This window comes from Haliotis asinina, chromosome 12 (genome assembly GCF_037392515.1).
Source record: "Haliotis asinina isolate JCU_RB_2024 chromosome 12, JCU_Hal_asi_v2, whole genome shotgun sequence".
In the NCBI taxonomy this organism is placed as follows: domain Eukaryota; kingdom Metazoa; phylum Mollusca; class Gastropoda; order Lepetellida; family Haliotidae; genus Haliotis; species Haliotis asinina.
In genome coordinates, this window is record NC_090291.1 from 16,559,676 (window position 1) to 17,092,779 (window position 533,104).

At 39.3% G+C, this 533,104-nt stretch overlaps 7 protein-coding genes across 10 annotated transcripts in view; 5 read left to right on the forward strand and 2 right to left on the reverse strand.

Moving 5' to 3' along the window:
- The window catches only part of LOC137257866 (sperm microtubule inner protein 8-like), a 12,464-nt gene extending 7,775 nt beyond the window's left edge, over window positions 1-4,689 (forward strand). Inside the window, exons 6-8 of the mRNA XM_067795352.1 lie at window positions 787-848; window positions 2,177-2,241; window positions 3,074-4,689. Coding sequence (XP_067651453.1) covers window positions 787-848; window positions 2,177-2,241; window positions 3,074-3,137 — 191 coding nt within the window. The 3' untranslated portion in view covers window positions 3,138-4,689. The remainder of the gene's footprint in view (window positions 1-786; window positions 849-2,176; window positions 2,242-3,073) is intronic.
- Window positions 4,690-6,129: 1,440 nt separating this feature from the next.
- Window positions 6,130-14,690, reverse strand: LOC137257705 (uncharacterized). Its single transcript, XM_067795098.1, has 12 exons — window positions 14,479-14,690; window positions 13,121-13,166; window positions 12,562-12,733; window positions 11,105-11,274; window positions 10,419-10,480; window positions 10,080-10,132; window positions 9,736-9,802; window positions 9,039-9,131; window positions 8,250-8,327; window positions 7,805-7,860; window positions 7,339-7,451; window positions 6,130-6,892 (listed from the first exon to the last, which is right to left on the reverse strand). Exons 1-12 carry the CDS (start codon window positions 14,581-14,583, stop codon window positions 6,729-6,731), a joined length of 1,179 nt encoding a protein of 392 aa, XP_067651199.1. The 5' UTR covers window positions 14,584-14,690; the 3' UTR covers window positions 6,130-6,728.
- A 100,392-nt stretch (window positions 14,691-115,082) lies between these two features.
- On the forward strand, window positions 115,083-131,955 carry LOC137258784 (small conductance calcium-activated potassium channel protein-like). Its single transcript, XM_067796470.1, has 2 exons — window positions 115,083-115,098; window positions 130,358-131,955. The coding sequence occupies exon 2, from the start codon at window positions 130,378-130,380 to the stop codon at window positions 131,767-131,769; it is 1,392 nt and encodes a 463-aa protein (XP_067652571.1). The 5' UTR covers window positions 115,083-115,098; window positions 130,358-130,377; the 3' UTR covers window positions 131,770-131,955.
- Window positions 131,956-144,926: 12,971 nt separating this feature from the next.
- On the forward strand, window positions 144,927-153,966 carry LOC137258561 (small conductance calcium-activated potassium channel protein 2-like). Of its 2 annotated transcripts, none has more exons than XM_067796273.1 (2): window positions 144,927-145,089; window positions 150,996-153,966. In XM_067796273.1, the coding sequence occupies exons 1-2, from the start codon at window positions 144,927-144,929 to the stop codon at window positions 152,384-152,386; spliced, it is 1,554 nt and encodes a 517-aa protein (XP_067652374.1). In that variant the 3' UTR covers window positions 152,387-153,966. The 2 variants fall into 2 exon arrangements, with proteins under 2 accessions (XP_067652374.1, XP_067652375.1); XM_067796274.1 differs by lacking the exon at window positions 144,927-145,089 and adding an exon at window positions 147,730-147,899 and having other exon boundaries at window positions 150,996-153,631.
- Window positions 153,967-164,524: 10,558 nt separating this feature from the next.
- LOC137258216 (small conductance calcium-activated potassium channel protein 3-like) lies at window positions 164,525-173,318 on the forward strand. Of its 2 annotated transcripts, none has more exons than XM_067795807.1 (2): window positions 164,525-164,770; window positions 171,280-173,318. In XM_067795807.1, the coding sequence occupies exon 2, from the start codon at window positions 171,286-171,288 to the stop codon at window positions 172,624-172,626; it is 1,341 nt and encodes a 446-aa protein (XP_067651908.1). In that variant the 5' UTR covers window positions 164,525-164,770; window positions 171,280-171,285; the 3' UTR covers window positions 172,627-173,318. The 2 variants fall into 2 exon arrangements, with proteins under 2 accessions (XP_067651908.1, XP_067651907.1); XM_067795806.1 differs by having other exon boundaries at window positions 164,576-164,770; window positions 171,284-173,318.
- A 61,294-nt stretch (window positions 173,319-234,612) lies between these two features.
- Window positions 234,613-319,651, forward strand: LOC137257867 (A disintegrin and metalloproteinase with thrombospondin motifs 16-like). Its single transcript, XM_067795353.1, has 23 exons — window positions 234,613-234,687; window positions 253,240-253,294; window positions 269,482-269,822; window positions 296,977-297,133; window positions 301,895-302,097; window positions 303,016-303,099; window positions 304,269-304,428; window positions 305,045-305,150; window positions 306,025-306,162; window positions 306,624-306,777; window positions 307,235-307,333; window positions 308,024-308,172; window positions 308,837-309,012; window positions 309,441-309,571; window positions 310,148-310,271; window positions 310,813-311,057; window positions 311,268-311,409; window positions 311,529-311,655; window positions 312,229-312,436; window positions 313,498-313,689; window positions 314,128-314,328; window positions 314,652-314,796; window positions 315,767-319,651. The coding sequence occupies exons 1-23, from the start codon at window positions 234,613-234,615 to the stop codon at window positions 315,874-315,876; spliced, it is 3,522 nt and encodes a 1,173-aa protein (XP_067651454.1). The 3' UTR covers window positions 315,877-319,651.
- Window positions 319,652-320,076: 425 nt separating this feature from the next.
- LOC137258238 (A disintegrin and metalloproteinase with thrombospondin motifs 16-like) lies at window positions 320,077-452,958 on the reverse strand. 2 transcript variants are annotated; one of them, XM_067795831.1, is made up of 24 exons: window positions 452,665-452,958; window positions 412,214-412,289; window positions 373,233-373,573; window positions 353,722-353,878; window positions 351,429-351,619; window positions 349,780-349,863; window positions 347,845-348,004; window positions 345,671-345,776; window positions 345,036-345,173; window positions 344,251-344,404; window positions 343,795-343,890; window positions 341,066-341,214; window positions 337,945-338,008; window positions 337,703-337,814; window positions 336,800-336,924; window positions 335,861-335,984; window positions 335,082-335,326; window positions 334,288-334,480; window positions 333,391-333,517; window positions 332,774-332,981; window positions 332,353-332,538; window positions 330,703-330,915; window positions 327,957-328,104; window positions 320,077-325,680 (listed from the first exon to the last, which is right to left on the reverse strand). In XM_067795831.1, exons 1-24 carry the CDS (start codon window positions 452,719-452,721, stop codon window positions 325,571-325,573), a joined length of 3,564 nt encoding a protein of 1,187 aa, XP_067651932.1. In that variant the 5' UTR covers window positions 452,722-452,958; the 3' UTR covers window positions 320,077-325,570. The 2 variants fall into 2 exon arrangements, with proteins under 2 accessions (XP_067651932.1, XP_067651934.1); XM_067795833.1 differs by lacking the exon at window positions 330,703-330,915.
- Between the last annotated feature and the right edge of the window lie 80,146 nt (window positions 452,959-533,104).

Consider the following 533,104-nt stretch of genomic DNA (forward strand, 5'->3'; position numbering starts at 1 on the left):
TAGTGGTATGCTCGCAAAATGATATCCCCTACTCTTTTCGAATAGCATATGTGAAGGTTTCTGATTGACAAACTAATTTTAATCAAACACTCTAAGCATTGCTGAAACAAATTCACGTGAAGGATTCAGTGACATTCCGAGAACGAATTTAAGCGAGTGATTCAATGAATGGCATGATTCTGAAATTGACTGTAATAATATATGCTTCAATGTTTACAAGGCAAACAAATAATAATTATATACATATACACATACTCTTATACATTTATTCTTCGATATTGTAAACACGTAATAACAAAAAATTAACAAAATTGTAAATGCAGCTGGTAAAATAGCCGGATTCACATTCGATAATCTTTCACATCTCTATGAGCGCCAAATACTTTCAACGTCTGAAAAAATCTTTAATGACTCAACGCATTTTTAAATACACTGTCACCTTTTACCTTCTGGCTGCCGACACATTGCGAATCACCAAGGCTAAAGGAGCTCGAAGGTGTTTTGTACCTCAAAATATTACAATTTTTAACAAATGTTGAATGTCCAGTTATCATTTTATTCATTTAATTATTTTAAGCACAAACTTATCTCCTTTTCTATTTGTAGTAATTGCATGAGTTTTTTTTTTCATTTTATCCAAGCTCTGTGATCCAAAACCGATCCTTTTAAGGTAATAAAGTATTGTCTATATTTGAAGATGAACCTGGTAAATAAATACACCGTAAAACACTATGGTGATTTAAGGCTGTATATTTATTCATTTTTCATATTTTGTTTCCCTTATAGATCTCCATTTCATGGGATATGCCGTGCGGTACCTTCGTCCTGAGGTTACGCGGTCATGGAGGGTAGGTTCCCAGTGACGTCCACCACTGGTGAATGGAAGAGTTATGTCCCTTGACTTGATTGTGTGGCTAAGAGTGAGAAGCTGTCAGATGGCTGCTTTATGAGTTTACCTCATGCCATAATTTAGTCATGTGTATCTGCCAAGCCATCTAACGCTTACAAACCTTAAAAAACAAAACATTGGGTTCAGGGTCGTAATGCCCCGGGGGCACTTGTCTTGCTCACGCTATCAACCATTCGTCAAAACTGAAGAAGAGCGCACGATTTGGAAAATGCTTAATGACAATATGCGTTTTTCGCACACATGGAGGGGACACTTTGTAGTTTGCCTTGATAAAGTCGGAATACCGATATTAGTGGCCTAAGACAGTTTTCCCTAACGCACATTAAAGTACGGGCGGTGGTGTAGCCAAGTGGGTACAGCGTTCGCTCGTCACACCGAAGACCGAGTTCGATTCCGTACTTGGGTGAAATGTGTGCAACTCAATTCTGGTGTCCCCCGTCGTGATATGGCTGGAATATTGCTAGATGCTATGTAAAACTATATTTACACACTGACGATAAAGTAATGACGCCATTCCACACTGAAAGCACTTTTGAGTTAACTGTCATATCTGAAGGGTCTCTTTGGTAAATAAAGTGTCAAACGTGAAATATTCTATAACGATATTATAATAATGACGCTGGATAATATGGGTTAGATAGACTTCATGTGCCTCATTGCCTGTTTGCTCCTTTTCTTTGTTAAGCGCCATACTCAGTGATGTTCCAGCCGTATTTTATACCAGTGGCTAACATGACTCTTAAGTCACCTCTTACGACAATCACGGGTTCCTAAAAATCAATTCTAACCAAAACTTTCACAGGTCTAGGTGATCCAGATAACTGTATTCCAGACAAACATCATCATGTCTCATCATAACATTTTGTATATTTAAGTACACTTTACTTATAAATACCTTCACAGGCTTATATTATCCTGGTGTCTATATTGGCCAATAGAGATTGACGCCATATTTATTTAACTCGGACATTTGTGATAGCAACCCAATTATTGCACAGAACAACCTCTGATGGCCAACATCGGAACATATAATTACGATATTTCCAATTTGAATGAAAGTATGCTTGTCTTGATATGGCAACACAAACCACTATGAAGATAAAGCAGAATTTTATTATGAACTTTTTTTTTTTTTTTTGCTTTTGTTTTATTTATTTATTTTTTGTTTTGTTTTTTTCTGGTCATAATAAACACCGATGTGGCCAGTTATCAGAGATGTCCGAGTCCAATGTAATGTACATACCTATGTTTGCATTGTTTTTTCAGTACACACTGAGACAGGAGCCTATGATGGATCAGTACGGACAGCGACCAATGCCAGCGAATGTCTTGTGAGTAGACCACTCGAGCTTGTTACACGATTAATAATTATTTGCTAATACTTTTTATTGGTTTCATGTTGATCGTGAGTCACCTGGATGAGTAAATATGTTTGATTTAGAATTACTTGGAGAGATACTTCAGTGGTTAAACAAGCGGCAGGATCACCATTACAAGGGAGATAACTCGAATCCATAGTTGCCTATGAACTCGGCATTATATGCTGAGGGTTTGAGTTCCTATCAGGGTGGAAAACTTGATTACATTTTCATTTTGGATCGGCGATTTACAGGATCGAGTAGAACATTAGCGAAATCCCTTACACATTTATGATAAATATTTCTCTCATCACATACATTTACAATAACATAAAAGACAATTATGAAGGCGTCAATCGTAAGGTTGTGTATATGTGAATTTTTTATCAAGGTTAGCACTAACTGTTGTGATAAAATACAACATTTATTTGATTTAAAGACTATCGAGAAAACCGATTACTTCATACTATTGGATACCAGTACTACTACTGCGCCTTACGGCGGAATTGTTAAATGCGATGATGCAGAACATGTAAATCCACACACACGCGACATTTCCAGTATTCAAATCAGCTCCAGGTTACCTGCCGCTACCTTCTACAAGGTTTTGTTAGACTCAGTGGTGGAGTGTTACGAAAAACACCGAGGATAAGTTTACTTAGACTGAAATCAGTTCACACCAATAATTATATGTTACTATCAGAGAAAAAAGACGAGAACGCCCTTTTTGGAGATCGGAATATTGTGTGAAAATTCAAAAATCAAACACGACATTGAATTCGAGTATTGTTTTGTTACGTTTCAGCGCCCGTTACCGTGACACGTATCCCCAGTACAGCAGGAACATCGCATCCGAAGCTTGGCGTTAACATCGTTACCGTCTCGCCCTTTACGTCATTTATTTATTCACCCTTTGCATTTTTTATATTTAAACAAAAAACAAAAATGTCTCTAAATGTTTGGTTTAAGTCTTACGAATTTACTTCGAGATTAGCCATGGCGAACGCGTATTGTTTGGAAGAAACCAGTATCAGGTAATTGTATAGAATTATATCAGAATTATATTGATAAGGTAGCTCATTTATGTAACCATGGTAACCGTTCATTATCAGTAATGACAGTTTCAATTACAAATCACTGGTTCAGGCGTTTGAATATTCTAAATCACAGTATACATTCACGAGCCCTAACTGGATACTAGTATCAGTTCTCACCTCTACTTTCGTTGTACAAGAATAATCATGTACTGTAATTTCGTATTTATCAGAGGTAAAATCATGCATATGAGATTATGTTTCTGTGCATTCACTCACAACTGTATTAAGCCTACACTCGTGAACAATATTGTATTGAACGTCAGTATTAAAACAAATGCATCGGTTACAATTCTAAGTCAACGCTATCGGAGCAGTATTGTATTGAATGTCACTATTAAACGACTGTATCATTACAATTCTAAGTCAACGCTATTTGAACAGTATTATTTTATAATGAACCTCTTTATTGAATAGCAGTATTAATTATCACAAGTATCATTCCACGCCTCTGTACAGAATTTATATGTTGTATTGCATCTCTGTACTAAACACCAGTATTATTGATTATACGTTTAATTCAATGACTACTAAACAATATTTTTGGTAGTTCGCCCTTGTATTGAACTGTATTAAACAAGGCTCAACGCCCCATGAACAGTATTACAAATGTAATTTAACCATTTCTGAACAATGTGATGTTCGTATTTCACCCTTGTATTCAATAGTAATGGACATTAGTCACTAATAAACGCACTGTGACAGTATTATAAAATTTAATTCAACGACTTATGAACAATATCATTTTTGTATTGCGCCCAGGTAGATCGGTTAAACAGTCGTGAACAAGAGTCACCGTCCTGTGAACAGTATTATCAAGTTTAATGCAACAACTTCTGAACATTATTATTTTATATTGCACCCTTGTATGACAGTATAGTGTATAGTCAACGTCCTCCGAACGGTATTATCATGGTAGTTTACAACAGTATACGAAACGCGTATACCTGGGTATATACATTTATGTATTGTCTGTATATTTTCTGTTAATCTACTCACCTGTGATTTGGTTTACCATATTACATATGTTGCTTGAAAGGACATTGTAATCATATACCTTTGTATTATCACAATTAATATTTGTCACCCAGTATGCTGTTGTACAAAACCTTAAGGCTACCTTAAGACTGGTGAGCTATGGGAGTTACGGCCACCTTAAAACGCTAAGATCGTTTTGTACAACGGCACCCTGATAGGTAGCTTCCTAAGCTTATAACTCGTCCTCGCTGACAGTCACCTACCGAGCCAGTATTAAACTTTGCTCAAGTATTTTACATTTGTATGACTATGTTTGTGTTTTTGTTGTAAATAAAGCCACTGAATCGTATTTTATCTTTTTCATTATCTTTTATGTGTTACTGCTATAACACTAAAAGAAATCTTAAAGTTTGGTACCAATGCTACGCATGCCATGGAGAGAGACAGGCGGATATTATGCTTGAAACACAGTTAAGGTTGACCTGGGATTTGAAAACCAGCTGTTGGGTGGTACTAAAGCATATGGGTGAGTGAGTTGGGGTTTACATAGCTTTTAGCCATACTCCAGCAACATCACGACGGGGGACACTAGAAATGGCCTTCAAATATTGAACCCATATGTAGGGAATAGAACCCGAGCCTTTGGAGTGAAGAGCGAACTCTTTAACCACTTGGCTACGCCGTTGCCCCATTAAACAACATGAACTCGTTTATATGAACCGTACGAGTTAAATCGTTCGGATTAATGTTTAATGTTTAAACAATTCAGGGGAAATTATTCTGAGCTAAAATGTTTCGTTATCTTTTTATTACGTTAAGCGTGGATTACAAAGGAATATTGACGAACGATACGTGTATGTGGAGTTTTAGATTTGGAGCCTTGTTGATGTAACACGAAAGGAAGAGTTGCATTTATGTTTGATATAAATAGTTATAAGATTTTTTAACGGATTCTTTGATTCACGCGTATGTACATGGTACCTTCTACTGGCCTAGTCCACAGGAGATTAACACACCAGTGCTTAGATGCACTACTGATCAGGGACGATTTACCTACTTACAACATGCTTATTCCGACATGTTTCAAGTATGAACTATGTTTTAAATAACTGATGAATTTCATACGATTGATATTTCGTGTGTGAAGTCTTGAGGTTCTCTGTGATAGTGATTGAAAGGCATGCTACGTTCGTTCAGTTTATCAATTATACAAAGGATCGACCATTTGATTTTTTTAATTGCTCTGGATATATTTTCATATGCAACAGCTAATTTGAAAAGAAAGTATGTTTGCTTTTTACCAAGATATAACAGTCTCCTGCTAACAAAGGATGCTGTTGTTCACAGAAAGTATTATTTCATTTTTTGATATTTTTATTGTTGTAACTCAACAATATTCCAGCCACATAGTGGTAGTCTGTTAATAGTTGGGTTTGCGGCCTGGAAATAATCGAGTCTGGGCCAGACAATCCATTGATCAAATGCATGAGCATCGATCTACGTAGTTAGGATACGATGACATATGAAGATAAATTCTAAGCATGCGTGAAGATCCATGTTAGAATTGATCTTCAGTCATCGTATTCCATGTGTAAAGATCGATGCACATGCTGTTGATCAGTGGATTGCCTGGCCCAGGCTGGATTATTTCCAGGTCGCTGTCACTATAGCTGGAACATTGCTGAGTGCGGCGTAAAACTAAACTCACTCACTCATTCAGTCCTAAGCATGTCTTGAACATCCTGTCTCCATGCGAAATGTTTTTAATCTGACTAAACAAGACACCATCTATGAAAAAGAAAAATTTATTTCCGTTGTTTCAGCACGTCCACATGTTCATGATGCTACAATGAAACTATCCACTCATTACATGAACTGGGTGAAGGTTTAAGTACATTGAAGAAATGAAGTAACGATGCGAATGTAACATGTTCACTACAAGAAATCTCATTCTGATATAAAACAGGTCCCACACACACAAGGTGTTATTTAAACCATACCTACAAGTCGCAGGGTTATTATCGCTCTTTCACACTGGACAGATTTCTTCATCCAGATTCACCATTGAAGATCATGCTACATCCCTTAGATGCGATTTTTGGTATTAAGTACAGTTGCACAATCGGAACGGATGAAACAATAGGTCGAAACCTCCGGATCCTTGCTAACCAGTCATACGTTTAAAAACGTAACTGAAATAGATATTCCTCATAACAACAAACGACCAGAACTTCTAACATTGATATTTCTACACCTTAAGCTAGTACACTACTCCATTCCTAATCATCCTAGATGATGAATATTCATGAGGCACGTATACTTTACATATACACAGGGTAGTTCATTGTCAAGCCAAGCTATTCACACACATTCACCGTAGGTCAAGCATTATAACTCCTCCCGGGGCAGCTTCGTGCTGCTCTCTGAACGAGCGGGGATCACTTTTCCCACGGGTATGTGTTTAGTAGGATTGTAGTTCTTGATCGATGAGACCATGAAGTCGAGGATGTTCATTTTCCTTAAGAAGAAGTCTCGCTGTTTCTGCGTCAAGCCTGAACAAAACATGCGAGCATGAACAGAGACAATAGGAAGTAATAAGGACAGAATGGTCTGTGAGCAGTGAACAAGTTGTCTAACCATGCTGGGACATAAAAGTGATACCAGCTACGAATTTGCCACATTCGACAAACACGTTATGAAATAATTCAAATAATGTTCAAAGTGACGTTAACCCAGATGACTCTCTCCCTCACGCCCCCCACCCTCACTCACTCACTCACTCACTCTCCCACTCATCCTCACCCTCTTACACACTCACACTCATCCACTTACTCAGTAACCCACTACCCTCTGACTTATTCATCCACCTACCAACTCACCCACCCTGGTACCCACTGTCTTACTCATTCACTCACGCTCGTACATACTGACCCACCCACTTACTCACTCACTCACCCACTCGCCCTAGTACCCACTCATGACCTCACTCAAGACCCACCATCGACATCGTTGACCATTTCAAGTAAGGCTTCGCGCTCTTTATTCATGGGCATGAAGTTGCTTCCGGTTTCGATCATCCGTTCAATCAACTCGGTGTAGTACTCGGCAAATCTGGATAAAAGAGGTACTTTTACAAAACGAACTGACGTGCGTGCTTAGCAATGACATATGGTACTTGAATTCTGGTAAACATGTGTTGATGGCAGACAGAGACGCATTTGAGGAAAAGTGGTTGCAAGGCGTGCGAGGGAGTTGTCAGAATAAGTAGAAACGGCATTCTGTCACACGGTGTTATGTATATTTTAATGACAATAACGGCGAGGCAATTCTTCAAAATAATAAAAAAATGTTACCGCTTATCTCAAATGTAGCACTGCTCAAAGACACTTAACTATTACACTAGTGTTAATAGTGTGATGCTACCTGTACCCATTTCTTACTCTTGGTCAACACCATAGACTTACTCAGCCTCCCAGGGATGTCGTAGATCTGCACCCGCCAGTTCAGATATAGCCTGCCTCTGGGAAAAGCATATACCAGTGAGGATCAGTCAAACTCTATGAAATGTGAGTGACATCGGTTTAACGGCCTGATCAATACTTAAATTTTATTGCATTTTTCATTTGATATGTGAGAGGCACACAGAGTAGTGAAGTCGCCCAGCGTCGTGAAGACCGGCATATCGGCATAAAATAGTATTCACCCAAAGTGTCCTCCATGGATTCTTCTTCTTAGCCAGTTGCTCTGTCCCTGTGCTTTGCCAGTGTTTGTTGGAATGTTTGTTTATTTAGAATCGTTACTAATGTACTAAAATCAAACCCAACGACGTCACACTGTCTTCCGGTCGGTCATTTTGTGAGATTGTATGTGGCAGTACACATAAACGAGTTCTTAGTGTTTTATACTCACCATTTTAGGTACGTTCATATCTTTTATTTGGGGAACATACTTCGTGAATATGTCGTCAAGCTTCTCAATACGACCAGACTGAAACATACAAACCATCACTCACACGTGATCTCATTTAAATCAAATCTAGTTACAAACTAATGAGTTTAAATCCTTCAACTTGTTCGGTATTTGTTTTGTGATTCATGTTTAACATTCCAGTCAGCAATGTTAACGCAATGTGAAGACAGTCTGTAGCGTCCAAACAATGATTTATATAAATAACTGACCACAGGTTCATTAAATTATCTCTGACTACCAAATCTGAATAGGCCTATTCTATTCCGGGATGACTATATTAGTTTACACTTAATCCAGCTGTACAGTGCAATCCGACTAGGACGCAGTTTACTTCGTGATGCTTATGGGGTAAAGATTGACCCCCAGCTCTTTCCGGGCAGATGCTCTATCCATTGCTCCATCATGCGGCCATAAATGCTTGAGAAAGACATTCGCATAATGTCTAACTGCTATTTCTACATAGTAATCATACGTCTGGGTTGACTATCATTGTCTTGGTTGAACGACGTCAGTCCCTTTAAAAATTGAAATAGTTTCATTTGTTTGACAAAATGTAACACTATTCTTGTGCTAACGAGCATTTCCATATCAACATAATAGAACAATTTGACACTGGCACATCTGAAAGTGTGAAAAAGCGGATAACACGAAATATACACGCAACACCCCGGGAAATCAAAACAGGGGAGGTAATTGTACACAGGGGAGATAACCACGTATGTCACATACCCGAGGTTCGAGCCTCCCGTTCACTTTCCTCCACAAGTTGGTCTTCTCGTTGACAAACAGTAGGAGGGCCTCCGGGTGGATCTTACTGCCGTACTGAAACACACAGATTCACACTGAAAAACACAGATTCATACTGAAACACACAGATTCATACTGAAATGTGAATCCATTTACATCATAGCTAACTTGGGTGTAACCAGGTACGTAGCTTCCTATACACTGCTGTAATCAAAGTGAGTGAGTGAGTACTAAGCAACATTCCAGCTATATGGCGGCGGCCTGTAAATAATGGATTCTGGACCAGACAATCCAGTGACCAACAACATGAGCATCGATTGGGAACCGATGGCATGTGTCAACCAAGTCAGCGAGCGTGACCACCCGATCCCGTTAGTCGCCTCTTACGACAAAGCATAGTCGCCTTTTATGGCAAGCATGGGTTGCTGAAGGCCTATTCTACCTCGAGACCTTCACTGGTCTGTAATCAAAGTAGAAGATTCCTATAAACTATTGCAACCAGATGCATACTACCTTTCAAGACCTTCCTGTAAACGGCCCCACCATACCAGCATCTTCCTACTTAAGGCAACTCTTCTAAGAGCTTCCCGTATACGGTGTAACCCTAGGAAAACACCCCCGTACAAGGTGTAACCTAAACAAAGCTTATGAATACGTTATAAGGGTGTAACCAACCCACCAAGAACTTATCATGCTTATTATCCGCTTCATACCAGAACACGGCTGGGTTTCCCTGGTGACCAAATCTGGAAATACACAAACCACCATAAACGGGGATCTAGACAAGTGACCACCCGCTCTGGACAGGAGCAGATAGATCAATTAGGTGTTATGGGAGACGACGTACACAGTAAACCAGCTTTACCGATACAAATATTTTATTTCAGATATCAAAAATATTATTAGATCTAAGTAGGGAACAAAACAAGATTATTTTACAAGTGGCTTGAAATAAAACACGCTTCTGTGGGTTTCTTGGTGAGGTTATTTTAACGAGTCTTCAGATGCAGTAAACGCACAAACCTTTCTCGTTTCAGTCGTGGATATTTATCCGAGTCAATGGCGCAGAATATCACCTGCAATACAGACACGATACACTTACTATGATGTGACAATATACCTAAATAGTACCACACCCCAATCAACAGGCAAAGGGAATATTCTTTTGTTAAAAGATAGAAAGTATACATTACATAGTATGCGCTGTTGTTTGGCTTCTCTTTTCCTTTTTCTACTTCAGTAGGTCTTTATTCCGATGAGATTCGAAATAGGATTACATTTCCCTCTGGGCATTTAAGAATCAAATTATATCGAAACAATGTTATAATTATATTTATTATTTATTTGATTGCAGTTGGTTACCTGTTCATCAAATCGGAATGCTGAAGCTATTTCTTCGAATGCCAACCTGAGATTTCTTTCCTCTGAAAGTGTAAATACGTACATGTTTTACTTGGTTCAGATCTTTGTTTCAGCTTGGACAACCGTCCATATCAGCCATTGTTAGTTCTAGTGCTGGGGTTACGTAGTGTGTATGCAGCGTCCACCTTGATTACAGGTTACGATGTACTAACCGTCCACCTTTATCACAGCTGCAGGTTACGTAGTACGCACCGTCTACGTTAACGACGGTTTACGATGTATACATCGTCTGCCTAAACCGCAGCTTACGTAGCATGCACCGTCCACCTAAATCACAGGTTACCTTGCAGTTGAGTAATATGGCACTTTGTTCATTACATTATTCTAGCTGAGTAATATGTCATCAGTATCATACCGTTATTATAGTTGAGTAATATCACATCAGCGTCATACCGTTATTATAGTTGAGTAATATGACACCAGCGTCATACCGTTATTATAGTTGAGTAATATGACATCAGCGTCATACCGTTATTATAGTTGAGTAATATGACACCAGCGTCATACCGTTATTATAGTTGCGTAATATGACATCAGCGTCATACCGTAACGTTATAATAGTTGCGTGATATGACATCAGCGTCATACCGTTACTATAGTTGCGTGATATGACATCAGCGTCATACCGTTATTATAGTTGAGTAATATAACATTCTGTTTCGGTGTGATGACAAGCTCGTCGTAGTTTTTGTCGGATATCTCGATGACGTGTTGGTGTTTCACGTCTCCGATGTAGCCGGGCATGGCTAAGGAAATGGTGTTGACAATGTTGTCGACGGTGATGTCGCCCTCTAGTCTGTAAAAGACAAGTTAGTTTCAAAAACCGGAAACCGTTAAGCTGATGTACTGATTTACACATATCAACACGTTGACATATGGATATCTCCTGATTATGTGAATCACTATATCGAATGGAAATCTTATTAGATCAAGATTTAGTCATTATACTTAAGTAGAATTAGATCGATATTCTGAAATCACGAAGAACATTTTGAACAATAAAACATATTGTAAGAATAATTAATTCACTTTTTGAAACGCAAAAAAGGAATTAATCATGCCGATAAGTCATGTGTTATACCGTTAATAGATGTTTGTTTGTCTTTGTGGGTTTTTTTAACGACGCACTGGACGGAAAAGAGTTTGAGGCACACTCGGTTCCAAGGATTAGGACAACTACAACCAGAGTGAATGATCACTGAGGGAGACGTTTCGATTCACTAGTTTGTTTGTATTTGTTGTTTCAAGCTGCACTCAGTAATAGGCAGCCAATACCAGAGAATCCTGTGATGAACACCACGAGAATCGATCTACGCAATTAATCAAACAAATGGCCTCTTGGGGCATAATGGTTTGCTGAATACCAACTCTAATCCAGATGTTCAGGTGTCAGTATGATCAGTCTAAGTAAACTTATTCTCAGTACTTTTCGTTACACTCCACTACTGAGTCTAAAAAAACCTTATGGGAGGTCGCGTCAGGTAACCTTTGAGATTGACCAATCAAAACACAGCTTACCAAATCGTGAAAGTGCACATTCGCACATACCTTTTGAACTTTTCATCTCGAAAAGGTTCGTACCGAACGATTCCGAATGCTATTTAGAGTAAGCTCGCTTCCGGGTGATGCACACGGCCTACGTACAACCATGACAACGGTGAGTAAACAGTCGCTGAAAATAGTGTTTTTTGCAATATTCAAGGTTGTAATGGTAACCATGCCAACAGAAACCCCAAAGCGTATATACTGCAGGTCAAATAACTGTGTTATATGCGGATTTTTGTTTGTGAAGAGATCTGTGTCAGTGACCTGAATATTTTGAAAGTCCCCCCGATCCCTAAATAGTAGCCGTGGTCTGGTTTGTTAAATCTATTTAACCGTCTCGCGTTTGATTGGACGGTCATTGGTCGTTCAAATGTTGTCTGACGCGACCTTCTACAAGGTTTTGTTAGACTCAGTGGTTGAGTGTTACGAAATACACTGAGACTAACTTTACTTAGACTGAAATATGATTAAATTGGTGACGAATAGTAACACGAGAGCCCATGCATACGTCACCCGCCATCCCTCAGCTGTCACCCACCTCTCTGCCTCTTCGCCCTTCTCGTGGAAGAATATGGCGGGGAGTTCCTCGATCCCCCACTGTCGTATTAGCGTTTTGTCCTGCACCCGTCCGAAAATGATTTCCCTGTCATCTTTAAATATCTGAGACGCGGCGAAGAAAAACGGATACAGCACTCGACAGCGGGCGCACCCTGAAACAAGGGAGGTAATTCATCAATAACGGCCCTTACCAACATGACAGTAGAGCAAAACAAGTGGGTGCGTGTTTCCCTAACGTCGAAAGACTGTTCAGTTAAAAATATGTGGAGGCTGCTGTCGGTGATCCCCACGATGTTAAAGTGCAATATATTTTAAAAGGGGATCAAAATACACTCACTCTCATGACATGGGCGCATTTTTTTCAGCTCTGTTAATGGCGCAATGTCGCCACAAATGCAAAAGCGTCTCTGTTCTGGTTATTATACAATGAAAGCGGTCACGAACAGGCACGTGAGTGAAATGATTTTCAGTCCCACGTGCACAGTTTAATGTCCGAAGTGGCCTTTGAACAGTTGCTGTGGTTGTATTAAAATACTTACCTGGTGAGTCGACAAAGTAGATAGGAAAAATGGCCGTTTCCCGAAACTGAAATATAAATAGGTAACATCGGTAATTCCGTTACTGTACGTTACAACTGTTTTACTACTACTACTGTTACTGCTGCTGCTGTTTGCAAAGTCAGCCGTGTAACCAACTCAGCCAAGTCCTGGTGAATGTATACTTTAGATCTTCTGAGAAAGTGTAACCCCAAATACACCATGTGTTACATTTCCTCTTTCTGAATGGCATTTTGCATTCATAAGCTGGGACATGTGTTACTAAAACAGCAGCAGCATCGGCAGCAACATCAGTAGTAGTAGTAGTAGTAGTAGTAGTAGTAGTAGTGACCCTAATAAACTACTTCTAAGGCTGCAAAACATTACTACAACCCAGCTGTCAGCTGTCTGGGCTTGTCTTGTGGTTGAAACGTCAACCCAAAGACCCGGGTTCGATTCCCAGATGGGTGTAATGTGTGAAGCCCATGTTTTGTGTCCCCCGCAGTGAATTGCTGGAATATTGCTGTGACCATACTCACACGCCAATACTATAACTATGAATACTTATAATTATATTTACGTTTATTGTAGCAGGAATTAACGCAAAAAACATACATGTCTTTAATAGAAGCTATTCGATGCATTTTTGCTGTATGTACTAGTATATTTAAAAATCACCATACAAATACATGACCCTATATAAAGAAGTAAAAGCTATCCAATGATGACATTTTCAGAGCAAATCGCTGTTGAATACGATGTTTGCCTTTTTATTATTTGTTTCAAACTATCCAACCCTGTTCGCAACGTAATATGATGAAATAATACTAATGATCATCACCAAAACTATCGACCACAAATATGGGCTACAAATATTGATATCCAAATGCCAGTGCAAGTTCACCCTACCATACCACGTGTTGCCGGAAATCAATGAGCACCACGTTGTCGAGGCGGTCTACATCGCGTAATAGCGAGGTCACCTGTGCGCTAATGGAGAATGGTATTTCTTCGATGATTTCATTCTGTGATAACGTCATTGTTTTGTTTTTTTAAAATACAAACGAGAAAATGCATCATAACATCATTATGAACGTGACTTGAATTACGGTGACTTATAATGAAAAGAAATGATAATCATAAATATGAAAACCTATATAATAGTTCATATTTTTGGGATTGTAAACATAAATGTTCCTATAACTCTGTTTTAAAAGTAACACAGGTCTTTAAAAAGAAAACTAAACGATATCATAGGTTTGCCTTGTGAAACGTTTCAGTCATGTCCATTTTGGATACAGCACCGAGGGTTATACTGAAATAGAACGTCAAATATGAAGATAAATATATATTTGTCTTACCTTTTCAAAGTTAGTTTTATCCAGCTCCCATACTCCATGTATACTGAGAAAATTGAAAGATAAAATAAAAACAACGAGAGATACTGGCGACCTACACATCACCATTTTGAAAGATTTTACGGTGTTTATGTGGACAATCTCCACGATAGTGAATGACGTGGTTCCCGCTGATAACGCGCCGTCAGGAGTTTACAGCATCGACGCTGTAAGGAGTTGCAAAGTTGACTTCATTGTGCTAAGTCAATATGTATGCTGTGCGCATGTGTCGCCAAGTGGCAACAGCCCCTTTCAGTACACACAAACCTGTACGAGTTCCATTCATTTTGATAGTACACCGAAGCAAAGCCGATGGCGAACAACAGTAATTTATGTACCTCGTAACTTATTGGATTCATTGATTTTGACACTGTTAAACTATTTCTGAAAACTGAAATTGGAAACGCAAATCTGGGAAATGAAACGGAAAAATATAGAATTTGTTGGTTCATTGTCTAGTGTCATACGTGTTATTCAGCTCTTTATCCCTATATACGCAGGTTTCTCTAGCAGGATAAATTGAAGAGAGTAAATTTGCACGATTCATGACTTTTGTCATTGTTCTTTCTCTCTGTGTATCGTTGCCCGTGTTATCAACCACGGTTCTGAATATATGTGAAGATCCGGGTTAGAACTGAAGGTATTCATGGGATCGAGTGGTCAGTCTCGCTGACTTGGTTGACACAATCATGTTATCGTATTCCATTTGTATAGATCGATGATCATGCTGTTGATCACTGGATTGTCTGGTCTAGACTCGATTATTTACAGACCGCTGGAACATTGCTAAATGCGGCGTAAAGCTAAACTCATTCACTGTTTTGAAGGGATGATTCGGAAAACATTAGGGCACAGAAGGAAATAGTTGATAGCGATATAAACAATTACCACAGTCCTGTTTTGTTTACAAGGACCTCTCTTCATGTCAGATATCATTTTCATTATTAATTATCCACTCAGGAGAATACAATCAGAAATATGCCTCTCCGTACTCCGTCATTTAGTCACACACATATGTAGTTAGTTAAATGCGTATAGAAATATTCCAGCAATATCAGGATAGGGGACACTCAAAATGGGATAAACACATTGCACCCACGTGGGGAATCGAACCCGGATCTTCCGTGTGAAGTGCGAACCCTTTCGAGCTACCCCACCGCCACACATATATATCCCCCCTCCCCCCGCTGGAACAACCGATAAACTACGTTCTAGCCTGTGTGGATTGCAGAAGGAAATAAATATCTAACCTAGATGAGTTTGTCGGATGATTGACAGATTGACGGTTTACAGCTCCAGCTCACTAGATTATCTTCTCTTGATTCGAATATTTACAGATCCCCGTCAATCAATATTTTTGAGTGTGGTGTTAACTATAAACACAACCACACACTGGCTCACAGCACAGCGCAGCAGTCAATCAGGGTATAGGGGTAGGTAGCATAGTGGTTGAAGGGTTAGCTCACCACTCCGAAAACCTGGGTTCGATTCCACACATGGTACAATGTGTAAAATTGAAGTCCTCCTGTTTGACATTGCTGGAATATTGCTAAACGCGGCGTAAAACGATACTCACTCGTGCACTCAGTCACAGCCGGTATCCAGACAACAATAGCAGAGGCGGAGGCACCGCCAACTGTCACCACGATCCATATACACCAGCACACACGGCCATGGCGGTGTGTTGTGAGGATGAACAAAGGTGGAAGAAATATACAGCTTGAGAGTTTCTCACTGCATGATGAATATTCTCGTTTTCAAATACTTCGGTTTCAATCTTGTTTTAAAGTGTTAATTGCCAGATAGGCGAGGCGAATTCAGGTCAGTGGAATTATTTCTGTCTTTTTTCCCCCGAGAATTCATTGAAATCAGAAGAAATTAACTAGATGACTTCTTTCTTTTAATGTTCCGTAGGACGTAGACCAGGTCTGATAATATTGTTGATTTCAGGAAAACATTACCACGGAATATCAGGCCCGCAGCGATGCCATTTTGTTCGTGAAAGCGGATAGGTTGCAAAGCGTTATATTTAAATAGTATTGGGAACGTGCCCACCCTTTCTATGAGCAATTAATTTTTACGCCTGGGCTTTTTTTCATAATGGCAGGTACACAACTATACATTGAATAGAAGCAAAGATTTGATGAAATCAAACAAGGTGTATCAATCTGTTGTCTTGGCGTGAAGGAATGCGTCTTACAAGGGAGGTAACTCTGCATGTCTTATTGTTCCATATACAAAATTGAGGTTTTAAGAACGAAGGTACAGCAGGTATTTCGTCTATGATCTTCACGTGATGTTCATTATATATAAGAATTATCCAGGATTTTAGCTATCATTACGGATCGTTTCACAATGTAGTAGAAACGTATGGTGATTTAAACATAATGAAGTGAAGCGTCCGTTAAATGTTGACATCTCACGTATTAAAACTGCTAATATTTAAATATTTTATTATCTAAATATTTGACAAAACTGTTTTGAGTAATTATACAGGTAGTTAGTGTTTTACATTGTTGTTTCTATTAGACTAATGTTTTTACCTGAAGACCTTTTCCAGATAATATCGGAAATAACAAGTTCAAGGACACATCTCATCGCTGATAGTTGCACAAAAACTCTAAGACAGTGGCAATTCTTATGTCCACCTGAGAATTACCGCCTTGGGGGTAGAGAAAAACAACTAAGTGCTCTGTTTTTGCGCCACTCTGTCACATGATGCAGCTGAAGAACATACAGTGAGAGTTTGTACAGAGATGCTTGACACTTGCCACGGTCCCTGGAGCGACCAGGATGTCTAACAACGCAACAACGGAAATTTGAATTTGAATTCTAACAAAAGAAATGTCTTCACATCAAGTTATTTAAGTATTGGAAAAGGTATTGGCAATCTGTCCGTGATCAGGGCTTAGTAACCTTGTGTATGGGGCATATTCTTTTCGTATATTCAATGAGACAGTGATCCATATTTTCTGGCCATTGTCTTGAAGTGCTTTCGACATCTCAAGAATTATGCTCTCAACGTTTTGTGTCAGACCGTATGGGGCGTCGATAGTGTATGACGTGCTGTATCTTCACGGGAAGCGTTCGAAATAATCTTTCCACCATATACTACTCATCATCACCAGAACATCATCTGCACCTCGCCATCATCTCCCTATCACATCTCTCCCATCACGCACCATCATCTTTTATCATCACTCCCATCATATCCCTGACACCACTCCCATCATCTCTCTGTTATCACGCCCCATCGTCTCCCTGACATCACGCCCAATCATCTCTCTATCATCACGCCCCATCAACTCTGTCATCGCGCCCCATCATCTCCCAACATCACGTCCAATCATCTCTCTATCATCACACCCCATCACCTCTGTCATCGGGCCCCATCATCTCCCAACATCACGTCCAATCATCTCCCAGCATCACGTCCAATCATCTCCCAACATCACGCCCAATCATCTCCACAACATCAGTTCAAATCATTTCCATATCATCGGTCGACTATTCCATCCCTTTGACATCATTTCTCTATCATCACGTCCCTGTAACATTGCTTGTATGCACATCCCCCAACATGGCCACAGTGAACGCCAAAATGTGAAGCGATATATTTTTTGAAAAATCATTGCCAGAGTAGCAGAGACAGCAATGGCATCTCTCCTTAGAACCGCTCTCACAATGACTTCCATAACAGCCATGTTTATTGCCATTCCCTCTAATGTACGACACTCTCTTGACACATAAGACATTGAATAATGCACGGCTGAAAGAAAAGATGCTTATGACACCTCACAAACAATCTGGTGCAGCATGTTTTTAACTGTTCACAATTGCTCTCCACGGCCATCCGCCAGTGGTCACCATATGGCATCAGTACACATGCACGTAAGTACGCACGCACACGCACACGCACACGCACACGTACATGCATTTTCACAGTCACTTCGCCTTTGTCTTACAGACAGGTGCCTTGAGAAGAGATGATTGGTGGTGCAATATATACGGTTGTAAGATATTATAGCTGTTACAGAAGATATTGATTACATGGAAACGCAAACGCAAACGCACACGCATACAGTCCAAAAAATACACACAGGCTTATATATACAAATAGGATAGTACTTTATAAATGCCTTTGGAACCTCTTGCCTCCCTTCATTTAATCCTGTATCATGGCAGTAACGGCAAAGCAGAAAGGAAACTCACAAACACATTGCGTAACAGACAGTCAGCCACCTGACTACTCTGTTACCTCAAATAACCACGCTGACATAATGAAACGAGACGCATATGTCTCAATCATTCGCATCCAAGTTCTGTTATCTCAAACCTTTAAAGAAAACGAACTAAACGATGAAATCTAATTATCTGTCGGCATCGACGTTTTTCCAAAGTAGTTTAAGAAAAAATGCTTTAGCGATCAGAAGGAAAAATCTAACTTCATCAGTCTGTAAGACGGAAAAAGTGGCCGTGTTACGGAGCTACAGACAACCTTGATTAAAGCTTGAGTATCTACATGAACACTCCTGTGTGAGGGTAAGAAGGTCGTTCCTGTGCCTATTGTTTCCATCACGAGCTCAATGCATTAGGCGTGATGGGAATACTGTAGAATGGTTGAATGAGTTTGGTTTTACGCCGCTTTTAACAATATACTAGCAACATCACGGCGGTGACAACCATAAATGGGCTGCACACATTGTACCCATGTGGGAATTGGAACCCGGGTCTCCGGTGTGACGAGTGAACGCTTCAACCACTAGGCTACCCCAACCCGGATATGGCAAGGCTGGAATCAGGTCGATAATGGAGAATCACATCGTTTTTAGGTCAGTGCTGCCGGAAACACAGTTCAGTAGATTAACGATAAGAAATATCTGTATATGAATGTATGTGATAGATATCATAGTATATCAAGTAACATGGCCTGTTACTCGCGCCTGTAGTCGTATTGCTGGTTGTTACTCTCGGACAAATATTGATGTCCACCTTCTCGTTTTCAGATCAGTGCAGTCGAACCCACAGCAGACTAACAATAAGAAATACTGGTATATGCTGACGTGTCAAACTGATAGCCATAAGTAACAGAAGTAATTATTATTGTATATATCCGGTTATTCTCACCAGTAAGCGTATTACTCATTGTTGTACTCGGACAAATACGGATTTCATCTTTGTTCATTATGTTGGATGCGGATTTGAACATTCATTCTCTTTTGCAAAGTTGTGAAAACAGCTATAATGGGAAAGGACAATACTCAGTGCGAATCGGCGTTTCGAAGCAATCACTCCCACTCCTCTTCACCTGATCCAGACACATCCAGGGGACACAACTCTGTACAGCACATTTTCGCGGCATATATATCTGAGCCATCATGCGAGATCGGTTGCAGTTGTTATTGATATATCTATATCTTCTGAAATTGACTTATGTTTGTATTTTGGGCCTGAGGCCTCTATACTGAATAAAAATATCTGTCTGTCTGTCTGTCTGTCTGTCTGCTATATCTATAATCATGCTCTGTTTTTAACACAAATATTTTCATTATAATATATTTATAGCGCAAATATGCACGCAACAAGTACATTTCTCAAGGCGCTGGTACCATTTTCTTCGATCGCTGGATGTCAGTCTCAACTCTCTAGGGATCACACAACTCTTGCTGCCACAAGGCGTACCGAGTTAATGTGGCCTTCAATCCTGACGAGGGTCCTGTCCTTATAGAAAATTAATTGATATCAGGAATTTGTATATTAATAATTTAATATCAGGAATTTGCGTTATATGTGTCTAGCTATATCGATGCACCTTAAATGTATGTACGACAAAGCCAATTCTATGTCATGAATGCACACAGGTGTACCTATGTAATGACAGTGCTGTGAAAACACGTTTATAAGGAAATCCATTTTTTATGAACGATTACAGGGTATCTATAGGGACAGTCGACACTGTCCGTATAAATGGGGTTTAATGTATAATGTCGTTACAAGTTCCAGTGCAGATTGGGCAATCTGATGAAATTACATACACGTACACGTACACGTACACGTACACGTACACGTACACGTACACGTACACGTACACGTATTGAATATCGGCTCACTGTATCTCGATCGAATGTTGGATATTCAAGAATCATACATACAGGAAAACATAATTCATCATACATACAGGTAACTCTAGCTCTAATTTCTATAAAAGGAGAATATATGATCATTGTTATGTGAAATGACGATCTGTTGCTTAACGTAAGTGAAAAGAAGACCTCGTGTTCGTAGAGGCTGGCTACAGTTTCGCAAAATAATTCCAGTAGAAAATACACAGTTCAGCCAAATTCGCAGAATACAGCCGGTCGTCATATTTATACACCGTCAAACGTCATCGTCACCGCAGTCGCTGCCCACATGACTAGAAGCCGTTAAGGCGACAGCGCCGTCTCTCTCTCCGTTGTGCAACAAGCCAGTAACAGTTGCAAGGATTTACAAGAGCTCACACAGGGAGGGGGAGTTGTACACTAAGTTGATGTAATTTACATCTGTTTTGTAAAAGCCACTTGGGAAAACGAAGTAAAGAGATCTGAATTCCAACACAGTTTGACAGAACCATGTATCACTTTGTCAACAATTGTATACAATATGTAATCATTGTGTCTTTGCATACGCTTACAATCTGTCCAAACATGGAGTGTTATTGATTTTGGTGTTCACATTTGTAGACCTCTTTTCACCTGATTGTCGGAGTATTATCGCTTTGGTTTTTTCACTTGTACACTTATAATGCAATGCTACCATGTTAACAAATTACTGTCTCTTGTCGTTCCAAGAATAACATGGCACAATTAAGTAAAACACTTAACGTACAAATCTGGACGTTTTCTTCATGTGCCGAGAGCAAGAACAAACACGTTCGGTTGGTCCTTTTGTATCAATCTTTGTACCAATTAGTATCAATCTTCATATCATATCGTTAAGGGACGGTGGGGTAGACTGGTGGTTGAAACAGTCGCTCTTAACGCAGAAGACCCGTGTTCGATTGACACCAATGAACAGGCAAAGACTCAACAATGGACAGACAGAGAAACAATAGCACCTATTTGTACAGTTGACGCGATGACAGACACAGCCAAGGCGGATGACCAGTTGATGTCATATACCATTATTATGTAAAGTGACAAAGTGGAACAAGGTGGCTGACAAGACAATGTATACTGTGGTAGTAATGAAGGTTAAGAATGCAGATTGGCCTCAAATAAATAATTACAATTAACTCTCACATGGCTTCACAGCATAGTGTTTGTTCTGTAGTTATATTTTGACGATGGTTGTCCTGAACAAGACAGCATGACAGCAGCAATACGCTTTCCATAACAACTGGTGCCATGGAAAGATGTCATGTTTCCCCAAGCACGTAGTGTCGCAGCGGTCACAAGGATAGCAATTGAAGTTTCAGTAACACGTGCATGTATATTGAATTCAGTTTGAGGAAATCGCTATCGTTAGACATCATGTCGACACAGCTGTTTCAGCCAATTCTCCGGTTATTTTTTTTAATTGTTTTGCAAATGCAGCGGAATGCACGCAGAGACATGCTAGGCCAAAACATACTGCTTATTACATGTCGAAGTTAATATTCGGGACAAACGTACCATTCAGATCAAGAACAGACAGAACAACTCGAACAACTCTCCTATGGAATTAAAGCCACAGCTTATTCAGACATTGAGGCACCGGAGACCACGAAACATGTACCAGTAATGGATTCTGTATGCAAGGTCTGACCAATGCCAATTAGGACAGTGACAGCTTATCTTCGTGTTCTGATAACAATATGGTACTTGGTGTTTTTGGCGCCTACGTTTATAATCTAATCTGCATTCAAACAAATATAGTCATTATGGATCTCGCACACACTACTGGCTCTTATTTAATGTCTACAAATAACGAAATCTAAATATTTGAAGACATATGCCCTTATCCATGCTATTTTTAAAAGCTGGTGCGCTTGTAGCAACATCGTGGCGGGGGACACCAGCAATGGACTTCACACATTGCTCCCATGTGCGGAATCGAACCCAGGCCTTCGGCGTGACGAGAGAACGCTTAACCATTAGGCTAACCCAGCACGGAAAGTAATTTGTCTGGCAGTAGTAAATGTATAGGATGTGAGGTGTTATAAGGTTGATATACCGTTTAAAAGGCTTCTCTGATGAAGGAAGTGAAATGTGCTACATGAGCTGACAACGACGACGATGATGATGACGATGACGAAGACGAAGACGGCGACGATGATCATGATGTTGATGATGATGATGATGATGATGATGACGAAGACGATAGCGACGACGACGACGACGACGATGATGATGACGATGATTATGATGACGATGTTGTTGATGATGATGATGACGAAGACGATAGCGACGACGACGACGACGACGATGATGATGATGATGATGATGATGCGGTTTTGACTTAAGTTTTATGTAACCAGGGTTCATCTACATCAATGTTTGTTCGGGAAGAAACGTTTCAGCCCACCAACAGAGACCTAGTTCCGATTATCAACTGAAACAAGTATCACAAAACACCGACACATTTCTAACACTAAGTTCAAAATGTGTGGGAAAAGTTTGAAAAAGTTGGCACATTAGAAAAGATTGTGGGCCTAAAGTTGACACATCTGTTCATTCGTATAATGTCTTTATAACAGGCTCAGTATTTGCAGTTTGAGGTACAGAGCTAAGTTTACCAAATTACGAATACACATCGGGTTTCACAAGCAGCATGATATCATATAAAAACAGTCCTTTAGGAATTTACCAGAAGAACAAATACAACTGATAGAATTACCATACGTTTCATCTGTGCATGTGTTCTGTGTTTTGAAAGTTTAGACTAGGTTCAACAAGTAAACTACTTCAGTTAAATGACGGAAAACATACTAAACTGAAAAAGCAATATATAGTCAGATACTAGTTATAGCCTGAATTCGCTAGCAGTAGTAGTTTATTTCAGTAAATCAGGCCACAGGCCCATTTTGCAATGTATTGACAGGATGTTTTTGATGCGCCACTGGTACATGAGGCAATAAGTACAAGTTACAATACACATGTAAGTATAAGGTACATGTATATAGATTACATGATAGAAAATTGTTAGCTCCAGTGTGGAAACAGAGGTTCTTATCGCATTGGAAGGCAACACCAGCGATTCCACAGCCCATCATTGGGGTATATCCTCAATAAGGACCCTGTTACTATTCCTTAAGATACGCAGTGCCATCAAATACATTATGACGCAAATCAATCTCATGCTGTTACAGTACCTCCCTAACCCTTAGTGCAGTCATCAGTATGCATGGCAGCACTATTGGTCTAATCATTGCTGTCAAACCATCCATGGGTCCCTCCTGACGCTCCAGACAGCTTAGCTTGATGTAAACGACCACAGCATGTCATTGTGGCATTTATCAGAAGACGAGGATCATGGTTTTGGTAGTGCTGCCTATCGTTTCCGTGTCCAGTAATTGAAAGTGTTCTGTTTCTCCAAGCGTTTAAGTGGGCAGTTCAGCCAGACAGGTTGTTCTTATGTTGAATTTCTCTTCAAACGTCTTTGACATTTACAGGGTTAGATTGATGGCGGGGCTGCAGGGTGTGATAATGGCAAAGAAAGTGTCTTTAAATTCGATATGCAAAACATATCCTTGGGTGATTTTAAGTTTGTACTTGTGTGCGTGCCCGAGGAAGGATTGCCCACGTTGCAAATATTTTCACAGTTTCAAAGGAACTTTATGAGTGACAAGCGAGCGCTTTAACCAGTAGGCTACCCCATTCCATTTATGAACACTCTTCCATAATACAGTATGAAATCCTGCAGCGGACTTTGACAGAGCTTTGTTAAGTGAAGGGAAAATATAATGCGTCTTTTATTTTTTGTTCAGAAATAAAAGAGACATAATGAAAACTTGCTATTCGTAACCAGACAGTCATTATGGAGACAATGGGTTGCAGACATCGTTTACAATATAGACTTCCATTTATGCCAAGATATTTTAAGAATTATGCTCTTAACCACACTGTTTGGTACTTTCGAAAGTATACCTCCGACTTTCTTGGTAAAGGCAGTTTTATGTGGGCGTTAAGTGCTATTGGATCAACATCGCGTTCAGAAATAGTCACTACTCAGAGTCGTGCATCCACATGTGTGTGGATAGTTCACCTGTCTGTATTTTTGCTGGAGTGACATACAAAGGCCCATTTCCATAAAGCTAAAGCGATTCTAACTCAGCATTTTGACATTGTAGAATGGGCATAGGTGGTCTTTGAATAACTAGAGGGCTGTACGACGCATCTTTAACAGTAGGCAAATATTATGTACAGCCCATTGCAAACCTCAAAAGAAATTGTTCCACTAGGGTGACATCAAGGTGACTACAGGTGTTCCTCGTTTAAAAGAATTAAAATCACATAACCATGGTACCAGCTTTGGGGCATATCAATCAATGATTTTCCATAGTTAAATGGGGCAAGATGACAGAGCCTCAACGGAAGACCTGTATTAGCCACAGACAGGAAGAAACTTTCATGAAATACATGACATGATTGTGGCAAATGAACTCATTACACGTCACGTCGTCAATACAGAAGACGTTCCTTCTGAAACTTGGTAAGACAAAGGTTCCTTAGCTTCCAAGACTAAGGTGCTCACACACTGAGGTTAACCTTCGCGTTTTCTTTTTTGTCTGCGTTTGTTGCTTAACGCATCTCTCAACAATATTGCAACTATATGGCGGCTGTTTGTAAATAATCGGGTCTGGAACAAATAATCCGGTGATCAAGAGCATGAACACGGATCTATGCCTCTACGTGAATGGGTTTCTGAAGATCAGTTCTAACCCGGATCGTTACAAGTTATCATGTCTCACGATAATCCAATCAACCAAAGAAATCTGCAATCAAATGGGACCCGTGGGACCCCAGGGGTAGAACAGGACTTCAGTGGGGCGTAAAACTAAACTTACCCACTGCATTCAAATGGAAACCACCATGAGCCTGCATCGACGGCAAGTTTGAGAAGTAGACAAAATAATTACTGATATCATATGGTGGCTTCGGCCCGGGCACATATATAAATGTATTAGTGCATATGAATATCGATATACTGTGTGCAGCACACGGATTTCAAAACCGGCGACGATTTGAAAAGCTTATTTATTTGAAGTTTGTTCGTTCAAAAAGTAAATGGGTAATGAAGCGCACATTATGCCACGACTCACGACTGCACAACGTCAGGAGTCGCTCCGCATTTACATTGCCGCCGAACACCATTTCAGCACAGTTGAAACGTTGTCAGGACAATAATCAAGATGCCAGTCACACGTCCAAGACAATACAGATGGATACGGGCTTCAGTGATCACTACTCGCATCGTCTGTCGTATCTACCCGAACAATTGGGTAATGTTTTATCTACCCGAACAATTGGGTAATGCTTTATCTACCCGAACAATTGGGTAATGCTTACATCACTACGGAATACAATCGTGCCTTTCAACCTAGGGTGAGGTTAATGATTATTTTGTGGGTTTTTTTAATAACCGGGTCCAGATTTAACATTTCCTCGAGTGATTAATGTCAACCTGCCCATAGACGAATTCGTCCTTAAGATCGTTATATCCAGTACTGTGTCATAGGGAGGATTTTTCCGGTGATTATTTTGTCTTGGAAAAGGTGCGCGTCAGAGTACATCTTTCCTTGCTGTTCATCGCAGTTTGACAGTTGTTACCTGCCGAGATTAGATTCTCGAACAAGCAGTAATTACATTTCTAGAACGTAATTCAGGTAATGTGATTTGTCAGCAGAGGAACAGAGAATGTGCCAAGCCATTCCACAAACCTTCCATACTCATTTAATAGACTCAATGCGTCTCACTGCTCACGGTAGGAATATCCGTGTCTGTGTTTGTGACATTGTCACTTGACCCCCTACCCCGTCTTTGGACCCGTAACGTCGATATTAATGACATTAAACAAGCTTTCCTGTCGTCTTCCTACCTATAAGTCAGTATCAATCTATCAACGTTTCAGTGAAACCTTTTATTCTTGTTATGCTTTTTTTGAATAAAAAATAACAATGGCGTTTCTTTTCGTTGTTGTTATATAATTGTTTTACAAATGATTCCTAAAGAATATAGAAACTGTTCCTTGTCGTTTTTACATGTCAGTGATGAGTCTTACAAGCTTAAAGTGGACAATTTCGACTGTACAAAATCCAGCACGGTCTTTAAAATTACTGCAATATACGGTATGCTGCCTTTTTGTCTTTGGACCCAAACTGCCTTGGTGCATCACTCACGTTGCAGAAAAACTGTACGTAATATGTATGCAAAATGTAATATGTAGTAGAAAGAATAATACTACTCTCTGAATTACGTATGCCCTTTTGAATAAGCATGCATTTTCAAACTCTTCCCACTATCCATGTCCAGTTAAGCGCGTATATACATTTTAAAGAGGCGTTTAAAGATAGGGCGACAATAACAGCTAGCTGCTTGATTATTGCCGTTGAGTATTAAAGACCTTCTGGTCCGTGCAGCAGCAAGGATTGATGCAGAGTGAGGCGGTTCTGGCTTCTCTGATTTTAATTATGAGGTGGAAACATTAAATGCCGAACGGTCGGCTGAAAGTGGATTGGCCTTAAGATCACGTGAACGACGGCCGTCTGGGATATCATTTATCTGAAAGATGAAAGACCAAAAACGATCTTTGTAAATATGTTCGTGCGCATTCAGAATACCGTTGGTTTTGTAATCAGATTCGAAATGAAACATTATTTTACTTAAATGTAGCTGCGAATGTGATTTAAACCAGAGAATGTTTAAATGTTGCTTTATCATCAACAAACGTTATCTGCTGTTGTTCAAACATCTCTTCCACTCCAACATACATCACGTCATCAGGTGCATCACTCCAACATACATCACGTCATCAGGTGCATCACTCCAACATACATCACGTCATCAGGTGCAGCACTCCAACATACACCACATCATCAGGTGCATCACTCCAACATACATCACGTCATCAGGTGCAGCACTCCAACATACATCACGTCATCAGGTGCATCACTCCAACATACATCACGTCATCAGGTGCATCACTCCAACATACATCACGCATCACTCCAAACTATCTGGTTTATCACAAGAAACATTACTAAGGTTGACATCACCTCATTTATCACAAGATACATACTTAGGTTCAAACCAAAAGGTTTCATCGCTCCTGCACCAATTTGTCTGCATTATGTATGTGCGCTGGAAATCAGGAAAACAATACTATTCTCAAATATACCCAAGACTGTTTAGATTAACATGTAATATGTTAATATGTTATCAGCACGTTACAGAGATAACAAATAGCTGTTACCATATATCTCATATGCTATATCCCATGAAGGAATATGACGACATTGTGTAAAGTGAATACAGCAGTCTGTATACACATTCTCTTTCGTGGTTGTGACAGCGGCAGGCGACTACCGTCGACAAGAAAGAGGATTGCCACCAAGCCGTATAGAGAATGATACACACGTGCAGGAATTCATCAAACGGCTTGCAACGCAGGTGCACATGGAGAAACATACAACTGGAAACGACATGCTAATATTCTGTTACAAATAATAGTGGACGACTGAATAGAATGTTTGGAAATGCCAGACTCGCAAGTTGTAACGGGACTGACATTGATGTGCATTAGCCTGGAATAATCGGAGGACAGTGAATGCAGTATTGAACTAGTCGTTATTGTTGCATCTATGTGAATACCAGCTGCAGAACTTGTAAGCGAATACAATGTGTCAGTGAGACCATTGTGGGGCTTTGTGTGTGACAGCACAGTGTTTACATCTTCTGAGTAGTATGACAGTTGTGATGGTAAAATGTGCATCGTGAGGTAACGTCGAGAGACCTACGTCTGGAAGGTTACGTAATGACATGACGTTATGACACTAATGTGACGTCAGTTAGGTTTACCTCCAACTTCAAGATATAGCATTCTCACCTCCCAGTTTTTTATTGCTGTTATGACGTGTAGGAAGAGAAACCGATATTGAAGGTCAGAATTAGATTAGTGTAAAGCAAGATATCACATCAAGGCCTGTCTCGATCACAACAGATTCTTGTGGGCGTAAAGACAGAGTGGGTGTGTTTAGTTTTACCCTGTACTCAGCAATATTTCAGCTGTATAAGGCGGTCTGTAAATTATCCAATTTAGACCACACATTCCTGTGATCTACACTATGAGCATCGATCTACTCAAATGGGATACGATGACATGTGTCAATCAAGTCAACGAGCCCATTACAATGGGCATGGGTTGTTGAAGGCCAATTCTAACCCGGAGTTTCACGAGTCGTAAAAGACAGATCACAGTGGATATTGTATGAATGGATCACTGAAAATAGGTGATGACACCAGGTGTTCGAAAGAAGGAATCTTGTGTCCAGCCCACCCCTCACATAATTTTCTGGGAATCACTGGTTTCGTTTACATTTTTCTCGGACGAATCACCTGTTGCACAATTGCTATTTCTTGTGCAATTACCTATTTTCACGTTGATGTATGTTAGGTGAACAGGTCACATGACATTGTACTTGTATCAGGTTCTTATATATGGTGGGACATGTCTGAGTAATGTTTCTTGAGGATGGGGTGTTTTGAATATATGTTGTATCCTATATCCCCCGCTAATTACAGCAACGATTTCACATCCCCACGAGTCAGGCTCCATTTCAATTATTCATCCAGGCAGGTTTGCTGTATGGCTATCTTCAGCATGTGTCAAACATCAGTTTTTATAGCTGCGTCGCATTACGTTGTAAAGCGGTTTCTTGTGAACCGTCATGGCTACTTTAGCAACACCTTCTTCAGCAGTTTGAAGGAGCCAAATAAATGTGCTCTTATAGTTTTGCGGGCTTGTTCTATTCTACTCGGTTTTAAACTTTAATGTTCATCTGGCCAATTTAAAAACACTGGTAAAAACGCGAAAATGTAATTTTCTCCTGTATGTTAATCAGAAAATCAAAATTAGTGAACAACTAAGAAGGTACATATGTCCGCAATTCCTATCTTCATAAAGAAAACTCGGGTGTTGTATATGGGACATTGTTCGTTTGGAATGATTGTCTACCTCCAAGGTCATACTGTATCTGGACAGTGATATTGAATGGCCACTGTCCCAGAAATATCACGCTTGAGGAACCATTGTCAGGCTTGATTGTCAAAGTGGCATTAATGTCTCTTGTCGCGCTCAAGAATGTGTACAAGTATATTTTTAACCATTGAGAAAAACAGACATCCCGTTAAACGTTCAAATATTCGATAAAGTCTGAATACAAAAAACGATAGATGTTACCGTCAAATGACACTGTACCACGATAAATAAATTACCCCAAAAACCTACAAGAGAGGTATCTGGTCCCATGGTGTTTCACTGCAGTCTTGTAGACGCCAAGCGTCTTCATGGGTCTCTAGGGTAGAATAGGTCTTCAGCAACCCATGCTTGCCATAAACGGCGACTGTGCTTGTCGTCAGAGGCGACTGACGGGATCGGGTGGTCGTTCACACATGTCGTCGGTTCCGAACTGCACGGATTGATGCTCATGCTATTGATCACTGGACTGCCTGGTCCAGACTCGATTATTAACAGACTGCCGCCATATAGCTGGTATATTGATGACTGCGGCGTAAAACTAAACTCACTCACTCTTCACGGGAAACAGGACAATCAGTATCCAGTATTCTACAAATACATACTGTAACGGATCCTACTGCTTAGGTTGAAAAGTCATCATGTCAGAGCTTGTCCTCATTAATATTGGGCTTTTGAGCCGTCAAGATTAGTATGTTTCATTGAAATTTGTTGCAGGAACCGAAGCTTCATATAGTTTCTGAAAACTCTATTAAGGTCAGAGCACGTGTTTGAACATGGAACGAGTGTTAATGCAAGACCGTTTTGTTCAGCTGCCAGGTACAGATGTGGGACACATGGTAAACTCTCATCTACCAAGAAGCTGAAGTTTTAACTTGATGCCGGGCGAAACAGTTTAGGTAACAGTGCTTACTCCCTGTATCCTATTCGAATGAGGTTGAGTTTTTTCACAATGTCTGAAAAATTGATTATTTGCCTTTGTAAATGTCAAATCTGAGAGAGTAATTCTTCAGAACTCTTGTGAGCGTGATGCTGGCGAATAGTTAAAGCGTTCGCTGGGGTTCGGCCTGAACACAGCCAAGTGGGCAACGGCATCAGAGAAAAGTCCACGTGATTCCTCAATGACCCTTACTCATACCCAGATGGTAAGGACCAGTAGAAGGGACCACGTACACTCCAGACAAGGTTGAGGACAAATCTCCCTCCGCTGAATTGTCCAATGAGCCCGTATAGTTCAACTGTCTTTAAGTCATCTAAAACGTGTTTTTTACCGCGATTGTTTCCCTTTTTTTAAATAATGTGGACATTTAAAGCACATTTGCATTATTTTTACCCTCAATTTTACAGTATTCATTCACGTTTTGGGCAAAGCATAGGATACGAATTACGTCGATGTCATCTCGACATTTGTATTTCAACAGGCTATGAGTGATAGAGTAGGGTTTAACTAATATTTTTCCAATCTTACCCAATGCGTTTGTGAACCGAACACCGCGGTCTGTGTTGATGTCATGTGTGACAAGCGAATACACAAGGGTTACTGCTAAGGACGTATACGTATGCCGAATGAGTTTACTTTTACGCCGCTTTAACAATATTCCAGCAAAATCACGTCGGATACACGTCGGAGCGAGCCCGGCTTTTCGGCTTGACGAGCGAACGCTGTAACCACTAGAGTACACCGTCGTCCCAATGATAAGACGAATATTGTGTAAACTGGTATACACTGACAGTCAGTGTAATGTTGGCATAGACAGATAGTTCTGTCTAACAGCTAGTATCATAATATCAAGTCAACATTCCACAATAACCAAAGAATACAGTCTACTTTGACAATGTCATTATACTCAGATATCGGTTAAGACAGTGTCAACTGTAGCAGGATGTATAGGTTACTTCAAACCTACACAAGCCTCCTTTCCTTTTCTTAAATATTCTGCTCACACAAAATCAACATTTAGTGTTGGCCAAGAAACAAGGCATCACACGCCTCTCCGGTTTACTTGATACTACAAATATCCAGGTCTTTACACTAATACCTTAATAATGTATGATAACATCGTCATAACGTGCATCAGACGCTCGGAACGCAGCCAAGTGGGGGACGGCATCATATAAATGTCCATGTAATTCCTCAATGGTCCCTTGGTCCTTACTAATACCCCGATGGTAAGGACCAAGGGGATTGGCTACGTACACTCCAGACAAGGCTGAGGACAAATATCCTCCTAATTCCTTAACACATACTGCTTAGACTGGGTTCACTGTCAGTTTCCGTCTTAGAGGTTCTAACTCATGTTTCGCTGGACAACTGCTTGCAATGGAATAATGTAAGCTTCAAGACGCTCGATGACGAAGGGTTTAATCGACAAAACTGATGCAGAGAGTCGAATGTGGGCCATCACATTTCATGTTTCCTCAGCTAAAACATCACAAACCATTCGGAAAGTAATTCCAGGCTTTCTCATATATCGATACGCAGATGTATGCAAACTGGAAATGGTAAAATCAAAAGAAGTCTGTGTGCATACGGCCATAGGACAAAGTATTTAAAAAATGACATGGTTCCTGTGGGGTTTTATGCATCATTCCCAAATTTTGCAAACAGATTGCTACTTGTCAAGTCGTTTGTTTCCCGTGCCCTCTCGAGAACATTTGTCAGACCAGTCCCGGGGAAGATGAGACTACAGAGGCTACAGATTACATACATTACACTGGTAAGAAGGAAAGTGGCTTCGGATCACAAGCAGTTGTGGTAAATTAGGATGATGTAGTGTGTGTCCAGGAAAAGCGGCTCATCGATTCCATTGGGCCAACACCGTCAAAAGAATGTCAGAATGCCATCGTTTTGGTGTTATGATTGTGATTATTTTAGCTGAGAACTGGAATAGTGTTCGTGATTCATTTGACATAAACAGGCAATCGATCACATGATTCTGCCACTCAGCTTTCCATTCCAAATGTTATTTTAGGATGGACACCTCGGAAGCTATTCCGACACAGGTCTCATCATTCACAAGAGGTAGACGTTTAGAGGAATTTACTAAATACGACTTGTTGCGTGGTAAAATCGTGAGGTATATTGTCAAATACCGTAACCCTAAAGGCTCCTTTACCCTTACTTCGAATTGACAGGAATCAAAGAGAATCAGCCAGTCTTTCAAATGCTCTCGAAAAAAACCCTGATACATCCATTGTGTATCCTTGAAGGAAATGATTGAAAAAGATAGAAATCAAGAGCGTTGGTATTTTAGGGATCCATCGCGTTTTGTTGGAGCGTTATGTTTCTTGTCACATGGACCACTAGCACTAATGAGTCTGTGTGAGTGAGTGATAGAGTATGGTTTCACTAATGCTTTCCAAATCTTACCCATTACATTTGTGAACTGAACACCACGGTCTATGTGGATTGTATCTGTGACAAGCGAATACGCACGATGTGCTGCTGAGAACGTATATATACGTATACTGCCTGTCTTTGAACTGAGTGAGTTTAGTCTTACCCCGATTTTAGAAGGATTGTCTCGATGGACAATACCTCCAAGGTCAGAATGTCTCTGGATAGTTGTACCGAATGACTACTGTATCCGAAATATCACACTTGAGGAACCATTGCCAGACATAATTGTCAGTGTGACATTAATGTCTCTTGTCGCTCTCAAGAATGTTCTCCAGTACGTTTTAAACACATATTCAACGAAGCCTGATTACAAAAAGGTAGATGTTACCGTAAAATGACAGTGTACCACAATAACTAAATTACAACAAAACAAAACCTACATCACAATTTTCACGTGAAGGACATTCCACGAAAGATATCTGGTCCCATGGTATTTCACTGCAGTCTTGCAGACGCCGAACGTCTTCACGGGAAACAGGCCAAGCAGTATCGAGTACTTTACACCAGTAAACTGTAACTGATCCTATTGCTTAGGCTGAAAAGACATTGTGTCAGAGCTTGTCTTCGTTAGTAATTCACTGTTTAAGTTATCAAGCGTAGTTTCTTTTAGTGAAATTTGTAGCAGGAACACAAGCCTCATATAGTGTCTTCATTCCTGTCCTCTGAAGGTCAGAGCACGTTTCTGAACGTGGAAAGTTCGTTCAACCAAGACGGCTAAGTTTAACTAAGCTGCCAGATACAGATTTAGCTCAAATATCAAGAAGCTGAAATTTTATCTTGCTGCCGGGAAAACATCTTGCTAACAATGTTTACTTCCGGTAACGAATTCCAATCAAGTTGTGATTTTCACAATGTTTGAAAAAGTCTGATTAATTTTTCGTTGTAAATGTCAAATACCATACTGTAATTCTTCAACACTCCTGTGAGCGTGACGCTGCGTTGATCAGTGGATCGGTGGAGTAGCCTAATGGTGAAGGCATTCACTCGGGTACGACTCCACCCTTGGGCAAAATATTTGAAGCCCATTTCTGGTGTTCCCCGCCTTGATATTGCTGGAACATTGCTAAAAGTGGCGTCAAACCATACTCACTCACTCACTCACTCACTCAGAATTCTATCAGTAATTCAATGATATCCTGTCTGAGATGCTCCATCTGTGATAAGCGAAAACTGTGAACATTGGCACAGACAGACAGTTCTGCTTCTCCACAGCTAGTCTATCCAGTAATGACAAGCAAACATTAAACAATGACCAAAGTTTACAGACTATTTTGACAACATCATAAGACTCAAATATCAGTTAAATCAGTAGCAGGATGCATAGATTACTTCAAACCTACATAAGTCTCTCTTCTTTTTCTTAAGTATTCTCCGCACACAAAATCAACATTCAGTGTTGGCCAACAAACAAGGCATCAGACGCATCACCGGTTTATTTGATGCTACAAATATCCAGGTCTTTGCCTAATACCTTAATACTGTATGATAACATGGTAATAACGTGCATCAGACGCTGGGAACACAGCCAAGTGGGGAACGGGATCATAGAAATGCTCATGCAATTTCTCAATGACCTTTACTAATACCCTGATGGTAAGGACCAGTGGGAGGGACCACGTACACCCCAAACAAGGTTGAGGACAAATCTCCCTCCAACTCCCTTAATACATATTGCTTAGACCGGGCTCACTGTCAGTTTCTGTCTTGATGTTTCTAACTCCTGCTTCGTTCTACAAATGCTTGGGTTGGAATAATCATTCAGAACCAAAGACAGATACAGTGCTGAAGAGGCCAGAACGTAATCGACAAATTGATGCAGAGAGTGGAATGTGGACCATCACATTTCATATTTCCTCAGCTAAACCATCACAAACCATTCGGAAAGTAATTCCAGGCTTTCTCGTATATTGACACTTATTGACAATGGAATTGGTAAAACCAAAACAACTCTGCGTATATACGGCCAAAGGTCAAAGTATTTCCAAACTAATATGATCCCTGTGCGTCTCCATTCCAAATTACCATCGATTATTATTTAATATTGAACTGCATGGAAAATGTGATTTGGTTAATTTTGTAATCATTTAAGGTGAAGTATGACAGAAACTTGAATTTTAGGAATTATAAGTGTAATTTTGATAGATTTTTGTGATCTTTTGAGATGAAGTATTACAAACCATGAATTTTAACAATTATAAGTGTGTTAGGTTTTTGTGACTTTTGAACTTAAATTATGACAAATCATGAATTGTGTGTTCATGGTACGTTTTCAAGATCTATTTAGTTAACGTACATGTATGACAGAAACATGATTTTAGCAAATACCAGTTAACTTAGTTTAAATAGTCACAGGCATGAATATTTGATATTCTACATTTGATAATCTACATTTGCATTTTGTAGTTTAGTTTACCAAGCAAATTGACATGGAGTCCTGAGCACTTTGTAAACAGAATGCAACTTGTCATTATAAAGTCGGCTGTTTCCCGTGCACTCTCGAGAACATTTGTCAGACCATCCCCGGGGTAGTTGAGAACTGACTGCAGATTACATTCATTACACTGGTAAGAAGGAAAGTGGCTTCGGATCACAAGCAGTTGTGGTACAATTAGGATGATGTAGTGTGTGTCCAGGAAAAGCGGCTCATCGATTCCATTGGTCCAACACTGTCAAAAGAATGTCAGAATGCCATCGTTTAGCTGTTACGATTGTGATTATTTCAGCTGATACTGAGAACGGGAAAGGAGTTCGTGATTCGTTTGACATAAACAGGCAATCGATCACATGGTTCTATCACTCAGGTTTCCATCCCTAATGTTATTTTAGGATGTACACCTCGGAAGCTAACAAAGCTTTCCTATTGCGACACAGGTCACATCATTCACAAGATTTATGATAGCTGTTTAGAGGAATTTACTAAATACGACTTGTTGTGTGGTTAAATCGTCAGCTGTATTGTCAAATGCTGTTACCCTAAAGGCTCCTTCACACGTTTCTCGAATTGACAGGACTCAAGAGAACCAGTCAGGAAAAATATTTTCAAACTTTGAACCCCATTCCGGAGAGAATGTCAACATAAACAACTTTTTCAAGTTTTGTAAGAATGGTACCTCCCAAATGCAGTATGGCGTTTCAGTGACAAGTGAATACATTTTAATGACGGTGTTATGGTGGTGTCATTTGAAGAGCATTCGTGACGTTCTGACTGTGTATATGGTGTAATTGAGGTTCATTCGAGTTGTATTTCAAATGCTCTCGAAAAACTCTGATACATGTAAAAAATAATCAACCTGTATTCCAGCAGCAATCGAGATACATTCCGACTAGCGCATTCTGGACATTCTGCAGGATTTGAGGTGGCTTGACTTTCCCATGCTGGAGATATGTTGAATGTGTTCAAATTATTCGTGCATGTTACAAGAATTGACAAGAATTGACAAGAATAGTTTGAAATGCATTCGGAATGCAGTGATAAGTATTAAATGCAGATTGTATTTCAAAGAATCTCCAGCAATTTTCATTCCGACAGCGTTCGGGTTCGTTCCGCCTTAATTGTGAATTAGGTGAGGAAAGTAAAGATGTTTGACTTGAAGATTCATACTCGAAAGAAACCTCTCAGAGTTGTAAATGTCAACATTGTGACATAAACACTGGAAGCAACAGGTAATAATACCCATCTGTATTGTGTTGTGTATCCTTGAGGAAAATGTTGGATCTCCAGCAATTTTCATTCCGACAGCGTTCGGGTTCGTTCCGCCTTAATTGTGAAGGAGGTTAGGGAAGTGATGATGTTTGACTTGAAGATTCATACTCGAAAAAAATGTAAATGTCAACATTGTGACACTGGAAGCATCCGTTAATAATACCCATCTGTATTGTGTTGTGTATCCTTGACGAAAGAGACTGAAAAAATATAGAACTCAACAGTGTTGGCATTTTAGGGATCCATCGCGTTTTGTTGGAACGGTATGTTTCTTATTACATGGACCATTCGTACTAATGTGTCTGTGAGTGAATGAGTGATAGAGTAGGGTTTAACTAATGTTTCCCAATCTTACCCATTAGGGTAATTCATTCATAAACTCCTCAGAACGTATATGTATGCTGTCTGTCTTTGAACTGGGTGAGTTTAGTTTCACGCCGCTTTCAACAACATTTTAGCATTCCTCATTCATCCACGGCAACCAACGACAAGACACTTCCCTAAACTCCACGGTTTGCCGTGCAGAGGTGTTTAGTAGAGCCATCCTCTGTTGGTTTGATAATATTTATCATCATCTGTACCACTTTAACACACATGCATCACGTCATAAGGTGCATGGCACTAACATAACAAACATCAAGTCACAGAGTCAAACAATATAACTTACCACATTTATAAAGGTAAAATAAGTAAGTTGTCACTGCCATGCTATGAAAAAGAGTGACAGAATTGTGGAATCCAGTTATCTGTATCATTTTTATGGTTGTGACAGCGGCAGGCGACTACCGTCGACAAGAAAGAGGATTGCCACCAAGCCGTATAGAGAATGATACACACGTGCAGGAATTCATCAAACGGCTTCCAACACAGGTGCACATGGAGCAACATACAACTGGAAACGACATGCTAATATTCTGTTACAAATAATAGTGGGCGACTGAATAGAATGTTTGGAAATGCCAGCCTCGCAAGTTGTAACGGGACTGACATTGATGTGCATTAGCCTGGAATAATCGACGGACAGTGAATGTGTTGGCTGCAGTATTGAACTAGTCGTTATTGTTACATCTATTGTTGCAGCTGACAAAACACTGACGCAGTCACACAAACCGTGATGTCGGTGATGCAGAGTTCAGTGTCGCTCTAGCGGTGAAGTAATTGACACTGTCTTGTTGCTGCAACAGCTGATGTGAATACCAGATGCAGTTCACACAGGAACTTGTAAGTGTATATATTGTGTCAGTGAGACCATTGTGGGGCTTGTTGTGTGACAGCATAGTGTTGACTTCTTCAAAGGAAAATGTGCATTGTGAAGTGACGTCGAGAGACTTACGTCGGGAAGGTTACGTAGTGACATGACGTTATGACACTAATGTGACGTCAGGTGGGTTTACCTCCAACTTCAAGACATCTCATTCTGACATCCCTGCTTTTCATTGCTGATACAACGTGTAGGAAGAGACGCCGCTTTTGAAGGTCAGAATTACATTATTTTAAAGCGAGATATCACGTCAAGACCAGTCTCGATCATCACAGATTCTTGTAGGCGTAAAGACAGAGTGGGTGTGTTTAGTTTTTTCCCGTACGCATTCCAGCTATATGGCGGCGGTCTGTAAATTATCCAATTTAGACCACACATTCCTGTGATCTACACAATGAGCATCGATCTACTCAAATGGGATACGATGACATGTGTCAATCAAGTCAACGAGCATGACCACCCGATCCCATTACGACGGGCATGGTTTGTTGAAGACCAATTCTAACCCGGAGTTTCACGAGTCGTAAAAGGCAGACCATGATGGATATTGTATAAATGGATCACTGAAAATAGGTGATGACACCAGGTGTTCGAAAGAAGGAATCCTCCCTCCAGCCCACCCCTCACACAATTGTCCCGGAATTACCGGTTTTGTTACATATTTCTCTCAGCTGAATCATCTCTTGCACAGTTGATATTTACCTATTCTGACTTCGGTATACGTTATGGAGTGTTTTGAATGTATTTCCCAAGTCCGTTCAGCAAGAGTATTCAAGCTATGACCAATAATCTATCTAAGCAATATTCCCACGCTCATGGTCAAACTCAGAACCATACCGTCAATGTTCATTTAAAAGTTTGATATGCATCTACTATTAATCAAACTCCAGATATCGCCATCACTGTCTGTACAGCCTGGTCACCTGTGGCCTGGTCATCTTGACCTGATCAAATGAATACTAATGCATTGCGTGACCGTGTCACAACTGGTAGGGTCTATTATTGTGAAGGGGTGCACCTTTGTCAGTTGATTGTCAACATGTCCAAACAGCCTAGACAAGTTCGCCATTTAACATTCTCTGCTCCCCTATTTAAGGAAGTTAATGCGACCTGCCGTTTGTGCCATTTGACCTCCCGGGTCACGCATATGTAGCTCAGGTCAAGCTAAACAAGCTGTGTGTATGTTTGGTATACAGCCACAACTCATGGTTCTAAATATAAACACTGGATTAGTCTCCAATAGGAGATACCATCTCTGTAAAAATGATACGTTGTACAACTGATGGTCAGAACCTGCTTGTATATGAACAAAATGTCGTTAGCAAGTGGATACGGTTCAAAAGTAATATGATCAACCCAGTTACACCTTCCCGTGATGTTGTTCCCGCCGTGAACACACGAACACTTGGGTTCCATATGGCCATGTGGTATCCTATATCCCCCGCTAATTACAGCAACACTTTCACATCCCCACGAGTCAGGCTCCATTTCAAGTATTCATTACAAAACCTTCATCCAGGCAGTTTTGCTGTAAGGCTATGTTCAGCGTTTATCAAACATCAATTTTACATCGAACAACACATTACGTTGTAAAGCGGTTTCTTGTGAACCGTTTGAAACGAAGTCATGGCTTGTTTAGCAATACTTTGTTGAAGCAAGTTGAAAGAGCCGAAAAACGTACTCTCAAAAACGTCAAGGACGTTATTTCTTAAATTTATTATTTCTTGTGGGCATGTTCTATTTACTCGCTTTGAAACTTTAATGCTCATCTGGCCAATTTGAAAACACTGGTGAAAACGACAAAATGTCATTTCTTTTTTATGTTAACCAGAAAAACAAAATTAGTGAACAAGTAAGAAGGTTCATATGTCCGCAATTCCTATCTTCATAAACAAAAATCGGGTATCGTACATTGGACATTGTTCGTTTGGAATGATTGTCTCGGAGGACATTACCTCCAAGGTCATATCAGGACAGTGATATCGAATGGCCACTGTCCCCGAAATATCACGCTTGAGGAACCATTGTCAGGCTTAATTGTCAATGTTGCATTAATGTCTCTTGTCACACTCATGAATGTGCACCAGGACGTTTTAACCTTTGAGAAAAATCGGCATTTCGTTAAATGTCCACATGTTGAACAAAGCCTGAACACAAAAAAGTAGATGCTACCGTAAAATGACAGTGTACCACGATAACTAAATTACAACCAAAAACCTATATCATAATTTTCACGTGGAGGACATTCCACGAAAGATATCTGGTCCCATGGTGTTTCACTGCAGTCTTGAAGACGCCGAACGTCTTCACGGGAAACAGGTCAATCAGTGTCGAGTACTCTCTTAATACTTACTGTAACCGATCCTATCGCTTAGGCTTAAAAGACATTGTGTCAGAGCTTGTCTTCGTTAACTACTGACTGTTTAAGCCTTCAAGATTTTTTTTTCGGTGAAATTTGTGGCGGGAACCGAAATAGTGTGTCTTCATTTTTGTCCTGTGAAGGTCAGAGCACGTGTTTGAACGTGGAAAGTGCGTTCATGCAAGACGGTTTCGTTTAACTAAGCTGCCAGTTACTGATTTAACTCATCTTTCAAGAAGCTGAAGTTTTAACTTGATGTCGGGGAAATGGTTTAGGTTAACATTGTTTACTTGCGGTATCTAATTCCAATCAGGTTGTGATTTTCACAATGTTTGAAAAACTTGATCAATGGGGCGGTGGGGTAACGTAATGGTGAAAGCATTCACTTGGGTACGACTCCAACCTTGGGCGAAATGTTTGAAGCCCATTTCTGGTGTTCCCCGCCGTGATATTGCTGGAACATTGCTAAAAAGAGGCGTGAAACCGTACTCACTCACTCACTCATCCACTCACGCATTCATCAGTAATTCAATGATATCCTGTCTGAGATGCCCCATCTGTGATAATGTACTATCTACATTGGCACAGACAGATAATTCTGCTTCTTCACAGCGAATCTATCCAATAATCACAAGCAAACATTCCCCAATGACCAAAGTTTACAGACTACTTTGACAACAGCAGTATACTCAAATGTCAGTTAAAACAGTGTCAACTGTAGCAGGGTGTATAGATTACTTCAAACCTACACAAGTCTCCTTTCCTTTTCTTAAGTATTCTGCTCACACAAAATCAACATTTAGTGTTGGCCAACAGTAAGGTATCACACTCCTCTCCGGTATACTTGATACTACAAATAGCCAGGTCTTTACACTAATACCTTAATTCTGTATGAAAACATCGTCATAACGTGCATCAGACGCTCGGAACAGAGCCAAGTGGGGGACGGCATCACTGAAATGCTCATGTAATTCCTCAAGACCGTACTAATACCTCGATGGTAAAGACCAGTAGGTAAGGAGGAACTACGTACACTCCAAATAAGGCTGAGGACAAATCTCCCTCCGACTTCCTTAATACATATTGCTTAGACTGAGCTCACTGTCAGTTTCCGTCTTAGTGTTTCTAACTCCTGTTTCGTTCTACAAATACTTGGGTTGAAATTGTGAGTTCAGTCCTAAGACATTTCCAATACTGAAGACGCTCGATGGCGAAGGGCTTAATCGACAAAATTGATGCAGAGAGTGGAATGTGGACCATCACATTTCATATTTCCTGAGCTAAAACATCACAAACCATTCGGAAAGTAATTCCAGGCTTTCTCGTATATTGATACTTAGATGTAAGGACAATGGAAGTGGTAAGACCAGAAGAACTCTGTGTACGTACAGCCATAGGTCAAAGTATGACCAAACTGGTCTTTGTGGGGTTTATGTATTCATCCCAAATTACCATCGATTATCATTTGATATTGGACAGCATTAGAAGTGGGCTTTGGTTAGTTTTGTGATCTTTTAACTTGAAGTATGACAGAAACATGAATTTTAGGAATTATAAGTGTCATTTTCCTAGTTGTTTCTGATCTTTTGAATTGAAGTATTGCAAACCATGGATTTTAACAATTATAACTGTGATAAGCCTAGATTTGTGACTTTTATTTTCAATTCATCAATTATAGGAATTAGAAGTCTGGTTTTGTTACGGTTTCGTCGTCGTTTGACTTAACGTACATGTATGACAGAAACATGAATTTTAGCAAATACCGGTTAACTTTAAATATCACAGTAGCTTGAATATTTGCTATTTTAAACTACATTTGCATTCTGTAGTTTAGTTTACCAAGCAAATTGACATGGAGTCCTGAGCACTTTGCAAACAGAATGCAACTTGTCATAATGTAATAAAGGCAGTTTTCCAGTGCCCTCTCGAGAACATTTGTCAGACCATCCCCGGGGTAGTTGAGAACTGACTGCAGATTACATACATTACACTGGTAAGAAGGAAAGTGGCTTCAGATCACAAGCAGTTGTGGTAAATTAGGATGATGTAGTGTGTGTCCAGGAAAAGAGGCTCATCGATTCCATTGGTCCAACACTGTCAAAAGAATGCCAGAATGTCATCGTTTAGCTGTTATGATTGTGATTATTTCAGCTGATACTGAGAACGGGAATGGAATTCGTGATTCGTTTGACATAAACAGGCAATCGATCACATGGTTCTATCACTCAGCTTTTCATCCCTAATGTTATTTTAGGATGGACACCTCGGAAGCCAACACAGCTTTCCTATTCCGACACAGGTCACATCATTCACAAAATTTATGGCAGACGTTTAGAGGAATTAACTAAATACGACTTGTTGCGTGGTAAAACCGTGAGCTATGTTATCAAATGCTGTTACCCTAAAGGCTCCTTCACACTTATTTCTAATTGACAGGAATCAAAAGGAATCAGGAAGGAACAAAATTCAAACTTCAAACCTCATTGGGAAGAGAAAGTGGCAATAAACAATTTTTTTCAAGCTTTGTAAGAATGCCGTTATATGAGCCACCCAAACGTTATCTGACGTTTCAGTGACAGGCGGCCACGCTTTTATGCCATTCGGCGGTGTTCTGATGACGCTCATTTGAAACGTTTCCGGGGCGTTCTGACCGTATTCGAGTTGTGTTTCAAATGCTCTCGAAGAACCCTGATATTTGAAGAATAGTCCGCCTGTATTTCAGCAACATTCGAGATACATTCCGACTCATTCCAGGCATATTCAGGGCATTGTGACAGGATTTGAAGTGGCTTGCCATTTTCCTTGAACACTTTCAGAATACTTAAAATGCATTAAGAATACTTAGACTGCAGTTAGAACTGCAGTATTAATACTTCGAATGCAGTTAGATTGCTCTTCAAATACGGTTGAATTTTGCCACTTCAAATTGTCGTTCCAACAGCATTCCACTTCATTCCGCTTTAAGTAGGAAGGTGATATTACAAACGCTTTTTAAACCTTCAAATGTACATCTGATGATCCCATGGGGATTGTTTTCTAGCGTCGGCAGTTTCAATTTTCACCTGTTGTGTTGTGATCTCGAAATGTCCAATGAGCTCATATAATTCGATTGTATTTAACAGATTAAAATGCATTATTCCCTGCGACAGTTTCAGGGAATAATGCGTTTTAATGTGGACATTTAAAGCACATTTACGTTTTGTGCAAAGGGTAGGGCACAAATAGCATCTGTCATGTCGCAATTTCTATTTCGAAAAGGTATGAATATGAGAATAAAACACTTCCATGAATCATTCCATATGTAGGAATTTATGATGCATGATGACTTGAAGATGCATACCCGAAAAATAATTGCTGTTCAGGAACAATGTACGTACGCTACCTGTCTTTAAGTGAGTGAGATTCGTTTTAAGCCGTTTTAGCAATATTCCAGCAATGTCAATTTGGGGCTAGCAAAATAGGCTTCAGTGTGACAACCGATCTCTATAACCGCTAGGCTAACTCACTACCCCTGAACATGTTGATAGCAAGAGTAAAGGTTTTTTTCAGGCATCTACGGTAACCTAGGGTACCATAGTGACCTAGACCCAACAGTTGGTTCTGCAGAGTTGTGTTCTAGAGCCATGCGCGGTTGGTTTGATATTAATTATAATTATATTCCGATAAATCTTTGATGGTAACATTTCAGGCAGTGCTACACCCTGGCAGAGATGTGCTGATAATTGTGATCGGATCATATAATAGTGGTGTTCAATTCCAAATTACTCCCGGTACTGAAAATAACTTTACATATAAACAAACGAGTAAATAATTAAGAGGTGCTTGAGCAAACAGCAACATTTGCTCAAAGTCCTATAAAGGGTCCAGGTACACCAGGTCAAGGTCAAATAATGTCAAACCTACGTTAAACCCAGTTACGTCAGTGCAGACTATGATTCAGTTACTTCAATGGTGATACATGTTCTCGTTTGTCTACCCCGACACCCAACAATAATCAACGTCTTGCACATTCATGTCAATATTACCCGTATAGTATACTTACTGTAGTTGGGAACAACAGGTAATCGTACCCTAATGGGCGTCTTTACCATGAAAGGACATAACGCATGATTATGTAGGAACATATTGTATTTCCAACTAGCCATGCGGTGTGAAGGATGTTCACATATCATCACCATGAAAGGTATCGTGAATGAGCGATTCTTACCACATTAATCATGGTAGCTGCGAAGGCAGATTTATTCCGTATTCTTTTAACAGTTGTTCCTACAACTCAGGTGGTATGAAAACAGAAAAGCTATCATGTATATTAAAACACTGTTTCAAACATTCACTCTAGGAGAATACACACTTTAGACGTTTATTGCTTGAACGGTTATTTTGTGAATTCAACACATTTACCATTTGGGATTTATATACATATTTGGAATCGTAAAAAAATTATTCATTTCATTTTGTAGGATAATATAAAATTCATCCTGAACTTGTCAGCTGTTACAATAGTTACATAAAGTGTGCTGTTTTCAGAATCACTGAGTCGTCTGGTTGCATTCACGTTCAAATTATGTGGAGAATTTACAAAAATACCTTGAGCAACGTTTTACTATGACAGGGTATGTAATATACTTTTCAGGGTAAAATCATGAATTTACAAGACTATACTTACTCGAAAAAAATGTGAAGCTTGTACATTGCCCTGACAATTTGGGGCATAAATATCAACAAATCTTGCAAAATTTTGGTGTAACCATATATTACCCACAGGCAAACAATAAAAGACGGATACCTGAAACCACATCATTTACCTCTGTAATCCATTTCTTTCAACATTTTATAGGATGGGTGTGGATATCTGTTTATACCAATTGTGACCAAGTTAGTCCAGTATTTAATAGCTCTTTGCCTACTTAAAACAACCAAATTGGTACAACCAATTTTGCCTAACATTACCTTATTGGATGAAAACCTCCCAACACAGGAACCTGTTGAAATAAGATGTTTGCCACTTTTCAACAGTGTCATCATGTATAAGGCCACACATTTCCGATACATAACAACCAAATAGGTGCAATTTTACCATGGAAGAATTTACATGCTGTCGCCAAAGACAAGAACTTCATTTAAATTAAACATTCTGTATATAGGGATAACGGCTTTAGACGACTTTGATGCAAGAGTTCCATATATTATTTGCAAAATATGAATGAGAACATGATACCTAAACAGTCATAATACGATAATATTTTCAGTTTTACTTTACCAAATGCCCATTGTTTATTTTTGCTGACTATTACCCGTTTCTGAATACGTCTAATTTTTTTCTTGTCCAAATTTAGTTGAAGTCCCCATTTTAAACAAAATTAATGCGGGACATTTAATTGCCTTTGCAAATTTACAACTGTATAGAAGAATATAACAATGCCTTCGGCAAATAGAACAATGCCATCGGTAAACAGAAACAGCATAATACTCAATCTTGAGACTTAAATATACCTTGGTAACATTTTTCATACAATTCATGTACTAAATCATATATTTAGAATATGAAAAGAATAGGGCTGAGGATACAGCCTTGGCGAATACCACTGGAGGAAAAATGACAAATGTATGCATAGTTTCCAAAATCTGTAACGTTCAGAAATACAATGAACTTTGAAGCAAATGCGCTTGGTCAAGCAGAGAAATGTTCTGTCAGCAGCTGCCCTGTAGACATATTCATATAAGCTGGGAAAGACTAGGAAACCAAAACGGAGGGTCCACCCAATAGCGTCAGTCACCTTCATAATGATGTCCAAAACCAGAGGACGTAGTCCACCCAATAGCATCAGTCACCTTCATAATGATGTACTTGAACTAGTCCACAGACAATGGCAGATGTCCATGTGACACATGTTTAGCCTTTACACATTACTATAATTGTTTACAAACCTGTATGAATTTAAGACCCTTCTTAGCTACAAAAATGTGTCCCCATTAAAGAAGCTGCCTAAATTTGTTCCAATATAAAATTTACTCTAAGAACAATATGTCGTTGCCAAACGTTGATCATGTTACTGTTTGTCAATACACCATGCATCACTCGTGCAAATGCAGCCACTTAGTTCAAACCAGATTTTACACAACATTCCATTCTGTTTAAAGGTAGTGTTTACACTCGAACTGATGTATTGTAAAAAAGTCGTAAAGTTGAAAAGATGACTGTCATTAGTTCAACAAATTCTGAAACTGGGTGAAAATTGCCGAATTCTTAACAAAACTCTACACCAAACAGCAGATATTCACAATATTTGCACGTGCTTTCAGCAATTTGATGTGTAATTGTCGTTCAATTCATCTGCATAACGTTTGCAGGAGGTTCCTCCAAATTAGTGGATGAAGTATCTACCATGTAACTACACACACACACACACACACAGACACACGCACAGACACGCACAGACACACACAGACACACACAGACACACGCACAGACACACACACACGTAACACATAGTGAGTGATGTAAGTGAGTCTAAACTTTTGATGAGTAGTATATATACGCGAGGGTGTCGCTATCTCAAAATCTGGATGTCGTTTGAGCTACCAACATCCACTCGCAATTTTTAAAATGCTTGTTCTTCAACGCATACACAATAATAAGCAAAAATTCAGTCACTCAGTGCTAACATGATGACTGTTAATACGAGGGAAATAATCGCCAAGCCATCTAACTGCCGCCATGTTAGAAAGCTGGTAAAGCACGTTACCATGATCACCTTCGGTACAGTGAGGTATGGATTACTAAAGATCAACTCCAACCAGTATCTTCACGGGTTGAAACCTTATACATTCATTGGCCATCGATAGTCAATGAACACCTCTAGGTAGATTTCGTTTGAAGAATAATGTATGCTGAAATATATATTTGCAAGGCAGGTGTGATAATCGTAATTGCCTGAACAAACTTTCTAGACGTAAAACTCTATCTTAATGTACATAAGTCTGATGTAAAACCTTTGTACTTGTATCTGAAAAGTACTTAAGTCTTCTAGAAAAGAGTTGTCACAAGGAGACAGGGATTTTTGCGTCAACTCTGATAGTTGTATTGTGGCGTATTAGCTATATGTTTGAAGGAAAGCCCAAAGTGCACCATAGCTTAACCTGCTCGCTGCCACTGACTTCACTTAACCAGCATGCCTACATGTATTACTGTTGTCATGACAGTGGTCGTCATTACATTTGTATGTCCGCTCTAAATTGACTGAATACAGTAAAGCCCAGGTCTTCTGCTGGTACGGAGACATCTCACCTTCAGTAATTGTTTTTCATGAATCAAGTAATTTTCACCACAAGTTTGCCTTTTACTGCCTATTGAATGTGTTTCGACCGATAACAGATATCGATAAGGTGGCGTGTTTTACTTTATTAACAAATACGGATTCCCCAAACACTGTGGCCTCCCCTCATGCAGAACATTTGACGCATCATTATTGACAAGCAGTTCATGGACGTGTCACGCCATGCGTACTGTGTGTGCTATGTAAGTTCAGCTATATGCGTTCCTCTCTCCTATGTATTCTCCACGCTCGTATCTGTATACTTATCTTAAACTCTTTAACTCTGTATCTCTCTTCCTCGCTTACTGTTTCTCTCCCTCTCCCTCTCCCTCCTCTCTTCCTCTGTTTACCCTGTCATGCATCTCTCTCTTTCCCTGTAATTACGTCTCTTTTCCCTCTGTTTCGTTCCCTTCTCTTCGCCCACTCTCTCTCTCTCTCTCTCTCTCTCACACACACACACACACACACACACACACACAGACACACAGAGACACACGCACATTCCGTGTTTGCGACCTTGGTCAATGTTTCTAGCTGTGTAGGATGGAGGTGGGCGAGCCATAACACGACCTGTAGTTGAAAGAAAATTAAATGCCACATTTTTGCTTTTTCGCCGATGTCAGCAGGTTTCAGTTTTCAAACTGATTCTAATGAACGTTGTAGGAGGATCCAACTGTGCATTCTGGAAAATATATCATATTTCCAGCTCAAAGTATAGAGGGTCATAGAACATGTTAATGTCGCGAATCACGAGGCCTCTATTTCATCACTGTCAATCAACGGGATAAAATAATCAATATTTTAAAATGGCATACACTTTAAGCCCTTCCCTTTTTTCTCTCGTTTGTATCTGTATACCCGTGTACCCTCTCTCTGTTTCTCTCTCTTTCCACCTCTCCTTTCTTGCTCTTTCTTTCTCTGTCTTTCTCTCTTTCTCCCTCTCTCTGTCTCTCTCCTCTCCCTTTCTCTTCCCCCTCTCTGCCTTCCTCCTATCTTTCTTCCTCTCCTGTTTATTCCTCTCCCTCCCCTCTTCCACTTTCACTATGTCTCTATTCTTTTTCTCTCCTGTTTTCTCTCTCCCCTCACTCCTCCTTTCACCCCCTCTCTGTCTCCTCTCCGTCTTTTTCTCTCCATTCTCTCTTTCCTCTCTTCTATCACTCCCTCTTTCTTTCTCTGATCTTTTTCTCTACTCTCTTCCTCTTCTCTCCATTCTCTCACTCTCCTATCACCTGTCTCTCAATCTCTCTGTCTCTCTTTGTCTCTTCCTCTTCTCCATTCTCTCACTCTCTTATCACCTCTGTCTCTCTCTCTCAATCTCTTTGTCTCTCTTTGTCTCTCTTTCTTTCTAAACATTTATATGAACGCAATTGCCACGCTTTAATCAATATCAAAGGAATATCCATACGGGAAATCATCCCATCTCAGCCTTCGATTTTGTACCATGCTATTAATCAAACTGATAACCTGCTTCAGCACAAAAGCAATTTGTATTAGTTAGCAGTAATGCCCATAACCATCCCAAAATGGACAGGTGTAGGTTTTATGGTACATCCGTTACTAACATTTTTTCTGTTTATCATTTCACCATAGCAATATGAATCGCTTCGATTTGACTGCGTTTTTTTCAGTGTAATTTTTCGGATAATCTGCCTCTTACTCCCACAAGCGTTTTTTGTTTTGTTTTGTTTTTTGGGTTTTTTTATTTGTTTATTTTGGTTACTTGGGGGGGGGGGGGTGTTCCAACAGACTGCACATGGCATCTGGATGTGTTAATAATTCACTTTGAATCAGGTGAATAAATGGGTGACTGGATTTTTTGAGTGAGTATAGCTCCAGCGCTAGCGTTACAGTAATGGAACACGAGTGGCTCTCTCTGTTGTTTTGTTCGTTTCTATATCTCTTATTAACAGGATAAAACTCACAAATATATATACATACATACCCATAGTGTGCATCTTTTGATAACACACTTCATCTTATATCAGAATCGTCCGTTGGTAGAATATATCGCCATGTTACTATAGGTTTCATTAATATATGGCGAAATGTATTCATTTACAAGCATGCTTGAAACCCTCATTAACATGGCAATAATAAAATTCGATCTAACTACGGATAGTCAGTTGCGATCAAATTACTATCTTACATGGACAATAGCAGATTAACATATCCACGTCTTTTATTATATTATTCCGTATACGAGATAGGAATCCATGTTATAATGGAATACATTGATATGTTAAAATCTGTTAATGATACATTAGTCATTGGAACTGACGCTGAAACCTGTATAAAGGGAAATAATTCGTTAGGGTCAGCACCCAAAAAAGTCATTTAGTTAAAAGCCTGTTCTATACTGTACAAACCTAGTTAGGGATATTCGTAAATTTTGAAATTATGAATAATGATCTATTTATTCATTGACACACTGATGAAATATCAATCATAAAAATACCACTATTCCTAACTGATTTTGTCCAGTATATATAAATGCAGTGTGTTTTATATGCAAATGACAATCATATTCGCTTCTCTGGAATGCTACAACGGGCTGTGGGGTAACCTAGTGATAACATGTTCGATCGACCCGGGTTTGATTCCCCACATGGGTAAAAATGTGTGAAACACATTTCTGGTGTTCTCCGCCAGTATATTGCTGGAGTATTGCTAAAAGCGGCGTACTCACTTGAAAACTACAAAATTCTAACCAAACAATATTTGTACTCAGTCCATGTAATTTCTTCTGTGGGTCTTTGTAAGAGGCGAGCAGGGTGATTGGGTCAGCATTGCTGACTTGGTTGACACATGCCATCGTATCCCACTTGTGTAGATGATGTTGATAACTGTCCAGACTGTCCAGTCTGGTCCAGACTGTATTATTTACAGACCGCCGTCACACAGCTAGAATAACCAATCCAAACACACACACACACACACACACACACACACACACACACACACACACACACACACACACACACACACACACACACACACACACACACACACACACACACACACACACACACACACACCAACTGATCTTCATCATAGTCTACTAGCCACTGGAATGGGGATATCGTATATGCTGAATTATTGACTAGTGTGTAAGAAACCCGTGAAGGTCCCGGGGTAGAACAGGCCTTCAGCAACCCATGTTTGCCATAAAAGGCGACTATGCTGGTCGTAAGAGGCGACTAACGGGATCGAGTGGTGATGCTTGCTGACATGGCTGACACATGTCATCGGTTCCCTACTGCGCAGGTCGATGGTCATGTCGTTGATCACTTTATTGTCTGGTCCAGACCCGATTATTACAGACCGCAGCCATATAGGTAGAATATTGCTGAGTGCGACGTAAAACTAAACTCACTCACTAGTGTGTAAGAAATGAATCTGCAAAACAGAAAGATACTATAAAAGGCAAGAATTTTATCGACGTCAACTTCTTTACTGTGTAGCATAGAGGTTACAGCGTTCGCTCGTCACACCGAAGACCCGTGAGTACAATGTGTGAAACCCATTTCTGGTACACCCGCCGAGATGTTGCTGGAATATGGATAAAAGCGGCGTAAAATCATGCTCACTCCAATTGAGAGCGTAAAGCTACACTAAAACATCGTCCTCCTCGTAAGTAATTGCTCAGTATATCACAAAGGTTAACAAATTATCTTTTAAGAGAAAACAAAGAGGCACTTTTCGTGAAACCACATGTACAACATGCACATTACTAGATTCCGTTTACGACTTTACAGTTTAAGTCTTTTTGTCCAAACCGGGAAACATTAATACCTTCTAAATGTTTTGATCACAAACGCGTCCAGTCTAGACCGGTCGGGCGAGTAAAGGCGATTGTCATAGGCCAAGACCTTGTAATCAGCTTTACTTGTTCTGTCCGGCAAATTATTGAAATCGGCTTCCATTTGACACCTGCAGAGAGCTTGTCCGTAGTACGGTGATTGACAGCTTGTGGATTTCGGCCTACATTACGATGCTGCGTTTTGCCGAACACGATCAAGGCACCGTTTTAAACTGATTCGTCGTTAAACTGTCATTTACATCATGTCAGCTCTAAATGTTCCATTTACATCCTTTTGTCAGCGTGTATTAATGTGTTAATCAATCACTCGCTCTTTGTGTATAATCAAAGAAACACGTTTTTGTTTAACCGACGTCTTATATGATGCTGAGACACTGTTGACGTACATCTATTCTGAAGTAATTTGACGTTAATCTCCCTAATTCACCCCAAAGCAAACATCTATATTTGGATTAGTTATAAAAGCTTCGACGCTGTCTCGTGTTATCTTATGAAACACCACTATCACAAGGAAACAAATGAAATTTAATGGGATTTTGAAGAAAATTAAAGGGAAAAATTATCGGTGTCACTTGCAATATACCTTGACATCCATCAATTTTCCCTCCAAGAACACATGGAATTAAACCATCACACGGATTGGTGAAGTGTACTAGAACTAGACTGAAGTGATGCTGTAAATTTCTTCCAGGAAGCGATCGACTTTTCGTTAGAACATTTATTGCTTTGATTGGCAAGTAAACGTCACGTCAAACCTTCATGGGTTATGTCAATTTCATGTTGGATTTTCCATCAGGGATTTCAAACTTCATATGAGGTAAACATTTCATATAATAGTTAATCCACATGTCATGTTTACGCAACTAGACGTGTTTGATCGTGACAAGATAGGGATTTCAATCATGGAATGACAAAAGAACCCTGTAGGCTAGTTAGTTCGGATCAACATGGCTTTGGGTAGGATTATAGTTGCATCATGGCGAATAAGATTAAGGCGCTAGGAATCGGTTCAGTACGGTTCGCTATCGTCGTTTCGTTACTCTATGGTGACACTGACGAGAGTCTGGGGGGATAGTCTAGTGGGTAAAGTCTTCACTGATCACACCGAAAACCAGGGTTCGATGTACCACATAACGTATGAAGCCCATGTCTGGTTTCCCCGCCGTGATATTGGTAGAATATTGCAAAAAGCGGTGTACGATTTCACCCACTCTCCGAAACTAACGATTACGTGTCACAGAACAATGACACCTTTGTAGGACTAAAAATATCAGCAAATCCTAAAGCGACTAAGGAACGCAAATCTGCACAGCGACTTGAGGCCTCCAAGCCAACAATCGACGTTTCTCCAAAATACACATCAAATAAAACGGAAAACGCACCAGAATAACTCAGCCGTACCAAATAAACAAGTCATAACAGACTCCATAAAAAGTAAAATAATACTCTGCGAAGAAGAATCATTTCAAAAAAAGAGTAAAGAAAACACCGATTTTAAATAAAGACATTTCTGGAGGTTTATGTCCGTCATCTATTCTTCTCCGGTAACCCAATCCTCAACCCGATGGCGGAGAGCCATTTTCAACAATAGCCTAGTTCCTCTCCCCCTTGATGGCTGCTTAGCTGGCTTGCGCTTAAGCCGTGCTGGCTAAACCTGGCTTCACGAATGTTGTTATTATCGCCTTTTATTTCAGTATTCGTGTTAATGACAGCCGAGACAAACATCATAATATCGAACCACCCTGTTTGGTTTAAAGACACGCGACGGAAATATATATTTCTGGTATTTCGGTTCGCCCTAGAATGCGACAACCCCGAGCATGTTTACTGTAGACATTGATAGAATAGACGTTAGTATTTTTAATCTCCGACTGATTATATATTACATTTTAAAATGGTTCTACCCTTTAACATTTAAAAGTATGCCATCTATTAAGATTTGGTTTTATATATCTGTAAATGAAACGTTTTCAGTAAGCGAGAATTGTTGACAGTTATTGATGTTTATTGTTGCTTATAGCCTACACACAAAATTGTGAAAGTTAGTGAAGATATATCCACAGAGGGTTTGCGTGATGCAGACAGGTTTAGGCCATAATTGTATCCTTTGTTTATTGTGGACTTGGCTTGGCTTGGCTTGGCTTGGCTTTACCTTTTGTTTTGGGGTTTTGTTTGTTTGCTTGTTTGTTTTTGTGTGTGTGTGTTTGCCTCGATGTTTAAACAAGTAAATTTGCATCTTGCCCAAGTTTATATAAATAAGGAACTAAACAAAACCAATCACTTTGTGAGCTTACGTAGCTGCCAAGCACAAATATCAAACGTGGACAACATTGGTGAAGTTTTCAAAACGGCTGTTTTAACAGCCGTATAGGGAGAACCAGGAGGAATGAACTTATTAACAAAGGTGTTCTTTGTGCTAGTACAGCTGCCTGCATAAACTTGCATGGTCTTGCATGGATGGCACTAGGGACAAAGTCCATTTTAGTAGCCACAATTCAATATGAATAGTTGCCTCCCGTCGACATAGCGGAATACTTGACTGACGGGTGAAAGATAGGATACACCAATGTTTGAAGGTGCCAAATATTGAAACAGACATGGAATATAGATGTCGATAGTGACATATTTGGAGACAGGAATGCTAGTTGTGTTTTGAATTATAACTTTGCAGTGCTGTAGCTGTTTTAGCCTCTTATCGTTTGTGAGGTTTAGGTCAGTCAAATCGTCCAATCTACACTGTTTTTTCTCCGCAAATCATGTTCGTGAGTTTTAAATTAAACCATGATTGCTCTGATTGTCCTGCCTGGATGTGGTATGATCTTAACTAGGACTTTCACGGATGTATAGTTGCCTCAATAGGGCTAAGGTGCTGGACCCGCATCAAAGCGCAAGATGAACATACATGTAACTGATTGTAAGGATTTGCTTGTGAACTCGCTGTTGTGTTGAAGCTCATTTATATGTGCGGGGATTTTGGACTGTTTATGCCTTGATGCATTTGTCTCTCCATGGAATAACTTTTCATTCTCGGCAGAAAATGTTTAACACTTATTCTGTTTGTTGTTTGATTGTACCAAAACCTTTTGTCCTTGCGTGTGTTTTCTTTCATGACCCAGACACATCGCTTAAACTTACCTCTGCCTGTCATTTTATTTGAATCAGTTAATTCTAATTTAGAACTGGCACGTTCTGAATAGGCGAAGCACCGTGTATCGTGCATATATGTATACACCATATATACGGAGCTAAGTGATGCATACCCCGACTATTGAGTTAAACCATGTGTATACGTACATCACGTATACATATATGTATAGAGTTACGCCTCAATGCATCGAGCAGTGGGGGTCTGATTGCTTCTCGTTGTTTTCCTCAGCCCCAAGCTATCTGACAAACATCATTTGGTTTGATATATCCATTGAATATGCACATCCATCTCATGAGACTTCAGTCTGATTGATCAAATGAATATCTGCCAATCGATCTCACGGTACGCTGAGCGCGCTTACTGCTAGTTTCGCTAGATACCCATTATGCGACCGACCATATGGAAACAAGAACTGCTAACGCTGGCATTAAAACTGCCTTTGGTGTTGTCATGTTCATGATCCTGACAACTAAAATGCCCAAAATTCAGATTCAGATTCAGATTCAGATTCAGATTCTCAAAATAAGAGTACATTGTAGACACAGACATTATATGGAATTCATTTTCAATATCCCCTAAATTACAATTTTTGCAAATGGATACACTTAGGGCAGACAAATCGCTTTTAGATTTACGTACATGATTAACTCTAAGATCATGAAAACCTATTCTTAATTGACAAAAGGCCCTCATCATACCTTTATCTTGCAAATGCATGCTATAAAATTCAGAATCTAACAAAGTTTTATGGGAAGAATAATGTTCTAAAAATTTGAGCTGTTCATTGACATCAATCATTCTTGTAGAAAAATACCTTCAAGGCGTTGCTTAAATATACATAGAAAACTGTTCATTTCCAGCACCCTGTGCTATCCACACATAAGACAAACCAGTTGCAAAAGGTAGTTGTCTAACCTCTGATGTCCAGTTTAGCTTACCATTATCATCTTGCATTTTTAAGAAAATATAACCTTGCCTTGGGTATCTAAACGATTCCATTTTCAATAATCAAAGCCAAAATTTTATTACTCTTATTCTACTTAATACAAATATATTACAACGCCCGATTTCACCCAAGATTGCCTTATTGGAAGCAGATTTTCCCATATTTAGGAAATGTTTAAAAATGAAGATTGTACCTTTTCTGAGCAGTGAATATATTTTGTTCCCCAAATTTCAGACCCATATAAAAGAGTAGGTAAAATTTTACAATCAAATATGGTACAAGCAGTTTTGAAAGAAATAAAGGGATTCTTTTTAAAAAGCTGGTAGCCTTAGATGCTTGAGCCACCAAACTTTTACAGGCTGTTGACCAGTTCAGCCTGGAAGAGAATATCAGCCCCAAATATTTATAATATGAAACACATTTAAGCTTTGTATTACCATAATACCAAACGTCATTGTTTTTAATTTCTAAATATTATATTCATAATATTAGTTTTCTCAATATGAACACTCAAACCCCAGATTGAACAAAATTTATGTAACACGTTAAGTTGCTGCTGTAAACCAACTACAGTATAGGAAAACATGTTTACATCATCACCAAATAATAACATCATAATGTCATCAATGTCCTGTGATAGAAAAACACCATGTTTACATGATTTACAAATTTCTGAACTATGTTCATTTATAAAGAAGATGAAAAGAATTGGGGTTAAAATATAGCCTTGGCGCACCCTGTAACTTGTAGAAAACATGTCAGTTCTATAACAATTTCCAACTTTTACACAAGATTTTACAGATGAATACGTGACCCGTGAAGGTCCCGGGGTAGAATAGGCCTTCAGCAACCCATGCTTGCCATAAAAGGCGACTCAGCTTGTCGTAAGAGGCGACTAACGGGATCGGGTGGTCAGGCTCGCTGACTTGGTTGACACATGTCATCGGTTCCCAATTGCGCAGATCGATGCTCATGTTGTTGATCACTGGATTGTCTGGTCCAGACTCGATTATTTACAGACCGCCGCCATATAGCTGTAATATTGCTGAGTGCGGCGTAAAACTAAACTCACTCACTCACTCACAGATGAATACGTACTATAAAGAAGATTAAGTAATGAATATAAAAGTTTGGTTCAGTCAACAGAATCAAAAGCCTTTTTGAAGTCAATAAAGGCTCAAAAGAATCGTCCTTTAGGCTTTGATAAATACGTAGAACATAAAGTCTGGAGGGTAAGTATGTTGTCTGTATTAGCGTACCCGGATCTGAACCCATCTCGAGCTTCTATGAGAATATCATTCAATTCTATACCTAAAATTGCGAGTCATTGTGGATATATAAATAATGATACCAGGTGACAGAGGTCGCTTTTTAGGGCTGGCATTTCTAGACCTACATATAGCCGCTAAACAAGGTCAGACATCACACAGTCATCTTTAGTCTTTCTAGACCAACCTGTACTCGTACAACAAGGTCGGACATCATTCAGCCACTCTGGTCTTTCTAAACCTACACGTACACGTTGAAGAAGGTCAGACTCCATTCAGTCATCTCTGGTCTTTCTAGACCCACATGTACCCCTAGAATAAGATCAGACATCGTTCAGTTACCTCCGGAACACTTTAGAATAAAGTTTGCCTTTCCGTGATGATTTGACGGCAACTCTATGTAAATTATTATGACTTTCTGAAAGCTGTGGAAGGAGCTATAGATAATACATGCATCCATGGATAGTGAAAGATTGCAGATAATTCCAAAGAATGTACGAGCATATGAGGGGCGAGTTAAAAACTGAAACAGACGCAAAAAACCTCTTGTCCACATCCACAAGAAATCTCTTCTAAAACAGAGAGTAGATTTTAAGACTTTGACAAATCATGCGCATGTGTTTATGAACCACTAATTTTGCAACGTCGAAGCACGAGAATAATCACTGTCGATTATCTGATCATAGAAGAACCGAAGCCAAGTTTTCCAGAGGCAAGATGGATGATATGAACACTTTGAATATTTTTTGAAAGGTATGCTCTGAGACCAGTAAATGTGGGAGCTGAAATTTTCTTAGATTCATTTGAAATCTTATGTATGTTTACTCTCAAAAGTCAGTTTCGTCACAAACACAAATATATTGATTAAAAGCATTACAGGCTCTGAATCATCAACGCATGCTTGTCATACAGACAGTTTCGTGTTCTTTGCGTTTAGTGGGATTTTCTATTATCTATCTTTGTTTCTTGGCATGTTGTTGTCCACGAAGTGAAGACCCACGTGAGTTAATCTAATACTGTGGTGTTCCAGTATATATTACAACTTTCCGTTATATTAGAACGTCTCTGCTTTAGGCCATAAGTAGAAGTCTGGCGTTTGAAATGGAAGCAGCAACAGTCGTTCCACAATCATAATAATTAAGAAACGTCCATGCAAAGGAATACCCAGTCTCGACCATCCCCATGAATAGACTCCACTTGGTGTAAATAGGAAATGAGCTTTGAAAATTATATGGTTGGACCAGCGAAAATAGGTGATGACACCGTGTGTTTGTGAGAAGAGTAAATTATCTCTGATAACTAATCAACGAGCACATGTACGAAGCATTCCATAAATGTCATGTTATAAATTATTATAACGGTGAATTTTATGTTTCATGCCAAAGTATGTTCCATTCTACAGGGAGGGTCGCAGTAACCTTTTTTCTCCCCACACAAATTGCTCCCGATGCATACTGACATGAGAATTTTATACCCAGCATTCCTTTTCTATGAATATCAGCAAAACGCCACCAGTTACTTCGAATTTACGGGGTTCTATTCCCCACATGGGTACAATGTTTGAAGCCCATTTCTGGTGTCCTCCGTGTTAATACTGTTGGGATATTGTTAAAATCGGCGTAAAACAATCTCATTCACTCACTCCATTCTGGAACCAGTATAAACAAAATATCAATGTAAAACTTCGCATAACTATGGAATACTGTAAGGGACATTCTTGTGATCTCGCATACACAAACAGTGTATTTTAAGTGTTCATATATCATTTAACTGATGCCCTGGGGTTTCAATCAACTTACGTTTATTATAGTACAGGGTGCCAGACATATATCTACCTGTAAAAAAATCAGTTATAACACTTTTATGGATATTGACTGCCAGGCAAAAGTAAGTAAACTGCCAGGCAAAAGTAAGTAAACTGGCAGGCCAAACATTCGAGACTTAGATTTGGAAATACAAACGCTTCCAAAACATCATTATACTGGCCACATTTCCACTATGGTATCTTTTATAAAAAATATCACCAAGGAATAACTTTTCATGCCAGTTTCACCTTTCACCGGCATCAAACATTGTTGTAGACTCTCTTTAGTCCACCAGTTTATGCTTTATAAACAGACTAAAAGTCAGCATTTGCTACTTATGAAAACCCGATGGCTACAACGTGATGTTAGTAACATTGAGCTGTTCCTGTTACATCACGTAGTATCAACGCCATGTGGGATGAACGTCTCCGGCGATGTGGTCGTGAGCGTTACTGCTTACACACCACGAACTCGGTGCCTGCCTACAAGTGCAGATTCCAGAAGGTCCAAGTAGGTCGATAGCAACGAATGTGTTTCGTAAACACCGTCCAAATGAGTGAGTGAGTTTGCTTTTACGCCTATTTTAGCAATATTCCAGCAACACCAGAAAAGGGCTTCAGACATAGTGCTCATGTGGGAAATCGAACCCAGATCTTCGGCGTGACGAGCAAACGCTTTACCCACTAGGCTAGCCCATCGTTCCCGACCAAATGAAACTGTTTGAAGCCTTCCTGACTTGCTCAAGCGCGAAGATTCCCAAATTATCAATCACTGTTGATGTTTTTTTCTGGCCCAGATTAGATTAATTACGGGTGAGTGAATGGGTGAGTGAGTGAACTGACTTTTAGCAACATTCCAGCAATATCGAAACACCAGAAATGGGCTTCGCATATAGTTCCCATCTGCGGAATTGAACCAGGGTCTTCGGCGTTGCATGTAAACGCTTTGACAACAAAGCTAACCCAGCGCCACTGGATTTAAGCCTGAAGCCATGCAGCTGAAATGTGCCCTTTAGCAACCAGCAAACGTATGATTCAGTAAATGTATATGTCGTGCAGGAAGCCCACAGAAAGGTTCAGCACAGAAACCAGAAAACTGTTTCAACTGTTGGACAAGGGAATTGACCAGTGAGTAAGTGAGTGCGTTTGAACCCTATTTCGCTACGTCATGATGCGTCGACGTTACGTTAGGAAAGCCCAAATTAGAACATGGTATATGTTACATATATGCAATATTTAACTTGTTCACATGTTCGATGCTCCACTCTTTTCCGTTACTTCATACAACGCCGTACCACGACACATCCATGTGTGCAGCGTCTGGCCGCATTACGTCAAACTACGTCACATTATGCAATGCTAGTTTGCATCACGTCACACCCAAATTTAAAACGAAAGGCCACCCAAAACATTCGATATGGTATGTTTTTCCACGTCACGCTAGGTCTCGACACACGTGTACTGAGTCCTGTCCCACCATGTTACGTCATTCCACGTCACGCTAGGTCTCGACACACGTGTAACGAGTCCTGTCCCACCATGTTACGTCATTCCACGTCACGCTAGGTCTCGACACACGTGTAACGAGTCCTGTCCCACCATGTTACGTCATTCCACGTCACGCTAGGTCTCGACACACGTGTAACGAGTCCTGTCCCACCATGTTACGTCATTCCACGTCACGCTAGGTCTCGACACACGTGTAACGAGTCCTGTCCCACCATGTTACGTCATTCCACGTCACGCTAGGTCTCGACACACGTGTAACGAGTCCTGTCCCACCATGTTACGTCATTCCACGTCACGCTAGGTCTCGACACACGTGTAACGAGTCCTGTCCCACCATGTTACGTCATTCCACGTCACGCTAGGTCTCGACACACGTGTAACGAGTCCTGTCCCACCATGTTACGTCATTCCACGTCACGCTAGGTCTCGACACACGTGTAACGAGTCCTGTCCCACCATGTTACGTCATTCCACGTCACGCTAGGTCTCGACACACGTGTAACGAGTCCTGTCCCACCATGTTACGTCATTCCACGTCACGCTAGGTCTCGACACACGTGTAACGAGTCCTGTCCCACCATGTTACGTCATTCCACGTCACGCTAGGTCTCGACACACGTGCAACGAGTCCTGTCCCACCATGTTACGTCATTCCACGTCACGCTAGGTCTCGACACACGTGTACTGAGTCCTGTCCCACTGTGGTACGACATGCAAGGCTTCACTCAACTACGTCAAGGTGTATCATTCTACGCTGTATCTCTCTACACTAGCTCTGTAAACTCCGGAACAAGGGGTAGCCTACTGGTTAAGGCGTTCTCTCGTCACGCTGATTCCTCACATGGGCAAACCGTATGAAGCCCATTTCTGGTGTCCCCCGCAGTGATATTGCTGGAATATTGCTAAAAAGAGGCGTAAAACCATACTCACTCACTAAATGGTTAACCGTTGAAAAGGATTACGCCCCAGCCATCCACAGATTCACCAATTGTAACCTAAGCGCACTCATCACTGAAATTTCTCCATGCAATGTCCAAATAACCTTATTAGAGTAACGATGACATGACGTCGCTGGGTAAATCTCACATGCCTTCGCAGTCGGGCCAAAAATAACCTCACAAGTTTGATATCTTCAACTGTCAAAAAACGGCCAGCAGGCATGTAGTTTTGGTCTTAGTAGTTTTGTTTGACGTCTAAGTCCAGCTTTAATAGAATTTCTCACCTGCCTGTCGCTGCCACTGCTTGCAAACGTCGGTTTCGTGGACGTACGTCATGACGGTACAGCGTTTGGTCAGCAAACACTGCGATATTTACATGACGTCCTGGGAGTGACCGTATTTAGTCTTTTGTAAGGCATTATACTCTTTGGAACCTTCTCGCACTGATGCTGAACGTCAGACCGACGGGTTCCTCCCGTTCTAGCCATTCAAACAATTAGATTTCCTATTCCAGGAGGGGTTGTCGTGACTTTTGTCTGTGGTTTATGAAATCGACGTGAAACGTGCTAACGTACGAAGTCGTGTAATCGATTACAGAACAATCTCCGGATGACTCTTCACGTTCATGGCCAGGACAATGTGACCTCTACTGTGTAAAGGTGCATTTGAACAGGCGAGTTCCGAGTTTTGTGATCTAGTTCTCACGGAAAACATTTTTGTTCACAACTACGGGTGACCTAACATTGATCATGAGTAAGTGAGTGTGTTCAGTTTACGCCGCACTCGGTAATATTCCAGCTAAACGGCGGTGGTCTGTAAATAACTGAGTCTGAACCAGACAATCCGGTGATCAACATCATGAGCGTGAACAGAAGTTTTGTTTTTTTGTAACGATAAACATAGGTTTTGACTGGAACATGAATACAACAATCGCTTAATCTCTTACGTTTTTCTGCATTTTAGTAGTTAATGAATAATTAAAAAGGCGTGACAGACAACGGCTTCTTTATTCTGTGATGATGCGACATTTCGGTAAAGATTCTTATACCGTTGTCAAACAAGACTGAAGCAAGACAGCACACAAACAACACTGGGGTTGCTGGCTAGTACGTGATTCTTCTGTAGTCGGCTGAGGCTACTGACAGTCTTGATTGCCACGTCTCCACGTAGACGAAGGATGATCTGTTTGGTTGGCACTTTAGAAGATGACAAATAATAGGAAAGGTAAGCTACTTTGAGGATCATAACATTTTCTTTATCACATTATGATATAATAGCTCAGTATAAATCCTTATACCGTTGTCAAGCAAATCCAACACAGAAAGAACAGAAATAGAGACTACAGGAATAGACTTTATATCGTGTTCAAAGACATCCAAATTTATGTTTCTTCTGTCTGGATTTTCAAAGTTACTGTGCCACTCATACGTTTCGCCAAGGTAGAGCCAAGGCGATGGCTATATTAAACTATCCTTAGATATCTACCTCAGTGATCATAAACCATTCAAAGCTTCAACAGGAACAGTAACAAATATTTAATATCGGATAAACGCAAAAGGCAATGGTAACTCTACACGTTCAGATATTCAGTACCAACCAGACATTATGTGAGTGAGTGAATTTAGTTTTACGCCGCTCTCAGTAATATTCAGCTATGTTCGAGTCTAAACCAAACAATCCAGTGAATAACACCATGAGCATTGGTCTGCTAAATTGGGATACTATGACATGTGTCAACCAAATCAGCGAGTCTGACGACCCGATCACGTCAGTCGCTTTTCACGACACACACAAGTTACTGCAGACCAAATTTAACCCGGGTTTACCTATTTATATTGTCCCGGTGGGGTGCATGACATGACATGGTATTCTAAAACGTTCACGCATGAGTTGCTGAAGACTAATTCTACAATTGTCTGTCAAATGCAACACTTGAGCCTATACATAATATATCTGTTGATGTATGTCCGACCCCTCTAATAGTCCGCCTGTTTAACTAACCTTAAAATATCCAGCACCAAGTTTAGAGCATTTCACAACAGAATATTGAGTTAAGTGTGACAACAGTAAGTGGAGATTACGTCTATCCTCGGTATGACAAGTTAAATTTAGCATAATCCAACAAACCTACATGTCACCTACAGGTGTCATTAAGGATATACGTTCGCCACATGCCCACGTTTGAGCATTCACTAAATACAGGTTGTTAGACAGACATAAATATTAGATGCTGCGAAACTGTATCCGTGGACGAAAATAAAAGTAGTCAGTAAATGAGTATGTGTTAAATGTCACAGAGGCAAGGGTGTCCGTGGGTGTCTGTGGGTGGTCCCCGTGGGTGGTCTTCGTGTAGGCGATGCAAACCTAAGTCCAACAAATTGTGGACTGTGTTTTGTGTTTTAAAGCATTTCCTTAAATAAATAATGACGCCATTTTGAAATTGTGAGTGAGTTTAGTTTCTATCAATATTCCAACAATATCACGGCGGGGACACAATGCCAGAAATGGGCTTCATACATTGTACCCATTCAGAGAATCAAACCCGGGTCTTCGGCTTGACGGGCGAAGGCTTTAACCTCTAGACTTAACCACAACCAGATTTAGATAGAGTACGTGAGTGAATGAATGAGTTTTGCGCCGCTTTTAGCAATATTTCAGCGATATCATGTCGGCGGACACGAGATAAGAACTTCACACATTTTACCTATATGGGGAATGGAGGAGGGATCTTCGGCGAGACAAACGTACATTTTGATCACTAAGCTACCCCATCGTCCGTTCTGTATAGCATAACGCCCTCTGGATGATAAGGTACACCCCACAGTACTATCAGATACTGCTCGACTGGTTGCCTGCCGCGGCATCATCTTCTGAACACCTAATGATCTCATGTTGTGATACATACATCATTCTGTCTTCCATTAGGGTGAGTATATTTGTCCACATCCTTTAAAAAAACGTTGTTACTTTTTATTACAATTTATAATTCCTAATTTAAAGTTCATTCTGGCATGATTTCAATATTTCACACATCATGCTTCGTAAAATGTATTTGATCAAGAAATATTTCAAATTTACAAAACATTTTATGATTCCACAGGGTCGATCTGACAGGCCGGTGACAGGTACGAAGCCAACCAAGTTTTGACCTTTCCAAAGAATTTGTTTTACGGTGAAAACCAATGGCAACCTGGAAATGCCAGTCACACATTATATTTGTCTTTTCAAATGTTCTTTTGATTTTCTAGCCGTACAAAAACGTTTTCTCGCTTGATGGATTCTTCTTCGAGTCGCTGTTTTAAATTCTTGATGGGAAACTGGAAACTGGAAGAAACCCTGTTTCAAATACCAATTAGACGGTAAATGTAAAAATCCAAAATATACGTTTTCTCCTTTTTCCTGCTATGTTGCAAAATGCAAAATAGCCTCTGGCGACAGAATCTAGAATTTCTTCAGCAGTTGTTCAAACTGCATATTCTTTTACAATATATTTGATTCTAATATTACTTTATGGCTTCAGAAGCTAATGCAGATGAGAGGAAATGGGGTTTTTGTCGTCGTTTTCAAGATGGTTGTCTAATATAAATCTCTGTGAGTGTTTGTATGCGCATGTTAGTGGTCAAACCGTCACTCTGTACATGTATTCGTTTAACCTAGTGGGCACAACGTGTGAGGCCCTCTACACTCACTTGCTGATATTGCTGGAACATGTTAAAAACTCTAACATGCTATCACTAAATGCTCGAGCACTCACTCACTCACTCACTCACTCACTCACTCACTCACTCACTCACTCACTCACTCACTCACTCACTCACTCACTCACTCACTCACTCACTCTGCATGACAACTTGATGAATATACTTCATAGGTTATCACGAATGTTAGTGGAAAGTGAGTAACGACTGGATGTCCGGCACGACAGCGCTGCTTCTGAGTAGACCCAGAACACCAAAGTGATTGTGTGTGTGCGTGCGTGCGTGCGTGCGTGCGTGCGTGCGTGCGTGCGTGCGTGCGTGCGTGCGTGCGTGCGTGTGTGTGTGGGCGGGGGGGACCTACTTCCTCTTCTCAGAAAACTGTACCAGATCCTGGAGAGTATACAAAAGTTTAACCCTTTGCTGTTGACAAAATATCATAAACGTATATCTGCAAAACGTTCACTCTACTGGTACCTTTGCAGAATGAACAAATTATACATGTAGTGCTCAGGTTCTTCCTCCAAACACAGACTCTACTTCCTATGTTCATATGCCGCGGGCGATTAAAGCGTTAGCGCCTCACGCCGAAGGCCCGGATTCGATTCCTCAAATAGTTACAATGTATTTAGCCCATTTATCGTTTCCCCCGCCGTGACACTAGTGGAATATTGATAAAGCAACGTAGAAGAAAACTCACTCAATCATATGCAAGACTGAAGAGAATCACCAAGAGAGTTCGAATCCTGTTCTCGAAGACCTACGAGGAAAATGATCCGGAGAATCTATAGGATATGGTGATGACAGACGGAGCAGAAAGTAGCAGGTGGTTATGTTCTGAAGTTCTTCGTATCTTTTCGAAAAGACTTTTTTGAAAGTGTGCGCCTATAGATGAAACCCGGAAGAAGAACCTTATGATTTAACACTCAATCCTTTGGCAGGGGGGAATCTTAGATTCGGATCTTGGATCAGAGACTCGTGGTACAACAAACACTACGTTGTCAATGGATTGTGCGCATTTAGCAGCATGTTACACCAATATGAAAAATGTGAATATTCTAACATCGTGCCATGAAAAAACGATTTCATTTACATGTTTTAGCATAATCCTGCATAAAAGCAATTATTTTATGAGCCCCAAACAGTTATGCCTATATATAATTTCATCATCTGAAGCTTCCTGCGTTCCCGGCGTCTGCCCTGTGCTTATAATATGAAATAAGCTCATCTCGTCCGTCTGCGGTTTCTGTTTAACACATGATACATATAAATCCACCGCGCATCATCCTGCGCACCTGCTTGTGTCCTCTCATCCGGATCCTCCCAGACAATCTCCTTACCGATTAAGCTTCTCATGTCTGACCAGACGTTGTGAAGAGCCCTCAAAGCTCCCCACACCGCAGCTTTTTCATATCGTTTGGTGATGCGGACAAAGCACAAGTGCAGAAGTACACATGGCTTTGAGCGTAATTAGACATTAGCGGATCTTCTAGAGACCTAAGTGACAGGCGGAGTTTTCGTGTCAGTGTACTCAGCTTTCGGGTTAAGAAGTTCCATGAAAACAAAAACGGACAGGGTAGCATCTTAAATCTTTATGTCAAAGAGTGAAAAGCAAAATGATATCCTGAAGAGTATTATGCGATTTTGGTTTGACTGGCTATGGGCAGTAGTTTAGTTTGTCAGTTTCAGGTGGGCATGTCGAAGAAGGGATTCGAATCTCTCATAGTATTCTGGACTCGTAGTATTAAGGGATGTAATTCATCGAAATGCAGCAATTGTGACCTCTAGACCACCAGTGACAATGATTACACTCGTGACAAATGATCATATAAGAAATATGGACTATTCAGAAATAACTTAAAATTTAAAAATGATTTAAGAGATTTTACATTATGATCTTATGCATAAATGACCTTGGAGGACTGTGGTGTAAAGTTTGATTTCTTGTGCCATGATTTGTCAAACACATTGCCTATCAGTCTCCAAACAGCGATTTTATGGAGTCTGTCCCACTCCTCTTGAAGCGCATGGCCAAGTTAGCCAATGTTGTGGGCGTGACTGGTGATGCAGTCGTCGCCCTGTCATTTTCCAGGCGTGAGCAACGTTCTGGAAAGGTCTGGGTTTCTTGCTTCTTATGTCATTCTATGAATGTTGTGCTGCAGGAGGTGAACATAGATGGTTCGTGCCCCGTGCAGATGGGACAACAAAGGGCGTGAATATACTGCCCTGAAAATACTGCCCAGTGTCCTAAGAAAGCATTGGCTAGTGTTTGTCGCAGACAGTGAACCAATGAACGTATAAATCACCATACACTGACTAGAACTGTCCGTGCTCAGGTGACAAATACCCCGTAGACTGCCAGCGTTTGAAACAACGCATCACTAGTTCACACATAAACACAGAATGAACAGAGACAGATCAAATAAATCATAGCATTAAAGATAAGCCGAATCAATAGGATTATCAGATGCATTGTCCACAGAGATCAATGGACCTGTTTCAAAGTGTCATAATCTGGTATCAGAAAACCCTGTTATACTGCTGTACAGTTCTATTAGTAAGTGCATGAATTTGCCTGGGAAGGCGCTAATAATGTCCTTGAAAATACCATAGGAGGCAGCGATGTTTCGATCAAAAATTTGTAGAACAGCTGCGGGTGAGGTCGTATGAAACTGTTTTATGTTATGTTAAAACGGTTCAATACAAGGAATGCACTGTAGGTTACATCTGTGATGTAACTGATGTTTTTAGATCGCTGATGTGTGGAGAGATGGCTGTAGTGATGCTTTGTACATTTTTTGTGCTTCAGTGAATTCATGCACGTGATGAATTACAACACGATGCATACCAAATGCTGTGCCAAACATAGTGTTATTGCTGTGATATATAAAAAAATGGAATGATGCCATCGACAGATGCGTATACTAAACAGTGTATAAACATGCCAGCAAGCGTGCTCGTGTACATAACCGAATGGTAAGTGTCTATGTATGTACACTTGAAAATATACTCTCTGTCTACCTATCCTGTAAATGTTGTTTTTATTGTGCGTCCTTACATGTACTCCTCATGTTGTGGGTGTTAAACAGGACATCTTTCTGCCCACATCTCGTCACATACTGCCATGTACAGTACAACAGCTGAAACATACCCAAAAAACACACTTTTGACCTTTGCTGTGACAGCTGCTGCACAGTTAATGGATGAGGAAAGGGATTTGTCATGAAACTCTTGTTTTTGCTGGAGAACACAATGCAATAAAAGCACGTTTTGAAATTACACTATTGGTTTTCTCGTTGCACTGAGGCAAAAATTCGTTTACAAACTGATGCTGTGAGGAGTTTGATGTGAATTTGTCCGTGATAGAATATTTCTCGAGTTTACATAAACCTTTGGTATTTTTTGTTTTTGTTTGTTGGGGTTTTTTTAATTATTTTTTGTTGTTATCACTGTCAGACATTTACTACTGAAATCTGTAAATCCTGACTGAATATGATGCGACTGTTTCGATGTTGGAATGTGGGTTGGGATTTTAGGAAAAACTTGTCTCGAAAATATTCGATTGACATTTAATCCAATTCAAAAATAAAGGGTTCTGAAGTATTATATAGTTCTAAACACAACAGTCCCTTCTTTCTCTAAGAAGTAAAAACCTACTTGAATCTAGATGAATTAATGGAGTGTTCCTTTAGTGTGTAAAGGTTAACAATGTTTCTTCAAAATAAAGAAACCCTTAAAGATCCGGGTTAGTATTGGTCTTCAGCAATGCATGCTTGTCGTAAGGGACGACTACGGGATTGGGTGGTCAGGCTCACACACTTGGTTTGACGAGTGTCATTGGTTCCCAGTTGTGTAGATCCCTGCCCATACTTTTGATGATGCTCATGCTGTTGTTCACTGGTTATGATTATGTTTATGATTATGTCCAGATCGCCGCAGTATTACTGGAATATGACAGAGTGCGGCGTAAGACTGAAAACACTCACTCACAATAAGGAAAGCCTGGCAGCGGAACTATTTCACTGGGAATCATAAACCCATACTCGTGATAGATTCGGAATCCTTCAGTGATATTTGCTTTCATAAGATATGTCTTATTCCAATGGATATGTTTTATCTTTGTTCATGTGACCGTGATATAATGTTCTCACTGCTGGACGATTAAACCCCATCCGTTGACTTAATACCAATACGTTACCTCCGCCGCACCAGATAAGGACGCCATTGTCCGCAGAATTGCCCATCGAGGGCCAGCGGGTATCGTACCATCGCCCCTTTATCTGTAAATTACCCAGAACATTGCTTGGCTATAACCCATAAATGAAATTGCTTATAGCAAGAATGTCCTTAGGAGGCGATTTTGGTAAATAACACGGCATTTTCATCCCTCGCCCTTCACGCCCCAAGTGTCAAAAGTCGCGTTACTCCATCTCATTTCCCCTTGTCAAATAATATCCCAGTATCCATGTTAGCGATTTCTGACAATATAATCCTCCATTCGCGTGTTTCCTTTGCTTGTCCGTCGACACCGGGTTCAAATTTGTTGCAGGAGGATTAGGACTGCTGAAGTCTTCATTTCCACAGAGAAGCACAAATCACGTCATTAGCAAGAAATTCAACACCTTTCCTAAAACAACTAAATCACCTTGTTTCATATCTGAAGGATGAGTGTGGCTTGGTCGCTCTGAAGAACCATGAGATGACCTTTATGATGGAGATCATGCTTCACATTCTGAAATCTCATGGACATTCCTTGTGACGGGGCGAAGTGAACCTAAATTATGTTTGACGATGTCAGGGAATATAGCCTACAAACATCGCTGCTTAGATACTGTGTTCTCGGGACGGTGGGATAGCCTAGTGGCTAAAGTGTTCGCTCGTCCCGCCGAGGATCGAGGTTCGATTCCCCGCATGGTTAAAACGTGTAAAGCGACTTTTCTAGTATTCCGCGCTGGAATATTGCTAAAAACGGCGAAAACATTCCCACTCACTCACTCACCAAACCACTCACCCACTCACTCACTCACTCACCCACCCACCCACCCACTCGCTCACCCACCCACTCACCCACTCAAAATTCGAACCCCAAGACATCTTCCTCTTATTGTCTATATCACCTGTGCTGAAATGACTATGCGTTAATTCTCTTTCACTCAATAAATGCATTACTCTCTGTGAAATAATCTGAGAACATACTAATGCTAAAAGAGATCTCTCCAGAATTTCTGAGGACGAAGCATGCATAACTGCATAACCTTTAGCATTTCTTTGTTTGTGAGGAGGTGCCGAACATAATTAAGTTTCTTGTAGACTTGGTGAAATGTGCAATTTACAGTCATAACATGTTTACCTGATGCGAATTACATCCTCCCACGAGTATTAAAAACGTATGCCTTCAGCAACTTAAACTTAAATTTACATAATTACCGCCTGACATTTTGTCAGCATATTGGTAAAATTCTAATAAGTGATTGTGACCAGAATTCGACTTGTGTGCCGTCAGTTTAAAGTTTTGGGGAGTGTATGAATATGGTTTGGGGCCGCCTTTAGCCATAGTCCATCAATATCACGGCGAGGGACGCCAGAAATGGGCTTCACACATTGTTTTCGGTGGGACGAACGTTTAAACCACAAGACTAAACCCCACTGCCTTATTGTGAGTATTTAGAAATACACCCACAGCAGCCTTTACAGTAATTTCGCTCATATCAACGAATATTTAAATATGACAATATGACAATGGATGCAATGCCTGAAAACGATTTATACCCGTTCCGCGTAATATTGTCACGATCTGTAAGATCTTCCGTAACCCAAGCTTGTCGTAACAGGCTTGATGACTTGGTTGACACTTGAGTAGATCCATGTTCACGATGCTGGCCTCTGTATTGTCTCGTCCAGACTCAATTATGTACAGACCGCCCCCATATAGCTGGAATATTGCTGAGTGCGGCGAAAAACTTAACTCTCTCATTCGACGAGGTGTACTACTCAGTCTATGTATGAGTTCCACTCCTCTTGTAGCGCCAGCCCAAGTTCAGCTTACGTTGTTGGTGGCCTCTCATGCATACGTCTCCCTACATTTCCAAGCAATGACGAAAGTCGGAACTCATTAGTGTCCTGTTTTGAAGGTGAACATTGACAATTCAAGCACGATGCATGACGTCCTACATCACAAAAAACATGAATCACAAAAGTTGCATTATTTTGAGCATAAAGATCTGTTCAGCTACCGTTCCTCCCATCATATGGAGTAGAGTTCATTCTCTCATAGCGCTTCCGCTCTTACCAACCCACCGTCAAATCCGTCTCCGGTAGACATTTCCTTGACGTTCTTTTCAACAAAGAAAATCGGACCTCAACTGAAAAACACGACCGGTTACCGGCGACGATTACCCTTGTGTTGGTCGTTGTGTACACCACTGACGTCTTTAGGCAATATGACAATTTGTCATGGGTGGCACAAGATATGGTCCCACCACAAGCACGAGAGGCTGCATGTAGACGATGTCGTATAGCCGAGAACGTAACTGCTATAAAGGTATTCTGATTAAAGTTTGCTCTGTTGTGATTTACCGGTTGAGATCGATTTCACTGAACCTGGCTACGGATCGACAGATTTTGTTGAAGACCACGGTTTCTGTTTGTTGGTTTCATAGACTTAAGACGTACCACGTAATAAACTCTCTGGGTTGTTTTATGTGTGCGTCTTTCCAGTCAATAATCCACATAATCCCCGCATTGTAGATTCCATCGCTGGTTGATGCACAGGTAATTAATGAGATCAAATACATCACAAGTGTACCTTTAGCAAAATCAAAAGATTACCAAACATACTGGTAAACATTCTGAACGACTTCCTGGAATGTGTCAAAAAATCATTAACGCTCATGTGTGGCCTTACTGTGTGTGATGCGTTCAAATGACCTTCTCTGGCACAAGGCATAACAAACAACGTTCCTATACCGGAAGTTTGTCGTCAACACCCTATATTTGTTCCTCCTGATATTTACCTTCAACATGCATACTTCATGATTTCCTAAATTTAAAGAGAATACATATTGAGGGAGGTCTGATATTTGACAAAGAAATATCATGTTCGCGAGAACATATATTTTGCTAATCTTCAGTAATGGTCAGCAGAACTTGACTGGTTTCCACTGTACGCCTGACTATAATGGCTAAGGACGAGGTACCGATCTAGTTTAAATATACACGTCTATTCAAGGACGTCACACAACTGCTTGCATAACGGAGAGGATGTGGTTTGTGACGGATGTAAACAAGTCATACATTAACAAACGCGATAGGTCTCGGTGTATGTGTCTGGGTTTTGTTTTCTGTTTTTGTTTTGTGTTTTGGGGTTTTATTGTTTTATTTGTTAACGTATTTTTTATCTTTTTTGGCGATTTTCCAAGTAGCTGCATTGCTAGAATAGTCCCTGAAATGATCATATTTTACAGAAAACATAAACTCTTCATTAATTATAATAATAAATTATAGTGGAATTGAGCCAACAGACTTTCATCATTTTCAGACTGAAACAGTAGAAATCGAAATTTGCCACATATTCTAGACTTACATGTGCTTTCTTGAATAAAGTTTTTTTCAGGGCCTGTATGACAGACTACTCCATTGCATGAATACACGTGTACATCCCACATGTGCATTGCCTACACGTGCGCGTTTATCTATAGCGACGTGTCCAAGCTACCATATTGCCTAAACACGCGTGTATATCCTGGATAATCTTCCCCTGTGACAATATTGCATAAAACATGTATTTATGCATACGAGATTTTTCTGGTGATTGTGTTGCTGAAACATACAACACATCTTTTTTGTCTTGTGACTAATAAACTTAAGCATGCATTTCCATCAATGATAGTATGTCTTGATATGAAATGACTAGACATTTGCCCAAACGTGAACGCGTGTCTTGTGTCGAACTTCGTGTAGCATACGTTTACTTGTCTGTCGAATAATCCGATTGTAACGTTCGAGTTTTCTTTTATTAACATAAAAAGTGGCAACAGAAAATGGAAGAATGCTTTGAAATGAACGCATCAAATTTCTTTTCAGATAGAATCCTAAACAGAACATTTGTCAAAATCAGACGTTTAAGTTATTTGATAAACACCCATAGAATGGCATACTTGATAACGGTGTAGGAATGTATATTGAACCATCACATAAAGGCATAAAATATCATGCAATCCATACAATTTATACGCTGTCATTGACACGTTGCCAGATATCAAAATAGTACAAAAACAAAAATTTATTCCGACATTGTATCTAAATGCCTGCACAATTCAGTAATTCTGTCGAATGGCCGAGTATTTCACTTCAACTTTTATCAAGTGAATGTCTCTGTAATGTAATTGTATTCGAACGATCTGTCCCATTTACTGATGCAGTTATATGTTCGCCTATTATAACAAGTTAACGAACGGTCAGTAATTACATGGCCATTTTCTATACAATTAGACTCCTCTCGATGAGAGTGGACTCCCAGGCCATAATGTGGACTGGTCAGAGAGACTGGTCATTGGGGTCAAGCGAGGAGGATGTGGATAAACGGTCTGGTATTCATGGCATAAGGTAGGGCTGATTTATTGCTGAAGTCATGTTTGTTCGTTTGATGTACATTTGCTGCTTCGAAACTGTGATGTACGACTGAAAGGGGTGCAGAAAATGCCATAGGGCTTTGACATTAGGTAGTGTGAGTAGATCATGCTTAGCTTTCTTCAGCCAGGGTGTAAAACAGGGGGTTTAGATTCATTCGGTGGAAAAGGACAGGCAAAGGGACAAAATGGATCCTGGCACACTTGTGGTAGAGTGATATAGACTGCAAACTAGATCTAGATCCTGGATAGAATTGGTGTCTTCAAAAAGCAAAGTCGGAAGAAGCGACTTACGGGATCTGATGGTCAGGCTCACTGACTTGATTAACAGATGTCATTGTTTCCCAGCTGCGTAGATCGATCATCATGTTTTTAATCACTGAATTGTCTAGTCCAGTCTCGATTATTTACAGACCCCCGTCAAAAACAGGAACATTGTTGGGAGCGGCGTTTAACAACAAACAAATCTGCAGGTAAAGAAAGTAGGCGTTTGAAAACAGGACTTGACCGAAACAGTACTAACTTTATTAAATGATTACTAGGCAGAAAACAATCGCCAGAACCCTGCAAACATGAGGTCTATAACATAGTTTTATTAAAGACATCTTAATCCCATCCATAATTTGTTTTGTTTGCCTCGTGTTTGCCACCCTCAAGTTGACTGTTTTCTGTCCGCCAGAGTTTAGATTAGTATGTAACGAAATATTTCAGTCAGCTGACTGTTGCCCACAGTTCCGTAATTCATGATGACATATCAGTAGACGTCGTTGACTACATGCATGCTTGATAATGAGAATGAATGGGGGATCAATCGGTGTAAAGTCTGGTTCTCGTCTCTTGAGCCGGATGACGCTCATTGCGATTAGCAGCATGTAGAATTCGTTCGTTCGTTAGTTCGTTCGTTCGTTAGTTCGTTCGTTCGTTCATGGGGTGAGCTTGAGTTGAGCGAGCATGGTCTTACACCGCTTTTAGCAACATTCCGAAAATACTTGGAAAGCGGAAAATGGGATTCAAATATTTAACCCATGTGGATATTGAATGTTCCTCTTCGGAGTATGAAGCAAGCACTTTCCCCACTGGGCTATCTCACCGTCACCGTCACTTTGAAACAATGTTAGGGAGAGAATACCTTTTCTGTTGCATTTAAACCAAAAACATTCCTTCTTTTAGACTGTATTTTCTGGAATAAATCCCCGTCACTCCCTAGAAAAGCCGGATAATTCAAGCTTTCTGATGCGAGAATCTGTAAATTGAGTGCATTAGCATGATACACTCCTGGTAAAGTCTAGCCCATTTTGTATATATCTCACCCGGCATTACCTCGAAACACGTCGAATAAGCATATTTCGTCCTGCATTGAAATCATAATATGTTCTCTATTTTAACAGTATGAACGCGTTGCTAATTGTAGGTGAGGGCACGCTGTCTCCACGCCCACTTTTTACAACAGGTTTAAGTGTGTCAATTGAAAAACAACCTTCGATGTAACAAAAAAGCCCCTTTTTTAGCGTTTTGTATTACATAAGGTTTCATTGAACAACTGATAGTAACTGATAGAAACACATAAAAGGCATTTAGTGAGCTGAAGTTCCCATATATACGATCAGTGATGTATATACATTCAACACATTCAACCGATGCAGCAAGATCGATATGATCAAATCATTGTTTGAGTAACGGCTCGTACAAGCGCGGACGTTGAAGAAAACAACCAGAGTACGCGGACTCCGGAGAAGACAACCTTTTACGGCCAATGGGCAGTTTCTGGTTTAACGGCATTGATCCAAACATTATGGTATAGCACAGCAAGGCAATCCAGAGAAAGGGAAAGCTGAGACTTTATTTTCGTATTGATCACGGTACAGTGTAGAAGGCCGCTGGAGGATCCGAGCTGTGTGGAGTTTTGCCACACCTGGCGCATTATTGACATCGTAAACACGGACGGTGACACTCGGAATGTACAATGTGGGGACAGAATTCCTCCTTCTGCTTGACGTAGGCTATCAGTAATGACAAAACAAACAAGGTATGTCAGTGTTTGATTTATTATATTTGCGTATTAATTGTGACAGTGCACTGAGTACTTAAACAACTCTCTTTATCCGGATTCGTGCATTTTGCTCCTCTCTCCATCTAAAGAGGAGAAGATACGTTACGTGTTGGCACATTTTCACGTGACACGCATGACCGGGTAATCTATATATGTATGAAACTGTAATAGCAATCGGTCATTAAATACCTCTTTGTATAAATACATGCTCCCCATATCTCAACCCAATCGTGCATTATACGTCTCGGGAAATTACACGTTGAAATCAAAGTCAAAATATCAATACGGAGACCACAAATCCTGCCAGTTTAAAATTTACGACATGTGTCATGTGTCAGTATTCAATAACATCCACTCAAGTTGTGACGTTGTATACCAGTGTTATGCTTATTGTAAGCGTACACGATTCGTCACCATCAATCACAGTGTATCTGTTTGATGAACGGACTCTTGAATTATCACTTTCTTTGAATAAGTGGCTGCTTTGTCTTGTATTGCCATGAGTTTATATGATGTTTACACAGGTGCTCGTTCAGTGTTTATTTATCGGTTTCGTTTTACCACAGTGATCTGTGTCAATATATAAATATATGTGTACGTACATCACAAAATCGCTGCTATAAGAAATATCTATCGGATTATACTTCAGTGTAATGTTTCTACCGGGGGTCACTTTCAATCTAACTCATCAGCATGTAAGAGCACTTGGCAAACACATAATGTGAGCAATTGAGCGTTCGGTCGATGCTTCATGGCCGAATCGCGATCTACTACACGTCGCACAGTGAAAACTGCTACTCAAAATTCAGATTCATATCAAGTCCGCGCCACATTACTGCTGAAGCAGTTTTCCTGGGTCTTTCAGATTCACTAGCACGAAGAATGGAAATTCAGAAATGTTCAAAGAATGAAAACCAATTAGTCGTAAATAATTCATGGAAGGTCACAAAGACGTGTATCGTATTTCCAGTCGAGTTGGGTTTTTTAACAAACAACACATAATAAAAATGCTAAATATAGATAAGATGTCACTTGACAGTAGAACAGGCAATCATCAAGGGGTTTAATTCCGAGATGGGCATATTTTCTGATTCCATGTTCTCGCCGTTCCCATTGCTGTATCCACACTGAACACGATCGCGACCTACTGTCCCAATCCTGGATAGTCAGATCGGCGCAGGCAGGTAGACATATAGGTGTCAATAAACCAGACATTGAGTTTATTGTGTGACAGAGGCTGCATATCACAATCAACATGCTTGTTTGTTGTTTTTAGATACCGTGTAGATTATTTATTTGTATATTTGTATGATCTCATAATCCGGGCATGCATACAGTTTCAAGCTCAGAGAACCTGTTCACTGCGCATGCGTATGGGCGCAGCATGGCTGTTGAAACTACTTTTTCACCCAGCGCTGCCGATTTCGGGGACTTCTTTTCATCGCGTGTATTTGTAACTTAATAGGTTGAATACTTAGTCATTTTTGATGATTTGTTTCGGTAAGTTCATACCAAAACGTATCAGCATGTGCACAGTTGTGTTTCACGTTGCATGTGACCTTTAAAGGGTTCGATACCCTGGTTCGATTCCCTTCGTCGGTACATACTGTGAAGCCCATTTCTGGTGTCCCCCGTCATGATATTACTGGAATATTGCTAAAAGCGGCGTAAAACCATCCTCACGTCACGAGTCCTCGATAAAAGTCAAGTTGAAGGGTACTTACGGTTTAAATTGATTAGTTCCAAGTCACGCAAATGACATTACTATTATATGACAGCGACCAAATCTTGACACCAGGGAACAGAAATCGCGCTGCTGGCGCTGAGTGGTCTGAGTAATGTTGTAGCTGATTACATGTGGCACTAATTAACGTAAGTCTGGCAACGGGAAAGAGACTCAATCGCGTCGATGTGGACACCATAAACGTTAATATTACAAACGCCATTTTGGTATTATGCTTGTGTTGAAATACATGAGTGTTTGTGAGATAAGGGGTAGATGGGTACCCTTAACGCTAAAACGTTCGCTCGTTGCACCCAAGACCCTAGTTCGATTCGTAACACGGGTACGATGTGTGAAATCCATTTCTCGTGTCCCGTGCCGTGATGCTGCTTGTATATTTGACAAGGTTTTGTAAATCACTATTCACTCACTCACTCACTCACTCGTGTTGTAAGTTATATGCTTAGGGTGAGTAGAAACAATGAGAACTATGGTGAAGTACATGTACACTCAGGTTTAATGGTGGCTGTACCTTCAACTAACATAAAATGATGATTCGATTCGATTCAGTCGGGTATTCAGAGTATCGCAGTTGTCTTTGAGAACCTAAATTTGATTAAATTTTAGCCACCTTGTAACTCTTACATAACTGTTTGGTCAAATCTCATGTCAAAGTTTAAGCAAAGTTTAAAATTTGAATCAACATTTCAAGTATGAGTGTATGCGTGCGTGCGTGCGCGCGCGCATGTGTGTGTGTGTGTGTGTGTGTGTGTGTGTGTGTGTGTGTGTGTGTGTGTGTGTGTGTGTGTGTGTGTGTGTGTGTGTGTGTGTGTGTGTGTGCTCAAACGCCGCCAAGGTCAATGTACATTTATAAATCATTTTTGCGATATCCTATACATGTTCCTCTCTGAATATTTTATGGCTAACCTTTGTAGTTTTCGAATTAGTGCCTGAAATCACATGACTCATGTATTATTCAAAATAGGTATTCGAATATATTCATAGTCAGGAATTCATGCATGCTATTTTTGTTGGTATGTTATTTTCTTGGTTTAAAAAGTTTAATATAATTGTCTCTGCCTCTTCAATCCACCTCAAAATCAGTGATACGGAAATCGAGAAGGGTGTTTGAAGAATGTGATATTCAGATATGCATTGATAAATATGGTCCCGAGCCCGATCACAGTGGCACTAAAATTTGCAAATTGTTTCGCCGCTCTCGTTGTAGTTGACAGTTCAATGAATTTACGGTTTAGGTCTATACCTGGATGAGAACCTTTACAGACGTTTCAGTATGCTGTGCAGTGGTGTTAGGCCTGAAAAAGTCAATGCCTTCACTGGATTGTCTGCTTCCTGGGACGGTAGGGGAGCCTGTTTAAAGTGTTTCCTCGTCACCACGAAGACGCAGGTTCGATTCCCCACATGGATACAATGTGTGAAGTCCGTTTCTAGTGTCCCCGTCATAATGCTGGAAAGTTGCTAAAAGCGGCGTAAAACTAAACATACTCACTCTCTCTGGTGCCTCTCTTGATTGATCAACACACGTTTTTTTAGAGGCTGCCACTTTTTATACCAGTTCGAAAACGTAAATTACATCGTTTTTAGTTTCACTAAGATCTCTGTGTGAGGGACGGGTGAAGCCGGTGCACTTTTATTCATTTCGCGAAGACCCGGTGCTATCACCGACCTCAAATGATCTGTTCACAGGTGTTCACGCTTCTTGGCTTTTTTAGGTTCAATCGGATCAATAATCAAAAGTGATTATTCTCAAGCGTTGATATTGCACACACTGTTGAGCTGAGGAATCCATTTGTAACCCAGTCAGGTCTAATGGGGGACTTTATATGAACTTTGTATGAACCCTGTCATTAACTGCAATTAATTTCAGATAGTACTGACAGACATATTGGAAAGGAAAACATTAAGCTCACCATTTTGTTTTTATCTGCTTCATGCCATGTGCGTATGTAATTCTAAAAGTGCATCTATGTGTAAATGTCTTTCAACATCACAGACTTGGTCTGTTGAATACGGGTAGAACCTATGAGACTTTGTCAGAGGGTAAATAAGGCATGTTGCGTGGTCTGCACTGCAGGCTGGCCACTGTTATGTCCATTCTAAATGGCGGCAAAATGTAACTGTCGCCAACTTTATGATTGTCGTGATCAGGTTCGTTGACGTGGTTGACACATGCTATCGTATCCAAGTCGTGTAAATCGATGCTCGTGCTGTTGATCACTAGATTGCCTAGTCCAGACACGATTTTGTACACACCAACCAGCTGGACTGTTTCTGGGTGCTGCTTTAAACAAGGAATAAAACAAACTTAGTTCTGAATTTACGACATTCCAAACCAAGAGGTCGGACCGCTTTACGGAAGGCACGCGTGTATGCCAAAAAAATGTATAACTGATCCACACTTCTGATCCATTCTTCGCTTTCATATTTTTTCTTGGAACCGAATGTGTATTTTTTAACCTTATCCGGCGCGCCGGGGATTTATATTTTTATACAACGAAAGATTTGACTCTTCGTAAATTGAGATGTGTCAGGCACAATTATTCTCAAGTTGTCACTGTTTTTCGAGATTCTGCACTCGACTATCTATTTAAAAGAGTTAATGTTAGCGTTACTATAGTATTCGTGTATAAACAGTCGTATGCACAAGTGTGGTATAGCTATTTACCCCATCCCTCACGGTGACGTCACAGGCTAGTGAAATTCGCATCATGCCCATCAATCATGGTGACCAGCCAATCACTATCTTGTCACAATAATCTCATGCACGTGTCGCCCTGGTAACAAACCTATCGGTTTCATCAATCACCCACCGGAGTAACCAATAAAAGAATTGATTTTCCAAACACTGGTCCAAACATGAATCGCCTCCGCTGCTTGTAATAGATGTGTCTTGCTCACATCTATTGACAAACAAGGATAAGTTGAACACCGACCTGACAACTGACCCATATTAACATGTAAGAGTGACGCCCACTTGCGCTTGCCATTGTGAGCTAAGGGGCCTCGGGTTGCCCGCGATCAAGTGTTATGCGGTTGGTGAAGCAAGTGAGAGTCTTATGAGCAAGGCATGTGCAGCTACGCAGGGAATCACTAGCCTACTGTTGCCCCTTTCACAAATCAAATGGGTTTGCCCATTGCTGTGCACCGCCTACTTCTCGTAAACGCGTTCTCTGCGCCGGGCCAACTTATCCTTGTTTGTCAGCACTCGTGTATCACTTGTCAGAAATCCACGTAGCACAGAGTAGACACACCGTGTGTTGGTGATGGTGATAGTTCCCCAAAATATACTGTCTCTTCCTTCAAAATATAAATCCCGAATGTGAACAAAAATTCAGATTCGAGATTTGAATCCTCAATCCCAAATCCCGTTTTCCTCAATCCCAAATCCCGTTTGAGCATGCTCTAGTTGCCACATTACATTTTTATACAGGAGGAAATGTTTAGAGCTGACGTAAATAATGATGGCCAAAGTCGATGTTCATGCTCCCAACCAATGGTTTAATGGCCTAGGCCGTTAGAGCGTCATCATAACTAAAACATTATCAAATGAAGCAGAAAACAATATTAAGTCACTGATCTTTCATGCATAAGTCCGCACAGCTAAATTATTCCGGTTTATAAAACAAAAACAAGCTTAGTTATTTCATAAAAGCCTGTGTGTTTCTGCGTAATATCACAACACGTCATAGGCACTGACATTGCCTCAACATGTGTCTCCCCGCTTGCATCGTCAGTGAAAGAATGACACAAATGAACATCTGTCCCAGCCAGCTGTCAGCCAAAATTCAGTAAGCAAAAATTCAATGGCGTGCACGAGTAGCATTGATCATTGTTATGAAATGAGTATGATACCAGGTCAAAGAGTCACAAGATGCCACATGCGCCATGGAATGTTTGCCCATTGGGTTGGTTAGCAAAGTAAATATTGACGCTACATGCATTTAGAAAGGTAAAGAAAACGATTTGTAATGTAATAATATGAATACTGGTCAATAAATGACGTCATTCACATGATGTCATCAGTATCTGGAATGTCCCAGTGGCATATTCCTGTTAACAACGTCACCTCTTTCAACTGAACGGTCTTTAACACGTGTTGGGATACGCCTATATTCGTTTATACTGGTTCGCATTGACGAGGTTTGGTTTGGTTGTTACTAATAGTTCCGTCAAATGAAATCACTTATGTTGTATATGTCATTTTCACTTCTCTGCTTTTTTGGTGACTTCGTCCAATCCCAACACACAATATGTTATAGATATGTATGTGTTTATAGCATTTAAATGAGGTTTAAGGTCTTAGGTAATCACAGCTTTCGAGCTATCGAACGGTACAGATAACATGGTTCCATCATGCACAGATATTATTCGTGATGCCAATCGGTTTGAGGATCGTGGGCGGCGTGAGCACGTGCAGTCCGTGTTGACTGACTATAAATTCAGTCCAGGAAGTCACGTTATAATCCCGCAGTAAATGTTCCCCGTATATCGTAATGGCGTGCTGATAGCACGCTTAAAGCCATTATTTCCGTTATTTAGTTTTACATGGCCGCTATTTGGCCAGAGTTTGGACATATTATCACAGTTGTTGCATCGGGTCAGGCAGAAGTCCAGATAATGCGAACATAATAGCGTGGGGAGCACAACGGCTGATTCACATCGACCTTGTACGACATGTAACTCTCACTAAATAACGCGATATCTCATTTCTCGCGTGATGACATGGTAGCCTGCCGTGACAAACACAGTCACCTTCCCTAGGCGATATGACGGATACTGAACGGAGCTAAGTATTTGATTGATGGTAACTGACAACTAGTAGACCAAATGTTGTCATGGTTTTAATCGTACGTGTAGACTACAAGTGTGACAACATATGTGACACCATATAAATAAAATATGAATACACTATACTACCCATCAATAGTTTACACTCAATAGTGTACATGCAGCCATTCACTTCAGTCAACTGTCATTAAGTTCATGAGGTCAATAAATGGTGAAACTTGGTGATTTCGTAACAAAACTTTACACCAAAACGACATTTGCACAAACACACATGCACACACACACACGCATACACGCATACACACACACACACACACACACACATACACACATACATACACACATACATACATACATACAAACATACATACATACATACATACATACATACATACATACATACATACATACATACATACATACATACATACATACATACATAAACATACATACATGCATGCATGCATACATACATACATACATACATACATACATACATACATACATGCATGCATATATACATAAACATGCATGCATGCATACATACATACATACATACATACATACATACATACACACACACACACACACATACATACATACATACATACATACATACATACATACATACATACATAAACATGCATGCATACATACATACATACATACATACATACATACACACACACACACACACATACATACATACATACATACTTACATACATACATACATACATACATATACATACATACATACATACATACATACATACATACATACATACATACATACATACATACATACATACATACATAAACATACATGCATGCATACATACATACATACATACATACATACACACACACACACACACACACACACACACATACATACATACATACATACATACATACATACATACATACATACATACATACATACATACATGTATGCTTTCAGAAATTTGATGCATATATATGGGGACATTCACATTGTACATGTTCCTCCATGTATATTACTATCACACTAACCCCACCCCTAACCAGTAGTCGTGAAGTTATCCCTAACTACTTCTAACTACAGCAGCTTACTTGATGTTATTCGCCAAATTCCAATATTTGTGTAAATGTAGGTTATTGGAGAAATTTTTGTCTGTTCAGTGTATATGCAGCAGTGTTTGGTTGGAGGAAAACTTGATTGAAATCGGTTTGGGGAGTGCATTTCATATGTTGGGAAGCAGAGAACATGAGTTTGGGCGCTTTTCTGTATTTGACTGTGACGTCATATGTTACATCATATGTGACGTCATATGTTATGCGTCATAATGAGGGGAGTATGGAGAAATGGAAATCACGTGTGGTGTTGAATGTAAGTTTCCAAGGTTTGTTCAGTTTTCATACCGGCGAATTTCACTTTAAACAAAAATGTCGAATAAAGTGAAATTAAGATTGCGAAACCTTTACCTTGCCAATCGAACATTTAAATCTCAGAATTTTATTCAACAAGAAGGTATGCACATTAAATAAATCATCGAGAAAAAGTACCGAAAGCTTTCCGAAAGCAAGCCCTCTCGTTTAAAATCCCTAGGGCTGCGATTGGGAATTATTTTCCAAATAGAAGCTCATGGGCGTCTATTTCATTCCAAAGTGTGTCAAATGAGCGTATACTCCCTTTTCTATACTGAAAACCATTAAAAATGCAATTTGACATTCATACTTTCTTTACTCACATAAATGTCAACATGTATAGATGGAACTGGCAGATATGTTTTAAGTAAACATCTGTGGATAACTTAATCGGAAAATGCCCAATCACCATCAACGGCAGTGACGCAGCAACGACATCAAACAAAGGAGGGGTCACTTGCAGCCAATATCGTGTGTGCCCACCAGGCACTGTAAGACAGTCTTCGGGGTCACTGGAAGACACAGATGCCTCAGAAACAGCTGTGGAATGGTCTACCAGTGATGTTGAAGGATCGGTGTCAATTCAGCACTTGTCTCTGGTCATGGAACCAGGACTTCCAAAGTGATCATGTTCAAAAACACAGTTTGGCGTAAGTCTTTCTTCTCGACGTCGATAAATCCGAAAGCACAGAGCCAAATGAGTAACTATCTTCTGAGGTTAGAGGTGGCAGTCTGTCTATACAACTGATAAACAAGGACATTAAAAGTACGGATTTACTCCAAGGTGGTCTTGAAATACAAGCGTTATGCATATTCACTGGCGTTAGTAGTGACGATGACAAAGTGTCTCGTATTTTGCCTGTCTCATCTCTTTCAGTATACCTTCAGTTTCCTTGCATAGTCATTGCAATATTCGTGTTTCAGGTAATAGTTAAAACACTTCCTTTACGTATTGCCTTATGATTTTATATTCCATATGACTGTTGCTTTAAAACAATTCCGAATAAAAGTCTTTGTTTCCGAAATAAGCCCGGGTTTCCATCAAAACCCCTATTTTCCGTAGAAGCGCTGGGTTTGCTTTTGGGAAATCCCGGTGGTGTTGGTTAACGCTTATCGGGCACCGCACGTGCATTTGTTTCACTGTTCCAACTACTGCGCTTACCCAACTCTAATACAAATCTATAATAACGATATCAATCTATGATCGTTTGTTAAGCAATTTTTGTCAATTGGAAAGATCAAATTATGAGGATTCACAATCTTAATTTCACTCTATTTGGTTTACTTTTTCGTTTAAAGTGAAATTCATCGTTCCATCTTCACTCCAAACAGACTGTAGCAACTATTTCTTCTGATTGTGGAAATGGATATATCCTTGGTATAATCCCATGCGTAATGACCATAGCAACTATTTCTTCTGATTGTGGAAATGGATATATCCTTGGTGTAATCCCATGCGTAATGACCATAGCAACTATTTCTTCTGATTGTGGAAATGGATATATCCTTGGTGTAATCCCATGCGTAATGACCATAGCAACTATTTCTTCTGATTGTGGAAATGGATATATCCTTGGTATAATCCCATGCGTAATGACCATAGCAACTATTTCTTCTGATTGTGGAAATGGATATATCCTTGGTATAATCCCATGCGTAATGACCATAGCAACTATTTCTTCTGATTGTGGAAATGGATATATCCTTGGTATAATCCCATGCGTAATGACCATAGCAACTATTTCTTCTGATTGTGGAAATGGATATATCCTTGGTATAATCCCATGCGTAATGACCATAGCAACTATTTCTTCTGATTGTGGAAATGGATATATCCTTGGTGTAATCCCATGCGTAATGACCATAGCAACTATTTCTTCTGATTGTGGAAATGGATATATCCTTGGTATAATCCCATGCGTAATGACCATAGCAACTATTTCTTCTGATTGTGGAAATGGATATATCCTTGGTATAATCCCATGCGTAATGACCATAGCAACTATTTCTTCTGATTGTGGAAATGGATATATCCTTGGTATAATCCCATGCGTAATGACCATAGCAACTATTTCTTCTGATTGTGGAAATGGATATATCCTTGGTGTAATCCCATGCGTAATGACCATAGCAACTATTTCTTCTGATTGTGGAAATGGATATATCCTTGGTATAATCCCATGCGTAATGACCATAGCAACTATTTCTTCTGATTGTGGAAATGGATATATCCTTGGTATAATCCCATGCGTAATGACCATAGCAACTATTTCTTCTGATTGTGGAAATGGATATATCCTTGGTGTAATCCCATGCGTAATGACCATAGCAACTATTTCTTCTGATTGTGGAAATGGATATATCCTTGGTATAATCCCATGCGTAATGACCATAGCAACTATTTCTTCTGATTGTGGAAATGGATATATCCTTGGTATAATCCCATGCGTAATGACCATAGCAACTATTTCTTCTGATTGTGGAAATGGATATATCCTTGGTATAATCCCATGCGTAATGACCATAGCAACTATTTCTTCTGATTGTGGAAATGGATATATCCTTGGTATAATCCCATGCGTAATGACCATAGCAACTATTTCTTCTGATTGTGGAAATGGATATATCCTTGGTATAATCCCATGCGTAATGACCATAGCAACTATTTCTTCTGATTGTGGAAATGGATATATCCTTGGTGTAATCCCATGCGTAATGACCATAGCAACTATTTCTTCTGATTGTGGAAATGGATGTATCCTTGGTGTAATCCCATGCATAATGACCATAGCAACTATTTCTTCTGATTGTGGAAATGGATATATCCTTGGTATAATCCCATGCATAATGACCATAGCAACTATTTCTTCTGATTGTGGAAATGGATATATCCTTGGTATAATCCCATGCGTAATGACCATAGCAACTATTTCTTCTGATTGTGGAAATGGATATATCCTTGGTATAATCCCATGCGTAATGACCATAGCAACTATTTCTGGAAAAGTCTTGGATCCTCGTATGGAATACTCCCACGTTTAATGACCATAGTTTTTATTTCATGTGAATATAGACATGGATCTGTCCCTGCTAATAAGAACCACCGACGCAAGTACTGTGACCAAAATAGCAAAGACAAATCGTTACTGTAACATAACACCAATAACCTCTTTAAGTGTTTCTTATTGGTTTAACCTGTTGAAAGTGTTATTCGTCTTTTCACGTTTATAAAACATTTTGGATAACTGAAGGGGATGAAGGTTTTAATACCGAACGTGAGTATCTAAATTTTGCAGACAGTTACGAGCTAAGTAGCCGTGAAAGATGGCCATCTCCTAGACGAGCATGCACCTAAAGCACAGAGCCAAATGTGCAACTGTGTACTGAGGTCAGTGGTGGCAATCTCACTCTACAAGTGATAAATAAAGACTTTAAATGTTCGGGTTTACCCCAAGGTGGTCTTGAAATACAAGCGTACTTGCAAACAAATCGTTACTGTAACACAATACTCATAACCCCTTTAAGTGTTTCTCCTATCCGTCAGTAGTCGATGTTATTGTTCTGCAAGGACAACGAAATCAATAGCAACACATATATGTATATATATCCACGCTAATATGGCCAAGCAGCAAACATCCCAGCCCACTACGTTCAGTATGTAAAGTAGGTATTTAATCTATGCCGTGTTTGTCGCGTACTCCCGTTGTGTATAATACCATCTGGATCCGTCGTCGCGCTCCAGAAGGGAACCAGACAGCGCAATGGAGAGATCGTGTATGTAATCACCGTAAGTATTTTACGTAATAAGTAATCAATTACTCTCATGTCAGTGGAGCAAACTAGTTATTGCTTTTCGTTCTACTGAATTTGTCAAATGGCATTGTATTTTGCGTGGATGAATCCAATGATTGGTTCCGTGTCTGTTCTGGATGGAGGTTCACGTCGTCGTCCCCACGTAGCCAACTAATAGACGCTGGAGTCAGGGTCGTTTTAGGCTTAATTACATATTGGATGTTCCTTGCTGCCAATGAAACTTATACATGTCCTTTTCACAAAAGGAGATTCAGAAGAACGGTGAGGTAAGCTTCACAAAGCTTGATGTATGAAGCATATATATTGGAAATCTTTGATCTATGTTTTCATTAATTAGTTTGTTATTTATATGTTACATCGTAAAGACTATAGGTAGATGCAAAGATAAATAAGGAAGTCCTGTCTCGTGCTTTGCCTGTTGTGTTGGATGCATCTAAATTTGATCGGGCGAGGAAACAAGCAAACGAGTGAATGTTGTTAAGTGCCGTCTGCATGCCAATTCTTTCCTTGGAATATCAGTCGGCCCAGAAGCTGTAAATATTTTCTCCCAATTCTGTCATTTCCTTGCAAAGAGGGTCAATAGTCAGAAAGGACTTACATTAACCACCACGGAAATTTGTTTTCATGGCAATTATTATGAGTAAGCGTCCGACTTAAACTAATGTTTTAGTGGTTTATATTCCTCAAGGAGTTGACAATGCCAGTTTACTACACACCGGTCCCAAGACATGGGTAATAATAGATGCGGTTCCTGGCACAATATAATTGGCACATGAATGTAATTCAATAATGACGATCTAATTTCGGTGTATTAAAGAATTCTGTATAATTGTTTGGAGATCTCTAATGGGAATTAATGTGTATCTATCAGGTTACAAAAGAACTGGTATTTGCCACTGGTTGGACCGCGACGTACAATTCACAAGTGCATGTCACTAGGCACTCAGAGAACAATAGCTCTGGCTAGCTAGCACTAAGCGCTTTATGTGGTACAGTTCTGACCAGGCGACCATCTTTGTCCGGCATCTTGTTGGAACTTTTCTGCTAATGCAGGTTAATGGCCATTGTGACAGTGGCGATCATAGATACGTGTTTGTGCTTTAGTGGCCGCATGACGTGTTTACTGTGTATCATTTTCGGTACTGATGTTGACCTAATAACGCTAATGATAAACATGTTTCAGATAATGACGGCGTTAATTGTGTATCCATTGCATACTAAACATCAAGTAGTACTAACAGTATCTCTACGAATGTTTGTGTTAAATGTCAAGTACATATCTTGCTTTCGAAACACGGTGTAAGACGATCTAGTACAAATGATATATCGTTGAAATCTATTATTATTTTAAGGTGTTGTACACCATTCAGTAATTCCTTTCACCAAGTATGCAGTCTACAAAATGTGAAAGAACTGCCAGGCAAACCGAAGTATACACCGGTGGAATTCCCTTTTAGAATGACTGAAAACCATATTGAAGTTGATGTCTTTTGGCGGCATTTAGACGTTGATATATATGACAAGATCCATTTGAAATGACCCGAGACGTTGGGTGTCAAAGAATTAAAAGAGGAAATATCCATAAAAGATGTTGGTCACATACTGAAGTTGTGTACGTAGACACACACACACACACACACACACACACACACACACACACACACACACACACACACACACACACTCACTCACTCACTCACTCACTCACTCACTCACTCACACACTCACTCACTCACTCACACACACTCACTCACTCACACACACACACTCACTCACTCACTCACTCACTCACACACACACACTCACACACACACTCACATTCACTCACTCTCTCTCTCTCTCTCTCTCTTTCTCTCTCTCTCACACACACACACACATGCAAAGATCTTTTATGGGTAAAACTTCTTTTAATTCATTTGAAATGACCCCGAAACGTTGTGTGTCAAAGAATTAAAAGAGCATTTCTCCATGAAAGACATTGGTCACATACTGAAGTTATTGTTTTCTCACTCTCACACACACTCACACACACACACCCATACGAAAATGACGAAAAATGAATAATAAAAATCAATTGTTATTTGATGGCGACGTTTTAGGCGAGTTTCGTGGTTGTGTTTTGAATCTTGACTTTGCAGTGTCTGTTTCTGTATGGTTCCGATAACGCTGCTCGTAGTCTTTATTGAGTTTGTTTGTTTTTTTGCGTCTGTATCAAATCCAATTTAAGGCAAAATTTTTGTTCCTGTTTTCGTCCTTGATTGTGTGGGATGATATTGGTAGGTGTCTCCTAGACCATGTTGCTGAATAATACCCTGGAACACATTTAGTGAGTGAAGTTTTGATTTAAGCTGTTTTTTAAGTCTTAAAGTCCCTGCGAAATGATGAGAGTTGACAATAATCATACTTTATTCGCCATTGCACGTGTAGGTAGACACGTGACCAAAGAGAATCTTGGATTCGGCACAACGATCATGGAATCTGGAACGCCTGAGATAATAACGTTCTCTTTAAACCCCCGAACCACATTTTGTATTGAACAAGTTTTTCTGTGAAGTGCCATTGTCAGAAGACCTGAGTTCCTTTCTTTGAACATATGACAGTTGGTTCATTATCTTTAAGTTTGTTGTTATGACTTTGTGAAATACTTAATGAAGGTTATATTCGTGTACAACCAATATATCTCAACCGGAGTGCCATTTTTTCTTGAGAATATCAGCAAGTAGCAAACGTGATTAACAAGGGCGTGGTCATTGTCGCGGGGACAGATGAGAAAATAACAAAAATAAGATCATTTCCAGGATTCATGATGACCATGACATGATGCTTAGAGCTGCTACAATATAATGTCTTCTATTATTGGACAAAGGTAGAGGCCTACAGGATATCGGTTTCACATCATGTCTGTGTGCCAAGCTCTCGAAGGTGCTTGTTGAGTCAAATCGATAGGCATCCCACATCCTAATGGTTTGATCCATGGCGACCTCACGAAGACCTCATAACTGACTGGCACACGAAATGTGTTCTTAAGTGTCCATCAGTATCGGACGCATGTTTTACAGTGTCTTTTGGTCTAGCTTTTTGGCGTTTCCTTGACGAATTTATGCCTCAACTACTCAGGTAGGTAGGTAGATAAAATGTTCGATTTGGTTTGGGTTTGTTTCCTCCAAACGTTAAGTATCTCTTATTTTCGGAAGATTATAATCACAGTTGTTTGAATAATGTATGTATATTCATAGTGCAATTATAGGGTTAGCGGTTTTACAGTTTACCAAGGTCTGTTTGTTGGGGACAATTTCTTTTAGCTTTCAATGTTTTGGGGTCTGCTGTAGGCGATACTCACAACAACGCATCTGACATTGTTTGTATTTAAATTTCTTTATAGTATGAAAACACATTAAACCAGGATCAGAATAAGTTCTTTGAGAACTATCCACAGAACCTTGTTTTCATTCAGGATTTGAATACCTGTAACCTTCATTCAGCAGCTGGAGAGAGAGAAGTTTATCCCGCGTGGACAATCATGTATAAGCATCATCTATCTGACCATCGTCCTATATCATGTATGTATCAATCCCTTGATTGTTCGATATTAGACCAGCAATCAGAAATCCTATAGTCAATCGATGGAGACGCATAGATTGGGCGCTATTTGGAGGTAGGATGCAATTAAGTAAGTGATGGTAACGCTTTTATCGATAATGCCAAACAAAAGACGAGCATGGGACGCTGATCTTTCATCTCTGGCAGCATTTCCAAACACGCTCTCATTAGAAAAGATAACTGCTGAAAGAACAAAGGCCCAAGAGGAAGGAAAGGAGTGTTTTTATGTTGAAGAGGATGGACGACATCCTGTGGACCAAATGTCAGTGACTTTTGACCTTTGCTATGATCTGCGCGTTTTGGTAGTGCAATGAGAGGAGGTGATATGAAGAATGTAGTCCACATATCATGTTCGGCTGATTATCGTTTAGCGCGCAGCATCTTTCTCACGTTCTTATTAAGTAAGCAAGTAGTGCAGAGGTAGTTTCATTATAACCGCTTTGTGTGTTACGTGCTATCGTTATAAACCTATATCCATACACAAATATTATCTTGTGTGAGGTTATATGGTGAAATTTGTAAATCGGGGATACTGATTCAGAAGTCATTTTACTGTATTTAAGGTGTATTTAAGTTGGATGTTGAACTAATACTAAAACTGATTATGAGTGGGAGAAATGTTTGGAAGTAGATTATTTCTTTAATGCATTACTGCTTATCTGACACAGCTGTATGTAAATGCCGTTCGAACTGCCATCGGATATAGACGTTAATAACAATGTTATATTGGTATTTTACCTGTGAAGATCCGGGTTAGAATTGATCTTCAGAGTCCTATGTTTGTCGTAAGAGGCGATCGGGTGGTCATGTTCGCGGACACACGTCATCGTGGCCCAATTGCTCACATCACTCACTCTATTGTTATTTGAAGCTTAAAAAAACGGTTTATGTCAACAAGACACAGATATGTGTTGTAATGTATACCATGGCATGCCTCAGACACTGCAGACACAGTATATTGTGTGTGTATTTGGCGCCCATGTAGAATCGCCTGGCGTCAGAACTGAAATGGCATGCTCATGTGTTTGTGACGGATGGCACTGGTGGGACGTCTGCCGTTCAACGAACGAAATCTTAACTTTTGATTATGATTCATGAGTGACTAGGAATGGTTTTAATCAAATTTTACCAACAGAAATTGGTTTCACAAATTCTACCCACATAGACTTCACATTCCCTTCACATGTGAGGAATCAAACCCCCGTGACGAGCTAATTAATGCTTTAACCACTAGGCTACCCCACCGCCCCTGGTGAGAAAGGGGCATGACATCAACTCATGTTCCTTGACTTTGACGGTTCTTCCAAACGGTTCTCCTAGATCTTTAAAATACCAGGCATTGGAGCATCATTGTGTTTTGTGCTCTTTACCATCTGTTGTGAAATCAGTGTGCCTCAACGCCTGCATGGTAGACAGCTACATAAATCAATCATTTTAAATCATTAATTTTACATTATAAGACAAATAGTCAATATTGGTTGTATATGAAATAACAAATTAAACCATGCTCACCCTGCTATATTACATATTGCTTTATGACAAACTTAATTGTCTCTTCACATGGCACAGCTGTACAAGATAGTTTTGTGACGTTAACATCTGATCATCAATATATTTGAAAATCATGCAAATACATAAAGAAAACCATTATATATATCACATGTATTTTAAAGAATATACATCGGCAGTGAGTGTATATTTATCCATGCACCCGACCCGTGAAGATCGGGGTTAGAATTGATCTTTAACAACCCTTGTTTGTGGTAAGACTCGACTAAGGGGATCGGGTGGTCAGGCTCTCTGGCTTGGTTGACGTAAGAGGCGACTAAGGGGATCGGGTGGTCAGGCTCTCTGACTTGGTTGACGTAAGAGGCGACTAAGGGGATCGGGTGGTCAGGCTCTCTGACTTGGCTGACGTAAGAGGCGACTAAGGGGATCGGGTGGTCAGGCTCTCTGACTTGGGTGACGTAAGAGGCGACGAAGGGGATCGGGTGGTCAGGCTCTCTGACTTGGCTGACGTAAGAGGCGACTAAGGGGATCGGGTGGTCAGGCTCTCTGACTTGGGTGACGTAAGAGGCGGCTAAGGGGATCGGGTGGTCAGGCTCTCTGGCTTGGTTGACGTAAGAGGCGACTAAGGGGATCGGGTGGTCAGGCTCTCTGACTTGGCTGACGTAAGAGGCGACTAAGGGGATCGGGTGGTCAGGCTCTCTGACTTGGCTGACGTAAGAGGCGACTAAGGGGATCGGGTGGTCAGGCTCTCTGACTTGGCTGACGTAAGAGGCGACTAAGGGGATCGGGTGGTCAGGCTCTCTGACTTGGTTGACGTAAGAGGCGACTAAGGGGATCGGGTGGTCAGGCTCTCTGACTTGGGTGACGTAAGAGGCGGCTAAGGGGATCGGGTGGTCAGGCTCTCTGACTTGGCTGACGTCATTGTATCTCAGTTCCGCAGATCGATGATCATGCGGTTGATCATTTGACTGACTACAGATTACTGACATATAGCTGGAACATTTCTGAGTGCGGCATAAAACTAAACTAACACACTATCCATGCATCCTGGTAGACTTACGCCCCCAAATGTTGTAATGTCAGTAATGGAGCTTCAGGGTTTGAGCCATGGAATGGTAAGTATGTGGTTAGCCGTATAAGTGTTCCCTTTGTTGTTGAAATGGTCTTGAATTAGCAGATGCATGTAACACTCGATAATGTCAATAGGACTATCGCCTCATCATCTGTTAATCATCTTCCTTTGTGAACCGCTTATCAGCAGTCATGTTGATCTCCCGCCTTCTTCTGTGATTACTGAAGGTCGCCAAATCCAAAAAAATGTTTCTGGAAGTATCGTACATTGAGTACAACATGTCAGATATGCCCTACTTTATTTACGCTAGTGGGAGTGAAGTAGGAGTAGTTACAGGGACACTTACATATCTAGATGACAGCTGATGTGAAAATAGACGTTAATCGATATGTGTAGATATATACATGACATTTGCACATTTAATGGAATTTAGTGTAGAGACACATATATCTTACTGAGGTTTTTTGTCCCAAAAAACTGGTTAGGACCATAAAATGTGTGATTACCTTCAACGGAATTAATATAGCGTACTATTTATTATGTTATACCACGGTGTGATTTTACGTGGAATTTACACCTGGGTACCCTGGTGGTTAAAGCGTTGGAGATCCGGTTTCAACTTAAGCATTGTATTCACAAAACTTAAAGTGTCTACTACTTATGAGTGTAATATCAATTTTAGTAAATCCTGGGAAATGTATTTTCTCACATTTGAGTAAAAAATCTAACTTAAGTCACTTTCAGTGAACTTTTCATAATATAGACATCACTGTTTGATCTGCTGCACACCATGAAATCTGTATTCAACAGATACCTGAGACAAATATTCTCTAGTGCTGATAAGTCATATACTTTTGTTGTAGTAAATATGGTCACACTCAATCGATATGAATACAAATGACATTACGAGGGATGGTCAAAAAGTTCTAAACCTAAGTCACGTCTAGACTGGTGACTCCATCTAATCTTGGGAGTGTTGCTGGGCTGTGTTCTTCATCAGCATTTCCAGTTATTTTACTCAAGTAGATCAACTAGTCCGAAAGCAACAGCTCCTTAACGCATACTGGGGTATACATACGAGTACAAGGTGAGAGATGTTGAGGGATGGAGTTTTGGTTTTACATAACAATCCTTCGCCTCACACTTCGATTGGCAAAGTCTGCAATACATCAACATGGCTTTGAAGAACCTCCTCATCCACCATATTCACCTGAACTGGCCCGAAGCGACATTTACCTATTTCCAAATTTGAAGGAACATTTCCGTGTAAAACGCAATGCCCTTTATGACAAGCTAAAATGTGCTTTACTCATATGGTATATCGCATATACCAGATGCTTCCAGAATCTGCTGCTTTCGAACTAGTCAGTTGCGTTCATTTGGCACATCATTTCAGCTTGCCCACTACAAGCAATGGACAAAGTGTTATTGGCTCATGGGCAATAATGGTGAAGGGAAATAATTCTCCAAATATTTACAAGTATGGGCAACCAGGTTTCTCATTTGACGCAGGTGTTACGCTCATTGGTGCGTACTGTTATGTTTTAAAGTTATCTCTATAAATATGTGAATGAAATGTAACATCAAGTTTCCAAATAAACACAGTGTTCTCTGCATAAATAGAGTCACATCAGTGCACAGTATTTTTGGTTATGTCTTCAAGTGGCTATGTCCAGCACTATTTAATTCCTTAATATTGTTGGTAACGTTTTAAAGATTCTGACGTAACGTTATTACAAACAGATGAACAGTTCAATCAAATATAACCAATACTGATTATATTTAATTCATAAGTGCTGTAGTTCATTTTCACGTCGTTTCGGCATTATAAAACTTTTGGGTGTTATGGCAGCCGGGCCTCATTCATTATAATCACACTGTCCTGGAGGGGTCGTTGTAGCGCATTTCAAGGGGGTGTTTTACACATTTTTGACATTGCGACCTTACCAACCTGAAAGTATATTTGGACCTTGGAAATCGTCGTTATGTCGCATTGTCCTCATTCAGATGAATACAAAAATACCAGATTAATAGCCACAATATATTGTGTTGTGGCATTGATGCAGTTTGGTTAATTTTACCACTTTTTTGCTTTTGGCGAGAACACAACAATGTCCGTTCTAGGATTCCATACAGTGTCAGCTGTCTGGCAGCTTTGTCATGGCCACCACATAAGCTGTCGAGATCATAATCTTTGATAAGCCATTGCAGTAAAACATTCAAATTTCCCATGGTAACAATCGGTCGATATGTGGAAGACAAGTCAAGGAACATCATAGACTGTCAAACGCTTTAATGTAAGACCAATTCTAACCCTGATCTTCCCTGATGACCAGCGACAAACATCTGTTCCTGAAGACGAACTCTAACCCCCGATCTTCCCGTGTTGATCGCAGAGAACACATAAATCAAAGGCATTCCCACATGCAGTGTAGCCGGAACATGACCCCCGGCTGTTATGTTCCGTCAAGTACACTCACATACAAATACAGTTGTTATTCAGTCGTGTCAGCACCATTGTGGCGTGATCAACTTGTCGTTCTTCTTCAATGATGGTAATCAAGGTTGTTGGACACCTACAAGTGGAGGTTGTTTGTAGCAGACCCTTTCAGCAATAGACGTGTCGGCTCGCTGAGGTGATAATCAGTCCATTCCATAATGTACCTCGTTGTCCTTAACCATACCTCTGTTGGGACATCATGACTGAGAGAGGGGGGAATGGGGAGGATGCCAAGGTCGTCTGTTTTGTAGTGCGCGGGAGAAACACATGAGAAATAGAAAGAGAGAGCGAGGCAGGAAGGGAGGGAGACGGGTCTCTCTTAGTACTCGGATGAATTGTATAAGGAGAGAGAGAGAGAGAAAGAAAGAGTGAGATGGATGTTTTGCAGTGATCAGGATAAACACATGAGAGAGAGTTAGATTGACAGAGAAATTGTATTTTTCATTTTTTGTAGTGGGCTTGCGAATGTTAGAGATGCAGATATACTCATGGTTCGCAAAGTCTATTAATATAACCCCATATATCCATTCATATCATAATTATGTTGTATGTGTGATTATGAAGCACGGGACACTTCATACATTGATTTAAGACATGTACGTGTTATGATCAAAGGCAAGCATCACGTACACAGCTTATGCGCATCATGAACCACATATCACGTGTCACGAAAGTTGTTCCTACATTTCGACAACTTCGAGAATCAATTGATTTCGTTGTTGATAAGCAAATAGATCTCCTCAACTAACAACTGCACAAGGATAGGAAGTTATTGATAGGTGGAATAATGACATGATACTGAAGACTATTAAACATATGCTGCTAGTCATCCATCAACAATCAGCCTGTTCCCCAAAGAACATCACACAGCAATATTATCCTCGCTCTCATACTAGAACAAATAGAACAGGTGAAATTTCATGTTCACAATTTTATCACTTAAAACTGTATTTGCTTCTTTAGTTCATTGACATTATAAAATATCTCGCCCATGGGTGAAAAGAACTTGGCCCAGAATGTGTTCCTGTGTTCAAAGCTCTTCAGGGTTGCAAATGTTTGAAGTACGTTTACACGTGGCTTGACACACAAGTCAAGTTTTTCAAAACTTAATTCAGGTAATTTGTAGCGTCACTGAAATAGCCATGGGGGGATATTTTAATAACGCTGCATCTCCGCTGATGTAAGTGAAAAGAAGTTGAAATTAATTTCAAGAAACTTTTTCTTTCGTTTTTGCAAAGTAAAATGTAAAATTTATATTCAGCAAGGAAGAGATGTTGTCTCTATGGGTAAAATGGTTTACCAAAAGTAGTTTAAATTGTTTGTTTTTGTTTTTGTTTTCGTTTTGTTGTTGTTGTTGTTCTTTTTTCTGGTTTTTTTTCGTTTTGTTTTGTTTTGTTTTGTTTTGTTTTGGTTTTTTTTCGAAAAAATATCAAGTTTATTCCCTGAGTATTAATTTACACCCTGATGCTAGTACTAGCACCGTGTACATGCCCACAAGATGATCTGGTTGATGACATTCACAAGTAGCCAATCCTATACGAATGAACAGCCTAATAACTTTGCATGTACCTTGATACAAACAACACTGCTGTTTGTTGATACAACAGACCAAAGGAGGTACGTTGTGGATCCAATTTGATGACATGTCAAGTCAAGGCGTTCAATCGATTTTGATAAGTCCGTAGGGGAACATTATCATCAGCAATAGAGAAGCCACGGAATGGTGTACTGGGTCTTCTAACGGAGGACTCATACAGTTGTAGTTATCTACACTTGCAATGATTCCTGAAGGATAATGCCTCTATGAAGGAGATTCCTATCAATGCCGTATGCGACTGAGTTCCCTAAAGATGATGATGGTTCTTTGTGAAAAAGTCTGAAAGATGATGCATGTGTTGGTGTTGTCCCTATGGGTTGTACAGGAGATCTCTGCTGATGATTCTACTGTGTTTGATACCAGGACGAATGGTGAATTCTTGTATCAACAGATCCTATGGGGAATTGCGGCCACCCCTGTTTAAGGTATCAGTTGCTCTGGTACCAGTGTTGAGAGCATTATCCTGTCTTGTATCATAGAGCTGTGGGATAGACTAGTGGTTAATGCTTTCACTCATGACGCCAAAGGCCCGGTTTGATAGCCCTGTGGGGATAATGTGTGAAACCATTTCTGGTTTTCCCAGTCGTGATATTGCTGGAATTTTTATAAAGGCGGCAGACTGAACTCACGCACTAACTCTAGTACCCTGATGACTGTATCGTGTGTTGCAATATACTTGCAGTGTGGAGATATTGGTGAAAATAACTTACATGCGTGCGGCTGAAAATGAACTTACAGATATTATGGAATGGTTTTCATGTAGGTCTCGTTTCGCTGAGGATGAAATTATGTATGACTTTAGTCCATATAATTTAGCTTTCGAGAAGGCTATGTATGTAATCTTTCAAAACACATTCGTTTGCGAGAAAAAGATTCTTTTCTGTGCCTAGTCTTTGTTTTCATCGGTTTTGCAAATCGATGTGAATCAGCGTCATAATCTCATGAGAATATGCCGATAGATCAGCCTTGATGTGTAGAGATGATGTTCTGGGATGTATTTCAGACGCATGCATAGAATGTCAACGTAACTCTGGCGGGTTTTTTTTGTGTTTTTTTTTTAAAAGTTGTAGCATCAAGATGATCCTTCCAGTAGTCGAGTAGACGTTGCAGAGAAGTTGTTGCAGAATAGACGTTGCAGAGTAATGTTTCACAGTGTTTTCGAGGGATCGTTTAGATAAACCGGCAGATGCCAAAGTCTGGACCATGATGTTTTGATATTATGTGCAATTAAAGCATCCCATCTGGACCTTTCACGACTCAGCATACAGAGCACCCCCATGCCCCCTCCCCTTCCCCCCAATGTTGAAAACCAGTTCTATTTCCCAGATGTTTTCCTATACTTCTAAGCGTCGAAATCCATGTACTTCTGCACAGTAGTCGTAATTCCAAATTATCTGTCAAAGGTTTCCGATCCATCGATCACTTGATTGACGGGTTTGTTCCCATGGCACTATACTGCTGTCCAACGTCCGGCAAGGCATACTTCCATGTTAAGGCGAATTTTGTGAAAACCGGGTGCAACCAGTAGGCTACAACATGCTTTCCCTTCTCGAGATTTTCTGTGATCCATATAATTTTCACCCTTATTGATTCATTTACACCAACATGAATTTGATTCTGAGGAGAGTCAAGATCGGGATTCCTTGTAGTGACTTTCTGCTTATCATACCTGGAAATACGTCATACATTGACCGACGTCATGTGCAACTCACAGACGTCATAGAATTTCAAAATAACCTTTCGTATGTGCAGTGTCGATACACATTACTTGTTGTTGCCGATTTGGGTCTGTTACTTAGTATGTGATGCCCTTTCATGTGTATATTTCATTTGGAACCGACAGAGGGTATCGAAACCCAATATCACCTACACATTTCCAAATCCACAATCGCCCTTAAAAGTTCACTTGAAGCCACAAAGGGTACTTCGATTAATTTGTTTTTCTTGCTGTTTTTGGCTGCCATCCTCTATTGCGTTATCCCTTTACAGGTTAACACCTTCTGAACTAAGAAACTCGATTAGCAGATAGAAGCACCTGGGTCGCAGGTCTCACCAACTCTGTCTTGTAATAGGAAGTCATTTATACATAGACTTACGCAGCACCAGTAGACCATCTAGACGGCTGCACTTCCGGTTCGTGTCTTGTCGTAAAGTGGTTTTTGTGACCTTCAACATTTGCAAGTTTCAACAATTGCGAATGTTCCGTACTCTACAACTCTTTTCGATTATGAGCACAGTGACTATCATACCCAAGTGATGCATTTTTCGAAGTTACCTTCAGGATTCTGGGACTGTTACTAAAACGTTATTGTAGATTTGCTCCGAATGTTCTTCAGTGGATGCGATTTCATATTTATTACTCTTTCAACGTTAAAACGACTTGTCTAAAAGAGGTTACGTAATTCACTCTTTAACGCAAAACCAATTTTGTCAAACATGCAGAAAAAGTTTATGGATCTCGCGTTCTTTTCGCGATCAATACCCATGCGTGTTGCCAATTACAATCATCGTTTCACTGCCCGAGTTTCTAGTCATGACACACTGAAAATAATTGCCGCAATTTTTTCCATAATCATAAAAAGGTATTCGTAAAGAAAAGCTTCAAAAGCAATTTATTGGTGAGTGACCTTTGATAACCAACTGATGTACACAATTGTAATGGAGAGAAGATGGGTTTGCCTTCAAATAATGGCAACATTAGCTGCTATTCGTATGGATTTTAAGTACGAAAACGAGCTAAGTCAGAGAAAAAAACCAACATATAATGTATTTGGTAATTGACTTTTCTACTAACTTGCAGTAAATTTTAAGATTTAAACTTATAAAAATTAAGTATCTGACGTAGAGACACCCTCCATGTCTTAAAGTGTTTTCAGACTTAAGTTCTTTTCAGTTAGAGAAGGAAAATCTCTAAAAGCTACAGGTGTGATATGTGAGGTATTTGAAAATGTGCATTTTAGAAATCCTTTAAACCGATGAACCGACAAATCACCTTCATGTTTCAAGAGGTTTAGATCTGGCAATATTTTATTATTAGCTAAAAGGAAAAAAATGCAGTTCTCTTAATCACTTAATTTCGTCTTGCTCAGCTGTTTCTGTTTGCGTAAGTTTTTGTTCGTATTGTGCTTTTTGTCTTACGAGTGAGAAAAAGCTCCAGAATGGTTCGTCATAATGATAGGCGTTCTGGGAGATTTTACAGATTGTCTAGTACAGGATAATATGTGTAGCGATCCATGTTACAAATCAGCGCTCAACTGCAGTTGAAGGAAGTTCACTGAGTATAGATTAATTACCAGACAAGTGATTTGACCTCAGCATCCAATAATTACATAATGGCACTGCTGTAGTGTCAATGCCGCGGATGCCCTTGTCTGAAATTTATTGGATTTTTTTTACATAATAACCGTTCTGTTCTGCAAACTACCTGTATTGAAGAGTGAACTGAAAAATATCAAACTCGACGTTTGAAATTAGTAGCCAGAGTATCGTGACAGTGTTGTAAACTGTTAGAGAGTCTATAGAAATCCATGTCTGTCTGTTTGTTTGTTTGTTTGTTTGTTTGTTTGTTTGGTCCGCATACGACACTATCAGAGCTATATGACGACAGTATGTAATTAATCGAGTGTGGAGCAGACAATCCGGTGACTGACATCATGAACACCGCAAACGGGATACGATGACATGTGTCCACCAAGTCAGCGAGCCGGACCGCCCAATCCCGTCAGTCGCCTTTCACGACACACATAGGTTACTGCATACCAAATTTAACCCAGACCTACCTATGTATATTGTTCAGGTGGGGTTATTCCACAGACTAATGCCTTGTAGATGCATGACATGACATGGTATTCTAAAACGCTAACAATGGCGACATTTATTAAAACTGTAGCATATCATAGATGTTGTATATTGCATACAATGTGTCCTACTGATTTTGTACTGGAGACAATGATTTCCCCAGGTCATATATATATTTTTTATGTGTAATAAAACATATATGTTTTGATTATTAGTGTTAAGACTGTCAATGGCGTCAAAAGCCTGCGCGAAAGGAGGAAACAGTGCCATGGCTGTTGCAGCGTTGCCTTAAATTGAGCTGCAAAAGAATACACGCCTATGCTTGATATTGGTGATACGGAACCTGAAAGGAAAGGATACACCATTCGGTGAATGTTCTCCCCCCAGGTTTACCTTGAAATCCACTTGTCAAGTGTATATTTCTTTCGCTCGGGAGTGTAGGTTTCCCTTTCACAGCCTGCTATTAGAATAGGAGGACTGCATGAATATGGCAACAAGTTTCTAATAAGAACATTTACTTTCAAAAATATTTCAATAACACTTGCAAAATGCAACACGATGCAAAATGTGCACTTTTAGGAAGCCTGGATCATATGTTTTCTACTGATAAACCATTCCCTGTGAGTGAGTGAATGAGTGAGTGAGTGAGTGAGTAAGTTTACTTTTACGTGTCTTATAGCAATATTCCATCGATATCACAGTGGGGGACAGCAGAAATGGTCTTCACATACTGTACCCAGGTCCTCTGTGTTTACACGTCATCGTTGAGATATATATAGGGACGATATTTGTTATGGTATTGATCTAAATAGACATGTTTCATTCTTTCTCACTAATCTGTGTTTGATACCAATGTGTTTACCAACTGAGGTATTGGTTTATCGATTGGTTTCAGGTACTCGTGTGATTGATATTCCCGCTAATGTTTCTCGGTACGTTACCTAATTAATTATAGAGAGATTCATCGAGTCGGAATGAGTATTTCACACACATGATATAAGCGAGCATTTCACACAGGTGAAGTAAGTGTGTATTTCACATAGATGATGTAAGTGTGTATTTTACATAAAGGATAAATGCGTGTTTTTCATTTAGATTACATAAGTAGTTACATACTCTCCACCGTCATACAGCTCAAACATTACTGTGAATGGTGCCAATTAATGCATACTAAAGCCGTTAGATATAGATCCGTTACATAACGGTTCATAATTGGCACATTGCAATCCATGTTTGCCGTGAGAAGTAACTAACGGGATCGAGTGGTCAGGCTCTGTGACATGATGGCTTATATTCCTTATATCCCAACTAGTCGATGCTCAGGATTTCCATCACTGGATTATCTGGTCCAGTATTATTCACAGATCGACCTTCATTCAGCTGCGGAGGTAGACGCTTAAGAGACTAGATGTATACGTTACCACATAATCTGTAAATAATCGAGGAGTGCTATATGCTGTACTTAGTGTGTACATGCAACAAACAGGCCTATATGTATGAGGGTGATATTCTTCTGAATGTAGCTGGGAAGATCGATAAACAGGTGGGTAACGAGGTCGATGAGCGTCAGGTCAGTAGATCGATAGAGGACTAGAAAGCACACGCAGGTGTGTGGAGACAGATATAGAAAGGCTGAAAGTCAAGTGTGTGAGAGTTGGGTGGGCGTTACGTTGACGTTGACGTTGACGTTGACGTTGACAGCGTCCATTGTACAACTGTGACAGTGTCATGGGTATATTTGGTTCAGCAGTATTACAGCTGTTCGGTGTTATTTGTAAACAAATCGAGTCTCAATGAGACAATCCAGCGGTTGCCACCATGGGGTATGATGGAAGAGCTTGTGTTTGTGAATCACGATGAAATAGAGATGACACCAGGTGTTCGCGAAAAGGTGAGCGTATCCTGCCCCACCGGTGGCATCCACCATAAATATATGCTAAGTTTAGTCAATTGTTCACTTGAAATAACTCGGGAATGTATGGTATATGTCAAAATGGGGAATTGCATCGGACATTATTTGATATAATGTGGAAATTCCCGCCACATGCGTTCCACAAAACGTCTTGAAACCTTTAATGGGGCCTCGAATGTTGTAACCTTGAGCAGACAACTGCGGAGCAAGAGTGGTATGTCGTCCTTTGAAATTCAGATACAAAGAGGGGGGTCGATTTCATATTTCCAAACCTTGTAAAATGTAAACTCCAAAGGCTGGGGCCGTTGGAATAGCTCAACATGAAAGGAACGTTCACAGTTGAAATCATCCCTTTTTTGTCACTTTCAATTTTTATGCATATATCTAAATATGAAACAGTTGAGGCGGTCTCACGTATTTCCCAGCGATATAGGCAGGTAGCTACTTAGGCAGGTGGATGGGTAGGTAGGCAGGCAGACAGGCAGGTGCGTGGCTGGTTCCTTCAATTTGGATGGAAGATAGGTAGGTAGGTAAGTATGTAGGTGGGTAGGTAGGAAGGTGCTTTTTTGAAACATTCATGACGTAATTAGGACTATGTCATTGCTTGTGCTAATCAATACGGTATAAGAATCAAACCTTTAGAACTTTCGTTCACTTTGTTAAGGCTATTGTAGAGACAACAAGAGACACAACCAAGTAATAATAACTTTCATAAACAGAATAAATAATACTTATTCATGAAACACAATAATATTTCATGAAACACGATATTATCAATAGATAACGACACAATTCAGTGATATTCAGTCGACTGCTGCCCCTCCAGTGGATGAGATTTGTGTCAATATTTGTCTCCACGCCATTAAATATTGATTATTCTCATCACTATTGCACACCTGGTGAGGTAGCAGCTACCTATCAATTATAACACGAACAGATATCGTACAGGTAAACTGGAAATCACTCCATCTCATTAGAACACTTGAATAAATATTTGATCTTATTGTGCTGATACGACCAGTGACAATATTCGAAATTTCAGTCAATGTCTAGTTACCTGTCATTGATTGCCAAACAGTATCGCTGATGTCATGACTTCCATTGTATCCAGTACTGATGACATCACAGAGCACGAACATTGTTGAGTCAATAACCTTCTCTTCATTGGTACCAGATACGTTCCTCTTATACAATGTGTAATTCTATTCTATTGTATGTTGTGTAATTCTCTTCTATTGTATATTGGGCTAAGTATCAACACGTATATATACCTGAGCTTGCAGAGACGTAGTTTCAAAGTGAAACTGTCGTGAGTCTTACTGCTTACTGAACTGTTCATCTACTGTTTGAAGACATCGTAGAATCGCCAAGGGGTGTTTCTGTTTGGAAAAGAAAACATCATACTCGAGTATAAAGGTAGGTCCGGTGTGTATGTGATATACTAACCATAAGCCTTAATGACTTTTAACCTTTCAGCTTGAATTAGTGAAAGGCCATTTCTCGTTAGTAAACTAAAACTTATTGAGATTTATCTTAATGTGAGTCATTTCTTGTAAGTCAAACTATACTAGTGTCTCCACGCTCTGCTTCAATTTCAAGGACAAAAAGGACCAGATGTGGGTATGGCACGAAGTTGATGTATGTGCGATTCCGCAAATTTATACTTCCAAGTATATACTTCCAAGAGCTGATGTTTCTACTTTGCGTGAACATATATGTCAAGGGCGGTTTGGTAGTGAAGACGTGTGCCAGTCAATCTGGAGATAAAATGTGATGGGTGATGTTCGCGAGCGTAACGTTATCCACCCTAACCGGAGCGTGGTGGTTTTCAGATTCCAAACAGATATGACAAGGACACGGACACGAACGCGCGTGCGTATATACGTGCGTACTTACGTGTTTCCTTGCGTGGAGAAGAATAAGACAATACATGCTGGTACCAGAGTTACTCCAACTAACGCCTTATGAAATTCGGCCGACTGAAAAGCTCGCAAACCTTTGTCATTCAAATGAGAACAAAGCTATGAAAGGTTCTTTTAAATAGCGTACGATACATACCCAGTGCCTCAACTGAAAAAAATCACCACCACTGCAACCTGGAGATGTAGCGACCTACGAACAACTGTTTAATCAATTCCGTATTTATATCCATTTCGCTTTTGTAATAGGGTTACATTCAACGGCTGTAAGAGTCAAGCTCAACTTAGGAATATTTATAAGCATGTGACACCTCAAAAAGGCAATCATTAAGCACACATGCTTTTGTTCTCCTCAGCCTATCTGCATATTGTTGATAGTCCATTGTTCTTGATGCCGTGCCAGACCTCATCATAGTAACCAGAGGTCTTCTTAAGATGATACAGAACTTATTTATCTCGGCCATCAATAGAGTTTAAGCTCACATCATGAATCTGAGAACGATGGTTCTATCAATTTTGAGCACAACCTTTGCGTATGAATTACCTTCTTCGTTAAGATATCGTTGTTGGATTAAATTTCATTTCAGAATATTTATTTGGCAACATAGCGTTCTTGCTAAGTACCTGTTTATTATGAGATTTGTTCCGCTCTGTCGTGCAGAGGGCGTGGTGTGGAAGGAGATTGATCATATGAACGACAAGCGGCGTTGTTGGAGTTCTTTGTCTCCTAGGTATCTCACTCCAACAAGCATGTATCAAATTATCGCCGCATGGTATCCCAGAACACCGTTTCACCTTTATGGAGGAGAATCTGCTGTCACAACTAGCTTTCTGGTTGAACACAATGAAAGCTTCTGAGGATGTGATGGCGTGGTTTTGTTGCGATAGGGATTTATCTTGGTCGAAATGGTTTCCAAGCTCAGGGTTACCTTACTTTACTTCAACATTATATTTTGGAAATGAAAGTGAAATATGTGTTTGGTTGATCTGTGTATCTGGTCTGTTTGTCATATATAATCATGAAATCTTTGGGTCAAATCAGCGGGTCAGATATATGAGCCAGACAGCTGTGTATTTCGTTATCTTTGTATTGTTTGTTGTTTAATGCCGCACTAAGTACTATTCCCGTTATATGGCGGCGGTCTGTACATATTCGAACCTGTTTGGATCAGACAATCCAATGATCACCATCATAAGAAACGATCGCTGCAATTTGGATATGATGGCATGTGTCGTTTAAACAATTTTAACCCGGATCTTCGGAGAGTTATTTCGTTGTGGCAATAGTGAATCGGTTAATGCGTTTATCATCACCGAGAAAAATCGCAAGCGGATATAGGTCAACGTGCGATGAAATATTGTGACCCACACTAGGTGCTTGTGTACCAGCCTGTGGCTTATGCGTGGGTAAGACCAAAACACCATGCATTTGTCTCAGGGTAGATAGGTTTTATCTCAAAGTGCAAATGAATCAACCTACTCGACCCAATGTATCTTTGACTTCATCATGCTGAAGTTCGTAAAACCACGCTGAGGCTTTTGTTTGAAATATTGAAATATCATGTAACCCGTGACAAAACATATTTATATTCATACACTATTTGTATAACTTGTAATTAATTATCTTTAATATTTATGTTTTGTAAACATACTACATAGATGGCAATTAACTGATAAATCAACAATAGTAATTGGCTGAAGTATTTGAAAGCATTCAAATTATGCTGAATCAATAGAATCAAGATGACTACAAAGTAAATTTGTTTTTCAATTCCGTTTTCAACATAAATTCAGCACAAACAGAATGAAAAGAGTCAGCAATGTACTGATTCTTCCGCCAATGTCCACACGTTAAACATGGCAGTGTTTATTCACTGGTCAATTTAGTTTTAAATTTGTCGTTTAACTATTAAGTGTAACGAGCAGTGTACTTTCTGATAAAGCTATAAGAAATAATGTCAAAGTTTAAAGCCATGTCGCCAATGTGATGCGAAATATCAAAGTAGGAACCGCTGTGTTTTCGCACTAAGATAATGAGCAGTAGCGTCGGTTCCGAATGTCAGAATGTCACTCAGACTCCGCGCAGGGCTCATTACAACTGTCACTGCATCGCGTCAGGACAAGTCGCTGCATGGAGCTTGATTATCACCGTCAACACATGCCACGTGGGCTCCAACACAACACACGCTGTTCGTTCAAGAACAATTTCCAATTGAAATACACAATTGCTTCGACATTGTTCAAATCACTTCAAACGAAATTTACGCGCAATAGATAGCAATAATTCATATTATTCATATTATTCATATTATAATAATATTATATTATCCTCGCACATTCAACTGTTCATAGGTACATAAAGATCAAAGTTGTTTTCAATCTCACCGTTAAATGGTTGTTGATATAGTGACTCACGCCAGTGTAAATATACACAATACGAAACATTCTAATACAGTCAAGTAATAAGAGCGTAACGGGACACATATGTGTAATGCTGTGGCCGTTATTCAGTCAATACAAACAGCAATGAAATCGGTAAGGGGCAAAACACGCTCCTTGCATACACACGCAATATAAGTGCAATATAATTAATATTAACATCGCGTGGTATCGCCGAAAGCTATGACCTAAACCAAGTTCTTTATAAACGTTTGAAGAAAATAACTTTTTAAAACTCCAGTTTATTATTCCGTTAAACACATGTTAAAAGACAGTGGTCAGTGAGTAAATGTAGATCAAAATACATAATTCAAACAGCATATTTATATATGCCCATAAAGATACAAAAAATGTTTAATAAAACTATGATTTGGGTCATAGAAGTAACAGCTTTGACATTTAAAATTTTTATATTAAAAATAAAATACAAGAAATCGTGTGTTATACTCTTATCAATTTCTTTTCATGTTTATGCTGAATTAAACACTGCGTTCGTGAATAAATAATGAACAGAGATTTGAATAGGTTCGATTTCCGAAGGTTAACTTTCCCGATAAACTTACTTTACAATTTTTATTACCGTTACTTTCCATTGATACAACTGAGCTTATGACGTCAGAGTTTTTATGACCACCCGTGGTGATTATTGTATTATATTGTATTATATACGGTGGTAATAAATATTACTCGGTTTGTACAAGTCAGCAGATGGGCTACGTGTGTTAGCTGTGTTCCCAAGTCATTAAACAGCTTCGATATGTACATCGACGAAGCGCTATGGGAAGAAGTAAATCGACAAACCGAGCTGTTGGGTGATAAGTTCCGAAAAAATTGCAAGGATGTCGAGACTTTGAATGATGGCGTTAACAATGGCCCCAGAATCGAAGAGTAACCGCATCAATAAATGAAAAAAAGATAAACGTCCTTCCTGGTTGATGTTAATCTGGAATTAACTGTTCTACAAATTCCATCTTTGAAGCCATTTGGCACTTTCGATGTCCCTGGCTGCCGTGATAAACGCGTTTGACTGGAGGATCGGCCTTTGGTAGATAGGATGACGGCTTGAGAGCGCCGGGGTATCAGGAGGGGAGTAATTGAGCAGCAGCCATTGATACGGTATCAGTCAGGCGGGGGCCACTTGCAATCACCGGGAGACGGAGGGCGCTTAAATTCGCCCTCAGGAGGGGCAATATCGATTCAGTGGTAATCACTTGAAACTAAGTATTCTTGGTTTGGTTTTCTCAGAAATTGACCACATACTATACTGTGTATTGTTTCGTGGAAGTGACCGACGTGATTTGAGAAAGTGACTTCTCAGACATATATTTGTTGGAAGTACAGTTGTCAATACAATCTCCATTTGCTCCAAGGCCAAGTATTGAATGTTTCAGGTTTGTGCTCACTGCTACTTATGTGCAGGCTCACTAAAGATGCCCGTCCAATACTGGTGTTCTATATCTCAGACATGTAGGTCCTACACTGGCGCTCTTTATCTGTATCGTGCAGGACCTGTACTTGGAACGACAGGTTTTACATATTCACATGTGTAAAATATATTTATAATGCTGCTGAAATATTGCTGCCGTAACTTCACACTTTAACTAACCCATTCGCTCACTCACTATCCTTATTGCGCTTGTCAGGCCCAAAACCTGGCCGGGTTCATTTCACTTATGGGTACAATGTGTGAAGCCCATTTCCGATGTTCCCCGCCGTGATATTACTGGATTACTGCTAACAGCGGCGTTAAAGCAAACTCACTCATACTTGTTGTGCAGATTACTGGTGTTCTATATCCTTAGTTTACAGGTCCTTTAGCGGTTTTCACTCCAAATATGTTAGTGTTCATCAACTAGTGTTCATCACCCAGATTGTGATGGTCTTAAACCGACTTAAGCAGGTAACATGCAGCAAATGCAGAGATATTTACGTCTGAAGTGGTCATGTATCGGCACACTGGAACAGGCCATTAGCGGCATGGGATGACATTAAATGTCTTGTATTATTTTCTCGTTTGAGTCTTTGATCTTCGTAACAAACTTCCTACGAAGGATTCCGATATGTAAATTGAATTCACACAAACTGATTGCCCCTCTGGGAAGAAACATTTCCGTAAGACAAAACAACACTGTTGGAAATACCGACAGTTTGACATTCTGATGAGAAGGTCGAGCTGTCATGTCCTTATTGAGCAAATGCTCAGTTTGACATTAACAGTGTGAGTTTCTAAAACAAATGACCTTGTTGAGGTTATTGAGAATGTTTTCTTTCGGATACAAAGTAAAACCTCTGTTGCATACAACAGAAGTCCTAATTAGCAGACGTTAGTAGCTACTAACTCAGGCTACTACCACGATATTGATGAAGCCCGGATAGCTTAAATCTGTTTCAAGGGGATGCGTTTCAAAGACGACAACGTAAAGGTATTGTAGTTGATGCTGATTCTGCCACCTCCGAATCATAGGATGTTAGTGCATTATCGCCCCAGGTCCTTTCCTTTGCAGAATTGATTATGTCCAACTTTCCATTCCTCAGAGTATGAGTGTCAATACGCCTTTCCAGGGCAACAGTTTTAATGGTTCAGAACATTCACGAAGCGTTTCCTAAAAGAACACCATTGTTAACGTCGTTTCCTTTGATTTCATCAGTTTGAATTTGTTTCTTTGTTTCGCAATCGAGATGAATAAACACTTTAAATTGCCTTGTAAAACGTCACCGTTTGACTAAGGTGACGTCAGTGATGATGTTGCAGAACTTCTGCTACAGGGTTGCGTTGCTCCGAAATGAGTTTGGTTTTAGGCAGGCGTAGCACACTTGAATAACGTGATGCAGTGGAGCATCGCTTACGTGAATTGGAGTAATGTAGCAAATGTCATAAGGCACGAAAGATCCTTGCAGGGAATGTATTAAATTTGAGAATTACTCACTGTGATACTATATGTCGGGTTCGTGTACAGTTTGATACTCTATGTATGGGAATTACATAATTTGCTGATGTATGTTGGGATATTAATATACAAATGAACAAAAGCATCACAACAACACGGAGCCATTCATATTCATAATTATGCTTGTTTCTATGATTATTTTGAACATCCGGGCGAACCATACATTGATTACGTACTTTGTATACGCACGTGATACGATCAAAGGTCACCATCATCGGCAGGACGTGTATCCGTCATAAAGCAAATCTCAAGTTTCAGTAAACAGGTCTTCCAGCTTCGATAACTTGAAAAATCAATTGATTTAGTTGTTGATAAGAATACGGAGCCTCCTCAACTGGCAACTGGTCAAAGATGGCTAGTTATTGGTATCCGGAAGGCTAGCATGCCACAGAAGGATTCTGAAAGAGATGTTGATTGTCATCCATCGACTCTCAGCTGACTAGCCAGAAAACAGCAGTACACTAATGACCTGAAGGACATTCTGCGTTCAGGTCGGCTTACTCAAAGGGATGATACAGCAGTTCCCAGGTCAAGGAGAAGAGTCTGCTTGCCGGACGAAAGTCCATTTGTTTTGTTCAAGACTGATACAGAGCTCATACTGAGTACCGTTTGACAGAGGATCATTGCTGGTGTAGAGGTGCCTCTTACATGTCTGTAAGCTTGACCTTGTGGCGAGCAGAAAATATCTCAATGGCCCATCCCTGACATGTAGACAGGGTTATAGTGGTTTGGTTAGTGACATTGTATGTTAATACAGGCAAAGTGCATTGCTTCTAAGATACCATAATATGCTACTTTAGTGTACAGTGTGACGGTTATGTTTTGAAAATGTGTGTTTATTGTCTGTAAGGTATGAAATGTTTAAAGTGACGTTTAACTGTAACCGATATTCCAACAATACCACAGCGGTGGACACCAGAAATGAGCTTCACACATTGTACCCATTTGGGGAATCGAACCTGGATCTTTACCGCGACGAACGAACGCTTTAACCACAATGCTATCCCACTGTCTCTTGACGGAGCGATACTGTATCGCCGTTTCTGACGTTGTCAAAATGACGTATTGGGTAACATGATACAGTGACGTACAATGAATACGGTGTTACATGGTATGACTCGAATGAGATAACATCCGTGTAAAAGCATGATCTGCTGTGATCGCAGATCTTACATTGGACATTAGGTGAATCAAAATTTGCAATAAAGCTGGGATACCACGGTTTAGAATTAGCATCATCCAGTAGATGTCACCACCGCCAGTGTGAAGTATGGTTATGATGCACATCCTCGATATCTCCAGGGTATACGTTCCGATAAGTCTCCACTACACCATGGACGCATCTACGGCTCAGTCCGATAAATGTATTACCTCCCTTGGCTGGCTTTTTATCCAATCAGGTGTCTACGCTTGGAAGTTGAGCTCACTTTCACAACTCACTTTCGCTTTTTAAATTATCTAACCGATTAAACTTGGCAAAACAAACCATGCAGAGGTTCTCTGAGGTAGAAGGAGTTTTTGTATACATTTTAAAAATGTTTCGGATCTATAAATCTTCTGTATGATTTCCCCCAAATGTGAGTCGCAATGCTAACAAACCTTAGCAGTTGCGACCGCTACCTTTATAGACACCGGCAAGTTCGGTTATAACGGCGGCCTAGTTGATTGGCTGGCTGCTGTGAGAATGCGGAGCCAGCAAAGGGAGGTAATATAATTATCGGGCCGACCCGTCGATGAGTCCAGGGTATAGTGGAGACTCATCGAAACGTATACCCTGGAGATATCGAGGATGCATTCGACAGAGGTTGTGTACAAATTCATTTTTATTGAAAGACGAAGATTCTCTTTCCTGCACCCCATGCAACTGTTCAATTGCTATCAAGAACATTTTCTTGACTGCGTTGGTTTTGCTCACATCAGACAAGGGTTTCTCGATAATGTTTATACTTTATCGGAAACGTTAAGAACAGTATCTAACCTCCTGATTTTAGCGTACTTAAACGAAAACAAACTATATGGTAAAATCTAAGCTTCTCCTAATAGTCAGTTTATACCTTTGAATGCGATACTTGACAACGATGATGTTTAATATCACTTTCAGTGAAAATGTAAACATATACTTAATGTAATGGCATTTCTTCTCGCTCTCCCTCAGTTACGTAGATGGATGTTCATGCTGTTGATCACTGGATTGTCTGGCGTTAAACAACACGTCATCATATCCAAATTGCGTAGATCCATACTTGTGATGGTGATCACTTGATTGTCTCTTCCAAACAGTTCCAGCTTTAAACAACAACCAATCAGCCTTCCCGCTCTGCGGCGTCAAACAATATATATTCATTCACTAGCATTGCATGTGAATGCATCACGCCTTTGTTAAGAACGTTGCTCCCTCGGCTCCATCTGCCATAATAGTCTGCTTTGACGTTGCGCTGCCCCTTGTGACGGACACAGTACAACACGTGGTGCAGTTTTGTAACGGATTGATCATTGAGATGAAAGGCAATATAGGGCAATGTGGCGTTTAACAGACGTCGCTGCTATCAGTTACCCAGAAGAAATGTATAAATAGCCAAACGACAAGGAATGTTTAACGTTAATCTTAAGTTTTCATATCGCAGTCAAGGAAAATAATTTTCCCATGTGTTGCATTCTTTTTGGTTTTGAAAAAACACCCCTACATTACAATATGGCCATTATGATAAAAGTTTTTGAGCAGCTGTTCATATAAAACAGAACAAAACAATGACATGATGAGTCAGTTTTGGATTTGCCATAAATGTGTGGCTAACATATTTAAATAGGGATGATGAGCAATCAATGTTTGGATCTATAAAGACTCGTAAATACCATCCATCTTGATAACGGACATACGGTAACCACCATGATATACGCTGTTATATCATCCAGTTCTTAACCTCAGTATTCCGTACAGTAATACCTCTCTAGACCGGATCCTGGTAATCAGAACACCAACGTTTCTGACAATTGTTGGCGACAACGATTGTAAAATATGTGATGACATCACACCATATTGATTTGCTAACGTGGAAGTCTCTACATCGAGACAATATCATCTGAAACTCTACCAGGTTTGCTATATGTTCGTTCCAGTCGTATACCAGCCTCTTGTCAGACTTTCTATTTTTGTTCAAATACTTAATCATGCCAGTCAAATGTTAAAATATTACCAACTTTACCACAGCAAAAGGATGAAATAATGTCCACCCTCGGAGTCCTTCATGTCATCGTACACAAAGACAAGGGGCTATCGGGGTAGACTTTGACCAAGGTCATAGGTCCGTTGACAGCCAGGTGACATTTTGGGCAATGAGTCTAAAACTATCAATACCCATCTGCGCATAATGGTCCAGACAGTTGCCATTAAAGCCATAGCCCTGGGCATCTAAACAAACTTTACTCGTCGACGGCCATTAAGCTGTATTATTGAAGGTATAATGTCAGGCAAGAAACGTCCCTCAGTGGCTGTGAAACTGATGCAGATGAAATTACTGGTTTCTTATTGTCTGCGAATGTCTGCGAAATATGATAGATCGGACATAAATGCGATATGTCATATTCCACGTAATCAGTTACAAAGTTCAAAAGTTGGTAAATATAATCATGTCAACTGTCATAGATTCGTTTCAAGTTATGAGATTTTGAGGATCATATTTTCAGAGACCCTTAAAAACATAGACGTCGATTATGACACCACAGTCGGTGTTAGTATGGCAAATACATGATGACTCTATAAACATGTCTGTCAAAGAGTAGTAGTGTATTTCAAAAAGTAATATTGACCTTAAGCCCAAGCTACATATTGAGAATTATAGAATGAAAAAAATGTAATAATATAATTCAGACTGTACTGAAGTGTGATAAATGATGACTGTATGGACATGTCTGTCTCATGCTGACTCTATGGACATGTCTGTCTCATGCTGACTCTATGGACATGTCTGTCTATATCGAACACGTTTATAATAAAGCGATGAACACAACGGATATGTGTTAGGTTCCGGACACTTAATGCATATTTTAGTCGAAAAGCGTATGTCGAACAACGGTTATAGTGAACTGAAATTAAAGATCCATTTGAATATGACCATAATTCACTGTACCCAATTTACCGTTTGTCACGAACATTACTCAGCAGTAATGTTCTGTTTCTGTCACCTTCGACATAGCAGTATTTCTGTGTACGTCGAAGTTTCGACATTTCTCTATTTCGAATCAATCAGCCGTTGTCGCTGTAGACGATGTGGGGGTTAGGCCGATCGATCAGCTGACAGGCAGGCCACATCGGCACCTCAACATCACTACAGCCTGCACAGTCACTCAGGATTCGCTCTGACTTCCACGGTCTCTCTGTTCCAGGGGTTGTGTGAAGCTAGGGGTACGGCGGACAGGCGCTGTGGGGTACGAGATCATCCCCGCGGGGGAAGGGTACACCCAGAATCACACCAACATAGGGTAAGTATCTTTTAATTATAATACTATTTGCATGAACTTCATAACGTCCATGGCTTCACCTTCATCGATGCAAGTTTTTATTCAATTTAATTCTAAACGTATATTGATCAATATTAAGTTGAATGAAATGATCGATAGTATACAGACTGCGCCATCATTGAAGGGTTAACCGTTAAGGCAGGAAAATCACAATAACTTTACAATCATTGTCATGTAATGGTTTGGGGATATACAATTTCATTAGTTCTCAAACTAATATACAATATCAAATAAGTCTTTATTAAATTAACCTGACATTTGCGTGTATATTAATACACAACAGTGCAAGTTTTAGTAACCGATTAAAATTTAATATGTTAATGACAACAACCAATTCACGATGGACACGCCAGGTACTGGTCTCATTGTAACACAAGAACACTTTTTCGCTTAAAAAATTAAATCCTTAAATGGATATTCCTTCAGAAAGAGTAAGGGTGTTTGTACATCCGACTGTTTGATTGTCTTAGGTAGACTGATTTAATCGAAATTTAAATTTTACGGTAATAATTGTTTATGCTTCATGCTTGATGTAAACTGAAGAGAACTGTTGGGGATGCGGACTTGGGTGGAGAATATGGATGTCATGACATTCCACATCCAGGATGACATTTGAATTGTAATAATCCTAACAAGTCTACACTGAAATAGAGAACACAGTTTTAACTGAACAACGACCCAGGATTCGTGTGTCCCTCGTTTGATGTGGCGCAGATTTAGAAATCTCTCTCTCTCTCTCTCTCTCTCTCTCTCTCTCTCTCTCTCTCTCTTTTTTTTTTTTTTTTTCTCTCTCTCTCTCTCTCTCTCTCTCTCTCTCTCTCTCTCTCTCTCTCTCTCTCTCTCTCTCCCCTATGATTATTGTCTAATGTGTAGGGTGCTGTAACATGCAAAGTCCAAATAATGGAAACAAACACACATATTACAAAAAAATTACCCATAGACAAATACTTAACAAAGACGTCATATTTAATTTCATGACGTCGTATTTAATTTCATGACGTCGTATTTAATTTCATTATTCCTAAACTGTTATTTAACAGAGTGGATAACTTAAAGTCTTTATTTTCATGCTTGTTTGGTGCATTTACAATATACATCACAAAGATTGTGTCAGCCTGCATAATTAACCATTATCAGCGTAATATGGGCCTTTATAATACATGCAGTTCTACGTATACATAACTGATACATAGATGGTCTCATAACGTCCAGTTACAGCATGTTTGTTATATTCTCAAGCGTGGGTATTGCGTGTGACGTTTGATATTATGTGTCGTTGAGCATGACGGGGCTCCAACGCTTGTCGTACTTACCATCAGCCGCCAGATGTCGCTCTGTGTGCTTTGTTGGTATTACAATTACAAGTGTGTTGATAAAGGTCATAGCGCAACTCGTAAACAGTCAGCTTTGATAAGTTACACTGCTGAAAGAACAAAGGTATATTGGTTCCATCACAGCAACAAGACGTCACACGTTTCTATTTGTCATTTCGGTTTTATTCCCGACAGATGATAAATATAGAACATCTAAATGAGAGAATGAGGCGGCGGTTTCTCAGACCGAGGAAATGTCATTGAAAGTGCGGGCTTTGATAACAAAAATAACTTATTCTTAAATATACCTGCTAAGATTCCTGAAATTTGGTTTCCTCACAAATGTCTACCAAATTCATGAAAAATAATTTGTTTATAAAAATATCTGCTAATATTTTAATGAAATATAGTTAAATTAGTTTCTTTAAGAAGAACCTTACATCAAAGGTAAGGGATTACTGTCTTATTGGATACGTAATGCTAGAACCCCCTGGAATCATGCATACCACAAACCCGTGGTGACTGAGTATAGACAGTCATCAATCTGGTCAAAAGTGGAGATGTGCCGGAAGGTTGGTCTCGGTGACATGAATAATTTCGTATCATCGGTGTGTGCTCAAGATATCAACCACTGACCCAGATTTTCTCATTCACGGGCAACCGTAACACTGCAATGTATGGTACATTTCGTATACATGTGAATCGTTAATGTTCTTTCCAAAGTACATTTTCGTTGTACCAGATAGAGATGTTATTAATATTTCGAGCCATGATATTTTATTAAATACAATCCAGTCATTATATAAGAAGAAGACCAGGTTACAGTTGATCTTATGCAACCCATGCTTGTCGTTAGAGGTGACTAACGGGATCGGGTGGTCAGGCTCGCTGACTTGATTGGCACATGTCATCGTATCCCGGCTGCATAGACCGATGCTTATGTTTAATCACTAGACTATCTGGTCCAGACCGTTTTGTTTACAGACCACCGCCAGATAGCTGGAATAGTTTTGAGTGCGGCGTAAAACTAAACTCGCTCACTTAATCAATCGTAATATTGAATAAACCTTTTCCGATACAAAAAATCAATAGTACATCTTGTCCAATCAGAGATTTGTAGTACATTTTCAACGGCACTGATTGTCAGTGTTTTAGTGAGTGAGTGAGTGAGTATGTGAGTTTGATCTCACGCCGCTTTGAGCAACATTCCAGCAATACCATTGCGGGAAACACCGGAAATGGACTTCACACGCTGTACCCATGGGAATCGAGCTCGGGAGTTCGGCGAGACGCGTGAATGTTTTAACCACTGGACTACCCCACTTCCCCTTCGCAATCAGCGTTGCCTGTTTGGTATTTGAAGTATGATGCACAGCAATAAAACTTACATCCTCTGAGACGGGGGCAACTCAGCTACTGTTATCTGAGAAGGGCGATCATTCTTGAAGCTTGAACTTTCCAGCTTTACGTCAGTATGTTTGGCCTCAGCTCGAGGCATATTACGTCTACAAACAGTTTGAAGTCCTTGACGACCCGCTTTGTGTTCAATGGGTTGATCATGAACACAGATTAATTTCTGTACTGCTTTCACAAAAACTTCCAATATTTCATTAAGCTCCTCATGTGAATGAGACACGGCTGCTATGGACGTTGATGCTGAATGGAAGCCAGTATTGCCTTCATTAACATGCATGCCGTGTTTTGTATTATCATACTATTAGGACTTCTCTCATAAGGAACACATGAAAACACTGTTCCAGAGTGCGGTAGAGTTGGATTGGCCTACTGGTTAAAGCGTTCGCTCGTCACACCAAAGGTCTGGATTTGGGGCTGAGATGAGTGGGTTTTACGTCATAATTTCGTTATTCCAGCTGTATAGCAACAAGAACAAGTCTGCATTCACCCACATTTTAAGAAAATGTTCAGATGCGTTCTATGCATTTGCAAAACTATGCATTATATATTCATTACGTTATTATTTCATTATTAAGTTATTTCTGAGAATTCATTCCAAGTTACAGCAAATAACACTTTCAAAATTGTACCATTGTCGGGAAGTTGACATGAACAAACAAACGTAAACAATTTAACCCCATAACTACTCCACCGCTATTACATTGCTTTTAGCAATATTCCAACAATATCACGTCGACGGACACCAAAAATGGGCTTCATATATTGAGCCAATGTGGGGGAACAGAACCTGGGTCTTCATCGCGAAGAGTGAACGCCTTAACCACTACGCTTCCCCAACGTCCCTCGCCTATAGTATGTCTCTGAAAAGTAGATTGGGAACACCGGTATTTAACGAGGCGTTTAAAGAGCTGTTGAACAGAACATAAACGTAGATTAATGGCCGTCCCGAGTCGTCGTTCAGTTCAGTGCTGGTTAAGACGCCATTTCCAGTCCTGTTATATGGCAAGTGTTTGATGAAGGAGCATAATGTTTAGACATGAAACATCGTTCAGAAATTACATAGAAACGTCTCTCCATAAAAGGGCAAGAAATCGACTGAATAATTTTGACAAAGAGTTCTCAGAGTGAATGAAATTGTTACCCCGTGTCTGCTTTATGTGGGAGTAAACCCCGAAGTTATACAGGATTTTACCACTTTCGTTAAACCTACGAGCAAGGGTGTGGTGCCGACAAACTTTGAGATATCCGAAAGACGAATCGGAATCCAGTTCCTCGACCACTGGTTCCTGGTAAGCTAAAGGGACGCAACTCTGAATAGCAAATTGGTGTGTCTTAGACAGTGGGATACTGATACCTTTTTGAGTGTAAAGTGAACACATAGAGCTTCCTTTACCGCAAATACTTGTTTCATCAGCAGTCCAAGATTCAACCAGGTGAGGGTTCGATTAATTGGTTCGTCTTCATCCTTGGTGCGGGGCGATGGAGTAGCGTTCGCTCTTCACGCCGAAGATCCATGTTTGATTCCCCACATGTTCCGGTGTCATCCGCTGTGATATTGCTGAAATATTGCCAAAGGTGGCGTAAAACGAATGTCACCCACTCACTCACTCTTCCTCGGTGTGTCACAGCGTTACCTTGTAAGTCTGAATCTTTAGAATTGTTTTCAATGGGGACGAATTATTTCCACGACTATTTAACACATGCACAGACTAGACACAAAAATAGGTTTTATCGAAGCCAGTTCGAGAATTGTTTACCTCTAATTATTTATGACCCAAAGGAGTTTTTATTGTCGGGAATATTTTCATGAAATTGTGGGGTGGCTTAGTGGATCGGTCGTCACGGGCTCGATCCCCCTCAAGAGTATAATGTATGAAACCAATTTCTTTGTGTATATTTCTTTGTTATATTTCTGGATTATAGCTAAAAGAGGCGTAAAACTCAACATCAAAGGTGTTCATGATCTCCGTTTTTCTTTCACAGAATCACAGATACATGCAATGATTATCTGAGGGATGAATAGTGTTTGAGATTTGGGTAATCTTTCGCGCTTGCCCCAACACACTTACATGTGGTTCAGCTGTAATGACTGTTAATGGTGTGACGACGTGCTAATTATTCACAGCGAAATGTCATCAGCTGACTATGAGCGTCTACTTAATGTGACGCCCAGTGGAGTTGAGATCATGAACCCAAACTATACAATCAGCTGCTATGTCGAGGGATATGCATTCAGCGTCGTGGGGAGGCTTGTGAATAGTTTCAGAAGGCGAAGTCCACAGGCGCTTTTATTTAAATGAACAGGGTTTGCTCATGTTCTGGCTATCTGATGATAGAATTATTTAGTACTGTTGTAAACGGCACTGTTGAATTTTCGACAGCATCGATTTCTTACATATATTCCCCATCAGTTAAGACCGTGTTTTAAGATGTTTTTATCAGTTTCAATTGGGGACGCCGCAAATGGTCTTCAGACATTGCACCAATGTGGGGTATTGAACCCACACCATCATCATGACGACACGCTTAAACTGCCTCGCCATCTTGCTTATGAGTTCAAACATCAGTTCCAGTAAATGTTACCAGACGTGGCCTTTTGTAGTCACTGTATATTTTGATTATATTAATGGTTATCTAGAATTGCTGATGAACGGCTTACTGTAATCATGTCTCTCTGTTCAGCGGTTCATGTCATCAGTTCACTGGTTCATCAGTTCAAGTCATGAGGTGTACACCATTGTTGTTGTCCAGTGCATTAGCATGTTACCTGTGTTAACCACAGTTACCTCTGTCATTGCTAACATCGGTGGTTCAATGTGTTTTGAACTTTTGAATTGGACAAAGTGTCGGCGTTGTTATTTATGTTTCGACATGCCGGTTCTGTTGTACATGGTTCAGTCAATGCTATATATTTTTCTACATGCCGGTTCTGTTGTTAGAGCGTTTGTCAATGGTCCGGTATGGTTGGTGAGGTTTAGGGTACTTATTTTATAACGAATTGGAACTTCAATTTCGTTGATTCACGTCTTCATATCCAAGTCATGTACATGTATGCTCATGATGTCAATCACAGGCTTATGTGGCTTCTGGACCGGTGGTGGTGGTTGTTGAGGGGTGGGAAGGGGGGATGAGGTGAGGGGGGGTTATAAGGAAGCCTACAGCGCTATTAACATCAGTTCCACAGAAGACGGCTTACGAGTTTACATATATGTTCATACAGCCCTAAATAGAAACGCAAATGCATTATGGTGACATTAGATGGATTCTGATATTGATTGGTGAATCAGCAAAATGTCACCATATGACGCTCGCTATCACAGCTGACAGTCGCTGATGTATATGTATTGTGACAAAAAGTCAGAGGTCCAAAACATATCCACTCAGCATGTGTGCCCACCCAAGGGAGCGAGAACTCTCACACAAATATAAGTACTGCTAAACCGGATTTGATTTTGTGACTTGGTTTTTTATAACGATGCATACTTTCTTCATCAGCAATGCATGGTTTGGATCAGTGAGAGGACGATTCTGGTTCATTTTTATCCTTGATGAATACCACGGAATAGGGATTTTGTAATGGTGAACCACCACACCTTTCATGCGACTGTGGTTGACATTGTCTATCTCCCCAGCCAACAAATGTTCTGACTGTTGGAGAGGGTTCCAATCTTGTGATCGAAGTGGCAAGTGCAGAACCTGAATATTGTTTTCGTGCAGGTATATATAGTGATGATGTGAGCTGTGCCGTGTGTCTTCCGCCTTTCTCAAAGTGCATCATGGCACTGGAGTTCCGAACCATGGGAATGACGATATCAATGTGCAGTGCCGTTGCCCTGCCGCGGAGTAGGATTGCTGCCAAACTACCTGACAGTCTCCTCCTATTTCAGCCACCCTCAGTATGTAGTCTGGTTGAAAACGTTGACGTCGCATGCCCCAGTGACCATCCACAGCACGAAGCAAGCAAACTTTGACTTGTCATCGAACTACAGGTCTCTCTGCAGTTGAGGCCGCTCACTGTATGACATGACATAATCCGTAGTCTGTGTCAAGGTCCATGAACCGAATTATTTCCCTCGCGTCCACCCCTTTCTGCAGTGCTACAGCCTTAAATAAAGCAAGTCTGGTTTTCTTTAGTCTCTGAATCTCCCATCGCATTGGCATTCCTTTTCAATTTAAAGGTATTTTTTTCAGTGACTGAGCGTTTGTCGAACCGCATTCCAACATGTTAGCCCTTGAGATTTACATCACTAACGGGTCGTCCTCGGAGACATCTCTCTAAAACTGGTATGCCAGACGTAAAGGACTTCGGGTTGGTCCTCCGTGGAAGGTGACGAGTTCAAATGTAGCAGCCTGTGAGGTTAACTTGAAATCCACAATCTCTATGAAGCCACACGTTGTCCACAGGTCGGAAACACTGCTCAAGCGTGTATGTGTTGTGTGTATATGTTTTGCGTGCATTTGTTCGTCTGTGATTTTGTCTTTGCTACTTTATCACTACAATAGAATTCATGAATTCATTTATGTTGCGTTTCTTTGTAATGATGAGTATAATTCGAAATATATTATTACTTTCATCAAAGGTTTGAATAGATAACAAGGAATCAATATGTACACTTTCGTGTTGTTAACCTATAACATGTTCAACACGTTCATCATGTCCGACATGCCTGTACCCCTTCCAATACCGCTGACGAGTTCAACATATTTTGCTACTATTTACGACGTGGGTTCACATGTTCTCCGTGTCCGTACTCAATACCTCACAAGCGAGGGTTTCCATTCTTCACACGGCGTCTTGGTCCATCTCCAGCAGCGCTGAAAGGTTGTATACACTATACGGTTGTATACACAGACGTTCACGATGGCTGTCTATTATGCTGTAAGTCCTCTTATTATTGTAATGTAATGTTCTTACCATAGATTGAATGCCAACGACGAATCTTTCTACTAGTCTTTTACTTCGTGGCGCCGGGCAACGCAGCCTGCACCGTAACAGAGCTCAGGGAAACGCGAAATTATGAAATGCACGCTATATCTCCGTGCTCTGGCGTTGTATGAGTGTATTCAAAAAATAGAAATAGTTTGGCGACTCTTTACTTTCATCAATCAGTTTAAGTGGGCGGATATCAGCAGAATTTCTGCGGAGAGTTCAGATTTGTCGGTTTCGCTGTGCGCTGCCCTGAATCTGAACGTTAAAGTGTTCACTGATATCTCTGTAGATGGCCAAATCCCGTGTGCCTAATCGATCAGTCGTTTTATTAGCTTTAGTTACGTATCTTCCACTGCTTCAAAGCTGGAGGTCTGCAGATGGATCACGTTAGAGTTACGCTAAATGCATAGCAGCTCTTGAATGTCTTCAGGCCATTCTGGGTTCTAGTCTCCTTCACTCTGTAGAGGGCTATGGGGCAGCTCAGCTTTGTTTCAAATGTTCCTTCACATATCTAGTATACGCTCTTTGATCCAAACAGTTCGTGCTTGACACGAATGACATCTCACTGGGGTCATACCAATAAGGTTACGTCACAACTACTTGTCTTTACCTTATCACCCTTATCACGTGACCCAATCCCTCTGATGGACAAAAAATGTCACAAAACTCAACGAGGTGTCATTCCTTCAAAGGGTGGTGGGGTAGCCTAGTGGTTAAAGAGTTCGCTCGTCACGCCAAAGGACCGGGTTTGATTCCCCACATGGCTGCAATGTGTGCAGGCCGTTTCTGGTGTCCCATGCTGTGTTATTGCTAAAATATTGCTATATGGCAAACCAACTCACTCTGGACACCATCGTCGGCTAGGTAGACTGGGATGACTGCTTATCAACACAGACTGATTAGTGAGTAAGTGGTCTGTTACTGGTATGGTGCAGATTCGACTATTATTCGACTAAAGTTACATTGGCCCACTTTTTCGGACTATGGAGTTAAACAAGATCCAATCATTCATGTTCTAACTATTCATCAGAAAATTTCATTATAAGAAATATCACCCACAGGACTACGCCACTGCACTGAGATTTAACAGATCTTAAGTTGGTTGATGCAGCCAGCAGTATTACAGTATATCAAGCAGCGCGTAGATAGCCGAGTAAACAGCTGACGCAAAACGATATTGCAGACACACCTCTGTAAACAAATGTGTCTGTTCCTCTCCTGACGTACTAAGACCGCAGTGATTGAGAGAATGAGTTTGTTTCTATGTAATCACAAATTGTCAGTGATCCATTGAAATAGTTTCACAGCTAATATTTTTCATTTTGTGCCCAATAGAATCTGTTTGACTGGATTTCAGGGGTTAACTATTCCCGGACGTCGACAGTGTATTAGAAAGATGATCATGACACATGACACTAATTGCAATCCTGACATTAATCAGGTCAGCTGTATTCTGCCTACTGGAAATATCACAGAAAGTTCATCTTCTTTGCCAAAGGCTGTGAACATATCTACTCGTGTTTACCTTTCGTGGCTGAACATTTACGCAGGTTGTTTTCTTTCATAACATCGTCTCATTGCGTTTTCTGTTTTAACAAAGCAATCCGATTTCTTGACTCTTGGCATTTTAACAACAGCCTCAGAGGGTCGGAATTAGCACTTGTTGGCTATAGCACGGCGTCCTGACAAGGTGATATTAATTAGTTCACACCCCGGATCAATTTGACGACGACATGTCATTGGTTAGTATGCATATATGCCACTGTCTTAATAATATATTGATGATGTTATTGTTGGCGATAAAGGCTATTGATTAAGCCTGGGCACGCTAAATCCCACGTGTTTGAAATATGCATGCCTGTCATTTGCTGTCAATGCAAAGTAATTGCGCGTTAGAAGGGTAAACAGAGAGTCGTGGTTGTAGGAGGTCGCCTTTTGTTAGCACTCGTTCAACATAGTAATCTTCTGTCTCCAAATAAACATGTGTTCATGGCCATACCGGCCGTACTTCATAAATACGGAGGACTGATAGCAGTGGTTACTGACTGATAGGATGTGGATATAGGATGTGGATATAGGATGTGGATATAGGATGTGGATATAGGATGTGGAGGGTATGCTAATACCTCCGGTGGCCTATGAACGACGACTGTAAGCTATATACACTCGTGACATGATCAAGGACTATTTGAGTGAGTGTAGTTGTGCGCTGGTTTACGCATTATTCCTGAAATATTACGGCGGAGGAGACTAAACATGGGCTTCACACGTTGCACCCATGTGGGGAATCGAGCCCGTGTCTTCGGCGTGACGAGCGAACGCCTTGACCACTAGGCTACAGCATCGTCCCTTAATATGGATGTGTCTGCAGCGTAGCCTTTGTTTTGTCAATGAAGTGTGGTGTGATCCCATTCGCTAATACTTTTTCACTAAAGGGGCGATTTTAATAACACAGTTTGTGTCACTTAGAGAACTAAGCAAACTCATCTGTACTAGCGTTGTGACGGCAGGCAAAATGATTTCCACCCTGCGTGAAAATGGTCTTTACGTGTTGGTAACTTCTGGTCACACTCACAGTGAGCTAGACTGGTGCACCATGAATCTTCTCAGCCAAATGGTTTCTCTGGTTCTCGTCTTGAAGAGTCAATTCTACGTGGGGCCGAAGGAAGGGTCCGCCTCATGGATGTCTGGTTCGTCTGCATAGATCACCGGAATCGGAATTGTCTTTTGGGTGAAGTGAACTGGCCGTCTTCAGTGCTGAAAGGTCTTCTGGCAAGTGGTTGTGTTGAGACTTGTTTCAGAACACACTGTTGTGCACTTCCATGGTCGGCCACCCTGTAAACATCCTGTTACTAGCAGGATGAGGGGTCTTTGCCTGCAGTTAAAGGACACCATCTCCCTTTGACGTGTAGGTATAAGTTTTTTTCAGAAAAACCACCTGGAACCAAAGATCGGCCCATTCCTATGAAGAAAATGACCTGAAGGTTGTGATTTAACAATACAAACATATACTACAAGATGGACAGATAGCTTTAGCGAACTCATCCACCTACATGCTAATATATCTGTCTGCTACTTGCACACCCGTGAAGACTTGTGCTAGAATCGGTTGTCAATAAACTCATGCTTGTAGTGCGACTAACGGGATCGGGTGATCATGATAGGCTCGCCGACTTGCTTGACACATGTCATCATATCCCAGTTGCGTGAATCAATGATCATGCTGTTAAAACGCCATAGAGCTTTGACATTGGGTACTCTGAACAGATAATGCTATTCTTACTTCAGGTGAGTGTAAAACAGGATTTTCAGCTTCATAAGGTGACCACGTGGCAAAGACACGATAAGGGACAAAATGGCCACTGTCACGCTTGTAGTAGAGTGACCTAGACTGGTACCTGGATCTATAACCACCAGAAAATATGTCAGCACTATCATATTGTTGTGAATTTATCAAATATTTTTCTGAGAGACACAGCATCTATACCCAACGGAATGTAATATTAAAGACCCTGGTTAGAACTGTTCTTCAGTAACCCATGCTTGTCTGAAGAAGCCACTGACGGGATTAGGTGGTCACGCTCGCTTGTTTGGTTGGCAGCATAAACCTAAACCGCTATCTATAACTATCTTGTGATATTGTAAATAACAGAAAAAGAAAAGGCCCCAGCAGCCAGAGTGTTTTAAATATCGGTTCAGTTGGACAATGCCGATCCGAAGCATAAAGTCCCTGTAAATCCCGATGTTTCCCAAACAAACCAAAATGCAAAAGTGTCCAGTCCAGTGTTTGTCTCACTCGGTGGTTCAGCCCTATTCCGAATTAGCCCTTCCGTCATCCACATTGCCGTCTGCGTTGAAACAGTTTCGTGTATCGTTTAGGGCTGTCAGTTGCAACCAATGGTTTGTCTGGGCCAGAGTCGACGACTTGCAAGTTGCGTGTATCATACTCTGTAAATTCTGGATTACGGTATAAAAGCTCTTAGTGGTTAACAAGGAATATGCTGTAATGGTTTCAGCGGTTAACATAAAAATCTCACTACCCACGCCAGTCCCCAACCTTACCCGTGAACACGTACCTTGGCAACGGCGGGGACAGTAAAACAACTTCCCACCCACAACTGTTTCACGGACCACCCCCTAATCTTATAAGTGAACACAGTTTGGCAACCGTGATGACAGTAAATCACCTTCCCACACACACTTGTTTCACGGACCACCCCCTAACCTTATAAGTGAACACAGAGCTTGGCAGCGGCGGGGGTAATAAAACAGCTTCCTATCCACACCTGTTTCTGGGACCACCCCCTAACCTTACTAGTGAACACAGAGCTTGGCAACAGTGGTGACTGTAAAACAGCTTCCCATACACACCCGTTTCACGGACCACCCCTAACCTTATAAGTGAACACAGAGCTTGGCAACAGTGGTGACAGTAAAACACCTGTTTCACGGACCACCCCCAAACCTTATAAGTGAACTCAGGGCTTGGCTACAGTGGTACACTTCCATGGTCACACCTGTTTCGCATTGCGATCCCCGTAAACACAGACCTTGCAATGGTCACAGTAAAACAGCTCCCCGCTCCGATTAGCACCCCTTTTCAAACGATGTTCGCGTTATGTCTACGTATGTTTCGGTACGCAAGTCCCCCTCTGCACACCAACAACAGGTATGATGAAATCGACCCGTCCGCTCTGTCACGTCAATACCTATCCCTCACAGGCAACATCTGGTGCCATAGACAAGGCTCCCACCTCCCGACCATAGAAAATGTCTTAATGATTCGTTCTTGTTCAGTAGTATGAGTGCTTGAGAATTGAGGTTAGGCGTCAGGGATCTAGCTTATTATCTGGAAATGGCCGCTGCACTCAATGTCGGGATGGCGACACCCAAGGTAGGTTTGCAGAAGTTTTGTACAAAGGCATTACTCAGAGAATTGTCTATTTCTCCTGTATCCCGTTATACTCACGTTGATGTGTTTGTTTATGGAAGTTCCCTTGTGGTTTACATAAGAAATAGATAAAATAGTGAAGTATTTTCAGTACTTCAAAATGCATGAGAACATCTCTCGTGAACAACATGTAACGCTGCTTCTCTCAGAAACGAATGTCTGTGGAAGAATGTCTGCTTTATAGGCTGTATCATTTCATCAAACTTCGTACCAAACAATATACATGTGTCAATAAATTACAATGTCCATAATTAGATATAACATAGTTTTAAAGAAGAGTGTACTAAAACAATATCACCTGAAAATGAAAGGTGCCATCTTCAAATGATGAATCTCAATGTAAGATATTATCTATTATCAGTCTAGAGCGAAACTATCCAAACAGTAGCGAAAAAGGATAAAACAACAAAAATGGGTTTATATGTCATGTTACAATGTTGCCCAGGGAATACTGACATTTGCACACTAAGAACACCACAGAATGGCAGGAATCATTGTTTTCATTGATCAATGAGACTGACGACAGGTGGAGACACTCGTGAGTTACGGGGATACCAACGGAGATATTAAGGGGTACTCATGACGAAAACATTCACGATGTTGTAGTAGACTTACACCAGTGTAGATTCTTGGTTTTCGCTGACCATGGGAAATGTTAAGTGGGCCAGACAAGCAGGTGGATAAACAGGCTGTATACCGTTCAGGTCGAACAACGCTCACTTCAATTGTTGGTGACCAAGTATATGTCAACCCTAATCTTGTAGCGGCATAATTTCAGCCTAGTCTATTGATGTACAGATTCACTTTATACTGGTTTTAATGTTATATAACCAAGCGTTAGGCGTTAGGCACACATATTGAACAAACACGCCTTCTTAACGTACCTCCTTTCACATGGCACCACACGTGTTAGGGGCCATTTTGAAATATTGGAATTTACGATACGTGCTGGCTAGATACATGTCACAACAATAGTTTTGATGTGTATTTTCCTAGTTTTTAAGACGTGTGTTTGTTACAGTTTCTTATCTGTACCTATTGTGATCCGAATCAGGATAGATCAGATAATATGAATCAATAGATATATATCTGTTCGACTCTCGTTTAGTTACACGTGTTTAATAGTTTCTCAATATTGCTGCATGTCAGCCTAACAGACGCAAAAGAATGTTAAATGGTCCCAAATATCAATGTTATATAGGTTTCATAATATCAATATTATAAGGTCCAAAATATCAATGTTAAAGGGTCGAAAAAGTCGATATCATTGGTCCAAAGATCACACTTTCAGGGTCCAGAATATCGACATTACTGGAACGGTTTTCATAATTTATTTTCATAATGTTGACGAGACTGCAAATAATATCAGTATACGCGAATGACTACAGCCATTGTTGTTCAAAACACCGTCTATGAAATTGTTTTATGTATTGGCATAGTCTATATTCTAAGACATACCCTGGTAACACTGAATAGCAAGTGGTTTTAAATGGTACATAGAGTGGAAGCTGTCTAAACCGGCACTCATCAGGACTGAAGAAGTAATCCACTTTAGACAACACGCCGGATTGTACAGCTGGAGATAAATGTACACGCCACGCATTGGACTGAGATTTTACGCCGGAGTTGACAATTTGCCGGATTAGACAGAAGTCGGTTTTGACAGCTTCCACTGTATATGAACAAATTATTTAGCAAACATGCATTTAAACATTGATAAAAGAGGGAACTTAGCTGAAATAACGACGAAATGGACATTAGTTGCTATACGTATTCAATCGAACTGAGTGGATATCAAAATCAGAATACATGAATGGCTACAGCCATTGTTGTTCAAAACATCGTCCATAAGATTGTTTTACGTATTGGTATGGTCTATATTCTAAAATATAACCTGGCAACATTGAATAACAAGTGGTTTCAAATGCTACGTTTATGAACAAAATATTTATCAAACATGCATTTAAACATTGATGAAAGACGAAGCTAAGCTTACAAAATAACGTCGAAACTGGCACGGTACCGTACACGAGCGGTTTATGCATTACTACCTACTGTCTGTGATGCATGTCATGAGCTTCACGCTGTTGTGAAAAATGATGACTACAGCAGAAATACAACTCTACCTCTCGCTATAATGTAATCGTCCCATATAATCAAGCAGTGCACTCGTTTCGCATTGGCAAACGATACGTAGATCTGGAATTACAATAAGCAATCACTGGCAGACAATGGCGGTTACTGCTGAGGCGATTTTCGGTTTGAATCAGAGTTTCGGGTTTTTATCATTGGTGTTCGTTCGTTCGTTGGTTCGTTCGTTCGTTCGTTTGTTTTTCACTCATTATTCCATAGACACACGGATAGTCATTTGGCCTCCAGTCACGGTTCGCTGTTTAGAGTTCTCTCCCTTAGCTCCTCCGCTTGTAGTGAGTTCGAACCTTACATTCGCATTCGAAACATAACCACTTTATATGAATTCGATGACTTCATCAAACGTTCGTTACTTAAATCCAACTCACTAGTTTAGTACTTTATCAATATCTGTATATGGTTAAGCTATTATTTATTGACTGGTTGTTGTTGATTGATAAGTGTATCTGTCTGTTATAGGTGTTGAGTGTTTGCCGACGATGGAAGAGTCGGCCCTGACGCTAGGGGTGACGTCAAACTACACCAAATACGACAGCACAGAGACGCTCATCTCCGATGATGCGGGAAAGAACTACGGCGGCATGACTGCAGACCTCAGCAACAACCTGGGCTACCGACTGCGCAGGCGGAAAGAAGTGCTCAGCCAGCGGAAGCTCATCGTTGACATCAGCTTCGTACTTGGCGTGCTGGGGATCGGGTTTGTGATCATAGACACAGAACTTATTTTCAATCAAGTGACGTCTGTGGATTCTGGATTATCAACAGCATTACGCGTGTTGACCTCCGCTACGACAGGGGCACTTCTCCTGGCGGTGGTGGCTTACCATATTATAGGGCTCCGACTGCACATGGCCCGCGCGGGATTCTCTGACTGGAGGTTGGCGATGACGGGAAACAAATGGATTAAACTCATATTTGAGCTGTTCGTGTGTATGATTCATCCCCTGCCGTTCTTAGACATTCCAATACAGACTGTATCCGTTGCCTCGCAAGGGAATACCCTGAAGACGTCAACGATCCCAATCAACGCAATTCTGACAATCCTTATGTTTCTCCGTCTTTACCTGTTTGGGCGTTTCATTGTTGTGCACAGTAAACTCTTCCTGGATACTTCAGTTCAGAGTCTTGGGGCTCTCAGCCGCGTCAAGATCAATGCCCAGTTCGTGTTCCGTGCCCTCATGTCCACCATGCCCGGTGTCGTGCTGACCACGGTGATGTTTGGGATGTTTATCATCAACAGCTGGAACCTCCGCGTGTGTGAGATGTACACCAGCCCCGTTGAGGACGATCTCGCCAGCTTTCCTCAGGCCATGTGGCTAACAGCCGTCACCTTCCTTACAGTCGGTTATGGAGACCTCTTCCCTCACAGCTACTGTGGTCGCCTTATAGCGGGGTGGACGGGCCTTATGGGGGTCGGAATAATGGCACTCTCTGTTGCTGTCCTTGCCAAAAACTTAGAACAGTCTCGCTCAGAGAAGTATGTCCATACATTTGTGCAGCAAATAGCTCTGGACAAACAACGTAAGCACGCGGCAGCAAACATTATTAAACAGATGATCAGGATATATAAAATGAGGAAGGCAAAACTTCCTGAAAGGTCCTCGCAAATGTTACTCCACAGAACAAAACTGTTGAAGGCCATCCGCTCCATGCATGAGGCACAGTTCGTGAAGATCCACCTGCAGGAGTGTACGGTGGGGCCGGTAGAACTAGCCACGGGGTTGAACGACATGCAGGCTTGTATCAAGTCTGTCCAAGAGGAACAGAAGCATCTGGGCCAGAGGATCGCCACCATAGAAGCGCTGACCCTCAGCATGAGCGCGCAGGTTCTGGAAATCAAGGAGATCATTGCCAAGAAGAAGATATTCTAGGAGACGACGACGACTACGGCGATTCAGAATACGACTACAGTGAAAATGAGATGTCCACGGTGTTTAAGGAGTTTCGATGAAGAGGATGATGGTGTTGATGACAGCTGATAACGGAAACGTTTCCTGGCAGATGTTGGAGATAATGCTAAGGACAATGGCAACCGTGATATTCTGAAGGTGATGATAACTGTGTTGATAACGACGATAGCGGTCGATATTACGCTCCGAACAGAATGATGGTGATGACGATTATGATGAGGATAATGAAGATTGAGAGTGTGTTGATATCAAGTCGATAATAGCGATCATAAAATTCCAGTGATTATGGTAGCAATGATGCAAATACTGGGATTCCAATAAGGCAAGACGACATTGCACTAACTGTGAGATCGGTGCACATAATGTCGCTGAGGTGGCTGCCATATGGCTGGAATATTGCTGAATGATGCATTAAACAATAAACTACAAACTGTGCATCTTTTGTGGTGAAACACGGTTCACCATAACATGGAGGTGATGTTGTCATGAGATATTATTGAGCATTACAGGACAGGAGAGGCCGTGCGCTTGGCATTGAATACCGAAGGCATCCATGGCTTAAAAAATAGTCGGTCGATGTGAAAATGTTATGTTCTTCTTCATCAGTGCGATGTAATGATGCACGCACAGAGTTAATAGTCGTTGGGATACATAATCTACTGTAGTGTGTTTCCACATAAAATGCACTGGTTGTTTAGGAGCGTGCAACTACTTGCACATTAGCTGTTGAATAAATAATCATCGCCATTCACTATCCATTCATACTTATAACGGAAATGTTTTTGGAAATATTGATTTTTATCAAATTCTTTTGAAAAACGGGAAATTCTTTTGAATATGCCAATATGCTTCTTTTTGCAATGTTATCCTTTGATGGTTTTGCATATTTAATGAACATAGATTGGTTTAAAAGGGAAAGAGGGGACTGATTTGGGTTTTGGGCCTGCACAGTATTTCCTGGAAGTTAAATAAACTCCTTTACAGTTTTTAGATAAATTCATTATAGTTGAACATTATTAACCAAAGATTCAGTAGATTGGGGGATAGGAAAGATATTCCATTACATGCATTGTCGAGTATGTACACAGTTGACGCCCGTTATACCGAATGTTTGACCGAAATTAGTCCAGTATATCGAGAAAAAGGAGTATGATCTTTAAACTCGATTGCTGGTCAGTTTAGAATGACCAAAGATAATATAGAATATCAAACTCCAAATATTCCCGACATAAAAGCTGATTTTATTGCACCCTAATTATTCGTGACTTCAAGGGATGACGTCACTCAGTATTACGCTTGTCACGTGACACGCGCGATGCAGCATTGGTTCATTGCAGTCACATGACCTATATAATGTCAATTATTCTCAGGTTCGGGCAGAACATGTCCACGTGAAGTAATATATCACCGCATGTAAATAATGTTTTGGCACATTTTTATTTCTTTGAAGAATGTATAGAATTATCACAGACACTATTTGGTTCATTTCAATACAATAATGCACAATAATTTCAAGTTCACCCCTACGGGTATGCTATTATACAGAGTACAGGTCCGAGGGCCCCGTTCCTCATGCGATCTTAGCCCTTGATCTGTATTATTTCTTAAAGTTTAACGAAGGTTAAAGTCTCTTAAGAGCATTTGATCAAAGTTTAAAAAAAAAACCTAATGCAACGACATGTTTGTCATCCAAAACTGATATTGATGCATAGTAGATATCACTCTCCTACCCAGAGTTCCATGCGGCGAGCCAGCATAGTATCTCTGCCACAGGCCAGAAAGATTTGACGATTCGTCACATCTTACACAGTTCAATCACTATAATGTACAAATTTCATAACTGTTATATTTTTTATGAGTCTACACATCTAACTAAACATCTTTGTTAAAATGCTTCAATTTCACTGAGAAATTATCCTAAAATGTGTAACACTATTTCGATTTACGAAGCGATCCTTTGTTTACATGGTTTGTACGGCTCCACGTGCTGTCATCGAAGCCTGATGGATAACAAAACATGCAGCCGGTTTGAAATATAAATATGTATTGTGAAACCTTACTGACGCAGTAGTAGAAAAAAATATTTACGTAACAGTGTAAAACATTATGAAAACCTCGTCGAATCGCTTGCAGTCTCAGCATGTTAATGAGAGTGCGCATGAGTTTACAAACAAAAGCCCGGTCACGTGATATGCAAATTAGCCTGTGGCAGTGATGTTATGTCATCGCTGCGCTCGAGTGTGAGCAGATATCGCTTGTGTGAAATCACGTGATATCTGTTTACGTTGAATTGTCATTATGCTATTACATCACCAGTTAATGACCTCGCAATTCTTTGACATCACTAAGAACACAATTCACAATTCCAATGACGTCACAAAGTGGCTGATGTCACAATGCTATGCTCTCTCTAGGATCACTGCTCAAGAAAACTAATGGCAGTTAAGTGTTCAGATAAATATCAGATAAATACACATTTTACTGATAACTGATGAAAAATGATTTTGGATGATAAATAAAATCTCACCCTCGTGTCTTCTGATATCAAATATCGTTGAGTATCGTAGAAATATTTGTAACTTAAATTTACTCCTGTAATATATTTAACATCAGAAGACACTTTGATGAGATTTTCTATTTGTTTGGATATACGGCCCAACATGTTTGCTATTGTTACATGTATATCATTACCTTAACTATAAACTGCGATCGACTTAGCTCTAAGATAGCTTTGAGGAACGACCCAGGTTTGTTTTGTATAATTTCTCCATTGTTGTGTATATGTATAGTGATGAAGAGACATTGTGCTTGTTGTCTTTTTGTGATCATTGTTTGGACATTGCTTGTGTGTACACTGCTATATGCAATGTTTGAATGTGTTTAAATTCGGAAACGTATATATATATGAATCTAATACATTTTAACATCATGCTTTATTTCGAAAAGATTTACCTCAAAGGAGCTTTCTGACATATTTGTTTCATCGAAAGTCTCTTTTATGTGATGATAATTTTGACTAAAACAGCTGTAACTTCGACGTACCTGTCGTTATATCATTGTTAAGTCCATTTAATGTTCAATATTGCATAACAAAATGCATGCTTCGTTTCTTGGGAATAATTCATTGCGGAAAGTTTGATGCTGAACATAGATTTCATTTTTTTGTATTTTTCAAGATTGATTTTATACTTGAAGTTAAAGCAGAATCGCCCGATACACTGTGAATAAACCCTCCACGTGCCTCTTTAGCCTTAAAGCTGTGAGCAGCGTGTCGCCGCCCTAATCAATGCATACACAATGTATGTGCTGCACGACTGTTCAGAATATCAGCTGCGTCAATATTCTGTTTGGAAATATCCAAACGCCCTATTGGTAATATCTTAGCATTCCTTATCCGGGATCTGTAAATAGATAGAGGTGTGTTACAGAGGAAACATCTTAGTTTCGACTGTGGGGAACCATCACAAATGGTCATGGTTTCGAACGATCAATGTTCCGCTCCTCGTTACTATAACAACGCATGTTCGGGAGAATGTGGACAAGTTATCTTTGGTGTCTGGTACTATGGAAAAGTATATTTAAGTTGATAACGAAGCTGTAAGTCTTCTGACTGTAACTCCATCGATTCGCTCTAATAATCCTATCTTCAAGGACTACACGTTTGGAAATTTGTGTAAGGGCAGATAACTCTTGATGTTAACCATAGTTAGGTTATGAATGCTTACGTTCCGTTACAAAGTTCACTCTCACGAGGTATACTCACAAGTACCAGCAATTATCAGTTCACAACTCCAATGATCTCGCAATGCTTGGAAATTAATATTATATTTTGAATGATTTTCAAAACTCACGTTCACATAAATGTCAAATCAGTTTTGAACATACATATTTTTTAATGTCACTGGCACGTAATGTCAGAAGTAAGTATGTAAACTACATACGTGGACTTTAACTTGATAAGAACATTTTGAAAGCTCTTTTAACCATTTCTCTTTTTTTCATGTGACCCAAACAACGAACGTAAATCAGAATAAATGTGTAGCAAGTTTTAAGTTTTCAACCCGTGCCGTGATGTATTCAGAGAAAAAAACCTTCCTGGCAACAGCCGGAAATCTTACCTTTCGACCGCGCAGCTATAAACCTAATGTGTGAACGGAATCTTCTGAGAGTCGAACATGTGTATATGTCGATATTTCCTCATGACGTCACAGCATTGTTTGCTTGGTTGTAACAAAGTGTAATATAGTTATATATCAACATTTATTTTACCAGAGAATATATTTTGACAGACGTTTATTTACCGATAATGCAAAAATCTAGATGTACCGCACGAGAGTGATCAACCAGAAGCGTGAGTCCCCTCGTGTTGAGCCGGTCTTGAGTTTCGTTCATGTCTGTATTGCTGTGCCATTGTACAAATGCTTACCTGGCAGCGACGCTTAGAATTCTAATCGTACTTTGAATCGAGAGCGTCATGCCGGAAATGTGCTGCCGTCAATCATGCTGGCGTCTGTTTACTCCGACCGTCGTATCTGTGATATAATACATATTACGTTCAGAAAAACTCGTAAAACATTCTGATTTTGTCACCGGACCCACTGACTCTTGGCGGAAAATGTCGACCGTAGGAAGATGTTCCATTAATATATCGTTAAGTTTGTTTTTATTTGCTGTTGTTTTTCTTTTCTAGAGGCCTTCAAATATCGTCGGTTTTATGAGACTGACTGAAGTTAAGAAGACACATTGTCATATATGGTTCAGTTTCAGAACTGATATTTGCCTGTTTTTCTCCTGGTTGAAAGCAAATAATATTAAACACATATTGAGAAATTAGGAATGAAAAAGTAATTGAATAATTTTCTTTATATTAATGACAAAAATACGTTTTGCTATAGAGATCTGAATCCCCTGTATGGTGTTCTGGTGATCGGTAAACTTCGGTAGTCCTTCTTCGAGTGAAATCGTATTTTCGTTGTAAATACTGATGTGACCATGTGCTTGAGAAATGGCTCTATTAACCCTTACAGAAAGGTGGGGGTAGTGTATGACGGCATAAATAGACGGCAGGCGTCACAGCTGAACTTCCGGTTACCTGACCTTTGTCCTAGGGCCACAAGGTCATCATGACATTTTCTTGAACAGACTATTTACTTTTTAGTTAGCTAACAATTGAAGCGACGGGTGATATCTAGGCAGAATGGAAAGGTACTCTGTAGTCGTGGGCTGTCCATTTTACCAACCTGTAAACACCGGGTGTTCTGTTGCATTGATGTAAGCACGACCCGCCCCCATTGTCTTTCAAGGCCATCGTCCTGAGTGTCCTGCTCATCTTATATATGTAGCGATATTATGACTGCAATTATCATCTATTGATTCTGCTAGTATCATACACTTATCCACTCGTGTTTTACAGGGCTGAATGGTCTATTAAAACGGTTTTACCATTTGGATGTTATAACAAAACATGCTTAGTCGGGTTTCGCGAAAACAATGATTTTCAAGTCCGTTATTTTTAAACAGTGAGAGGTAATTCTCAATGTGACAGTACTTACCGGCAAACTCTTAGAGTAGTACAAATTCTTTCACGTGACTGTCACACAGGGCAATATATATTTCTGCCATGCTGAAGATTTCGAAAATATTTTTATTTAATTAATACTTTCATTTTGTTTGTAAAACTACAACGTGGAAGTTTAATAACCGCCTTTCTAATTGGCCGCCGTGTTGTACGAACTGCACGAACGGAGGGATTCAGCCATACACTGCATGTAAAGACACAGTTTCGTTGCCTCAAATTCTCCAAGGTACCATTTAAAAACACAAAATCGTAAAGCCCGATGTCCAGTGACACGATCTTGATGTTCTAAAACACTTTGGGCATGATTAACCTCTGATACAAAAATATCTAGTTTTGGTGATGTTTATCCTTATCAGTACTATCATAATATTTATGAAAGAAACAAGGACAAGGGGTGTCCTTTTGTCTGTATATATAGCATATTAGTACAAACACTGATGTTCTCTATATGGTGTTTTTTGTTAGAAACCCACCTGCAATTTACCTAGCTGGGTCGTCAATCTTCAGTTGGACACACCCACCCTGTACCCTGTATATATGTAATTGCGATGACAGGTAAACGGTGATAAGACAGAAGACTGACTCGGTCTACCCCGACACAGCCCACGACTTGACAGAGCACCAAGAACCACACTGTTCGATAGTTCATGTTTATCCCATAGTTCATGAATAAAAGCACTGAATGAACAAAATATTGTTCATGTCATCATTCATTTTGTTATTTTTCTGCCGTTTCAAGTAAGTGAGTATGGCTGTACGCTACTTTTAGCGACATACAAGCAATATCACGGCGGGAACTCAAGAAATGCGCTTTACACATTTGCTCCCATTGAAGCCGGAGAGAACGAGCGAACGCTTTGACCATCACGTTGCCCCAACGCCCCTCTTATACCTTTTCATCTCGGTACTCACATTTTCGCACAAATCAGTCTGTGTGATACTTCACTTCAAAAGGTCCTAATGTTGTCGGGTTTTTTCAAAGACAGAATACGTGCAAGGCCCACAATGGCGGTCTTTCCGTTCATCATACCACAGTAACACTACTTCAGACTGGAAAACTGGAGGTCCGTGGTTCGATCCCAAATCGCATCTTACCCGTAATAGAAGGTTCCCAGCCTTCCGAATGAATACAGATTGCTTAACACGGTTTTGATTTTTTCGTATCTGAAAGATCATCCCTTTAAACTGGGACAAAGCATCAGAAGCAATCAGCTTCCGGCATGAAAGGGTGTTAATCCCAACAACCACTCGGTTCGCAAGCGCACATACACCTGGAATAGTAAAACCAGATTCTACCTAAACTGGAACAACCGCGTACAGCCTTGTGTAGACAAGAACACGCGTGTCGTACATACGAAGAGGGAACAGGTGATTAACCTACTGGTTTAAGTACTCTCTCGTCACACAGATGGTCCAGATATTGCTAAAAGTGGTGTAACCACTCACTCGCTCACTCACTCTTGCACCAAAGACATAAGCCTACTTAGCGAAACAGATGATTTCAACGAGTGCATGTTGTGATTTGCCCCTATACCAAACCGATAGGGTCATTTACAGCTGTATTCAGCAATTTTTTTTCAGCTATTTGACATAACCAAATAATCGAGTCTGGACCAGAAACTCCAGTGACTGACATTAGAAGCATCGATCAAAGCAACTGGGATACGATCATGACATGCATCAGCGCCTGACCACCTGCTCCCTCCGGACACCTCTACGTACAAACATTTGCTGAAGACCAGTTCTAACCAGAAAGTTCACAGGGTACCTCACCTCATACACCCCTAGATACCCCTAGACGTCATCGACTTGACACAGCAAACATCAGACGTAAACCCATCCAGAGTGACCTCCCTTGAATGACATGAGCTCGCTTAAGTCCTTGAGTGAGTGCTTGATTGAACTGAGTAGCTTTGAACAGTATCGCCGTGTATATGGTTCTAATATACTGAAAAAAGCGATGCAGAATCGGGCGTTACCCTCTTTCGGGAAACCCACGAATGAAATATAGGTGATGGAAAGCTAGGAAAGCTCAGATCGAACAGGAATCGAGTTCACGATAACAGTTTTTGGCATGTAGCTAGGGGTTGGACTCTACACAACAGGGCATATCATAAATATTCAATCAAATGATCACAGCTTGTGGTATAAAAGTGGGTTACACAAAATGTGTGAGTCGGGTGGACTCCTGTCAGAGACATACTTCAGCTTCACCAGAAAACCGCACTGACATCATCGTCACATACGACCTTCACAGTCTCGCGAATACGACGTCTTTTTTTAGAGTAATTGATGTATTGGTCGTTCATAAAACATTCACAAAGAGTACTTCCACATGAATTATCTGAACACGTCAAAACCATCTGTCTCCTCGACATGCATTTAACTGTACAACTATGCAAGCACACTTGTTTTAACAGCAGCTTCCACATCAAATTGCGTCTTATTAAACAAGTGAAATTCGGATTGGTCGACTGTTTTTTCTTTACGATTTACAATCGACTCGAGTTCAGACACTTGTTCATCGTTTAGAAACTTTCTGATAGATACTGGTTGATATTGTTTAATAATTGCAGAGGCTTCATTTCGAACAGCGTTGAAGACCCAGTTCAGTTCCCCAGTGACATCGGTAAAATGGGTGAAACCCATGTCTGGTGTTCCCGGCTGTGATATTTGCTGGAATATTGCTACAAAGCCATACTCGTTGACATGGTAAGCAATGCCAGTTAGCATGAAGTCAATACTAACATGGCATACACCCTTTTCAGTAATCAGTGAACTTTGCGGGGTCACCCATTTTGTTCTGGGTGTGTGTGGGGTTTATCAATTTTGTACACATGTTCCGGGGAAGAGGGTTGTCAATGCTGTTGTACATGACAATCAGCAGAGTCACTTACTTTCTACATTAATTTTAGGGGTTTCATTCACATTGAACATGCAACTCCATCATCATCACCATAAGACCCCACCCCCACCCCCTACCCCCATCCTCCCCCATAACTTATTTAGAAGACGTTTGCAGACGTATTGTACATGTGCTTCCAATGATTGAGTTACGTGAGTAACAAGGCATCGTGGACAAGGTAATGATGTCAGTGCAAGGGAGGTAACCCGTTCTGGATCGGGTTTAACATCTGGCACTTCAGGCGGGCTTCCGATACCTACAACCAACAGGTCGGACTTTCCCTATGACATAGTATTCAGTATTTGTCAGTATAACATAACCAAAAACTCTCATACATTATATTTTCAAAGAGAAACATCTTACCTAAACGCTTGAATTCCAAATAAATGAGTGAGTGAAGTTCAGTTTCTCTGCAATCCTCCAGCTGTATGACGGCGGTCTGTAAATAGTCGAGTCTGGACCAGAAAATCCAGTGATCAAAAAGCATCAGCATCGATTTGTGCAATTGGGACACCGATGACATGTGTCAACCAAGTCAGCGAGCCTGACCACCCGACCCCGTTAGTCGCCTTTTACGACAAGCATAATCGCCTTTTATGACAAGCATGGGTTGCTGGAGGCCTGCAGAGAAATTGATTTTATTCATGACATGAGGGGGAGGGAGCATCACTAACTTCGTACATAAATTTTAGAAGGGGTAGGTGTCATTCACAATGTTCACGCATCTCCATAATCGTTATCACATCCCCTGGCTTTAAATCATGAACGGCTCCTTAGCATTCCATTATATATTGCGGCAGGCAATCCCAGCCTCCATCAAAATTACCATCACATCCTGCCGGATACCCAGTCGTACTGTTGGATGAACCGAGGGCCATTTCTATCACATGTGCTCGATTTACAAGAAACCATTTTCCTGCCGACACCCGGGAACCTCGAAACGAGCTATTCTCTGCGATGCATGCTGTTTACGTCACCATTTGGGATACGATGGCACGTGACAACTACGTCATATCACCTGAAAATCTGATCCCGTCAGTTGCCTCTAAGATAAGAATGAGTTCGAATCAAAATCTTCACGGGATTCATTGATTAACTCATCACTGGTCAATAGTAATGGTTCTTTTCATTACTCATACATTCATCCTTGACGTTCCGGGTTTAGAAAGGGTTTTGACGAAAAGACAATAGCGGAATGTGGCGGTTACACTGGGTGATGGACTTCATTCATTTAATTGTTTCACCACTACGTACATCACCCCTCATAATATCAATCACTGGAATGACTCATGTACATACAGACCGGAACCACAGAGCTAGAATACAGCTGACAGTACAAAACTGAAATAACAGACCAAAAATAATTAAAGATAGACGCCCTCCTACTAATTATAATGTGTGGCATAGTTGATCAACCACTGTTCATGACATCAACCACTGGTTTACTTGGTGAATACGCTACTGTTTACAGGTCGTCCTGACATTGTTGAACAGTGGCGATGACGGCAATAAGTTAGTTAATTTACTCACTGATTCTTTAGCACATTTCTTTGATTTTGAGGGGCGGTGGGGTGGCTTAGTGAATAAGGCGTCCAGCCAAAGACCCGGGTTCGATTTCCCACCTGGGTACAATGTGTGAAACCCATTTCTAGTGTCTCCCGTTGTTATATTGCGGGAATATTGCTAAATGTTTCGTAAAAGCTCATTCACTTTGATTTTGAAATAGTTCGGCTGTCATCAGTCCTTGAGAAATTAAGGAACAGCTTTTCTATCCAGACCATACACAAGTCAAATGTGAATTTGTGCGTTAAAGCATCATTTTTGTTTATATACTCAGGTTCTCAAGCAATGACAAACAAGACTAGAACATTTAGAAATTGCCAATTCATAAACATTATAAAACAGTCTCATGAATAAACCTTTGATGAAACGCAGTAACATTAGTCATGCGGTGCGGCCGTAAAATCCCATGCTGCACGAACATTCTCATCCGAGGTCAGACACATTGTCCACATGACCACAGATGAGCCCCTCAGCATACTGGCAAGGTAAAGATGTCATCTGTCTCCACACCCTGCTACACCTGCATACGACAAGAGTGAATGAGTATGGTTTTATGCCGTCTTTAGCAAAATTCCAGCAACATGACGTCGGGGACATCAGAAATGGGCTGCACATGCTGTACCCATGTGGGTAATAGAACCATGACAAGAGAACGCTTCAACCACTTGGCTACCCCACTGCCTACCTTCATACGCCAGGACCTATTCTTCCCCGTAATCCATACGCATGGATGAGCTTATCCGTCACCCTTAATCCCATATCCAGAAAAGGATTTCGTAAAACCATAATTACCTACTTAAGAAATGCGTTCAGTCCAATCATGTCCACTGTCCAATTCATCACAGCCATGCAAAGTGCGTATAATGTTGTTTCACTTCCCATTAAAGTTAACAACGACCCAGACGCCAGGGTGTGAAATCTCTTCAGTGAGTTAGCTTCCCACACATAGGCTATAACGCCATATGTGACCACCAGCGACGTGTACGACGATACTACGTCATCATCGGAGGTAAGCGAGACTGTACGTATGTTGGTAGATGTGAATTGTAATCCATGGTTTGGCAACATATATCAACTTAAAACAGCAAACATTTGGTTTTTGCTTGGTAGCATCTAGCATTAGTCCTGGTGGTCGTTTGATCATGGTGATGTGCAAAATACTGAATTTATCTTTGTCAACTACAGTGATGTACCAGCTCGTATGACAACATGGATTATTGGAGGGTTTTTTCGTTGTGCTTGAAGCCGCAATCAGCAATGTTCCAGATATATTGAATCCGTCTGTTAATAATGACAATCCAGTGAGCAACAGCATGAGCACTGAACGCAACTGTGTTACCGAGCCTGGCATCACATGCCTCCAACAGATCATGATCTTCAAGAGACGCTGGCTTCTAATATTGCTTCAAAACTATGCTGGACCTAAAACAGATGGCTGGTTTTCAGAGACGCTTTACTTACAATACACGAATAGACGCTTGGCCTTCAAATGACTCCATGTCTCCAACAGAAATTTATTCAGAAATTGATCTTGAACATCAAATACATGCAGGAATCCAAACTCTTGTTTTTCCCGGATCTGGGGTATTGGGGTATTTTATTTGTTTGTTGTTTTTTTGTTGTTTTTTTTTTTGGGGGGGGGGGGTTTGTTTTGTTTGTTTTGTTTGTTTTGGTATTTTTTTGGTTTTTTTGTGTTGTACTTTTGGGTTTTTTCTTTTTTCCTTTTCTAATGTTTTTCTATTTTTAATTTGAGTTTCTTTTTATAGGATGATAGGGGGAGGATAAGGGTGGTTCGTTCTTGTTTTGTTTTGTTTTGTTTTCATATTTTTGTGGGTTTTTTTCCATTACTATTTCCGGTTGTTTGTTTTGAGCTTTTCTTCTTTTTCTAGAACAATCTGCGTCCGAAATGCTGATATGAAATATGTTGTTGCCAGGGACGTAGCGACCATTATGAAAATAATCCCGTGCTTAAATATGATTGCTGCTGAAAAGGTTGGGCAACCCGCAGTACTACCTGAATATGTAGCTTTGTAACCTACCAGGCTTACACGTATATAATGGTTTGCAGCGCGGCTAGTTGTAAATAATGTAATGAAATTTTAAATACTATTTGCTGTTAAATTGCATGGCTACAGTATGTGTTTGAGTTGATATTCCAAGACATCCCCTGAGATCCGACTGACCCACGTTTCACACGAACACCTCAAGCAACTAATCAAGGTTGGGGAGAGAGATTTTACGAGCGCTAGTTTCATTAACCGTGCCACGTGGATCTTCTGCTAAGTACATTATAGTTTCTACAAAATCCATTCTCGGGCACTAATGCCGAGGGTTGTGGATTTTACGAAGAGTTGAACATTTTCCTCTCTTAATTTTTAACTTTGTAAGACTGAAATATTATTCGAGGCGGCACGAAAACCCATTCTGCTGGCTAATAATCGGTATGTCACTCAACGTTTTAGTGTCGTGATGGTAAGTTGACTTTGTATTTAAAACATTAATTTTAACCTGCGATGTATTTACAGCATTCGTAGAGATCACAGTCATGTGGAAACATTTATAAAAAAAGTCACACAAACACACACGCACACACTCATATATATGTGCGTGAGTGTGTTTCTACAAACATACGTGATATGTATATGAATTCATTCATTTAAATATATCTTACCATAATGTTACTAGTCTTTTTCAAAATACATAACTCCCTTCCTTTACATTTATGGCACACTTTAAAACAAACAAACAAACAACCATTTGGCCAGTGTCAGTTTGCACTGTGCATGTATTCTCAAAATCTTGTCAATAAACAGTAACCTACATGCGAATTAGTAGCATGTCTTCAAGATTTAATGTAAGCCTGTCTGACGTCCAAGGTCACCCAGTGGTCAAGTCTTAGGCTAATCTAATGTCGCAACTGGCCGTCCCCGGTCAGACTCCTTGGGAGGGGAAGGGGACAGTCCCCAGAGGTTCACCCTCCAGCAGTACAAGTCTGTGCTTAGTGTATAATTGATCCTGACCGCCACAGCTGGTGCCCGAACAGAGAGTGCCGTCACACGTGGGCCTACATTGATGTCAAGAAATCGGGAACGTTGTAGCGTGGGCTGGCTTGCCGCGACTAGAACTAGAGCAATAGTTACATGGTATGGATACCATAGGACTTCCAAACGGGTTTTGCGTGTGACGACCTCCAAGAGACATGGGATGGATATAAGACTTGATGTTATGCCAAAAGGTAAGTTTGGGTGTTCTCCTCATCGACTCTCCTCAATCTCTTCATCTCGAATCATTTGTGTACTCAAAAGTTTCTGGTTCAGGGAATCTAGTTGATCAATAAATACCATGACTTACTCTCCACCATGACGCTTTGGTTACTCGCCCTGTCACTACTGACATTGACTTTCAAACACACATGAATAAACGCGATCGATTTTACATTGTACCTTTTAATTTCTTGCTGTCCATTGAAGTTGGAGTTTGGACAATAAACACTGTGTGGGGTTTGTATACCTGTTGCTATTAGTACGTAATATATGGTTGAGGAGACTTGCAGGACGTCCGACTCTCTACCAGCCGGTACTTCACAGTCTTACATCACTTTATACGATGACGTCGTTCAGGTAAATTGTTTTATTTTTAATATTGTTGAGTGTTTTCTTCCAAGACATCCAAACCCGTTTCAATCCACTCAAAAGATACCACACAATCGTTTAAATCGTTAGCCTTAAAATATTAAAAGGCACTATCACCGCTTTTCTACATTCGTCAACAGTAACTAGACTTTACCACTGAATTGATTTTCAAATTATTGCTTGCCCAATACAGAGTTACAAATATAATTATAAAATTCATGCCACGAGGCGTAATTCTTGAAACCTGCTGGATCATTTGAATGTCATTTGAATATGACCATAAAATAATTTTCCCCAAGCCCAAACATGCACATGTATTCAATGGCTTTGTACCTTACTGTATCACGCATACACCTGCAGTTTGACCCATCCAAAGACTGAGTGTAAAAACAAGGCAGTCAGTCGGTATTTTGGACAGTATATACTATGTAAAAAAAGAAACGCATAGGCGTTTTGTATTTTTTTTTTAAACTATTAATTACCTATTGTATTCAAACAGTCGTCAATATATATGTAACAAAAGTGTTGATGGCATGATTTTGCACAAGTGCACAAGAAAAAAATTCGATTTTAGATGAAAATGTTGACTTTGATGAGATTTCCTGCAAGGACTAAAAGGTATCGTAAGAGAAATCACCTTCCAGTTGAGATTGTGCTGCAAAGTGCATGTACTATGTTGCAATAATAATCCACATTATTTTCGGGAATTGGCGATCGTTTTGGAGTTGGGGGTGGGGATAGTATATCTTTACTGTAACGTCGTAACAGCTTGATGTGGGAGGGAAACCCGAAGTAATGCAGCTCTTTAAATTTACTATGAACGCTGGTAAGGTCCCAACATATCAGGAACTCCATGTCAAAGGTTTCGGATGGTCTAGTCTGCCTCACAGTTCCTGAACCACTATGGACCCGTGAACCCATGCTGGGCACAAAAATGCGACTATGCTTGTCGTAAGATGGGACTGACGGGATCGTGTGGTGAGACTCGCTGACTTAGTTAACATATATCATCGGGTCCCAACTGCGCGGATCGATGATCATTCCGTTGATCACCGGATTGTCCGGTCCAGATTCGATTACTTATAGATCGCTGCTATATAGCTGCAATATGGCGTAAAGCTCAACTCACTTACTCACAATGAACCACAATGTCTGCAATGCAAAAATCCAAATGAAGCAAGCTTCGTTTCCTGTTGAACTCAATGAACTTTAATCATGTATGTGTACATTTATTGCTTCACTTAATATGCATGTATTCAGTTATGGGAACAAAATAAGTAATATTTTTTAAATTCTCGGTTTTACACAGATTCAGGTCTAACTCTCCCATTTTACCGGGGATTCTTTATAAATGGAATTATTTCTTTCTGTCTATTATATATTTATATCCAGATGCTTAGCGTTAGTTTACAGGCAGTAATTACGACACCTTAGATGGTCGAAACATCCATGTCACAAGGTAGCTCAGGAAAATAAACACATATCAATTACATATGCCTCGGTAACATGTACTGTTGTGTGTATATGCGGTGGAATCTGTCAAATCCGGACTCTCTAAAAGCCGGCTTTCTTCATAATCCGGACTACTTTCTGTGTACTTTCATATATGGCACATTGTAAGATAGAAGACCGATGTATAGCTGCAATATTGCTCAGTGCGGCGTAAAACTAAAGTCTGTCACTCATTTATATGACGCCATAACATAGAGGACCGCTGTGTAGCTGTAATATTGCTGAATGCAGCGTAAAACTAAAGTCAGTCACTCGTTTATATCACGCCATACCATAGAGGACCGTCATATACCTGGAATATTGCAGAGGGCTGCGTTAAACTACAAAATAAAAACTTGGAAGAATAATGAGGCTACTGGTTACGACCACCTTTGCAAACATTATACGACAGTCAGGGAATATACACTGTATTGTGTGCTGCTGTTTTCACCTCTATCTCTAATGATTTGGATTCCCCACAGGGTACAATCTGCGAAGCTCATTTTTGGTGTCCCCCGATGTGATATTGCTGGAATATTGCTGAAAGTGGCGTAAAACTAATCTCTAATGATTTGTGTTCCTTGTGAGGTGAAAATCGATATACAAAGTGAAAGGTATATGACATAAACCATATTGAATGTAAGTTTTATGTGATCAACATCTGGCCAACAACGGTCTACTCATGTATGTGTCTCGGGTTACTTTATCATGCTCTGAAATTAGCAACATTCATTTGAATAGTAACACACGACATAGTCTGTGGAAACAACTGTCGCCATGCATACATTTTATGTGTATGGACTTTGTGGATGAATAGCATTGTGACTTTCTTGACTTGGACACCATTAGCGTTTCTGGAAGTCAATATCTACAGGCATTGTCACATAACTTAATCACACTTTGGAGCAGTCTGGCACAACGCGTGAGTGAGTATAGATTTATGCCGCTTTTTGTCATATTCCAGCAATATCACCGCGGGGGACGCCAGAAATGGGCTTCACACATTTTACCCATATGGGGAATCGAACCCTGTTCTTCGGCGTTACGAGCGAACACCTTAACCATAACCCTGGTGCAACAAGGCGATATGGTTGGTTCAGTTCTTACTCGATTCGCAAAAAAATCAACAATAAAAATCCAAACTGTCTGTGAGGCGCTACAAGGCTAATTGTCATATGACTTATCCCACCAGCTACCCATTTCCCGCTGAGTGTTCAGTGACAACTTTTAAAAAACCTGAAGATCACAGGTGGATATTTTGTCACACAAACAGTGACGACAGTTTTGTTAGTCAATAGACAAGATTAATGCAAGATTAGATTTCTTTTTACCTAGTTTAAACATACAAACCTCTTTTACACTTTGTGATTGTATCAAGGAAGGCGAGCTTTTCGTGAAAACATTTTGTCACAAGGGGCATGATGTATTTTCTCTACATTAAAAACTTGGACAGTCCGACATCTTATAATAAAATGCTTGTGAATAATAAATAAATAATGAAATGTTTGTGTGGAAACTAGAAAATACAGAACAGAACCACTTGACCTTAACGTCATTTGTCAAGATTCTTGCAATACGATATTTTCTTACAAACCGTTAATTTTACATAATGGTTTCTGAAGAGCTGACAATAGCTGCCATTTTTACAATCTAACATATATATTAAGATCTATTTGACGCAATACAGTGTCATATCATGATCAAACATTTATAAACCTGACTGACAGTCCTCGGTCTTATCACTAAATACAGCGTCTGGGAATATTAAAATCTGACAGTTGGACATTTAGCATTAATACAACGCTCTCTTAGAAGCTTATACCTGATTGGTCAACAACGGCTATATGTATTGTTATGCTCATGACATTCGGCCTGCACACACTGCAAATTTTCGTTCATTATCACCGATATATAATTTGAAAGAAAACCCGTTATTTTGTGTTATTTGGTTGTGTGTTTTCTCAGTCCATGAAGATTCGGCTGTGATTTCCGCTAAGCATGCACATGAGGCAGACGGGGGCTGTGTGGGTGTTGTAGTGGGATATTGAAGACGCACCTGATGCTGCCGTCACCCAGCGACCAGCCACTTACCGTTGATATATATGTACAAGCGAAGTGTCTGGGGAGGGTGTATTTCACGTCACGTCACGTCACGTCACGTCACGTCACGTCACGTCACGTCACGTCACTTCATGTCACGTACCTTCACTGGATGCTGACAGTGTTATGTGAATAGATCGAACTGGCATGGCAGATGTTGCCCTCGTTTATATCTCATACATACATTTACCTTCCACATTTTCATATAACCATTTATAAGACATGTGTCATTGAGTCACGACCGTTGAATATTTCCTAACATGTAACCTGTCATCTCCCTTTAAACATGCACCTTTCCATCTTTCGTTGGATCACACACCCTTCCTTGAGAACCTTGGTTCCTTTCGTGAACATTCTTCCCGCCGTCTTCTACAGATCATACACCGCTGCAACATGCATTGATCATGTACCCAACTCATTTCAGTATTCCATGTACCACGCACCATGCACTGATCGTGTAATCAACACCGTCCAGTATTCCATGTATCTTGCACCATGCATTCCAACACGTACCAAACACCTTTCAGCATTTCGTGGATCTTGCACCTTGCAATAGATCATGTTCACCTTTCAATATATCATGTACCATGCACCATGAACCGCTCTCAATTACATGTCCCTTGCAGTATGCATTGACCATATACCCAACACATTTCAGTGTTCCATATACCACGTACCTCCCCTTAAACAATGCACCCCATACCCATCCCTCACAGATCACGGTACCTCCCATCTTATTTTTCCATATTCTCCCCACTAAAATATGAAGCTGTCTTACTCCCTTTATATTGTGTACTTATATTGTTTACATACCGCGCCTTGGACGGTGTACCCCGCTACCTACATGTACCTCTATATTCTTCATCTCACCACCTTGTCTTGGAGCAGTTAGCCAGGCTAGGACTTTAGATCATTCACCCCTATCATCTGCGCGGTATCCCCTCCCAGATCGATATCATTCATCAAGTTATGTGACTGAAAAATGAAAAATAACCAATTCCTTCATAAACAATATCCATGTACTGTCGGGGTGCTGGAGTAGCCTAGTGGTTAAAGTGTTCGCCCATCATAGGTAAAATGTGTGAAGCCCATTTCTGGTGTCGCCTGGTGTGGCATTGCAGGAATATTGCTGAAAGTGGCGCAAAACCATATTCACTCACTCAGACACTACAATACACACTAACTATGCAGGTCAAGTAGCAAGCACGTTTGTTCATTAAGCTGAGGAGTGTCCTGATCGTCTAATGAATCACCACCCTGCAACGTTGACCATTAGGGCACGTATCTTGCCACCTCTGCTTTAACTCTCTCCCTGTCCTTACCACCTTCTGCCTTAAGCACACCGTCATCTTTGGGAGCCAGCTCAAACCGAATTATCTGTAGATTTACATCCTCAACCACTTTATCCAAGGATCGTTACCTAATCACCTTAGAGCTCCCCTGCCTCATCGATTCCGCCTTCGCATTGTGTGTAAGAACACTCACCATATTCCACCTATCTCCACGAAACCAGGCTGAACACACGAGAGGCGGGCTTGGGTGATTTGCATCACGGGTGTGGAGGCGAAACATTCTCTTTTACACGGCGTGTACGTCCCAGTGTTTCGGTAATGGCGATTTGGATTTGATTGTAATGTAATTTATGTGTATTATATCAGTGTATGAAATAAGGCCCGTACGACCGCCAAAGGAGGGCTAAATTTCTGACGGACGGTCTATATGGTCTGCTAACAAGTTTAGATGTTTCATTCATCTGGATGAATGCACCAGATCAGGACTGGTTAAATCCTTTTTGAGCTGGTAACATCTTGAAGTTACCAGCCATGATGTTTGGCTTGGTTTTTGGCTTATTTCATACACTGTAAATTATATGCCTTTGTGACACTGTGTACTGTAACTGTTTCTGTTCGTCAGGTAGACATGAACGATGACAACCCTTCTACTCCCCTGGTCTCAGACAAGAGTAACAGTTACAAATACATGGAGGAAAACTCGGGGACCAGCTCAGCGAGTGCCCCGAAACCGGAAACGGAGAAGAGAGAAAGAAATCTGGGATGGAGGCTCGAGCTGAGGAAGAAGCTGATTCTGAGACGAAGGTGGCTGGTGGATATCAAATTTGTCATGGCTATGTCGGGGATCTTGTTCATGGTAGTTGAAAATGAGCTGTATTACTCCAATATGTACGAGAAAGGTACCGCAGTGTCTATAGTGCTGAAGTCCTTGACATCGATCTCCACTCTGGTGCTGTTGGTGGCCATCTGCATGTACTACCACACAGGGATGGAGATTCGGATGGTGGACGGTGGTGTGGACGATCCCCTCGTCGTCACGCCGGTATACACTTGGGTCATGTTGGTAGCTGAACTTCTTGTCTGCGCCGTTCATCCGTTTCCTGGAGACATAAGAATCTCAATGGACTCTTTACGCGGCATTAAAACGTCTTCCAGTATCGATGGAATACTTTCCGTTTTGATGATGTTCCGGCTGTATATTGTGGGCAAGTTTATGGTGGTGCACAGTCGACTTCTCACGGATCCTTCTACTCAGAGTATTGGAGCTGTGAGTACGGTCAGAATAAACCCGTTCTTTGTGTTTAAGTGCGCTATGAACAACCACCCAGGTTTGGTGATAACCTTTATAATGTTAACAATGTACACTGTAAGTGTCTGGGGAATGAGAACCTGTGAGCTTTATTACACCCAGACAACTGAGGTCGCAAGCTTTACAGAATCTATGTGGCTGTCCGCCATAACATTTTTGACAGTTGGGTACGGAGATCTTACGCCAAGCACCCACTGTGGACGTTTCATCGCTGTAGTGACTGGTCTGATGGGATTAGGCTCCACAGCCTTGTTAGTAGCTGTCATTGCGCGGCGTTTGGAGCAAAGTCGATCGGAACGTTATGTTTACAACTTCTTAACAAGGATACACCTGGAAAATAAACGTAAGAACGCCGCAGCTGACGTGGTGAAGTTGATCATTAGAATCTGGATCAGAAAGCGACATTTCAACACTGCTATATCAACTTTTACTTTGCTAAACTGGAAATTACGTAACGCTGTTCGTACGATGAGACTGGCTCGAGCGTCTCTGGCCGAGATTGACGGCACTTCAATCAGTTTGATTGAGATCAGTCAAGTTATGACGCGGGTCAACGGCGTAGTGGATGCCATGTTGTCGTCACAGAACCAAGTATGTCGACGACTGCGACTTATAGAAAGCCAGCTTGCAAAGATGCAAACCGCTATGGGAGTAGAAACTCACGAAAAACCTGCGAAAGAACTGAGACGTTCGAAAACTCAGGAGTAATGAACACAGTTGTAGAATATATAGGGCCTGTGGGGCTTGCGAAGCGCTACTTCCGTTACAAAGCTGGTTCTCGTTTGCCTTTGCCTATGCGCGGATCCAGTTTAATTCCGGTACTTACTTCCGGTGACAAGGGTATCGTCAAGAAGTACGTCTGGTTCCAAATTGCACGACTACGAAATATGACTTTAGTAGGCCAGACATGCTTGGCTGTCACAGATATTGACAGTCGTAAAAATTTGGGACATTTGCCATGCCTGCAAGGATGGCTGGTCCCTCAGCTGACAACCATGAGACAATTCGAATAGGCTATTTTGTCACCGGAAGTACTTAGGTCACGCAAAGTGCCGTGACCTACTTATGGACCCTATTGTTTAGATATCTGGAGTACAGGTAGGGATTCCCACTATGCACGTTTGAACAGATGTTTGATATGATGCGTTAAACATAAACGAGTATCCATGATTTAGTTCTGCACTACAGGCGTGTGTACACTGGACTCACTCAACCACAAAAATCAAGGCGTAAAAACATATCTTTGTCAGCGGAGAGTTATGCGTATAAGTCATTTTACTTCATAAACATTGGGCCAGATGAAATTATATCCACGCTTGACCTGTTCTGACCTGTCGAAAACACGAAGCTATTCCGTTTATTCATTTTTCGTAGATGGCTGTTTGAAAATGTCTACCCGACATTATGCTAGAAAAGAAACTTTGTCAATTAGTGCTGCTGGTTATATTTCCTATAGTATTTATTGTTTAATAGCAGTATGATGGAAACGTTAAACAAAACCACTGAGGGTATCTTAGACATATTGGCCAAGATTTTCGAAGCTCCCTTAGCACTAATACAGTCTATGTTCATGTGTCACAGCTGATAGAGCATTGAAAATCTAGGCCCTTATCTCTAATAATACATACTTTGCTTTTTTGGCGGTACAAATTTACGTCACAGATCGTATGGGACATGAAGGCAAATTGAATTCTTGCACAATCTGAATCAATAATTCAGTTTTAGAGCAACATAACCTGCCTCTCCCATTATAGTGACTAGAGACCCATTTCTCAGTTCGGGTGAACTCGAAGTTCGAGATATGTGTGCAATTGTAATTGTATTCATGGAAAAGGAGTTTCTTCTAGACAAGCATGACATTCGAGATTGAAGGAGTCTATTGTATGTACCTGCCTCACGGACAGATTTGGTGGGAATGTAATGTGTATCATCAAGTAAACATTGGTCACAGTTTATGTTGAGTCATGGTGTTATGGTATTATTTTGGCACTGTCCTATAAAAATTAAACCTCCGAGAAGAGCCAAACAACGAAAACATTACGGGACTTATTTTATAGACTGCAGCAATATCTAACCTACGTTCTTCCACAACAACAACGTGATTTTACTTATTGAAACTTATGTCAGAGTTATGAGAGTCCAAAGACTTCAGCAGGGAGGCTGTTTTTGTCCTTTATTTTTCTCTGTTGATTATCTCATTGTAACCTGATGTGGTGGATCTTCATTCCCGAATGATGTCCATACATGGCTGGTAGTAATGAAATTAATTATAGACACTTTGAAGTAAATATGTGTTGGTTATTTTATCCTTTGTAGACCTACCACTTGGTTGAAAGTAGTGAATATAGGTTTGGTGTTGACGAACATTGGAACGTATACAAGACAAATCGATCACGAAATCAATTAATCCTGCACTACTAATCATGGCATCTTAGACGGCCGCAACAGCATCCCTCCTATCATAAAGTCTTGAGGGTATCTATTGGTATTCCGCATGTGTATGCATTGATCGATAGGGGAAACAGGTAAGGCAGTTTCAATGATCTCCCGATCTAGCATATGTGTTAATTACAGGAAGGGAGCTAGCATCATTTTTTTTAGCAATATTACATAAGTAAAGTTACACGTAATTGTTTGGATGTTTGCCTTCACAGCACTAATTCCTGTTCACATACTTAAAGAAATAGACCCTCATAGGGGTACATGCTTCTTGCCTAAATGTCTCAGTTGCTTCAGAATTGTCAATAGTTGGTGAGCACCGTGTATATATCCGGGTTAGAACTGATCTTCAGCAATGCATGCTTCTCTCACGGGATCCTGTTGTCAGGCACGCTGACGTGATTGACATGTTATGCTCATGCTGTTGATCACTAGATTGTCTGATCCGGACTCAATCGCCGCCATATAGCTGGAATATTGCTGAATACAACATTTAAATTCAACAACAAAAATTATTTACTCGATGGTATCGTAAGAGCTGGTACCATTATAAATTTAAAATATAGGTATTTGTATATTACATGGCACCACAACGCCGACATTACTAACAACCAGGACTATGCGCAACATCAGAATTAACAGCTGCGGAAAAAGACACAATTTTACCAAGATTTAACACCTGAAACGTTATAAATTTTCCTGAACAGCAAAAGAAACGCAATTACTTTTTTCTCTGTACTACCGGAATCATGATAAATACATGTTATACCAACACCACAATACACGCACAAGTGCATACCCGTTACAGTCAGATTTTGAAATCTGTCATTTCGAGAAATGACTAAAATTCCCAATCATTTCATGAAGTCTAGAAGTCTAGCCATTTCACGAAATGACTGAAATAATGTTGCGAACATACGAAAACATCACGAAATGACTGGCATATTCAGTCATTTCACGAAATGACTGACCCTCTGAGTCATTTCAGGAAATGACTGATTTCACAATCTGACTGTAACGGGTATGCACTTGTGCGTGTATTGTGGTGTTGGTATAACATGTATTTAACATATCCAGCCTGTAACATATCCAGCCCCTGTTGCACTCGTCACATGCAAGGACGAATCAACTATTCACCTGAAAGTACAAGCCACACTAACAGCACACGGATCGCTGCAGTAAATGACACGCAACACGGTAGAAATAGGAAAGGGTTAGGATTTGTTTTTGTAGAGCTGGCAATAAACCGTCAGCGCCTTTCCCATTCCCATCATACAAGGTTCTCGGCAAACAGAATGACAGCCATTTTATAAGAACCCAGTAAATGTAATCAATATGTAACCTTGTCAAAGTTTCAGGTTAAATTGCATCCCTGTAAACAGAAGTGTTTTTGGTCTCTGCCAAGAAAATGTTTTGTCAACCAAAACCCTAACCACTCCTAGAATATCAAATAGCCGATACTATTAACATTCAGACATAGGCAACAGCTGTAAGCATATATATGATCTGCGGTATGTGAGCACGTTTACAACATAATTAACCCAGTACAATACAACCAGTGATCAACAATATCATTACAACGCCTTTGGAAACATTGTTTTGCTGTTACTCTTAAAATGTCAATAGAACATTTTTCATTAGGTCAATTTATAAGGTGTACGTCATAAATAGAATGCAAGATAACCTTTGTGAAATGGAAGGACCACTGGTTCTGATTGAGGAAAATACTCGATATGTCGATATACGTTGGTTATAAACCATGCATGTGTACGGGATAATGCTAAATACGATCCGGTTTAGAAATGGTCATCAACCAATGCTTGCCCTAAGATACGACTAATGGGATCGGGTGGTCAGACTTTGTTGACACACATCGTTGTGTCCATCTGTGTAGATAGATGCTCATCACTGGATTGTCTGGTCCAGACTCAATTATTTACAGACCGTCGCCATATAGCTGGACTATTGCTGAATGTGGCATTAAACAACAATCACACCAAATACTAAAATGACAGGAATTGTTCACGTGTACCTCCAACTCTTTGAAAATGTCGGGCATTTTATAGGGGTGGAAGGGTAGTTTAGTGGTGTTAATGTTAACTCGTCATATCCAAGACACAGTTTCGATTCCCCACATGGTCACAATGAGCAACGCCCATTTCTTCCCGGTAATGACGTTACTGGAACATTGGTAGAAGCGGCCTAAAATAATACTGACTCACTGGACTGTTCCAGCTCAGACTGGATGGAGATCTGTGTCCAGTTCCGATAATGTCAGGAATTTGAAATGCATGGCCATTGGGTAAATATGCTAAAGTTGACCATTTACATGATAATATGCAGTAGCCAAGTTTCATTCCTCTAGAGTCAGTCCTTCGGGAAAAGATATAATTCAATTAAAATTCCAATTTGAAAGGCAGATTTGTTTCTTGAATGAAAAGCACTACAAACGGAGAAAATGCAGAGAAGATTACATATGCATATTATACCCTCCCACAATGGCGCAAGGCTATTTAAAGGTTCGGTGGCACGACCCAAACACTCCAGATCTTGACTTGAACGTACAGATTGACAAGATATAACTTTTATACTATAGCTGAGACCATTTATATTTGCGAGGAAATCCATACATTTGAAAATACTAAGATTTGTTGAACCAAGTTTGTAATCATTTCGTATTTTTTTTATTCCAAAGATAGAAAGTAAGCATTCTAGCTTGTCTCCGCACAGAGGACAATTTGTTTTAGTACGTTATGTATGAGTGTATGCATAGAACCCGACTCAGCACTCGATAGCTATAGGTAACATGTGACTAATTCGTCGCCCCTCGATTCCAGAATCCGGGGTTTATGGGTTTGAGTGGTACTTTACACCCATATTACACTGACGAGTCCAGTGGAAGTGAAACATTTAAAGGCAATGTGTAATCGAACGCCTTCCCGACAGCCATAGTGCAATGGCGGCAGCTGTATAGACGCCAGTATACCTGACTGATGGGTGCCTGACACAAACCCTATAATCAAACTCAAAATGGAGACTCCGAGCCTTTCTAAAGTCTGCGTACAGCGATTTACATGGGTGTGCAAATGAACAATTGAGCTAGATTCCAATTGAATACTATTGAGTTTCGGTTGTTCTATACTGAGGGTATGTCACATTTGGCAGTTCTAACCAGTACATGTGATCCAAGTTTTGCGTCTTTCTTTTAGCGCAAGTAACTCAGCAATATTCCAGCTATATGGTGACGGTCTGTAAATAATCGAGTCTGGACCATGAGCATCGATCTGCGCGATTGGGAACCGATGACATGTGTCAACCAACTCAGCGAACCTGACCAGCCAATCCCTTTAGTGGCCTCTTACGACAAGCATAGTCGCCTTTAATGGCAAGCATGGGTTGCTGAAGGCCTATTCTACCCCGGACCTTCACGGGTCCATATATTTGAGACAATTATAGTAACATGTAACAGCTATAGAGAGGATACGGGTTAGAATAGACCTTCAGTAGCCCACGCTTGTCTCAAGAGGCAGGATCAGTAGTCTTTCTCGCTGACTTGATTGACACGTCAAATCCCAACTGCGCAAATGCAGATGCTCTGGCTGTTGATCACTGGATTGTCTGGCCCAGATTCGATTATAATGCCGCCATATAGTTAGAATATTAGTGCGGCGTTTAACAATAAACCAACTTAAACTAGAAATATCATCGGATAATTTTTCTAGCATATGTATATGAGTGAGCGAATTTAGTTTTACGCCGCTTTAACAGTTATCACGCGGCGGAGGACACCAAATCGGCTTTATACAATGTATCCACGTGAGAATCATATTTCTGGAGCTTCCCATCGTGATACTGAAATTGCTGAACGTAGCGAAAAAAATCTTGCTCAGTAATTCACATTTGTTTGTGACCAGGTTTTCTTCTTGTCTTGTAAATATCAACTGGGAACTCCTACGTAAGATACCCTTAGACAAAACACTCCACTAAGAAGCACATTAACGTCACTTGAAATGTTCGTGTTTATTGCAGTGGATCTCTCACCATTGTCGTCTTGCAGTATAAAGATCAGTCGGAGTCCCTGTGGAGAAATGAGAGGCTTAGGATTGTCTTCGCATTTAACAGTCTTAAGCTTGCAACCACAGCATAAAAGCGGAACAATGTTAACTTGACATGATGCAACCTTATTGTTTTTAAAGGATGTGCTATAGCTTTCACAAGTGTATGGAGCGATAAGTAGACAGGCGGTTCAGGTGTTCACTGAACGCCGTAGGTCCGGGTTCAGTTCCACATGTGTACAGTGTGTGAAGGTCATTTCCCCATGACGGTTTATTGCAGGAATAACGAGGCATTGATACATATCCGCTACACAAAGCTGTGAAGGCTACTTTTATGTCTTTGATGAGCGTATTAACATATGTTATCACGCTATCTTTGAGTGAAACTGACGTTCAATATACCCCTTGACCGTACACGTGGAAATAAGTGCTACCGGATTCACAGGCCCACTTGTCACGGGAATAGTTTCAACATTAATGGACGTACCACAAAAATACGTCCATTATAGTCAAAACCGTGAAGATTCGGGCTATAATTGATCTTCAGTACCTCATGCTTGACGTAGGCGACTAACGGGATCGGGCGGTCAGGCTCGCTGACTTGGCTGAGATATGTTATCGTGTCCCTGGTGTATAGATCGATGCTCATGCTGTTAATTGATGGATTGTCTGGGCCAGACTCGATTATTTACATACACTCTTCATAGTCATATATATAGTACACGCTTCCCGATATTCAATGCATGTTGTTTATTTTGTTGTCTCGTTGTCGTTGTCGATGTCGTTGTTGTTGTTTTTGTTGTTGTTTTCGTTGTTGTTGTCATTGTTGTTGTCGTCGTCGTTGTAGTTGCTGTTGTTGTCGTTGTCGTTTTTGCTGTCGTTGTTGTTCTCGTCGTTGTCGTTGTCGTTCTCGTTGTAGTTGACGGTGTCGTCGTCGTTGTTGTCGTTGTTGCTGTTGTCGTTGTTGCTGTTGTTGTTGTCGTTGTCGTTGTCGTTGTTGTCGTTGTTGTCGTTTTTGTTGTTACACTGAGTAGTATTCCGGCTATACGATGGCGGGTCATGTATGTTTTGGCATTATCAACATATACCTTGGTTTCATTTAACAAAATGACCGTGGATGTCGACTCACAGGCAAACTGTAGCGTAAATGGGGTTGCGCAGAAAGAACAGGACAAGTCATCTCATATGCGAGCAAAGCGAGCAAAGGTTGGCAACGTACTTTCCTCGCTTCGGATCGAAAAATATTTTTTATGTCTAAATAAAATATCGCCACCACCAAAGGAACACTCCCATTTCTTCATGTGGTTGTGCAGTCACATTTCCTACCCCATGTTTAATAATTACTCACGTGAAATATGGTTTATTCAACATTTTAAGCGCCACTCTTGGCATTAAGATCGTTCTTCGCCTCCATTACTAGGCAGTGGGGAAAATAGTGTGGTTCAAGAACTCTCAGACTGGCTAAGTAATAACCGGTGCTTAACTTCCCAGCGTGAATGTTTATAGCACGTGTCTACGTTCTGACCAACATCCACAAACATCACCAGTTAATGTGCATGTAAACATCGGCTGGACAGTCGGAATGCAGGAAATACTTTGAAGTCGATGAATGAGGGCAGAGTCCTGGTCAGTGATATTATAGCCCTGTCCACATCAGGCACTAAAATAGGTTATTGACCAAGCAGTAAGTAAACCAGTAGTTAGAAGGAGAATCGATCAATTCCATAAGGTTGCAACTAAGGCTGTTATGTCCCAGAACATAGAATCACTAATTGTGTGCCATGGTGCCTTGGCCATTTATTGCCATACATAAGGTCCTCGGTCCTACCGAGGACCTCGTCCCTCGAGGGACGTCCCAATCTGTGTCGTGGACAAAAGACCTCTTGTCCTATATAGGCCACCACCGGAATCCTAGAAGTCATTTGTACCCACGTAAATCCAGAAGACTACATAACGGAATTAATTAACCCCGGATTCAGTGCAAGCTGCGCTGTCCAATACACATGTATTAAATAGTAAATTCAAAAGGAAGATAGTGTTAGTATTCAGGAGAACGTGTTTTAGGTTCTTCAACGATTTCTGCCACTGCTCCATCCAGGGGAGTCAGGCAATACATTCTAGCCGAGCTGTTCATAATTCTCATTGGTCATGAATATCTGACGAATAGTTAGGAATCGGGGCAAATTCTGACAGCTATGGATTTGAATTGCGTGGAGTGAGAAGTTAACGACGCTTTCAGTAGCAATCAAGCGATGTTGGGGGACGGCAATCTCATTAGATTGAGATCCTTTAGTCAGATACTGAACCTCTCGGCGTGAGGTTTTTAAGACACGTTCACAGAATGTCGAGTCAGATGAACCCTCAGCGAACGTTGACCGACCTGTTGAAATTAAAATTGTGTCAGTTTCCGAATCACGCCGCTGTCGGCTTTTTTACGTATTTCTGCTTCATTTCTTTATGGTTTCGATTCTAATTTCTTATGTTAAGAGTAACCCAAACAGAACTACTGTTCTAGTTTAGTTCGTTGGCTTTGTTTGTTGGTTAAAGAGTTTTTCCATTCCAGCTAATATTGATTTAAACCAGTCGGGACAAGACAATCCAGTGATCAACAAACAGCATGGACATCGATCCACGCAATTACTGAAGACAAATTCTGACACGGATCTTTATGGGTCCTTGATATCATACTTTATTGGGTATAAATGCTGTATCACTCAGAAACGTCAGACTGTATAATATACCATTAAAAAACATGGAATGTTTTCCTTTCTGCGAGAATAACAGTCGTCAATGTCAAGGCATATGACAAAACGTTATATATAACATATGTAGAATGTCTGATAAAACATTTCAAATTTCCATAGAAACAGAATAAATTGGCACATTTTCTCTTACCTTTTCTTCATCATCTGTTTCCTTCTTGGCTTCATCATTTGATTTCATCAATCTTGTAAATCCAACATCCCCCACTTTTTTAATGGTATGCTTTCACAACAATATAATAGTGCAAACATATTTTCTGTTGATTACATTCGTATTAGGAATACCAAAAAGTCTGGTATGTGCAAATGAAGCTACAAGATGACAGGAATATCCTAAAGTTCTGACGCTACCTTCTTCGAAAGTCCTGAAACCTTCAAGGAGTGACATATAGTTTCCGAATAAAATAACTGATTTTGAAGGGAAAGAGTTTGGGAACAAACAGAAATTTACTTAGTTTACTCGTCGATCTTACCTATATGCACTGGTATTGCGATCTGAGGCGACATTCATTCACATCGGCCAAGACAAGACAAAGACATAGATGTTTATTAATATTGTACTCCGACCCATATACAAGAAATACAAGTATATTTCAGCACATGGTACAGACATTTCACGAAAGAATTACGTTTCAGATAAGATATTGCTTTTAAGGATAACAGCACGTTTGACATACAGGGCAAGATTAGGTATTCTATATTCAGTTTTGGGAATAGAATGGAAACAAAAGCAGTTGAAGGGTACTTTAAGAGGTAGTTATCTGGGATATATATTTTGTTCTTACATCAGCATAATGTGGGCATACAAAAGCGAAGTGAATTTCATCCTCTATGGCCGAGTTACATAATGGACATATCCTTAAACGTCTCTGTTGAAAGTCGTCTGCTCTTATTTACTCATATAATCTTATAAGCCCAAGCGAAAATTGACAAAATTGTGCGTCTGATATTTCTAGATGTCATGATTTCTAGGTCTCATGAGCACAAACTATCTTCTTTCTTTGCTATAACCATGACACCTCATAACAATAAATATTGATCGATCATCGTTGGGAGTTCTGCTGTTGCATACTGACAACCCTGCAACAACACTTCCACAGCAGTATATCAGAGATGTCCACCACCTTGGTGTCGCAGTAAATGCCGTGAAAATGGACACCTGACAATCCAGCCAAAACCTGGAGTCAACAATCATGGGATACTGGTGGAATATCATGGACAAATTGTGTGTTTTAAAAGGTCAGTGTCTGCCACAGAGCAACTTATCAAAGTTGTGACAGTAAATGCAATCTCATCTTTTATTTCCGGGTCATAGGTTAAACGTAAAAGGAAATAACTATTTGAGACCGGTCTTTTTCTTGGCGTATATGCGCACGTACAGAATGTATAATTGTATACATAATAAACGTTCCCCGGGCACATATTTTGCAAAAGTGACGAGGACGGTAGGACTTTTTTTAATTTTTGATTGATAAAAATGAAGAGAGAGGAACGCATTTTTTCTCAGAAATACAGCTTAAGAAGTCTAATTGGTTGTAGATTCAGTCATGCTCGTTCTAACAGACACTCATTCTTATAATGGACAAATGGATGGTCGGGACGCGGCCAAGTCAATTTATTTTTTAAATGATAATAAAAAATTGTTATGCGCACAAATAATAAGAGTGACGAGCCGATGCCCGAGAAACATTTCACTATTTTAATTTAGCCTTATGGACCACAGCTTGCATTGTGAACGATACTTTCTTTATGCCCATGTTGCCTAGAGCCATATTTTGTAACTGATAAACGGATTCCTTTCATAAACTGAAATCAAAGACATCGTTGCATTTAGTCAGACTGTGGCTGAGAGTGAAAGTATGTTATTCCACTCCTAGCCATACTTTCGATGTCAACAATTCAAAACAGTAACGTACATCGATACCCCCAAAGTGGCATCAATATCCAGCGACTCTATAAATCAGATAATATTCAAAACTACTAATTGTAACATTAACCAGTAAGACACCACCCATTCCCGACCCCCAACCCCCCACCCCCACCCGAGCTTCCCCAGCCATTCAGGTATTGGGGAACACGTTAAGTCTACATTGAATAAAAGGCAAAAACAAATCGATCTGTTGGAAAGATGTTATTCACTAACAGCGGTAAAAATGAAGTTTGTTAGTACAAATGTATTACATTGTGGTAAATGTTAAAGAAGCTGTATGAAACGGTTTCAAAAAGCATAAAAATCTATCGTAAAACTTCAAACGCTCTTTTCACGCACACAGTATGACAATTTCACGTGACTGAGTGAGTGAGTATAGTTTTTACGTTGCAATCAATATTATGCAAGCTATCTGTACTGCAGCCTGCACATAATCGAGTCTGTTCCAGATAATCCAGTGATCAACAGCGTGAGCATCGATGTACGCAGTTGGGATACAATCACATGTGTCAACCAAGCTTGCGAGCTGACCACCCGATCCCGTTAGTTCTCTCTCGACAAGCATAAGTAACGGAAGCTCAGTGCTCACCCGGATCTTCAAGTGTAGAGGACAGTTTACTCCTGAAAAGCATAAATTTTGCATCAGTTAAATTAACTATCATAGTCTCTTCCCCTAGACATCGAATGTTGGGGATACAGAGGTAGATGGTTTGAACGAACTTTAAATCTGATTGTAATGCACGGTATTTCTTCCGGCTCCAAATGAAAACAGTAAAACTCGAAACAATCAGACTATCGGGCTATTTGTGGTTCGAGACAAACAAAGGGACTAGATTAGGTGAAGTGAGGTGGAATGATGTTTAACGTTCCGTCATGCTGCACCTGCATATAGACGTACTTTCATGTGTGTCAGTGTGTCTGCTTGTTTAAGTTCATGGCAGTTTTACAAAGCTTTCATCGAGTAATCATTCGGCAGATAACCGCCCACCTCAGATACTCTATTCAGATAACGCACTGAGATACACTATTCAGATACCCCTAGATACACTATTTAGATACACCCAGATACAATAATCAGATAAACACAGATGCACTCTTCAGATACACCCAGATACACTATTTAGATACACCCAGATCCGCTATTCAGACACACTCAGATCCACTATTCAGGTACACTCGGGTGACATCGTGCCGACAGGTCGTTGCTTCCCGAGCACCATGCTAGGTATACGGCAGTGAGTGAGTATGGTTTTACGTCGCTTTTAGCAATAATCCAGCCATATCACAGGGACCACAGGAATGGGCTCCACACATTGTACACATATGGAGAATCGAACCCGAGTGGCGACTGAACGCCTTCACCACTAGACTGCCTCAACTCCTCGGTAGCAACAAGCAACAGCCTGTGTTGTCTTTTGGTAGAGAATACAGTCCATAGTAATCGTTACGACTTACAATGATAAGTCGCTCATCAGACACCACATATCGAGTAAAATGATAGCAAACTAGACTTCACCAAATAACTAATTCAGACACATTCATCTAAATGATGCACCATATTGACTTCACGCATGGTTGCTCGTGATAATTACAATAACAACGTTAATGTGAAACTCAAAACCACCGAATTCAAGCGAGGATTATGAGAGCGACAGATGAGAAGATGCTAGGCGTGACTGGCAGGATGTCCGGCAACCTCATCTACAACCACTTGGCAATACACCTCCATCACCACAGTGCCGTTCTTCAAACATCATGATAGGCGATTTGAAGATACTTACGGAACGTGTTGGAGGTTATCTCATGACGTTAATGTCACTGTCGTTGACGAGAGTCAAACGAATGTTCCGCGCCGACATCAACCACTATCAGCCAGAGACTTCCACATCGGAAGAACGATTCTCAGGTAGATATTTAAAATGTTGGGTCTATCGTATAAGAATTGTTTGTTCTTGACTAGCCTGTTTGGAAAGTCGGAAAGACAAAGGTATCTCATTCTGTACGTACTCATGCGTTGTGTGCTCAATGCCTACGTTAAATAGCAGAATGTGGAACGTCGTTCATTAGGGGTCATATCAAAGGAGGGACAGCTGGTGTCAGATACTTGTCTCCCCCGGCCTGGTGACTGGGGAGTCGGGATAGTGCGTTCTGCCATTGTCTCGCCTTGGGATTTCTAAAAACAGGCATCTTGGCAGTAATGCTATTTAGCCTCAAGCACTTAACTGTTTTTGTACTTTTAATTTAAATTCCCAATGGTTCAGGGGATGACCTCCGGAAGTTTTTACACTGTTCTGAAAGTGCGATGTGATGAAGTCATGAGATAATTGAGATGCTGAGTCCTGAGTGGGACGTGTAAGGTGATGAACAATATCATTATTTTATGACAACCACGTATTTTTTACATAATTTTCTTTAAAAGGTCAGGATGATAACCGAAAATATAAGACACAGACATGTGTTTATTTGAGTTTTTATTTTATTTATTTATTTATTTTGTAAGCTATAATGGAATCGGAATTAAATCGAAATTTCTGGAGGCAGAACAAACAACAAATTTTCACTTCAGTAAGCAAGTTTTTGCTTTGTGTAGCAGTATCAGGGTCAGCGGTAATTTTTTCTTGTGCATTCTCATTCCATATGTTTAGTGTCAACTGATCCGATAAACAATGGATGACATCAAGGCATTTCATTGCTTGACGTTATATGTACATGTATACAGTTTTACTGGAAATCAACAAACGTTAATTTTCAGAATCACAGTTTGTTCAAATGAATGTGAGTTCTACAAAGGCAGTCGAGTAAATTTTGTGGCTGATTCATCTCAGCTGTCAGAACGATAAAATGGTTTGTGACAGTAAAAGACGGTATTCATTTTTACGCATATTCAGGAGAACAACAAAAGTATATTTTACAAGACATGTTCATTTCATGTGTAAAAGAAGGCCAGTTCGTTTCACATACCTGATAATACAGAAATGCCAACACAAAATCTAAAAAAATGGTCGTAAGTAAGTATAAGTAATTGAGTCTGGACCAGACAATCCAGTGATTACCAAATCATGATCATAGATCTACGCAATGATGACATGTATCAGTGAGTCACCACTCCTTGGGTCACAGAAGACCAGTTCTAACTTACCCGGATCTTCACCTGTCTCTGAAAATGGTGTATATCTATTTTGTTTCTTCTATTTGGAAAAGTATCAACATAATGAAAATTGCCCCAAATAAACAGAGGATGTCCTGTGTCCTCTTTCGAAATGACCACAGGATTCGTTGACACTATTTTAACAATATTCCAACAATATCACGGTGGAGGACACAAGAAACTGGCTTCACACATTGTACCAACGTGGAAAATGTAACCCAAGTTTTCGCTTGACGAGCGAACGCTTTAACGATTAAGCTACCCTACCGCTCCAGGACAGGGGCTCCTTTCACAAAGCAACCTTTACTAAGGTTAACCTTAACTCCCATTCTTCAACATTGCACAAAGGGTACCTTAGTCTTAAGTATTACAGAATGGGAGTTAAGGTTAACCTTAGTAAAGGATGCTTTGTGAAAGGAGCCCCTGTCCTGGAGCGGTAGGGTAGCCTAATGGTAGAGGTAAAGGTTGCTTTGTCACAGGAACCCCAGGTCTCAAGGGAATAGTGTTTTCTACAGTATTTGTATGAAAACGGGACATGGACCCATGTACACATCCGTACAGATATATATAGTACAACATGGCACAATAAAGTGTATTATATACAGACTATTGCTTATGGCATATTTCGCATTTCAATTACTAATAACTTCACATTCCGAACGGACTATAAACATGAAGCGGCGAGCGGTGACAATTTGATCCGGCTTCACCCTAGTAACGGACTTAATACCTGTAGGTTTCGGAGCGACCACCCAGAATGCATTGTGAGCAACTAAACCCGAGTATTACTGTACGTGTTACATTGATTATACCCTTTTCTCGTCCACTGTCAAGTGAAACGTCAGCTGACTTGGATTGTAATTATATAGGGTGACCAGAAATCTGGTGGTCATTATATAGCGGGACATCCTTCCAAACAACCTCCTAATCCTTTGTTTATTCTTTTCTGAAACAACTGAGAACTCGGGTTAGCTGACAAAAAATGGACAAGGTAGAGGTTTTCATCCCAATGGGCAATAACTCTTATTTTGACATGACACAAGCGAATGTCATACAATCAGTGGTGACGTTTATCTCATTGTTCAGTACACATGCCCCTACCGCGGATCCGAAAATCAATAAACTAAGTCCCAGTTTACTATCCAACCACCTTACTATATAACCTATAAAGGTGGATCACGAAATCACAGCGGCTTGATCGAAAAACGGACACTCACGCACTCGTCATTGAATATATCGTATTTTAAAAGTCTCACGAGTATCAAACGCTTCTGTCCACATTTCCAGTGTGTGTGGGAGGCATGTACACAGGCCTTTCGAGGGGATGCACTTATTGTTTTTTACTAAATCGCCAAAGACCGAGTTGCTGTGCCGGAAGTATACAAAACTAGGTCGTAAGCGACGGGCTTTACGACATCCGGCAATCTGATTGGCTAGCACTTTTGTGTACAAAACACACTCCAGTTATTTCACCCACGTGAAGCTGTAGTTTGCATTATTAACCAATCAGATCAACTGCGCGACCTTTTCTAATTTAGAAAAGACATATCTATCCCTGGGTTGTGACAGAAACACACGCCAACCTACCCTTCTAGCTGCGGTCGTTCTGTGAAATAATAATATGATGTAAAACAGCATGTATCAAATAACACAAATGAAGTCAGTAAGTAATTCACCACGACAAATAAATGCCCATACACGTTTTCATTATGCCGTAAATTCAGCGAAATGAGGTCACTCATTTAGACCAGCGTCAGGATCGGGGGACACACACTCGCGCCCGCACGCACGCCCGCACGCACGCACGCGCGCAAGCACGCACGCAAACATACACACCTTTTGAAATTATCTAAAGACGACAGTGAAGTTAATGCTTTGCTTTGAACTCAGCCTGAATCCGCCTTTGAATGTCAATTAACTACTTTGGCAATCAAATACATGTGGATGCTGAAGTACTTGTAAATATCTAATATCAATATTTATTTTTGCCTATGTGGGATTCAAAATAATGCATACATTATTTTAGAATATCTGATTTCAACAAAAAGGCCTAATCAGAACTGAGGTTGTTATAATCAAAGAGTCAGCTAAGTTCTATATCATGTACGTAATTTACATACAGAACAGGTCACTATTAATGTTAATATTACTTTACATACGTTTAAAATGTGTGTGTGTGTGTGTGTGAGAGAGAGAGAGAGAGAGAGAGAGAGCATGAGTAAACTAGAGAGAGGGGGAGTAAACTACACACAGAGAGAGAGCAAGAGAGTAAACTACAGAGACAGAGAGAGCGAGAGAGAAAGTAAACTACGGAGAGAGACAGAGAAAGTAAACTAGAGAGTCATAGGCACAGAGAGAGACAGAGGGAGAGAGAGTAAACTAGAGAGAGAGAGAGAAAGAGAGTAAACAAGAGAGAGACTGACAGAGAGAGAGAGAAAGAGAGAGAGCTTTGGTGAATTTTGTTCTTTTAAAATATGTCATGTTTATATGTGTTTAACTCAAAAGGTGCAAAAAACACGTCTACACCTCAGAATATGATAGTTTTATACCATACTATATAATCTCGTACGCAATGTATCTCAAAATTTGAATTTCAAATGTATAGTTATGCCAGGGAGATTTTGAAGGGTATCATTAATGTGGTTTAACCAACTGTTTACTTAATGTGCACTATGCATACACGAATATTGATTGCTGATTTCAAACATGTTGCCTAGTGAACCAATCAATTACAACTTACTGTTTATCTCAATATATACGTAAACACATTGTATTTATCATGTAATGCACGCATGGGTAATTCCATTTGTACTTATACGTGCACATAGAGTACAGACGAGCCTCCATTCATTATGCATACCACCTAGCTGTACGGATAGCATTTGATGTCAAGGTATGAAAGTACAAGGTATTTTATTATTATGTGTACGATTGACGTTTGAAGATCATTTTTTGTAATATGTCGCCTTGTTGATTGAAGATCATTGTGTGATATGTGTCTATGATGTGTGTGATATATTAAATTTGTGTCATAACTGATTTGTGATATGAAAATATTTTTGGTGATAAGTCGTCATAGTATTTGGGTGCGTTTTGCTGATATGCAGCTCTGACGCTTGAAGATCATTGTGTTATATGTGATGTGTGAGATACACCATTACTGATTTGTTGTGTGAACATCATTTTAGCGATACATATGTCGCCTTGACGTTTGAAGATCATTTCTTTGATATGTCACTGTGATCTTGATGGCTGTATGATACAGCTAAATTGGTCATGCAGTGCCTTTTGTCTTCCAGACTTGCAATGCTCTTTAGCCAAGTTACAGTGAATTCAGAACTCTGCAGTTCGATGCGTTACAACGATATTTAGATCTAAAAATATCACTCATATCTGCATGGCTGAAGCCATTGAGCTCTGGATACTAGGTGCTTATGAAATCCGTCATAATTATTATTTAATATCATATGTCGCCTTGATAGATTTATGTGATAATAGGATTTTATTGACAGGTCGCTTCGGCGTGTGATGAGATAACCACTGTGTGAAGATCATCATAGAAAAACTAATTTGTACTTCAAGGAAAGTATTTGATGATTAAGCAGCGTTGTGAAATAATTTAAAGCCACAAATTTTTTTATATATCAAACAATTAAACTTTTTTGTCATCATATCAAAACCCTTAGGAACTTAATATCATCATGTTTTCACTCATACTCACAAGTATTGTCAACTTTAGATTGTTGTCATTTCTATCGAATTGGGCATTTAACATAGAGAATTCCTTAGAATGTTCGTAAACAGACAAAACTATGTATTAATTCAACATACCTGTGCACGAGTCAGCCAAAATGTGTTTTACGCTCGTTCGCTTGATTTCATAGTGAGCATCGATCTGCTTCCTACGACTGGCAAGGTCATGTCGATTTCATATTCTAAACAATGGTTAAGCAGAACCCTCCAGCAGCACGAATACAAATTGATGGAATGGCTGCAGCTGGAACAACTAATCGCATCATCAGCCATCAGTTCAACATCAACAGGCCTTTACAGATGACAAAAACAGCTCACTCCCAATAATTTCCAGTAGCCCATACATACAGCTCAGAAAGACCTGTTCATGGAGCGTTTTTGACCCTGTAACGGTTCTTGTAGACCCAAGTAGCAGGGAATACAGCCCATAACGATCTGTTCGTTGACACTGGAACGGTTCATGTGAGTCCCATTGGTAGGGAATACAGCTCATGACCTCTTTGACCATGGTAGGGTTCATGTAAACATACTTAGCCGGAAATACAGTTCGTGACGACCTGTTCTGTGTTTGTGGTGGTCAGAAAGGATTATTATATCTAAAAGAACATGTAAGGTATACGAGCTTTGAGGGTACCTGTCTGTTTCATACTGGTAACTCCATACTGAGGGCAGAAATGCCCAACCTTTCGGACCATTAATCATTGTTTTCACAGACGTCAGAGACAGGGAGCTGACAGACAATCATGAACCCGACAGAACATGTTTTGGACACCACAGAACATGTTCTAAAACGTTCGAGCAGGCAGTTAGTTACCAGGGCCCTTATTCTCGAAACATTCGTAGCCCTAAGAATTCTTAACTTTGATCGTAGCCAATGTGTTAAGAATGGGCTTAAGAAGTTCGCAGGGCTAGGAGCGTTTCGAGAATAGCTAGCCTGAACCACGGATCACTTTGGACACTGCACAAGATCAACTTCTTACATGTATTGGCATTATCACTCCCTTGAGTGGGGATGGTGACACACCACCTTAGCAAAATATTCAGTGTAGTAACTGCCTCGTAGTCATGTTACTTTTCTTCTGATTCTAGGACCTGTTGATAAAGATTCTAAGAGTTAAAAGTAATTAATTCTGGATTAGTTCTTTATCAATACAGCTCCTGATATATCTATTTAATTCATTTGTTTTATCCATACATTCAGTTTCTCAGTTTCTTCTCCTGACTGTGGACAACGGATGTAGTTCATCTCCGTTTTCCTTTTGGGAGTTTATTTATTTTTATTTATTTATTTTTTTATTATTATTATTATATTTTTTTACATATTATTTTTGCTTTATGTGGGTTTAATGCGTTTTAGTTTAGGGGAGTGACGATTAGTATAAGGATTTAGTATTTACTCTCCAAAATTGTCGCAGAAAGGGTTTGAAAATTGAAACCTTAAGAAGTATTATAAGCATATGTTTCAAGATGTAGAATTCATTATTTCCAGTACTGTAGTGTTATGTATTTGACAGGTAGACATGAGTGATGACAACACCTTCCATCCCCTGGTCCAACAGAAGTCCAACTCCTGGAAATACATGGAAGAAAACGCAGGAAACAGCAAACGTGAGACCGCGAGACCGGAAGCAGAGAAACGAGAGAGGACACTGGGCTCTAAGCTTGAGTTGAGGAAGAAGTTAATCCAGAGGCGAAGGTGGCTGGTGAATGTCAAGTTTTTCATGGCGCTGTCGGGGATTGTATTCATGGTGATAGAAAATGAACTATTCTACTCAGACACGTACGAGAAGGGCGATGTGGTGTCCCTTTTCCTGAAGTCCATGACGTCGATCTCCACTCTGCTGCTGCTGGTAACAATATGCGTGTACTATCACACGGGGATGGAGATCCGGATGGTGGACGGAGGCGTGGACGACCCCCTCGTTGTCACCCCCGTGTCGATGTGGTTCATGTTGGTAGCTGAACTAATCGTCTGCGCCATTCACCCATTCCCTGGAGATATCAATATTGCTCTGGCTACTGTAAAGGATATTAAAGTAGCCTCCAGCGTTGACAGAATCCTGTCGGTTTTGATGATGTTCCGACTGTACATCATCGGTAATTTTATGGTGGTGCACAGTCGACTTCTCACGGATCCCTCAACTCAGAGTATTGGAGCTATGAGTACGGTTAGAATAAACCCGTTCTTTGTGTTTAAGTGCGCTATGAGCAAGCACCCCTGGTTCGTGATTTCCTGTATTATGTTGTCAATGTATGTAGTAAGTGTATGGGCAATGAGAACCTGCGAACTCTACTTCACTAAGACAACAGATCTTACAAGCTTCATGTGGTTGGCGGCCATGACCTTCCTTACAATTGGTTACGGGGATTTGACGCCTCATACTCATTGTGGTCATTTGGTCGCCATCGTTACCGGACTGATGGGACTAGGTTCTTGTGCTCTGTTAGTCGCCGTTCTTGCCCGCCGCTTGGAGCAAAGCAGATCAGAACGATACGTGTACAATTTCTTAACACGAATACACTTGCAGAATAAACGGAAATGCGCAGCTGCAAACGTTGTGAAGCTTGTGCTCCGGATCTGGATTTGCCACCGCAAGTATGGTTCCGGAAGCTCGCTGACTCTCCTGAACTGGAAGTTACGGAACGCTGTCAGGACTATGCGAATGGCGCGCGCATCCTTGGCGGAAATTGACGGTACTTCCATCGGTCTGATTGAGATTAGTCAAATGATAACGCGGATTAACGGCGCCATGGACGTCATGTTGACGTCACAGAACAAGGTGTGTCAACAACTACGGCAGATTGAAAAACAAATGACGAAACTGAAGGTCAAGACCACGTACCAAAGACCGGACATTTAGTCTACGGTGAAAGTTCAGTTACAAACTTTCACATTAATTAATCGAATCGATATGAGAATGCCACCTTCAAAACAAGCACAACATGTGTTATATTTTGCCATAAAAGTTACAAAGGATACATGTTTTACAAATAAAAAGAATCTTGACAAAAATATAACGTCAAAGCGAAAAAACACGTATTCACGATTCGATTCGAAAACGATTCCATAAGAGTAAAAGACAAAATTGGTAACAGTTATGTAAATTAATCACTGAAAATCAGTGGTGACACCGTTGGTGTTCGCCTAAGAGCAAGATGTGTAAAGAGTAATGAATGATTACGAAACAGACACCAAATCGAAGGCTTTATGTGTTTATGAAACAGAAAGATGTCGTTTATTTGAAATGCCGAATGATGATGTATTCAGCGAGTCCTTGTGAGACAAGCAGTGTAGCAATACTGGGAATTCTGCCTACGGGAATTGTGTCGTGACGTAACGGGATACGCCATGAGAGATACATCGATTGATGTAGAAGTTCGACTTCAGGTTCAATTATCTTCAATATGATTCATAATTCATGAAGGATGATATGACTCTAATCAGCAGTTTGTATCTTCATGTAGTGGTGCAGCGGTGACGAGACATAAATATGTGCATATTTCAATATTCATGTTCTTATGTGTTGTATAAAAATAAAGGATACAAAATGACCTTCCGTAAAATACCAGTTTTCATAAACGCGTTAATGGTTTGGTATCAAACTATCGAAAGAGAGTTTGATAAAAATGGTATTTCAAGGAAGCGAATTAAGCATCCTCTGACATAAATCTGTAGAAACTGCCCACGGTGGGATTACTGAGAGCTTTGATCGCATGACGTAAGCAAGATCCTTTGTGACAGAAATCTTAACATTGTGACATCATAACTGTAAATCATTATGACGTCATACGACCGGCATCACTGGATGTTATTACACAGTGCTGAATGTGTTGTAGATTTATTAAACAGCGATATCTTAATGTAATAAAGCATTGTCCAGCTACAATATATGAGGGCAAGTGGACACTTTCTACAGCATTTGGTGTATATAGACAGTAGAAAGTATCAAGAGAAAACTGTGGCAGATGCGTGCAGGTTATCATCTACCGGTTTTATCTGCTTGTCTACAGTGTCACCATGATTCGAGTAATTGTTTGGCGGGAAATATATAAATGGTGTTCACACATCTTACGAATTTGGAGAATCGAAGCCGCGTCTAAGAGAACGTATGCAGGCCGGTCCTGTAACAGTTACAATTAATTCGTCATCTTGGGTTTAATGTCTTCTAACTTCCGTCCCTCATTACGATGCAACGGAGTGATATCACCTTCTAACCGACATTAAACCAAACAGCGGTGAAATGGGTGAGTTTAGTTCACTATCAGCAATATTCCAGCAATATCACGGCAGGGGACAGCAGAAATGGGTTTCTCACATTGCAGCCATGTTTGAAATCAAACCTGGGGATCCATGAATTTCCGGGGTAGAATAGGCCTTCAGCAAACCATGCTTGTCGTAAGAGGCGACTAACGGTGTCGGGTGATCAGGCTCGTGGACTTGGTTGACCGTGTCATCGGTTCCCAATTGCGCGGATAAATATTCATGCTGTTGGTCACTGGATTGTCTGGTCCAGACTCGATTATTTACAGACCACCGTCACGTAGCTGGAAAATTGCAGAAAACGGCAGAAAACTAAACTCACTAACTCTCTAACTCACTCACTCGAACCTGGCTCTTTGGCGTGACTACCTACTTTAACCAGTAGGCAACTCACCATCCCCACAGCAGTGGATAGCAAGCTATTCCCTAGGTAGAAGTGAGGGAGTGAGTGAGTTTAGTTTTACGCCGCACTCAGCAATACTGCAGCTATATGACGGCAGTCTGTACATAATCGAGTCTGGACCAGACAATCCAGTGATCAACAGCATGAGCATCGACCTGCACAATTGGGAAACGATGTCATGTGTCAACCAAGTCAGCGAGTCTGACCACCCGATCCCGTTAGTCGCCTTTTACGACAAGCATGGGTTGCTGAAGGCCAATTCTATCCCGGGACCTTCACGGGTCCCTAGGTAGAAGATACACATTTAGTTAAGTATACACTTATCATTAGATTGAATTCCACTGTAACATGTGGTTGGAAATATATTTGAAACAGAAACAACATTATAACATTTCAGGTAAAAATAAGAGCAGGAAATATGTTAAACGAGCAGAAATTCGTACCATTACTTAATTGAAGCATTGCATTCCCAGTCAGGCGGATGCATGTACGCCACAGCGTGTAACTCATTCTATTATGAAAAGTAATTGAATGATACCTCAATGAGAACACAGACTCGTTAAATGGTTGTATGAATATCCACTGGTGACAGATAAAAAGTAGTTGCTTAGTCATACTTGGAAAAAGTGTAGAATGTGACATATGTTCAATTTCCATATTAAAATTAAGTTTATGTCTAGCAGTGCTACCGGTTGACATCGAGCAACGCATGGGGTACGAATACGAAGTACATGGTTCTTGTTGTTGATGGTGCATAGGCATGAGTACGTCAATCACAAAATACATTCCTTCACTATGAGTGTATAAATGACAGCGCTGATTCAGTAATCAGGGATGTGCTGAATCGTCAATTGTTTGTTAGCCTGAAAATATCCGCAGGTCAGTTCGCAGGTGCTTTTTTCGCAAAATAAATATATATAACTGTATAACTGGAACTGGACATCACCCTCAGAGACAACGCTGTCAGATGTCACTTTCAAAAACATTATCGATGCAACGTACAGAGGTCAAGACAGAGATGTCACTGTCAAAGAAAGTGCAGAGGTCTAGACCGAGATGTTACTGTCAAAGAAAGTACAGAGATCCAGACCGAGATGTTACTGTCAAAGAAAGTACAGAGATCCAGACCGAGATGTTACTGTCAAAGAAAGTACAGAGGTCCAGACCGAGATATTACTGTCCAAGAAAGTACAAACATCTAGACCGAGATGTTACCCTCTAATGTTGACGCAAAGTACAGAGGTCTAGATCGTGATTTCATTGTCAAAGAAGGTAGACACATGGTGCAGAGGTCTAAACCGAGATGTCACAGTAAAGAAAGGGTTGATCGAGAAATCAAAATTACTATTCGTCGAAACGATTTTTAAACTTTCTAAACCGAGATGTCACTTAAGAATATGGGTAATTTTATCCGGCAGCATCAAAATATCAATTCTAATATACTGACGTTGTCGCTCTCCAAATCCCTGACTATAGTATGAATATGAGAAAAATAAAACTAGTCTCTGATTGGGCTGCTTTAATAAACAACAACTAACACCAAGCATTTTTTTATGAAGTAACATCATTGTACGAGAGAGGTTCCAGAGCCATAAGGCGTAATGTTAGGAACGTCAAAGTTTGTCATAGGAGGACGAATGACATGGAGCTACGAATATTTTGAGGAATGAGTTCTAGGAATACAATAGCATGTCTCACAGTCCCTGAACCACATTATTTTCCCTACTGCCATGCCCTCTCTGCGACGCCAAAGCCCTATTTCCTCAGGTTCAGTAATCTCCGGTCTCCTTTGGGTTCCTTTTCAGCTTAATTGGCCTTTTTTGTTACAATAAAAGTTATATACCGAGAGACTAAACGCTAGGAATACAACAGAAATACCGTTTAGTAGAATGGTAGGACTAACTATACCAAAATGACAACAGTGGTTCCCTGCGGGTCATGACGTTATCAAATTGTCCCATAAGTGAGTCTGTCTTGCTACAGCTCAATACCAATTGCCTAGTACATGGTATGACAGCTGTCATCCATCAGCTGTAGGGCATACCAGCAAGCCCGGGAACTTCTCGTCCACTTCCCAGGGCTTGTAGGCTGTTCTAGGAACATTTTACGAAAATCAACTCTGTTCGGCTCACTGTACTTTACTTACCTATATAACAACAACAAACATTTTCCGGACATGTATTGGGATAGTTGATATAATGGTATGTTGGAGTTAATAAGTATGATTTTCATATATTCTAATTAGAACAATTTGTGTAATGAACCACAGAGTAGGTTTTTATGATAAATTATGCCACATACTAATATACTCTGTATACATAATGCCACACAGAAAATGAACAAATTAATATATGTCATATTTCGCCGTACACTTACTGAGGCAAGTACGGTATGTACTTTAGTTGGTTTAAGTCTCATTAGGCGGCGGGCTTCGTGTTCTTGCGATTAAGTGCCTGACTCTGAGAGTGGAAAGCCCGGACGGGACTGAACCCAACGAAAGTACTAGAATCTGTACTTTACTGAGAAAGTGTAATCCCCAAAATAGCACGTGTTACAAATGCATATTAAATGCCACATGAAACAAAAATGTTATCACTTATTCATGCTATACAATATGCATTGAATCGCTTGAACTCCGATTTCGCGGGCCTTTTTCATCGCGTTTTTTTTCAAATTCATAGGTTGAATTGGCAATTTTGATAATTTATTTCGGTAAGTGCATACCGAAAGGTATCAGAATCTGCAAACATGTGTTTTACTTTGCATGTGACCTTCACAACGGTTGACAATAAAAGTAAGACACTGTGTTCGTTTCAAAATCCAGGCAACGTTATAATCACACGGCATGTCCCACAGTACCGATTTCCTTCTCCGGGCAGAATCAGACAATACTTAACGTGGTCTGGCGAACGTTGTGGGTTGTCCGGGGTGGACGGTGCCTTTTTCCCCGTCTCATGGAAATGTCACGTCCGTGTGTCATCTGTGACATGGATGTTTCCATGATGAAGAATTTCTTGGTAGTAGTTTTGACTTGATTGGTTCGTCCACGTTTATTTCGGCTCTGTAGTTCATGGCGAAGGTTTCTGAAACTGTTCTTCATGATTCCAACATGGCGGATGAGAGTTATTACATCTGGAAGGATGATGCTTAGCAAGACAATGACTATGATGGCGCCTGCTGTAGTTCCCATGGCGACAGCTGATGTGCGACCATCCTGTTTCGTAGCAGTTGAGAACAGCGGGCTTGCTCTCTTGTCCAAGGTAGTGATAACACTATGAGGTTCAACATGGTTGCCTCCTGGTGTAAAGAAAGAAGATATTAGGCTGATTCAGAGCATGGCTGATCTTGCCTTGTTATTCCAGTAGTAAGGTAGGGGATCAAAAGTAACACTACGTCGGTGGCAGTGGTGATGGGGGTATTGGTTATGCATCTACAGGCAATAGTAGTAGTAGTAGTAGTAGTAGTAGTAGTAGTAGTAGTAGTAGTAGTAGTAGTAGTAGTAGTAGTAGTAGTAGTAGTAGTAGTAAATAGGAATAACTATTGACAGCTTACAATACCATCACATAAATGGGGTCTATCTGTCACCGTGGTAGCTTACAATACCATCACAAAAATGGGGTCAATCTGTCACCGAGGTAGCCTACAATACCATCACAAAAATGGGGTCTATCTGTCACCGTGGTAGCTTACAATATAATCATAAAAATGGGGGTCTCTCTGCTACCATAGTAACCTGCAATGAAATGAGAGCTATTAGTCATCTGGGTACTACAATAACATCAAACAAATGATGTCTGTTGATCGACTGATTATAACAATTCCATATATCAGTCTAAATTAAACGCCACCCGTCACAATGTATGTTCCAACTCTGGTCACAGCAGGCCTAATTCTTGGTGACATTACTTAAACGTCACGAACACGTATTGACGTTATACCCTCGACACAGACCATTCGATGGCGACAGATGGGGGTTTCTTGACTGACTAATACCTGTAAATAAGCCATGCCACTGCTTAAGATCTGTATCCATGACTACATCGACTTGACATAAAAGGTAATATTTCATAAACACAACATCATAATGAAATGCATATAATTATATTTCTCTGCAATGTGATCCATGAACGCTGAAGCAGAATTAAATTGATACAATTATAAAAAATATGTTAGTACTTTTCCACTGCATAATTCATCTGCAAAATGTAAATGTATTCAAGAACTTTAAGCATATTAATAAACACAATACATAAGTGAATTAATAAATATGACATTTGAATGATTCTAACATTCATCAATAAAAAAAAAAGTTCCATTGTTTAATATGTCATTCAACAATACCATTCAACAATAAACGAACTCTTAACATCGTGAAAATCAATACCCGTGGTCAATGTGTTCTACAGCTGTGCGGGGCTGGGTAGTCGAAGGCTGAAAGTGTCCACTCATCACGCCAAAGATCCAGGTTCAAATCCACATATAGCTGCAGTGTCCGGAGACCATTCCTGGTTTCCCCTACAAGATACTGCTCACTTGTCGATGTCTTTTGCAACTACCAGGGTCTCCTCTCACAAAGCGTTCAGGTGATCACAGGTCATTGCACTAAGCTAACCTTAATGTAGTGTTAGATAATTTGAGTCAAGGTTAACCTTAGTAAAGGTAACATCGTGAAATGAGCCCCAGAATGTCGTTGTACAAGCTCTCTTAGCGCGAAGGTGACCGTAACTCCCATGCCTTAACATACGCTTAAGGTAGCCTTAGCGCTAAGACTGTTTTGTACAACAGCACCCTCATACATTCACACTATACTTAAATAAGCAGTCAAACAATGCTTGAATAATTGAATCGAACTTGCTTGAACAACAACCGAGCACCTTTCCGTTTTGATACGCCCCCTCCCCTCCAACCTCCTCACCAACACCTCACTCACCACGCTCACTCTTTACCAATGATGAACTCATTATTGGTAACGAGAAACATTATGTACATCCTATATATACAAGTACAAGTTCCTGAGACAATCCTGCATACCTGACGCAAACAAACGTAGATAGCTGCAGCAGGTTTCACCGATTTAGCCAAAATTACTGGATTTCCACTGATTTACACGTCTCAACTAGAAACAATATTCTAGATTCATGATTATTTAAGTCTATACACAATGGACTAAGACTGACAAAAACGTCTCCATCAGACTCGGTGACAAGAATGATGACTTCCACTTTCCGGCAGGGAATATTCCCATTAGGCCGACTAATGTGCCAGCATCTCCAACCAGTGATGCCTACGGTTCACAGCTTTACAGCACGATCTTTTTTCGTAGATAGTATAAGGAGCGTCCTACCCCAAGGTTGTTGTAAAAGAGTTGTAGTAACTAAAGGCTTAAGGAAAGCTTTCAAAAGGGATTTGTGGTAGGCATTTGGAGGACATTTCTAACTTTGACGCATACCTGACCCAAATAATTCCCTAATTGTTGGTTTTGTTCAGGGGAAAATCGACCTGCATTTGTTATTTGTGACGGTTGCTAGCTATGGAACAAGTTTCACGAACACGATTCAGTAATACATATAATCGGACTAATGCTTCCTCCACGCTGTATAGATGTTTGGTGATTGATGAATTGTATATTATTGATGTCATTGAGGTGTTCACATTAAAGCAGACGGTGAAACAGAACCCAGGTTTTCGACGTTACGAGTGAACTCGTCAATTACTAGGCTGAACTAATCAATAAACAGTCGAATTAGTCGTAGTCTTCGGCTGCTCAATTCAATCGCTGTTCAATTCCAAAACTAGACCTAAGTTTCGAGCATTTTATAGCAGTAGTGAAGAATTCCCCACGTACATAAACTGGAACACAAATGTCAAGTGTACAAAGGGAATTCCATCAGATGAATGCAGACCACGTGTTACTTTAGATCCGCCAGACCTTGGCAATAAATCAATGGCGTCCTCTATATTCCCAGGGCATATATAGGGTGCAGGAAACACGCTCAGAGATTCCTGAAAACAATAACAGCAATAAAGGGGATGTTTTCAGAAGATCTACTTTGGTGAGGTGACTTTAAATATGACATTTTAACTATTACCTGATAAGTATTTTATGATAAAATATACAAATTTGTGAGTAACAAACAGTTAGATATTAGATATAGATATCAATACGAGGCTTCTGGACCAGTGTCTTCGCCTCCACTTCAATGGTGGTCTTGCTTCAAACTGTTGCCGAAGGACATCTTCATTGGTCTTTGTCTGTGATCTCTGAACAGATTACATACGTATGTTAGTCAGTTTAACTGAATAGTGTAGTATCGTCTGACGTCCTGCGTTGAGGTCATGAATATGGTCATGTTTGGGTCTCTGTTGGAGTATAGTGTGTGACAATGTATAGTGTATGACTATGTATAGTGTGTACCAGTGTATAGTGTATGACAGTGTATCGTGCATGACAATGTATAGTGTGTAACGATGTGTAGTGTATGACAATGTATCGTGCATGACAATGTATAGTGTGTAACAATATATATTGTATGGCAATGCATAGTCTATGACAATGTATAGTGTGTGACTATGTATAGTGAATGACAATGTATAGTGTATGATCATATATAGTGTATGACAATATATGACTGAATATAGAGTATGGTTATGTATAGTGTATGACAATGTACAGTGTACGACTGTGTATAGTGCATGGCAATTTATTGTGTATGATTGTGTATAGTGTATAACGATATATAGCGACAATGTATAGTGTATAACAATGCATGAATATGTATAGTGTATGACTATGCATAGTGTATGACCATGTATAGTGTATGACTATGCATAGTGTATGACCATGTATAGTGTAGGGCTGTGTATAGTGTATGTCGGTGTTTTAGAAAATTGATTTGCTGCCTTATGCATGCCCGGAATAATATTTACGTGCATGCAGTATGCATGTATTGTATTATTGTTTACCTACCCTGTCTACGCCTGTGTTTATCTACGTATGCCTGCGTTGTAGTATTTTCCCTGCTTGATGCAGCCCTGTTTGCATTATCGTTCACCTACGTTGTGTGGGGTTGTGTTGCCGGTAACATCTGGACCGGCGAGTCTATGTCGAGACAGCTTTAGATATTGAACGGGCAATATTTTGTGATCCGTACATTACACAAACGCATTGCCCTCTGCTGCCGGAATATTCAGTTATTGTGTACGTGGAGATTGTCTTTTATCGGCAGAATTGTTCGGGCAGTGAGTGTAAACACAAGGCTCTCACTGAAAGTAGACGTTTTGGTTATTCTTACCGCACCACTGGAGCTAATGATAGAGGGACAATCAATTTCAGAAAGGCTGACGTTAAGCTAATAAAGTTAGCCATCCACTAGCGATCGCCATCCAATGCTTGGAGTCCAACCGCACATACTGACCATGGTTTGGACAACGTAATAATAGGGAATAGTTTCCCCAGCTCGATGTCAATCTGTTTAGGATGCCAAATCGCCAGCGGGAGGGGGATTTTCGTTAAACACTTAAGCCACTTCGTGAGGTAGGACTCTGAGAATGGTTTTCGGATAATTTACGTATATAGGAAATCGAACCGGGGCTAGCGGAGTGGCGAACAAACGCTTGAACCTCAAGACTAATTCTTCCCTACTGACCAGATTAAACAGCAAATTTAATCACTTGTAGTAGTAGATATTCTTTAAATATTTGGAAGTCCAGGCTAAATTGTTTGTTGTCTCCTTCAAAGGAAGTGATCGCATTAAGAATATATATTCGAAGGGGTGGAATCCCTGTGCTAAAGGATTGCAAGAACTATCAAGAACTATGCAAGACCTGGACTATCCCCGCGGTGTTGTGGCTTCAAGTTTTCGGTCAGTCTATCTCAGAGACCCTGAACCACGTTATTTTCCCTTCTGTCTATCTCTATCTGTTGAAGCCTTAAATGAAGCAAGATAGGTTCTGAGTGTCCAATGTCACTGGGGGTGCTTCTCGGTTTCTTGTACCTTTCTAGTAAAATTACATGTTTTCAGAGACTCAGCGTTAGTCTTGGCCAGAGCTTGTGATTATGATTTGAAACCCCTAAATGGTCAGTTGGAATGGATTATATTTTCCTGCATGGTGTAAGATAAAAACAAGGAACAATTAAAATAACTGAGTGTCTCTGCAGCCTGGGTTCGGTTGGGTATCCAAATGGTATAAGCGGTCTCTCGTCACACTGAAAACCCGGGTTTGATTTCCTATATGGATACGATGTGTGAAGTCCATTTCTGGTGTCCCCCATCGTGACCCCATCTTGAACATTGCTAAAGGCAGCGTAACACACACTCGCTCACACACAACTGTCTGGGATTATGGTTTCAGTTAACCAGTAGCTAATTACATCAGGTGATCAACTGGCCATCACACGTACATTTAAACACCAATATGTTTTATATGTCACCTTCATCAGTAAAGAACGAGTACTTTTTATTCGCTTGTTGGCGTTATAATCGCATACTTTTTGTGCATATTGCGTTAGAAACGAGAGCTACAGGTTGAGAAATGCGTGTTTACCCCTTTGGTCATCAGTCATTGGTCAACTGCGGTCAACAGAGATCTACAGGTATCACATTTCAGGTAGTACGTCTTGGACGAGACAACCTAGTGATCAACATCATGAGCAAGTGAAACATACTTCCCATGAAAAGTTTGGACTTACAGAAAACACTCACTGTACGCTATATATACATATATGCATACATCGAAGATTGATATCTCGACTTATTGGTGGATCCAACAACAAACCTTATGCAGACAAATTGCACGAGTCCCATGCCTCAAATTGTTGAAAACCATGTTCAAATATCATGCATATGAAGCGTTGAATTTTGGTGTAAAGTTTGGTAAAGAATTCGCCAATTTTCAATGTGTTTCGTGATTTATTGAATTCATGACAATAGTCTTTTCAACGTTGCAAATTTGTTTTACAATACACCAGTTCGTGTTTAAACTGTACCTTTAAACAGTATGGGATATTTTGCAAAAATTATTTTAGAACAGTTGCCTGACATAAGTGGCTATATTTTCAACAGTGAGTCTAAACTGTTGATAGGAAGTATGCCATGACATTGTCAACCAAATCACCGACCCTGGCCTCGATTTCCGTTAGTCGCCCTTTACAAGAACGGGTTTCTGAAGACCTATATTAACCCGGACCTTCACCGGAGGGAAACACAAGGTTGCCTGTCATGGCTTTATCTAGATTTTTTTTTCCAAACTGACGCCAAAGCCATGACACATGTGACATCTTTAATTGAAACCATTTATGAGATTATGAAAGGTGGAATACATCTTACCCGCTTGTTTCCTTCAGTGTGTATATTTACCGCAATTGGTCCACTTGATGTCTTTCTTGTCTTTCTCTGTCTCCCTGTTTGTCTTCATGTGTTTGATTTCGGGATCTCTCACTGGACGTCTCTCCAGGCTGATGCCTCAGTTTAGGTGTCTTTCCATGGCTTCGTCTCTCGCTGTGTGTCTCTCCTACCTGTCTCTATTACCATGAGCCTATCGATGGCTGTGTCTCTCAACGTCTGTCTGTCCATGTCTGTGTCTGTCAACGTCTCTCTATCCATGTCTGTGTCTCTCATCATCTGTCTGACCACGCTTGTGTCTCTCAATATCTGCCCATGGCTGTGTCTTTACCTGTCTGTCACTAACGTTGTTTGTCGCTACCTACGTCCTTCACCCCTTCCAGTGTCTCTCATGCGGCTCGGGTGAAGGTCAATATTGTATTGTAACGAAGGCCAAAACAAACATTTAGTACCCGTATTACGAAAATGACGTATATGTGTTATCGTACAAAATCTAACAAATATATTATTGGGGTATAGTCTGTACATGTCTAAACAATATGACCAGTTCTGTGAGCACATGTAACACATCTGAGACAAAGTGTCACAAAGTAAACTAAACCGGGTTTGACCATAATCGCCAGCGCACCAGAACCATCCCTGTAACGATTGGCCTTGTATAACCCCTGGCAGTAGCAAATAATACAGATTAGCCGCAAAGTGGCCAATTATTGACCAGCATTGTCTCTGCAAATGAGGACAATTGAGCCGAGATGGAATAATGCATCTCTCGTTGACAACATTGTTAGTGTCCTTGAGTGTGTTGCTTCAACAGAATGACCCAGAATAAACAGCCGTGGGAAAGTAATAAACGTATGTACCGTATTCTATAAAAACACACTGAAATTTACATTTGCCACACGGGGTGACGACTATATCGTAGACGGTCAGGCAACATCACAGACATACACAGAACAAAATAACAAAATATTGATTCAGCGTTTACAGACTTATGAGAGACTCTATAACATATACAAATGCAAAACTAAAAGAACATTGGAATTAAATACATATTTTCAGTACCAAATTAAGAGTAATAAACGGAAATAGAGTGGAAATTGCGATAAAACATTACTTTCATCTTCAATAACATCTTTACAGTAAAAACGTGTTCTTTCCGTTAGAGGAATGAAATCATAGCGTCCAGTTTCAACTCGTAGAAGAGAAACACCAGATTTAAAGTGTGCTGAAGCACGTCTATAAGAGCGAGGCACATGGCTAAATACATCGCATTCAAGATGACATTCGTCTTTGAAGGAGGCATAAGGTCTTAACTTATTAAATTCATTAAAATATATTTTTTCCAAAAAGAGTTAAAATGATCGAACAATGTACGAGTCCCAAATAACAAAGGGAATATGATAATTAACATGCATGTTATTAAATGTTGGAGCCCAAGCCTCCGGCTCGGGGAATACAACCTTACTCGGGACTGATAAAAACCCGTATTTCCCTCGACACGATGTGATAACTTATATTATGGATGCGTGTATCTTGAATTTTGTATCTTTTGGTAAATATTACAACAATCATCCTGAATTGTAGACAAGCGGCTATGCTACAACACAATGGCAGTAGCCTTGTTTCAATCAGCTGAAGTTAAATTTCTTGAATGGACTTCGAAATATGGGATTTTAAATTTACGTGCGGTATTTTTTTTTATCGGATGACAGGAAACACCGAATAAAAAGTTACTGATTCTGAACAGAATCTCGCATCACACAACCCATGGTGAATAAACAATAAATAATGTTTTTTCTCAGACGGTTGGCAATGCTCTATTCACTGACAGTGCAGTGGACGAAATTTATTAAGATCCAAACAAAATAACCTCGGGTTTCCAGGACACAGAGGTTATTTCATCAATAATCACCCAGTTCAATTGTATAGTAAAGATTAGGGGAAATATGAATATTCAGCCTGGTTGCTGTTACTTCTTATTCATAAGGGTTTGTGAAGGAGTCTAGTGGTTAAAGTATTCGCTCGTCACGGGTTCGATTCCCACATGGTTACGCTCATAATGCGTGAAGGTCATTTCTGGTGTCCTCCGCCTAGACGTTGCTCGAACAAACCCGGGGAAAAACCATAAGACTGAGCCACTCACTCTTGTTCATAGGAACTAAGTGACCTACCAGTATATATAACCAGTCAGCCAGCAATCTACCCAGCTAACAATTTCACGTTGTCATGTAAACGTGTCGTTGTGACAACGTAAATGGGAGTCTACAGAAATAACGTTGTAACAACGGCAGCATAACGATTACGTGACAACGTGAAATTGTTCACTGGTTGTGACAACGTAAATAGAAGTCTACACATTAACACTATATCGACGTTGTAAGGTGACGTTGTGATAGGTCATTTTTACGTCTCCACAATTTACGCTGTCTTACGTTCTCTTTAACGAGAATAGCTAACAAAAGTTTTCCGTGTAGTAACCAGCACATAAGAAATAAAGCAGAAATCCATCTCAATGTCAATTTCTCAATTTGTATGTTCTTTTGTGAAACTGTCGCTGATTAGTGAAGAGAGAATCTCTGAAACGTTTCACAGAAAACCCTATCGTGACGCCAAGTTGTGAGAAATTAACATCGTGAGGAGCCTAAAGGATTATCTTTAACGTAAATTTGCATTTGTTATTACGTATGACGTTGTAAAATGACGTAATACTAACGTTGTGTCATGAAGTTATGAAATGACGTAATACTAGCGTTATGTCATGACGTAATAAAATGACACAATACTAACGTTGTGACAACGTTGTGCCATGATAATACCAATCTACAACCTTCCCACGTCGTGAAAACGTTGTGTGTGTGTTAGGTGTGTTGCTGGCTGCCATGAATTACTCACTGTTCGACTGATAACGTATGCCCTCGGTCTGACAAGAAAATGTCATGTATTTGACTATTGCGTGTGCACCACACTTAAAATCCATAAATTTGTTTAAATTTACATTTTAGAAAATACATGTTCAAAACGCTTTTGAATTATTTGGTTTGGATTTAGTGCTTAGAAGAAATGACAAGTAACTAATGAGAATAAAATGCATATTCTCAACGCCGTTAACCAATGGTTATGTTGCCCAAGGGACGTTACACGGGGAATGAGGTGGAGTGAAATACAGTTAAACGATGACTTTCTGATCACAATCAATGATTTATTCAGTAGAAAGACCTATCGCCTACGTACATAGAATGTCAGTTTACGAAAACCAAAAGCAAGAGTTACAACTCAAATAGCAATGATACTATAAAAGGAACAGGGCATAGTTGTAAGGTATCCTTAACATAATGTGAGCAGGACAGTTGGCAAGGGACATTACTGTACTCTAAGGACGATATAACTTTGCCATTATTGATGTACAGATATATGTCTCAAATGGTTTTGGCAAAGATCAAATTATATCATCTTCTACAGTTTTCTAATTACACACTTTACAAAAACAACTCTGACGTCGAATACCATCACGTGTACCAATATTCTTGTATAAGTGGTAATTCGCCAATTCTTAATAAAGAAATTGTTCCCCGTACGTCTTCTGATTCTATAGTTTAGCAGGTAAGTTTCAAAATAACTAGCCAGTGAACAATCACAAATATTTAAGGACAGAGATTCAACATGACAAGTTTTTATCAGTTTCATTTTCAAACAAAAACTACTCTCTTTATTGTGTACCCCATATGCTTTCAAACAAAACCATATCTATATCTGAATAATATTGCTCTTTTATGATATATCCACGTCCTACCCTGTTTAGGTTGCATGACATACACTGGTTCGGATATCTGTTCAAGATCAATGCACATAATGAACACCGTGTATTATGCTTGACTATTGTCAGTTTATTTCCAGTTCAATATCCTGCCGTAGTTCAATGTGGAGACAGTACAGTTTACATTTTGTGTTATGATATTAGCCTGAATGTCAATCTTCCTCGTTGCCTACATGAGTAAGTACTGTAGATATGTGTATGCACCTGAGTACGTTCAGTGCACAGGAATGTACCCAAGCGAAAAACAGATCACAGAACAGTACCTCGTAAACTAAGCAGCAGAGACTCCATATTCCTTCACCCAAAACATAAACCGGTTCATGCAGCTCCGGTTCCTCTAATCACGGGTGCATGCGTGTTCTCGTTCCTCTGATCACGGGTGCATGCCTTTTCTGGTTCCTCTGATCACGGTGCATGCTTGTTTCGGTTCCTCTGATCACGGATGCATGCTTGTTCCGGTCCCCCTGATCACGGTGCACGCTTGTTCCGGTTCCTCTGATCACGGGTGCATGCTTGTTCTGGTTCCTCTGATCACGGATGCATGCTTGTTCCGGTCCCTTTGATCACGGTGCATGCTTGTTCCGGTTCCTCTGATCATGGGTGCAGGCTTGTTCCGGTCCCTTTGATCACGGATGCATGCTTGTTCCGGTCCCTTTGATCACGGTGCATGCTTGTTCCGGTTCCTTTGATCACGGTGCATGCTTGTTCCGGTTCCTCTGATCATGGGTGCAGGCTTGTTCCGGTTCCTCTGATCACGGATGCATGCTTGTTCCGGTCCCTTTGATCACGGATGCATGCTTGTTCCGGTCCCTTTGATCACGGTGCATGCTTGTTCCGGTTCCTCTGATCATGGGTGCATGCTTGTTCTGGTTCCTCTGATCACGGGTGCATGCTTGTTCTGGTTCCTCTGATCACGGATGCATGCTTGTTCCGGTCCCTTTGATCACGGTGCATGCTTGTTCCGGTTCCTCTGATCATGGGTGCAGGCTTGTTCTGGTTCCTCTGATCACGGATGCATGCTTGTTCCGGTCCCTTTGATCACGGATGCATGCTTGTTCCGGTCCCTTTGATCACGGTGCATGCTTGTTCCGGTTCCTCTGATCATGGGTGCATGCTTGTTCCGGTTCCTCTGATCACGGATGCATGCTTGTTCCGGTCCCTTTGATCACGGTGCATGCTTGTTCCGGTTCCTCTGATCATGGGTGCATGCTTGTTCCGGTTCCTCTGATTGCGGTGTGTGCGTGTTCTGGTTCCTCTGATCATGGGTGCATGCTTGTTCCGGTTCCTCTGATCATGGGTGCATGCTTGTTCCGGTTCCTCTGATTGCGGTGTGTGCCTGTTCTGGTTCCTCTGCATGATTACGAGGGCATGCTAATTATTGCAGTACATTGCATGTACTTGCGATCGGTATATAGCATAATGAAAAGTGATATATCTTATACCATACATGAGAGTGGCTGTTTTCATCAAAAACTGGTGAAAATCATCACTTCAGAGACAAGAATCCGTTTAAGTGCACAGAACAGTTCTGCATTTGTATATGGACAGACAACATTTCTGTACACAGGAATGTGTCTCAATTTTCTGAAGTACACATGAATATGTCTGAGTTTTCTGAAGTAGACACATATATACACACATCCTACGAGGGCGATGTATTGCACCACTATAAGCTGTGGAGAGTGCCGATCGTCAACTGCGCAATTTCGAGAAACGTTCCTTCAACTAATTCTTACCAAAACAAACTGTAACCATGACTTCAATGTGTAGGCGTCACCAAACCCCTGAAAACCAAAAACTAATCTTGTTAATCTTCTTGAGGATGGTGTCAGATACTATTTTCTCGAATCTTAATACATTTGCATAACAGCACTACAAAAAGCACTTGCTTATGCGTTCCGTTAGCTTCACGTCATCTCGCGGGAATTAAAAGCTCATAAATGGCCAGCAGCTAACGAGCACGTGTCGTGGCAAGTCCCAGATATCCGACTCGCACCACTTAGCCCCCGTACTGAAGAGCGGGAGGCACATCATGGCATTGTTGAGAGCAAGGGTCTCGTTATTTTCCTAGTCAATCCCTGTTTACGACGAGGGCTGAGCACAGGCCAGAGATGGGAACATTAAAGGTCAACAGCAGCTTTAAGACCATCACTATCAGACCTTCGTGTAAGCTACTTGGATAACGACTATCGTTATATGATGCCGTCTTCGGACAAATAGAGCAAAATATCTTCCATCTGTATATTGTCAAAGCCCTAATTATCTTAACTTTACATCCCTATTAACTGTAAAATTTGTATAAATGTTGTATACAGGCCTGTGGCCTAGAGACACAAAAAAGACTTGATTTGGACAAGTAACTGGGATGTTGTTACAACGCATCGGATGCTAACGGTTATCGATGAGACGTTTTAATATCTTTCAAATTTAATTAATCAAATGAAATGTGGAACAGATGAGGTGACGAAAAATGCTACAACCTAGACTGTTGCAACTGTCCAGCGACGTACCTGGCTGACATGCATACTGGTGGTTTAGCAAAACCTTTCACAATCCTTGAATCACATTAGTTTCCCTACTGCCTTGCCTTCCCTGTCATGCTAAATCCCCCAAGGAAGCAATTCCACATTTTACAGCCCTGAATCTCGCACCTCACTGGGGCTTATTTTCAATTTAAATGGGTTTACTATCAGAATTTTATATATACAAAGACTAAGCGTTGGTCTATAGGTACATCGCTGACCCACTGAGAAATCACGGCACTGCATGCCTAAGACGGACACCACATTTGCTAGGACATATTATACTGACCTCGACACAACAAACCCTTATCTTAACCCCGAGCGTAGACTAACAGCTAGTCTCTGAAATGAACATATTTTACTGAAAAAAACGTTCATTATGAAAAACAATAATATAATGAAATGGAGCCCTGAGACTTTCTTCATTTTCCTGAAGCTAAGGAAATCTAGACTTGCCACATTTTCTAGACTTGCGTGGGCTTTCTAGGATATATATACTTCAGGGTCTGTATAACAGACTACCCCGAGCGCCAAATAGTAACAAGAATATTTGGTAAGGTGCTGCGGGCGATCGATTCATTGACCTTCTGTTTTTCAAAACTGACAAATTATTGATTGTTATCTAGCGTTGCACCCAGAAATATTCCAGCCAAATGACGACGGGTTGTTAATAATAGAGTCTGCATCAGAAAATCCAGTGATCAACAGCACGGGTATCATACTACACAGCTGGGATATGATGACATGGGTAAACCAAGTCGGTGCCTGACCACCTGACCATTAGTCGCCTATTACAAGTACATCGGTTACTGAAGACCAGTTTTAACCCGGATCTTCATGGGAATGCGCTCCGACAGAGTTTCAAGCTCATAGATAAATGAATGGCGCTCCAGCACGACCTCAGGCCGTTTCCAGAGAGAGGCACATCCTGCTCGAGATCATCCCTAGGCAGGCAGTCGGGATGCCGGACATACTGACAACGTAATTGTAAACACACATATAGAAGTGGACAGCTGAAAGTCAATGACGTTTTTCTGAACATAATTCTTGTGGGCGTGATTGCGGCCAGAGCCCAGAAGATATTCAGTTAAAGCTATATATACCTGATTATAAATAACAGTAATTAATGAAAGTGACAAAGTGGAAACGGCCGACTGATAAGTCGATATACAATACTGTGGTAATGAAGACAAAGAATGGAAATTAACGTCATATAAATAATTGCAATCAAATTACACACGACTTGACTGCACAGAATATGGCTTTTGGAATCTGTTTTGGGAGAGAGGCTTATCAGTCTCAGTGATAAAACTAGTTATTTCAGTCCAATCTAGTGCAGTGCGGGTTAGTGAGTGAAGGAGTATTTGGTGTTACACCGTTTTTAGAAACACTGAAGAAATTTCACAACGAGGGATACCAGAAAAGGGCCTCTACCCATATGGGGAATTGAACTCGGGTCTTCGGCGTGACGAGCGCACTCTTTTATCATCAGGCTGCACCACCTTTCCCAGTGCAGTATGAACGATAAGGCATTATAATGATTCTTTTTGCAAAAAAATATGTGTTAGAAATGAGCAAGCATACTTATTAAAGTCATCTGATTTGTTCTGATATGAATGCTAACAACTTTAGTATAAACTGAACCTAAAACAGTCATACACGTAGAGAGGAAACAGACGTGTATCGAAAGGATGCTTTTATCGTCATATTATCATTTAATCATGAAGAGCTTTAAAGCATGATCTTGGCTCGAGGGAGGGGGATCAAGGATGATCTTCTCATCATCCTCATTATCTTCTTATTTTAGCGAAGGCTGTACAGTTCGTCACAACAGAAGTTGTATTTTTTCTGACACTCGTTTCGTGCATTAATCTCTATGTATTATCTAGATGTTATCACCCATCTGGCCCCGGTTGCTCAAAGAGGTTGTAGCGCTACGACGGTCGTAAGTCTATGTTACGATCATCCTAGCGCTACGATCACTTCGTAGAAAGGGACCCTGGAGTTACCCACATTAATTATAATTTACATTTCCGTTCACTTCATTTCCTTATTTCTTATGTTAATATTTCGAGTGGATCACGGACGTTTAACGGACATCTTACTTAACAATTACGAAATAATATCCCGTACATTTTATACTTGCGTTCCATGTATACATCCCATAGACGACAAGGTTTTAATGCCGTGTGGGTGAATTTGGACTAGCATTGATGTATTTAATTGAAGAAAATAGGTCTGGATGTACACCCGTACAACCGAGCGTGCCCTTTCCATATTTTTTTCAAGAAGCGTCATGTGACACTTGAAACGAATTCAAGGACCTTAGCAATGATTTCATTTGGTTTCATGGTAGACAGGTAATTGATAATTTCAACAGCACTGACATCCAAAAGCAGATCGCCATGTTTTAAGGTGTACAATTATACAGCCCCTCTTCTGACGGATTCCTGGTGTTGGGAAAGATACCCGGTGTCATTGCAACCACATGCCCCAGATATCGTCAAACCCTACAAAGCACACTGCTTTCTGCAGAGATATCATGAACATGGAGGATGTTTTGTCGCTTTTATTACAGGCTGTGAGTGTGACATTACTGTAGGTGTCGCCCCTCTTTCAGTGATGGGTCGCAGGAGACCACGAGTCTGTAGGTGTTATCACTGTGTGATGGTGTTTACATTGATCTGCTGACATGACGAATGCCTTTACTTTATAATTACATTAGCACGTGCCAAAGTATAGCTAGTGTACAGACATTGTGAAGTGTGGAGAGAAGCCTACTGTCGACGTCATGCAATAACGCCCCTACTACACTTCGAATGCCGCGACGTGATTGGTTAACCCCATGATAAGGAGAAGCCTGAAGTGAGCGAGTATATGATATTAGTTTTACGCCGCACACAACAGTTTTCAAGTAATATGGCTGCGGTCTCATTTCAGGAATCGAACCCAGGACGAACGAATGTTTGAGCCACTGGGCTACCCCACCGCCAGGTTTCCGAGGGTAAGATTGATTGATTGACCGACCGACCGACCGACCGACCGACCGACCGACCGACCGACCGACCGATTGATTGATTGACAATGCATTCAGCAGTTTCCAGTTATATGGTGGCGGTCTGTAAATAAACCCGTCTGAACCAGACAATCAGGATCAGATGACATGTGCCAACCAAGTCAGTGAGCCTGGCCATCAGATCCCGTTTGTCGCCTCTTACGACAAGCATGGGTTACTGAAGATCAGGGTCTAGATTTCGAAGCTCTCTTATCGCTAAGATGGTCGTAAGTTCATGTTAACGTATGGCACTATCTTAGCGCGAAGAGAGCCTCGAAAATCTAGGTCCTGTCCTAATCCGGATGTTCATGGGTCGGGGAACCGAGGAACGATGTGGACTGTCTACACAGACACAATGTCCAGCGCCAAGTTCAAAGGTCGTGTCCATAAATAATCGAGTCTGGACCAGACAATCCAGTGATCCACAGAATGAGCATCGATCTGCGCAACTGTGAACCGATGACATGAGTTATCCAAGTCTGCGACCCTGACCACCCGATCCCTTTAGTCGCCTCTTACGACAAGGATAGCTGCCTTTTATGGCAAGCATGGGTTGCCGAAGGCCTGTTCCACCCCAGACCTTCACGCTGTGGACACAGTTACACATCGTGATTATCGTGTCACTTATCAAATCGGATTCATCGTCTGTCTTGATATGTTAAGGGAGCTGGTTCCATTCTCAGCATGGTCATCCTGAAAGAATCCGTGAAGATCCGGGTTAGACTGTTTCTTCAGCAGTCAATCCTTGTCGTAAGACCGACTTCTTACCTATTCAGTAGCCTCTAAACCCGTGAAGGTCCGGGGTAGAGTAAGCCTTCAGCTGGAACCGCTGTGATATTGCTAGAATGTTGCTGCATTGAATATTGTAAAACTGACTGACTGGAGATAAATGCATTTAAATATTGCTGTGTTTGCTGACGTGTGTTTCTACCTGTACCTAACAAGACCAATGCTGGTTTCACAGTGCTGGCCAACGGAGATTGTCTCAAGACAATGACAACACTTTATTACACCAAGGGGAGATCCCTTTACAGTTGAATGTGATCACATTATTAAATATTAAAAATGACATAAACAACACAATAGACAGACAGAATTAACAGTCATTTAACAAGCGAATATCGTTGGTTGCCTGAATAACCCAATTTGAACTCATTTTGCTTTAGAACTGGGCATTTGGTATCGGCTGCCTGAAGGTAAAAGATTATACAGTGGAAGCTGTCTAAACCGGCACTCATTGGGACTGAAGAAATTATCCGCTTTAAACAATGTGCCGTATTGTAGAACTGATTATAATTGTACAACCACGAACGGGACAGAGCTTTTATGCCATTGTTGAGAACTTTCCGGGTTGGACAGATGCCGGTTTTCACAGCTTTCACTGTATTTAGAAAATGCAACGTGACTGGAATCAGATAGAATTCTCACCAGACTGCCTCCAAGCCTATGGGGCCTATTGATATCCCCTTAATGTAGTCTGAGAAATAACAAGTAACTTCTTTCTGTATGTGTGAGTTAGCTTAGGTTTACACCGCACTCAGCTATATCCCAGCTGTAAATAATGGAGTCTGGGCAAGACAATCCAGTGATCAACAGCATGGGCATCGATCTACGCAAATGGAAACCCATAGCCTGTGTCAACCGATTCAGCGAGCCTGACCACCCGATCCTGTTAGTTGCCTCTCAGGACAAGCATTAGTTACTGAAGGCCTATATTCTAACCCGGACCGTCATGGGTAAGTTGAACAATGAAACTGGGTAGATAACATAGAGCGGATTTCACAGAGTTCACCTTCTACAACACCATGGTCACATTTTACACATAAACGATTTGAATAATCTCACTTTCATGTTCTTGTAACACGATGATTACAGGAAAATATTTAATCTATGGTTCTACAGCAGTCTCACGCTGTATCATGTATCATGTATCATATATCATGTACTTGTTAGAGATACCTTTAAACTAACCTTTAATCTTTGTCTAAGTATTTCTTACATTTGTCACTGACATATTGACAGATCCCAGCAAAACAATAATACACATGAGAACACCAAGTGCGTTATGTCAGAAAGCCAGACATTTTTATCACTGTAATTCGTTTCAAACCTTTTTTAACATTTAACAGTAAAGTAAAAGAAACTATATATCTAGGTTTATTGAATTATTAATTTTCAGTTGAAAAAATATTAAGTTACTGGTATTATACACAAAATCCAATCTACTGGCGTTCAATCTTCATGCAAAGAACACCCTACTTGTTTTGTTTTTTATAACATAATTTGATTTAAATCTTTAACAAGACGCTAAAAGCATGAAATACATCGCTGCTGATGAATGTTGAAATGCAGCTTGTCCATGGAAATCAGCAAGTTTACTTTTAGTGAGCACAAACTCCAATACACTTTTCCAATACAAAAGAAACGCACAAGCAATTTTAGAAGAATATATCTCGTTAGTTTAGGAGTGATTATATCATGTAATTTCAGTGGTGAAAATTCTATAGACAAAGAATTCGCCAACACAACATCAGCTTTTATCTGTTGTTTCTGTTTTCAAGAGTCCACAAGATGGCGTCAGAGTCAATACTTGGTATGGCCATCTTTGGCAGCAGTTAATAGTCGGCACCGTCTCGGCACATACCCGATTGATTTTCCGCTCAGTTTGTCGCAGTTGCGCAGTGCTTCCTTTGTGGCGATCACGTGACAAAGGACACGCTAGAGGACAAAATGGCGAGCTGTGGAAGTGTCTGAGACGTGTTTTGACGTTGACGTACACGTCGATCGAGCTTATCCCATTTGGTGTTCTATCGCATGCCATGGCAAAACATTGACGTTAGAATTTGCAAGGCATTGGACCGTGACCAGTGTTGTATGTGTAGTAGTGCTGTCATGCTGAAATAACTATCTCTGTCGGTCCATAATTGGAAGTATGTGACGTGTAAGGGTTTCGTTGATGTACATATTTGCTGTCAAAATCCCCAACTACACCCGATCTTTATTGGCTGGCTATGGCACCCCACACTGTGACGCTGTCGCTTCTGAATGCAATTTTTCCAGTGTGCGTTTCTTTTTATTTGAAGAGTGCATTTCCGAACAACAGAGGTTATGTGTTGCTTTCTAAATTCCAGCCTACACTGAATGATTCTATTTTAATTTAAAATTAACCAATTTACTTTTTACGAACTTAAGCTTGAATCAACTATGGTTGGACACACGTCATCATGTTAACAAATCGTCGCTTCAATTTTCAGTTCTACCGTAGAGGTCCGGATTAGAATTGGTCCACAGCTGACTTGGGTGACTCATGTTATTGTATCCCAAATGCGTAGAAAGATGCTCATGTTATTGATCACTGGATTGCCTGGTCATGACTCGAATATTTACAGACATCCGCCATATGGCTGTGGCGTTAAACAACAAACAGTTAAATCCGTTTTCAAAAATCATCAGCGTTGCACAAACTGGATATTCCTTTTTGCATTGGCACGGGGTAGGCGCGTGGAGGACTGGACATTGCATGGAGCACACATCCCACACTATGGAAGTCTATCGGTGCCATAGTTTAAACCTTTGTCATACAGACCCTGAAACGAATATATCCAAGAAAGACGTTTCAAGTCTAGATTATGTGCTCCTTCCCATTATACATCCATTATTATGACCTGTTTTCTGTAAAATATGTTCATTTCATTTTAATATATCTAAAACTGAATGTATATGATACTTACATGCACGTACATACCACGTTCATAAATGTAGAAAAACATTTTCATCTGCATAGATCATTTATAATACCTAAGTATACGCATATATGATAATCTATATATAAGCACCTAATATCGATCAAAATCATATATATTTGCATACACTATACTCAATGTGTGTTTAAACCATATCCAACTAGGGTGTTAACCTGAGAACACAATATCACTGTCAACATAACGAACGATTATAACGTCATACACGGAGATGAGGGTCGGTGGCATAGCCTTGCGGTTAAAGCGTTCGCTCGTCAGGCTGAAGATCTGTGTTCGATGCCTTACATGGGTAAAATGAGTGAAACCCATTTCTGGTGTTCCTTTGCCGTGGTATTGCTGGAATATTACTATATGCGGAGCAAAACTATATGCATTCACTCACTTACACGGAGATAAGAGGATATTCTTCGTAGTACAATCTACGTAGTTGGCTAAAAGTAGACTATGGCCTTAACACGTTTCCACATAAGAGACTGTCTCTTGAAATAAAATACCTGTACAGTTACTAGTACTAATCAGTGAATAATGATTTAAACGGTTTGTTCACTTTCGTCGTAAACAGGGCTCTGGGACCGATACAGTTTTTGGAGAAAGGTGGGTGGGGTGCACTGGTCAGAAAAGGGAGAGGAGTACACGGCTCATTTTCAACCGTTTTAACGAGAGTTTCAATGGTCATTTAATAAACTTTCAGGACAAAAGTTGGGGTGTGCACCCATGCACCCCTTTCTAGATCCGCTTCATCATTTTAGAGGAAATATTACAGCGTCATGTCTTGACTAACCCGAGAACTGGACTTGTGACCATTTACAGTCCTCAGAAGATCAAGTCGTTCAAAATCCGATTCATTTGTCCCCTGGCTCAAACTTTAATATATTTATCCATCTATCACTCGGCGATTGCTCTAATTACAAGTACACTGTCGAAGCCGAAAGCACTGATTACAACGCCTAGAACCCGATTTGTAATAGCCTCAAACCTTTGAGCAACAGTAGTCCAGAAACTTACAGCAAATCAAGTTCCGATAGCGGCAAATGGTTTTAATTCACACTAGAAATCTCATTCAAATCCGATATGGTAACTCCCTTCATGGCATCGAAGTGATGCGTGGAGGGATGTGAGGTTAATTGGATTTAACGTGGAGTTGAAGGTCGTTGAGCGAGTGTAGCCCACAATGTTTACTTGTTTGCTGTTGTTTAACGCCGCACTCAACAGTAAAGCCTGTCTCACATTATTTTCCCTACAGCCTAGCCCTCCGTGGAGAGCCAAGGCGCTTGATAATGGAAGTCTAGACTTCCCCAGGTTCCGAATCTCTGAGCGGCCTTGGGTTCGGTTTGAATTTAAATAGGTTTGTTTGTTACAATCAAAATTATGTATTCAGAGGCTAAGCATTACTGATCAGCAGCATAAGCATTTACCTACACAGTTTGAATAGGATGCCATGTGTCAATCACGGGTCTGCTGGCATGATATACTATGTGCGCGCGCGCGTGGTTGTGTCCGTGTGTGTGTGTGTGTGTGAGAGAGAGAGAGAGAGAGAGAGAGGAGGGGGGTGGGGGTAGTTGTACGCCGCAGTCAGCAATATTCCAGCTATATGGTGGCAGTTTGTAAATAATCGAGTCTGGATCAGACAATGGCGAGATCAACGGCTTGAGCATCGATCTGGGAAATAGGGCACCGATGACAGATGTCAACCAAGTCAGCGAGTCTGACCACCCGATCCAGTTAGTCGCTTATAATGACAAGCGTGGGTATTACTGAAGGCCTCTATTTTTACCGGACCTTCACAGGTTCATGTAGACTTGATAAATTGTAAAGGGGACCAGGTTCAGTACCTGATAAAATCTAGACTTGCTTCATTTAAGGCCATAGTATTGCAGAGAGGGCATGGCAGTAGGGAAATTAATGTGTTTCAGGGACTGTGAGACAGACAAGGGTTTATGACAAAGTGCTTGTCGTTTTTAATCCATCCATCTCAAATACATAAAGTAGCATAAAAGCAAAGTATCGATGAAAATAAATTCACGTATTGCACAGTGAACATTCCATATGTATATATATATATTGATATACCAGTTAGTAGGTGAGCAAATGACCATGAGAAGACCAAAGCACGTCGGTTTAAGCATATTAAAGGGAAATAACTCCGTAAAGCTTTCTCCGTGACGAAACTAGTTTGGTCCGAGCTGCACGTGCAGTTTGAGTTTATCGTCTGTTGAACTTTGAACGCAACAGGTGAGTACAATGTACAGGGTAACGGGTTATTGAATGTGGCAATCAGACGTTGTGAGTAGAAGCAAGGATACTTTACTACTCTGTCATAGTGTCCCTGATAGAAGTGAGGTGCCACACTGTAATTCCTTGCAAGTTATTTTGCTATATGTGTATATTGACTCATACAGTCACAATCAAAATTGTCAGTTCATATTGACTGAGGATTTAGATAGATAATTGTTAGAGAGCATTTATGACGATAACTCACCATGGCCAGGGATAATCTACGTTTTTAATCGACGTTGGAAACTTACTGAATCATTCGTAAAATCTACGTGTGGCTCCCGCTTTGATATATAGCTGTGCCATTCTCTTTGAAGCCAGTCCAAGCTGTTGGGTCTTCCACTATCTCTGGGGGTACAGCGGACAGTGCTTAGGTGAAGGGTTTTTTTCAGACACCTTACATGTAAACTAGGGCATATTACTTTTTTCTGTGGAAGTTTGCACATGCCTGGATCTATATACAACAGTATATTGCAACCAACAGTCATCAAAAATACAACAGTATATTGCAACCAAGAGCCATCATACATCTTGGTAAGAATTGGTACTTATGCTATCAGCCACTGATCTGTTTGATTGTTGGTTTGTTAATGCCACAATCAGCAATATTTAGTGGGAGCTGTATAAACCATAGTTCATTGGGACTGAATAAATAATCCACTTTAGACAATGTACCAGATTGAAGAGTTGATGATAAATGTGCTAGCCAAGGTTGGGACTGAGATTTTATGCTGTTGTTCACAACTTGCCAGATTGGACAGATGCTGGTTTTGACGCTGCTTCCACTGTTACAACTTTATGACAGCTGTCTGTAAATAATCAGGTCGGCACCAGACAATCCAGTGATGATGACTAATCATGTGTACTGATGTATGCAACTGGGATCAAATGAGATGTATCATGAAAGTAAGTGAGCCTCATAACATCATTAGTTACAAGAATAATGTAAACTTTCAATAAATAAATCACCACCACACATTTCCATGAAAAGTCGGAGAATCGTTAAATTCCCTTGTCTCAAAGAATAACCTCTAAAACATTATATTACCACGACATGACCATACAAAATAACTTGTTTTGTGCCCAAGCCACCACTCTATAAGGGACAAGTGTCAAAAGAATAAAAATATGAACATTGGATGTAAATGGACACATTCGGTGTCAATTTTTATGTGAATTTAACTGCCAAGAAGGCAACACACGACAATTCAAAATGGGAGCCATTTTGATTATTTTCACAAACAAAAATATGTCAAATAATTTCTATATCCTTTAGCAATACACAAAACTCAAATTGAAAGTTATCAGATGGACAGTTGTAAAACTATCCATGATTAACTTTGATGAAAATGCTCACAGACCCCCACTACATAAAATGGCCTGTGAAAAAAAATGATACCACAATCTGAGAGTATTACAGGCCTTTTCATGAACCCAAGACATCATACTACCTGAAAATAGAGTCAAACCAGATCAATACTGGGGAGGCTATGGCATCAAATTTTTCAGCAGCCTCCTCCTGGACTAATAGTCACCTTATAAGCATGGATAACTGGAGACCATATCTAATCTCTTAAGATTTGCATGTTTGACTCTTAACCTTTACAGGCCTCCCAGACCAACATCTGGTCTCAGAGGAGCAGTGGGGTAGCTTAGTGGTTAAAGTGTTTTTTCATCACACCGAAAGTCCAGGTTTGATTCCCCACATGGGCACAATGTCTGAAGCCTATGTCTGGTGTCCCCGATATGATATTCCTGGAATACTGCTAAAAACAGCATTAATTCAAACTCTAGTCTCTGACATTAACATATTTTTGCAGAAACAAAAAACTTCCTAAATTACAATTACAAAAGATAATGAGAAGGGGGCCCTTATGATTTCATCTCCTCCTTTAGCTGTAGAAATGTACACTTTAAACATTCAAGACTTGCATGGACTCTCTTGGTTATAATTGTATAAGGTCTGTATAACAGACTACATGGCTCCGTGGAGCTGCCATATTGCAGATGGCTGAGTGAAACAATAAACACTCACCTTTGTATTAGCAGTTGACATAGTTCTTATGTATTTTGTTTTGCCACCTCAGGTTTTTAAGTGTTACATTAAATGTTATAAATATGTGATATGGTGTATCTGAAGCCAGAGACAATAGACAAGCTATTTTTAATGTCTGTGATTGTTTGGTTGCTTGGTTTTATAATTCCTGGTGATCGCACGACCCACTAAAGGATATAATGGCTACTATCAAAGTGATCAGCATGTCATCATGACTGGTCAGTGAGTCTTGCATACCCTGATTACAGCTGGTTATGGACTGAAAGGCGTTAAAGTGGCATCCAGATAGGTTTGATGTCCAGGGTTCCAGATAATTTTCCAACATGAGCAGTACGTACTGAATGGAATTTAGTGGTGTGTAAGTAATGTCGTGTTTCATTTCATATATGCACCACAACATTGCTACTCTTGTGTAAACAGGTCAATAAACATTGAAGCAATATTTTTTCAGATAAATGCGTCTGTAAATGATTCTAAGGCCATACACCATTGCTGTGGTTCGTATCTGCTACGATTTCTGATTTTTTTCTACCATATCATGCAAATTTTTTATCCGTACATATGCCAGTACTGCCCTTACTGGAGCCCTGATGTCTCTTGAGATGAGGTAGCCTTGTAGTTAATGCATTCAGCCATCACACTAACAGCCCAGGATCGATTCCACTCTTCAGTATAATTTGTGAAGCCCATTTCTGGTGTCTGATGCTGTGATATACCTGGTATATTGGTAAAAGTGGTGTAAAACTAAATTCACTCACTCACTCTAGAGATAGCAACTAAGGTTAAACATCTCTTCATCTTCTGATATAAGCTTCCTGGTACGTGCAGTAATGGCCAGATCTGCACAAACACCAGCAGTCTGTGGTCTGCCAGGTTATGGTTTATTTTCAGTCATTAATGGTCAGTTAATTTGGAAGCTACTTTTCAAAGACGCTCCTTTACAAGCCTCTGCATTAATCTTTGGGTTCAAAATGTAGATGAAAGATTTATTTTGAAATATATTTTAATATGGATCAAGCATGTAACAGCTGCATATGTATTTATGTTGGTATTAATGAGTACTGTTACATAGCAATGCTTTAATTAACTTTACACATGTTTCATGAGACATGTCGACCTGTTAAGGTCCCAGGATAGAATAGGCCTTCAGCAAGCCATGCTTGCCATAAAAGGCGACTAATGGGGTTGGGTGGTCAGGCTGGCTGACTTGGTTGACACATCATCAGTTCCCAATTGCGCAGATCGATGCTCATGTTGTTGATCACTGGATTGTCTGGTCCAGACTCCATTATTTACAGACTGATTCCATATAGCTGGAATATTGCTGAGTGAGACATAAAACTGAACTCAGTCACTCACTCATGAGACATGTCAGTCCTGTTCACAGACCTATGGGTCCAGGTAAGAATAGATCTTCAGTAACCAATGCTTGTCAGGAGAGGTGACTTATGGGATTGGTTGGCCAGGTTCACGGACTTGGTTGACACATTATTGAATCCCAGTTGCATAGATCAATGCTCATGCTTATGATCACTGGATTGTATGGTTCAGACTTCATTATTTGGCGTAAAACTAACTCACTCACTCAGTCTCTACAGCCTATAAGTTCTAGTTTATGAAAAATAGGGTAGACACAAAGACCCAGGTTTGTTTCCCCACATTGATACAATGTGTGACGCCTATTTCTGGTGTTGCCTACCGTGATATTGCTGGAATATTGCAAAAAGCTGCACTCACTCACTCATGAAAATAGGTTGTCATATGTTTGGGTTCATTTTCTCATTTTAGTTCTACGTTCCTTAGTATGATATTCATTACAACCTCCACCTGTTGCAGGATATTTGGTCATGGATATCGAAGCGTAAGCTTAACACTGGTATCAGCTATAAATATAGTCTTATTTTGAATCGACACTGTGACACTGTTGATAGCTTGTATTCTCACCTGATGATGTGGATAGTATCAAACACTACTTCGTCTGTGCGCCATTATTTGCATGCTTCATGTTGTTGGAATGTGGCTGGGTGTTATACAGACAGGACACAAACAACAACCATGAAGTAAGAAAATAAAACAGTTTAAATGGTTATTGATACATTTGTTAGTTTAGTTTATTCTTATATGAATATTGAGTAAGCATGTTGCAAAGAATCATTAATCTGTCAAAAGCACCAGTTGTCTTATGTATGGATCCTAAAATTTCATGATAAAGCAAAACACGACTGCATGAATTAATGGTGAAAGATCATCTTACCATGCTATAATGCCACACCCACTTTTTTCATGTTTTGGTTCATTCTTTGGGGGGGAAATGTTATCATTTTACTTTGATTGTTTCTTTCTCTCAAGTCATAATGTCAGTGTTCAGATAAATGACTGTTACTTAACACCATTGATACTCCATCAGATTTTTTAGTTTTAAATGGCCAGAATTGACAGGAATTCTGTTAGGAACTAAATTGTTCAGTCATTAAATGGAATCAGTTTCAAAATAAATTGTAACTGTTAGCTTAATGATGACATTGCAAGTACATGAAGAGGTAATCCTAACTTGGTTGGTGATTACAGGGGTTAAAAAATCCCATCGCCCGATGCCCAGGACAAGTCAGTTTTCAGACCGGGCAATCAAATAGTGGCATCTTACTTGTGTTATTTGATGATTTCCACTTTCAAACTGCAAATAAAGTTGAATTTCATTTCATATCTGCTCATAATGTAGTTATAATAAATAATGAATTTTGCAATAATAATAAAACAGAGCTATCCTTCTTGGAAATTCATCACTCTTTGATAAATAGTCCAGTAAACATTGCCATCAAACATTGTGTCATATAATCAGGGCAAATGGAAAATTTGTGAGAACAAGTTACTTTCTCGGACTCGGCTTTTAAAAACAAATTGAACTCCTGGATTATTGGTCCTTCCCTAAGCTAAAACCCTGAATGATCTGAGTTAGGGGTGGCCTTCAGCAACCCAGAGGTGGTGGGGTAGCCTAGTGGTTAAAGTGTTGACTATTCATGCTGAAGACATGGGTTCGATTCCTCACATGGGTACAGTGTGTGTAGCCCATTTTTGGTGTCCCCCCCCACCCTGATGTTGCTTGAATATTACTAAAATTGCAATAAAATTACACAAACCTCTATGAGACAGTTGGAATATTGCTGAGAGTGGCACTAAACAACAAACTAACCAACCTTAAGATAGAGTTTGAAAAAGATATACTACTACAGATAAAGATGACGCCAAACAAAATCGCCAGAATCCAGTCAAACGTAAAATTTCTTCTCTTTTGGCGATAATAATTTTAATAAAGAAAATGAAAATTGCTCTTGAGATATTTTTGAATTTTAAGTTGATTGAAGTTGTCATTATTTGCATTAAATTAAACACACTCTGAAGTTGTAACCTATCTAAATTACTCCAGTCAGGATATCAAGACATAAAAAGAAAGTCAAATTGACCCAGCACTTAGATATCATCATCTCATAATTACACAGCTGTGTAACTTCAACCAGTAGTATTTGTGGAAGAGAGGGCCTTCTCACAGACATAACACGAGTGTTATTACAGTTGCAACTGATCCGAAGTAAGACTTGAATATGTTTCCTCAAGAGCTTGTGGTCATCTACTGTGTCAGAGTTCAATCGCCAACACTGTCGCTTTGTGGGGAAACAGTTTCTCCCTGTACTTACCCTCTTCTTCATCACAGAAGGCCTTTGTTGGGATAAATATGGTCAGTGATAAGTCAGTGAGTTAAATGTGTTTCGGACAACCTGTAGCTGAGTGCACATTAAGTTCAAGTGATACAAGACTGCAGTGCATGTTAAGTCATATTTATTACCCATCTTCTACTCAGTCACTGACATTCACCTACTCAGAAGCATGTTTTTTCACTCAACCCATTGCCTTTGACTTGTTACCAATTCCACCTTGGCCATTTCATATTTTCTGTTTAGAATTTGAGTGAAAAAAATATTTAATTTATGTGTTTCATTCCTGTCGAGTGACTGAATGCCAGTCGCATCTTTGTGAGGGAAAATGAAAAGGTACCTCTCCTAATGGGCCAATTTTGGTAGTGCCATGAAAAAATGTGTTTAAAAATATGGTAGAAGAAATTGTAAGCCACAGTTAATTCTCAAAGAAATGTATCAACTGGGACAGGAAGGCATTCAAACATATTAAACACCACGTTAAAATAACATAGACTAGGCCCTGATTTAGAACATATCTTATTATCATTTTCTAAAGAGAAAATGTTTGCAAGGAAACTATAAAAAGTCCTCTGCATTAGTTTTTCAATGCTTTTAAAAGTTACATGTGGTTTATTGTTGAGGTTTATGGATTTCTGTTGTGAGCAGTATTATAAGTACATTCTGATAGCTAGACATTACTGAGCTGAATAGCTTTGGAACTCACAATGGGGACTACAGAAAACAATGTTTTCATCTCAAAATTTGTGTGGCTTCAATTTTTGTCCAGTTATTATACAATGAATAAAAGAGATTGTCTTGTTAAAAAGAAATACTTTGTAAGTCACTGATCATGACATTTTGAGAATTTCTACACCGTAGGTGTTGTCTCGATACAACAATCTTTCAGTCAGAAGCTCATTGCAATACTTTATTTACAAAATGAATTTCATTGCTCATAAAGGCCTTTCAAAAGCCTTGAAAGTTCTTGAATGTCAACACCAGTTTGAAAAAGGTTACTGAATGTAAGTTTTGATTTATGTATGTTTCACAATGTGGATCCTAATAGATTAATCATGATAACTTTTGTATCAACATGAATGCGAACTTATTTTGCCAACAGTCATTCTAATTCTAAACGCTCCGGAGTGTGGCGTAAAAATGAACTCACTCATCTAAAAGCTCCATGTGTATAACTACTAGATCAATCAAACCCCGGGCTCATTGGACAGATTCTTAAGTCACAAAACCATAAATATAGTGCTGACAAATTAATACCATAATTGAATATGACTGACACAGAGTCTAAAGACGACTATGATTATAATTCATATATCATATTTCTCTAATTTGAATAATGATGAAATTACAAAGAATATACTGAAATCAAAACTGTATATTTTCTCTAGAAATTGCCTTTATTGATGTCTTGATCTTGTAGGTTATTTTTGGTGTCACTTGATGAACAGAATTTTCTTCTGATAATTTTAATATCTCTCTGAGGGCATGATCATACAGATATCTATCATACGTCCTTTCATAAATTCTATTGTTATCGTATTGTCATTATATGTGATTTGGTACTTGCTGTGTTTTTGCAATTGTGTCTCATAGGTCAAATATGGCTAAAATATCTTTCTGTTGTGGTAGATGCTATGTACAACTAGTGACAAAACATGAAAAACAATTATCCTTGTCCCTCATAATATGGAGAACATGGAACCTGTAAACATTTCAGTTAAAATTGATCTTCAGTAACCTATGCTTGTGGTAAGAGGCGACTAACTGGATCGGGTGGTCAGGGTCACTGACTGTTGACACATGTCATTGTATTCCATTTGCGTAGATTGATGCTCATGCTGTAGCTCACTGGATTGTCTGGTCCAGATTCAGTTATAACATACCACTACAAATAGCTGAAATATTGCTGAGAGCAGCATAAAACTATACTCACTCACTATGAAGGGCATGCAAGTTGATGTATTTTGTAAATATGTTCGGGATTAGGCAATATGTCATTCATCAAGCCTAATTCATCTGAATCAAAATCAATTGAGTCTATCCTGTTATTTCCATGATCCCTTTGATTCCATGTACACTGTGCACATAATTCGATATCACCTTTCCTTACAGACTTTGAAAGTGACATATGTTTTCAGCAGCCTTTATCCACGGATACTGTAAATGCACTGGCATTTTCAGGACATAACAATTACTTTCAAATTCACGATGTGTGTTTCCAATTAGAAATGTATCAAGTGATTGCATAAGGTCAACTCTAAGCCAGTGTGATATTTCCGTGGGTGTAGTATTCATCCTGTACTTGTCGACTGATGTCAAACATATTTTCCATATCAAATTTTATGTTTTCTTACGACATAATTCAGTTATTCAAGGGTTAGTTTCGCAGTATTTTTATTTGCGAATGTTTAGGTTTGGTAGTGATATGAAGTGCTGGATATATCCACATAATGCTGGTTCCCCTGCGTGCACTCAGCTGTATCAGAGGAGCAGAGATGCTGCCGAGGGCACATGTCATCATTAGCTTAGTTACCCCGACAGATTCTCCAGTAACTATGCCCTACATGTCACCTTGAGAATCTTAAGTACAAATTGAAAATTCTATCAAATTTAACATTTCTTGGCAACATGTCTCAAGTTTATTCAGTATTAACCAGATCAAGGGAGTGTCTGTTTAATGTTACGATTGTGTTTCATTTCATCATTGTAGGTCCTTTCTGCCTGAACCATTAAGGCTCAATTAGATTGTTACAATCATTTAGTTTCTCATTCCAAATGTCTTTTAACTGGTATCTTCAATCTTGGCCCTATGTACACTTTCTGGAAAATTGATTGATGTGGAAATTTGGTTGAAATGGTCCTCTCATGACAGTGGTGTTGCAGGCAACTTGAGTTTAATGGAGGAAACGTCATGCATTACAGGGGTTATGTTGACATCGTCATTACTAAGGTTATTCTGTAACCCTCATGACAAGAGCCATGCCAATGCCTTCATCACAAGCCAGAGAGATAACCACATGAAAACTGCTGTGCAGAAACTCCCTTGATAAAGGCCTGGTGACCTAGGCCATGGTGATACCTTGGTGATAAGGGCCGTGGTGATACCCTGGTGATAAGAGTCGTGGTAATACCCTGGTGACGTTGGCCAGGGAGAAACCCTTGTGAGAAACGCCATAGAGAGACCCTGTGACAAGGGCCATGGAGATACCCTGGTGACAAGGGCCATGGAGATACCCTGGTGACAAGGGCCATGGAGAGACCCTGTGACAAGGGCCATAGAGATACCCGGGTGACAAGGGCCATGGAGATACTCTGGTGACAAGGGCCATGGAGATACCCTGGTGACAAGGACCATGGAGAGACCCTGTGACAAGGGCCATAGAGATACCCTGGTGACAAGGGCCATGGAGATACTCTGGTGACAAGGGCCATGGAGATACCCTTGTAACAAGAGCCATGGAGATACCCAGGTGACAAAGTCCATGGAGAGACCCAGGTGACATGGGCCATGGAGATACCCAGGTGACAAGGGCCATGGAGAAACCCTGGTGACAAGGGCCATGGAGAAACCCTGGTAACAAGGGCCATGGAGAAACCCTGGTAACAAGGGCCATGGAGAAACTCTGGTGACAAGGGCCATGGAGAGACCCTGGTGACAAGAGCAGTGGAGTTACCCTAGTGCCATGGGTGATGGAGAAACCCTGGTGACAAATTATATAATAAGGGCCATGGAGATACCCAGGTGACAAGGGCCATGGAGATACCCTGGTGACAAGGGCCATGGAGATACCCTGGTGACAAGGGCCGTGGTAATCCCCTGGTGACAAGAGCCATGGAAATATCCTGGTGACAAGGGCCATGGAGATACCCTTGTGACATGTGCCATGGAGATACCCTGGTGACAAGGGCCATGGAGATACCGGTACCCTTGTGACATGAGCCATGGAGATATCCTGGTGACAAGGGCCATGGAGATACCCTTGTGACATGTGCCATGGAGATACCCTGGTGACAAGGGCCATGGAGATACCGGTACCCTTGTGACATGAGCCATGGAGATATCCTGGTGACAAGGGTCATGTAGATACCCTGGTGACAAGGGCCATGGTGCAGATGCAGATGCCCTCATAGCAAGGGCTGCATGGAGACCCTAACGACAAGAGCTATAGGTGAAATTGTCATGACAAGGTTTGTGTGGAAACCATCATGTCAAGTCTGTGTGGAAACCTTCATGACAAGGACTGTGCAGAAACCTTCAAGACAGTGCCTGTGCCGAAACAATCATGACATGACTGGTGGAAACCCTCATGACAAGGGCTGTTTGAAAATCCTCAAGACAATGGCTGCGCAGAAACCCTTGTGGTTAGGGTTGTGTGGAAACCATCATGACAAGGGCTCTTTGAAAATCCTCAAGACAATGGCTGTGCAGAAACCCTCATGGTGAGGGCTGTGTGGAAACCATCATAATATGCCTACAATATGTTTATAACATTTTCAACAGTATTCCAGAAATATGTTGAATATGTCACCATAATCAAAATATCTGTCATTTCTTCTATTCCATTGTATTGTCTAAAGTAACAATATGGTGTGATATGTCATCTACCAACAAAATCAGTTTATGATAAAAGAAAATATAGCAAATGGTGAGGTACATACGTTATATAGTGAACAGTCCTGACTGTTAATATCTTGTGAGGTTTTTGACATTCAGGTTGTACCAGTTTTCAGGGGAGGGGCGCTTATTATAGTGTTTATGGTAAGTTGGAATGTGAATATCTTTTTCAGTAGGAAGAGCTTGTGCGTGCGTGGAGACCAGCTTCTGAGTTTATTAAGTCAGTTTTAGTTGGGAAGATAGGTACTTATCTTTCTTGAACTTCAAGCCACTTTGTGCACATGAAATTACTTTTTATTCTCAAGGATCAGACATAATTGCTTAAACTTGATAAGGCTCCGTTCAGTACTACTGAAGAAGTTAAACACTGGGTTAATCCCTGAAACACAGCTAGTTAAAGGACAACACTAAATTGCATTTTATGTCAGTACATTTGAGCTTTCTGCAATGTCTACAGTTGATGAATAGTATTCACCAGTCCTCCATAACTGTGATCATGTGACAACATGGTGATCATGTGACGTCGGCAGGTGTCGAATGTGACCCCCACCCAAGGGACCTTCTGACCTGGCCCTTTTGGAGATTTGAAAAGTGTCACTAGACGAAAGACTTCAACTGCATCACATTTCAGCTGAAGTAGGGTCTTTTAAAAATGCGGACTTCTTGTCTCATAATGTAAAGCTGGAACTTAAATCGTCAAGATGGTTTTGCTTGCTCACATGACATAATGTGCGAACATGTAGCCATTAAATTTTTCAGATGTATAGACAACCATTTTTTTTTCACTTTAATAATACAACCTGTTTTCATGAAATACCACTATGTCAGAATTATACATAATTTCATCTTTTATTTCAGTTACATTTGTTACAGTGTTTATATCACCTATACAAATTACAACTGTGTGAAGTGAGTTGTACGGGGATGGTGGGCTGAAGGGGGTTGGGGTGGTGTCACTTTCATATATTTATTTAAATTTATTTAATTTGCTCTTTTACAGTTAGAATGATCAAATTGAACTTCACCTTCTGTCCTTAAGGCCAGACTACTTTTATTTCTTGTTTTACAGATCCGTAAGTCATATTTTGTCGAGAATGAGAAAAAAAATAAAAATATTTTCATACTCAAAAATAACATCCTTATGATTTTATTGGCAGATAAATTTAGAAGAATTATTTTTTTTTGTTTTTTGCCCTATATACACTTCCTAAACTGCCAAAGTAAAATATTTTATTATTTAGAAGAAATTCAACTTTGTCTGGTGATTTTATTTTCCCTCCTACCATTAGGTTTTCTGAGCAAAAAAACCTGTAAAACAAGAAGTAATATTAGTCTGGCCTTATGGTAAGATATAAGCTAGGTTAGGTTATTGGTACAGTCATCAATATTCCAGCTGTGTGGCAACACATATCAAAATATATATGATGTAATGATTTAACGTATCTCACTCACAGGTTTGTTCTTAATTTTGTTGTATATAGGACTTAATTCTAAGCATTTACAATAGGAGTATGTGCAATGATTTTTTCGCTATGAAGTGCTTAACTTGTAACCAGACTTGAGTGTAATTCTGCATTCTTCAAAATCTTTGAACTATGGAATTCACACTGCCTTCTTTTGTTTGGATTAAGATGAAGAAATTGATCAAGGTAACTCGTAATTACTCTCTGATGATCCTCACCTACTGAGGCATCAAATGAGTGTCTGTAAGATACGTGAAACTGATTGCAAAACCTGCATCAATAAAAAAGAATGTCAAGTCCCAATACATTACACTTACCTTCATGTTCCATTAGACACCAATTATAAATCAATTGTTGTCTCTTTTTTCTTACGTAACAAAGAGGGAAGATTTATTTGAGTAGTAAAAATGTTCTTAAGTGCAAATTATGGTACACGAAGAGTTTGACATTTTCCACAGAGCTTCCTCTGGAATCACTCACAATGTGTTACCCCCTCTCGAGCACCCCAATATAGATCTTCTCCCTGTGTGCAAGGTAAGGTTTATGAGAGCTGCATGTAGACATGTGTGCACCCTTTCTTTATGGACAAGATAGTCACAAGAATTCAAATGCTTTCATTTGCTATTCAGTCGATCAGTAGATGAGTCTAAATGTTTATTGCTTGTCTTGTTTTCGAACATTAACCCTGTACCTGCCTGTACACCTGGGGTAATAAAACATGGACGTTTTCACCTTAACGAGCCACTTGTCGTTGTCTACAGACTCTCCACATACTTCCAGGTCATGCCTTGCCAACAGCTTCAAGAGTTACACATGCACCATGTGCTGAAATAAGGACGAATGAAAGACACTGAAACTGTTGTTGCTCCAATTTCTGTTGTTTTTGTTTATTTAAAATAAATTTGTGATTAAATTTTCATAGAAAATATGATTGACATGATAGGAATATCAGGTTATCATCCTTGCAGAATGTATAATGTCAGAATTTTGTGATGTTCCCTAAATGGTCATTTTAAAATAGTGGGATATGTTTTTGTTTGATTGGACAGTGGGGCAGATTAGTGGTTAAGAGGTCATCCATGATGCCTAAGGTTTAGGCATGAGTACAATGTGTGAAGTCCATTTCTGGTGTCACCATGATATTGCTGGAATATTGCTAAAAACAGCATAAAAATTATACTGACTCAAATTTGACTGGGAGGTTGAGTAAAGTTGACAAATGATATCATTTGAATCTCTCTGCTGGACTGCAACTATTTAATAGACGTACTTGAAGAATCAACTCATGTAACCCTGCTCTGGACTGTCGGCCAAAAGGGTCATTAACGGCATATTAACTCCTCCTAAGTATGAAAATATCAATACCTAAATGGCTGTGACTTCATAGTCAGATTGCCACACACGACTTGTTCCACTGTTATAACTGCTTTAGCTGAGCTGTTATGATTGTGTATATTTGTACCAAGTACAGTGTGAAATCAAGTGGGAAAGTTAATAAGTTCAAACTCATTATTCAAGTATGTAAAATCTTTGTGATGAGAGATTACCCTGTGACAACTTATCAGTCTTTGGGACGGACATCTTTTGGGTCTTGACCGAGAACTTCAAAGCCAAAATAGTTCTGATTCAGAGATGTGGAGAGGGGCCTTTTGTTACATGGGGTCTTATCCGATAAGCCCAGTTTTAACAGAAGGTCCCTATGGTTCATTACTCCACAAATCCCAAACCTTAAAAGAGCCCTTCACTGTCATTATCCATTTAAATTCTTTTGTGACTGACAAATGTAGCAGTTTGAGATTCAAAAACTGACTTTTTGCTGGTTGTGGCTAGTTCTTTGATGATAATGACTTCTTGGGGTGACAGAGTCAAGCAGAAGAATACTGACAGCTATCTGTCTACCTGCTGGGGAATTTACCCTTGAACTGTGTTAAAGAAAGTGCCAGTTTTTCCCATCCTTGTGTGAGGTGATGAGGAGAAAGAAACAGCTTTGAGAATTACCATTGCTGAATTGATTTCAACATTTATTGTGCACATGCATACACATGCGAAGAGATGTACACTGTAGATCTATATGGTGGCCCATTTGGTGGTGTGTCTGCTTTTATGGTTTATGGTAGCATACACACGTGGTGGTCCGATTAATTTAAATAATCAAAGATTGATCACAGTGATCAAATGATTGATCACATTTCCTCCTTATCAAACACAAACAAATTGGGAACTATCATTTAAGTGTTTGAAACACTTGACGATGGAATGTATCTTAAAAGTTGTCAGGCCTGACAACTTGTATAATTGTGAGAAAACTCACTTCTTGTGCTGTAAAGTCATGATGGAATAGTCCTTGAAGTCACCACATATCAGTCAGCACTTTAGGTAGCAAGTTGCATCATTTTATATTGCACGTGAAATTTGTAAATGCACCTGGCATAGTTTATAAAAAAACAACAGAGAACCAATGTTTTTCTTTACCCGTATCTGCAGTAACAACCTGAACAGGACAATCTGAAAGTGATAACAAACCAATCGTGAATGAAGAGATTTCAACCAATTCCCAACAATAGTATATACACAAAAATAACTATTTGGTTATCCCGACAAATATCTCTCAGAATTTCATGGTCTGTGTTCAGAATCTTCACTATTTATTAATGTTTATCGATCACATAGCAGGATAATGTGACCTATGATTGTGCATAGGAATTTCAAACCCCCCTCCCTCCCCCCTTTCAAAACCATGTAAACACCTATTGATAGATGTCACCATCAAAAGTGCTGAGTATTTCATTTTGTTTCTTCTTCTGTTTATCTATAATTCCAGCATGCGTTTTTGCTTGTTGCTTGTTTGGTGAGGGATGACAACCAACTTGCACTACGGTTCTGAAGACATACGTTCAGGGACAGAAGATTACTTCCACTTCGTTTGTTTCTAGTTGTAAAACATCTTTTTGACATTTATCAGTTTTTTATCATAACATCCAGTTTATGCATATCTGCTCATTCTATGCAAACATTTCTTGGAAGCTTCACAGGTGTACCAGTTGCAGTGTTATGGAATTGGAAATACAAGCTATGGCATAACTGCATAATTCCATTATCAGAATTCCAGGGGTATGAATTATAAGTTTTACGATGATACTGAAATAGGAGCTTCGTTGTAGATTCCGGGGTCTTTGCCTGGTTTAGCATTAGTCTATCTCTTCTCACTTTGTCTATCGCAGTCTTAATTGATTTGTTTGGCTTTATCTTCTTGAGGAATTTATTTCATCCAGAGATTTTATCTTCCATGCATTCCAGGTGAGATGATTTGCACCTATATGTTGAAATAAATACAGATAAATTGTGTTTCTATAGCATGTATGTTGATTGTGAGCTGGGATAAGTGTGCTTTATGGCAGTAGCTTGCATGGGTAATGATTCATGCGGAAAGGGGCATAGATAGACGTTAATGTTGATTGGAAGATAGTAAGCTTATACTGACGTCCAAGACTTCACCTGTCTGCAATTTTGCTGGAGAAGTTGACTTTTCAAGATTTAGGTGTGTAAAAAAATTAAAAGGATTACGAATTTTCTGATTACAATTTACATTACTGTCTGAGAACCATTTTGCACAAAATTCAGCCCTCTGACACCTACTGATCCCCGATGAACCTATGACATCAGAAAGATGGTATCGGGAACATTTCAACACATAAATATTACCTGTTAAAAAAAAACAGCTCCCTGGCCTGGGGAAGCACACAAGTTGAGTGGCCTATCATGGCAATGCTGTATACATTTAACGATTGTTTCAGAGGTTCAAGGTGTTGTACAGGTATGACAAGGTTACTTGTGTTTTAATCCAAGATTGTTGAGAAATTGAGTGAGTTTAGTTTTATGTCACTTTTAGCAATATTCCAGCAATATCACAATGGAAAACACTAGAAATAGGCTTCATACTTTGTACCCATGTGGGGAACTGAACACTAGCTGTCAGTGCGATGAGCAAATGCTTTAACCACTTGGCTACCCCACTGCCACTATTTTTCATGAATGAGTGAGTGAGTTTAGCTTTATGCCACGCTTAGCAATACCCCAACAATATGGTGGCAGTCTGTAAATAATGAAGTCTGGACCAGACAATCCACTGATCAACAGCATGAGTCTTATTCTTTGCAGTTGGGATACGCTAAGTTACTTTCAGAAGTCTATCATGTCTGGATATTTTACATATGCCACAAGTCCAAAATAATCAGCAGACCAACTGACGCCATAAGGCATGACCCATGATGATCCAGGGTAGAATATGTCTTCTTCAACAAAAGTTGACTAACTGAATCAGGTAGTCAGCCTCGCTAGCTTGGTTAACACATATCATCGTATCCAAATTGTGTAAGTGAATGCTCATGCTGCTGACCACTGGACTGTCTGATCCTGACTCCATTATTCACAGACCACTGGGATCTGACATTCAGCTGAAATATTACTCAGCGGCATTACGTAACAAACCAACCATCCAACCTCTGTGTGCAGGATCATCACAATTTGTTCTTGCAAAATGTGAGGTTGTTTCCTTGTAATTAGATGTTGTGTTCAGATGGTAAATTTACACCTCAACTATAGCAATATTTAAGTTGTTAGTTAGATCATTATTTTTCAGAAGACTGATGAAAGACTAGCTACTAATCTTCTGAGAGGTGTATGGACATTGCTCTGTTGAAAGTTTTCACTGGGTTTGTTTTCTTAGTCAGTGCATTAATATATATGCTGCATCAAAAAGTTATTTTCTCATTAATTGTCATGTTATTTATATATTTATTTTTCTTTTTCAGTATATGTTTATGTACGTGAAATTAGTAATTAAGAAAGAAGCCCAGATTGTTGGCATTCAATATGTGGACCTAGTGAAGTGGTTTGGGGTGCAAGTCGGGTTGGCTGGACCTCCTCATGCATGTAAGTTAGTAGTCACTGAGTCTCCTGTTAGAGCAACAGAGTTCCTTGACAAGCAGAGCTGGAGGTTCATATGGCCCCCTCATACTCTCTGCCTGCAGGGGGTCGAGCCTGGCATTCAGGGTGGGGGATTCTGTTTCGTGGTTAATCGACTGAGCCACATCAAACAGGGATGAGTCTGACTGATACCATTGACAACAATGTGACATGACATGGCTGATGTCCCAGTGATATCATTGCACCCTCCACACAGCAACCCCATGATGGTCAGAAAGAAATAATGCAGATAGCTGTACAAAACTGTCCCTTTGTCTGCATGAGGAAAAGTCAAGGTATTACATGGCTTGTGATTCAATTACTTCAAAGGGGTATTTGTGTGTGATTCGACGGACATTTGTAACTTGAGAGATTTCTCCCCAAGACTGATACAGATAGGGTGCAGTTTGCCATGTAGGGCCCTACTGAGAGTCCCCCTGATACTGTTTATCAGCACCATCGGAACTCACTGTCACTCAACATGCTCCTTGGTTGTTCTGTGTAAGCCATGATACCCACAGGAGTAAACAAGAGATCGGCAGCATTTTACTGACGGTTTCAGTGGAGAAACACGTTTTTGTTAAACTGTTGCTCAAGCTCACTCAAGCTTTGTTAATTCGTAGATTTGTCATAGAAAATTAGAGCTTACCTATTTACCTGGATCTTCATGTCAAGAATGGCTCATATTCCTAGACTAATCCTCTGTCCGGGTGGGCAGGAACATGTGAGCATGTGAGGTTCTAGGTTAAAGAGCAAAAAGTGTACACATGTATGTACATGATGTCATCTGATAAGCATCAAGGGGACTGGAATAGGGTGGGGCTGGTGTTTGGTGTGGATGGTTAGTCGGTCAGATGGATGAATAAATGAATTGATGGATGGATGGACAGATGGGTGAGCTATAGTGTTCGCAACTGGTTAAAATCTCACATTTAATGATAAGTTCATAACAAATGATCAATCATCGAAAAAATTGCTTTGGGTCATTTCCTATTCAGGTTGTTTTTGCAGACATGTGTAGCATGAAGCAGCTTTATACTTTAAAATGATGGCTAATTATTCATGAACATCCTGGAGTCTTCAAGAAATAGTAAGTCTTGACTTTTCAGTAAGTGAAGTGAGTTTTCTAACAATTAAGCACATTTTCAGACCCTGACAATTTTGAATATGTCCATTGTGATACAAGTATGTGAATGTATTCGAATCAACATAGCAAGTGTAGAAAATTAAATCAGTTCGTTTTTTAAGAATTTAAACATGCATGTATTTTTAATGACTGACCATGAAATAGAAAGTGCATCTAACTATGAAGTACTTACCCAATTTATGGTTCATCAACAAGTATAATGTGAAAACATTGCATGACAAGATGTTATATGTTAAAATAGCATATGTAAGCTCTTAGATTATCACAAGAGGAATTGAGAACTATGCCCTGTGTTCCTTAATCTCTGTAGGTTGATAAGTCATCATTGTATCCCTTCTAAGGACACAACTGTTGTCCATGACACAGCTGAGAGTCAGTGATAGACAATTGAGGGGATTAATACCTTGAAGACTTCAGCTCAGCAGGAGTGAAGACCTGTGCTATTTTCATTCATTGTCTTATGATTGGTTGGCAAGATTGGTTTCCAACACGTACAAGATCAAGGGTCATTGAGGCCATGTCACAGTTCTTAGGTATTGCCATTCATGAGTTTTCAGTTCTGTGCTGCTCATTTGGCCTGGTGGGGTAACACAGATGAAATTTCATCTTCATTTATTGCTACCATATTCTTTTTCATATGCTATTTCCCCTGTGACCAAATGATTTTCCTTTTGAGCTGTGATAGTTTGGAGGGGGTTTGGATGTTTCACTGTATCATATAGTTACTTTTAGAAAGATTAAAGGGGCACTGATGCGGAGCAATTTCCGTGGACTGGTGTAAACTTTTGTTATTGTTTTTTTCCCGTGAGTACCCGGATGATATCCCAGAATTCGTGACTGGTTCGTGACCTCTGCTGCGCAGTCCCGTAAGCGCAATTGATAGTATGATTATAGACAGATCAACTGAGGTGAAGTCATTTGTACTTCATTACAAATGTATTATGAAAACAAATGAAACACTTTGAAGGTTAATCATCTGCCAGTGGTAGAAATGGTAAAAAACTATTAGGACGGAAAAATAACGAAGCCAATGTACGTCTCTATATTTTGTCTCATAACCCTAATTAGTTTATTGTCATATTTGTATGATTCTGAAAATTATTAAAAGAACACACGATTTGCTTATACTCATAGTAAATTTCTAACATAACAGCAACATTTATACATTGTATAGATTGCCAATGTGGATCCTATTTCACACACATACGCGATCTAGTGTGTGTTTTCTGTCATACAGATTCTGCTGAATGCTACAACAAATAAATTAAAACAAAATGCAAATAATGAATGTAAAACAGACTAATTTTATAGCAACAGTGTCAGGCTACTACCTTGTTCAGGAATGTATCCATCAATATCCACGTAAAAGAAATCGTATTCCATTCATCTGCAGCTGGTAAATCATCCTGCTCTGTGTCGCGTGTCTTACAACTGTCTCATTTGCGAAAAAGTAACACATCGTTTCACGTCTTTCGTTGGTGAAAACTAGATAAACCTCTCATTGGTCTCCCAAGATAGCACACCTGGCAACTAATTGCATGATGTCCACTATTCTAAGTAATTTAATTGACCAATATTGAGCAATCAATCAATCAACGCATGGGTGGTTAATTCTTTGAAGGGAGGATGTTGTTTTTGCACTCACACTTTACGACAGGGTGTAATCATCTACACACACTGCCTTTTGACAAATCCGCTAGAAGATAAAAGTAATTAATCAATCAGTGTGTTATCGGTTAATCCTTTGATCGATGTTTGTTTTTGTAACTCAGCCGATAGACCCTCTTGCATCACTTACATGCACATATTACATAACATACAATACATTTGCCATTACAGACCTTAATTTATAATGTTGAGTATTTACTCCAGACAGGAGAAATGCCAAATGGGAACCTTTGTTGAGTAACCGAGTGGTGTTGCTACTAATTATACCTGCTATAAATTCATGAATTGACCATCCAGAGAATGATGACAAATAACACGTGTAGGTTTACACCATCAAACGCGAGTTACAGCAAGGAAGATGTAATCTCTGTGTCGCATGCAGCCTGAAAACACTTATGGGCCGAAACTGTTTTGAGGATACCGACGGAATTTCGTTACATAAGGAATACACACAGGCATTTGCTGTGTACTTTGGTAAATAAGTGAAATAAGGTGTTTTTTACGTAAGACAATTTTCAGATTTCTCTACCAAAGCCAAGGTCATCGTTTTTTTGTTTACGAATTCAAATAAATCAACTGTGTGTTTTATTATCATAAATAATAAACCATTGTAGCTACCATAGCTACCAAAATTTACGTATGCTATTTGCTATCACAGCTGAACCAACACTCAAAACTACCTAAATATAAAGCTTTGCAATCTTCCGTACTGAAACAAATGGCTTGCTACGTGCCTGTAGACATCATATTTTCATGTAACATGATTAAATATCGAGGTTAAAAACACAGAAATAGGATCAAATTGGATCAGTAAGTATACCATCCAAGCATCCGAAAAGAACTACACTGCTGGGATATATGGTTACGATCAGACAAGGAATACCATGAATATTTTTAAACAAATGGCATGTGATGGGCATCCGGCCTCCTGACTGTTTGAGTGAAGAAATTTTGCTAATATGGACAGGAGCCCAGTTCCTTTGTCCGTCACGGTCGAAGGAGTGGGCGCTGACCAATTTGCGGTCTGCTTTCGTAATTAGACCGTTGGCGAGAAGCATTATTCGCTCCGCATCAGTGCCCCTTTAACTATTTTCAGTTGTAGACAAGTCACTTCTCAACACTAACCCTCACCCTCACCTTCACACTTCCCAACCCTAACCCGTACTCTCACCCCACACTTCCCAACCCTAACCCTATACCTCACCCCACCCTCACCCTCACCCTCACCCTCACCCTCACCCTCACCCTCACCCTCACACTTCCTAACCCTCACCCTCACCCTCACTCTCACCCTCACCCTCACCCGACACTTCCCAGCCCTCAACTTCACCCTCATCCTCACAATACCTCAGCCTCCCTCACACTTCCAAACCCTAACCCTTACCCTCACCCCACACTTCCTAACCCTAACCCTATACCTCATCCCACACTTCCCAACCATAACCCTATACCTCATCCTCACCCCACACTTTCCAACCTTAACCCTCACCCTCACCCTCACCCTCACCCTCACCCTCACACTTCCCAACCCTAACCCTCACCCTCATACTTCCTACCCTAACCCTAACCCTTACCCTCACCCCACACTTCCCAACGCTAACTCTATGCCTCACCATCTTCATCACACTTCCCAACCTTAAGCCAGAGACCATATAATAGAGGGACGGCCCTCAAGCCAATGCGCGAAACCATCAGTGCTACGACTTGTACTGCGCAGCCTATCCGGAAGCTGCGAGGAACGTGTGTTCACCTCAGTCATAGATTTTGCGTATTTTCATTACAAAGGTAAGATTTAGTTTTTCTCATTTATTCTCATGTACATACATATATTTGTAAGAGTGCATCTGAGGTTTTTAGTGGTGCTAAAGCGTATACATGTCTTTGTATTTGATGAATGCTGTCATGTGTGATCGTTGTTCTGTGAGGACAATGGCGGCGGTACAAAATCGTCGAAAGTCCCATTTTTGATTTTCAATAACAGCTACTAATTTTCAATAGCAGTCCTTAGTTACCGGGATGTAATAAAAGCAGATTAGCTAAAGTTTGGTTTAGTGGTATTTATAAGTCTGTGGAGGACGTATAATTCCTTATTTTGACTCCTGCAATACGATGAAATGTGAATGTTTTCTGAAATATTTACTCCACAACACTTGATTTCCGCACGCTTTCAAAATAACAGCTTACTACCAGCATTTTTAAAATAAGTATGTGAACATGTACGGCGAATTCCTCTTTTGCTTGGTACTAAATTTATATGGCTATGATCGGTAGTTTATTTTTTATGATTTTTTACGTAAACCCGCATTTGCATCATGCACTGCACATTTTAGATACCATGTAGCAGACGACACAACATTAATTTTGTTTGTTAATATGACCCGAATGTATGTTTAGTCAATTCTTCAAAAGTCTCATGCACTTATGGGTTGTAAATAATTGTACATATTTCCATTTTTGTTCATTGTGATGATTATGCATATGCTTGTAGCAAATATCCTTATTTTTCATGACATAATATATTTTTCTTTTTTTATCATTTTTTTTCTTAATGAAGTTTAATTATGATTTAAGTTACCTTATTCAACTTTATACTTATATCATTACACCAATTATAGCATAAACTTATTATTTTGTCTTGTAGATGCCCAGGAAAAAGAAAGTTCAATGAACAGTTCCTGATGATTGCAGGTAAGTAATAATGGAAGTAATATATTCAAAATGGTGTTTCTGTTAACTAAGGGTGCATACCAAAGAAATCATTTTATTGGATGAAATTGTTGATAAAAAGTTGATAATTTGTAGTTATTGGTATTTATTTATTCTATAGGTATTTGTATTATCCGTTATCTGCAGAAAAAAGTTTGAAATATCAAAAGGTTTATATAGTCAAGAATTAATATTGCTTCTTTTCTTATGTAAGGAAAGATACAGTGTTAATTAAGTGCAATATTCCCATCTTGAGAGTAAGTAAACAGATCTTGTTTGAAAGAGCATTGACATCCAGCTATCACATAATTTCAACAAGTATTTAGAGCACTGAATTCATGTTATTTTTTCTTTAATATCAAAATTGTTCATCTCCTTTTTCCAGTTCAATAGATGCACTGTGTGACAAATAGTGGAAGTCATTCTTCATTGACCTCACTGATGAACGCACGGACACCCCATGCCAGCAGGATCAGACAGATTATGATGGCGGTTCTGCCATTAATTCTGCGGTTTAGCAAAAACTGGGCGAAGATGTGAATAAGTCTGTGATGGCTGCTGACTTTCTATACAGGTGTGCATACCCTAAATAAAATCTTCCTGTATGCACATCTGATGATATATGATCCAAAGTACCTCTCAAGTGCTTGATAATGAGCTTTAATGGCAAAACCATTGAACACATAGTGTAACTTTATTGTCACAATAACTATGAAATGAATAAAGAAATTGACTGTCCCGATAACTTGGTTTTGTCTTCAACTATAAAATCGTTTGTGACATGGGAATCTCTACTAAGGGCTTTTACGATTTGAATCAGATCATGACCAAGTATTGAACCTGACTGTGATGTATCCATCATAGGGTTGCAAATACACTATCTTTCAGGCATCCATCATTTGAACTTCACTTGCAAGAGGCAACACCTTTGAACTGTGTTTTTCATCAGGTTTGAAACTGTGTGGCTTGATGGTTATTCTCTTAAAGATATCCCTGGACGAAGTTGTGTACAGATTTAATATTTTTCATTTCATGTTTTAATATTTTTAAAAATTAGTATATTCTTTAGTGTTAGTCTCAATTTCAAACAACTGACATTCATATTTGTTTTTAATGAAAGCTTGAAAGAATATTATCTAAATAGTTGTATTTAGCAATACATATACATACATATACATTTATTGTTCTTTTATATAACATAACATTACAATCACAATCACACCTGCACAGTCCCTGTCAGTTGCAATTCCGGTATTTTCGGAAAGGTATGTGACAAATTTTTCATAGTAAGTGTCATGATAAAATTAAAGTTATGAACCCTATGAAAATAATTAATTTCAACGGGTGGTGTGTTTGGGGGATGCTTCACGACCTTTATATCACGACAAGTTCAAGTTCTCAAGTCTTTGTTTCATTCCCTCTCAATCTACTGTGAAAGAAACGGTCAAATGGTCACAAAATCAACTATACACGGTTACTGTATGTAATGTACATTGACGTTTGTGAAAATGGTCCTCGTGGCCTTAGTAGTTCTGAGTAGCTTTCCTTTGCAAAAAAAACACAACATATTATAATGTGCGTATGTCTCCGTACGGCTCCGAAAGCATTATCACTGTCAGCCCCAAACTGGCATTCAAACAAACATCACTGTAACGTTCGTGGATAACGTGAAATCATGTTTCGTTGGGACTATCAGCCTCATAAAGTTACGCAAATTAATATGAAATCAAAATCAGAGACTAATAGCATCATTTAGTGAACCACCAACCAGTGGCAACGGATACTTAAAAAAAATCTAGAGGTTATGTGATGAAGTTCAGCGAACATCGGGGATATTGACAACAGTACTGTTACATGACTGGCCTAAAACGGCACGGATTTCACGAACGATACACATTTTCAGCGATTTTGTCAGTTGACATGTGCAAAAATTGAAAAGTTGACATCTTCGGAGAGACAAGATAGAGATTACGATTATTGTAATCAGTTTATTGGAGCTGTTCATGTAATCTTTGACTGTCAGTCGCAGTGAAATCCAGCTAAGGAATTAACTCTCGGTCCGGATATTACGCAATATTGTTTACGTGGTTACCAGAGTGCTCATTTGCGAATGTCTGCGCATGTGTTCCAGTTACCGGAAGTTAGCAGCAGGGTGTCGCTGTGTATCAGTTACATGCCAGACCGTAGCGCTGATGTTTAATGATAAACTGTTGGAGAGGGCCGTCCCTCTATTATATGGTCTCTGCTTAAGCCTATACCTCACCCTCACCCCACACTTTCCAGCGCTTACCCTCACCCTCACCCTCACCCTCAACCTCAACCTCACCCTTATTAACCCTAACCATTACCCTCAACCCACACTTCCCAACCCTCACCCTCATCCTCACACTTCCCAACCCTAACCCTATACCTCTCCCTCACCCCACACTTCCCAACACTAACCCTCACCCTCACTCATCCCCACCCTAACCCTCACCCTTACACTTCCCAGTCTTAACCCTCAGCCCAACCTTCCCAAAATTAATCTTCACCCTTACCAACCCTAGTCATCAACCCCACCCTTTCTTCTCCACTAACCCTCTAACCCTACCTTCTTCTATTGTAATTTATTTGATACAAATAAACTGAAGCCACAATGTTTGTAAATTTTACTATATTACAAACAATTTGTTGCATATTGCCATTAGAAATTAAGAAAAACTTTCAGTTGTGCTTTGTGAGGTAATGTGCCAGAATAGTTGACATATAGATGCCTTAGTGGTCATTCTGTAAAACAGGTTGTGTCTTATTTGATATAGTTGATCATGAAACTTAGCATGCCTTCTCTTTCGTCCAATAATAGTCAGTTCCAGTGAGTTAAGATTGATTTTTCTCAGGGACTTCAGTTTATTGAATTTTGAAGCAACAAATAAATTTAATTTATCATTGTGAATTCAACATGTCCGATGGAATAAAAAATGGATGAATGTAATTGTGTGGAGGGATTCAAATGCTAAATTTAATTTCTTGTGAGTAATTAATTGTGAGTAATCTTGTTCTTTGATATTTAATCCCTGAGTCATTCATGGTAACAATAAAATCATGCCTGGAAGATTTTTCAGTTGAACTTTTTAAGGTCATTCAAAATGACTTTACTAACAGTATTTATTGTTCCTGAATTGTTTCAGATTGCATACAGTTTAACACATTTATTAAATCATTGAAACTGTTGATTAGGTCATTGTTACAAATAATTCAATAAAATATTAGTCACTGCGACATAGAAAGTGTAGGATTGAGGCAAAGAAGATATAAAAATTACAATGGTATCCCGAAGGACCTGAATAAGTGTAGGTCATGGTCATTTATTGCTTGTTAAAGATTAAAAAATGATCCCATAAAGATCTGGGTCAAAATTGGTCTTCAGCAACCCATGCTTGTTGTAAGAGGCGAGTAACAGGATTGGGTAGTCAGGTTTGCTGACTTGGTTGACACTTCTCATTGTGTTCCAGTTGCATAGATGCAGTGCTCATGATGTTGATCACTTGATTGTCAGACAAAACATGCATTGGTTGATATTACGATGAAGATGTAATAAAGGAGCGTGCCTTTTGGGAAGATTTAGGTGTCAGACACTGCATAAGTGGTGTATGTCTTGATGTAACAAACATAACGTTAACACTTACTTTCTGAAGTTCTAAATTAAGAATGGGAGAACGTGGGGGATGGTGTCGCATTCACCACGTGTGTGTGGATGGGAGAGGATGTGATGTTCATCAGGTAGGGGAGGGTGACATGTTCACCAGGTGTGTGTGGTGGGGGTGAAATGTTTTTCAGTTGGGGGAGGGTGATGTGTTCACCAGGTGTGTTGTGAGATGGGTGACATGTTCACTATGGTAGGGGTGGGGTGGGATTGACATGTTCATCAGCAGGGGGAAGATGACAAGTTCACAAGTAGTGGGGGATGGTGTGTGAATGACGTGTTTATTAGGTGGGGGTAGAGTGACACATTCACCAGGTGAAGAAAGGTGACATGTTCATAGTAAGGTGTAGGAGGCAGATAGGATGTACTGTTCACCTGGTAGGGGACAGGATGACATGTTCCCCAGGTGTGGGCACCAAAGGCAACATTCATCAGTTAGTGGAGTATTTCATGTTAAAACTGAAAAATTGCAAGAATGCCAAAATAGTTGTATAATATTGTAGAACCTAAGAAAACAAACGCTGTGTTCGAAAGACTGCACTTGTTTGAAATGTAAACAAAGAAAAATTCCGATTTTACACTTTGTTGCATTTTCGGAAATTTTCCTCCATCTAGCCATGTAATCATTGCTTACATAAGTTACAATGGCTCGATACACTAAGAATATTCAGGGGAAGAGTATCGTAGCAAGAAATAACAAATTAAAAATAGATACATTGCAACCATTTGATAAATTCATAAGAAACTTTTAATGCAGCGTGACGCCATGACTGATGCAAAATCACGCTGAACGACAACGGTACTTTTCGGCATTTCTCGCTTCTTCCATCATTTACAATGTAAACAGTATAAACATATAACAATACACAGATAGCCAGAGTAATTCTGATTACTTACATTTCACATTTATGTCCAAAAAATCCCTGAATCAAGGAAAGAGTCCTCGCAAAATCCTGTTTACCCTTGTCAGCGAAGCCGCCATTTTGAAAGAAATCGGTCATCGGTAGTGATGTATACGTCACATTGTTGCACATGTTAGGCGATTTCTTTGAGGTGAAGGTCGGTAGAACAAGAGTAAACACAATGGCCATATCATTCCGATTGCACTTTCAGTATTGTGATGTATAGATATCTTTTCATGAAACTGATTTCAGTATCTTCATATAGTCATGTTCAACATCATATTATATGTTGATATAGGGAATGCGTTTTTATTCTTTGAAAGCTTTTGATTGTTTGAATAATAAAATTATTTACATGGGAAATTGACTCCTTAAGTGTACTACACCACATTTTAAGCCTCTACACAAGTGTTGGAAAATCACATGTAGCCATTACTGCAACATGTGCTCCAGTTCCTGTGATGTACAATATACGTTGGTTCAAATATTGCAGTTTCATATGAACAGGTTAATAAACAGCGATTTAATTCAAAATTATAAATAAAACTGATAATATTATCAAAAATGATTTGTACATTTTATGAAATGCATAGACGCACATTCTATTTAATGGAATTTTCTTGTTCATTGCATTCGTTTGTGTCATTTTTATAGACAAAACAATTGTGAAAGTTGATTGACCAGGTGCAAGTTTGTCAAAAACTTCTTATGATTCATTATCACTGTTTTCGATAATAAATTTGATCAAATTTTTTTAAAACACATTTTGATGGCAGAAAATTTAACTCAAACAATATTTATACGTAAATTGTTTAAAGCATTATAAACCAGGTCATGTCTTAATTTGGACAAACCTTATGTCCATAGTCTAATAGTTCCATACTAAAGATGTGATCTCTTTGTACCTTTCACTGCATACTTATGAAGTAAAATAATTACATAATCATAAGAGGTAAAGTTTATATCCTAAATTAATATTCAATGAATATTCAGGTGTTGTGAAATTTTCATTTCTGCTAAACTGATGACGGGCAGTTGCGCGTGTTGCTTACAATAAGATACGTAGTAAAACTGTCTAATTGTTGATATATTCAGGACACTATTTCAGTGGTAAGTAAAACCATTCATTTTATGTTTTGTCTAAAAAGTGTTGAATTCTGACATAGAAGCCGAGACCTTTTACACATTCAGTGAAAATTAGGTGAGATATATACTAATCAGCAAACCAGTGTCGTCTTTTACCAACATCACAAAATGCACAAAACATGCCATGACGTCAACTAAAATCTCACGTTACTTTCAGTTATTTCATTAATTTGAAGATGTGGCTGTTACTCCATTAATAATGATGCAAAGTTAATCAAAATACGTCTACACAAACAGGAGAATATGGGAATCTAAGAACTAAATTATGTATCGGATAGGGCCACCCAAATCGCTATTACCTGCTTTCTGATGTTGTACATTGGCATCTTTTCTTACAAATTGTGAAACTATCAAAAGGTATCTTCTTTCATTGGGAAACTTTGTAGTGGAATAGTTTGGTGAACAAAACATAACGAAAATATACTGTCCGTATCCGTAGCAAATTCTCTCCATGTGATCTGAGTTGCAGTGACCTAATGTAAAGCATAGCAGAGTTATGGACCCTTATCTTTATACGTGCATGACCTGTCAACGTTTGACGTCATAGACGAAAATCAATTTTTGACCTTTATTGCTGGTCATTTTTTATCATGTGCGTATGAAGTTATGCTCTAGCACATAAATCCATTTCATATACACTTATGTTGTTCAGATATCAAGCTGCATTTTCTTTGCTTACACTTTCGGTAAAGATGACAAATTAGAAAAATCGCAGCAGAATGCTTTTATTGTTGCACAATAAAAAACGGAGAAGTTTACTGTTTTTGAACTCACACAAAAGTTTTGGACAACATCTCGCAGTGTCTATTTCTCAAACCCCAGAGGTAATTGCAGTTACATTTATACCAGCAGATAGGAAATTAAATATTCTACATTTCTGTGTAATTTTATGGGCATACGCAGATACAAGACCACACGAGCACAATTCTCGCACAACGTTCACTTGTCAAACCCTACGAAAATGTGCGCCTGAAAAGAAAAACTCAGCATCCAGGGGGTTAAGAGATAAATTTATGTATCCCATGCAAGTTTGAACAGATTCCACACTTTGTGCATATTTGTTGTAAATGCCCTTAGCTTTATTGTGTGAACACAATATTGTGTACCAGCAGATAGGAAATTAAATATTCTACATTTCTGTGTAATTTAATGACCGTATGCAGATACAAGACCACACGAGCACAATTCTCGCACAACATTCACTTTTCAAACCTTACAAAAATGTGTGCCTGAAAAAAAGATTTCGCATCCAGGGGGTTAAGAGATAAATTTGCAAGTTTGAACAGATTCCACACTTTGTGCAGATTTGTTGTAAATGCCTTTAGCTTTATTGTGTGAACACAATATTGTGTAAGTGACTATCATAAGACTGAAACACTTCTGTAATGTATATGACATCTTGATGTTTAATAACTAGAAATGTTCTGAAGTGTATGACACCCAACTCATAGGGTACTTGTGTATGGCAGCCATAATTAGTGTTGTGATAGTAAGTAACTGCTGGAATGCCCAAATGCAAAACTGCAATATAGCACTCCATTAATGCTTTCAGTAGCAGCCATGTTTCAATCATTAAAAATATCATATGCTGGTGTAGTTTAAATTTCAGTACTTAATCTTTATGTTGAGGCATTGTGGTATTTATGTAATGATTTTTTAATAAGATGCTTGATAATATTTGGTTACTGTTGTACATATTTTTAATTGCTCTCACTCTACTGTTACAGCTTCAGTTAAATATTTAACTGTTTAGTTTTGCTTTTATAAGCAAACAAACAAGTATTTGCTGAAGAAGCAAACTGTCCCAAGAGGAGTGAGGTTGACAGGTGAGGTTGACAGGTAAGATGTAATTTTATGTATGTGGAGGTTGGTGCCTTGTATTAGAAATACTGGATAATATATGTAATTGTTGAGTACAAACAATTATCATGTATGTATACAGAACAGCAAATGAAAGGCAGGTTTAATAAAAATTAAATCTCATAAAAGTAAGCATTCATGTTTGTCTTCTATTTAAAAACTTGACAGAAAAAAACATTGCATTTCCTCGCTGTTCGGTATATTAGGCACTATGGAAATAAGTGATAGAAATAAATAGAGATATTATCATTCAGACCAATTGCTTGGGGGACACCAGAAATGGGCTTTCAAACATTATGCCCATGTGGGGAACTGAACCCAGGTCTTGGGGTGTGTGAAGAGAACACTTTAACCACTGGCCTGATAGCTGAAGTGATATTGAGTCCAAATATATACACAAGTGTGAAAGCTGTAGTGATATGGAGTCCAAATACATTAACAAGTGTGAAAGCTGGAGTGATATGGAGTCCAAATATCTACACAAGTGTGAAAGCTGGAGTGATATGGAGTCCAAATATATACACAAGTGTGAAAGCTGGAGTGATATGGAGTCCAAATATCTACACAAGTGTGAAAGCTGTAGTGATATGGAGTCCAAGTATATTCACAAGTGTGAAAGCTGGAGTGATATGGAGTCTAAGTATATTCACAAGTGTGAAAGCTGGAGTGATATGGAGTCCAAGTATATTCACAAGTGTGAAAGCTTGAGTGATATGGAGTCTAAGTATATTCACAAGTGTGAAAGCTGGAGTGATGTGGAGTCTAAGTATATTCACAAGTGTGAAAGCTGGAGTGATATGGAGTCCAAGTATATTCACAAGTGTGAAAGCTTGAGTGATATGGAGTCTAAGTATATTCACAAGTGTGAAAGCTGAAGTAAATGGCCATGCTTTCAGTTTCACATTGTTATCAACTTCCGTATTACTTGAACATTAGTGAAGCCAGCCTTCTGTATGGCAAGTCTTCATTTAAACCAAAGAATTAACACATTTACTTATTTTACAAAACGATTAAGAAAGATGCTCAGTGGCTCAATTAATTTAGATTCTTTGACATGTTTAATTTTGAGAACAGTGTGTTCTTCAGACTCTCAACAGATGTGCGATCCAATGGTGGTCCTCCGGTAGCTGTACTTACTCACTCAGTGAAGTCTGGTGCATGTTCGGTCATGTCAGAGGCTTGTAAGCCTGCTGACAGACTTGAAGACAAAGGAGTTCTGTAGCAGGTCATTTATTACTGACGTACAGAGAATCATTATCATATAATTACAGCCAGACAGACCCTTCCTTCAGAATTGCTTCATATGCTGAAGTTGAAAGCTTGAATATGGAAAAGTCAATTATTGAGGTGATAAACTGTTCAGTGAGATGAGCATCAGGTGGATGTTAAACATTTGCTACATTAGACATATAATTGATGTATGCTTGTTTACAAGAAGTTCATACATTACATATTAAACCAGTTTAATTCAATTGCTACAAGAAAGTGTTCAACCTGGACTCCCCACTCTGTTGGCAGACATCCAGGTACTTAAATTCACTCTTGTTTTGTTGATTATTCATTTTATGCTGTGATAATTTATCAAATCCACCATGCAACAGTCCGTGTAACCAGCATGTTTTCAGCTCATTATGAAGAGTCAAAGTGAAAGTTTTTGTGAGACAAAAGGCAATTTGTACAAGACTCCTCACAAGAATTTCACTGCCAGCAAATAGCATTACTATACAAAAGCACATCAGAAATTTGGGGGTTTTGTTTACCAAGGCAGTGCATATCCTGATATTTCTTTGTTCAGAATATCAACTGCTGGAGTGTTCACTCTGTTCACCAATGGAATGTTCATTCTCATGACCAGTGGATTGATGGAATGTTCATTCTCTTAACCAGTGGAATGTTGGAATGTTCATTCTCATGACCATTTGAGCATTCACTGTATTGCCCTTTGGAGTGTTCACTTTGTTGACAATGGAGTGTTGGGAATGTTGACCATTCGATCGTTCGCCCTGACGACCACAGGAGCTTTTATCCTGTCAGTCACTGCAATGTTCTTTCCTCTGACCATTGCCCCGTGAAGGTCCGGTGTAGAATAGGCCTTCAGCAACCCATGCTTGCCATAAAAGGCAACTTTACTTGTTGTAAGAGGCAACTAATAGGATCAGGGGCCCGTTTCACAAAACTCTCGTAAGCCAAAAATCTCGTAACTTTTCTCATAGCACTTGCACCTGGTATACTGTAACATAGGAAGTGCAAGTGCTACGAGGAAAGTTATGAGATCCTTTTCTTACAAGAGTTTTGTGAAACAGAGCCCAGATGGTCAGACTTGCTGACTTGGTTGAAACATGGCATCGGCCCTCATGCTGTTGATCACTGGATTGTCTGGTCCAGACTTGATTATTGCAGATCACTGCCATATAGCTAGAATATTGCTGGGTGTGATGTAAAATAATACTCATACACTCATTCTTCTGACCACTGGAGTCTGATTTGACGGGTTTCTCCAGACTTATTTGTTTACCTCAAGCAGTTATGAAGTCAACCAAAACATGGACTGACAAAGTCTTTAATTACCCACTGCCCTTTGGTATAGTGAATAGTGTGTCATGTATCTTGACCATCCTAAATTTTTCTGTCATATATTCTTTAGTCTTACTATTTTCTGTAATAAACCTTCAAGTCGAAGGAACTGACAGCACGAAATGAAAATAATTCACAGCAACTACCATCCACATTCATTTGTGTCTGAAAATATGTTTTGGCACCTATCAAATCATCTTCTCAAGCATAGCACTTTCTTACAAAGATCATTCACTTTCACTTGGACATTTAAGTTTGTACAAATTTGTTCCTATTCCACAGGGTCACAGGAATCTTGGACCCAACTAAAGGGAAGATCTCGCCTACTTCTCTCAGCACATCTGCATGACCAATGTTGAAATTCTTTTTAAAAATGAAAGCAGACAGTGCTATCCAGAATGTTCCATGTTCACAAACTAAAATGGAAACGTCTGTCAAGCAGAGCATCCAGGTGTTTATAGACATGCCGTAGTAAATTGTTTAATGCAACAGGCGGCTACCACAGGTTATGACAGCTCTCAACAAAATAACTCAGACATGGAATTTACTAGGCACTGGAAAGGAAGCAATGTGGTTTAAATATGTATTTCTCTTTTCTTTCAGCGCTGTTTTTCTAAAACTCTTAAAAGAAAACATCTTAACACAGTTATACACTTACTCTCAAATATAACACACTCAAATGAAGTTAAAGAATTCCGAAGTTTTTTGTAATACTATGGACAATCTGATATTACAGATGAATGGTGACACTATGTAAGAGATATAGGCATTCATTTACTATTTTAATACTGCTGGTATATATTGATCACATCTTGTCAGTCATTTATATTTCATTTTATTTTTCAGAGAGCCTTTGCTGTTGAAGAAATGTGATTAGTTGAAATTATTAAATCTGAAGGCATGGTAAGGTAGCCTAATGGTTAAAGCATCCACTCGTTATGCTGGAGACCAATGAGTTTGATTCCCCACATGGGCTGATGTGTGAAGCACATTTCTGGTGTTCCCCACCATGATATTGCAGGAATGTTGCTAGAAGCGAAATATAACCACTCACTCACTCACTCACTCACTCATCTGAATCAGCATCGCGGGAGTATAATGACAGAGGAACAAGGACATTTTGGTGGTGACTCCCATAACAAGAGGTCACTACTACAGAGGTTTGTGTAGATAAGGGCAGTTATGTAACAGCCCAGGGCCCACAGGTCATAAGGAAGACCAGCATTCACAAGTTGCTAGAACTCAATTGGTGTGATCACAATTAGTACAAGCCCTGAATATATTTATTCATTGAACCCCTTCCCAGGGTGAGTGTTGACCTCCTGGTCTTTGACTTCAGTCAATGGGTTCCTTGTGTAAGTTACTAACTTGTTATCTTAGGCTTTGAGTCCTTACACTGATTGCCACTGAAGCCACAGCCAAAGCTGAGTTAATATGTGGAGATATTGGTCTCCAGATAAACTGCAAATATGATATTGAGATCTCACTTAATATACATGGGCTAAATGTTTGTTATCAAAATGGAGTGCCTGTTCAAACGTCACAGCATTAATTAGATACCATTGTTGATATAAAGGGATTGACAAAAAAAAAATTCAGTTGATGATAAAATACATTTTGTGTAATAAATTTGAGATGGGTGGTGTAATTTTGTTGTTCGTGTTTTTATTGGCATGAAGAAAGGTTCTGAAAGAAGATTTTTAATAGAGATTTGAGGCAGAGGTTCAAGTCAAGAACTTAATACTGAAGTCTTATGTTTCTTCAGCTGAGTATGCCCTACAGATAACAATTGCTTTTTGTAATGAGAATAAATCAGGCATGCAGTGATAACACTTTTGCAAGAGCAATGTTGCTCAATGAAGACTACTAATATTATAAAATTTATAAATTATGTCATGCTCATTTGTATTTACTATTTGCTCCTTTGGTACATATTTAGCATAAAGTAGAGAATTCAAGTACATGTTACTTCCTAGTTATGTACAATTCGGATTTATTTCTTTTTTCATGTTGAAATGAATATAATAAGTTTCTACAGCAATGCTTTCTTTTTAGATACAATTGGCATGATGTGACTCTGTTAGGGATGTTGAAACTACCCTTCAAATTACTCCTGCTGGATGCATGTGTGTAACTATATAGGCCTATTATAGGTATGAGAGCCAGACTGGCTTGCTCCACTGCAGTGACAGACTGATCCACAGCGTGTGTCTCTTCAGCCTCTCCCATAGTCCCGAGCCCCCTTAATGCTGAGAGATTCAACACAGACTGCTCACCATTTCATCAACTCACAAGGGGTCTTTTGGATATGAGGCTACCTGATTGGTCAGTACTTTTCTGCTGTGTGTGTTAGAACCATGTCTGTCAAGTCTCGTGCTTCACCAGTGGTCCGAGCTGGACTCTTGCAGACAGGCATGCTCAGGGGTGGTTCAGACACCTGGACAGGTGGCCAGTGGTCAAGAAGGGTGTGGGACAGAGAGACTGGTCAGATGGATAACACACCTTAGCTCATCCTCCTCCATGTGATATAGATCATAATGCACCTGGTTGATAAAACCTGTAGCACACCTTGTAATGATAAAAAAAGTCCTATGTACCTTGTGATATAGGCGTTTTATCTTTTGATCAGATTCTTATGAGAAATGATGGTTGAGTTTTAGTGTTGATCCTGTCTGGTTAAAAGCATGTTGGCAGAGGGTGTTTTTCTGGAGAGTGGATGTGCAAGGGTGTGATGAGGACTGATTGAATGGGACAACTTGTGAAGTAAACCTGTGGTTAACAGCTTTCCAATTTCTTGTGTCCCCCCACCTCCCCCACCCTCTGTCCCTCACACCTCGACCCCATGGGATGTCTCTATTCTGGAATACAGGGATTGTCATTCGATGGATGTGTATGTGTGAGCTTCAACAGTGACAACAGTGGATGTGTAAAGTATCTGCCTGTCAAGGGATGGAGTCCATCTCCTGGCGTACCTTCAGTTTTCTGCTAATGGAACTGGTAAAATACATTTTACTTTTTTTCCCTCTCTAAGAATTATGCTTCAAGGAAAATTATTTCTGTTATTCATGTTTGTCTTTTAATGTTGGTATTTCTTTTAAAATTTTAAAATTTTAAATCTTAAATTTGTAAGTAACGGTAGTTATTTTATTGTCTAAAAGCAGAATATCAACAAAACCCTGTAACAATACATGGGATAACAATGTTTTCTGAATAAATCTTTTTCTGAATTAATCAACAGAAAAAATTTTCATTGAAGTGTCATGACTTTAAGATACATTTTGATATAAATTTCTACTAAACAGCACTCGAATCTGATGGTGTTATTTCACGGGCTATGTAAAGTGTTTCAGTGCAGTTACTGATGGTTGCATACAATGCTTTGGTTATGAAGAGGTAGTTGTCATTTTTTCCTTAATAGATTATGTACTCCCATTTAGTTTAGAATTGTATTTGTTAAAAAATATACCCCGGGGGACTAACATTAAAATCTAGTATGCAAAATGAAACACACAGAGGCCTAGTAATGGTGTGAAATCTGTTCTTCAGATGTGAAAAAAACCTGTGTCAAGGTACATAATAGTGAATCAGCCATGTTCTGTGGACCGATGTGCTTACTTTAACACAAAGAGTGCATTTCCCCTTCTCCTAAGTGTTAAATGTCCTTTGATCATCTGTGCACTGTCGACAGGCTATCTGCCAACTTCATAGGCATAGAGCACTGTATTGTCAAAACATGCCACAAGTCTGCCCCAATGTTGTCATTATCTGTGACCTCAGTAGCAGTTAAGTCATTTTTAATTTAACTGTCTGCTCAAACTATGTATACAGCTCTTGGAGTATCAAGACAAACTTGATTTTTTTGCCCTCTAGATCTCATGAAACACTTAAGTGATGAAAAGAAAAAAAATGAAATAGTGTGTGAAGGGGGTAGGAAAATAAGTACATTGTACATGAAATGGTTTCTTACAGCTGCTTTTTTGCCGAACATCTGAAACTGCATAGGGTCCACAAAATCAAAATGGTATCTGAGAGTTCATTGTTTGATGTCTCTCATAATTTCTCATTATAAAGCAGACGCTTTTTGTCTTCCTCGTTATAAAGCAGACGATTTTGTCCCCATTATGTCCTGTTATAACGTAACTGTTCCACATTGCTGTGGAAACAATTATTTTATTCATCTAGATATACCCTAATCAGAAGGTAATCTACTTGTCTCCCAATGTGCTATAATGAGGGGGCACCTGATTTTAAATATTTACATATATATTATCCAGTTTCCACTGAGGATCATTTAGCCGACATCTCACCTGTCTCAGACAGGATACTATTGTAACAGATGATGCCCTTCTCAAGTACTGCAGTCTGTATCTGTCCTTTACTTGTGTTCTCTTCTATGGAAAACAGATCAAATGAACATTTTCCTTTGAAAATGACAAGCATTTGGAATGGAGGCATGCCAGAAATGAACTAAAGGATATCTTGGGTGATAATTGGGATCAGGGCTTCTCAACTACTTATGTGCATGGGTGGCCCGATGGGCTTTAGGCACTGCAGGGTAATGCTTGATATCTTTTGCACAATACCATTGTAGCATTATTGCCCTCTTAAGTAAATGTTGTACTATTTTGGTTATTGTGGAGTCTCAGAGAGCTGTAATTAGCTAGTGACAAAAGGCACTGGTCATGTGGTCAAATGCCAGAGCTTAAGGTGGCATGGTATCTGTGCAGAGTTGCAGATACCTGTGAGGATGGGTTCATTAATCCCTGATTAGACTGCCTCCATGGTCTTCTTGATAAGACTCCCTCCATGGTCTCCCTGATTAGACTGCCTCCATGGTCTCCCTCCATGGTCTTCCTGATTAGACTACCCTCATGGTCTCCCTGATTAGACTGCCTCCATGGTCTCCCTGATTAGACTGCCTCCATGGTCTCCCTGATTAGACTGCTTCCATGGTCTCCCTGATTAGACTGCTTCCATGGTCTCCCTAATTAGACTGCCTCCATGGTCTCCCTAATTAGACTGCTTCCATGGTCTCCCTAATTAGACTGCCTTATGGTCTCCCTGATTAGACTGCTTCCATGGTCTCCCTAATTAGACTGCTTCCATGGTCTCCCTGATTAGACTTCCTCCATTGTCTCCCTGAATAGACTGCCTCTATGGTCTCCCTGATTAGATTGTCTCCACGATCTCCATGATCAAAACTGCTTCCATGGTCTCCATCGTCTCCCTGATTAGATTACCTCCATTATATCCCTGATTACACTGCCTGCATGATATCCCTGATTAGACTGCCTTGTGGTCTCCCTGATTAGACTACCTCCATAATCTCCCAGATTAGACTTGTCTCATGGTCACAGAGCTAATGTAATGTGCCTGAGAAAGGTATCAGGGTTTAACAATGTGTTTTTGATACCATTCAGGAAGAAAAGGGTCCTTGATGTTTTTCTCCTATAATTCCAGACTTTTGTACAAATTCTTTGCTTCTAAAATAGGCCTTAGTATAGTTGTTTTTTCCTCTACTTCCCCCATCCCCTTACTAGATCATATCATGTCAAGATTAGAAGCTACGCTACACTCACTCACTCACTCACTCACTCACTCACTCACTCACTCACTCACTAACTCTGAAATACACTTCGTACCCTATTTCAATGAACATTGAAGGGTTTATTCAGTCCAGTTCAAGCTCCAGCTGCCTTCTATGGCCGTGTATCACCCTGAATGGATAAGGATGGTATGGGGACATGGTGAAATATAAAGTCATATATCCAAGTAATTAGATGTGTCTCCATCATTAGGCGTAGGGTGCAGTGAAGCATGATACATTCTGTTATATCAGCTTACTTGGTGGGGAGGCAGTAGCAGCAACTTGACTTGGAAGTCGGTGATGTGTTCAGTGTTTGACACAAACCTGCACCTGTATGTTTTCACCACCCTCCTGTGCAGTTTATGATGTTCACTTATTTATAGGTCAGTGGAGATTTTTTAAAAATTGACAGCTGTGACATTTATAGATGATAACAGTTGAAGACATTTCTAGCTGTCCCCAAGTTCGTTCTGTGATGCAGGGGTGTACATAGTAAGACGTAGGCTGTACTGATGGGTAGGACTTCAGGTAGGCGTTAAAGACCTAAGGGGCACTTTGTTCCATTAGTTGCATTAGTGAAGCATGGGCGCTTTAATTTAGCCATGTTATGTCCTCGCGTGTGGCTGTAGTATATCACATTGGCTATTGTATGCTTCTGTCAGGTTGACTCAGTGCACTCTATGAAAGCAAGTGTTCTAAGTCAGAACACTGGACAAAACACATGGATGTCACTCTTTTTGAACATGTAAATATGTTCCTAAAGATCCAGAAAAGCAGTGGTCATCTTTCACAATTTTGTACTTTCATACTTGATGCAATTGTGGGATACCTTTTGACCACTTGTAATGTGACCTCAGCAGACAGGGGCAGTGGGGTAGTCAAGTGGTTAAAGCATTTGCTCGTCACACTGAAGACCCAGGTTCAATTCCCCACATGGGTACAATGTGTAAAGCCCATTTCCCCCCACCTCGATATTACTGGAAAACTGCTAAAAGCAGTGTAAGACTACACTCGCTCCTCAGCTGACAGGACATTACTGTCTCTAACAGTGGCTTCTGAAGTACTGAAATGAACATTTTTGAATACATATTGAATATCTGCCTGATTTCCAGTGCTTTCAATGAATAAGACATTTATACCACAGCTACTATGCCTTCCCCCTTCTGTCACCATATTCCAATTTCGTACATTGATGCTCATGCTGCTGATCACTGGATTGTCTGGTCCAGACTCATCTAAATACAGACTGCTGGTATATAGCTCAAAATATTGCTGAATGTGGCCTCAAATGACAAATGATAGCAGGTTGCAAACAGTTCAATGTTGGGTGGGCCATTCATTCAAGGCCCTGTATTTTATATCCCAGGGGCCTCCAAGAAACCAGTAATTTTCGGTTTGTTTCCAGGTATATATTCATAGGTTTGTCAACTCCAGGCACATGCCAATGGATTTCCCTGCTACATGTGCCGCTCGAGCACACAAGTAACACATGTGTCAGACCTTCATCAGCTTGGGTGAGTGAGTGATTTAGTTTTACAATGCACTCAGCAATATTCCAGCTACATGACAGTTTGTAATCCATCGATGATCTGGAAGAGCGTCGATCTATGCAATTTGGATATGATGACATATCTCAACCAAGTCAGTGAGCCTGACCCCCGATCCCATTAGTTGCATCTTATGACAAACATATGTTACTGAAGATCAATTCTGTACCAGACAATCCTGTAATCAATAGCATGGGCATTGATTTACACAACTGGCATATGAGGACATATGTCAACCAAGTCGGCGAGTCTGACCACCTGATCTCATTAGCTGCCTCTTGCATTAGGTACTGAAGATTAATTCTAACCCAGATCTTCACAGGTCCCATACAGCATTTGAACTGGTAGTCCTGTGGTGTAACATCTTGCCTAAATATATATGGTTAGATATTTTGAGGAATGATGTTTGGGGTATGTGACATGGTCATCCTCTGAAGCCCTTCATTCCTTTGTGCTGCTGATGGGCGGTGCTTCATGTGATTGTTCTCCCTGTATTGAACAGTTGAAATGTTAGTAATATCCTCACAGTGGAATTGTCAACTTAAATGCTACTCAGCCACTTGAATGTATCAGGAAGGCATTCGTTGGGAAGTTGTCCATTGTTGTCATGTTTGATTTTGTCAAACCACATTTAGCAAGAATGAGTTTAACATGTATGATCAGTCAATGAATCAGTCCAGGTGAAATGGATCGTTAGCCTCATGGTGAATATGTCCTGTCACTGGCCTGCCGACCAGTGCTAGTACCACTCACAGTTTCATGCTACAAGTAATCAAAGGCTGGTTTCCAATGTTCTTTTGTTGAACTAAACAAGAGAGGCATAACAGTTTAACAGGTGGGCACTTCCCACAATGCACTGTTGCCTGATGGTTGACTGACTGGACAGGCCTTGACCCCCAGACAACAGTGAGAGAGACCTAACCAAGTGTACCCATGGCCCTACACGTTCAATTCCATCAATACTAACCAGAATGGAACTGTAAACACTGCACTTGTTGAACTTTCTAAGGCTGTCATTAGGATGATTCTCTCCATAACAGATGTATTTCAAGCAGAAACGAAACATAATAAGAGACGTTTTATGCTCCTGATGTTCGACTTTTTGTCAAAGATGTTTTGTGTTTCTGGGTAATTGTATTGTAGTGTTTGGTGTTTGTATAAAGTTAATTTTAGGTAAATATATACTTTGGATCATAAATGTAGTGGTATTGGCAATAATGGTCTTTATACAAAGGTTCTTCTGTATTAAGTCTTCATTCATCTATGGAGACTGACTGTGCATAATAACTATAGTTCATTCATTCATAAGTTGACATCCTGTTATGCGTCTCCATGTGTGTGCATGACATTGTCACAAGGTCAGGCTTGTAGGTTAAAGTTGTGACGTGTGGGAAAACTTTGAGCCAAGACTAACGAAAACAAATTTGTTACCTGAAGAGTTTTCTTCACATTTATGCTCATGAATTCTTTTCTAGAGATACAGTTTAGAATCCTAGTTCTCATTTCTCATTTTTTGACTGGTGGTACCAAAAAATGGATATTGGCTGTATATCTAATGTTGTACTGACTGAACACGTAGGGGGGCTCATTTCTGTACTTGTGCTGCCATTTCATTTTTTTTCCTTTTGGTAGTGTCATATCAGGTTTACCCATAGTACTTCTGTTTTGCTTTATCCTTAGGCCTGTGTTTTTGTTATTGTCTTAGTACTGCTGTTTTCATTACACTGTAGTACTGCCATTTTATCTTCCCTGTAGTACTGTCATATTATGTATGGCCCTTATTTCTACCATTATATTTTGTTTGTGGTACTTACCCTTTGTTTTCCCTTGTGCTCTGCCATTTTGGTTTGCCTATAGTACCACCAAAAGGTATGGATATGGTGTTGCTAAAAGTGGTTAAAAACTTACTCCGTCACCCGTGGCAATCACTAATAATCAAATTACCATTGTTTCTTGGGTCAAAACAGAAACATTTTGTATTGACAGTGGAGCATTCATTTGTCATGTGGAAGGGTAGGGTTAGATCTGCCCATGGTTCAATGTTTGAGCCCATATCTGGTGTTCCCAGCCATGATATCGCTATAATATGGCTTCAGATAGTGTAAAAGCATACTCACTAGCAGTATATTGCCTCATTCATGATGATGAATGCACTGTCAAAACTCAATCACAGATCAACAAGAGCTCCCATGTGGACCACAGGCGTAGCTCATGGATCATGCCCCACCCCAAGAGTTATCACCCCTCCCATGCATGTTGCTACCTTTGTTACCCCCTCATTATTATCACCTGCACAAGCTTTCACCTACTGTTCTATTAGCAGCTCACATACAACTTAACTGCTATTTGCGTTCCATTTCTTTCAATAGGTGACAGTTAGAGAAGAGGTAACAATAAAAGTTATGAGATTGAGTTATCTGTGTAGTGGAAATGGCAGCCGAAAATGTCTGTAGTAAGTTACAGGGAACATCTAAGAAGGAACTGACACAATTTTTATCAAATTGTATGAGAACATAAATCAGATAACTTATTTTTTATAGAGTGAAGGTAGGATAAAAGGTACCATGCACTTTAATGATCTTTCAAAAGTGTATTTGAGCCACTCAACAATTTTGTCATTGTGAAAGGGAATGTAACCAGTGGAAGTGGCATTTTTATTTTTGAGATAGTCCCCAGACACCCATAACAGGGAGCCATATAGGTGAAAGTGAAGCTAATCGAACATATCCGGAGGTGGGAACCACACACACTGTTTTGTGGTGATGTCCTCGGACCTGTGGATAGAACTGCCAGAGCTCAGGTGTGACTACCAATGTCATTACACTATTTCTCGTTGATGTGAATCCGTGCACAGAGCCCATCATCTGGCTCCCTAGGGTAACTGACAGAGACAGTATGGCCATGTCAAGTCCTTATTCTGATGCTTAATTATGTTAAAGGAAAAGAAATCTTAAATGTCTACACCAAGGCAACATTTCACAAAGCAATCATAGTGGTAATGTGATCGTAACTTACATACTTCAAAATAGACTTACAATAGCTGTAGCGCCACAATCACTTTGCAAAATGGTTAATTATTTTAAATGTAGAGAAAAGCAAATTATGCATCTGAAATGTGTAACAAAAATATTTCAGAACAGTGTAATTAAAAATGTCAACAAAATGTCAGGGATCTTTATGATCTAATGTTAAAATAGAAAGACAAGTTGGTTAATGTGTGTTTTATTATCTTAGTTGCACTGGGTATGGTCATGCATCTAGTCTATGCTTTACTCTAGGGCATTGATGGAAATAACTGCAGTGCAACTGAATCACTAAAGCATATAATTAGAAAGCAATAACTGAATCACTAAAGCATATAATTAGAAAGCAATTATAAATGTCTTTACCTGAGAATACGTTACACAGCCTATTTCGAAACTTTTGCTAAACTGTCAGAATGATCTTTATTATCTAATTCAGGTACAACTGTCAGTTTACCATATTAGTAGTTTTATATCAAAATGATATTGCTTGTAAATGAATATGATATTCATCTAAAAAAATGAAGTTAATATGAAACAATAAAATGTGATGGTTTTAAATGTTTTAAGCACATGAGACAAAGCAATATCATTATTTCCAATACATGCTGCAACATGTGAAGCCCATTTCTGTTGTTTCCTCTTGTCATGTATTGATAGAATGATTGCTTACAATAGCATAAAGCCAAACTTCCTTTGAAACATTGGAGGGCAAGGAGGTGAAGTTACATCGTCATGTGTCTGTATAGGACTGGCTTTTCCAGCTGATCATGCTGAGCCCACCTTGTTTCCAGTGATGATTTATTTTATTTGAGTATATAACTCATGGATGTTAATAGATGATCCAGTTGATATCAGTGACCCTGCCCTCATCATTCCTCCCTGCAGGCGCCCCCTCCCTTCAAAAAGCAGGTACTTTCACAACTAATAAGCAGGTGTCACTCTCTTACCCCCCATTATGAGCAGGTGCCCCTTTAGGTGGAGATAACTGTCAATCATTGCACTGGATATCTAATATATTTGGACAGTCAAGATCTGCTATTTTTTTACCAGCCGATATGGTTAATCTATTATATGTATACTAACATCAAACATTGCAGTGTTAAGATATGGCTCTATTGTAGGCCAGTAATACTACCAGGATTTACTACAAACCTCGATGTTAGCTAGGCAGATATAATTCAGAGTAATAGAGTAGGCAATTGTTGTATGAGATTAGATTGTACATTACAGATAACATCTCTACCTTGGTATGAAAGCCATTGCCCTAAACCTGTCTCCCATAGCTTGTCTACTTTCATTGGTATGATAGTGGTCATGAACCAAATTCATCCTGTATCTGTACAGGTTTAAGTGATATGGATTCGAGCATTGGTTGTTGAATTAATATACATTTACTTATCTGATAAGTGTTATTTTTGTTTAGGTCCAGAAGTTTGCGTTACTTTTCAGTTTAGACACCTATAAATCTTCTTCTTTCTTCTAACTTTGATGCATGAAAATCCATGTTGGTATTGGTCTCTAGTAGTAACCCATGCTTATCATAACAGGATTGGGTGGTCTGACTTAACTGACACATGTCATTGCATCCTAATTGTATAGATAGATGCTCATGCTGTTGATCACTAAATGGTCTGGTTAAGACATTGTTATTTATGGATCATCATCATATAGCTGGACTATTGCTGAAAGCGACTTTAAATAACGCACCAAGAACCATGTTTCATACCACATTGCCAGTTTTATATTTGGTTTACAAGATATAGTCAACACATTGTCATGGTTACTGCCTTGCTGATGGGCGTCTAAATAATGAATGTCCCCAATTGTTTTTCACTCCCATAGAAACCAAGCATGGATTCTGCATATTCCTGGGATGGTGGGGTAGCCAAGTGGTTAAAGCTTTTACTTGTCACGCCGAAGACCTGGGTTCGAATCCCCTCTTGTGTCCCCCAATGTTATATTGCTGGAATATTGTTAAGAGCAGCACTCGCTCACTAACTCACTCACTCACTCACTCACTCACTCACTCACTCACTCACTCACTGTAAATATCCCTCGTGAGGCAATCAAAAATACAAATGTCAAATTAATCCAGTAAGTGTAGTGTAAAATTAAAAGTGATATATTTTTGCAGTAATATTGCATGATTAATTTGAAAGTTTGTTTTTAAATTAGATGCTTTCATTGGCATAAGTACAACCTACACTTCTTGCAACTGACTACAACAAGCAATTTGGAGATCTGAAGGGACCTAAGTGCATTTATGAACTCTTTGTAAGTCCCCCCTGGAGTTTTCTGGAGCCATTATACTTGTGTGCAAGGGGTAATCCCCAGATGTATGTTTACATTGTTCCCCTGTCCCTCCAGCCCCATTTCAAAGTGACTGATACACCTACTTCATACATCTCCAGGTTGAAAAGCAAACACCAATTTGACGTAATATGCTGCATGGTAGACGTTTTTATGTCTCAAGTGGCTTTCAATCATATACTGCAGGGATCAAGTCAAATGTTTCCAAGACTTTAGATGGAAGCGTCCCAAATAATCAATGACAAACCTTATTAATTTGTTAGTTATGTAAACCAAAACATAGGGCCTAAATTTGTTTTCAAATTCTGTTTTTACATTTTCAGTGAACATGAATGATTTCGTGTTTCTCTGACTCCAAGATTTTGATTTAGTCCCTCAAGGAACTTTGAGGCAGGTCAAAAGAGCACCCCCTTTCTGTCTCCAAGTGTCATAACCCTTAATCCCTTTGTTGAGCCTTGACACAATATGAGACACTCCAAACCTCAGTTGTCCATATTCTATATCAATCATTTCCCTATCTATTCTACATCATCCCCTTCTGGACTGTTCTCAAGGCTTGGATTCGTAACCTCATCCCTGACTAAAGCAGGTCAGCTTAATGTTGGGCTTAATGCTGGAGAATCTGTGGATCAGTTCCATGTTGATAATGATAGTGATAGTTTACACCTAGTCTGATATTATCCCATACACTCACCCTTGTAACCTGCCACCTGATCACACCTTTCATGTACTGTTGTATCTCCCCCACATCTCCTGTCAAACCCACCCCGCCCCTCCCTGTCCTCATCAGTCCCCACAGTGTCCTCCCCTACTCACCCTGTCCTCCCCATTCCTTCAGTGTTTCAGTTCCCCACTTTCCTACAAACTCCATTTCACCCTCCCCACTTACTGAATGCTGGGTTCCAGTTTCCATGCACCATTCCCTCTATCCCATGCTTGTTTCATTCCCCCTCCTATCCATATAGTCTCCCCCTCCCTAATCTACCTGCCATTTATTGACAAAACAGGGCTAGTATCTGGGGACAGTGGAACTGAAGCCCGATAAGCTGAAGGTCAAATCCTCCTCATACTATTTACTCATTTGATACTACTGAGGTATATCCAGTGGTCACTGTGTTTGTTTCCCGTATGTGATACGGGTGATATTGGGTGGTCAGTACAGAGGATATTAACTGGGAATATTAACCTGGCTGAACCCTGCGTGTGGTCAGGGTAAGTGGTCAACATGGTACATAAAAAAATCGGTGACAGAGACTTTCTTCCAAACAGCGATGTGGGAATCACCTGTTTTCATTTTTTAGGTGGGAAACAATGTGTCAACCACAACATCTTCAAATCACTTGGAATTACTCTTATCTGCTGATAGTTGGAATAGGGTTTGCTGCTTTGGGAGTCAGCAGAAGCTTGCGACTTCTGCACCATGGGAAGTTCATCTCTCTCTCTCTCTCCCTCTCTCTCTCTCCATTTCCCCCTCTCTTTCTCTCTCTCCGTTTCCCCTCTCTCTCTTTCTCTCTCACACACACTGTTTTATTACGGAAATGTTGCTAAAAGCAGAGTAAAAGCTGCTTGACTGACTTGATTTTTCTTTCCCCTTATTATGGGGCAATGGGGTATCCTACTGGTTAAAACAGTGTCTTGTCACACTGAAGACCCAGGTTCAGTTCCCCAAATGGGTGCAATGCATGTAGTTACTCACTCATTCCCATTATGGCTAAACTCTGTCAAAATCATTAGAGGCTTTTGCTTTTGTTGCTATGCTGCCAAATCAAGCTGACTGGACCATTAATATACAAGGACACCCAACCATGTGAGTCCATGAATTCTGTCATTGATGACAGATTCAAGGCGGTGGGATTGCAGGATAGTAGTTACAGTGTTCGCTCATCATGTGAAAGAACTGGGTTCGATCCCCTACACGGGTATAATTTGTGAAGCCCATTTCTTGTTTCCTGCCATGATATTGCTATAATATTGCTAAAGGTAGCAATAAACCAAAGTCACTCATTCACATGTAGGATTTCTTTGACCTCATACAGGTGAAAGCAGTGCTAAGCCCAACTCACTGACTAGCATCTTATTGTCCAAACAGGGAAATAATTAATCAGTTTCATTTCAGTGGTATGTGTCATGGCAGTATCATGATAGCTATATATGGTCTTATACCAAAGCAACAGATTTATCTTCCTGACATGTTCCAATCCGTGTGGAGAAATTAAGACATATTGAAATTTGATAGCTGTTCTCATGAGTCAAGGTTAACTTGTGTTCTCTAAGTTACTTTCATTGATTTGTGCATCTTCTTTATGCCCTGTGGATATATGTCATTATTCTGTGCAGAAATCTAATCTAATCTAATGTGAGATACACATTATGTATCAAGATCAGGAAAACCATTCAGACCTACATTCTCCAAACATCAGAAACTGTTTTCATACTCATTGTAGCCAGGGATATATTAAACTGGAAATCAGCAATCTGTCAGGTGGCAAGAATAATATGGTTTAAGAAACAATGAAAGCTGAATGTTGAGATACCTGGGTACATATCAACGATTTAGGCTGCTATTTTGGTATTTGCATGTATCATGTATATAAAGTCTGTGCCAGATATGTTTTTGTATCATTTGCTTGAACAAGAATGTGGAATGCATATTTCCAAGTGGCTATTAGATACTCTTTGGGAGGTATGCATTCTGTACAGGCTTATTGTTTGGTTTCAAGGATCTGGTGTACCCAGTACATGAATGTGATCTGACAATCAGGTTAGATCATCATGTTTTCATTATGGATGACTTGGAGTCTAGATCTTGATCAATTTCACTAACAGTAGTTGCTGGATAAAGGGACCTCTTTTGTTGGTGTATCACCAGAGGCTGGTAAGCTGGAGGTTAAGGAAACACTGATTGGTACTGGAAGGTACAGGGCCTCATACGAAGGTGGTACCACTTGTACTGGAAGGTAGGGGGCCTCATATAAAGGTGGTACCACTTGTACTGGAAGGTAGGGGGCCTCATATGAAGGTGGTACCACTTGTACTGGAAGGTAGGGACCTCATATGAAGGTGGTACCACTTGTACTGGAAGGTAGGGGGCCTCATATGAAGGTGGTACCACTTGTACTGGAAGGTAGGGACCTCATATGAAGGTGGTACCACTAGCACTGGAAGGTAGGGGACCTCATACAAAGGTGGTACCACTTGTACTGGAAGGTAGGGGACCTCATACGAAGGTGGTACCACTAGCACTAGAAGGTAGAGGGCCTCATCTGATCCCTGTCACAAGTTTGCTACTTGGGGTATTGGAATGGATTCCTGTAGTTGGAGGTTAAGGGTTAAAGGGTTAATTAGATAGGGGTACTTCCCACAGATAGGGGTTGAGGTACAGGGATGGACTAATTTCATCATCAGATGGAACTATTCATAGTTGCTGGTGTTTCGGTACATCTGCTGACTTTATTGTTATCTACCTGACCATTCATCAGAAATCTTGTTGCTTATTTGTTTGCAACCCAATAGCAGAAATGTTAAAGTAGTGATGCATAACGTAACAGTGTTGAATTAATATTGCTTGCAAAATAGTTTGATATAGGGCAAGGTTTATGGATAACTACTTCTTTATTTCTTATGTGAGACATTTCAATACAGATTCTTGTACCGGTGTCAAGCTGGAGACAATGATTCAAGAATCTGTATCGAAATGTAACACTCAAGAAATAAAGGTGTTATCAATAAATATTGTTGTATATTGTGTTTCAACTTCTAAAATGCCACTCAAACAAGTTATCCAAAACTGTTACATTACAGAACATTAATATACACCACATCTGATATGTTTTACTGTATCATGTTAATTATTTATTCCTAATTCCCTTGTCTGGGCCGCAATTTGAGAAGATTTCTAGTCACCGTACTTGGACCACTCTGGCAGTATATCTTGACCTATCTTTCACTGGAACTTTATCATAGAAAAACGTCATCCACTGTTCGTCATGCCTGTTTTTCAACCATAAATCCCAATTAACAAAAAGCGAAAGATGCTAACAGCTAACTGGGTTGAATGATATAACTATCCACAGCATTGTAACAAATTGGTATAAGTTTTCAACATGTGAATAATTATGAGATACATGTAGTTGTAATCTCGCAATGGAAACAATGGTGCAGGTGTATTAGCATTAGGCCTGTGATATATTACACTGCACCTTAAATCCAGATGGGGCAAATCATCCACTCTGCTCTACATTCTGTCCGAGGTGGATTGTTGTATCATATTTCCTTCATTACACTCTGGCAGTGAGATATTGTTTTAATGAATCCAATGTAGGAAAAATAGGTCAATGCTCTTAATTATTTCCTTTCAAATAAAGTGAATTTTTTTTCTCATCTTGCTGTTAATGGATTCTTGTATTTTTGGAATGTCCCCCCCTCTTCCCCTCAAGTTATATGTTTGATACTATTTTGTGCTTTGTTATTTGTCATTCACAGGCATCACAGCAATTGTGTTGATGATGCCCTAACTATTGGTATAAATATTCATATCTTACGTTCCTGTATCAATGACATATTCAAATGTCAGTAGTGTTAAGCACAGGAGATCAACTCAGTTTCTGGTTCTTTTTTCACAATAGGGACTTTAGGGTAGCCTAATGGTTAAAGCATTCCCTGAAGACCAAGGTTTGATTCCCCACATGGTACAATGTGTGAAGCCCATTTGTAGTGTCCCCTGTTATGATATTGCTGAAATATTTGCTAAAACTTACCTCAAGAAATACTCACATACTGTCTCAGAATGAGTTCTTCATGGAGTACTGGAAATTTACTCAGAGCGATGTGAAACCAGATGCATTCACTTACATAGACAAGATTCTCTGTGAAGACTTGGGCATTTGGTTGTGGGTTCGAATCCCCAAACTCACTCACTCTTTAGTGTACATGACTTGTTGCCGAGTACTTTCTGCAGTGTATGACATCCCACTTGGGCATATGCTTGTGGTTTGAATCATAGTATTTCAAAGAGTGGGAAAGTTAAGTAGTGTTTCTGTGCACAACAAAATCAAATGATAGGATGAGATAAGTTTATAGATTTGACAATTTTAGAATATTGGTACTGATGGCATCAGTGTTTTCTTGAAGCTATGGGTCAAGTATTGCAACATAATGTTGTTTTGGTTGTACACAAATGAAAAGGATGAAAATCTCTGTGTAAAATCATGCAGGCTCACTGAATTGAATTGCACATGCTATCCGCTCCCAAATGCGCAGACTGATGCCCATGATGTTGATCACGCCATGAAATACATGGAACACACAGTGAACACAAAGAGAACACAAAGTAAATTATTTTCTCCTGAGATCTAAGAACATGCCATGCAAGCCATGTAGATTTACTATGTAGAAATCAAGATCAGGGCTTCATTTTTGTGGATTTGGATCTACCTATGGGTTGGAGCTGATGTTCAAGTACTGCCTTGTCACACCTAACACTAGATTTGATTCACTGGTCTCTATATAAACAGACAGGTTAAAACAAGTAAAAAATCACAGCAGCAACATGTAACCTTAGACTATTTATCATCTGGATGTTAAGAAATGCGGACTATACTTCAACAAGAAAAATGTGTTTTAGAATGGGCGTGAAACAGGAAGATAGATGGAAAGAGAACAGCCATGCCTGCATCTTCAATTAAAGATACGTTATAAATGGAATTTTACGGGTGAGATCACCAGATACTGTAGCTGGAGAGTATAGCTAGGGACTGCCGACCCAAGCAGGCATGTGTTCTGTGAGATATCTGACAGCCGGAAGCATGGTGCCCCCCTTGCTGTCCAGGGGGTGAGTGTGGGCAAGCACAGGACCCATGGAGCACTAATGACCATGACCTACCTGAAAGTGTGGTTTCTGATAACCACAGCAATGAAAGGTGTACACATTTGTGAGCAATGGACGATCCACCTGTAGATTAAATTCCTGGACTGTTAGAAGGGTGCAGATCACCATGTCTGCCCTGGAGATACAACAGGTTTCTTCATCAGCTTAATGATAGAGGGTTATTGCACAGAAAAACATACATGAAAGAGTTCTATAAATGTTTGTCTTTTTTCGCTCTTTTGTGGGGCATTGGTGCTGATCTTCAGATTGTTTGTGGCGAAGGGGAGTGATATGACATGCATGCAGCTTGTGTAGGGGTGGAGACAGGAGAATTGGACACCCACTTAATTTGATATTTGGTGGGCAGTTATCATGTCATCTGTTTTCAAAAGATTGTTGTGGAAGATTGTCACAATACTGACCTGGTTTGGTGCCCGAGTTGATAATGGAGGGTTTATTTTAAAATATCTGATCCTGCTATTTGACCTGAATATGCACTTAGGAGAGCACTGTCAGTAGATGCATGTATCAACTGAATTAAGGAAGTGAGTGAGTGAGTATGTGTTTATGCAGCTTTTAGTAGTATTCCAGCATTATCACAGAGCAGAGTGACACCAAATGGGCTTCACACATCGAACCCATATGGGACATAAAACCCAGGGCCCGATTTCTCGAAACAAACTTAAGTTTTACCTTAAATCTCAAACTGAGTTTGACAATTTGAAACAGCTCAATTTTTATCTCAGCTGCATTTTTTAGACTGAAAAAGTCCAAACAACTAAAGAAATCTGTCTTTCAAATTCAGATTGTCTAGTATGTTTGAGCTGGATACCAATTTCCTTTCATTCTGGAAAATGCATATTCCTGCATTTTCACAAATTTGAGCAAAAACTTGAACTTAAGTCAAAACTAAGACTTAAGTTTGTTTCAAGAAGTCGGGGCCAGGTCTTAAGCATGATGACTGAATGCTTTAACCACTAGGCTACCCCTACTGCCCCAACTGAATTTAGCATTTTCCTGTCCAACCAATTCTAAGAGTATAGTTTATCCACAGATTTAATGTACTGAGGGGAGTTGTGTTTCTTAGTCATGTTAGGATCTGCTAAAAGCTTCAAACCAAAGCTGGAGGTTGCCTCTTTAGAAGTAGTTCTATTAAAATGCACTTGTTGCATGATACAGGTGTGACTTATAAGAGGTCATGTTGAGAAACATGTTGTTATATTACTTCTATTCTAACATATAAAAAATCTTGATTTTCAAACTCTCAATTTTTTTTGCACAGATATTTTTATCAGTTACTTAAGTAACTATTTGTTTTGTTACTGCCGTACTGCTAAAGGCAGTGTGAAGTCCAATCATTGAAGTGTTTGACTGTCACACCAAAGATATGGGTTTGATTCCATTGATGGTAAAAATGTAAATAGGCGAAACTAGTTTACAACTACAACGACATGTTCATCAAATATTGCTAAATCATCAAATATTTGTATTCCACTCCCACAATATTTCTGCCAGAACCATAAGAACATTGCAGACTTAAAACTCATCCAGGTAATCAAAATGATCCCAATTTGAATGGAAAAGAAACTGACACAGAAGATCTAAGGTCTGTAGTTAACTGTTAACACATATGTTCAGCAAATCTTACAGCATTTAACAGCATGTAAAAACATTAATCTTTCACACTTTTTAAATGTGCAAACAGGTGGCAATCAAAAGCATCCTCTTGATACTTTTTGGAAAAGCAATTTATGCTTAATCATTTCTTTCAAAGTTAAGAAAGTTTTCTATCTAGTGTATGGATTGCAAAAAACCTGAAAGATCAGGATGATATACAGGAGTGAATGGGAATTTAAATATACATGTAAGTACCATAAAAATTGTCAATAAATATTCTTAAATAAGAAGTGTAAATACTTCCTTGATGACATTAAAAACTGTGTTTTATGTTGACTGTTTATTGTTAGGGGAAATGGGGTAATTGTCGTACTGTTCAGAAATAACAGTCTGTCATTGTACATCGTGGTTCTATGGGTGCTGTTGTACAAAGCGTTCATAGGGACTAAGGTGGTCATATCTCCCATACTTCAACATAGACTTACGACTGTCATAGCGCTGCTTTGTAACACAACACCTTGGTCACACATACTGGTAACTTTATCACTTATAGTTAAGAATATGACACTCTTGATTTCTAGGGGTGCAAAGAAAATTATAAATCTCATCGTTCCTTTAAGTCAGATCAACAATTCTTAGGTAAACAATGGCTTGCATGCTAAGGTGATATGGTGTGTCCAAGTGAGATAGTCAGCCCTATGTCCAACACCTACCTGTCTAAACAATCTCTAAAGCACAAGTCTCTAAAGTAATAATTAATAGTTCAAGTGAATGTTTATATAAAAATATATAAACAACAGTCTGCCATCCTTAGAGTGTCTGCTAATCTAGACTTGCCTTTGAATGGTTAGAATTACTATACCTCCATCGGCTTGCTACTTCCCATCTTGCATAGAACTGGATCTAAAGCATTGACTCTGTTATGAGTTATTGATATTTATGTCCCAGTAGCGAGACCTTCTTTGAGCCACAAATATCATCTTTCTGGTATCCAGATTAGATGTTTTGAATGTGGTCAGTAGTTGGAAACCTTAGACCATAAACTGTACAGACATATGTGGTTTTCCTGCTTTCTGGTCTATGTATGTGATGCATGTTTTTGATTACATGAAACTAATTGCAAGTATGAGGCAGGCTACCCACAAACTAAGGAGTCATTCATGGTCATCTGTTTTTGATTACACAAATTTTGAAAATAATTGTTTCAAATGCTTATTCTATGGTGTTTTTATATCCCATGAAGCATACTAAGCTAGTGTATGTTTAACAATAACGTGCATTTTTTTAATGATGTCCAGAATTTTCATTTCAGTTTTCTGTGAAATTCATTTTCTTGTGTTATTGTTTCGCATCATGTAGTTTTTCACACTGACTGTAAAATTATGAAAACTTGAAATTCAGTTTGTTTGGCTGACAATGTAATTGATAGTATTGCAGCTTGCAGTCCTAGGTAGCATGTAGATGACTCATCTTACCACACTAACGGGTGAAAAAGAGAGTTTTTTTCATGGATGAGTATCCCTTTGTGTCTTCATTGCACAGTTGTATTGGTATTGTATAACCAACATTAAATAACTATCTCTTCCTCTGTTACAGGTATGTCTCTTGCTGCATAGCGGCCACATTGAAGCCCTCGACCATCTACCTGCAGGTTAGTTCATCTCACCTTGGCAGCCTCTTTCATGGGTACAGTTGGCTCACCCTGAAGGTGTTGAGGTAGCCCATCTCATGTGTACAGTGTTGGCTCACCCTGAAGGTGGTGAGGTTGCCTAGCATGTGGGTATAGTGTTGGCTCATCCTGAAAGTGGTGTGGTAGCATATCTTGTTGGTACAGTGTTGACTCATCCTGAAGGTGGTGAGGTAGCATATCTTGTTGGTACAGTGTTGGTTCATCCTGAAGGTGGTAAGGTAGCATATCTTGTTGGTACAGTGTTGGCTCATCCTGAAAGTGGTGAGGTAGCATATCTTGTTGGTACAGTGTTGACTCACCCTGAAGGTGGTGAGGTAGCATATCTTGTTGGTATAGTGTTGGCTCACCCTGAAGGTGGTGAGGTAGCCCATCTCATGGGTACAGTGTTGACTCACCCTGAAGGTGGTGAGGTAGCCCATCTCATGGGTACAGTGTTGGCTCACCCTGAAGGTGGTGAGGTAGCCCATCTCATGGGTACAGTGTTGACTCACCCTGAAGGTGGTAAGGTAGCATATCTTGTCGGTATAGTGTTGGCTCACCCTGAAGGTGGTGAGGTAGCATATCTTGTTGGTATAGTGTTGGCTCACCCTGAAGGTGGTGAGGTAGCCCATCTCATGGGTACAGTGTTGGCTCACCCTGAAGGTGGTGAGGTAGCCCATCTCATGGGTACAGTGTTGGCTCACCCTGAAAGTGGTGAGGTAGCATATCTTGTTGGTACAGTGTTGACTCACCCTGAAGGTGGTGAGGTAGCATATCTTGTTGGTATAGTGTTGGCTCACCCTGAAGGTGGTGAGGTAGCCCATCTCATGGGTACAGTGTTGGCTCATCCTGAAAGTGGTAAGGTAGCATATCTTGTTGGTACAGTGTTGACTCAACCTGAAGGTGGTAAGGTAGCATATCTTGTTGGTATAGTATTGGCTCACCCTGAAGGTGGTGAGGTAGCCCATCTCATGGGTACAGTGTTGGCTCACCCTGAAGGTGGTGAGGTAGCCCATCTCATGGGTACAGTGTTGGCTCATCCTGAAGGTGGTAAGGTAGCATATCTTGTTGGTATAGTGTTGGCTCATCCTGAAAGTGGTGTGGTAGCATGTCTTGTTGGTACAGTGTTGGCTCATCCTGAAGGTGGTGAGGTAGCATATCTTGTTGGTACAGTGTTGGTTCATCCTGAAGGTGGTAAGGTAGCATATCTTGTTGGTACAGTGTTGGCTCATCCTGAAAGTGGTGAGGTAGACTGGGATGTGGGTACAGTGTTGGCTCATCCTGAAAGTGGTGAGGTAGACTGGGATGTGGGTACAGTGTTGGCTCATCCTGAAAGTGGTGAGGTAGCCTGGCATGTGGGGCCACTGTTGGCTCATGCTGAAGGTGGTGAGATAGCCTGGCATGTGGGGCCACTGTTGGTTCATCCAAAGTGTGGTGGGGGTCGCCTTGTGGTTAAAGAGTTGGAGAATCCTGAGAGTGTTTGGGTAGCCTTCCTTGCAGGTACAGTGTTGGCTTACCCTGAAGAAGGTAGGGGTATCATTCTGGGTGAAGTGCTGGATTTTTTGGTAATGGCTTGTAGGTACAGTGTTGACTGATCCTGGGAGCTATAGGTAAGGCGAAAGGGATATTTCAGCCTACAATCCTGTCATTGAGTCCTTGCGACTGGAACTAATGGAGCTCAAATATCCACTTTAATTCAAGAGACCTTCTTTTCTTTGTGGTTGTCTCAGAGTCTGGATTGTCTTCGAGTTGGATGATGATTTGGAATTGTAAATCAGTTTTTGCCGTGATGTTCTGAGTGAAATGCGGTGGGTTAGTCACGATATAAGTATAATGTTCTGTTAATCATATTCTGAAACATCTTTTAGTTTCACCTACATATTGTTTCTTGCAACGCTTGCATGTGAGGAGGTATGCTACATTACGGGACTGGCAGATGTAGCTTTGTGTTTTGAAGGTCTTTTTGGTGACTGAACTGGTAAAAGTGTCACCATTGCTTAATATTTTGCAGATTTTGCAATTCGCTTTGTCGACATATCGTAGACGAATTTTACTTACTGTCCACTAATTTGTGGTAGTTGTCTGGGATAGTTCAAAGTGGCTTAGACTAAGTGATCCTTAAGAGTTTTATTTTTGCGATAAGCAGCAATATGTAGTGAAGGGAAAGTGTCTAGGCAGATGTCTGAGCCACTTAGTAGGTGCCAGCATTTTCTGACAATGGCGTTGAGTTCCATGTTCATGGGATTATAGTTACTAACTAGAACCATTATGTTGTTTTTTTCATGGTTCTTTCGTGGGGAAGGATAAGAGAGATTTCCTATCCTTTAAGTCGGACCTGTTTTTGTTTTGTTGCATATATTTCATTGGATACACTCGCAGGGAGCTGTGACATCACAATATTAAACCAAACTGCTACAGATTTGCATTGTTGGAATATGATGTAAAATGATCATTACACCTCATGGAACATGTTTGAAGGTAGGTGTGAAATACTGCCACATTGGCACTTGGGGCCTGTTCAAAGGGGCCAAGTGGACACAGTGGTGACGGCAGTCAGAGATAGCACACTCTGATCCATCGTCATCTTACACTAACAACATTAATCAGTGTTCTCATTATACCGTAAACACATACTCTGTGAAAATCCTTTCCACGAACAAGAATAGAATTGGTCTTTAGCAACCCATGCCTGTCATCAGATCTAACAGGCTCGCTTCATAGTTTGATCCAGATTTAATTATTTACAAACCACCATAATACTGTGGAGGCTGTCTAAACCAGCACTCACTGGGACTGAAGAAATAAGCCACTTTAGACAATGTGCCGGGTTTTAGACTGATGATAAATGTACAAAGTCACAGGAGGGACTGAGATTTTATGCTGCTGTTGACAACTTGCTGGATAGGACAGATGCCGGTTTTGACAGCTTCCACTGTATATAGATTGGATATATATGAGTGAACTGTCAAAAAAAAACACAAAAAAAAACACATGGTTTCTGTAAAGAGGGTTCAGATGGTTATAGTAATACGAGCTCACAGAAGTGGTTGTAAGTGATCATTACTCCAGTGGATAACCACGTGAAGCCAGTCCCCAGGCACGATCAGATTTGTATCAATCATTTAACCTCAACAGCAGGTACTGGTGCTCACTGTACTCTTAGTATGATGAGTTGGTGTAACCTTAATGGTCAAAATGTTTGCTTATCACACAGAAGACCCAGGTTTGAACCTGTGAATATATGGGTCAAAACTGGTCTTCAGCAATCCATTGTTGTCATAGGAGGTCCCTTACAGGATCAGGTGGTCAGACACGCTGACTTGGTTGAAATATGTCTTTGTGCCATATGTGTAGATTGATGCCACTGATCACTTGATTGTCTGGTCCAAACTCTATTATTTACAGACCACAACCATATAGCTGGAGTATTACTGAACACCAATGTAGTTTGATTGCCCCATGGGTACAGTGAGTGAATTATTTCTTTTGTCTAATGCTGGCGTATTGCTGAAACTCCCAAAGTCTGTCCATCTTTAGCACAGATTTATGATATGTTAAATATTGTTTTGTACTGATACAGTTATAACTGGACACATATTATGTGAGTGGGTGAGTGAGATTAGTTTTACGTCACTTTTAGCAGTTTTTCAGAAATGGGCTTCACACATTGTGCCCATATGGGGAATCAAACCTGGGTCTTCCACATGACAAGTAAATGTCTTAACCACAGGGCTGGTTACCCCACAGCCCCCATATTTAGTGATAAATTACCCTGATTCAGTGAACTTCTTCAGTCCTGCGTGTTTCATGTACAGATACTACCTGGGAAAGCCCCAGTGTTTGTGTTTCACATAATTGATGTCCAAGCTGATGATTACCTTCCTCAGTGAAGAAGTGGCTTGGCTGATTCTTGTCAGGAGGAAAGAAAACTGACAAAAGCAGGTTGCCAAGGATAGTGATTTACTGTAGGAAATCTAAAGAGTTTTTCTCCCTTGATGTTAATGTTTTCTAGAATTAAAATGTGAACAAGTACCCTTGAACATATGCTTTGAATTCGAATCATACTTGCAGGAGAAAATTAAGTTTACAAATTTTTGTAATGTTATTTATTCCATGTAGTTTTCATGTATATTGGATTTGGGTTAAATTTGGTCTTAAGTAACCCATGCTTGTAGTAAGAGACAACTTACTGGGTAAGGTGGTCAGGCTGTGTAGAATGATGCTCATGCTGTTAATCACTGGACTGTCTGGTCCAGGGATATAGCTGGAATATTCCTGATTGTTGTATAAAACTAAACTCACTTTCACTCATGTACATTAACTAATTCATTTAATTAGCACAACAATGATAAGGTAGCTTGTTAGCGCTTATACAATGACAGTAACTCTTGCAACTGCATACCTATTATCTTTATTTAGTGAAACTCATGTTCACGCTGTGAGGTGACAACCATATTCCCTTCTCACACCCATTGCCTGAAAGACCGATGATAGTTGTGTCACTTGTCTGACCTTCACCATGGAAATCTGACTGGGGGATAAAACTCTCGGTAGAAAAATGCTCCCTACCGATAGGATGTCTTAGCTAGAAACTAATAACCTCACAACATCACACATTCAGTTTAGATATAATGTGTATGTATTTTATTTGAGTATCACTAAAGTTTTCAAGCTGTGATTTTTATCTGAGTAAATGTTTATGTGGAAGATCTGAAGCCAAATCATTGTTCCCTACAGGGAGCGGTGTGTTTTATTTGTATATAAAACCGGGAACAAATTGGAACTGATTTCCATGAAACTGATATTTATTTCTACTTTGGATAAATGGAGAATGAGGAATGCGAGTTTTCCCAAAATGTCCTGATTTGTTTTGTTTCAAGCTATTAAAATGGAGTCAATATCCTTTTGTCTGAACCATGATTTTTGACCTGAAAGAGATATTTAATCTTAGGCACATTATTTTTAACATGTTTTTGTTTGTTAAGCAAATTGCAAAGTCTTTTTATCAATCTAAAAGACCACACTTCCCAATTAATTTCTTTTGCACAAGTGTCTCATAGAGGAATTGATGGTTTCTTAATTTCTTTCTCATCTGGTAATATAGGGACAGGCTTGTGAAGATGGATGTTTGAGAAAGAACAGGCTTGTAGAATCAATACAAAGATGAGATGCAGCTCAACATTTAGTGAGGTCCCATTTTGTCTCAAGTTAAATGATTGCCATTGCCTGTGTCAGGATTTTTTTTAATTAGAAACGATACTGAAAACCTGTCTATGCTTTAGTTAAATGACATTCATTTGCGAAGTGGACTTGATTAACTTTTATGAGAATTGGATTCTTGTGTGACGTGAGAGACAAATGTAGCTTTTTCGAATTGAAAAAATGAGAGTATTGCAGTAGTAATATGACCATTGAAAGCTATTTGAGAGAGTTGTGGGCTGTAAATGCTCCTGTTACAACCATCACAACTTTCTTTGTAACCACTGTAAATTGTAAAGACAGTATTTATGCATCAGAAATGTTTTTGTTAATAATATCCTAACACTTTATGACAAGTCTTAAAAAGGGGTCTCTCAACTGATCTGTGTTGGAATTCCAAGAAGAGAGGATTGTATTGCCTGCTAGTGGTAACGTGCTTTCAGTCATTCTTACTCTTGCTCTAATTTGTGACATGCGCATACTTAGATCCTAACATTATCTATTTCAGTACATGGTCTCATACTTGTCATTGGACAATGGGGTAGCCTAGTGGTTAATGCTTTCGCTCATCATGCCAAAGAACCAGGTTTGATCACCACCCCCCACCCCACCCCCAATTATACAATTCTGGTGTCCCCATGACATTGCTGGAATATTGCTAAAAGCAGCATAAATTTATACTCACTCACTCACTCACTCACTCACTCACTCACTCACTCACTCACTCACTCACAGTTGTTATACTATCTTGAATGCAGTTTGCTGGATGAAATATCCTCAGTTCTTTTGCAGACAACCAAAATATCATTATTTGCTCAAAATTTCTGTAGGACTATGGTAGTCCCATATGTTCATGTTTGTACACAAATAGATATGTTCTATCCAGCTATAGTAACTCAAAATATTGCTCACAGAATTATATCATATTGGGAAATCCTCATCACAGCGATAAGTATAAATATGTTTTCTTTGTTCTTTAATCATCACTGAATTTTATACACACGTTTTTTTCTAGGGAGAAATTGCAACCCTGCTTTGAACTTTCATTCTCACAAACCTTTATAACAATGTCATGCGTTCAACATGTCCTTTACATTCACTGGATGTACAAGATTTACATGTTTGGCCAAGGCAATATCTGTAATATTAGTAACGTTAACCAGAACATCATACTTACAATTTCAGATTTAGAGACATTGGTGTTGCTGAAGTAATAGATAAACCTGATTTGGACAAAGACAAATATCTTAGCAGTCAGCAGTTTGGTCTGGTCATAAGAGCCAACTTATTGGATCATTAGTCAGATTGGGTGACCAGACTCCATTATATTGCCCTGCTTTCACATAGCTGGAGGGGTGGTTGGGTAGAATTGCAGTTAATGCGTTCAGTCATCAGACCAAAGACCCAGGTTTGATTCCCACATGAGTACAACGAAGCCCATTTCTGGGGTCCCCTCATGTAGATATTGTTGGAACATTGCTAAAAGTGGTGTAAAACTAAACTCATTCACTCATATAGTTCAAATTCTGCAGTAAGCAAGAGACTACAAGCTAGGTTAGGTGTAATTGTGCATGTTAATTCAGAGGAAATATATATATAGTTTGGTATTTTGGGATGCTTCAAATGTTTCTTTATATTTGTAAATGGTCTTATTATAAATACTGAGTATGATCAGAAAAACTGTAAAATCTTAGATAAACTTTAAAATGTCAGCTAATTTCCATGAATCTGGAGGCAATGTAGCAGGAATTTGCATACATTTCAGGATAAACATTAGGCAAGACTATCGATGTAGGTTATGAAATTTGAACCTTGCATACTGGGCGTAGACTGACAGACTTGGGTGATTGAGACACATGTAAATGTGCCTGTCTGTGTTTCTCAAACTTTTTAAAGAAATCTTTTGCATGTAAATAAGTGTAGAAAGTTTTTCCGTTTTCCGTATTCTAATCCAAGCATGCCCTTTGCTTTGATTTAATATCTAAGTTGTTTCACAAGGTCACAGGTGATGTGATAATGCTGAAACACTTTAATGTTGCTGATAGGAAAGTAGGAAATAGACGTTCGGGAAGATATGCACGTGTCTGGGCTGCACCTGTATACTGCACATGCACATGTTGCCATGCACATGTTAGAAGGAAGCTGATGAATCAAGTGTATGTAGCACCCTCTGCTGCATGTCTGCCCTGGCTCCATGGGGATGCTTTTTTGCAGATAACACATGTTATCTGGTCAAAATATTATTGTTTTTTAACCAGAGGTTTTATTGTTTTGTTGATAAATTGTTTCCACTCTAAACAACTACTGGCACTGATTTTTTTGCTGATGTTATTTTTAAATATTCTGGCTTCCAGAGAGATCTTCTGAATTGTGTAGGTGTAGAACTTGACATATTAAAATAGTCATGTAGTTCTTCATAGTTGTAGTTAGCCCACTTAAGAATTCAGGGGCCGGATTCACTAAACTTCGTAGAATTTTCTTAGGCCTTAAGAATTCTTAAATCTGCTAAGAATTCTTAGTTTCCATAGCAACCTATCCATTTCTAAGATTTTTGCTTAAGTCATAGCATAAAATCTAAGGAAATTCTTAAACGTTTAGTGAATCCAGACCCAGTCCAAGTGAGCCTTGTTAGCTGCATTGTCTTTCTCCATCACAAATATTTACATTTTGACCTTTAATTCGAAGACAAAAGAACATTGAAACTGGACTGAAACTTTGTATGGATGATGCCAGCATTTGTGTCTCTAGTATATGCTCACAGATCTGTTTTGAAATATGGCCAGTGTGACACCCGTATTGGAAATGTCATTGCTGCCCATCACTCTCACATTTCTGCAGGTGTCATTGGGAAATCTGATATTTAGTAAATACAAGAAATGAAGAGTGAGTGAGTGAATATGGTTTCATGCTGTGGTTAGTAATATACCAGCTATATCAAAGTGGGAGCAATCCGGAAATGATTACCTTCTGGGGTGAGGTCTGGGTGTAATCATCTACATTCACAGGCCAATATTCATTCAGTTCTACTTTCATTTCCATATCCCTTCTGGAACCACAGTTAGTCGTGTGCTGATCCTATTGATAGTGCCTGAAAAGTGTTCACAGGAGTGCAATCTAATCTGTCTAATGATTAAAATGACCTTTAAGATCCATTAAATATTACCAAAAATTCAGCCTTGTTGCTCTATGATATTTTATCATTAAGAAGCAAATTATTCAAATATTGTCACTCTTTCATTTTTTCCCTACCCGATGAGCTCAAAATAAAAGAAAAATAACTCCCAAGTTTTAGAATTTGAAAACTGATTAATTCTGTAACTGATATCCTCTCCTTCCCACTACCCCAGTCATAAGTTCAGGTCATTGACCACATGATTAACTTGCTGTATGATGCTTTAAAGGCTCTTAGTAGATGTAAGGCCTGTTGTAAGAAATTTGCTATATAATTGTGTTCATCCAACAATAAAATACTTGATAAATTGTCCACATTTCTGACTGATAAGCACACACATTGCTTAAGCATTTTTATTTACAGTCAAACTATTTGTGGATATTATTGTTTAATTGAAACAGGAAAAATAGTTTGTGCTTATTTGTTACTGTATTTGTTATCCAGTATTTATGATATTTCTCTCATAGTCAACTGATTCATGTCCTTAAGCTATAGTCTGTCTCAGAGTCCCTGAAACCCATTTTCCCTCCTGCCTAGCCCTCCTTGCAATGCTAAAGTCCTATATGAAGCAAGTCTAAATTTCCTAAGGTTCTGATCTTGAAACTCACTGGGGCTCCTTTTCAAATTAAATGGCTTTATCTGTTACAATGTTACTGTTGTTACTATATATTTAGATACTAAGTGTTACTGTACCCCTGTTACCCTGAGTGTGACCCGTGAAGATGTGGGTAAGAATTGATCATCAGTAACCCATGCTTATCATAAGAGGCAGCTAATGGGATTCGGTGGTCAGGCTCGCTGACTGGGTTCACACATGTCATGTGTAGATTTATGTTCATGCTGTTGATCATTGGATCGTCTGATCTAGGCTTGATTATTTACAGACCTCCATATAGGTGGAATATTGTTGAGTGCAGCATTAAACTAAAGTCACTCACTCACTCTACCCAAGGTACTGTAATCAGGAAACAAGAGTCAGGAAGAAAATACAACTGTTCAAATCCAGTGTGGAGACAAATGTTACTGAGTGAAAATACCTTACAGCTTAATGTGTACAATGAACAAGAAAATGTGTGAAGCTTTTATGTGTTCTGTTGCAGAATATCTAAGACATAATAGCCAGTTCTTGTACATGTAACTAATAGCAGATGCTGTCGATGTTTCATTCCTTGAATTAGGACAAATAATGATTCACATCTAGATTGTCTGAAGTTTAGAGAAGGTAAGGCAACTGAAATGTTTGAGAAATGAGGAGATTACGAATATCCCAAATATTGGTTTAGTTCAGTGAAATAACCATAAATAATCACTTTGAAAAATATTAAATGGAGTCTGAACAATGGTTATTATGTGATTCTATGAGCAGAGATGCTCTGTTTCCTTGATGACCTGTCTCAGAAAATGTCTACCTCCCTGTAACTTAAGCTCAGAGCATGTTACGTCTTAATCGACGCTAATTTGAGGGGAGGCAAGTTCGGGGCAAGGAGTAGTGCTCTTCTGATTATAGTGTGCCAACTTGTGGGTAATCTTCTCTCCACCTTGGGCAGGCACTGTTCACAACCTGTAATTTTCTTAAAAGCTTTTAAATCCCTATTTATGCTTGATTTCTCAACTAGAAATAATCATTTTCAGGCACTTTATGTTTTTTGCTTCTTTAAATTTTTTAACATTAGGTGTTGCTGTTTTTGTCCTGAAGGATTAGTTGAAATTTATTTTGAAAATAGGTAAAGATGGCCAAGATGAACTATCTATCAGAGTGAGTGAGTTAGATTTACACCTCACTTAGCAATATTCCAGCTATATGGCGGCGGTCTGTAAATAATCAAGTCTGGACCAGACAATCCAGTGACCAACAACATGAGCATCGATCTGCGCAATTGGGAACCAATGACGTGTCAACCAAGTCAGCGAGCTTGACCACCCGATCCCATTAGTCGCTTCTTACAACAAGCGCCTTTTATGGCAAGCATGGGTTGCTGAAGGCATATTCTACCCAGGGATCTTTATGAGTCTTCTCTATCAGATGTTTTTATATAAAAGAATGTTTTTATTTGACACATTTCTCACGTAATATGTGTTCCAATGGCAATATAAAATGTTGTTTTTATGACTGATACAAAGCTACTCCATTGCAACACGAAGGTTGGCTGAATCATCATACAGTATACAGAATTTAGGAGATAAAAGGATCCTTCAAATTTGATTGTTTTCAAACTAGGGACCCCATAATCCCATAATGTTTCATTTTTAACTCTGAAGTAATGTAAATAGCCCCTGCAAAATTAATGGTTAATTTTAAACACTGTAATATGGTTATGGCCTTTGTTTCCACTGTTCAGTTTTCCATGGCATTCCGGTGCTACTTTATAGAATTTACCAGAGTATGTATGGGCCATATCCTCACAGAATACATCATTGTTGTGTAAAAAAGATAGTCACTGCTAGTCTGTCATAAAAACCCTGAAGTCACGTAAGTCAAAAAGTCTTAGATTTCCACAGCTTCAGGTCTGAAAATGAAGAAAGTTTCAGGGCTCTTTTTTATTATATTTTTTTTTCACTGTGAACATTTTTTCTGTGAAATACGGTAATTTCACAGACTAGTTGTTTATCTGGGTTTGTGACGCTATGGGCCTTTGAGGGGAATCCAGGTTTGAATAAATTTTCAGGACACCCAAGGTGATCTGACGGTCAAACTCAGTTACATGGTTTGCTTATTTTTCTGCTGTACCCCATCCACGTGTGTTAATCACAAGATTATCACATCCAGACAATAACTTGGGGTTTTCGTTATAAGACTCTATTATCACCAAGTGAGTCCTCAGACTACAGAAACTTTACAGGTCTTTTGTGCTATATATTTTCACAAAGCTTTAAACACCATTGACTCAAACTTGAGCAACTTAACTCCTTTCATCTCATCCTGTAAAAATATGTTCACACATTCACCACCATCATCACATCATTGCTTATATCAGCATGCTTCTCCTTCGAGCAGTGTTGAAAGGAGATGCTCTGCCAACCAAGTGCTCTTGCCATCATTCTGACTCAACCCCACAAGTGGCAGTCACCATACATAATCGCACCACACATGTTTTTTGTATAATTATTACACAGTTTGACACGTGATCTTATTTTCTCACCTCGTTTTCACCTATGACTGGCATGAGATAGCTGATGTATGTGTGGGCATGCCTCTTGTGTCTTGCCAATTCATTTGTTGTATAATTAGCTGGGATAAGCTACTATATTTCAGCAGTGTGTTTTACATGGATGACCATCTCATGTGCGGTTTGACAGATTCGAGGTGCAGAGAAAAGAGACACTTAGAGAATCACCTGTTGCATTATGGCATAGATTACACGTCCTGTCAACCTGCTACAATCAACTAAAACGTGATAGCAGATCCAAAAACCATTAATCCGTTAGCTGACGATAGAAAGACGCCACAGTCAGTTAGCTGATCCTTGAAGAATGTAGTTCCAGTCTAGATGGGAAGATACTTCTCATTATTGAGCTATATTTAAAGCATTATGGTTTATACTACGAGACAAAGATATATACTCTAAATTAGAACTGATTTGGTATCTGTCTTAGGAGAGATAACAAAATAAAAAGATTAAATGCCAATGTTTCAACACCCTTTAAAATGCACTCTGCTGGAAATGTCATAATTATCATTTTCATTAATATTTAGATGGATTCATTAGGCACACAACACAAATAGTTGTGGTCAATTTACCCTTGAATTGTGACTAGGGAAATATTAAACTTTCCCTGTATGTGGTACAGTATAGAAATGGTTTAATGTTTGATTTAAATTAGATTTCCAAGGGGTTTATTTTGTATTGGTGTCTTTAATCATAAACTTTAGGAAGACTCATCAAGAAAAACTGGTTGTGTCTGCATTAGCTCTATTGATGGTCCATCTTGGTGTCACTGCATGAGAGGGGGTTCTCAAACCTTTAACCAATTTTGACAGTACATACTACCATTGATACATACTGTCATTGATATGTCAGGTTAGAATTGTCATTATGCCAAGAATGGAGTTGTTCGTTGTAGGCTAACTATCAGTGAACTTAACCCAGATGTTAAAAGTGTTCTCTCTTTTTAAGGGAAAGAATTTTTTCACACAATTCTATTTCAGTCTGTGTGCAAAGTTTTTTTATTTTGAAGTAGGTTCTTATGTATCTTATCATCCTAGTCACATGATATGGATTACAGTGTGTGATTGACTGTAGTGCTTGTCAATCCCAAAGCTGACATAATGATCGTACTGTATCTGATGCTCCAGACAGACCATTCCTCTGTTATGATAAAATGGATGCTCAATTGGTTCAGGCCAAAACCAGTTTGGTTATAGACCCTCATAAGTGTTTCTGAATGTGTGAAATATATCTGATGCAGATATGAGCTGTCAACTTTATGATAGAATTTATGTGGGGTTAAGTGGTAAGGGATGCTTTAACAAATGAACTGTGTTTGATATGGATTTACATGAAATCTCATTGGCTGAAGGTCTGAACTGTTGTAGTTTTTCAGCAGGGAGATAAATATGGTTATATTAATATCATAAAATAATTAGAATAGGTTCATTATATTGCAGCCTTTCTTGTGAACACAGACATAGATGTGGACATACAATTGGCATCCTTGGTCATCATCCAAGGTCATCCTTGAATCTCCATTGGTTTACCATTCTCTCTTTCGGTATATAAGCATATATCCTAGTGTGACGTATAGCATATTTAAAAGTGAATTACGCAGTTTCAAACTATCTAGAATATGGCCCAAATTCCCTTTTGCAATTTTCACATAACTTTGTCCATCTCCACATACCAGTATTTATTTGTAAGCATGTAAGACATTTGTGAGCATGTTCTTGTGTTGTATACAAAGTTGTTGTATGTCTACCTTTCCTTCTTTTGGTGCAAAAACATACACAAAGACTAAACTCAGATCACTTCCAGAAGCACATGCCCTTTGATGTGATACTCTGTGTCACAAAGTCAAAGAATACAATCAGCTTATGAATTGGACAAATTTTGTAAAGCAGTTTGAGTTAATATATCTTATAACACAGCTAATGTGCTCCAATATAACCTGTCTGTAAAATCAACCACCCAGTCCAAGATGCTTGTACTAATGATGCAGAAAATCACATGTCTTCAAGGTCCAACCCTCCAGACCTCTGTCTGACCTGTGGATGATTGTGACCTTTCACATTGTAACTGTGGCTGTGATCAGTTACACTGTCCAATATGTGTTGAACACAAATGCAGTTTTTAGAATATGTTGTTTTCTGTTAAATGTTTACAAAAAGTGCACCTGCAAAGGTTCTGATGAATATTGGATAATGTCAAGATCGTTCTGAAGCGTGTTTATCCAGTAATTGGAATCAGAACACAGGGTAATCTCTTCCATTTGCATGTCAAGTGATATTCATTGAGAACCAGGTGTCTGTAGAAATGTTCCAATTCCTTACCACAGTGTCAACCATTCCTTTGTTTGATGACAATGTGGCATTCAATTTCAAGTGAACTGACCCCATGTTAGAATAATTTTGACTTTAGTAAAGGAGTTGTCTTGATCGTCATCCATCTGTCATCCATGTGTGGAAATAAGCTCTCTGGTAGAATTTCTATGTACCAAATATAAAGTGTAAAGGTCTGACTGTATCCACAGGATTGTTTTTAAGAAAGAATCAATCTTTGCTACAAAATATCTCCCATCATGGTGTCTGTTTTAGTTCAGATGTATATACATATGCCAAATCTGATTCAGATTCAGAGTTCGCTTTGTTAAGGCATCATCATATTTGGTATATTCAGCAAAGATTTGTAACAAATGTTTTTTTAAGGTGCCAACTTTTAACAAAATTCTACAAACTAAACCTAGCTTTTTGTGTCACACACACACACACACACACACACACACACACACACACACACACACACACACACACACACACACACACACACACTCACTCACTCACTCACTCACTCACTCACTCACTCACTCACTCACTCACTCACTCACTCACTCACTCACTCACTCACTCACTCACTCACTCACTCACTCACTCACACTCACACTCACACTCACACTCACACTCACTCACACTCACATGCGTACATGTGTATTCACCTGAAGTACTACAAGATCTTTCCAGTTGAATTATAGTTCACAATTGAATTGTTTCACGTTATGATTGTTATACCTGTTCTGACCAGTGAGGTCCAGTGGGGTAGCCTAGTAGTTAGAGTGTTTGCTTATCTTGCTGAAGGTGTGGGTTTGATTCCCTACATGGGTACAATTTGTGAAACCCATTTCTGGTGTCCCCCATCCTGATATTGCAGGAATATTGCTAAAACCAGTGTTAGACCCAACTCACTCTCTTTGCTGAGACCTTTGAGTGAACAGAAGCGAAAGGTTCATCTTTCAAACATGTTTTGTGAATGTATGCAAGAATGTGGAGTAATTTTCACAAACTTGAATCTTCAACTTTTTGACAATTTATGTGATAGTGATACAAATGGAAATATACTTCTGTGGCTTTGACATTTATATTTACCTTTTGGTTTCTTTCAATAAGACCATGAGGAGAAGTGGGATGGACTTCAATAAGAACATGAGGACAAGTGGGGTGGGCTTCCAAGAGACCATTAGTACAATGGGGATGGGCTTCCAACAGACCATTAGTACAAGTGGGATGGGCTTCAATAAGAACATGAGGACAAGTGGGGTGGGCTTCCAAGAGACCATTAGTACAATGGGGATGGGCTTCCAACAGACCATTAGTACAAGTGGGATGGGCTTCAATGAGACCATTAGTAAAAGTGGGATGGGCTTCGATAAGACCATGAGGACAAGTGGAATGGGCTTCAATAAGAACATGAGGACAAGTGGGGTGGGCTTCCAAGAGACCATTAGTACAATGGGGATGGGCTTCCAACAGACCATTAATACAAGTAGGATGAGCTTCAATAAGACCATTAGTACATGTGGGATGGGTTTCCAAAAAACCATTAGTACATCTGGGATGGACTTCAATAAGACCATTAGTACATGTCGGATGGGCTTCCAAGAGACCATTAGTACAAGTAGGATGGGCTTCCAACAGACCATTAGTACAAGTGGGATGGGCTTCAATAAGACCATTAGTAAACGTGGGATGGGCTTCCAAGAGACCATTAGTACATGTGGGATGGGCTTCGATAAGACCATGAGGACAAGTGGGATGGGCTTCAATAAGACCATGAGGACAAGTGGGGTGGGCTTCCAACAGACCATTAATACAAGTAGGATGAGCTTCAATAAGACCATTAGTACATGTGGGATGGGTTTCCAAAAAACCATTAGTACATCTGGGATGGGCTTCTATAAGACCATTAGTACATGTCGGATGGGCTTCCAAGAGACCATTAGTACAACCAGGATGGGCTTCAATAAGACCATTAGTACATGTCGGATGGGCTTCCAAGAGACCATTAGTACAACCAGGATGTGCTTCCAGGAGACTATTTGTACAAGTGGGATGGGCTTCCAAGAGACCATTAGTAAAAGTGGGATGGGCTTCCAAGAGACCATTTAGTACATATGGGATGAGCTTCAATAAGACCATTAGTACAAGTTAGATGATATTCAATGATACCATTAGGAAAAGTGGGATGGGCTTCAATGAGACCTTTTTGGCATGTGGCATGATGAAAGTGATACAACAAGTAGGTTGAGCTTTGGGTGGGCTGTTAAAGGAGGTTCATGGTTCTGATGTAGTTCCTATTTTCATCTATTGCAGAGTATTCAGTGGTATATCCATCCCAGGTTGATGTGAACGGCAACCTCCTGTCTGATGATCCTGTCCGAACAGTCCGTCATCGCCGTAGTACAGATTCTGCAGATATCCAAGATCTGTACCTCAACCTCACTGGAGATAGCATCCATTTCCACCTCAAACTCAATATCAACAAGAAGCTGCTAGCTCCGGGGTTCAAGGTATATCTCCGGAAACCTTCCAACTTGAGTCATGTTGACGCAGTCACTGACAGCATGTCCATTGCAGAGACTGACTGCACGTATCGGGGCAAGGTTCTGTCCCATGACAACTCCATGGCAGCATTCTCACTCTGTAATGGTGTGGTGAGTAGAAGTTCTACCCTATTTCCACAAGGCAAAGAGATATTAATCACTTGATTTCATCCAAAATTAAATAATCATCTTTACATTTGTGTGTTGAGTGAACAGTCGATGCATCCTCTCATGTTAAAGACATAGGTTCAGTTCCTCACACAGTTTGTGAAACTTTTTTCCAATCATTATTAATATTGCTTGAATATTGTTAAGAACTGAGTGACATGGTACTCTGTCACTCATCTTTACAGGGTTACTTTCTGTAAATAGAAAAACAAAGTTAATTAAAACTGCCATTTATAATTAGTCATCAAAATATGCATGATGGACAAGAAGTAAGAACTGCCCTTCAATCCAATTGTCACCTTGTTATTGTGAACTCAGTCGTCCTGTTTACCTAGCTGTGTTGCCAGTCTACAAACCTATACATGTACAGGGCCAATGATGATGCTGTCCAGCATGTCAATACACTGGACAAGGATTAGACTGCCAGGGAGGTATTGTCCAGACATGCATTTCACGAAGTGATAACCATGGTTAATTAACAAGCGACTCTGTATTGTCTTTGATGTAATTGTTTGTGGAATGATTTGGGCTTGGAATGGCTTTAGAGTAAAGCTCAAGCAAACAGCAGACCAGCCCTGTGGCTTCAGAATGGGAGGAGGACCAGTCCTCCATGCGGTAGGCAAGGATTATGCTGACACTTGCACGACAGATTAGGACTGCTCTTCCTGCATACCAAATAGATCTGAACTGCTTCGATCCTAGTAAACATTATTTTGGATTGGAATGTAGGTGAATAGTTAAAAATAAAATCCATTAACCAGTGATGTTTAGAGGATTTTCCTCACATTACTTTTGTGTAACTGAAAATAGCATGATATTTACCAACGGGTCAGTGCCGTGATCATTTTGATTTCTTAGGGGAGTATAACACTCCATTCAACAATAGTCAGGGTTCTATAACCTTAGCATTATGACAAACAATCCAGTAGGTTACATGGAAGACCAAGCATGTTTGATTTAAGTCCTTTCACCTCTCATATTTACAGTTAAGAATAACTTAGTGGAGAAAGTGTATAATTTTTATCATGACATGAAGAAAGACGTCTTGACCCAGACTGAAAATCTTCAGAGGAATGAAAAAATAGCCTCCATTTAAGAACAGTTAAATAATGGTACTGGTATTGATCATTGCTCTCATTATCAATCACTGGATTGTCTAGTCCAGATTGGATTCATCACAGGCTGACATCATACAGTTGGAACATTACCCAAATGTGTTATATGACAAACCAGCACTTTACTTGTCATTTTTTCACCATATTCCATTAGTTTCATTAGTTTCTAATGCTTTCAGTGGTCTTTCAAATGCTTTCATGAGATTGGCAATATTTGCATTTTGTGCCAACACTCTCACTCAAAGGATCTTTAAACAAAACTAGTGGTCAGAAAAGTAGGTCTTGGTTGTAGACCTAATCCCCTTCATCAGTGTCAGACTGACAAGGTATGTTGTCATCTTGGACAGACTACTGGGGTCACAACTACCTCTATGGTAGGTTACAACTGTCAGTCATGATGTGTCTGTCTGTCCGAGATTTAACCTACCTGTTAGTTGGTAGTTACAGAAAGTGTTACAAGAACTAAGATGGAGTACCTAATCTAACCTCCTGGAAAAATGGTTCAGGTAGAATGCATGTTGATAGAGAATCTGTCTCAAGATTTAGGTTACCCAATAATGCTTTTTCGAAGCACTGGCTAGGTATTCTTAAAAGCCCTACAATCTAAAGCCCATTCTTACCACATTGGCTATGATCAAAGTTAAGAATTCTTAGGGCCCTGAATGTTGCAAGAACAAGGGCCCTGTTACCATGTAGGGGAAGATAAAGGGTTAACAGATACTGATTTCATTTGGGCATTTTTTTATTAAAAATGTTAAAATGATAATGGTCTTGAAAGAATGTTCCAGAGTCCATCAGCATTCTCCAGTTAAGAAGTTCAACACATATTTCCCTCTCCGTAACCTCCCTTCTCTCCTTCCCCCTGGTTAAAGGGTTCTCTCATCATGCTGAAAACCAGGGTTTGATTCCCCACATAGGTACAATGTGTGAGTCCATCAAAGTGGTGTGCCCCAAAGTGATATTGATAAAATATTGGTAAAGGTGGCATAGACTAAACTCACTCAATCTCTTATCCATTAAACTTAAAACATATGGTCCCAAAATGCCTCCAAAATTATTGTTCAAGAATGATGAATGTGTTACAGGTTTAACTGAAGTCATGATGTTTTCAACTGTGCTTTGCATGGAAAAATAAATAAAACGAATTTGTTTGACATTAGGTGATAAGTGTAGAAGTTCACAAAGGCATCGTCATGTTGGTATCAATGGGGTGGCAATGAGAACCAGGGTTAAACTGACAAATGTGGTGATCATTATGATGTTTTAGAAGCCTGCAATGTATTGCAATGTTTAGGTAATCTTTCTGTTAATGCTTTTTCACAAAACAGCCTTGGCAATCCTACTCGCCTGATATTTTCCTGGTAAAGTTCACAATCTCGGGTATTTGTAGCCTTGAAGTTATGTTGACAAACAATGCCGATTGAACTTTCAAATCTAGAAACTTTGAATTCTTGCTTGAATTTACTACATCACCTGAGAGTCAAGTAGTGTCTGGGATTTGAAGAATGTGGTAAATATGCGTGTATGTGATTGTCCGCTGGTAGTGGATAGTGACTTGTATACCCCTATGTAACATGATAATACACCTGTGGTATAACTTACAGGTTATATATACCAGATTCTGCTTGCCTCAAGACTGATTCAAGACTCACTATGCATGGAACTCTACAATATGGAGATACCAAATTCCAAGTTAAACTGACCCTAGTATGGTAATCTACCCTCAGTGACTGGTGATCCCAGCCCATAATTATAGTTTATATCGTTCTCTGGAGTGACATCTTTTTTTATGATTACAAGCTATTTTTAAATGTTCATCTGTGATAGTATTGCTATTTTACTACCCCTCATTGACATACATTGATGTTGATTAAGTTTACTTTTTTGTGGAATTTTCATAGTCACGATGTGGCTGAAATACCACCTATGTGACTTTAAACTCTCTCACTCATTCACTCAACTAGTTATACCTGTTTTTACCAACTAGTTTAGTTTTGTCAGTTGGTTGAAAGAAATTGGTTGGTCTAATCATGAATATCATGTTACACAAACATTTAATGTGACTTTCAATCCATGTGGGGACTAGTTGTTAAAACTAGTACCTATCTTGGTCCTAGAGTTTTGAATCTCTCCTAACGCTACGATAGTTGTAAGTTAATGTTAATGTAAGGCACTTAAGACTATCTTGGCACTACGTGAGCTGCAGAAATCTAGGTCCTGTCATCAGAGGCTTCTTACAGATGTTCCCAGTGTATTGATGCTAATGATTTCAAACATTTTCTGGTCTTATTATTTACAGAGTACAGTTGTATATATGGATAAACTGACAAGTTAAACAAAAGCAACATGCTTTTCCTGCTATTTTTTTAATTTGTTTCATACTGAGAGCAAGCACAAGGATCCTATCATGGTCCTTTTCATGTAATAAGGCTGTTATGATTTTAAGGCACTCCAGTCTCTCTGCAACAGGTTTTACTTCAGTATTGGAGAATCTAGGTATGTCTCTGACTCTAAATAATCATTCAGGACAATGTTTACAACATGTTACATCTGAATTGGCTGTACCACATTCATTACATCAAAAGCAGCTACAGGAAACCATGGTTACCAAGTGGTTTCTGTATCCATACAGACACATTCCTGCCCTTACAACAATTAGCAGCAGATATATCCTTTCTTCCTTACATCTGAACAGAGTCGTGAGATACGACCCCCACCTGCAGTCCGACCGTTGGCACTGTGTCCCACTGTTGGCGCTATGGATCCGGATCCGTGTTCTACCAGCCCTAAAGCAGATCAACATCCCCATATTGCCCCAACATGCAAGCAATGCTGTATAAACACAAACAAATTTCTCTCAAGCTGCACTTTGGTATTTATTTGGGGTCACTTCCCAGGTGTAGAAGGGTGGCCTATAAGTGAAGAAGAATCCGCTTTGTTGTCAACCATGACACACCAGCCGATTGCTACCTTTCACATGTCGACCCTCACCTTGTTCTCATTGTTTCCTTAGCTGAATATCATCCCTTCTGTTTGTATCTAGTTAACTGACATTTATCTTTCTAATTCATTAATAAATCCATTGTGACTATGTGTTTAGATTGATAGGAATATTTGCAGCCATATTGGTCAGCAAGTACACTCAGGGAAACAGACAAAGCTGGGATAGGGAGTTGGCGAATATTCAGACTATTGGTGCTGTCAGATACGAATGATATCGTCAATGTCAAGAGCCATGTGTTTCATGTTAGTGTTGATGTGAACAAATAATCAACAATTAGTGAGTTGAGATGCTTCCTGAACCTCAACGGAACCCATTGAGTAAGCAGTATTCAGACACTACTGACCTACACTTTCTCAGATACTTCAGCCCAGAAGGACTTGTCGGACATAATGGTGTCCACCACTGTCCACAGGGGCTGGAAGTAACCCTCTCCAACTGTCTCTTGTCAAGGCGGCTCTTATTATCCAGTACTCATTATGTGCTGACAGACTAAGACCGGCCAACATAGGTACCAGGGCACTTAACATGCACCAAATCTAACATAGCAACAATAGCAAATCTCCTTATCAAAGTTAACATATTTGCTCCCCATGTTCCCACCATTTGTAGAAATACTTGTCGCTCTGGTCTTTGACTGGTTGATAGGACTTAATCATGGGAAAAAGTTTTACGCTAATAGATTTAGTTGACTTAGGCTTGAGAGTAAATTCTCATTTGGTGTTTGCTGTCCTACATGTGGTCTTTATGGGTTTGGGTTTGGCCTGTTTCTTTCTGCTAAACACATATGATTAATAGCTTTGCAGTGTGTCAATAGTAAGTTAATCAGCACTGTTAGGGTGTATCATGTACTTTCAATGGTGTATGTATGTTGTTTTTTGTTATCATCATAAGTTCAGATCATTATTCAGCACTCCATTTGCAGAGTTTTTCTAATAATCATTGTATTTTTTAAGTAGAAGTTGTTATAAAAGTATAAAGGTTTTATTGTGTTCATGCGGTGACAAAACTCTCGTTTGACCAGAAGAAGATAAAGCTGATGTTGAAACATGAAATCCCAGTCAGTGAAACATATATTGTAAAATTATTTGGATAAGTTTTTAAACTTGGAAACTTCTGAAAATTGTTCTTAAGGTCTAATAGGCTTGATGTTAGGTGACCCCCAACTGTTGATTTATAGTTTTGTGAACTGTTTTGTGAAGGAGCAGGCCAACATGCAGGTTACATGGCAGCAGAAGATTAAGTGAGTGTTAAATACTGATTGGGAGGACAAGATGGACATGCTCCAGCTGGGCCTGTGTTATATTTGCACAGTGTGCCTCAGTTTACGCAACATAGATAATAGAGCTTACATTTAGGAGACATTTTGAAAGATTTAAGGTTTAAGGGGTGTTAATGTGTAAAAACTTGTATGTTTCATACAAGCTAGAGTGGCAAAGGTGAGCCTTGAGTTGGTTCTACTAGAATCACAAATAAACACAAACAGATCGCTGGGTAAATATACGATCTTTCGACTTCTTTTGGACAAGCCAGGTGTATTATCTAGCTTAGAAACTAACAAATAATGATTAAATATGTCAGAATAAATTACAAAAATGTCAAATATCAAGCTAAAAAACAAATACATACATGGTTTTGTGGAATCAATAATGAAATACTATCAGGTATATGTCACTGACTCCCAGTTTCGGAAATATTTTAAGCTATATGTGACAGTTTACTGTATTAAAGGTGCATGGTTTGTGGGATCTACCAGAAAAGAAGCAGATTTTGTAACTTTGGAAGAAACCCAACTGAAGTGTAGGTACATTTTATTTTAAAGTTTGTTGATTAATCCATTGTAGTCAGATGAGATAGCTGAACATTTAACAAGATATATTATATGAATACAAGAAACATCAAAATTACAAGATTATGTCAAAGTCGGTTCTGTCTGTCGGTTTGTTTTGTTATCAAACATACTCTGTGTTCATTAACCCTTGTCCATTGTTTGCTTTGGTTATAAGATATATGAAGACATTTGAAATAGAGATCAAGAATCATGTACAGTTCACTGCATGTGTGATCTTAAATTTTGTATTATTAACTTATTTGTCATCATGATATGAACCTAGAAATATATCGTATTTTGACAAGTTAAGGCTATTTAGTTTTAACTTATGTAACATTATCTTCACAACTTACTCAGATAGAAAATATGTTCTTTAGGTACCTTCACACCTTTGTCAGTAGGAACATATTTACTATTACCCTCACAACATACACTGTTGAATGTATGTGGCATTATCTTCACAAATTACTCAGAAAATATGTCTGTTTAGGTACCTTCACAACGTACTCATTTGGAAAGTACATACTATTACCCTCACAACTTACTCAGCTGCAATGTATAAACTATTACCCTCACAACTTAACTTGAACTCATGTACCTTTACCTTCACAACAACTCAAGAGCTTTTCACATGTTCCTCTTCTGAAATGTATGTACTATTGCTTCCCTAGTTTACTCATCTGGAACTTAAGTATTGTTACTGTCACAACAGTACTGTCATTGGCAGAAAACATATACTATTACCCTCACAACTTACTCAATGGAATATATGTATTGTATTTTAACAACTTACTCAGCAAGAAACTACGCATTGTATTGGAGATGCTTTAATGTTTAATGGTTATTTTCAGTTATACACAGCTTTTCAATAGGGTGAGAGGCACAGGACAGTGAACACTTCTTGTCATCCGTATGTTTTTCACAAGTCTGTATTCTTAAATGACAAATACGCTCAGACTATTTTCACATTTCTCTGTAAAAACATTTTCTCTGTGAAAACTAAAAAACCAATATTACAATGTTACAGTGATTTTTCGGATGATTTTAAGACTTTAATTTTAAACTGAGCAATAATGCATACAGATGAAAAATCAGTATTTGACTGTGTACTTACAATCCTTGCAACCCGATGAAGAAATGGACAGCCTGACAAGTCCTTTTGACTGAGTACATGATTAGACTGATGGTTGCAGTTGCTGCCATTTTTCAATAACCTGGGGATTTATTTTAGTGCCTTTTATATTTGTGATTTCTTGTTTTACAAATTTTTGTCCCCAGAAAACTAACAGGCAGGATGTGAAAAACAAATCCTGTCAAAGCAAAACCCCACATGAGTTTCCACATTAACTCTTTTGGTTTGTTTATATGAACTAAAAACAAGTTGAGTGAGATTAGGTCTCCCTCTGATTTCATGAATATTTCACTTATATCACATTAACATTAAGATTTTAAGGGAAAAGGTTTTGGGTTTTTTTTTAATGTTATTCTTATAAAAATCTGACAAGCAGTTCTGTGAAACTAGAAATAATTGGTCTTAACACTTTTAATAATCACCTTTGATAAATCAGTAAACTTTTAGGTGATGATCATCTCATCACGAAACCTGGCTGTTATGGATATTTCATCTTAAGGTAAAATGAAAAGGTTCACTGCATGTGAAATCTGTGGAAATCTACACTTGTCACATATTCTAGACTTGCATGGGCTTTCTTGGATATATTTGTTTTGGGGCAGTGTGTTAAATAGTTTCTAAATCTTTCTAGCCAGTTGGGAAAATAATTCACTAGCCCAAAATTTGAATGTAGACACAGTTTTCATCATTAAGCTGCAATTTTTATGAAGATTTTTATCAGGCCTTAATCTTGCATGATTGAGATTGAGATTTACTGGCCTGACTGGATTTTTACTAACCACCAGCTAGCAGGCCAGTGGTTATATTGCACACTGTTTCAGGGTCTGTGTAACACACTAGGATATCTCAATCACAATGATGATGTTTTATGTGTAGGATATAATTTGACCAATGGGCATTATTGCAACGTAAGCCCACTTTCCATGTGAAATACCCAAGAACGGAAGACCCACAGGCTTTCCCATGGGAAGAGAGCTTACTTTTCAGTAATGCCCATTGGTCATGTTATGTCCAACTTATAAACCAACCAAATATGTACTTTGATATAATTTCAGTACTTGATAATTTACTGTTGGCATCAGCTGTGATGAAGCTGGCAACCAACGCCTTTCAATGCATATCCTTCTTGTGCCCTGCACATGCTCTGCCCACACTACCCATCTTGTGAGGAGCACATGGTTCATACCAACAAACAGTCTCCTTCTTCACAACAGTCTTTCGTAGCCTAGTGGATAAAATCGGCAGGCTAGTAAGCAAGACAAAGTCGAATCAATCTTTAAAACTGGTAGTAATTCAAAGTGAAAGGCTATTCCTCAGAAAATCCCCAGCAGAGGGACATTATTAAGATAATGTCCATGGCAGAGGGACATTATTTAGATAATTGCCTTAGGAAGATTTGAGGGATATTACGTGAGAAATAGTGTCCCTCAAGAAGAACAAAGTGACGTCACAGTCGGTTTATAAATAATAGTAGACGTTCACTCTCTCTTTGAGAGGTGATACCGCAATGAACTCACATAAAATTTAGCTATATTATAGTTATTTCTAAGTTACATTTAATTCATTTATTATTCTTAATTAAAGTATTATGTAGACTTTAGTGTTGAACTGTTATTCGCTGTTTAATGTTGTACAAATAAATGTCCAATTCCACTTGCACAAGGATGTAAAATTTTGCTATTCATGTATGCATGAACTGCTTACTTCAATGAAATTGAATTAACATTCTTTTTCCTGTGAGAGGATTCTATTCTGAACCCTCTCACACATTTTACAGTCCTGATTACTCAGCATGTTAGTAAATGGATTCCTGTAAATGGGTTAATAGTGAAAGTCACTTTCATAGAAGATGTACATGTTTAAAAACTTATTACTGGCACAATCTGGCTCTCCATTGCAGACTTGGCAGATATTTGAGGATGTTTTATCAGTATTTCACAGCAAATTAAAATCCATGGTCCTTTGAGATCAGACTGGTTGAAGTAGAGAGGTCTAGCCAGGGATCGTATCAAAACCGTTCTGTAAGTTTTGTTGAATATTTACCAACAAACATTTTCCCAAAAATCTGTTTCCACTTCACCAGTAGAATCAAAACACTTTCTTTCAACCTTTTCATGAAACACTGGAAGTATGTTCTTTTTCCTTAAAATCATCCATCCTTGTATGGCTGATATATCTTCAGAGTCAAGTGGTCACATGCTTATGACAATTTTATTCGGGCTAGGCAAAATCTACTTGGCCAGTTTAATCACAAAGGAATTCTCAGGTGCTGCTTGATGTAACTATTATCTGGAAGGATATGTTTTCTTGCAGTGCGCAATCTCTACCCCCGATACTCTGGCTGCTCTGGGCTCATTAGACTAACAGCTAGTCTCTGAAATGAACATATTTTGCTGAAAAAATGTTCATAGTGAAAAAAAAATAATATAATGAAATGGAGCCCTGAGACTTTCTTCATTTTCTGAAGCTAAGGAAATCTAGGCCACATTTTCTAGACTTGCGTGGTCTTTCCTGGATATATGTACTTCAGGGTCTGTACGACAGACTATGGGCTCATGCAGCAGGCCAGATAGTGAGACTGTCTTGGAGATTGCTCTAGAGGTGTAAATAATAGAAGGAAATAGGGAGGAAAGGCCAAGTTCATCGAGTGGTAAACTTGTAAGACCTGCTTTCCCCACGGCTTTTCTAAGGCTTTAGACCTGTGAAGATCCAGGTTGGAATTGGTCTTTGGCAACCCATGTTTGTCTCCCTGTGAAGATCCAGGCTGGAATTGGTCTTTGGCAACCCATGTTTGTCTCCCTGTGAAGATCTAGGCTGGAATTGGTCTTCAGCAACCCATGTTTGTCTCCCTGTGAAGATCCAGGCTGGAATTGGTCTTCAGCAACCTATGCCCGTCGTAAGAGGTGGCTGAAGGGATGGTCAGGCTGGCTGTCTTGGTTGACACATTTCATCATATCTCAATTGCATAGATCAATGTTCATGCTGCTGATCACTAGATTGTCTGGTTCAGATACGGTTGTTAACAGACCGCCACTATATGGCTGGAATATTTCTGAGTGCGGAATTAAACAACAATCATGGGTCACAAATCAACTGAAGTTATCCAGCATTGCTCATGGAGAGTCCATGGATTGTTGAGCAGTGTTTCACATGATATATATCCTGTTTCACATGATATATATTGGCACAAAGACATCATTTAACTGTTCCTGATTTCCTTATAGTGTCAATTGACATAGTGACTAATAGATCTATTATTGCTAACTATATACAGAAATAGTTTGTAACTGTTGCAAAATTGCAAAACTACAAGGTTTCTGATACAACTTTGTTTCCTTAATAATAAACTTCACAAATTATATGTTTTATGATTTTCACCTACACCACATTTCTACCCATATATCAAGATGTAAAAGATAGAACCTTTAACAGATTAGTTTACGCATTTAATTGTTTAGAGTTGGCAGAGGTAGGTAAATGTATACCAGTAACAAACAATCGCTGATGGTGGCACATTATCGCTTATCACCATTGTGTCCAGACAGTCAATCTGTCGGATAATGAGAGGCAGCTCCTAATGCCTACAGCTTATCACAAGCAGAACACACTCATACCTGCCTCCATATTCCCTCTGTCTTATATACAATTACCCACAGTCACTCATGTTGCCACAGCGTGGCTGCTTGTAGGGACCATCTCAAAAGTCACATGTGAATTAATTAGGACAATTCTCTGGAAATTGGCTCATCTCCCAGTAAGAATGTTCAATTTCATGGGTCTTTCTATTTTCATTTTAATACTATTACTTTCTTTGCTTGAAAGGGAATTTGTTGTACATCAGATTCTGTGATAAATAAATGTACATGTAACAATATGCAAATCACCAAAAGATTAAATAATTAAAAGCAGCAAAACCTTGTGCACATTGCAAAGAAATCTCAACCAACCCACTCACTGATTCAGAATGATATTCTTTGATAGATAACCACTTGAGATGCCCCCCAATAGTGCATGCATCATAATATTGAAATGCCAGGGCATGTTCTTGTCTGCAAGAAGACAGGTGACAAACAATCACCCTACCTGACCGCAAATACATCTGATTTACAACCTGTACATCAAAGGGTCAAACGAGCTTTTCAAGGTGGACAGTTCCAGGTGGAAATGGTCTTGGCCACTACAAGACACTTCTAATGTCATATTTATCAACGCAGACATGACTTTATCAGGCACCCTTGCTCTTACCCACAATGCAAGTGTGGGAATAACGGGTAGTAAACACTCCACCCAGACACCTCATTTGGGAATAAAGCCTATTTATAGATGTTTCAATAAGGAAGGAGTGCATATCATTTTGTGCACCAGTAGCTTTGTGGTTAAAGTGTTCACTGGTCGCTCTGAAGACTGGGTTCAGCTTCCCACGTGGGTACAATATGTGAAGCCCATTTCTGGTGTGCCTTGCTATAATATTGCTGGAATATTGATAAAGGTATAAAACCAAACTCACTCAATCCTGAGGAGGCTTTACTGTATAATTCCTGAATATATAAAATTTGGGTTAAAACAAATTATTTCATTCAATCTGAAAAAGAGTTCTTAAACTTAGAACCTGCAACTGTGGAGATCTGAACTTGCATTATTTTTAGCTTTCGATGGAGAGAAAATAATGTAGTTCAGGGACCGTGAGACAGTCTCAGTTTACTGCTGCTTTGAACAGAGTTCCAGTCATATCAAGGTGTGTCTACCTACTGTGTGAAGGAAGGTTGATTAAATTCTCAGACATTTTCCACTTTGGTAAACCACAAGCATGGACATGGTACTGAATAGCTGAGAAACAAAATATGGGATTATAACCCACATGGCTTCTTGCATGCAGTTAGAAATATATGGTGACACTGGTGACTAGACCACTTGTACACAGCATGTACTTTGAGGCACAAAACCATGATACTGTTGTTTTTTTAAATTTTTATCTGGTTTTAATTCTTTTTTTTATTGGGTAGTGTGAGTGGTGGGTTGATTGCAGATTAAATTTATCCAGTCGTTTAACGATCAGGGCATGAGAATGCCTGCTTAACAGTTAGATGAGCTTTGTTTGCTCTAGCAGTGACCTATCTGTGAATGTTCAGTTAGAATGTTCATCTGCAGTAACCCAGTAACTTCAGTAACAGGCAAGTAACAGAAATGAATAGTTAGGCTTGCTGACTTGGTTGACACATGTCATCAGTTCCCAATTTTGCAGATCGATGCTCATACTGTTTGTCACTGGATTGTCTGGCCCAGGCTCGATTATTTACAGACCGCCACCATTGCTAAGTGTGGCATAAAACTAAACTCACTCACTCTAGTAGAGTGTTGCTGCTACTATTGCTACAATGTTGCAATAAACTCAACTATATGCTGCTTACACAACCAAGATGTGCTGTTTGCTTCTCAGATGAGGAATCATGTGACAGCCATGGCAGTGGAATGGCCAGAGACTGCCATGGGTATCACTGTCTGTGAAAGACAGCTTATGACTTTCAAGTACTGGACCTAGATTTTCGAGGCTGTCTTAGTGCTAATGACTATGTTAGCACTACGAGAGCTTCGAAAATCCATGCCCTGGTTCTGAGACAATAGCCATGCCATTAGTTTACGTTCTACCCCCTCAACATTCATGGTGAAGATAAACCCTAATTACAAAATGTTCAAGATCAACCATTAAATGATCATTTCCAGTTACAAATTTTACAAATGTTTCTTTCATGGTGGCCTATCTCCTGTATTCGCTTATTAGCATGAACATCTGTATAACATGTTAATGTTCAAATTAACTTCATCCTAAAAGGATGCTGGTACTTTTTACTTGAAATAATGTTTTCATTTGATTGATTCAGTTATTTACATGAACTAAGCATCAAAATGTCATGCTGAGTTTGAATAAGTCAAAAGTACTGACAGCTTTTAGTGTGTCTCTTAATCAGATGACGCTGTGTACAGGGGAAAGATACTGTTACCTGGAGCGATCACTAAATTGTTAGGCAGTCATATATAAAAATGCTTGGACACATTCATTGCACTTTAGGCACCCTGTTCATCTTATGTTTTCTTGTCACAGATATTAAATTAATTTTTTATTTGAAAACATTATCGGTTTTTAAACACATTATCATATTTAATGTGGCAGAATGATATTTAATTGTATCTGGCCATCAAGTCTTATGGTATTAGAATAGTAACACCTGTCGACATCATATGACATGAGGAAGCGTAGGGTAGCCTAGTGGCTAGAGTGTTCGCAGGTCATGCCAAACACCCAGGTTTGATTTTCAACATGGGTACAATATGTGAAGTTATTTTCCGGTGTACCCTACTTTCATAGTTCTTGAATATTGCTAAAAGTGGCGTTGAATCCCACATTACACATGGTTATGAGAGTGAGTATGGTTTTATGTCGCTTGTAATGGTATTCCAGCTATATCATGGTATGGGACACCAGAATTGGGCATTACACATTGTGCCTGTCTGGAGAATTGAACCCAGGTATAGGCATGATGAGCAAATGCTTTAATCCATAGGTTACCCCACCACTTCACATATGGTTAAGATTCTCTGTACAGAATTCTGAATATTCCAAGAATATTCTGAGAATATTCTAAGAAGAATGACAAAAATCTTTACTGATACCTTGCATTTGCACATTGAATATGTTCAGCAGACAGGTTAATCAACAATGACTTGGCATGGCATACAAAATGCAAGTCAAATTTGGAAACAAGTGACATATTTGTTGGTAAACATCCTCAAGTTGGTTCTCATGCATCCCTAATCCTGCTAATACACCTGGAGTGTTTGACACCCAAACCAATGATAACATAACCAGCAACCTGCCCTAATCAAACTCCAGGCTGAGACAAAGCTGCCTTGGCTGGACAATGTATACCTGTTGTCAGCGACTTACATACAGGTGTTGACTCTTCACATACACTCAAAAGGGCAATCATGGCTGAAGGCAAGGGTCAAAAGGCCACCAGGCTGGAGACTGGCCCCTAGGTGACAGTCCCTTGTGAGGGCTGTACACACATACACACATACTCTTCATTAACTGGGGACAGGGAGCTCTATGCCCCGCCCTTTAAACACATGTCTGGTAGTCCCCTGAGTGGTGGCAGGCATGAAGCTGTGGTTCTCTGCATGGGGTCATTCTTGAGTTCCTACATAGTGGTGGATACGAGTTACTGATTGTTTATGCACACGGAAGTTTGAATACTTTGATGCGTCAGGTTTTTACCTTAGAAGATGCTGATTGACAAGACTGAATTATTGTCATTCTGTAAATTTTGTTGAGTGAAATAATAATCTTCTACCTCTTAAAAGGGCAGTGGGGCAACCTATTGGTTAAAACAATCGCTCATCACATTGAAGACACAGGTTCGTTTTCACACATGGTCACAATGTGTAAAGCCCATTTCTGGTGCTGTGACATTGCTAGAATACTGCTACAAGCCACATTATATAAAACCCAACTCACTCACTCACTCACTCACTCACTCTTTCTATTTGAATCAAAAGTTCTACAAGTGTTTCTGATTGTGAAAGAGATAATTGCTGTTACTTTTGGTAAATTAATATAATATTGATGATGAGATTGAAAACATTTTTACTAACCTGCAAAAAACATTGATCCAGAAAACATTGTAGGCCAGAAGATGATTTCAACTTCTTTTCAGTTACATTCTTAACATTGACTTATGCAGTGATAATACCAAGTTAATACCAAGCCCTAGATTGGAATAGACTTGTGATTATTACTCAGATAGCCAGTTAGTATTTGATTAGCATACCTTCCGGTTCAAAAGTGTTCAAACTAATACTTGTTAATGATTGTTAATAATCTTTTGAAGCTATATTTCTACTTATTCTCAATATTAATATTGTCACATTCCGATTTTGTTTGCTTTAATACTTTTATAATATTTATTATAAACAAATGTTGAATCCTCTGTTTGCAAATGTCTAACAATGATGATTAAGTCTGTGTGGAATAAGAAGTGGATGTTGGTCAGTAATTATTTTGGAGTGTATTTTATGTCTGCAGATGTGTTAAACATTTTTATATCATAAAAACTGTTTCACTAGAACAAGTAACTTCAAGATTGAACAAAAAAATTACACTTGGGTGCTTGTAGTGTTTGTCTTCAGTATCTTTTTTATTATATTTTATTTATCCTGATTTTATAACCTGTTATGTTTGTGTGGAACAACAATAGTTATGCTCTCAAGGAACCTTAAGTGTGTTTGGATCTAAAGCATGGGAAACTCAGTCACTTTCATATCTGAAGTAGAACCATGCATCTCCCTAACAGGCCAGTGTGTTGAAGCATGTCTGTACAATGTCATTGTCAATCAACAGTCTACTCTTTACCTCTAGCTGACCACATAAGCAGGGACTATTTATTTCACCAAGTAATTATTAAGGTCAATTTAAGGGGTGACTTCCCTACTGAATGGTAATATCTGTGGTGTCATGCTGTGAACACTGGCCCCCATGATTGTATTGATACCAGTTTTAACTGTGTTTGTGGTAGTTCCGCCCCCACAGACATCGTGGCCCCGGGCCATGTTGCGGTACTGACCATCACACTATACAGTCCTCAATGTTATAGCAACCACTTGCTTTATCAGTTGAGCTTCTCACTGTATACCAGTATCTGTACTACACTCATATTTATTGAGAATCTCACCCCTGTGTCTTTTGATAACAAATATATTAAGACCAGTCAACAAAGGTTTATTACCTAAAGGGTTGTTAGATGAGCTTAGATGATCCAAAATACTTCTGTCACCTTTTTCAGCACTGTGAACTGTATTTATTAGTGTTTAGTGTAGAAAGTTCAGCTGATTAGATTCACATTTGTCACGTGTCAAATAATTCAATTTCTAACATCACAATGGTAGCAAAAACACTGTCTGAACTCTGGCTCTCTGACTGCTGGTGAACCAACTTGAGGATGTTTACTGACAATTCACAATTCATGGTTGTGGTCATACTGTCCACAGCAGTAAAATATGCTTGGAGATGTTGCTTGATCTCATTCTGATGACATCTCATGTGTAAGTCAGTTTTGGATTAAATGTTTCAGTTTCAATATTCACAAAAAAAAGCATATGACAGTTACCACAAGATATGAATGCTTTAAATGGTACAGTGATAAAAACTGATCTTCAGAATTGATGAGAATTCTCACATAGTTGCAAACAGATTTCTGTATGTTTCTTTGCCATCATATCAAAATTCTGTGAATTTCTGATCTAGCTTGGATTTCATAAAGATTGATAAGTATCTCATCTGTAGAAATCTTGTATTGGTGATATGGTGATATGGCAGTAGTTTATTACCAAACACTGTATGCTGAATAAAAACTATTGATATTTCACATGAACTATTGTCTTTTCATGATCTTATTGATGCATCCATGATGATCGGGGGGAAACTTTATAACCCATCTTTAGTAACCCATACTAATCCTGTGACTAACAGGATCGGGTGATCACACTTGCTTACTTCACTGACGCATGTCATCGGTTGACATTTGCGCAGATCAATTTTCATACAGTTGATCATACAGTATTTACAGACTGCCACCATATAGCTGAAATATTGAGTGCTGCATAAACCTGAACTCACTCACTCACTCTAAATGATGCATTTAAATTGCAGGTCTCTGCTTCTTTGTAGGAGTGAATAAGTCTAAATGCCACTTTCGGCTTGTGATACTCAGTAAGAACCAAAGTTAGTAAGAAATTAGTAACAATGCAGCAATATAGGCAACAGAGCCCTGAGGTATTGTGAGTGACAAATTCACACTAGACCAGCTAGACCAACCGACCACTAGAATCTCTTGAGGATGTCATATACAAGTGTTTCCCTTAATACAACAGACACTGCTGAGTGTTGGCAATATGGATCTGCCTGTCATGTTCTGCAAGGTGAAAGCTGGTTCTGTCAGTGTTTATCTGTTAACTCTTACCATAGAACTCACCATACAGACATCTTTCATAACTTAGTGTCCGCACGTTTCAGTTGATCGGAACTGATGTGATTGAGTGAGTATGTAAAAATGTTATAAGTGAGTGAGTGGGTTTGCTTTTATGCCACTATTTGCAATATTCCAGCAATATCTGGGTGGGAGAAACCAGAAATGGGCTTCACACATTGTACCCATGTGGGGAATTTAACCTGGGTCTTTGGCATGATAAGCGAACACTTTAAGAATTAGACTACCCCACTACCCCTGCAATGCTAGTAGTATTTAATACAAGAATATGTTTCGTAGGGACAAAGCCTGTTTGTAAGTGAAAGAAATTAAAACTGTCAGTGTCCAGTGATAAATTAGTTGAAGAAAATATTCTTGTTGGATGGTGGGTTTGTTGTTTAACGTTGCACTCAGCAAAATTCCTGCTATATGAGAATGGTCTGGACCAGACAATCCAGGGTTAAGTCCTTGGATGAGTTCAGTTTGGCTTTACATCACATCTGCATTATTCCAGCCATATTGATGAGATCAAATTTGCATATATTACCATTCTAATTCCACAAATCGAAAGAGTTTTTTTTAAATCATATAGTTTCTTTTTACCACCATTTATAAAAGAGACATTGTCATAGCACCAGATACAAAAGCAAGCAATTCATTATCCTGGGTTAAACAGCATGAACATCAATCTATGCAAAGGGGATATGATGACGTGTCAGCCAAACCAAGTGAGCCTGACCATATTCATCTTGTAGTAAACTGTGCCTGCATACGGTATACCTATTTATTTAGAAATGACATCAGTCTAACATCTGGTCCCTGAACATCCAATACTTAAAGGGGCACTGATGCGGAGCGAATAATGTTTCTCGCCAACGGTCTAATTACGAAACCAAACCGCAATTTGGTCAGCGCCCGCTCCTTCGACCGTGACGGACAAAGGAACTGGGCTCCTGTCCATATTAGCAGAATTTTTTCAACCTAAACAGTCAGGAGGCCGGATGCCCATCATATGCCATTTGTTTAAAAATATCCATGGTATCCCTTGTCCGATCGTAACCAAATATTCCAACAGTGTAGTACTTTTCGGATGCTTGGATGGTATAGTTACTGATCCAATTTGATCCTATTTCTGCATTTTTAACCTCAATATTTAATCATGTTACATGAAAATATGATGTCTACAGGCACGTAGCAAGCCATTTGTTTCAGTATGGAAGATTGGAAAGCTTTATATTTAGGTAGTTTTGAGTGTTGGTTGAGCTGTGATAGCAAATATCATACGTAAATTTTGGTAGCTATGGTAGCTACAATGGTTTCTTATTTATGATAATAAAAACACACAATTGATTTATTTGAATTCGTAAACAAAAAACGATGACTTTGCCTTTGGTAGAGAAATCTGAAAATTTTCTTACGTAAAAAACCCCTTATTTCACCTATTTACCAAAGTACACAGCAAATGCCAGTGTGCATTCCTTATGTAACGAAATTCCATTGGTATCCTCAAAACAGTTTCGGCCCATAAGTGTTTTCAGGCTGCATGCGACACAGAGATTACATCTTCCTTGCTGTAACTCGCACTTGCATGCGACACAGAGATTACATTTTCCTTGCTGTAACTCACGCTTGATGGTGTAAATACACGTGTTATTTGTCATCATTTCCCTGGATGGTCAATTAATGATTTTTTAACAGGTATAATTAGTAGTAACACCACTTTGGTTACTCAACAAAGGTTCCCATTTGGCATTTCTCCTGTCTGGAGTAAATACTCAACATTATAAATTAAGGTCTGTAATGGCAAATGTATTGCATGTTATGTAATATGTGCATGTAGGTGATGCAAGAGGTTTTATCAGCTGAGTTACAAAAGCAAACATCGATCAAAGGATTAACCGATAACACACTGATTGATTAATTACTTTTATCTTCTAGCGGATTTGTCAAAAGGCAGAGTGTGTAGATGACAACACCCTGTCGTAAAGTGTGAGTGCAAAAACAACATCCTCCCTTCAAAGAATTAACCACCCTTGCGTTGATTGATTGATTGCTCATTATTGGTTAACTAAATTACTTAGAATAGTGGACATCATACAATTAGTTGCCAGGTGTGCTATCTCGGGAGACCAATGAGAGGTTTATCTAGTTTTCACCAACGAAAGACGTGAAACGATGTGTTACTTTTTCGCAAATGAGACAGTTGTAAGACACGCGACACAGAGCAGGATTATTTACCAGCTGCAGATGAATGGAATACGATTTGTTTTACGTGGATATTGATGGATACATTCCTGAACAAGGTAGTAGCCTGACATTGTTGCTATAAAATTAGTCTGTTTTACATTCATTATTTGCATTTTGTTTTAATTTATTTGTTGTAGCATTCAGCAGAATCTGTATGACAGAAAACAGACACTAGATCGTGTATGTGTGTGAAATAGGATCCACATTGGCAATCTATACAATGTATAAATGTTGAAGTTATGTTAGAAATTTACTATGAGTATAAGCAGATCGTGTGTTCTTTTATTAATTTTCAGAATCATACAAATATGACAATAAACTAATTAGGGTTATGAGGCAAAATATAGAGACGTACATTGGCTTCGTTATTTTTCCGTCCTAATAGTTTTTTTACCATTTCTACCACTGGCAGATGATTAACCTTCAAAGTGTTTCATTTGTTTTCATAATACATTTGTAATGAAGTAAAAAATGACTTCACCTCAGCTGATCTGTCTATAATTAAACTATCAGTTGCGCCTACGGACTGCGCAGCAGAGGTCACGAACCAGTCACGAATTCTGGGATATCATCCGGGTACTCACGGGAGAAAAACAATAACAAAAGTTTACACCAGTCCACGGAAATTGCTCTGCATTAGTGCCCCTTTAAAGCTCTCTTTCACTGCAATAGTTACTAACTCAGACATATTGTAAATACACATATTATTACGTGTTTGTTATTTTGAAAGAGTGAAATCTGTATTTTCACATTGCACAGTACCAATATGAAAGACAAGATGTAGGTCATAAGACCTCATATCAACCCTAATGCTAAAGATACAAGTGTTTACTACTATTGTTCCTTGTTCGGTCAAATCCAGTGAAACATAGTGCAGGATGCGATGCCCCTTAGGTAATGACACTTCTAGAATCAGGTGATAAGACCACATATCAACCGGAAAGCTAAAGATACAAGTGTTTAATACTATTGTTCCTTGTTTGGTCCAATCCAGTGAAACATGACACTTCTAGAATCAGGAACCGTGTGTAACCAGACTACTAGGGGTACTTAGGTCATGGTTAAAAAAACAATCCTTTCAAAAACTTCCTTAAGTGTGGTAAGGTTATATCATTCCTGTACATCACATCAGGGTAATACTTACATGTTTGCTTGTTCTGATCATGTATGCTATTGACTCTCATGGGGATCATAGTGAACATATCTTCTACTTGACTTCAGACCATTTGATCTACTTTAACATTTTGTGTGGTGTCAGTGTTCATGCCTTGAATTATATCCACAGTATTGGCACAAACCTTTGGACCTTTGTAAATTTTAGGGCAGAGGCTGAATATCTACCTCAGTACGGGCACCCATGTCTTTGTCTAACTGTAACTTTGTAGTGGCAGAGGATGAAGATCTGCCTCAGTAATGGCACCATGCCTTTGTCTAATTGTAACTTTGTAGGGGCAGAGGATGAAGATCTGAATCAGTAATGGCACCATGCCGTTGTGTAATTGTAACTTTGTAGGGGCAGAGGATGAAGATCTGCCTCAGTAATGCCACCATGCCTTTGTCTAATTGTAACTTTGTCGGATCAGAGGATGAAGATCCTTTCCAGTACAACCAGTGTCTCAGAAGTGATCTACAGTAAAACATGTTTTCAGGATTGGGGTCATGATGGATTTGTAGGTTTCTGTGCACTAGATGTGATTGGATTCACAGATCATATGTTTTAATTTGAAATTATTTCAGATATTAACCCTTGTTGTGTTCGTGCAACCACTTGCATAGAAAGAAATGACTATCTTCAACCTATTTCACTTGGGACTTTCAACAAATATTATACTGACTGCATGAACTACTGTTATACCGAGCACACCATTATCCATTGGATCCATTATACTCTGGTGGATCTGTTCCCTTCTTCAGAATCTCCATGTTACACTTGACCCATGTGACATGGTCGGACAAAGGTTGCTCATTTGAGTTCCAATTGTGCCCTGTTTTCTCAGTATCTGATTACCTACTCAGCATGACTTCTCTTCTCAGCTGCTTTAGAGAATAGGTGTTAAAATCACCTGTAGCATTAATATCAGCATGATAAGGTGTAGGAGAAACATGTAAACTTATTTATTACCACATTTTGAGATAATGTGGTGACTATTATAGCCATCATAGCCACTACACCTACAGGAATGTATTTTTAAGGCTCCATTATTGTATCAGCTTCACCTGGCCGTATTTCTTGTTTCATACACATGGTCAACAGTCACCCATCCTTGTTGTAGAATCAACTGAAACAGTTCTGTAGTCAGGGCATTGCCCCTGCTGATTAGGTGTCATCGGGCATGGATTATTTGTGATGATTTCAGTCAGTACTTCGCTTGGACCAGGTTCCATAGCAAACAGACTGCCTTAACATGGTATCACACCTCAAAGCGGTCGCAAACCTAAGACAGTCATTACTCCCATACTTTAACATAGACTTATGACTGTTGTAGCACAATGATCGCTTTGTGGAATTAGGCCCTGATGACGGTTGCCTAAAACAACAGTCATTCATTATTCTACCATGACTTTAGTAAGTACTGGATTGCAATTGGTTAATCAAAGTCATTCAGAGGTATATAATCATGTTATATACCTCTGATTTTCTAAAGGATTGTGTATATTCAGTTTTAAATCAAATTTAGAGCTATTATAATTTTGTAATATACCTCTGATTTTCCAACACAGTATGTTTATCTCCAAAATAATTTATAGAAAAGACATTTGCTTCACAGTATGGATACTGACCACCTTGAAAGAAGAGCCCTTTGAAGCAATGAAGCCGGTCTTATACAGAGATTGCTAAGGAAGATCAGCTTTCTGCTGTAACAGGACTGGTTCTACACATGACTGCAGTGAAACCTCTGTTTGAAAGTAACCAGCTAGTGGATGTATGCATACACTTAGCTACCTTTGATGGAAGATGAATTCTCATCTGAAACATGGCCAGTTTTGTGTGCTGTAGCATACATAGCCTGTGACCCGTGAAGATTTGGGTTAGAATTGATCTTCAGTAACCCATGCTTGTCATAAGAGGCAAGTTGACACTATTGGATGGTCAGACTAGCGAACTAATGGTTCACACATGCTGTATTCCAATTGTGTACATCGATGCTTATGTTACTGATGACTGGATTGTCTGGCCCAGACATGATTATTTACAGGGGGTAGGCATATAGCTACAATATTGATGTGTAAAACTATACTCACTCACTCACTCACTCACTCACTCACTCACTCACACATAGTTTGTCTCCCTAGATATTGTATTATATTGGAGTCCTACTCAAGTCTATATTGACTGGGAAAGTCTAAATTGCCTCGATCAGTGCTAAGACAGAAATTAATGATTGTTCTTGGCTTCACTTGGTAAAATTTGATATTTTAAGTAAGATAACTTTATTTCTAGGACTGTGTGTCAGTCAAAAGCACACAGATCATTTATAGTTTTCAAGACCAACTCTCTAAGGAAACATTGACAGTTCAGCATGTTGTGATACACACAACTTTTATGGAAGATGATGTTGCAGATGAAAATGGCTGAGTAACTTTGCATGTAGTTCTGCTATGGAAGATCAGCTATCAGGTCAAAATGGTTGTTTTAGTATGTTGTAAGTACGACAGCTGGCACAGTCAGTTAGTGCTCGTAACATAACCACAGTGTATTAGGTACATACATGTCATCACATGCACAAGACATTCAATTTCCCGTCGTTGTTTTCTACTCCTTGTAAAAACAAGTGCAAAGAACCTATCACTTATTAAACATTTGGGTTATGAGAATGAGATGGATATTTTGACAAACCACAGTGTTTCATTGTGTGACTTCAGGTCAGACATAAGCAATAATGGCTGCACAAGACAACATACTACTGACTTTTGGACAGCTGAAGTATTTCATTTATAGGCAGTGTCAATGAAGCTTTAAATTACAAAGTTTGTAAAATGTTGAAGCTGAATATAGCTCAGTTGTGAGGAAAGAAGGTGCTGATGAAAGATGTAGAGTGAGTGAGTGAGTTTAGTTTTAGGCAGCATTCCAGCTTTATGGCAGCAGTCTGTAGATAATGAAATCTAGACCAGATAGTCCAGTGATCGAGAGCATGAGCATCAATCTGTATAAATGGAAACATTGACATGTGTTAAGCAAATCAGCGAGTCTTGACCACCAGATCCTGTTAGTTGCTTCTTACAACAGGCATAATTGCCTGGCAAGCATGTGTTGCTGAAGACCGGTTCTACCCAACATGTTCTTCTATCATCTTGGGTCAAAGATGTAGGGGATTGGTCGAGAAGATTGGACATTGTCCACTCTGGACAAAAGTAGAGCAATGTTCTATGACTACTGGATTGAAGGGCATTAAGGGACAACCCTAGCTGCTACAGGTAGTAGCACAGATGCTTAACACTGACTAACTGGACTGTTATTTTAGAGAACAATACTTTGAAGAGGTTCATGAAGAACTCCATTTATCCATGACATTGTTTCATGCTGCAAAAGTTTATGTTGAAAACTATATTCCTCATTTTGGACTTGAGGATTGCTTTCACATGTGGGCGAAATATTTGTGGGTACTTTTATTAATGGGAGAAAAGAAGAAAGACAATTTTGTTACTGAATGCAAGGAGATGCTTTTGGTTAATGAGATTTATTAAGACAGTGTGATTCAAAATGAAGTTAGGGAAACATATTTGTATTCATCAGTCAGTGATTCTTTGATCTTCTTTTGTTCTTTGTGAAAGACGGGGGTTGTGAGGTAGCGTAGTGGTTAAGGTGTTTGCTCATGACATTGAAAACCCAGGATCAATTTCCCTCATGAGCACAATTTGTGAAGCCCATATCTTGTGTCCCCCACCGTGATATTGCTGTAATGTTGCTAGACAGAGAGTAAAATCAGAGTCACTCACTAACTTTTTGTAAAGGAAATACTGTCTTATTTGGGGTTTTTTGTAAAAGAGATATTATCTTGTTTGGTTCTTTGTGAAAGAGATATTCAGACATCTTTCCAACCCAGTTGACGCAGATGGTAGATGTAACCCCAGATGCCATTCCAAGTTCTTTTAACCCAGTGATTGTTTAGATGAATGATTGATGCATTCGCTGACTACCACCACCAATATGAGTGTATGACATGATGCAATAACAGTATTGCATGCTACAGTGTTAACATCAGTGTTAACACACCCTTGGTCTGAAATGATCTTCAGTGCGGAATTCAGGGCAGCCATCCTTTGCATTGATGACATTTATAATCCTCATTACTTACTAATAGTGAGCACATTGATACAGCAATGTCTTGCAGTGACCCGTACTTCAGATCGGGATAGTTTTCCGTATTCTTTCTGAATGTCTGCTTACTTGACATGCAACATTCTCCATGGGTAGAATGGGAGAAGTTGATATTATCCAGCAGTGACTTAACAGAGAGTAGTCACTTACAGTGGCACCTCCCACAGAACCTGCATAACATCTAAATCTGCTAAATGATTCGTGAATGCCACAGTGTTTCCAGACAGGGTCAGTACCCTGGTTCACTTCTCAGCTGATCCAACCGTTACATGCAGAACAACAATTCTACCTTCAGTAGGTGCTTTCAAGGAACCTGCTGAGGCGGCAATATTCCGTGACTTGATTAGCGTAATTAAGATTCTGGCATTGGTCGATTGGGTCTAATGAAGATTAATTTGTGCATGCCTCACTTAGTGTAGTGATCATATCTTCTATGTTCTAAGATGGCCGCACAGACTGAAAGATGATATTTGTAAAATTGGTTATGTCATCAAAATTACAACCCTGTGAGGTTTTGTTGTGCTGGTATGTAGTATGCCCTTGTTATGGGTGCTGAGGATAGTTGTACTGAGTGAGTGAATGGGTTTGGTTTTAAGCCATGTTTTAGCAAAATTCCTGCAATATCACAATGGGGGACACCGGAAATCGGCTTCCCACAGTGTACCCTTGTGGGGAATAGAACCTAGGTCTTCGGCATGAGGAATGGACACTATAACCACTAGGCTACCCCACTGCCCCAATAGTTGTACAGATGATGGTACCCATGGTAGAAATAGGAACAGTGCTGTACACACATATTTACATCCTGTTATAGTAGTTTCTAATACTGTTCTTGGGTCAGTTTTCTGTCAATCTCAAGCCAGTAATGTACATTTTATGTCATTTTCATGTCATTTATTGTTATTGGGTAGAAAAGGTCTTCAGCAACCCATGCTTGCCATAAATGGCCACTCTGCTTGTCGTAAGAGGCGACTAACAGGGTTGGGTGGTCAGCCTCGCTGACTTGGTTGACACGTCATCGGTTCCCAGTTGCTCATGCTGTTGATCACTGAATTGTCTGGTCCAGACTTGATTATTTACAGACCGCCGACAAATAGCTGGAATATTGCTGAGAGCTACGTAAAACTAAACTCACTCACTCACTCACTCACTCACTCACTCACTGTATGGTAGTGGAAGGTGAATATTTGAATCTGTACCAGACAGTCCAGTGATTGACATCATGTGTATGAATCCACACACTCTGGAGACATTGAGTTGAAGAATGCGACCGTACAATTCATTTAGTTGCGTATGTTGTTGTAAAGCTTAAAGATAATGTACCCTTCAGATGACTGATGAACCCACCTTTAGGTAATGTTCATGTATGCGGTACCAGTCTGGTGACAGTTCTGGTCAGTTTGACACCTGTCATGCAGTAATATTGACTAATGAAGCCAGGGGATGTTGTAGTGATGTCAGGGCTGGTTATGGAAACATTAGCCTTGGGCTGTCTTGATACAATACAGGCCTACCTCAGTGACAGACAAGCAGACCTCTAGTCACTGGTTGTAGTAATAGATGTACTCAGGCATAGGGTAGGCTAACATTTGGCTAATTGTTGATTTTTGACTTGAGTGGACAGAGCATAAAGAGAGCATGGAAAGCTGTTCATGGTTTAGGACTAGTCAGATAGGCTGAAGATATTCCATAACCTTGTATATACATATATATAGATCATTCTTGTTGCACCATACATCATTGCTTTTTCACTTTTTGTGATCTTGTCCATCGTTCAAACTTGTTGTAATGAAAATCGTACACACCACCGTGCATGTTATGTGTGCTGTAACATTAGAGCGACTTTTCAGCTCTCTGAATTAATGCATATTTTTTGGCAATCCTCACCTAATGGATCAAAAACTGAACAACAGCTGTGGAGCCAAAGTTGTGGTGCAGAGTTTTGTCCCTTGTTTTTGCAAGGACATACTGATTCCTTGATAGTTTATTGTTACATACTCAAGGTGTATGGTCAGCATCTTTCCACATTACATGCCAAGATATAACTCAGATACAGCAGTGTAAGACCCAAACTGTTACTCATTTACTCACTGAACAACCTAAAGGGAACCAGGTTCACACAAATATCTATATGACCTCTTCTTAATTTTGTGTACTGAGAGTTGCATCTCTTGGGGATGCCTGAAAACTATATATCATGAGTTGAAATCCATTTTGCCACCCAACAGTTGTATGTGTAAGCTTGTGTGCACTGTATCCATGCCAAAGGCACCTTACATGATGAAATTATAACAGATTCAAAACAGGGTAAAATGCACCCACTCACTTGCTTGCCTGCCTATCAGCGATCCACTCACTCACCAACTTACTCGCTCATTCACTCACTCACTCACTCAATCACTCAATCAAATACATGATGTGGTCTCCTCCAGACTGGAATCCTGCGCCTGCCCGAGGAAGACTATGTGGTTGAGCCAATGCCAGCAGCCCTCAGGAAGGGAGATAACTCAGGGACCAAACTACCTCACATCATCTACAAGACTGACCATCTCCCTCATCATAACCTACACAACCACCAGGCTAGAGACTGTGAGTACAAACAACTGCTTCAATACTATCTGATCTACTAACAACCCAGGGTTGATATGGGAACCATTCTAATACTCAGAAAAAAACAAGAATTATGGATGTCAGCTTCTCCTTTATAACATGATGCTTTGGAGTGTATGCTGGCTCCTTCATCAGGTGCAAGCATTCACTATGAAACTTCATGTTGTTCACAAAACAGAAGATGACATCCATCTTGCCTTTCCTATGTGTTCCACTTCTACTCTGGTAGGGAACTTGGTGACAGTAAGAGTGGAGTCTTTGTGATTTGAATTTTGTGATATGAGTTTTGAGTCTTTGGTAAGTAATCATTTTATTGTGTCAAAATGATCCCATAAAAAAGTGTAAAAATAATACAAAGTGTTCCAGTGAGGGTTTATCCTCTTTCATTATAAAGCATTTGTTGTTTTATCTGAGAAAGAGCCACATGTATCAATTTCCATGAATTGGTCAAATTTGATTGCAAAATTGATGTAATGGAAAATTCATTCATTGTCACAGATAATTCTCACAATCCCACAATTTGGGTCATTTGAATTTGGACTTGGACCAAGTGTTAGTAAATTTTAATTCATCTCTCTTGTAATATTGATTTTCGAGGTATACAGGTTAATTGTTACGTTACCCTTCCCTTTGCTGATGGTAAAATCACAAAGACATATCGCAAAAATCACAGACTCCACTCCCACTGTAACCAAGTTTCCTGCCAGTGTTCAAATTTCCCTTAAAAAATTTCATGCTAATACTGTTCATAAAATCATTATTTCAAGAGACCCGGGTCCCAATCCACAAAACATTTGAAGCTCTATGACATTTGTAGTCCTGTTATAAACTACAGAGTTATGACCTACAAAGTTCTTAAGCTGATTCTTAACACATTGGCTATGACAAAAGTTAAGAATTCTTAAGACTATGAACGTTTCGAGAATAAGGGCCCAGGGCACCATTCCAAAAAGTGATCGTAGCGCTACTGTAGTCATAACTCACATACTTTAACATAGACTTATGACTGTCATAGCACTACGATCGCTTTCAGGAACGGGGCCAAGGACTCCGATTTGATTTGGCTTTACCGAATCATCGTGTCCCAGGATGTTTTTATTAGATGGATGACAATTTGACATTATCAAAACTTGATCTTTAGCACACCTTGAATATTTCAACACACAAAAAAAACAGCTGCCAATGACCAGGTATGTACTTTGAAAACAAACAAATATCCCGCCAAATTCTGTTGAGATTAAATGTGTTTCCATTTTCTTTCATGTGTAGCCCAGGTAGAAGTGTCTACACCTCAGTAGTGTCTGGTTCCACATAAATGTTGACATGTTTTCATGCACTCCCTTTCCAAAAAGCCATGTCTGTGTCTCCCACTTCATCATGATCTTGCCTGACACAACTGTCATGATATCCCAGTTATGTAGATCACTGCTCATGCTGTTGATCACTGTATTGTCTAGTCTAGTCTCAAATATTTACAGATGCCACCGTAAGCTCAACATGGCATTAAATCACAATGTTAACTAAATTGACCAGTTCAACATATGTAAACAAAACAAAACAAAACAGACCTCATTCCTTTACTCGCTCACTCACTCACTCTCTCGCTCACTCAACCTTTGGTGAAAGTAGTATTTTTGTTCTATCCATGCTTTGCCAGAATTTGAAATTATATGACCAGCTAACTGTGTATCCCTTATCATTAATTAAATTCCTCAATATAAATTAAAATATAATTATTTGGACTCCCTCTTTTTGTTTGTGATATTTGACAGTGATTGATATTAATCATCTCAATATACTCAATATGCTGTGCTCTCTCTTGATGCACCGAGGCACTATTTAAGTATCACATTTTCATTACTTCCACCTCACAGCTTAAGCCATGACTAGGTTGCCCCAATCTCATCAATCTCCTAATCATTTTCTCTGCACTGATGGAAACTTGGACTATTTGGTTCAGATTTGTAATTCAGTACTGCTTAGATTCAGTCATGATATATTTAATAGCTAGGGGATAAATCTCCTATCACCCAGTGGTTACGGAAGGTAGTCACTGAGATACATTGTTCAATAGTCAGAGAGGATGATAATGTTCATTTTCATGAGGTATAAAATAAGTGTTCAAATGAAGTTATTCCAGAATTAGGCCACATTTACATACTTTTTGTTATATAATATCAAGAAACTGAAACTAAAAAATTAAACTGAAAGATGCATTTTATGACAGAATATGACCAGCAATAGACATCTTTGTTCCTTAAGCATTAGTGATTTGTCTTGGTTTCTCACGCATGTGTTATGGCGTATATTGATGCTCATACTGGTGATGACTGGATTATCTGGTCCAGACTTGATTATTTGCAGACTGCTGTCATATAGCTTTCACTATTACTGAATGTGGCATTAAACAACAAATCAACCAATGGGTTAGCTTTGTGGTCCCCGTGGTTGATACGACTGGAAGAAAACACTCATAAGACATATTCATAATGAAATGATTTTCTTCATGTTCTTCAAATGCAATTTGTTAAAGGTAATAGAGGTAACACCAACATCAGTTTGTACGACTTCGTATCCCCCATGTTGTTTATCTGGATGTAATATTGAAGAAACTGTCTCACAGATATCTTAAAGTCATTAGCCTTGTGAAGTCAGAGGTGTGGCTAAAATGAATATTTGCTATCAGCCATTTTATATATGATAAACTAAATATATACTTTTGACCTTTTCAAAGTACATCTTGGAAAGGTTGAGAACGAACTTTATTAGTTTGTTACTTAATGTCAGATATGAGATAGTTTAATGAAGACATCTTAGAAGCCTGGCACTATCAGGTGTATAAGGATAATATTTTGTGAGTAAATATCTTAAAGGATTTTGAAGTTCAGTTTTAATTAGTTTATTGTTTACTGATCGATTGATATTCCTCAAATGTTCTTCAAAGGGAATGTGTAATTATAGTGTAAAATATAATCTCAGGTGCATGGCATGGAATTTTTTAATACTTAGATATTCCAAATTTTTAAAGTTTGATCCAAATGGCAGGACTTTAACAATTAAATCATGGATCAGATGTCTTGCCTATGAATTTATCTTTGATCCACAGTGCATTCTGTGTGTAATTCAGGTGAACATAATCACCCATTTCATCCAAATGAAATGAAACATCATCCCTGTTTCCTGACTGAAAGAGAGTTACCACACCTCAGTACCTTCAATAAGAAGCCTTTTTTATAAATATTGCCCTGTTTCAGGAAGTGGAAGTGGACTTCTGCCACTGTTTAACAAGACTTGATTTTAATAACTGAGCTATATCCTCTCTACCCTTCAATGACTTCCCCCTTGTTACGCCCGCTTTGTCAAAGATGAGCTAATATTTTTTTCCAGACACCTCTAAGTAGGCTATTGGTTGGCCATAAAGTTAAGGCAAATCTAATCATAGAGTGGTTTAGTACAGTTTGTACCATACAGGTGGATGGGGTCCAACAGAGGGGAAGACTGTTTTCTTCCCTCACACTTGCTAACATTTCAGATAATTTCCCCGTCATTTCCCCTTTTGAAATAAATTCATCAGTAACATATCCCATACATCACCATGTAATACAAGAATAAAGCTGGCCCACACATGATAAATCTGACATGTTTAACCATCATGTTTTTTCAAACCAATTCATGATTCAATTATGTTTTGTCGCAAGTGTACAATATCTTCAAAGATGGATATTTCCTTGAATAATTTGTATGATATTTACTGATTTTAATTTTGATTTTTTTGTTTGTTCATTTCTAGGTTATTTATGAATTCAAAGGATTAATACAAATTTTAAAGCTTTGCTTTTTAAGTTTTCCCCATTTAACACTACATAAAAGAGGTGTTTTTCACCTGTACCAGAACTTTGGTGAGGATGAGTTTGAAGTCTCTGTCACCAATCCTGGTATGTGTGTTTTCAGACTAGATATACATTTAAATATTTGGGCTTTTCATTACACATCTGAATGAGTGTAATTATAGTGTGGTACTGGGCTGTGTGGGGTGAATGTCTAAACAAGAACAAAGCAGGTGCTTGATTCAGAAGGGATAATCTCATATAATTATGATTACATGTTCATTTGTAGGCTAATATTTCATCTCTGCAATTCTGTAAGAAAAACACATCTATATAAATTGAAAATAAGCCCCTTTGAGATGGGAGAGCCAGTGGAATATCATCTGGACTTCCTTCATTTTAGCATTGCTGCAAGGCTAGTGCAGTATAGAAAGCAGGGTTCAGAGACTGTGAGGTTGACTAGTTAGGTGTATTTTGCTTAAGATGTGTATAGTAAGGTTATGAAGTGTTTGGCATTATTTTGTTCAAACCTGCAAATTCTTGTATTTCAAGATAAATGATGAAGATGGTGTTGTTTTCAACAACATTAATTAGTTTCAATTAATTGTATGTAGCTGGTAGAAAGAGGTGTAGATACGAATAAAGTGCATGACATAGAATCCCGATGGATTGAAATATGAATATTAGTGTAACATGTATGACTTGGTTTATAATGTATTATTATACCCAGATTCCTCTAATAATTCTACTAACATTTGCAGTGGAGTTCATTATGTGAAGCCCATTTCTGGTGGCCCCACAAATCAATTTATGTTGTAAAAGGCAGTGTAAAACGTCGCTCACTCTCTTTCACTCACTCACTCACTCACTCACTCTTGTTTCATCATGTGACTGTTCCACCTTGTTTATACAGACACAGATTCCAAAGATGACATTGCTGACTTATACCCATTCTCCAGACACGACCAGCAGCATCGTGAACGTCGTTCCCCCCACCATGTGTACGGCAGCCCACACGACAGGACAGTAGAGACACTGGTGGTGGTGGACAAGGCCATGTTCTGGAAGCATGGCCGAGACAACATCACAACCTATGTTCTCAGCATCTTCAATATTGTAAGTGTCAGTGTTTATGCAGTCAACTTTGAATATGCAACATATATATGTCATATTTAGTATTTCACTTTCTCAGTAAAGTACAAATTCTAGTACTTTTTTGGTCGAGTCCCATCCAGGATTCGAACCAGCACCTTCAGAGTCAGGCACCTGATCGCCAGCACACAAAGTCAGCCGCCTAACCCGTTCAGCCACTGTGACTCAGAAGTCGGGTTTGAATCCCGGATGGGACTCAACCAAAAAAGTACTAGAATTTGTACTTTACCTGAGAAAGTGAAATCCCAAATATGACATATGTTGCATTTGACCACTTTCTAAATGGCATCGTGTAATCATAACTTTGGATATCTAGGGCTAACCATTGGGAATTAATCTTTTTACTCTAACTCTTGGAAAAAAATATCATTTGTTTTCAGTCCATTGGCTAATATATCCTCAGGTTACCAGTGGCTCCTTTCTTAACATAAAAATCATCTTAAAAGTTGGCTGGCCAGTCATGATGGTGTATCCATATTAATGAAATCTGTAAAGAGAATGTCATTTTCATAAGATGTGGCATACTCATACTTGTGTATACTGTTTCTCATGATCTAGATTGATATTCTGTTCAAACCATTCTGATATATTGTCCTGGTTGATGTATTCAAAAGGGGAAGTAGTGAGTATTGTTGAATGTAGATGTAGGGGTACTTGCCTCTTCCACCATTTAGGAATTGTGTGCTTTGCACCTTCATATATTTTAAATCCAACATCGGTTTTGCTGGCTGTTATTTTGGAATTGTAAGTAATAGATTTGTAATATAAAGACTCCAAGATCAGAAAATCCAAATAATACAACATTATTGCACCCTTTAAAACCCCATATTGTTCTGTGAGGATGTTTTGAATTTATACACTATATATATATTCCCTGTGCAGGTATCAGAGCTGTTCCAGGACACCAGTATTGGTAACCAGGTGGAGATCGTGCTGGTCGGCCTAGTACTGCTGGAGGGGGATGAGGTATGTAACTCAATGTTGCTGAGAGTGATGAAAGGCAAGAAACAATGTTGCTGATTGTAGAAGGTGATCAAATGCAAGAAACAATGTTGCTGATTGTAGAAGGTGATTAAAGGCATAAAGCAGTATTGCTGATTGCAAAAGGTGATTAAAGGAATCAAACCATTTTGCTGATTGTAGAGGGTTATGAGAGGCATGAAACAGTGTTGCTGATTGCAGAAGGTGATTAAAGGCATGAAACAGTGTTGCTGATTGTAGAGGTTTATGAAAGGCATAAAACATTGTTATTGGTTACTGAGGTGATGAAAGGCATAAAACAATTTAGGATGAGATATGTCAGAGGATGTTATTGATCGTTGCTTAAGATAATATGCATTAAAATGTTGGTGACTGCTCGATATATCTCATCCTATCCCTACAATGTTGCTTATTGTAAGGAGTTTCTGTAAAGCAAAGAAAAATCTTGCTGAATGGTAATGAACTGTGTCAAACGATGTTGATTGTTTAAGGGTAAGCTGAGACACCCCATACACTGTTACATATGGCCAAAGCAAGATACTGAGTTACTGTTACTGAGTTTAGAGGCAAAGATATATTGTAATTGACTGTAGGATATTCTGAACCAGCTGTCAGTTTTAGAAAGAATCAGGTGTTTTTGTGATCAGCAAAGGATGTCGTTCTGATGAACTAGGTTCTGGACACATGATAATCAGTGTTCCCAGTTCAAATAGATCTGTGTATGTGTACAGCAAGATATCGAGGATATATCATTAACAGTTGTCATAGTATAGTCCTCAGTCAGTGACAAGGAAACAGAACACCATTTCAGTGTCTGGTAGCATAGTCCATGACACCTGTTGCTAAACATCTGAGTGAAAATACAGTGGCGTCAGGTAATATTTTACTAGTGCTTCATCATTTATCTGACCTTTCTCTGCCTCTGTGCTCCAGTGGGTAATGCATTTGCCTTAAGAACAGAAAGCCAGGGGTTCTTTCCCTGGCTGTGTTATACCAAAGTATATTAAAAGATGGTACTGGATGTTAGCTTTTCTGTCATTTAATGTTATAATGGTAACTGGGAATCAGTACAGAGTGTCTCAGACAAGCACTATACAGTCAGCACAAAAACCAAGAACTTCATATCTATGTTTAGTCTCATTCTCTTCCTACAGCCTGGACTGCAGGTGAACTTCCATGCTGACCACACCCTCAACAGCTTCTGTCAGTGGCAGTCATTGCTCATTAGCTCCAGTGGAAGTAATCACGACCATGCCATTCTCCTCACAGGCATGGATATCTGTTCCTACAAGAATGCTCCATGTGATACTCTGGGTAGGTGTTCCTTTGCAGGTGCTCCCTGTCATATATAAGGTAGGTGTCTACTTAGCAGTGGCTCCATGTGACACTTGGGTATGTGTCTCTTAGCAGGCAGTCCTTGTGATACTCCAGGTACCTTTCCCCTTAGCAGGGGCCCTTGTTATGCTTTACATATGTGATCCTTACCATGTGCTTGCTGTCATATGAAGGAGGTGTCCACTTAACAGGGATCTATTCAATGCCCTAGGTTTGTGACTACGTAGAAGGGCATGCGTTTCTCAGGGCTCCATGTGAGACTGGGGTAGGTTTCCTTTTTCAGGGCTCAGTGTAGGTATGTATGCCGATAGCAAGTGATGTATGTGATACTCTAGGCAAGTGTTCCTTAGTGCTTCATGTGATACTTGGGTAGGTGTCAGATAGCTCCATGTTTTACAGGGGCATGCAGTTCTTAGCAAGGGCTCCAGTGATACCAGGATATAGGTGTACATGTCCTTCAGCAAGTGTTATGCTCTAGGTGATATTATCTGGTCAAAGTGATCATAAGGTCAGTCATTTCACGGTGCCAAAATGACATGTTGCCCGTGGTTCTATTTTAGAAAGTGAATTTATCATTTTATATTTCTTCCTACAGGTTTTGCTCCTATCAAAGGGATGTGTAACCCGCTACGTAGCTGTGTGGTGAATGAAGATACAGGCCTCGCCACGGCCTTCACCATCGCACATGAGATTGGACACAAGTAGGTCCATTAGCAGTTCCAAGACATCTGAAGTGATAGGTGTGATATGTAAGACTACCCCAGTGTGCTCTGTCAGCTATATCAGTTATTTAGAGGTTATCATGTGACATTTCTCATGTCATCCAAAGACCTCAAGCAGGCTATAAGGGAGTTGATGACTGATAGAGGGTATGATATGCGAAATGGTATGTATTATCGACTTTATCATGTATCATAATATCACACTGTAAGATGTACATCTATTCACAAGTAACTGCATTTCATATTTACCTGGTTTAAAGACCTTATAATGCAAAAGCTAACCACACAAGTACCGTAAGTTCAAAGGGATGTAACTCCAGTACCCTTGATAATATTGGTGACCTATTCTACATGCATGGGCATGCATGAAACTAGTCTCTTACACTCCCTGAATCTCATTATTTTCGCTACAATGCTCTAAAGCCCTGCCTTAAATGAAGTTAGTCTAGATTTGATGAGGTTCTGAATGTCCCATCTGACTGGCATGACTACCCTGGATGTAGCATTCACTTTCTGCATCATTAGGGGTGGTGAGGTAGCCTTGTGGTTAAAGGATTTGCTCGTGACACCAAAGACCTGGATTGAATTCCCTACATTGGTACAATGTATGAAGCTCATTTCTGATTTCATTGCTGGACTATTGCTAAAAGGGACATAAAGTCACACTCACTCACTCACTCACTCACTCACTCACTCATTTGCATAGTTAGAATAACATATACTTACTTTGACTTAGTTTAGCATAGGTAAGCGTAATTATAAGTGTCTGGTGGAAAGGTTAGTAAGAGCTTATTGATTAACAAGAACAAGTAATCATCCAAAATATGATTCTCAAATCATTTGTATTTTTTAGCTTTGGAATGTTCCACGATGGCGAAGGCAACTTCTGCAAGAGGACAGCAGGAAACATCATGTCTCCCACCCTCACTGGTCAGAATGGACTCTTCCAGTGGTCATCATGCAGCAGAGGTTATCTCCATAAATTTTTGAAGTAAGGATATCACCACGATATACATTAAATCTTTGAAGGGCATTTAAAGTGGAAAGCGTAAGAAAAGCCAGATTTATGTATGTCAACTTCTCTATTAAAGAGGCACTAGGAAAGAAAACATGTTTAACAACGTTGAAGACTGAACTATAATACAACATGGTAATAATGGGGATTGTATCACTGGCCTCATCTTATTTGTATCTCACATCTCACTTGGCCTGCTTTGTCAATTTAGAAGGAATTGTATCAAAATTATAAACATTCAGAGACTTATTCAGTGTTGTCCAGTGTGTTGCCAAATGATCCACCTTTCCCCAGGACCCATGCAAGGCCCCATCCTGGAGATGTACTTCTATCCACTAGAGTCAACACCTTACCTGCAGACTACATATCTGAAATATGTCTGTTCTCCTGATGCCTAGGTGTATGTCAGCTGATGATGTTGTGTTGTTTGTTGGTAGCACAGTTCAGTCACAGTGTCTGACTAATGAACCTCAGCGAGTGGCAGAGCTTAAGTTCCCAGAGAAACTGCCTGGTCAGCTGTTCAACGCAGACATCCAGTGCAAGTGGCAGTTCGGTCTCAGTGCCCGAGTCTGCACATTTGACTTTGGGAAGGTGAGCGACATATCTTCTTACAGAAATCAAATACTCTCTAATAAGTTGGTTCAATGTCTGTTTTACATACCCCAGAGTAGCTAAAACCAAGGAAGGCTACATATTAATTTCTTCTGATTTTCTGGTGAATTTATGTTAAGCATATCAGCTACACTTCCTTTAGAATTGGTCATGTTTTTAGTAACAGTATTATATCAATAATGGAACTGATGTACTCAATCTTTAATAGGGTTATTGGTTTTCTTTTGATGATACACAATGCCCATTCTGAATGATATATCAAGTGTATTATCAGATAAAACATTTTATTATATCCATATATAGAGGTCGGTGCTATTTATACATGTGAACAATCTATGATTGATGTTCACTTGGAAATAATGTTTTTGTTTACATGTCTGCATGTAAACAATCTGTCTGAAAGGTAAGATATGCTTACCTCGCTTTTATCCAACAGAGAGAGATCTGCAAGAGCCTATGGTGCTTCAAGGGGGATACTCTTTGTGAGACTAAGTTCCTCCCTGCTGCTGAGGGAACATCATGCGGGTTTGAAAAGGTATATATATTTACACACCAATCTTTCATACACGGGGAAATTTAGTGATATTTGCCATAGCAAACTTGCTACAGAAATTTGTGCGATTAATATTAAAGTTGACGTAATTATCATGCATGGTCTCATGACCATGAAGACCAAGGTGCGTTGAAAACAATGTACTACCTGTATCAGTATGTATAATAAGTGAAAACTGGATTAGACTAACATGATGATAAAGATTGTTTGCAACAGTATTTCAAATTATGGAGGTTTAGTTAACTGTTTGCCTTGTTAACTCCTGAAGATCAGGGTTAGAATTGATCTTCAACAACCCATGCTTGGTTTAACAGGTGTCTAACCGGATCAGGAGGTCAGGTTTGCCAACTTGGTTAAAACATGTCATCATATTCCAAATGCATTAACTTAGGCTCATGCTCTTGATCACTGGACTTGGTCCAGGCTTGATGATTTACAGACTGCCACCATATAGCTGAAATATTGCTGAGTGAGGCATAAAACTGAACTCACTCACTCATGGTGTTTCTAATTGCATTGATAGATGCTCATGCTGTTGATCAGTGGATTGTCTGGTCAGTTTTATATAGACCACCACCATATAGTTTGAGTACTACTGTGTGTAGTGTTAAAGAACAAATACAAAACAAATAAATGTTTCTTGTGTTCATACATGCCTTGTTGTGTGTCCAGTGGTGCCGCCATGGAAAGTGTGTGAAGTACGGCAATGAAGGGCCCCGTCAGGTGGATGGTGACTGGTCAGCATGGAGTGAGTGGACTACATGCACTCGCAGCTGTGGTGGGGGCATCAAGCATCGGTCAAGACAGTGTAATAATCCCCTGTGAGTAGAAGATGCAGCATGTTTGACGTGTTGAAATGTATTTGGGCTTAATATTGTTCACATATCACAATTTAATGAGAACCATTTGTGTCTTAAACATAAGTGATACCTTGTGTTTTGAATTTAAAATGTATATTCAGACAGGATGGACATTCATATGTAATGCAAACCCTTCCTTTCCAATCTGAATTTCAGCTAAAATGGGAAGTAGTGGCTTTCACAATTTAGTGTGTGATTCATATCCAGAGATGAGTCCTGTGTCCAAAAGGTCACATTGGCCACACTTGCTCCTCCCATGGTCCCCATGATGGTCACCAAAAGTGGAACCTACCCTCACTGGACACTGACAGCATTATGTTGCTAGATGTAGTGTATTCATGATAGTTGATGTTAGGTGCTTTGTTAGACTCAGATGTGAGTTACATCCCCTTGTATCACTCTCGTGGAGTAAGGCAGTAAAAGATTCAATACATGGTTTAGCAGATCACATTTTGTTCAATAGTTACTGTTATGCAAAGGCTAAGAACACAACACTAGACAGTAATTGTGTGCCTTCACTCACTCAACATCTCAGTCACTCACCTCTCACTGACCATCTCACCAACAATTTGCCTTGCTCCTGAATTGTGATAAGACACTAAGCAAAAGCTTCTCTTACTCTCAGGCCCCAGTATGGTGGGAAGACGTGCAGTGGTGAACGGGAGATGTCCAAGATGTGCAGTCTGCAGGTGTGTGGGCGTGGCAGCAAAGACTTCCGTTCAGAGCAGTGTGAGGTGTACAACCACAAGTTGTTCCGTGGACACTACTACCAATGGGTGCCCTACAAGGATGTCAAGAACAGTAAGTTAAAATTGTTGTGCAGACTCTATGAAGCTGATAACCTTCCCAGTGTATTTGGTGGCCTGCTATCCAATGTATTTGTTTGCCTGTAGGGCCACTATTTGGCCAAATCCACACTGTGCTGGAGAAACTTCTCCAGAATCTGTCACCCACATGTTATGATTGTATTGGAGATGTTTTTGTATATGTGTGTATCAGCCCATTGTCTTGCTAAAACTTTCAGTTCTCACAGACTAACCATTACCTATTTACTATTTTTCACCCCAATTGTGTCTTAGTATAATTTTATGCGCATTGCACAAAATGATCCTTCATCATTTTATTTAGTGAGTTTGTATAAACCAAATTGGGTAAAAGACCATAACTATTGGGTCGCAGGAACCGAACCTCCATTGTCTATTCTACTAATGCTGCATGTCTGTTCACAGTTGATGACCAGTGCAAGCTCTACTGCCAGGCGAAGGATTACAACTTCTTCTTTGCCATGAGCGATGAGGTGAAGGACGGCACTCCATGCAGTGACGACACTGATGACATCTGTGTGAAGGGCAGCTGCCAGGTGGGTGATATCCACATTGTTCATCGAGTGTCTCATCATTTTTGAAGATAATGTAGTATTTATAAGGCATTGTAAACCAAAAGTCACTGTGTTCTGTAATCTGATTGGTTGAAAAACATGATCAAATGGTATTAGATTCCCAGAAACTGCAAGACTATTCACTTCGTATTGACACGTAGAAACACTGCAAACAATGCTTTTGTTGTGTCATCAACAGTGGGGATGGCATTCAAATCATATTGTGATGTAAAGTTGGAATGAGCAACTCCAGATGCTACCATGGGAACCAGCTGGAACGGCCAGCTGATGACGCTTCACTGCTGTACCAGCACTCGATGTAAACGAGTGCAGACAGTAAAACCCTTTGGTTTACTTTTGTGTTTACAATGACAATAAGCATAATGTGTTGGCCAATTTCCTGGTTTTATTGAGTATTTGAAGCACGGGAATGCATTTGGAACCAACGGCTTCAAATACTCGAAAACACCCGGATATTGGCCAAAACATGATGTTTATCTCCTAAATGTATGTTGAAAAATATATCTTGGGTAATGGACACATGATGTTTTTCTTCAGCCGGTCGGTTGTGATCTGGTTGTCAAGTCACCTGCAAAGCTCGACCGATGTGGAGTGTGCAAGGGAGATAACTCAACCTGTGAACTCATGATTGGGTCATTCAAAGAGCAGCCAAAGCATAACAGTAAGCCTAATGGAAGACATTGATTTTTTTAGTCATCGTTAATGATGCTCACATTTTGGCTTTTTATTCTTTATTTTCAAATGCTTCACTAAGTTTTCACAACATGTCCCTTGAAGCAAGGGTATTCTGGATAAATATGCCTGGGGTGAGTGAGTGAGTGAGTGAGTGAGTGAGTGAGTGAGCGAATGAGTGAGCAAGTTTCGTTTTACGCTACACTCAGCAATATTGCAGCTATGTGGCAGCGGTCTGTAAATAATAGTCTGGACCGGTGATCAACATTAGCGTCAATCTGCACAATTGGGAACCGATGACATGTGTCAACCTAGTCAGCAAGGCTGATCACCCGATCCCATTAGTCACCTCTTAAGACAAGCATAGTCCTTTTATGGCAAGCATGGGTTGCTGAAGGCCTATTCTACCCCAGACTTTCACGGGTCTAAATATGCCTGGAAAAGTAGCTGATAATCTGTAGGACAGTGTGGATGATTGGCGATTCTTAATCAGTTCAGTCAATAGTAATACACCTGACTTTTATCTTCAGCCTACTACCCAATCGTTGTACTCCCAAAAGGAGCTCGCAGCATCAACATCCAAGAGGAGGAGGTGTCCCCCAACTATCTGGCTCTGAAGAACATCTACGGCCGATACTACCTCAATGGCAAGTGGAAGTTGGACTGGGCTGGTATACACAAGATTGCTGGAACACGTTTCACTTACAAACGTCCTTATGACCGCCCTGAGAGTCTCTACAGCCAGGGACCCCTACAGGAGGATCTGGTGCTGGAGGTAGGCTTTTGAGGAGTGTTTGGGGGTGTGGTGCTGGAGGTGTGGTGTATGGGAGGGTTGGGGGATCTGAAGCTGCTGTTGGTTGTAGGCTGTTGGGGAGAGTTGGGAGCTTCTGAAGGTGAGGTGTAGGGGATGGTTATTTACAATGCGTGCATAAAGAAATATATACAGAAAACAAAAAATGTTAAATCTGCTGTTATGTTTTTTCAGATCCTGGTGCAGGGTCAGAACACAGGAGTGAAGTATGAGTACACCATGCCCAAGAAGGCGGCAAGACCAACACCTGCTCCTCCCTCCCACAACTACACATGGACTGTGGTGCTGACCTACTGCAACCAGCAGTGCGCAGGAGGTACTGTCGCTCACAACAAATATTACTGAAGCTACTATATCAAATGTGGTGATGCTCATCCATAAACCTGGTGAGTAACACTGCCATCATTCCATTTTTGCTTATGCGTTTGTTTGCAGGTGAGCAGACAGCATCTGCCAAGTGCAACCGTAATGACCAGGAAGAAGTGAACCCTCGGTACTGTGACTCACGGAGGAAACCTCGTACAGGCACCTTCCCCTGCAACACACAGCCTTGTGCACCAAGGTACTGTCACAATCTATTACTGGTTTTGTTCCTCACAACACCCAGTCTTGTACACTCTGCTGGAGGTATTGTCACAGTCTAATACTAGTTTTGTTCCCCACGATGCCCAGCCTTGTGCACCAAGGTATTGTTACAATCTTATTACTGGTTTTGTTCCCCACAATGCCCAGCCTTGTACACCAAGGTACTGTCACAATCTCTTACTGTTGTACACCAAGGTATTGTCACAATCTATTACTGGTTTTGTTCCCCACAACGCCCAGTGATGAGCAGAGAGATATTACTTCTCATGTTGCTCAAGTGATCTCTGAAGGGACTAAAGAAATGTGTGTACTGTAATGTCCAGCAGACCTAGATCCATCTGTGTTGAAATATGGGACAACAAACAAGATTATCCCTTGTGCTATTTATTATCAACCCCTGGCAAGTCTGACCCAAACTTCCATGTTCAAGTGACATGGCTAAGCATAAGAAATTTGTAGTTGTTATACAGTCAACTGAAAGAGTGTTGACATTCAATCAACTCAATGAAAGGGTTATCATACAGTCATCTCAATGAATGTGTTGTTCCAGGTGGGAAGAGGGGCCATGGGGCAAGTGCAGCAAAAGTTGTGGAGGTGGAGTTCACAAGAGGAAGGTTGTCTGTAAACAGAAGATGTCCGCCACTCTGGACAAGAAGGTCAAGCCCCGTCTCTGTACTCGGTCCAGTAAACCACCCCGCAGACAGCGCTGTAATACTCAGGAATGTCCACCCAGATGGAGCAAGGGAAAGTGGTCCTTTGTAAGTGTATAATCTGACAATGTTTTTGGTTTGCAACATGAACAGAACATAGAAGGTATAAGCCAAAGAAAATATGGAACTATTTGTATGTACTATATTAGAAGAAAAGTTTTGTTTTTGTTATATTTTCATGCATTATGATAATGAACGACTGTAATTGAACCATCATTATGTAGATTTTTTGTTTTCTGTACAATTATTTTGATTTGGCTTGGTGATTAAAGCATCCCTGACTATCACAAAGTGTTCCAACATGGATTCCATTACTTTTTATCAAGTACCTCATATTGAGATAACTGGCCTGGGCCCAGTTAGTCAAAAGCCCAATAAATTATAACACACCATTAACTAACTTTTCGTCAGGTATTTAACAGGTTGTTAGTGTTTAACAGCAGTGTATGAAACACAAAAAGACAGGAAGCCCACAGGGCTGATAACTAAAAAACGTTGCCAGCCCTGTTAACATGTAACCAGTCCTTTATTAAATCTAGAAAATTTAGACATGGTGTTAAAAGAAAGTAATTAATGTTAAACTTAAACATGTGCAAAAGCTAATTTAATAAAACCATGACTCGGTAGTCACTGTTAATTCATTTAGTGTCACTACCATCAGAAAAGAACAACATTATTCATTGGCTGAAAGCATGCTCTAGACCAGTCATATTTAGTGTTAGATAAATGGGTAGGTAGATCTGTGGAAGTTACAGTCTGATTGATCATGAACTATACAGACATCATCTAGTTACCACATCTATGAATTATTTTCAAAATATTTCCCATAGTCAGTGACATGGTAAAATATATATCCTTGGAAAATGTACTGGCACACAGGGCCGACAATAAAATAAAGTTGTACGCCCGCCATGTAACTAGCAAGCAGCAGGCTGCCAGACAGACGCTATTTCACACACTGTTAACAGTGCATTTACAAAGCTTGTGATAGCTTACTGACCACAATGAAAAAGCCAAAGTGGTGACCTGACTCAGAGTGCTGGCATTAGTTACAAATGCACCACAGAAGCAGCATCATGTCACAGAGTTTGTCGTTTTATCATCTGCAGTGTTCAGCAACTTGTGGCATTGGGACTAAAAAGAGAGAAATCACGTGTCGCAGCAAGACCCTGCAAGGTCAGGTGCTACTACCAGACAGTATGTGTCAGCAGAACCCTCGTCCACGCAACTCCAAACGGTGTCGTCGTTCTTCATGTCCAGTGGTGCCTCAGCTACAGTGGGCGGTCACATCATGGGGTCCTGTAAGTTCTCGCCAATGTCATAACACACTTGCACAAGTCTCTAAGGTAATAATTAGTAGTTTTAGTGATAATTTCTAGAAAATATGAATATGTGAATATAACAGACTGGCATCCTTAGATGTCTTGTCCACTTATCTAGACTTGTCTTTTTAAAGACTAGAATTGCTATACATACATGGACTTAGCATTCAGGTACAGCTAATATGATAAGGCTAATATGACCACAACTAGAATTAAGATATATTTGAACACGTATGTTATCTAATTTTTATGATAGTGAATTGACTCTGACTGGACCAGTCATGTACATATTTTGTTTCTTGTACAGTTAATAGATAAACATTAGATAAACATTGTCAAGAGGCCATGTCCAGCTAAACACATCCAGTAGTGTTTCATGTTTGCAGTATTGTTTGTTAGACTAGTCTCTTCTTGCAGTGTTCTGTGACTTGCGGAAGCGGCACAAAGCGTCGGGAACTGCGCTGCAGCAAGAGTAACCGAGCTGGGAGGTTCCACACCGTGGACTACCGCCAGTGTCACCACCTCACCCACCCTAACATCACCCTGCACGACAACTGTCAGGTGGGGGACTGCGTCCAACAACCTTCTCCAGAGTGGCACTCATCATCATGGTCACAGGTAGGGGCAGATAACTCTGAACAGGACCACCTGTGACTTCCTGTAAGCAATGGAGACTCAATCATCATCATCATACTAACAATTGTATAGCACTGATACCAAGCTCACCTGCTCAAAGGTGCTTTATTTTTCCCTCAATCACTGGGCTCAGTCTTAACACCATGCCTTATTATCAGTCTCAACTCCCGGACGTGTATAACTCTTGCAGCCACTAGGCCCACCTAGATAATGTGGCTTACCCATCAAGAATTAAACTAATCTGTATACATTTATATAAGCAAAGCTGTATTTGTCTTATAATTGATGCTTGTGGCATGTTTCAGTGCTCGGTAACCTGTGGGAGTGGAGAGGAGACTCGGCTGGTGCACTGCATCAACCGCCACCTCAGGAAACTGTCCACTGGGTGCGACGCTGACCAGAAACCATTAGTCAGGAGACACTGTCACAAGCAACCCTGCCCAACTCCAGGTACTGTTCCATTTTTCACCATCTCATTAGAGCCACAGGGTGATGGGGTAGCCTAGTGGTTAAAGCTTTCGCTCATCATGTTGATGACCCAGGTTTGATTCCCCACATGAGTACAGTATGTGAAGAGTATTTTTATTATCCCCCACCATGATATTACTCAACCACTCGCATTAGAACCCAGAGCTGAGTTACAAAAATGACATAATCAGACACAGTGACACAGCTGATTGATTGCTGTTGTGGCTACAATTTGTGTTATGCCACTGATAATCTATGTCACCCATGAAGATCCAGGTTAGAATTGATCTTCAGTAACCAATATTTGTTGTAAGAGGTGGCCAGTGGGATTGAGTGGTTAGGCTAGCTAACTTTGTTGACACATCATCATATCCCAATTGCATTGAGGAATGCTCATGATGCTAATCACTGGATTGTCTGGTTCAGACTGGATTATTTACAGCCACATTAAAGCCTGAATATTGCTAAGTGCAGTGTTAAACAACAAACCAACCAACTGATAATCTAAGTCACTAACGTGAACGGTCCAGTCTCAATATATTTACTGCTTCAGTTTGGTATAGCTGGAATGTCACATTCACAACTAACTTGTATCTATGTGTGTGACATATTGCAGATAACATGAGCAATTATATTTTAAAACTGATGGATGCAGCAAACACCATGATTTACATTACTTGAACATCATTTTTCCTTGACCAAGATATGTTATGGAATTAAACTTCTTTATTCTTTCCCACACAACATTTCGGGATTATTACAGATCCCTTCATCAACTGACACCATGACTTCAATACTATGATGTCATAACACATAATGCATGTGACATCACAATCCACAAAGAACAGTATAGTATAAATGAAGTTAAAAACTTGAACTGTTAATTACATAATGATGACGATTTATTCATGCTAGGTAATAGAGTTTAAAGACATCAATTCCCATGTTGCAGACCCTGCTTGTCAAGATGAGTTCACATGGTGTTATAGAGTTCCCATACACAAGATCTGTGGCCATGAGTTCTACGGAAACAAGTGTTGTCATTCCTGTAGAGGGAGCTAGCAAACGTTGTTATGAAGAGAGAGAACTCTAAGACAGATATGTATCAAGGGAAATAACTCACCTGATGCTGAAAAGATGTTTGCTTGAACCACAGACATTGATTCTTATACCCATCACGAGTCATTGAGATTACCTTCAGATTTTAAACAACATAGAGAAGTCAGATGATAGCAAAGACTCAGCTGATCTTATTGAACAATGATGTTGTCATGAAGTTGGAAGTGTTCCACAAACCATGGGATTGTGTGTCAAGTTACTCTTCTGACCTTGAAAATCTTACTGACTCAGGACATTTCAGCCTTTATGAGTTTGGCAATCCATTGTCAGATGTCCCATCCATGGACTGGAAACATTGAGAACATTGCATTTAGCTGCAAGAAGGACTTCACTTGTTGCAGTCTTTAGATTCATTTTACAGACAGCGCTGAACACCATTTTGTGTAGAAGACATCAGCTTGTTCATCTGATGTCCTCTGTGATTCTCATCACCATGGCGATCAGTATCTCCATGTTATTCAACATGATTCTTCATCACTGGATCATATCTAGGATGTTGTCATATTTGTGTACAGAAGTGAGAAATAAGTGAGTCATCATTAGTGAAATTTCCATAGACTTGAATGTTCATTAACTCTTGCCAAGAACAATTTTCATAAATTGAGTACAAGCCATTTTATTTTGATATTTTGCAAACACCTTGGAGATCATTTTTTGCTACGAGTGCATAATTTTTGTTCATCTTTCCATGGATAAGTAATATCAAATGACACCGGATTATTAGCACCATAAGAGCAACTTAACGATGACTTACAATGACACACTTATGGCTAACTACTATATGTCCTGTGTGGATGTCTGGATGTGTGATTGTCACTGACTTGTACATTTTTCCTGATCTCAGTGTATGTTCATAGCTTTAGGCATTGATATTGGGGACTGACTGGTAACAGTTCTTAGGCCACTGAGGGAGCTGTTTCCCTGATAAAAGGGTGCACAGCAAGGTCTTTTTGCCTCTTTTGAAACATCACGTAAAGAGCAGTCCCAGTACATCACATTCTTTCTGATGTTTGGGATCTCATGTTTGAAAATTATGTTTGCGGAAAACTGGAAAACTGTACATGTATGATATTTTGTAATAAAGACTGACAAAATAATCCATGCAAACAAACATTTCAAATATGTGCAGGTGCTGCATGTTAAAAAAGGTGAATAACTCTGATCTGGCATTGAGTTCCTTTCTTTATTCTGGTTGCAGATATTTTTGGTGAATATGGGCTGATACAAACATGGTTAATACATGTGAAATTTCCTTCTCTTCCCACAGAGGTTACTCCTGTCATATCTTCCTACATAACCTCTGTTCTAATACAGCCCCTTCATGGAGCGAGTGTTCAAGACTCACGATTGGAGGCATTCAGATTTAGTTGTGCAATCAGAGATATTGTTTCAAGAGTGATCATTCGCAAGATCTCAGTAATTTCCGAATGCATCGGGGAAACTTGCCACTACCAGTTTTTATTTCTACAAACACATCCTGGCGTTTGATCCCTGCACTCTCTATTGCCAGGTTTTGATTTTCAGTTAAACATGAAATACCGAATCTTTCCTTCGCACGCTGATGAACCAACTCCATGGTGGCCTCCATATTGGAGCTGTCTATTTAACGCGTGTTCTAATTGCATAGTAACAAGGGAGATAATTTCTGTTCAATTTTTTGCCGCAAGGGGATTTCTCGATGACTGGGAAATGTGGCTGTATTAGAACAGAGGTTACGTAGGAAGATATGACAGGAAGATATGGGAAGAGAATGGTGAAATTTATGCTAGCAAGGATGTGTAAAATGCAAAATTATGTAAAACAGTGCCTCACTTTGTGTTAATGTCATCATACAGGTGATGACAGTGTGAACTAATCATCGAACTTTGAAATGATGACAAAATCGGCCATGAGGAATCGATGTCATCTTGTCATTGAACAAAATGCCCAAACATTGATCTGTGATACACCTTTCAATTTGATGCAGTTGTGTATGACACCACCCCAATGAGTAACATGTTCATTGAAATTCATCTTATTTCATTTGGCTGATGACAACAGTGATGTAGAATGACATGATTCTAGATGCCTCAAGTGGAGTCGGTATGATCCTTGTCTTCACTTAAGGTACCTAAAGATGAAAGCAATGTAATTTGAAAAAGTCCTGGCAATGTACTTTGACTTATGCCCTGCCCAGCCAAAGACAGCTCCCTGGGCCTATTTATAGAAGATTTTACACCTTGTATTTTCCAGTTTGTTGTACAAATGTAAAGATGAAAACTGCCAAAACCAATAATTTATTTTTACTAGGATTATTTTAGTGTATTAGTGAGCGAGGTAGTGCATTGTAGGCATGTTTTTAGTGTTCATGAAAAAGGTAGTGTACTTTAGTCCTATTTCTTGTGTAATTCACATGTATACAGTGGATGTACTTCATTATTGGGTGGCTTAATACCTTAACAAAGAATTGATTAATGAATTGATATTTTCCTGTCTTTGTTTTGTTTTCAGTATATTAGACAGGCATATTTTTTTATGACTTTGCGCATTTACCTATTAATCGATTCAGCGTGATGTATGAACTCAAAGCTGTACAGTAGTTAGTAGTAGCACTGAGACAGCTGTGTATTTACAAACATATCCTATAATGCCAAACAATGCATATTGTACATTCGTCAACAGGTGATTGTGATTGTGTTGAACTATGGTTATCATAAAGGCAGTTAGAATTTAACCCAGGAATCACTTATTGATTGTTTTCTTTCAGGTGGTACGTTTAACATTTTGATACTACAAAATATTTTGGAGCAATTTTTTCATGTACCCTTGTACGCTATGTTTGAGTTTACTATCATTATTCCAGGTATTTTTATCAATGTTGTTCTTTGATATAGTTATTTCACTAACACACTTGATATTTCTAACAGTGAAGTGGTGCAGCCTAGTGGTTATCACATTCACTCATCATGCTGATTCAATTCCTCACATGGTACCACATGTGAGGTATTTCTAGCAGTGCTTTATAGTGTAGTAATAATCCACAGAGCTTTGTGATTCTGCATTTTCTCCAGACTTTCCCTGCAATACGAGTATCAAGTGAGAAACATATATCTATATGATATACCTATCAATAATGTGAAGCCTTTTGCAAAAGAGGTAGTCAACACAGAGACATGAATTTTAGACAGTTTATACATAAAGTTTTAAGATGAGGTTTTGATTGAACATTTTGTTTCCATGTATTGTGTCGCAGTCTTAACGTCAGTGTTACAACTTGGCTTGTTTACATCTAATATCTAACAATATATCTTTTTTATAACTGATACATTGTTGTAATATTTGTTTTTCACATATTCCATTTCATACTGTGAAGCAATGTACATTGTGCTGTTTCTTCTAAAACAAAGACATACAGCAATAATTTAAGTTTGAATAAAATGTCATCACTGCTGAACTAAGCAAAGCTACCATCCTGCATAATAAATTGTTCATCATCATTGCTATGATAGTCAATGTAGCATTTCTGTAACCAACACAACCTCTTTAATGTGGACCCGTTTATTCAGCAACTGATGGGGGTTAACTGTCAGGCTGGTCACATGACTTGCATTTAGGAACTCCAGGCTAGGAGGTTTTCATTGTCTTTTGTAAATAAACAGCATATTTATTTATTGTTTACTTTTCATAGTTTTGTACGTACATGCAAACAAATTCAGTATTAATGCTCAGTTTTTGTATATATCATGTGTTCTGTTGTCTTTTTATCCCCTGCAATGCATTTTGTGGGAGATATTAAAATGGACTCTGTCTGTTAACCTGTGGATCTTCGACAAACTCTAAGGCACATAGATAGACCTGGTGGTGAAGTGGTGCTTTTTGGCAGTTTTGGATGTCTGAGTAAAATATTTTCCATGACTGTTTGACTGATAGACCTGGTGGTGATGTGGTGCCTTTTGGTTGTTTTGGGTTTCTGAATAGTATTTTATTGTATTTCCATGGCCAGTTGACTTTGTCTGAAATTGATGGTATTGCTCTTAACCATTCAGTGTTTCTTCTCCAAACTTGGCACATGGACTGGTCCGATCATGAACTAGGGATATTTCATAACTGAAATTCATACTGATAAACGTAAATCATTCATTACACAACACATAAGACAATGACCAGTGTACAAATATGTTTATTTATCAGACGTACATCCACTAGTCATATGACTGACATGGAAGACAGTGTACAACTATATGCTCATAATGGATTACCTATACACACCTGGCTGCTACGAGATGACAATGATGGAGGTAGTACACGCATACACAAAAGGAAGATGTACCTGCACAGAATCCAGGAGGTTACAAACTATCATAAACTGTGGGTGTGTTTTTCCAGGAATATCTTGAAGGATTTATGCCCTGCTATAGTAAATAGTCCCTGCTGCTGCAAAATTTGTGTCTCTTTTTCAGAAATTATCTCAGTGAATTTGGTCACTGGTATTTCCAGGAATATTTTGAATGATTTCTCTCCCACAATAGCAAATAGTCGCTGCTGCTGTAGAATTAATACCACGATAATGACTGGAATTTTCATGAACATCTTGAAAGATTTCTTTCCATCAATACTGAATAAAAAGTTCTGCATCATAATTTATGTATCTCTTTTTGAGAAATAACCGAAGTGCATTTGGTTACGGGTGAAAGGATGTACTCTAAATTCAGCAACAAGAGTATCAGTCTCTTGAGAAAGCATTAACCCATAATAGAGGAAACATAGAGGATGTACATGCAGTTCATGACGTTGGGGCTGGTGACAAAACACCTGGACTGACTGATGGCTATGAATGGCAGCACTAATTCCTGATGTATACATAAGAGGAACTAGCACACATTTACAGGTTATTCCACACCTACATGATATAACTGTTATACTTGTATTGGATAGTATACTCTACAAGAGCATCTCCAGAACAAGATCTGCCTCCAATAAACCAACTAATACCTCATGGATATTTGCATTTTACCTCTTGAAGTTTAGGGAGACCTCAGGGAAATATTGAAAGTCACTTGAAAGTATAGCGTTGTCTGGTCACTGTTTGTACTGGACCTGATATCTCAAAACAAACTTAAGCTTTTACTCAAATCTCAAACTGAGTTTGACAATTTGAAACAGCTGAATTTCCAACTCAATCGTATTTCTAAATTCAAAAAGCCCAAACAAATCAAGTAACCTATGTACAAAACGTGAACTATCTCCTATGTAAAAGATCAATTTCATTTTTGTCTGGGAAATGCATTTTCCTGCACTTTCTCAAATTAGAGAATAAATGTAAAAAAACACTCAGACTTTTGTTTTCAGAAATCGGGGCCAGCTGGTCTTCTGATCAACAATCTACAGTGACTGAGGTACGTAGGTTGTGTAGCTACATGTGACAGCCGGGCAGTAATTCATGAATGTAGTAGTGCTAGGTATTGTCATTTAGTGTTGAAATGCACTAATATACAAAAGCTGAATCCTCTAATTTCTTTTAATTAATGACAATATCAGAATTCAGATACCTGTTTATTAATGTCAATGAATATCTGCCATGTCAACAAGTTCTGTATCAAGATTTAGATGCTAGGAGACTTGCAGAGCAGATTGATAACAAGGACACTTTTTCAGCGATGTATCAGAAAACAATTTACATGCATAGTTGGACAAGGAGAAGCATAAAGGTCTTCTAAATAGGCACTTCATTTGTTTGGACAGCTTTAGGTTTAAACAAAGGATATAATTCAAAACAAATTAACTGCACAAAATAATTCAATCAACATTTTAGTTTTCATTGTGTAAACATGTAAAGTTTCAATACTTATAAAAACAGATTCCATGATTTTTTTTCTTTAGGAAAAGACAATTTGTTGAGATGTTGAGAAAATAACATTTAAACAATGTATGTACAATTTCAAAGCTGTTGTTTTCAACATTCAACACTAAATCATCTGTTTCCCTCTTCTGTAAAATTATTGTTAAGACATTAACAACTTGAAAATATAAACTGTAGAAAATATATCATGTAAAGTCGGCAAAACTATATACAACATTTCACTATGTACAGGACAGTTTGAGGTACAGGTGTAGACATGACAGCGTTAAACCAAACTGACACCATGAAGAATACAAATTTAACGTAAATCTTAAAAATACTACATCAATACAGCCATACAAGAAATGTCAGCCATGCTTTAATGGGGCACTGATCCAGAACGATTAATGTTTCTCAACAACTGTCTAATTACAAAACCAACCTAGTGGTGGTGCATGGTTAAACTTGAAAAGAATTTAATGTGTTGTCATAAAAATGAAGATGGAAATAATTTATCACCAAGTAAACAATATTTCATTTCCGTTGATAGTTCTATACTTACACTATCAAATGCCCATGCAAGTGGTGCAGTAGAGGTCACACACCAGTCAAGAATTCTGGAATATCATCTGGGTCCTCATGGGAGAAAAACAACAACAAATGCAACAAAGAGTTCACGAAAATTGCTCTGGATCAATGCCCCTTTAAGTGTCACACTACATTTGTAACAGTCTGTTTCGAAAGAACGACTACTTCTATGTATGCTTCGGTCTGTGCAGCCTGAGAATATTGCTTGTATGCAAAACAAAAGTTGGTGAAAACAAAGTATTTTGGATTTTAATATGAAACATGACATCTCAGCTATACCCATCACATTATTCTGATTCAAACTGAAAACAAAGTACCATAAAAACATAAATGCTACAATCCTATTGGCTGATATATCGAACAACTATAATGTTTAGCAATTCATCCATATAACAAAAATACAATAACATAAACAAACTCACATACAGAGATAAATAAACAGGCATTAATGCCATCGACCAAAACTGGCTGTATAAGGTTATATTAAAATCACATTTTTCCTGAATTTAACTGACCTTTTAACCATTACATATTTCCAGAACATCATTTCATGAAGGGTCATGAAGATTTGGCAGTTATCACTTTATGCAGAAAGGAATATATTAAGTATTACTGAAGATTGAAAGTGAACATTTAGTTTGTCCCTGCTTGAAGGTAATGCTAAGTATGTTGCTTTTGGTCTTGGCACTATCTCATATTTTGGGGCACAATAGAGTTCAATTTTTTTGTTGACTTATAACTAACTGTAAAATACCCCCCAGACTAAAGTACTTAATTTTAATGAATTTTACATGCATTCTTTGGATATATAATCGTACAAACAAATAATCTCGTTTTCACACAGGTATGAAATTATGTAAATCCATGTCCTATTTAGGCTCTAGGAAACACTTATACCTTGACACATGTACAATTCTATATACACAACTCATGGACCCATTCACACACGCTACAATGATAACCTGAAATGTATACATTTTTAACAATCTACATTGTGAAATACACTTTTAAAGTACAATATGTACAAATATCTCCCATTCCAAAGCAACAATATGCAGTTTCTGTGGTGCGTTTCAAGTATACAAGGTTCTGACCTCAAAGTCTTTTCAGGAACAGCCCTTTCCAGTTTAATGGCACTGGAGGGTGTAATTGTCAATGTACTACACATAGATACCACAGGTAATGTTCAATATCCAGAAAGTCCTTGTCAAAATGAGAGAAAGCATTGTGAATTTCTGCAGCTGGTCACTGATTAGGAAATACGATTAGCCAAAACCTAAGCAGAGTTCCAGCATGCTAAGTCATAGCAAGTCAACCAAGGATGTACCTCTTTAAGGACTACAGTTTCAAATGCACTTGATACCATCACCATAGTTGCTTTCTAACAATCTGTTTCCACAAAATGCAATTTCTGTCCCTTCTTCCCAGTCTTCATGATGATTTTGGAAGGGCAATTTTTTGCTGATACAACAAAAAATGCCTTCAGCTGTGCTGAACTCAGAAATTCCCCTTCAAGATATTTACCAAAATGTGAGAAACTTGTTGGATATTTGCCTTACCATCCCTAGAGATGAACATGCAGAACAATACAATTTACTCACTCACTCAACATTAGAATATTATATAACACACTCAAACACATATCAAAGACACACCAATACTGACTTAATGCAGACATATATGCACTCATATATGTACATCGAATATGAAAATGTAATTAACATAGTCCATATCTTTACAGGCTGTAAAACATACGGAACAATTTAATGGGAATATTTGTATTGTCCACAGGGCAGATATATGTTCTGTTAAGGATGGTGTGAAGCTTTACCATTATCACCCTTAAACATCTAGACTGGTGAATATAGCATATATCCCACGAGGAGTGACTGAGGAATTATGTTTTTACATAATGAACAGACTTTTGAGATGGCCTTGACATTTTGGTTAATGACAACTGACTAGTTCACTTATAAAACCTGCACTTCATTATTTATGCCAATATTATTATACGTGGGCAGTTTCAGAGAATCCTATTTCAACTTTTCATCTACAGTTATGCAATAGTTGAGTCCTTTCAATATGCATTACAAAAATGGATGGAATAAAATTAAATGATGTAATGTAAAGGGAGGTAACTGGTAAAGTCCAACTTATGATACTCTTTTCAGAACTCAACCCTCTCAAAGATTATTATAAAAGGATCGTGATCTGACCTCTGACATGTTCATGGTAGTCAAAATGCACGGTTCTGATATTAAGAGACAGTATCTCTAACACTGACATGGTTAGACAACCTTGTGACCTTGGGAATACAACAAAACTGACGAAACTGAATCATCACATTTATATCATGGGTCCAGACGCTGTGTTTTTTAATAATACTTTAAACATGGCACTGTTTATAGGATGAAGGAAGTTTTATTTCTGTAACATTCAAACTAAGAAGGGAGAGATAAACAAGAAATGACAGATTTAGAAAAATGTAGTGTCATACTTTTGTTGTAAATAAGAATAGTTTCAGTTAATATTTTGGTCACAGTGAAAAGTACAAGGACCGTCTTCACATGTAGCAAATATTATGTTGGGATAACAAAAGTTTTGGTCAGAGCCTAAACCGACCATGAAATGTCAAAATGGAAAATAAAGATACTTTAAAAGTAAATTGATGTAGAACATTTCTACAATGTCAATAATTTTTTATGCACAACAGAAGATTTCAGCCTAATTACACTTTAAACATCCATATTCATGTATAAACTTGTATTATGATACCAGTATTCAATCAATATCAACAGCTGTCCCACAGTCTTGTGGAACTGCTGACAATACACGTACACTACCTAAATAATACAGTAATTTTTCGTTGTTCAATCATCATGCTTTCTCATTTCCACTAGTTGAGTCAATGAATAATGGTGTCTGCTTTTGTTTAGAAAACAATGCATACTCTCTCACAACATTGTCAACATCAATGTTTTCGACACTGACTGCAACTGTCAACAAGTATTTTTCCCCAAATGGCAATGTCTAACAATCAGACAGCCTTCTGTTGTTAACAGTTTTGGACACAGATGACATGCCTTCAAAAACTTGCATACATTCAGCCACATGTCAGTCGACATGGTGAATAAATACATGACAATGAGAACAAATCACAACCATGCATGCACGAGATCGGAGGTTTCGGGCTGGTGTGAAGCTGGTCCTGTAGATGGCGCTGTTCTCATCTCATGTCCCTTGGCAAGTCTTGCAGCAGCTCTTGCGGTAGTAGCGTCTGTCACACGCCTTGTGTTGTCGGACTAGTGGACACCAGCTCTCTGTGTCCTCGCACACTGGTTCTGTGGACAGGTGATACAGGGATTACATCATGGTGGCTGTGCTACAGGGCAAAACTGGACATAACGTATTGCATCTTGGACTAATAACATTAAGAAAGGACACACAAAAATTAACCTGTGTTGGACCTCGGAGCATAAATGTTCTAATGACTTACTAAACAAGTGCTTGCCACAAATGTGGCAATGTTCCCCGCTGCTTGAGAAGAATGATATATTTATAACATATTCACTACATTTCACTTTTTTGCTCACACACAAGATGAGTGAAATGACTACTGACTGGATAATTGATCACACAATGTAGGCTATCAACAAAATTAAGGACACTGGTTGCAATGTTTTATGTGCTAACATAAGTGTCGTGGTCACAATAAAGAATAAGGTCAAGGTCATTCAAATTGACAGGTTTCTGCCTAACTCCACACTATAGGCTGTCAATACATTTTAAGACATTGAGTACAACAGTTCATCAGATATCACATTAAAAAGAGTTTGAAGTGGTCAAAGAGTCAGGGGTACCTTGAAAATAAGGTCAAGGTCACCCAAGCTGACTGCCGTCTGCGTAATTCCCAAATGTGGGATGCTACCAAATTTGAAGACACAGGGTTCATGAGATACTGTGATAACTAGAGTTGTGGTGGCCTTGAAAATAAGGCCAAGGTCACCAAAATCAACTGGTGTCTGCGTAATCCCCCTGTCACCAAATCTGAAGACAACAGTTCATGCGATATCATGTTAACAAAAAACGGGACTTGCGTATGTACGGACGCTGCTGAATAGATAGTCCCCCATTCCATGAGCGCAGGGACAATTAAAACAAAAACAAAAGACTTAACAAATGCTCCTGTTCTGATAATGTGTGGTATTTGGACAGACGTCATGAGATTTTCTAGATTCAGTCACTTTAATTATTACAAGAGTATTACACACAGAATGTTTCCTTTTGCCCTTGTCCATACAGTACTAACTCACCCTAGAATACTCTCAGAAAGCAATACAGAGGCTATCAAAGCAGTTGATGATTCATGAAATCATGGTACAATCAGCCTTAGTTTGCAGGGGCGGCGGGGTAGCCTAGTGGTCAAAGCATTTGCTCGTCACGCCGAAAACCTGGGTTCGATTCCCCACATAGGTACAATGTGTGAAGCCCATTTTCTGGTGGCCCCCGCCATGATATTGCTGGAATATTGCTAAAAGCAACGTAAAACTCACTCACTCACTCACTCACTCAGCCTTAGTTTGCAATATGGCCTCCGTATTGTCGTATTTATCAGCTCTTGTGATTGTAACGCGCTAAACATAGAGTCTTGGACTAAACGTCTTGCATTTAAATCTGACCTCTTCCATCATAGTTTGGTCACTATCTTGCCACAAATTAATCATAATGTATTCAGTCACTGGATGATAAGAAGATGCTGTTTTGTCATCATTAGTAATAAATAGTATTTTACTCTCTTATTACCTTTATTACCTTCGAGGGTGAATATATCCGGGTTCATATTTTTCATACAATGTTCTCAGGCAAAATATCACTTTGTCCATGGTGTCATGACATCATAACAATGTTATGACGTCATGTGTCATCTGTGACGCTGCGTTCTACAACGGGTAGCCAGGATAGGTTTGATAGTAGACTTGGGTTCATTTTCCTCAATTTAACGACTTTGGTAATAAACAGAATACTATATTCATGCCCATAACATTCTATGTTTACGACACTCGTGGCTAAATATTGGTATCTCCCTCACTCTCGCATTGGAAATACCAACATTTAGGCACTCATGTCGTGAACATAGTATGACATGGGCACTCAGATTATATCCTCTATAACTATTGCCAGTTTAGCCACTGCATGTCTAGATTATGTATCAAGTGTACATTACCAGCTTGAACAAGAAATTCTCTATGCTCCTTCTTATCATATTTTATGAATATACTTTAGGAACTGTGTTTCTGTAAAACATGTTCATTTCAGGGATAAGTTGTCAGTCTACTCCTGACTACAAAATCAGGAACTATATGAAAAATAAACGCAGATGAATTTTAATTCTGGGTCATCCACTGATCCAACATTTTGAGAGAACAAAAACATGCTACTGTATGTATCAAAGCCATTCATCTATGCAATTGATGTCATTTGGTTTGGAAGTATACTGTAAACTGAAAACAAAAATGGAAAACAATTTCACCCAATAGTTTGCTATTTTTATATCAGCCATCAAAATGATTCTATGTTGTATTTTCCTGCAATCAAACAAGCTGGAACCTGAACTTACGATCTTTGGACGGACATATTCCAGCATTGCATGGTCTGGATGTGTGGGGCTTGCTGCGAGACTTGCAAGCAAATGGGTGTGGTCTTCTCTGGCTGTCAATGCACTTGATGCTTCGTACCTGGATGCCACGCCCACATGTGGCAGAACACTGCAATACAACGTCCTGGTGGTTATACTCAGGAACAACCAATCACAAGGACAATGATTTAATTGTTTATTTCTACTCCTATCTACTCACAAAGCAAAAGGTATCTTGAAATGTTATTGATGAGAATGTTAATGAGAAAGATGGAATCAACTTTTAACTATGACACTTACACTAGTGGGAGATAATTCAACTACAACTGTCTAAGAAGCTTTGAATTAATTTGTATTCGGTACCATCGACACAAAGCACTGAGTTGGACTGTGTGTAGAAGTGTACCAAAATATGTGGTGATGCAGGTGTATTTCAGGTGACTATTACCAGTGTGTGAGAGAATGCAGGTGGGTGCCAGGTGTCAAATACAAGTGTGCTCGTCAACCAGGTGATATATACTACTCAAAGTGAAAAAGTGATGGACAACCGTCATTCATGTTCTTCCATATTTCTACTGGGTTATATCTTGGTTTTCAAAGTAAGCGTCTCTGGCTGCCCTATTAGGAAAACTGTCAAGACAGGGTTGCTTTTCATGTAAGGTTTCATGAATTCTGCCTAGAAGTTGGGGGCTTTCAGGATTATTGCTTCAGATTTGTGCACAAATATTGGTTTCTGAGTTAATACATTTAATCTGTCATGCCATGAGAGTAACATAAAAGAACAGGATTATCTGTAACTTCTTTTGAGTAGTATATACAGGTGTGCAAGTGCATTGGGTGGTATGCATGGGTAGGTGTATACAGGTATGTGTGCTTGCGGTCAAATACGCGTAACACAAAACATGTATTGGGTATGCAAGTGGTCATATATATGGATATGGAGGTGTGTGCACCTGGTGAGCTATTGAGATCTGTCCACCATGTGAGATATGTAGGTGTGTGCACCAGGTGAGATATGCAGGTGTGCGCACTAGGTGAGATATTCAGGAGTGTACACTAGGTGAGGTATACAGGTACGTGCACCAGGTGAGATATGCAAGTGTGTGCACTAGGTGAGATATGCAGATGTGTGAACGTTGTGATACACAGGTGTGCACTAGGTGAGATATGGAGTTAAATGCACCAGGTGAGATATTCAGGTGTTGGCACTTACTGGGATATGGAGGCATGTGCACGTACTGAGATACTAATGTGTATGCACCAAGTGAGATATTTAGGTGTGTGCAACAGGTGAGACATGCAAATATGTACACCAGGTGAGACATGGTGCATGAACTTAATGCTATGGAGTTGTGTGCTTCAGGTGTCACAGTGCACTAGGTGAGATAGGCAGATGTGTGAACTTCATGATATACAGGTGTGTGCACTTGGTAAAACACAGGTGTGCTCATTAAGTGAGATATGGAGTTAAATGCACCAGGTGAGATATTCAGGTGTTCGCACTCACTGAATCATGAAGGTATGTGCACTTACTGAGATATGGAGGTGTGCGCACCAGGTGAAATATGGAGGTGTGTGCACCAAGTGGAATATGGATGTGTGTGCACGCGGTAAGATGGGCAGATGTGTGAACCTGGTGATATATCAAGGTTGATGCACCAGGTGACAGACACTTACAGGTGCAACAGCAACAGCAACAACTACTGATGATGTCAAATCCAACACTCTTTTCATCAGATGTTACAGGTAGAGTATAGTTCAGTAAATGGATAAGGGGATTAACTATTTGTATATTGACAACTTCCACTGCACTTACATTATTGTATATTCATTATTTTTTAACTACTCTAAAAGGCACCTATTTAGATTTTACAGGAGCTTCTTTTTACTCCAATGCATGTACACACACCCCTTAAACCTCTATGTCCATGTCTCAAGCAAAAATGACTTAGAAAATGAAAGATGTGAGGTGAGTTCTATTTCGCATCAACAGTATTCTAGGTATACTATGGCAGCAAGAATAGTCTTCACAAATGGCCGCAGTGTTAATGCATGGTGATGAGGCCACTGTGTAAGCCTTGTGTGTGAGGTCACTGTGTAAGACTTGTGTGCGAGGCCAGTGTGTAAGGCTTGTTTTTCAGGCTACTATGTAAGGTTTGTGTGTGAGGCCACTGTGTAAGTCTTGTGTGAGAGACCTGTGTGTGAGGTCAGTGTGACTGAAGCTGTGTTAATGCATGATGAAGCATGAGTCTGCAGCAGCAGCAGCAGCAACTATCCCTGAAATGATGAGTGCAGTGTTACAGAAGCTGTGCGTGTGACGGGAAGCTACACTGTAACTGAGGAGGTGGTGCATAAGGGGCCGTGAAGCAAGATTGAGGAGGAAGGGGAAGGTCGGCCATGTTCCAAGCAGACATATGATGTTTACACTTCCTTACTGATGAACACTTTCACAATACTAACACAATGTCAGAGGTTCAGGTTCTAGAGAGAAAATAGGAACTTCACATGGCTTATTACAGAAATGCATCATCACTAAATTTATTTTCCCTCAAGTATCAACATTTTGATCTGCAAAAATCATTTGATTTGAAATATGACAAAAACAGAAACTTTAAAAATGAGTCTAACTTTTGTTCTGCTTGGCTCTTGGACCAACAATTACACACAAAACAAAATACAGTGACGATACAACAAACCACTAGCGTGACCGTCGAGTCACCATGCACACCTTGGACCAGTGCAAAGCATGCCAATATGGCCTCTGCCACGCACGTAGTGCCTGTGGGCACTCAACGAGCCAACATGTCTCCTCCATTGCCACGTTAGGTTTGCGATTGTGTTTACACTGAATATCTGTGGCGGGCGCATGCTTGCCATGTGCATCGACTTGATTACACTTGAGGTATCTCGACCGTCTCCCTCGACCGCATGTTCGTGAACACTAAGGCAAGAAAGCATGGCGTTTTTCATTCAACCAGTTCATGACTACGGAAGCTTATTGTAGAAGCAAGCATCTAAAGATTATATGTATATGATCATCTGACTATAGGTCCTTCCTTTGGTACAACAGTGAGGAAAAAGTGTTTATAGGTTTACACAACCATCACCTTTCAAATCATTCTTACCCCAGTGACAATAAAATTACCTTTTGACAAAATACAGTATACACTGATTCCGGAGGATATTTAGTCAAAGAAGAGCCGTAAAATCACTAATAGTGACGCCATTTTAAAATAAGAACTAGTTACGAAGACCTTTCTGGATATAATAATATACAAGTTACAGTTATTAACAAACCCTCCATAAGTGTTCAAAGGCTGAAATCTCTAGTTAATGAAGTCACCTGCTCTCTCTCAATTCTTTGAAGTCAAGTCTTGTGCTCAATAAGTTTAGTGTGGATAATGTGCTCTTTAATGGTGTACTACTTTTTTATATATTCCAAGCAGAAATAAAATGCTTTCATGCAGGTTGTTGTTGATTGACTAGTCTTTTTTTCTATCCTATTGCTCCACAAAAAAAATATTGCGTCTTATAGTTGCATATCTGAACCACAGCATTGTGTCCTTGCTGGGTTTCAGTGATATGTACAGAGTGGCAGAGGATCTTTTTCGTTATTGTGGTGAAGACATAGCAAGCTAAAATCTCCACCCATGAAGACCCAGGTTATCACTGGTCTTCAGCAAGCCATGCCTGTCATGAGAGGCAACTTAAGAGATTGGGCAGTCAGTCTCTGAGACTCTGTTGACACATGTCATCGTATCTCCACTGCATACATGAATGCTCATGATGTTGATCATTGGATTTTCTGGTCCAGATTTGATGATCTACAGACCCCTGATATATCTGGAATATTGCTGAGTGTAACAAGACTTAGATTTGAGCACTTAGTTAGTTTGAAATCATGAGCAAAAGTGTAAGTGAACTGTACAACATCCAACAAACACAATTTCACAAAAATTTAAAAGTCACATTAAAAAAAACAGAACCAAACACAATTTCATAAAACTGTAAAAAAATTAAGAACAAAACCAAACATTACTGAAAGCACTTTCTTTCTTTAACATATAGTGCATATTGTGAGATAATGTTAGGCAAACATGCTATTCAAATACATGTAATACATAATGCTTGCATTTAACATTTTCTATTAGACTGTATAATTTTACAGGATCATAGCATAATCTATAAATTATCTTAGAGGGAAATGTTATTCTAGAGAAGCAGAAGCTAAAGCAGTTTGTGATATTGCTCTCTGTATAATACCCACAGTTCTCTTTTCACACATTTTTTTAAATCTTAGTTTTTCCAGTCTCAGGATTAAGTATCAGTTTTCAGTAGAAATCATAAAATATTGAACTTTAACTAGATATGAACTTACAGGTCCCCATGGTGACAGCAGCCATTCATATTTCTCTTTACAGAGTGGCATTTTGCATGTGCGGGCCACGTTGGGTTTCTTCAGGCCTGAACACTCCTCCTCGGACAGTACACGGAACCCTCGCCGTTCACGACGACGGCAGATTATACGACGATGTTGCATGCCCTTGCCACACGTTGTTGAACACTGAAATCAGAAACACCTGGTACATCCATATCTGACGTTTTTCATACTTGATCATTTCTCAATTTGAAAAAGACCCAACAGTGAAATGTTTCCTGTTTCTCTGTAAACATGCAATGATCATGAAATGCTACAAATATCCTCGTCTCTTGTCATCATCCCATTTAGTCCTACTCACTCTGCTACTAACCTTACCGACATCAGCACACGCTGCCCCTAGTCCTGATCACTGACTCACCTTCCCCCACTTGCCCACGTGCCACTTGGACGGACACTGTTGAACATTACAACGTCTCTTTCTGGCAGGTTTCGGAAGGTGTTTACAGAATCTCCGCTTCAGGCGGCGATCTTTGTGCGAGGACAGTTTCTGGCGACATGTTATTTTCCGTATCTGTTTCCCGCTGCCACATGCCTTGGTGCAAGACTGCCACTCCTCAGCAGACCACCTGAAGCATCAAAACACAGCATGACCAAGAGGACACCAATAACTTTATCTAGATGTAGCCTGTATACCTGGCCTCATGAAGCAGAATCTCTTTAGGAGTAGTGTCATTTCAACTAGACCATCAAGGAGGATTTCAGGAGTGTTTTGCTAAAATCCCATTTACAAAACTATAAATTGTTCTGACCTTAACTGACTCATCTGTACATGCTTTAAATATCAATATTTCCTAAAACAGACTTACAACTTTGCAAATGAAACTTCACTGAGCAGAGCTAGTGAACAATACGTACTTAGAAGGCTTAGTGAATGTGTGCGACCTGAGAAGACCCCAGTCAATCTGTAAAAATGCCCAGTCACTGTGTTTAACCCTGACAAGTCCTCATTCAATGGGTCACGTGCTGCATGCTCACCTGGGAGGACAGGGCTGAGCGTTACATGGGAAGAGGCCAGTCTTAGGTTTGCGACGAGCATCACAGTACTTGTTGTCCACCACCACCCGGAGATCTCGCCGACATGATGCAGTGACATTCTTCTTCCCTGAAGATTGCAAGAATACTAAGCATTATCTTTGATTTTGTATTTCTCAAACAAAAAGTGTATACTAATTCAAGTCAAGTTAAAATCAAACAGATCCTAAAATCCTGCTGTCAAGGCAATAACTATTAGTAATCTAATCCAGAGCTATCATCACTTATCCTACATAGAGTCAACAAATCCCATTCTGAACAAAATCAGCAAATATCAACTACCACCCTGACTCATCATTCTTACCCAGAATCACTATGAAACATGTCCTGTACACTTTGCCACAAATACAATTCGGCTGCGCACACATTTCTTCCTATCTGTCCATGATTTGGTCCATACATACCACATAATATGATGAGATGTACATGTTGATTAATTATGAAGGTTGATACCATTGGGAAACAGATTTTAAGCATCAAGTTGGGATCTCGACCTAACTATGAGATTGGCTTATCTTCACATATACAGTATACATCCGCACTGATCCAGCCCAGATTGAAACAAGTGTCTGCCACAAACATGGCATCTGCATAATCCCCTAATGTAGCCTGTCACCAAATTTGAACATATTGGGGACAATGGTTCACGGGATATCGCGTTAAAAAGAATCATACATACGTACAAATGCAGCTGAATACACAGTTCCCAGCTCCATGTTGCAGCGGGGGACAACTACATGGATGAATGGAAACACACAGCAATCTCACCACCACAACTAATGGGTCCCATGCCATCCAATCTCCCATCCCCACACCCTACAAGAGTTTGGACATGCTCACCTCCAGCACATGGTTCTGTGCAGGGTGACACAGACACACTCCAAGTATACATCACTTTGTGTTGAATGGGTCGCGGTGCCATTGTGGTGGCGGTGGTGGAGGCTGTTGGTGCAGGGGTCAGCCGCAGCTCTGCTGGAGTTTTGGGAATGGTGTATTCATACACAATACCCGGGTTGCGGTCTTGCACCAACATCTACAACACAACACACATAACATCTGAACACTGTTATCTTTCCAACAGCATGTTCAGAGAATCTCAAACTCAACTCACTGACTCTGAATATCTTAAACTCAATCTATTAGTTTCATATCTTCACAACTGAGTGGACACTTAGCAGGTATTTTTGCCACCAAATCCTCACATGGTACTCTTAAACTACTTTAACTCTCAATGATAAACCTCACCATGAATGTTCTGATTTCAGTAAAGACTGCCAAAGTTCAGAGTGTGATAGACTCAAAAACCGATATATTGGTCTCTTCATAAATAAACTATTTTCCATGAAGAATTATTCTCCCTCACTGAATTGAAAGTCTGACGGCTCGATCCCGTTTGGTGTCATGTGGCAGCATCAGTTGCTGAAGACCATTTCTAACCTGAATCTTCACAAGTCACTAAGCGCAAGTCAATAGCATTTCAAATCTCTTTTATTATACAAGTGAACACCATCTGCATTCTTGGATAAATAATTTGAGTGAAAAGGCAATTGATCTTCCACTATAGATACACCCCAAGGTCTACTCGTCATTTTGCTCTAAGATCTCTTCACAAATGATATTGGGGGTGTGACTACCTCCAGGACAAGATCTTCTCCCAGAGGTCCGTCAGACTCCAGTGTTTCAGGGTTGCTGTATGGTCGCTTGTAGGTAAAGTCAGCCCCGCCAAGTTTGTAGATCCCGGGCCAAGCCACAGCTCGGTTGCCATTGAGGTAGTACCTGCCATAGATGTTACGCATGGCCAGGAAATTGGAAGAAATCTCCTTTTCTCGTATTCGGATATACCTTGCTGACTTGGGTAACACAGCAATTGGGAAATAAGCTGCAAGAAAGAGACCCAAATTCAGAAAAATGTGGTTAGTGAGTGGGAGGGTGGGTCAGTCTGTGAGTGAGTGAGTGCGTGAGTGAGTGAGTGAGTGAAAGGGTGTGAGTGAGTCTATAAGGGTGTATGGAGCAAGTTAGGCTGTAGGTTCTAATCTCACCGCCATAAAGTTTTTTAGTTGATTGATTTACATTTAAATCTGCAAATTTCTGCAGATTCATGGAAAATTGCCATCTCTGTGACAGTGAGTGAGTGAGTCAGTCAGTCAGTCCACCAATTAAGTGAAATGTAGTTCAAAAACATATCATACACATCATCAAAAGAAACTATCTTCAAGTCTAAAACCCCCACAAAGAATTGGCTACATTCAAATAACTATTTGACCTCTAAACAGTGAGCAGCATCTTAAATTATATCTATTATCACTGAACTAATTCCTATCACAAACAAAAGACTTCAGAAGCAGGTGTTTCTGGAGTGTCCTGTGTCGCTAACATGATCAGAAGATGACATATGGTTGATAAGGTCACTTACTGTTTAATCGGGGCTGCTGTGTGTATTGTCCTTGGATCAGTTTACAGGTAGAGTTATCTCCCTCACACACACCACAGATGTCATTTCGGGCAGCTGAGCCGATGACCAGGTCGCACCCTACTCTCTGTAACAAACACCAGATAGCGTTACAGTGACAACAGTGTGGCAGTCTTCACAACCATCATGTAGTCATGATTCCATCCTAATATCCTAGTATCCGAGCCAATGAGCAGGTGGCACCCTACTCTCTGTAACAAACACCAGATAGCGTTACAGCGACAACAGTGTGGCAGTCTTCAAAACCATCATCTAGTCATGATTCCATCCTAATATCCGAGCCAATGAGCAGGTGGCACCCTACTCTCTGTAACAAACACCAGATAGCGTTACAGTGACAACAGTGTGGCAGTCTTCACAACCATCATAGGACATGACAGATTTCACAACATCATGGCAGAGTTACTAAATATGACAGGTTCACCATATCATAACTGAGGTCTCATTTGTGAAACTATCACCATATCTTGCAGATTTATCAAACAATACACGATCCTCATGTCTTAGCAGAGTTTCTGAATATGACATGACCGCAATATCTTATCAGAGTTGTCAGACAAAATGAAATCAGCACATATCTTACCAGGAATGTCAGACAAAATAATATCAGCACATAAATTATCAGAGTTATTAGACAAAACAAAATCCACACATATCTCAGCAGAGTTGTCAGACAAAATAGGACCTGCACATATCTGAGCAGAGTTGTCTGACAAAATAAAGGAACTCATTCAATATCTTTGCCCTGGTGTTCATGTTAACAATATCTGAGCATCCAAAATGAAAATTTGTTTGAAATGAAATGTCAAACACATAAAATGTTGGATGGATTCCAAAGTGCAGCATGATGACACACAGAGAAGTAAAATAGTCTATTACTACCTTGCAAGCACCAGTCACACAAATGTTGTCATGGTTACAAGAGGTGCCATCAATTGCTAGATGCTTGACTGTGAACACAAAGTTTTGGGTCTCGGCCACACAATACAGCTTACATGGATCCTGGGCTGCAAGTAACAAACCATATACCATAATTTCAACATAATCAAATAATGTTTGAGAGTGGCATTAACTTTAATACTGAGTTGAGTGAGAATGGTTTTACGTAATGTTTAACCATATCCCAACAACATTACAGAAAGGAACGCCAGAAATGGGTTTCATACATTACACCTAAGTGGGCAACTGAACCCAGCAAGATGATCAAACACACTGACCACTAGGCCACCCTACGTCTCCATGGGGTATAAATGCTATTTTGCTTCTGACTACTCCTCTTCTATTATTACACACAAGCATGTGTGTTGGGATGCTTAAATTAATCCAGACTATGTCTAATCTTTAACAGCTAAATTTCATAGGAATAATACAAAAATGGTATAAAAAGCTACAATTCAATTCAATAAAAGAAGAAATAAGGGTGTGAACTCAACATAAGCATTGGTTGGGAACCAGGAAATGCTTATACAACTCTATTACCAGCATTTGAAATACTGCCTGGGACAGGTTATTATCAACAGAGACCGCCAGATTCTCAAATTTGCCGGTTAAAATTAAATATGTATATGAAGATATTCATCATATTTCAGGATAATATATCATTATCAAAACAGTAATAATTATAAATGATAAATTCCAAATGGATGATAAATTATGTCAAACCTGAATTATTTGCAGAGAGGTAAGTTTTGGTCAAGGCTGGCAAGTTTTACATCTAACAAGCCCTCTGGTCAGACTGAAATTTTTGGAAGCATCATACCCTGATGTTACATGTAAGGAACCTACCATTATACAGCTTCTTGTACGGCTTCCACTGCAGGTACCAGCCCTTGAATGGCTTCTCATTGTACGTGGAGCACTGGACTTCAAGGAAGTCATCATCCCCATAAGGGCAGGTCTGGGAACATATATACACGAGTCAGTTAGACTCCATACAACTGGGTACTTACACACATATACTGATGATTGTGTACTTAAGTTGATGATCAGCTGGTATGATGCATTAGAAATACTGTATATGACGTCACCTTTGCATTACAGATGACGGTCTCCTGTGTGAGTCCTTGGCAAGGTTTCCCGCCATACTGGGGCCTGTAACAACAATGTTATATAATGTGGGATCCTAGGTGATACAATCATATGTCACACACAGTCATACACCAGTCACATATCTCACACCGTCATACACCAATCATTTATCACACACTGTCATACACTGGCCATTTTTCACACACTGTCAAACACTATAACTAGTCACATATCACAAACTGTCATACATCAGTTGTTTATCACACACTGTCATACACCAGTCAGAGATCACAGACCGTGGGATGACGCTTAATTTGAACATAAATGATATAAGAAGACGCCATCCATATACTCATTACATATATATTCACCAACTTCTAAAGGCTTCTCAAGAATCTAATAATGCAAGATAGTAATTGGTTGCTGCAGTCCTCAGTTGCATGTTATTGTAAGTGATGATTAATACAGTTAGGGTACCATGAAAGGCAAGACTGACTTTACTTGCCGCTCATCCAAATCCTATTACAGACAGCAAATATGAGACATCAATTTGAAAAATATTCCAACCACATCTCAAAAGTGAGTGAGTATAGTTTTACACCGCTTTTTGCAATATTCCAGCAATATCACAACAGGGAAACCAGAAATGGGCTTCACATATTGTACTCATGTGGGGAATCAAAACATATGTAGCAGGCCATTTCTTCACGGGTTTAAAATTTTCCCAGGGAGAATCTGGCCTTATTTTGTCCTAGGATATTCTTACCCCCTGGAAAGTTTGGGCTAGGCTAAAGTTATCCCAGGGAAACTTTGTCCTTGGCCAAAGTTTCCCCAAGGAAGGTTTAGCCAGAGGGAAAGTTTGGCCTATTATATCAGGTCTTCAGCGTGGCAAGGCTAACCACTAGGCTACCCAACAGCCCCACACACATCACCCCATGAGAAGCGGCCACCCGGTCTTAGCATTTGGTCGGGATTACATGCAGGTTTAGAGGATGACAATACAATGCTTTAGCTCCTGGAAACCCCACAGTGCCAACCAATGCTGAGCATCAAAACACCTACATGTCTTCAATACATAATCCTGCTTTTATGAGTTGATCACAAGACACTTCAGAGCAATCAAATAGTTGGCCAGGCTCTATCAATTAGAACTGTGTACGCCAAGACATCAGTTACACAACAATCATGCTAAATCTATTATCTCCCCTTTGTGAGCTGCTTCACAACAGAAAAAGTGAGTCTTAGCATGGATTAAGACAACTGCCACGCTTCACAAGACTAGCAGTAATAAAACATTTATGGCCCATAATTCCTGTCAGTCCTTAAATCTCACCTCTACCCCCAGTAAAGAGGCACTGTCCCTATTCTGAACCTACCTCCAGGAAACCGTCCTCCTATAGAGATACACAAGCCTTAACCCCACTGTGTAAAAATGTCAGGCCTAATTCTGAAAGCAGCCCCTAGACCCCACAAATACAAATCCAGCAGAGGGCATTCATTGTATAATCAGAAAATTATAAAGTATAAAGTTCTGAAGTTGTTTTTCTGCTGTAAGAAATCAAAGAAGAAAAGTAACCCTCCCCTTCCGTGGGTGCCCTCAGGGCCATACAGTTCTTCCACAGTAGGTAACAATAGATCTAGCGGGCACCTGCGCAGAAAATAACAATGATTAACTGTGTTCCTAATCCTAATTGAGCCTCTGAGCACACAAGTCTGAAAGGTTTGGTGAACCATTACTGGCAATGTATGTTTGCAATAGTCTTCAGCTTGACGACAAGACAATTATTCTCTTTACCGATGTGCCTGTTGCATTGAACAATGGCGCACTGTTTAATGTTGGCCGACACTGCCACTGGTACAATGTTGACTTAAGCTGTAAATGATGCTTACCCAGGAAGGACAACAGCTTCAGACAAAGGGCTTTAGTAATAATATCGGCCTATCTTACAATATACACAACAGTCAATTATACGGATGCCTCTACTTAGCCTCTTGCTCCACTGTGTGAAAATCATTGTCACTAAACCAATAAAACATCTCACAGACGACAATTTTATTAGTCCCAGGCACACAGACAGACATCTCTAATGTTATTTGATGAATTTTGTTACCTAATTCAACAGACTTTTTTCCATTTCAACACAGATATATATGTGTTGGAGGTAGCTTTACAAACCATACAAAACAGGAAATAACGACAGCGTCTTTGTTCAGATACGTCTTTCAAACATTTGATAATGGATACTCTCAGTGATAGAGACAATATATTAAAGGATTTCAGATAGAGGTAGGATGAGGACAACTGAGCCCTGTGATATTTTGATAAAAAATAACTTTATTTCTGTGGATTATTCTAGCTGAATTACTTTAGTCTACTTACATTGAAATAATATAAATCTCTTTCTCCAGAAAGGTTGCCTGGTTTTGGAGTGCAATTTCAGATAGTGTTTGTTGTTTTCTGATGACATGCTCTCAGGATACGATGTCTTACAATCAGGTCTGACTATCTGTCTACCTCATAAATTCACCCCATGTTACTGTCACTATATTACACTTCACCTGGCGTTATTCCACCTCTTTCCATGCTCTTCGCACTGTTCCAGCTTACATCAGGTCACACTATTCCACCTCATGACACACTGGTCAACTTCAGGTCACACTATTCCACATCACATCAGGTCACACTATTCCACTTCAGGCCACACTATTCCACCTCAGGTTTCACTATTCCACTTCATGTCACACTGTTCCATCTCACCTCAATTTACTCCACCTCGCCTCAGTTCATTCCACCTACTGTCACCATATTTAACCCACAACTCTGGTTATTCCAGTTCACCTCAAGTTATTTCACTTAAAACAAGGGCCTGATCTAAACAATCATCACTTAACTAAATCCAGCTTTAAGTTCACAGATCTCTTTCCCATGCATGCTATGATATGTTTTTCAACACAGCTCAGCTGTTAAGCCATATTGTTATTGTTCTCTAAATCACAAGCAATCTTAAGAACACCTTTATAAATATGCAATCAGATATAAATTAATGCAAAATATTATTTGTTACTTATACTTATTTGTGACATATGGTGTACACAGGGTAGTACTTGAAACATACTCACAGGGGATTGTTACACTCCCGGCTCCGTGACTTAACTCCCTTGCCGCAGGTCCGTGAACAATCCGTCCACTTGGTCCACACAGACCAGTTTCCGTTCACTGGCTTTGGGCCATGGCGACCATATTTCACACATTTACCTTGGCGACACCACTGAAAGACAAAGGTGACATGGTAGCTTTGAGACCAGGAGAAAATGTTATGCAATACATTTATGAATTGAAAACTACTTTAATCTGATTGGTTAATCAAAGGTATCAAATCTCAATAACTCAGCGGTATCAATTCTCAATAACTCAAAGGTATCAAATCAAATATCAGCAGTCTAAATAATCCAGTCTGGACCAGACAATCCAGTGATCAACATTGTGAGCATCAACCAAGACAGTAAGTCTGCCCACCCGATTCTGTGAGTTGCCTAATATGACATGCGTGGGTTACTGAGGGTCAGGTCTAATCCAGATCTGGGATCAGTGCTCATACCTGGTCTGACTGGCTGTGACTCAATACAAACATGCCTTCACAACAGCTCAAACATTGCTGCCTGATCTAAGAGTGAGTGAGTGAGTTTAGTTTTATGCCACACTCAGTAATATTCCATCTATATGGCAACAGTCTGTAATTATTCAAGTCTGGACCAGGGTCTAGGTTTTTTAAGCTCTCCTAGTACTAAGATAGAAGTAAATGCCATGCATTAACACTACGACTATCTTAGTGCTAAGAGAACTTAAAAAATATAGACGCAAATGTTCAGCATGAGTATCAGTCTATGCAACTGGTTTACGATAGCACTGTCAACCACATCAACTAAGAACATTCAGTCACTAACTGATATCATTTTCTTTAGAGTGCATTGTCATTTATTAAAGCAAGAAGTAAACTTAGTCAAAAAGAGTTATTTTTTCTTGAACCAGCAACAAGTGTCACTGTACAACAATCTGTCCTATCTGAGTCAACAAGCACATGTTGTTTGTCAGTCTGTAACAATCAGTTTCAGCCAGGTATGATCAACATATCCAGAGGGAGGACCGACGGAGCCTGTACACGGTAACACTTACAAATGATTTGTTAAAAGAATTTCAAGAATTCCTGTTCATGTCAAGAGTTTAAATGAGGCACGCCCCAGTATAAGTGTGTAACTACTGGTGCAATGCTTAAAAGTTATTAAAAGTTGTAGGAAGACGTCACCTTGCAGCACCAGCCATCACAGAGGTGATCAGTGCACCGACACAATCAGATCCCTTTACCATAAGCTACACTGACCTACTCCCAAGGAAATATGCCTGAGTTTTTCCAATTGTCACTACATGCACGAAAATAAACATCAACCTGTTCCCAATTCTCCTGACATTTTACTTGGGAAAATGAGATGGTTTTCTTCAGCTCTCATTCTGACTGAAGCTCAGATAATACATTTGAATTAGCCTAGTGCAGGATATGATATTCTAATGTTGTTTTTATGCACAAAAATTTAAATCAAACAACTGTCATCAATTTAACAGGTTTGGTGTTTTTGGCTTTATTTAAACATTACAGAACAAACCAAAGATATAGTTACACTTTGAGTTTGCATCTGGTAATTCAAGTTTTTCTTATCGGATGTCATCTTTTATGCTGCAGTTGAAGAAATATTTGTTCGTGAAGAGATATACATCCTGACTGCAATACTAGGCTGCCAAATACATCTTTTTAAGCATGTAACATAGATCTGACACTTCCAGATTTTGTCATCAACTGGGACAGGGAGTGATAGCTCTGTAAGACTAGAAATTGTGAAATTCTTTGATTACTGTGTGATATGTTCTCACTGAGTGGACCTAAAAACCTGTCTTGATAATTACATGTCAGTGTGTTATCTCAACAATCACTAAATGTTGTATTTACACTTACACTGAATTGGACTATCAAAATCTAGGAGATGCAATTGCTGTTGAATGGTGGAACACATAAACCTGAGTGTGTTAAACCTGTAGCTCTACCCAAATGTCAGCAAGTTGTGCCTACTACGGTCCCATGTGTCTATGTTGTGCCTACTGTCCTCCGCCGTGACCCAGTTGTGCCTGCCATTCTCCCCAATGTGACCAAGTTGTGCATACTATTCTCCGAAATGTGACCAAATTGAGCACTCTACTCACCCAATGTGACCAAATTGAGCCTACTAGTCATCCCAATGTGACCAAATTGAGCCTACTATACTAACTAATGTGACCAAGTTATGCCTACTATACTCCCAATGTGACCAAGCTGAGCACTCTACTCCACCAGTGTGACCAAATTGAGCCTACTACTCACCCCAATGTGACCAAGTTGTGCCTTCTACTCTAAAAATGTGACCCAACTGTGCCTAATACACCCTAATGTTAAAAAATGATGCCTACTACTCTCTCCCGGTGTGACCAGCTTGTGACCAGCTTGCCTACTACTGTGACCAAGTTGTGCCTACTACTCATCAATGTGACCAGGTTGTGCTAACTTCTCTCCCATGTTATCAAGTTATGCCTACTTCTCTCTCCCAACGTAACCAGCTTGTGCCTATGATTCTCATCGATGTAACCAGGTTGTGCCTACTGTTCTCCCCAAATATGACCAAGTTGTGCCTACTACTCTCCCATGTGACCAAGTTGTGCCTACTATTCTCCCCAATGTGACCAACTTGTTTGTGCCCACTACTCTCCCATGTGATCAAGTTGTGCCTACTATTCTCCACGATGTGACCAAGTTGTGCCTACCTACCATACCCGCACCACAAGAGGTTCCTTCAGCCGCCGGCAGAAACTTGGTTTCACATCGCTTGTTGCCCCGGTAACACCATAATGCCTTACATGTATCCTGAAGGGAGAGCATGAAATTATAATAGGAAAGATTAAGCCATAAAAGTCTTCATGTGTATTTCTATTTATCACATAAAGAGATACTGTCACAAAACCAAAACGATGAATTCAAAACAATCCTGTTCATAACAATATTGTTCAAATTTGTAAACAACATCAAGTCCCCAAATATTAGACCAGTTTAAATCGCAACATATGTTGTTGTTTTTCAATTAACTAACTGAATAAAACATATTTATAACCCAAACACCTGTATCATGCAATACTGCCCCAGAAAATTTACACAATATCAGTCTCCAAAACTGGATACATTACAATTGGACATTACATAGATATCGCTTTGAAATAAATCTCTCACCTTCCCAAAGTCGTATGTACAAAGCTTGGCCTTGCTTCCAAACTGCCACTTGCACTGGACATCGGCATTGTACAGCTCCCCTGGCAGCTTGGTGGGGAACTTCAGCTCAGCCACATGCTTGGGTTTGTCCTCCAGACAGACTGCTTGAGGGGTGCTGGGGAGTAACACAGAGTCAGTGAGTGAGTGAGATTTAGGTAGAAATGCCATGACATAGCAATAATTTTTCAAAAACCAAACAAATATCGACACATTCTAAACTATATCAATGTTTAGTTTTGAAAGTATAGGTTTAAAAATGTTTTTTGATGTTTGAGAGTCATAAATGATTATTTTTTCCTCACAAAGATAGTGGGAAAGTAGAACTTATTAATGTCTGAGAACAAAAAACATTGATCTTTTCATGGACAATAAAATATGAACTATTAATATTCAAAATGTCACTAATTTTATACAATAATATTAAGGAAATAAGCACTGCAATACGCATCTGTGACATGGGTATGGGAATCAGTTCATGAAACATGTATCGTGACAACCATAGCTTAAGGCTGCTTTGACAGTAGTTACAATTTGAACAGGTCTCAGCTTGATGTGAGAAGAATGCCCAAAAGTGATGTAGATCACTGACGTTTACAACTTGAGCAAGGCAACAGCGCTGGCATCTTTAACTTTCAGGGGTGACAAATTTCGCTATGAATGCACATACGTAGCCAGTAGCTATTGGATTGTGTCAGCAACTCACAAACCCAGTCCATCCTGTATGTACCCACAGCTGACTCACTCACTTTAGGAATTTTGTGAGGTAGGCTCTGCTGCACACTGACCACTGGAAGAGTCCATCTTTCCCCATCAAGGTAGGAGCCATGATAGAACCTGCACTGTGAGTACAGTAGTTCCCCTCACCATCATGGTACATACCAAAGCTGCAACACACACAAAAAATATAATGTTCCATCAAGTTGAAACAAATTCCAGAAGAAACAAAACTTAATTTGACTAAAAACATTAGAAGTTTAACATTTGGCTCATCTGGTCAAGACTCAATCAATGTTTGTTGTCTAACAACGCACTCATCAGTATTCAAGCTATATGGGAATTCCAGAATCTGGACCAGACAATCCAGTGATCAACATCATGAACATAAATCTACGCTATTAGGATACGATGACACATGTAATCCAAGTCAGCGAGTATGACTACCTGATCCCCTTAGTCGTCCCTTATGACGTGCATGGATTGCTGAAGACAGATTCTAACCCAGATCTCCAAGGATCATTTCCATAAGAAAAATAAAGGATTGGATGAAACATCGGGAGCTAAACAACTGGCATGTTGTGTCTAGACTCAATTTACTTACTGATTGTTGGTAGTGATATATAGGTATGATACTTTTTAACAAGTCAGTTTAGTCTGCACATACTTATGTCCCATTTCGTGTGCAATGGTGAGTGCCGTGGCCAGTCCTGTGTCCTCATTGATGGTGCAGCTTCGGATTCGGTTACACATGCCCTCTATGGGAGCAAAACCTGGACACAAGGGGGATAACTCTCAATACAAACCATTACAACCTGTGATACAATACTGAATCAAAACAACTCCCATTCAACAAGAAGATATATACTGGACAAAATAAGTTAGGGATATTGGTATTTTTATGATTGTTATTTTATTAGTGTGCCAATGAATAAATGGATTCATAATTTCAAACTTGCACATTTCACTAACTATTTTTGTCCTGCATAGTTAGATCATAAGTGCTCAAAATAAAGCCATTTAAAACTGCATGTCTAGGCATTGACTGTTGTCTACCAGATGATGGATCAGTTTTGAACTGTTACAATTTAAAAACATTCTGACAAAAATAATGTTATTTTATGACTATGACAAAGTGCGTGTGCAAAACATTCTGTGGCAGAGTGAGTATGTTGGGTTTAATGCTAATTACTGGTAGAGCATCATTCCTGTGATGTGTGACCTTACTGTGAGGAAAGTCCAAATGGATGATACATTTACATCTGTGCTACTTCCATGAACCAAATGATCATAGGTATGGTGCAAACAAACCTAGAACATAATTGGAAGATTAACTGGGATTTGATCCAGTAATCATTGTCTATGAGTGGGTAAGTGAGTGAGAATATTTTTTTTAATTTTTTTTTTTAGCAATATTCCAGCAATATCACCACAGTGGACACCACAAAAGGGCTTCAAACATTGCACCCATGTGGGAATCGAAAATGGGTCTTTGGCATAATGAGTGAACACTTTAACCACTAGGCTACCCCCACTGCTCCCATTGTCTGATCTATCTGAGGCTACATGTTCATGCTTCATTCCTGATGCTTTTATAAGCAGACACAAGTGTCTGATGGTAAAACTATATCATGCTTTAATTCAATGAAAACAGGGATAACTGCCTGTGTGCTTTATCAGCTTTCTACAGAGACAATGGACGCTAACCATATCACCTCCTATCAATGTTAACCAAGAAGAACATTTTCTCAATGTGTATGAACAACAGAGATACCAGATGGCTTTTAGTAAACGAAACAAACCTGGCATTTTGAGGTCTGCATAGAAGGACGACATAACAACATTGAGCTGTACAGTGGAATAACAGCAAAAACACAACCCTCCTCACTCTGACATTTCATTCATGAAACATATACAACTCGGTTCTTAGATGTTGGAATGTTTTGGTTCAACTCCAGAATAAAGCTTACACTCCTTTCAATATTGTTTAACTTAGTTTCCACGACAACCAAGAAATAATTTTTGAATTCCAAGTGGAATTGTTCACAAACAGAAGTTTTTAGCCCAAAGGGAAATAAGTTCTGGGAACTTGGATGATTGCCAAGCTTGATTTAAGGAATTCAAAACTACTGGCATTTAACTCCATCATATTATGTATTACTATGTAACAGTACTGTCACTGTCAAAGAAATACTGGCATATAGGGGAGTGGTAGTGAATGAGCATAATTAAGCATCTGTTCCCTGAATACAAGAAACAAAGGTACACAGCTGAGAATAATGCAGTATATTTTGCTTATAATGACTGAATTTAGTTTTATGCTGCTTTTAGCAATATTCCAGCAATATCATAGTGGGGGATACCAGAAAATGAGCAGCACACATTGTACCCATGTGGGGAATCGAACCAGATCTTCAGCGTGACGAGCGAACGCTTTAACCACTAGGCTACCCCACCGCCCCATTTTGCTTATAATGAAACTATTGTATGACTTACTGAGTGAGTGAGTGAGTTTGGTTTTACACTGCAAACAGCAATATTCCAGCTACAAGGATGCAGGTTGTAAATAATCAAGTCTGGATCCAACACTCCAGTGATGAGGAGCATGAGCATCGATCAACACAACTGGGATACGATGATGTGCGTCAACCATTAGCCAACGAATCTGACAACACAATCCCATTTGTAACCTTTTATGACAAGCATGGGTTACTGAAAATTAATTCAGTTTGGACAACCAACTGTTTAAACAATTGGCCTGAAAACATAAATGTTCAACAAAGTGCTAAAAGTCAGTAGCACAATAAATGGACAATAATAATAAGAAATTCATGACCGTACCAAGTGTATCACAGGGTGCATTCTTATAGGAGCAGAGATCCATTCCAGTGAGGAGTATAGCATGGTCATGCTGGCGACCATTGGCGCCAACGAGGACAGACTGCCAGGTACAGAAACTGTTGAGTGTTCGATCTGCATGGTGACTCACAACCAGACCTGGCTACGTAATAACAACACTATGAGGGTTTTTTCAAACCAGAAACTGTTAAAGAAAAAGTTATTAATGTTAATGTCACAAAATCCTGATAACTTCCTCCAGTGTGTTTTTGGCAACTCCAGCTATCTGGAAGTTCCCCATGTGTTTTGATAACTTGGAGATAATGTTCCTGGAGTGTCATGGACTGAGATACACACATTACTTCAGGACTGAGTATGACTAGAGTCAATAAAACACTAATGAGACATATGTTCTTGATTATTTAACACATTTTATCGTCCAAATCTGGCTTCCAAATGAGAATGAAAACAGTGATGTCTCCTAGGAGACAGTCAATCAAAATGCTTTGCAGACCATTGTGGCATCATCAGTTATCAACATGTCACAATCAAATGAGATACTAATTTCTGGTTAGCTGTACTGTTTACATTGTGGATATGAGTGAACAAGATCATAGAATTACTTTAGATAACAATGGAATCTTATAAATGCCTTTTAACATCAAACATATCAACACACATCAGTACAATTTAGAGACATTCTTGTGAGACTCATTGTATCTTCATGCATGTGACAAGACAGATAAGAGAGTGAGATAAGTTTTATGCTGCATTCAGAAATATACCAGCTATACGGCAGTTGTCTGTAAATAGTTGAGTCTGGACCAGACACAACCAGGGGTCAACAGCATGAACATCACTCTACATAACTGGGTTACAATAGCATGTGTACACCAAGCCTGTGAACCTGATCCCGTTAGTCGCCTCTTACTACAAGCATGAGATACTGAAGATCAATTCTAACCCGGATCTTCATGGGTACTTGGTATTACACCTTTTCAGTAAGTACTCCATCATCATGGTGGCCAGCTCTTTATAGAATATTTCCATCATCTTAGTTTTGCCCTTACAGGATTATAATGCAAGAAAAAAGACACTATCATATAACACTATAATAACTGCTTGATTCCCTTGTATTAACAGTAAATAGATCTGATGAGGCGCAGACTGGAAAACACTAAGTGAAGCTTTAAAAACCAAAGACTGTTATGTGGCTTGTCAAGTGACGAATGCCACTGATTCCAGTATGTGCGGTGAACCTGATGTGACAATTAACTCAATATGTCAAGTCAGAATGTGTCATCTTATCAATACAGTTCATGCATACAATTCTTTAATGATTTCCTGCTTCCAACTGTTAATTATCGCTACAAAGCCTTCCAGTAAATCCCATTGTACAGTCAACAACAAGAAAATGGCCTAGATTACTGAGGCTCTCTTAGCACTAAGACAGTCATAAGTTAATGTTAACATATGGCACTTTTGACATGCTTGGGGCTAAGAGAGCTTCGAAAATCTAGGCCATGGTTATCTGCTTGCCATTCACCTACCAGTAAAATCATTAAACAGGCGCTTACCAAGTGTAAGTGCTACATGTCAGCCCAACAGGTTGCAAAGTTTTATATTCACATAGTATTGAGGGCTTGAGCAAATATAATAACAAAAACCATGTGCAAGCTCGGGCATTTTTTCAATGGTACCTATGCCTGTGTTAAACTTTCCTCATTCTCAACCAGTATTTTCAACCTGCATGTTCCCTTTCTTAAGATTCAGAGACATATCAGCTGAAATAACTCATTTCAGCTTACCCCAACTCTCTAAAAGACTGGATCAGGCCTGAATATCAACATGCACCAGCCCTCCAGCAGAATGAGACACCCCCCCATGTCAGTCTACCTCACCCTCCAGAGGAATGGCCCAACCCGCATGTCAGCTTACCTCATCCCCCTCCAGGAGAATAAGACCAACCAGGACTATGTTGATGATGCTCCCAAGACTCTGGTCCTCGAACAGCTTGGACACCTGTAATTGAATCAAATGTGTTGAAAGATTTTTGCTAGCAAAAAAGTCTCAGCTAACATACACTCTGCTTATTTGACATTTTCTCATCAAAATATAAAAAAAACATAGGAAATGTGAAATGTAATGCAAATTCAAGTCTTTTGACATCATGCTGAAGACTCAGGTCCGATGCCCCACATAGGTACAATGTCTCACACATATTTCTGGTGTCCTCTGTGGTGTTAGTGCTGAAATATTGTTAACAATGTCAGAAAACTAAACTCAGTCACTCACTCTTTTGCCACAAACGGTGATAATTTGTCCACAAACATGCCCATTATTATGAAAAATACTTTGAGCACCATTTCTATAGTTTCATGGTTTGACCATCTGGACATTCAACATGCTGCCCAAGATACATATGGACATTCACATTCATCATTTGTCACCGACTAACTGTGCCACAATGTAAGTAAACATGAACCATTGTAATTGTTAAACAGTAGCACTCATCTGAATTCCATCACAGAAACTGTGTCAGCTCCCTCCCTTTCTTCCCCACCCTGCTCTAGGCGGTGGTAGTAAATAGCAAATAATCTGACAACTACATAAATGACTTATCTATATCATGACAACTTGCCATGAAAGAAAGTATTTCCTCTTTTGACAAACACTCACTGTATCCCCAGCTATACTACACCTAAAGGAAAGGTGTGGCTGTCTACCATGTCTTCAGAACAAGGGTCATGCCCTTTCAGCAATGGGCATATCACACAGTCCCATACTGACCAAGTTCCTTGCTAATTCTCAGCTTCATCCTTCTTCAAGTAAGGCAAAGAATGTCCATTTGCTTGACCTCATGTGGTGTCTGACTTATATTCCGAGTACAAAGTCCAGCATAATATGTCTAGATTCAGTATGCATTCAAAATAAACTCAGGTCCAGACAAAATTTCAAATGTTAATAAGTACACTTACATATAAACAATATGCACAATTTAGAATAAATTAATTATATTTTTCATGTATGTACATGTCAAACTTGTGTCTTATTTCTCATATTGTTTCCATTCAATTAGATTGAGTCCATTATAAAGAAACTACTTTGTATTTGAATGCATCTGTGTGTTCTATATATACCATGCATTTTTCCTCTATATTGTTTAGAATATTTCTACATTTTCCACATAGAATGATATTCAATACCTACCTTATGTGCACACTTCAAACTAAATATGTCCAGAACTGTCAGTATATACAGAATATAAACAGGTTAGAAACTCCCAGATGAATGGCTGAGGCACATGGTTTTACTTGAGGCTTTAACTGTGATAGAGTCATTCATATCAAACAATATTGTCTTGCCTTGATGTTAAGAGAATGAGTGAGTGAGTTTAATTTTACAATGCTTTTGGAAATATTCTAGCAATATTACCGCAGGGGACACCAGAAGTTCAGTTAGATAGTTTGGACTTAATGCATTGTACCCACATGGTGAACCAAACTGGATCTTCTGCGTGATTAGTGAACACATATTTAATCACTAGGCTACCCCAAAGCAGCGCCCGTCTTGATCTGAACACTTACCATATTAAACAGGGTGAGTGTGTATGTTGTAATATTCTTGTCGCCATGGTTATGGTACATTGTCTTATCAACCACAACCAGCATCTCTACTGTTCGTTCCTTGACTGCTTGGGTCTGTGGCCATTGCTTCCTACTGGCACGGCGCCATCGCCATTGTCCGGAACTGCCATCATGGAATGCTTGGGTAAATGCTACCTCAAAAGAGAAACAAATAAACTCGAATAAGTTAGTGTACAAGGCAAACAGTCCTGGCTAGCTATTCTCAAAACATTCGTAGCCCTACGAACTTCTTAAGGCCATTCTTAACACATATCAAAGATAAGAATTCTTAGGGCTACGAACGGGCCAAGGTGTTTTTAGTACTGTTTTTAGTAAGGTTCTATTCTGCCATGATGGTGTTTGTGCAACTGTTTGGGACTGTGTTCCTGTCATGATGACAGTAGTGGTGTATGTAAAGATGGCTGTGTGGCAGAGGCATCTTGGATGGATGAACTTCACTGAGGAGAAAAGTGATGGAGTAAGTAAGAATAGATCAGGTGAGGATGGTCACGTTGGTGAATGAGATGGGCTGTGTACTAAATAGCAAAAATCCACTGGCCCACTAGCTCATTTATGGCTAGTAAGAATCCAGTCAGGTCAGTAAATCTCCACAGTCACTGGCTCGACTGGCTGGTGAATTTTCAAAGTGTCTTTTTGTAAACATATCATCTCTGACTTGTGGGCAAGCAACTTTCAGGTCTAGTTCAACTGGCTAGCAAATTTGGAAACTATTTGTCTCCCTGGATATCTGTATTACAATGATTCACTATGCTTTGACATACTGGATGTATCTGGTAACTCTGAGACATTCACTGTTCTTCTGGTACTGAACAGTAAGTGCTTCATGACAGTGGCTGATGACTGGGGCAAGCTGGCCAAACATCACCAGATGGGAACCATCAGCTTCTGGGATGAATTCCTAAAGACCTAGACTGACCTGACAAAGCTAATCTCCAACACCCGCTAATTGTTCTACTTTCCTTCATCACCATGACTGGAGGATAAAAAGCATGGTAAGCATGGCACCTGCCATATCACAATTTCTCTTTCAACTTCACAGCAGCCTGGGTGGCAGGCATATCAAGCAGTCTCCTGACTGTCCAATCTACCTTGTTAGTTTGTAATTACATGTTTGTTTTCCTGAACCTACTGACCTTGGTAGAAAATACCAGACCAGATGTACCATATCAAAATATTTGATATTGCCACTGGAACACTAAAGACACTTAATGGAACCTACCAAACAAAGTGTTATGGCAAAGAGGAAACTAAATATTTGTTGTTATCATGTAAACAGTGCTCCTTGATATCCCGTCTGGACGATAATGTTTCAAAACCAAATCAGGGAAAAAAGAGCATCATACTGAATGTTTCTAAAAAATGTGCCGATTCCCATCTGAAGTAATATAAATATTGCATGGACCTGTATAAGTTATATGAAAAAGTGACAAACTATTGTTAAAGTTTGACCACGAGGAACTGCTCTCAAGTCATGCTTGTTCTGCAGACAGATGGGATGATAATAAGTTCACGCTTGAGTGAGTGAGTGAGTGAGTTGAGTTTTACACCGCAGTCAGCAATGTTCCAGCTATATGGCATTGGTCTGTAAATAATCGAGTCTGAATCAGACAATCCAGTGATCAACAACATGAGCATCAATCTGCGCAATTGGGGACCAATGACACGTCAACCAAGTCTGTGAGTTTACCACTCAATTCAATTATTCACTTCTTATGACAAGCATAATTGCCTTTCAGGACAAGCAAGGGTTGCTAAAGGCCTATTCTACCCCACACCTTCACGGGTCTGTCCTGCAGAGAGAAGGACACAGGCTACAGACTGGCTACAGACTTAGTTCATGCTTGAACCAGCAATTTTCCAGCTATATGGTGGAGTTCTGTATATAATCCAGTCTGTACCAGACAATCCAGTGCTCAACAGCATGAGCATCGATCTGCACAATTTGGAACCGATGACATAAGTCACATTAATTTTACTACTCTGAACAGCTAAAGAAATTCAAGGTTTGAAAAAATGAAGCATCAATGTTTATGTCTTCCATTATGAGATTAAAGTGCCATCCTCCATTGACACAGCTGTACATGAAATAGGACAAATTCTAACAGGTGGTTCTGATCCAAAAGCAAAATGAATTTGTTGATGCCTTTTGTTAGAACTTATTACGATATTTTCACCTTGAAGTATGATAGACCTACTATAGATTGCCAAATGAAGTTACTGAATGTATTCTTACCAGAGTATTTTGGGGATTCAAACATTCGTTGATGCCTTGTCAATATTGACAGTTTGTGTGGCTTGCCAATCGTATTGTCAAGGTCTAGGTCAAGTACAATGTGATGCTCGAGAGGTTCGATGATATAGTCTTCTTCAGCTGTGCGTATAATTCCTGTCTGTAAAGAAAAAGTAACATCTGAATAACGTCCTTGATGACATCCAAAGACACAACATGTTTATAAGAATATGGACACTACCACCCAATCATAGAGCTTTTGATCATGTCAAACTGACAGACAACACTAGTCTCTGAAATGAACATATTTTAAAGAAACACAAATTCATGATAAAAAAAGATAATATAATGAAAATGAGCCCCAAGACTTCATCCTTTCCTGAAACTGTTGAAATCTAGACATGCCACATATAGACTTGCATGGGCTTTCATGGATTTTTTTCAGGGTTTGTATGACAGACAAGTTCCACCTAATCCAGGCCTGAGCAATAATCATGGCACTGTTTCTCCACGGACAACAATTAAACCAGCCTCTGTGAGACACCTCTGCTCCAATATCATATACAGGTGTGCAACTCTATTTCTATCATACAATATGATCTAAGCACTTAGGTTGTTGTTAGCCTATGTTAAAGTACAGTACATCACCTTATTGTAAAGATCTCTTGGAACCACCTCTGATGGACTTCACAGTAGAAATCAATCTTGCTGTGTGTGATGACATTGAAAACACAAAACACAAACCCCACACACACTCCATACTATATACCTGATATATGCCACACTGTCTCAAAGGTGAATGAAGTGCCGTAATATATTTGAAAAATTGGCGGTATTTCCACGAGATAAGAATCAAACCAGGCATGATAATTAGCTGCCTATATGCTAAGAGTTCAGACTCAACATGGAAACAGCAAATGAGGTAACCAACATGTGGTATATTTGATTTCAGATATGGAGAATGCCACCCACAGACTGAGGACACCTTGCTTAATCCCCAATGGCAATAATGGTTTTCATTTTTTGCGTGAGTTTTTTCACATAACCATTCAGCATACACTCTCATCGAGCTATAACAAAGAGTCTAGACTACATGGAATGCTCTTGCAACACAAAGCTTTTCAACTGATGACGACGATGACATTTATATCTGTGAGGGCATACTAGAGCCGTTACCCAACTAATTTCAAACTGCTGTTGACTTTGATAAATCACGCAAGCACTTATATCATCATAAAATCCTGTGATGGAGAGCCCAAGTTGGGATTGAGCTACCTACTTGGCCACCCGAGGTCGTGTCACTGTTAGATCTTATTGCCCTGGCATCTGCAGACACATTGTGTAAATCTGCAATCAACTTATTGTGACTGTTTTACAATAGCATAAAGTTACAACAATGTGTGACTAGACCAGATCAGTCATCAGCTAAGGGAATTATAAGACATAATCCCCAAACCCATTGTATTCCTGAATTGTTGCATGGTAACCTTATCATTACAGGCAATTTGTCATATGATGATACAAGTTTGTAATTACCAAAGTGTTCAACAATACCAACAAATCCAGTTGTGTGTATCAGAGTAGATATGTCACAATTCCCTAACTGCATCTTCTACCACTGACTGCCATAAACAGACCGTAGGACTATATCATGGGCGGAAGTGTTCACTCACAAGCTGTTATGAGTGAGTGAGCTGGTTGGTTTTAACAGAGGTTCATGTTCAAGAGTTAGGTTTATCCTAGGTCCATTGATGAAACACCCCGATCTAGACTTAGGTTCATCCCAGATAATGTGCAGGGTGTATACACTGTTCTTAGACAATGTTCATCCTAGGCATGGGGTGAACCTTGTACCTTGCTCTAGACCTACGTTCACCCTAGACAAGGTGTGAGATAACCTGTTCTAGAGTCAAATGTTTACCTAGATCTATTGTAGACGTTAGATCTGTGGAAGAAGAACAACTTTGTCTTTACAGACCATAGCTACTTATTCAGTATGGACTTACATCAGAGATACATGCACACACAGCTGACACGTCTACAAACTGACTCTCACCACTACCTAGGTGCCTAACGATGCACACCACAAAACAATACGTAATAATCATGGTTACACAAACGAAACACAATTATCTTACCCCTGCATTCGTTAGTTCATATGGAATTCGTAAGTTCCTAAATCCTATCCAGGTGAGATATAAATCTCGCTTACGAGATTTCACAAGACCAGCAGTATTACACTTTCCAAACATCAACCTAACAGAGAGAAGGAGTGAGAGAGCCAGTTCTGGAGCTAGGGGTGTGAGATGCCTTGTTCTGGAGCTAGGGGTGTGAGATGCCTTGTTCTGGAGCTAGGGGTGTGAGATGCCTTGTTCTGGAGCTAGGGGTGTGAGATGCCTTGTTCTGGAGCTAGGGGTGTGAGATGCCTTGCTCTGGAGCTAGGGGTGTGAGATGCCTTGTCCTGGAGCTAGGGGTGTGAGATGCCTTGTTCTGGAGCTAGGGGTGTGAGATGCCTTGTTCTGGAGCTAGGGGTGTGAGATGCCTTGTTCTGGAGCTAGGGGTGTGAGATGCCTTGTTCTGGAGCTAGGGGTGTGAGATGCCTTGTTCTGGAGCTTGGAGCTCTAGAGCTAGGCTCATTGTAGATAAGGTGTAAGATACCATGTTCTATAGTTTTGCTCATCCCAGACAAGGTGTAAGACACCCTGGTTCCAGACAAGGGTCATCCTAGACAAGGTGTGAGATACTCTGTTTCCAGAGAAGTATCATCCCAAAGAAGGTGTGAGATACTCTGTTTCCAGAGAAGTATCATCCCAAAGAAGGTGTGAGATACTCTGTTTCCAGAGAAGTATCATCCCAAAGAAGGTGTGAGATACTCTGTTTCCAGAGAAGTATCATCCCAAAGAAGGTGTGAGATAGATACCATGTTCCCTGACAAGGATCATCCCAGACAAGATGTTAGATGTTAGACAAGGTGTGAGATACCCCATTTCCATACAAGGATCATTCCAGACAAGGTGTGAGATACCATGTTCCCAGACAAAGATCACTGCAGACAAAGTGTTAAGATACCTTGTTCTACAGTTTCGCTCATCCTAAACAAGGTGTTAGAAATCCTGTTCTCAGACAAGGATCATACCAGTCCTAGTCCCGGTGTGAGAGATCCTGTTCTAGAGTTCATCCGCAGTGCATGTACGAAGGTTGTTACACGTGACTGCAGTCAGCAAAATTCTGACAGTATCACGCTAGCAGGTGTCAGATGTTCACACACTGTAACAGGTTGGACAAAGTGGTTGAGGAGTCAGTATCCACCTCTACACCCCCTCTGACATTCACCCATCTCACTGGTGACATCTGATAGCACACTGTAACACCATGGAGACCTGTTTGGAGATGGCTGTATCCTGACTCTGACAGAATCAGAGTACGGTTGGTGTCATCATCACTGCATCTCCAGCTGGGAGACAAGATGGATGATCAGCGGCAGTTATCACTAGATACAGCCTTCCACAGAGCAAGAGAATCCTGTCCCGTCACCTCCACAATCTTCCCCACAGCAGTCGCTGGATCACATCCAAACTAATATCAGGGCATCTAGTCCATGGAAAAATGTATCATACCTCCTGAATTACAACCATTCTAGGCTAATTCTTTACTGGGATAATATGTTATTTGTGCTATAATGTATTTAGAAGGAATGTTTGTCATAATAAAACACTAACTGTATCACTTTCCACTAACATTAATCATTAAGAAGGGCTTGTTCAATTCCGCATGCATACACTGACTTCAGACAAACACTCAGTGACTGAGTGATGGTGGTTTTATGCCTGTTTCAGCCATATTCCAGCAGTATCAAGGCATAGGACACCAGAAATGGGATTCACACATTGTAACCATGTGGAGAATGGAACCCAGGTCTTCCATATGACAAGCAAATGCTTTAACCACTGGGCTATCCCATCATCCAAGACAAATCCTGGTTTCCTGTGTTTCAACTTATATGTTTGGGATTACACTTCTCAGTAAAGTACAGACTGGGGATCCAGTCCCATCTTGGATTTGAACTCCTATCTCAGAGTGAGGCAGGTAATTGCCACAACTAAAGTCAGTGATCTAACCCCTTCAGCCAACTTAGTTTCAACAAAATGGAAGTTGAACACCTGGTGGTTTGACATAATATATCCTCTTCCCACACACCACCATCACTTTATTTCAGATGTGACACCATCAGGGTATGACAAAGTAGGCCACATCAGTTTTGTTTCTTGTTTCACAGATTTTTTTCCTCAGAAAACCTAAAGGTGAGCAGGAAAAAAATATTTTAAAAAATCACCAAAATATTTGAAAAAGACCAACATGAGTTTCCATTTTTACTCTTTTGGTTTCTTATATCAACAAAGTAATTTGAGAGAGATTTCATACAGTTTTTAAGAGTATTTCACATTGACATTAGGAGTGGGGAAAATTAATTTATATTTTTCTTATTCTTGAAAAAAAAAAATATGACCAGCAGATTTGTAAAGCAAGAAATGCAACTGGTCTGGCCAAAATCAAGAATGTAATTCTTTATTCATGACCACTAACATCAAATATCAACAAAATTTTTAAATATGTGGTATTTTTTCTTGAATTATCTCAGCCCTAGAATCTATCTTTGTTCTAAAAAAAAAGAAAAAAAGAAAGAAATAGAAAATGGCAACACATTTCCATGCTTACTAATCTGTAGTTTGAAGGCCCCTGTCGCTGCATGCACATGGCAAATACGCAAAGCAAGGAATGTTGAGTTAATTTTACAACTTCAACATTTACTGACAGAACCCCTGGAAATTCAGTGTACATAAGATTTCAATTACACAGGGAGTTGATGATCTGCTGTCTCAGTAGTCCATGGGTACATCTGAAAGTGGGCTATCTAGATTGGCCACGGCTATATAGATGGACACTCATTCATCATAGATATATGATAAGCCAGTTTGTCTATATATCTTCTGTAAGTACATCAACACATCGTTTTTAGTTACAAATTGATGCCAGGCAGGTCAGAGTAGGACAGCATTCAGCAAATACACACACCACAGATCCTGATTGGCTGACAGATGGTAGGGGGCATTTCAAACATACTGACAGAGTTGAAAGATTTTATACTGATTTAAGTTATGTTATAGATTGAGTGAGTCTAGTTTTTACGTCCCTTTTGTTAATATTCCTGCAATATCAAAGCAAGGGAAGCCAGAAATGGGCTTTACACATTGTACCCATGTAGGGAATCAAACCAGTATTTCTGAACACTTTAACCACTAGACTACCCCTGAGCCCCTGCATTATTGAAATATACACACACATATACTTGACTTTACACATACCTATTGAAGGATTATAGTCCAAAGGTGACACTTGAATCCACAGACTACATCACATACATTTAATTACAGGCAATAGCATTGCAAATGAAAATAGTTATTTGAGCACAATTTGTATCAATCTCAATCCTCCTCATAGGTACAATGTATGAAGTCCATTTCTAGAGTCCTCTGCCATGTTCTTCTGAAATATTGCTAAGAGAAGTGTAAAACTCACTCACTCAATGCAGAAATAAGAGACATCCTCCACAGTATTATTTTAATTTCCTCCCAGCCCCTACTGCAATGCTATAGCAAATCTAGGTTTCAGATTTCAAGTTTTGATCATCTCAATGGGAATCCTTTCCAAATGAAACGTAGCATCATTCCATAGCTACCACAGTCCCACACCAAAAACTCTGAAACATACATTAAGTTGTTCAGTGGGTAAGAGGGAACATGGGTTGATGTACCCTTGATGTTTAGTTATGTTCCCCATTTATGTGTGAGGTGAGATAAATAGAAAAGTAACTCCATAATTAGTCAGTGAGTATGGTTTTACAATGATTACAAGTCAACACTTTAACCACTAGGCCACCCTCCTACCCTTCCAAAAATCAAAGTAGAGGTTACACATATATTTATAATATGTGTGAAGATATCATAAAAATAAGTTACTAACCATAAGGCTACCCAACCACCCTTATGTATTACAGACAGGCTTAAAAAAACATTTGAGTTATATCAATATGAATTCTTCTATACTGACATCTCAATAATCTTTCATCTTCACACTTGAAATGGTCCCTATGAAACAAACTTGCTCCCTACAGTGTGATAATAGAAGGAAACTTGGATGCCATACAACTGAGAGTTTCTTGGTCTTCTTGCATTCGAGGAAACTATCCCTCTGTGGATCAAAACCTGAAATCCTAAACACAAAATTGAAAACAACTGTTAGAAAAACAAACAGCCATGACATCAACAGTAAATATTCTCATTCGAGTGGCTTTGCTAAAAAAAATTTCTAAACAAGGATGTAGGGGGTTAGTTAATCCCCACAGAGCCTCTTTGGAACATTAAGGTCTAGCAACATGGCAATTTAAGCTGTAAGACATATTCAACTGCAGAAGGGGTCCAACACAAGGTAAACGGTGAACCAACATTTGTCTGATCCAGTGAACCAACATTTGTCTGATCCACGTGGAGTGACTTGATCTTCCCAGCCAGACTGACACAAGGAGACAAGAGACTGATGTGATGATAGCATTATGTTCCCTGTGGGCCCCAGGCATCCTCTGAAGCTGCCATTCTGCTGATTAGCAGTGGGGGAGAATGTTTTCACATGGATGTGAGAACTGAATATCATCAACACAACTTCAGGATCTCAGTGTCATCATAACGACCTGGTGAGTGAATTTCAAAGATAGACTTTATATCACACTGAGCTGAGATTAGAATGTCCTCTGACTGATGTGCACCAAGAATGTTCATGACTCAAGTTCTTTGAATGTCCTCAGATATGAGGTGTCCAAAACAATCCCTTAATGTTCTTTGAATGTCCTCAGCTGTACTGAAATACTCAATGTTGAGCAAACCCTTATTCACAGCAAGGATCAACTTTAACATACACCAATATTTAGCCATTTCTTTTCTTGAAATCCATATAATGAAGACAAATTTCACAGCATAAACATGTATGGATGATACATAACAACTGTGAAAGACTACATGACTGTAGTGTAGTTCCAATGGAAACATAAACATTCCAGGTACAGACACCCTTCATTCATACCGAGGACATGTTCCTATCCATCAGGACATTGACCTATGTAGTGCCCATGGAGTGGATACTTGAACAAACACAACACCCCATCAGCCCTCCAGACCCCTTGACAGCCAGACTGGGTAGAAGGCTGACTGGCTCCTTACAGCTGGAGTTGGACAGGTTAGGAATTCATCTACCAGAGACAGTGGTTGTCATGTACTGAAGCAGAAGGGTTGAGAGCATATCATATTTCACTGCAATCCTGGGTCAATGCAAGTGACATAACCCTGGCATATAACTGCAATTGTGCCCGACCCAGAGACCTTGTCTGTTGTAGTCTGAAGGCAGCCATGAAACTCAGAGCAGAGACAAGAACCTGGGGCGATGAACTACTGTTTGTAACTAAACCCTACACAACATTCATACTTGATGTGTGATCATTGGTCTCAGTCTCTGTGTAATTTAGGGCTTTCAAGTGAGTGAGTGAGTGAGTGAGTGAGTGAGTGAGTGAGTGAGTGAGTGAGTGAGTGAGTGAGTGAGTGAGTGAGTGAGACATGCAATTCAGTCTGAAAGCCAGATGTTTACCATTAAGCAAGATTAATTATGATGACAAACCTGCCTAGGTTTCTTGTGTGCTCAGGGGTTTGCTGTGTGGAAAGTCTTGTGCTAGAAGTGAACTTGATACTCTGGTGAGCAGGTTGTGATCAGGGGCCCTGTTAAGGGTGGGTTGTTGAGGGTGTGTGACATTCCTTGACCAAGAGGTGGACTTCATACTCTGGTGAGCAGGTTGTATTTCTAGGGCACTGACTAGGGTGGAGTAAACTTGATGTATCAATTTGTGTCAGTAACAGTTTTACGTTTTGAAGCATATCTGTCATGAAATACATCACAGAATCAAAAATAGAAATTTGACAGTCATGAACCACAAGGTATCAGACTATGAGATCATGAGATGAATTTGTTTCAGAAAGCTCCATTCAGGCAAATTGTTTCATCTTTCCCACAGAAATATAAAATGCTAAAATGTTCAAATTAATCCATCTCAGCCCTGTAATTTGCAGCATCAAATTACTTGCACCCACTTACACCAGCATAGAAGCATAGACAAAACCGTACTCAACATCACTGAGTTCATCATGACTCACATATCTACATCCTATCGGCCATGACATCAGTTTTTTAATGTCATGAGTAAGTGTCATGCTAAATGAATCTGGAGATCTAGGGTCATGTGTAATTACTGAACTTGACTGCATTATCGCAGATCCTACTACCTTGTTTAAACTGACACGTAGACATGAGCGCATGTTGTTTTATATTGCCAAACAACTAATTTGCAATGTAAAAAAGAAAATAACCTTACATGAACAGAGCAAAGTAAGGCAACTCCAACAATAATAATGATAATATTTAGGGATTTAATATTTCTGATGCCCAGGGAGTGGAGATTGATAAAATGATGTGCTGTTGAAATTGACATCCAAAAATCGAGGGCAAAAACAGCAATTACTAGTTGTGTGGATATGTGCACTACATAAATATCCTTTATTGATGATAATAAATAAATAATTCACATAACCATTAAGAGGAGGCAATGGCAACCTTCAGCTCAGTACTACCTTTCACCTAGCACCATCTTGCTCCCATAAGAATGTTTAAAAGCAAGTTTTGACTGCATGAATTGATTTGCACTTGCCTCGATCATTCTGTACATGAGAGAGATGAAAGTCTTCAGTATGTATACACTTACAGTTATATGGAAAGAGCAAAACCACCACACCCTTTCCAATATTAAAGTATTGAGTACCAGCTGTGCATTCAAAGTTTATGAACCTTGGTCGTCCCATCTCCATGGGAGGTCTACTCGAGTTATACTTCAAAATATTTTAAATTAAGTCAGCCTTCAGATACTTTGTAAGGTCAATATCATACATGACACCATTTCAAAAGGTACACTAAAATTCTGTTTTGTTACACTGTCTGGATACTGATAAGTGAGGGGCAGCTGTCTCTTTCTGTGACATGCTTGGACAAATGCAGCAGATATAGCGTGATTTCATCAGAAACAGGTGCCCCATGATCACAAAATGTCAAACAGACAGTTCCTGCAAGTTTGGAAACATCATCAGTAAATGCTCAATGGAATGTCAAATCAAGCTCTAGTACAAGACATGTCACACACCTTCAACACACTACCCTAGTCAGTGCACCCTGATCACAACCTGCTCACCACAGTATCAAGTATACCACTTTATCATGGAATGTCACACACACCCAATGCCCCACCCTGGTCAGTGCCACAGCCATAACCTGCTCACCACAGTATCAAGTATACCACTTTATCATGGAATGTCACACACACCCAATGCCCCACCCTGGTCAGTGCCACAGCCATAACCTGCTCACCATAGTATCAAGTATACCACTTTATCATGGAATGTCACACACACCCAATGCCCCACCCTGGTCAGTGCCACAGCCATAACCTGCTCACCATAGTATCAAGTATACCACTTTATCATGGAATGTCACACACACCCAATGCCCCACCCTGGTCAGTGCCACAGCCATAACCTGCTCACCACAGTATCAAGTATACCACTTTATCATGGAATGTCACACACACCCAATGCCCCACCCTGGTCAGTGCCACAGCCATAACCTGCTCACCACAGTATCAAGTATACCACTTTATCATGGAATGTCACACACACCCAATGCCCCACCCTGGTCAGTGCCACAGCCATAACCTGCTCACCATAGTATCAAGTATACCACTTTATCATGGAATGTCACACACACCCAATGCCCCACCCTGGTCAGTGCCACAGCCATAACCTGCTCACCATAGTATCAAGTATACCACTTTATCATGGAATGTCACACACACCCAATGCCCCACCCTGGTCAGTGCCACAGCCATAACCTGCTCACCATAGTATCAAGTCCACCCCTGAGTCAACGAATGTCACGTCCAACTCCCCAACCTAGTCAGGGCACCCTGATCATAACCTGCTCACCATAGTATCAAGTCCATCACTTGCTCAGGAATATTATTATTGGATATTTATATAGCGCACATATCCATGCAACCAGTGCTTGCTCAAGGCGCTGACATTTGTGTCCCTTGATCACTGGATGTCAATCTCAACGCCACATCATATTATCAATCTTAACTCCCTGGGGAATATACAACTCTGGTGACATATCACCAAACTTTACCATTTTCCCCCACCCTTGTACATCATTAGCAGGTCTCCCTTGATCATAGCTTCATCATAAAACTATCCAATTTACCAGTGGATTATTGCAAGAGACCCATCTCAAACAATACCAACCACTCTAGTGAGTTTAGTTCTACAACACTTTTAGCATAATTCCAGCTATATCATATGGTGGGGTACACCAGAAATAGGCCAAATCAGTGCCCCCGACTTGCTTGATGTACTCACATTGCCCATGCTGACTTGTCCAGTCAGGTTGTGTACCATCCATCCAACTACCTATAACATCACTTTCACCCCAACATACGAACAACTTCCAATACTATTATCTGCCAAGATCCATCTTCCGTTGATTTATTCTTTATGAGGATGCGACACATGGCAAGTATCAAACTTAATAACATCATTTCTTTCAAAGATTATAAAGTCACATTTCAAATATGACAGGCATTTAAATATAAATGATGTTTATGTGGCTTGAGTAATAAAAGATAATATCATGCAACCTTTGTACACCTGCCAGGCAATAAAAACTTCTATAGGGCCAAAATGTCACAATCCTCTCCTTAAATCAATTTTTACATAATGGTTCAGTTGTCCGGTTTTGTTATCATCCAGACCTTCACTTGTATATGGGTCCTAATTTGAACTCTACCAAAGAATATGCTGGGTTCCTTTGGACAAGTAAAACTTTTCATTTTAAGCCTAATTTACATACAATTTGCTCAGTCACCTCACAGGGAGGGTGGAAAATTTCAGAGGTAGGGTGGTATTTTGAGTGGTTGGTGCCATAAAGAAAGGTTCACAAGGAAATGGATTGAATGGTTCCTACTAGAGCTAGATATGGACCAGGATGGGTAAAATGTTGTACAAGGGATGAGGAGAACTCAATATATACTGTATGATTGTATACTTAAGAATGGCCTAACCACTGGGCCAACCACCTCTATAAGTCATAATACAGACAGGGTCACAAACAAGTGGTATCACATTCTGTAACCAAACTTAAATCCAAACCCATATTACCAATAGCTTAACAGCTAGGCCACCAACTTCTTCAAGTCATAATAAAGACAGGGTCATGAACAAATTTGTGTTCAAACAGAAAACCAAGCCCAACTTACCAAGGCCTTAACCATTGGGCCATCCTATCCCTTCAACTCTCAAGACAGAAGCCTGAGAAGTATAAAAGGGTGCAAAACCAGGCCAACATTTAGTAGACAATCATAAAGAACACGCAACAAGGGCATTTGTCCGTGTGCATGATTTCTGCAGGTGATGGGACACACACTGTCAGCTGCCATTTATACTGTGAACACACCAACAATTGCAGCAGGTAAAAGGGTGCACTCTGTTACCTACAGTAGACCTACAGGGCAGCAGAACCACTCAGTCAATGCAGTTAACTGAGAGAAACTGGTTCAGTAATACAGTTGCCCCATAGAGATCAAGTCCACTCTGAGATAATGCTGAAAGCACCTATTAGAGCTGTGTCGTTCCACAGTCAACAGTACCACAGTGGAGCACAGCGAAACAATCACACAGTCAAGGTGTATTCTACCTGTGACTCATCACAGTTTGGCCTGTTCTGGGTCGCTGGTTCCTAACCCAGAGAGCTACACTGCCAACCCCCATGGCGAGGGTTTTCATGAAATGAATCCACCTGCAGTCTTTATGTGGATGATTTGTGGATGATTTGTGGCTGGACTTGTTTCCCTTATCTTAGAAGTCAAAAGAAATGAGTGACGTATACAGAGTGCACCAACACTTCAGGTTATAGCTGAAGAATTAACTCGATCATAACATCTCGGTTCACAGATTTGGATTAAATGGAAAAGGCTCTCCAGCAGTGCCTCCATCATTTGGTTATACAGTTTACAATTTTACAAATCATATCATGCCATCAGTGATTCTTCATTTTAACCATTTCTTGGGTTGTTTGAGGTGTAATTGTTGTGCTGAATCCCTTCTGAAATCCCAAACCCTCTGATTGCAGGTTCAAAATCCACAACTGATTAGATGTCTCCAGGCAGCCCATGTTGGTGGGTTTCAAAAGGTATGATGGATTTTATCCACTAGAAACATCTGTTGTATACATGAAGAAAACAAAATAGCATCTTGTCTCATTATCAATTAATTCATATACCATGGCCTCTTACTTGTGTTCTTTATATTCAGTATATTTTATAACCCTTCTAGAAACTCTACAGATGACTTCAAACAATGCAACGTATCTCGCATAAGTCAAAACAGTGCATAGGTCAGTGATGGCTGTCAGTTGCTAAGTGGGTAGTGGATATATACTTCTTAAACATACACTGCATGGGTATACTCATCAAGAATAATAGAAAAGGACAAACGAAATCATTTTTCTCCACCAGAGCCATAAATAAAGGGCAGGTAACTCAATCCACTATTCAATATTCTGACATCAAGTTTTAGGGCTGCATAAAATGCTACATGTAATTTTGTTCCTATTAAATCCTCTTTGCTGCATGAACTTTGATCAACCAAGTAGCCTAATGGTTAAAGCGTTTGAACATCACGACAAAGACCCAATTTCGATTCTCTACACGGGTACAATGTGTGAAGTCTATGATTTCTGGTGTCCCCTGTGGTGATATTGCTGCAAAATTGCTAAAAGTGGTATAACACCCTACTCACTCACTCATTAATCGAAAACACATACAAAAGACAATCTTTCTAACAAGGGCAGGTAACTATCTACACATCAATGAAAGTTTTAGAGATGCATCATATTCTGGCCATAAAATCATTTTGTAAATTGACTTCACAGATACAGTATACAATCTTTTTCACCTCCTCCCCAAGAAGAAATTATGTGAAAGTGAACCACCCAAACAGCACATTTGGCTGCACTATCGATACAGTTATCAGGCTGGTTAATGGTTTATATGACAAGTTTCATATTTACAGCCAAACAGGCCATCCAGACTGATCCCTTTGCCACCTGCACCCCAGAGATCAGTTGTAAAGAAAGCGTTTTCTGTAGTAGCAGGATCAGCATGCAACCTTTTAAGTCAACCTGTACAAATGCAGGCCTGACTATCACAGGTCCCCTACATCATGGCAGGAGGTACAGTTGCTTCCTGCTCCTTTACATATACTTTATTACTACCTGCTCACACAAAGGTTTCCAAGGCACAGTTCAGAGCCTAGCTGTAGCACCATAGCTGTGGTGGATTTCAGGTAAAAATCCAATTGAAATATATGAATACAAGTTTATACTCTCTTTTCATTTTTTCTATTTACCACATAACGGTGCCAAAAAACAACATTCAATAAAGTGACAATAGTTTCAATTCATTTGAAATCACTGATGGCTTGTTTTTGTTGGATTGGAATAACGAAACAATACGAAAATATTACCCATATAAAAGGTGATAATTTATTTTCAAATACTTTTTTCAAATGTTTTGTCTATAAACATGAAAATTCCATACAAAGAGAACAAAACATTCTTAAAGTAGTAAATGGAAGGGACACTAGAGGCCAAACCAACCGAGGCCTCACACAGACAGACATTTCATCTTTTAAGTGAAGTGCATCTTCTCTTCCTGTTGAAGGTACAAGTTTAACTTCAAGCATCAGCACCGAGTGAGAAACCTATTTTTGGTGTCCCACACTGGAATATTGCTAAAAGCAGCACAAAACCATGTTCCCATATTCATACCTTAGCAACGCAACATGAAGCGTAGACAATATGTCAAATAACAATAGTCAAAACTACATAAATTAAAACTCTGGATCAAGATTCTGTCATATTATCCATTCGCACCTCAGAGTCAGTTGCAGCAATTTATAGTATTCCCAGAAATTATTGAGAATCATGTTGCGTCATGTAACCCATTACGTTTATTAACTTCTGGCGTTTTACTTACATAAACATGTTAAAACATCATCCTTTAACAGTCTCAGTCTTGTTTTAGTACTTTGTTAGACCTCCTCGCTCAGCAATGCATGCCTGAATACGCCTAGGCACACTACCCATCAAAGTTTGTAGGTAATCGTGTGACAGGGTATCCCAATATTGGACCACCTCGGCCTTCATATCTTCAATATTTCTCAGTCCCTTTTGGTTTATTCTGTCCTTCATGACTCCCCACACATTCTCAACTGGGTTTAGGTCTGGGCTGTAACTGGGCCAGTCTAAAACTTGAACATTTTCGCCCGACAACCACTGTTTTGTGTAGCGCGCAGTGTGTTTTGGGTCATTATCATGCTGGAAAATCCAATCATCTTCATACAATGTTTGTGCTGTCGGAAGAAGGTGACCATTTAGAATGTCAACGTATCTTTCTTTTGTTAAGTTTCCCGTGAAAACACACAATGGCGTCACTCCGCGAGCCGATATGCCACCCCACATGTGAAACTTCGGGCTATGTTTTGGTCGCCGGTAGATAGGTTTGACAGTATCTTTGGTCCAAATTTTCACACAATTAGGGAAAAGCCAAACAAAACTTTCATCCGTAAAGAAAACATTATCCCAATCTTGATTTTCATGAGCCCGACACCAGTTTAAACGTTTTTCCTTTTGTGCATCTTTCATCAACGGCGAGGGAATTCCACGTTTTTTCACCCAATTAAGTCTCTGTAATTCCTGCCTAACTGTTTCATTGCATATCTGAGGACTTCCTCTGCTAATCATTTCATTTCTGATGTTCTCAACACTTTTCAATTTGCCCCTACTCACAATCTGCCCAAGTCTTCGGCGATCCATAACACTGAATTTCCTAGGCTGACCTGCCCCTGCTTTGTGCTCTATCCCGGTTCCTGTTTGAATATTCTTCAAAGTTCTGTATACTGTAGACAGAGGAATACCATGTCTACAAGCTAACACTTTAGCATCAGCCTCACCCCTTTCAAAATCATTTGGAATGAGCTTTCTTTTCTCTCTTGCTGTAAATTCTGCCATGTCAACACAGGAAGCCGTCTGCTCAGACAAGGGAGATAACTCTTGACGTAATGAGCTACCTTCTAAGCCTTCAAGAGTTGTCTCCCTTATTTAGTATGCTTAGTACATAGTGAAAGCCCTTTTTCCAATCTTAGCATCATTAGAAAAAAAACATAGATTTTCTCAATAATTTCTGGGAACACTGTAAATGAACGTAAGTATTTACAATTTTTATCTTCAAATCCATCTTGTTCTTGTGGCTACTGTTACGAACATCCGATTCAATGCTTCTTTTTGTGTGTTAATTAAACTGACATAAGACACAACATGTTCTTCTATACCAAAGGATGTAACAATACTATATGGCCACTCTCATGGATCTACTAAAGAAAATCTTGGATTATTAGTATCTATCCATTCTTTCATTGTACTGTCAGGCAGATTTGGTAGCAATGGCACAAACGAAATTACCCTTTAGTATTACTGTCCAACACAAATGATTCTAAAGTTATAAGCGGCCATGTCAATAAATTATGATTGTTACATTATCAGAAAGCCATTGTTTATTGTCTGTTAACAGTATGCTTTTCTCCTCAGGGCTGTCATATCTATAAGTTATTTGCATTTGGAGCAGTGTTCAGATAACAATCTGATGCCTCCTTTGGAATTGAATATGTTTAAACCAAGTGTAGCCATTTGATCCATTAGATATCAAGGATCCTTAGCTGATTCATTTTCCCTTCCTCCTAGGCATTTCTGCAATGCCACAGCATAAAGTGAAGCATGTCCACTTTTCCTCAAGTTCTGAATTGCCCATCTCACCCGGGCTCTTTTTCAGTTTAAAAGGAATTACTTGTTTCAAATAAAATTACATATATTCAGACACTAAGCGTTTGTTAGTCTGTCAGACCCTGAAACAAACATACTCAGTGCCTCCCATGCAAGTCCACATTGTGGGGCAAGTCTAGATTACCACAGTTTCTAAACTTGGAGAAAGTCTTTGCGCTCCTTTTTTCTGTATTTTATTTTAATTTAAAATATGTTCATTTCAGAGACTAGCTGTTAGTGTAGGAAACATCCTACTAGAGAAGTGAGAAATGTTCTGTCTGTTGTAGGTGGGTGGTCCCCTCCCAGTAGCAGCAAGTTTTGCAGGACTTGACCCTGTGGCAGATAGTAAACCTGGGTCTGCAACACACAGAGCATGCAGAGATATCCAGCTTCACACTGAAGGGAACCCACATAGCCCTCAGGTCAAGTCCCCCTCCATTATCCTCTAGGCCCATCTCCAGAGTCTACACACATCACAAGCATGCTGTTAAGCTGCCTTGGGTGGGTGGAAATCGTCCTTGTGGCCATTGCTGGATGAAAGGTCTCATCTTTGACATAGAATATCTGCCTCTCTTGTAATTGACTCCATTCCAGCAGTGTCCATGTTTAGTCTCCCTAGGCTGAGTCAGTGACCCTTGGAATCCCAGTTACAAAGTCTATATCCTTGCAGCAGTTGTGTGTATTCCCTGTAGACTTGATCCTTACAGTAGTGATGTTGATACCATCAACGGACAGGCTCATGGGGATTTACTATCTGTACATAAACCTATCTATTTGTCGAACCATTTGTCCTAATGTCTGATTATCTGGAACCAAAATGTACAGACAATGATTCTTCTACTCCATTCTGGAGAAAAATTGGTTTGATAGGTCATGGTTTAAGAGACAGTATCGCTGGGCTGTAGAGTAAGATTTCATAAACATTTGTTATACACTGTAGATGATAGTGTATAGGGAGAGCTGAGCCTGCCTGTGGATGCTACCGTGATGAAGATAGCGCCATCATAATGCATGATATATGTCTCTCTTCTGAATCTCCTTCTACCAAATAATGATGATTGGATGAGTCTACTTAATATCTTCATGCTTAACCGACAAAGATGAATTACTTCTAAATTCTTACTAAGAGACGATACTAAAGAGAGAGATGTGCTTTCACACAACTAATCATTTCTGCTTTGAAAAACAACACATTAATGTGCAGTCTGTGCCTTTCAGACTTCTTAATGCCTGAAACAGTGAGTGAGTATAGTTTTCACTGCTTTTAGTAATATTCCAGCAATATAATGTCAGGGACATCAGAAATGGACTTAACACACAGCACCATGTGTGAATCGGTTTTTCAGCATGATGAGCGAATGCTTTAGTCACTAGGCTACACCATCAACCCTTAAACTGGCAATAATTATTAATAAATACTTCCAATAATACAAACATGTGGACCATTCTACTATTCAAGATGTCAGATCAGTATCTGAATAATTAAGTTCCACTTGATACAAGGACACTGAAAGTTTTCACTCTGCACCCTGCAAAGACATATATGTTGTTGAACAAGGAGGAAAGTCAGTCAAATGTTAATTCCTGAATACAAATATACGTGTGTTTAAAGACTCCCCACAGCTACTGACAGCTTATTTTTTTTAAAAGAATAAGCAATCACTTTTTTGAGAACACATGTTTCTGCCAAAAATGACATTAAGGTGATGTGTGCAAAAAGTAAGAACAGGAACTATAAAGTATAAAGTATAAAATTATCTTTAAAAATTCTTATTGAACTCTTCTAAAAAAATCAGTTTAAAACATGGGCCCCCAAAAAATCATTTCCAGCTGATGACTGATCTTGTTCTTTAACCTCTTTAACTGTCAAGACCTGAACTGAAAGGATTTCTTCAAATGTCAGTGGAGGAAAAGTCTATTTCCAAAAGGTCAGTAAATCTGACATGTATGGTCAATGCATGGTGACCAGCATGTTTGTATGTACAATGAGGTCAACTGTCCACCCACATGGGCACAGAGGTCAAATGGGATACATTTCCTATTGTGTTGAGACAATGCTTCCAACAATTAGGTTAAACTGTTGCGAGTAACCTGATTTGCATGACCACTGCTCTGTCAATGTGTTAAAAATCGTGTGTCATACAAAACTGTATTTCTATGTCAGAAAAGTCAATGTTCCCACATTTACGTCTACACAAAACCATTCAGAATTATTTATCGGTCAAAGTATATATTACAAGTCACTACCTATCAGCAGCATGTTGCCATATAATGTTAGAGGCAACAAAATACTTGTAACAGTATTTATGAAGAACAGTTACCAACTTAAAGCTCTTACAAAGGGATGGCAACAGGGAACTTAATATGTTATCGAATGTAGGGGGGAGGTGGCTTGAAATAAAATTGGTAGATCGGTGCAAAATTGTCATCCAAGCTCATAGCATTCATGTTTATGGTCTTGCCCAATTTTAAATCCTTCTTAATTCAGAATCAAGTTTAACAATCTTCAAAGCAAATTAATTTATAAAGATATCCCATTCAAAGTCATATTAAAACTTTTTGAATACAGACTCAAATATAAGACCTACAGCCTAATTCAAATATGGACTTAAACCTACAACAAAGCCTTCATCGAGCTGTACTATCAGTAACTTAACAGATGTAAGACCAATGAGCCAGCTATGGTTAATCAAGCTGAATTGGAATGGTGTCACTCTGTGTCAACTGTTCCAGCATTGTAGCAGAGGGACACCAAAAACAATAAACTCCACACACTGTAACCATCCGTGGAACTGAAGCAAAGTCTTTAGATTAGTTAACCGTCTGGGCTAACACATTGACCTGTAGTTTAATTTAAGGTTTAATGACAGCCTTTCTTTCTGATTCTATACATTGACCTGTAGTTTAATTTAAGGTTTAATGTTAGCCTTTGTTTCTGATTCTATACAGTATGTCAGATTAGCGACACTGTAACCAATATTCCAGCAATACCTGACAGGAGACAGAAAATAGGTGTCATTCATTATGTATGACCATCTACAAACTGCCATACAGCTGGAATATTGCTGAGTGTGCAGTTAAAAAGACAAACTAACCAAATCATGGAACAGTTAACACCTTTGAATGAACATAAATGTATATCAAGAATTTGGTCGGTCTGGGACCGATTAGTCTAAGAACTCAACTTTCCAGACAATCTCTACTGGAATGTCCCCACACAAGCAAGTGGACATTCCTCCATTCCTGGATCCGGAAATTTCTTAATATAGACAATTTCCTTGGTTACATTTCTGTGTAGATTATCATGAGTTCCCTGTATATATGTATGCATGCCATCTCATCTGCATCCCTATCTCTTTGCTCATCAGGAAACATTTTACCTCTTAGAGGATTAGAACATGGAATCAAATTTTGAACACAAGACAAATTGTACTACTCACCATTCCATCACAGATGTGGGCTGCCACTGGGCTGTTATTGTGGTTACGAACACTCCCGGTATATAAACACTCAAGGTCATTCTCAAGGTCTTCTGCTGACGTCTGCTCATCATCTACAGTATCATTGAAAACATTTTTTCGACGGTAAACTTTAAATCCTGGTGCAAGAAGCTTCTTGTTTTCCCACATTTCCAGGTGGAACGTTTCCCCAAAGCCACTGATGTTGACATGGATGACACTCTGTCCAATTGTGCTTCTTTTATGGCGTGCCACTTTCTTCCAGTCTCTGGACACAACATTATTGCCTCCATCAAAGATGTAGGGAAAGACCACCTCATATTCTGAAATGACAAACAAGTACTCATAAATAGTGAGTATGCTACCTCATATCCTGAAATGAGAAGTATTAGTAAAATAGTGAGTATGCCACCTCACACTCCAAGATGAGATAAGTATTTGTAAATAGCAAGTATGCCACTTCATATTCTGAAATGACAAGAAAATATCTAACCTAGGCCTTCTTTTTGCCAAGTCAGTGCTGTACTGGGTTGCTCCAAAATAAGAAACACCATAAAGATGAAATTTGTTTCTATCACTGAAGTTGACCAATGATGACCCATGTCTAGTTCAAGTGCATGTTCAATGGCATCAAATAGTTAAGAAAGAGGACATGGTGTCAGTGGTTGGTATGGGTATTATCAATTCCAACCTGTTCAGACCCATGAAGATTTGGGGTAGAAGAGGTCTTCAGCAACCAATGCTTGTCAAAAAAGGTGACTATGCTTGTTGTAAGAGGCGACTAACGGGATCGGCTTGCTCGCTGACTTGGTTGACACGTCATCAGTGCCCAAATCGATGCACATGCTGTTGATCACTGGCCCTGACTCGATTATTTACAGACTGCCACCATAGAGCTGGAATATTGCTGGGTGTGGCATAAAACTAAACTCACTCACACACTCATTCGACCTGTTCATAGGTTGTCACTTCAGTATGCTTGGTAGGTTATTTCGTTTGAGTTAATGTACATTCAAAAGTTGAAATATACACGTGTGAAGATGATATGTCCTTCACAGAAAATAAAATATGACACGTACAGATTATGAAAAAGCAATATCCAGTCAGCACCATTATCAACTACATTTCAATCAAGATCCATACTGATATGTTTACTTGCATAAAAGACTTCTTGCTCATACAACATATTTCACTTTTCATTTTTTCATAGACTTTGCATTTCTACGAAGTTAAAGTCACATTGCTTATTCCAAACCTACAGTCTTGGTCAATAAACTTCACAATTTAAAACCCAACCTAATTCTTGAGCCTATAACCACTCATCTCCGTAGTGGAAGTTTTTAACAACATTTTTAAATCAATATACCAGTAATATCAATGAAGAGGAAACAGGAAAATGGTTTCACACATTTAACCTCTGTGGTTTTGAACCACATCATTTGCGCAGTTTGAACCACTGGACCCACCGGCTGCTCCTTGACAAGGCACGAAGCAATAACTGCTAATCATGCTAACCAACCAGCCAACACTCCCAATGTGTCAACATATTTTACTTGTTCCTGCCATACATAACATAAAAGAAACTATGGTCATGTACTTGAACCATGTGCTTCTTCAAGACTTTTTATTTGTTGAAATTTAATTAAAACTGGAATAAATTCAGTTATTTTTGTGTTTCACTATAAGATGTTTTATGCCAAAAAATGTTAAAAGCACATCATGTTGAGTGAGCAGAAAATGTCAAATACAGGTGAGCTATGGACAGCTTAGATACAGACACTTGTCTGTTATCTATAAATCTAAACAGATAAGTCGTTTTCCATTATATTGAAGTTGTTTTACAAATACAATACTCTACAGTCTAGTTGAACATGTCAAAGGTATCTATCCCTGTAATAGTTCCTCCCCAGGTAGACTGATTTTGTTATGTGTAGGAGGGCAATGGGGCCTGACTCTTCTATGTACCAACGTAATGTGTAATAGCCTTTAATCCCATCACCATGAGATGGCAATGAGGCGGACCAAGGTACCAGCTCCCATGTATGTATGGCGTCTCCGTGAGTCACATAGTGCAATGGGACATTATGTGTCTCGACAAAGTTCACATCATCTTGAATGTTGATTCAACAGCAAATAATTCTCACGAGTTTTGAAATAAGGTCTAAAATATATGAAATACTTAACTTTTAAAGTTGAGCTTTCACCTTAAAATCTTCAGACATATTGAAAGGCAGAACAATGCTGTACATCTTCCTACTCATTCAAAACAAATACTATTAATGCTTATCCTTTGAAAACATTGAAAATGTATTTATATTTCTTAACACTGATGATTTTCTTAATTTACTTCAGACATAAAACAAAAACAATCTCCTGTTTCATCCTTCTGAATTATGCTTTAAATGTTTGCTTATTATAACTTTTTTATCATAATTTCGTTATTTTTGTTGCACTTGTAACTATTTATGACATTGTGAGGAACTTGAAGATTTATCTAAATAACACTTTTTAACACACTAGGAACTCACCAGCAGAACATATGTACAACATCAATTTCTGAAACGTAATGATAGTGACTATAACAGGAAAGCATTTGCCATGTCCTCATTTACACAAACTGGGACTAATCATAATAGTTGGTTGTTTAACACAACACTCAGGAATATTCCAGCTATTAAACAACATCCTCAGAAAGATTCCAGTTTTATACAACATACTCAGAAATATTCCAGTTTTATACAACATACTCAGAAATATATCAGTTTTATACAACATACTCAGAAATATTCCAGTTTTATACAACATACACAGAAATATTCCAGCTATTAAACAACATACACAGAAATATTTGAGCTATTAATCAACATACTCAGAAATATTTCAGCTATAAGGTGGTGGTCTGACTGGACCAGGCAATCCAGTGATCAACAGTATGAGCATCAGTTTACGATGACATGTGTCAACCAGGTCAGAGAGCATGACCATTGACTGAATTAACATGAATTCATTGGACTTGACAATGCATAGATTAAAAATCACAAGTAGTTATCCACAATACCAAATGTCCATATAAACAGAGTCCAGACTGTCAAGGTTTAGGACTGCTGACTGAGATAATATAAATGCATTATTATTTACAACATGCAGATTACAAACCACAACTATGGGAGGGTTCCTTATGTATAACAATGTTACTAGCAGTATGTGTCCACAGTGCAAAGTTATACCAGATAAACAGGGTCCACACTGATAAGGTTTCTGTGTACTGATGTCTACTGTGTGATTAGTATCACAACAGATGAAGACATTTCAGATTAACAGGGTCCACACTGACAAGGTTTCTGTGTATTGATGTCTACTGTGTGATTAGTAACACAACAGATGAAGACTTTGCAGAAAAACAGGGTCCACACTGACAAGGTTTCTGTGTATTGTGTGATTAGTATCACAACAGATGAAGACATTTCAGATTAACAGGGTCCACACTGACAAGGTTTCTGTGTATTGATGTCTACTGTGTGATTAGTAACACAACAGATGAAGACATTGCAGAAAAACAGGGTCCACACTGACAAGGTTTCTGTGTATTGTGTGATTAGTATCACAACAGATGAAGACATTTCAGATTAACAGGGTCCATACTGATAAGGTTTCTGTGTATTGTGTGATTAGTATCACAACAGATGAAGACATTTCAGATTAACAGGGTCCATACTGATAAGGTTTCTGTGTATTGATGTCTACTATGAGATCAGTATCACAACAAATGAAGACATTTCAGATTAGCAGGGTCCACACTGACAAGGGTTCTGTGAATTGATGCCTACTGCGTGATCAGTATCACCATACATGAAGCATAAACGCTGTCATCCCCCACTTCATTACCACACACCCCTTCATCTGGATACATACCAAGTTTTATGTTATGACACTAAGACACTTTAGTATTAGAATTATTTCTGTATCAACAACGTAACATTCAGAGAGACAGAAACTGTAGCTATCAATGTTCTTTGCTGACTCAGTCAGTGTTAAAATGGCTGATTGATAACAAGGTAATCTACAAATAAACCGACTTATATTGAGGTGAAATCAGGCATACTCGTGGGAATGAATAGGAGGATTAACGTCAGACCCCATCCTGTCGTTTTAACCCTTAGTGGGAGATGTACACAGCTTACAGTTGAAATATGTTGGTATAGCATATGCTATGTACAATATTATCATGACAGTGATGTGTTTCGCATGTTGGAACACAGAACAGGACATTCACTGTATGGATCACATCCTGTAGGGTTCACTCATCCATGGGCTTGGCAGGTGAAATAGTTCTTGTACATTGCTAAAAATATGATTAAGTTCCCACACCCTGTTTAAATTAATTGCTCCTATTTCTGAAAATATATAACTTCTCTTCACTAAGAGTCTGTAGTAGGGAGTACATAATTAGGGCAACTATTCTGAGGATGTATCAGATCTGTTCTATATTCTTGTTGCCAGTGTTGTTGCTTCATTCAGAAACATATTGGATATGGTATTCACTTGTCATCCAGGTTCGATTTCGCACATGGTTAAAATTCACTCACTCATTCAACAATGCTACTGTCAGGAATATTCTAGCTTCCAGGTGTGGGATATCGCTTTGTGGAAAACAAATTAATCTGGACAACGCAATCCAGTGATTGATATTATGAGCAAATGGTCTGAAGTTGCTAACATGTCATCAGCCGAGCCCGAAGTCTGAATACTTGATCCATACAGTTGCCTTCACACTCAGGTTGCCGGGGAAACAGTCTAACATTGATTCCTCACAGGGTGCTGGTTATACAGATCAAACATGGCAACCATAACAGCGTTGCCGGGGTAACTATACATGTACAGCTCATGAAACCATTCCATCAGACCATCAGCAAGTTGACAAGGTGAGGATGTCATCTGTGGGATGTTTCCACTAAAGCACTTATGTACAGTCAGGTGAAGCCTTGGTCAACAGACCATCAGCAAGTTGACAAGGTGAGGATGTCATCTGTGGGATGTTTCCCCTAAAGCACTTATGTCAGGTGAAACCTTGGTCAACAGACCATCAGAAAGTTGACAACGTGAGGATGTCATCTATGGGATGTTTCTCCTAAAGCACTTATGTACAATCAGGTGAAACCTTGGTCAACAGACAATTAGCAAGTTGACAGGATGTCATCTGTGGGATGTCTTCACACCATCCTCCACTTGAACTGACAAACATGCTACAAAAGAACCCCCTATGATCAATTCAACAACCTGAATGTCTCAATCAATGCCAGTATTTACACAGGTATGTGTACAGAACTAGGGCTAATTTACAGAACACTGACACAAAAAAAACTAAAGATTTTAAACCTAATATATTTTCAAGTTTCACAAACACTGTACAGGCACAGGCCAAGGTTGCTTTTTCTCCTGCAAATGTCACATTCTCTGAACAAATAAAGCATGGCAGTATCTGTGTGCAGGGCTGTGTAAGGCATGGTTCCTGTAGGGCACAACCACTTCCAGACTCCTCTTCAGTTCAAAGGCATGGACGATGAAAGTTTAGTCTCATCAGCTTCAGCTGAATACAAATATTGATTTTTCCAAAACAAATTCTGTATGACACAGAAAACCTATCATATAATATTTTTCTTCATAAATTTACACACAACATGTATATTTAAACATTTCCCACTCCAAACATACAATAATTCTAACAAATGCTTGATAAACAAAACTGTAATTAATGAAAATTTAATCATACAAAAATATTTTCAAGTTTACAAATACAATCAACAAAGAAAGCTTTTGAGGAAACCTTTTATAGGATTTAAGTGAAAATGTTCCTAAAATCCCCGGAGAGCTGAATGAACCATGCTGACAACATTTACTCTGTATATATGCTTTACAGCACACTGACTTCAGTGTAGAGCAGCCACCCAAGTCTCATTCATAACCTCTCCTATTTTATCTAGCAGCTAAATGATTGCATACAGGAAAGGGGGGTGGTATGGGGGGTGGTATGGGGGGTTGATGGGGGTAGGAGCATGACACAGGGGAACTGCAAAACGAAGAGCTCAGGAAGGGGGTCATGTGAGAGGGGGCTTTGTATATTCAAGTTGTTGGGGGATTTTCTAATCCCTTTCATGTGCTGAAGATTAATCATAAGTCATTCCTGGGCCAGACGTAGGCCATTATCATCCATAACTGTATACAACAGTGTAGCGGTTGGCAGAGGTACGACTGTATATTACCACTTTAATATACATCTGACACATCGCAAAATAATGGCCACTGTGGTAAATACATTTTGGCTTTTGATAAGCTCTCAAAAACACTTTAATAGTGGCCGGGACAACTGCCTGTCACTGACTGTGACTACAATGATGAAAAATACGGCCAAATCAGGAACATGGACAATAATATTTCAACATCAAAATGGACAATAATGGTTGCACCTCTGTCTTACATCAAAATTTCTGCTGATTGTAAGAACATGTTTTTTCTTTTCCTACAGAACTGACAGTCTAAACTTAAATTCTATTACATTTAATAACAAACTTTAATAAAAACTAGACAGTATATGAAGCCTGAATGAAGCCTGAACCGAACATTGTTTGAAGACTCCTAACACTACTTAAGATTTAGCAATTGAAAAACTGATTAATTCATTACAAATATCAAAACTGACAATTGTTGGATGAAAATTAAAGTTTTGGCTAAGCACTTACGATTTCTGAAGTTGCTAAAGAGCAACAATTTAAAAAACTGATTAATTTATCACAAATATAAATCGTGACTTGCTGGATGATTGTAAAGTCTTGGCTCAGTACAGGCTTATGATGGGAACAGAACAATGATACTTTGTTAAGGAGAGCCTTAAAACTAGAAATCTGTTTGAGTTGAGAATAACAAGTCGGTCAGTCAGTCAGTTAGTGACTCAACCAGTGAGTCAGTGAGTTTGTCCTGCAATGACCACACAAGTTAGTCTAACATACGCTACATGGGAGCATGAACAAAATGGCATCAGTTCCACATTGGATCAGAGTTGTAGAACTGCTGTGGATATGTTTGCAGGTTGTGCCAACCCCTGAACACAGTTGCAGCTTCCTTTGAAGTGGTTACAAGAGTAAGCTAGTTAGCCCAAGATGTCTTGTACAGCTATGTCAGGGTTACACAAGTGCTATTATACCAACACACTCTGACCCCAAAGATGACTATAGCTTGGCTTAAAAGGCAGTACCTTCATTCAATTACGATTTTACACAAATTGCACCCTTGATCACAGGATAATACAGGCGATTTTCCTGTGAAGATTTCATCCGCTTCAGCTAGACATGCTCCGTACACCGTGTGATGTCAAAGGTCACCAGGGCTTGGTAAACTCCTTACAGCATGTGCTTAAAGTTTTTGTCAGTAACGTAATGTGCAAGTCCATTTGCAAGTTAAGAATGTTGAAACCTGAATCTTGCAGTCCGACTTCAAAGGCTTGATTCAACAAAGTGTGACATTATCATGAATTATCCTCAATCTGAAATGATCTAGGTATTCAACTGACACAGCAGATTTCATTAAAGTAAGTACAAAAAGCAGGCTGCCACCATCATCATACCATAAACTTTGTTTTATCCTGCTAATGGTATAATGTCTCCCTATAGAGGAGACCTGTCAAAGGCCACAGTTTGATACACAGAGTGCACAAGCTCCGCCAGTACCAACACCTGCTTGCGCTTTCCCATCTCAAAAGTTATATACCCTTCTCAACAGAGACCGACAGAGTGTGTGAAGCACATTTCTGGCATCCTGATATTGCTAGAATGTTGTTAAACGTGGCATTAAACCATACTCATTCACCCAATCAGCAGAGACACAATCTCAGCAACCATCATCTTACCACTGCTCATAGTCTAATCAAATGATATATTTTAACTGTTTCATGCTACCGCAGTAATAATAATGCTACATGACAGTAGCTTCTTGATCCAGTGATTGATATCATGAGTATTGATCAATGGGACTTCTGTGATAGTATCACCCAAGTCACCAAGCCTGACCACCTGTTCATTTGAAAGGACTTACTTCGCTCATGATATCTTGGCTTCAACCCATGAAGCCCGTTTGTGGTGTTCCCCAGCATGATATTGCTGGAATATTGCTAAATGAGGCATTAATTCAAAGTCACTCACATATACTCACACTTTCACTCACTCACTCACTCACTCACTCGCTCACAATATCTGGTTCTGACTAGATCACCAAATGTTCATTATAAACAACAAACACAACTAGCATCTTAGCAAGTTAAATATTATGGCACCACGAGCAGTTTGCAGCAGTATGGGGGGGAACACCTGACAAGGGCCATACAAAACTTCAACCACTAGGCTACCAACCACCCTCTACATTGTGAGGAGCTCTGTAGCACAAACTGACTCCATAGGCCCACACATCCATAGGGATAAATCATTTATCCAAAGGGGATGGGTAAGAAATTTTTCAATGCACCCTCCCTGAAACGACAATATCCAAAAGCACTGATTTAGATCATGCATATTAACAATGCTTTTCCAAACATGTGTTTCTTGTTACTCTCCAAGAATTAATACTTTTGTTTGGAACCTCCCCTTTAACCATCCTCCTATCCCCTACGTAACAAATGCCCAGTGCCTTACCACAAAGACAGTATATAAACATCATCCACCTTGTAGTAACTAAATCACCATGATATTACTGTCAAGGAATCGTCAGTAGGTATACACCCTAATGTTCCTTCTCCAAGTTTATATGACAGAGAGCAAAGACAGACATTCAAATAGTGGCCACATTCTGTCAGAATTAATGTCAGTGTTAGTATACTCTGACAGAACTGTATTACAAGCTCTCATCTATCAGGATAAACGTCACACTCATTCCAAGGACTTGTCACCTTAAAGAAACTCTCCACTGTGAAGTCATGATTTAAACATGGACTACTGTCACAGTGCTGGAGTACTTTAACTGTTTCGTTTCAAGCATATATATGAACAGCAATAATGTTTTCTCATTCCGCATTAATAAATTTTGACTTTAAATTTAAGCCACTTCATCATGCACATATATAAGTTATTGTTTGAGTACCCATGTCATATTATGTTTATGACACGAGTGCCTCAATGTTGGTATAAGTGTCATAAACATAGTATGATATGGGCACGAATATAATATTCTATTTATCACCAAAGTCTATAATTGCGGAAAATAAACACAAATATACTTTCAATCATAGGCTGGTGACATCTTAAAAAAAAATGTGACATCATAGCATTGTTCATGACGTCACGTGATATTTTCCCTAGGGCATCACATGAAAAGTATGGGGTGCAACTCCCACTCCAACCCACAACCCAGGCGCTCTGTCCTGACAGTTTATTAATGACCATTGAAACTCTCATAAAAACAGGTGAATAAGAACTGTGTGCACAGTGTCCCTTCCCATTTCTATCTTGTGACTAGCAATATCTCAGCCACATAGCAGTGATTGGGTTCTGACAAAATTTACACTTTCATTATTTTCTTCTGAATAGTACTTCTGGTGTTCTAGCAGCCTTGGAATGAAGGGTTGTTGATGTAGTCTTTAAGTTTGATATTCTTAATCGAAGATAAAAGTACCCCAAATCAGTACACATTTAGCATCTGTTATATTCCTGAACATTTTGCTTTCATTGTATTTTTGATACTTAATATTGCAGATAAAGACAATGTTTTCATTCTTAGAATGTTTGATGCATAACATTGCTGATTATAAAGACCTTGTTTTCATATGATCCTTGATGTTGCAGGACACTGTTTTCATTCAGTGAACACTGATGCATGATGTTGCAGATAAAGACATTGTTTCCACTGAATATTTGACAGTTGATGTTGCGTATGAATCTATTTTGTTTGCATCCAATATGTGCGCGTCATGATGAGTGGTACTGAGTCAAGAAGAAAGCATCCCAACATTGCTGACTTGAAGCCCACCCTGGTAGGGACCATCACATAAAGACCTTTTGAGCTGTAAATGGGCACAGCCCCCTCACACAAATGCATCTAAGCCTCTATAATTACTGGGGTAACACAGCAATGGAAATGTCAATTACAAACCAATGGAATGAGCCTGCAGTGGCTGCAGGCAAGATGTTAAGAGATATCATCAATAACCACCACCAATGGCAGTCATCTTCTTCACCAATTCAATGGCAGCCATCTTGGATCTTCTTCTTAAAAGTATTTTTTCACTGCACTGTGTGTCATGCTGATCTCAATGCTTCTTTCAGACTTCAAAAATTATTTCCAAGTTTGTTTTCATTTCATTATGAAGAGCACATGCACATTACAATACACACTGGAACTTGTTTGAGGCCCACAGACCCGTAATTTTAGGTCTTCAACCTTCCACATATTAACTGACAAAAGATGATAGCAATTCTCATACCAGACCTTCATTAACATTTAGCTCTACTTTACTGATGAAATGTTCAAAGGTGTTTCATAACATCTAATTACAGGTGATTTAATCCTCTTGTTAGATTTCATAACACATTTACTTTCTAAAGAAATACAACTTTCATTCATACTGAGACCTTCATAGATCATTCATGATAACAAGCAATTAAAATTTTATACCATTTTCAAGTAGAATCACGACAGGGGACATGAAAAATGGTCCTCACAAATTTTACCTATGATAAGAATGGAACTTAAGACTTCCGCATGAGAAGTGAACATAGAATCACACTGCACCACCTTGTTTTGTAATGAACATAAACAAACGTAAGTATCTTTTCTGGAAGAAGTCAGCAAACTTCAGTTAATTACAGCTGGAAGAAGTATACACTTCAGTTACTTTGGTAAGATGAACTTGGTCTCAGCGCTCTACTACCAAAATAGAAATCATGATTTGTACGTCTGTCATGCACTTTAACACGCCTTGGTGACCTTTAGGGAGACTGCGAGGACGCTCCAGCATGTTAATATTTGGTCAACGACAGACAGGCTGGCCCTATATAGTCCTGCCAAATTGCCTGAGAAAACAGTTGTTATGCCGTTACCCACATCTGGACATGGTAAATGCATGTCTAATGACACACTCCAGCGGATGTTAAGTGCATGTGGGTATCTGGTTGTGTGGGAGAGCCTGACGTTCAAGTCACTTGTTGAAAGACAACATGAAATTTGTCAGTGGATTATCACTATTGTGATCCTAAGCAAAAATCCAAAGCAAATTTTCAGGTTGCTACAACATTGACATGCCTCTCCATTTATGTGCATTGAGTGGACATGAGAACATAGTGTGGTTTGGCAGGAGAGGAAAATATTTCTGGCAGGGTTGGAGTTGGGGTTGGGGGTGACCAGGTGGAGGTCGGAGCAGTGTTGGGAGGGGTGTTGGTTTGGGTGTTTGGGGTGGATAGCTGATGTGTGGATAGACTAATATTAGTCTCTGAATATATATCATATTGATAGCAACAAATAAACTGATTTAAATTAGAAAGGTGAAAAGGAAGATTCCATACCTGATGAAACTTTGATTTCCTTGAATGAGTGAGTGAGTGGGTCGGTGGGTGGGTTGAGTTGAGTTGAGTTGAGTTGAGTTGAGTTGAGTTGAGTTGAGTTTTATTCCAGTTTTAGCAATATTACAACATCACAGGAAGGGACACAAGAAACTGGCTCCACAGGATCAAACCCATTCTTCAAGCGAACACTTTAACCACTGGTCTACCCAAATCTCCCTCTTCATTTAGGATTTTAGCATGCAGGTAGGCCTCAGCAACGGTCAAAATAATGTGGTTCAGGGACTGTGGGACAGACTACATTGCAGGAAGGGTTAGGCAGCAGGGAAAATAATGTGGTTCAGGGACTGTGAGACACACTACATTGCAGGGAGCTCTCGGCAGACTGACTAAACGTTGAGCTATTGAGAGTGGAATCTTTGGGTGGTGGAGTGACAATGAAGCCATGTAGTTGATGGGTGGGGGTGAAATAAGGGGTGGGGGGGAGATAGGTGGAGTAAAAGTAGGGTGGAACTGAGGCTTATTGATGGGTGGAGTCAAGGGTATTCAAGGGGTGTAATATGGTAATGTATAGAGCTAGGGGTGAGGCAGGTTGGCATAACCTGATGACACAAATGAGCATAAATAATCAGCTACTTGTTCAGGAAAGCCTGGACTGAAAAAAGATGAAAGACCTAATTCCTCAATCACTCTAGAAAATGCACACAAAAAATCCATTTTTATCTCTTTTCATATCTCATGTGTTTACATATCCAGCTGATCATGATTGACCTTATTCAATATTCAAACATTCAAGGAGCACCAGAAGTACAATATGCCCTCAGTATCTGAGAAACACCTTTATTTTGCTGTTTTTTGCTGCATTCTGGCCAAAAAAAAGACACAGAAAAACACCAAAAACTCAACCCTTCCCAAACCAAGCTTTTGATCTTATTTTCCTCTTCAATCATTTTGTTAGGCCATTAGAATCAGTGAAGAAATTGTTTTTCTGTAAAATACCCAGAAGTCAACATGCATGCAGAACATATAAAGTATTTAAGCAAAATTTCACAAAAAATAGTACTAAAACTTTGTTATGAACACAATACACGCAAGTCAAAGCAAGAGTGGAAGGGGTGGGGGGTTATAACCAAAGATTCATAGAAGAGCTAATTACATTTGACTTGCAACATTTCATGTTAAGGTCACAGGATCTTCCCTCCAAAGATGATCTTTTCTTCTTGTGTAAATAAATTGTGCAATGTGTCACTCCAAATTAATAGTTTCCTTCCCTAATCGCTAGCCCAGCTGTTCAATCTTGCAGATGGCCAATGTAAACTGTGCTGAACAAAGTGTCAAACACTCACATGATTAGTTAACAAAGTCAAGGCTCTGTTCTTTGATAAAGCCTTCTTTCTTAGTCAATTGGAAACTGTTTCCAAATGAGCTCAGACATCAAGTGCCCTAGTAGAACATCCCCCATACAGATCCTGTTGACTTTGAGCAGATAGGGACGACTCACATGCTAGTTATGTACTTCAGATGTACTCTTTGTTCCCTTGACGTAAGACACTTGGCAGACAGAAGTTCAATGTGGGATGTCTGTAACTTTGATATCTAGTGTCAAGAAGTTGACTACTTCCCAAACATGATTCAAGTCTTCCTTGACAACCCACAGCAGTGATTTGTTGTGTGGAAAACATTCTGAAGAAATTACCTACATTGCAACAGGGCTGATAGGGACTTGTGTGCTCCTGCTGTAGTTTCATCATAAGAGATTGGGAGTAAATACATAAGTTATCTAGCTGTAAGATCTGTTAAAAATGTCATAATCACTGTTCTGATATAAAGTGAGCAAGATTGAATTGTGGCACTTCAACAGCATTTCACAGATGACATGACATGTCAGCATGATGTGGGAAAGTATTGAAGTGAGGTGAGGTAGAAATTTCCAAGACTGTATCTTTGCTGGTGGCCAGATCTCAGAATTTACTAACTTGAAAATGGGTAAAGAAACATATTTTCTTGTGAAAAATCACCTATAGGGGGTGAGGCATAAAGCTGGGTACATACAAAATGATCTCAGGAGGACTCTTCACGTCCTGATACAGGCAGATGGAACTGACAGATATCTGACAACTGGTACCAGTTATGGTGTCATGTGGTGGGTAAACATTGATGTGCAGCCAAATGTAAGTAAATGTTTCAAAATGCTGTATCTTGGCAGTTGGGCAACAATCATAAGAAGCATTTGACATGTAACAGAAATATGTAGTAATATCACGCTTATGTGGCACCCATAGCCAAGCACACTGCCTGCTCCGATACTTTTTCAACTCCCTGGGGATCATACAACCATGCTGCCTGTTAGCAGAACTGAACACTCACATTGCCAGTACATTATCGTACCCACTTTACTACATGCTACTACAGCACTACTGTCCTCCACAGCACATTCAGCTGTGTCATAGCACATCAGCTGAATGTGCTAGGAAACCAAAGTGAAACCCCCAAACAAGGGATGGTGCTGACAGACCAAGGATAATAAATGAGGCACAGTACGTAGTACATAGAGGATACTAAACAACCTTTTCTGTGATATCATTATTATTAAACAAATTAAAGATTTGGTATTAAACGAGCAAAAGCAAGTTTCATACTAAATCTTTAACGAGGTTAATAAAAATGGTATTTCACAGAAGCAAGTTTAGTACCGGTATTCTGTTTATTACTCGCCAAAATAAACTGACAGAAACTGCAGCGAAATTGCTTACAATGTGAAGACTCTCAGCTTTCACTTATAAGTCAAGCAAGGTCTAGTAAAATTGCAACAGCGACATTAGCATTGTAACGTCACAACTTTGATCCATTTTGATGTCATACGTCAAGCGGTATTACATTAGTGTAATATTGCCGTAAAATATTACACTGCAGAATCTTAAATGAACGAGTAATAAACAGTCATATAATGCTGTATTGAACTACTGAATGGATTGCCTTTGTTGAGTTTCCAATAGCAATTTATCAATGGTAGAAATTAAAAACAATCGATGCATTTATAGAACCTGTGACTATCGATAGTTTAAGAACTGACTTCTGATGATAAATTAGACTAAATGTGGAGCACAAAATACAGGATGCTCACTTCACTGAGTGTATGTCTGGACTGTTTACTTTATCTGAGTTTCAAGTTTCCTGTCAGTTACTAAAAGAGACTGAAACTACCTCAACTTTGTTTCATATAGGTCATATAGGTGTTTTGGGTTGGTAAATATACTGCATTAGTAATAATCACTATGATTTGTTGTGTTTCTATGTACTTGACGCGTAATTGATAAATTTAACATTAAACAAGGATATAAGATTAACTCTTCACTTGACTGTTCTGGGAACATCACCACCCTTTCTGTTACATACAGAGCTCCTGAGATGAAAACACCAATTCTGGACTGAACAGTCCCATGGGCGTATGTAGATCTGACCACTGTCAGCACCTACACATCAGTGACTGTGGAATTAAAACAGGATATCTTTGTGCCCTAATCCTATAATCTGACTGTTTCGACAACAATGGGATTATGGTTGTGAATGAAATAAGAAGCATTATGATATAATGAAGATTGACCATACAGGATATAACTGCTATATCAGCTCAGATCAATCATATTAGCTGCCACCTGTCACTTGACGTTACAATCCAGGCATGCAATAATAAATTGTCTGGCAAAATCAGATTGCCACCATATACACACCTGTTGTAACAAACGTACAGTAAATCTTACATCCTTCTTAAGTAGAATCTACCTCAGGAAATACATATCACAACAACAGAATACAATGACCTTTGACAGCGGTTCAAGTGAAGCATATAGGGGAGGATGGAAGGGAATAGCTGAGATTTTTCTTTGACAAGTATTTTTTGTTGTCTTTTAAACAGGCCCCCAACAACCCCTCTGCAGGGAATAAAAACTTGTTTTGTCAGTTTGTTGATAACACTGCAATATTCCATCTATATGGCGGCAGTCTGGATCAGACACTCTAGTGATCAACAGCATGAGCATCAATCTATGCAATTCAGATACTATGACATGTGTCAAACAAAACGATCCTGTTAGTTGATTCTCAGGACAAGCATGGGTTGCTGTAGGCCAATTCTAACCTCTATCTTCACTGGTTTATGTACATGAAGCAAAACATTTCCCTTTTCTTTTCTTACTATCACAGACTTATCATACTCATCTCTCTCTCTGGGACACATAATTTTTTTCCTTCTGTACCAACCTTTATGCAGAGCAAAAGTTCTTCAGGGTCCTATCTCCCATCTCACTGGGGCTCCTGTCCAATCTTAATGAAATTATGTGTTTTTATCAAAATGATATACAGTAAAAAAAACTAAGCTTAAAATGATCATTCCAACTCAGTGAGATACCATGCACTGTCCATGTTTTATTTTAAACACGGTAATGACACATGCCATGTTCTGGAGGTCATTGCCATTGACACCATAACCATAAATGTACTGTTTAAACAAACTATTGGGTAGTTCATTTCAATTTCAGAACATTGTTGATTTCCATGACAATCTTCCTTCATTGTCACATAGTCTGAAGTGTAAGACTTTCGAGAGGGGCACCCTCACGCCCCAATACCAATAACTAATGAAGTCATTTGGTTTCCTTGCAAAGTCCCAATAGACAGGGACACATTGCACCAACATGCTAAATGGGTGTATTGTGTTGGATAATGCAGAAATCAACATTTCCTGACTACAAAAAGACTGAATGTGATATGGTTTTGGTCTGGCGAATTGTGGCAGAAATGAGATTGTGAGCATTCAATAGGACTCTGCCATGCCATGTGCTGTGTAACGGATCACTGACAGGTCAGAGATAGGTCGCATGGATCACAGTGACCATATCTTCTGTAATATGAAAAACATGATCAGGCCTATATAAGAAACTTTCCCACTGTGTAGAGAAATGCTAAAAAGCCCATATTAATTGTGGAATATACATAGACCATCAAAGCCTGATGAATCGAATCGTTGGGGACAAAGTAATAAATTCAACTTAACAAAATATTGGAGACACAGTTATGTCTATAATGGTAGAACAAATGGTTCGGACCGACAGGCACTTGAAGTTATGCATAATATTCAACACGAAGCATTTGAATCATCAGGATTTGACAGTATTACTGCAATACTAAACAGTAAAAACTGCAACTTTTTCAATTGCTAAAACTGGATAAAAACAAACAAAACCCTACACCTTAGATTTTGCACATGCACACATGGAAGAGAAGTTTTGACTGCATGTTGCCATTTTCCAGTTTGAACTAAAGTTCGATTTTCAAAGTAAATCTGTTGTGATATTTAGTATTTACCTTAATCATGCTTGTGTGCACACTTGTTCAGTTAACTTTCCATTCATATGAAATGATTGACAGTATATATTTTGACATATTCAATACTATATCTATGCGAGGCAAATCATGGTTTCTCAGTAATTTGAAAGAAGCATGGATCGAAGTGAAGATTAATGTTTGCTGATATAAAAATGTTGCAGTTTAATAGTTTTTCATTGCAATTTTAACGGTTTCAGTAGCAAGGTGATATGGTTATGTTGCTATTTCCATGATTAATGTGGACTTTTCTGTGCTTTTCTGCTCTGAGGGAAATTTCCTTTGGTAGATCATGTTCCAGAGAATATTCTCACTTCAGACGAATGAGCAAACATATACTATGAAGACTTCATCTTAAAATTCCAGAAACTGACATTGATAGATTTGCCCTAGACCATTGTATTTCTTGTTTTACGGATATTTGTCCTCAGAAAACCTAAAGGCAGGTAGGAAAAAAATGTGAAAAAAAACCCCCACACCAGTCAAAGCAAACACCCTCCTTAGTTTTTCAAAGGAATTGTTTTTCAAGTTCACACTTGCTAAGGTCTTTGAAGCATGAATTTTAACATAAATATTGTCAGATAACTCAGTTTAAAGTCTTTGAAAAATGATACTGGTGTTTTAGTGTCCAACAAACTGCCCTGTATAGTCGAAGTCTTGCTCCCATATATTATACAAACATTAGGATTTTATTTTTAGTGGGGAAAATTTATCAGTGTTTTCCTTTAATGTTTTAGAATAATTATTGCACTTCCCCTTTGCAAGATCAACGTATTTTAATTCAAACATTCGAGTTTGCAACGAAAAGGTAAGGCAGTCTCAGATAAAATAAAATGTCTAAAATAAAATTGAAATGTCATCCTTCATGCAGATCAAAATACAAGCACAACATAAGGTTGTGGGCACTTCAGTCATGACATGGCCATGTGGACTGCCAATCAAGCAGTAACTTTTTCTAAATATTTTGTTCGCATGGCACCAGAAGTATTAGAGATCTTCTAGCACAGAATGTCAACATATCAACATATGTGGGTGGTGGGGGGTGGATAGTCCAATGGTTAAAGTTTTCACTTATCGTGCTGCGGACCCAGGGTCGATTCCCCATATGGGCACAATGTGTAAAGACCACTTCTGGTGTCCCCTGACATGCTATTGCTGGACTATTTCCAAAAGTGCTGTAAAAGTACACTCACTCACTCCTCATGGGACAAAATCAAAATGAGTTGGATATATAAGCAAGTTTAGAAACCCGGCATACTGATAGCCTACCTATTCATAAATACACCACACAGTAATTACACTGCATGCATATTTGGATGTCTCACAGAATTTTCACAGAAAATCAAATCCTCCCAAACTTTTCTTTATGATACAGTGTAAAACAGAACAACACTTGTGCAGAAGACCCTCCTGAGAGTGGCTTTCATCTGTGCTTGGATCATCCATCACACCCTAACTGCGACATTGTTACTTAAATGTCACCGTCAATATGTATTGCAGCCATTAAACCATTTCCAGCATGTTAATGGTAATCAATTACAGATCAGCATCAAAGATGCACCATTTCAAAGAAAATATATTAACACAGAACACAAAACTCTTCTCTATTAATATCTTTCCTCAAAATCCATTTATTATTCACAATCATTCATCCCTTTCTACGGGATATGTTTTTTTTTTTCTCATGGTAAATCATATTCAGATAAAATGGAGCTGTTTGAAGACATTATCTCATACAGATGAAAGCATAACTGAGTTGCTCTGAGGGGTTCGTAACAGTGACATCAAAAGTTTTCATGTCATCACATAGTTCCCCCATTTTCCTATAGACTCTTTATGTAGAGCTATCATGTGAATTGATATGTTTGTGTCATAAAAAGCATCAATAGCATGTCAAAATGTGTGCAGCCTCACTCCATCGCCAAGGTGACAGGATAATGAAACAGCGTGATAGGTTAATTACCACCCAGGATAAGAGACGAGACCGACATCAGACACCAGAAGTAATCACCGTAAATGCAGGTAGATATAACAATAGTAACCCCAACACTGCTTCCAAATTTGCAGGTTTTTATCTCAGCGTACTGCCATAAACTTACGCTACATGTCAGCGACTATCAAACCCAGAGACATGTAGGACTCCACACTGATACAGTTGACACAATCGCTATTGTGATGCACTATGATAGGAGCTTCTGAATCACAGCCTGTTCATCGAAACAGATTACCTGTTTGGTGTCAGGTAGACCCACGTTAACATCAGTCTCCATCCATCTTAACTGTCATTTTTTTCAAAGAAGTTTCAGAAATGATGGACTAATGTGCTCCTCAGTTCTGGCCGGTAAACAGGAGTCTTCTATCCTGGAGAACTGCAAAAGGTGGTTAGATGATGAAACACCACTGAGTGACAATGGCATATTGTGGCCCAGGTTTTTTGCAACAAGAACTGATTGATGTAGCTGTGACAAGGATCAGATTTCATTGAAATCTTCATCAGATAGTCCACACAAGTTCATATATAGACATATATATCATGGTTCCTGAGAGCAGCATTGCCTCTAATGTTTGGTGTCCATATGGGCTATGAAAAACAAGGGTCAGTGTCTTGTGGGTTGTGATTAAAGACCTGAAGCCTTGAAAATACATATTTGATGCTAATCATGTCACATGATCCTCAAATCTCTCTGATGTCTAACAACTTCTCACCTCCAACAACCCCCCTCCAAAAAATCCCCCTCCTGACACATCCCCTTTCAACCCCCTGTTTGAATCCAGCAACACCTTCCAACATTTCTAAGCACCCTCTCACCCAAGAGAGCAACAATCCAGCAACACCTCCTCACACCCAAGAACCCCCTGTTCCAATGCTGCAACACCTCCTCACACCCAAGAAACCCCCTGTTCCAATCCTGCAACACCTCCTCACGCCAAGAAACCTCAACTAACATCCAACAGCAATCTCTTCCATCTAAATTTATATAAAATTATTTCTTCATCACATGCAGTATGAAAGATGCTTTCCATCAATCTTCTACCACCTTTAACAATATGTTTCTTACACCAAATCAGTGTCCGTTGTCATCATAAGTAGCCAACAGCTTCAATACCAAACAAACCACCGGTTTTTAGCATAAGCAACAAACCACATGGTAAATATTGAACATATTGACCAATGTTATGGCTAACAAGATGAGACCTGTAAAGGTCCCGAGTAGAATAGAACTTCAGCAACCCATACTTGCAATAAAAGGTGACTCTGCTTGTTGTAAGAGGCAAGTAACAGTTTCCCAATTGCGCAGATTGATGCTCATGCTGTTGATCACTGGATTGTCCGGTTGATTATTTGCAGACTGCCACCATATAGCTGGAATATTGTAAACCTAAACTCACTCACTCACTTACAATATGACATCACAAACACACAGGGAGACAACACAACACACATTGTTTCATAAACACATGCTCTGATCTGGTATCTTTCGGTGACAACCACTGGATTGTAAGGCCCAGACTCAATATTGTACAGCTGTAATACTGCTGAAACAAATACATATTCCTGATATAGTCACAGTTGTTCAATCAACTGCTAGCAGAGATTTGTAATGGATGTGGACGGTGTTTTGTTGCTACAAATTATTTTGACCACTTTCATAATACATAATGACAATTTAGTAGCTGTAACAGTCTGAAATGTTCCTTTGTAAGTGAGTTTAGTTTATGCTGCATTCAGCTATATATTCCAGCCATATGGTGGCAGCCTGTAAACACTACTGCCTGAACCAGACATTCCATTGATCAACAGCTTAAACACCAATCATACTATTGGGACACGATGACATGAGTCAACCAGGTCAGTGAGCCTGACCATCCGAACAAATTACTCACTTCCTACGATAAGTATGGATTACTGAGGTTCAATTCTAACCCCGATCTTCAAGAGTTTGTTCCTTTATGAAGTAAATCAGCATGGGAAAGTTGTGTACATTATCAGTAATGCTTGTATACCTCATGTCCACCTCCATTTTTTATAATCCCTGCTGACCACCTCTCCAAATGAATGCTTCTACCTCATGCATCCAACATCTCCTAACACATGCAAAATGAGAAAATGCTTGCTCACTTTTCAAAATTTTTGCTGGCCTTTCATTATATTGCTTCCCACCACTTGTGTTAAGGGCTCTTTGATGTGGGCAATGTTTTACTGGGATTACTTTCTTCTGTCTAAAAGGAGTGTATCTCTAAGCCATGAGTCTTGTCACACCATGTTGACAAAGGGTTTGTAATCTCCTGGGATGGGTAGTCCCCACTTGTTCCTGTCCCACGATGCCACCACAAAACACCCACGCAATATATCTTCCTACAAGATGTACCTACACATGTTTTCTGACAAAACAAGTGTTTTATTTCTAGATTATGAAACATATTGAGTGTTTAACAAAACAACATTTGGGTGCAAATGAAACTCTTTCCCTTTTCCTTGGAGAGAGTCCAAGCTATGTTCTAGGAAACCTCATAAAAATCTGATCTCCTACTCTTTGTGTGTTAAGGACATCTGAGGAAATCAGCACAGACTGTTGCATCAGACGAACCCTGCATGATTTAGTTAAAAATTCATGTCACATAAACAATATTCAGCTACATCTTGACCACAAAAGTCATATACCATTACAAAAAGGAGGCATATTCCATTTTGCGAGCATACCATTAGCCAATGCCAATGCATATAACAGGAAAGTAATACATATCCATACAGAGGTCACATTTTCCTTTAAATTAGCTTCATCATCTGTTTAGTCCTTGGCTTCTTCATTGCATTTTATAAATCCAGTCTTGTAAATGCAATAGACCCTACTTGTTTAATGGTATAAGTTAACAATAAATATTTTTATACTTTATAAGGACCTGGGATCAGGCAAAGAATGTTGTATATTATATCTAAAACAAGTCTGAGACCCTTATAAAATATGAAATCATTATTCAACAACACGATAAAATATCAGGCTGTAGGTAGTCAATAACCAAAGTTTGGTTACTATACCGGGGACAATGTTTGTTCCAGCAAGTGCTTCAAGTGGTACCGTGGTACCACTCCAAAGTCTTGAGAAAATGTGATCGATTGCTTGGTAGTTTGGCAACTGTGACCAATCTTCGATTATTTCAATCAATAGCCACGGTGCTTGCAATACTTCTGCATCCTGCACAGTTTTCTAGCCTGACTTCCAGCATCCCTCTAGCCATGTGTAACTGTGTAATTGTATGCAAGTTTTGCCAACAACTGAAGAATGGTGTTAAGATCCCCTCTTGTGGAGATAATAGTTGTTCATTACTCCAAACACCACTGAATGCACATTCTGCATCACCCTATTCTGAATGAAAGGTGCCTTTGCTCTTCAGCCAATCAGACTTCAGTTTTCAATGGTTCATCTTTCATTTAAAAAATAATGAATATTTAATAAAAAAGAACCCACGGAACCCTTCCTAAGATATTACTCCTCACTTTAATGAGAATGCCAACTCAGAAACAGCTGGATGCATGAAATGTCCAAACAATCAAATGTCATGTCTTTATCATTTTCATTCAGAACCAGCCACTTAATTTCAATTTTTTAAATGGAGATATCAGATGGTTGGAACATTTTCATGATGTGCACTGAGAAATTAGAAGCCTCAATACTGATTGGTAGGGATGAGTTTCAGCCAACTGAAGCATTATTGGGCTCTACAAATCAAAAATAAAATTGAAGTCATTGTGAAAGGCTTGGTTATCTCGGTGCTGGATGGTGAGCAACCACTTTAAACTGTCTATGAAGGGGCTGGAGAGGCTAGTGATGTATTAAGTTTTTCACTAATAAAGCAATTTACATTCCACTTACATTCAACGCAAATTCACTTAATTACTGTTAATAACATTTCCCTCATCAAAATAATTTCAAGAAACCTAAGACCTCTGTTTTGATCTGATTTCAATGTGAAATTCTTAGTTTTCACAATGAACTGCCTGTTTTAGAAGCAGCAGTTTTACTGCGGCAGATAGCACCGTCATGGATGTTTAAAGGACTGGATGATAGCACTGAAAGCAGTTGCCAATCACCGCTGGAAATGAGTCCAGCAGATATCATCGCAGACGGGCGGCCATGCTCACGCCTCCAGGATAATACTCCAAATTGGCAGTAATTGCCGATTACTTGCAGGTTTCAAAGCAGGTTCTGCACAACCGATAACTGCTGACTTGTGGGTAATCATTGCCTGGCACAGCCCTTCATGAAGTCAGGCTTGGATACATTGCAGATTGGGCATGAATCCTCAAGTGCAAACTGCTCCCTTGGAATTCAGCTTTGCTCACACAGATCCAAATCTTTTTGTTGGTGCAGCTTTCACAGGTGGTTCCATGGTTTTACATTGCGAGATATTCATCCTGATAAAAGAGCTTACTACTTGGCGGAAGCAGTGAATGAGTGAAGGGAGAAAGAACAAGATGGAAAGAAAGAGAAAAACTGAGGATTTAGAGTGGAGAGGTGAAGGATTGCATTTTGCACTGATTGTCAAACCAACCCACTTTCAGAAATGACAAAAACTGTTGGATCCAATATTTGGCAAGTAAAATCAAAACAAGAAGTGATTCTATGGTTTTCTATTCAACCTGATAAAATAGCTTACAACAGGCTAATTAAATGGGTGAGTGTTCAAATGTGTGAATGATCAAAATACAAGAGAGAGAAAGGGAGAGAAGAGAAGAGATTGCAAGAAAAGAGATGAAAGGGGTCCTCAGGGAGTGTATTCTGCCACCACTGTGAATCCAACCCCTTTCTGACTGCCAACAATACTTGGACCCCATATCAGGGGCAAGTTTAATTAAAATACAGACTCATGTGCTCAGATCAATTTAAGAACCATTTGTTTTTAACTTACACTCCATCTGTTTTATTAGTTTTTTCTAAAAGACTTCTATATTCTTGGTACCAATCCAGCAGTATTTGAATGGGAAGTCACAATCAGCAGGCCTTACAAGTGGTAATAAATTATCATCCAAAGGCTGTTACATGAGATTTACGATGCGCTACTTTCTCTATGAATGGCAACTGCTCTGAGAGAGGAAAAGCCTCAGTGAGACAGTGCAAGCAAGAAGTGCAGATCCGTCACATAGGAACTGGGAAGTAGTACAAACAAATTCCTGTATCATATGTATTAGAAGTACAAATACCTGTTTCACAATGTCCCAAGAAATAGTGAAACCAAGTGCACATACATTCATCACATATGTCCTCCGATATCCTGCAACAAAGTACATATGATACAGGTTATGGGAGACTGGAAGACAATGTATTAATCTGACAATTTGCCAACTTGCTTGGGCTGGGTTATGGACCCATTCTTTAGAATGTCACATAAACATATGACATAGCTGCCATCTGTTAATCATGAAAGATTTTTATCTGGATCATGCAATTCACTCTAAAAAGGTTTCACAAGCATCAACAAAGAGCTGGTTTGAAAAAGATGTGTTGTTAAACATGTGTGGTGGATCTGTTTACCAAGAAATACAATTAAACGCCTCACACACCATGTGATGCAAACTGTTATCCAATCTCAATGTCTACAGCAACTAGTCTTGAAAGCCCTGCTTCCACTGTGTAATACACACATCATATGCCCTAAAGCCAAGACATAATGAAACTACACTTAAGGTTCTCATGTAAACAATCAGCTCCATAAAATCACTAATTATTAAATCCTGGTAGAAAGGTAAACCATTTAAGCACTGTGAGTGGTTCAGCAGACCAGGAGGGAAGCACATGTGGTACCCTGCACAATACAAGTTATGCCTACTGACTGATAGAGCGATCTTCACGTACACTGCAAAAATCCTGTGTCTTGCCAACTAAGAATTCCAGCACTTCACCAACATACATAAAGAAACACACAACAGGTGTCACAATGCAGCCATAACTTCCGCCAGATGCTGGCTTCTTCTAGACATCACATGCAATCAGTAACTACCACTTGCACAAGGCGAAAAAGACAGAAATGTCTGATCAAAATGAGCAGAAAATAAACAGCTTCTCCATGCTTCTCCATGCCTGAGATTCACAGACAGTTGAATGGCCAATTATTTCAGCTCATGACACCAACACACCTACTTTGGTGTGCAACAGTCAGAGAATCTGGATCTGTGTTCTGGGACTGATAGCTGTGAACTGAGGTGGCTGATTTACAAGGTATATCCACCTACTGGATTAAGTCCTTGTCCAGGGGCCCAGCTAAGTCTTATCCTGGGACTGAAAGCTGTGAACTGAGGTGGCTGATCTACAAGGTATATCCACCTACTGGATTAAGTCCTTGTCCAGGGGCCCAACTAAGTCCAATCCTGGGACTGAAAGCTGTGAACTGAGGTGGCTGATCTACAAGGTATATCCACCTACTGGATTAAGTCCTTGTCTAGGGGCCCAACTAAGTCCAATCCTGGGACTGATAGCTGTGAACTGAGGTGGCTGATCTACAAGGTATATCCACCTACTGGATTAAGTCCTTGTCCAGGGGCCCAGCTAAGTCTTATCCTGGGACTGAAAGCTGTGAACTGAGGTGGCTGATCTACAAGGTATATCCACCTACTGGATTAAGTCCTTGTCTAGGGGCCCAACTAAGTCCAATCCTGGGACTGAAAGCTGTGAACTGAGGTGGCTGATCTACAAGGTATATCCACCTACTGGATTAAGTCCTTGTCTAGGGGCCCAACTAAGTCCAATCCTGGGACTGAAAGCTGTGAACTGAGGTGGCTGATCTACAAGGTATATCCACCTACTGGATTAAGTCCTTGTCTAGGGGCCCAACTAAGTCCAATCCTGGGACTGAAAGCTGTGAACTGAGGTGGCTGATCTACAAGGTATATCCACCTACTGGATTAAGTCCTTGTCTAGGGGCCCAACTAAGTCCAATCCTGGGACTGAAAGCTGTGAACTGAGGTGGCTGATCTACAAGGTATATCCACCTACTGGATTAAGTCCTTGTCCAGGGGCCCAACTAAGTCCAATCCTGGGACTGAAAGCTGTGAACTGAGGTGGCTGATCTACAAGGTATATCCACCTACTGGATTAAGTCCTTGTCTAGGGGCCCAACTAAGTCCAATCCTGGGACTGATAGCTGTGAACTGAGGTGGCTGATCTACAAGGTATATCCACCTACTGGATTAAGTCCTTGTCCAGGGGCCCAGCTAAGTCTTATCCTGGGACTGAAAGCTGTGAACTGAGGTGGCTGATCTACAAGGTATATCCACCTACTGGATTAAGTCCTTGTCTAGGGGCCCAACTAAGTCCAATCCTGGGACTGAAAGCTGTGAACTGAGGTGGCTGATCTACAAGGTATATCCACCTACTGGATTAAGTCCTTGTCTAGGGGCCCAACTAAGTCCAATCCTGGGACTGAAAGCTGTGAACTGAGGTGGCTGATCTACAAGGTATATCCACCTACTGGATTAAGTCCTTGTCTAGGGGCCCAACTAAGTCCAATCCTGGGACTGAAAGCTGTGAACTGAGGTGGCTGATCTACAAGGTATATCCACCTACTGGATTAAGTCCTTGTCTAGGGGCCCAACTAAGTCCAATCCTGGGACTGAAAGCTGTGAACTGAGGTGGCTGATCTACAAGGTATATCCACCTACTGGATTAAGTCCTTGTCTAGGGGCCCAACTAAGTCCAATCCTGGGACTGAAAGCTGTGAACTGAGGTGGCTGATCTGCAAGGTATATCCACCTACTGGATTAAGTCCTTGTCTAGGGGGCCAGCTAAGTCTTATCCTGGGACTGATAGCTGTGAACTGAGGTGGCTGATGATGATCTGCAAGGTACATCCACCTATTAGAGGAAGTCCTCATCCCGGAGGCCAACTGGGTTTTATCCTGGACCGATGGCTGTGAACTGAGGTGGCTGATCTACAAGGTATATCCACCTACTGGATTAAGTCCTTGTCTAGGGGCCCAACTAAGTCCAATCCTGGGACTGAAAGCTGTGAACTGAGGTGGCTGATCTACAAGGTATATCCACCTACTGGATTAAGTCCTTGTCTAGGGGCCCAACTAAGTCCAATCCTGGGACTGAAAGCTGTGAACTGAGGTGGCTGATCTACAAGGTATATCCACCTACTGGATTAAGTCCTTGTCTAGGGGCCCAACTAAGTCCAATCCTGGGACTGAAAGCTGTGAACTGAGGTGGCTGATCTGCAAGGTATATCCACCTACTGGATTAAGTCCTTGTCTAGGGGGCCAGCTAAGTCTTATCCTGGGACTGATAGCTGTGAACTGAGGTGGCTGATGATGATCTGCAAGGTACATCCACCTATTAGAGGAAGTCCTCATCCCGGAGGCCAACTGGGTTTTATCCTGGACCGATGGCTGTGAACTGAGGTGGCTGATCTGTGAGGTATATCCACCTACTGGATTAAGTCCTTGTCTAGGGGCCCAACTAAGTCCAATCCTGGGACTGATAGCTGTGAACTGAGGTGGCTGATTTGCAAGGTATATCAACCTACTGGAGGGACTTACATGTCCAGTAGCCCAATGGAGTTTGTTTTCCACAACAAATGAGACAGGTTTGGTTGATGATCTTCAAGGTAAGATCACCTTCCTGTTAGGCAAGTACCAGTATAGTATTGGGGCTGTACATAATAGATAGGGACTAACAAGTGATATGGATGATCACTAAGGTCTGTCCACCTGCTTGTGGAGCAGGTATCTACATAGGAGGAGCATAGAGTGGTATAATACTGAGACTGTATAACCAATTTTGTCCGACTAACAAGTGACATGGATGATCACCATGGCATTCTCATAGGGAGGGTACCTCCATGGGAAGGAGCTCACTGCAACAAGTATCATCACACAAATACACCATCAGGAAACTCTTCACATTTCTTACCTCAGCTAATATCACCTTTAAACAAACAAGGAATGGAAAATAAAACAAGACATGATGAAAAGCATAAAGAAACAAGGATGTTAAAAAAAATCCTTTCAACTAGCTTCACAGCTTCAACATCAGAGGTATCACTGCAATACACAAACAGGTTTTCAACTATCTAGTTGAATGTTATAAAGTAAGGAAACTCCCAAAGGTCTGTTTAAAGTACTATCAAAAGCCCAAATCATGCACTTCTTTTGAACCTTAAGGTGGGAATGGTGAACATCTTTTTTCCCAAACGATGAAACGCTTTCTTTGGGAAATCAAAAGTGGATGTTGATCCAAAGCCACAGACAACTTCCCACAAACACTGCTGTGACCTAGAATTGTTTGAAATACTCATTGCAATTGACATTTTTCAAGTACATAGTCTCTTTGAGAGTCTTAACTTTGTCTGTTCATTCAGTCTGTTTCTGATCTTAGATAAATAAATTTGTTGGGTTTTTTTCCAGGTATTTTAAATCTTTCATCTACGTAAAATATAAAGGAAATACAAACATAAGTAATGACACCAGCAGTATTACTGAACACTGCTGCCATCTAAATGTTCTAAAGTCTCTACAGCAACAGGTTCACATGGACTGATGATACTTTCAGCATCACTGTTACACCTTCAGCCATAGAGATGACACCTTCGTCTTCAATATTCCACATTAACAACAGCAACACCTGCACAAAAACTGTAGACACCTTCATCCTGACAACAACTGAAGCCTAACTGTCCCATCTCTACAGCAACACCTGCACAAAAAAGGGAGACAACTTCAGTCTGACAACAACTGAAGCCTAACTGTCCTGTCTCAGCATGACAACAACTGAAGCTTAATTGTCAGATCTCTACAGCAACACCAGCACAAAAAACTGGAGAGTCCTTCAGACTGACAACAACTGAAGGCTTGCTTTTTTATCTCTACAGCAACACCAGCACAAAAAAGGGAGACACCTTCAGCCTGACAACAACTGAAGCCTAACTGTCCCATCTCTACAGCAACACCAGCACAAAAACTGGAAACACCTTCAGCCTGACAACAACAGAAGCCTAACTGTCCTGTCTCAGCCTGACAACAACTGAAGCTTTACTGTCCTGTTTCTACAGCAACACCAGCACAAAACTGGAGACACCTTCCACCTGACAACTGAAGCCTAACTGTCCTGTCTCAGCATGACAACAACTGAAGCCTAACTGTCCCATCTCTGCAGGAACACTAGCACAAAAACTGGAGACACCTACAGCTTGACAACACCTGGACCCTAACTGTCCCCTGTCTCTACAGCAACACCTGCACAAAGTGCTGACACTTTCTGCATCACTCTGACACCTGTAGCATAGCTGAAGACACCTTCAGGCTTACTGATAGACACCTGCAGCATAACTATCCCCCGGTTTCTACAGCAACAGCTTCACAGGCACAAAACCTTCAGCATTACAAGCCAGTACATATCGTTCAGGGTTACAATCCAATGCTTCAGTCACTAGGCTACCACTACATGAAGCAGGCAGAGAATGGTTAGTTCTGTGATATCACATCCTTCATGGACTTCAGGTCATACATCCGGAGAAATGCATGCTCAAAATGCAGATGAAACCAAAGCATCTGCCAGCCTAAAAGCTGAACATTAAGCTTTATTCACTGACTATATCAAATCTTAAGTTTCAAATCCAAGGAAACATGTGTTCTACAACCTTTCCATACAGCACTCAAGTTCTTGCCTGTAATCACATTGGCCATGTTTAGAAAGATCTCACCCTGATCCACAACAATGCACTTGTCCTAGATTCTTGTTACTTGAAACCTCAGAACCTACAGAACCTCAACATGACCCTCTACCCCTTGACATTTCAACAGAGTGACCAGTCCACCATTATACTGGTCAGCTGAGAGGCTAATTAACCCACTTGTAAACCTGCCAAAGCTGCCACAGACCAGAGCATTCACTATTGATGCCATCTGATCTCACCTGGACACTTCAAGAAGCCAGGTGGCTCTCTGTCTTCTGGTGTCCATGAATCCTTTTTTTCTTGGTTAAAACCCTTGTTTGTACACTGAAATTTATGGAAGGAAGACTTTTGATGCTAAATGCATTAATAAGCCTGTGACTGCTTCCCTAAGTGTTGATGAGTGGGTGGTTTGCTACTGGAACATCAGGCAAAATTATCTTGGGTTTTGCCTTCAGTCTTCATTATTGGAACAACTGACTCACTAAGTGTTATGCCAGTAAATGCCATCTTGTAGAACAATGAACAGGAAATACAAACCTTCAGACTAAAGGTCATTGGTTGTTGTAAATTACTCTAATTGAGATAGAGGAGGGGCTCTATCTAGCAGTCAGAGATAAGATGCTGCCACTATCCAGATCTGACCAAACAGCAACTGCATCACAGTGTCCCTATCTCAACTCCAGCCAAGCAGATGTTCTGGCAGACGTCATTTCCAGGAATCCCATCAGCTCAAGATTCCACAAGCTGTTAAACCTTGACAATGAAAGAACAGTGCCATCTTTGGAAAACATCCTTCTACAAATCAGTACCATGACTTGTTTGAGTGGCATTTTAGAAGTATAACATACGGAAGTACAACATAGACCAAATTTATGAATAACAACTTCTTGTTTTGTGAGTCAGATACAGATTCTTGCACCATTGTCAAACAGGAACGGTACCAGAATCTGCATTGATACTGAAGCTGTTCTCCACGAAGTTTGTCTATGTAGTCTGTACCATGTTTAATATAAGCCACATGTTAGTGAGACTGCTAAATAACTGTCTGTACTACGTTACATTTTCTATCAAATCATCAATTATGTACTGAAGAAATTTGAACAAATAGGTTTCTCCAGGAACAAACGTAATTAATCTGTCTTACTGATCATACTGCAGGTACCGCTCAACATATCTACTACATTCATTATAATCTGTTCAAAGAGCACCGGGTTCCAGCCAGGCTGCTCACAGGCACTTTGTTTTCTCCTTCAATCAATCTCAAATGGAGAGTATACAACTCTTGCAGCCATTGGGTACACCCAGTTTATAGTGCTTTCCTTATGAGGTAGCCATTAACACCTGGGTGGACTGAGACACATAGTCACAGTGTTTTGTCCATGTTACTGCATGTTACTGTACCCACAACTAGGTGTTTGCACATATTCTTGCGGCCACCATCTGGTCATCTACTAATGGATTCATGGGTTCTTTTAAGTGCACAAGGTTGTATACTGTACAATAGGGTTGTGACAATACTATGAATGTCTGCACAGAAAGTTAACTCCAAGGCTTTTACACCTGGTCACATGTAGGCTCTATCCCAGTTCAACCTCAAGCTCATTTAAATACTAGCCTAGCACCATAGACAGCTCACCCACCACGTCCCAACCAATGTACATGTACTTAGTTTGGTGAACAAATAGTGTACCATTGTCTATGTAGATATTTTCAATATCTGCTCCAGAAGCAACATCTTTCTAGAAGGCATTGTGTATTCATTTTTGACATCTTCAACACATAGTGTCCATCTTAATAACCCCAAGAGAAGAAGCAACTGGCAACCTATTTCATCCTCAAGTAACTGTTAAGATCAAAGACCTTTTAACCAATTCTAAAATTTTATGTCACAATAGCACTTCCTTACATCCAGCTAGACAAGATAAACTATCGACAAGATAACCTATCCCAATAGATACAATAATCAAAGAGAAGACCCAGCATCTTTGCCCATCCCAACAGCTTCCAGCTCAGGTGGCTTCCTCACTCCACCCATTCCAACACCATAAACCAGGGAATGAAACATCATAGAGCTCATTTCAGGCCACCATTTTCTAATCATACTGATGATGAAGCTGTTACTGCCTCCTCATCCATCACCAGAGACTGACATGAGAAGGTCCAGCATGAAGGATGGGTACAACAGGAAAGCCTGAACATAAAGCTACAGCTAACATTCTGATGCTGTCAGTATAGATTGTATTGTAGCCTTGAGACATACCATCTACTTCTGACATTTTGCATGGGGGACTGAGTAGGAAGGTTGAGTGAGTGGTTGAGTGGTTGAGAAAGTGGTTGAGAGAGAGGTTGCGTGAGTGGTTGAGTGGTTGAGTGAATGGTTAAGTGAGTGTTGGATGAGTGAGTGAGTGGGTGAGTGAATGGTTGAGTGATTGGTTGAGTGAGTGTTGGATGAGTGGTTGAGTGGTTGAGTGAGTGGTTGGGTGAGCATTGGGTGAGTGGTTGAGTGAGTGGTTGAGTGAGTGGTTGACTGAGTGAGTGGTTGAGTGAATGGTTGATTGATTGAGTGGTTGAGAGAGTGTTGGGTGAATGAGTGAGTGGCTGAGTGAGAAAGAAACCAGAATGTTCCTCTCATCATCATGAGGTAGGATACACAGCATTCTGACACATATCACTGGATGTTCACCTCTAGGATTTATCTGGGATTCAAGATGAATGAGTGAGTATGACTTTCCACCATAATTAGCACATATCCCTAACACTGACCTCAGAAATGGGCTTCACACATTGCACACCAGGAATCAACCCTGGATCCAAAGTGTGACAAATGAACATTTTTAACCCACAGAAATTGGTCTGCTGGGGCATTCCACTGAACAGAAAATGACACAGAGGCTACATACTCGTGGGGTGTCATGATATAGGTGTCTCACCATATGATATGGATATTGATACCAAGGTCATGGTACGATACACATTGTGAGAAGTATTTTGAACATTATGTGCATAACAAGCAACCATTACCTTGATGGTAAGTTGTCTGATGTTGAAACTCTAATTCACTGAAAACTTGTCAACAACAAATCCATTTTATTTCTGTTATAGGTAGAGTTTAATAGAGAAAGTACAACTACCAATCAGCCAAGTACACGCCTGGGACTAGTCAGTTTTCAGTTTGGGCAATCAAATAATGGTGTTTTAGTTGTCCGTGGACAAGTAGATAATTTCCACTTATGGTTTCAAACTGCAAATAATCTTGGATTTCATATCTGCTCATAATGAAGCTATTAAATTTCACAATAATAATAAAGTAGAGCTAGTAGAGAGTGAAATTATCACTCTTCAATTAATAGCCAATAAACATTAACATCAAGCATGATGTCATAAAATAAGGGCAAGTGGAAAATTAGTCAGGACAAGTTGCTTTCTTGAAGTCACTTGCACTGTGGCAAGTGCACTCCTGCACTCACTCTCAGCAAGTCATGTTTGCTGTTTTGTGTAAAAAATACAAGAGACAAATGTGATAAGACTCAAAATAGTAATCGACATATGTAAAAAAAAGACTGAATCGATACAAAATTATATATCATATATCTTATACATATCATATCATGCAAAGCTTGCTGACGATGCACCGGTGAATCGTGACATTCCTAATATAAACCCTAAATAAACATGCACAGCCACCTATCTCTGCCACCTTATATGCATAGATGTTGATAATACTTCTGACTGGTGAATATTTTGTGGAAATTGACTAATCTAATATTCTCACTCACGGATGGTATGCAACATCTGGTACATTGTTCAGCAGAAAGTATACATTCCTGGTCTGGCATCCTGGGATGGGTAACATTTGGTAAACTCAAATGTCAATGCAATTATACTATCATAGAGCCAAAAAAGCTGTAATTCTGCATGTAAACGAAAACAGTCAAAAGGGATGCTGTGTCCAGCATACCTGGAAACAAGACTACAAATATGACTCCCAATTTGTGTCTTTTTTTTCTTACATGTTTACAAAATTGTAAATCCGGAGTTGAAATTCAGAAAGAATTCCTGTAGTCTTGAATTCAGATGAGTTGTCTCAAAATGCAACATATAGCCCTATTGAAACTTAAATCTGGCAAGCTCAACTAATTTTGAATACACAAATTAGAACATACATGATGTGACTGAGTGACTTGAGTTTTACACATTGAGTTTTATGCCACACTCAGCAATATTCAAGACCATAAGACATAAAGTGTAACATGCTTTAATGTCAACAAATGCTTGTTTGTTGAATGCTTTTCATATAATTGATATATTTAAAATGTGCATAATATGGTCCCTTTCTGATGGCTTGATCAGGTGGTAACAAGGTTGAGTCAGACGATAAGTTAATATCCCAGGTTGAGGGTGTTGACACTTTCTACCTTCCTGTTGCATCTTTGGACAATCCAAAGGACTTCCCAAGAAAACAAAGGATTAAAACAAAACTGGCAGATACAGAAGGAACTTCTCCTCTCTCCCATCTCATTCTATGTCTTTTTGGTCACTTCATGGCTTGTTTTAAAGCGTTCCCCCTCCTTTGTTCGATCTCAAATTAGAACATCAGTTAAGACATTTAGGACAATTTGAGTCACTTTAAGTTCTTGGCTAGCTAGTTGACAATGACTGTTAAGGAAAATGCCTTAAACCACCCAAGATGGTAGAGTAAGTGAATGATATTAGTTATAAGTTGCACTCCACAATATTCCAGCAATACGGCAGCAGTATGTAAGTAATCGTGTCTGGACCAGATGAATCAGTGATTAACAGCACGAGCACGAACCTACATAACTGGGATATAATGACATATGTCAACCATGTCAACAAACCAAACCATCCAATCCTGTTAGTGTGCTGAAGACCAATTCTAACCTTTATCATTTAAACATTTAAGGCATTTTGAGGCACTGAAAGCTCCTTAGTAACTGTATGATGGTGACTGCTAAAGCCAATGCCCTAAACCAGCCATGCTGCTAAATGTTACATGACTGTTTAACCTCCAGCAGCTCAAGTACACAAGGTATAAATCTTCAAGTCCCAGACCCAACTTGAACCTGTTGAATCACCCTTCTAAGCAATACTGGAGAAACTCTGTCAAGATCTAAACCAACACAAACACAACAAATAATTGTTTACATTGCTTTATTATTTTGACTGATACCCTCTTTTGATATATTACATGGTAAACTCCTTTCTCCTCCTAGTCAAGTTAACATTTTCAGGCTATGCAAAGATAATGGGGCTTGGATAGAGTGAACAGCCAATGGGCATTTAGGGTTCAGCTGAGTTAAGGTTGGGGCTAGTCTGTCACACAAATCTTCAAGCAAAACTATCAACATTTTCAAGCATGTCTACAGTACTTACCAGATCTCAATTTCTTTAGCCTGACAGAGATTGTCTTAGCAGCTTCACACATAAATTAGATGGTAACAAATAAACCTGTTCAAATTGAAAAGGAGTCTCAACTGCATGGGAAATTCTGAACCTGTGGGAATGTAGACTAGCTTCATTATGCTTTGCAGGGAGGGCTAAGCAATAGGGCAAGTAATGTGGTTCATGGACAGTGGGACAAGACTAATGTAAATGGTCAGTTAACAAAAAATACTATTTTTTATTTTATACCCTAAATGGTAGGGGGACCAAAAACACTTTACTTTGGAAGAAATTAATAATTCAGAAAACTTCACATTTAAAAAAGATTCATTTCACTAACAGAATACTAGTCAAGTTTGTAGGAAGATGCTGAAAATATTATGAAAAATATAGAATTTTTGGTTCCATTTTCCGTTTGCTGTATTCAACATGATGTCACAATAACAATTCTGACCAACATCTGTACCAATCTATTAGAAATCTTTTTTTATCATCTCCCAGGGTGATGGTCAAGCCCAGTACAGTTAAGAAAGTCTAGACTGTCTCATCTCTAGCCAGATATTGGGAACAGTCCTAGACTCAGTTTGAATGTGTCTTGTACATTTTTAAAAAATCAACTGTATTCCTAGACTGAAACCGAAAATTTATACGGCCATTACCAAACAGCTCGTATTTATCAGTATTTAACCCCTTTGTAAATTTTGAAGTATCCAAGCCACTTTTCAGTGTGAAAACTGTAAATCTATTACTGTAACAAAATTATCTTATTCATATAATTTGTTTTCAGTCCACAACAAATAGTGTGTATATAGAACACAAAGCTGCCGTATGAAGTACCTGAAGGTTACATTCCCATCCCACCAGGTACCCATTTGTTGCTGGGTTGATTAAGACAACTTTTTGACAAAGTCACTTCACTGAAAAGACATCACATGTAATGTCTTTAAGCTTGGAGCAGGACCAGGCTCTCATGAGTCATGACATATAAAATAATTTCTGTTTGACAATTGGGGTGATGGGGTAGCCTAGATGTTAAAGCATTTGTTCATAATGTAACGAAGACCCGGGTTCAGTTTCTCACCTGGGTACAATGTGTGAAGCCCAAATCTGCTGTTCCCAGCTGTGATATCGCTGGAATATTGCTAGAAGTGGCATAAAACCATATTCACTCACCTGTCAACATCACATGTTTAACTTTTCTTAGAGGTATATAGAGAAGTGGAATGGTTCAATAACAGAAGAAGGAACAAGAGACATTAATAAAACAAATCATCACAAAAAGGTACTTATTCTCAGTCTCAAAAATAATTTATTAGTTAACAGACAAGAGAATGTTGCGGGTGTGTTAAAGTTGTTGTGGAGTAAGATTTTCCTTCATACTGCTTCCTGGTGCCACATGTCGAGGGCCTCACACAAACCTGAGGAAACATTGAACAGTGGAATGCGTGCTATATATAGACAGCAAATGCGTAAACTCCTAATTGACAACTCCTCCAGGGATGAAATGGCTCTAATTAGTTCCTGTTTCACAGGTTCTGTTTCATATGGCTTAGGTACAGTTTCAGAACTCAGTGTGGCACTGACATTTATACGTAACGTTGACAAAATTGAAACAATCACATTATGGCAACAGCTTCATTAGAGAAATTAGAATGAGCTGGAAACATTTTTTTAAAATTCGACCTGAGTGTCAGAATTTTATACTTCTGCAAACAAAAAAAGAGAAATGGATGTGGGAGGTATTTTACTGATAAAGAAGCTGAGTACCATTATTCAGATGTCACTGTAACGTAGACTGACTAAACCAGAGCTTATCTCATGCATGCAGACGTTTGTAGACAGATGCCATTTTCATGATGCCTCAGAGTGTGCTAGGGTTTAATTTATGTTATTTATGATATTTCATGAAGTACAGAGCAGGAGACATGACTTTCACTATCACCACATTTAGCAATAGGGCAGCAAATCTTCTGTTAGTCTGTCATACAGATCCTGAAACAAATATGTGCAACCTGTGCAAGCCTAGAAAGTGCAGCAAGTCTTGATTAACACAGTTTCTATGCTATCATACCACATAAAGACTTTGGGGATGGGTACTATGAACGTAAATCTAAGAACAAATTTATCATGGCCTTGTTTACAAGTTTTGCATGATGCCAAACTGTCCTTCTGTGTGGAAAGCTATGGGTATTACAACAGAGTTAAGTAATTAAGTCCACAACAATCCTGTCAGCAAGTGTGTCATGCATCATGGGTACAGAAAAGGTTAAACCCATTTGTTTTTTTAGGGCTGTTTGATGTACGTTAGACAAGGATCAGACTTGTCAGATGTCATAACTAACATTTGTCATATGTCGGCAATGGTGGCTGTCGCTTCAATGTACAGTTACATCACCGCGAGCCAACACCGCTGTCTTCACAGATCAGATCAAGGGGTACTTGCAGACACACGCAAACAGTCTGTGTGTAGAACTTAATGAGTTGGGGTAGTTTTTAAAACTTCTTCACAAGAGAAAGGTTAACCATACAATAGCTTAAACATTCCATATAAAACATTCAGATTTTGGTTGTATTTAATGCCAAACCAGTTTTGTTTTTTTTCCATACATTTTGTCTACATCAAGAACCTAGGTGCAAATGGTTGAATTAGAAAGTCAGGATGTTTTTAGAATGACTGTTTAATGTTTCGAAGGCTCATAGCCAGATTTGAAAGTCAAAAGAAAACTACAAATTGTAGACTGAAAAAAAAAATTCAACTGAATAGAGAATTTTGGTGTGGTTGCATTTATTCAATTTGAAGGCAGGTTCATGAAGTAAAGAATTAGGTTCTGTATTGCTACTTGTAACCCTCCAATAAAAGCAGTCCCTGTGATAATTCAGCTGCACGTTTTGTAACACTTTTTCATTATGGTTTCGGATCTCATATGAGAAATGTCTTTCCATCAATGAAATCAAAGATGTGTAACTGATACATTATGATATATATTTCACATAGTCAACAATGACCATAGATACCTTTCATAAAGAACACTTAGGCCAATCTGACCAGTCCCATGGGAATGCTAACCAATCAAGTATATCCTTCTCAAGAGTCAACAATTAGTTTTCATCATCATCATCATCATCATCATCATCATCATCATCATCAAAACATCCATATAGCGCCAGTTCCAGTCCAAAATTACTGCTCAGAGACGCTCTCCGAACAACAACAAAAAATGAGTTAACGGAAACATTTGCAATGCACGTTTCCAAGGAATGAAAGACTTTAAATTATTTAATCAAAACAAAATTTAATCTAAACATCAATCTGCATAATTTTAATATATTTACTGAACAGTTTGTCACTTACATTCTTGCACATTGGTGAAATCAATATGCAAATGGCCTTCTTGAATTGACCCGTGAAGATCAGTGTTAGAACTGTTCCTCAGTAACCCTTGTTTGTAAGAGGCGACTAACGGGATCGGGTGGCCAGGCTTGCTGACTTGGTTGACGCATGTCATCGGTTCCCAATTGCACAGATCGATGCTCACATTGTTGGTGACTGGATTGTCTGGTCCAGTTTCGATTATTTACAGACTGCCACCATATAGCTCGAATATTGATGAGTGTGACGTAAAACTAAACTCACTCACTCAAGTTGTCTGAAGAAAGGAGTCCTTAGCTTTTTTGTTTGCTTGTTTGTTGTGCAACACAAAGCAATATTCCGACTGTATGGTGATGGTCTGTAAGTTATTACTTAATTAAATGGTCAAAAGCATGAAGATCTACGTACGCAACTGGGATATGATGACATGTCCACCAAGTCAGCGATTCTGACCACCTGATCCCATTAGTTACAACTTACGTAAAGCATGGGTTGCTGAAGACCAGTTCTGACCCACACCTTCATGGGTTGATTCGACAGTGGTAATAAATTATCAACTCTCCAATATGTGACACAGATGGAAGGAGAAGAACCAAATCTTACCTTCACTTCCCAACTTGTGCAGCTGCCTTGCCGACCTGGTCCCACCGTCTCCATCCACTATAGGCATGAGGGCTATCTGTGAAGAAAAACACACTGCTATTAAACACATTACCATTGACTGAGACCTGACTTCAAACTATTTATGAAAATCATATGCAGAAACAGAGGGGTCTGGTGGGTGGGTGGTTCAGGGGTGCACCCCCCATCCCACCACCCAAATTCACTGTGGAATCACTTGCACTCTATTCATTGCATCATGAGTGAGTTTAGCTTTATGATGTTTTTAGCAATATTCCAGCAAATATCAATATCATGGTTGGGGTCACCAGAAATGGGCTTCATACATAGTACCCATGTAGGGGAATCAAACTTGTGTCTTCAGCATGAAGAGAAAGCACTTTAACCACTACGCTACCCCACTACCCCATTACATCAAGAAGCCAGATAGTGATGGTATTACTACACATTGGAACCAGTGTGTAAATACAATATGTCTTAACATACTGACACAGCTGATTTGTTTCATAGAATGTTGACTGGACAGAAAATCTTTACAACAGCTGTGGCTTGAATGTACAGCTATGGAAATAACATCGATGAATATTGTTCAGAACGATGAGCAAAACCTTGCCTGATATTACTTTATCTGGGCCTGCTCACAAGTGATTATTCACAAGCACATTGGTGACATGGTGTGTGGATGGTTAATGTTAATAGACTTACAATTAATATTTGTTGAGCTGACATGAAATTTTCTGAGTTAATACACAAAAAATACCTTATAAATTACAAAAATATGAACTATGAGAAACAGTTAAACCAAATAACATCTTCCAACCAAAATTGCCTGCCAAGGTTCTTTATTTTGAATCCCAGATAAATCCTGGTGAGTATGAAGATAATCATCCAATGATATGTGGCACTGTAGTGTTTCTTGCATCCTACTCCACTACAGACAGGACCAATATTATAATTTTCTCAAAAATGTTTTTTATATAATATTTCATGTGTATATTTAAACTGTGATATATCCGCTTTTCCCTATCAAAAACATGTAGGGTATTACATTGAATCACAGACATGGGTGTCCCGAGGACCCCAAATTTTAGTTTTAAGGGTCCTTGCAGACAATATGAGAGGGCCTGTGAAGTAACAGTGTAGAGAATTAGTGTTAAGGGTCCTTGCAGACAATAGGAGGGGCCTGTGAAATAACAGCATAGTGAACTGTATATTTTGAAAATTTCTTTAGAGGCTGGAATGAATCGGTGATCATGTGATCTGATGAATGACAAGATGCATGTAACTGTTTTGAAAGAAACAACCAAACACTCATCAAGGTCATAGATGTGTTGTAGGTACAGTATAATGGTATTGTGTATCCTTCTGGATGCTGTGGTATTTGAGCGTACTGTACGTACATTTGCAAACTGTAAAACCATGTACATATATGCTGGCATATATACATCAGTTTATGGATGTACAAAATCTGATAAAACACATCTCTTCTTATGACACAATTACATTGATGTGTATACCTGTTTTCTAGCACTTGAGTAACTCAACAATACAGGCTCAATCACTCATTTAAAAAAAACATCTTCTCAGAGATGTACATGTATTTCGAAAACATGTTTGTTTATTTTGCAGATGAACTGTATCAATCAAACAAAACTCTTAGTAAAAACAATCATGCATGCATGCTGTGCAGGTATTCAGGTAACAGTACTTATCATCCTTTCATTCATTGTGTTTAAACATTTACGCTGCTGTCCGAGCTGGCCTTGACATAACTACCTGTCTCTTGAATTACTAAGGTGAACTACTAAGCTGTAGATTCAAAGTCTGGGACATGAAATAGAATTCTTATAATATTTATTCATCTAGAAATTACAGTGTGTATTTGCTTTTCTCATTTGGCTTCACGCACAAGCCTCATACACTATGACTCAAACAACGTGGATCTCCAGACAGATCTTGCATCCCTCCACACTACCACTTGTTCAAACAAACTGCATTATCAAAGTAATGATATGTTTCGAATGCATTAATGTACACATTGTTACTCGTGAGTTGGCTGAGAGTGTCTGGCTGAATCATCCAGGTTATTGAGTTAATACTCCCAGCCACCCAGAAGAACTGTCCTGTCTACCCTACAACTACTTATCTGTCTACATCATACCTACATCATCGAGACATCTCCAACAAGAAAAGTCAGAGTCATAGTCTGAATCTGCGTCCTTGTCAGTTGTGTCATTGGTTTCTTAAAACTGACCGACATGAGGACGAACTAGATTTTGTTTTAGCCCATCCTCCACACAGTTTACCCGTCTCGGACGTTGGGACGGGCTATCTTTCCTTCACCGATTATCATAATGTTCTGACATGACTTTCAAAGCAAGAAAACAAAAGTCAAGTAAATTTGGGCATTTTTTAATTCTTTCTAAGCCAGGCCATTTTTACTTCTTGTTTTATGGATCCACTGTATTGTTTTAGTGGCCATAAATGTTAACTTACAAGAAATGTTTTCTTACACTATTTTTTCGTCTCACTTACTCTTAATAAATGGCCAAAGTAAACAACTTTTAGTATTTGTAATGGATTTATTTGTTATTTTCCCTTCTGCCTTAAGGTTTTCTGGGCACAAAAATCTGGAAAACAAGAAACACAATTGGTCTGGGCTTACATAAATTCAGAGAGATCACCATTGTGTGCTGTTTGCTTTCAATGCAAGGTAATAAAATGTCATTATCATTTCCAATCTCTTAATCTTCATATCGTTAGATATTAGTAAAACACAGGTTACTTACACGTCATAAAATTGGTTATTAGGTCGTATCAGATGTATTAGCATATTCCGTGAATTTCGTAATTACATCTGTATACTGAGGTAGGGCTGAGAATAATTTTTTATCAGGTCTAGATACATTGCTGCTGTCTACCCTACAATCAGTATAGACTTTACATATAACATACTGTCTACCCGACAACTAATTAACATTCTACCTGCAGCCCCAGTCTAACTTTCCTGAGTCATCCATCATGACTCAGATTGTTAAAAAACATTTGTGTATATGCCCATCTTGAGCCTTGTTAGATGCTATACAGTTATATAAAAGATTGTAGTTAAGGTAATGTAGTTAAGCCGATAAGGTCTCTGTGTAGTACAGTACAGAGAATGAGAAAATAACCCTCAATAGGGGTTGTGAACTGTCACTTTCCATAATAAGGAATATAAAACATGCCATCATTCACTTGAATGTGAGATCTGTATGGGTAGATGTGCAGCTGTACAGTTGGACACTCAGCTGTATGGGGTGGATGTACAGCTATATGGGTAGATGAACAGTTGAATGATTAGAAGATGTGCAGCTGTATGGTCGAAGTTGTGCAGCTGTGTGGGAGGATGAACAGCTGTGTGAGTGGATGAAAAGCTCCATTGGTTGCTGCTGTATGGGTAGATGTGCAGCTGTATGGATGGGTGTTCAGCTGTATGGGTAGATGTACAGCTGTATGGGTAAATGTGCAGCTGTATGGATGGGTGTTCAGCTATATGGGTAGATGTACAGTTGTATGGGTGGATGTACAGCTGTATGGGTGGATGTATAAATGCATGGGTAGATGTACAGCTGTATGGGTGGATGTACAGCTGTATGGGTAGATATTTTTACGGATACCTGCGAAGCTGTACTATTAGCATATTGGAAGATAAGTGGGCTGAGAGATCTACTGAGACAGATCCATAGATCAGTCAGCAGACTGATACTCATGCTGGGAGAACCTCTTCCACACTTTCTATTGAAGTCCTGGGCCTTCCAACAGCTACTTAATGGATTTCTTGATGTGTGGTAGGCTCCAGGCTAACGTTGCAGTTAAATGTCTTATTGATAGTGTCAGCTATGCTTTGACACAAGCCTGAGTAAATGAACCATACTATTCAGTACCCGCTTTTTGATCCACCCAGGTTATTGTGTCTGACCCATTGTCAATTTGCAGCCATTACATTAACCTCCCTGTTGCATCCAAGAACATCATGACTTTATTCAGGCCAACAGGCTCCAGCTTTAGTTTTTAAGTGTATTATTTTAGAGGCCACAGTCAAGACACTCTTGTAATTTCTTAATAAACCTGATCTACATGTGGGGCCTTGCTTGCTGTATAGCTATAAACATGAATGAACGCATTATGAATGAAGCGTCGTGCATCAATGACCCTTGTGAAACCACGTGAATGTACAACTAGCGCAGTTTCATCAATGGCATTACCCAGGATGCACTTCTCCGTCACATCTAACCTGTGTGAGAAGCCCTCAAACTCAAACTGTTTCATAATTTTTGCTTTAATGACATGGCATAAAGAAGAGAGAGGACAACAGAACGACAATAAGGGAACATGGTCGACATACTGGGTAGACAGGGGGATCTGAAGAGTCTTAACAGTGGCAGAGGGATGAATCATTAAGGCTCACAGTACAGGGGTGAACGCTACAGGTATATTGATGAGAATGATTCATCACACACAATATGAAACCTGCAGCCACTTCCTTGCAAATGTCTGTCAGTCTGCATGTTCAAGGCCAAATGGCATTAACATATCATTTAAATGAAGACGAAGTGTACCTGACGCAAGGTTCAACAATGTTTGGTTTTTTTTTCTTTTCAGATTACAAAAATATCAAGCAGTTCCAACCTTATTGCCAGTCTCACTGTATATTAAGTGTGACATGCATATGTATGTAAAAGAAAGTCTGCCTCACAGCACTGTCTGTAGAGCCATAGTGTAATACATTAATAATTTAACACTTTGTTTCATTGTAAATACAATGTAGGGTCTATTCACATTTGTAGATAGTTTTCAAATTTTAGCTGTGGGAAAACAAACATTTTCCTTACCAACTTGTCATAACAATCAATGGACCACTTGACTTGTGATTCATACCTACAATAATCAATTCATGTTGATATATTGGACATGTTCTCTGGTGAGAAACTGTTCACATGCATGTATGCACATGTTCACACAATCATATATTATAAAACACTACTACTATATACTTCTCCACTAACTTGGGGGAAACAACTGCAAACCTTCTGCAAATGAACACGCACACGAACATCTGTGTTTTGATGTAAAGTTTTGCTCAGAATTCGACAATTTTCACTGAATTTCATCATTAAATTTTATTGAAGTCATGATATCTTTTCAACGTTATAAATTTGTTTTACAATACTTCAGTTCATGTATAAACAGTGCCTTGAAACAGATGCAATATTTAGTAATGTCTAGTTTAGAACAGTTGACAGGAGTAAGTGGTTATATTAACTCTAGTTAGTCTAAACTTTTGATGGGATGGATATACTAGTATATCTGGGGAACCATGGATATACATGGGGACCATCCCATGTGGTAAGCCAAATCAGCAACAGTCTTTAATTTCATCCTTCTCATGCTGCAGGAATTAGAGAATATTTATATGATGTTCCTATTATTTCAACTAGCAACACAATGGAAAAAGAACATTGTTCCCATTTGTTGGACAATATTGATATTGTACAACACACAAGCAACAGATGCAAGATGACAAGAACTCCATGTTCAGTAACTAAGTAACTGTGTGTGTGTGTGTGCGTGCGTGCATGCGCATGCGTGTGTGTACATGTACGTGTGTGTGTACATATATGTGTGTGTGTGTACATTTACGTGTGTGTGTACATGTGTGTGTGTACATGTGTGTGTGTGTGTGTGTGTGTTTAAGTGAGTGAGTGATTGATAGTTTGAGTGTGTCCATGTGTGAATGCTGGACCATACCACCCAGTGATTACAGCATTACACTAAACTGTTCATGACTTGCTTGTATACATACAAGCCAAAGGATGCATGAGTCATTGCCATACAATTCTGTCTTCGATGTAAAGAAAGATCTACAGCAAATTTTCACCTGCGACAATGAAACCAGGACAAACGAGACTATAACAAAAGCATATCCACCTTTATTATGTGAACATTTACATATTTTACTCAATTATCCACCTCTGTAATATGTCAAGTTTACTATGTCAAGTATGAGACATATCCCCTTGAGATTTAAACATGTTTTCTCGTGACTAGCATAAAAGATATAGCAACAACCTGACCTGATGTGTTTAAACGTCATGGCTATCTCACTGGATGGGCTCTACAATATTCTCTGCTATATGACATGATGTAAATGTGGCCTGTTTTTCTTAAGCTGCAGCCCTATTTGCACAGCAGTTCAGTGCAGTGTATTCAGTATGTAAACAGATTTGTTTTCGGAAGTCTGAGAGTTGTTTTACTGACATACTTTTCTCCCCTGTTTAGCACTGGATCAAAACAACCTGCATATGACCGAGCGATCACATTCAGTACAAGTCTATGTCAATGAGTTCCTCATGTCTTCAATGTGATAAACGCAAAAGGCACATTCTTCTGATTTCTGACATTTCTAATCTTGTAGCCATTAACATGCTTGTAAACCTACATTTCACATGTCAGTGCTATGTACACATAAACAAGTGCATTCTGCTGAAAACATTAGTACTGTCGAACATGAAGATGAAACATAAAAAAGGATCTAAAAAGAAATATAAATTTTCTGCTACATGATGAGACATTCCATCTGAAAACAATATATCTATGTGTACATTTTTTCACAACCACAAAGATTTGAGAGTTGAAAAATCAGAGTGAGTGAGTGAATTTTACTTGGCATTTAGCAATTTTTCAGCAATATGTAGGGAACACTAGATATGGGCTTAGCACAGTAGCCATGTAGGGAATCAAACCCTGGGCATGACAATCAAATGCATTAACCACTAAGCTATACTATCACTCCTGAAAAGTCAGAGATAAAAGCCCTGGCCACATTACAAGGCTGGTGCTTGGTTGAGTGAGTGAGTGAATGAACGAGTGAGTGAGCGAGCGAGCGAGCAAGCATGTGAGTGTGTGTGTGTGTGTGGCTGAGTGGGTGAGCGAGTGAGTGAGTGTGCGAGTGAACGAGCAAGTGAGCGAGCGAGCAAGCAAGCGTGTGAGTGTGTGTGGGTGGCTGAGTGAGCGAGCGTGTGGGTGGTTGAGTGGGTGAGTGAGTGAGTGAGTGAGTAATAATAGTAATATTCCAACGATATAGTGACAAGACATGCCAAAATTGGGCTTCAGACATTGTACCTATATTACATATTATGGGAAGAAAGGCAAGGTGGATACATCCTTGACTCAAAACCATGATCACCATGTCCTGCTTCAACAAGGGAAGCAATTCAACACAGCAAATTTCATCATCTGTAGCATAAGAGGACCCTCTCAAGAGTTACTGATCATCTAGCAACATATCCTGACTACTGCTCTACACAACTTAGAGCGATTAGTGATTTGAATCCCATGCCACTAATCGCAATGTTCCACCAATATCTGGGTGGTCAGATGGACGACCAGTTAAACCATTTGCTCAACACGCCAAAGGCCCAGGTTCAGTATGAAATCGATTAATTGGAAGATCACTAGCGCACACACAACGCTATTAAAAAGTCATCAAATGTAAACATGTATGTTTGGGATTAACTTCCTCAGTAAAGTACAGGGTCAGTAGGGTAGGCTAGTGGCTAAAGCGTTCGCTCGTCATGCCAAAGACCCTGGTTCAATATCCCACATGGGTACAATGTATGAATCTGTTCCTGGTGACCCCAAACCATGATTTTGCTGGATTATTACTAAACTACTAAACACACTCACTCACTCACCAAACTAACAGGAAGACTCAGGTCATAACACACCTTTGTCACCTACAAAATCTATGATTAGCCTCCAACGTTAAGAAGCAATGCGTTTATCTGGCCACAGGTGACAGAAATCCTGACTGTAACAACTCGTTATCTAACCTGATCTACAATCAGAAGACAATCAACAGGTAGTTGAGGAAAGACTATGTCTATTAATAGAACGCAGGTAATGAGGGTCAACCACCGTATTTGACATTTCTGTGTCAGACAATCTGACTAGGACAAGTAGCATGTTAGAATTAGGTATGTAGCTGATAAATCAATTGTCCTGTATTGAATATAATTATATGAGTGGCCATACTGATTCAATAATAACCATCTTCATTTTCATTACACTACAAGTAGGTACATATCACACAAAACAATCTTAGAATTTTTTAGAGGGAGTGAGTGAGTATGGTTTTATGCCCCGGTGTCCCTAGCAAAAATATTGCAGGAGAATTGCTAAAATTAACATAAACACTTATTCACTCACTCCATCTTTTTCTTGTTTTGCTTTAAATGATTTGTCATCAGATGAGCGCTATGTAAATGCATATTTTACACTGATAATGTGGCAGATGACACAGGTTAAAAATAAAATGCTAATTTCACGAACCTTGCCACAAGAGCATTTACTATACATTCGTAAACTGAAGGTAATAATTATGTAAATTAAGCACTCTCATTCGCTCAGTTCCTGTATGAAAAGCAGTCAAGTAGCCATTAAGTTTCACATAATTTTTAAATCTTTACATTTTGCCACACACATAGGATCGGTAGACTGACATTTAGTCCCAGAAATATAGTTATCATATTATGAAATATAAAAAAATATATATTAATCTACAAGACATAAGCATTTGGAGCCCTGAATCGTAACTTATGGCATAGAGGTGCAATAATCTAGACTTGCTAAATCATTCTATTGAGTGAGTGAGTGACTTTAGTTAAATGACACTTTAAGCAATATTCAGTGAATGCCAGAAATGGGCTTCAAACAATGTACCCAAGTGAGAAATTAACCTAGGTCTTCAGCATGACAAGCCAACACTATAACCACTAGGCTACCCACTGCCCGTCTAAATAATTCTAGACTTGAAAAGGATTCCTATTCAACTGACTCTAACAGACATACCGACTAATAAGACTAGCTACATAACACTAAAATATATAACCTGTTGAAATTACTCACTCCAGAAAAGCATCTGGAGAGCCATATGCTTCATACAATTATCGATTCAACAATCCGTATGAATACCGAATTCAGCCATGTAGAGCATACATGACCTGAGTTTTTATTAAGTATGACATAAGTTGCAACTAAAGTTGGAACGTCCAGTCAAAGTTTATGGACCAATAATATCCAAGTGCTTATGGCACCTTGCAGGACGAGCTTATCATGCTACCTAAAAAGGACACAAACAGCAAGAACATGTTCTTATTTTTTGTTTTCAATATTTTTAAAAAGATGTAACACTGGGCATATTCTAGACAGTGGTACAGACCCTGAAGTATATATATCCAAGAAAGCCCACGCAAGTCTAGAAAATGTGGTAAGTCTAGATTTCCATAGCTTCAGTGAAGAAAGTCTCAGGGCTCCATTTCATCATATTATTTTTTTTTATTATGAACGTTTTTTCAGTAAAATATGTTCATTTCAGGGACTAGCTGTTAGTCTAAGCATAATCAAGAGACGAAGTAGAAGTCTGTACACTCATGATAATAAGGGTGTCTTTTTAACTTTGGCATTGAGACTGCAGGACTTTGTTACAGTGAGATTTGTTGAGAAAGAGTGAAGCTACAGTGAATTGAGTTTAGTATTTTTGTGATGGCATAGCATGTTAGCTGGATGTTGAAAAAACAAGACTCGAATGGAAGGTTTTAGACATCTTATCCACAGTGAATTCTCTGAGTATACGTAAGATGCTGACCAATAAAAACAAGAGTCCTCAGAAGATGACATATCCTGGTCCCCAAATATTTGAAAGTACAAGCTATTTAAAGTCAAGCTTTATGTATTTGAGACTTACTCCAAATTGTTATCAAAAATCTGTAAATAGCAAAAGGCACCACATAAAGATCTGTGCCATAAGTTCTGTGGAAAGATACTTTACTCTTTTCAAGTTGTGCTTTGGAACCATAGTCCATACCTCCCTTCTAAGACTAAGTCTGAATCATTTCCATGGAAACCGAGAAAAACAAAAATGATGAAAATATGTAAATAACAAAAGGCATTACTTTAAGTTCTGTTTGAAATATTTAACAATTTTTGTTGAAAAAAATATTAAGCGGTTTTTGAGTTACGCTCCAGAAACAAAATGATTACGGACATACAGATGAGCAAATGAGGCGTTGACTCTATCTCCTCGCATAACATGTCGGAGGGAATAAAGACATAATTCAGTCAAATCTTCCAAGCCATGAATCCTGCCATGCCTATGGGAGGTAACTCTGCACGTTGCTGCCTTCAGACAACTGGGTGACCAATGCCCCTTTGTGGGTAAGATGAGTGGGTATAGTTTTACATGTCTTTAGCAATATTCATAGAATATCACTGCAGAGGATTAAAGAAATGGATTTCTTATATAGTACCAATGTGGTCAATCAAACCTAGGTCTTTGATATGACAAGCAAACACTTTGACCACTCAGCTACCCAAGGTATGGATGAATATAAAAGTGAAAATGGATAAACATTTGGGGAAGTGGGGAGTTCATTGTCAATATGGATGAAGATGGACAACAGAGAGACCCATTGTGAGGTTTTGCTCATGATTCTTTACATTGTTTCCAGACTTCTTGGCCATAGCTTCATAACAGAATCAACCACTGACTGATAACAGAAAGATTCAAGACATTAGTCATAAGCAGTGCAGGTTGATGGTCTGAACCACACAAGCAAACTTAAACAATTCATATTGGAAAGGAGTGAGTGAGTGATCTTAGTTCTATTCCGCATTCAGCAATATTCCAGATATATGGCAGCAGTCTCAAAACAACCAAGTCTGGTCCAGACAATCAAGTGATTAATGGCATGAGCATCAATCTATGCAACTGGGATACAATGATGTGTCAATCCAGTCAGCATGCCTGACCACCCAATCCCGTTAGCCTCTTATGACAAGCAATGGGGTAACTGAAGATCAATTCTAACCCTGATCTTCACAGGTCATATAGGAAAGGAACAATTAACGTAAGGAGTATGGTTTACGTCAGTTTCAAATATTGATGCTCATGACATTAAACTGTGGATTGGTACAGATTTGATTATTGACAGACCGCTGTCATATAGCTGGTATAGTACAGTGTTGTACCTTATTACCTATTCGTGTACATTCATCACCTCATGAAACAGCTGCTTTAAAGAATGTGATTACCATTATTATCTAAACATTGTATGTAACAAAGAAATTTCAACACTCATCCGTAACAATGACACAACACATTCTGTGTCCCATGAAAGTGTCTCAAACACTTTATGTGCTAGTCCACAACTGACATCATGTCTGAGATAATGGCAGGTTCTGCATTTGGCAGGTAGGTCCGGAGGTGACTAAACACGCTGATGATGTAATAAAACCCGACAGGCTGAGACATAATTAACTCCCACTGCTGCAGTGGGTGGTCGACATCAGTAACACTGTCATCTTTATTCTCATCTGCTTCATGATCTCCCTACCAGCATTAACACTGTATACATCATATAAACATCGCAGTAACTCTCATCAATAGGATTACTGACTATAGCCAAATGGCAGTTATAATTTGAATATTAAAAGATACTAATTTTTGCTGAATTAACATAAATCATTAGCTACTTAAGAAAACCGGGTACATCTTCTATGCATAAACTCGAAGCCTTCTTTCTCATTCTGTATTTCAATGGGATTCAATCTCTGGATAAACATCCATAAACATTATATGTAGGTACACACATTACTCAACATCTGTGAATAAAGCATGAAAGATCCCCTTCATCAAAAAGGACAGGTAGTTTAAAGGTAGACTGAAGCGAACAAAGACTCCTTGTTAGTACCTATGAATGACAAACTCAGTAAAAAACATTCACTACAAAGCCTTGAGCAGTAAGTTAAAAAGATCACTGAATAAACAATCTAATATTACAAAGTTATCAACTTACTCTATGAAGAGCCTATCAAGTGAACTAAACTGAACTAATTCAAAGTGACGGAAACATGGTGTTTTACAATGACAGACAGACAACAATGCGATACACACAAGATGGGATATGGTTGGGGAGAAGTAGGTAGTCTAGAGGAGAGGGTGATACACACTAGTGTGGGATATGGCAGGGAGAGGGTGATACACACTAGTGTGGGATATGGCAGGGAGAGGGTGATACACACTAGTGTGGGATATGGCAGGGAGAGGGTGATACGCACTAGTGTGGGATATGGCAGGGAGAGGGTGATACACACTAGTGTGGGATATGGTGGGGAGAGGGTGATACACACTAGTGTGGGATATGGCAGGGAGAGGATGATACACACTAGTGTGGGATATGGCAGGGAGAGGGTGATACACACTAGTGTGGGATATGGTGGGGAGAAGATGATACACACATGTGTGGGATACGGTAGGAGAGAAAGTGATACATGCTAGTGTGGGATATTATGGAGGTTGAGGGCAGTGATGGGATATGATAGAACACCATGACCAGACAGGTAGACAGACAAAAAAGACAAGACAGGAAACTGACTCACAAAGACAGATTGTGTGTCATGTGATTGACAATGTAGGAGTCAGTATCAGGCACATATCATTCTGCCTTCCTTTTATGCTACTCAACACAATCATGAAAGAGAAGCTTCATCTTATCAGGTTTTTTTCCTCTTCTCGTCTCCATTGGGATACAATATATGAACAATTACACAGAGATATTCATGACATTAAGGCATAAAGCTATGTCAAGCAAGTGAAAAAATATCAATGAACAGTTTTCAATGATCCATCATAAAATATTACCAGATGTTTCAGGTGTAATAAATCAGGGTGTTTTTAAGAACCAGTGACCTTCCAACATTGAATGCAATTAGCTTTGACGTCCAGTAAGTGAATGGCTTAATGTTCATAATTCAGATGAATTAGAGACAGAACAGACGATAAACTTAAACTTTTCATGCTTTAGTTCACCATAATATATGACAGCTTTCTGCTTAGACACTGGTCCAAAACCTGAGTCTAGTAAACTTCTGTTCAGTCTAGTAAGCTGACCTAATCTAACTACTGAAACAGTCTATATATATAATAACACTGAAACCTGGAAAGATGACCTAAGCCACAATCAGATCAGAAGGCTCAAAAGTGTTTTAGTACAGATTAAACCACATTGTTTAAACTTTACACTAAACTTTAACTTTGCATTTACATTGTATGACGTCAGCCTCATCTAGCAGGGAATATGATCTTGACAAAAGCAAAATAATTTCCATGGAAACCAATAATGATGGATTATATATCATGTACATTTTATCTTTTTTATGTCATTTTACAGTCTGTTTGACCCAAAAGGAACTGATAAATCTATCAATCGAGCTCGAAAACTAACAAACACAAAAACTTCATTGAAAAGCTAATCATAACCAAAACATCGTACCAAATCTGTGAGGTTTTTGCACAATTTTATCCAAAAACAGTTGTTTAACAAAATGTCATTAAAACATTGACACAGTTCAGTGTTTGCTATGAGGAAGGACACAGCCAGGAGCTTGAGATGCACAAGCAGAAGTGCAGATAAATTTATTTATCCATTAACTTGTGCTGTGCCATTTCCGTCCTTTCTCATGAGTTTTGAAAACCTACAGTGTCTTGACAGGTAGTAAGTTATAATACCCGTCCTTGTCTCACTGCCATAATTTCTTCAGTTAAAAGTGTGGGAGTTTTGACTGATACATTAATCCATATACACTTAAATAAGTGACGACAAGTGAACAGTTTGAGATTTTTATCCCTCATAAGGGCACAACCATTACCAAATACTGCCCCTTATTTGCCTATAAAAAATATTCTCCTAAACCAACAACTGCAACACAAATAGCACGTTCTGGACTGAAATGGTGGGAATGTGTGGGTGTCCATTTTAATTTCACTTAGATATGCTCAACCAAAGGAGGGGTATGTGTTAGCTGTACACTACTTCCCTGGTGCATATGTCAATGTGCCTACAAAAGTGTATTAGCACTGCCAGTTTCTGGAGCAAAAATGTAGGAGTTTGACACCACTTTTAGCAACACTTTGTCAATATCATGGCAGGAGAAACCAGAAGTGGGCTTCACTAGGGCTGAAACAGGTGCCCTGGTACTCAAGGACTGGTCCAAGGAGAGTTATCTCCCCTCTCACTCCATATATAGTTGTCAGCCCCAACATGTTAGAGCAATCATTCTCCAACATTTCGTTCTTATTTCATGCTAACTGAAGACATAAAAACTGTCATTCAAGGGTGGCACGACCTAAACTCTGAGGAACCATCTCAAGATGAAGGATAAATTTACATTTGATACGCCTGACCCGACATCCACTCAAAGGTAGACTGCCCCTTAATTCACTAAAAAGGTACCATACAATATTTCTGAATTTCAGATACATTCATATCAACAACATAAAGCCTAAGAATTAGCAAACAGCATAAATTAACTGAAGGTCGAAAATTTATATGTACTTGTAATCACTTGCCTTTCTTCCCGTCTTGACTTGAATTCCAGGTTACTGTAGAACGGAACGTAAATATTCAAAGTAGACAGTTCTGGCAGCATGATCTATGCTATATTTATTCACTGATTTTCTTATAAGTAGTGTATGTTAAAGACTTCACTGCAAATGCACAACAAAAATATCATAGAATTCATGGGCAACATTGTAGAAAGTGCTACAAACTACTGCGGACAATCGTTCATTTTAACTTATTATTTTAGGTCAAACCTCTAGCAAAGGCTACTTATCAAGGAAAGCAGTCCCTCCTGACCCACAATGCAGATCTTGGCTCACCTGCTTCTCAGTTTCGAAGAAGTACTCAAGTACTCTCAATTATTACCCGTTCCAACCCTAGGCTTCACACATCATACCCATATGGGGAAATGAACCTGAGCCTTTGGCATGATGAGCTATTGCTTTAACTACTGGGCTACAACACAGTCCCAGGAATATAAAGAAATTCACTTTCAAAAGTGTGAGGACAACTGTTGATACACAAGTTCGCAACAATCTTGTAGACAGTGAGTGGATTAGGTTCAGCACAATGCTAATGATTCAGACAGCATATCTGAGTGAGTGAGTGAGTGAGTGAGTGAGTGAGTGAGTGAGTGAGTGAGTGAGTGAGTGAGTGAGTGAGTGAGTGAGTGAGTGAGTGAGTGTGGTGTAATGCTGCTCTTAACAAAATTCCAGCAATATCATGGCAAGGGAATCCACAAATCAAACCTGGATCTTTGGCATGGCGGGTTAAAACTGTACCCACTTTGCTACTCCACCAGTTACCCTGGGCTACCCCAGCAGTAGTTTTGAATATCACAACATGTCAACAGAGGGAAGATATCCCACAACAAAATCTCTTTGTCATCATTCAGCTAATATAATCCTGAACAGTTACCACAAGGCATTAAACTGAAAAATACTGAAACAGATTCTTCTTTCCTGACATAAAGGGTTAACATGCACTTAGTCTGCACCAACTGAGGGTGAGATTACTAAATCAACACACAGTCAATGTGGTGCACTATATGCACATCATAATACACACAATGCACAATGCATAAGGTCTGTCATCTGCTGCCACAAAGAGACCCTGTATAGAGATCTTGGCTTGGTATTTTTATAATGAAATATAATGGCTTAAGCAAGCCAAGTAAGTTGGCTGCTTGACACAGTGTCAGCCAGTGAAGGGTTAAGTTATGAATGAAGACACCTCTCATTCAGAGTGTTGGCCTGGGAAAAGAATAGACACACTATCTGTGACAAATCAATGCAGCACCTTGTCCCCAGTCTTTATCGTTTTGGGACTACGTAACTTCCTCTCACATTCTGTCTGATGGGGCACATTAATATGGCCTGGATATCATGCTGTGTCCTGATATCACAATCTTTCCCACAACAGCCACTACCTCATCGCCAACAATCCTGCATGCAAAATCTTTCAAAGCATAAAACACTGCAAATATATGAAACAAACTGGAAAAGAATCACTGCATTGCAAGACGTGCATTTGGACTTCAAAATATATGTGACAATGTTTGTTTAGTCTACTTTTACAGACAGTTACACGCTAATGCAGATGCCACAGCAATGGCTGACATCCGTTTTTACTCAGTGATTTCTTTTCCATGCAGCATCAGCAGTAAAATCAAAATTATTAGGCCACACAAAAAATATATATAATTTTAATATATAATTTATTATCACTTGTTTGAAAAAAACATATGGGTTGGACAAGCAGATTTTAATTTTATATATCATTACATTTTATGTCCAAAACCCCTTGACTTCAATGAAAAGTTACACTTCTTCTCTGATAGAAAATCAAAACTTAGTAGTATGCAAAATTCATGCACATTTTGAGAATCAAATCTGTATTTTGTCTAGTGTCATAAAAATCAATAAAATCTTTGGGTTGAATAAAATTTTTGAACCTGGTTGGTAATGAGAAACAAGAATATTGTTATATATAACCTTACGTAAAACACTGTGTTACTGAGGATAAAACACGTTAGTTATCATAGCCTCAACATTATTTAAATTTTTTTTTTAATTAAATTGTGAAGACAAGAGGAAGCAGATATTTTTAGTACAAAAAGTTGCTCGCCTTCCAGAATGTTTGAAAAGTCATTTCCTGAGAAGCAGTGGTTCAGCTATATAGCCATGTATGACGTTAACATCCTCCAGTTATGTGTGATAACAACCTTGTAATCATGACAAAATGATTCATTACTCACAGAGAAGTGCTTGTGGCATAGGCTGGTCATGTCAAGTGAGACCTCATTGAGTCATAGATCTTTGCAATTGAAACATTAATCATTTTCACCTAAAAACTTATCAGGAGATATTGCTGTCTTATTGACAGTACCGTCACTACAAACAAACTCTTATATGATTCATAGACAATATGTCCATTTATACATAACGCTTAGGACATTAATGATGATGGTTTTATTGGTATAAACTGTTAGCATTGTCTTCTATGCTTAACTGTTTACACTTAGGTAGCAAAAAAATGTTTTTGATCAAGTACAAACTGTACTTGGCAAAACTGTGCTGGTTAATTATAAACCATTGTTTGAGGAAAATGTTTCCCTTTATGAATATGCAGCCGTGAAGATGCAGGTTAGAATTGGTCTTCAGCAACCCATACTTGTCGTAAGAGGCAACTAACCAGATTGGGTGGGTCAGGCCAGCTGACTTGGTTGACACTTATCGTATCCCAAACATGGAGATTGATGCTCATGTTGTTGATCACTTGACTATCTGGTTCAAATTCAACTATTTACAGATGCCATTATATTAAACAAATAAACAAACACATAGGCATATACTGTGCTCACAGGCTTACAAAAACAGTTTGATCTGATCTGTCAGCATATGATGACTAGTTAACAAGCGAATTGTTTGATGCTGTGCTCAGCAATATTCTAGCTATATAGCAGAGGTCTATAAATATTTAAGTCTGGTTCAGACAATCTAAGGATCAACAGCATGAGCATCATATACACATTTGGAATACAACGACACATGTCAATCCACTCATGCCTGACCTCCCAATACCGTTAGTCACCTCTTAAGAGAAGTACGGGTTACTGAATATAGTCACCTCTTCAGAGAAGTACGGGTTACTGAATATAGTCACCTCTTAAGACAAGTACGGGTTACTGAATATAGTCACCTCTTAATAGAAGTATGGGTTACTGAATATAGTCACCTCTTAAGACAAGTACGGGTTACTGAATATAGTCACCTCTTAAGAGAAGTACGAGTTACTGAATATAGTCACCTCTTAAGACAAGTACGGGTTACTGAATATAGTCACCTCTTAAGACAAGTACAGGTTACTGAATATAGTCACCTCTTAAGAGAAGTACGGGTTACTGAATATAGTCACCTCTTAAGACAAGTACGGGTTACTGAATATAGTCACCTCTTAAGACAAGTACGGGTTACTGAATATAGTCACCTCTTAAGAGAAGTACGGGTTGCTGAATATAGTCACCTCTTTAGACAAGTACGGGTTACTGAATATAGTCACCTCTTAAAAGAAGTACGGGTTACTGAATATAGTCACCTCTTAAGAGAAGTACAGGTTACTGAATACCAATTCTGACCAGGATATCCACTTGTAGACTTCAATAAATGTAGTTTACCATCACAGTTTTCACAATATTTGCCCATCAGTAATCAAGCCTGACTGGACCAACTACTCATCACAGTGTGAATTTGTAGTAGTTAGCAATCCCCGCGCCATATCATACTGCCTCATTATACTTGTGAAAGTATAGCATAGAACGAAACAGAATTTGTCCTGCAACATTTCACTAATTGAAAACATGTAGCAAGTCTGGAAACAGAAAACTTCTGGACTTTCCATAGAGTATGAATACTTTCCTTCAACAGATTCCCAATGTTCAAAAGTTATTTTATGTGCTCGACAAATGGAAACAACATCAGTTATATGTTCAGACTGATCAGGACACCTATGAATATGCATGTTCCTCATTCTCCACATTCTTTCCACAAAACAGGTCCACCTGTTCCAGGTCCAGCCTCACAACAACAAAGTCTAGAATTACAAGAGACACCAATTAAACTTTCACAAACTGCTAAATCTGACTGCAAAACATTCATAGAACAAGCTATTATTAACTAGTGACGAGCAGTAAACACAAGCTGGTTGAAAGCAACACACCCTTGTGTGCTTAAAGCATGAAGCATGTATAATCCCTCACAGAATGGTACAAAGTAAGAACCAGAATACTGCTGCACACTGCAACAGGAGACATCTACTCAAGAAGGAGACATAAAGTGACCTCCCTAATTCAGACATCTGTTCACTCTGTTGGACCAAGTCTGTTTCATAGGTCTGGGCCCTGTTTCACTAAACTCTCTCAAGCCTAAGATTTCGTAACTTTTCTGGTAGCATTTGCACCTCCTATGTTGCAGTATACCAGATACAAATGCTCCAAGAAAAGTTACGAGATCTTAGACTTGCGAGAGTTTTGTGAAATGGGCCCCTGAACCACATTATTTCCCTTTACCTAGCCCTTTATGCAATGCTAAATCCCTAAGTGAATCAAGTCTACATTTGCTCCGCTTCTACGTCTCCTAGACTAAGATCTAGTCTATGAAATGAACATATTTTACAGAAAAAAAAATGTACCTAAAAATAATCGTAAAATATGATGAAAAGGAACCCAGAGACTTCTTTTATTTCCTGAACCCTGTGAGATCTAGACTTGCCACATGCATGTCCTAGACTTGCATGGGCTTTCTTGGCAATATTTATTTCAGGGTCTGCATAACAGACTATGAATCTCCATTCTCTCTGGGGAATCTTCTCAGTATAAAAGGAAGTGTCTGTTTCTAACAAAATAATGTACATTCAGAAACTGAGTATTAGTCTATGCTGGAAGCACCAATTCTGCTTCTGAACCCAAAGGAACTTGAGAATGAAAGATGTGCAGAGACTAGCCTACAAAGTGGTGAAGTGAAATTTGCTTCTCGCCCCTGTTCATGCAAGTGCCTCTCACAGAACCCCCTTGGGATGAAGACTAAACAAGGGGCTGTGATACACACCACCCAACAAGTGACTGTAGCCCTCTGAAGTGACAATATGTGAATACACTTGACATTTTGGAAATGAAAAGGAAAATATCAGCAGAGCATTAGCAGTGCTGTAACAGCTCTGCACAAAGTTTATGTCAACTTCCATACATCACTTTATACACCATAAGGAACACACCACAGCACTTCCAGGAAGCCATTTGAGTATTTCAAGGAGACTGGGCCTTTTACTTAGAAACATATTGCTTGTATAAGTCCCCATGTCATAGATATGGAGAGCCCACTGTCTTCTCCAAAGACGCAGTGATCTGTATCTCTCCACATGAAAACATATTCCTCGTTTCAAGCTAACACAGCCTCCTGGGTAGTTTTGTCTCACGGTTCCTGAACCTTATTATTTTCCCTACTTCATTATGAGTTCTCTCTGCAATGCTAAAACCTTAAATGAAGTCTATATTTCCCAAGGTTCTGAATTTCTGGTCACCATTAAACATATTTATTCATTACTATCAAATACTATATATATTCTGAGACTAAACATTAGTCTACTTCCTAGGCAGTCCTCAGTGCCATCCACACAAAACAGCATTAAGGGTCATGGAAAACACTCCAGATGAATCCACTTTTGCTTGAATAATAAGACTGATGAAAAAGAGTAATTAAGAGTTTGCTGTTACATTCATAATTTTCACACCGACCTGTAAATATTCAACCCTTGACCAAACGAACATGTGACTGATCTACATCATCATCAAATTACCATCATGCAAACAATTTGTTACTCGTAAGACAACACTGCACAAATCTATCTCAAATGATTGCAAAAACACATTTTGCTTAGTTTGGGGAAATAGAAGAAAAACTACTTCCAACATAAATGAAGAAAACACAAAAATCAACATGGCAGTTAGTCTTCCCTCCCCAATAACAGCTACCTATGCTACTATTTCTCTGTTACACCAAAAATATCCTTTCTCATTACCTACGTGATACTTCATAAAGGGGTTTCATAACATATGTGCCATAACACCTTTGAGGGATTTGATTGGCTATTAGATGAACTTTGACATTATCAGTACTACTTTAATTTCATTCACGATTTTCATTCAGAAGTTTTCACACTTTCTGAGAGCACGTAAAACGAGAACACTTCCATGGAATTAAATAAAATTTATTTTTAGTGTGGATACAAGCATTATTGTCAATCCTATTATAACTCCTGTTTCTGTAATAGAAACAAAAATAAATCTAAATAAGTAAACATATGTCTAGTAGGTATATCATGAGTGTAAACAAACATGGCGTCGCCCGTAAAAGTTATTGATTTGGTCAAATTGATGGACAGTTGGTTGGAAGTGTTGTGAATGTAATCAGGCAATCGAATACACATAACATCAAAAGATGAGCGGCACTCTTGTATCTCAAACACTACCGCTGTCAGCCGCATCCTCTTGTGTCATCCCGCACATATGTGTGTTGTATTGCCACTACCATGCCTCCCGTGGTTTCTCATGTAGGGGTCACAAGCACTTCCCAGAATCTGAACACAATAGGCTTAAAATCATCTTCATTCGAGGTTTTAGGCTGTGTTTTCACGCCCAATTTTCAATGGAGTTTTCATCGAATCTTGACAAGTGGGAATTCCTAGCCAAAATAAGCAGGCGTCACTGGCATCCTGCGCAAAGTGTCCCATGTTATTTACAGTAACTCGTCCTCTGATGAAGAACATCAAGCTCAACTATTTGAGCCATACAGATCACAGTTATTCAAATTCATCTTTGCTGTTGTGTGTGCTTTTCCTAATTAAAAGCTCCCTATTATTTTCTTTTTTTGTGAACACTTCTTAACATGACGACTAGCCTGACAGTGATGCATGATGGCTGACTGACGTTCAGGCAACATTTAGGTCACATAGTTAAGTTCAAAATATTTACACTTCACAAGTGAATTAATGAATTACATTCATGAATTTGAATCCAAATCCTCAATTGAAAAGAATTATATTTTGATTTATATTTCTATTTTCTTGATTAGTCATAAGAAATACATTGCCTCTACGCAGCATACATTTTCCTGGAGTGAAGTGGTTGACATTCCAGTCACCAATATGATGTATTAATCTGCGTTGTGTGGTTCTATATAGGAAAACAAAATATTGTTTTATTTCAATTTTATTTTCATTTATTTGAATGTGGGTTATAAATAGAATAATAATATCAGTTTGTCACTCGCTAAAGCTTGTAACAAACCAAACCACTTGTGACATAAACTTGACATGAAAGGGGAAGCTCGTTTCATATCCTACAAATATCATTCCAAGAATAGATTTCCAAAAAAACATTTTTTTCCAATTTTTATCATTCATAATTACAGTTCTTAATTATAAGGTACTCGGAGATCCATACACACGAGCACCTTTCACCGCTGGTGGCCAGACAAGTTGGTCCTCTCTTATCCAATTGATTCCACAGGTAGATTATGCAGCAGTCGACTGATAATACCCTCGTTCATGTATCACCTTACCAACTAAACAGATAATTAACTCCACAGAATTCCACCCAAAATATTCAAACTTGTATGTAAATAGCTTAGAGGTAAAATAAACATTTGGATTCAGTTGGAAGCAATGAACTTGTAACGTGAGCACCAAGTGCGAGTATGCATAGGACAACCCTTAAGTATAAAGTTTCTCCTCAAATATGGACAACAGATAAAGATCTGTTAACAATTCATGCGACTTTCCTTCAAAGGGACATCATCCTGTTAGTTCTGCCTAGACTCTTTCGAGTCCTCATGGTTAAAAGAACACAAATTTTGTCCAAATAGTTTGCCCCTTGACTGTTGATGCTTGGTGAGATCAAGCACGGAAAAAATACGTCTTAAGCAGAATTTGTGGATAGTGATAACTCATTGATAAGTGCAGAAAACAAACTGCTTCTTTTGTCTTTCACATTGGTTTTGATGATAAATATAGCAGGCAACTTTCTGTTAGTGTGTAATAGGTGTTTTGGCAACCTTGGTGCCACTAATCTCTGCTCCTGCAGCACAAGATGCAGTGATAGCATACTAATAATTTTAGAGCAATACAGACCGTTTTTACAAATTTTCTGTCCTGCTTGAGAGTGATGAATTTGTAAGTATGTTATTCTAGTGATTGTACAGCAGGTAGGCACGTTGTAGTGTGCAGAGGTAAGTGTGATGGCAGCATGCGTAAACATGACAGAGTGGTTGTACGCAGATAGCAGTTTTTGGAATATGGACATGCAAAGTAGCATGCCAGTCTGTCAGGAAGCTTGATAACAAGGATGATATAGGAATCTAAGTAAACTCCCACTCATGTCTTCAAAACACTGGCAAGTCTAACTTCAGAGTCAGACAAATTCTCTGGCACCAATACACCTCAAAAGAAGTTAAGGAGCACCTAATTTGTTCAACAGCTAGTATAGATAATTTGTCATTTTAGATATCTGATATAATTCTTTGTCAGAAAAACCAAGTGGTATGAATGACATTTGTAGAAATGCGAAAGTGATAAGAGGCCCTTAAATCGAATCAAATGGTTATTTGGTCAAAAATATTTTCTAACAATATATTAGAGACTTAATGCTAATCTATGATAGATATTAAAGACTTTTTATTTACTTGGTTTTGACTAGTACAAATTACTAAATGAAACCAAAGTAAAAGATACTGCACTGAGGAATGTTACAGTTATATGGTGTCAGTCTGTAAATAATCAAATCTGGACTCAACAACCCAGTGATCAGCATTATGAGCTATGATCATGATCATTGCAATACAATGACATATGTCAACCAAGTTAGGGAGCCCTACTCGATCCCTTAAGCAGCCTCTTACAATAAGCACATATAAGCACTCTTACAATAAGCACTCTTACAATAAGCACAATAAGCACTCTTACAATACGCACTCTTACATAAGACCAATTCTTACCAAGGACCTAGGTTTTCACAGCTATCTTAGTGCAAAATAGTCTTAACATAAACTTAACATTAACATAAACTTATGACTATCTTAGCACTAAGAGAGCTTTGAAAATCTAGGCCCAGATCGTCACCGGTCTAAACATATTTCAGTTATGAGTGTTCCATCACCACTAAGATGACTGGACCATCAGTGAAGGATAGAGCATACCATAAACAGATCCTAATGGTTAGCCTGCTCATGTCTTGTAAAGAACAGTGTATGCATGACCACCAAAAATACTGAAATCTGAGCACTTAAACTGCTCAGGGCAAGTCATGGATACTGTGTGCAGTAGCACCAAGAGTACTATAAGAAGAACTATTGCTCTGTTCAGAGAGTGCCAAGGATGGCATATCCATGACCACAAACAGAGACCCAGCATGAGTGGTTGGTCTGCCCAGGGCAAGAACTGTTGACCTCAGTCCATCATGCTACCTCCCACATAAAGGTCACACTTCCAATCAAGCACTTGTCAAAACATTGAGGTATTTTATCATCAGCTCGTCAAATACAGCTAGACTAGCCAAGACTAGCAAAATGGCTGTGTCATTCTCCTCTTTTAATCAAGTGTGTGAGATGTGTTGTGGTAATTATTGTTGATCCGCTTTCACCAAGCAATCCTAAATTTATAATTTATGGTTCCACTTTTTGAAAATACTTGTAACCATCGTATCATGGTGAGCAAAGTCGTGGCAACCAAATATTGTCCTTCAAAAATCATGTAAAAGGTATTCCACACATAACAGTCATTAACATTGACATAGTCCAGTGTATATAACAATTAATTTACTAGCAAATGCACTGCAACCACAGTACACTGACTGAAGGAATTTTCACCTTGCAACACATATGATAAACTTTCAGAATGAAATAATTATGACTGTATCCTGAGTGACATGTCATTAACTAAATCATCTTTTTGAGAGAAAAAAGAATCAGAACACCCTGATTCTGACAAATAAAAAACTTTATCATTCCTTTTTCGAAAAATAAGCAATTATTCACTGTAAAGGAAAAAAATAATCTGAAACATTTCAACAATGCCACGCTGTTTAGGCCACAGAGTTGTTTCTAGACAGCATTTGCTGATAATTCCTCCATATTATGATGCTAAGTTAACATTGTAAACTTATGTCAGGTAAACAAACCTAATCTTCTGTATGGTTGAAACATGAGTGATGTGTCATTTCAGGAATATACTTTTTGAGCAATAAATTCAAAATACCACACGCCCTGATTTTGACAAATGATAAAATATTATCATACCTTTTTGAAAAACACAGTGATTATTCGATGTGAAGGGAAAATGTTGTTCACATTATTTAAACATGGGTGTTTACACAATATTCAGCCATGCTCATGTCCGCTGCCTTGATAATGCCAGAATATTGCTAAAAGCAGAGTAAACCTAAAAACTCACAGCATTAAGCAATATTTCAGCCAGGAAACAAACTTAAGCCCATAGTATGATGAGACAACACCTTAACCATTGGGCTTCTCATGGTTCCCCTAGTACACAAACATTACCACTACACATCTAGACCCCCTTAAAGCAATAACCTCAAATACCCAAGGACAGTTTCTTCAAACAAACATTCTTCTCTCAAGATGAAAGACCATGTCTTATCTCGCCAACAAAAGCCATATCAAACACAAGCATTAGCGAACAAAAAAAAATCACTTTATGCAATGAATCCTACTTACGACCATGTTTTTTTCCGCGTTTTTACTTTGTTGGAAAATAGAAAGAGATATTACCCAGGTTTACAAGAGTCAAGGTCGATCCCTACCCTGACCTTTCCTCCATGGCAACTACTTGCAGTGCATTACTCCCATCAAGAAAAACAATTATTGGTGGTTCGGCTGTTTCCAATTCTGAGTGAAGGGTTTTAGCTTACTGGTGTTAGGAAAAAACATTAGAAAGAGTGGTATTATGTACAAGTGTTCACCTCCCTTGGTGTTACTTCCGCCATGGAGGAAGCCAGCAGGAGAGATGAGGTAGACCGTCCCATTCATGATTACATCAACCCACTATTTGTACAGGGAAACTCATGGAAAACATATATAATGTATTGTTGTAGCTGCTTTTTCCGAGGAATGTAAATACATGCAGATCATCTGATTTCAATCATGAGCTTGAGAACTTCCCTTGTTGAGTGGATATGTTATTTTTTAAATTCTGAATTTAGCTGGACCAATATTTATCAAATAAAATCAGCTTTGAAAACATATTACATATCCAGAGATGATCCATTTGAAATAAGCATGTTTGTTTTGTAATACTTTGCTATGTTTTATTCTAAATAACAGTTTGTAAATAAATCAAGTCTGGAGCAGACAAGTCTGGGTAGAACAGACCTTCAGCAACCCATGCTTGCCATAAAAGGCGACTATTTTTGTCGTAAGAGGCGAGTAACGGGATCAGGTGGTCAGGCTTGCTGACTTGGTTGACAAATGGTTCCTGAAAGCGTGTCAATGCTCATGCTGTTGATCACTGGATTGTCTGGTCCAGGCTCGATCATTTACAGGTCTATGCTGGGATATTCTTGATTGTTCAAGTGCTACTTGTTCTCTCGTGGTTTAATGAGCAGTGGAGTAGCTTAGTGGTTAAAGCATTCAGTTGTCATGTGGAAGACCAAGGTTCATTTCCCCCATGATACAATGTGCCAAGCTCATTTCTTGTTGCCCCCCACCCCCAACCCATGATACTGCAAAAATACTGTAAAACTCCATTTAAGACTAAAACTCACTCACTCAACCCATAAGAAATAGAATCTATATAAGTACAGAATAAAACCCTCAAAATGGAATGCTTTGATTCATACATATTGCTGTGCTTTTGATGAGCACAGTGAATGTACTTACTGATATTATCAAAAGCTTGTTATGTACAGCATGCCTTGGATTTCCTTATCCTATGTAGAGAATAAGGCATTTTGATCTTATGCATCCAGTCTGAGAATTTAAACACAGAGTAAGAATGTGATATCAGTGTGTTGCAGCGTGAGTGAGTCAGTTGATTTTTCATTTTACATCAATTTTAGCAAAATTCTAGCAGTATGATGGAGGGGTACACAAGCAGTGGGCTTCACACAATGCACCCATGGTGGGAAATCAACCAAGGTCTTCTGTATGAGAGGTGAATGCTAAGCTACTCCACTGCCTATTACAGCATGCGAGAACAAGTAGCACTTGAACAATGTTACACACTTATTGGTCAGAATACAGCATATAGTATACTACTGTGTCACAGAGTGAGACTTCGATATCAGTGTGATACAGCATGAGAGAACACGTAGCACTTGAACAATGTTCCACACTTACTGGTTAGAATACACCATATAGTAAACTACCGTGTCACAGAGTGAGACTTCGATATCAGTGTGATACAGCATGAGAGAACACGTAGCACTTGAACAATGTTACACACTTACTGGTTAGAATACACCATATAGTAAACTACCGTGTCACAGAGTGAGACTTCGATATCAGTGTGATACAGCATGAGAGAACACGTAGCACTTGAACAATGTTACACACTTACTGGTTAGAATACACCATATAGTAAACTACCGTGTCACAGAGTGAGACTTCGATATCAGTGTGATACAGCATGAGAGAACACGTAGCACTTGAACAATGTTACACACTTACTGGTTAGAATACAGCATATAGTAAACTACCGTGTCACAGAGTGAGACTTCGATATCAGTGTGATACAGCATGAGAGAACACGTAGCACTTGAACAATGTTACACACTTACTGGTTAGAATACAGCATATAGTAAACTACCGTGTCACAGAGTGAGACTTCGATATCAGTGTGATACAGCATGAGAGAACAAGTAGCACTTGAACAATATATTAATGTTACTCACTATAGACCATAATATACGTGTTACAAGATACATTTGTACAATGTTCCTATAAGCCATGATATCCGTGTTACGAGATAAAGGTACAATATACATTTGTACAATGTTACTCACTACAGACCATGATATACATGTTACAAGATACATTTGTACAATGTTACTCACTACAGACCATGATATACATGTTACAAGACACATTTGTACAATGTTCCTATAAGCCATGATATCCGTGTGTTACGAGATGAAGGTACAATATACATTCGTACAATGTTACTCACTACAGACCATGATATACATGTTACAAGATACATTTGTACAATGTTCCTATAAGCCATGATATCCGTGTGTTACAACATGAAGGTACAATATACATTTGTACCATGTTACACTTTGCCTTAAGTATGTGTGTTATGAGAGCTACAGAACACAGCAGTACAAGGATAGCTGTATTCTCTACATCTGTCACGATGGAGTAGGATGTCAATAGGAAACCCACTGATGACTCTAGACAAGCATGAAGTGCTCTCATTATGTACAGGAGGAGGTGGGACGGTGCCACATTTCCTCCAATCATCAATTCCACATGAACAGCAAGGGAGGAGAATCGTTCATTATACCTTGTATCCCAATATTGAATATAATGTCTCACTGTTGTGAACGGCAGAAACAACACTCATTTGTTAAGCTCATGTCAGCACACATAGAACAACGTCAGTATGACACTGCATTGGGCAGGGACCAAGATGTGGTGGCTGATTCTCAGTGCTGCTGACAATGAATGACTTTGATACTGACTTGTGAACCCCACCTTGTTTTGATATCTTTATGTCGCAACACGAAGCCTTTGAAACTGTTAACAGGGACCCTCACAAAGGTGAAGTTAAGATCAATTTAAGCTAGAGAATGGTTGGTTAGCTTAGTGCTTAAAGCATTTGCTCATCATTTGAGTGAGTTTAGTTTTATGTCACACTTGACAATATCACAGCTATATGGAGATGGTCTGTAAATAGTCAAATCTGGACCAGATAATCCAGTGATCAATTCTTACCCAGATGTTCATGTGTTGGGTGGGGATAATTCATGAGTTGTGTGGGGATAACACCAGAATTTGTACCCATATGGGGAATTGAACCCTGCTCTTTGGCATAAGTGAACACTATAACTGCTAGGCTAAAGTCCCTGCATAATCAGAACTTGATGATACAGACCACTGATCATAATATCAACAAATCATTCAACAGGTCTTAATGCGAGACACCTGAGGGAGGAATGCCCATAGTGATCCATGTGTTTCACACCTCGTGCTTTGGTGAACTAACAAATAAAGGTGTGGTGCTGCCAAAAGAAATATATAATCAGGAGGGATCTGGAGCACAAATTCACTTTCATAATAATCTTGCAGACTTTAATGATGAAATTCTACAGTGCTAAAAGCCACACCTTAGGTAGACTTGCACAAGTCTTTAAGATAATACTTAATAGTTTAGGGGCGATGGGGTAGCCCAGTGGTTAAAGTGTTCTCTTGTCAGGCCAAAGACCTGGGTTCGATTCCCCACATGGGCAAAATGTGTGAAGCCCATTTCTAGTGTCCTCTGCTGTACTATAGCTGCTGTTGCTATAAGCTGTGTAAAACTAAATTCTCACACCCGCTGATTAGAAAACAAAAAATAAAATAGCAGATTGGCAACCTTAGAGGTCTATTTGTCTCTTTAAAGGAGAGAATTACTACCCATCCATTAGGATTTAGTACAGCCATGGAGCAAGGCTATACCTTAGGTTTCTGGAAGTTTGTCTCTGTCCCAAAACCATGAGAATGAATTAAACAAAAGTCTGACTCAAGTCTAGACTGATTTGGCAAGTCTTGATGGCCTCAGTGCCGAGACCGATATTAAAGACTGTTCTGATTTTTCATTTTTTTTAAAAATAAGTTTTCTTCTGAGAATAAATGTCAGCGTACTGAGCCACACAGGGTCTTGGTATAAACAGTAAAGACAAGTGACGTATCATGGCTGTTCATTCATATAAAGAGAAAAAAGGCCTGCCGCTTGCCAAATCATTCATGATAATGTTCCATGTGATAACTAACATCATTACAAAACGGAACTCATTTTCAAGATAGTTTCTACCAGTGTGGCTTACAGTCACCTTTAGACATAATAATGGCAGGTGTTGCAAATAATTAGCTGTGAATAATCATTTCTTTTTCCCCAATCAGACATGTGAGATAAAATTCATGCTATTATGACTGCAGATTCAGTTAGAGTGACAGAACATGGCTGGGATGTACAGATACTAGCTTGAAAATATGAGCCACAGGTATATATTTCAGTAATACGCAGTCACACATTCTCTTTCTTTATGATGTTCATAAGTCTCTACTTGTGTACTTATCACATAGATTTAATAATCTAGATGTTAAAAATATGTTGAAAAACTTTCCAGGTTAAGAAGGATACGGAATTTTGCTGATGCAGGTATATGAATTTAGTTCAATGCCAAACTCAGCAATGTTCCGGCCATATTTTGGTGGTCTGTAAATAATCAAGTCAGTGACGTGTCAACCAAGTCAGCAAACCTGACCACACAATCCTCTTAGTTGCCTTTTACGACAAGCATGGATTAGAGAAGACCAATTCTAACTTAGAACTTCACGGGTCTGCTTATTCCATACTACTAGGCACAGTAAGGAACAAAAAGGGTAAATTCCCACTTGAGTTTTGAGAGACAGACAGAACACCTTACCTTCATAAGGTTGTGGATAAAGTAAAGTCAGCTTTGAAATAGCAACATTTAACACTGAATGGATAAATATTCATTAATAAGATATCAATTTATCTATGTTTGCTAATTCGAAAACAAATGGATAACAATACACAAAATGTGTATCAGCGGTAAGCCGCTTTTAGCAATATTCCAGCAATATCATGGTTCACATTGTGCCCTTGTGGGTCTTCGGGATGACGAGCAAATGCTTTAACTACTAGGCTACCCCACCACCTTTCCACATCTGTTGTAGGCAGTAATACTTCGCTATGATGTAAATGGAAGCAGTGATGATATAGTTAATGAGTGATTGAGTTTTATGCCACTTTTAGCAATATTCCAGCAATATCATGGTAGGGGGGTTGGGGGTTGAAAGTAGCCATTATCAATAACCAGACTGTTTTAACATTGGCCTTATTCCATTTTCGATTCAGACATGATGTTCCATTATCAATTCAATTTACTGATGACCCATGTAGGTTCAGGGTAGAATAGGCCTTCAGCAAAATGCATGCTTGCCATAAAAGTTGACTCTGCTTGTCGTCGTAAGGATTCAGTTATTTACAGACTGCTGCCATATAGCTGGAATATTGCTGAGTGCAGCATTAAACTAAACTCACTCTCTCACTCAGTTTACTGATAGGGTGAATTCACTTGGTTGTCTTTCAACTGAGTTACAGCCTGATCCGTTTGCAGTGTCACAAGATCAACCACTACCAAGTATCACATTTTGCATGGTGCCATATAACAATACACAAAAATGCAAAACACAAGAAATGCAACTATATAAAGATATGAATCTTCATAAAGTAAGCATTCATGTTAGTTTAAACATATTTTATTCACAATGTGAAAAGGATTTGGGACAAGTTCTTTCAACTCATAAAACCCTTCTCAAAAGATATGTACAATCACTAATTACATCACAAGAAGTTATTAGAAATAGAGAAAGACTGAAGGATAACAGATGGAAATGTTATGATACAAAAGGTATATAGAGAGAAGACTACTCTCTATTCATTCTGCGTTCATGTTTATGTCTTCTATCTAAGAACATGACAAGCCAGAGTTGCTTTTCTTTTGCTTATCATTATACATGTGAATCAATGTCTTGTGTCGTTCACTGTTCACATGATGAGACTGCCATCAATATTTCATCAACGACCTTTGCATCAAATCCCTAAAATATCGATTTTTGTCCGATTATGAACCCAACCAACAACAAAGCTATACCAATCTGTTCACTCATACCCAGAATGTCTAATTAAGAATGGGAAATTGATAACTAGGATAACAATATATCATATGATTGCAAAAGACTTTTTCCTGCCAACAACGGGCAGTCAATATTGACTACAGCGTGTTGAGGAGAGAGGAAGCTGTAGAATTTCTCCTGCAAATACAAGCGTGTTAGCTAAACCGCCAAGTTCAAACATCAGGACCAGCTCGGTTCCTGCACAGGGCACATACACTAATAGTGACAAATATTATTACAGAAACAAGTGAAACACGTAGAACGTTTGATCACATCTCTAAACCAGGCTTATCCAGCCACCTAGAAATCATCACATTTTAACAAGAGAAACCACGACCAACACACATCATGGAGCGCTGGTGTGAAATTGCATTAAAGGTTTATTGCGCTTAAGTGAGCAATGTTCATTGTTAAGTCCAGTTTTTGCTATCAAATCATAAGGTTACCGGCCAGGACTCTAACATCCACTTGTGTTGTAGGCAGAGCTTTGTAGCAACTTTGCCAGAACCAGGACAGCCAACATGAGAGCTGCAGATTACAAACAAGTTCAAGACAAGTTCTCAAAGTAGTCATGGTTACCTATGGGCATATCAAGCAGGAATAGACTTCATATGCAAGATTGAAGCTATAGTGGTTGTTAATATAAATATACATTACAAAGGGAACAATAGTGATTATCATAACAATGGGTATATTGCATAAGGAAAATAATAGTGGTTGTAAAATGGGTATATTGTGAAGAATAGTGGTTGTAACGATGGATATATTGTATAAAGAGAAGAATAGAGATATTGTAACAATGGGTATATTGTACAAGGAGTATATTGTATGAAGAAAAGAACATTGTTGTAATAATGGGTATATTGTATCAGGAGAAGAATAGTGGTTGTAACAATGGGTATATTGTCTCTGGAGAAGAACAGTGGTTGTAACAATAGGTGTATTGTGTGAAGAAAGAATATTAGTTGTAACAATGGGTATATTGTACAAGGAAGAGAATAGTGGTTGCAACAATGGGTATTATTGTATGAAGAAAAGAATACTGGTTGTAACAAAATATATATTGTATGAAGAAAGAATACTGGCTGTAACAATGGGGATATTGTATGAAGAAAGAATACTGGCTGTAACAATGGGGATATTGTATGAAGAAAGAATACTGGCTGTAACAATGGGGATATTGTATGAAGAAAAGAATACTGGTTGTAACAAAGGGGATATTGTATGAAGAAAAGAATACTGGCTGTACCAATGGGGATATTGTATGAAGAAAGAATACTGGCTGTAACAATGGGGATATTGTATGAAGAAAGAATACTGGCTGTAACAATGGGGATATTGTATGAAGAAAGAATACTGGCTGTAACAATGGGGATATTGTATGAAGAAAGAATACTGGCTGTAACAATGGGGATATTGTATGAAGAAAGAATACTGGCTGTAACAATGGGGATATTGTATGAAGAAAAGAATACTGGTTGTAACAAAGGGGATATTGTATGAAGAAAAGAATACTGGCTGTAACAATGGGGATATTGTATGAAGAAAAGAATACTGGTTGTAACAAAGGGGATATTGTATGAAGAAAAGAATACTGGCTGTACCAATGGGGATATTGTATGAACAAAGAATACTGGCTGTAACAATGGGGATATTGTATGAAGAAAGAATACTGGCTGTAACAATGGGGATATTGTATGAAGAAAAGAATACTGGTTGTAACAAAGGGGATATTGTATGAAGAAAAAAATACTGGCTGTAACAATGGGGATATTGTATGAAGAAAAGAATACTGGCTGTAACAATGGGGATATTGTAGGAAGAAAAGAATACTGGTTGTAACAAAGGGTATATTGTAGGAAGAAAGAATACTGGCTGTAACAAAGGGGATATTGTATGAAGAAAGAATACTGGCTGTAACAATGGGGATATTGTATGAAGAAAGAATACTGGCTGTAACAATGGGGATATTGTATGAAGAAAGAATACTGGCTGTAACAATGGGGATATTGTATGAAGAAAGAATACTGGCTGTAACAAAGGGTATATTGTATGAAGAAAGAATACTGGCTGTAACAATGGGGATATTGTATGAAGAAAGAATACTGGCTGTAACAAAGGGTATATTGTATAAGAGAATACTGGTTGTAATGATGGATATATTGTAGGAAGAAAAGAATATTGGTTGCAACAAAGGGTATTTTGTATCAGGAAAAGAATAGTGGTTGCAACATTGGGTATACTGTATAAAGACACCAATAGTGGTTGCAACAATGGGTATATTGTATGAAGACACCAATAGTGGTTGCAACAATGGGTATATTGTATGAAGACACCAATAGTGGTTGCAACGATGGGTATATTGTATGAAAAAAACGTAACCATAGGACTTTGTATCAGAGGGTTGACAACGATTTAACAATTGCTACACTGTGTAAAATGACAGTAGTTGCTGTTGCAAGTGTGTTATATCCTCTCAGAGTTGTTCCATGCCATACGCAGCCGGAAAGAATCTACAGTAACTGCAAAATCAAAGTAATCAATATGTATGGCACCAACTTCAAGTCTTTAAAGATTAGTTCACAGTTTGTATCACAAATGACTTTTGATGTTGGGCAAAATCAGCAAGGTATCACATACTGCATGACTAATCAATCACTAATTCAGTGATGTGGGGTTAAGCAATAATCACTCATTCCCAATTCCGTGAATCATATATAAGGCCTGATCAATTTTATACCTTGTATTACAGATCCTGCTGGTTATGTTTTATCAAGAATAAGAAAAAAAAACCCTTCCCACTAAACACATAAAACACTAATGTCTTTATTGGCCAAAAATGTAAACTTACTACAAAAAAAATTTGTTCGCTCTTTTTTGGCTCATGTACACTTCATAAATTTCCTTTAGTAAATACTTTTAGTATTTAAAAGGAATATTACTTTGACTGGTGATTTTTTATAATTTCCCTTCTGTCTTTAGTTTTTTTGACAAATATCCATAAGACAAGAAATAAAACCAAATATCAGATAATGCAGATCCATGTTTATTCCTTGACTCCACTGTAACTGAGGATGTTACAAAACCAGAGTTGTTTATCAACGGGGAAAGGCCAATGCAAGTATAAAGACCTGCCATTGCTGCAGATGCCAAACTACAGGAGTAGTGTTTCACATCCATCAAAGCATAAACAATGATCCAAGCAATACAGTTTGATGCAGAAACAACCATCTGCATTCTGCCAACAGTGCACACACCAAGAATGAAGAGCAAGAAACAGCTACCTATGATGAACGCTGGATACACTGCCTACAACAATTGTATCAGTGACCAGGAAACAACATTCCACAGTGGGTGTTTGCATCACACAGAAAAGAAAATATTAAGTTTAGCCCAAAAAATGAGCACCACAATGAAAACAGCACCAGATGCATGTAGCATGCACTGCAGGAAATACAATATACATACCAACATGCGCGAGCCAAGGTTAGTTATATTAAGACAATCTGTCACCTTACACATGAAGCCCAGCTAATAACATTTCGCAACTCCAGGAAAGAAAACAAGGAACTGGTAGGTGTTCACAGGGGGGAGGACAAGGACAACAAGAATGGGGAGTTACAGAGTACAGCGGAACTAGAGCTGGACCATCATGGGAAGGAGGGTCAGCTAAGAAAGGTGTGCAGGTCACACTGGACAAACTCCAACATGTAGCTTCTGGCAACTCTCAGCAAGGAAAACAGGCAGCGTGTAAGAGGCAATGAATGAAAAAACTTGAGAAAGAAGTGGATCGAAACTGAAGTTCTGCATGAGGGTCATCCCTTGCTGTCTCACAAAGCTGTCACAGCACTACAAGTTGCAAGTCTGTCTTAGAGTACAGGAGTCATAGACTTATGATAGGTTTGAGTAATGGTGTCCTGGTGGACAGAGGGACTTGTGGAGAGATGAGGCAGGTGAACTACCTCCACGAAAACCAGTTGCAGCATGTCTTGGCAGTCACGTAGCTGTTTCTCTCACAGATGGAATTCCTTTTTATTGTTGGAAAGGTTAGCAGTCTTGTATCACCCAAAACATCAGTCTTCTTCCATTCAAGAATATCTGGTGCTACCAGAAACCTTACTGTGAGTTCTCAGATAAGCAAGTAGGGAGCAAATTATACCAGTTCTTGATAAATCCCCAAACCTGATACAGTTAGGGCTCAACATATGTTCTTCACTAATACACTGTTTGCTTTACATGTCAAACTTATAGAACAACCATATCTCTTCCAGTTTGCTTCTAGGACATCAACTCTACAAAAGAGAACCCATCTGAACTGAGGAAGCATCTGTATCTTTTCTGGACTTATCTCTAAATATCTCTGATATCTCTGGACTTAGGCTCTGCCACATCTTGCTACTGAAATATCAACACATTCCCATCTCAGAAACTGGCTGCCACATCTTGTTACTGAAACATCAACACATTCCCATCTCAGAAATCGGCTGCCACATCTTGCTGCTGAAACATCAATACATTCCCATCTCAGAAATCGGCTGCCACATCTTGCTACTGAAACATCAACACCTTCTTATCTCTGGAACCAGCTGCCACATCTTGCTACCCAAACATCAAAACATCCCCATCTCTGAAACCGGCTGCCACATCTACTGAAACATCAACACCTTCTGACTTCTGTCATTCAGCTATCCTATTTATTACTTCCAGGACCCTACATAGATTAATAGCCACCACAGTCTGTGCATTTTGACAAGCTTTCAAACTTTATATGTTTGAGTACAAATTTACAAATATAATCAAGCATACTGGTAGCATGGATCAGTTGTCTTGTTTTACACAACATCAGCTTCTCCACACAACACAGAACCACGACATTCAAAACACAATGTGCCAACGAAGGTTCAATATTCTAGCCTGCTCTTGTCAACTCTTGTAAACCCTAGCAAACTCCAGTCATCTAAGCAACATTTTCACACTGGATTTCTCTGTTCAAAAACATTGTTAAAAAGGACTATACTTGTCTCGGTTTCCAATCTTATATTTATTCAAACCAAAGAGACTGAATAACTTGCCTTGCATTTCCTGTTATCAACGATATTGAGTGGTCAAAGGATATCTTTAAAAGCTTTTAAAACAAATTCTCAAATGAATAAAAATCATGAGATATCCCACTAGAGAGATAAATTCTGTTTTCGTAAACCTCTTGCTTAAAAATTGATAGCTGTGATAATGTGTCTAAAGCACTTCTCAAATACTTTCAGCAATTCATGAAAATGTGATAGACATTTTCCCCGGGGATAGTTGTTACAGAAACGAAACCGATATTCATTATCAGAAACTGCTGAATTCTAATCTGTACATATGTACCACACCACACCGTACCACACCAACCTCCACACAAGGTATCTCCTTCCCAATAACATTCCATCGCGAACATCAATAAACACTTTTGGATAAAGATTCAAGTATTCCTGATGTATGAATGATCCTATCACATTTGCATATCTTGATTAAATCATAGCATAATACGAATTCCATGCCAGACTTAACAAATTTCTCAGAAGCGAACAAAGCATCAAGTTCATGCCAAAAAACTCTGCGACGTGTAACCATCCTTATGGCATCACATGAACTAAAGACAGACTCTCTGAACCAATATATATTTCACGGTTGGTGTTACAGCATTCGGTAACCACATAACTGGCTTTAGGTACAGGCAGTAGTTGATACAAAACCAACATGTCCGCAATGCAGATTAAGAAGTTGGGCAGCTTGGGTGACAATCTCTACGTTTGTTTTGACACGTTCTCTCACCATTGCCACTAGGAAAACAAACGGTGGGCGTAATCTTACAACAAGCAAAGATCATGTTATGCTATCAGGTAGAGAGGGCACAAAATAATCGCATCACAACTCTTAATATAGTGCCATTTATTTGGATGGTGGTGTCAAGGCTGGAGGAAGTGTACCTGCAGTGTGGTCCAGTGGTGACTACACTGGTGTTAGCTTCAGCAACACTGAATGTTCACAATATTGGGTGGTCTCAAGTCAATACCCAAACATCTTGTGAATAACATGTCAGTCTCAGAGCTCAGTAACATGAGTTTTTGAGAATGTATCTGCTCTCTATAAGCTGGGAGAGGGCAGTGGTTTTACATTGTGGTTTCCTATTTTGAAGCCCAATATGACTTTCTGAGCATGTATCTGTTCCTCATAAAGCTCTGTGCTTATGCTGGACAACATGTCCATGCTCCACTTAAGTGAGACAAGATAAAGCTCTGTTCTTACGTTGGACAACATGTCCATGCTGAATTTAAGTGAGACAAGATAAAGCTCTGTGCTTACATTGGACAACGTGGCCATGACGAACTTAAGCGAGACAAGATAAAGCTCTGTGCTTAAATTGGACAACATAGCACCTAAGTGCTTCGTGGACAGCATCCCATCGTATGCTCAAATTTAGACAATATGGCTAAACTTAAACAACATAGTCACTCTGAGCTCAAGTTGAACACAATGGCTGTTCTCAGCATGTATTTGACAACAGGCCAACTCTGTGGCTAAATCTGATGAGGCCCAAGCTGTATCAGGTTGTCAGCCATCTGGGCAATTTTAACACCTCAGTGTATGGTAACCAGCGTTTCTTGTTAATGGCAAGCCATAACTACATCAAACTGCCATGTGGTTGCCCTATGGTACATGTAAAACAGACATCCCAATCCCTGCTGAATGCAGTCCATGACAACTAAACAACATTCCCATCCTGGTTGAGCAGGAGAAGGAGCAGGAAGAGATTCAACATCAAAGTACCATGACAACATGGACCACGTCTGTCCTGGATTGCCACAGACAACTCTGTCACCAATCTCTGGTATTTACATCTGTTTTCGTTCATGTCGTCCAATACAACGTCATCTGTTAACCAAATATTTATTGTTTGGCATGCCTGGTCTAGCGGTCTTGTAGCAAGATATCTGAGGGCACTGACCTAGGGTGTGATGTTTGCATGAGATCAACAGCAGAGGAGCATCAGCAAAACATTGTTAAAATGCTATCTTTGATTTACACAAGCAACATGGTTAAAGGATACCCAGGGACTAATGTAGTAGGTGCATAAAACATGTCAAACTACCTCCATACAAAACAAAAGAATCATAAAGTGAAATATCAAGGAGACATGGCATAAAAATCACTTCTAATTACTGGTAACAAGACTGAAGTGCAGCTCTCACCAGAGAAGGAGCAAGAATTAGCTGTGAAATGGTGTATAAAGATAAGAAAGAACTTGTTATCCATAAAAAACATTTCATGAATTCATGGTATCATGCTGCTCAAACAAGTTCCAAACGAACATTTTGGAAGGTATGTCTTTATAAATTTGTGTACTATGTGTACTAAATATACAAGTGTTTCATCATCCTTAACATTTGTGTCCAGTATAAATATTAGCAAAAATCAAAAACACCCAACAACCTTTGTTAATCTCCCAAATGCTGCCACTGAAGCCATTCAACAGGAATGAGCATAATGGAATCCTAATGATATAATTTCCAGTAACTACTTACCAAGTAGAATTTATGTATCATATGAATTATAGATGGAATGCATAAATGTCCAGCTTTCTGAATCCATAAACTTTAATTAGTTTACATAAGTCACCAAGAAAATCCCACATATTGAAAAAGATCGTTAAAATATTAAACATTGCATAGCTATTAAACATGCATTCTTGTAACAAATGTTCTTACACAATATGAAATGAATTGTCTTTTTGAAGTGATAAAAATGAATTGCAAGAATTGCAGCTGAAAGTCACACATATAGTATAATGTCAGATCATCAAATACTGTTACATAGATCCCATGCTTGAAATTGGACTGTCATTAAGACGCTGTTAATTGAAAGGAAGTGCTAAAACACTGTTATGTACATCTGACACCATTACTAAAACAAACACGAGACATCATAACATGTAGAGCCACAGAAAGTGTTCTGCGAGCACAGCATGTCTAGGCTGCTTGTACTACAGGGAACATGCTCTACCACAGCCTTAATAAAATTCATTTTCTGATAACAATGACAAAAACAATGACAGCCTGGCCTATATACTATATATACCATCTTGCCTAGTCCACGATCAGAACTGCAATATTATCTCAGAACATTCAAACTTTAAAACCCTTGTATAATTACCAATATCATTCGATCTTTAAAACATAAAAAAGAAACACGAAATTTAAAAAATTACAACTTATTTCCTTTCCAAAAAGAGTGTAATTGCACTCCAGTGTTCAGCAAATACACATCACATATTAACCAAAATAAACAAGTCTAGCAGAATTAACAGGTGTCTCCTTACAAATCATGCAGCTATGCCTAAAGATGCCAACCATTTATTCAGTACTTTTTGCATGAAGAGCATCATACTAAGAGATTATCGGAGACCGTAACCTCATGGTATATTAGAAAGAACAACAAATACTTAGATCACAGACTGTAGACAAGCTGATTTCAGCTGGTATTTAGAAAACAGTTTTTCCACAAGTAAGAGACGAGCGCTAACCCTCACAGGTAAAGAAAGGTGAGGTGGGAGTTAACGAGGTGATGACCAGGTGAGACTAAGTGTAGCCAGGTGGACCCATCACCTTTGTGTCCAAACCAACAGCAGTTTCCTATGCATACATTATCCTCTTCCACACAACACGGAAGTCTGCCACAAGCTCAGGTCATTAGCACACCATCACTTATGAAAGCCAAACATACTGAGTGAACATTTTGCACAGACTTTTTTCTCCTTCAGAATGTGAACAAAATACATCAAAGAAGTGTAAGGCGACGTTGAATTAACACTCTTAAATTCCACATGATGTCAACAGTGACAGGTTTTGCACTAATAATTGCTTTCAGCAGTTTATGAAGTGACTCGCTAATTAACTTAATTACACTGATGACTTGTGCCATCAGGCCAGTGCTTCATGTAAACATGGGCAATGAGTTGCGTAAGTGAAAAGTAATACATTACCATCACTGTTAGGATGAGGAGGCTGCCCATGGGTTGTATCACGTCCAGGTAACTCATCGTTAAAGGTGAGATATCCAGTGCCAATATCAGGTAAAATCACAGGTAAAAATCAAGGAATGACAGTAGGTCCGTCATAGGCCACTGGGAGAGCATTAGGGGCTAAAATAGGGGCTAACTGCAATGATTGCCCACACAGGTATCTGGGGTAATATACAGATGTTAACAAGAAAACTCCTGCTACTAGTTTTGGTTTTGACAGTCTACACTCAACACTGTTTCCTAGTCACTAGTCTGCACTGGAGTCCAGAGAGATTACTGTGCACATTGTGGCTGGCTCATGAATGATTGCAGCTTCGGCCAATCACAGTCAATTTATAGTCGACATTTAAAGGGCCCCGTGGCTATTGAAGCGTTACACAAACTGTCTAGCTTACCCTCCGCTATCTTACATGGTGACCTGACACACTAAGCAGTTCTGCCCAGCCAGCACTAACACCACTGATTCACCACCCTCCACTCCAGGTCCCAGCAGGTCCCAAACAGATCCAACACAGGTCCCAAACAGGTCAGACAGTGGTCCTACTACACTGATAATCATGTCCCATCCTGGGTGAGAAGTGGGTAAAACACATGTACCATGCTGCGGCATGTAGAAGTTTATGGTCCATGTGTATCCGTCTGCTACTCCCTCCTTCCCTCTCTCTTCCAGTCTTGGTGTTCAGTCTGCCCTCACTTGAGGGCTGCTTATGCAGCTTATCAGAGTTGCATCACAGAACTAGTGCCAGAAGAAAGGCTGGTGCCACTCTGCATGTCTAGTGCATCTGCTCCAACTCTCCTCTACCAATATACACATCTTCCATATCAATGAACATTTTTATTTCCATGTGACCCAACTATCCGTTCACTTAAAACAAATGTGTTTGCAATAAATGAAATCTGGAACATCAGTTTTTAATTCAAAAGCATCAACAACTGCAAACTTGAGTATGATCCAGTGAGGGACTTGGTTAAAGCTGCTTTAGACAGAATTTCAGTTATGTCATAGCGGGCCAGCTTGTGGGAGGGATGCCCGAAGTGATGCATGTGCTTGATATTTACTTATTTGTGAGGCCTATGAGAACAGGTATGGTGCTGACAAACCCAGAGATTTAATCAAGGTTAACAGGGTACATGATTAACATGGCTAATGAGCAGGGTTAAGGGATGGAACTGAGCTCAGGAAACAGAACCACGTTTGAGGACCAAGTCATGTGACCATAATGGTTTCGCTGTTTCTTCAGTCACTGTAGGAACAGTCAGACGTGAATTGTGACTGAGCCATCCATGGATCAAATCAATGTTGTGCTGCTGCTACTGCATATCCTGTCATGTTTCACAGCTTTAAGTGATCTCTCAGAGGCAACACTCAGGGGCCATGTTTTTTATTACCTTTTATTACCACTTTTTGCAATATTCCAGCTATACGATGGCAGTTTGTAGATAATCAAGCCGGGACCTGACAATCCAGTGATTGACATCATGAGCATCATTTACATAAGAGGGAAATGCTGACATGCATCACCAAAGACAGCAATCTGACCACCCGATCCCATTAGACACCAGTCTGACAAGCATGGGTTGCTGAAAATTAATCTTAACCCGGATCTTCACGGATCAGACAGACCATCCTCACAGGGCAATCTAGGATCTTAACAATAAGACTTCTTTCTAAAAGGTTTTACATTGCACCCATCTAGCAATGAGTCATACACAAAAAATATGTATCTCAACCTTTGTGTTGTCACAAACACTAAAGCATTGTTTGTTAAAACTAACTTATATCCATCAGGAGCTACATGTCTATTAATTACTAAGGGAGATGAAATGATTGAGAGCAAGACAGGGTTTGCCTGAGGAGGAGCATAAACACAGGTGAGAGGGGAACGCAGAAACAATCAGGTGCTGAGTGAGTTGGTTCGTCAAGCAGAGAAAGAGTCTAGGTGAGAAAGAAGAACAGATGAGAGATACAAATAAGAAACTCCTGCCTCGCCAAAAAGCCAATTCTCACCAGGCTATTAAGACACTGTTAAATACAAAATGGATGTTGTACCATGAACTAGCTCATGTTGATTACTGGAGTTATTTTGATCTAATTTATATCTGAATTTATGTCTTGAGATGCCTTTGTCAGCCTTCTCATGATTTAGTGAAGAATGTGAGTGAATCTGAATGTGGCTGATCGAGTGTCTATGTCAGTGTTTATTGTAAATCTGAGTCCATAACATACCTTAATATGAACCTCAGTAACATACCTTAATATGAACCTCAGTAACATACCTTAATATGAACCTCAGTAACACACCTTAAGTATACAAAACAGCAAAAGAAATGCAAGTTAAAAAAATGAAATCTCGTGAAAGTAAATGTTTATGTTTATGTCCTCATTTAAAAGCTTGACCCCAAAACAGTTGCATTTCTTTTGCTGTTCAGTTCATATAACAACTGCCCTAACAACTCTGGTAACATCTTGCTTGTTTCTCTCAAAAATATCTGTCTTTTCTTCATGAGTCAGATAAAGCACTAACCCTTCGTGTCCGGTTCTGCATGTAACACGGACTCAGAAACTAAATATTAATTATTATTATTAATATTATTAATTACATTTATAAATCATCATTGGTTTCTCTAAACGTAGCATCATATTTTCTGCCTGTCAAACAGATCACCTTCATGAAAATATCTAGTTATTTCTGTGATGTAGGACATTTTAATTCATACGTATCAAAACCCTTAACCTGCACCATCTGTCCTTATTGAAAGCTTGTTCGTCACACTAATGACAATGATACTCTCCCATTCAACCTCAGCACTGACTAGAACACTTTGTTTAGGTATCTCCAAACAATTTAACACCGATCTTCACATGTCAAACAGATAGATTCCTGCCCGCTGGTCACTCAATTGTGCTCTGGCCATTTACCCCTACTGGTCATACGGCTCACTTCACATTATTCTCATTGGTATACAGCCAATTTTCTGCTCACTGACTTGACATCGCTGGCCTCTATGTGGTTTCTAGGGCTGGTCGATGGTCAGGAGAACAATGCCATTGTCACAGGTAAACTGCTTGGCAAGACCTTATTGATATAAGAATAATATATAAGTCTTGTCTTATACACCTCCTTTTCCTCTTATTCATTTGTGAAGAAGAATTTTCAGAAATTCAGTTTCAAATTCCTGACAAAAAATGTCCATGTACAAATGTAAAATATTTTTGATCAAATCAGCTATTCCCACTAGCAGGAACTACTGAATACAATATGCAGCATTATTAGATATTCATCCTCTTACAGTGGTTGGGCAGCCTTGTGGTTCAAGCGATCTTGTCATGCTCAAGATCCAGGTTTTCTTTTCCTTGTGGGTACAAAAGTGAAGCCTCTCCCTACTACAATGCATGAGTGAGTGAGTGCATGAGTGATTGAGTGAGCGAGCAAGCCAAATTCTGACAATTTTCCTTTCATCCCAAAAGAGACACCATAAATGTTTATTAGTCAATGCACATATGCGGAGAGTCAAACCTGACTACTTGTCAAAACAGGCAAGCACTTTAACCACAACTCTATGCTTTAGCCTCAAAGTAAAACTCTTTACAAAGTATCCCCTTTTATTTTTATCCCTCTTTATTTTGAAGCAAGAAGAAATAAACATAATTAAACTGTCCTAAAAGGACAGTATATCTTTAATATGTCAGGAACACATACAGACTTCCCAATGCCAGAATACTTTCACATACAAATGTGCCTCTCTTCCCCGATGATGAGATACAGCAATGTGTATGCATCTATACACATGCTAAATAACAAGTAAAACCCTTTGGAGAAATTGAGCCCACAATAATTTAACTGTACCAAATTTATCTGTAAAATAAGGCGAGGGACAGATATCTTGCCGATTAAGCATCTGCCTACAGATTTATTTTAGGAGAAATTTGAAAAGCATGAATATTTTTAGCCTGTGCCTGAACAGACAGTAGATTTATAACTTGACTTTGAAGGTGGTTTAATTATAAAAAAGCATTTAATAGCAGTTTAATCTTTACAGAATGTGAAGAGTTATCTAAGAGCGTGATGATATTCCTTTTTAAATGCAGCATCTCAAGTTCTCAAGAAAAACACGCATTGCTGGAGTTTCATTGCAATGATTCTGAAAAACATAAATTTGTCTAAACTTTAGAAAAAATAAAAAAATTAAAACCTACCATGTGCTGGAGAACATTTACAAGAACAAAAGAGACCTCTGGCTGAGTGAAATATTTCGACACTATTTTATTTTTTTTCCAGCAATACCTCAGCAGCAGGGAAGCTGATTGGATTTCATGCATTGTATCCTGGAGAAACAAACGTTGACCTCCTGCATAGGTGAGCCTTCAGGATTCCACTGGTCTCGATAAAGAGTATTTAAAGTTTTCTATGATAAATGTAGGAGAATTTACCTGTCCAGCATATGTAAACCTTTAACGAGTTCTCTAGTCTGAATAAGGATATTTAAATTTTTCTAAGACCAATGCGTAAATTTACCTGTCAAAATGAGTGGGTAAGTAGGTGCATGAATGAATGAGTGAGTGGGTGAGTGAGTGAATGAGTGAAAAACAAAATTCCAGCAATATTATGGGTACTGACTTTGACTTACACGATAATGTCTTGTGTATGATTCATAACAGGTCTACCATTTGAGAAACTATTCTTGGTGTTTAATTCAATCTGTAAGTACCATATGTGAAACCATTCTTGGTGTTTGATTCAAACTGTAAGTACCATTTGTGAAACCATTTTTGGTGTTTGATTCAAACTGTAAGTACCCTTTGTGAAACCATTCTTGGTGTTTGATTCAAACTGTAAGTACCATTTGTGACACCATTCTTGGTGTTTGATTGAAACTGTAAGTACCATTTGTGACACCATTCTTGGTGCTTGATTCGAAGTGTGTGTACCATTTGTGAAAACATTCTTGGTGTTTGATTCAAAGTGTAAGTACCATTTTGAGAAACCATTCTTGGTGATTGATTCCAAGCCTGTGTACCATTTGTGAAACAATTCTTGGGCTTCACACATTGTACACATCTTTGACATGACAAGCCAAGGCTTTACCACTAAGCCACCCCATCAGCCCTTTTTATCTATGATGTTTAGACCAAATAGTGTAGGGGTTATGGGCCCTGTCATAATATTATTGAAATACTGCCAAGAGTGGCATAAAAACCCACTTACTAACTTACTCCATCTAGTGAATGTGTCTTAGCTTCATAGCTTCATCATAGTGATACATTCACTTTCATTGGGTCAAGTAGCCCCCCTCCCGTTGATACAACCACTACCTAACCCACTGTCCTAGCATATTTTTCCCATATATTTTTTTCTATATTTTGATCCCATATAACACCCAGCAACACTAATAATGATCCACCCAAAAGTAATAACAGTCTTTTGCAACGATCACCTCACAGCTCGTATTAAAGGATTAAGGAGCTATACAAATTCATTCAACGAGTTCTCTACATCTATGATTTCTAGGTAAACACACTTCCTCTGTGAAACAATCACATTGCCTGTCTTTGTTTGTAAACAGACGGCCCTTGTTAGCAGTGCTTGACAAGAGATATGTATCTATCGTATGTAGATAGCACTGACACCTGGAATCACACTCAAATGTCAAGCTCCTTGTGGCTGAACTGCAGTGGTTCAATAGCGACACAGCTGTATGAGGTGGTCAATGTAACTGACAGTCCAGATACATCAACCTGTTGGGGAAACAAACACCCTCTGTTGTCTAGACCCACAGCTACGCAAATCGCCATGATTACAGGAAAACAATGAAAGAGGGTAACTGTTACATGTGAAATAGAGTCAAAACACATAATCTTTTGAGTCATATTTATAAAAGAATATGAGAAAGGTGTGAAAGGCAGACCTGAGCAGACAGGTGCATGAGATAATTACCTGAGTTTCAGACATGTACGAGACAGGTGTAAGTACATTCAGGTATAAAGCTGGAAATACACAGATATGTCACATACACTGACAGGGAAATGTGGGATTTATGGCATACATATATTCATGGACAATAAAACATGCGGATGTGTTGTGATTGACGCCAAGTTTTAATGCTGTTAGGAAATTGTTTTTCCAACATGTTTTTCAAAATATCTACACAGAACTGTTTTTTTGTACAGTTGACTACGCTTAGCTTTTGCACTGTACAATGTTGAGTGAGTGAGGGAGGGATAAAGAGAGTGAAATATTGTAGAAGGATTGATGGAAGAAGTGAATGAGTAAAGAAAGAAGTGAAAGACGGATGGAATCAACCACGGACAACAGACCATATGATATAATGATGTCTAACTCATAACTATAAACCTGTGAAGATCCGGGTTCGAACTGGCCTTCAGCAGCCCATCCTCGTTGAGAGAGGTGACTAACTCACTGACATGTCATGGTATCCAAATTCTATAGATTGATACTCATGAATTTGATCAGTGGATTGTCTGGACCAGACTTGATTATTATACAACAAACACAATAAGTGTACTTATCACCTTTCATAATATCAATGGTACTGCTAGAACACCATAAACTGTGGGATTGTCTCCCTTGAACTTGGATGTACCAGGTGTATCATCAACAGTGTTTGAAAAAAAAAGCCATTCGGGTCATCTGTGTAAAAAAACAACCCAAAACACTAATTTACACTGACCGATGTATCAATATGAGTAGAGGCACAAAGAGAATGAAAGAAAAAAAAAAGAAAAAGAAAAAAGAAGAAAAAGAAAAATGAATAACAATGTGCATGACAGCCTGATATGTCCCTTTAAGAGATCAAGTATTGGAGGTGGTAGTGGTTGGGCTTCATTACCAGTCACTACCAGTGGCCTGTTGAAGATATTAGCGCCCCCAAATGGGCACATCTAGTGTGATGCACCAACTCCAAATGGACATCACGCAAGTGATTATATTGTATGTGATCCTTCAAAATGAGTTGGAACTCAATAAGTGAAAATAAACCCAAAAAAAACAGAAAATACTGTATCATAATAATTTGATAATCTGTTTTCACCATCATTATCTTGTTGGGTTTGTTTTTGTTGTGATTTTGTTTGTTTGTTTGCTTGGTCTTGTTTATGATTACTGACACCTGCACTGAGCAATATTCCAGTTATATCATGTCAGCATAAAATTGTGGTGTCTGGACCATAAAATCCAGTGATTGATATCATGAGTATCTGTTCACAAATGGTACATGTTTACAAACATCAAAAATGACTTCACTAATGGCACACACACTTGGAATCAAACACCAAGAATGGCTTCACAAATTGTACATCTCAGCAATCAAGCACCAAGAATGGTTTCATAATTGTACATCTTTGGAACTATAACTGTAAACATTACCAATCTCTTAAAAGCAGATTCCTCACTGTGATCTCAAATGAGTACAACAATGAACAAAAAATGAAATACCTGTTAAACTCAAGAAATATGAATACAAATATTATCTGTTTCATTATTCCTGAAAAGATTTTTGAAATTAGAAGATAACATATGCTTGTGCATTTATACTTCCATGTGACTGTGCAATGTAAAAAATGTAACAACACAACTGTACTATGGATCACATGGCTGGAAATCTTGAAAAAAACTTGTCTGTTTGTCTGTCTGTCATCTTAGGAATAAAACAACAAAAATGATTTTCACATTCACTGTACAAAAGATGCTCAACTTATTTGCCATATGTTAGCTACAAAATGGCTTCCACAAAGGCCATGGGTAAAGTCAGAGCCCAGGTTCTATAAGCTTATCTGGAGCTGTGTTGTATTAGTATGCCTGACCTATTATCTTGTAGAGTGAGTGAGTGCGTTGTTCCCATGTGTGGTATCGAACCCAGGTCTTCATTGTGAAGAGCAAGCACTTGTATCACTAGGCCACCGCTATCTTGTGCAGAGTACCTGAGTTTGGTGAAGAAAGTCCAAAGTGGTATAGATCCAACATTTTCTGACAAATACAGGATCATAATGAGGTTAATCTGTGTTGAACTAATTGCAACTCCTTACAAAATATCCAGCCAATTGTTCACTCACTAAAGCTCAAAAAAAAGAAAAATTGATTTGTTGTAGATGAGTACCTTACACAGTGTGGGACAGTGACAGGTTGCCTGTGATCTAGTCCCACAGTAGACCCAGATAACATTCCTGCTTCATGAGTAACAACCAGCCAGTAACACAGTTACTCATCAGGTACACATGCTAATGACACGATGGCAACATGTAAGGCCTCTTACAAATATTTGTTTCACATATTTTTTACCCAGTCTTGGTGGATGAAAGGTCATATCATCAAAATTCAAGTTTTCAGGTCATTGACTTTAGTGTTGGTGAGCAAGTTTGGTTTAAACTGCACTCAGCAATATTCCAGCTATATGGAGGCAGCCTGTAAATAAAAAAGTCAAGACCAGGCAATTCAGTGATCAACAGCATGAGCACTTATCTACACAAATGGAAACTGATGAAAAGTGTCAATCACGTCAGCGAGTCTTACCACTCTATCCCATAAATTGCCTCTTACGACAAGCATGGGTTACTGAAAACCAGTTCTGACCCTGAAGTTCACAGGTCTTGGTGTTGTAGTCAATGGCTTGATACTATTTTCTGAAGATTCTGATATGTTTTCATCTTTTGTTATTTGTGCAGACATTGTCTTGGAGAACATTGGATTTTGATCTTGTAAATGAGTGAGTGAGTTTGGTTTTATTCAAGCAATATTCCTGCTATACTGGACAAAATAAGTTTGGGATAATAGTATTTTCATGACTGACATTTTATCAGAATGTCAATGAAAAAACACATCATTATTCAAAATTTCAAAACTCAAAATATCCCAATCATTTTTGTCCAGTATATATGGTCTGGAAATAGTTCAGTCTGGACCAGACAATCCTGTGATCAACAGCATGAGCATCAATCTGGACAACTGGGTACCCATGACATGTGTCAACCAAGTCAGCGAGCCTGACCACCCGATCCTGTTAGTTGTCTGATTTAGTAACACTCAGTATAAAAATACTGGTTTATTGTCCAAACAACTCTGAATCATCCCTCAAGTTGAGTGGTATGTGCTTGGATGACATATTATCATTAAAATATCAATCCTCAAAAGATTTCATTCTGTACTGTATACTATCCCAGGAAAAGGTAGCATTGTACAGCAGGAGTTGGCTGTGGGTATGGGTGTAAATAAGGGTGTGGGTAAAGATTTAGGTGTGGGTATGGATTCACAAGTGGGTGTGGATGTGAGTGTGTTTGTTGTTGCACTCTGCAATATTACAGCTATACGGCGGTGGTCTGAAAATAATCATGTCTGGACCAGACAATCCAGTGATCAACAGCATGAGCGTCAATCTATTCTTGTTGCCTTTTACAACACGCAATAATTGCTGAAGTCCAACTCCAACCTGGGTCTTCAGGGGTTGGAGGTGGGTGTGATTATGGCTCTTGGTGTGGTTGCAGTTTCAGGTGTATGCATGAGGGTGCTTGCTGTGAACACTGATACATATTCATCTTTGACGATGATGCTTAACCCAAAATATACAACTTTTGCTTTTGTGTTGATTCTGCTCAGTCACACATATTCACATGCATTACATGACAACATTGCTTTGATAAATGCCAGGTACGTGAAAATACCTCTGAAACCTTTGAAATGTATAAACCGATGCTCATGACATCCCTCACCAGGCCAACTGGTTCAGACTCAGTAAATAATGTAATATAGTTAAGTGTGACAAAATATATAAGGGGTGGTAGGGTAGCCTAGTGCTCAACATGCCAAGGACCCGGGTTTGATACAACACATGGGTACAAACAGTGAACCCAGTTCTGGTGTTCCCGGAGACATTATTGCTGGAATATTGCTAAAAGCAGCACAAAAACTGCAAACACTCAAACTCTATCAAAATATACCCTGTGTACTAAATGACAGTAACCAATTGGGACATTGTCACTTAATAAATATCACACTTAACCGATAAACGTCATTTGTGGCTTTCCAATCATGGGCAAGTCTTTGTTATCTCGAACAGATGATCCCCAATATATATCCAGATGTTATAATATCCCCAGCTTAACACTAATAGCATACTGAGGCTAAATAGGCTAGGAGTCCGTCCACTTGACAGCAAATAGGACTCATTATTTTCACATGGGTGGGTACAGCATGAATTAGTCTTTGAACAGAAAAGTGGGTTAAATTCACTTTTTATGAATCAATTATCATCACATAGATGAGTCACACACTAAATCTGTTTCACACAATAGGAGTATGAGAAGAAGTGAATCTCACTGTCCGTACAACAATCTGTAGTCGGGCATGAAGTAAGTTAGCAAAGGTGTGTCAGTGTATTACCAGTGGGACAGTTTGCTGAGAAAGTCCTAGTCACAAGGCCTGGCTAGTGAATATTGTTTTATGTCACTATATGTCTCTGCTACCAGTGTCACACTGGTGACTATTGATGGAAATCCATTACTGCATGCCAATGCCGCTTTGCTTGGCAGTGTAATGAGGCAAGAGAGTTATTCCCCTTGGATAACTTTCGGGTGGGAGAGGCCTGGTGGCACAGACTAGAGCGTGTCCTGCTTGAGTTGGAGTTAAATCATAACTAAGAGTCCTTATGTGTTCTGTTGATTCACAAGTGGTGCAGTATCCCTTTACCTAAACTGGCAGCAATAGCAACAGTCTACTGAAACATGCTACTGGGAAAGCAATACCTTCTTTGAGAGGCATGTTGAGAAGTTGGTGGTGGCGATAGCAATAGTGATAGTGATAGTCTCCTGCAAACAACTATTGCAATAGTTTTGTTCTCCTTAAATTCTCTCATTTGAATTCATTTCCCAAATTAATGCATGGTTAATATGAAATAAAAACAAGTTAAGTAGTTTAAATATCTTAATAACTGCCAAGAAACCAAGTAAACAGTTAAAACATAACAGGGGCATATAACTCTAAATCAAAACATACAGATCTGGTACTTTCTGTATTTGGGCTGCACATTTATCAACGGAAGTCAATTTCTAGCAACAGTCAAATATACTATCAATTCATCAATAGTATTTTTTTTCTGCCATCAAATAATTGTGTTCAGCGACAATTGCAGTTCATCGATAGCTGGATGAATCATTACAGTCCTAGAGACTACTGACTTCTGGACTAAATAGTTCGATGGCTGCACTGATAAATCTTGTAACCTCCTGATCTCCATATCATTCAATTCTTTGGTTATTAATGTTCTATTACATGTGTAGGGTGGTGAGGTATCCTAAAGCATTCTCTCATCAAGCTGGAGACAAAGGTTCGATTTCCCACATAGGTACAATGTGTGAATCGAATTCTTGTTGTGATATTACTTGAATATTGCTAAAAAAAGAATAAAACTTAACTCAGTCACGCACTCACTCACACTGTTATAACATGGCAGACAGCAATATTTCAGCTACATTAAGGGCCAGATAAACCAGTGAATGAGATGGGACAACACCCAGAAGACTTTGGGGTATGATGACCAACCAGGTCACAGTGTTGACCTTCCAATCCAGTCTTGTCTCACCTAAAATGAATAGCAGTAGTGACCTCTTCAATCAGAGTGTCATGAGGCAAGCTAATGTCCATGTCCACTTTCCTGTATCAGGTTTTCAACGTACACGTCTCTTTCAGTTTCTGTGTGGGAACTTTCACGTTTATTGATGGTCCAGTCCGAGACTGTTTTACAAATGAACATATGGGTTTAGAAAATATGGTCGCTGACAGTTCATAAAATCCTTTTATTTTTGTGTTTAATTGAGTATGGTTTGATGTCAATATTTGACATATTCCAGCTATATGATATCACAGAAACAGGATTCACACACATTGTACCCATGTGGGGAATTGAAACCGGGTTTTCAGTGTAATCAGTGAACAATTTAACCAATAGGCTACCTCCACCACACCCGACAACCACCCTTGTGTTAAATAATGTCAAGCCATTTCAATTGTTTCATAACAATTTAACCACTAGACTACATCATAACCCTTGTTTTAAATAAAGTCAACCATACCAGCTACCTTTCTCTATGCCTACATGACTCTATGGCAAAGAAGATAACCCCTCTATGCATACTGATACAAGGGACTGTAAAGGGGAATAACTCCCGCTGCCTCGTTTCAAATTTTTCACTATGTGGAGGTACGGAGGGTTTGGGATTGTTCCCACTGTTTTTTAAAACCTCCAATCCCAGCATGAACGGCGATTCCACCATTTTATTAAGACCTGACCTTTACCCCTACAACACAAGCTTTGTGTCATTTTTTAAAGTAGGATAATTGCATTTATTACTGTCACTTCACAAGAAAGCATCAGCCCTCATGGCACTATCCCAGCCACAGCAGAGTTACAACTGAGACGAGATGAAACAATGTGCAAAATAGCTCCATTTTCATGGGGGCATTTTGTAAATCACTCTCTCCAACTTGTTAAATTAATATACTTTTAAATCATGCAACATGATAAAAACATTCATCATGTTCATCAGCAGCTTCATGATGAAATGTGTGTCTTCATTCAAATTTCGGGATACTGAATTATTTTGTGGGCTAGTAACTTTCAAGCCTAGCTAGCCCACCTAGCTAACAGAACCTGTTTTGCACTGAGGTAAAATGGGGGTAACATTGCTTAAAATATTTTTTTTCATTTCTATATGTGTGTGGCTGCTTGAACAAGCATTATTTTTCTGCCAGTTTAATTGAGTCAGCCCAATGAGATACTATGTCATTGTTTTACACATTATATTGAATCTAAGCCACAGAGCTAATTTTATTCCTTAATATCAAATGTTGGCTAACAGCAAACTCCATTTCTCAACGTCCTTTGGTAAATCTTGAACTGAAAAATGGAGCAATTTTTGAGATTGCTGTTCTTTTGATGCTGTTGTTGTGTATTCATGTTGTTTATGTTCATTTTAACGTGACCAAGACATGGAACTGTGCAATGAAAATTTCCACAATATGGACAATAAAGTATTATCTCATCTTATGTATCTTATCTTATCTTATCTTATCTTAACCATTCCTGTGTTGTCAGATTTGATGATCTTCCCACTACATCACATTTTATGATGCTTGTTCTTCAACTATTTGGATCCAGTGAATGAGACTGACACCAATGATTGTGTGTCAATCAGCGCATGATCATATCCACACAGTTGAGTACCTTGCTCATTTCTTCAATCACTAAATTGTCTGGTTTAGACTTGATAAACAGTGGTGTACCTTGCTCATTATATCAATCACCAGTTTGTCTGGTATAGACTTGATAAACAGTAGAGTACCTTGTTCATTACATCAATCACTAGTTTGTCTGGTTTGGACTTGATAAACAGTGGAGTACCTTGTTCATTACATCACTCACTAGTTTGTCTGGTTTAGACTTGATAAACAGTGGAGTACCTTGCTCATTACATTAATCACCGGTTTGTCCGGTATAGACTTGATAAACAGTGGAGTACCTTGCTCATTACATCAATCACTAGTTTGTCTGGTTTGGCAGGCATCATGCAGCTGGATATAGTGAAGGGTTGAGCTAGTTTAGCTTAGTTTTATGCTGCTTTTAGCAAAATTCCAGCAATATCACGACAGGGGACACCAAAAATGAGCTTCAGACACTGCGCCCATGTGGGGAATCCAATCCCATGTTTAAACCACTAGGCTACCCCACTGCCCCATTCAGGTTTGGAAGTAAGCTATCTGGACAAGTATGATAAAAATACCCACATTTTCCTGATATTTTATGAAATATCATAAAGGAGGATCGATTAATGTGTTCTTATTTACTACTCAATGTCAATTATTTCAAGTCTTGTTTGAGATAATCTGTTATCTAAAGAGAATGTTACATAAACATCAAAGAAAACATCCTCTGAAACAATTTCTCTGGAGATTCATAAAAGACCACTAGGCCAAAGGCTTTGCTTGTACTGGAGCCATCTGACTAATTCCTACATAACTGTACAGCGTGTATGTTTGGCAATGAAAGTAACAATTATCAATTAGACTGATATATAGCTCTGTTTGATGCTCAGCACACAAAGGTCACAGAGAGCTAATGACTGAGCATGTACTAACGGCTGCCACCATTTACACAAGCCACATTTTTGATCTCGGCAGAAACATAGGTTAACTTTGGCTTCCATTGTTGGTGGTCACGGGCATAAACCGGTTGTCTACTTTAACAAATTGCCACACTTGATGCTCAAAAGGAAGGCAAAAGAAAAATAGGCCGTTAATATGATAATAGGCTGTAAAAAACATTCCCTTTTAACCATACACCTAATAAGCTGTATTTCTGGTTTTGCATTTCAGTGACACTATCAATTATAACATTAGTCTGTAACCTTAACTGACATGCGATGAGATAACGAGTATTTCAGAAAGACAGCATATGCCAGACAACTACACATAATCTAAGACCTAAAACCTGCAATACATTCAGTGTTAATGACTTTGGAATTTGAGATACTAGTATATCATATCTGGATAAAAAATCTTTGATGTTGTTAGTTTTGTTGAAACTTCTCAAAATACCCAACAGAGAATTATCACCTGAATGTTAAAAATTATCATCCCAAACTGTGTTTTACAGGAGATATTGTTTGTGTGAGATCACACGATATCTCCTAGGAGATACTGTTTTGACGTTAGCTTTTGTACAATGCCCAGATGTCATCATGATACACAATGGTGTGATGTCATACACTTGATGATGTCACAGTGGTATGACATCACTGCACTGCAAGTCACAGTACCATGTTCAAAGATAAAACATATTTCATTGAATACTAAAGAGGAGTGTGTTTTTTTTCAAGACAAACAGAACCTCACAGTCATGTCTTTGATACAAAATATATGAACACTCATTGACTAAAGTTAAAAATAAGCAAAAAAACAAGCTTCAGATATTTCAACTTATCAACTTGTGCTGACATATACATATGCATATGAGAAAAAGTAACACATAACTTCTTCCCTCAATTTCTCTTCATCATCTGTTTCCTCCTTGGCTTCATCATTTGGATTTCATCAATCTTGTAAATCCTATGTCCCCTACATGTTTAAAGGTATATTAGATATCAAAGACATAGGGTGAGATTGTCTGCTTCACATTTAATGTTACATCATAGTATTGTCATGTGTGGTAGTATTTCTGCTGCAAAATGTTATTTGTGAAACTACATTTAATGTGGTTGGTTTCCAAATCTAACAGTCTATATTTCTACTGTTTATTCAGTGCCTGGATACAAGTTTAATGTTACATATGTTGTCATAGTTAACTACATAGCTGTTGCAGTGATTTGGCCTAAGCTATTATCAATACACATGGGCCTGGCCTTTGAGTCCCATGGGATCTGACATCTATGCTGGTCTCTACACAGACCCAAGTCTAAAACCAACATGGCTAGTGTTATTCATTTATGTTCACATTTCATGTATTTGTTTTACCTTTTGGCGTTTATTGAATCTGGCATTTAAACATGTCAGAAATGAACTTTTTCAAAATAACAATCAAACAAACATTGTAAACAATACACTTCTTTAAATGTTTTCCTTGAATTCAGATCAGCACCTTAAAGAAAACAAATGTCAGACCAAAAATGTTGTAAATTTGGTTGAAAGTCTGTTGAAGCACATCCCAAACACGAACATGTCTTGAAATAAGGAAAATGTAGACACTTTTTATTCAAGCCATTTTTTAAACTAATGATCCCATTAAAAATTATCTGAAGTAAAAATTGGTTATAAAAGGTTAAAACAATTGTTGAGAGAGTGGTATTTGCTGGCGTCTCCACACTAGACAAGATTGAAGCGATATCTCTTGATCCTACAATTAACTTCATCTTTTCCATACCACAGAGGGCAACTTCACTCCAGGAAATGAAAAACACCATAAATCTAAATTTCATTTTGCAAAAAGCAATGAGCTGAGACAAAGGTAAGACAGAAATAACATGAATGCAACTTTTCTCCTCTCATCAGCTCAAGGCTGTCAGTCAACCCCAGGTTTGCTAAATATGCCAGACATGGGTGTCAGAAATGGTGGAGATAGCTTCATGAATTTAACATTTAAATAGACACAGTCAAATTTTCAAAGATTAGATCAGGAATTTTTTCACATGTGTGCCCCATTCTATGCATACCAAGGGCCTCAATCCCTGTGAGGAGCCTGTGTGGGCGTACATCCACGCTTCAGTGAATTCCTCCTTGGCCTTGACTGTATGCTTTGGAAATATTTCACTTAATTCACTGATAAATATTCTATCTCTGCTAAAAAAGTGAATATCCAAGATCTACCTTTTTGCGTGAGACTTCCTGAAATGTGGAAGTTTTTTAGCCATCTGAATTTTGGAGTGTTTCCTTCCTGTAATTTGTATTTGTGACGTCTGTCTTAGGCCAGTCAATTTAACTTCCTGTTTTATGTTAAAAAAATCAAAAAGGTGTTTCAGTTGACTTAATTTTTTTTTAATAATCTTCTTGGAAGAAGATCTGAGCCAAAAATATTTGAAAAGACATTCAGTTCAACTTTTTCATAATTTTCCATCAAATAGAGCAGTTTTAATTTTGATATATTTTTATAAATTAATCTTGTTTCAACATACGTTTGTAAGAAATCATGTTCTATTTTGTGAAGTTCTGACACAGCACCTTCCAGACAATCACTGCTGGGATATAAAAACACAGAACCTTCCAATAACTGGGTAGCCTAGTGGTTTAAGTGTTCACTCGTCACGCCTAAGACCAATATTAGATTCCCTACGAGGGTACAGTGTGAAGCCCTTTTCTGGTGTTCCCTGTTGGGATATCACTTAAATATTGCCAAAAGCAGTGTAAAACTAAACTCACTCACTCGTGACAATTACCAGTGGCACATAATGGCATGACATAGCATCCAGATAATTCACAATTTTTATGAAAATGCTGTATCCTGATTTGCAGCAATTCACTAAAATACTGATTAGACTGATTAGAAGTAATGAAAGTCCAACTTCCTGATAAAATTAATCTTGAAAGTAAGACAGTTTATATTCCTTGCCAAACCTACATCAAACTATCCTCCATGCCAAACTATCCTCTATCAGCGCTATTGATACCTTAGCACATCTATTGAGTCCATAAAATGATGAATGATAATGCTGATATGAGGATAGGCCTGGGTTGTCCTGGCACAACCAACAACTATCGCTAAGATAAGGCAATATATCTTACTTTCCAACAAAAGCAGTAAATACAGGCATGAACCTGACAAAAATCCTCACGTTTAGGGTGTACATTATTTCCCTTTGAAAGATGCAATCTCTGTTTGGCTGCACCCACTTCCCATGAGGCACATGTGATCTATGCAGATCGTAGCAGATCATAGACGCTACTTTGGGACTGAGTCAGAATGTACACAAGGAACACAGGCTAACAGGGAAAACTTGAATAAATTAAGTTCAGAATGGCACGTTCGTGTATATTTGCTGTGGAAAACCTTTCCACGCTGTGGAAACAATAGTCCAATATACATGCCTTGAAGCAAACATATTCTAGAAAGCCTACACATGTCAAGAAAATATGGCAAGTCTAGATTTTCACAGCATCAGAAAAATGAAGAAAGTCTCAGGGCTCCTGTTCATTACATTTTATTTTTTTTAAATACAAACACTTTTTTCTATAAAATATGTTCATTTCAGAGACCAGCTGTTATTCTAGTGAAAAAAAAAGAAATAGGCTACAGAATTGTAATTGTCAATGACTAAACCATTTTTTAATGACTTTTCCTAGCTTGGGAGGGCACCGACTCTTTTCAAAAGAGCAGGGTTTTACATAACATGTAAATGTGCACCCAGTACACACAAATCTATAGGATGGAAGCAGAACAACAATTCACATCATTGAGAGGGACCCAGTTATTATTTAATGTACCCACAACACATCTATCACTTTGCTGAGAAGTGTTTGGTTGTTTCTTTCAGAGCAGTTACATGTATCATTTCACCAATCAGTCCACATGATCGATAATCCACCCCAGGTTCTACAGAAATTATAAAAAACACTTCTCTACACTGTTATTTCACAAGACCATAATATTTTTTTTCTTACAAGAACCATTCAAACTAATAACTGGGAGTTGAGTAAAACCCTGAAAAGGATCCTCTCTTGCAGCCATATTGATGCACACTAAACACACATCTTCCAAAAAGCAATAATCGTTTGTGTCCGGAGTGTCTCTCAGTACTGGTTCTTTTTTTTGTGAATAAAATGCAAAGGATGCATTAAAACAGACTTGAAACCATTCCAAATACAACTTGGACTTAGTCAGGGGCACCCATACACATCAACATCTCCATTCAAGCTGGATCCTAAACGGACTTGAACATAAAATTTAAAGAGGTAGCTGCTTTAGATAAGGGGTGCAGTGAGTGACCGAGTTCACTATTATGCTACTTTTAGCAAAATGTAAGCAATATCACAGTGGCAGCACCAGAAATGGGTTTCAGACATTGTTCCCATGTAAAGAATTGAACCCAGGTTTTCGGCATGACGAGTAAATGTATTAACCAATCAGCTACCCCCTTGTGATAGTCATATTCTTAAATACAAGAGTTCGTGTCTTTAAGAGATTCTAGCATTTCAGAACATGATTCAAAGACTTGGTACATTGGTATAATTTCCAGTGTGCCCCCCTGTGATATTGCTAAAATATTTCTAAAAGCAATACAGTTACCAAATATAATTATAATGTTCAATGTGTGAAGGAACAAATATATAACATGTATTACACAGCTGGTAAAATCTTATTCAGCTCTTTATTTCTTCACAACAAAATGCAGATACTATAACACTATGATGAGTCATAGACAAACAACAAAATATTCAATTTCTTATCTTAAAAAAATTGCGTATGAGATTAACTGTAACTGGAGTACAATTGATATTAATCTGTCATACTTTTGGAGCCAACATACGGCCGTGCACCTCGCCACACGATCTTTTCTGTGACAATATCCCCTATTGTTCTTTAGGAAAACTTAACCTGCTTGATTTAATCCCTGGTTATCAGAAACAACAATAATGTTCTTAAAAAGCCATTAATCCTGTCATGTTTGGATCTCGGTCATTTTTTCTCTAAGATACATATTTGATTTTCAAACAACCACAGGGTGTCAATGTGTGAATGAATGAGCTCAGATAATCGGCGAGGGCAGGAGGGTTATAGAGGGCCCTTGGTTTGGTTGTTGTTTAGCACTGTTCTCAGCAATATTCCAACTATAGGTGGCAGTCTGTAAATAGTCCAGTCAGACTAGACAATCCAGTGATCAACATCATGAGCATTGATCTACACAACTGGGATACGATGACACATGTCAACCAAGTCAGTGAACCTGAACACGCAATCCTGTTAGTTGCCTCTCACAAGCATGGGTTGCTGAAGGCCAGTTCCAACCTGGATCTTCATGGAGAGACAGCCATAGGTTGATGAAGACCAATTCTAACCTGGATCTTCATGGAGAGACAGCCATGGGTTGATGAAGACCAATTCTAACCTGGATCTTCATGGGGAGACAGCCATGGGTTGATGAAGACCAATTCTAACCTGGATCTTCATGGGGAGACCACCATGGGATCCTGAAGACCAGTTCCAACCTGAATCTTCAAGGTGAGGCAAGCATTGGTTTCTGAAGACCAGTTCCAATCAGATCTTCATGGTGAGGCAAGCATTGGTTTCTGAAGACCAGTTCCAACCGGATCTTCATGGTGAGGCAAGCATTGGTTTCTGAAGACCAATTCCAAATGGATCTTCATGGGTGGACTACCTCGAAATCATGCTAAGTGTGACTCACAGTCCCTAAATGCATTAGTTTCATTACTGCCTAGCCCTCCCTGCCATGAAAGCAAGTCTACATTTCTAAAGGTTCAGGGTTTCTTCTTGGTTGTTCAATGCTGTAGTCAGCATTATTGAAGTTTCATAACATATGTCTCTAGATGATCTAGCCTGGATTAGGTGATCCAGTGACTGACATTAGTTTCACTGGTCTGTGCAGTTGGAACCAGTGATATAGAAACAAGCAAGTTATAGAACACTTGCATTGGTTGCTGTAGACCTATATCTTTATCCAGAATCAATGTCAACGCGACATTCAATTTCAACAGTGAATGAATATGTAGTGCTTTATATCACAGGTTGAAATGTTGTTGACCTATATTCTTATCCAGAATTTTTGAAGGCATTGTGAATGAAAAGCTTTCATTGTTGTATGCTACAGGTAGAAATGATACAAATGTGCTGGCATGGGATGTCATGTCCGCCTGGCCAGTCCAGAAATTCTAGTTGCCCAGAACCAATCAACACTCACACCTGATGCAACAGAAAATTTGTTTTGTCTTTTTTTTTAGTGGCCATCAGCAACTTTTTTCTGTGCTTATCTCCCTTACATCAGTGCCAGTCTGTGTATTTTGTGACGACATATGAGTGAGAAAGATAATATGTGAATTGTGCTGTATAACAATACTGCTGGATGAAAACATCGTTTTTACATATCAAAAACAAAATAACTACTGAATAACATTCAGAAATCAACTTGCTCTGTCTCAGTACCTGATAAAAGAATGTCACATGTCATGCCTGAGCACACTGGCATGGTCAGCTAGATATAGAATCAGAATAACACAAAAGACTCTGTAGCTCACCTAATATGTTGTGATAGTTGAATGTTATATAACAAGTACCTAGTGTGATAGTTTTGTTGTCCCTAAAGAGACAGATTATTGCCTGCATCCATTGTGGCAGTTATTTACGATGATTGTTCTCAGTATCTCCTGGGACAGATTGTTGTCTGTTTCTACATTGACAAATTGTTGACTATATCCATGTTAATTGCTACCTGTATAAATAGTCAGTTTATTCTTCTTTTTGTACATTGTGAGATGCAGGTGCACGTAGATACAGGTTCTGTAATGGTCGTTTTGGTTTGTTTTGTTTCGTATCTACAAACAAATGTGAAATTCCTTCTGTCCATAACTGAATGATACCGTCTTTATGTCCAACCGAATGAGATGTTTCTTTAGCGCTAATCAAATAAGACAGTATCTTAATCTCTAACGCAATGAGACACACTCTCGATCTATAGCTGAAAGAAACACCTCTAAATAAATGAACAACTCAGTTATCTCTGATTGAGATATTCTCTTTCTTTACAACTGAATGAGACACCCTCTTTATGTCTTAGCTGAATCACATTTTCTCCTTATCTCCAACTAATTAAGACTCTCTACATTTCTAACAGAATGAATTATTGTCTATATTTCTAACAGACTGAGACACTTTCTATCTCTATATAAATATGACCCTGTGTATCATTGTAATAGCCATTATCGCATATTAAATTTGACTCTCTTTACCTGTAATAAAATGTGACTGTCTTTATAACCAACATGATTGTATTTTTCTTCAACACTACCTGGCTGACACAGACTGTGTGGCCTGAACAGTCAGACACTAAAGATGACACCTTTCCCTACCGAGGTCATATAAAACGACATCTGATCCTGTCTGCTTCATCTCCACAGACAAGCAGTCCCAGCCCCACACATTACACCTATACTGTTTGTTTATGACTGTCTTGAGACGGTGCATCACAATACACTACTGTCATATGGGGTGTTAAATACTTACGCACGATTAAGTCCAAAACACAATAAACTGCTCTATGATGGACTAACGGCTGAACTTTGTGCGTCATTTGACAAATAACTCCACACTACCTGGCGACGCTTGGCCTGTCAATATATGCCATGAAAAAGGAAACTGCGACCTCCCAGACAAATTCGTGTTGTAGCAATTGTCTCATTATCTCATTGACAAATTCAACTGTCAAGAATTAGTCTTTGATATGCTCCACACCTACTTAGTCCGAGAACAGATCATGAATATTCACTGCGACAATCAGTGTAAGCTTATCTTCCCAAATTCAGACACTATTTCACTTTGTTTGATATCAACTTGATGACTACTTAAGATTAGCACATAAAAACAGACCTCCTATAGTTAAGCAGGATATATGTCTTGGTTCTTTTTTCATTCTCCAAAGCGACACAATATCAGCATTCATGTAAGTAATATATGCAATATAATGTGTTGACCCTCTCCTGAAACCAACAGGTAACCCTTGTAGACAATGCGTCGTTTGTTATAAAGCTGGTGATGCATTCAGCACAACTGAAAGAAATGAATATTTTAAGTGGTGTAGATAATTTAACTGAAGATTCACCACTTGATTAATTGACTGACCTCCACAAGTTTTTCCTTTACTTTTTATGCTTAGTTTTAACGATATTCTCAACAGTCAAAAATACAGGATTTCAGGCTGTTTTTCAGAAATACAACCATTTTGATACACATTTCCTTAATCTTTTGTTTCATACCTTCACAAACTCTCAATCCTAGTTAACAGAACAGGTCAATCAATATGAAACAGGTATATATCCCAAAGGTGTCCAATGTCATCCATCCAAGGACTCTCCATGATCAACATTGCTCGACTCCAACCGATTTGTTACCTGGGCTCTATGCACAAGACCACACACCACCATCCAATGTCTAGATCTCTTGTTTTCCTGGAGGCCAAAGGATCAACCATGACAGGTGCCAAGAGATGTTCTTACTTGAAGTTTTTTGGTTTTTAACTTTACACAAATTTTAATACTTTCAAAGACAGGCAAAATAAATGATGAGAAATGTCTTAATTTATGTCAAACACTCTCGACATAACTGTGAACTGAACTGTGAACACTTAATAATCCACCTTAAGTGTTGTCAGAATCATTTATTTAGCATTGTAACATTAGAAATTTGTTATACATCTGTATCCAAGCACAGGTATGCACAATACCAACACAGGAATCAGAGAGGCCAAGGGGTAGCCTAGTGGTTAAAGCATTTGCTTGTCACAGTGAAGACACGGGTTCAATTCCCCACATGGGTACAATGAGTGAAGCCCATTTCTGGTTTCCAGTTTTGGCTGGAATATTGCTAAAAGCAGCGTAAATATAAACTTACTTACACCTACTTCTCGGCAACACAGTACCCATGTGGAGATTCAAACCTTGGTCTTCAGAATGATGAGGGGATGCTTTACCACTCGACCACCCAACTGCCCCTGAGATGTAAGACATTTTAATTAATGCACCAAACATATATCTGAAATTTCTTGTGGTCAGCATATACATATTTCAAAGAGAACAATATCTGAGATAAGAAAGTTCAATTTTGTCCAAAACGTTTTCATCACAAACGTCCTCTTGTAGTACTACATAATCTCTACAAGTGTCAGCTCTGTGCCCTTTCGTCCCTTGGGTGATGTTGTATTTATATGTTTAACAAATCAAAAACAGACAAAAAAGGAAAATACACTGTGTGATATTTTCTTCCTGACCCTGTAGAGTTTACTGGAGTCCTATCTGAAGAATGTAATCTTTGAAATAGAGGTCTCAGCAAATCAATATTGAAGCCGAGTTTTCAGTTATTAATCATATCTTTTAAGAGACAGACTTCAGTTGTGTTGAGAAACATCATAATGAACTTTCAACGCTTTGGTTAAAGTGATGATTCTCCAACAGTCTGATTTATTTAAGTCTTTGAATGCAGTAATACACAAGTGGGCAAGACTGATGTACTGATATGGATCCATGTACAGATCTTAATGTAAAAATATTGAGCAATATTTTTTATCAATTTTCAGGCATTGGACAAAATACCATTGCAAAAGCTCTGCTACTTAAGTCTCACTGTCCAGGTGAGATGAATGATGAAAACAACAGCCTTTCCCATAAATCAGACCATTACAATTAAAAAATACATGATATAAACTAAAATTTATTGCTTCATTGCAAAATGTAGTTATTATAACTTTAAATATTCAAAGACTATCTTAAGCTACTGTAAGAAATAGTCCAAGAATATGGTGGTTTGTAACATACTTCAAACACTCAATGAATACTGGGAATTGAAACCCATTCCTTCTTGTGACTAGAGAACACCTACCTATAAATCTGTTGAGGAATCTACCAATCTTCATTCATCCTTTTTGTCAACATTTTTAAACTTTAGACACTGTTACCTTGTTTGTAAACTAATGATACAAACAAGATTCTCATGTGGAGCCACTGGAATATAACGGGTCAAGTTTAGAGAATGATTCGTCACAATTTCCTGCCAGAAGTGCTTTCATTGATCATAACATCAAGCAAATATTTGAGGCCCCAAACAGTTCTGAAAGACTTTTATAGTGCAACATTCAATTAGATTCAATGGAACATATTTTGTCCCACCCAGTGTTCAAAACAACCACCGACCTGAAGGCCAGGTTGCTGTTGTATCTGTCCAGTAGTTTCAAATATTAGCAGGCCCTTGTGGCCTTCAGTAAATAATCTTTTTTCTAAATGAAATCTTTTCCTTTTCATTGTTTTTTTTCTTATTAACGTTCGGGAATCATCCATGATCCTTCATGAACTACAATAAGTTTCTGTTTCACTACCTAGTATTTCACAAATTCTTAACATGTGGTGGTTGGGAAAAATAAGAGAAAAAACAAACAAAAAACAAACAGAATAAAAATATAATAAAAATGATATTATCTGAATAATGTTCTTGATTCTCACTTCTTGTAATTCTTAATACAATTTATCATGTTTACATGGCTTGTGACTGTGTCTGATTAAAAGATACACATTTTATATGAAGAGGCAGTACATTTTAGAGTCAGTGGTGCTGTATTAAAAAAAAAGTGGGGGGAGGGAGGTTGTTGTCAAAAAAGTTAGATGGGTAAGTTGGGTGATGAGATACCCAAAAAATATAAATCCCACCCTTACTGTACTGATTTAAAGGAGACTGAAAAGATGTGCTAATTTTCAATTACATCTGCACCTTACACCTTACATGAATCTGATGCTTACAAGTAGAGGGGAACACTTGAGAATCATGTAAAATGAGGCCTCGTCAGTTTGTTTTGGACATTTGCAATTGAAATGATTCACAAAGCATGCTTGTCAACAGATAGTACCAGGTAGATCCATCCCGATCCTCATGCTGACCCACCTGTAACATGACACAAGTAATTAGCAAAGGTTTTAAAAATCATGAGTAGGAACTTGAAAAGTATATGATAACTACAAGAGAACAAACATATTTGCAAAACTATTCAACAAAATCATAACCTATCACAAACCCAAACATTTCAGTCACACTGAATGAATGAAAACTGTCTCACGCACACGCCATTGAGGACTTAAAGGTGAAGGGTCACGGCATGGAACTTACGTTGACTTGACGTCTTACCTAGTCTGGGGGAACCTCCTTTGAAACAGAGGCCGGCCATTGTGTACTCAGAGATCAGTTAAGAAAATCAGCAAAATGGTGGCAGTGTGGTCGTAATTGAGAGGAAATATTTGATCATTAGTTTCATTTCTATGGCAGGAGCATGCCACAGCCATTCAGTGTTTATTTCCAGTTATATTTTGTTTAGCACATGGTCTGTCGCCTTATTACAAGGGCATCTGAAAAAGTACTTGTATTATTCATCGGTAGGCAGTTGACACCAGTGTCACTTTACACACTCACGTGTTGCCACTTTGTGTAAAACATATGAGCAGACTTGAAAGTCACAGATCAAATACCAAGAAAAATGTACTTCCTCTGATAAAAGCCCAAACCCTGGGATAAAACTGAAGACTTGCACTTCTGATTTTTTCCTTAAATGGGTAATACACAAGATTGAAAAAAAAATTTTTAATTTTCTTGAAGATTTATAGCAATGAAAATTTCTTCCTCATGTTGATATTTATGAAGTGATAGAATACTGCTTAAAATAAGTTCCCGATTTTTCAGAGCAGCTTACATGCTTCGTTATATGGCCTAGACTGTGTCACTGTCCCTGAACTGCATTATTTACCCTTCCGCCTTGCCCACTGTACAATGCTGAAGTCATAAATGAGGCAAGCCTACACTTTCTCAGGTTCTCAATCTCCCATCTCTCTCCTTTACAACTAGAAATTAATTACATGGAATTGTTTCTGTCAAACCATGGTTGTCTATCCATGAGTTACCAAGACCATTACAAACGTTCTGTAAGTAACCAATATCTACAACAAAGAAATATCAACACTCCTTTGAATTTATTATAGCCATGTTTAATTGGCCATTTGGAAGGGAATAACCTCTAATGAAGCAAGAGCTGCGTTTAAAATGTCCTGAGAATAAAATCAATGGGGTTCAATGTGTTCTTAATATGTTCTTGATAAATATCATCAATGTTTTACCTGCTTCTCGATAAATACCATGTCCCGTGAAGGAAATCAATAGGTTTATTACTAGATGCAAAATAATGTGTCCTAAGCTGACACTATTTGTGAATGGAAGGAACCTATGAATAAAGTACTACAGCATCTCACCCATGTGCCTACCGATATCAGTTATATCAACATGAGTTGATGAAATTACAATTACGCAGGACTTGCATAGGATATTTTCAGTTTTATCAACGAGTATTAATGTATTTTATGTAAGACACAAGGGTGACATTCTATTTATCATCAAAAATCATTCCTCATTAGTTTTCAATAAAAATTTACATTTCTGAACATGGTACTGCCTTAAGACTTGCAGTGCAGGAGTGTCATAGCATTGTGACATCATCAAGTGTATGATGTCATAGCAATAAGTGTCGTAATTGGTGATACCAGGGCATTGTACAAAATCTATTATCAAAACATTATATTCTAGGTTTTGATTTCAAACAAGCAATATCTCCAGTAGAACACTATATGGATGATACATTAGAAGTTGACACATTAAAACTAGAACTAGTTTGTATTTTAGTAAGAAATTCTTTCTGAAATAGATACACCTCGGTAGATCCCAGGAAACAGTTAATTCTACTGCCCAAAGTCTACATGTATCTCATTACAGTCATGCTTTGTGCTTTATTAGGGGTATTACGATTCTCCATGAAAAGTGCCCTCAGGGCTTTGAGCCTCCGTGATTGTCCTTGTACACAGAGATGACATCACAAATTTCATATAAACAGCATCTGACTTCACTAAATTTTAAAAAATGTAAATCACCATTATTTCAGAAATTTCTTCAAGTGTCTCCCAAATATTTACAATGTTCCAACCGCTCACATTTACACAGTAGAAATCTAAGACACCAGTTAAAAATGTTTCCTTTCTCTCAATGCACTACAGTTTTCTGCGTAACAGTTCGTAAAAATCCCCTCAACATAAAAAATACAGAAACTTTCTTAAAGATAAAGATATTCTAAAAAGCTTATCATCAGGATGATGCAACTTTGGTCGACTGAAATCAAAATTATGCATTTAATTAAGCCAATTTGGTAAAACATTAATTTAAAATCTGCTTCAAAAGTTTACAAAATGGCATAGCTGAGATGGATATAACTCACATCCTGTCTTGACTCTAACAAGCCTGTCTGCAGAATGCCCCCTACAGTTCAACTATGAAGAACAGCTGAACCAGTATAATATAGTAAAACTGTGCAACTGATGCTGATCAAGAAGAATTCCACACCCCACACCAGATCTAGCATATCACACATTAATCTAATTTTTCTTCAACAAAGTGACATTTCACCAGTTCCAACTGCAGCCATACTCAATGCAGACTACAATCCTTTAAAGCATTTTAATTCATTTGAAATTTTAAAGTAAACAGCTGAGAATTCTCCCAAATTTCCCAGCGTATCAAATTCAATAGGCAAGTGTTCCATGGCATCTACATGGCTCTGGATGAAAACATGCCAGGATCATTGTTTACAGTGTGAGATCGAAAACTGCGTCACCAATATACAGAATATGAACAGCGCAAGGAACCCATTCACAAAGAGCCTTATGATTTATAACAGAGGACATTCTCATTAGCCAGAAAACTACATGTAGTAAACAAGCAAAAAGCATGCATTTTTTTTGGTGAACATTGTTTAAAACAAGTTAATGCACATGTGGTTTACATGTATTCATACATTTCCATTTATTTTAAATAGAGTGTTCCGAAAACCATTACATTCCAGTACTTAAGCATGCAACAACTTACTGTAACGATAAACAGACACAGAAGTGTTTCAATTGTACATGGTTTAAAAATTATACACAATTTTTTGTTGAAATGAATGCCATGATCAATAAATTGTACACACTTAGAAAGTGCAACAGAAAACATTTAAATGGCGCCATATTGTAAAAAAACTAAAGATTATTTCAAGACAATCCCATTGGCAGTATGAAGGCCTTCAAGACAGACTTAAATGTTTCCACTCTACACATTATTCAGGGATGGTAATGTCTTTGTTTGAAGTGTGCCACAGGGCACACACAAAGATGTTTAGGTGCGTCTTGAGAACAAAATACTTTTTACCACTCCAGAACCACAGCCAGACCAGTTTTATTCCTTGCTTTACAAGTTTTGTTACGAATCTAAATATTCTTTTCAGATACTAAGAGTATTTTACTTTTGGTGATTTAAAAAGAGTTTATGAGATTAAAAAATAAAAACTCCCTTTTTTGTAACTTTACATTTTTTGACAATAAAAATGATGATTTTATTGTTTGAGCCGTGAAAATTCATTTCTACTTTCTTTCATTTTTCTTGAAAAAATACGACTGACAAATTCATATAACAAGAAACAAAACTGGTCTGGCCTCAGGTAAAACTTTCCTACCTTCCTTTTCAGTGACACAGAAACCCTTGGATCTATTTTGTAAATATTATCAACATGTTCAATAAGAATATCAGGTGAGGAGTAAGCATGAACTCCGAAACGTTGTGTTCTCTCATAAAGAAGTTGATATCCATAAATCTTCATTCTTATGTATTTTCACTTCTAAATGACATTCAAAGACTTAACATGTTCAATTTTCCGTTGTTTCTCTGGAATACATGCACATGTAGCATATTTGCATACATATGCATTTTGACCTCTTACAAATAATGACAAACAACTGGGGCTTGTATCCAAATTAGTTGTGAGAGACTGAGCAGTTGCAAACAAACTTTCTTTAAACATAGATGAACTGGAAATATTTTTACAAGTTAGTTACTTGGCTGTTATATAAATCCAACATTAATGACATTTCAATATACACAAGAACTGTCATGTCAGTGTTTAAGTGGGCCAATAAAGTCTCACATCACTTTTAGCAACATTTATCACTGCTGGGGTCACAAGACATGGGACTTTCAGATTCCTGTAGACAATGTCCAAGCAGCACTGAAAGGAGTGACCAGTGAAGAACTGCTTCAGAATTGCCCTTCAGCAACCCATCCTTGTTTAAGAGGTGATTAACAGGACCAGATCATCAGGCACAGTGACTTGGTTGACGCATGTCATCGTATCCCATATATAACTGCATTGTTATATATTCATGATGTTTATCACTGTTGTCGAGATGAGGCTCTATTACTTACAGACCACCAGCATATAGCTGGAATTTGGGAGGGTAGTGTTTAATAAGAACCAAAAACTGACACCAGGCATTGTACCTTATTTTTATCCATCACAGCAACCGTGTATCCAAGAGGTTATAGTTTGTCACCAGTTCTTCAAGAATTTTGTCGATGTTAGTAAGCGAGAGCCAAAGGTTTGGACTGTTCTGAAGTGATGTAGATAAGGGCATTCAATATTGTCAACACTGAAACTGACCTCTTGAGAAGGAATCTGAGGACATGTGACCTAAATCACTACACTCCAAGAATGAAGGACTTAAGGCTGCCTTGAACAGCACTTCAGTCACATGACAGTGAGTGAGTGAGTGAAACATACTCTGACAATCTTAAAACAGCAACAAAAAAATGGTTAATCATGATCAAGGTGAGTGTGCAAATGATTGTGCAAACCTTATCTTCAAGGTTACCCCTATTCTTTGACCACTCTTCAAACTCTTGTTAACGCAATATCTCAGGAACTTTTGCACCCAATGTCTTCAACTTTTGTGACAGCCTACACAGAGGGATTACGCAGACCCCAGGTGACCTTGATCTTATTTTCAGTGTGACCAAGACACTATGTTCACTTCTCAATCTTATGTTAATGCGATATCTCATGAAACATTGCAACCAATGTCTTCAATGATGTCAACAGCCACTACTGGGTGATTATGCAGATACCAGTCATTTCACGCATTGTGTGTGTGACCAAAGTGAAAAATAGTGAATATGTTATAAACATTACAGTCTTCTTTAGTGGTGGGGAACATTGCCACATTTGTGGCAAACACTTGTTTCAACATCTTTTTATTTGATTTTTTCAGACCATGGGATGGAAGCACCCACATTCTGCTCTCTGGGCTCATCTGGTGTCCACTGGACCATGAAAGTGGTCTTCTTTTCCTTTAATATGTACATATGATTTTTATGCATCACCCAAAATGCACTAGATAAAATTTCATCATAATTTATAGCAAGATTTTCAACAATTCTAAAGAAGAAAAGTTTCATAATACAAAGTTTTTTCTCTACCCTTTTTTTTTCAGTTTAGAAAATGTTGAAAATCTTAATATGTCAACTGAGGTGGGGCTACAAAAATGCCATAAACATATATTTTTGAACTGTGCATAAACATTAAGGGTATAAGTTACATATTTGTTATTTTGAGAGTGCTGTGGGTAGGATTATTCCCAGAGTGGTGCCTAGGTGGGGGTGCTACGGTGCCACGATGATGAACGAACACTACTTGCATATATACCATGAAACTGAAGGTCACAATATTAATGTCAATGAATACAAAAAATCCAGTATTTTTATTTCTTTAAAGGAATATTTTGTTAACATATTTCTCTTAAAGTGAATTTAAAAATAACCCAATACTGACAGTACCGCAATGCTGTGTATGATGATTAAACAGAAACACGTTCATGTTACAGGGGAGTGTCCCAGTGCACTGGGCAGTGGTGTAAACAAGGCTCAGTTTCTGTGTGGAAATAGCCCGAGGGACTGGGTAATACATGGAACATTTGTTCCATGATGTAGTCCTTTTATTAACAGGATTTCAAATTTTTAAAATGTATTGCCATGGTTCCATTCATTCTTGAGTAAGAGTGAGTGAGTATTGTTCTATGCCACCCTTAGCAATATTCCAGCAATATCAGGGCAGGGGATGGCAAAAAAAGGGTTTCACACATTATACCCATGTTGGGAATCAAACCCAGGTCTTCAATGCGATGAGCGAATGCTTTAACCACTAGGCTACCCTTGCCACTGCCTCTCTCTCTTACTTGATGAGATTTGACATGATAATAATAAATGCATGACAATAAATACATTGCATACTTGTGAAGAATCGAACCCATGCAGGTCAACAGGCAAATGCTTTAACCACTAGACTACCCCACTGACCTTTAAGGATAAGATGCAAGAATTGTTCTGTAAAGTGATTAGGATGTCATGTGTTTGTTTGTCTTAGTTCAACATTCAGCAATATTCCAGCAATTGGATGATAATACATAAATACTGTAGACCAGATTCACTAGTGACTGCTGTTTGGAGAAACATCCCATTACCTTAAAGCTACACTCACTCACTCACTCCATTAGTACAAGTTGCCTCAGTAACATTTAATAACAATGAAAGACATCTTCTAAGCAAGAATACCTATTCAATTATCGGGTTTAATTAGAAAAAAGTTCTTTCAGCTTCAGTAATATTGGAATCATATCACTGCAGAGACCCAATCCTTGACCAGACAAACCATTTGCAAAATTGTTCCCAAGAATTTGTGCTTTACACCATCCATGCCTCCAGAATTCCTAGAGTGAGTGAGTGAGTTGATTGTGCCACTTTTAGCACTATTCCAGCAATATCATGGGAGGGAGTGCTAGAAATAGGCTCACACAGTACCCATCTTTGGAATCTAACCTGGGTCTTCGGCAACCCCACTACCCCTGATACTAAAGAGCACAATATCTAATAAACAGTTGTTTCATTCCCTTCACCGTCTATGAGCATGCACTTTGTGCTTCATCGGCTCAAGTCGGGAAATTCATACTTTACATTTGAAAGGGACACATCAATATAGTTTTTACAACATTTCCCTATTAAGACAATGTGTAGTATGCCTGGCATAATTTTAGATAAAAAAATCCCAAAAATCTTTAATCTTATACATCATTAAAACACCTAGGACTGTATATGAAGCACCTTTACCTCTTTCTGAGGTAGAGTGTTTCTCTGACTGCTGGACCCAATCTTTGGAGGGGTGATTGAATCATTGACTATAATAGTTTCTGAAATGAACATATTTTACACCAAAAGGACTCATAAAAAAATGAAACATAATGAAAAGGAGGAATGAGACATTCCTTATTTCCTGAACCAGCGGAAATCTGGGCTTGCTTCATTTTCTAGACTTGCGTGGGAAAGCGTGGGCTTTCTTGGATATATTGCTTCAGGGTCTCTATGACAGACTATTTGAACCATTGCTAGACACACTTCATGTCAGGGACTTGTGTAATGTAAACTGTTTAGCTTAGTCAGCAAGCCTGTATCCTACCATGTATGTAATCTCACAATTACATGCCAGTGCAACAGTCAAGAGGAAAATGTCAGTCCAAAGCCTAAATGTTAGATGTATTTTAAAAGCACGCTACATCCATCATGCAAACACAAACACTGAACCTGTGACTGCCTGCCAGTTGTATAGATGGAAATTACCAGTTTAGAAACCTCCTGGTTATAATGCCATGTTTTTGTCAGAATGTGAGTGAGTGAGATTAGTTTTACGCTGCACTCAGCAATGTTCCAGCTATATAGGGATGGTTTGTAATTAATCAAGTCTGGACTAAACAATCCAGTGATCAACATCATGAGCGTCAATCTACGCAAATGGGAATGGATGACTTGTGTCAACCAAGTCAGTGAGCCTGACCACCTGATTCCATCAGTTGCCTCTCACAGCAAGCATGGGTTACTGAAGATCAGTTCTATCCCAGATCTTCACGGGTCCATATAATGTTTTTGTTAAATGGACCTAATCACACTGGAAACCATCTTAATGTGGATCTGATTACTTTAGAAGAACCTTGTTAATGTATATGTCACTCATCAAATCTTGTTGATGTTCATTAAATGAACATCCTTCGTTTTAAAAGCATGCTGAAATGTGTCTTGTTACTCTTAGGATGAATTTGGATGAAGATTTCTATGTACACTTACCTTCGTGCTGTAATAGCAGTGGGGAGACCCACCTGTCAGATTGTTTCCACCTTTGACAGTGATCCATACTGTTGTTTTTGACCCACTATGTACTACTGGCAATAAAATGCAAAGTACTGTTGGTAAATATGTGCACTGTAGTACTGGCAATATCACACACTGTAGCAATGACACATACTTTAGTATTGTTGGTGAGATATACCTGTAGAATAACAAATAGTTATAGTAATGTCAATGTTACAGACCTGTAGCTTTGTCAATGAGATATACCTGTAGTCTTGTATATGATATATATCAGTAGCATTGTCAATGAGATGTACCTGTAGTCTTGTCAGTGAGATATATCAGTAGGAACTGTCAGTGAGATGTACCTGTAGCAATATCAATGAGATGTGCCTGTAGCATTGTCAGTTAGATGTACCTGTAGCATTGTCAGTGAGATCTCTGGTGAGATGTACCTGTAGCATTGTCAGTGAGATGCAACTTTATTGTCAATGAGATATACCTGTATACTGTACAGTCAGTGAGATATACCTGTATCAATGTCAGTGAGATGTGCCTGTACCATTGTCAGTGAGATGTGCCTGTACCATTGTCAGTGAGAGGTACCTGCAGCATTGTCAGTGAGATGTACCTGTAGCACTATCGAAGACATGTGTCTGTAGCATTGTCAGTGAGAGGGACCTGTAGCATTATCAATGAGATGTGCCTGTAGCATTATCAATGAGATGTGCCTGTAGCATTGTCAGTGAGATGTGCCTGTAGCATTGTCAGTGAGATGTGCCTGTAGCATTGTCAGTGAGAGGTACCTGTAGCATTGTCAGTGAGATGTGCCTGTAGCATTATCAATGAGATGTGCCTGTAGCATTGTCAGTGAGGTGTACCTGTAGCATTGTCATTGAGACATACCTGTATTATTGTCTCATACTATTGTCAGTGAGACATACCTGTAGCGTTGTCAGAGAAATGTACCTGTAGCATTGTCAGTGAGACATACCTGTAGTACTGTTGTGAGATCTACCTGTAGTACCTGCAGAGATGTAGCTGTAGCATTCTCAGTGATACTGTAGTATTGTGAGTATGACATACCTGTATGATGGCCATCAGCTGCAGGAGTACCATCCCTGGAGACGAGTAAGCAGCTCACAGAGGCACACCATCAATGTTGTCTTTTCACAATTTACCTGGAAAACACAACAACATGAGAACAGACATGACATCATCAGTACAGTACAGTATCTAAACCGTCTCCAAGGGAACAGTCAGCTGACTGTTGCTTCAGCTGCCCTTACTGTATCTCAGATAGACAGTTCCATCAGTAGCCTATCATGGTGAAAATGGATAACTGGTCTACTTAGTATGTCAACTAATATGCTTCATTTAGTTTCACTGTACTTGAATATACCAGAACTGATTCAATAAATATCTTAGCCTTGAACAATTTAGTCATCAATTTTGTATGAGTAGAAAAATACAGCCACAACAGAGGCACTGTGGCTCACCTCGTTCTCAGCTTCATCTTCAAGCATTCATATAAACTGAAAACCTTTGGCTGCAGACCATTTTACTTAGGAGCAGCACATCTTTGGAACTTTCTCCCCACAGAACTCAGAACCACTCATGTGAACTTTTCAAATGCAAACTCATAACTCTACTTTTCCCTGATACCTGTTGGTCATCTGTTAAGTGTGCAATGCATACAGTTCAAGCACAATATTATTTTCATTATTACATCATCATAAGTAAATCTATTTCTGACTTTATCAAGGTAGCAGAGTAGTCTAAAATCAATACATTATAAAACATATGTAGTGTGCAAACTATACTGTGCATCTTTTCACATTTACTTGTGGATACAGTCACTGGGAACAATGTTAAGACACAAGATTTTATCAGTCTACGTAAACGTAGTCTCAGTGTATTTCGTTACACTCCACCACTGAGTCTAACAAAACCTAGTAGAAGGTCGCGTCAGGTAAACTTTGAGTTACTTATAAGTTAAATAGATTTAACCCATCAAACAACGGCTACTATTTAGGGATCGGAGGGACTTCTAAAATATTCAGGTTATCGACACAGATCTCTCCACAAACAAAAATCTGTATATAACACAATTATTTGACCAGCTGTATATATGATTTGGGGTTCTGTTGACATGGTTAGCATTAGCCAATATTTCCGCAAGGTGACATCCTTGAATATTGCCAAAAACACTATTTTCAGGGACTGTTTACTCACCGTTGTTATGATTGTAATGTGCACCGTGTCTGTCACCCGTGAGGGATCGTACACTAAATATCATTCGGGTACAAACCTTTTCGAGATAAAAAGTTCAAAAGGTATGTGTGAATGTCCACTTTCGTGATTTGGTAAGCTGTGTTCTGATTGGTCAATCTCAAAGGTTACCTGACGCAACCTCTCGTAAGGTTTCGTTAGACTCGGTGGTGGAGTGTAATGAAAAGCACTGAGGGTAAGTTTACTTAGACTGAAGATTTTACCAACCTGACATTTTCAACGATGCTATCATAGTTGTAACCATCATGTTACAGAGAGAATCTAAGAAGAATAGGTCTAAGCAATCTTGTGCCAATGACACTCATTCAGTCAGGTCATCTCTGTCAGTTACCAATAATGGTCATGTCTGATGACCTCTGATGGTCATGTAGCATCTCTGCTCACCGTAAGAAAGACTCAGTGTCTGGCTTCATGCATCGATGATCATGATAACAATCACTTGATTGTCTCTTTAAGACTCAGATACATACAAACCACCATCAGTTAGCTGAAATGCAGCTTAGGACAGAACAACAAAAGTACAAAACAATTCTTGTTTATGATGGCCAACTCTTGTGGTGACCTTTGCAAGTGACCTCTGGATGTGGCCCCTGGTGCCATCTATAGCTGCCTCCTACTTTCAAGGCATTTTCACTCAAGTGAGCATCCCTGCAGTGGTTGATAGTATGATAAAAAATCCGAGGCATCAAGGCAGAAGTACACACCTGGAGAAAGACACCACCAGATTTCATTGTTGCCCTCTTCTTGACTAGCATGGAGAGTCCTGGCTCCAATGCTTTCTTGGCTTCTCCAACTGAAAGCAGAGAGTTTTATAAAAATTAATGACAAGATCGAGCTGGTACTTCATAAGCAATAACCATGATCAAAACCATCAACAGCATCGATCTGTATCTGCATCCGTCACATCGCCTTGCTGGCTGAAGGTATTGAGAACAAGGTCTGTAGTTCCATGTTAAAACAACACCGTCTACCTGAACAGGTCTGCCTTGTCTAACAGCGCTACAATCACCCAGTATAATTCAATCAAGATGTCTGACAGAGACAATATCTTCCTCCAACACTGACCTTCACAAGTACAGACTAACATCAAATGTTCACATCTTACAGACAAGACTGCCAACATTCTGACAAAATTATACATACACCTACAATAAACAGTACAGGAATGAGCCTGCTGGTTTATTCAGGGGAGGCAATCTGCCCGCATGTGAGTTACTTGTGTGTCCCATTCCAGAGGAAACGTTATTATGAAAGAAAATACTAACATTTGAGGGGAGATAACTCTAAGCCATCATCGTCAGTATGTTGCAGCTGTGTAAATAAACAGAGTTACTTTAGCTACAAAAGTCTACAGCCAAGCCTCATTTCAAAGTCAATAGGGGATTCCACGCCTCAACACTAACACCAGTGGGCTTCAACAATGGTGCTTATCATTGAGCAACGATGGCCACATCACCAACTTCCACCCAATTAACCTGTCCAACAAAAATAACGAGCTCATCCAATACATGAGTGGGTTCAAAGTGTGCTCAGTATATTGAAAGAGTTGTTTTGTTTAATTTGTTTGTTGTTTACTCATGGAAACAGAAATATTCCAGTTATATGAAGGTTGTTAAGAAAAAGGGTTGAGGCCAGCTAGGCAATCTAGTTACATGTAATGAATACCAATAGGGGTACGATGACGTGCAATTAACTGAGTCCTTGGATAACTGAACCATCTGGTTGCCTACAACATCCAGCATAGGCTGGGGCTTGAATATTAACCTGGAATCCCTATTGATCTGCTCTTGTGTTACTAATGGTTATTTCTGGTCCTTCAATAACTAGTCAGACAAACAAATAACACCTACTGGCAAATAAGGATAAGTTCAGCACTGACCTGACGAGTGACCCATATTGGCATGTATGAGTGCCAACCACTGGCACTTGCCATTGTGAGCAAAGGGCCCCCAGGTTGTCTGCGATCAAGTGTAGAGTATTGCAAACTTGCTGCACCAACCATGTGAGTCTTATGAACAAGGCATATACAGCTGTGAGCAGAATCAATTTCATCATCATGCACTGTATGCAGTAGTCTACATCTGCTCTACCTTTCGCCAAATGGGTTTGTTCATTGCAGTGCACAGCCAACTTCCCATAAACACGTTTTCTGCGCTTGTTCAACTTATTCTTCTTTGCCAGTAATATGTATTAAATAAGAAAGGGAGAAAAAAATATCATCCATTTCTGTAAATGTTACCAAGGAACCATGTTCTTCTGTCTTAAGAATTCCTGATTATGACTCAGACAACAATGGGTAAGAAACTGACAGCTGTGTCAACAACACATGACATATTTCATGACAGGTACCACAGGTAATTCAGGTGTTATATTCCATTCTTACATATAAACGCCACATGTACAACTCTCAGCAAACATCAAATTCCTCCATCAAGCCTAAATCCATGACAGGAATTTTTCAGGAACCATAAATGCTTTCCTTTTCAGGTTTTGATCTGCCCCCTGACAACAATAAGATCATCCTAAGTGAGATGGAATACCCTCCTCAAACTGACACGAATCCCTCTTCTGCCACCAGTCTCAACCTCCAGTCCAGAGGGGCGATAAATGCTCTTATCACCTCTCTCCTTGGGGCATATCAAACTCATGTTCACCTTCTGCAGGCCCATGTGGTATACAGACTATCTGTAGCATGTGGACATTGTGTGCCTCATAAACACTCTCATGGCAATGAGGCAGTCTATCACCACCACCATGGTCAATAAACATGCCCTTGTGGGTGAAACATGTACCATCCCTCTACAAGTTCGGACACACCATAGGAATCTGCCTCCCAGTCTGACTGTAATATCGTTTGCATTTCACCACAACAAACTTGCTGTTCTCTTCATTTTTCACAAAACAGGACAAAATCTGATACTGTTTTTAATTACAATTGTTTATTTAGAACATAAAACAAATAACATAATGATGACTCAGCACACCTTTGGAACTACATGTGGTACTTTCTTATTTCATACTGTGATGAAATATGGACAAGGATATGAAAATGAATTGAAATTTATTTCAGATGCCATGAAGGCATTTGTGCACCTGGAAAGTACAGGTTTCACTTCAATCCAACAGTTCTTAAACAAATCTGAAACGGTTTGTACCTGGAAGTTACTTAAGATTCGGTCCAAGAACTCCCAAGAAGATCCACGAGAACAGGTGAATTGAGATGAAGTGAAAACTAGGGTGAAACATCATGTTCAAGACAATTTCAGTTAAATAATGACGTTCTGATGCTTGTGTTTGTGTGGCGGCTTGTTGACTAACAGACAGATTAGGCAAAAGCAGGTGGCAAGCTAACAGACAACTCTAACAGACCCCATGAGCATGTGGTCCAGGGATTATAAAGCATGTGCATCGTCTACCCAAGAAACAAAGATGAGTAGGCCCTAGCTCCAGTCTCAAGATAGCCATTGTTTTTCTAACAAGATTATTTCATCCAATTGGCCCACTCCTTTGTGGTCTTGGGTAAACAGCATGGAACAAGAGGAAGAAAGATTACCCTTTGCCATGAAAGAGACCAAAAATGTAACTTAAATGTTCTGGAATGATCTGGGTGCATATTCTTGAAACATTCATAGCACTGAGAATTCTTAACTTTAATCCAATGTGTTACAGAACTTTATTAAGTTTGTAGGGCTCTGATGTTTCGAATAGCTGGCCAGGATTTACTATCAGTTGATTATTCCCAAAGCACACAGGAGCTGTGTTACATATATTTGCATGTATGAATGCATGTGTGCCACAAGAAACACTGTCAAACAGTATAGCCCTGTTTAATAAGGGTTGTTTTCTCCCTTTCCAGATTGTCGCCCTTCGTTTTTCCCATTTCTGGAGAGCAAAGTATTTGTGTCAAAACTCACAGATTTGTTGTTTCCTGTTCAATCAATCTGATTAATTTACTAAGTTTAGCTAAAACCATGTAACAAGAGATTATCTTGTTATCTTAAACGTTTCAGCAGAATAATTTAAGTGTTTGCCATCTACATTCTCAGGCCTACATTACACAAGAAAATTGCATTGTCAAGTTATCAGTCTCAGAAAAAAACCCAAAAAAAACCCAGTAAAACGGAACATTTGGGGCAAGAGACTTGAACCATAAATAGTGGTAAACAACCATGGCCCTGTAGATCAATGTAAGTCATGAATAACATCTTTTATTTCAATGATCAATGACCATACTTGCCTCAAACAGAAATTTAGATATATTCTATTGAGCACAGGCTGAAAATGAAGAATGAGTGAGTGAGTGAGATTAGTTTTACGCCACACTCAGCAATATTCCAGCTGTATGGTAGCCGTTGAGTCTGGACCAGACAATCCAGTGATCAACAGCATGAGCATTGATCTGCGCAACTGGGAACCAATGACGTGTCAGCCAAGTGAGTGGGGCTGATCACCCGATCCTGTTAGTCGCCTCTTACGACAAGCCTAGTCGCCTTTTATGGCAAGCATAGGTTGCTGAAGGATTTACAAAAAGTAGCTTGTCATAGAGATCTTAGAGTGGAAATACACAAATAAGTCAATGCAAATATGCCTATATTGTTTCAGCTTTTGGACAGTGAAGAGAGTATCTGAGCTTCATTTCATCATCTAATATGTTTAAAGCACTTTTGATTGCTAAATGTAGATGTTGGGGTAAAATTTTTGTTGAAAAATGGCATTAGAAAACACACTTTTACCAGCCATGCATTTGCCCTTCCTGAAATGCAAGGAACAAAATCTGCCATTCATTTTGCTGACCTGAAAATGTTAACTGACAATTCGTTCGTAAGTTCTTGTTTGCTGGACTGAGCGGTGAAGAGTGACACTTTTTCCATTCATGATTTTCACATCTTTGCTCTCCAGAAGCCTACCTTTTACTGTTTCCAAGAACAAATTGAACTGGGCTATTGTTTTGTACTGAAATGGGTTTGCTATTTTTATCCAGCCAAAACATAACTGATCATTCCAGCTTAGTTTTATAACGTAGAACTGCACCCTACTACTCCTGCCATGGGAAGAAATTGAAGAAATTGAGTCTGTGCCAGAAAATCCAGTGACTGACATGAGCTTTAATCGACACAGTCAGTAAAAGATGACATTCATAAACCAAGTCTCACAAGCCTGTCCACCCATTCATGTTAGTTGAACCCAGCAGTCCTAACGCAGAATGGCATTTACGTATGTAAGATCTGATCTGTCTGATTCAGATGTCATTGGGCAGTTAAATAATGTACTCTGTGATCTGAAATTGTCATCAAAATGATTTTTTTTTTCAATTTGGGAAAAGAATATGTTGCTTTTGATGAACAAACAAAGTGTATCATCCTAAAAAATACAAAAAACTACTAAATGATATCATCAGTATCAAGAAGCCTACTTCGGTTTTATCATTAACCATAACTTTTTCATCAAGGCTAGAACAGAAACAGGTTGAAAATATGAATGAGGTTGAAAATGATGTTGTATCTGTCAGTCAATAGTCACAACACGATCTCTGATCAGCGTATATTTACCTCAGTCAAGGCAGCTGTGACATTCTTGACATACAAGCCAACTTTCTGGACATTTTCTCCATGTAAAATATGACTTCTTAAGATTATGAGACTTTCCCTACATTCCAAAGCTGATAACCATACATATGAATTTGGTTTCTGGAAATACTATATTCCTAACACAACATGACATCTCCTTGGGGCACTTTTGATACTACTTCCCTAACAACACACAGCATGCAGGCTGAAAAAGCATGGTGCTGGCAAACATCAAACCAAATAACCCTGTTTCAAATTAACTCTCTAACTGGAATATTTACACAGATATGTTTGTTTGAGACAGGTTATTAGGAAAAAATAAAAAATTCAGAGTACCATTCCTGTCAAGGACATTTTGATAAGAGAGCATTTGGTCAAGCTGACTTGATCCAAAACATGATTCTAAGATGGTAAACAGAGATGTCTCATACAAACCAGAGTTGCAGGGACCAAATATAAACCTGATCTTCCAAACACTGGAACACAGACACTTTGCAAATTTAATTTAATTTACAGGGGTGAGTGAGCGAGGCTATGGTTGCTGTTGAGCATGTATGTTATTCAAAGAGCGAGTGAGTATTACTATGTAATATTAAGACAAATTAGAAATGGCCCCATTAAACCAATGATCACAAAAGGAAATAACCTTAGACTCTATAAGCTACAACAAGTTAATGCTCATGGCTTGGCACAAACACTTCACATACCCCAATAGTTATAGCATCCACCGGTCAAACTGGAGGCTCATTTCCCCACATTGGTACATTGCAGGAAGCCCCTTTCTGGTGTCCTCTGTCATGCTATTTCTGAAATTTTCCTAAAAGTGGTAAAATACCATACTCACAAATAAATATTCTTCTCATATCAAGTCTAGAGAGAACCCAGCAAGATCATGACCTAATCCCAGGTATGGTTGGCTCATGCAAGAGATTTGCAGCATACACCTGATGCAAATGCAGAGACTGTCACCATTTATAAATTTATAAATTAACAGATTCAGGACCAGCAACCATTGCTACTAGTGGAGGACACACAACAGGCCAAAGCCTGACCATCGAGTCATCTTTATTCTTACTGCAATCATGGTATGCAGGGAATCTACTTTTCCCTGAGATGCCTATGAAGCAATAGCAGTATGCTTGTTCTTAAACATCTTGATTCAATAAACATCAAGTTTCATGCTCATGTTTAACTGATGTCCACTAATTTGGTATACACATATACACACGTCATACCTACATAGCTATCTTTCATCAAGCATATCTCCTAAATTTGAACATGTCTCTAAGGTAAAATTAATACCTTAAATGATAATTTAACATAATAAGCAACAGACTGGGGTCCTTGAACAAGGGACCTTTTCACTAATCTAGACTTGCCTTCTGGAGGGACAGAATTACTTTACATCCATGGGCTCAGCATTTGGTACAGCCTTCGAGTTGTTTTCTACGAACCATACATCCCATCAAATCTGTCACGTGACACACTAGATGGCTTGTACAAATGATGTTGACCTTATATTGAACGTGGCTGCCAAACGTCTGATTGCTTCAAAATTTTAGAGTTATACAGTTATAAGTATGAACATAGTAGTAAATTTGTTGCCATTATTTATTTGTTTGTGTCAAAAAATATGTTCAAAATATAAAATGATTCTGTATTTCACTTGTCATTTAACAAAACCTCAAATTCGATAATTTTTATCATAAACCAAGTAACCCCAAGTTATCTCCCTTTATGACCATTAAGGAAATATCATGGCGAAATGCTTTGCGTCTCATTCTGCCAAAGGTTGAATGTTGTTTAAAGACAGGCTTATGTAAGAGGGTAATAAATTCGTCACACAGTGTTTTGAAAGGGTGTACAGGACTGTAAGACCCTTGTAAATTCCATATTTTCTGAGGCGCAGCAGAATTTACAAGGGTCTTATGGTCCCGTACACACTTAGAAAACATCTTACAGGATGAGTGATATTTTCATGAAATCATTGTCATTTACATTTACACTGGTTTTGAATAGGTATGACATAAGGCAGTACATATACTACTCAAACAAGAGTCATCAGAAGATGATATATCCCCCCCGCCCCCATATATTTGAAAGGCCAAATCATCTGACATTTACTTGATGTTTTCTTAGATTAAGTTTGAATCGTTTCCATGGAAGTCATGAAAAATATAAATGCCATATATCTGTAAACAGCAAAAGGCACCACTTCAAGATCTGTCTCATATATCTGCCAAGATCTGTTAAAAGATATGAAATGGTTTTTGAATTGTGCTCTGGAAACGAAGCCCATCCCTCCATCTTGAGACTAAGTGACAAGTATTTCAATGGAAATCAGGAAAAATAAAAATGCCAAAACATTATAAATAGAAAGAGGCACCACTTTGTGGTCTGCCTCAAATATCTGCCAAGTCTTGCTGTAAGATATTAAACAGTTTTCTTGTTGTGCTCCAGAAACAAAGCCCATCCTTCCATTTTGAGACTAAGTCAAAATCGTTTCAATGGAATCTGGAAAAATGATAAATCACAAAAATCTGTAAATAGCAAAAGGCATCACTTTCGGGTCTCCCCTACATATCTGCCAAGTTTTGCAGAAAGATATTTAGAAGTTTTTGAGTTGCACTCCGGAAACGAAGCCCATCCCTGCATTTTGAGACCAAGTCTGAAATGTTTCCATGGAAACCCAGAAAATTATAAATCACAAAAACCTGTAAATAGCAAAAGGCACCACATTGGGGTCTGCCACTTATATCTACCAACTTTTGCAGACAGATATTAGGAACTTTTTGAGATGTGCTCGGGAAATGAAACACACCTCTCACTTTTGAGACAAAGTCTGAATCATTTCCATGGAAACCGAGAAACTAAGAAATCATAAAAACCTGTAACTAGCAAAAGGCACCATTTTAGGTTCTGATTGGTATATCTACCAAGTTTTGCAGAAAAATAAAGAACAGATTTTGAGTTCTGCTCCGGAAACGAAGCCCATCCCTCCATTTTGAGAGTAAGTCCAAAATATTTCCATGGAAACTGAGAAAATAAGAAATCACAAAAATCTGTAAATAGCAAAAGGCACCACTTTGGTGTCTGCAATACATATCTTCCAAGTTTTGCATAAAATATTGAACGGTTTTTGAGTTCTGCTCCGGAAACGAAGCCCACCCCACCATTAGACTAACACAAAAATGTTCCATGGGAAAACAACAACACAAAAAAATAAAAATGCCCAAACTCTGTAAATAGCAAAAGGCACAACTATAGGTTGAGATTATTACATTTGTCAAGTTTGGTCTAAAAATATTGAACAGTTTCTGAGTTATGCACCGGAAACAAAATGATGACGGACAGACGGACAGACAGATGAGGCGTCCACTATATCCCACTACATCACATGCCGGGGGGATAAAAAAGAAACACACAGACATGTATTACTTGTCCATAAATAGACTTTAGTACATGGAATTTAACACAAGTTTAGAAGAAGGTAATGTCTATACAACCAAGTGGGTGCTTTTAGATAACGGAGACGCTGAGAGCCTTGTGACGATGTAGCATGACCCCCGACATCAGATTTCCTGACTCTCAGACCAATCTCTTACAACCTGTTCTGTACAGTGTTCGATCCTTGCTGCTGTGCTCTCATGCAACTGTAGTACCCAGATGTTCCAATCTTGGCTGTCGTGGTAACTGAGGTCTGCCTATATGAGGACGGTCATTTGTTACACTTATTTGGTTATAACAAGCTGCAAGCCATGATACCTTGCTCAGACTAAAATTCAGAAGACTGGCAAACAGAAGACTGGTAATCTCCAGCATGCAATCTTTCAATGGCAATGTTCTCTGTGTCGCAGAGTCAAGACGTGACATAGTGATCTGACCTTGAAACTACTTAAAAACAAATGCAGATTTCTGAAAGTAATCCGGATATTTATTGACAGACGGTGAATGCTCTTCGCTGCACAATTTCAACTGGAAGGTGATTTCTGTTGCATTGTGGTGCCTTTGTCTTTCAAATCCTTGCAAGAAGCTCATCAAAATCAACATTTTCAGGTAAAAATAATTTTTTCACTTGTGCAGTTGTGTATAATCATGTTATGAACACTGTTTTCAAATATTTTGATGCTTTTTTTATAACTATAGGTAATTAATAGATTTTTTAAAGCACAAATCACATATGCATCTCTTTTGGGGGATAGTATATATGTTTAGTAAACGTAGTCACTGACATATACTTAGGTGAGTAATATCACTGAAATACCTACATATTTGAAAGCAGTGGGTCATGGAATATGAAATACCCACTCAACATTCATAATACCCAGTCCCAAAAATACAGTGGGTGCAGTACCCATAAGAGCTAAATCTTATCTGGTGTCCTGGCAATAACCATAGAAAGATCCATACCTCAACATCAAAGACAACACGGTTCGGGTTAGAACTGATCTTCAGTAAGCTCTCACAGTCTTAGTTGACATGTCATCGGTTCACAATTGTGCAGATCGATGCTCATGATGTCAATCACTGAATTGTCTGATCCAGACTTGATTATTTGCAGACCACCACCACATAGCTGTAATATTATATTGTTCAGTGTGATGGAAAAGAAAACTCACTCACTCAAAAACAAAGAGAGATACAATAAACAAAACATATCTACAAAACATATCAAGAATACCACAACTTTATCCAAATGCACAACTGGACCTTTAAACTGGGTTCACAGAAAATATGTCCTATTTTGATATCATGTAAAACTTTCACATCCCTCTCAACACCTTGGCTGTCTTCAGGTGCCTGGCTGGATAAGTCAGCAAGTGCCGATAGTTTTATCAAGCTTATAAAGATATTGCAACTGGCAGACCCAGAACTGTTAGGACCTTAATTTTCGAGAAGCCAACAGGTGTCTCCCTAACATACACACTGAAACACCTCTGTAAACAGGAAAAATGGCTGCACTAGACTGCCCATGAGACAAACTGTCATGCTGGCATAGCCAATAATAAATTAAACAGGGAAAACATAAACAATCATGTATTTCATGTACTTAAAAAAAAACCAAATATATTGTTCATTAATGTAGGAATCAGTGATGTGATTGTGATGTAAAAAACTGGCTTCCAAAAACTAACTGGTCTTGCTGATAAAGCAAGACTTGTTTAAACATGGAGTATTGTTTATATTCTTATGAACAAACATCTGATTTAGTTTGGATTGGCTACTTGATAAACCCTGTAATAGGATATCAACAAATGTCATAATGACAGAATCATCACAGGAATTAATATTTGGTTCAAAAGAGATAGACTAACTTGGGGATTTCTTCTAGCCACAGCCAATCGAAATTGACATTCAGTTACAAAATACTTCTGTCATGGAAAAAAACCAACAAATCTATTTTTTTTCTCATTCTGTTTGGCAGATGTTTTAAATCTTCTAACATAATCAAATGTCTGTGAGTGTGTGTGTGGTTGGGGTAGAGGTTAGTAGGTTTCATAGGTTACTGTGGTTGGGGGTTACTGGCAGAGGTTTGGGTGCAAGAGCAATGGGATATTTGGATTTGGAAGCAGACTGTTTCTGACAAATAAGAGGGAAATTTATTTTATTTACATATATATTTATATAGCACCAATATCCAGATCACTCCACAAAGACACTTTTCTTTCCCCTCAATCATTGGATGTCAGTCTCAAACGGAACAATTATCAATCTCAACTCCCTGGGGCTCATACAACTTTTGCAGCCACTAGGTGCGCTGAGTGAATCTGGCTTTCCCACTCTTACATTTACCATGTTCACAGCTGGGTGGGATGGGACACATAGTCACAGCACTTTGTCCATGTTTACTGCACATTGCGGTACCAGCAACTAGGTGTCTGCATGAATTCATGTGACCACCATCTGGTCTTATACCAACAGATTTGTGGGTTCTTGTAAGTGCACTGGGTTGTGTACTGCACACTAGGGTTTGTGACAGCACTGAACCTGGTGCTTTACTAGCCAGCTCACCCACCATGCCACATGAAATGCACATGCAGCAAGTGTTATCAGGATTACAGGTTAAGGAAAGTAGGGGTGTAAGGAGGGGTTTGTGAGTGCAAGCAGAGCGTGTTTCATTATGGAAATAGCCCAAAGGATCGATGTGCTCCATGATGCTTGTCCATGACAACTGTTCCATGATGTGGTCCTTCTTTGGTTATGGGATTTCAAGTGTGTTCACATGTATTGTAATGTTTCCATTCATTCCCGGGTAAGAGTGAGTGAGGTTAGTTTTACACCACTTTAGGCAATGTTCCAGCAAATATCATGACTGAGGATACCAGAAAGGGGCTTCATACATGGTTCCCCTGGAGGTAATTCTAACCCTGTTCCCTCACAAAAAGAGCAATTGACTGGTGTCTGTGTCATCCCCCACTATCACAAAATTTGAAAAATTGGGTACAACAGTGCATGACGTATCTCGTTAAAAAGAATCAGGTTGTTCCTATGGATGGACACTGCTGAATGCATAGTCCCCCTGCGAAGGATGACAACTTGAGACTTAATTTAGTAATTCTTGTGGACTTTCAAACTTGTTTTAGCATTCACGCCTCACTGAAAGTTTCACGATCTCTATATATTTCCTCAGAAAAAATAAAATGATACGATTGATGGTAATTTCTTACTCTGCCATTGATGATTGTGTACACAATGCCAACACCTCTAGTCTGTGCACATCCATCTCTTGCAAGAAATATGTAAAGAACACAAGTATATTACTAATTCAGCAAGGTTTCTGATGTTACTCTCTATAAAAAGTAGTCTGTGATGGCGCCTTGGATGGTTCCACAGACGGTCATGGGGAGCAGGAAACAGATGGCCATGTTTGTGACATGGAGCAAAGGCAGACAGATAGGAAGAGCTGGTGTACATGTAACACGTTAAAAGTTGGATAAACAGGGGCTGCAATCTCAGCTTAGATCTTTAATTAACACTGCTACTTCACTGTAGCTAACCTACATAAGTTAGTTAGTTCACTTTGAACTGTTAAAAACAGTGACTGGAGGGAAATTATCATACAGAGAATTCTGAGTGAGTGAATGGGTGGGTGAGTGAGTGACTTTTAGCTTTTCACTTTCAGCAATATTCCAGCTATATCACAGTAGCAGACACCAGTCCACTTTACACATTGTACCAATGTGGGGAATCCAACCCCGACCTTCGGCATTGCGAGAAAACACTTTAACCATTAGGCTACCACACCTCCTCTTCTGAAGAGAAGTCAACACAACTAATATGCTTTTACAGACAATCTCAGAAACAAGATCAAAATTTTGCACACATGCTCTGAATCTCACAACAAACTAAACTAATACCATATTTCATACTAGTGAGTGAGTGAGTGAGTGAGTGAGTGAATGAGTGAGAGTTGTTTTGCACCACATTTACAATATTCAAGCAGCATCAGTGAACAAATGTTGTGATCTATTCCAGTTGCAGTCAGTGAACAGTTTGGTTTTAAATATTTTGACTTTTAAGACAGGAACACTGATCACCCTCTAAATATCAATCAAGATGAGAGGGAGGTAGGTGAGTGGGTAGGTGAGTGAGTGAGTGAGTGCATGAGTGAGTGAGTGAGTCAGCAAGTCTCATGGAGGTTTGCTGAACAGTTCTGAGCCTAACACTTTGATAGACTGCATTGATAGAGTTGGCTGCTAATTATTTTCAATATAAACACCTTCCAAGTAAAACACATGTCTGTCAATGATGCTGGGTGCTTGCTTCCTACAGCTGTAGGTTTCCTGGCCTTACACAAAAAGTCCTCCACAGGAGACAGACATTGTCAGCCACAGTCAGAAGATGCAGCCATCATGACAACAGATTTGAGCACAGGTGCATTTTCCAGGTGGAACAGCACACCTCCCACAAAAAAACCTACACCAATGCTTAGACCCTGAATATATATCATGTTAGACTAACAACTAGTCTTTCAAAATGAACATATTTTAAAGAAAGAAAAGTTCCTTGTGAAAAACATAGAAAGTAATGAAAAGGAACACTCTAGACTTGCGTAGACTTTCCTGTTCTTGGATATCTTTACATATAATGTTGATAGGAACAAATAAACCAATTTAAATTGAAAAGGAGCAGAAAGTGGCATTCAGAACCTAGAGAAATCTGAACTTGCTTCATATAGGGTCTCAGCATTGCTGAGAGGGCTAGGCAGTAAGGAAAATAATGTGGTTCAGGGACTGTGAGACACACTACAGTGCAGGGTGGGCTAGGCAGTAGGGAAAATATTGTGGTTCAGCGACTGAGACACACAGCAGGCCTACCATACAAACAGTGAACAAATCATCAAAACTGAACTCATACACACCGAAACTGAACTCATATCCACCAAAACAGAACAAAAATCACCAGAAACTGTGACAACATCCTCTAGAACTGAAACAAAACACCTGTAATGGAAAACTAATCATTTGAAATGGAAACAAAACTTGTGTATCAGCTACAACAGCGCCCGAGAACGGTCGCTGGGCACACAAAACGGCAGTCACAGCATCCAAAAACAGCAACCATAGCATCCTGAAACGGCATAAATATCATCAAAGATGGTGGCGAAGGGAGAGGAACAGGTGGTAGTCAATAATGTTTTTCGTCGTCATGAGTCTAATCTTGAAATTTGATATCGGGATGTATTGCATCAGCCCCCTATTGTATGAAGCTTAAAATCTGTATATACTTCCCAGTGTCAGACTTGCTATTCTGCATAATTTGGTGCCCCATTCAGCTGAAACGGTTTTGTACTGTTGTCGACAATGTGTTGTGCTATTGTTTTTCTTCTTGTTTTTCTTATAAAGTATTCACATTCAACGTTATAATATATTTTGGTGATTTAAGAAGTTGCTCACTATCTGTGAATTGTATATCTAAGTGTCATTTTGACTTTCACAATAAAGTGAACGAGTGCAAATTCAATTCACTGATTAGGACAGGGACTTCTGTGTCAAATCCACATAAAGAGCAACATAAAGAGACCTACAAGAACTAAGATGTACGAATGTTTGTACCACAATTTAAGTCTTATTTTATTGTATTTTTTGTTAAATGATGTGAAAACATTTGGATATATGGATAATTTTTTAAGAACATGGAGATGATAAAATTACAAAATGAAAAACCATCCTGATACACACTTCACAATTGAAATTATTAGCAAGTTTATGTTTCCTTCTCTGATGACAACGCAACGTTGTCTGAGTTTTAACTTCTTTTTACACTGTATACACTCAAGATGTTGACATTTTTCAGAACAAACCCTATTCGGTCGAACAGGGGACCAAATTGTGCACAATCGCACGCCTGACCCTGAGAAGTCTCAACATAGGTTTGAAGCTTAATACAATAGGGGGTTGATGCGATACATCCCAAAGTCAAATTTTCAAGATTAGACTCACGGTGATGAAAAACATTATTGACTACCACCTGTTCCTCTTCCCTCGCCACCATCTTTGATGATATTTATGCCGTTTCAGGATGCTATGGTTGCCATTTTTGGATGCTGTGACTGCCGTTTTGTGTGCCCAGCGACCGTTCTTGGGCGCTGTTGTAGCTGATTTTGTTTCCATTTTAAACAATTAGTTTTCTGTTACAGGGGGCTTGTTTCAGTTCTAGAGGATATTGTGGCAGTTTCTGGTGATTTTTGTTCTGTTTTAGTGGACATGAGTTCAGTTTCGGTGTGTATGAGTTCAGTTTTGATGATTTATTCACCATTTGTATGGTAGGCCTGCACAACAATTGCAGGGAAGGCTAGGCAGTAGGGAAAATGATGTGGTTCAGGGACTGTTAAATAGACTACATTGCATGGGGGAATAGGCAGCAGGCAAAATGATGCGGTTCAGCAACTTTGAGACACACTACATTTCAAGGAGGTCTTGGCTGTGGTGAAAATAATGTGGTTTATGTACTGTGAGACACACTACATTGCCGGGAGGGCTAGGCAGTAGGCAAAATGATGTGGTTCAGGAACTGTGAAACACAATACATAGAAGGGAGGTTTAGGCTGTGGTGAAAATAATGTGGTTCAGGAAATGTGACACACTCTACATTGCAGGGAGGTCTTGGCTGTGGTGAAAATAATGTGGTTCAGGAACTGTGAGACACACTTCATTACTCGGAGGGCTAGGCAGTAGGCAAAATGATGTGGTTCAGGAACTATGAAACACAATACATAGAAGGGAGGTCTTGGCTGTGGTGAAAATAATGTGGTTCAGGAACTGTGAGACACACTTCATTACTCGGAGGGCTAGGCAGTAGGCAAAATGATGTGGTTCAGGAACTATGAAACACACTACATTTCAGGGAGGTCTTGGCTGTGGTGAAAATAATGTGGTTCAGGAACTGTGAGACACACTTCATTACTCGGAGGGCTAGGCAGTAGGCAAAATGATGTGGTTCAGGAACTATGAAACACACTACATTTCAGGGAGGTCTTGGCTGTGGTGAAAATAATGTGGTTCAGGGACTGTGAGACACACTACACTGCAGGGAGGGCTATGCAGTAGGGAAAACAATGTGGTTCATGGACTGTGAGACAAACTACATTGCAGGGGGGGCTAGACAGTAGGCAAAAGGATGTGGTTCAGGGTAGACACACTACACTGCAGGTGGGCTAGGCAGAAGGGAAAATAATGTGGTTCAGGGACTGTAAGACACACTACAACCAGCCATGGATGGCAGGGCAGACTGTAACAGGGCGTGGAACCTTAATTCTAATGATGACATCCTCACACCCAGAATCAGCTGAAAAAGTTAACCTCTTTATGGACCTGGATAAGATAAGACCTAGACTGGGATCACATCCCATCACAAAACTCTAAAATTTTCTGTCTGCTACACAGAGTGTGCTTAATCCAAGACATGGATGTCAAAAGGTTGCCCATCATTCTACATTATCTCCCCTACATGCTACACACTGGCTGTTATCACAGCAGTCCACATCATCCAGTTCATATTTTCACAGAGTTTACAATATGAGGTCTAAGGTTTATCATTTTAAAAACAAAACAGACCAATGATTCCTATTTGATGACATGAAAGGTTAATAATGACGTTATTTGACAATTTACTGCATCAACTCAACTGCTGTAAAGATCAATTTCAGAATTACATTGTTGCATTATCAGCATAATCATCTGTTAAACCATAATTTATCCCCACAGTAATAATTCCACGCAAAGTGCAAATGTGCACCGAGTAATATACAGCTCCAGATTTAAAGAGCAACTTTGTGACCCAATGATAGAAATGTGTTTTTGAGCTTGAGCATATACTGCACCCATGATGCACTATGGGCTGTTTGACAGCTCGCTTGATGAGCAAGCACTTGTAATGGTTTGTTTTGTCTGGCGCCCTCAGGAACAGGAACCACGATGTGATGATACATGAATATAATGTGATGTCTTGGGAAAAAATATATATTTTAAAGGTACACTTCACAGCATCAACATTACGCTTCCAGTATTGAACAAATGCTCGGAGGAATATCATTGGATTTGGTTGAGTGGTTGTTTAATGAAACACTCAGAAATATGCCAGCTATATGTCATCTGCCTGTAAACAGAGACTGGACCAGACAATCAGAGATTAGCATCATCAGCATATATCTATTCATGCTGTTGATCACTGGATTCTCAGACTTGATTATTTACAGACTGATGAATATATTTGGAACTAATACCGTTTTTCTTTGGAATATCTTTCAAATGTCCCATCAGCAGTTATATACTGAAATGTTCTTTTAGCTAGCGAAAGTAACATTTGATAGATGGAGTTCATAACTTATCAAAATGAGTGAGTGAGTGAGTGAGTTCACTTTAGTTTTATGCTGCTTTTAGCAATATACCAACAATATACCAATGGGACCCCAGAGTGGGATTAACAATGCCGCTTTCACACCCAAACCAAAGAAGTATGTACACTGATACAAAATGTGTAGCCATGAGCATATCCTCCAAGACAATCTGGGAATCAAATCTGAATTTCCATGATGGTCTGTGATTCCTGACACAGTGAAGGGAGATCACCCATAAAACATTTGACAAGGTTCTTTAGTTCAAATTTTCATCAACATAACACTAAATCTGCTCTTACATGAGAAGCAAATTTTACAAAAACTTATCGAATTTGAATAGAGATGTTTTCATTTGTCAGGAATGAAGAACAGTGATTCTTTTGGAATGTCATGTGTCATGTGCTTAAATGAGATGACAACTCATTACCCCAGTCACAAGTGATGTAGTAGTGACTGAGTGCAGTTTTACACCAGTTTTAGCAATATAACAGCAATATCATGACTGGAGACACCAGGGTTCACATACTGGACTCATGTGGAGAATCGAACCCAGATCTTCAGCATGAGGAGTTAATGCTTTAACCGCTAGGCTACCACAACGACCCTAATAGTGTAAGGGTGTACACATACACTGCCAGCTGTTATCAATATTATTATCACTTATGTAAATATCCACAATATTCAACCACTAAACAGTTTACCATGGCTTTCACTTTCGAAGATTTCCTGATAAAAAAGATGCTGAATAGATCCATGATTTTTACAAACTTATTTCACAGTATTTAGTACAGGCTGCTGGTCAAACAAGATTATCAAGATTAAGGTCATCAGAGGACACAAAGCGTATGTAGTTTTCTGTGGAGAAGTCAACTACATGGGGTATTACCCTATATCGTACCATACAAGAACAGCCGCGACATTAAGATGACTCAGTGTCAGCAGATGCTACTGGTCAGACAACACTCCATCATCTTGGTTCGTGAAGAAGACACCTCCTTTCCTGTTTTGTATTTTCAAGAAAGGTCACGTTTACATCATGCACAAGAAGATGTTTGTTCCAGTCAAGTGACTCACAGGCTAAATCCAGAGCTGATATCATCACTGGCTACCACTGACAAATTAGAGAGGATGTTCATCACCCACCGAACATTAAACCTCCTTTGCCTTGGAACCATGAACCAATCCCTTAAGACCCAACAATGATGGGTGTGTGTGTCTGCAATAGCATCAAAACAAAAAGGCCACGCATAACTGTTACAGAAACAAACAAAATACATTTGTATTTTATGATTCATACAATGAAGTATATGAAGAATAATTTCAAATTATGCAAATGTCAACAAGAAGAGTCCTATAGCAGCATTTAGAAGTTGTTATAGATGACCAAGATATTTTATGCATTATTAGTCTTTTAATAACCATTTAATTACAGATCTGTAATGATTCCCAAACATGGTGTGGAAAGATTAACGAAGATTAATCCATAAAATATCTTGATCAAAAAGTTTTTCATTATGTATATTATTTATGATAGCTTCTTAAAGAACTAATTCTAGGGATAGGTAGAAAATTAACAAATAGCAAATATTGTTGGGTAACAGGGTATTACTTGCCTAGTAACTGTATTTACATTTACCGAATTATTCCTGACTTTGAGGTATTTTGCAATTCATTGTTCTCATTTCGAGAAGTACCAACATTCTTTTACCTTGTGAAGCAAAACCAGCCAGGTACCACCTGGGAATATTTGTGTGCCAAGAAAGAAGTTCTTTGTACAATTAGAGCAAAAGTAAATTAACAAGGTGCTGAAGCATATTTGAAACTGCAACAGCAGTAACAACAAATCATTCTGCAGCATACATGTATTTGGTTATATAGGTGCTGTAGCATTGCAACTTTGGTCATGCCTACTAACAGAAAATGCTCGTTCATTTGCAGTATCATCTGGGCAGCAGCAGAATAACACTTTATATATGGTGGTCCAGTGATCAACATCATGAGCATCAATCTATGCAATTGGGATACAATGACAAGTCAACCAAATCAGTTGGTCTGCTCATCCGATCCCATTAACTTTTACGAAAAGATTCTGAAGACCAATGCTAACCTGGATCTAAGAAGAAAGAATCAAGATTCATTTTCATACAAAAAATTCACCTCCTGCTGGTGAAATATGACCACAGAAGAAAATGTGTCCACTATACACAAGAAAACACAATGATCAATAAGGCTGAGTGAGTGAGTGAGTGAGTGAGTGAGTGAGAGAGAGAGAGTGAGTGAGTGAGAGTGAGTGAGAGTGAGTGAGTGAGTTTAGTTTTACACCTGACTCAGCAATATAATAGCTATATGGCAGTGGTCTGTAAAAAATCAAGTCTGGACCAGACAATCCAGGGAGCAACAACATTAACATCGACCAACTTAACTGGGATACGATGATATGAGTCAACCCAGTCAGTGAGCCTGACCACCTGATCCTGTTAGTCGCCTCTTATGACAAACAAGGGTTACGGAAGACCAATTCTAGCCCTGATTTTCACAGGTCTCTATTGTGTCGAAAAGCATTATCAGACAGATTAAAATCACATTACAGTACACATTCTATACCAACGTGAAGGCCATTTCTGTTCTATACCAACAGAGTACAAACTGTTAGTAGTTTAAATCACAGGACATACAATAACAGGCATGAAAGCAAAACAGGCCAAAGCAGGTTAATTCAATTCATATGACAAAGGGTTGTTATGTACTTGAAGTTATGGGAAATAGTAACCATTCCATTCACAGGATGAAATACAGGATAAACAGGAAGAAAAGACATCTGTAATCTGGACATCCATAAAGGAGTGCCAGATCCAAGACAAAACTTCCTTCAAAGTGACCTTATCCAGCCCACAACATCACACATCCTTTCCAAGTACTCATTTCCTTAAAAGTAGCCTCATGCATCTGTCCGTGATGCTTTCCACATAACAAACTACCTTACAGCTGCTACAAAATGTTTTCCTTAAAACTAATTCACGAACATCTGCCATCTCATACTGCTCTCCTTACAATTATCTAACACAACTAAACAGAAGCATGTGGCATATTACGATCATATTGCATGCTCACTGGAACAGGTATGCCCAATTGTATGTATGCACTGTTGCCATAGCTGTTATCAGCAGAATAAATCATTTGATATCTGAATCATGAATCACCTCTGAGATATGCATGCCTCTACGTCAACATTCATCACAGACCTGATGTTGTTGCAGGCTTGTTCTCAATGCTACACAATTATATGTTTTCAAGCAGTTTTAGTTGAACAAGCAGGCTGATGATAAATAGCAACTAAACATAAAATGTCAACACCTGAGAAGATCAATTGTTTGCCGAAACAGATTCTATATTCAATAACAGGCAAAATTGTGGCAAAACTCATATAAATGGACCAATGGAAATGAGTGATGACACCTGGTGTCAACCAATAACCAAGGAAATATTAACCTTTACTTTAAGTACTGAGTATGGCAATAACCCATCAATATCATGGAAGGATACAGCAGTGTGAAAGAGTGAGTTAACTTTTTATGCTGCTTTTAGCAACATTCCAGCAATATCATGGCAGGGGACACCAGAAATGGGCTCTGCACATAGCACCTATGTGGGGGTACATCAGAAATGAGCCTGACACATTCTTCCCATCTCGGAAATGGAACCTGTTTTTTATGCATGACAGGCAAACACTTTCACCACTAGACTACCCCTCCACTCCTTGTAATCTTCATATTTTATGTGCATGTACATAATGCAGAAAAAAATATTCAGAAGGCATTCTGGAAAGTAAAAATGTCTTGTTCACACAAATATTTTCAGGTTAAGCACTTTCTGCTTTAGTTACCATGAAAATCACAGAAGTTTGAGTACTAGTACATACCATTATGTTATTAAGTTAAATGAAGTAAAGTAGAGTTCTGCTCTACTACATCATGTCATCGTAATCAGGAATGCACTTTGACATGTGGCACATCACATGAACATAATGATGCATGCACCCAGTGGTGTGGGACATTGACATTTACCTATTTGTTGAGCATGTAAATGGTGTTAACGAACCAAGAAACTTCATGAGGCAAATCTGGGATTTGAACTCATGCTCATAGGTTTCTCATATACTTTCAGTCACTTGGCCACCTGTGTTTTTGAAAGTGAGTACAGATCTTCGACTCCTCACCTGAGAACAAACTTGAAAACACCTGCTAGGTGTTGACAAACCGAGAAATGTAATCTTGGCTAATGTGTGATTCCATTCCATGATCAGAGATATCAAGATTAATGGACTTTTCTCTCCACTGTGGTTCCACTACCTGGGACCAACATGCTATCTCCCCCATTACACGAACAGATACATGTTGCTCATGTTTATTCATGAAATGTCAGTTACAAAACAAAATCCACAGGTCCCAGAAAACTTTCATCACAATTGAAAATTGTACGTCAATTTCAGAGGCCTTCATAAAATGTCAACATACATTTGTCAGTATAAACACAAAGAAAGTGTCTGATTTAATTAATCACTAGACGTATCACGGACCTTGTACAGTGACAAGGAGGAAGTCAGGATTAACATATTTTCAAGAATGCTTCCATGTTGTGACAGATGTAAACCTTTTTAAGAAAACAAAAATCTATTGTTGAAGAATGGCAGAAAATTTAACTATCAGGATGTATACACAAAACAATCTGGACATACTGATGTTACATGGGTTAAAGATCTTTGTCTCCACTCGCACGTTAAAAGAACAGCGTGACTTGATTCAGCGAAACACAAATTCTAACCCCCTAGCACAATTACAGGATAGACCCTCATCAAGTCCTTAAGTAACATAGACTTTAGATGTAAACTACTTCTGTGAACTCAGAATGGTGCTCAGACCAATCTAGACCTCGAGTTCTTGACCAGTAGAGTCTGGTATTGTGCATTGTATGGAAGTAAACCCATCTATAGTGCTGCCACGTGGAGAGTTAAACCACCAGACTTGAAGGGTGGGCATGTTTGGAAGGAAGTCTATCATTCATACCTGTATTCCAAGGTGCTACACCTGTTCCACTGTTTGTTTTCAATCATCTTTGGAAGTTGATGTTTGAGTTTCATAACTTCCATACATTTATTTAGTATCATCTTATGAAAACCAAAGCAGAGAGGCACAACAAAACACACAGTGTTTCCCCATAATACAGGATGCTCTTAAGTTCCCATCCGATTATCATCTGTTTAGTCTGGGAAACTGAACCAAGCACCTGCACTGTGCCAATTGAAAATGACATTTCAACAAATGCCTGAAAGCAGTGCAGGTGCTTTCCAATAATACTGTTGAAGACGTGTATACAAATCGCATCTGAAAGATTGCAGCTAAGAACATAATCGCAATTCGGGTGATCTACTTTCAGTTTTGTCATTTTCCAACTTCTTAAGATTCTGAAATTTACCTGTTTTTGCAGACATAACATATTTCTTTCCATTGACATTTCGGTCTCGATTCTGCAATAAAATAGGCTCTCAATTTATTCTTTGTTCGACTCATGTTCCCCCTTTTCATAACAAAAAATGAAACTCTTTCATTCATCAACCTTATATGTCAGATTTAAGCACTTCATAGACTTTTAGAAACTTCTATATGCTTTGCATGTTGACAATAATCACTCACAGCCTAAAGCTGAACACCCTGATCATGCCAACAAAAAACATGCATCACATACAGAATATAACAATAAGTAAAAATTCTTGTAAATACCACTTATAGAGAGATCCTCCCTCAATCAACATTTGAAACAGACAAAATCAGAGAGCATATTCCTAGAGCTGTTGATTAGGTTAAATTCTGTAATGAAGGAAGTAGATTTGTGACTTTCTGTGTGTTTGCGCTGCTCTTAAAATATGTAATTCCTACTGATTCGTTTGGGTACTGCGTCAATACATGTGTAAATGACCCTGAAAATAGATTTCCTTCAGGATTACACCTTCATTAACACTGACCTTCTCGCTCATTGCACCAGAGAGGCAGGACAGCTGTATAGTAAGCCTGGAGACAAATATGTATCCTACTAGATAGTGTATGTAACCTGCTCTGTTTAGTCTCTCAATATATAATTATGATTGTAACAAACAAATCTATTTAAATTGAAAAGGAGCCAAAGGCAACCACTGCTTTTGATCCTGAAGCTGGGGATATCTAGTCTTGCCTTATTTAGAGCCTTAGCACTGCAGGAAGAGGTACGCTGTAGGGGAAATAAAGCAGTTCTGGGACTGTGAGACAGACTTCACAGCAAGATGAATCAGCTTGTAGCTATTTAAGTTGAGAAATACAAGATCACTGACTGCAGGAAAAAGAGTGTGTAACTGTTTATCACATCTTTTGACAGTGTTCCTTTCACACTTTCAAATGGTTATCGAATCCCAATTGCTTAGATTGATGCTCTTGCATTTGATTACTGGGTTTTCTGGTCAGACTTGATTATTTACAGATTGCCACCATATAGCTGGAATATTGCTGAGAGTGGTGAAAAACTGAACTTTCTCACTCACTTAAAGCTATCATTCACCTCATAAAGGTTCAATATGTACTCTGAAACAATGTGTTCCCCTTATTAAAGAAGTTGACACCCATAAAATTCTTTTGCTTATGTCAGAATTTTATTCATTACATATGAAGTATCTGAAGGTCTGTTTCTTTCCCGATCCCTTCCTCCTGCAGTTTCCCTATCTAATAAAGGCTCATGCTCATGCTGTTATTGCAACCCGATTGCAGACCTAGTTTGACATTAAATTTACAGCATATGCATAAAAACCAGGAGTCTGCACATTATAAACAAATGCCAAAAACAACACTGATAACTTTATATATCATCGCCTGACAATCCTATCTTGAATTTGTTCTCCTTATGAACTCAAACAGCCTCTCTTTGAACTCCCATAGCCTCGTTCTGACCCAAGAATTCCATGTTAGACATTTTATAAGATATCTGCTCAAGTAACTGTGTACAGATGAAATAATGACAGATGTTTTAACTATTCGACTTGCTGCTGAAATAAAAGCAGACATGTGAAAGATTGTTCAAACTTTATGCTACATTTCTCTTTAACATTAAACATAAACTTTAAGGCTGGAATTAATCTAAACACACCTGTAAAAATACACCAGTTCATTTCATATCAAACTGTCAACCACAACAGGCAGTAAATCTCTCTATTTGTTGATCAGTATCAGGTAACAGCATGTCACTCTTGCATTTTCAGATCAACAGTGTTTATTTGTTATTTTAGGCACATGTTTAAAATTCTGTGACATTTACCAACTGCAAATATCTTAACTGCATAACAATTCATAACAAATTTATAATCAACAAAAAAGTATATTCATAGGAATGAAGAAAATCTGGATGCATTTTGGGCTAGTCTGTCCCACAAACCCTGAGCCAAACATACCCAAGAAAGCCCATGCAAGTCTAGAAAATGTGGACACAGATTCTGAAAATGAAGAAAGTCTCAGGGCTCCTTTTCATTATAGTTTATATTATAGCTTATAAAAATTCCATAAAATAGTTGTTGGCATAATTTTGGGCATGAATGCCGCTTTGCTTGTAAATTGGTAAACAAAAACATTAATTTTAAAAGATCTGGTGCCTTCAGTTTGTCGCAATGCAGTTTTGTGATCTGTAAAAACATCAACGCAAAAATAGTTTTCCAAAAATGAGTAATTTTCTCTGTGGATTCTTTTCTGTTGTATATCACAAGACAACAAGTTTAAATGTAAGTCTGGTGTGATATCAACATCTAGTCAAACACTAGAACTTAGACAAAGGACTTTTATTGACAATTTTTTTATAGATACATATTGAGGGAAAAAAATAAGAGAACACATGAAAGCACAAGTGTTCTCTTATTTTCTTTCCAGGTTTCTTCACAAGCTATGCGATACAAGACTTGCACAAAGATTACACAACCCCACACTATCATAAATGCATGTAATTCTAAAACAATTCACAAGTAAATGAGTTGGGTTTTATATATTGCATTTTGGAGTACTCCAGCAATATCACAGAAGGGGATGCCAAAAATGGTCTTCTCACATTGTACCTATGAAGGCCAATGGTCATTGCTGTAATGAACAATTGCCTTAACCACTAGGATGCCCACAACCCCAAATTCACAACAAACATTTTTCTACTAGACAAACATTCCATCACAAATCAAAATGGATACAGATTTTACCATTCATCAAATTTCTTCAGATACTGTATTCCTACTGTATTGCTTTAGGCAATATTCCAGTAATTACAGGCAGGGAACACCATGAATATTCCTAATACCCTCAATATACCAAACTGAACACATCTTCAGCATGATGCAAAAACATGTTAAATCACTTGGCATACCCAACCCAACACCCCACATGAACTGGTACATCCTGCACTGCACAGAAGACTGCACTGCATGCAAGCTCTGTAATGCACAACACCTGTCTGCAGCAGTGATTCACATCCATCACGTGCAACAGTTTGACTGCTGTTGGGTTCAACTTGTAAACCCATGACCCATGTGCACCACGACTTGAATAACTCAGGATCTATATATCCTACTGTGGGTTCTAATCCTTTATGTGCCGGGGCCCCATTTCACAAAATTGTCATAGTGCCTTGACTGTCATAAGTCTATGCTTTAGTGCAGCTGGTGTGATTGCTATGAGAAAATTTACGAGATCTTAGGCTAATGAGAGCTCTGTGAAACAGGTCCCTGTTCATAATAGCATATGTTCAGTCCCTCTTCAAGATTGTGTAGGTTTTATGGATATATTCTGATGCCTGGGCCCTGTTTCACAAACCTGTCATAGTGCTATGACTGTCATGAGTCTATGCTACAGTGAAGCAAGTGTGATTGCTATAAGTCTATGTGCTAACAGTTTTCTTCATGGTTAGGTAAGAGGAACTTATTTCCCCACACAAGCAGAATAATTTATATCTTACCAAGATCACATGAACTATCTTATCTTCATATGAAGATGAGATAATGAACGATAAATACTATGTCTACTCAGAAACTAAGACTACAAATCCTTAATGCATGATGACTCCAAGGCTCTAACCAAAGGCTTGTATCTCTCAAGGTCAAGGGCATCACAGTTACAAGCACCACAGGCATGCAAAGGATATTTTCACTTTTAATAAAGAGTGCTGAGATACTTGGCCTTGAAAGACATCAGGATGAAGCTGTAGTAATCATCTGAAAACATTTTCAAATTATTCCACTTTAAAATGGAACAAGTGCCCTGAGTGTACAAAATACAACCAGTTTCAGTACCAGAGTTTAAAAACATCATTTGATTGTGATGTCACAATGGTCAGTAACCAATATCGCCTATGGAAGTTAAAATCCAGACTTTTACACAGCTCTTTACTTTTTAATTAATCCAACATGATCTCCTACTGAGAACAATCGATATCTCTATCACATAACTGATAGTGTTATAAATGAGATAACATGTGTGAATGGTCTCGGACCAATGTCCACCTGGTGCAAACTTTTTCAGAGCAAGTTCGTTGGGCTTACTGCCAATTTTATGGAATTCAGTAACATCCCAGTGAGTTATTTCTTTGCGTGAGGAAATAAAAAATTCAAACATCTTCATCTACAAATCCTATATGGCTAAAGTGCAGGAGCTATGAAACATAATGAAATCCTAAAACACAGTTTTTGTTCTCACAAGCCAATGATCACCATCAGTCAAAAATTGAGATTCAAACCCTTTACCACTTGGCACCTTATACTGATGGACCAACTATGACACCTGATACCATTATGAATCATTAAGCTCAGGGACAAAAGATCTGTTCATCATGCATATGTATATTATTAGAGCAGTATGTAGATTTTCATGGTATGATATGGCAGTCTGTAAATAATCAAGTCTTAAACAGACAATCCAATGACATATATCAAGACTAAATGTCAACCAAATCACCAAGCCTGACCACCATGTTCACTGGGCCACAACTATGTTAATGCGTGCCTCCAAAAATATATTCACTTAGATTTAGAGGAGAATCTAGACCAACTTCATTTTGAAATTTTGCAATACAGCATTGGTTGAGTGGAGGGTGAAATAATTCTGTCCAATATACTGTTTGACAAGCTATCTTACAAGTTGCATGGGTTCCTAATAGGGGTGCTGCATGGACCTTATGCATCCATTAACAAAGTCCCTTGCATCAACACATATATTGCCCAGCGCAAAGGTCAAGGTCATGGATATGTTTCATCATCACAGGGTGTGAAATTACATCTTAACATAACAACTTACTGGTTACCAGGGATGCCAACACGCAAGGAACACAGTAAGTGCATGATCTCCAAAGAAGCACTACCTCAACACAGTAGCTCGACCCTGGGTTGAAGACAATCACTTAATTAGTGCTCACAAACATTGCCCTCACCATCTTGCTGTTGGGAGTTTGAAGTACATTTGTCTTTATTAGATTCTGTGTGCCCGTCTTTCATGTTCCAGATCTTGAAACACTGGTCTGTTGAAGAAATACAGGCACCATGCTGGTTGGGTAACTTCTCTGAGATTATCCAAACATCACCTTGATAACATGCCCTAGCTGGGTTTTTTAACTCATTTTTGTGGGAAAAAAATTAGTTTCACAGAGACTTGTCTCAAAGTTTTTGAGTGAGTCTAGTTTTACACCGCATTCAGCAATATTCCAGCTATTGGGTCCGTAAATAATTAAGTCTTAACCAGACATTCCTGTGATCGAGAGCAGTTGAGATACAATGACATCAGTTAACCAAGTCTCGAGCCTCAACCACCTGGTCCTGTTATCAATCAATCAATCGATCTTTTTATTCAGTAGAATAGTCACATGGCATAGAACACAGTTGTTTGAAGTATAGATATATGCACTATGCTGAATATCAAACCCGAAATCCACTTCCATTCATCACCTTTATCAGTGGTACAAGTTACATTGCTCACATACATATATGGTCGTTAAATTATGGACTTTGGTAATGACAGCATGGAGTAAGGTGAAAAGGCGTAACAAATAAGGTGACCATAAGTCCATATAAACAACGAGGTCCATACATTAACAACTGTATTTTGAACACTCATATTATAGCAACATACCACTAAATTATACAAGCCGGTGTTCCTTTAAACCTACTTTCATGAATATGTTAATGTGAAAGCACATGAAGAGTTTCAAGTAAATACCACCAAAATTCCCATACATATCGCTCAAATTATTATGCTGAACAAAACTTTCAGGAAAGAAATATCAAGATAATTTCCATAAATGTTATGAAATTCAGAAAGAAGCGGTTTGATTTGCATGAAGTGGGAAACACACCTGGTAATAACATTACAATGCTTAGAATATTTCTGTAGCATGGAATGTGCCAAAAATACAAGAAATAAAGCATACATACACTTTGGTGATGTACTGGGGTCCTATATGAGTAGAGCAACATATTGTTGAATTCAGCTTGATGCTGTCTGGCCATACAGCTATCCTTCTTCAAAGCGACTGACAGAAACTGTCGCTTATAATGAACTTCCATGTGCAGATCATGCGCAAACCGAAACTAGGTATTGCCAATGGTATGACAAACCGATTACGGTCTTCAGAGAAAAACATATACAGATTTTACTGTCACTTGTGACAACCCATGCACTATCCCCGAAAAGAAACGCTTAGGCAATTTGTATTTATAATTGTCTATTAATTCCCTAAAGGATCCAGGGTAGAATAGGCTTACAGCAACTCATTCTTACCAGAAAAGGCAACTGTGCTTGTCATAAGAGGTGGTTAACGGGATTGGGTGGTCAGGCTAACTGACTTGGTTAACACATGTCATCAGTTCCCAAATGCGCAGATCGATGATCATGTTGCTGATCACTGGAGTGTCTGGTCCAAACTCGATTATTTACAGACCGCCGCCATATAGCTGGACTATTGCCGAGTGCGGCGTAAAACTAAACTCACTCACTACTCACTAATTCCCTAATAACAATCGTCAAAATATGTAACAAAAATGTTGATAACATGATTTTATACTACTGCACAAGTAAAAAATTGATTTTACCTGATCCCTGGTTATGATTAGTCGCCTGTTATGACAAGCATGGGATACTGAAGATCAGTTCTGACCCAGATCGTCATGGGGCCTTAGAGTTTGTGCTAAGTTCTTTAAGAAATTATACACAAAAACACTTGCAATAATGTGAAAGCCAAATATTGAAGCCATCTTTCCCATAATGACACCTTATCCTATTTGTTTGAAAACTACTCCAAGGAAAGCATTTCTTCAGTGAAATATTCATCTCAAGAGGAGGTGAAATCATGCTCCAGTAGAGTTGAATGTTGATATTTGTCAGGTTACATGTTTCCAAATTACAACCACTCAACTAGACAAGCTGCAGCTATCGCTCCATAGTTAAAACTTGAGACTGGAACTTCACAACTACTGACAAATTTCAGTGCAGACATTCTTGAACATCTTCATGGCACCAGGCCACAACCAAAGTTCAACACAAACATGTTCTTCTACACGCATGCACTGTCAAGAAAGAATTTTGCCACATACCAGAAAATATCTGAGGCTCTTGTGCAATAATTAACTCCTCATAAAATTACATTCTCTGAATGGGAAACAGGTTGCCTGTGGCAAATATAGATATGGGTGTACACCTTGCACAAATAAGCACATCAACTGCAGCATGCAAAGTGCATCTGCCTGCTGTTATCTCCAGTGACCTCTACACAGGGTCTTGCTGCACACTTAGTGTCAGGTCCTGACTAGACAGCTCTCGGACACAGAATCACCTGAATGTCACTGTGTTTAAAGAAATAAATTATAGAAAATATACAAAGTGTTTGTTGGCAATAAACAATGAGAAATAAGGTCAAATGTGGAAACCATGAAGTGAGAGTATGGGGTTTTTGTTTATATTTCCTGGAGGGAAGTCTCCTTCCATTAGGCCCTCTCTATGCTGGAACTAGACAAAAAATAACTTAGATCTCACAATACTTTAGAGTTTCAACAGCCTATACCTTGACAAAGATGCAAGCTACTGCAATACATAAATTACAGGATTTTCATCCAAATCTGATACTTATTGAATGACATCGATTAATTTATGGGCGATGACATGAACTTTATCCAAATCTGATTTAGCAGCACATAAACAAAAATGAAAATACTGCTGTCACAAGTGTTAAGAGGGGAAAAAGGTGTTAGAAGCATTTTAAAAAAATCATAATTATATCAGCCTGATGAGGGTGAATGCCCAAGTGATGGCAGCTTAAGAGTCAGAGTGAGTGAGTGGAAAACTGTTTGGAACAACAATTCAGGTGAACAGCAGGGAGAGTACTAGGGATACACAACTTCTCTACTATTAAGTTGCAGTGATCACATTAAGGCAGAAAGCAGCATTTTTCACACACACACACACACACACACACACACACACACACACACACACACACACACACACACACACACACACACACACACACACACACACACACACACACACACACACACACACACACACACACACACACACACACACACACACACACACACACACACACACACACACACACACAAAAAAAATACTTTGCGTATATGTTTTTGACACACAGATTCTGATCTAAATTTACAGCAACATCTAGAAAAACAATAAATTTTGAAATGATGCAGGATTGTAATGAAAATTTTGTGCGTAAAAGATTTGGACTTGGTTGACTCATGTCATCGGTTCCAAATTGTGCAGATTGATGCTCATGCTGTTGATCACTAGATTGTCTGGTCTTGACTCAATTATTTACAGACCACCACCATACAGCTGGAATATTGCTGAGGGCAGCATAAAACTAAACTCACTCACTCTCTCACTGAAGCTGTTTTCAAAAGCATTTCACTTATATCACAGCATCATGCAATTTTGGGAATAAGTCTGAAGCTACGCAAATCTAAGAAGAGTCAGTAAGTAGGTCATGTTTCATGTCCATACTAGACAAATCTAGTGGATAACAACTCCTTTGTTTTGTGAGTGCAATGTTTCCATTTAGGTCTGTATTGGAATGTCACAAAATGAATAACCTTGTCCATATTGTACTTCCCAACTTCTAAAATGCCACTGAAAGAAGATTCGATCCTGTTTTCAGTATTACAGTTATTCATGGCAAATCAGCTTAATGTAAGACCAGAATGCTAAGTAAAGCATGGCAGAGATGTCAGAATTCTGACATAAAAATTTGCATCAGAAGGCGAGCAAGTGTGAGTATTGCACTCGGCAATATTCCAGCTATGTGGTGTCAGTCTGTAAGTAACAATCCAGTGCTCAGCAGCATGAGCATCGATCTGCATAATTGGGAACCAGTGACATGTGGCAACCTTGTCTGACCACCTGATCCCATTAGTTGCCTCTTACGACAAGCATAGTTACCTTTTGTGGTAAGCATGGGTTGCTGAAGGCCTATTGTACCCCAGATCTTCATGGGTCTGCATCTGAAGGTCTATGGTTCGAATCCTAACACAGGGCTTAGAACTTTTACGGCCACTACAATGCCAGGTCATATAATTTTGAAAAACAATAAATGGCATAGTCATACAAATCATTCAGTCCCTCACAAACCTACATACACACTTGCATATACAGGGCTACATATTAACATTATTAATATTAATTTACATCTTTATAAACAAGAGACCAGCAGCTGCTGTTTGCATTCAATCTACAAAAAAGTTTTAAGCTGCCATCAACTTCCTTGATGATTAAAAGAGTCAAGTTTCAAGCATCCATCATCAAAACAATAGTTACCATTGTTAATAAATTCTAAGAAAACTACCTCTAATGAATCATAGCCACAGTAATCTGTCTGTGTTTCCCATGAAAGCAATCTTCAAAACTTCCGACTGAAGTCCTCTTAACTGTCAATTACACATAGCCAGTTATCAAGATAACATACCATCAATCAGCATCTAGGTCGTGGGCTTGCAAAGACAGGAAAACATCTTTTTCAACAAACAGCCATTTCCAGAGACAAAAAAAATGTGTGTACAACTACTGTTGAAAACTTCTGGTGAAAATCTGGCGATTGTGTGATTATAGCCGCAACACAGGATTAGGGCAATGAAGTAATAGAGATATATTAATTCAAGAAGTCAATACCATCTAAATAGTGAGTTTCATTTTATTTCCTATCCATTCAAGTCACCAACTACTCAACGTATGTTGATCTTGTTAATTGATGACATTCAAAAAAATCTTCTAACGAGCAGTGATAAGACACTCTCAATATCAATATCATGACATCACAGGCACGATGTGTTGAGGTGTTTAGACACCTGTGTTTGGATTATCCTGAAATAATCATAGTCCATTTGGCATCATGTTGTTTCAAGAATTAAGCAGATGCTTCAAACTTGTCAACATTCCACCCAGCAAATGTCTCGTGTCAACTAAGTGTGATCAGAAGCGCATGAAAAGGACATGTTACATTTGGTCCAGTCGGTGGCAGACAACATGCCACACGTTACAGGAAGACAGGGGCGGAAGACAGGTGTCTACTGACGGCAGGAATACAGGTGCCTACTGACTGCAGGAAGACAGATGTCTCCTGGCTGCAAGAGGAATGGAGCCTACTGACTACAGGAAGACAGGTGCCTACTGACTGCAGGAATACAGGTGTTTCCTAACTGCAGGAAGAATGGAGCCTACAGACTGCAGAAAGGTATCTCCTGACTGCAGGAACACAGATGACTACTGACTGCAGGAAGACAGATGTCTCCTGGCTGCTAGAAGATAGGAATCTCCTGAGTGCAGGAAAACAGGAGATAGGTGCCTACTGATTGCAAGAAGACAGATGCCTACTGACTGCACGAAGACAGGTATCTCCTTGCTGCTGGAAGACAGGTGCCTACTGACTGCAGGAAGACAGGTGTCTCCTGGCTGCTAGAAGACAGGAATCTCCTGACTGCAGGAAGATAGATGTCTCCTGGCTGCTAGAAGACAGGTATCTCCTGACTGCAGGAAGAGAAATGTCTCCTGGCTGCTAGAAGACAGGTATCTCCTGACTGCAGGAAGACAGGGGTCTACAATGATTGGTAAAATGCAACTCATTTTATATGTTCTACTCAGAGTATCATTGTCTCCGGAATATATTATTATGGAAGGCATGCACTCACTGACCCACATCATTGGCACACGTCTGGTGAATGAGTGAGTGAGTATGTGGTTGGGTTGGTATTCGACTGAGTTGATTCGTATGTGGATGGGTGGGTGGGTTGGTATGTGTAGGGATGGGTTGGTATGTGGAAGGATGGGTTGGTAGGTGGATAAGTGGGTGGTCTGCATGTGGGTGGGTGGGCATGTTTAGTTTCACACCACAGGAATCGAACCTGGGTTTTTCAGCATGATAAGCTAATGCTTTAAGCTCTTGGCTAACATATCGCCTTAGCCTAGATGTGATTGCATCATCAGCTGTGTACAAGAGACTCACTACTTACAGCTGGTTTGGGGGAACAAGAATTTGCTTTTATAATCATTGATGTTTCAGATTTGGTCTGATATTGTCTTACTGACAGGTGATGTGCCTGATTACAGGTAACGTGTTGTCGACTGGTCTGGTGTGGCACGACATTGGACACTAAACATCATTTCATGCAGTGCTGTCTTGTCACGCATAAAGATGTACACAAACTGACATAATATCTCTTTCAGTAGTGATCCTTACCTTTGAGTAGCACTGAGCTCCAGATAAGATTTAGCTCATGTGGGTTTAGTACCTACTGGGTTTTTGCTTTTTTGTTTGGTGTGGGTATTATGAATGTTGAGTTGGCATTTCATTTTATGTTACCCACTGCTTTCAAATGTGTGGGCATTTCAGCGATTTAATTCAGCTAAGTATATATCAAAGAGTATGTGTACTAAGTGTGTATGTACAGCCTTATGTCAACTTAAACTTAAAACCAACTTAAATATTATAGAAATGGTTATATTGACAGTGCAACACTAGTCTTATACAACTTGACAGCAATCAATGTTTTTTTCCATTATGCAAGCAATCTTTATAAATATATTAAATGATTTGAAATTTTTGACTATCTAACATTTTAAATGTTTAATTGGTATGCAACAATTATTTTTTAGCGCATAACTGGAAATTTTCTATGACACTACACAGTTTATCTGAACCTCTGGTATGATATATTGCTTCAGGTAAATGCTATCCATCACGATACTGCAGCCAATAGTTAATCAAACCGGTTCAGACAAAACAGAGTTGAGTGCTAGACAGCTAGATTTTCAGTTGCTTTATTTATTGGTTTTTACTTAACAAGATTCAGCTGTATGTATCCACCAAACTGCCAGCTCACATACGTAGAGTAAATAGAAAAGAGCTAAGCAGTATGGCTTTCTGCTGCTTGTAGCAATTTCCCAGTAATATCACTGCGAGGAAAACGAGAAATTGGATTCACACATTATACCTTGGCAGGGATTCAAACCCTATCCCTTATCATCATGACAAGCAAATGGGACACCTGCAGTTTACGGGTCCCTGTCTTTGGTAGGCACCCGGAAATAGAAATGTATTCTATAGTAACGTGCGCATTGGGTAATTGTATATCGTTATGTTAAAAAATGAATAAACACTGCAACTGACAATACCATAACATAATACTGACCCTAAAATAATGTTGAGGAATGAAGGTCTTGAGTTGATTCTCAAACAAGCGGCCATAAAATAGCGGTAGTTATTCGCTGGAGTAAACAAAAAATGGCGTCAGCGTTAGTGCTCGTTTCGATGTAAATATGGCTTCTGCACATGCCTGTCACATACATTTCCTGGGACCCGTAAAGTGCAGTTTACCTCAAGCAAACTTTACTTTAACCCCAGGTTACATAACTGACAGAGCAATGGGGTTGCCTAGTGGTTAAGGCATTAGCTCATCATGCTGAAGACCCAGGTTCGATTCTCCATAATGCGGGAAGCCTATTTTTGGGGTTCCCCGCCATGATACTGCTGAAAAAGTTCCATAAAGGTGGCGTAAAACTACAGTCAAACCCCGTTGTGTCGAACTCGTCGGGTCCAAGGGGAAAGTTCGACTTATCCGAGTGTTCTACACATCCGTCAGCACTGAAAAGACCAAGAACCAACACGACCCTGGTGCTTAACACATCGTTATTTTGCAGTAGGATACACATACGAAAAATATATCTTTGCAATAAACGTTTACGGCAGTATTGATCTTTAAATTACAACATATACAAATGTAAATCAATTCAATCACTTTATTCGTCATGGCAAATAAATATGCATACAAAAAGATAAGAACAAGAATAATTTAACAAACTCACAAGTGATCCCATTTAGTTGACTGCACTAATTCATTTTCAGTCGGTATAAAAGTTGTATAGTTCATACAAACGAAATAATAATGTACATACGTGTACATGTGGGGAATTTATCTCTTAAAAAATCCGAAATTACAGTCTCTTTGGCGTTCGGGCATGGCATCACATCCCCCCCGTGTCCTTCGCTGAATTGCTCTGCCATGTTACTAACCGTACTGGTTAAAAAAAATGATCCTACACCTTAAATACTAAACCAAAAACAAAACATCAATTTAGATAATCCAACTTCGTTTTCCTCACTTCTCATTTTGTATTTTCAAGGAAATCACATGACCGCTAACATAGACTGTCACATGACAACAACATGTGCCATTGTTTGTTTAGAGATATCCTGTCGGTCCGTGATCAACGTGTCACTGATAACAACTTAATTATGGTTAATTGTTTGAGTAAAGTTCAGTTGGTAAGTGTACTGACAATGTGTGTATAGATGCGTAGTTAAACATGTCACTTGATTGTTGAGTCCGTTAATCATTACTTTTGATCTGTAGGTAGCACGTTTATGAGGATGACTTCCGATTGCGCGACTGAAGTTTTCAGTTGCAACAAGCAGCTTTGACAGTTCGAGACAAAAGGGTAAATTTGTACTTGTTAGAGCCTTTGGGGACCCTACAATGAGTTCGACACAACCGGGAATTCGACACATCTAGTTCGACACATCAGGGTAAAAATAATGATAAATATAAGGAAATCGGCAGGGACCAAGATGTCAGTTCGACACATCTGAGAATTCGTCTCAACCGAGTTCGAGACAATGGGGTTCGACTGTACACTCATTCACTATGACATAACTGACACACCGGTATATGTGACCAAAAGCTCCACATGAACACACGCTCGGTGATCTTTCTTACCTACAACAGCCTACACCTTGACACAGCACCTCACATACATACCACCACACATTTCTCATTTCCTCATGCACTCTGGAAACAGGCTTCCAAAATGAAGTTCACCTCTACATGAAGTAATCAGACCTGCAGTTGAGTCTGACATGTCTTTTTCTCAGCAAGAAAGCAGACACAAGTTTAATTTCTTGAAAATCTATCAAAAGTTTAAGTTGTCTGTAAAAAATCATTTCCACTGGGGTGTTAGAGTATTTATCACTCACCCTATGGTGGTAGCAGCATAACTGATGTTATACAAGCCAGAATCGCACAATTGTCTTGGAATGGCTGTGCTGGTAGAATTAGACACCTGCACAGGATCATTGTTTTTATCAATGCCACTATCAACACTCTAAATGTATGGTTCAAGTTTGATTCCTGCTTTATGTTTGTGTGAAAGAATCAGCATCACTTTGACAAGCATTTCAGTTACATCAACATGTGTCACATTGAAGGTGAGTCTGAAGAGTTGCAGATATTTACTACTTGGTGATGACAAGCCAAGTGACAAATTCAGGATGACAGAAATCATAGGCGGACCCAGGAATTTTCATCACACTCCATTTTTCATGCTGTTCCTTTAATTGCCATTCTGCCCTTGCAACAAACTTGGAAAACAAATGAATGATGACAGTTTCTCAAACAACTTTATTATTTGGTCTGTTGTTTTTATTGCACTCCGTGTTGCAGGGCACCAGATAATTTTTCAACATGAGGAGTACATACACCTTATTTTTTCAATATAAGAGTACTGGGAAAGGTTAAGAGCACATTTAGAGCATTGAATGGAATTTAATAGTGTGTAAGTAATCTTGTGTTTCATTTCATATATGCACCACAACATTGCTACTTTCATGTAAACAGGTCAATAAACAAAAAAGCACTACTTTCTCAGATAAATATGTCCGTAAATGATTCTAAGACCGTCCATCATTGCTGTGGTGCATATCTGCTACTTTTTCTAATTTTTTCCTACCATATTGTGCATATGTTTTATCCGTACATACGCCTATACTGCCCTTATCTGGAGCCCTAGTGTTGGTTTGATACTTCTGTTCTCTATTAGTTTTTGTGTTCGACTGTGATTCATCAGTATAATTTTGTCTCAAACGGAGTGTAGATCAATCAAGTTCCAAAACAAACTTCACAGCAAACAATCTGGTCTAAGCCCATCAAAGAAGTAAAAAGAATCAGTGAGCAGGGTCACACCTTTGGCTTTCTGGGACAGTAGGAGACAGCCATAATTTACCGGTATTACCTATAACAACATCAGACTATCAACAGGATGTAGAACTGCATCACCTGAACAAAGTTCTCCAGGACAAACATCCAGGAAAGTTCCATTCAAGAGTGCTTCTACTTCAGGACAAAATGAGCGAGTGAGCTTTATTTTTCAGTTTTTACAATAATGCAGGAATAGCACAGCAATATCATGCCAGGCCTTTGTAAGATGACCAAACCACTAGGCTACCCCCACCCCTCCTTCAAGACAAAATGCCTTTGCATATTTCAGAAGTGCTAGTGACTAGCACTGCAATGCACTCCATCGTTTTTCACTTGCTCTCACTCAAAACCAATCTGTATTCTTACCACTCAGGTGACTGTTACCATGGAGGCTGTTGGGAGAAAACCCAAAGAAGACTCTACTAAATTCACAGATAACACATCTCAAACACATCACATTTATGAAGTCACACAAATAATAAAACATAATGTGCAAAAACTTCTGATTCTTAAGTGATTTCATATGAAAAGAAAACTTCCAATTACGATGTCCTTTATCTCATACAGACAGTATCTATTTTGTAGAATGTGTGCAATGTCAAATGGGGTGAGGACAGTGCCTCTCTGAAGAATGTGACCATAACTCTCGCACTTCTGAAAGACACTTTTCTTCCATCAAAAATTCCTTTCCCTGATCATGACAGTAAAGTGATCACAATCACAGATACTTGCAGTTAGATCAACACTATTTATTAAGAATATTACTTCGGCAATATTACAGCCACACAAGACGACACACATAACACTAACATCAAGTTATCACTCTTCTGCAGCATGAAAAGACTGATTTGTTTGAGAGCCATTTTAGAAGTTAATGAATAAAAAGAAAGGTAAGACATTTCATGGGTGACAAATTATTTATCATTTTATGATGAATAACCTATCAAAGAAGTTGTCAGTCATAAAGTATACCTTTCTTTTTATGAAAAGACTGATTGGTGAATCATTACATAAAACATTCATAGCTGATAAGACTGATTTACTTTCTATTTCCTAATGGAGAGTTCACCCGCACTACTATCTTCTCTTTGGGATGCATGCTCTACTGGTCTATCAGTTTTTCTCTTCCTCTGAAGGTGCCAGATTGTATTGTCTGTTTGAAGAGAAAACATCCCGATGAATTTCACTTTGAACAAAAAGGTAAATCAAATCAAGTAAAAGTGAAATTGCAAATCCTCACAAATTTTGCCTTGCCACCCGAACATTACTTGAAACTCTTAGAACAAGTTGGTTTGGTCTAAGATAGCACTCATCACGTACCACACGTGCATTTGTTTCCCTGTTTCAACTACTGCACTTACCCCCTTGTAATACTAACCAATAATAGCAATTTGAAACTATGATCTTTTGTTAAACAACTTTTATCATAATTTGAAAAAAATTATGAGAATTATTTGTTCACTTGGAAGTGTGAAATTATGAGGATTTGCAATCTTAATTTCGCTATATTTGATTAACTTTTTTATTTCAAGTGAAATTCATCGGTACCTTTTCTCTGTAAACGGAATATAGTTGAGTAACTATTAATGTTTAATCTGACTGGCTTTCAATGTGATACCTCACATCGGTAGTAACTGTTCAGACTAACTCACACCCTTGCTCCAAAGCTGTACTGAAGACTTACACCCATGGATGTTCAGTAATTCTATCTTTCAAAGAGGCAAGTCTAGATAAACAGACAGTACATCTAAGGATCGATGCCAGTCTGTTAGAGGGATATTTAAATCATTCTTAGAAAATATTTTTTGAACTATTAACAATTACCTTAGAGACTTGTGCAAGTTTAACCAATGCTTAGTCTCTTTATTTAAATCATTTTCATAGAAATTAATAATTCTTGTTAAACTGAAAAGGAGAGCCAGTGAGTTTGGAGATTCAGTACCTCAGTGAAATCTCCTGAAATCTAGATTTGTTTTACTTAGGGTTTAATCATTGCAGAAATGGATGCAGGGAAGGGAAAATAATGTGGCTCAGGGACTGTGAGACAGACTTGGAAGTGCTTAGCTTTGCTCCAAGGCTCTACCCAATTTTAGTCAAAACTGTTAGAGGAATACTTACATTTTTTTAAATAAATTATCATTTTAACTATTGATTATTGCCTTAGAGACTTGTGCAAGAAACTGACAGAAATTGTAATCCTGCCTGGCTGGCACTACAGTCTGTCACTGCAAAGCCCAAAATACATGTGGACGTGGTTCCAATTATCAGACCCTACCCAGTTCATATTTGCAAATATTCAGTAAACACCTAACTTTACATTTAGTCCTCCAACACAGTTTTCAGTAGACTGTCTCAAAGTCCCTGGACCACATTATTTTCCCTTCCAGCAAGCCCTCCCTGCAACGCCAAAGCTTTATTCTATGCAAGTTTAGAATTTACCAGACTCTCAGGTATTTCTTGTTTTACAGATCCGCCAGTCATATCTTTTTCATCAAGAATAAGAAAAATAAAATTTTACCCTTCCCCACTAAGAAATCATATTAACCCCCCCCCCCACTTTTGCCTTCATGTTTTCCGGAGAGGAAAAATATTTCCTTAAAACAAGAAATAGAAATCGGTCTGGTCTTATTATACAAATTCAGGGACTAAGAGCTAGTCTAGGATTTCAGTTCGAGCCTACTCATCTAGCTACCAATTCAGTATGGTGATTAGATGTTATCAAACCCATATCATTACAGAAGTACATGCCGATATAAATTAGGTATTAGCGTGCATGCCCTAAAGGCAGCTCTTTACGATACATTACTTTATTATTGAAACATGATTCATGCCTGATTGAAAAGCTCATCTGAACATCTAAATGTCTTAATTAGATTCACAGCCATTTGATAGGACTGGTTATAGTTTATTGAAGCTATTACGTGATGTGGTATTTTATTATGTTCAAATTTGTTTTGCTGACTGTATACACATGCTGAAATGTGGATGTGTGTGTACCATCGATATATGTGAGAGTGTCTGTGGATTATATACTCATGGAAAAATTTAAGGGAACGCATGAAATAGCTGTGACTTTTAATCTTTGAATCAGTAAGAGAAAAGTTCATGCAGATGTAAAGGCTTATGTCAAGTGATGAAAATCAATATCAGGTGTGTCCCCCATGTCTCTGGAGAACTGCTTGGCATCGCCGTGGCATGCTGCGAATGAGTGTACGGATGGTACCAATCGGAATTCTAAGCCATTCTTCCCGGAGAGCCACGAAAAGTTCATCCAAATTGTTGGGTTGAACAGGTCTGTCCCAAACATTGCAGCCAAGAACATCCCAAAGGTGTTCGATGGGGTTAAGGTCAGGACTTTTAGCTGGCCATTGCAACAACCAGACACCTGCAGCCCTCAGTCTGTCCCGACAAACATGAGCGATGTGAGGGCGGGCATTGTCATGCTGGAACTCAAACATTCGACCTGCTGTACGCGCAAAGTGGATCACAATCGGGTTCAAGATCTCATCACGATATCGTACACCTTTTATCCTGCCATCAACACGCACAAGATCTGTTTTGTGGTTAAAGGTAAACCTGCCCCACACCATAACAGAGCCCCCTCCATAACGATCATGCTGTTTGATGGTGCAGGCACTGTGGCGCTCCCCAACGCGACGACGGCTTTTTAGACCAGCTGATTTAAGACGATTACACACTGTACCTGAAGAAATTCTGATGTATGTTCTTCGCCTGAATTCCGTATTGATTTTGGAGGAGGATTTGAACCTGTCTCTCAGAGCAATAAGGCGTAGGGTCCAGTCATCTTGTGGGGTGGTTTTCTTTTTCTGCCCCCGACCACGCCTCAGTTTAACGTCACCAGTCGCTCTATAGAGATTCCAAAGTCTGGATATCACACTAACGGACATGTGAAAAGTTGTTGCAACCTGTCATAATGAGCTTCCACCATTAACCATGCCAACTGCCTCCCATTTCTGTGCCAAAGTTATGTACTGTCTCGCCATGTTAACAATGTTTTTAAACGTAGTGTTTGACAGTGCACATACATGTAACGTGTAAATCTATGTGCACTTTACTTCAGAAGCATGTAGTGCACGTACATGGAAAGCATTATGGTGAGTTTGAGTGAACTGCTCTTCACGAAAACGATAATATACGGCGCTGAAGTTAGTAAACAGAAATTTTGAATTGCCCTAAGAAACGTGTTCCCTTAAATTTTTCCATGAGTATATATTTGTCAAAATTTATGCTGCTTTCACAGTGCTAGAGATACTATGCTGCAGGCAGGAACAAACTCGACAAAAGCTTACATTCTGAATATATAATTTTGATAGTAAGAAACATGCCCATCGTTCTTGAAAAGGAACCCCAGGGAGACAAGACATAAAGAACCTGGTGAAATCGAGACATACTTTATTTACGGCTTTGGCATTGCAGGGAGGACTAGCCTAGGCAGAAGGGAAAATAATGTGCTTCAGGGACTGTGACACAGACTACACTGCAGGGAGGGCTAGCCTAGGCAGTAGGGAAAATAATCTGCTTCAGGGGCTGTGAGACAGACTACACTGCAGGGAGGACTAGCTTAGGCAGGAGGGAAAATAATGTGCTTCAGGGACTGTGAGACTACACTGCAGGGAGGGCTAGCCTAGGCAGTAGGGAAAATAATGTGCTTCAGGGGCTGTGAGACAGACTACACTGCAGGGAGGACTAGTCTAGGCAGTAGGGAAAATAATGTGCTTCAGGGACTGTGAGACTACACTGCAAGGAGGACTAGTCTAGGCAGTAGGGAAAATAATGTGGTTCAGGGACTGTGAGACTACACTGCAGGGAGGACTAGCCTAGGCAGAAGGGAAAATAATGTGGTTCAGGGGCTGTGAGACAGACTACACTGCAGGGAGGGCTAGCCTAGGCAGTAGGGAAAATAATGTGCTTCAGGGACTGTGAGACTACACTGCAGGGAGGGCTAGCCTAGGCAGTAGGGAAAATAATGTGGTTCAGGGGCTGTGAGACAGACTACACTGCAGGGAGGACTAGCCTAGGCAGAAGGGAAAATAATGTGCTTCAGGGACTGTGAGACTACACTGCAGGGAGGGCTAGCCTAGGCAGTAGGGAAAATAATGTGCTTCAGGGACTGTGAGACAGACTACACTGCAGGGAGGACTAGCCTAGGCAGAAGGGAAAATAATGTGCTTCAGGGACTGTGAGACTACACTGCAGGGAGGGCTAGCCTAGGCAGTAGGGAAAATAATGTGGTTCAGGGACTGTGAGACAGACTACACTGCAGGGAGGGCCAGCCTAGGCAGTAGGGAAAAAAATAAATACTAAGGAATAAACATACAGACTACCAGTCAGCAGCCTTTGTCAGAGAATGCAAGTCACGGAAACAACACACCCATAATCTTATGTCATTGGTATTACACTGTGAGGAGTTATCCAGTCGAATGCTCTGTTCACTTCATCTACAGAGTGCTCTACAGCTAGCAATAAGATGAATAATGATGGATCATCAGTTTACACTATAACACAACACACCAGGTTTTTGTTATTTGTTGTTGTTTTTTGTGCCATGCTCAGCAATATTCCATATGGCAGCTGCCTGTAATATAACCAAGTCCGGACCAGGCAATCCAGAGATCAACAGAATGAACATTGATCTTTGCAACTGTGACCCAATGACATGTATGAAGCAAGTCAGTGACCCTGACCATGCGATCCCATTAGTTGCCTCTTATCACTAGCATGGGTTACTGAAGATCAATTCTAATCTGGATCTTCATGGATAGGTGACCAAATGGACCAAGCACCTTAACTACTCCTTGAATCCATGACCACCCATGAAGACTCAGTTCTTACATCAATAAATAAATGTCTCCATTTCCTATTCAAATAAATTCCATATTTGTAGACACCCATGTATTCCAACACTTTGTCAAACCCATGTTAGTTTGAGATACACAACATTCTGGAAGTGACACCTTGCCCATTTAGCACAGGCAAGCATAAGGCTATTACTTGCACAATTGGATGCGGGTGTGCGCGCAATCAGACAGCATCAGATCTTGTCCATCATTGTCTGCAGCAATGGCCACTCCCTGTTCTACCCCACCTACCATCTGTGCATCAGTAACATCACACCCACTCGTAATCTACTCACACCAAGCTGCAAAAATACACAAACAAAATGTGCAGCGAATCTGCAGCAGAATTCAGGAAGTGCAACCTTGGCAATATATTCGTGTTTTGGCACAACCAACTGTTTGGGAATGCTCTCGGCATGATCACAATCTAACACCATCACAAGAACAGCTGATCGTTACTCAGAGCTTACGCATCTTCTCCCAGTTGAAAACACCCTGTAAATGTTAATAAATTTGTAAATAATGAAAGCAAATAGCTCCGATGTTGATTTCAGTGGCGCATCACGAATGTCTTTTTCCTGAACTATTTTCATCAATGTGGTCTTCCAATGTCAGAAAATATCCAATTCACTAGTGATATCTACCAAACCTGGTTTTACAAAACATTGATGCTGTGCACTATGATAACAAGCAGTTAAGATCAAAGCCAACACCTGTGATTTTGTTTAATCCTTCCGAGAAGCATGAAAGGTTATTGCCATCATCATTTCTCATTAACTCCCTTTGGTGACCTTGGAGACGAGAGAGGGAGCTAGGTTTAACGCCAAATTGAACAGTATTTCTTCATGTCATGCTGTATAAGTTTCTTGTGGAAGAAAGCCCAAGGTAGTGCAGGTCACTGATGTATGCCATTTTGGTGTAAACCTACAGCATTGACACTGGTGTCGACAAAACAAGTACTGTACTCAAGGTAGATCTGAAACAAGAGCCCATC

Excerpts from the sequence above, each read along its gene's own strand:
- LOC137257705 (XM_067795098.1), bottom strand. The coding sequence starts at position 14,583 with ATGGTGATGTGTAGGTCGCCAGTATCTCTCGTTGTTTTTATTTTATCT. Across the intron at positions 13,167-14,478 it reads ATAAAACTAACTTTGAAAAG|TTTCGGGAAACGGCCATTTT; the intron begins GTAAGACAAATA and ends TTTATATTTCAG. Across the intron at positions 7,861-8,249 it reads ATATGAACGTACCTAAAATG|AGGCAGGCTATATCTGAACT; the intron begins GTGAGTATAAAA and ends TGCTTTTCCCAG.
- LOC137258784 (XM_067796470.1), top strand. The coding sequence starts at position 130,378 with ATGGAAGAGTCGGCCCTGACGCTAGGGGTGACGTCAAACTACACCAAA.
- LOC137258561 (XM_067796273.1), top strand. The coding sequence starts at position 144,927 with ATGTCAAGAAATCGGGAACGTTGTAGCGTGGGCTGGCTTGCCGCGACT. Across the intron at positions 145,090-150,995 it reads ACTTGATGTTATGCCAAAAG|ACATGAACGATGACAACCCT; the intron begins GTAAGTTTGGGT and ends TTCGTCAGGTAG.
- LOC137258216 (XM_067795806.1), top strand. The coding sequence starts at position 164,620 with ATGATAGGCGATTTGAAGATACTTACGGAACGTGTTGGAGGTTATCTC. Across the intron at positions 164,771-171,283 it reads ATCGGAAGAACGATTCTCAG|ACATGAGTGATGACAACACC; the intron begins GTAGATATTTAA and ends TTTGACAGGTAG.
- LOC137257867 (XM_067795353.1), top strand. The coding sequence starts at position 234,613 with ATGTGTAAAGTATCTGCCTGTCAAGGGATGGAGTCCATCTCCTGGCGT. Across the intron at positions 306,778-307,234 it reads GCACATTTGACTTTGGGAAG|AGAGAGATCTGCAAGAGCCT; the intron begins GTGAGCGACATA and ends TTTATCCAACAG. Across the intron at positions 313,690-314,127 it reads CGGTCACATCATGGGGTCCT|TGTTCTGTGACTTGCGGAAG; the intron begins GTAAGTTCTCGC and ends CTCTTCTTGCAG.
- LOC137258238 (XM_067795831.1), bottom strand. The coding sequence starts at position 452,721 with ATGAGTTACCTGGACGTGATACAACCCATGGGCAGCCTCCTCATCCTA. Across the intron at positions 412,290-452,664 it reads TCCTCATCCTAACAGTGATG|ATAGCCCTCATGCCTATAGT; the intron begins GTAATGTATTAC and ends TTTTCTTCACAG. Across the intron at positions 349,864-351,428 it reads CACTCACCCTGTTTAATATG|GTGTCCAAGCTGTTCGAGGA; the intron begins GTAAGTGTTCAG and ends ATTCAATTACAG.